This window comes from Neodiprion lecontei, chromosome 7 (genome assembly GCF_021901455.1).
Source record: "Neodiprion lecontei isolate iyNeoLeco1 chromosome 7, iyNeoLeco1.1, whole genome shotgun sequence".
Taxonomy (NCBI): Eukaryota; Metazoa; Arthropoda; class Insecta; order Hymenoptera; family Diprionidae; genus Neodiprion; species Neodiprion lecontei.
The window spans coordinates 22,380,604-22,931,809 of NC_060266.1; the positions used below are offsets into that span (position 1 = coordinate 22,380,604).

Here is a 551,206-nt window from a genome sequence, read left to right on the forward strand (position 1 = left end):
GTCGATCATCCTTTTAATTTTATTGCAGCGTTTGCTATTTTCGTATATTTCGAAGAGGTTTTTGTAGCGCAGACTTAATTGGTCACACTTCATTCAAAATCTAAGAAAAAATATCTCGGTGTTGTTGAAGCATCGCAGAAAAAGCTCTTGCAGTTGTCCTAACCGAAATTGATTCTTTAAAACATCGGTAAAGTTAAGGTCTCAATACCTTATGACTTTACAGGGATTTTGATAAATGTGTGCAGCGTAATATTCATTCCAAGTGATCAATTAGGATTAAGAATATAGTGATCGAGTAAATACTCGACGTATGATTGTCTCGAAATAATATTAATAAAAAGTACAATTTTCCGACGAACCACTTTTGGGGAGCGGTGGTTGAAATTTGTTTTTCCGGAAAGCACCAAGGAAAGAACCATTCCATGAAAGATGGAAGCAATCCTCCGACCCGGTCGTGTTCAGTTGACCTCAATGATCGGCGTAAGAAACGGTGGGAGAAAAGCTCGAGCTTATTTCCTCAAGAACCGTTGCCGCAACTTCACAGCTGCGTACCTCATCCGCCCCCCAGCTCACCATTTCGAAAATAACACGTATAACGGAATAGAATCTGCATGGATTTTAGAAAAGTTTTCCAGGTTCTGTACACAATTTTCAGGGGCGAAAAAGGGAACGGAGTAGAAAGCCCATTTTGGAAAGTTGGCCTAACTCTTCAATAGAATAACGGGAGACGTTCCCGGGGCCTCGAAGCGGTATTATAACCGTGTGTGCGACACGAACAAGACGTAAACTTTCCTGAGTCAGAATCTTTTCGGTAGTTTCGACGGCTCCGGGTAAGAGGGAAAAGTTAGTCAACGATTCTTAAATCACTTTATTCACTCCGAGTCGGAACTCACCGCGGCTGCATGAATATTCAGTTCCAATAAGATCAGGTCGATGATGAATATGGATGTTTCTGCAAATTGACCGCGTTCTTCATACTCGTTCCACCATTCGAACGTTCCAAGTTCGAACTGATGACAACCACACTCCGAGATACCAAATAGCAGGTGGTTATTACATCGGAATTCCTATTTCTCTGGTTCGTCAAATAATCCACGAAATATTTCTGTCCCAAAATGACTGCGATTAGCACGATATTGAATTGTCGTAGAGTTTAGGTAGCGAAAAGTGAAGTTCGTTCAATTTGGCAGCTACAGATTCTCGTTAGCACCTGATCATCGTACTTATTTTTCTTCCCAATCGCGCAAGCCCATTATTCCGCACCCTACCCGGGCTGAAACTCGTGATCTACGACTGAATTTTGCGAGAAAGAACCGGGAGCGTGGGACACGCTTCTTGGCTTCCAATAAATAACGCTGATTGCAAGATTCAAAAGGATTTGCAAGCGGGTTCGGAGACGCGGTAGAATTTGTGTTCATCATTCTCGAGGGGTGAGAAAAAAGTGAGAAAAAAAAACGAATCTCTGGTATTTTGGCACTGATGAAATATATCGAGAAGAGTTTTTGGTGGCAGCGTGGTGGGATGTGGGTTGAAAAATTTTAATTAACTCACTGGATCCGAGACCGCGCGATGTGCGGATTAATTTACAACGAGCTGATGATCAGGGCTGATACCATCTTCCACGCACCCTTGTTCTCCGTTTTCCGGGACTCGGGACTCGGGATTAGGCACGAGTTGGGTTTTACGGATGTCTATCGAGACCTGGTGACGAGAGGAGAGATGATATCCGCCAACTGCCAGCCCCGGGATATTAGCCGAGTGCATGTGACGCGGTACAATTTCCTCGAAATACAATACGGGTCAAGGAGCACGTCCTTGCAGCTCGCGTCATCCACCCCTTACCAGCCCCCCTATTTCCGGTGTCGCGTCGACGAACGCTTGCAGTGTACGTGATGCTGTTGCACAATGCCGCCGACTGATAATGGCTCTGATCGATTTTGCTATCAATTATTCCGCCATCCATTCTGCCGCAATTACGTTTCATATGCACGAGTTCAGATGACATTGAGCTTCGAGAGGCAGGGACGCTTCTATGTTTATCGTTAGTAAGCTTACGGAGAGATACAAGCTCGCTAAAATGAGAAGTGTACCGTGAATTTTCGCGGAGACACAAAGGTTCCTATAACAAGTACCGCGATCTGTATTGACGGATAACAAGGTACAATAACGGCGAAACATATAATGACATACAGCTTTCGAGTCACGGGGGATTACCGGGGCTTGTTGTAGACGGTATACTCACTGAATATTCTCTAGAAGCATATTTCGCTCGGTTAATAAGCACACAAACACGTTGAAATGTAAACTCAAAAATGACTATTCGCTCGACTAAGGGCGAGAAGTTAGTCGCGATTGGTAAACACCCGGAGCTTACGAGATGACAAGAGCTTCGAAACTCTCCACTTCTCAACTTCCGAGAAGCGCGTTCCTATCCAAAACAAACAAAACAAGACAAGACAAGCCACGGTGACGCTTCGAATTTCAACGTTACACCTAAGAAAATTATCTCGAAAGCTGGATCGTGTTTCGATAATGCTCAGCTTCTGGGTTAAGAAAACACACCCTTGTCGTCAGACGGGGTTTCGGGTAGACGAAGATTTTCGAGTAGAATAGAAGTAAAATTGGAATTCAGTTCCGCGAATCAAGGTTCAGGTACCAAATCAACAGCCTACGGGACACTTCACTTTATCGGAACATCCTGCGCGACTTTACGCTCATGAACACATCCTGGACTGTTTGGTCAGGCAAAATCGCACAATCAGCGTTCTTTCATCCCGATGGATCGAGTTTCCGTTATTTATCGTCATTCTCTGGAAATTATTCCCCTGTCGGTAGCGCCATTCGATTCCTGATGGCATCACGTAAGAGCTTAGAGCCAGGCTCAGCCTTAGACAAGACAAACAGCCCGGCTTTCAACCCTTAGCGATGCTGCCTCTGCCCTTACATCCGGATGAAATCGATTACCGTTCGGTCAAAAGGCGCGCGGCCGTTGTGAGTGTAATTATTTATCCTCCTTGAAGAAATTTCTTCCTGTATGAATTGCGCTCACCGCTGCAGCTTGACATCATTGAATCATATGATACCCTGTATTTTGATGAAGCTTAGAAGCTTCCGAATATTTTTTAAACTGACAAAATCTTCACAACATTAAAACTAATAGTGTTACTGACAAGGATGCTATCCCAGATCGATCTCTCCGGTTTGACTTCTTTTGTAATATGTTACAGTAGACTAAAAACTAAGCGACGCATATTTCTGTTTATCTGTCACTGAATACTTTCAGGGGGTGAAACCACCCTCCAAGATAAGACATGTCAAGGGGTGACTTGACAGTTTTTTTTTGGTTCGTTTATTTTTTCTTGACAAAATTACATATTTCGTTTCGCGTTATGAGAAAAGTTTTCCAGTAGCACTGGTTAAAAAATATTATGTTCTTGTGGGCGAAACAGCCATATCGCCTTTTGACATGCCTTACTTTAAAGGGCGGTTTCACCCACTTGAAGTGATTGATGACAGTTAAAAAAATATATATGCCGCTTAGTTTTTAGTCCACTATAACATATTACAAAAGAAATCAAATCGCAAGATCCACCTGGGATACATTCCTTATGAGTGATCGTCACCACCGCAGAACTTTTCACACGAGCATCGCGTCGTTTCGCTCAAGGAATGTCAAAGTTTGGTATCCAACCGTGAGGATTCAGAGACGTGAGCATACGCAGGTACGTCTGCAAGAGGCAAGTGTTACAAGAGTGGGCAAATATCCTATTACCGGGTAATGCTGGTATAACCATCGGCGGTACCGGCATCACCACCATCAAGGGACGCCGTAGAAACGCGGAGAATTGCAAACGCGCAACCGTACATCACCCCAGATATTCCAGACATAAGCTCAACCCTTTCCACCGCGTAGGCATTAAGGAATGGGACGACGAATTCCGCCTCGACCGCAAGCATTGCCCGGAATATGGCAAAGCATCACTTTCTCTCTCTCTCTCTCTCTCCCACTCTCCTTTCTCAAAGCAGGAATGAAACCAGCTTGCGTTTCTGGCAATCATTTGTTAACATCTGTTATGTTACGCTTCAAAAACTTTCCACTTACATATGTCGCGTAGCGATTCTTTGAAAGCTTTATCGCTACTGACTATTTTGAGTTACACTGAGGTGAAGTAAACTGTGTACTAAAAAAAATTTCGATCCGAATTTCATTCCAGTGTTCTATTCTTGGGCAAGTTTCTTTCACTAAATTGACAAGATTTTTAGAAAAATTGTTGTGTTGATTCGAATGTAAAGCTTTCCAGTCACCGGGATCGAATTTTCATAGTTGACCCATTAGAATTGACTTCCAATGAATTTCTCTTCAATTAATAGATTCGAGTTGATGAAAGTGTGTTTGTACACGTAATGCAAAAGGGGTTGATTACCCACAGCGTGAATAAATATGTTCTGGTTTCGGAACCCTTCGTGATCACTGCGGCTGAGAAACTTGCAGGAACGCAAGTATAAGTAATTTGTGAATAATCCCATTAGATATAACGATCACTGCAGAGAAGCAAGATAGGGCCGAGCGACGGGAGTTTTTGGGGGGCGGGGGGGTGAAACAGGCGGAGAAGAACGGAGAAAGAATTTGGTAATGGCATCGAGAGACAGGGAACAGAAACTGTTTGAATTATTGAGATGGGGCTTTTGGGGATGGGCAGGAGGCGGGCGGGGTAACGCGGCGGTTTGGTAGCCCGGAGCGAAACCAATTTTCGCAGAGCGAGCTTTCGCATTTACATTTAACCGAAGCAGCAGCGGCGGGCTGTATATATAGCTGATGGTGGTACATCTGCGCCTACCGCTCTGCGGAAATAAAGCAACGCCAGCGGAAGTTGGCCGTGCGGTTTAGCGGGGAAGGAATCAGAAAGGGCGGCGTTTCGAATTTGCAGACGAACGAATCCTCCGCGGCAAATTAGGCGCGCCCCGTGTCAACGCCCGACTCGATAAACAATAAGCCCGAGGCAACCACCTGTGAATTAATCCCCCTTCGTTTCCTACCGAATTCTTCACACTGCAGCCCCAAGATTTCTCATTGGATATCAATTGGACGACTCTTCTTCATAAGAAACGAGATGGCGCGGCTGGCGAATTGTATCTATAATTGTGTGGCGGTAACATAACCTCCACACCGCCTTCATTATACCGAGAATAAACGGTAAAACCACTGATCTCTACACTAACTGAATGGCTGACTCCTGTCCTTTCAGTACACGCCAGACTGTGTTGATTAGAAGCTCCGAAAACCGACACTAGCGCTGCAATACTCGAAGTTGAACTAACTGGTCATACCGGTGGGTGACAGACTGTCAGAAATAGGTTTAGTCACGTGGCTCGACTTGGAAAAGCTTGATTGCATGCTCCTTGTCAATCAAATGACGATGTGTGAAAACTGTATCCTAAAATTTGTCAGCGATAACGTTAAATTCAAAGCACACATAAAAAGTATATCGTCAAAAACGTGATTCGTTGGATCCATTGAGGATATTGAAGCGCTGGTGTCAATTTCGTTTGCTTTTAATCGACTCAGGCCGAGGACTCTGTTTAGCCATCAAGGTACTATATAGATCAGTGGGTAAAACTTAAGCCAAGTTACCGACTGCGCAAGATTTTCGTCTGCTAGACAGGATAGCCAACTTAACTCGAAGAGGAACGTGAGACGTTAAACTCTCCAATTTTCAGTAATAAATTAAAATTATGTTGCTGCGATGACTCTTAGCAGTAATAATTGAATACAAACGGGTGTCAAGTTTTTCCGAATTCCTACCATCAACTGTTTGAGATCTGTTCAACACGAATAAGTACCTATCGCCTACATAACCTCCGTGAGTCACGTTTGACTTGTGAAGTTTAAGGTGGTCAGCCTGCGTGCAAAGAAGGCAGGCAAGCCTCGCGCATGCGCAGTTCAACACTCAATCTGCCAAGTTTTACAATTTCCTTTCGGTTTTCCGTCGTAATCGTTTCTCAGCTGCGAAAGTCGAGAGATATTTTCCCTCATAGGAAGATTCGAACGTTGGACTGATGCTGCAGTCGGGTATCCGACCTACGTGAGCCGCTGATCTCAACCTGGACACGTATATCGATTCGATTCCGTGAGATTTGTGCCACTCGATTTTGCAAACAGAAATAAGGAAATAACGGAACAAGGGTCGCGCACGCGACCCGAATTCGCAATACGGCAAGACCTTTATCTCTCGCCGATCCTCCTACAGTCTCCTAAATATTGGCAGGTATAATCCGCCTGCATGTCTCCTTGCGTTTTGTACCGAACCTCGTTCAGAGGGTCGATCCCAAAAAAAGGATTCAGCCATTGCACCGTTTAAAATCCTTACCAAATGTCATTCAGCCGAATTTTTGAAAAAATTATGAACCGTAAAGGACCCCACAAAAATTGCTCATTTTTGGGCTCCACGTGAATTTTTCCGAAACAAGGACCAAACGATACCTTATGATACCTTAATATTCAGGAAGAAATTTCAGTACGAATGCTTCCGGAGATATTGGAAAGCACTGTCGAGAAATTTCGATACATTTTGTGACACATGAGAAAAAAAAAAATTTCAGCCTTGAAAGAGCGACCCTGATACTTCTTTATTCTAAATCCGTATCTGATATGAAAAATATTAGTTAACGCCAAAACATTTCAGTAAAGCCAAAATCATCCCCAAAAATAGAATCCAATTATTTTAGAAGTAAACGAGTATTTTTATTTTTCATCTAAATATCGTAAGATATAAAAAAAGTCCTTGTGTCGTGAAAGCTCTTTGAATAAATGAAATACAGTGATTGTTGATAAGTTAAAATAGATGATTCAAATTCCTGCTTATTTTATTCGCTGATAAGACGATACTTTTGTAGCTTTACAAAAATTACACGATAACGTAAAATTTTACCAGAATCATTTACACTCAACCTTGTACTCGTTTGTTGATTTTTTTTCACCCCGTTTATCAAATGGATCTGGACTCTAAGTCACGACACATTTATTTAATTCATGCGAAGCTAGTTTTGTTTTTCTATTTCCTTCTCGTGCTTTTTATTTCATCTTGGAAATTTATTTTAAAGCATAGAAAATAGTCCTGCTTATTGTTGGTAGGAATTCAGATTAATTCTTCAGCTAGGTAAAAAAGCTACTTGAATTATTGTTATTTTTTTTTTTCTATTTGAGAGACCATGCAAAATTTTTTTTTTTTTCATCCGAAACACCGTTAGAGGCGGAGCTAATATTTCAGTACCCTTGAACCCATCACCGCGATTTTTTTTTTTTTTTTGTGAGTGTAAGGCGTATTTTATGCCGAGCAGCTGAGGCGACACGGAGGCAAAGCTCTTTCGGGGTGAACTTTGGGCTCTTGAGACAAGGATTTATTCCTGAATCGAAATCGAGCATCTATGTATACCCACTCGGTCTCTGACAAAGGCTTCGTTTTCAGTCACACCGCCGGAAAAGCCAATATGCCACCGCAAGGCGGGATCGAAAAGCGAGTTTTAAGGCTGCCGAAACCACGTGTCAATGCCGACGTACTTGTCCGTCCCGTTCACTTCTTTTTTAAAAGCTAAACACGTCTCTAAACCGAATCGTGAGTTTTGCAGTTTTTTTTTTTTTTTTTCATTTTGTGTCCTCGACTATCAGAGAAATCCAAAAATCGAGGCGGTTCTGATCCATTTCAATATGACGAAAATTCATAACGCAGATTAAATTTTAAATGCTGAAAAAATTTCAGGCCATCAACTTTCAACTCGTTTCAAATTTCCGGTGGCTCGAGTTTATGGATTCTAAAAGTCTAATATCCGCTTTCGACAAAAAAATTATACATTCTATACTATGATAAACCTAGTACAAAATTTGTTTGCATCTAGGTCATTAATTTTTCGTCACGATTCTCAAACCTCTAGAGTAATATGATATATACATTTATTAGAAAAAAAAAAAAAAATCACTAAATGATACCCTAGTAGATATAAAATAATCTTTTCTTGACTCCTCACGAAAAACTTTTAAGTCGCATTAGTTTCCAAACAGAGAGATATGAAAATTTGATTTCAAATTTCATGAATTATCTCTTGAACACTTTTCTGAATTGCTCACAAAAAATTCTAATTTCGATTGAAATAAATTCTTCGGAATTTCAAAATATCAGAAATGTAGACTCTTAGCTAAATTCTGTCCAATTGAACACTTGATCAGTTTAAATTTCAAAAGATTAAAATTCTTTGAAAACCTAACCTTGTTTTTTTCATTAAGAAAAGATAATTGTGTTACAGCGAAAGATGCGCCGCTGTTCTGTAACAGCTACTTTGTCATTTACAGGCATCAGATCGTCGCAATCGGTATCCCGAATCGATCAATCATCGGCTATTGTTTAATTTTAATCAGCGATAGTGCACACGGACGCCCGAAGCCATTGTGCGGGAATAATTACGTTGAAATTTTATTCCAGCGTCGCAATTATTCTCTATCTCTTTTCCCTCTTTCTCTCACTCTTTCTCCTCTTTGAGTAATTGGCGGTTCTTGAAGTGGCAATCGCGTGGATCGATCGTTGGAAGAGTTAAGAAAATAAAAAAAAAAAAAAGAAATAAAAATACAAGCACCTCTTAATTTTTAAAGTCCTTTTCTAATTCCCGTTACTTCAGAAAAGTCAGAGAGCCGATTGTTCAAAGAGGTTTTTTCGCAAAAAATTTACACTTCTTATCGAGACCAGTTTATTACCAGACAGGTAGTCGTATTTATTGAATGCGATAAGAGAAAGCTTTCGATAAATGATTTCGCGCTATATTCATGACGCGTTTTATTCAGAAAACACGATTTTATACGATCAATCACCTTCGTATTCTAATCTTCAGTTAAAAATTCCAGTATCCTCTACGTTTCTGTTATCGAAAATACCTTCACAGTTTGTTACGCAACTAATTCGTAACGAAGTTGATGGAAAGTATCGATTTTTGGAGAACCAGCCTCCTCGAATCCCAGTCGAGACTGGTCACGACGATTTCGTGTTTGCAGAGTTTTCATTATTCTTGTTACTTCCGCTCCCAGCGTAGCGCGTAACGTGTGCACGTGGCAATTTCGAGATTGCCAGGTAAACAGGGAAGAGCTTCGTAGTTTCGGAATGGCCGCTCAAACACAAACCGGATACACGAATCAGCGCTAAAACACGTTGTATTTAGTTTTCAGTTCCATGACTAGCTTGGGTGTAGTTTCGACGGTTAATGTACCGCCGATGTATACACGGTCTAGCGAATATCGCTGAACGTGCGTGGGAGTGTAAAACCGTCGGCTTTTCCGCACCCCTCGTTAATTGTTTGACGTGGCGAATGTTCGAACGTATATAGAGACCCGAGATGGTCAATTTTTGCTCGGCATGATCGTCTATGTATGGTGAATTCCATGCGACTCCAACCAACGCCCGAGCTTCGCGACTTTTAATTTTGTTCAAAAAATTTTCTGCAATTGTATCAACCCCGAAATTGTACCCTACATTTTTTGTAGATTTTTTTATTCAACTGCTTAATTATGTATATACAAATATTCAACGTGATTTTGAAGAGGGACCTTTTTGAAAATACTCAAGAAATTTTCAAGAACTGTACTTTATTTTCCAAACATTACACGATGGGCCGATTTTTTTTCTACTTTTTTCAACACCTTCAATATTTGTTTTTTTTTTTTTGTCAGCTAAAGGTAAAACATTTTTTGACCGGTTTCATTATGAAGTTGATAAAAAAAAAAAAGAAAGTTTAATGTGTCTGAAAATAGACAAAAATAACTTCATAATGGGACGGGTATAGAAATTTTCTAAGGAAAAAATAAAAGTTTTGAGTATTTTTTGGAAATTTCAAACAGTTTAAAAGATGTTTAAATTCCAGTTCAGCAAAAAGAAATTGAAAGTGCTGAAATAAAATATAAAAAAGTCTACCCATCATGAGCCTGGTCTTGAGAAGTTTGGAAAAGAAAATACAGTTTCTTTTTTTGTCTTTTAAATTTTTAAATTTTCCTGTCGATTTTAACAAAAGTCATTTTCAAAATCACTCTCAATATTTGTAAATGAGTAATCAGTCGAATAATAAAAATCTGAAAAAATTCAGAGTACTCTTTTCCAGAGTCGGTACAATTTCAGAAAACATTTTTAACAGAATCAAAAATAGTGAAAGCCAGACATTGGTTTGGTTCACCTGAAATTCTTCACATGTTCTGCATCTTCAGCGATGAGGAAAAAAGAAAAGGATACCTTCTCAATTTACCTCGTAAGCTCGTGATGTATTTTATTTTATTTTTTTTTTCCCCTTCTTTTTTTAACAATTCATACATCCCATCTTTTGTTTTCCATTTCCTTCGCTTGCACTCGGTCGTCGAGAAGTACCTTATATACTACTAATTATTAAATCGCAGCAGCCGCAAGCCCGGGCCGCATAAGTTTCCCGTTGACAATCACCCGGCTCAAAAACTCGAGTGTAATCACTGTTGTTCTGCTTAAACAATTCAAATCCTACCTAAGGGCGAACTTTGTGTTCGTTGTTTTTCTCTCCCTCTCTTGATCTCTCATTTTCTTCGTGTTTTTTTTTTTTGTTCTTTCTTTTTTTTTTCTTATTTTTCTTCCATACCCTCGCCGCAAGATTTTACAACGGAACAAAGGACACTCGAGGGTCTCAGGAGGAGCGAAGGGGATGAATTTAAATGAAAATTGCAGAGCGTGGAAAATTACGTTATTTAGAACGAAGTCAGCTTTGACATTTGGAGAATCTGCGGATTGACTGGAGCGAGAATGTAATGGCTGAAAGTGAAGGTGAACTCGAATGAAACAAACGGGAGGCACCGGTGTCGGAATATGTCTAGCCGTCTTAATTTCTGCAAGTTCAATTCGTACCCACGTCATTCTTGGACGTTTCAGCTCCGGGAATATCTCACCACGCTAATGATGTTAACGCAGGAAACAAAAGCTTGCGGCTCGATTCAAAACTCAAGACAAAGGTTCGGTCCGTTGATAAAACGTCGACGGAATTTACTGGGGCTGTGAATTGCCGGTGAAAACGAAATTCGCGGCTTTGCCATGTACCAGAGTCAAAGTATCAAATATTTTTATCACACATTTTATACACATTTTTTTGTATGTTTGGAGAACTTTAAAAACATATTTTTTTGCTATTTCCGATGATACACTAAAATAGGTTTCCAATAGTCGAGAGTAATTATTGCGATGTAGTGTAAATTATTATCGTTAGAAGCAAATTGATTGGAAAAAATCGTGTAAATTGAAGGAATAATCACCGTTCTACGCATATACACGTTTTACATACGTAAGTTATAAGTTTTTGGGATCAATGATTACGAATATGAAATCGGATTTTGAAAATTCAGTATGTCGAATCCAATCAGCGGCCCCAAAGTACCCTGCGTAAAGTTTTTCGACCGTATTTGATAAATTTAAAAAATTTCGTCCACCATATTGATCCGCAATCATGAATTTTTTAAGTCAGATATCAGATTCGTAATCAGCGACCCCAAACACCGTACTGCAGCTTTTGGATTTTCCAGCATTCCGTTAAATTTTATTGAAGAACCGTAAGTATATAACTTACGTCAAGATTAATTCGTTCTGTAATTCTGAATTTCACGTAACGACTGTATATATATAATCGAAAAAGTCCCGATCCATTGATTCAATCATTTGCTTCAGAGGAATTCCGAGTTCTCCGACGGAATTCAGATTATGGAAAGAGGTGAAAAGTTCAGCCGGCAAATGCTCAACGTATTTTCACCACCTTCGAGGATGCCAATTAAGAGTGAGGCCGAAAAGCGTTAATGACTTCGCATTTGGAGTGAAGATCCCTCGGAAGAGAGACAAAAGATAGAGCTAAGAAACCTGATAAATCGAGTTCATTCTTTTTCCGATTGAAACGTGTCACCGATTCTGTGCAAAAATGCCTAAAATCAATCGCTTCAAACAACACCGACGCTGTATATTTTTGGAAGTATTTTTGGAGTTTACTCCTTAAGAAACGATTTGAGTTATAGGGCCCGGTACGGAAATTTTATGGGGAGTAAAATCAAGTGTAACACGGAAACTTGAGGCGTTATAGAAAGAGACAAACATATATAATGAACGTGCAAAAGAATGTAATAAATACATATAGTAGCATTTATTGCATCGATACAACGTACACAAACAGCAACCTAACCATCAACTTTCAATGTTTTGATTTTAAAGTTTTCTTGTACTTCTATGCATTGATACGTGTATTTTTATGTACTACGCTTTTATTGAAGTGATATAAATAATCCGAATAATTAGATATATGTTTGTTTCTCTTATCATTTTGGAAGATGCGTTCCGTTACCCTCTTTTTCTATTCGATATGTATCATAATTATCGTTCGCAAGGAGTAAACGCCAGTCGTGCGTCGGAGCTGACGCACAAACTTTTTTTTTTTCAACCCAAGAAATGAAACGTTAATTTTTCAGCATAGTCAATAAAACTCAGTCACCTCGATCGGAGGAAAATATAATTAGTGACGTGTGTCGATAAAGACAAAAATATGCCTAGCTTAGATAGGTAAAAAATATATAATTAACGAAAAGAGACATATTAATTAGTTGAAACACACAGATAATTTGATTACCTGAAACAAGCAAAAGTTTTATTACCTGAAACAACCGATGGTACGGTTAGCACGATCACGTAAGTCCATACACCGGACATCCCTTTGTGCTTTAAATTATTACAGTGAATATCGTTTTCGACTCAACATTCTATAGTTCCCATTGTCAGTGCATTTGTTAAAAAATTGGTTTTGTTGCCCTGAAACAGAAAATAATACCATCGGTTAAACGAGTGTTTCTGTATATTTCAGATATATTTCATAAATACTTACGCCAAGATTCTTCACCGTCACTACACACTCCGCGATTTTTATCCCCGTGAATTGGCCGCCGGCTTGGAAACGCCGCGCTTTCTCTCAGAACCAAAAACTATCAAGCCGACGCGCAACGGGCGCGGTCAGTTGAAGCTTGAAAACTCAGTTGTTGGTAAAAAAAAATTGATCGAAGAGCTGCAGGCTTAACACATCGAAAGTTCGTTACTTTTTCATATACCGCTTACGAAATCGCTAGGCAAAGAGCGCGATCGTTCGATTCGCATTATCAGGGTGGCGACAATTTTACTAAAGTATAATTCATCGATTTTTCCCTCACTTTTTCCGTAAAAAAATTCCGAATTCCTTGACATTTTCCCACGAAACTTGAGTATTATTGAGCAGCTTTTACGACCTCACAGCTCCAGAGGTTGTGCACCTTGAATATATTAATTTGGATCTAAAAAACACGTAGCATTGCTTCGTTTGAGACGAACAATTAGAAATTGAACGATTCCATTTCCGATGGTCGGTTTAACTGAATTTATGAAGCGTAGCTCAAGATTGATAACGATTTTTTTGAAAAAAAAAAGTACGTTTCTCCATTTGATCGATCATATCTCCCTGATTTTTCCCGGTTTTAAAAGTCTCTCACCACGCTGCTCGATCACTAGATCACTGGATCACTCGATGCAACTGGCTCACTCGAATCGAAACTCAGATCACTCGGGTCACCGGATCATCCATTTTTGGGCCACTGGATCACTCGATCACTCGATTAGTCCCGGAGGCAGCGTCAAAGATTCGCGGGTCATTTCCGCAAGCTTCATCTTTTTTAAGTTAAATGTGTAACATATAATATTAATTCGGACGTCTGTCAAATCACCCTCACGGCGGGGGGTTGCGGCAGGGTTACAATTACAGCAAAATAAATTTAAAGAAATAAACGTATTGCCGAATACGCGAAACTTATCGTACGCATTAATTGAAACATAATTTTCGCGTATTCCGCCACACATTTTTTTCTTCATTTTTTGCTGTAAGGCTAACCCTCGTGTAACCCCCCGTCGTGGGGGTGCGTTGGAAGACGTTCGTGCTACTCTATTGTATGTAACACGGATAACTCGGACAAAAAAAATGAAGCTCGTGAAAATTGTGCAACGAAATCTGTCGTTACCTCCCGGACTAATCACTCGATCACTCGATCACTGGGATCACCTTGGACACCTTAACCACTGGATGGAGTCGATTACCGGATCCCACCGATCCCTCGAACACTGGATCGTTGGATCATTTGCAGCATGGCGCCGATTGTGCTCAAATAAAATTCCCTGACTTTTCCCGTAAAAAAGTTCAGAACTCCCTGACGTTTTCCCACGAAACTTTAATATTGTTGAGCAGCTTTTACGATCTTACAGCTTCAGAAGTTGTACAATGTACATCTTGAATATATTAATTTGGATCTAAAAAACGCAAATAATATCGCTTCATCTCACACGAATAATTGGAAATTGTACAATTCTATTTCCGGCAGTTAGCTTGGCTGAATTTACAAAGCAGGGCTGAAGTTTGAAAACAATTTATAGAAAAGTGCGTTCTTTCCAATGGTTCGTCATGAATCCTTGACTTTTCCCGATAGACAAAATTCTCCGACTACTTCCGGTTTTCCCGGTTTGTCGCCACCCTGATTATTAATAATCGCGCAAAAGGCGCGTCCGATTCCCGTGATTAATTCACACGCGCAAGAGGGCGCGACCGATTTACCTGTCAAAATACCTTAAACATCTAGAACTTGTCGCAAAATTCTGCAGAAACCCAATCCGCATCCGCGTCTTTTCGAATCCGACACGTCGCGATGCGGATTGTTCTTCCGAGATGCGGGTCAAGTCCGGGAGGGAGGTTGGAGGGCATGCATTATTGTGTGGCGTGACGGTCGGCGTTCCTCTTCGACGCGAAGTCTTCGAGCTCAGCATCTCGCCATCCAGCGTACCACGGAACGCGATGGATGGTCGAGAGATGCGTTTTGCCCATTCGGACGATCACAGAAATCAATCGAATGGAATAACGATCGGTGATGACTGAATAATTGAATTGAACAACAATGGAAAAATGGTTGCAGAGTGACAAGAAATGGAAAACTCTATCTCGTTAATATTCCAACGCTTACAAACGGTCGAGAGACTCGAATACGGAGTCTCTTGGGAAAAAAATCTCTGCGATCGTTCGACGCTGTGGATTAGAAAAGTTAGCAACATCGCGGTACATCGCGACCTTCCTACCCTTGCCTGTTTCCCAACGGAAAAGAGAGACGCACACACACACGCACAAACCCCGCGACGGATCCGAAAACGTTCGCCTACCTACCCGGTTACCTATATTCGATCTAAACGATTATCCATTCTTTCCAACACACGTCATTCTTCGTCATTCGCGCCGTGGTCACTGACTTACATTTTCGTTGTTTACCTGTCGGGAGCAAAATGTTTTTGTATCGTAGTCTGCCTACTCGGAATACAGTATCGCGGTTGTTTCCCGCCAAGCCCTAATATCGTATGTATCATTTTAGCAAATGTTGGCAGACTATCGGTACATCAACCTTTTGTAAAAGTGATTAAAAACATCCTGTATGCCAATTAGCATTTTTCTAAGCGAGCTAAGAAAAAAAAGCATTTGATCGATACTTGTTCAATGTTAAAAGATTGAAAATAACGTATAATATAATATGCAATTTGATTACGTTACGTTATGCCAGACTTTGGAATTTCATCGATATAACAATAATGTGAATATTTGAATACGTTCAAACCTCAGGTGAACTCACCGCTTAAAGGACCTCGTCGGTAAATTGAAACGTAGATTATTACATCAGTTGCGAAACACAATTCGATCTCGCGAGTGCCGAGTAAGCGATGGTTATCTGTCGCGATGCTCATTCCACTTTCAGCAACGTGTAAAATTTCTAACTTCAAGTAAGCTACGGTTAATTAAATTGCGAAACGAAAATTATCCGACCAAAAGTCAAGCACGTTGCGATCGCGAATGAGCCTATCCATGCAGCTAAGAAATCCAAGATTTGTGTAACAATTGTTACCGCCACGCCACGTGACAGGGGAATCCCAAGGAAATACCCGTAACCCAAATACGTGCAAACTCACCGACGTTGCCGAGTAATGGAGAAGTTGCTCGGAAGTCTCTGGTTAAATCTGGAAAAGCAAAAAAGGAGGCCCGAATTAATTTATGTATAAAGCTGCATTTTCAGTTCTCGAATTAATTATCACCGTTGTTTACAGATTACGCAAGGGTTAAAATTATGCTTCAAATGTACCACCTTGAACAATCAAACGGTTATCAAAATGAGTATTCTTACCTCCTTTAGGTTGCTCCACACTTGAAATGTAGTAGTTCGCGTAGCATCTCACAATCAGGTCGAATGGTGAAGCGTCGCACTTTTTACACTGCGATAAGAATGTAACGGAATATTACTCATTGTACATACTTGGATCAGATTTCATGTCCCTACAAACTGTGTGTGTCAAAATAATAATAATTTTTTTTTTTTTCACAACATTTCAGTGGTTTCCGATGTGTTGATAAATGAACTCCATAAATGAATAACAGAAAGTTAATTAAATAGACACAGGTATCGAATATATATATATATGAGTAAGGCCTGTGAACAGCTACCACTATTTACGACCAAAAGCGACAATGTAATCAAGAATCATATTTATTACGTACCTGCCGGTTTAATCCACTGTAGGGGATGGTCTAGTTTTCACCTTATCTCCAGAGATCAATCGATCGAGCCGACTCTTTCAGATCGTTGCTAAATTTGGTCAATCACACTGAAATGTAGTCCGTCCCTGTAGTCAGATAAGAGATAACATTTTGTTAGTATTCCATGTTCCAAATAAATTCACGCTCTATTGAAAATTAGCGATCATTTTTACAAAACATAATCAAAGACCGAACACCGATAAAGCTTAACCGAAAGACAAACCTCCGAAGTGACGAACATGTAACGACACAGCTACACATGCGTGAATAATAACACACTTCCGTATTCGGTTGACGAACCGATAATTTATTTTTATACAAAAATAATGCCGCCTAAACGAACCACTCACTGATAAACACGTTACAATTGCATTACGAACTCACTGTCAAACGAAGCTCGCTTTCCGCAAGGCCCGTTTTTTCATAATATCAGAAAGAAAACCGCAACGGAATATTATCGGAGTATTTTCTTGTCACAAAACGCTTCTGACGAGTCAAAAGTCTGCCCGAGAGGAATTTCAATATGTCGTTAGCCTGTTCGGCAAGCTTCGGAAAGCTAAAATTTAAAAATCTGCAGCGTGATAATTAAACTCGATTCCACTTTTTGCGTCGTAGCTGCTTGCTTAAAGGACTGATTGTGAGTTGAAATTGTCAACGATGCATCTACGCACTCACCGAAGGTCGGCCGCACAAACAAATAACAAACAAACGACACGCGACGCGTAGAGTCGAGGATCGAATTCGCAAAGACCTGAAGTTGCACGGTAGAACGAAAAAGGAGGCCCGGATTAATTTAGCAAATCGGCTTTTCATTTCTCAAATTAATTGTTACCGTTGTCTAGTTTAATATTCACGCATTGCACGCTGTAACAAAAGTTCGGCTTCAAATGTACGACATCGAATTATCAATAAATGATTAAAGCGAGTATCGTTACCTGAAATCTGGGCTGCTCCACACTTTTACACGTAGTAGTTCTCGAAGCATCTCAGGTTTACGGTTGCACAAAACAATGAAAACTCGGAACACGAAATTCACCCCCAATTACGTAATACAACGTAACAGAAATCGTTGAGCTTATATACTTGGCACGTTTTTGTACAGTCACGTAGTAGGAGAATAATTTTCGGTACCTACATGCGTTCGAAGCCAGCTTCAGTCGAATACTGATAGTAAAGCACCGATTGTCGGTCAACATTTCGAGCGTGTTTACATCGCTGCGTCCTTCGAGACTCGCGTCAATGTTACGATCGGCTTCAATGGATTGTAAACTTTCGTCACGTACGCACAAATTTGTTTTCTTTTCAAATGGTGAGGTGGTTGCGAGTTGTATTAAACGATTTAAAGTAACCTGCATGCCTAGAAATTTAATCTTTTCTTTTCTTCTTCTTCGATAATTCGGTCACCGCCGACTCGGCACCCACTCGAGCTCTTCGTTTGTTTCTCGCAGGCTGGCCAACCCGTCTTTAGTTTTAAACTGCGAAAGACCGCAAAATGATTGCATCGACAAAGACGACGATTATGTTTTGCCAATGAATGCCCCGTAAATAAAATTGAAACATAATCGTCGTTGTTGTCGTCGATGCAATAATTTTACGATCTTTCACAGTTTGAAATTAAAAATGGGTTCGGTGGTGACGGACTGCAAACTTTCAAGATATTTTCTCGATATATAAACTAGTAATTCAGTTCGTTTACCGGAATAAAAATTACTTTACACCAAACTCGAAGGAACGTTTTCTTACGGAAGTATTATTAAAACTTTTCGATACTGCAAAAGTGTGAGGAATTGCGTGTTTCGTCGATTGTCTAAACAGTGACGTTGAAGAAAAGATGGTGAAAATTTTTTTGAGCTACAAAAATAAAAAGAAAAGAAATATTCCTTTCGCAATGTGGTAATAATTCGATTGAATACCGTATTCGGTTTATTCTTGCCACATACAATTTCAACTGCGGATGAATATCGTTCATTCACTGCAAAGTTAGTTTCCAATCAACAATCGGCAGGGTGAATTTTTTGCTTTCTTTCGCGTTTTTCGCAACATACAGAGAATAAAGATGTGATCGATCTAGCCCAAAAATGCTTGTATCGAATTCCAAAAAATTCGACAAAAAGGTAACATAACTGTCAACATTTTCTGAGAATTTACCATTTTTTAGCTGATAATTAGGGCAGCGGTAAAAAGAAAGATTACAAATCACAAAAAATCAATGCTTTTCTTACGGGAAAAAGTAAGGCTTCCTAGTGGTGGGTAAATATGGAGGGAAAAATTTTTAAGAATTCTCACATTTTGTTTGAATTATTACGAACCAATTTGGGGGGTAAGACCATTAAGATGCGATTTTGCCCTTCTTAAGGACAGGTCTGATATATATCATAATTATCGTTCGTAAGGAGTAAACTCCAGTCGTGCGTCGGAGCTGACACACACACCTTTTTTTTTTTTTTTTTTCCTTTTTCTTTTCGGTGCACAGTTTTGCGGCAAACACGGGGGAAAATATCTCTGACGTTTGTGATAGATTTTCGATCCCGACTGTCCGAAAGAATAATCTTTGGAATATTGTATTCGTGAACGTGACGCGAGAATTAAATTGAGACGCGGAGAGACGCGAATATCCTCGAAGGATGAAACATTCCGGTAAAAAAATGAATGAATAATTTCTCGAAGGCGAAATAAGTGGCAGATATGACAGCCGAGATGACCTGACAGGCGTTGGAAATATATTCGAGTATAATACGGTTCGCGCATTCCGTTCCTCAGTTTTCGCAATATCGGTGAAATATAACAAAATCATTCCGAGGAAGAAAGCTGATATCCGCTGAAAGTGCTTTTCACAATGGCGGGAGGCGAAGCGGCTTCGCGCGTCCATTTATCTCATCGCTTTTCAATACCATCACTCGATTGATATACTTGGTTATTCATAAGCCGAGGGGATGGAAATTTCGCAAGAAACGTGCCGTTCCTTGTCTCTGCTTCTTTTTCCACCCACGCTAAGATAAACAAGTCGGATATGGTCAGTCGGATCGAGGCTCGGAGGTATCTAAAGATCGATAAATCGGTTTGAGGTATGAAAACCTGGAGCGAAATAAGTTATTGCCACTATAAATCAGGTCTCGCGTAGCCTGCAGCCTCCGGAGTAGCCGGATCAATTCCACTCGTAGGACGCGCAGCCGAAAGTAAGCTCGTGATATACGCTCTCGAATATCGTAAATAATGGTATCGATGGGGTAAATAATAACCGAAATACTTTCCCCGTGTAATTAGGATCGCCGTTCGATTCAGCGACGGACAGACATACCCTTGTCATTTTTGCGGCGAGAACTTCTGGGCCGGTGTTGAAGTTAAGAATTTTAAAAGCTCCGAAAGCTCCCAAGTCCGAATTATTTGGTGACGAAGCTTGAAGTGAAGAAATCAAACCTTGGAGAACCAACAAAGTTTCGAATGATCGGAAACCTGACGGCTCAAACTTTCGAAAATTCAAGTCTCGATAGAGAAAAGTTCCGAAAAGTAAAGCTCCGATAGAGCAGAATTCCAAAAAACAAAATTTCCATCGAGTCAAAGGGTAACGGAGGGTGAAGAATGAGAAAAACCGAAAATCGAAATGACCGGAATTCCGAACGTAAAAATATCGAAAATCCAACACAAACAAAGATCAACGTGGTGAAATTTCACCGAGTCAGAAATTCACAGGACTGAAAATCTTCGATCATTCGAAATTTCGATGTTTCACAACCTTCAATTTTCTCATTTTCACAATTTCCTAACTTTGTCTCATCGGAGTTACGCCCTTTCGACATTTTCTCATTTTGAAACTTTGATGTTTCGTCAAAGTTTGTTTTCATTACTTTAAATTTTGCCACGAAACAATTCAGAATTTGGCGCCTTCGGAACTTTACAAATTCGGAATTTCAACCCCGTCCCAAACTTCTTGACATCTTCTTTCTTCTCTCTCTCTCTCTCTCTCTCTCTCTCTCTCTCTCTCTCTCTCTCTCTCTCTCTCTCTCTCTGCGCTATGCATGAGTAATAATTTTACTTCGGAAGATTGACGTCGTCGGTCGTAAAAGGACCACGGAATACGACGGCTTCTCCGGCTCACTCGAGAGTGATCTTCTCTATCCGAGCTTAATGGCAATCACCGGATCTTCTTTGCAGTGCTCGTAGAAAAATCCGGCCATACTCTCGCTGTGTACACTTGCGACGAGATGAAAGCTGTAAAACTGCTTCGAAACGTGACGCGTTTCTATATCGGGTATCAACTACGGACATGCAGGGATGTTGGTCTGTCATTTCAGGTAGCACCGGAATGTTAACGTGTAGCAATTCGTATGAGAAACTGTTTAAACAATAAAGTACCTCGTACTCATAGAGTTCGTATCTTCGCATCGGTATGGTAACTGATTTTTTTATATGTTTTTAATATTCTGAAATATCACCGGACACGATGTTGGACTGAAATTTTTATCTAGATATCAAAAATTTCAAATAACTACTCGAAAAATTCGTCGTCAACTCGATTTCTGAATCACTTACTTACTTACTAAACTTGAACTCTGTTATTTACAAAGATTCTATCTTAAATATTGATAATGAAAATTCGTGGTTGCTGTAAAAAAAAAAAAAAAAAAAAAACAACAAAGAGATTTACTGTCAAATGTCGAGCTTTTCGAAGGATATTCTTCACACTTAAAAATTTCTATATCGAACTTCCTATACTGTATTGGAAATTTTATTCGAATATCTAACGGTGAATTCACCATACATTTACTGTTTATTCAAGTTACAAACACCATGAATTTACTACACAATTTACCAAATTCATATTACGTTTTTGACTATTTTCAATAAATAATAGTAAAATCAAAAATTTTCATTGTAAATTCAAGACAAATACACAGTATTTTACATCGTTCCATCGAATTTGTAAATTTTAAACCTGATTACGTAAAATTGCCAAGTCTTTCGTACATTGAATGTATAGTAAATTCACAATCAGTATCAACACTATCTATAATCGATTTTATCATTGGGATAAATGAATATATAATAAAACCTGCAATATGACTGAAAAGAAAACCAAAGAAACCCGGTAAAGTTAAATTATAAAAAGAAGTGTTTCAGAAGTGTTGAAAATCCGTGAAATTTCTCATCGTAATCTCGAATATCCATTACACGATGTTTATACACGCATCCCGGAGGATTGAATCAATCGATCGCGAGACCGGGCAACGTTTGAGCCCAGGACCTTACAGGTGGAGAGTTTACACGTTGACTGTTCGCGGTAGGGATGAAAGGAAGCGTAGCTAGGGGTTGGTTCTGGTTTATCTGGGCGTCCCCCATCTCTCCCTCTTCTAGTCTGTCATATATTAGCTTATCTCGGCAGTATTTCAACCCCTCCCGAAACGCGGAACGGCCTAAGGATGGGGTTCCGAGTCAGGGGAGGAGGTTGAAAGGCGCCGCCACCCTTGATCACAGCCGCAATCGCTAGCGGGTTGATTTTTGAGGAGTATACATGTACATACGTATACTCGTCGGGATTTCACGACCCGCTGATTTCGAGCCGTCGTCGTTATTATACAACTAGCGAGGAGAGAGAGAGAGAGAGAGAGAGGGGGGGGGGGGGGGGGGGGTAAACTGCATAAGTACACCGTGTAATTCTGGGGATAGATTCACGCTCATATACTAGACACAGGGGTGCAGAAGGAGAGCGAGTTACGCCTAAGAAGACGAGCTTGCAGGGGTGGTTATATGTACAGGTACGGGAAACGGGGGATTTTCAACGCCTAAGTAAAGAGGATCAAGATTCTTGTTGGGTCTACCTCGGGGACGAGGTTTCGAGGGCGAGGAGTAAACAACCCTTGTTTAGATTTCGGTTGGCCCCATTCTTAACGGATTATTTATTTTATTTATTTTTTATCACTTTTTATTTTCTCTTCCTTTTCTTACGTGCTCTTCACTTCACTTTATTCTATCATCACCCTTCTTTACGTCAACAAATCGCGGTTTCCTCTGTCAAAATCTGACGTCGAGCTTTTATTGGTTTCACAACAACCTTGAGGAATTAAACTGCGAATTTTGTGTACTGGGGTTTTATGAAAGTGGCGGACTAGCTTGAAAAGCTTGGTTTGCCAAAAATTAACACTTTTCAGTCGTTTTATCAGGAAATATAGTCCTGGATTCGGTATTTCTTACATTGTTGTATTCATAAGCTGAAAATATATCCTTAAAAGTGTAGGAAAATAAAAAATACATAGTGGATTCTTCATTACAAATCTACCTACGATGGTCGACTGATTTATTCAATCTCGTTAAAATTCATTGAAATAATTTCTCTTCAAGCAAAAAGACGATAAGCAAAATTCTAAGATGTACAAGTAGATTTTTTATTCTTTTATTTTAACGAATCAGGGATTATTTTGAATCTGCAGTATTTAACAGGCGGTTGCATTTTTGGTGTCGAACTTGAACGAGACTCGCGCTTGTCGTTTCTACGGTCAACGCTAAACCGGAAGCTCGAACTCTTCACGGACCAGCACGTCCTTGCAGCCGCCTGCAAAACGATAGAGAAGGTGGCGATCTTTTTTGCGAGGAAGCTCGCAAGCTCTTCGAAGCAACTTGGTACTCGGCCAAGCGTTTGGAAATCTGGTCGAAAGCCCCTCGCTCGGACTGAATCAATTGCTGCACTTCCTTCTAGGTATATAAACCGCGGCGGGAATTCAACCCTTGAGATTTGTTGTTTGCCGCACGGTTGTACGAAACCGTGAGCAAACATCGAGGTTATGTATGATATTTAATCCTGATCGGTGAAAGAAGAAAAGGAAAGTCTGGTCGATTCGAGGTACGGGTTTCATTCCCAGCGATTATCGATAAATCGAGAAAAGTTTTTAAAAAGCTTCTCGCCGAAGGGAGCGAAAAAAATGTAGCTCAGGAGGGAATAGAAAATAAAGACACAGCTTTGACGAAGGGAGAGATAATCTGAGCTATGGACGTGAAGAAGAGACCCTCGAGCGTTGAAAAGACCGTTTTCAGTCGTTCGCGCATTCTTGAGCGTCGTAAATCTGCAGGATAGAGTGAAAAACGTATAACGCGTTACAGATATTTTTCGAGAGTTGCAACTATACGTAGGAAACCGTGACAATTTTTTATTTATTTTTTTTCTTCCATTCTCATTTCCGCGTGAGTTTCAACGTTTCTCTTTTTTTCCCCGATGATGTACTGGCTCGAGTCTTCTGCACACGCAGACTCGCCCTTCGGGTTTTCAGCCCCTGGCAAGCTGTCCATAATTCGGGTGGTGTACGATAATGCGAAAGATCAAAAATTCGACGGGACGAAATGTCGAAAGTCAAGTTACCGATAGTTAAAAACGTAGAAAAACCACGAATGAGAAAATTTGACTTCCAGAAATATAGAAATTGAGAAGGCAAAAATTTATAAACAAATTAATACCGACATTTTTTTGAAAATGGGCAAGATTGCGAAGGGCAAAATATTGAATTGCGAAAATATCGAAGAGTCAAAAAGTCAACTTTTCAAATTTTTTTGTCGACCTTTTTCTTCGATGATACCGACGATTATCTGATACAACGAAATAATTTTGATAAAACTAGCATTGAGTCAACGAATTTCATGAATTTCGAATTCTCAGGCGATTCAAAATTTCGTCCTTTCGGGATTTTGGTCCTTCTGCATTTTGCGCATCAAGATTTTGCTCCTTCTGAACTTTGGTTTTCGACAGAAAATCTTTGGTTCAGTTTTGGCTGTTTCAAGTATCAGCCATTCTCAATTTTTAATTTCGAAACTTTAATTTTTCCGTATCTTCACATTCTATGCTTTGTTCATTCCCATTGCCTACTGTTCTAGAAATACTCTATTCTGAATAAAACAGCGTACAGTTAAACGAACTTTCGAGAAACCAGTTATTCTAACTGGGCGATTAATCGAAAATCCGAATTTCCATCCACTGATCGTTCGTTATTTCAAAATTCTTATCTCAAAAATTTCGAATTTTCTACCCGTCGACTTTTTGCTCCTTCGCATTTATCTACCCCGCCTATAATTCGTTGGTAAAACCGAGTTATGAAAATTCGAGTACACTATCGATTCGATCCTTGTGCAGACGGCGAGCTTTCCAACTACCCTGCATGCAAGAGGCTTTGAGACGTGCGCGGCGATTAAAAACCGCGCAGCGATAATCGACGCGGTTTTCCGAGACAGGCGAGGGACTCTGTTATACGAAGAGAGTTCCATTTTCGAAAAATATTTCTCAACGCGCGTATATTGCACGCGTTATAAACGAAGGGTCGCGAGTGCCGTGGCGACATTAATTGCGAAGCGGCATCCTCGGGACCTTCCACCACTCGGCTCGCAAGCTCTCGCAGGATCCTTAACGAATGGAATAACATTTTTAAGGAGTTTTAATTTTTTATAATCCCCGCCACGGCTTAACAAGATTGCGAGATTTATGAGGACATAACTCAGTGCGGCGTAAGTGATGAAGTGCCGCTGCCCGAGCTACATGCCAGCCCTCAAGCCTCTGCCAGGACCAAAACCAACCCCTCTACAACGTCCCCTTCCAATTCCCAAGGTACAACACCCCCTCGGTTCGTGCAGGTTGTAGTCCAACAACCGCAGTGACGTCCCGCCGCAGATACTCAAACCCTTTTGCCCCGTTAAAATTTACTCGAGAAATTTCGGAAAAAAGTGGGAAAAACTTATGACCAAACTTCGAAAAGGGGATGAAAAATTCTCATGTATTTTTTAGACGATTTCGGAATATTTTGAAATCATTTTTCAGGTAAAAAGAAGTGAGATCAGTACGAGAATGAAAATCAATTCGGGAAAAATCTAGATTCTCAAGAAATTTTAAACATGTACGTTACATTACGCACCTGTTATATAAATCGCAATTTCCTACGGTGCGAATTATTTTTTAATCATCAATGATCAAAGTTCTTCTTTACGTTCGTTGTAATTCTTGTTTGAATAAATTGTGCTGCTCTCTTTCATTAAAACTTTTAACAGGCTTACAGATTTCATGTATGAGGAGTACAAACTTGTCGAGTAAATAACGTTGCGGAATTATAATATTCAGTTTCGCATACGTTATAACGTTAGACAAAAGCAGAAGGAGCTTTGGATATGGATTCATTATTTTTACGACGAGGTACGGAATCTTTTGTCTCTGCAGGGATGGCAAACTTCGTTGCGAAATATGTTTGTTAATATTATAAGTTAAAAAGTGCTAATCCGTTGTTTTACGACAAATTTATATTGGAAAGAAGGATTTTGAACAGTGATTAAAACATCGACGATTAAATCAATCGCGGCATTTTTTTATTATATAAATCGCAAGTCGCTCGACTTGCGACAAGATGGATTTTTCAATTTTACAGCCCATCGAGCATGCGAAGCTTAAACGAGCGGGTGAAATCGCGTGTGCCAGAACGGTTGGAAATATCTCTGTACCTAATATGTACGATTTTTCATGCAAAGATTTAAGTAAGTAAGCCGGGAAAGAGAGATGAAAAAATATGATTACCAAATCAGCTCGAGACTCTAACGAGACGGTCGACTAAAAACCCATTTTCTGTACAATATTCCTCACATTCGCTACAGTGACGGTAATTTGGCGATAGTTCGTCGTACCGAAATCTCATGCGTGCGTTCGAACAGTTCCGAAAGCTCGTTGCATTTGTAGAAACAACCGCTCGAGGTGCAATTAAACTGTCATTAGCTCAGGAGAGGTTTGAGTAATGAGAACGTTGCACGGGCTTGAAGTTTCTATTTTATTTTTTTTTTTTTCTTTTCTTCGTACAACCCTCAAACATTCGTCACATTTTTTTCACGTCATCGGGTGGTTAAATTATTCATGGTGTTTCGTAGCCGGTGTTTTATACAATATTTGGCGAAGAAGAGAGAGAAAAAAAAAAAAAAATTATCCGAGGGCCACTCGAAGAATCATATCGCGCGGCTTAGGCAAATGACAGGTTTTGTCAGTGACGTTATAAATCACAAGGGGAAAGACATTAGGAGCCAACGGCACTCGGTCTTGCCTTGCTTTTCGTCGACGAGGCTGGGAGAAACGAGAGCGAGGGAGAGAGAGAAAAAAAAGGGCGGGGGGGGGGGGGGGAGAAAGAGTCGAAAGCGCTTTAGTTCACTCGCCTGCAAACGGAGAAAGTCAACGGGTTTTACACACCGAAATAAGGAAAATATTAAATTCTGTTTCGTCTCCGACGCGAAGCGATGGCGATATGAAAAAACAATTTACATTATGAGAGTCAAATATGAGAATTTATTCCGCGGCGGATGGCCGCCTCCCTTTTGTACGACCCCCACCCCGCCCGGGACTCAAGCCTCCCCTTCTCGTTTCTGCAGCGACATTTTCTCAATTTTTTTTCTCACATTAATATGTATGAGCTTCAGTGAAATATTATTCACTCCGATACGTCGTTGCGCGGTGTGTGCTGCCAGAACGGAACTGGCTCGATCCCTCAGACCTACCCCAACAGGCACGCAAAGCCTCGATACTCACCCTTCTCGATATATCCGGAATTAAGCAATTATTTACTAATTTATTTAATAAATTCACGTACACTGAGAGAAATTTTTAGTTCCGGTCACTGGCTCAGGCCTTGACTGTTTTCATTTTTTACCACAATCGAAAAATATAGTTCTAGGTTGAAAATGAAAATTACTTTTCTAGCTGTTACCGGTGTATTTTTCTCAGTGTATACGTGATGGATTTGTCAAGTGAAAAGATAGAAGTATTCGATATTATGTCTACTTCGCGTGAGTTTTCAATCCTTATTTTTATCCAGATGAGAAACGAGATTGTTTATTTAAAACAGAAGTTTTTAGATCACTTACAGAACTGCTCATGATCGATGAATCGTAATAGATGCTCGTCTGCTTCTCAAATCTTGATACACTGAACTCACTCACTCGCTGATTTCAAAGAGTTTATGGATGTTAGTAATCGTCCGGAAGAAAATAACAAGACAGTTGAAATGGTCAGAGAAAGGTTTTTAAAAAGACGTGGCTAAAAATGTTTGACTTAAATTTCACTAGAACAGCATTTCATGAATTGCAAAGAAAATTGTAAAACCCACGAACTTGATGAGGAAACAAAAAATTTGTGATCACTGTAGCAGTCTCGGCATAAGAATCATATTTTGATACGATTTTTTTAAACCGTCGAAACCGTATCATTTTTCTGACAAATACGATAAATCGCAGTCAATTCCATCGACGAATTGAAGTTTCTACAAATCGTTGATAAGATGATTAAAAAATCACGGTGTTAGTTGAATGAGTAGAAGATTAAATCGTAGTTTCTAGTTGCTTTGATTAAGCTTCTTTTCATCACTTATAATTGTTGTAATTACGCGAATTCCCCGACTTTGCGAAATGAAAGCACGTGACAGTTTCACAAAAGGATTTAAGACGGACTGCTCGGAAAGAAAGTCGCGACGATACTGATATTCGTAGTGATCTCGAGTTATCTCAACGACCTCGAGTAACGTAAACAGAACTACGTGATCCGAGTGAGGTGTTTACAGAAACATAAATAGGAGACGCGTATCGTTTGGTTGAAAATTTTGCGGACTTGACGTTCATTCCAATGACCTGAACCTGAAGACAAACGATAATTTTTCCAAGATTAATAACCCCGAGTACCTAAAAAGGTTCGAGATCTCATCCATAAATGCTTGTCCCGCAAAACTTTGCGATCGAGCTTTTTTTGTTATAACTTTCACATGTTTCTCTGTTTCTTTTTTCTACTCCCCCCTCTCTATCCTTTTCTTCCCACTTTCTTTATTGGCCCGGACGTTGTTTTTTTTTTTTTTTTTTTCACGTCTCTTTTTTCTCTCCACGGCCCGAAACTTGGCCGTTTGAAATTGATCTCGGGGGTTGGTAAAAAATTGACGCTACGAAACGGAAAGCCTGACCTTGGTCGAAGTAGACGAATTGTGGTTAATAAGTAAGCGAAACCGATGCGCCGAGTATGGTAAAACGGAATAGAATAAAACGAGTAAGAATATGTATGAAAAAAAAAAAAAAAAACAAAAAGTAAGTCTCTCGATCCTCGCCTAACCCGCCCTTCTTCTTCGTTCGGTGAAAATTTTCTCCGCAAAACCGGAATCCCTTATCGCCGAACACCAGCGAGGGGATGATAATTAGCGAATGGAATAATTATCGTACCTCTTATATACATATATACCTACTCTCGACACGGCGAGAATAATCTTGGCAGTAAATTTTCACCACCGCATTTATACGCACACATGCATATACATTATACATAAACATACGTATATGTATGCCTATATAATTGTATGAGGGTCTAATACGTGACCCGCGGTGAAATTTGTCAAGTATAATGAATATCGTTTTGCCAAATATAGGATACATATACATATAAATATATACATATATGTGTGTGTGCGTGTTTGCATACGTAAGGTTGTATTAATGCCCCGCAAGCTTTATCGAGTTAACGACCATGGGAAACGATCGGTCCGAGTCAGTTCAGAAACTCGCGGACAGTTGCACAAAGGGGTTTGAATTGTCGGGCTTCAGGGACCGATTTCTGTATGTGGTAAAACCTGACGGATTATATATATTCCTTCGGTATAACCGGCGTGTACGATTCGTTACTATATGTATATGGGTGCGCATTTGTCAACTTCTGCAAAAGCTCGGACGTTTCCTGATGTATGCGTCGCGGACACTTTCACTTTGCATTTCTCCTACCTACACATATAATATGTTTTACCACCTATTCATTCGATTATTGCAATTTTCCCTTTGCAACCCCAGCTTACTTGCCACATTTCAATTGTCCATTCTTCTTATTTTTCTTTCCATTGAATCAATTCACTTTTTCTTATTTTTATTGTAAATTGGTCATCGTTATAATTGCAGTATTTATTGACGTTCGTTTATTTGTGACACATATATTCAATCTTTTTTTTTTTCCTTTAAATGTTCAAGTCGTGTAGCGGTATACAATTAACTATTATCTACACTGATCGCAGTCTTAATTGATTCAATGATTTTCAAGTAAGATTGTAAAAAATAAAATAACATGCAGGCTGTTGTTGTTTTTTTTTAAAGGTTTTTTTAAATAAATAAATTAATGACTTTGTTTTCTATTTTTTTTTTTTTTTCTTCTGGTAGAACGAACGATATTAGCCGGTCTATATACGCTTTCTACTTTTCGGTGCGCTAAATTCGCGGGGATAACATCGAGTCTCGGTTTGAAGAATCTGTCATAACTGTTCGTCCTCGCCATCTGGATTTTCTAATAAAAATTGTAATATCCGGAGTACCGTGAAGGAGCAGCGATTTTTTGATAGCGAGCACTATTCGTTCGGAGCGTTGAAGTTTATACCACGCATCTACCACGATCATGCGATACAGGGGTGCAAGAGACGTCTGCAGAGATTTCCATCAGGCGATTCTATCGCCTAGGTTGTGTGTCTAATATCGAGCCTGCCAAATCCAGGCTCTGAGGGCAGGCTCACGTAGCGAGTATATAAAGACACAGATGATGCCACGCCTGCAGAGATAAGACGAGATGAGCCAACCACACCCTGGATACGCCGATCTTATTCTTTCGAGATCAATCCACCCCCGCAAGAATCGCCTTTCTGTCTGGCACTTAGAGCCAGGCGCGTGTAGTTAAAGCCGATTAAAAACTTTCCCAAAAGCATATATATATATATATATATATATATATATATATATATATATATATATATATGTATGTATATGGAAAACGTACATCAGGAGCCAGAGAGAATCGCGAGAGGGATGAAACGAGTTTCCACCCCCGCGGGCTGCAGACCGCAGTATCCGAGCGGGACAAAAGTTGGTAAAACTTTATGAGACCATTAAAAAGGTGGGAGGGAATGGGGGAGGGATGGAGGGGCGAGACGCGGGGGTGGAATTTTTACCCGCATTAGGAGGAATTCGAAAGGGGCGTCACCTGTTTACCGAACCCTGTCATGCGCCGGAAGATTCGGCATGTAAGCCATAAAAGTTATCGCCGATTCAGAGCCGTCGTGGTGTATATAAAGGGTGGAGATGCGTTGTAAGAAAGGACGAAGGGTTGCGTATATAGTATATACCCCCAAATTTTTATATTTTTCTCAGTTTTGTTCCTCAGACCTTGAGTCCCGTCTCATTTTCACCGTTTTAGCCGCGGGTTTGTCTGCTATCCCAGTTTTTTCCCGCGCCATGTTATATAACGCGTAATATCGAGCGGTTGAACTCGATTGTAGGGGGTGCGGATCCGAACCGACTTCCAGTCGCTGTTGCAAATTTCGTTAAGTGTGCTCTGTCGCTAAGTATTGACATTTCCTGTCCCAGATTGCTCCGTGCGTTAACGTTAATCTTTAATATCATTTTATACCGGCTGAACTCGGTCCCTTCACGTTCCGAGGGGAAAGAGATTCAGGGGTTGCTTTGCGAACGCGTGATTCAGGCGTGAAATGATCATCCCTTCTCGAAAATAATCCTCGCGTTTTCAAACAACGATAACAGCTGATCGAATTATTCGACAAATATTGCAGGGGGATGAAATTTGAAATTTTATCATTTCGGGCGGGGTTGAAAATCTGAATTTCAAGAGTTCCGAAAGCTCCACGTTCCGATTTTTTTGGCGATGAAACTTGAAGTAAAGAAATCAAACGTCAAAGTTTCGAACGATCCGAAACTCAAAGTTCAAAGTTCCGAAAAGGCAAAATTTCGATGAGTAAAAGTTCCGAATGTGCGAAAATGAGAAAATTCAGGATTCTGAAACATCGAAATTTCGAATGATCCAAGACACTTAGTCTTTACCCACTGATTAGGCAAACTACGCTGTGCTAGTACATTTCAACTTTCTGAATTTAGCTCTACAGAAACTTTATTCTTTGAAACTTTGCTCCACGTAACTTGAATTTTTGGAATCTTGCATTTGGGAAGTTTGCCCCGTCGATTTTCCAAGCATTCGAAACTTGGTTGTTTCCTCAAAATTTGATTTCTCAACTTCAAGTCTCCCCACAAAATAATTCGGAATTAGGCGCTTACAGAACTTTTCAAATTCGAAACTTCAACTTTGTTTTTTCTTCACATTTCACAGTACAGATAAGCAGCTCGAACCGTGAGTCGTAATTTTCAATCACGCGGATTTCCCGTCCTACAAAATTCTCGCTGCATACTCGGAAAATTTCCGCGTCGAATTTCGATTGTAAAGCTGCTAAGCAAAGTGGATTCTGTACTTCTATTAGGCAGTGTCAACTGCAGTGCCGGAGTCTAGCGTTATTCACGATTTTACTCCCTATGAAATCTCGAGGACGGATGTCGTGGCTGCGAGAACGTTTCTATTTTGCCCGGAGTGACGCGGGGTGCAACAGCGCAACATTTTCTGCAGGTTGAGGGGGGTGAATGTCGCTGCGTAATTCAGAGACGGGTTCAGAATTTCATTCAGGGAAAACTCGTTACCCTGTATAAGTTTCCTTTTTTTCTTCTCCTTCTCTCTCTCTCTCTCTCTCACTATATTTTTTTTTTTTTTTTTATTTGTTGGTTGCAGAGAAAATGTTGGAATATAATATATTTGCTTCGGGCAAACCGCTCTTCCATTTCGGACGAGCGATGTATAAGCGGTTCCCTGTATGCCTGAAATTCCGATACCGTTCATTTCGAGTAATTGAACCGCGGGGCGAACGACGGTAACGGAATTATCAATACCACCGTGACGCATTGAAACGTAAGCCGTGCATGGATTGGATGATCGCTCAGCTGAGGCCTGCGATCCTTCAGAATTGGAAATGCTGAAATTAGCAGGGTTATGTTCGCCGCAGAGAGCTGAAATTGCATTATGGCTTCGAAGTTACGGGCGAAGAGCGATATCAACCGCTGGAGCTTTCGGTTCCACCTAAGACGAAATTCTATTTTACGCGCTTTCAGTTTGTTGCGCCTGATGTTAAACTCCGAGAATAGTTTCGAGCCTTGATCCTAGTGCAAGATCTACTTCAATCGCCCCGTCAAGATCGCTGAATTTGAAAAGACATGCCGGCAGTTTTTTGCGAAACGCACCGTTCAATGCCAAAAAATCGGCAACTACATCTTCGAAACGTAGCTTTAATCGCATGTCTGCTGGCATCGAGGAGGGGGGGTGACAGCTTTGACGGTCTAAAATCATACCTATTTTTAAGATTTTTTTTAGAGTTAATGAAATCACTTGGAGCAATTTGAGTTTAAGGGCTTTTTTAGTTATAGTTTTAAGAATGTTTTCGAATTTTTTCATTGAATTTAATAATAAAATGGCGGCATGGCGCATATAAGTAGCGAACGACTCCGAACTCGAGAGCTTTCACGGTGGCGCATTTCCTGACATCACTGTCCAACTTGTCATGGATGGAAAAATTTTTTACAGTTAAAAACACCTTTTCGGATTTGAGCCCGTAGCCGAAATGTTAAAAAAAAATCCTAAATATATACGGTAATGGACAAAAAATTATTGAATAAAATTTGTATAAAATAATGTTGGGATGGAAATTTAAAAATCTACCCACGAGCTCAAATCGATATAAAAGAGTTTCAAAGATTGTGTCAAAATTTCAAGTCAATCGGATAAAAATTGACCGAGGAATCCGCGCCAACGGATTGAAAACGTGGTCGTTCGCTACTATTACGCGTCATGTCACTATTTTATAATAAATATCAGTGAAAAAAAAATTCAAAATATTCTTCAAACTATAAATAATAAAGTCCTTAGACTCAAATTACTCCAAGTGTTTTTATGTTCTTCTGCTTCTTCTTCTTCTTCTTCTTCAAAAAACTCCTAAAAATAGGTATGATTTTGAACTGTAAAAGCTGTATACCCTCTTCTCCCTCTTATCGTATTTGAGTGAATCTTCGTGCCAAAATGAAGGTTTCTTGATTAGTTTGAAAGTTTTAGATTTTCGTAAGTAAAAAAAAAATCAAAATTGTTTCGGATTCCCTTTCCCACACTGCGAGTAATTTTTAGTTCCGGTTACCGCTTAGTCCTCAACTATTTTCATTATTTACCACAATGGAAAAATACAGTTCTAGATACAAAATGAAAATTAGTTTTGTAGCCGTTACCGGAAAGTCTAGTATCCGTTACTATTCTTTCTCACTACAATCACTGTTACTATATCTTCTTGCAACTGTTGCGAAAATTTAATGCTTGTGCAACAATGAATTCATGTTAAAGCCTTATTTAACTAAAAATGTAGAGTAAACCTCAGAAACTAATTTTGCGTTGCAATTACCAAAAAAGGATCGACGATAGCGCAAAATGATGAGGCGTACCTCATTTTTCGTAATTCCAACAATATTCAAACAGTTTTTTTTTTTAACGATGCCTGTTTAACTGAATTTTTCTAGTTACCGTAACAAATGAAATTTTACTCAGTGCAGTCATCGAGCGAATAACACTACGATGATTTTCCGATTTTTCGTTTCGCTTGAAAGAAAATTCTAGATAAACTTTAAGAGGGACTGAAGCATCGAGCATCCGACAAACAGGGGATAGAAAAGGGTTGACGGGTTCGCGTTCGGCGAACGGTCGAGGGGTCAGAAAACGGGGGAGAAAGAATCCGAGTCCTCGAATTGCGGACGTTGTTTCTTTTATCGGTACTTCCCGACGTTCCTCGGCACGTTCCATTTCCCCATTCCTCCGTCTCGGGGCGGCTATGAGGCGATTCTTTCTTTGGGGTCTAGAATTTTTCCTGTCTTCCACGAAAGTTGGCGGCCCCCTTTAAACTGGTTCGTTATCAGCCGCGCCGTTCCTCGACTCGGTTATCTCGCGCATTGTTTCAATCTCTTTTTCGCCGTTTCGAGTAACCGGTTCCTCTCCTCCTTCCTCTTTCCCTCTATCTCTCTATCTGTCTCTCAGATTAAGAGCTCTCCCGATCAGATTACAGCTCGGAGAATCTGAGAAAAGGGAGCAGGGTTGGGAGGGAGAGTCGGAGCCGACTTCTCATGTTTCGGTAATAAATTGCGGCGCATATGTAGAAGTCGAGAAAGGGTCGGAATTCCCGGGAGGGAATAAAAGGGTCGTATAAAATCTGTGAAAAATTTCATTTCCCCTGGCAGCGGGAAACCCAGCCGAAGATTAACCGGTAAACTATACTATGCTAAGCAGATACATTCGCCGGAAGGCAGTCGAACGAACTTTGGGACATTTTTGTCCCCCGGGATTCCAGGTAGGATGATTTCCGCTCGCTTCGGCCAAGGGTCGAATTCGCCGCGCTCTCATTGCTCGACCCATTCTGCCCAACTCTAATCCAATGACCGTGGAGCGTCAATTGGCCGTTTCCATGGGATGGCCAATTTCCAGGACTAATCAAATCTAAATAAATCAGGATATTGCCGCGTTAGTTTCCACCCTTAACACTCCCTCCCTCCTCCACGTCCAGCATCGCCTCCGCACATATTTATCCTCTCGATTGCACCGGAACCTCAAACAATCGACGTAGGGCACGATTTTATAACGACCGTTACGAAACCGTGGGTGCAAAATTTTTAGTAAACTGTCCTCAGATAGTTAGTTTGCACTGAGATAAATTTTTTTTTTACTACCCTGATTCCGAGGAAAATCATCTACGGTCTTGGGATCGATCGGACGAATTCGTCAACGTCCGTACAAGCTGGAAAAATTGAATAAAACAACAACAACCGACCCCAAAAAATGGTTGAGGGTCGTGATTTTTCACGTCGAGTACTTGCGAGCCGGTGAAATTTTGACGAGACACTTGAAACGAGACGGTTCTTTCTACCAACGGTGAAAATATCCCACAAACAATGATCGTGGGAATAGCTGATGCCGATGTAGGCGATATTTCGGAAGGGAGATGACGGGAGGCACTCAATCAAACGAAAACGTCGAGCCTGTGGGACAACATAGCTAATACAGTATTGCGTTGCGTTAGGCGTCCGGTGCTTCCGCCCCCTCCCTCCCCCTTCCGCTCCTTGTCGAGGTCCTGTCCCAGGATATATGAAGAGTCTTGAACAATCAACTCTGCCAAACACACCCGAGTGCCAATAACGTCACTCGATCTCTGAACGCGAGGAGCACGATAATCCCGATACATCGAGTGATCGGTGACGATGAGAAGGTGCAAGCTCCGGACGTTCTGCCCGGATGATTTGATGCCTCGATGAGGATGAATCGCACTGTAATTGATGTGTGGCGGGACGGGGGGAGAAAATCAACACTGCGAGAAAACGAGAAACCATCGATTCATGAGCTTCGGATGGAAAACTGGGATGTATGTGATGACCCGGTCTGGAAGGAGGACTCCAAGTAACCGACTCCACTTGCTGCTACCTTCTCGAGTCGAGTCGTTGAGATTTATTTTTCTCACCCGCGGGCGATGGCTGAAGCACTTCTGGCTCGCTGAATCCTTGCAACGTATTTTGTACTCCGAGGATACCGCTCCACTTCGTATCCTGCACCTGTAACGTAGCTCCGTTTTCATTACGGAAACGCTTCAGCCGGTGTTTGAATAAGAAAGAACGATGGAAACCGGAAGACATTAATGCCTCGATATACCGGGATGTTTTCCTGTAATATCACACGGGCAATTTTGCACAGGATGTATTCACCAATTTGTTGATCCAATTGGGGATGAGTGTTGCCGAAATCTATTGCAGCGATTGCATTAACGCAGGTGTTAAATTTCCTGTATGAAATATCAATACGGAGAGTAGAGGTAAGGAGGACTGTCTCCGTCTGCAGAAAGCGTCCATAAAATAGATTACAATTAAGATGGCGTTGCTGTAGGAAAAGTCTTCCACATTTAACAGAAAGTACCGATCGGATTGAACCCTGATTGCTCATTGGCGCTATTCGGGTGACTTGTTGAACCACTATTTGTCACTTTTCTCAGATACTTTTTCAGTTGAAAACCGATGTGAGATACCCTCCGTACATATCGAAATAATGCTCCGATGTGAAATGTCGATCAAAAAAGCACGATCGTAATTCGACGGTGCGACGATTTCTGCGAAACGATCTAAATCGTTGATTCCATTAGGCTACATAAAAGTTTGCACGCACTAATTGAAAAGCAACAACGGTTTCTGGGATGCTTCAGACCCTTTTTCGAGGGTTTTTGCAACTGACTTTCGAGGAGTTTGCGATGTTTTCGAAATCGCTAGACCGACAGAGCTTGCGGTGAAATAACCCCGGGTGCACGAAGTGGTCTGAAGGACCGAAGTATGTGGCTGGTATTTTCTCACGAGCAGTACTCGAGGACCGGGTGAAAAATGCACGCGTTTTTCGTTCCTCATGTATTTCGTTCCGGGAAAGATGAAGAGCCGTAAAACTTGCATACACCGGTTACACTGCGACTCGAATTCGGAGTTTTCAATCCGCGCCCCTCGCATATATCTCTTTTCAGTCGGAGCAACAAAGCGATCCCGTTCCCGAAGGATGGATCTGGCGCGCGGTCAACACCTTGGAAAGATCCGAGATGGAGTTTCGGGATCGAGATTTCTTTCAAGCTTACACAATTTATCCCCTCCACCGAAGAGGCGTGCATGCCAGCACTCGGCAGAATTGCAGACTTCGTGAGCGTTGACTCCTTTTTTAAAAAGCTCTTCACATTTCTCGCAAACGGCATAAGCTGTTCGGGTGTTTTAAACTTTTCGCAAAATATTCCGGGGTGAGAATTCGAGTATAAGATTGAGAGGCTTTACGAATTCGTTCGGTTTCAATCACGCTCGGAATTGATCGGCCACTTTGACGTACTTTCGTCAAGTCTCAGCTGAGCTTGCGCGTCGTCGGTGGTCTGGATCATAAATGAATTTTTCCCGGCAAGAATATGAGAGGCTTTTGCAACCTGCTTCTCGGGGAATGCGTTTATCGTCTTTACCTCGCGACTGACACGGTTGTGACAACGGAAGCGCCCTCGCGGGAGATGGGACTAGACATTTGCGCATCCACTTTAGTTAACTCACTTCCTCAGCCAACAGACTGTCTACAGTTATGCGCACCGCCTCACCTGGCACCTGGGAAATTTCCACCCTCTCTCCTCTTTCCTGCAGCCAATTTTCACCGTGCACAGAGACGAGGCGCCCTTTTGAGTCCTGGGAAAATTTACAAACTGTGAAGGACGGCTTGAGTTTGATAATCGAATCCGAAAATGATGCTTAAATTCGATGTACACACCAGTAGGAAAAACTTTCCCCCGTATTTCCAGAGGGTTCGTATCTGCGTTGAGAGCATTGTGAACACCAAGGGAACAAAAAGGAATCTGCATTTTCATCAGTATTCAGATTTATTGCAGGCGGGACTTAATTCCGAGAGTTTCTCATCTCGCTCCATCTCTCCAAGTTTTCAACCTCTCGTCTTCGTCTATACTTCTTCAGAAATGTAGTAGCGCGATGAATAAGTTACCTTACGTAAACCGCACTGATATCGCGGTGTAGTAAATGCAAATAGAAATTATTCTCTCGGGGTGATCGTTCGGTGTGTATACATTTACTACAAGAGCAACACGTTGTCTAGGGATGAATTCGCCCCGGAATATTAAGCCCATGTACAATGCATACCAAACGTCAAACAATCCCACCGCTGCCACCAATTTCACGAAAATCGTCTATTCGCTCATCGCTGTATTTGAAGTAAAGGAAGGACAATATTCAATCGCTAAGATAAGTGTACCAGTTATTGACACGTTTGAACTTAATTTTTGACCATTTTATCTTTCAAATTTATTAATTTACGGCACAAATTGTGGATTACTCGATGACTAAAGCCAATTGCTAGAGAGTTAAACACTGCAAATTTATTTTTCAATAATTTTGTAACTAAGTATCGAACAGATACAACCAAAAGAATGTCAATAACTGGGACACTTTCACTACACGCAGTATTTTGCAAACGTTGAGAATCTGGCGGCAAAATTTTTTACGGACCATTGATCGACGCGAATCAAGAGTTCCGTTGAAAATTCATTGACGATATTCGGCAGCTTGCCGAATCTAAAGTTTGAGACAAGTTGGCTCGAGATTCGGAAATCCTTTGTACCATCCCGGCACCCAATCAGACCTTGGAACGGTTTTCCATTCAGCCCGACTGAATTTCATGGATTTGGGGATTTGGCCGATGGGTAAGAACGTGGTAAAATGGCCGCGGGAAGTTTTCCCCGATTTCCTCAAAGCCACTACGTCGACGGTATTTGTTCTCATTTTTGCCTTCTTCCCCTTGCCTCTCCTCTTATTTTCCCTCGCTGATTTCGGATAATTTCGCTTGCAACGAAACTACCCGCGCCGTTTGTTTTTCCAGCCGGCTTTGTCGGCACGGCAAACAACTTTTGCGGGCTTTCCTGCGACGCGTTAATTACGAAAATTCAACTTTGTAATTATCGAATTGCCCCAGGAATTATTTCCGAAACACTGGGAAGTTTTTCTTCCAAAAAAAAGCTCACACAATAGAAAATGTATACATATATTTGGAGTGCGAAAATTGGAGACGTCGCAGCTTGCCCTTTGGGTACTTTTTGAAAGCCACATTAATCCTCGGGAAGATTCATCGCGAGTGCGAAGACCGAAGGGGTGCGTCGAGAAAAAAAGGGGCTGGAGAATAAAAAAGAGTAAAAAATTTTCGCGACAACTGCAGCACCAACCGGGTCATTCCGTATTGTCCCTTGAAAAATGAGCCGAGGTGCCAAGTGGCTCACAATTACGGTAATTCTACGGTCCTCGGGCCTTTCGGCTTTTTGTCAAGACGCGCGGCAGCTTGACGCGTTCTTTCTTGGCTAACTTCGTAATGTTATAAAAAAAAAAAATTTTCTTTGAAGAAGCTTGATGTAATTATTTCACCGCCCGCGACAAGCGGTGTCTCTCCTTTTTTATACTTCGGAGAAAAATAGCATCGCGGTACAAAAATCATTTGTGAGAAAAAAAAAATAATGAAATCCTAACATCACCGCAACGAAAAACATACTGTAATAATTTCACCACACAAGTTCATGAACGGTAATCATCAAATATCGTAAAAGCGAAGATACAGTCAGTCGAAATTCATTTTTGTTTTGAAAATCAGCTCCTTTTTTGCGCACGGTACGATCAGGCTCTGTTCTTGCAGTTCGGCGATTTCCATTAATCCAATGTCCAATTTCCAAATTTCATTTTCAATTCTCAATATATGTATATGTGTACAACTGTATGGCCGATCCCCGTGAAAACTGTCTGCAATGTTGTTGGTTGCGTGTTCTTGGGGGGTGAGACCAGGGATAATTTTGCGGAAGACTTTTATCCTTACCAACTTTTATTCCTGCATCGCTGTACCAGCACGTGTGTCGAGACATGAGCGTAGTTTTCACCTGAAACGTCTTCGAGGCGTGGGACTAACTTATGCATGAGAATGTCTCCCCGCTGAGCTTGCAGCGCGACACTTGCCATGCAGCATGATAATTCCGCTCAGCTTCTGGAGAAACGAGCCCAAAACCGAGACGCAAAGTGGGATTAAAATCGCGGTAGTTGAATATGAACTTTACGCTTTGAGTCGTGACGTTTTCTCATCTCTCGACAATTCTCCTCACCGACATGTGACCGTATTCGCGATGCGACGGGGACCGATTGACTGATAAGGACAGAACCCTGAGGTTCGGAATCACTTTGTCCAAGCCGGGTTCAACGGAGCAGGATGAAATTTAACACGGTCGCGGTATAACTAGGCTTGAAAATAAATAGGAGCAGAAGCCCCGCACGGAGTTATAAATCTACCGCTAAGATGCCTCGTAAATAATCCTTATAAATGCTCGAAGAGGAAGAGAGAAATAAGAAGAAGAAAAACGAGACGGAGAGGAATATGGGGAAAAGAGGGCAACCGGAACACGAACACGAACACGAACGCGGATATTCAAACGCTCGCAGCCCCTCGCGCTTTTTGCTCTCTTGCAATATGCACAACACTGCAGAGCGCCGAGTCGAGTCGACTAGCTTCGCAAAATGATCACCAATTTCTGCATACAGTGTTACGGCGTAAACCACCCCCGGCACTTCCTGTCAGGTGTGGAAAAATCGCCTGCCCCTGATCCTGAGCGAGAAGGTTCAGGAAAAAAGAACTGATTAATTCGAATGCCCCGCGTGAGCTTTCACGAATTAATTCTCCTCCCTGTGACGTGTGAAAATTAGGAAGCTCCGTTCCATCAAAAACCCTTCTCCTTTATAAATTCTTCGAAGATCGATGTTGCGTCCCAAGACCCTGGCGCTAGGCTTTAAGATGTAATTTACAACCACACATCTGGTTCCAAAATGTTTTCTGCTAACTTTCACTGGGCCTTTTAGTCTTCTACCCTTATTTCGTGTGTCCTTATTCGTGTTCTCCATGAATTTTAATCTATGCCTATGTAACATAATCTATCAGCAAGAACTTTATGTAAACAGCTAATCACATCGATCTACTGCTGGATCAACTCGTTGAATATATTTATTGGTATTTTAACCTCGATCAAATTTCGTTCAAACTTAACCCTTTGAAGCATAAATTTTTCCCTACTGTCAAATTACTTGAAAATGTGTATGTAATGGTTTTTAAAGTCGCTGATTTCAAAACTGGGGTCAAATGTAAGAAATTTTCAAAATTCAAAATGGCGGAACTAATAAGAGTGGTTGGGATCAATTATTATATTTTCGGTCCACTATATTGGATCCAATATCTTGAATTTTGGAATATTTACAGCAGATTCGTTCAAAAAAACAGACATTTTCAACACTTTGTTTACTTAAAGCGCTCACTATATTTGCGGAATCATAATAACCCCTCTGGAAGCATTAAAATTCACACCTTAGAAGTTCGACTATGCAAAAAGAAAAAAACAAAAAAATGACGTCGATGTTTCAAAAATTGAGTATAAATTACAACGTATTACAACGAGATCACCTGATATTCGAAGCAAATAGAAGACGAGGGTGAACGCGAGCAGTCGAATCCCCTCTTTCACCCCTGTGTGTTTTTGTTTTCCTTCTTTCTCGTTGATCAAACAATATTATTTGAAACGAATAAACAACTCGATCGACTTCAGTGGCGTCTCTGAAATCTTGGTTTTAGATTCTCTTTATCATCCGTCAGAAATATTCGAGGAGCCATTGCGTCTGCCGCGTAGATCCTTGAATCCAAACCGGCATTCTAGATCCCTGTACTATCACGGATGGTCGTTCCGACGATCATCAGTCGTTGACAAACCGCCCCTTTGTCGAGCCGAAATACCATTCTGGATCGAATAACCGATCGGTTATTGCACGCTGATAGATAGTCGAGGGTTTCTAGGCGGGCGTCGCCCCCTTATATCCGTTGGGTAGACAGAAGTACATATGTGCCATGCAATGACAATCCACAAAGTCTAAAGGCATATTTATTGGAATTCTTTTCATGTCCTTTCGCTGGATCGGAGGGTGGGTAAAAATCGATTTCGAGGAAATAGGACGGCCGTACACACCCGTAACTCGAATCTGCGATCCTTTTACCGTGGAACGAACACGCGGCTTGAAATCATCCCGATTTCCGTAATCCTGTTCCTGCAAACTTCAGCCGCAATTGTGATTTTGGCCGATCGCTGCGCGTCCTAATTAATTGCAGCCACCCCTTGTACCCGCGTCTTACAGCCGGAGATTCTATATCACACGTTCACTTAGCTCCGGGGGCTGTTCGTGATAAACGTCCCGGTGCATTGTTATAAATTGCAGCCCACAGAAGCAGCAGCAGCAACTGCAGACAACCGGTCTTGTTCCCATTCAAATTCAAACTCGGGCCGACTTTGTACTCCCTCTATTTCACAATACCATCCCCGACTCGGCGAGGAAGGAAGCTCGCAGTCCTCCTAACCGATAGACACATCCGGCTTCGATACATCTTCGATTTTGTGTGCGAATTTCTTCCCCTTTGTACGTGTATTTATGCATGCATGTAACTCTCGGGGGGGAATTGAAAACGTTCTAGTTATTACGAGATATGGAATTCCGTTTCGTGACTTAAAACTCGTCTCGGAATCTGCTTCCTGTTTTTTTTCTCTTTCTAGTTTTTTTTTTCCTGTTACTTTGCGGAAAACTCAAACAGTCAGATGAATCTGAAGCTTGGTTTGTAAAAAAGGTAAAATTTGTGACGAAGCGATGATTCTATGCTTCCGCATTCATATGGTTAAACAAATTGCAAATGTTTCAAAAGTGAACATAAAAAAATTTTGGCATTCCGTAATTTTGTCTACTGCATGAAATACCTATGTTCTAAAATTATTCCCACCCTGAGTGAGTAAGACGGTGAGACAGAGAGAGTGAGAGAGATGGAATTTGCAACGGTTCGTCGATCGTAATAGTTGAAATTAATTCAAACTGTCCGTGGCCAGGCTAGCTAGCGATTAAACGTCATTGCAGCTCGTTACCAGGCTCGATTAACGTTGATGCGAACGGCCGTGGAAGTTTGACAACAATTTGCAGACAAGGGTAATTAATATTAACACTGGCTCGGAACTCGGCGCCTAAAGAGGTCGAGCCGCTCGCTTTTAGCGGTAAAAAATACACGCCCCTTTTTTTTGGATAAAATAATGAAAAGTGAAATAACCGCGAGCCCGTGTTTCATCTTAATTTGTCAAACTTTTCCACGGTGGTAAATAAAAAGACACTACGATTCGTTGGAATGTACTATACACGTACACTGAGAAAAATTTCATTTGTTACAGTAACTAGAAAAATTCATTGAAACAGGTATCGTTAAAAAAAACTGTTTGAATATTGTTGGAATTACGAAAAACGAGGAATGCGTGACCATTTTGCGCTACCGTCGATCCTTTTTTGGTTATTGCAACGCAAAATCAGTTTCTACTTTTTTTAGTTAAACAAGGCTTTAACGTCAATTTATTGTTGTACGAGCATTAAATTTTCGCAACAGTTACAAGAAAATATAGTAACAGTGATCGTAATGAGAAATAATAGCAACGGATACTCGAATTTCCGGTAACAGCTAGAAAACTAATTTTCATTTTCTACCTACAAATGTATTTTTCGATTGTGGTAAAAAATGAAAATAGTTAAGTACTGAGCGGTAAACGGAACTGAAAATTTCTCTCAGTGTAGATATACAGTCGGGTGTTGTAAGTCCGAGGCTTATAAGCGCACCGGTGTAACTGCCGCAAGCCAAAAGCTGCCATTGATCAACGCTATCGGCTTTTATTCCCACATTATGGGCCATACGTAAGCTTTATCCTTTTAACTCGTCCCGCCGCTTTTATTCCACCGCCTTGTATATCAGAGCCTGGGCTCGTGATTTGAATAAAAAGCTCTGGAGGAGCTTACACGTTGTGCTTCTGAGCCAGGCCACCAGCCCCCTCGCAGATACCCGGATACCTACTCTCCCCGTCTAGCACCTGCGCTTTCACACTTTAATCGCTGTCGCCGTATCGGTTTTCCGATAACTGATATTCCGCGCTTCTTGGATCCTTCCAACACTTCTCAATTCAGCTTGGCGGAAAATTCAGCCGATAATGAGATGTCCCTGAGTGGGTAAATTCGTTATTCTTTATCGCCAAGACTGCCGCGAAGCTTTACGAAAATTGACTTTTCACTATTCCGTTGTTGTGATAAGAAATTATAACGAGTATTGGATCGCACGAAAAAATGACGAAACAAACGCTTGCAAGCTCGGAATAAAGTAAATTCGTTCAAATTTTATCAGAGCACCAACGTTTACTTGACTTGAGAATTTTTTTTTTCTTTTTTCAATCCATTAGGAACTTTTCTGTTATTTCCAGAACATAAAGTTCATCCGTTTTAATCTGATCAACATCTTTTTGTCTGCCGTTTTTTTTTTTATTTTTCTTTTAAGCTCGATCAATTACTTTATCACTTTATCGGCTCGTGTTCTCCTGCAAGTTGAGATTAAGCAGCCTACTCGTGAAACTCAGAGGCACTTTGCGCGTTATAAAAATTAAAGGGGAAGCAGAAAATTTTTCCGCGATAGTTTTATCTCCATTTCACGGACTGTCGGCTGCCACATAATTGTTGAAAACGGTGAAGACGGGTGGATTCGTGTAATTATAACTAGTTTGTTCTAAAGCCGCGGAGTGAGCCAGACAGTGCGCAAGTATGATCGTGACAGGAATAGCTTAGCAAATAGCAGGCTGCTTCCTGCGTCGCGGGGTTGTCATCCGATAAAACGACTTACTTTCCGGTTTAAGAAAAAAAAAAAGTAAAAAATTGGGTATTATATTGGCAAAATCAGGCGACACATCTCCCCGCGATAACAATATCGTTCAGGGGCAAAGTTAAGGATGTACCGGCTCTACATTCTCAAACAAAAGTGAGTCTCGTCGACGATATTGAATATTTTGTGAAAAGATAAGAATTGAAAAAAAATCATCTACAATAAAAGCGATGAGAAAATCAAAGTCGAATAATAACGCCCAGGAGTTATCAATAAATTGTTTAACAAATTTTTGGGGAACGTTTTTTTTTTTTTTTTATTGTCATGGGAAATAAATTCGTTGATTTTTATGAATGCACATGAATTTTTTTAAGAATTGAATGCTTATTTTGAAATTCCCGTTTTTGAACATTTGAAAATTTGAAAAATGGAGGATGATCGTGAATTTTGGATACCTTTGTGTAAAAACGTTGCATGTTAAAATTAAAGAGTTTCCGGAGCATTGAACGAATAGTTTTGTAAGTACCGCCTTTACAAATTTTCGGAAACAGAAATTTCAAATTGGTTAGAAAATTCTTTCAAAATTCATGTGTGTTCAGAACAATTAACGAATTCATTTCACATAACAGAAAAAAAAATAACATTCCCTATAAATTTGTTGAACAATGTTTTGTTTAAACAACTTATAGATAAATTTTGGGCATTATTATTCATCAAATTTAACTTTCTTATCGCCTTTACTGTGGTTGACTTTTTCTTGATTTTTATATCATCGGTAAAGAATTCAATATTGTCGAGGAGACTAACTTTTGTTTGAGACTGTACAGGCAGTACATCCTTAAGCTGGAGGTTATGAAAAAAGTCCCTCGATCAATTTGTGACTCTGAAAGCGGGGATGTGACATCCGACCAAGGGTTAAAGTCAAAATGCGAAAAAGATGGACCGGAGTTATTGAGTTAGTTTACCCTGCGAAGTAACGCGCGGCACTTTTCGAAAGTATGTGATCGACTTTGAGTCGTTTCAAAAGTTTCTTTGACAAATGGATGCCGAGCGTTTTCGCCGCTTCCCGAGGTGTCTTTTCGTTACAGCCACGATCAATTACGATTGTAGGGTAAAAAGCCCGGCGTCATTTCGACGCGCAGATCACGGATACATTAGGCACTGAGTTTTGGGGGAAGAAAAATACTCACCTGACGCTCTTGACAGATGAATGGAAAATATAGTCGCCGGTTTAACGACTGGTACGCACATTCGCCTCGTCTTTGTGAAAAAAGAGATCGTTCATCGATCCGCGACGAGGAAAATCAAGATGTAGATGAAGAAAAAAAAAAGAAGGAAATGCGAGGAAAAATGAAACGAGGCCGAGAACCAAGCCCGGTAATGAAATATGAACAGAAATGAAATGGAGAAAGAAGGGACAATTCTATCGAGGTATGACCGCCTGAATGCTCCTGCAAAGATCATTAAAATTCATCACCACATCCCTCAACCCTCGGCTTTTAATTACGCCTCAACCTCGATCGCCCTCAGTTATTCAATCGTTCGATTTATTTTTCTGAGAAAGAAGAGCTTCGTTCTTCTGTAGAATTGAAATCGTAATAATTATAAGCCATGAGTTGTGTAAACGAAATCTTGAAGTTATAATTATTGCAGAATCGGAATCGCATAAATCGTCATGGAATGGAGCCGCGTTTTTTGTTCATCTTAATTGCGTAATGCAGTGAAATGGAGTGTTTCGAACATTTTTTTTCATTCTTTTACAAGAATGTCAGAAACGAAGAAAATCTATCCTATAATATAATATCGACGAAAATACAGGTCTGTGCTTTTCACGAATTCCTTGTCGTAATTCAAGCATTACGTTTTAACTTTCTGTAAAAATTATCTTGATGAATCTTGTCATTGAAATCTTGCAACGTCGTTTGACAGCTTTAACATTATATCTGTGAACGGTATTCACTGGTTAGATACCCGAAAACATTTCCACAGAACGTTGGTTTTGAAAAAAACACTCATAGTAAATGATGAAAAAAAGCTCTTTCAAGAAGTGCAATCGATATTAACAGCGTGAAAAATTATTTTCTTACGAAATATCCTCAAGGTTTGTATATAAGGATATGCCCACCTATCCCAGGTTGTAATATGCATGTATAATATTTTGATATTTTCATTTATAAGAAAAATTAATAGTTAAAACGGAAATTCGTAAAGAATTGTATTATATATGTGGTTTTTTACCTTTTACCAATAGCTGCGACGTAAATTGTACAACCATTCGTCGAATCCTTTGGTCAATCGCTCACTAAAATTGAAATGTATATTCTCTGTTCAAAAGCATGTTTGTAAAATTAACATAGTATGTATAAATCGTCTTCTTTAGTTACAATTGTAAAAAAAAGTCTTGTTTCTCGAGTTTAAATTACAAATGTAAATCGTCTTTCTTGAATTATCCTCTGCTATTTTGCGGTTCAGCACGTCGTGCTTCTTGGAGAGCTTAGCAAGAAAGAGCCTGACTTTTTGAGATGACAGGTGCAATTGGCTGAGGAACACACCACTCCGTTCGATCCTTGTCATGATTTTTACGCGGATGTAATCGAATCGTTACAAGGGTGTAAGGTTTGCTAATTTCCGTCGCTTAATAAACATTAACCGAGGGTGAGGGGTGGAAAAAAATCGTCGAGCTTACTTTGGCAGAATCGCGTACGAAGTAACGAGTTAATTCAAGCACGACGGTGGAAGGCAGGCACTATGGTCAGAGATTAGTAAGCGAGGGTAGGTATATTACAGGGAGAAAGCAGGGGATTATGGTTGCTCGGGTAATGTTCGATCCAGGGACGGGTCTCCGCACGCGGCCGCGTTCCGTCGGCGGAATGAATGCCCGAGTGTCACTCGCATCGGCGCATAAATGTGACTTACGACTGGGAGTCCTGGTATCGCGGTGGTACAATTCCAATTCCAGGATCCTTTTGGCGTCCTCGTTTATTCGTGTACGGATTGTCGGACCGCGAAGAGAAGAACGCGTAGTCTGGGAAAGGAAACGGAACCGGATATTATAAAGCAGGAAAGTTTCTTCCCGCGCGGAGCATCCGGTCCGGATCGTAGTTCAGGTTTGAAAAATAATAGCTGTTCTGTTTATAGTTTCGAATTAACTGGCTGCATAAACGCTTCGCCGGCGTTCCTTCCGCTCTTCCCTCTTCGGCTATTCCGGTCGAGTCAATTGTTCGAAAACTCATTACTCGTTTCACTGGAACACAACTGCTCGCGGGGGGAGGATGGAAGATAAAAACCGCTCGAAAGAAGAGCTGCCGGGGAAATGAAAATGGGAAGAGAGAGAGAGAGAGAGAGAGAGAGAGAGAGAGAGAGAGAGAGAGAGAGAGGACCGATATATCTACGGAGGGATGGATACGGGTGAAAAAAGAGGCTCTTCTCCCGGGGACAAAGAACTGCAATTCGCATTCGCGCACAGCGTTACCGGGGACGTTCGGCCTCGAGGTCTATGGCCTCGAGTGTCGGTAATTTGACCGTCGGTGGAGGGAGGAAACGGTGAAACGGGGGTGGAAAACCCGGCCCCTCACCTCGTTTCCAGAGTACACCGTTCCTCTCGGATTGCCGCTATACAACCTGGCGGCGGGGATTTATCGCGTGTATTCAGGCTGCATGCTCGCCCCTGGAACACGCCGGGACCCCCGATACAGTTGTACCAAAGTTGGGCGACAGGTTCCTCTGTGTCCGTCCATCAGGGCAGCCCTTTCCGGATAACTCGGGGGCAGGCCGTCTCACTTCGCGAGCATTTCGAGCGGAGCTTTTTCAGCGTAAGCTGGTCTAACCAGACCCAGGAGAAATTGGAGCCTGAGTCCTGGGAGTTGTCGAAGCGTTACTAAGTCGGAACCCCCTGGGAAGGTTTCGCCGAGTCGACTGCGCGCTGAATAACCAAATAGTTGTGTTAACTAACGACTGAATGAGTTCGAGCCAAGTTCTCTACCGGCGTTCTATTGTCCGGTGGTCTTCCATCCGCTCGGACAGGATACCGGTAACAAAACTCCTGAGATCCACCGTGGAACACAAGGTATGAAGGATCAAGGGAAAACGTGATGGAGTTGAAAAACCTTCGAACAACAAAGACGAGATTTATCATTCCACGAGGTTATGCGCCTTCCATTCTTTTGTCCCCAATGCCGGGGATTGAAAAATAGGTCAAACCGAACCATAGCCACGCGTGTGATGTGAAACCAGGGTCCTCCTTCAAGCAAATACCGCGAGACGAATGAACTTTTAAAAGGCCAAGTTAGGTCCGAGGGGACGGTCCGTCTTTTGAATCGACTCAATCCTCCCCCTCCCGACCCTTCTGGTTTCCTCGAATGCCACTTAAAAAGTCTGATCCTCTGTTTCGCGGGTTCCACGAACTCTCCGTTCTTTCGCAAGCTACTCGAGTGCTCGGCTTGAGGATAGTCCGGAACCAGTTTCGGGTTCATTCTCGCGATTAAAGGCTTGCGAAGTATCCGATCGATCCTACTTCCGGCCAATCTCGTAGCCGTGCTCACCTGACGCTAGTGGTCCACGCGACGAAGCTTTCTTCGCAACGGTAAGGGCTCCCTGCGGTGGCGTATCAACACTCCTGCTCAGCTGGACGACAGGACCCCGAGGCTCGCGTGGCCCGCGGGTCACTCATAAACACGGGGATTTATGCCAGCCCTAAAAACGGGAAGTCCGCAAACGGGGGCGCGTGTGTAGCAGTGCTTGTAATAAATTTGGGCAAAGGGTCGGGTGAACAATGCCGGCCAACCGAGTGTATTATACAATACACGCAGGTATTCCTGCGGCTTCCGGAGCTCAGGTTCTGCCAGGAAAATCAGACCAGACTTTTGGAGTTTGTCTGCCTATCCAGTTGCAGAATCGGGCTTCGCCCAAATCGACGTCGCGATAACTCACCAGGACTTTGATGAACGAGTTCGTTTCAATATGAGTTGTCTGCTATTCGAAAGGGGAAGTTGGTCGAACCGATGACTTTAAAGGGGTGATAATCATCATGATATTCTTCATTTCACCTACGATTGTAACACGTTCACGCGCTCGAGGCTCGAGCTGCAACTCAAAGAATCCAGCTGACAGTCAAAACGGTGACGATTCCATGGTATGAAATTGGAAAAATTCCTGCGGACCAGTCTCCTTGGAGAGCGGAACGGAATTGGCTCAGATTGGATTCCGATCGTTCTTATCTGGGGATAGTTGGAACCGAGTTCCGGCTCGAGCAGAATTTTAAAAGCATTACGAAAAGGATTGGGGGCGATCATCGACGTGTGAAGTGCAGACATTGCCGCTCGGTGTTTAATTGAACGATATTCCGGCATCAATGCCGTACGAGGTCGAATCTCGAAGGGTTTCGAAAGAGGAGATAAACTATCTTAAATAGAGAAATTAGTTGATTAAACTATCCACCTCCCTATCTGTCTCCCGCGTTGGGGCAACGAGGAGAGAATGGGTTTGGAAGGAACTCATTTCAAGCACGATAAAGCCGATTAAAAGTTTGAAAAGCCAAAATTACGCTTGGCTAAAATCACTAATCCCCGCCGCCTCGACTCTTCTCTTCCACACTGCGGGCAACTCGAACCCTCCGGGGGTTCACTTCTGCAGCAGTGGCCGCAGTGATACTTCTATGACGTTAAAGGGGATCCTTCTCGCGAACGTCGCGTTTTGAAGCGAATCGAGTAATACTCCAGAATCGAAAGCTTGCGCCGTCTACCAACGCAGGGAAAAGACCAATATCGGACAACCCGTAATTAACTGTTGATGGAAGCAGACGGGAACTGAGGTGGGGATTTATTTATTCAAAACATGGTGTTCGCTATTCTAAGCTGCGCTATGCAGTCGCGGAATGGAATGACGGATACGCATACTCGTGAGCGAGCAAATTGCATCCGTGAAGCGAGATCCTTCAGGACCTCTTCTCCACCCTCGGTGCCGACCGTGCCTCTGGAATGATCCCCTTCCGAGAGAGGAACATTTTTCGCCAACGGATTTGCATATTTTTACAAGAGTAATCAGGGGGGATTTTAATATCATTTATAGCCGTGTCCTACTACCTCGGCGAGTATCTGCCTGTATACCGTGTACATACATTCATGTATATCCACTTCGCTTCGCATTCGGGGAGAAGGAGATTGGAGAGGGAGAAGAGGGAGCAATGGGGAAAGGAGAATTTCAGGAACGAGGGATACATTGAGACGAAAGCCTTTTACCTTCCTCTGTATATACGTATTATGTCTGCTCACTCTGCCGTCGGCGTATTCTGAGAATCTTCTTGCCATTTTCTTTAACGGCTTTTGCGGCGACTGTAACGCAATTAGCACCCACCCTTCGTCTGGTAAGCTTATGAATATTTCAATTAACTGCGCAGCATTCGAGACATCGCATATTTGCGATATTACACGGAAATTCTTGTCGCATCGATACAGTGCCTGAGCGAAGTTGAGAGGAATCGGTCCTCGAAATCAACTGAATTTGGTTTCACGACAGAAGACCTAACGCACGAATGCATCGCGACGGTCAATCGGTGCAGAGCAAATCACTACAACTCAGCCGAATCACTCGCTAGTATAAAGGTAGTCGAATCTCCTTTATGCAAATATGGTAAAGAACATTGGAACGTCGATTTTTTGGTAATGCTTGCTTCTCGACTACCAACGCACTTGGTATTCATTAACGAATTGCTGAAACTGAAGCTACGACTTCATATGTCGTAAAAGCTATAATGTTAGCTATGAAGCTAACAGAAGCGAATGTACAAGCCTGTGAAAATATGATCAAGCTTCCGAAATATTGTCAACTAAAACTATAAAAAGTAATTTGCGAGAAAAAAGAACAGAAAAGAATGTAAAAGTAATTTAATAAAATAATTACACTGTAATCTACCACTCTGTATAGCAGATATAACACAAGCCACTTTTATGTAGGTTTGAAATACTAAAAAAATAAAGAATTGAAAATATTCGACTGAAGGTACAAACGCAAGTCATTCAGACATCCGGTTTTAAATAGAGGAACATCGTGACAGATCAGCCTTCCAGTACACAGCAGTCTTAATTTACTGCTCATCAATTCCAGTGGATGGTTCAATCATCCAGTCACCTGACCTGCCGATGGAGTAGTAGTGTCTTTAAGATTTCAGTTTCTACAGTCAGACGTCAACTAAATGCCAAAAAGAGACAAAGTGCAGCTCTTATGGAGGATCCATTCTCGCTACTGATCGTCCTTGGTTATGACGGTTATTGCGAGACCAAGCAGGAAACCCAAGAACTGCGACACGTGCGCAGCCAGGTCACCGTAGGATTCTACGAGCTTGCTCAAGCCCAGGATAAACGTTATAGCGAAGATGTTGTTCATCACGTTCAGCAAACCGGTCGCTATGTCCTCCGGCTCTTGGAACATTTACTCGACGCAGAGTCGATGCCCCAAGGTCATAGGTATATGTATACGCGGAGAAAGAACCTACGCAGGATTTCAAAGGAACGATGAAGAGCGATTTGGCGTTTTCGAAGAACGTTGGACTACCAAACTCACCCCTGAAACATCCCCGAGGCGTATACCAGCGGTACATTTTAGGGAGTCATCACTACTGCGTAGTATCTGACCCCGCAGGGTCACGAAATCGGTACACAGCTATCGCGGTTTCCATGGTTTTAACACACTGAACGAGTTTCGCGTTACAAAACGACAGGGAGGTAATAAACGGCGCCTCGTGTCTTCGTACTCGCTTCAATTTGTGCGTTTTGTCCAGGACTAGACCGAACATCGGGCGTCCAGCATCCTCATTACCGTAAGTGAGAGTCCAATTTTTCCGGCGCTCTTCTATCCGTCCTGACCGGAACATGAAACCAAAGAAGAAGCATACCAAATCCACAAGGAGAGATTAAACATACCCAATCGTCACATGTCTTACCTCAAAGTGGACGACTGCCCTGTAGTTGAGGAGTGTCCCAATGGCATTAAGGACTCCAACACCAATACCGTACGAGGTACCCAATGTCGAGAAATTCTTGTTCGTCAGTAATCGTTTGATTAGTGCTGTAAAGAGTTCCTTCTTTTCGCTGATCTTTATCTTATCCATTCAGAAAGACCTGGCAGATTGCCGATAGTTGATTACGTGTCTTTCGCAAATCAGGCACTTCATTGCCGACGGTGTAATCACCTGAGTCATGGCAGTTACCGCTTGGCCGGTGAAAGTTAGCCAGAACCTGTCCAGAGCCACAGAGAACACTTTCATTCAAGATCCTCAACAGTTTATGACGTTCCAAATGATCTGCGATATGGTCCATCCGGTTCGTCAAATATGTGGTGATGAGGATGAACGGGAATATAACATCATGGTGGCCATGGCTGTCCAGTCAACGGCTGATATAGAGACATCGTAGTACTTTAAGAAGATCGGTAATTCATTTACTCAGACATTGGTCGGAGCTGTTGTCCTTTCAGCTCATATGATATAGTTCCAACTCACATCTATACTATGTTACTATACACTGACCGGTATTGATGACCGTCTAAATAACCTGGAGGCATATATACCGATCCATCGCCTTTTATAAACCTTCGTTTCAAGCTTCCTTTGATCTCCAGGGAGGTTCAATTTAATTGATACGATCTGTTGTTTCTCCTAGATCTCCTCGGCCAGTGGGTTCACCAAGTCATTAATTTCCACTGGCTGAGACATCTCTGCGAGTAACTCTCTCGAATCAAAACCGTAGCCGAAACTCTCTCCTTCGCGACAACGAGCTCAACTCATCGCCGTGAATGAGGCAGGAAGATATCTTACTGATTACTTAGTGTTATCTCGGACATCTTTGGATTACAAACCCATCCGAGTTACACATGGCTTCGAACATTTTATTAATGCTAAGTTATCGCTATTGTTTATCCAAGGATCTTAGAATCACGCGGATTTGGTATCAAGTGTGGGTCAAACATCAACATTTCAAAAGTTCAGATCTTGTAACTCAACTTTTTATATCAAGCTGACCTCTGTCACGGTCTTACATGTCGTCGTAGCCGGTGAAGTGCTTCGGCAGACATTCATGGATTGTTACGATGGCGTTCCAATTCATACGTACAACGTCGTCGATAAATATGAGCAATTGACGGGGTGAATTATCAGCACCGATGATAATCCACGGGTATTATAGAGTATCAAAGCCAAGGGTCGAATAAATTACCTCCGGTGGTGGCCGACTCTAATCGCGTCTGAATCGATGCCCAGCAACAACAACCTGCGAGGGTAGATCGGGTCGTACGGCTATGAGGAGGTGGTACACAATAGTAAACGCATAGGTGGTTATACTCGAGCGGATAAATTTATCGCCAACGTCGAGGGACCGGCTTATTCGATTCCATAGTGAAACTGAATTTGTAACTCGACAAAGCTGCGTCGGGTTTACTGCCCTGCGCGTTTTCGGATCTGGTTCCAGTGTGGCCCTCGAGTTATCGGCCCGGGATTACACCGGGACTTACAGCTGTAACAAGAGGATGTCGCTGCGTCGGCGCGGGGATGGTTGTACCATATCCGAGGATGAGCTCTTCTCCCAAGATCCGTGGCCCGTCTGCACCGCATGGCGCCGCAACGTTGGCTGAGTAATTTAATCCGGCGGAAGTTAGCTGCGGTTGATCAAGACCTCAGGGACCTCAAGGATTGCGCACCCTTTTCGCCCCCCCCCCCCCCCCCCCCCCCGCCCTGCAGGGACCGCAAAGTCAGTGGAGCAGAAAACCCGCCGCCAAACACCATGCGAATATCCGTTCTTCCTTAACTCTTTATCGGAAAATGACACTCTCCTTGGGACGATCATTAAATGCCGCTTCCCGCTGACCTGACAATGTGCTGTTCAAAGTTAACCAGTTTCCCCAAGTCCTGCCTCGCGGCCCAACACCGGCTGTCAGCGGCACGGAACGAACGGGAAACTTTGCACCCGGTGGATATAACCGGACTTTATCATCTACTAGTAGCTCTTCTCCTCTCTAGATTAGAGAAACTTCGGCTAGGTTGTAGATGCCGTTAATTGATCTAGCAAGGTTATACGATAGCGAACAATTAGAATTCCACGGAATCGATGAAAGTAAAATTCGAATATTGTGAAAATACGAAATAGCCACTGTAAGAGAAATGCGGTGTGGTACATATACTTCTTTGGACTATAATTTCGAGTCAATCCAACACCATCAACTGATCTAGAATTTCGGAATCGACTACAAAAATCATCCTAAATATGTCCTAGTCTTCAACGGTCAATTTTGATGAATTTGGACACCACCATTCTTCGAGGTATAAACAGCGAAGGTGTTCCGATTCCAATCACCACCTTGGTGTGCAAATAATCTTCGTAAAATGGACCCTGCGTGTACAAAGAAAATTAAATTTCTTCGACGTTTTTCATCACGGAGCATTAACGGCCCTCAAATAGGACCCTCGTCGCAGATTGAGAAGTAAATTATTGGGTCGATTAGTCGGCGCAGGACAGCTTTTGGGAACAAGTAGGAATGCCGGTATGCGATACGAGGAACGACGTGAAAATATAAGTGCCCAAGGTATAGCTGCGCAGTATCCACGTGTGAGATCGTAATTATATGTTTCTGAGGATTTTCGACGCGGGGTGACATTTTACCCACCAATACAACTACGTGTGTTATAAACACGCGTGTTCGGGACCGGGTTATAAACGCACCCAACACAATTCGCTCGGCGTGTTATAAGCGGCAAGTATTTTGGGATGCTCTCGCGTTCTCGCATAACTTCGACACCGCGACGTGCGTTAATTAAGCCATAGGTGTAGGCGACTTGCCTGCGGAATTTCATCCCCTTCTCCACGTCTCCTTCGTCTCTGATGAAACGCGCACGTATGCGTCAGTGAATCGCATACACGCGTGCGTGAAGGGGAAACGCACAGCTGGAAGAACGACGAAGAAGAGCGCCGAAATGGATTCCAGCAAAGAACAAATCCGAACGAATCCTGCCACTCCCGGATCCGAATTTTCATGGTTTTTGGACCAACAGGCATGGCCTCACTAGTTTACGGTATTTACCAGCAGCTCAATTGGTCCAGCGATTTGGCAACAGCTGGTGAAGCACCTTTGTACAACGTGAAAAACGTAATGCGGCAGTATAATTTGCACACGCGAATTTTCGTACGGCCAAATTTTTTTCGCACCAGTTGGTTTGGGACAGCTGAAGTTGTACCGGGGAAAAAGAGAGAGAGAGAGAGAAAGAGAGAAAGTAACGGAGAGGCGAATTGGAGGGTCCTCATTCATGCGGTGTCAGAGCCGCCGGCCAAAAAAAGATCCGGAGGACTTTGGGTGGAGAAGAAGTGCGGGTTTTTTTTGCATTTCGGTATATTTTCTCTTCCTTTCTTTCGCAATGGTCTTGTATTTTTGTTTTTCAGTGAAAAGGACGAATGCGTCGTGGCGGACCGACTGGATTACCTCGAAATTGGATGCTGTAGAAATTTCCATAAAAATATACTGCGTGGATCATCTCGAGGCTGGGACAAAGCTGCCACCATGCCATTGCTGCTTCGGAATGGCGGAGAGAAATCCCGAGGACAAGGTTGATGGAACGCCAAGGAAAGAAGAGCGCCGCCGAGCGACGCCTTTGTGGGGAACAAATAGCCCACTTTACCAATTTGCATCGGAGTAGCAGCCCCGTATAAGTCGCAAATTTCTGTTTCCCAATTCCAGTCCTGTCCTCACCGACGGCCATCAGATTCGCTTTCAAAAACCCCGAACACCCTCTTTACAAGTCTATTAGGCCCGCCTCAATTTCCATGTCCAAAAAACCCCGCTCCGCCGGTCCGTTTTTATTTTCAACTCGCGCCAAGTCCACCCTTTCTCTTTTTTTGAAAACCAGCAAATGACAGTGCCGGGGTCAAGATAAAGAAAGATGAAAAAATTGAATGAACAGATTATCGAATTTTTCGAGAAGTAAAGACTCAATAGAAAAATAAAAGATTACAAATGTCAGAAAAATAAAATGCCGAACTATAGAATCGTCAGAATTCCCCTCGATAATATAGAATCGTATACTGATTCCCGATATTACCGTTCTAGAGATTTTGACAATACTAAATTTTGTCATTCTGTATTCCGACTTTCTGTCTTGACAATTTTCTATACTTAAACCTGCCCAATTTTCCAATTTCAAGAATGAACACTCGATATTCCGGTCCTCCCATCAATCGATGATTCTAGTTTATTTTTTCCCTTTACCCAATTCCTACCACAAAGAAATACTTTCCCAGGCCACCTTTTTCCGTCTTCAAGGATATTTCTAAGCAAGGATTCAAATACACGCGTTTAATTTCTACGGTATTTAAGATCGTCGTTTCATCCCTCGTGTTCACGACTTGCGCAGAACGTCTATGAGGGGATGTTTTACAGGGTGAAGTAACCGTTTTATGAGTACTTTGGGGGACCGGAGTGGATCTCCTGGCTGGTACAGCGCATTATTTCCATAGTTATATTCGCCCGCTGCAGTAAGTGGCCCAACCGAATTCCGGGGTAACTGTAGGGTGGTTTTTTTTTTTTGTTTTCATTTTCTTTTCCTCTTTTAGTCTTTTCCAGGTGTAATAAATTCCGCGGGGAGTGTGCATGGCGGCGTAATAACTGAGGCGGGGGTGCGGAAGGGTTCAGGTTTGGTTTCCAGGTGGCCCAGGTGGTTCGAGCTGCACCGGCACTTGGGTTATTAACAGAATTTACTCGTCGGGATTTACTCATTCTCTATATCCATTTAAGCCCGCTTTATGCTCAGATTATCTATGGCGTCGAGAGCGTAACCCTGTTACGTTGTAAGTTGCCTTTATCGAGTTCCACATTCTCTCTTTTGCTCTCTTTCTCTCTTCCCCACCTACACGCGATGCGCATTCTGAGACTTATACTTTGTCACGCGTTGCAGCTACCCTTAATTTCGCACCGAGTAGCTGGATTAAATTTCAACCGGATTAATTCGACCGACTAAATACCAATTACGGACGTTAATGAGGGTAATAAAATTCTTCGAAACACATGAGTCTCCAAACAAAAAAAAAAAAATAAACAAACTTATCTCCTTATCTCCGTGCATTCAAAAAATACTTTTTCCTTCCTGAATTTTACTTGCAAAGATTTTTCTGCTGCGAAAAATCTGGTACAATTGTTATCATTATTATGATTATGAAAAAAGCTTACAGCCGTAACTTTTACTCGCTAAAATTTTAATTACTCGACTCACAGACACGTCAATTGTTCACGCTGATTAGCATTCGCGAGCGGTACAAATACTTGTTTCACAGTCACAGAACTCAATCCTGTGTACATACATAATGCATGCTGGTGTTTATTGCTTAGTCGCCGACAGGCACGTTCGCTACGTTACAGTCCTGTGTTAATGTACAGTGCAATCCACGTCAAAGACGAAATTCCATTAAAGCCGAATGATCATTTCCAGCTCGTCAAACGGCCGAGCGACGTGGCGACGCGACGTGATGATTCAACAATGGCAATACCTGTTGGAAAATATTTACCCGGATAACAACCGCGACGTCCGTTTGCTTTTCTCACCTTGCAATTATAAAGCACGCAACGTTGTAATATTATATTTCATATCGAACTTGAGAAAGAAAAAAAAAAAAAAAAAACAACGATATTTGTATTGACTATGTATTTCAGATATAGGAGGAATTTATCGTTCGAATTAATTATTTTTCGAGTCGATTACATCTCGAAATGGAAATAAGAAAGTCTTAATACTTATAAAATAAGTCCGGAACTAAATTCTGAGCAGAGTTACAGGTGCTCTGACATTAAATCTCTGGCTAGAAACAAACTCCTGTCGCCATCTCTAGAATTCTGCACGAACGCTTTGCGTTACTTGAAAATCGATGTTCCGCGCTCAGTGAAAAAATAATTCTCCCATTCAGCAGTCGATACAGAGAGAAATTTAGTGAGGGGTTTTCAAACTGAGGTAGTTACTTTATCAACGTAAGAAATTCCTCTTCTAATCACTTTTGAACAAGATTTGACCTGATTATACACGAAGCTCCAAAATTCATTATGAAATTTTTATAAAAAATATTAACGTATAATTATGTGAATTGATATAGTTGATAAAATCGCCAAATTGTTTTTTTTTTTTTGTTTTCACAATTTATCGATCAATACGTCATCGGAATATTTTCAAGTTCGATCTACTTTCCGTAGGTTTTTTTTTTTTTTAATTGTATCCATAAATGTGAAACTTTTCTGAAAGTCAGCGAGTTACTGATATTATTGAAAAATCGGGAGACGTCGAAATTGCGAAACACACAATGCCGTAATTTCCCTCATTCTCGTTGTTTCGCCGAGATGATATTACACACCGATTTAACAAAGCGGTGACATTGAAATCAGGAATTCCGCACGCGGTTCGATGCGAAACATCGTGCGAATCGAACATCACCGACGACTCGTACCAACATTATACGAAAAGAGTGCCGACAGTTCGAATCGAAATGGATCAAAGCCGAGGGCTTGTGTCATAACCGATTCCAGTCTCAGTCACTCTTCTTGATCAATTTCGCCGATGAATCGAACGTTACGACTGCCTTTGACGATCAAAGCCTTAGCGATCCTCTGATTAAAGAACTTTACAAACTCCCTTTTTAATATGCGACTAGCGTTAACGGCGGGCCCGGTCAGCATCACGTATGCTTTCATAAAATATGACCACACAGTGACCAACATTTCGTCGGTACGTGATCTCGCGACGATTGAGAGGCATGTAAAAGTCTGCAATACGTCGAGCCACAAATCGTGATTCGTTGGATTTTCGGCCCTACGATCTTTGGATCATCGTCCAATTCCGATCCGTCGATGATTGATTTTTTTTTTTTTTTCTTCGAACGAGAAGAGCAGAGGTACAAAAACCGTCGAATCTCATTCCTGCAAAATAATTTCAGCGCTATAGGCATCGCGATCAGCGATTTGTAACGTCGAATCGCATTTCGCAACATCCAGAGAGAAACTGAGACGGTGAGGCCACGAGAGGCACGAAATCGGTTGGTAGTTCGCGATTTGTATGCGCGGTCCCAAATCTCAGGACGCGTTTTGGGCCGGTTTGGTGGGGTGGTGGGCATATAGTCGAGAATGACTTTCGAAAAAGACTCAGTCAAAAGCGAAGGGAACAGACGAAGCCGACCATGACGCCTAAGGTAATGGAATCGACGAACCGATCTCATCCTCCGTCCGATTGTTTACTCGAACCGTTAATCAGACCGACCCATTTTCGTTTCAGTGGTTTTTCCTCACCCTGGTGATCGGCCTTTCCGCCGCGGAATCGCCGCCGTATCGGCCACGAGGCTGGCGTCCATCCGGTCAGTCCTTCAGCCCAGGAAAATTTGGGTCCTACGGCCCCCCGGTACCCCCCAACACTTACGGGCCCCAAAACGAAACCCCGACCACGACCTCCACAACGACCACGACCCAGGCACCGACGACGACGACACCGAGGAGCAGAGAACCGACGACACCCTTTCCGGAGGATGATAATTTTGGAAACCCGGCCGTTGCCGTCGCAAATTCGTTTGCTTTCAACAGGCCCGTTTACGTCTACAACGGTTTTCCTTATTTGTCCGGTTACACGGTGTTGAAGTGACGAATCATGGATGATTTATCTTCTGTTTTGTGAAATTACCATCAGCGATACGCTAGCTTGTTCCTTTCATTTTTTATTTTTTTGTCTTTTTAAGATAAGTGAGGTCTGATGACCGAAACAAATAAAAAAACCATACATGAAAGAAAAAAAAAAGAAAAATTGCGTACAACGAGATTCGAGACGGTGTCGACGTTTTTTTGTTCTCTGTTTGTTGCTTTTTATAGATCGACGATAAAACTCGAGGGAATTGGTCAGCATTCGAAGGGTGGGAAAATTGGCAAGTGAATTATTTCGAATCTTAACTTTGCAATTAAATTACAGACGACGAATGTCAATGTCAGCCACTAGACTTACAATCCCATAAAATTGTCCAAGCGTAAAAAGATGTTGTAGTAATATCATCTGGCGATTCAATACAATCGACATGAAAAACTCAAAAACTGGTATTTTTATTTTCTTTCGGAACAAGCTGGAAATCTTGAAGAATTTGATTGTGCTGGCTCAAAATATTATTTGAAAAGTGAACGATTTATTTGTTTTTTTTTGTTCATAGTACTCTTGAAGTAAGAAATTTCTTGTACCGTAAACAAATATTTCATTCAACATTTCAGTGCAGGAATAAATTTTGAAGAAAAAATAATACTAGAAATTGGCAACTAAAATTTATTTTGAGAATATGGTTAGCGTTATTTCATGGGTTTACGAATGAGGAATCTTACTTTCGAAATGCCTGAAAAATCATTAAAATTACTTGAAAAAACCTGAGATTCCCAGGGAATATTGGTGCTAAGTTTTAGTAGATTTTCCGTGATCTGAGGTTTTCTCAGGGAAAACTACTGGGCTGAATTTCGAGGGTAAAAATGTGCTCTGCGAGAGAATGGCTGGTATATAGTCGATTCGTTGAAACCGACGGTGCCTCGTGCTGATCGACGGTAAAGTCAGCAGCTAGAGATCCACATTTCGACGCGTGGTAATCAGAAAGAAGCTTTACCGCCCTAGAGATCTACCGTCTCGACGATAGTTACAGAGCTTTTAATACCAAGTTGGTAAATCGAATTCGAATGAAAAGGGTTTAAATTTTTACGATGAAACGTATAAAAAAAAAAAAACCGACCCGAATTTAAAACTCTCGTCCATCAGATCGCGCGTGCGCTTGATGATAAATCTGAGGCAATTAAAATTCCCCCGAGGTATAATAAATCCAACAATCAGTGGGCAAGAAAATATAGTGTAGGATAGATACGATAAGAATAACGAGATCTGGAAAAGGTGTCGCGTAACCCCGTTGAATTTTACCGGGGGGGGTTAAAAAAAAAAGGGGCGCAGAGGCGTTAATAAGAACGTTTCACCTCCGCAGCTTTCAGGGGTGGGTTACTGTACGTGATTGAGAAATAAAAAAAGATCTTAACTCAGCTCTGGGATCTTGATAATAAAATCGTCGAGGTATACACTCGGAACCGGGCTGAAGGGGCGCAGTAAAGCGGTGGCGTGCAATGTGTAGGAATTACCAGATACCCCCGGATTGTATATCGGCCCTGTGTCTTAATCGCGCGTTAGCCAAGGGGTGAAACTTCCCATAACCCGATGCACGCCAATTCCGGAGAAGGGACGAAGGGTTTCGGAGGGTCAATTTATAAACCGACATCTGTACCGAAATTACGAAGGTCTCGAAGAAGAAACTCGTCTTTGAATATGAGTAGTTCCGTGTCAGGAAAGACAAAAATCTCACTATTACCTCGAAGATTTTGACCCAAATTTTGCACGTTTGTTCGGGATGCTTAAAAACGGTGAATCTCAAATTTTCAGCCTTTAGAAACAAGCCGAGCACTCGGAATCGAATTTTCAAGTTTTTGGTCACATTACTCTTTTTTAAATTTAAAAAATCGTGTCGTATTATAAGCTAAAAAAAAAAAAAATCGCAAATATTAATTCGATTGCAAATTTTCTCGGGAAGCACGATCCCGCTATTAGTTATCCGATATTTCCACGTAGAAACTCGGAAAATGGGAAAAACTGAAAAAATTGGAACATCAAATTCGAAAGATGTTCAAACAATTAAAGAGGTAATTTTCATTTGTTCGAAATTAGGGTCACGAAGCTAACCAGAAGTACCTAATAAAAGCTTGAAAATTTTTGTAACACGTCTCTACCGACTGTTTGACATATCACTAAAATTTTAGCAGATCAAAAACCGATCTTTCAAATCAAACTTCAAGTGAACCGGTTGAGTCACGTTTCTATGTGATTTAGGATACAAGAAATAACGATCAAAGAGTTGAAAAATTTGGTTCTCAATGCCCGAAAGCGGTAAAATAAGGAGTTTGTTAAGTTCCATGGATAATCTCCATCCAATACTTGATTTCTCATCGAAATCGACAAAATTGTTTTCTGTAATTCAAGCTAAAACAAAGAAACAAACACACGCAGACGTATCGTACAATGCTGAAAAACTGTAACATGAGTTACAAAACGCGTTTCCAAATCGAAGATAATTTAATTTCCATTGGAAGCAATGATTTTAGGGTCACGAGTGCGTCGGACGCTCCGTTTTACAATCGCGTCTAAAATATGACGAAAATTGACGGCGATTTTCGTCGAGAAAGAAATGAAAAGATAGTCTGTTATAAATAAATAAATTATCGACTCTGTTCGGTAAAAAACGCTTTCACTCATCGTTAGGTTTCCTCAATTTTCTAGTATCGAACACCGCACGAAGGGGAAAAATTGATCGACAGTCCGGCGGTGTGCGCTAACAAACACGTCACGGTTATATTCGGCGGGCTTCCGTAAACCACACGAATGTATTTCCGTCTGGGGCACTCGGAGACCGGCTGAGGTAACGTTCGGAATTATATGCTCCTGTTTTGCCAGCCATTGGTAGGCGAGATATACTTTATACGTATATACACGTTTTTATATAGAATTTTTTGCGAAAGCTCGAACCGCATCTCGGGCATTGACAGTTGCGCGGGGCGATTCTGCGGAAGCCACGTTTCTGAATTTGCAATGAAGTTATTATTTTCCCCAGTCGCAGACTCGTACACGGCAGTCGACGTCGAGTGATTAAGTAATTGCATAATCTCGCGCTGCTGTGGACGCTGGCAGCCGGTAAAATGCGATTTCCACCGAGAGAACGAACCCTGCAGCCTAGTGCAGAAAAATAAAGTTCCACTCGCTGCGCGTCAGTTAGTCAAACGGCAAAAATGAAATAAAATACTGTATAAGCTGTAAGCCCTGACGCGATTTTTCACAAACCTACTGGGGAAGGTATTTTCCTGATGAAAATTTCTGCCACCACGAAGTTTTTACAAAAATCGAACCATTTCGTATTGTTTCGAAAAAAATTGTAAATATGCATAGTTATTCGCAAAGAATTCTTATCAATTCTTTGAAAATTGTTTAGTGGCTTGCAGATTTTTTACTGAAAAAATACAAATATCCACGAACAGCTATGCATGTTTGCAATTTCGGAGGAAAACACATTTTTTTTAATGAGCTGTGCGAAATATCACAATTTCCATAAAAATTCACCAGGGTAATATCGTGAAAGCCCTGCAAGTCCAGAAGCTTGAACAGGTAATTTTCTAAGTACCTTGGCACGCTGATGTTACGCGAGTTGTTTTACAGTAAGAGTAGATTAATCGCAAACTGAGGAAAAACAAACTGCGGTGAAATATACGATGGATCAATGAAATCGGTTGCTGATCTGTAATTATCGAATATCGATTTATTCGTAAAGAAACACAAGCCACCTTCGAATTGAATTCTTTATTCAGACCTCCTGGATAATTATTTTTTTTTAACGAAATATTGACCGCAAGTGTTTTATTGAAACAAGTTTTTTCAATCTGTTCAAATATTTGACCCAACAGTTTTCGTCTCTGTTTATACAGTTTTTACACGTAATTGTTTGCGAATCAAATCGTGATACAGTTTAATTTTAATTCAACATTCATCTAGGATTATTCGATCATTTAATTAGATTGATTAGTCAGCAAGTGCACACTGTAGAAGTTTCAAATCGCTCGTTGATCTGATAATCGCTATGTCTGTACAAATATTGACAGAACCTTATACTTCAATGCTTGATGTTTTAAATTGTGTTGCGAATAATTTGGAGTCTCGGTTTTCAAAAAAAGCCCGCCCCAAATTCTGCCCGAATTCTTGAAATCAAACGATATTGTGATCCTGTATCAGTGTTCATTGATAAAAGTAGTTTTTTACAAATTCGGTCGCCGATTGTGTCCGAACGACAATTTGTCGCGATTTTTAGCAACGATAGAGACGGAATAATCATTCCAACAAGTGCGAGGAGCGCAGAGCAAACAACGAAGTGAACAAGCGACGGGAAACTAACTCACGATATCGAATTCGCCTAGCATCGCAGTTTCTGTCTCAATTCTGCGTTGTGTTTCCGCGGTGCGCGAGACCGAGGAAAAATTTTTGCACGCTTGGCAAGCCAACGGGAACATCTGGTGCACCGGACAGTTTCCGGCGTCACGCATTTGACCACGTTGAAATGTGCGTCTAGAGCTCCCGTTACGCCGAGTCGTACGATACCTACAAGGGGCGAAAAAATTCATGCGATCAAAGCTTAAGAAGAATATTTTTGCCCGGTTATAATTACCGTGGTACGTATACCGGGACAATCTCTTGAAACTTGAAAATCAACCGCGCATGCGCCAAATGATTAAATCTCATTGGTCGGCGAAATATTCCCGCAGCGATATTCTTGCCTGCGACGCAGGCGTGCCAACCTACGCAAAATGTGTACGTTTGAATTTTCAAAGAGCATAAACATTATATTCCGATCGTTCTTCGAAGAATCAACTTTCCGACCCGATAATAAATGCTTCCCAAACCTTTCCGAGTCGCTGCTTAAGTTATTTGAGATTCTGACCTCGAAAATTCGTATCGACTACATCGCCGGCAGAAACAGTTTGACAGCTGAAACTCGGGTTGGCCAGCCTGCGCGAACAACCGATAAAACTCGCGCATGCGCAATAGATTTTCAAGTTTCAAGAGAATGTCCCGGTATACATATATGTACGGAGTGAGCTCTTCGCGAAACTAAAATTTAAATAAATATACGCTTGACAATAAAATATGAACGTTGATATTGATTTGCAGAAGTATTCTATACAAAGAAAAAAAAATAAAGAATTACATCCAAGCTACGAAAACGAAAAAAATTCAGCGTGCCAAAATTATGAAAGGCAATAATGGAAATCGAATAATTAAATTCAGCAAAGACGAGACGAAATTCTTTATGGGATACTAATGATAATGTTTTTATACATCTACACATATTGTATAAATTTATACACAAAACGATGAGTTCGCAAAACATTAGGTAGGGTAAAATAATTTAAAGGATTTGACAAAATTGCTGTATTTTGTCTTCCTTCGTATTATTATTAAAACTGATGGATAAAAAACAAAAATAAAAATTATACATGAAATTATTCAATCTTTAATATTCATTATTGTAATAGAAGACGAGCATTCTGTTACATTACATCCTTATTTCAGTCAACCTATGTCAAATAAATGAAAACGGCTTCTCTTTGTTTCTTAAAATACTTTTTCTCGCGTTGAAATTTTTTTGAAATTATCTCGGTTTTAAAAAGTTTTTTCCGACTAAAAATTAAAAAGGCTTCACTGATTATTTTAGATCAAATTAAATTCTTGGAAAAAAGCGAGAAATTGCAAACAATTTCGGCAACGTTTCCGCGGACTTAACACTCTCGTCTTAAAAAAAAATATATATATATGTACTATATATTGTTACAAAGGGTGAAATCACCCGTTTTACCCCCTTTTAATGATCTAGTAGTTATCATAGATACAAGAAGTTTATAAAGCTCTTATGTCTTTGAAAACAATACGGTTGCTGCGTCAACCAACATTATTGTAAAAACAGTCTTGTTTCAGACTTTCAACTAGAAACACGTTCTCTGCTATTAAAACTTTTCCATAACATTTTATTTGCGTCTTTAATTGACTCTTTAAATAAGCTCGCGAATCCATATTTATTTTGCAACACATATATGTGTATATATATATATATAGTGGCAACAGTTTAATCCTGCTGGACTGGAGGCTGAGACCTGCGATAAGCCGAGGACGTGTGTTTCGCGCCCTAGCAATATCTTTGAAAGTTTGCGGTTTCAGGAACCCTTCCTCGTCGTGGGCCGGACCACAAACTTGGAGAGCGAGAGAGAAATAGAGTGAGAGTGAGACAACGAGAGAGAGAGAGAGAGAGAGAGAGAGAGAGGAGAGAGAGAGAGAGGAGAGGGAGAGTGACTCGCCAGCAACAGCTGGTCTTCCAAAGTGACGATAACCCTGTGAGCCAAATGCTTCATTGCTTAATAAATTTTCGATCCGAGTTTATCTTACGCTATCCAATTTTACTCAGCTGCTTGTACCGCGTGTCACGCGAGAAGTTACAACAAATACTGGGATACTGGGTTAAGAAGAAAAAAAGAAGAGATAGAAAAACAAAAAAAAAAAATAAAAAAATAAAAAACGAAGTGTTTACGCAAATAGACAACTGAGGTTGAAAATACGCCGTGATTTTTCTTAACGTAGAAATAAACTTTTCGCCTATCAAACTTCGAATAGATATACGTCCTCGAGTATTCGGGTGCACTTTTCAAGAATTCATGTCGTTCCGTGGTTTAGGTATTCATTTCTATGATTCAATTCCGCTGACAATGAAATTAATCTATTCGCTTTTTTGAAGACTTTAGTGTACAATCTTGATTTTCGTTATTTACGATTTACTCGAGATGTACGCTGCGTATTAAATAATTGTCAAGTGTATTGCGTGAGGGTGAAATCTTCCGTCAGAATTATTTGGTAGTATTATTCTCACAGTGCGTGAAAAATGCAAATTTTGAAGGGAAAAAAACTCAACTTATTAACCATGTCCAAAACATCCCAAAATCTTCGAAAAAGGGTTTCTATACTGAAATCAATGCATTTTGAGTCAGTATTTTAATTTCAAACTGAACGAGTTCATTACTTGTGTAGAAAAAATTTTTCATCTGAATTAACTATTCGGAAAAAAAATTTGGATATGCAGTTTCGTAAAAAACGCCGTAGTAATTTCCAAGATTTTGACGACGCATAGTCCCTCCTCAGAGAATTTATTTTTGAACAATACAAAGGAAAATAAAAACTCGAATATTTATAAAGTTCGCAGTTATGCATAAACGAACCAGTAGATCAAAGGATGAGCCAGAAATTACCTAACCTAATTTACAAAATGTAAGGTCTGCTGGAAATGCGGTGTTAAATGTAACACCGAAAATATTCTACAGAAGTCCACACCATTTTGGAATTGATTTTAAGACCACTCAATGTGTCAAGAATCGAAGGATTTACTACGATGATGTTTAATTTTGCACTGATTGTTTTGAAGTTTTATCGACACCGTGAATTTTCTGACAATGTAATCCTTTTTTTTTTCTAAATAAAAATCCAATTTCTTTGCTGCAGCTGAGGTTGAATATCTTGTGATAACCGCGTGATTCGGTAAATGATAGGATAATTGAACCACTCAAATAAAAATTACGAAAATAACTCCGCGGCACGTTAATTTTCCAGGGATGCGGGAGGTTTTCTCAGGCAATACGCATTTTCGCGGAATAAAGTAAAATATCGAAAAGCTTCGAGTCTGGTCGTAGTAACAGTGAGAAAGATAGAGAAAGAGAGAGAGAGAGAGAGAGAGAGAGAGAGAGAGAGAGAGAGAGAGAGAGAGAGAGAGAGAGAGAGAGAGAGAGAGAGAGAGATGAGATCAAAGAAAAAACCGTGCTCGGTGACGGAAGGGTTGGAGAAAAGTCGCGACTTGGTCATAATTCATGCATCATAACGAAGGTGTATTTAAGTATACGGAGCCCTGTGAGCGCTACTCCATGGGGTGGCTTCAATTCCGGCGCAGTTGGATGCAGCGGTTGCAGAAACCGGGGGTTCCGCTTTGACTTTGAGGTGCAATTAAAAGTGAATTTTACGGCTGGCGCGCATCGCGCGAATTAAACGGCAGACCGAACGCCGCACAGGCTTTTGCTTTGGAAACGCAAAGGCGAAAGCTCATGCCTAGCAGAGGCTTGCGTTGGCCTCCATCGATTCTCCAACTTCTAAGTATAATTAACGTACGCGGTGCGATGATGAAACACCGGGCGAATGAATCAACGAAGGGAAAAACGCGCGCTCAGAAGCGGCAAAAAGTGAGAAAAAAATAAATAAATAAATTTAAAAAAAAATAAAGAAACAAACGCGAAAAGCTCGTGGTAAAATAGCTCCGAAAGCTTCCCGGCTCTCCCTCGACTACGTGGCTATTTTAGCTCCCTTGGATCGGCGCGGTTCTCGTCCAGGTTGCGCAGGACGGATGAAACGGTTGGCGAACTTATGCGCGCGCATACCTCGTGTTGTCCGAGGGCGCGATATTCGTTACCCACAGCTTTAGTGGCTTTAGTGCACCGCGCGCTAGCCACCAGGTTGAAACGGACGTTCCGCAGAGCGCTTTCTCGGTCTTGGATTCGTCGGGAGTTTGGAAGAGCGGACGAAGTTTAGGTTGGCGAAATATTTGTCCATCACCTGCCGCTGATAAAAAGTGCGAAAAATAAGAATAGAAAATTTTTATCGCGAGTTTGTGTGATTGTCAAAGTGCAGATATCGTCCGGTTGTTTTGAGTGATACGATTGATCGTCGAAGACATGTGGAAACTCGATTGGAGGATCGTCCTTTGCGTTATCCTCGTCGCCTCGCAAGTCAAAGGTCTGTCTTTCATTCGGAATTTTTGAATATTACGTCGTTCGAGAAAAGTGGTCAAGAAAACGAAGCGGAACTTGGTGGAGAGATTTTTTGTTTTCTTTCATTTCTCGCGATGATTTCACGATATTTCGAGCTTCCGCGATGGCTGGAAATTTTGTAAAGCTACTTTTCTGCGGATCAAATTGTCTCGTCTTGATTTCTCGAACTAGAACAGACCGCAAGAACGACTTGATGATTCACGAAAGCTTCATATTCTTTGGGCATTCATTACTGCGAGGAAAAACCGCGACGTTCGAGCTTTTTATTACGGTTAGAAAAATGAATTAACAAAATTAAAGTCGTTCAGGGCTGTCATAGAAAAACCCTCAGCGTTACCTTTGAGTCGGGTTTTTTTTCCGACAAGGGAATTGAGACGATTTTTGAGGGTGGGGGGAAACAGGCGTGCGTTGTCCGAATATAGAATCGGATATTTCGATGTGCATCCATTTGCTTTAGTTTGGATGCCATTAGCTCCCCACTCGACGATATAACAACGTCCTCGTCTATATTTAACTTGTATTAAAAACATCGGCTCTGGTCTCTGGAACTCGGCTCGACTCGCGACGCCTGCGGCTCAAGGGCTAATAACGAGAGCTTTCAGTGGACTAGAGCTTTCAGCGAAGTTTATGCCAGAGGCCGATGCGAGGATGAATTGAACCTCAAAAAGTAAAATTAAGCAGCCCCGTAGCTAGTGAGCAAGAAAAATTGTTAGTTTTTTTTCCAAACAGGCTTAAAAGTTTCATTTAGGTACAAAAATACGCCTGATAAACTTTGAGCTCTTAATATTAACATTAAGAGGTCGCGCATCGCAATTTTTCATTTTCCGTAAGAATAAAATTGGTAAAAATGGGTTTTACTCCTTCTGATTTTTATAACTACCTAACGATGCGTCGTACAAAAAATTCATAAACATCTTTATTGTAGAAAATTGATCGCTCTTTAAACGAAAGTTCTAAACATTTTCTTATAAATTCATTCATTTACAAGATATTCAATTAAATAAATTCAACTTTTACCTTGAATAATTTTCGAACAAGTGAATTTACCAGAACGTAATAAGAAACCTTTTATAAAGAACGTTCAATTCTCTACAAAAATGTGCTTCCAACTTTTCTGTACGACGCACCTTTAGCCAGTTATAAAAATCAGAACGAGGAGAATCCGTTTTTATCCATGTCATTCTTACCGAAAATAGAAAAGTGCGGCAAGCAGCCTCCTAATTATAATATTAAAAGCTCAAATTTAAACGGGCGTATTTTTATACTCAATTATGGAACTTTTGAACCTGTTGAGATGACTAAAAAAATTTTTTTTCTCGGTCTTTTCCCACACTCTAATATACATATATTATTTTTGTGGAAGAAAAGACTGTCCGACACCCGGATTGAACTCTAAAAGAATAGTTCGCTGTGACTCGAGCTTCGGAAATGATCGCTTTGATGGCTCCGGTTTATCGGATCGGACGATGATGCTTTGAAACTAGGAATATGGGCGCGTAAGCCGGATCACACTAGTTTCAGTGCTAAATCAGATAAACCGCTTCTTCCAATTTCATTGCTCGTTTCCTCGCTGTTTCGAAAGTCTGAATCGCTTTTAATTCCGCAACATGCGTAAACATTTGACGGTGATAAACTCGTTTCCGACCCTGTCGCGTAATTAAGCGAGAACAGTAACTTACACAATATCATGTGTTTAAGTAACAACTGGTTGAATGAAAACAAATTAATCAACTTGTAGCAATTGCGGGTGAAATTAGGTATCTGCATTTTGAACAAAAGAAAAAATTTATATTCAACTAACGTAGAAAAGCACAGAATAGTTATGTCGTATTTTTCTTTCTCTTTAAAACAAGACAATTACCGGCGTTACTAACAATTTAATTTCACTGATTTTTTAATACATAGATATAGATAAACCTTAGCATGGATGACGTAAGAAATTTAACACCAAGTTTTTAAAAACGAGTTTATCTGCTGTACACGTCATCAAAATTGAGGAGGAAAATTAAAAAAGCCTGTAATTTGCGTGTTTTTTTTTTCTTTCTCATTTTAAAAGTGAACATTTATTTAGAAAACATCGACCTTGGTATACAAACACTTTCTGAAGAAATTGTTTTTTTTTTTTCAAACAAAGACACGTACAGTCTTTTTAATTTTTTTTACTAGTAATTACGCATTTAAAATCATCTGTGAACAGCGCAGGACAGCTAATTAGGGGTGAAAATTCGGTGAGGGGATGAATTTGACCGTATAATGTTAAGTAAAACGGTAGAAAAGCAGGAAAAGCCCGATGCTCGTTCGCATCTGATTGGATCGTCAACCATCCTAACGAAATTTGCCGCCGGAACGCGTTTCTGAAATCGCAGACTTCGATTCCGCGGAAAGACGGTAAAACCTGAGAAACTGCGGACGAATTCGCCTCGAGTAATTGACCTTTCACGGATATTTAGCCGGACTTTTAACGCTCCGAGCTTATACGGTTGCTCGTAAAGAGCTTCCTGCCTCCGGTTTACGATCCTTCGACCCAGACCCGCGGAATCCGCACGTCTCACCCAGATGCAAGCCATGTCAGGATACCCATCGTCGATCGTTAGAGGCAGTAAAACATGCCGATCTGATGCGGACGCGTGGTGATCGAGATGCAGAGTGATACCGAAACAGAAGGGTCGAAATAATTCGAGGTGAAAAGTGCCGGAGTTTTTTGCAAAGAAGCACAGAATCGATGTGACAATGATGCGTAACTCTGAAATCCGCTTCTTTTCACGATTCGAATATTAATTCATTGCAGGTTTTGTTTTTATTTCATGAGAGGTCAAAGTAATCATTTACTAACTAAAATTACTGGGCACTATATTTTAGAACAGTGTTTGTGTCGAGGGAACCAGTATGTGGTGAAAACTGATTATATCTGATGATTCCCATAAAAAATTTTAACTTGAAAAACAGATTTTAGATGATAAAGTCATGGAAATTGCTTTGGTTATCACGTAGAACCATTTTTCTCCAAAAAGAAAAAAAAAAAAATTTGCTGTGGTAAGATTAAAGACACATCGTTAGTCCGATTATACTCGACAAGGAATTGTTATCTTCGGAAAAGCTGCCATAAAAAATACAGTGTAATCGTCCGGTCATCATAATGATGAAAATTTAAACAAATGAACCATTATTCGGTACACTACTCATTGGTAAATGAAATTCAAGCAAATGACTGTATACTCAAATGAAATCGACGTTTCTGTCAAAGAGAGCAAATGGAATTGGACTAGCGGTGTAGCTTTAACCTTACGACAATCGATCGATCGTCCGAAATGTGGTTTCAGTTGTTTAGACGGCATCACGAAGCTTCCAAAGGTCCCAAAATTTACCATTGTCATCCTATCGTACTTCGGTAATTCGATCCAACTTGTTGGCTGCAGACTCGAAGCTTCGCTGAGGAGCAAAACTCGCGTCTATCCTAATCAGAGTTGGAATTGCGAAGTGGTCTGTATACGTGGGCATGAGCCTGGAAAGGAAAGCTGGCTTGCGCCGCGGCCGCGGAAGAGATTGTTCGCGGTTCTTCAGGCGAGAGGTTATATAAATCAGCGAGATAGATGCGATCCGATAAAACGTGAACGATTGATTCATTGGGGCACATCGGTGAATTTCCGCAGCCGTACGATGGAGTTCGGAGCCTCAAGACGATCCGAAGCCACGCGCCCAGCCGCTCACCCTCGCTAAATAACGGCCCGTTTAATGCGCGGGATCGACCGAAGCTCTTCCACCAGCTTTCGTTCACCCCAAGAGCGAAGTGCCCCCCCCAAACTCGACGGAAAAACACTGTCCGTAGTCCGAGGACTCGAAGGACCCTTTCGCTACGGTAAACCGAATTTCACTCGAAACCGGCGACCCGCTACGAAGGTCGACCCAAATTTTCGGGAGTTGTCTTCTTGCCCGTTTCACTGGGCGGTTGGAAGCCTCTGTCATCCTCGCCAGCGGTGGATGATCCTTCAATTTTAAGGTCTAATTTTTCCTCTCTGACATCTCGCCGAAAGAATCGTCCATCAATACTGGTTTCGATGAAAACTCTCACTCTGTAATCCTGACCTTCGAAACACTGACCGACTTCCTCGGGATGCAGGAGTGGAAACTTGAAGTGACTTTTATCCTGGCTTCACTGCATGCTCCCAATCAGCCGATGGATAACTTGTCAACGACTTTCGCAACTATTTATCTGAGAAAAAATGGTCTTCTCATAATTTTTAGTATCTTCTTACAGAGGTTGATTCGTTCGCTATCGGAGGTTGTGTACGATCGTTACATTCTTTCGGAACTGGTTTGTTAAACTTGATTTTTGAATCACCTAAGATGTTATCAATCGCTGATAGACAACGGAGATTCTCGTTCCAAGAAGTGGAAATTAAACTCGAGTTTTAGAAGACCGACCTCAAGAGTAAAGACCGATGGCTTTCCTTCCGGCAGAGACGATAAACGGTGAAGTTTCCCAATTTGCGGGTTGATCTTATTTTATAAATTCGGAATATTCCCTCTCGCAAAAGCGGTTAACGACTTTCGCAGCACGCGCTGAGTGGCTGGGGGTTAATTATTTCAAACTAAACGGCGAGCCGGGTGGGATGGTCTAATCGATGTGATTCCGGTCCGCAGCGGGCGATGATAGGATATGATTTTCAATTTACGGTCCGGGTCGGAATGCCGTTCAAAAGTCGTTCCGCCCCGCCTCGGAAGCTTGGAAACTATCGATCAGGGCATCAAGGAGTCGATTGAGTACTCCAGGCTGTTAACGAGCCTTTCGTCCCGTCCCGTTCCGTTCCGTTCCATTCCGTTCCGATCCCGGGGGTACGTGGCTTCCCTGGGAGATGGAAAATTGAAAATTTTCGATAATGAGAAACGAGAGCCGAAAGACGAAGAAGCGGATCGCGAGATTGCCGGCGAACATCGAGCGAAAAAGCTCCGGGAGGAGGTCACCCATCATCATTCCACGACGTCAAGTGACGCTGCCTGCTGCTTGAGTGGGCCTCGTCCTTCTCTTGCACTCCCAATTGTGGATAATTGAATCTGACAGGGCCTCGATTGATCGCGCGATCATCTCGAGAATCAGCCAAGCCGGACCCCAAAGGCGGGAGGCGTTCGATCAGGCCGGAAAGTCCGCGAGTGGAACGATCCAAGCGTCAATTACAAGGATCTAAAAAAAAAAAATGTTTTACGTCAGCTTCGTGGGATGTTTTTTTTTTTTTATTTTGTGACTACTGTGTTTTCGAATGTCCTGAATCCAAAAATCACTTCCGTTTCCCTTCATCACGTACAGCATTTTTGTAAAACACAAAGTGAAATGTACTTAAAATTCCGTGTTCATTCTTCTCGCCTATGAAACCTTTTCTTATTCTCTTTTGATACTTCTTCGAACACTCTTCTGCTTTCCATCTTCTGTTTCCCTGTTTGTATTTATTCTCGAACATCACTCTGATACGTATTGAATGAGAGTATGAAATCACTTTTGCGTAGGATTTTTAAAATCAAGAACATGATACCAGATTTCGAATGAAACGGGTGTTTCACTCTGAATAAAACTCCAAACACGAGTTGGAAGAAAAAAGCCGACTTGATGGAATTTTTTGATTAGATACTCGTCCCAGTTTCATTGAGTAAAAATCTGTAAGAAACGGTATAAAAAATCTGTGCAATTTTTTTAACGCCAGCCCTACTTGAACCGAAATTTCGAACTGCGTTCCGGATTCCCTTGGCGTCAAAACGTGACACGCGACGTCATTCCGCAAGACAGGATGAAACATACGTTCAGAGAATACTTTTTATACCGTAACACCGGGTCTCTGTTGGCCCGACAACTGGACTCGGCCCAGTTATGAATTCACGCGTGAATTCACGCCCACTGTGAAACGGGAGTCTGAATTACGTGTCAAGTGACACGAAATTTTCGTCTGATCTACAGAGTGCGTTTAATAATTATTACGACAGAGAATGTTTTTAAACCACCGCGTCGAACGAGCAATGAATGTCGCGGAGCGAAAAACCGAATTCGCGTCACCGGAAACGGGACGAAATTAATTTTTATGGTTAGACTGTTTAACTTCGATTCTATGCATCGTTATTTCGTTTAAATTTCAATTAATTGCTCCGCGTGTTTACCGCCGGGGTATAATAAATATATGTACAGCTGTTCGGTGTTCGTGAAAAGTGATTAAACAATCCGACAGTTTATACATACGCGAAAAGCAAACACGGTACTTTATGCAGAGCGGTGTGTACGCTTATTGATTTTATAATTGAACGAATATCGCCGTTTCATTTACATCCTCGTATCGAACTCGCGATGCCATTCGTAAATCGAATTCAATCGCTATCGGCGTTTAAAGCCCCCCCCCCTCTATCATCAAACCCTAAGGCTTGTGTCCGCAAAACTCGCATGTTGATCGAACATCAACAGCTGAGTCCTTGGATTTTATTGTGTCCCCATAACTCGCGGTGAATAATATTTTTTCAATACAATATCAATACCGCGCATCTCTTTTTCGAACACCGATACATGGATGATTCTCAATTTTCTTTTACTCCCGTGCTGACAAAACATTGTTTCATTGTTCGACAAAAGGGAGATGAACAAAAACAAAAAAACAAAATTGCGAATAAACAAATTTGTTCATGCGTTTTGAATTCGAGGCAACGGAAGCGAAAAGGACGATGAAAATAATAACGTATTTCAATAAAAAATATCCGGTATAATAACCGCTTGAATAAACCTACGCTGAGTTCAATGCGGGTCATAGAATAGTTCGTCGGATATTTTTGCGGACTGGGATTCGTGGGTGAAACGTTTCCCTTGCTGCACCGCGTGAAAATCCCGTGCTGAATATTACGCGAAGTGAGTTAAACCGACGTAATCGCGAAGCTCGTTGAATTGTAAATCGAGAAAAATCCGAAAGGTGGAAATCGGAATATTTACCCCTAATAATCACCACCGTGTTCACCGATCATTATTACCGCCCCCATCAACGGCGACGGTTCGCGATCAGCCGCAGACGTGGAAAAACCGACGGCCGACGGTTTTGTGCTATTATAAAGATTATTCCTCCCACATTGGAAGCTCGCCAAAATTCACTTCGGATATTATGTGGGTTACACTCGCTTTCGGCCTCTAAGATATTCGCGATGCCTTCCCTCGCCCGGTGTTCTCAATTTTTTATTCTAGATCCGGATCTCCTTGTTTCTTCCCCCCTCTTCCCCCCTCTCCCCCTCCCCCCTCCCCCGCTACCCTTTTCCTTATAGTTGTTTGATGTTTGACCCGACGTAACGCTCGAATAAATTCACCCGCGGAGAATTCAACTCGCGAATCGTTTCTCGAGCCTTTTGCGACCCTTATCCTGGGACCGTGAATCCTTCCAGGGGTGAGACCCTTAACGTTTCGAGTGGTTGACTCAATTTACCCCTTTTTCTTACGTACCGGGGACGCGGATGAAGGAGTCGGAGCGGGAAGGCATGGATTTTTGGAAACGGGGAAATTTTTTATTTTTTGTTTATTTATTTATTTTTTTTTTCCATCTTCTGTCAGCTTCCGTCACTTTGAAGGATGTAAGAAACGTTGTGGTTTAAGTCGAAAATCACTTTTTAAACAATTTCAAAGAATTTTTTCATTTTTCTAACATCTGGAGTTCGAAAAACAGCTTTTTAGAAAAAAACTGTTTGACAATAGAATTTGAAACTTGAATGAAATATTTCCATTCCCCGTTCTATTTGAATTTCCGGTTCTACCGGAAACTAATCGATTCTCATTGTTATATACCGACAAACGTATACTTTTTTCTCCTTATTAATTTTCTAAATAAACGAATATGTTTTTTCGAGATTTTATACTTCTGAAAAAAAAAAAATATTAAGAATTTCGTGTTTTTCAGAATGTAATTTTTTTCTTCCTCTTTGAAAAAATTTTAAATCGCCCGCCAGATTCTAAGTGTAAAATTTTTTACTCCCGCGTAAATTTTGTCGGATAGACCGACGTGTTCCTTTTCACGGTGATGAAAATTATGGCAAAAAAAAAAAACTATTCTTTCGGCTTATTTTTATTCGCCGTTACATAAAAGTATTTCAATATTCCTTGAATTGATGATCGTGAAATTGACGTGAAATTGGGAAGCCTGAGGATTCGACGAATCGATCGAACTTTGGGTAACTCAAGATTACGGGTCTGATTCCTCAGCCACGGAATATTTCTGATCGATAAAATTGAGGAAAAAAGCTCGTCTCAAACATAACTATTGAAAATGTACGAGTTCGAGATAATTTCATCTCAAAATAATTCGAGAATCGACTTTGCTCAATCCGCGTCAAAGCTCTGTCGAGCTTTTTTATGTTCCGTTATCCGGTCGACCGCCGTCGAACGGTTATGATGCAAATGAGAAATATCGAATGTATCGAATACGTTGAGATTCTCGTTGTTACATGCGAACGTGACATCAGCCTCGGGCCGTAGTTCGAGAAGCGCCTTCCTGTATCCGTCAAGCTCTCTTTCTCTCTTTTAAAACCGTGTCAGTTTTCTACAGAATCAAAGTGCCCGCAGCGTATCAGCCTCAGCTAAAAATAATACCAACTCCGTAAACACTGTTGGTTTCATCGGGAGTTACATTTATACAATTACATGTAGGTGTAAGCATTAACGTCGGAATAAACATTGTATCGGCATTTTTGCAGCGTATTTTTTCATTCGCTGGTATAAAGAGGAAAGATTGAAAAAAAAAAAAAAGAAAAAATAACGTATACACACCGGTTAAAACAACGCGGCAAATTGCGTTACACTTGAAATTTCTATTTGGATTGATCATCGCGAAACAATGCGCGAGAGCTGCCGCAATTTTTTTCCTCTATTTCGGCATTTCATTTTATTTTCGCTACATTCGCTGCTGTTGAAAAAAAAAAAAAAAAAAAAAGAAAAGAAAAAGGTTCAATTAAAATTAACCATTGTTTAACGAAAAACCGAGTGATGATATATATTTTTTTTTCATTCCACTCGCTTTATCCCCCTTCCCCTTTTTACGGAGGTCGTTTCAATTTGCAACCGTATCAGCAGCCTGCAATTCAATCAAATATCACAAAAGGATGTCGTCAAAATTTTTCGCATGATATTCAAGTGTCCGAAATTCGAGCTTGAAAAAGGAGAGAGAGAGAGAGAGAAGGAAAAAACAAACAAACAAGCAAACAAGCAAACCGAAAAACTGTGAACAAATTAACGTGTAAAGTTGGAAATAAAAAATCAAAGAGAAAAAATATTCGACGAGTGTCTCAACAAAAAATTTCAACGAGAAATAAAATTTCACACTTTTGCAGGATAACTTTAATTTTGTCACGTGATCTGCAGGATACCGGTCGGCTACAAAGAGAGATATAAAGATTGAAATATATTCTCATGCATCCGGCTTTACGAATGAAACGGAAATGAAAGAGTTCTCGAAGCATTTCCTGACACACCCTTGCAAAAAGTCAAAGTCACTGAGTTATTATTCCGAAGAATGAGAAAAGTCTCTTATCACTTCGAGAAGCTTCCATATTGTTTTCCAATCCGTGCAGCCGAGGATTGAAGGAGTTGTTATATCCCTTTGATTTACTCGAACCCGGAAGGCAAGTATCAGGTTGCCCTTCGAGCCAAGGATCGAGACCCTGCGAAATCCAACAGCCCGATTATTAATTTTAAGGGTCTGTCTTGTCGTCCGTTCCGCGATCCCGACACACGGAAGTGGGTGAAAAAATTTCAGCAAGGAATAATCAGCGCGACAGAAATAAACAGCTCATCGCTTTCACCGCTTAAGGGTCAAGGTTTTAATCATGAAACCCGAAGCTGTGTTCCAGATTTTCGCCTCCTCCTCGTTATCGGGAAAAATTAATAACACAAATTACTGAAAACTTGGTCACATCAAAAGCGCGATGAAAAAAAGAACACCCTTGCAGCCTGAATAAAAGCACTGATTGTGAGAGAAATTTTTATTTCCGGTTACCGCTCAGTCATTAACTATTTTCATTTTTTATCACAATTGAAAAATACAGTTCGAGGTAGAAAATGAAAATTAGTTTTCTAGCTGTTACTGGTGAGTCTATTATACGTTACTATATTTTCTTGTGACTGTTGCGAAAATTTAACGCTTGTGCAAGAATAAATTGACGTTAAGGCCTTGTTTATCTAAAAAGGTAGAGTCAACCTAACAAACTGATTTTGCGTTTCAATCACCAAAAAAGGATCGACGATAGCGCAAAATGTTTACGCCTACCTCGTTTTTCGTAATTCCAACAATATTCAAACGGTTTTTTCAACGGTACCTGTTTTACTCAATTTTTCTAGTTACCGTAACAAATGAAATTTTTCTCAGTGAGGAATCGAAATCGTTGTGGTGAAAAAAAATGAAGTACCTATAAAGTGACGAAAAACGTGAGAACGATCTTAGAGGACGATGAGAAGATCAATTCTGATCATGTGAGCTTTGATCAAGGATGAAATACTGACGAAAAAGTGTTTCTAATTCCTTATTTCTCATTTCCCTTCTGGTTTTACGGAGCTCTGACGCATCTGTCGTTCTTTGCCGGGTGCATCGTCTCAAATTTCAATTAAAATCGAGGCTGCAGCTGACGAAGCCTCGACGCGTGATACGTGGAAATGCAGCAAGCCCCGATTAACCCTTGGGGTATCAGTGCCACGTTGGGTCCTTTGAAACCGGAACCTGCGATTTCACGCCTACGAACGGGCTTCAACGTCCGGTGTTCGGTGTTCTTGGGAGTGTGACGTTTTTCCGTAGCGTCGTGCCTTTTATTACGGGATCCCCTCGGCACGTTCGCCCCTATCATTAAGCGTATTGTACAAATGTGCGGCCCGCGTATGCTCGCGCAGCTCTCCGATGCCGACCGTAACAAAAGTGTAATTAAGTTTTCAAACTCACCGACTCACCGCAAACGGCCAGCTCGAAGCACGCGGGAAGAATAACGCTGTTCGCCGCCTGTGAAAAATAATAAAAATCATCGATTTTACACGCAGAATATGTGCTCGAGTCAAGACCATTGATTCAAGACGCGAGAAGAAAATTTTTATTTTTCATAAGCAGATATTGTATAAACTGCTGGCCAAAAGTTTCGGCACATCGGTCGAAATTTCTTGACGCACTAAAAGTTGGATAACGGTTTGAAAAATAAAGATAATCAAACGTTTCAAACGGCGTTCTGAAGGAGACAAATTTACCTTGATTTTGCTTCTTTGGATATTTTTGTACAATGGTTTTTATTTTTTTCATTTATTTATTTTATTTTATTTTTTTTTCTGTACCCGGTACGTATTTTTGAACATAGCCATTTTTCGGTTATTTTTTAACCGCTGGAAATTAACTCCGAATGTTAGAGAAAAAAATTTCTTCGGTTTTTTCTGTGGTAAACGTAAGAAGGATATAAAAACCTACGTTTTCGTCTTTTGAAAAGTTTCGTACAATTTTTATTTCGCCCCGATATTACGTTTTTGTCCAATAAAAGACATGTTTTAGAAAATAAAACGAAGTTAAAAAGTTGTCTAGATTCACAGCGGAGTAGCTTGAATGTCTTCAGAATTTAAAAACATCATAAATTTGTATTCCGCAAAAGTTTGATTATCTTTATTTTTGAGTCCGCCGTTTAACTTTTAGTATGGCGAAAAATTTCGACCGTTGTACCCAAACTTTTGACCGGCACTGTAATATATACATCGTTTTTCTTCTCCCTGAATTGTTTCATGCGATAAGAAATTTAGTCGATTGGAATAAGACGGGTTTAAATCGAACGAATTTTTTGTGCTCGAGGTATTCCTTCTGTAAGATCCATGTCTCTTTAGAATAAAACAACGAATGGATATTGTCTTAAACGGATGTATACACATTCGCTTGTGAAAACGTAAATCTTTCTCTCAGTTCTCGGTATTTTTTTACCACTGTTCCACTGAGAAAAAAGTATATTGATTTGAAGCTACTGTATCTGAATTTTTCAATGAATAAATTTTTCAGACTATTTCAATACTGTACTTACAATTATATTGAATCAGAAGCTTGCTCTGATAATTTGTCATTTTTCTTATTAATAATATAATTATTTACAAAAAAAGAAAGGAGAATAAAATTTCGTACGATCGAGTTATTCAAGATTGAAGTCTCATCCTCCGAAATTCAATTATTTTTTTAAGCTGTTCCAACGTTTTTGATCTCGTTTAACACAAGAACGATTATTCTAATCATATTTTAAATTGTCGAGCATGTCAAAAGTCTATAAAACTAAGCCGGGGAAATTTGTTTGAATGAAACGATGAGTTTGAAATGCATGAAATGATCGATGACGACTATGTGTATAAAAAATCTGCATACTACAAGTTTTTCTTTCCTAAACTTTCTGACGATATTTGATGGTAACCAGACACGTGATAATATATAAGGTGCTGTCATAAAAATAACCTAAAACGATTAAAAAAAAGTCAGATTTTTATAATGTCGAAGCCCATTACGATTTACGCTGAGAAAAAAATCGTTATTATGCGAATTTGTAACCGTCTGAAATTCAGTAAATCGTAATAAGACAAAACACACTCATATTTAAAAATCAAGGTTCCATAAAAATAAAATTATAAAATTAAAAAAATGGTCACTCTTTCCACAAGGTTTCGTTAAAATAACTTCACTAACTTCGACCTCGTGAAGTTTTCTCTTCGATATCTGTGTATGCATTTCAAGCCAAGCTTGTTGCAAATGATGAAGAAACTTGTTCACCGCTTATATATATATATATATATACCAAATGCTCGACTATTCTCATACGGATGGCTCGACATTACAGTATGGGAGTCAAGCTATGAGGTCTAAGCCGAATTGGATCGAGTTATATCGTTCAAATATTCAACTAACAGCACTTACGCGTCTCCATCCACGCGTGTACTCGAGCGTATGAATGCACGAGGAGAATATTTCATGATCTCCACATGTGTGCCTCTGTGAGTGGATATTACAGTAACACGAGTGTTCATTATCTAAATATATTACGGTGGAGGAACATGAGTGGCATGAATGGGCCGCGCATGGTGCAGCATAAAAAGAGAGAGAGAGAGAGAGAGAGAGAGAGAGAGAGGTTCTCGTCACCGGCAACGTCCGGTCGGATATTTTGTTACGCGCATTGCCTCAGACAATGGATATATGGCCAGCTGGCTAACCTCGTGTCTTTCATTATGTGCATGGTGTTCATTTTTTCAGTTCCTCCGATGCAGGGTTTTGTCCAAAATTCACTACGCCTGCTGTGAAAAATATCCGACGGGGTATGTGAAACAGTCGGTACACTCTTGATATTTGAATATGGGATTTGACTCGACGCATGACGCGATGAATTTGAAATTTGAGGGATTATTTATTTTTTTTTTTTTTACGCGAATGAATTTAGAGGCCTGGAAAATCCCTGATGCGATCAATCGATTCCCTCGTCAAGGGCTGAAATCTTAGAATTTTTAGAACAATCAATCTTATTAATTATCGAGTCATTTTGGTAAAACTGAGATACGATTGTAGATTTATTAGGCGATAATTCTATTCTTCGCTTGTCAATTTTTAATAGGGTGAAGTTAGTAACGTAACTTTAGCAGTGTCGGAAATTTAGTAAACCGTGAAAAAAAACAAAAAAAACAAAAAAAAAATGAAATAAAATAAGAATAACACGTGCTGTTATTTTGAAAAGCCAGGTCCTTGAAAGTCGTTCGAAAATTGAGTAATAATGATATTTTTTTCATTGCGTTTCGTTACGTTTAACGTTACTAAATTCAGCCTCCCAATCGTCATCTTTCGTTCTAACCGTATTTTCCGAAGCATAAAACACCGAATACTTAGTTATTCGAGTCGTCTTTCCATCGAAGAAACAAACGCACCTGAAAATCGCGAAGAAAACAGTTTGATATAAAAGTACAAAAAGAGTGAAACGAGTATCGAGCAGAAAATTCCATCAGCGCGGGAGTAGCAGAAAGAGTTCTAAACTGATTACTTTTGGTTTCCGGTTGAGCTGGAGCGGCGGGATATTATTTATTTGTTTGTATCGTTGGTCAATAAGACACGGCTGTGTTCTGTGTACAGAAAGGGTTCGGGAATGGAATCGGAGCGGCAGTGAAGCGTCGTATAACATTGATCGGTTCATGAATTAAGGAGCAGGAGGAAACGGAAGGATGAGAAGAGGGAAAAACGAAGTAGAATAAAAAGAAGAGGAAAACGGACGGGGGCGGATCGGTTTCGACCATATGGCGCCGATCCTCCAGGAATTCGCGTGCTTCATCGTCTGTGCAGGGGATAAATATTTCCCCGAGAGATGAGAAGGTACACCCATCACATCGAAGTAGCGAGTGGTACGGATGGGGGAAAAACAGAAATGTTGAATAATCCACGCATTACGGGCGGCTTATTGCGTCAGGAGTATGCGGGGGATGATCGGCGTGAAATGAACGGGACATCGTCCCGTGACCTACGATTCGGTTATAAATATTCAATCATCCACGCCGTCGGATTCGAGCTAACGGCCGGAAGTCGCGACTCCGACGGTGGTGAGGAAAAGGGAAGGATAAAAAGAAGAAGGAAAAAGATTACGATCGGAACAAAAGCGAGGAAGGAAAGAGCAAATCGTGGACGCGGACGATGATCCCCTTAATAATAACACCCCTGATCCTGTTCACTTATTCATTCATTCATTTATTTATCCCAGGCGGCTGGACGGATCGGGAAAATTGCGGGGAAAATAAGGACGGGGATCGCTGACCGCTGCTCGTTTGCTGAATAATTCCGTTTCAACGGAACGGGGATAAAGAGAAGAAAAGCTTTTCCGATTACCTTTGCGCTTTGCAAATATCGTAACGTTTGTCTGTTGCAAGAAATGTTTCGTTAACGCAAGAAAAATAAAGAAATAAACGATTTATTATTAAGCATACAAGGTTCAAACTGTAAAGAAAATTATTTATGCATACAGTTGTAAATTCAATATCAGTCAATTTTATTTTATCATCCATTTTGAGTGAATCGTTTCTTTTTTAGGTAAACTGTATGCATACTTTCTCTTTGTTTAATAAATAAAAAAATCAGAGGTGTTTAACATTTTATAAATAAAATTGTAAATATTGACTATTTTTAATAATTCATTCGTCTATTCATTCATTCGTAATATTAAAATACGCTTTTTCTATACGTAAATGTTCGATTGCAAATTTAATTCGACAATTTTTTCGTGACCAGTCTTTTCTTTAAACAATAACAGGTTTTTGTTTTCACATGGCTTTCACTCTTCGAATCTTTATTGTTGTCCAAGCACAGTTGGTTCCGTAATATTTTTATTTTATTTTTTTTTTTGTGAAAAAGTAGGTAGATATTTTAATGACGAGTCAAGCCATTGTGTCACGTTTTCATTACGTTCATTTATTTTCCGTAGGTGGGTTCTCGCTTTTGAATGTTATAAATTTGTTAAACTTGTTATGTTTTCATTCATATACTGAGAGAAATTTCATTCGATACAGTAACTAGAAGAATTCGGTAAAACAGTTATCGTTAAAAAAAAAATGATTGAATATTGTTGGAATTACGAAAAACGAGGTACGCCTAACCATTTTGCGCTATTGTCGATCCTTTTTTGGGAATCGCAACGCGAAATCAGTTTGTGAGGTTTACTCTACTTTTTTAGCTAAACAAGGCTTTAACGTCAATTTATTCTTGCACAAGCATTAAATTTTCCCAACAGTTACAAGAAAATATGGTAACGTATAATAGACTGACCAGTAACAGCTAGAAAACTAATTTTCATTTTCTACCTAGAACTATATTTTTCGATTGTGGTAGAAAATGAAAATAGTTAAGGCCCGAGCGGTAACTTGATCTAAAATTTTTTCTCAGTGCAGTTTCAGAAAAAAATATTGAAGCTATGAATCTGATGAATAGTATAATTACGCGACTTTGAGCAGGTCGAGAACGTGATTTTTCATCGATTTAAGTTTCGTGGCTAAAAGTATATCGTTCGTTATCATCGACTCGATTTGTTTAAACCAGTAGATATATTTAGTCCAGCTTTTCAACCACCCGTGACATATCGTACAATATGCACAAATTTCAGGCGGTGGAAATATTGGGGAAAATGAAGTTATTTCCCGGATGAATAATTTCGATGGTAGAAACGTTAACTGCAGGTAGAAATGCATTAACGCGTTTTCCGCTGGCCGAATTAACCGACGGATTTCACGTTTCGACGTTACGCGCTTTAAGCGTCTATTTAACAGCGAATAATACGCCACGTATGACCACCCACGTGGCAGAAGTGCTTCAATGCGTAAATTCTCGTTTTGTGATTCTGACCGTATTACAGTAATTCGCGTGGACATTAGGTACCTAAAACTAGTCACGATTCGGTCCGAAAGAGAGAGATAGAGAAAGAGAGAGAGAGAGAGAGATTTGTTTCTGATCATTCGCCCGTCGCGGGTCGTTTGAGCTCGGGCTGACCCGAAAGTTCTGGCACTTCCGCTTTTACGGGCAAAAGTATTCCCTGAGGTATAAGCATTGGGAAATTTTTTTTTCCCTCAAAATCGTGCAAAGATCTGTTCTAATTAGCCTGCCAAATTTTTGGAAAATTAAATGATCTTTCGAAGAAAATTCTTTTCCCGGCGGTAAGTTAAGTCTGTTTTTGGATTGAAAATTAATCTAGGGCAGTGAAAAACATCAGAACATTTGAATTGATCGGTAGAAATTTGAGAAAAAAGCTCGCCCTTTTAATGGAAGCGTTTTTTCTGTTTTGGTTTTCTTCAAGTTATTCAGTTGTCGGATGGAAAATAAATCTGGGGCAGTGAAAAGCATGAAAAAGACTTACTTTGATCAGTAGAAAATTGTCAATAAACAAACAGGCCCTTTTATTAGAAGAGTTCCTGATAAATGCGCGTTTTTTTTTTTCAATTTTCTGAGCTTTTAATAAAAGGGCGAGCGTGTGTTTTTTTTTTTCATTTAATTTCCTACCGATCGTTGTCAGTATTCTGATGTTTTTCACTGCCGCAGATTGATTTACGATCCAAAAAACTTACCGACTCTCCGTCGGGAAAAGAATTTTCTTCAAAATACGACATAATTTTTGAAATTTGGCACGAAAATTAAAATAACTCTTTATCCAATTTCAAGAAATAATTTTTCTCAATATTTAGACCTCGCGGAACACTTCCGTACAAAAAAAAAAAAAAAAAAGAAAACAGGAAATGTCACAACTTTCGGGTTTGCCCGCGTTCAAACGAACCGTGAGCTGATAAACTTCCGAAGATATTACATCGACGAAATTTTATCTCCGGTGTATTATTATCGTCCCGACTCGAACAGCGTACTTTGATCATTGCAGCATGCATGCGGCGAATGACCGCCGAGTGCATCACTGCAGGAATTCGAATAAAACGCGCAATTTCATCACCAGCCTCGAAAAAAGCGATTACGTTTCAACGTTCCGACGTAGCTGCTCTGTGAATTTTTTCGTTTTGTTCGGTTTTTAAAACGCTTTTTTTTTGTTTTTTTTTTTTTGTTTCTTTTTTTTCTTCATGATCTCACCCTCTCGCCACCATGTTCCGCTTTATCGAAAAAATCATCACCCAGCTTTGCGGGCTTGATCAATTTCGGAAATAATATTAACAAGAAATATCGTCGATGTGATGTCGCAAAATTTTTGCAAAGGCGAACTTTGACTGTATTACTTTATCATGGTTCTGGTTCTGGTAATTTTCTACGAAGAATTTCAACAACTTTGACAGTTTATTGATCAAGGTAACGAGTGATATTGCTTGAGAAACGATGGTAATGGTAATTTTTCATTTAATACAGAATTATCAATCCATTTAGCCTGATGAAATTTTCACTCTTGACAATAAGCTTCTTTCGGGTATTATTTTCCACAAAGAGAAAATCCCCCCAAAAAAAAAAAACATACGCTTCGATTAAAAAATTAACGAAATATCGGTGAGATCGGTAAAATTCTCTCCGCTTCGTTGAAAAATTCCCGTCCGTTTCCAACCGCACGATAATTTCTTTTGTAAAAATCCCTTCACTGAGGTGAGTAATGCGATATTTTTTTATGGCAATAATAGCGGCACGAATTTGGAAAATCGGGGGAAAAAGGCAAACCGGCGCCAAAACGAAACACACACGTACGAAAAATTAAAAAAAAAAATTAAAAAAAAAAAAAAAAGGGAAAAACGAAAGAACGGATGGGCGAACGGCCAAACCGGGCGATATCGAACCGACGCAGTCTAGCCGTCGAGTCGAGGGGTGATTATCGTTAACAGCGGAACCGGTACCACGGACCAGCGATCGTCCCATCTGGCATCGCGAGTCCTGCACGCGCCGCTGATCTATCATGCGTACCTCGAACCAGGACGTTAACCTCCGAGTGGACGGTGGCCATCAGGCATACATACGAGGAGGAGGCCTATCGCGTCTCTTGGTCTTCCCGGTTTTCTCCTTGGCCCGTGCCGCCACACTTGGCTGGTTCTGATAATCGGCCGGATGCGGATGGGAACGTGCGATCTTACCGTGTGTCGATGGGGGGGGGGGGGGGGGGGGGGGGATGGGTGGGGGTCGAAAGCCCGAAGGAATAACAAAGTTGAGTGGTAGAAAAGCCGATCTCTTTCGAGATATGAATTTTAAAAGAGCGAGTGAAGGTGGACCGAAATTGAGACTTACGATGGATCAACGTTTTACCGAGGATTCGTTAAACCGAACGCTTTTTTGTTTGAAAAAGGATTCTAATATCCAAGCCCACATATGTCAAACGCGAAAATGGGCCTAACAGCCCCATTCTATACGCAATTCTAAACACAGTCATTCCAACGCATTTTCATTTGATACGGAAATGAAGAAAACTCCACGAATTCTACAAATTTACTGTTGCAGTCTCGTACACTGAGAAAAATTTCATATTACTGTATTAACTAGGAAAATTCGGTAAAACAGGTATCGTTGAAAAAAAAAAACTGTTTGAGTATTGTTGGAATTACGAAAAACGAAATACGCCTAACTATTTTGCGCTATCGTCGATGCTTTTTTAGTAATTGCAACGCAAAATCAGTTTGTGAGGTTTACTCTACCTTTATTAGTTAAACAAGGCTTTAACCACAATTTATTGTTGCAGAAGCATTAAATTTTCGCAACAGTTGCAAGAAAATATAGCAACAGTGATCGTAACGATGAAGAATAGTAACGGATACTAGACTTTCCGGTAACAGCTAGAAAACTAATTTTCATTTTCTACCTGTATTTTTCGATTGTGGTAAAAAATGAAAATATTTAAGGACTGAGCGGTAACCGGAACGAAAAATTTCTCACAGTGTAGAATCCGTGCCATTTATTTGTTTCTACCTCAAATGAAAATTTATCAGTGTATTTTTGTTCAGAATTGTCTATAGAATTGGATTGTCAAGCCTTTCTTTGCGTTTGAGACACGCGGACTTGGACGTTTCGAGATACACACGTCAACGTCGTAATCGACCAGGGCACCCTTCAAGGACCGAGGCGATCGAGCGCTGGCTCAAGAATGTAGACATAACGCTAAGAAAAGAGGGTCGCCAAATTTGTGCTCAGGATTTTAAAGGGAGAGAACTGAAACGCCGATTTTTAACTCTCTTTGTCCGTTCAGTTGGACATATAAATATTATACAACCCCTCATGCCGGCAGATGGAATCTTAAACGAAGCGAAAAACGGTTAATGAGCTGCTGTTCGCACCAAGGGAAAGTTTTATTTGCGGTTTGTTGTAAATATAGAGTTCTTTACGAGACTGTATAGATGGCTGAAAAAAGTTGATAAATTTCGGGAATTTATATCTCGACGGCAAATAATTCAATTCGAGTGCGTGTTTTCTCTTTTTTTTTTTTTTCCTCTTCGTTGTTACAAATTACGTACATAAAACTTTATTGGCATACTTTTTACTTTCAATCACCTTCGATGATGTGAGAAAAGTATTGTTTTCGATCGATGATCACTTTTTCTAATTTCTACGAATCCTTGCATTTTCGAACGGCTGGATAAAAATCTGAAGCTTGAAGGACCCTGCAACCAAATGATGGGCATGCAAAATTTCTATTTCCTGTTCAATATGAACTCCCGGTTCTACAGAATATAAATCATAAATAAACACATACGTTTTCCTCCTCATTACTCTGTATGAATAAACGATTATGTTTTTTCCAGATTATATATTGATCTTAAAGAAAATTTATAAACTGCTTGTTTTTCAGAAATTTCGTTTATGAATTTTCTTTCAAAACTTTTTACATTTGGCTGCCAAGTTGTATAATTTTTAGATTTTTCACTCGCCTGTTTTTGAGATCATCGCAGAAGTTTGTCGAACTGACCGACAGACTCTTTTATTTCCATGGTGACGCAAAGTACCGCGAAAAAAATGTTGCTCCAGCTTTTTCTTTTAAATTGAAATCAGTCGATTGGAAGTGATAATCTAATCACCTGCGAAATTCTTTGCGATGATCCGTGATCGAAATGTGTTCAAAAAGAGAAGAACAAAGAATAACGAACGGCTTTAACGCCGACGAATGAAATTTTTTTCCGTTGTGCGTGCTTCGAGCGATTGTACAACCGCTGTAGCACACAGAACCGGAAACGGAAACGTGCTGTTTGTTACCGGATGATTACGAACGTAGAAGCGGTTTAGTATAACTAGCTGCGTTGAAGCAGCGAACCCAGCAGGGGTTGAATTTCGCCGGTTTATCACCCTTCCGTGATTTTATCCCTTGAAGAGAATCGCGTGGGGTACAAAAACACGAAAGACGAAAAAGTCGACCGAACGAAATCCTGAAAGTCAAACTACAGCCAGAAAAAAACGTACAGAAACCATAAATACGAAAAGATGAATTGTACACTGAGAGAAATTTTGATTTCCGCTAACTATTTTCATTTTTTACCACAATCGAAAAATATAGTTTTAGGTAGAAAATGAAAATTAGTTTTCAAGCTGTTACCGGAAACTCTAGTATCCGTTGCTATTCTTTCTCATTACGATCACCGTTGCTATATTTTCTTGTAACTGTTGCGAAAATTTAATGCTCGTGCAACAATGAATTGATGTTAAAGCCTTGTTCAACTAAAAATGTAGAGTAAACCTCAGAAACTGATTTTGCGTTGCAATTACCAAAAAAGGATCGATAATAGCTCGTTTTTCGTGATTCCAACAATATTCAAACAGTTTTTTTCAACGATACCTGTTTTACTGAATTTTTCTAGTTACTGTAACAAATGAAATTTTTCTCAGTGTAGAAAAATAAAAATTGATCACGCAGAAATGTATACATAAATTCTTACAAACTTAATTTTATTTCAAAACTCCGATTTTTTTTGGAGTTGGGTCAGGCGCGGAAAAACGGCGATTCTTCTTCGCGGAAAATTCTGGACTTCTGGGCTGCCGGGGGACAAGAAAAGTTTACGTAGCCGAATAAAAATGTCACACACGGTTTTCACCTAATTTGTATAGTATGATGCATAAGGTCCGCAGAGAAATCACTCACGTAATTGAGAGCGTTGCCTGCGCCATTAATTATCATCCATGATTACCCGACGAGCCCGCAGCCGAGGAACCTTAGCTCTGAAACTTCACCCCCGAAGTACGGACTTAATCTGTGAAAGGGAGGGCGGATTGATCAGGGCTTGATCCAAGCTCGCTTCGCGTGTTTGCGAAGCAGCAAGACTCGAGAACCTTTTTCGCTATCCGAAAGAAACTCCTGCGGGTTATCGAACCAGCCCGCGTCAAGGGACTAAAAATTTCAATTACTAGGGAGGAAAATTAACGAACCCAAACCGAGGACGATATCGAATAATAAATATGAAAATCCACCATAAGCTTTTTACAAGCTCCTATGCTAATTGCGTGCTGCACGTGCGGCGTTATTAATCTTCGTAATCCGATATATGGACGTAATCATTTTCCGATCGGATAATTCGATAGTAATTCGATACGTCAATGCCGCTCGATGCGGAATAAAAATTCTACCCTTAAGAGGGTTAAATCCCGTTTTAATATATGCAGGTTATACATGAATTTTTCATACATTGCGTCAGCTGCTACCGGTGAAAACATTTCTATCGTCTAATTTCGCGAGTCAATAATTCTTCGATTCAATTCTGGCTGATTAAACCCGATTGGATATCTCTCGGAATTTTTTACCTCGTGAAAAATGTAAATTCAACAAAAAAGCTGACACCATGCTGGTTTTTTTAGAGCAGCTGTCCGTCGTCCGTGTAACTGATCCGCGCGTGCAGCTGACTCTGTCCGTTCTGTTTGTGTAGGAAGGGCTTGTTCGTTGGTTTATAGTTTGTAAATTAGTCCAAAGTTAATTTAGAATTATTTGTAAATTTTTGATCGATTGAAAATAAGTTCGAGTTTAACAAACGACGCTCCTTTCACGGGATTGTTGTGAAAAAGGGAGGAGAAGGCAGTCGGTAAAAAATGTTGTAGAAATTGAGACGTTTTGTGAATAATAAATAGAGTTAATTACCAATTCCATATCGCTGGTATCGTCAAGTGCATTGGAAAATTTTATTTCAATTCATTATTCAATTTAAGTCGTTCAACCTCTGTTGTAAAAATTCATCAGAGAGATTCTGGCAACTTTAATTTATCTGTAAGGAAAGGTCTTCCAGAGAACTGAAGACCAGGATTCAACTAGCTGGAGATTTCAGAAATTCACAAAACTGAAAAGGAATCATCTTGAACAAATCGCCAATTTATCGTAAGATAAATTGATAAGACTTCTCGCAACGAAACAAATAAATAAATAATCGTCATACATTTCGTATTTTCCGATTCCGACGCCTCGTACAGCGAAGTGAAACTAGAATTACTAGGATTGGAAACCAGCTCGCTTATTGGTATCTCAATTCGCTGAAAATTTATTCACGTGTTTGTATATTCATTCGTGCAAGTGTGCAAACGTTTTGGTAAACAGAACCAGCCGTTGGGGAGGCGAAGTTTGAATTTCTCAGTGGCGATATGTTCGCGGTATTTAGAAATACAGATTGGGGGGTGTAGAAAAGGGGAATATTTAACGAGGAAGTTTTCGGGGTGTGGGAAACACAACGTCTGCTTCGAATTGTTCAAGTTAATTTAACCTTTGTTTCTATGGTCGAAGTTTCGATGCCGCTTAAAGAGAATATTATATGAGAAACGGGAGTAAACTAAGAAACTCCCTGTTTGTAGTTTTGCAGCATTTTTCACTGCGATAGTAGACTCACATTTAAATGGTTGCAAAAAAATTCTAGAAAAATTTTCATTCATTGATGAAATTACACTTCTCTTGATTGAACAAATTTCAGTTTTTCGATAGGCATTAGTCGTGAAAAACAAACTTACTCTCGCTATCTGACAACCCAAAATATCGTCACTCGACTCACTAGTCGTTATTTATAAATTATACAAGTACAGTTGATTATTTCCAGTTTTAAACAATTACTCGCTGATGATTATAATTTTATGGAATGCGAGAACGAAGGTTTCTGATGTTAGGCCCAAGCCTGCCGCACGTATGTGTATTTCAAGTTATATTTATAACTTCCCTGGAATTAAGTTACCCCCGGGGAACGCTGAGCGGGTTCCACTTGAACAGTTTCCCTGATTAACACCAGCTCTTTAAATCGCCCGAGTCTATCCAACTCTTTATCTTTCACCTGGGAATATAAGAATAAAAGGGTATAAAGGGTATACGTGAGAATAGCGGAAAAATAAAAGCGAGAGAAACTCGAGAGGAACAACAGCAACAAATTTCACCCGAGGTAAGTAACTTGACGTATTCTCATCGGGATAAATCGACCCTCGAAACGTTTCCTCCGAATTCCGTTGAATTAGGGAATTGAAACAATTCGGGGAATTGACTAACAGGCCTACAGGCTTTGTAAAATCTTGGTATTCCGCTGCTGCCAAATTCTGCGATCAAAATTCAGGACCGAGTAATATTCTCCCGAAATAAAAACGATTCCATTTTAATTTACCATAAATATCCCGAAACGTATCAAGGCTCGATTAAATTTATCATCGCGATGAAATTTCATCTCAGAAATCTTTTCGACTGCAACATTGTCGCATGCATAATTTTTAACCTCACTTTTACGTCAAATAGAAATACATCCTTCATTTTTCGTCCCCATTTCAAGATTTCTCTATTCCGCGTCATTCGCAAAACGTATCGATAAGGTCTCATTTGTCATCGAGAGGGAGAAGAAAATAAGGTGAGAAATTGAGAGTAGGTACGAACTGAGATTATGCCGTCGAGTCGAGTGTTCGATATATGAATAGATTAGAAGATTGGGGATATAAAGATCCTCGGAGGAATGAGACAGGCGACGGAGGTCGTTACTTTTACCACCCTAGTTACAGATGGGGGATGATTTTTCATTATACCACGAAAAGCGGAAGCTGAAACGTCCGATTTCGATCCGCGTCTCAGTATTTCTCGCCCGGTTCAGCCGCTGATATCCGACTGGCGAATAAATCGCAAGAATTCGATAAGAGATTGAGAATCGAAAATTGGCAGGGAAAAGGTTCACTGGGTCCAATCATTATAATGGAATGTTTATCTCAGTTATAGCAGCCCTCAGTCATTTTCTCTTATAAAACCCTCCCCCGTCCCTCCCTCCACCGCCCCTCTCTCCCTCCCCACCACCCCGACCACCCCCTGAACCGAGATACGATCGCAGCAGAGCAGATATTCCGCTATGTGAGTGATGGAATATTTTATTACAAATCACCGGCGAGGCAAACCTCTTGTATCCATCCCTCTATATACTCGTCATCCACCAGCCAAATCCTCCCCCTCTCTTCCCCTATTTACACCTTTAGTCAATCCCCTTTTCTGATCTTCTAGTTCGCTTATATACTCTGCACGGTTCGAACCACTCGTTTCTCAGTATTATAAGATGTGGTTTTATTTCCTCGGGAGAAATTTTATCTTCTTTTCCACAGTTACAGCGTTTATGAAATATTTTCATCACTCGGAATTTACACCCTCGAGATAAAAAAAGGAGAAAGAAAGAGAGAGAGAGAGAGAGAAAGAAAGAAAGAAAAAAAAACAAAAACCACTGACCGTAAAAATTTGCAAGACAAAATTACACTTTATTATTTACTTATCGGGTAAATTCTGTAACTTAAAGTCGTGATTGGATATTGTTGAAATATTAATCAAATCAAATCTGGTGATAAATAATTGAAACACATGAGAAATCAATATAATTAAACCTGTAACGCAATTATTTCATCAAATTTTTTCTGACCTTTTCGTAATCCAGAAATTATTTTTTCTACCATCTAAACAACAACAATATTGTTCAAAATCACCGACATGATCATCCCTGACAATCTAATTGTTATCGCTTCGCTGCATTAATGAGTTCTGCCTCTTTTGGCGGCCATATTTTTTCAGAACCGACGTTATATAAAATATATATATATATATACATGGGGGAGCTAAATGGGTCTGTGCGTAAATACGATTAAGTAAAGAATCGGGGGTTCGTTGATCCGAGCGAATTCGGGTAAATCGAACACCGACGTACGTATTGTACGAGCCGAGTGGAACGGGCCGAGATAAATCACTATACAAGCTAGATTGCCGCCGGAGTAGGAATCCGCTTAATGGGAAGCATTTTCTTTCCCCCTTTTTCCCTTTTTGCATCTGTCGAACTCGTTCCTTTTTCTTTCCTCTCTCTCCCTCTCTCTCTCTCTCTCTACTACTTGTTGTTGTTTTTTTTTCTATTTCTTCTTTTCCTTTTTGTTACTTGCCTCCGATCGCGTCGCGACGGGGATGAAGTTGGATTCCACTTTCGGGCACGGGGATGAGAACCGCGAACGGTCAAACCGGACGAAAAATTTCCAATCCGGCTCGCATGTCTAATCTATGTAATTTGTCGGGATTTCTCCGAGGCATCGATCAGCCGCTCGCCCTCGCTACCCTCGATTTAAAACCTCTAATAGCTCTTCGATACTCTCGACCCACGACTAATAAGGATTTGATATCCTTTTCAGTTCTCAAAGGAGAAACGAAATTCCAGAAAAATTTTCAAATGTATGGAACAGAATAAGGAATTCGATAATTTCTAATACGCAAATTAAAAGTTGACTTAATTTTATAGAAAAACTGTACTTTATTCTTTGCTTTTACTCAAATACATTTGAATTTTTTTTTTTTTTTTTGTACTATTTCACCCAACGTTATTTATTTTGTCGAGCCAAATCGTTATCGTTCTTTTGAATTTTCATATTTCTAATATCCTTGATAACGTTCTTTCTTTAGTGATTTTCATGATTTTTTTTTTCTCGAAAGACTTCAGCCTGCTCGATAATTTCATTTGTTACAGTAACTAGAAAAATTCAGTAAAACAGGTATCGTTAAAACAAAAACTGTTTGAATATTGTTGGAATTACGAAAAACGAGGCACGTGTAACCGTTTTCCGCTATCATCGATCCTTTTTTGGTTATTGCAACGCAAAATCAGTTTCTGAGGTTTACTATACGTTCTTAGTTAAACGAGGCCTTAACGTCAATTTATCATTGCAAAAGCATTAAATTTTCGCAACAGTTACAAGAAACCTTAATAGCGGATAATAGACTTACCGGTAACAGCTAGAAAACTAATTTTCATTTTCTACCTAGAACCATATTTTCTGATTGTGGTAAAAAAAGAAAATAATCAAGGACCGAGCGGTAACCGGAACTAAAAATTTCTCCCAGCGTAGGACCGCGGTCTTCATTTTATAAATTCTTCGCTATTTCGACGTTCGCAATTTTTCCAAAGTTCCGCTCATTACCCTTCTCGAATCTTTCACCCTCGCTTCCAACGACGTCAGGACGAAAATAAGGCGTCCTGAATTCCGGCTCTTCCCTCGAAGGTGAAAAGGCACTTGTAACTTCCGGGGTTTCGAGGTATCGACCGCCGGTCCGACGAGGCAGAGACACCCCGGCATGACCAGTGCTGCGGGGAGTGTCTAGCCAATTATCCGGCTGTAGAATTCGCTCAGTCTCACGATCGGCCTCACCCTCGACCTGGAGTGGACTGCACTCGAGATCGGGTAGCGTGGAGTGCCTACAAGTCCCCGAGGAGATTCGGCCGGTCCGTGTCAGACATGCCGGACATGTAATTGAACACGCAACGTCCATTGCCGCGATAATTGGGCCGCCTTTGCGGCGGAGATGACATTTAATCCGCTTCTACCAGTTCTGCTACTTCCACCACCACCACCACCTTGATTCCGATCCCAATTAAGATTTACTCGGCTTCGCGTCCGTCGCTGTTTCGTCCCGTCTCACTTCACAGGGTTGATGTTTCGTCCGGCATGACGTCACGGGGGGTTGATCCTCTCTAATCGGGCTTTAATCCCCGTTCAATTCAGCCACCTTTCCACGTCTCTTCTGTGCTTTCTGCTTGTACTTGCCGTTTATGTCTTATTTCACCTTTCGCAAGGCTCACGGACTAACGAGGGACAGTTAAACGAACCCTCCGAATCCGCATTAATCAGTTGAATCCTCAAAATCCGCAACGGCAAAGTTGGACGCTGCCTGCAACCGACATTTGCATTTTGATCCGGGGATTGCACACCGCGTTGGATCAGGGGGAATGCCTTCTCTTCCTTGCGTATTCATAATCAAGGGTGTTATATTCCCTACTACTATACATATATACCTGTATATATTATACATGTATATGTACTATACAATTTAGGGTGGTCCTTATTTCGGGGTCGGAAAAATTTTCATTACAACACCCCCCAGAACTGTTTCAAATAATTTTAAAAAACATCTGTCTAAGTTTTAAGCCTCTACGTCATCTGGAACACGTGCCTCTAAGCTCCGAAAGGCTTAAATGTAAAATATATGTAGTTTTTATAAGCAGTTATTTCGTTTTGTATGACTTTGGCATAAATTAAGGGACCGATTTTAAACTTGGAAGAGTTGTTGCTTATAATGATAGGAACAAGCCCTGAAAATTTTCAAATTTTACAATTAGTTTTCTCTGATATGTAAGTCTAATAAAAGTGACGCTGTTGAACTTGTATGTAAAAAGAAATGTATTGTAAATGTATCATAAATTTTTGAAATTTTCAGTATTTTTTCCTATTATTATAAGCAACAACTCTATCAAGTTTTATATTGTTCCCTTAATTTGCACGTGCAAAACGAGATGACTGATTACAAAAAAAACTTTCCGAACCTAGAGGCACGTGTTCCATATGACGTAGAGGCTTCAGTTCTGAGGAACGTACCAATGAAAATTATTCCGACCCCCAAATAAGGACCACCCTAATATCAAATATGTGGTTCCAAAATGTTCGACATCCGAAGCTAACGCAAAAAACAAGGGTAGATAAAAGTGAAAACATTGTCTTTTTGAACAACGTACGATCAGCCAGCTTCCGTTCAACGTTTGACTAGCCGAAGACGGAAAGCTTGAAGCGATTATTGAGAACGTTACCTGAGGATTTATTCGGGCAGAATGTTGAGCAGGAGTTGGAGCCTGGTGGTAATTATCCTCAGATTAACCAAAGTACACCGAAAGTTCATGAAATAACAACTATCGTTAGCGAGGCTGGTACCTTACAATGTGAGTAGACACACCTTGCTGGTTGGAGGTTGGAGAACGGTGAGTGCAGATCTCTGGAGGAGCAGCCGCCGGTGCAGTAGAATTACGGATAGCTAGCGGAGCGTTTCTTAAGCGGTAATAATCAAGTTTTAATTAGTTCCATAATTTGCCAGCGGCGGTAAGAGAAGCGAGCGTGCCTTTTGGCTCCCGAGTTTGATTCGTGGGATCCGCACTTCGGTTATGAACCCCGAAGCACGCTGCGCTGCGTTTTCCTTGTGCACTCGGCTGCACGCCATCTCCATCCTCTCCGATATCGTTCCCTCTCTCTCGGTTACTCCACGGGTGGGTGGAATAACTCGATTCTCAACTGCCAACCCTCTCGTGGCTCCGACGTAACGTCGTTGACAGGCCAAATCTGATTCCCTCTGAATCCAACCTCGTAGGATTAGAATCCATGCAAGTTACGACGACTCGCTGTCGCTGATTCGATCCTCAATTCGATATACGGATTCCGTAACGCTTAACCCGCCTCGCCCCAATCGTGACACGAAATTTCAACATCGTTGTTCAGTTTTCGAAGGTCAGCTCAAGGTCAGTCGTCGTTAGTCCACGTGGCTAAGGTTCTGATTTACCGTCAGGTCGAATGTGATCGCAGTCCAAATACTTAAAGCCTCTTATTGGGTTATTGGGTCACTAGCGCCAAGAATTATTTTCTGAAGACCATGGATACCAAAAACGAATCGACGTGGAGGCAATGTAAACACAACACAATACAGTTCTCTGCACTTTCTCAAGCCATTCGCTGCTTTTGACACCGGAATGTCCAAACCTAAGGCCCTGGGACCCTTCAAGGTACCATTGCGTCCGAAACAGTCTCTAATCTGTCGGTGGCGTTAGAATAGTAAAGACGGACCCTCCTCGTTCATTGAAACGAAAGATCAAAGTCAAAGAAACTTCACTGCGTTTTGATGTTACATATCTTCCCATTTCCAATATCTCTTATCATACCCCACTTACGTACGAACCAATCAAAGCTCGGAATGATCAAATGTCAGCATAGTCGATGTTCAGAACGAATCGGTGGCCATTTTCAGAATGGATTCTAAAACGATTTGACTTCTTATTGTTCCAATATTGTCCTCCAATGTCCACGACTTAAGGAGTCTAATCGCAGCTGGTCACCCGACACGTGACGACACGTAAAGCGTGCAAGAATGTCTTGAGCGTTGATATCCATCGTCTAATTTGCAAGCGAGGTGTGCGGCGAAGGTCTCGGATATCGGAAGCTCAGGAATTTATTAAGCGTGTAAGGTGTCGGGAGAGGCGTTGCGGTTCTCGTCGCAGCTATCGAGTACGTACCTCTCTCTCATCGTGCAGTAAGGATCGAGTGTTGCTCGGAGACAGAGAGAAGCCCTTACCCTTCAGCCCTCGAATCCCCGACCATCGCCCTTCCTTTTCCTCTTTATTCCACCCGTCGGTAGGAACGGAACTCAGACCGAGGATCGGGGTGGTTTAACCGCCCACGTGGATGCTGGCACCCTCGAGTTCCTTCCTCCGTTCCCGCCCCTTTTTCTCACCCTCGTCACCGTCCTCGGCCGCGATTCTTTGCCCGCTTGCGAAAAACGCCGCTTATGCAAAACGAACCGGCTGAGACCGGCATCACACCTTTTCAGGCATTCTGCAACACCCGTGAAAGCACCCCGCGTAGTTTGCCGACGGACTTTGAAAGCTTGAAATATCAGCGGAAAGGGTTGAGAAAGATATATGGGGTGAAAATTGTTTTTCAACAAATTCGTTCACGGTCAAGTTGAATCAAGAAAAATTCAATCCTGACCGCAAAAATTTCGTAAATATGTTCACAAGATGAGGTTGGACAAATCGAAATCCTTTCATTCGGAAACTAATTCTGCAGTAAGTATTTTCGTAAGCTTCTCTAACGAATTTTGAATAGAATCGTAAGAAGGTATGTAAAATAGTAGTGTTCAAGAATTTCAGTTCCAACATCTTCTTCCATAATTTGATCGAATTTCACCAAAATCGCAACCGAAATTCACTCGAGTTATAAGAAATTGTATGTTTTCTTTTTCGTCCCGGAATATTTTTAAGGGTTTGGAAACCGATCCCCGGAGAGAACAATTTCGAGTAGCAGCTGGTGTTACGAGAGATTGAGTATCTCCTCATATGTATAACGCATAAGACTTTGACGCCCTCTTTCTACCGTGACTCACTTCGCCCGGATTCAGACGAGCGTTCGCGTCTTGTCAATTTTCTAGAAAAATCTCTCGACGCTTATCGAATTGCGGATGCTGCGCCATCCTCCCGGCGGCGGCAATACGACGACAAGGACGAGGAAGAGTAGGAGAAGGATATTGGATTGGCAGCACGAGAATTCGGCGTCTCACCACGCGTTGAATATTATGCAATCACACTTGTCACACGCTCCCGGTGCGTTAAAGCTGCCGTAAAAATTTCCAGGCCCGAGGCTGCTCGGGGATAAAGAAGCGAAAAATTTCACCCTCGCCCTATACTTGAATTCGAATCGAGTCAGGATGAGAGAAATGAGCGAACGAATTCAAAAATTCGGCTTCAGGATATATCCTCGAAGAAATCTTCAGACACTTCGTCGATTTACAATTTTGCACGACTTTCGATGAAAACGACCGGCGAATTTCTACCCTCAAGGATACCAGGAACGGAAGCAACCGGGACGAAGGTGCGGGGTGAGGATTCGGAACTGACGGGATTCCGTTAATAAAAAAAAAAAAAAAAAAAACGAACAGAAGAGTGAGGAAATTACACGGCAAAGTAATATTCTCCCGAAGCCCGCACGTGCGGGAGTTTCTGAAGCTTATACCTATGAAATTAATTACTTCTTCTTTCACCGCGGCGGCTTATTATACACACACACACACACACATATATGTACCTACAACCGGGCCACATACACATCAACGTTTTCTTGGCGTAATAAAAAAGCGGAGAACGGAAGGGAAGAGAAAAAAAGAAAACAAAAACAAGAGCCACGCTCGAGTGAAAGAGAACGGTCGGGAACTTTTCTTTCAGCTGACTTCCGTCTTAGCGTAAGCCGTACGTATATGTACAGTAGGGTGATGTCCCATACTTAGGGTGTCGAAAAACTTTTTCAAGCGTGCCCACCCAAATCAATTTCTAATAATTCAAAAACAATTTCATCATTTCTTGAAATTTTTATCCCAAGTTTAACCCGTGGCCACACCAGGGTGGATTTTTCCATTTAAAATACACGTGTTTCGGACACCTTCTCAGTATATATTTTATTATACAAGTAATAATGTTGGAAAAAATAAAAAAAAAAAACAATGTAACTCCAAGGCTTTATTGGTTATCAGTGCTACTATCTGAGAAAAAATTCACGTAATCGTGCCACGCAATCTCGACGAATTGCACACCCTCGAAATCTAACTTTATTGCATTTAGAAAAAGCGCAAATTCGTCGCGATTGCATGGCACGATTATGTGAATTTTTCCGCAGATAGTATCACTAATGACCACTAAAATCTCGCAGTTAGAGATTTTTTTGTAACATTATTGCTTTTATAATAAATTTGAACGGGGAAATTCACCGTGTTGTCGACACGAATCAGACTTGAGATAAAAATGTTTTAAAAAATTATTTGAAATTGATTTGGGAGGTATGCTTGAAAAAATTCGTCAATACCCTAATTAGCAGGGCAAGAAGTCGGATTGCTGTCTGAGAGACACAGATCGTGATTTAAAAATAAACAAAATCCCTCAACTATTCCATGTTTAAATTTTTATTCGTGGACTAGGTACCTTTCACCGTTCCTCTGATTGAAAGTTGGCAATTTTCTGTCTCTTATTACTACAACGACATAGAATTTCTTGGTGTAAATATCAACCCTGAATATGGTCGGAAGTTGAAAGTATGAAGCAGCGAATTGATGATCGGCGAAGAGAAAGATACGAGCTGCGGTATTTTCCGATTTGCTTAGATTGCAGACGACGCAGTTTCTTCTAAAAATCACGGAAGCCTCTTCGCGATACGAATATCGAATATCGTCAAAAATGAAGGTGTCCGCGGTTCTTTTTCACAAACGAGTGTTGAATCGCCGGAAGTAGATGGTGTGCGATCGTTCCTGTAACAATTGACTCGAGGAATGAACTCGACGTCGCGTTAAATCAAAGTATAGGTATACGTAAAAGCAGCCGATTCCGAGTCTATCGCTCGCAATTTTTCCCCCCAGTTTCGTCCTCGACTCGTTCAACAGCATCGGCTTCTCGAAGTGATTACATTCCGTAGCGTCGAGTTGTCACTCGATTCCATACCCTCGAAACCACTGCGAGAGCAGCCTCTCACAAGCGAATAGAAAATCCCGTTTCTCCTCCTCGCTGATGTTTGGATCGGAAAGAAAAAGGTAAAACAGGTTGGAACACAAAAATGGGGTTGCAGGAATTCCTCGTGAGGAGTTTAACCGATGATCCTCCTACATCACCGCACTCGCAATGTTCAGAATTACTCGCAAAAAGTTTTCCCTGTGAGATCAGTCAAGCAGCGGCTCAATGCGCTAAGCAATTCAAAGTGAGTCCAAAATTTTCGGCCACTTAATACTTGCCTTGAATTCCGAGTCCTCTTTGAAGTCCCGAACATCTTTCGTCCGTGAGTAAAAGATCGTGAAATAACCTCGGAATAGCATTCTATAAAATATTAAATTCAAAGAATTTTCAGAACCGAATACGGATTATGCCTAAAAATATCTACGCGTAATCAGATCATTCGTGAATCATCAAAAACCTGCTTCCGGTGACTCAAGTATAACGTAACGAGAATCCAGACACTCCATCTGTCAGATAAAACATTCTTCAGCGTTAATTTACGTCAAATAACAGGTTAAATGATCCAGTTATACGTGAACCATAGTGTTAATTATAGGAAAACTGTAAAAGCATTACTGACTCTCCGTGAATTATCGTCGTGAAACAATTGGGTCAACCTAGCAACCAAATACAGAACGAACAACTGCCGTGTAGAAAGGAAGCAGAGTCGTTATCTGCGTTAAGAGGGGAACAAAAGAGATAAAGAAAAAAATTCTCCAACAGTTGCAAAAGCTGCAGTTGATTAGAGGAGTAATTAGATGATTTTAGCCAGCGTAGCTGGTGGAAGCGGGATGCCTGGGACGTTTTCCCTTCTCCCTTAACCATTTGCCCTTCGACCTGGGCTGCGGGTAAAATAAATGCGACGGTAGAGGCAGAAGCGGGCAGTTCACCTCGTCGTGGAAATATAGAGAGAGGTGGTGGAGGAGGAGGAGGAGGAGGAGGAGGAGGAGAGTTGTTCGTGGGAGGGAAACCCGGCGAGGGAGGGGGGGGGGGGGGTGGGGGGTGTAAAAATTACTCCCCTGTTACTCGCTGATCGTTCCCCTCGACGTTCCCGAGCGACGCGACGGCGGCTGGCTGGTGGTGGGTTACTGTAAAAACTTTTTAAACTTTTATCGGTTTATCGCTGTTCAACGACGATTTGCACGCGGTTAAGTTCGGATCTTATTAACGCCCGTTTGAAAAGATAACAAGATTGGTGACTCTAAACTGATCGTACACCGGCGGCCACTCTGTAAACGTTTCGTTTTTATACACACCTATAATCTATAACAGAAACTTTCATCAATCGAATCGGTTTTACGCAGGGTATTTATGGGTATAAAAAAAACGCGACAATCCATACGAGGAGTGGGTTCTTCATCAAGTGGATAAAGAATTTACTACTTTCGGGTTTCTTTTCTCGGGCGAGGAACACGGATCGGGATGAAAAAGAAAAAAAGGAAAATGAAAAAAAAAAAAAAGAAAAGAAAAGAAACAAACAAACCGGGATTCCTTAAGCGTCGGGAATCGCGGTGGGATTATATTTATGCCGGGGTGTTGCGGGGGTGAGGTTAGTGAATTCAACCGGAGATAGGCGAGACGAGATGTCGGGGAAATAATGATTGGCGTTCATAAATCAGTCCGCGGGTATTACAAGCCGACGGTGTCACGCTCTCCCCTCAACGGGGCGCTATATCGTCAGGTTTAATTTCGATGTAACGCAATTTACACTTGCCGCTCAGCAGCCACTTGTCAACGGTAATGTTGGGGGAAAGTGCGGGCGCCGCGTGGATGAGGGAGGGGGTGAGGAGGGGGAGGGAAGAAGGGCTCGAAAGCGCCGCTCGTATCAAACGCTCCCGCTATATAACCCTTCAATTATGACATCCCGGCGTTTAACAATATTAGGCCCAACCACCCCTTGATTCTGAAACGCGTTTCCCCGCGTCGTTGCTTCCCGGTCCAGCGACGCCAGTGTAATCGACAATTCGATTAGCGCCCCATTATTGCCGCTTCGAAATTTTACGCCGAGAGTTTTAATAACACGTAATGACCGACCACCGAAATCACCCCTCGGTATATAACAAACTTTCAACGTTCTTACGGCGGCGATGCTTCGGGGTGCTTCTTCTAATCGCGGGGACTCTTCCATTACACACCCTCAGATCCTCTTCTCAAACTTCGAATAAATCGGAAGCCGAAAGCTCCTCGCAAAAAGCTAGGATCTATCAAAAAAAAAAAGAAAAAAGAAAGGGACAAAATAACGCTAGGAGTGACTTAAATCCATTTTGAAAAACGCTGGAATCAATCGTCTCGTACGAAAACGATTGCAGATAGTTCAAGGTGGAACAATATCGTTGTATATTCTCAACTATTCACTTGAGGATGTTTTTATGGATTCCTGCGGTTCAAGTTTGACGAAAATTTTTCTCCCAGGAATCGATTCTTCGAGAAAAAGTTTCCCGACTCTGAGAATTACGAAAATACTGCTCAATTCAATGGCGCCATGTTTGACCTGTCGCTTCTTCTAGCCGATGAAAAAGAATTAGATAGCAAACAAGTAGAATTCATGCTAATATTTTATTCATCCCGAGAACTGTCGGCGATACTAACGCGATAGGTTGTGACAAGTGCCCTGGAAATTTGATATTCGCAGAAGGCAAAGGCGAGCGTGTGCAGATATTTCATGAGTTGATAAACGAGGTACCGGGTACCGCCGGGTATCAAGACTCGAAATCAAATACCGTGCAGTTTAATAAGACGTGACAAGTGGTCACGTGACCCTTTTGTTCAAAGTCGACCTCTGCAGCCGGCTAATGGTGCCAGACTGCCAGAGACTCTCGCCTTTCTCTGGAAAAGTTCAAGCTTATACTGTTACTGACCGAACGACGGTTCGCGTGAACCACCCCATTTAACCATCATGCCTGTGTGAACTTCGGCTGTACAAGTGTTCAGGGATCCAACACAACCCGAACATTCACACGCACCTGGCTACCTAGCTTGGTCTCTAATTCACCGACTGTTTACCGCGACAGTTTATCTTCGAACACGTAAAGAGCCCCAACGTACCGAGGTTCTACGGTCAGATGAAATGGAGGCAAGGGATGGAAAAAGACACTGCATCGGATCAATGATGCAATGATGGTCAAGTGAAGTAGACGCAGAGGATGGAAACAGACACCGCATCGGATCAGCGACATAATGATGGTCAGGTGAAGTGGACGCAAATGATGGAAACAGTCGCTGCTTCAATGGTATCCGAGCAACACTTTCCGCGATATTCAGGGACAGGGGGAATGAATCGTATTCCAATCCCCATCAGAGGGTCCTTTGATGACAACGGTAACAGTCGCGGTGTTGACTGGATGTTCACTTCTAAAGTGATGGATTCCGTCGGCTGTGCGGCGTTGAGTGATCCCTCTAGGTTTGACTAAGAGAAAAGGAAAATGGCCAGTCAAGAATCGACGCGAGTTGAAGGGGGTGAAAAATTGCCCGTTAGAGCGGATGACGTTCCTACCGCACACGTAACGAAGGCTGTGCATCTCCGACTTCCACGTGGCACCGAAGCAACTCATTCTATTCTGTATTTCGACTATCGCTTTTCCAGCGATTCACGCCCACCGGTATCCGTTCGGTGGAAAAGAACAATGCTCGCTAAACGAGGACGCTAATCTCTTTTTCATTCAATTATTCACCGAGGGGAGAAGTTCGCTCTGCGAGCTTTGAACCTCCACCTTTTCCGTTACCGGTGTTACTGTCCAAGGATACACTAACCCCGTATTTGATTAAGGTCTGGTTAAAGCTCACCCTCGTTTCGACGCTGCTTTCCGCAACCCTCGACTCGTAAAAGAGGGTTGATTTCCGGATGCCACGTAACTAGAATAAGTCGTAGCTAGTGAAGAAAGCCACATAGTCGTTCCACCGTTTTTCATCTCCCTCCCAACACCTCGGCACCTCTGCTCTGGTCATGATCTACAAGTGTTTCGGGACATCGTAGATCCCGAATTGAGGTACGAGCCTTGAGGGAAGCAAATATCGCAAAATGGAAAGCTATTCGTTGCCTTGTCTTGGCAGGGGGCAAACTGCGTATGAATAATTTCCAGCCTGCACCGTGGATCCTGCATCCCATTCGTGATACCGTGAGTCTCACTTTTACATAGTTCCAAAGCTGTCTCCAGCCTCCCATCTTTCTTCCTCTCGTCGCCGCGCGTGCCTTCCTCCGAAGACTTGCAGGTCGTCGCGCATGGTAAGCTGGCACTCCTGCGCCTTGTCATTAATATAAATTAACGCCACTCTCTCAAGTTTAACACCCAGAGTGTCCCAACCAGAAACGCACACGAAACTAGGTTGCTTCTCTCGTCGGTCGCCGAACGTAATTCTGACCAAAAATTCACTTGGGAGTGTTTCGGTGCTCGCAGCTGCTTTCCGGTTTAATTCGTATGGTTGATAAAGTTTTACGGTTAAATTACACACCGTGGTGTCAACTTTGCTTCGCACCTCGTCTTCGTCGGGATTATTCGAACTTTGTATAATCTGGTTGTTTCGGTTGGACAGAAATTCACACAAAGTTGGTATACTGCATCGACTGATTGCGAATGGTACTGTTGCAAAGAAAGTGAATTTGGACAAATAGATAAAAAAAACAAAAAAATAAAAAAAATCAACAGAAAATTGAGATTGATCAGGTGCAGTAGATACCTACACACAAGACAAATCCAGTTTCTCCAGTTTCTCGATCGTATCTTGCACTACGAAATTCCGTCAACCGCAGTTGAAACGGAGCTTTTGTTGCAAGCTTCATTTGAGCCCTGTGTATATATAATGCATAGGTGAACCGAGGACATGCAGCTCTTCTCGAGACAGGAGAAATCCTCGCCGAGATATACGTCAGGTTGGTTAATTGCTCAGAAGCATTGGGGTGAAGGAATTTATCGCTGTGAAAGCCCGGCAACCGCCGCTCTCGGCACTTAGCACTCCTGCAGAGGCTTGCATAAGTTCAGGAATTCAACCCCCTAGACAATCGCTGGGGATGCGCGTCTTTGCGCTGCGGTGCAGCGAATATTATAATAGCTTGCTGCAAGTAGAACAAGAAGAAGAAGAAGAAGAAGAAGAAGAGGGTAGATTTCTTCGCCGACGTTATTCGGGCCGAAATTAAAGCACTGCAAGCTGATTCCTCATCCCTGAGTCTTTCCTCTCCAACATTCTTCTCGCGCTGAAAGAAAATCAAGACGAAGAAGAAGAAGAAGAAGAAGAAGAAGCAGAAAAAGGTGAAACCGAGCATCGCGACTAGTCGCTGGGATTTACGGGCGTTACTAGCGAGAAAATACAGTCGAGCTTTTCACGTGGTTTCTAAGGCTGGTCGAGACGCACGCGTCCGCCCATCGGGGTCTAAAAGAGGAGAATAAAAAGCGATCCTTCTTCTTTGGGGGGTTTTATATCTCGGCCGAGGATCCGGGGCGGCGCGACGAAGGATCGAGAGCGAGTCGATACGGACCCACGGCAATGATCGAAGATCACCGCTCGACTTTCTTGTCCTGGAATACGCGTCTTCATATATATATATATATAAATATATATATATTATATATGTATATATATGGTATACACACATCGCACACAGGCGACGGTTCATACGGAGCCGTTTCTTCTCCGGCTCTTGAACTTCCGTTACAGCCGTCGCCGCGTGCAGATGCCGACAAGGGTGGGTATACGTGTGGCTCAGAAAATAAGGGAAACAGAAAAACGGGCCGACGTCCTCCTCGAGAACCTTTGAATCCTCTGGGACCGGGATATGGGAAGGTTCCACCGATTCACTATGGTCCGTCTGCGATCCTCTTAACCCGTAGGACACGGGTTTCCATACCGCGCAGCCTACACCAATGTGCGCCCTGTCCCTTACGCCCCTCACTCCCCCCCTTTCACCGCACGACGTCAATACCCGACGTCGGTGATAGTGTGAGACCGAAGGTAAGAGAGAGAAGGAGAGAGAGAGAGAGAGAGAGAGAGAGAGAGAGCCGAGGATGTCCCGGTGAATCCATTCGCCGAGCATCACTATTGGCTGTTTCACATTTTACAACCCCGTTCGAACCCCAATAAAAGACCCCCCTTATACCCCTGGCGAAATTGTATTATGCTGGAAAATTGTGGCGAGTGAATTTGATTTTTTACCCCCGTCTCGGTTTTTCTTCTGACTCGCGCGTGTGGGTTTCGCTTAGTTTTTACCAACTTTTCTCCGTTTTCGTCTAGTTTTCGTTCAATTTTTGATGGTTACCTGCAGGATTCTGTTTTCTGCATTTGAATGTACCTACTTCAAGTTTTGCAAGCAGATTTGTATTGTATTTTAGACGATGATAAAAAAGGCGAAATTTTGTATTCCAGACGATGATAAAAACTGGAATTTAGATCTGAAAAAAAGGTAATTTGAACACACGTGCGTAGCTGCAACCACCCCTTAAATTCAAACTGAATCAGCAGCGCTGACTGAATGTGGCACGAGAATATTCGCCTCGTGCGACTCGAATTGCAGGAAATAAAATTTTACAACCCCGGTGTATACGTATAATAAACTGTGATATGCGAACGTGCGAAATGTTGCTAGCAAAAATTGGAAAACAGTTATCAGTATAAGGTTGACGGTGATACTAGAGTATAAAGGAATAATGCCGGGAATTAAATTCCGCCGTATTATCGTCATACGCACGGCTCTGAAGTGATTTCGATTAAAATACGAACCAACTGTAACGAAGCTCGTGGTAAAAAATTTTCGACGGTTAAACTTTGACGGCTGGTTTGCGGTGATTTAACTGGAAAGAAGAAAATGCGTGAAGTCTATTTTAGCTTGGATAAAACAGATCCGCAGTTTCAACTTCTGACAAAAGATTCGTTCGCAGTTTTTTTCCGCCCTCTTTTCCCCCAGACTTGAAGAGTCGCGTCTTTTGCTCTCTCCTGCTTTTTTCATTGCGAGTTTTCTTTCGTTTGCAGGTCTGCCTGCTCAAGGCTCTTCTTTCATTCACCCTTGTACGTTCAATAATGTGTAATTCTCGCTGAAATGAAAGAGGAAAAATTTGAAGAGAGATAAAGGGAGAGGGAAGAAAATAATAACCGAAAGCGATTCGAAAAGTGGCGTCATCGCCGAAAATTTCAAGTCTCTCGTGAAATTTCCCAGCTCAATCAATCCACACGGCTATTCGTACCTTATACCTTCACTTTTTTCTATTTCTGCAATTTTCACATTTCGCGAGCTTTTTTGCCGATAAAATTCTACGACTGCGCCAAAAGCGTGGCGTAATGCAGGTCGCTAGAAAAATTAAGAGAAACAGAGAAGAATTCGAATGGCTCTGTGCGAGTACCTTTCCCAGGCCATTAAACAGCTTCTGTATTCTAGTATTGTACGCAAGAATTGAAAAGTAAATTCGAGAAAGCTCGTACAACTGATGAAACAAAACGCAGGCCTGACGTACGATCCACCATAACTGCTCTTTACCTATTTCTACGCCCGAATATTTTTCATTTATACCACGAGCTAAAAATATAACGACTCCCAGATTTTTTCCAGACTTCGATGCTTTAAATTTATAGATGATTCGTTTATTATTTATCTGAATTTTTTCACGTCAGTTTATAATTCCGTGGATAAAGTAAACCCGAATTAATTTTCAAGGTGAATGCAAGAGTTGAAACAGATTTTTTTATACATCCCACAATAAAAAAAAAAAAAAAAAAAAAAAAAAACGACACAAAAAATCGATTCTGATTTTCTTTTGTTTTCTGTTTCAGGTACATGAACAACGGAATGGAAACAAAACGTGGAGTCAAGAGATGAAGATACGATATTTACTTCGAGTCTACTTAAAAGTTTTGTCGTTCTTTTTTTTCATTATTCTTTTTCTACTCGCTAAATCCTCCCTGAAATAATTGAATCTCACGCCTACTCGTACATCTTTTTCAATTCCGATGCGTCGCGTCTAGTGGTTTTTCAAATGGATATAGTGAGGGTTCGCGGTTTTGGCCCGAGTCGCGAGACGGGGTCGTAAAAAGGGTTGATAATTTCATTTACCGCCTCGGAAAGTACGCGCGAGAAGTATACCGAGGTGGTGGAAAGCATTTCTTCGCAAGCTCCCCGTCCCAACCATTCCGGTAGCCCAACCCCAGCCAGAAGATTGACACTCGGTTATTAAATATTTTTTGTTGGGAGGGGGAGGTTTGAGCTTGGATATTCGAGACGGGATCGCGGCTCGTTCGCGACCGGTTTAATCTCGGTCATCGCGAGATGTCGCCGAGAGCTTTTCAAATTTCGGTCATATATTCACACCGACGAATGCTTAAAGGTGGTTGGTAACCACGACGAGATGAATCTGAGTGAATTAAGAACGTACCGGGTATACATTTTCAACTAAAAGTGAGTCTCGTCGACAATATTGAATATTTTATGATAATATAAACGTTGGAAACTAAATCGACCGCAATAAAGGCGATCAGAAAATTGAATGCCCAAAAATTATCAGTTTATTGTTTGAAGAAAACATTGGTTAACGAATCCTTAGGGAATGTGGGAATGAAGACAAGAAAAAATGTCTTTTAAAATGAGTTCGTTGACTCTTTTGAATGCACGTGAACTTTTGAAGAACTTTCTCATTATTTGAAAATTTCCGTTTTCGAAAATTTGTAAACGCTGTATTTACGAAACTGTTCGTTCAGTGCATCGGAAATTTTTTAATTGTAACGTACAAAGTTTTCACTGAAGCTAGACTAAAATTCACGATTTTTCCTGCATTATCAAAATCTAAAATTAATAAACTTAGACTGTCAGTTATACTGTTCAATGATTCTAAATTAAATTTGTAAAATTCAAATCATGGCCGAATTAAAATCATTATAAAATTGATATGCGGATCTAGACCGGCTGCTCGTCTTGGCGTTTTTCCATTAAGTGAGAAAGATCTAGAAACTAAGCTCCGGAAATCTGTCACTTATTATTCTAGTTGTTTCATTAAGCGATTATTTGACACTTGTGTCTGTAAATAACTCCGTGTCACCACAGGTACTTGTAAGATCGTGAGAAGGAATTTCAATACCGCGAGAGCTTTCTTCAACCTATTTAGCATCGGCAACGCTTGCCATAACCGAGTATGATATAAAGTTTAATAGGGGGTGGTGGGGTTAAAAGGAACCAGGTTAAAACCGCGATTGAGGTCCCATAAAACAGTTCTAAGTTTAGACGCAAGTATTTTTTTTTTTTTTTTCTCTCACAGAATAATTGAATATGAATTTTTCAATCGACTTATACTCGCCCGGTGAAATTGAAAATTAAAAAAAACGACGGAGCTCCATTGACGCGTAAGAACGAACCACGCGCAGGAAATTACACAAAGGCATGCTCAAAGAATAAGAATTAGGAGAAAAAGAGAAGAAAAAAGAAAAACGCTACGATGGGCAAAGTTCAGGGGATTGAAAAGCGCGATTAATACCGACTCGAGCGCTTTTCTCCTGTCGTTTTCACTCCCGGCTGTCAGTATTAGCTGACTGATGACGCATAATCGGAACCGAGATTACGAAACTTCTTTTTCTTTCCTTTTTTTTTGGAGCGGTATATAGACGGCGACTATCCGAGTGGAACGAATCGGTTTGCGGTGTAAGATAGCCCCGGAATGAAGCCCGACCCATTACGGTATTTGTCACTGAAGCGATACGCATCTCCCTACCATCGACGGTGGCGTTTGTGTATGAAATCCGATTAAGATCGGCACGGGTAAATCGATTACCCATTGAATGGCGCTAAAATTGGGCTGGACTTAACCGCGAGCCTGCCGGAATTTCACCGAGCGTACATTGTGAGAAATTTCGCGTAAAAATTGGCAGGTGGAAGCGTCCAAGCAGTGTTGGATAGCATTCAATAACTTTCTGTAATGTATTCCGAAGAATTGAAATGAAAGATGAAATCAATTGTAAATTAAAATTGTAACCGACACTCTTTTTTGAATCAATCAAAAATTACAAAACTAATTAACACGTTTTCGAAAATCTATTACGAATTATATAATTGTGATTGACATTCTTTTTTTGAATCAATACCAAGTGACAAATGTAATTGACATTTTTTTCTAAATCAATTACAAATTACAAATGGAATTGACATCTTTTTCCGAATCAATTCCTAATCAGAAAAGTAATCAGCATCTTTTTTCTTTTTTTTTTTTAGTTGAATCAATTACAATTCACAAAAGTAATTGACACCCTTTTTAGAATTATTATAAATTACAAATGTGATTGAGGTTTTTTTTTTCAATTACAAAATACAATTGTGATTCATAATTTGTAACAAATTAATTACAAAATTGCCCAACACTGCTTCTAGGTATGTAATGGAACAAACTTTTAATTTGATTCGAAAATTCAACGCCAGACAATGTTAAATTAAGATCAAATAGAATTCATGAACATCGGTGAATTTCCTGAAATAAAAATAAATATGAAGGATAAATGCAGAGGGATTTGTGCTTGCAAGGATGAAACCTCGGAAAAACTCCGCGGCCAGAAGATCAAAGCGTATTATTTACATCCCGCTTTCGCGTTTGACGTAGTAAAATTCTGATGCGTCACGCCGTTTTCGTCGACTCGTTCGCGCAAATTTTACATCCTCATGAGCAGGCTGAGGGTCGTGCGCAGGTTTTCCATCCATCCCTTGCCTCGTCGAAACTGCACCCTTGGAGAAAACAAGACTGGAACGACGTCGCGCCTTCGTTCTTTTTTTTTTTTTTTTCTCTCTTTGTTTCTTTTTTTTCTCAGCTTTGCCTCCGCTTTTCTTCCGTTCCGAGCCTTTTGGGGTTGCACATTTGCAAACCCATCACGTTCTGCCGTCTACACTAAACAATGAAATTCAGCAAAGCTTGGTGGGACATCGCCTAGAAGCTCGATGGCAGGAAAAGTTATTGAGAAATGTACAACGGATGCTTCACTTGTTACGAAATTCTAAACTACACATGGATAATTCGTTTCAAGTTATTCTTTCTATTTTGATTAATTTTTAAACACAGAGTCTACTGAGAACACATTTTTTCATTAACGCAAGTTTGAATACATTTTACAATGTCTGTGTTTGCTTACGCTGCAGAAAATGTTGCGTCCTTAATTCCGGTAAATTGACTACGTAATTTTTGATCAAAGTTAGGTACAATATTAAGCGTTGGACGGAAATAATCGATGAAAATTTTCAAGCTTCCGTCACTTCCGGTCACCAATTAACGAATTATTCAACTTTTCAATATAACTGCTTCGCCTGGTCTGAATTACAGAGGAATTTAATTTATGAATCGTTCTCTACTTTCGATCACGTATATCCTCAATTCCGAACAAAAGGCGAAACTGATTAAAATAAAATTTGCAAAGAAATTCCATGATTTAGTGCAGATGTAAATATAATTCTTTGAATATCTCCGGACTTCTTGTTCAAAAATTATAGTAATCAAATGTTCTAAATTTCGGTACACAACCTTCCGATTTCAATTCGTTGCTATTCGTCATTACAATCATTGATATATTATCCATTCGAAATCATATCACTCGATTGTTAGAATTGTGTTTTTATTATAAGTGTATCCGTTTCGACGTCAGTAACGTTCTGCACCATTTCAAAATTTCTTTTCATTCATTCCTATTCAAACATCCGATCGTACGGATTTCAGAAAGCTATCAAAAAGGTGTTTCATTTCTTTTGCCGAATTGGTTTTACTTAGTCGGGTAAAATTGCGCCAAATTTCTTTCCGATTCCGCTCCTCTGACCGCTTCCAAGCCGTGCTCTACATCTTCCAAATTATTATAATGACCGCTAACATCCCGAGTAGGTAACGGGGAAAATGTAGAATATGTTAAAAAAGAACGTCGAGCGGTCATCGCGAAGCGCGCTTCCTGCGTCGAGCCCGCATGGCTATTACCGACATCCGGCGCGTTTCGCCCGCAGGTTATTACACGCGAAGTGCAGGCGCCTTATCTGCCTCCAGGGTTTCCATTCTTCCTGCTGCACTATCCGCGGCAGCGGTGGTAAAACGTCAAAAGATATACGAGCGCGACAGCGAAATACATTCGGCAAAATATTGGAAGTAGCTTTCCGCACCGCGAGGCTAAGTATCACGGAAACGAGGTGTGCGAGTCGTAAAGCTGCGGGTCGCGTTACGGTTATGTAGTACTCCTACCCTTACCGACCGAGTAAACTCGACCTCTCTCTTCCTATATTGAATAAACAAACGAACGAAAAGGTTTCGAATTTCGACGATGCATCGCTTTTTCGTTGCGGAATTCAGGAACGTTACTCGTCTCCCGAAAATCGACGATAAAGATTTGGTGATTTTTTGACGCGTGTTAATATTCCCACATTTCCCGCTTTTAAGGGGACAAAAAAGTGCATAGTTGAGATACTTTGGCAATTTCGTTAAGAATTACGAGTAAAACGAACCGTCGTGATAGTGTTTTCCTGCAATATTGAGGTCGCTAGACGAGAACAAGGAATTACAATAATTTTGTGAATAAAAAGCTGCCCTCACGATAAGCCAAGCTTCGTTTGTTTGTTTAATATAGGAAGGAAAAGGGTGAATTTGCTCGGTCGGTAAAGATAGGACTACTACATGACCTTAATTCACAAACACACAACCTGCCTGCGTGTAATTTCACATTTCCGGACAGCGAATTATGCAAACCCACATCACAGACGGCCCTCTGAAATATTCTCATATTCCTGAAGGTCCTTACCGATTTTTTACCCCCATATCCGTCCACCTGTATATATATATATATATATATATGTACATACATACATACCTGCCGCACATAAATATCACCCAACGAATCTCGCCTCTCCCTTCTTATATTTCCGCGATAACGGGCATAAAATTCGGCTAACCTTTTTTTCCCTCCCCTTTTCCCACTTTTTTCCCGCGAGCTCGAAAAACATGGGTGGGGCAGGTTAAATGGGGGTTACGAAATAAAAAAAAAAAAAAAAAAATAGTCCTTCGGTCAGTTTATGTTCTTCTCACATTTTTTCATTACTCCCCGGACTTTTATAATTTTTTGACCGCTATTCTTGTTTGTATTCCTCTTATCGACAATTAGAAGTCAAAGTCGTAGCCCGGTATAAATTATCAGGTTCACTCGATGATTCCGTAATTATCTTGTAAATCCTTTTACTTCAATAAATACTAAATACAAGATATACCAAATCCTCACCGAATGAAGTAATCGCGTTTCAGCGAGAATAATGACGAAATGAATAACCTGACATACGATTAAACTAAGAGCACGTTATGTGGACTGATCGACACATTATATATCAGCATTCAAAGCTCGCCAGCGACTTCTGTTCGACCGATATACATGTAGATACGAAGGCTGCCGGGTGAAAATCGATGGAGAATAGGGTCGAGCTTTTTCAGCCGGCCCATTAATTCGTTCATAACCGAAAATATGATCGCGGGGGTGGAAAGATGGAACGGAAACGAGCGTGTCGTTCGGTTCCCAGGACGGTCGTTCCGGTCTGCCGCATTCCGATACGCGCAACTGGCTCTATCTTACGGACTCCACATGTCAGCCGATGAAATTTACACACCAGATGTATACAGGTGAAGCCATTTGCCGAAGTGCGGGGGGTCGCGACCCCCTCCAATCTCGAAATTCCGCTGATTCACGACCCCTCGTTGCTAATGGTTAGCGTTTTCCGCTCCGGCAGGCATTAACGCATTTCGAAAACTTTCGTTGCCGCTTGATATGAAGAATCTGTTCGCGTCGAATGCCTTTGCGTGCTGTTTATTTGATTTTTAATTCTTTTATTTTTTGTTAGCTGTTTTTACCGCAGTTTCTTTTTTTCATCTATTTTTTTTTTTTTTTTGGCTCGTGATTATTAATTACCGCATGCACGGTGCGAGCTTAACTCATCCAACTATATATTATTATACATGGGAAAACTTTGACGCGTTTTTTTACGTCGTGCTGTCTCGAGCGAAGACAGATTATGGTCCAGTTTTCACCCGGGAAAAAAATATACGTAATTAAAAAGTTCCGCGGACCTGTGTAATGCAATTATGCATATTGTTAGTGCTTTATTTGGAATTTTATACATATTTATGCAATTAGGTATTTGAAATTTGGCTAATTTCTTGTAAAAATAAAGAATAATTCGTACGAAATTAAATTTTGAAGTATTCCAATTTCTTCGTAATCGTCGTTATTAAGAACATTGCATGTATGCGGTAAATTATCAAGATTTTATATCGATTCGTAATGACTTATAGATTGCGGAGTCAAAAATTTGCTGATCCCAAACGATCCGAGTGTCACAAGTGTAATTTTTGTTTTTCTTTCGTTTAACGCAAGAACCTGAATCGTCAGATTAATCCTGAGAGCTAATTATCGCTCCAACATTTCATTTCCCTTCTTACTATTTTTCGAATTCGTTCGAATAGCGGATATGAAAGCATACGTGGACAGGATACGTAGGGAGGGAGGTAGGGAGAGTTAATAGCATACGGAAGAAAAAAGTTGGCGAGAGTAGGAATCGAAGGGATGGTGGCGGGTATCCCGAAGGAAAAGAAGCAGCGGCACAGCGTGGCTCAGGAATCGAATATTAAATCGACGAATTCGCCGCGAGTACTCGTCATGTAGTCAGACTCCGAAGTCGTGCGTCGAATGGCAGATCGAATATTACATGCTGAGATACCACATAAAGACAGCTGCAGTATGAAACTTGGCGAAATTTTTCTCTCGATATACGACCCTAAAGGGCGGGGTTGAAATTACGAACTTGAAAAGTTCCCAAAACGCCAAGTTCCGATTTTTTTAGTGGCGAAACTTGAAGTAAAAGAATCAAAATTTGACGAAACATCAAGGTTTTGAATGGTTCGAAACCAGAGGCGCAAAGTTTCGACAAGTCAAAGTTCCGAAAGTGCGAAAATGTGAAAATTCAAAGGTCTGAATAAATTACCTAATCATCAATATCGCAGCGTGCTTATTATGTTGAAATTCCACAAGTGCGCGTTTGTTGCATAAATAATTCTCTATATGTACTATACAACGGGACTTTTTTTTTTTACCCCATAAACCAAATTTAACTCGTCAATTACACGCAGGTGAAAATTTGCACCAAGGGTATTAAAATTCGTTCACATATGCTACGTGACGATAAATCGATGAAACGATTATTTTTATTACGATTGAGCTTTTCATTTTTTTTATTTCGTTTCTCGTTTTCATTTTGTTTTTACTATATCATTTGGGATATTCTGAATTTTTTTATCGACTCCCTAAAAACGATTGACAGACTTAGATACTTTTTAAAGACATCTGCAAAGTAAGTTAATAAATTTAAGTGTCTGATTAATTGTGCTATCGGCGAATCTTAGATGTGATTAGACATTCATCGACTTGGATACAAACAAGACAATCATATTTCCTGAATTACAAGAGCGAAAAATACTGAACCGAACAAATTCAGAGAAAAACAGGTTCAAGATAAAACAAAAAAAAAAACATCGTTTCAATTACAGTTTGAAGAAACACAAATTTAATAAAATCAACAATATTTCTATATATTTCTGTGTGGTTTTAAAATTTAACCACAATTTTAGAATACTGTGATTACTGTAATCTGGTTTATATCTGTGACTAAGGGTTCAGGAATATTACTTAATCATATCAAGACAGCTGTTAATAATTTGTACAATAAAACATAACTCAACCCTGTTCTCCAACCCTTAAATTGTTTCAATCATATTCCAGTAAAAAGCGACGGTGCAAAAATATTCAGAGTATTCGGAGCGCGTACCCGTCGAGAAGAATAAAAACAAAAAGAAAACAACAATGCAACAATAATGAAGCCGGCAACAACGACAACAAAAAAAAAAAGAACCGAGAAAAACGAAGGAAAGTGGAAAAATCAGGGTAGGTAGCGCGCAAATCTCCTCAATCCGCTTTTATACCAGTCAATGCGTCGATTTGTATGAATTCGGGTAAAGGAATAGGGCATAATACGCGCCTGCAGGACTACCACCAACCGAGCCGGAAGACCAAAACCTCACGAGACGTTCCGGAGATCGTGAACCTTGGGGCTAATCCGGGCTGTCCGCGTCACATATCGCGCCTCGAGGAAGAGGCTGAGGGCCCGGTTTATGACCCTCCACGTCGGCTCGCTCGGGGAACCGCGTGTAAACAGTCGGGGCAATATACACCCTTCACCCCCACCCCCCCCCCCCCCCCCCCCCACCCTCAACGCGCGTGCCCACAACTCAAATGGCATGTGTGTCGCGCGTTACTCTTCCGCGACACGGCGCCGCGTATATATGAAGCGGGGGTTAAATCGCGGAAAGGGGTTGGAGGGGTGCGGTTATCTCTGGGGCTGCGGCCGACCTGGACATGCATGCAACGTTTGATTACCCCGTTTTAACAGTATATCTTCATCGCGGGGCGCGCGTAGCCACGCCTAGGCGATACTTGGAGATTGTATATATATATATATACATATATATAATTCCTTAGTTGAGGGTAATTGAGTCGCACAGAGATCGGGGTGGTTGTTGGTTGCGAATGCGGGGTGGTTTTGCGGAAATTTCGTTCGTCTGGGGAGAGAATTTTTTTGGGGATGGGTTGTACGGGGCGGGGTTTGATGTGCGGAACTTTAAGAGTTTTGAAAACGACTAATTCCGTGTTACTTCCCTGACCGGACTGAAGGTCCGAAATCCAAGATTATGAAAATTCAAGTTATCATAGAGATAAATTCCGAAAATCAAAATATACTCACACAGCGTAGTTTACTCAACGAGTGGGTGTAAAAAATGAGAAAAACTGATAATCATAATGACCAGGATTCCGAACGTAAAAATATCGAAAATCCAAAACAAAGAAAGATCGAATTGATGAAATTTCACCAAGCCATCAATTCACAGAACCGAAAACCTTGGATCATTCGGAATTTCGACGTTTCAGATTTTTCAAATTTTTCTCATTCTCGCACTTTCGATACTTTGACTCGTTAGAGTTATGCCTTTTCAACATGTTTTTCTTCCGGAATTTTGCCCTTTTGGAAACTTACACTTCGGAGCTTCAAGCGTCAGGTTTCGGACCATTAGAGACTTTGATGTTTGGTCAAAATTTGTATTCCTCACTTTAAGCTTCTTTACCAAAAAATCTGGAATTCGGTGCTTTCGGAACTTTTCAAATTCGGAATTTCAACCCCGCCCAGTTCTACAGAGTCGTTTCTACAGAAACATTTTTCTACAGAAAGGAATTCGAGATTCGTATTAAAAATAATCATGCATGAATTATTCCACAGGAGAATTTTTCTACGGAATATTTATTCACAGATTGCGTTTGGTACAACTCAAAATTAGAGCAATCGTCGAATGCGAATCGAAAACTGATGTGATTATACAACGAAAACCACGAAAATAATTGGTATCGTATTACAAAATCAGTGAGATTTAATTGCTCGTTACACTAAAAGTTATTATCTTCATCGACGAGAAGGAAAAAGTACGGCTACGTCATTGTTTCGTGTATTCTCTGCTTTGTACATGTACCTGAAAACTGGATTTTTCGTTTCATTTTCCATTAACAACGCAAAGATTGAACTTATTATCAGAATCACCTCGAATAATACCGCGAGGAAAAAGAAAGAAAATTACAATTTCCACGAGTTTGTCACACGCGGTGTCGCCGAGGGGTTTGTCGAAAGATATTGAATTTTTGCACCATCGAGCTTCCACCGCAGTCCGACATCCGCAAAGCCCTCGCTGTTATTCTATTTCAAATATTATTCATTTTACGTAATATGCGAGAAAAAAATTCTACCCAGTCCCAGGGGGCGTCCCTCATCCCCTTTTCCCATTTCATCCTCGTCTTTTTCAGCCCCAATCATCAGACCTGCAAGTAGAGAGCTTTCGAGAACTGGAAAATCGCGTCTAATAAGCCTCGAGGCAAGGTAGGCATCGTACTTACCTACGCCTGCGTGTATTTCGCACACAACGCTTTATTGTTCACATTTTGTGCCCACCTGTTTCTTGTTTATCGGTTGTGTTTCGATCACCTTGGGAGATTTACGCCACGCGCCTAATTAGACCGGTGATACCAGAACTCGTGTTCTATCGTAGATCACGCAGCTGCTCTTAGCTTGCGATGCGTAGAAGCTTCGAGCTTCAGAAGCTTTTTCTTGAACCGAGAGTTTCGTCTTACACGAAGCTGAGAAGGCATAACACCGAGTCTACTTATCTAAACGACGCAAAATGCGGTGCTTTCTAGAATCGCGAACCTGACAAACTGATCTGCAAGCGAATTAAGAGGTTATACGTAGTGAGGATTTTTCAAAAACAGTTTTTTTTTTTTTAATTTCATTTTCCTGTGTACATACATTCAAGTATATACACAGAAAATTTCATGTCTATCCGACAAATATTCTCGAAGCTACGCGCTACTTTTGAAAAGAGGTCTCAGAGGGTTTGAAAGTGCTTTTGAAACTTTGAACGCGTTTTTCTTAAAACTACGTTTTCAAATTCCGTGAGCAAGATTTCTCGAAAACAGTTTAACCGATCAGTCTGAAATTTTTACACAAGCTTTATGAAAACATTTTTTAGTCCGCGATCGAAGCTTTTTTCTCGCCGATAGATATTTTCCATTTTGTAAAAAAAATCAAGTCGAAAATTTTTAGGAAAAATCGATTTTTCTTTTCTGTGGTGTCGCCGTTTTGTTCAAAATTAATATTTTGCTTATTCCTTCGATCAAAGACCAAACAATAGCTTACATTAACTAAATATTTTTTCTTTCTTCATTTCCAACGATCCAGTCCAAAGTTAAGAATCATAATTTAACGAATAAAAAATCTCAGAATCAAGTTCAACGTTACCCTCAATACGTGTATCAATTTTTGTATTAATAAATTAAAATGTCTCTTCATGAAAAATCCCGGAAAAATCGCTTTCTCTTTTATCTCTTAACTGCGTATAATCCTTCAAATGTAGAATTATCCGCGGAAAGTAGGATCACCGATAGCCGAGGAAGGAACGAACTCGTGGTGATGAAATTGGTGCCACCTTTTTCCACCCCTTTCTCCCTGATCTGATCCTTTCCCCCGGTGTCGATGCCTTAATCCCCCCGTTATTCTTCATCATCGGTGTCGAAACAATGGTGATTGGTATCCCGGCATGCTTAGCGGGACACGTCGATGAAGAAAAATAGCAATCAGCCGCAGAGGGATTTTCCATTCCCCGCGTCCCAAGGGCAACCCTCTTTTTCAATACTTGTTCGCTCATCTGTTTATTTTTATTTTCTCTCTCTCTCTTTCTCGATCCTTCTCTCTTCCGTTTTGGGATACTTTTTAATTATTATTCGCTGGTAAAGTTTCATTAGATTCGTTCGCGCGTGGAAATGTGATTGCATAATGCGATATAAAACCCGTTATTTCATGTGGCCGTCAATTTTGATCCGAACCGCGGGAATCGAATCGATTATATATAACCGCGAGCTGTGCTGGCGAATAGTATCGAGTGAATTGATTATAAAACCGTTACAAGAATCAAAAAAAAAAAGAAACACAGAAACCTGATGATTTCACTGTTCCAATTATAAATTCGAGCATGTACCGGGACTATCTCTTGAAACTTAAAAAATCAATTGCGCGTGCGCGGGTTTTATCGGCTGTTCGTGCAGGCTGGCCAACCCGAGTTTCAGCTGTCAAACTGTTTCTGCCGGCGATGTAGTTGATACGAATTTTCGAGGTTAGAATTTCAAATAATTGACGCAGTGACTCGGAAAGGTTTGGGAAGCATTTGTTATCGATTCGGAAAGTTGATTCTTCGAAGAACGATCGGAATTTAATGTTTATGCTCTTTGAAAATTCAAACGTACACATTTTGCGTAAGTTGGCACGCCTGCGTCGCAGGCAAGAATATCGCTGCGGGAAGATTTCGCCGACCAATGAGATTTAATTATTTGGCGCATGCGCGGTTGATTTTCAAGTTTTAATTGATTGTCCCGGTATACGTAATTCAGCGATAGAATTTATTTCATCACGTTGGTAGCTGGTGTCGATATCTCGTATCAGGCGAAGATCACCGATCACCGATCCTGTGGCATTTCTTATTGCAGATCGAGGTTACACACGTGTATGTATATCGAGAGGCATTATGATGCAAGCTACCCCTCGACGAAACCGTATATGCAGGATAATCCGATTCCGCTTCTCCCCTGTCCCGTGGGAATAATACAGGAATAAGTGGGACACGGAAGACGAGAAAAAGGAGGTGGAATTTCCAGAGGCAAAAATTTTGCATTTATTCTTGTAAAAATTTTTTCTCGTCTTCAGCGTGATGCGAAAAATCAATTTGGACTGCAGGAAATTGAATGATCGGAACGAAAAGTGGGAGTATGAGAGATGAGGTGGCTAAAATTGTCACAGGTTGGGTGAAACTGAGAAGAAGATTTTTGCGAAGGAATGTTCCAAGGGTGGTTCGGTTGCTGTAACACAGTTTTTAAAATTATTATTTTTTTCTTCGTTTTATAGTGATTAAATAATGTCGTTTTTTTGGATTGGTGTAAGAATTGGAACGAGTTTTGTAGCTGTGGTTAGAAAATATTTTAGTACGTGAAAATAAATCGATGCTAAGGTCTTGTTGGTCTGAAAAAATGTGTTAAATTTAAAAGAAGATAAGGAAAAACAGATTCAACGTACTGCAATAACCGAAAAATGTTACTTTTGACGACTGTATGAATAACACTGAATATAAATTGCCTGTACAAAATTCTTACGTTAATCTAACAATATTGAAACCATTTTTGTAAGGTAACCAATTTTCTTACAACTTTTCGATAACTACAACGAACGATGAAATATTGCGACATGATGTAAATTATTACTGTTAGAAATAAATTGATTAAAAAAATCGTCTGACTGAAGGAATAATTCATTTCCGATAAACTTACCCCGCACACATATACATGTTTTACATAAATTATCAGTTCATGGGATCGTCGATTACGAATCTGAAATCGGATTCTAAAAATTGAAGATTGCGGTTCCAATATGGCGGACGTAAATTTCGAATTCAATCGAATCCAGAGTTCTTGGGGTCGCTGCTTACGAATCTGAAATCAGATTTTGACAATCCAGTATAGCGATTCCAAAAACTCTTGCATACACTTTTTTGACTGTATTCAATCAAATTTGAAATTTTTATACACCATACTGGATCCGCCACTTTAAATTTTCAAAATTTGATTTCAGATTCGTAATCAGCGTCCCAAAAACCGTAGAATGTTATCTTTTTATAAAACTAGACTCAGCGTAATAACGTGTGACTCAAAGGGTTAATCGACCTCTTTCCGGCCTGCCAAAATTCCCGATTTCTCTAACTAGTTTCTGTTTTTGGCATGAAATTTCTGCACGAGTAAGTCAGGGGCGTGTATATAGCCACGGAAAAGGGGGCTTAAGTCGGGCTTAATTTCCCCGGCGATATAGCAGCCAGAATTGTGAGTAGAGGGGTGATGATCTCGGATTGCATCGTGCCGAAGTAAACTATGCGAGGCTCTCGCCGGGCCTAACTTTGTTTCCAATTAGTTTGGTACTGGAGTTAAGATAGCCGCGGTAATGTTACCGAAAAGCGAGTCTGCTGTGGACGCTTTCGGCGACTGCAAGAGGGACGCAACTTCCGGTTACCGGGCTGGAATCACCCGCAACTGAACCGCGTGCAGAATTCCAGGATGTTCAACATCGACCTCACAGCTCGCTGCGCCGATTCTTCTCAAAACTTTATATTCTACCTGACTCGAATAATTCAGGGATGAATCTAAGACCTGAAGCACGTCCGAGTCATGTTCCCATCGTCTCACGAACGCGAGTTAAAATTAGATACAAAATAAGGGGGAGAAGAGACGTCCCACGTTCTTATATGTATACAAAATCGATGATTCTTCCTCGATTCGTCTCTGTTTCCTTTTTTTTTTTTTTTTTTTTATTCTCTTATTCTGAAGCTATTTTCGCTCAAAAGCGGTGGAATATTATTCAGTACTCGACACACACGCGTGTGATACTTGTACAAATGATTTTTTCTCGCAGGGTAAATATCCCAGGTCGATCTCTCAGATTTGATTTCTTCTGTTACGTGTTATAGCAGACTGAAAACTAAGCGAAACCTATTTTTTTTTTTTTTTCTTATGTATCTGCCGTTATAGACTTTAAAGCGGTGAAAATGACACGCAAAGTTTGATGGATTCGAATGAACCAACGTTAAAATGTTTTAAAAATATGAATATGAATAGAAACATTTCAGTGTTTGTTTCATTCGCATTCGTGAAGCGCATCAAGAAATCACGAAATTACCCGGTTGGGTGCTCATCTTTGGGGGTCGTTTTCATCCTCTTAAAGTGTTTAACGGTGGATAAAAAAAAAAAAAAAGAACTGTATCGTTTAGTTTTCAGTCTACTATACCATGTTAGAAAAGAAATCAAATCGAGGAGATCGACCTGGGATACCTTCCTTGTCAAAAGCTTAAAGATGCAAAAAATTCTACGCACAAAATCTCTGGTTTAATCGTCGTAAAGAAATCGATCAGTCAATACGAATTCGTTGCAAGACTGTTTCTTGAAATTTTTTTCACCCTGATTAGATCCACCAAAAATTTCGGTCAATTATTCAAAACGCGTCAACATTCCGGTCGTCGTAAAAGTTTCGTATCTTGTGGCATAAATATATCGAACGGGGGTTTTGCAAATATGCATATGCATGCAGAGTACGTGGTTATTATATATGTAAATGCACGTAGGTAGGTATATATATATATATACATATATGCGTTGTGTGCAAAGTACGACGAGACGCAAAGGCACCTTTGGAATTAATCGAGTTTCCCCCCGTCTCGTCTGATATTTTCTTTCTTCCCCGTTTACTTTCTTGCGTGTTTATACGCTGGGTCGTTTTTTATTTATGTACTCTTTGTCACTGTCCTTCCAACCGAGTTTTCTTTTTTTCGAATTCACTATGGTTACCCTAAACAGCCGTACGTCAACGCTAAACTGACTCTGCCTGCATTTTACCTCTCATATTTTATACCGAAGTTTCACGTAATTTCGATAATCGATTCCTCGGTTGCACGGATTACCCATTTCTTCGCCTATAGGAGAAATAATTTTCAATACAATCTTCATGGCGAAATCAGGGAGGAAAACGATGGTTTCGTAATCGAGTTTCTGTACGGAGAATGGCAAGAAAAATAAAATTACAATAAACGGAGCGAGCGGAGGAAGATCGGAAAGGAGGACGATGAGAGAGTAAATAGTATTAAAATAGGACCGAGGAAGGAGGAAAGGCTCGACGCTGGGGAAATCCTTTGCCTTTCCCGAGGTGTACAAACACGAGTTTCACCGGCGGACCGGTCCGCAAATATTGGAAACTTTGCATATCCGAAATCAATCGGTAGCAGCGAGCTTCTGCCAACTGCCGGCGGACACGTTTCGAGCTTTCTCGAGCTTAAACTAGAACCTAGCCCGTAATTTTCTTTCGTTGCGTTCGAAAATAAAAAAATTTAAGAATAATAAAAGACAAAAAAAAAAAAAAAAACAACAACAACCGTGATCAGCGGACGTTTCAAATTTCGGGATACGCGCAAAAAGTATGGCACATGCAGTCGTTAGTCCGAGGATATTATTTTTGCTAATAAATCACACTCTCTCTCTCTCTCTCTCTCTCTCTCTCTCTCTCTCTCTCTCTCTCTCTCTCTCTCTCTCTCTCTCTCTCTCTCTCTCTCTCTCTCTCTCTCTCTCTCTCTCTCTCTCTGGACGACATGCGTGAAGCCAGGGGCTCTATGATTGATTATTATTCATTAAGAAGTTACCCGGTGTAATTACACCTTATTAATAATTCATTCGCTCGTTCTATGGATCGTTACGGTGACTCGTAGCTTGGCAAGTTACACCCCACAACAGATCTCGACTCGTGGTTAAATTCGGAATTTACTGGCCGTTCGAAGATGAAAACTTCAACGAGACGATAATCGGTGAGGAAAATAAAAGAGCGTGAGAATTTTGAATGACGGTACGGACGATTGCTTGTAGAGTTTAATAATTTATTATAATAATCCCAGGTAAATGGGAACGAAATGAATATAAAAACGATTATGAAGAAATGGAAAATGGAGGTAAAGGAGAAAAGATACTCCATGAATATTCGCCCCAGTATTATACGAAATTCAATTCTCTCTTTCCAGGAGGTTAAGCGTAAAAATTCCGTATGCAAATATATACGTTTGTATTATAAATTCCTGGTTGTGAAAAGTAAGCAAGCGTCTCCTACTGAGAACACACAGCCGGCCCTGTTTATTTCTTCGGTGCTTCTAGTAGTTACAATTTTCTCGCTCTGATACGCGTGCCGCGAGTGTGTGCAAAAACCGCAGACATTGGGTGTAAAGGCCGAAAAGGCTAAACAACAAAGTCTCGGTAAAAGTGGGATAGAATAAAAAACAAAACGAAATTACTGCGAGCGAAGAAAGAATGGGGAGAGCGGGGGGGGGGGGGGGGTGGTGGAGAAAAGAAGAGAGGAGGAAGAAGCATCTGAAAAGAAAACGGCTAAACTCTTTCTCAATTCCCTTCGGCAATCTCGTCTCTCTGAAATGCGTTTTTTTTTTCTTGCTCATCGTTTTTGTGCCCCCCCCCCTCTCACTCTCCCTTGTCAACCCCCTTAGAGCAAAAACGTCCGAGCTGACATCGGCCGTCAGATTTCCTTTCATTTTTTTTTACTTTTCTCTCTCTCTCTCTCTCTTAGTTCTTTCGGCATCTTCTCGTGTTCGTTTATTTTCGCAATCTTTTGCGAGGCGAGAAACCGTGAGGTATCTTCAATTGCCGGTTAAATACGAGCTTCTGCGCGAAGAGCCACGACTGTTCAACTTTATCTTGCAGAAAATCCAGTTTATCGGTCTCTAAGAGACCTTCGCCGAATTCTTAAGGCGCGGCGTTGAACGATTCGAGAAAACTCGGCGCCTGCCGTGTCTTTATTTTCATTTTACCACCCACGCGCTCCGTCTTTCATTCATTCATATTTTCTGCCGGTCTTATCTACCTCCAATTTGGCTTACGAAAGAAATAGAGAAGTGAGGTAATCGTTGAGATTTTGTTGAAGAACGGATTTTGACGAAAGAACTAGTAAAACAATTATTTTTGTGCTAAAATTATTATTATTCAGATTTATGCGAGAAAATTGCATAAACTTGACTCGTAAAGAGTAAACTTCGCGGAAAGTTTACCAAAGAAAAAGGTATTAATCTTGAACGAACTTCACTCGTCAACACTCATTTTTTACAAACTTCGCTCTCACAAGATTTGTCAGCACTTTAGACACGTTGATTAAAAATTATGAACTTTTCATCGCGACGCGTTTAATTTTACATTATCCTGAACAACACTTTAATCTACATTGCAAAATGTGAGTCGAATGAAACCATGACGAAGTAAAAAAGCGTAATTGATACGTGCGGAAAGAAATGATTTACGGGATGACATCACTGTAAATATCGAACAATTTGCAACGATTTGTTTTTTCTTTTTTTTTTTTTTTTTTGTTGGATCGAAGAAATGGTAATCAATATTTAAAGAATTTATTAGTCGTGCATTTATATGTAATACAAAAAATTATTGTCAACAAATGTTTAGAAATAGCGACACTGGTGCTGTTACCTCGAGACGTGTTCAATGTGGAAAAAAAAAACTATTCAATCTACATATTTATAGCCAAAGAAATACGTAGAGGATTTTGAAAATATTGATTTTTGTGTGATTGGTGAGTACCTAAATAAAAAACGTAAGATTTCCGCCAAAAAAGAGGCAATCATTTGTCATTAAATAATATTTAAATTGACTCATCAAAAATACCCTACGTATTTCACTAGCTATAAAAATGTTGATTGCGTAGTTTTTGTTTTTTTTTTTTTCTTCGTTTTCTTCTAGATTCAAATTTGCACCAGTTTCACCGCATGTCGCAGAAATCAACACGTCTCGCAAGAATGGCTCCAGTGTCGCCATTTTTGAGTATTCTTTGATGACAATTTTTTGCATTATACTTAAATATATGCCTGATAACTTCCTTCATAAATATTATTATCTCATTACATTTTCTACCATTAGAAATGAGAAAAAAAAAAAAACGAAATTGTCAAATGTTACACCCCTCAACGAAGCGAATAAATTGGATTCTGTTTGGTTTTCATTTTTGTCGAGAACATGTTTTTTTTTTTTCCCCGCCCTCCGGTTCAGTTTCGCAGCGCATCGTGCGAGGGGTTGAAACTAGATGCAGGTTTTACGATCTCGACGCGGTGACCCGACGAGCTAATAGCTCGCCCCCGTTAGATGGCGGGTTCGATACCATTCTCAATTATGATAAATCGCGTATAATTACAGTGGGTGGGGTAGCCGGTTTATCCGGGGACCAGCTAGACCGGTGACCGGTAGCGAATAGCGTTTTCCGAGGGTAGGCGGGGGTCGGAGGGGCGGCGATTTGCATGCGGCCAACTTAATCAATGCCAACACCTCGACTCTCGCCGTTCGCCGCGTAGAGAAACGTTTCGAGGGGTGCGGGGCGAGGGATGATCAAGAGAGGAAGAAAGGAGCTGAGCTATAGGACAAAAGAAAACATCGGAGGCGATGATAATTAAAGTGAGATTAGCGGTGGATTAGCGGCTGCGCCGATTAAGCAATTACTGCCTCAGAGATTATGCAATTATGGCCGGACGATTAACGGACTGCAGTCCCGCGATGCACCGGCCTGAATAAAACCCAAAGGGAGAAAGGGAGGCTCGAATTCACCCCCAGCTTTTTTTTAGAGGCACAGCGATCCGAAACGAGGTAAATTGTTTGAAAAATTGCTAAAGAACGGCCATCTGCGACGAATCGAATTTGTTGAGTTTTTTTTTTTTGTAATAAAAAGGTTTGAAATTCAAACTATCATTTTTTCTAAAACGGGTTCGAAGTCAAGGAAAATGACATTGTTTTGTTTTTCAAGAAATAGCCTGCGATAATTTGTCGTATATTTTAAAACTTTTTTATCGTTGGAAAAAAAAAAAAAAAAAATCCGGTTCTCTAGCAATTTTCGACAGAACTTGCCTTGTTTTGAACCACAGTGAGAGGACTCAGAGAAGAGCTCGACATTTCTTCGACTTTAAAAAAGGCGCGGTCGAACTCTTGCGGATCCCGCAACTATCGGGATCCGGAATTTCCGCATCTAGGTCGAGCGTTGCGGAAGGGGCGCGATGGGATGAAGAGCAGCCAGCTCGTTCATGCGAAATGATCCAGGACCGTTGGACCGAAGTTTAATAGATTTATGGGGATATTTTCATGCGGTTATGGCCGTATCCAGCAGGCTCTAGTCGGCCCCGTTATCCATCTACACACACGAGCCGCTGCGCCTAGCACTCGTGATATTAGCTATCCACCCCTCACGGCGAATCCCCCGCGACTTTGAATTGTTCGGAAGTTAAATTTTCCGTCCGGATAGGCAAAGGTCTGATCGAATTCCGGCCGACGGACGAACAGCGACCCGGACCTTCCTTTTGTCAGGGTGCAGGTATTCAAAGTTTGATCAAACTCTCGAAAAATAATAACACGGCCTTTTGTTCGTCTCGGATAAACAGAGCCTGACACGTTTCCACAGTTATGAAATGGACACACTAATTTCGTTCACGATTTTCAGTCAATTAGTATCAGAAAACCTCGATCGCATTTTTTTCCTGCATACGTTGATTTCATTGATATTTTTCAAATTACAGCAAACAATTTCTTGGGAAATTCATCGCGACTTTTCAAGAAAGAACCCGAGTTTTAAACCACCATTTTTTGACGTTGCAACTTAATCGTTTAAAGAATCGAACTATGTCTTGACGTTTTTACCCAAGAAATAATATTTCAATATTTATTGATCATGAAGTAAAACTTTTCAGTAATATCAATCGGGCATCATATTTGCTACTAGAAGAATATAATACGCACAATTTTTTTAGTTTCGTTAGTTAGGATAACCTTAAGAGTAGTAATTCTTAGTTTCTAAACGGCCGAATTTGGACCTAAAAAACGTGTCTAACGTCTTTTGATTCACTACAACATTCACCGTAGTCCGGGAGCCAGGTTGGGATAAAAATCTCTTCGAGCAAACACTAGAAGCTGTCTCTGTTCTCGGTTAAAGAAAAAAGAAGAAAATAAAGAAAATAGCATTGCCGGCATACTTAAGCTGAGACAGAAATGGATAGCGAAGTGAGGCGAGGTGAGGACTTTGGCTGGCGAATATTTCCCACCCGGCTGCGTCGCGCTTTCCGCACGAACGAGCCGCTCTATCCTCACCTCGTATGTCTTTCTGTCCCCCACGTGTCTCTACGTCTGTGTACTCAAGAAAAAGAATCCTGGGCGAGAAACCAGCCGGAATAAGAAAAACCGACGTGAAACGGTTAGGCGACATATGCTGCAAGTCCGAAGGGTGAACTATCGCAGTCAATGGTTTCACCCCTCTCCGCGAATCACCCTTGACGAAATCGGTCATAGTCAATTTTATGCCCACTATTCATCATTCGGTGGAAATAATGAAGAAAGTGAAACACTTCAAATATTTTAGAATGTATAATCGTAGCTTCAAATCACTCAATGTCCTTAAGCTCAAGATGTACTTGAAATTATGTCACTTTTAACATATCGAATTCAAGCTCTACATTCTATCAGATGTTAAATGGTTTTGCACTCGCTCAACACTCCAAGAGACCCGAATAACCTGAAACGTACATTGAGAACAATAAGGCCATTTCAAAACCCCGAGATTTCATGACACTTTACTGACATGTGGATTTAAATTTTGTTTACAGATGCGTCGCAGGTCAAAATAACGCGGCACACAGTCCCCGACTTTGTCGAGAGTGGAAAGGAGGATTTCGTGATTTTGGACTGCGACTACGACCTGGAAAAGACGCCGAGTGAAGGATTGGTGGTGAAGTGGTTTCGAAACGAGGTGGAGTTAGTGTACCAATGGATAAACGCCAGAGACGAGAAGGACACGGACGGTTGGAAGAAGCCACAGAGCGTGCCACCCTTCGACAAGTACGTCGACCTGCGGTACAAGGCGAGTGAAGACAAGTCGAAGATGTGGCGGGCGATAAAGTTGAGGAACCCGACTCCCGAGCTAACCGGGAACTATACCTGCACGGTCTTCGGAGTCGCGGGAAACGAGGCGACCAGCAAGAAGCCGATGGTCGTTTACTGTGAGTATGAACATGCAGTGATCAGTTGCGAACAGGGTTAAAAGGGGGGGACGTAAAGCGATGGGGTGGTTGGGAAATGACGCGGAAAGTTTCGATCGCTGGTCAACTAGTCGTGTTCTGCTGGCCAAGGCCAGGACCGAAATCCATTCCGGTAAAAGGCTGGCTTTGGCCTCGGTGCGTAACAAGTCTGTAGGAAAAAAGGAAGGCCAGAGCAAGCCCTCTTTTTCATCCCCGATGTACGGGTGAAACTGCGGTGATATTCATCTCACCCAAGGGCTGCGTGAAACTCTCAAATCCTACGTTGTCTCCGGCCTGTGGTTCCATGTTCAAGACGAAGAAGAAGAAGAAGAAGAAGAAGAAGCTAATGGATGGTAGCAAAAGGCAATAGCCAAGCCCAGCGTGCTCTGCATGTGGTGCTCGTAACCCAAGCGTACACCCGAAAATACCTTAGAAACCTTTTTTCACTCAAGGCAGGGTACACTTTACTCGGAAAGGATTCTCCTTCTTGCCTCATCTCCTCCGCCTTCAGCCCCTGCACCCTACACACCGCTTCGCGGAATTTTTTAATAACGCCACGTCTTATCGCCGCGTGGTTCACCACGCTTCCTTTGACGGTGGGTTGGATGTACGGGCAGGAACCATCCCTTCCGATCGTGGCTTCCAAAATAACGGCTGTAGGTACACCCTCTCTGACTCGGAGAGTGTGATCCACGGGCGCTCGAACTTGATTCATCAAAAACTTCTTCGCATATGCAGCGAGTCGAGTGAAGGCGAGGATCGTATACCGGCGAGTCAAGAAAACCGCTGATATGAAAAATCGGTTAGATTGACACCGGGTGGCGGAGAATTGTACATAAGAAGGGCTCTTAAACAAATGAGGGTTGGGCCGGGGAGCGAACTCCCTCCAGAGTTATCATCGTTATTATCTTTGTCATTTCTCCTCCGTTGAACAAGGGGTTTTTTAATAAGCCGTCTGCACCATCGCGTCGGGTCCAATCCGAGGTAAGGAACCAAGGCTTGTGTGTACTCACCAAGGTTCGATGAGGCGGTAGCGCAAGTGATACTGGGTAGGAGAGGTGGGAAGCTGAGTTTTCCATGGTCCACTGCTCCCCGACAAACGCAGTGCCCATACAATTTGCATCCTGACCCTCTCCCCGCTTTCCTTCTTTCCCTCTTGCCCTCCACCCGGCACTCGGTCCTAACTTCCTCGTGACAAATGACGGTCGTTCACCATCCGCTTCGACCCTGCGGGTCCGCCGGCGTTGGGTGAAAGAAATTCTTTGGTGGATTCAGCATTCCTTCTCTCTTTGGTCCTCATCCTGCAGCAGGTCCTGCCTCCGGAGGAACTCGAGCTTCGGTTCGCTGGTCAATTCACGGTGGCAGCTGAGAGGATGACGACGTCGTGCCTTCGACGACCGCTGAGGAACCCCCGACCGGGTTTTCTATTATAACGGTGTTGTACTCGAGGCCTGCAGGTCGAGTTCCCAGTTAATTAACAGCCTCTCCAGATCCACCAGATCCTCTTTGGGTGAGCTTTTCTCCCGACTGGAAGAGCCTCTTCACTACCGTTGGAAAATTAATTTTCGAAAAGCAAATTGTTTCGTTGACAATAAGCCGTAGGTTTACTTTCCGTATCCTTAACCGTTCAAATCGTTCCGTTTGTTCACTTGACTGCGCGTTTAACGAGATGTGATTTTTTTTTTCTGAAGGGGTTTTTTGCTCGCCAATTTTAACCGCGTATATTTCGCGATCCCCGCTCACTTTTAACCGTTTCATGCCACCGTTGCAACGATCGGTCCTTCGGCTTCTCCGCACCGCCGCAAGTGTTATTTATCCACCTAATTTACGATCATATTTCAAGCCCCCTTTAGAACGGAATATCGAGACTGGGACACGCGAGGGTAAATCTGCATCGAGAAGGGAGGAGGAAGGGATTTATTTACGGAACAACGGTACCCCAGCCTGATAGGCACGACACAGAAGCCATAAATCGGGAGCTGCGTAAACACGCTTCAAATTAAATATTGAGTCAACTTTATCACTGAGGGAATACCGAGAACCTGCACATTCCCGGCTCTGCCTAGGGCTTCTTAATTAACACTATAAATTCTCGGTGGGCATCATCATGTGCGACCCATCCCAAAAGCTCAATTTCTCCGTTGGAAATTCACCGGATCATAAGACGCCCACCGTCGGCCGATTATGGAGCTCGTCAGAAATAATTGAGAGACCAAAATCTTTCGACGTGAGGTCGATCGTAATCGAATATATTTAATGGAGGGAACGGAGTGAACCGGATCGATTTGAGGCGGGGAATAAATGAAACAGGGTATGATGTTAAAAAAAAAAAAAATGAAAGAGAGAAAGAGGACGGGGAGCTGAGAAATAAGATAGAATTCTACGCTGAGTTGAAAATACGACCGTCAGACACTGTCTATCCATTACTATCGCGTCTACAGTGTCTGTTTCCTTTTTCTTTCAATTCTTTCTTGTCTTCTTCTTATTCTTCTTCTTCTTCTTCGTCTTCGTCTTCTGTTTCTTTTTCTTACGCTTCGTGTTTCTTATTTTAACTCCACCAGTGTCACCCATCCTGAAGCAGACGCTTTGGTATATAAAGCGTTACTCTCCAAGACGTTACTTCTGCCTTGCAGCACTACTCTTTTCAACCCTTTTCTCCTCCGCTTTTCCCCAAGAATACGAGATATATCCGAGATGTGCTCCGGATACGAGAGACGCTGCGTTACTCCGTCCGCGAGAAATACGAAATCAATATAAGACGCCGGATGAGATGGTTAAAAATGAATCGAAGGTGTATTCTCAGCCTGTCGTTGGTGGGAGTCGAGGGCTTCACTAAGCTGGAAGTAATAAGACAGGTCAGATACCCCGTGCTCTGGTATATAAAAATATTCCAGAACCCCTCGCCCTTGGATTGTACGTTCATTCGTTCGCTTGTACGTTCACTCCTTGGCCTCCATCCGTGTCTCAACGACGTTCCGTAAGCTTTGGTTTTCCGAATAAGTGGCCTATGATCCATCGACTACCACTTTTAGTCGTGAGACAACACGAGAAAATTGATGTAGGAAACCATAGCTTATCCTCGACGTCGATTTTCATCCTGAAAAACGTTGCCACGGATGATCGAATGTCGGGATAAAATCGGGCAAGCTCTTGCTGCTTGAATCGGGCTTGACAGTCGGTAACTTTTAACCAAGGCAATTACGTTAAAGCTACGGGTGTTACGTACCGTGATTTTCACGCTTCGCCAGTCGGTTGATCTTGTGATGCAAGCTAAACTTCCCGACAGGCGGTGTAGCTTTCACAAACTCTCGAAGGCTGGTATAATGTTTCGTCGAAGCTTTCACGGCTGGTCATCCTCTTCGCCCGTATAATTTATCAAATTTCACTTTCAGGTGATTTAAGAATTCTCTCTCTCTACAACTTTTGAGGTAATAATTTTGAGCTGAATTACCGTAAGCCCCGGGGGTCGAACCTGGGGAAATTAAAGTGTCACGTGGATTCCACCCCTGGTTTAAAGAGCGGACTAACAAGCCACGAAATGTTTGTTTCAGCTACGGGGAAGAACTTCAGCTTGATACAAAGTAAAAAAAGTGTCAACGGAACGGAAGGTGTGGAACTGACATGCTTCGCCGAAGATCTCTACCCGAGGCCCAACCTTCAGATATACGTCGAGTAAGTACAAATTGCCTTCATATCGTGATCGATTTTCATCGCCTCGCGTTTTGGAGCGTAGGTTTGTTCACAAAATCGGTCTGAACCTGAAGACCAGGTTCCTCACCGGCGAGTTTTCAGGGGATTCGTCAAAGCCGGCGATTCCACAAAGCGCGATGGTTTGAAAGGAGTTAAAGTGGCAAGAAGAGGGTAGAAATCAGTTCTTTAGATCCTAGATAGGAAGTGGGTGTTGTTTAAGGTCCGAGTTGCACGGCTCACAGGTTCGTTGGGACCATGGGAAACGTGCGGTTAATGAAGACGTAGGTGTTTTACAAGTTGTCCACATGGGAGGAATGGTGGTGGCGGGTTCACCGGCGAATTAAGGAATTACAATGGCGTGTGGAAAATTGTTATACCGCGGACTGCTTATTAGACTCGCGATGGTGTGTCGTGGATCTATAATTGTGCGCCAAGTAATTACCCCGCAATCTAGCCAGCCCATCGCCCCTGTCGTTTCTGAGCCCTTAATAAGCCCAGCCCTCCTCGATTCTCGATCGAATCGCGATGATCAGCGCATGTTTTTTCGTTTGCTCCTATCAAACGTGCGACATCGACGTGTACACCGCTGTAAAACAAAGGCCTGGCTCGCTATGTTTACTGTTGACGCTTCCCCACCCTGACACACGTCACGTTCCATGCTGCGTGTTTCGAGTCAATCCCCGTTCTGTTGTGTCAATAATGCAGCGGACCGCGTGGCCCTTGAAGGGATGAAAAATTAATCGGCTGGAAGCACCGCGGAGAGTGAAACGCGCTCGTTGATATTGACACTTGATAATTCACGACCCCTCAAAAGCTTACCGAGAAGCTTCGCTCATGATGCTGTGTTTCGCTTTTTCCAGAGGCGTGGAACAGATCCAGAGGCCAGAGGTCACCCAGTCTGTGGATAATATGTTGTACGCGATTAGTTCGCGGATTCTACTTAAGGATAAGGATCTTCCGGAGGAGGTCACGGTCGGCTGCAACTTGACGATACCCGAAGCCAGATACTCCGTTTCCGATGACTCGGTCTACTACCCCGGTAAGTCAGAGTGTCACGATAAATCAAGGACGTGAAATCTGTTGATCAGGCTATGTACGAACTCGAACCTCCAATGCACTGGAAAAGGAGTACATCGGGTACGCGACCCCAAGCGCAATTGATGGTTTGAGAAAGCGAGAGAGAATGATTGGTAATAACTTTGAGCAGGTATTTGTCGGGAAATGGACTATTACACTTATCAGAAGTAAGATCTTGAAGCGGACCGAAACGCGCAACGGAAACCTTGACCTCGGTTAGAACGACGTCTTTAAAGTCGAGTGGTTTTCCAAGTCGGCCCGCAGTAATTGTGCCTTATTCGAACCCCGGAAGCGGTTCTCCAGTTGTTCGTTGGAGAAAGAAAAATTGATAAAACGGTACAAGAGAAAACTTCACCCCCGAGAGGAATAACGGAACACTAAAGGTAACCGGACGAAGAGAAAAGCAGCTGGGTAATTGGGTTACAAAGTGACGATGGGGGCGCGAAAAATCAGGTCAACCATCGGCGGGAATTGAAACGCAAATGTGGACAGTGAGGCGACTGACGCCTTTTTCAAAACATGATACTCGCGTTCGCCGTTGTCATACGTCGTTACCAGAGTGCCACCCGCTTTGTCATTCGATCCATTCGCGCTCGTTGCTCTTTCCATCCTTCCTGATGCACTCGCTTTGGTAATTGGACGTTGAATTAAACGACGCGTACTGCAGGGGTGGAAGCAGCGTGTATTTCACCCCGGGGTGAAATCTGACGTATGTGACGGTCCCGTTAGCTAATTGTTCCAGTCGGCCATCCCCGAGTCGAATTGGTACCAGTGAAAAAAAATTTCCGCATTCTGAGTTTTCCCATCTTTCCGCTCACAATCAGTGTATAATGCAAAACCTGTATTGCACCGCAGTTCCATTCTCTTGACATCCTTGGGTATAAAAGTTTTCGGTAAACTATTCCGTTTAAAAGTTGACAGCGCAATGTTACGTCGCGCAAAATTCCTTCGGGATACACCAGTCGGCGATAAAAGTACGTATAAGGAGTGAATTTATTTCTCGTACAGTTCCGAAGGGGACTTTATGACGGTGATCACGTCTACCTGGCTGTCTGCCTTCGCTTATCTGCTGAACAAACATCTTTAAACGTGGCATTTGAACTTCCTGACGCGAACCTCAAGCTGTTCTTTTCGTCTCGTAAACTCTCTTAATCTTTACTGGGATACACAAGGGTGAAACACAGTTTTCAGGTTCTGTTTTATTCCCATTTTTTCCAGTCAACTCTTGACTACCAACCTCTTCAGGTTCGCCTGCACTCAGCCCAAGCGTTATACTTCCCTGCGCAGCTATACCATATCATGCATAATATACACACATGTAAGTGTCACTATGTGTCTGCTTTTTTAATCAACTAAATAAACGCGTCACCCTGCTGAATCATTCTGACTAGCTCGATGGCAATAACTGGTGTCGGCTACTGCAATCCATTCGTATTACTAATCGAACCGGGCTGTGATTGACCTAATAGAACGAGGGGCTCTTCAACCCCGGTAGTGAAAATCTACGAGCTTTAGAAATGATGGAATATCTTTTACCACCAGGGCTGAAGACCCCCCGACAAAAGCGCTTTCTAGAAATTTTTGTGCATACTTGATAGACGCGGAATGCGTTTGGTGTTTGTTACGCAGGGTCGCCCATTACTACTACCACCGCTACGACCACGTTGCAGCGAAAAATGGACATCCAGGCATCAGACAACTCACAACCAGACACTGTCATTGGTGGTGGTAAGATATAAGAAATGCTGCTATCCCCATATTTTCACCACCATAGAGAGCCTAACACCTTCTAGCATCGTCTAATAACTGCACACTGTTCCCTCAGACCATTACCCCAACGGACTTTCCTCTTCCTGGTTCCCGTTTTTGGGGGGTTTTCAAACCGCGTCGCGGATATAACGCTCAGAAAACGCTTCAGACTCTCGGTGGAAAACCTTCACCAGCTTGACAAGCTCACTTAAAGATAATAAAAAGCCTTTCAGAGCTCGCCTGAAACGCGATCTGTCTCTCCATCTATCGATTCTCGGCAGCTCTCATTCAAGTACAAGCAGAACTCTGGGAACTATCTCACTTGAGAAACTCTGGTAAGAGGAAAGTCGGGAAGAAGAGATTTTCACTGACTTAGCCTATGGGTACCTGGAGGTGTACACATGACTTATCCATCCAGTATTAGTTGAAAAGAATAAAATCCGAGCAAATACGAAGAGAAGTGAGCATAAGCACCGTGTGCAGGAGAAAAAAAAAATCACGTTGAAGAAGAACAAGAATACTTTTTTGCATCAGTTCAAACTCAAGTTTCACGCCAACTCCAGGCTCGCGATTTTCACCCTCAGATCGCTTGCTTTCCTGCACTTCTGCCACCGACTATCCTTGATGTTTGAGATCGGAACGAAGCTCCTATCATGACAGGAACTTTCCGCCAGGCATCGGCCCCCGCAAATCCTCACTCCGCCCATTTTGCACCCCGAATGGGCCCCTTCAGCTCCACCTCTGTAATCCCGCAGCCCTACGACCACCCCTCAAGCAGCAACCGAGCAAACTGCACCCACCGCACGCTATCGCCGCTTTACTTCACGCTGCCTGGACTCTGTTTCGTAGTGTATACAGTTTTCACCGCATGTGACCCAGATAATACAACTATACGTATCAAATTACTCTAACCCGGTTTGCTACTTTCAACTTTCTAAACTCTTGTTTTTGCACCTTGATACACATCTCGCGGCGCTGTTACAATCCACACTGCCACACGCATCGCATGGTCTTTGATGATTGTTAATTCTTTGCATCGAGACTGTTATACTTATTCTGCAGTTGAATATCGTTCTTTCTCCTTCTCGTTAGCGGCATAATTTTTTTACTGTGTCCTGGCGAGAAGTGAATTGTATGACTGAGGAATGGGGATCGTTAACTTATAATGGACTGAGTTCAAGGCAATCGATTAACCCAACTGGCACTGGTGCGATACCACTGCGATGATCATTAGCAGCTTTGCGATGATGAAAATAGTTGACTAGGTTTTATTCCAGCGTTTACGGTACTTCCGATTCGTTTTGTGGCAATTAAATTCTTCCATACTGCAAATCATGAAAATCTTGCGTACTCATACGCTGGTCTGAAAATATTCTTCTCTCGATTTTGAAACATTAATAGGAGTATAAGGTTGAGCTTGAGACAAAATTTTTACCTACAAATATGTCAACGGCGATACCAAAATTAATCAAAAAATTACTTTGCGATGTTTAGATTGATATATTTTTGCAATTTGTCAGGCCCAAAAACTTTTTTCGCAGAATCCCATATTGTAGCCACACTTTTTTGGATCTCAAAGACTCAAAAATTGCCTCCGACACATTGTAGGATCGATAGCTGAGAAAACACGACGGAACATCTTTGTTTTTTAGCTGCATTTCTGAAGAGTATCGAAAAGTAAGTTGAATTTGCACGTCTTAAGTACAAAACAATTTTATTGAATTTCAACGTTAGAATAGCAAGAAGAGTTCTGGACACAAATCCGTATATTACTGACAAAGCCAAGACGCAAACCTTTTTCACAAACCTTCGAGCTGATCTTATCGATCGAGAGTAAAAACCGTCTAGAGCCCCGCTCTGCCTGACCGTATCCTTTATCGACAAAGTCGGACAACGATACGATGATCGATAAAGTCAGTTGGAGCGGTGGCATCCCCCGTTCTAAAAGATTCTATAACTTTTTCAAACACGGGAATGACACACGTCTTTTTCCGTCGTTAAAAAAAGTTCAAGTTGATTGGGTTGTCGTACATTGGCGTTAAAATTTACTCGAGTCGACACATTTCTGATTTCAAAGACCAAAACATTTATCTGATCGTACGAATGTATCTTCGCCAGTTACTTTGAACCCATGATCCAAATTTGTCGAATATTTTCGAAGGAAGAAATGTTTCCCTTGTGGATTCGAGCGTATGGGGGAAGTAGAAGGGAGAAAGAAGGGAAAAAGCAGAGAGAGCAGGGCCGCTGCAGGTTTCACGCGAGGGACTAAGGGTTGTAGATTTATCACATCACCAAAGAGGCAGCCTTGTTTCGCTGGAGGGGAATAAGAGACGGGGATTGAGAGCAGCGGCGCAGCAGCGCAGCAAGGGTAGAAAGGCAGTTATGAAGTCGTTTGAATGTAAGCCTCCGCAAGCACCTTTTCATTCTTGTCTCTCGCCCCCCTTCCGACGCCTCACCGCCGCTCAGCTTTTACCCGATCTCTTCTCTGCCCCGTTTGAAAGCCTGGCGATCTCTCTTCGCGACACGTCAGACAAAAATAACAACCACGGACAGGTCTGCGTTATCGCTTCCTCCGTCTCGCCCCCGCCTCAAGACGACTTATCGTCGGGGAAAACCTGTGTCAAAAACTTTCTGAAAGAATTATAAATTCAAATAAAAACGTCACAAGTTCCAGAGTTTCTTCTCATACCGATTCCTCTTACCCTGAAGACACCACTTGCGATCAGCTGAGCGATTCCAGAGGACAATTGTGACCTCGAAAAAATGATCCAAACCGTTATTCGATATTCATGTTAATTGATGTGGATCATGTATTTCGTTATTCTCTTAAAATTTTAGATAACTTAAAAACAAGAATCTCACACCACTATTTGTTATTCCGAACAGCGAATGAACCGTAATTTCGATTACTTAGCGTCGTCAGTACCCTTCGAGATCCAGTTTCGCAATGTTTGCAAAATCATTTGGTAATTGGAATCTTTAATTGGAATTAAATACAATTTTCCACGTCGCAGAGCGATTATCCTTCTTGTCTCGAGTGATTTTTCAAATCTGAGCTAATTAGTACGAGAAACGAGGTAAAGCATCGGCGTGAGTTTGAGATACGAATTTTGACCCGAGCTTGTCAACCTCGATTGTAATTTCGGAGCGTTTGAAGTTGACTTAGGGTAAGCTATAGCAGACGTTCTCAGTAGTCGAATTAAAATCGGGACTTTCCGGAGTTTTCGGCAAGCCGTGAGTCTATGGGCCCAGCGGGGAATTTGGGAGGGAGTAGGTAAGATGGATAAACAGAATCACCAAAACAAAGTCTTAAGCGCTAATAAGAAAATTATCAACCGAGAACCGTGGCGCAGAGGTTGCGACTGAGACGCTTTGAATGGGAACCTCGAGGCGGCCGACGCGAATCGGAGAAGGTATTTAAATAACCAGGAGGCGCCACTTCATCTGCCTTGGCAGAAATGGAACTCTCATCTCGACTCGGTAGTTTCACTCGTCTTCCCCCGTCTTTCCGCAGGCATTGTTTGTACTCGGGGCATTATTCAATTCTATACAGGATGAAGACGAAGGTGGAGGATGATGAAAACTCCGGGCGGGTATCGAGAAAATAGCGGATGCGAGGATGGAAGACTTTCTCGTTATAAACAGGAAACGGGCTGACTGACGTCTGGTTAATTGCCTGAAGAGCCGAGAGCGAAGATTGAAATATAATGCGAGATAAGATATCACGGAGGATTGCGGCGACCCGCTGCTCCGGGGCTCCTTGAAAAATTAACTGTCCCTCGGGAGACGACGGTCGGATCTCTCGGGGATTTCGATTCGGCTAAAAGGCTGGTTGAACGGTGAATTTTTCATTTACCAAGAAGCCACCGCGAGGGTTGGATGATAATTGCGGACCGCACATTGCGATCGTTTCATCCGGAGATGAATTTAACGCTGGAGCTACGACGAACCCCTGAATATATTTGATTAATCAACTCTTCAAGGCTCGTATTCTTCGACCCCGACTGCCGGTTCTTTATTCTTATTCAGGGATAGAGACGTGGGCACGTTATGTCAGCCGACACGCGACTTGACGTGACTCCAAAGTGCCGCGAGCCCGGGACCGGGAAGTCGCAATTTTCAATCATAGTTCGCTCCCGCTAATAAAGTAGCACTTACCTTGCTCCACTCTCCAGGATAAAGCCAATTTCTATAGTCTGTCCCTTGAGTGCATGGCGTTAAAAAATTGCACAAAGTGCTCCCCATACCCTTTCTACCGCACGACCAGCCAGCCGCCGGGACGGCTTATTATAATATCTAATAGCTTCATCGAAGTGATCGATTCCGCGTTGCTGGACCCTTTGCCAGTCCCCTCAATGTACCCGAGACGGCAAAATGGACGGGGATGTAAAATGGCGGAGAAGAGACTGTGTCCTTTTTTCCTTGACAACTGATGGAAAAGTTGAAACAAAGGATTAAGAAACTTCTGACGGTTCTTGTTACTATTTCAGTCGAGGAACTGTGAAAAGCTCTGCACTTTGTATTTGATGAATTCACAATAAGGTAACTCCTTCTACAGTCGAATGTAAAGCGTAAGAAAAGTCCTGTGGAGTCACATAGTCATTAAGAATGTCGGGAAGTCGCTTAAAGTCATTGTGTCATGATTGGTCATGGAGTCACTAGCAGTCCCTTGATGTCGTTCAAAGTCACTTGATGTCATTTGAAACAACATGAGAACTGTTAGAATGTGGTTGAAATCCTGATATCCTGAAGTCGCTCGAGGTAATTTGAAATCATGTGAAATCTGTTGATGTCATGAAGTTAAGGTTCGAAGTCTTGAAGTTACGGATACACCGATATTCATGAGTGGAAGCCCCTTCGCGAATACACGAAACTATCAAATCTAACCTTCGGTAATCAGACAACCGCCTGAAAGGTGATTGGGGAATCGGAAATGTGATCTGAAACGGATGCGACCCTAGGTCTGGATCGAGGGCTAAGCTGGGCTGAGAGGTGGTTGGGAAAGTGGAGACATCAAACCTCTGTGTACATCTGGTCGGAAGGCATAAACGTATAATATAAGGGATACGGGATATTCGAGAAAGATCAAGGTTTATTCGTCTTCCGTGGAAGTTTCAAATCCCCCGGCGCTTTGTTTCGAAATGATCGGATAACTTTTACCCTCCACCCCCTTGGCGGAGGAAACACGCGGGGGCGTTTTCAAACTTTCCAACGGATATAATATGAATAGAAACGTGCGTTTGAATAATGCGACCCTTTGACCGTGTCGAAATGATGCGACGTCTCTCGAGGTGCGGTTTTAGTCAGAGAGTTTTGAAATATGGAAAAAATGAGACGCTGAAACGCGCCTGGCTTTTTCTGACCCTTTTCCTCGATCAACCGGTAAGAACTTTTGATTCTTCACTCGGACAATCGAACGGGTTCGTCTGTCCGTATCATGAGTCCTCTGTTCAACTCGACTCGCCGCGCAACAAGGATTCGCCAGAAATTCCGGTCCTCCAATTGTATTCTTAGCAAAGAACGAGAAGCAGATCATGGAAGTTCGTACTATCAGCGAAAACTTCCAACAGACTTCCGTATACCTTAGAAAGGCGAATTGGCAAAGTTCGGTAACTGTGATTGGTCAGCTTCTGAAACTATCAAACCCGGATTTTTCTCTCATGCACCTTCGCCTTTCATCCAGAGTTAAAGAGGAAAATATTCCCAAAGGATGTAGCGCTGTACTTCAGCGCGTTTTCTCCGAAAGAGATTTTACTACTTTGATGCCGTAGTTGAATGATGCGGACAAAGGTTACCCACGGTCAAAGCTTAGCTCCAAATGAGTCGGAACTGAGGCAAAGTAAATCAGTTAGTTAACGTATCACATCACTGGCGGTTCAAATCTGAAATGGCAAAGGCCTTGCAGCCGTGCGTTTCTCACAGCAGAGTTTTCGGCTACTTCAAATGGCCCAACGGAACCTACTTTTCGTGTTAGACGCATTCAATTTGCTGATTGAACATTTATTATGCTTCTCTGGCACTAAAAGCGATGTAGGCACTCACCGAACCGGCTCAACCAACACGAGAAACCCCACAACTAGTTTCTCCCGATGTTTCAGTCTACGGTAAAAAGCTCACCGGCAACGTGCTTTTCTCATCTAGAAACCCGTCTACTGCAGATATCTCGCAATTCTCGCAGACGGGAGAAATAAGCGTTTTTAAATTACTCCACAGTACATTCGAAACTGTGCAAGGGTTGAACTTCCGAACCGCTAGAAGAACCAGAGACTTTGAAGGGGTCAAAATTTCGGAACGAACAATTACGAATCGACCATTTTCACTGGTTCCAATTTCTCTCCCAGCCCATTGACCCCGAAAGTCAAGGCAAGGCGGCAAATTCGCGATGGAATTGAGCAGTAAAAATTGTATTTCAGCACTGTACAGCTTGGCGAATCCGAGATTTGAGGTATAGGGCCCGGATGCAATCCCATATCTCATCGGAGTATTGATCCCTCGTCAATGCCATGGGCGATGGATGTGGTCTGGGCTTCCAGGAAGGTGTGTTGCGATAAGCTATCGGTTCCGAATCTTTCCTTCATCCGTGCTCACTGCTTTGTTCCGACGATTATGTGTGGGTACGAGTGTGTTTACAAGCCACACGGAGAATGTTACCGCAGCTTTGGAAACATCTCAGCCTCCAGTCGAGTATTGGGCACAACCAAGGCCGTATATCCATGTCTTTTCATAACATTCCGCCGGATTCTCAATCCGCGGCTGATCCTCCGATATTATAATACACAGTGGCGAAACGTGTTGGACTCAAACTAGCGAAAGAGGAAAGCGGATGGTCGACGAATGTCCCGCAAGCTTGGTCAATCATGGAATCACCTGTTTTTTGCGATTTCGCTTGAAGGATAATGTTTTTTTCCGCATACACGTAAAGCCAAAAATAAGAAGAAGAAGAGAGTAAACTCAACGAAAATTTTGTGAAGAAACAGGAAGGCGAGGTCCTTCAAGATCACAGAAAGAGGACTGTGAGCCGGAGTAATGACTGTGGTTACGACCCGCTTCAATGTCAATCAAGGCTGACAGTAAGTTTTCTTACGCCAGATCATACCTTAAGGTATGAATAACAATAATCGCAGCAAGTCATCGAGGCCATTATTATACGAGCGTTTGAATCCCAAGGTGGATCGTCTCAGCCTTGAAAAACATCAAAGCGTAGCTTGATTCCAACAAAGCGCATGTAGAATCGAAGGTGGAAGAGCGCGGGGTGAAAAGGACCCCACGCTTAATGTGTCGCAAATGAAAGCTGAGCAAAACACTTGCGCGAGCTGGATGGCTGCAGAGAATAATAAGAACTTGAGAGAGAAAAAGGGAAAGAGAGAGAATAAAAGGAAGAAATTCACTTCAATCACGCTTGCTGAGCAGGGAAAAAACCGCCACAACACCAGAAAGCTGCCCTCTGAAGTAGGATCCTGATTTAAAAGCCGTTCTTAATTTTCGAAAGCGTCAACGTCAAGTCGCGAAAACTCTCGTCGGACGTCACTTCTGATCCATTATATATTTTAATAACGGAGAGAGAAAGACAGAGAGAGAGAGGTAAGCACGCGATTCAAAGGACAGTGAGAAGAAAAGAAAAAGACACAAACAAAAAAGTGCAAAAGAGAGGAAAATCTATCGAGACGAACAAGCGAGCAAAGATTTTTCCGGTCGTTTCTCTTCCAAGGTGACGAATCTAATAGTCGTTTCGCTTTATGATCCCGTCCGAAAAAAAAAACAAAAAAAAAAACCTCAGCTTTCAGTGTCCTGAAGGATCCTGGATTTCCCTGGTCCAGGATCCTCGGCGCGAAACGCGAAACCAATATCAAGGAGTGGCGGCGGTTTCCATAATGGTCGAAACGAGCAGTCCACACTCGAAGTCGAAAAACACCTTGGGGCTGACAGCACCGGCGACTATGGTGGCCATGAAGAGGAGAGGAAAGGACCTCGTAGAATCCTGCAGAAACAGATTCTAGTATTCCGCTCCTCGATGCCGTCTCTTTCTTGCTTCCTTCCTCTATCCCGTATCTCCGACCGCTAAACCTATTAGGCGACGAGCTCTAAAGCTTTATGGAAGCTGACACCGGGGTTCCTATAACCGGGCTAATAGTAAGTATACACTCGATATTCTCTTCGTGGCGAAGGTTCGAGCAGAGCTTTTCCTAGAATGTCGCAAGCTCTTAGCTCCGAGTATTGCCTGTCGTTAGGGGAGGAAATAGAGCAACGAAAAAAAAAAATTCCGTTTGTTACGGCAGATTCAAAATTATTGTCAAATCAGCATCCCCATGATAACAGTTCGAATATCGTTTGAATTGCAAGAAAATTTTTCACAAGTGACTGTTCAGTGGGATTATAGCTTTCAATACTGTATTTTCTGGTTTTTTCTGGATGAAAGATACGTTTTCATCAATTGAATCAAGTCTGAACAGTTAAATTATCGCAAAAGATATAAGAAAATAGATTACGAATGAACATAAACAAGAAGAATAGTAAATACATAGCAAACTTTTTGGTTTCATCGGTTGGGTACTTTAAAAAGTTTGAAATAGTCAAGAAGTTTCCTCGGTGTGTAAACACGGAAATATTACGAAAGAGGTACGGAAATCATTTTTCGTCCAGTCAGCGATCAATTGTTGAAATTTTCGATCCACAAGTTTTTTCACCGATCAGTTGCTGTGATAAAATTCGGCCCTAATACCGAATCGCACCTTTTTTAAACCCTTCGTTAACAATTTTCAACCCATCGAGGAAAGTGCCACCAGATGCCAGGTTCGAGAGTTCGGAATTCCCGTCATTTCGTTCCTGCAGGAAAATGTATTCAATTTCGGGTAGCTTCTCACCACCGCAAGCCAGAGGTACCCCGAAACCTCAAAACCACGAGCATCGCCGCGAAAACCTCGCTTCCGCCCCTGGCTTTTCACCTCTCAACATCCGCTCCGTCCATCTCGGTCTCCCGGCTGTTTTCGAGGGGTTCAGAAAGTTTCCGCAAACTTATTGAAAGCTCGATAAGCGATGGGGAATAGGTTATCAGCCGAGCCACGCCTCGGAGTCTATCTACTGGTAAACAAATGTCTCGAATTTAAAAAATTCACCCAGACACACACACACACACGTGCACACCCGCAATATCGGAGAGCGAGAGAGTGAAAATAAAATAAAAAAAAAAAAAAGAGAAAAAAAAGATGGAAAAATCCATATTAACGAGAAAAGTTTCCTTCGGCAGCATGCTTCTTCTTTTCTTCCTCCATTCTTTTCTCATCGCCAGTTTGTTTCTCGGACCAATCTTTCGCAGCTCAAAATTCACATCGATGTTTTCTTTGGAATACATCGTATCGCGTCGTGCAATCGAATTTCGTTACTCGATCGTTCGGTGAACAAAAATTATACTCGTGCTGCTTTTTAACTTTCAGTTTCTCTGCTTTCGAAGAAAAAAGGAAGTTATTGTGATCAACGTGAAAATGAGAAGATGAGTTCTGACTAGATCTTAACGTTTTCATGTTTAGAGAATCAGCTCCAATCATTTTCTGATGTACGTATGTGATAATTTTTTTTGTCCGACGATATTTCAACAATGAGTTACCGGCTTTCAATGATTTTGGTCTCAATCGACGCGTCTTTTCCAAACTTAGTACTGATTAGATTTTGGCTTTGATCGATTCGGTACTTTTTCGATTATTTAAACAACAAAATTTCAGAAAATCAAACAAAAATGACGATATATTGAGAATAAATGAATGGATTTGAATGAAAACTGGTACATCAGGTTTTTTCGGTTGCTAATTACGAATCTAAAGACAGGTTTACTGAATTTGAATTTGTTGTATTCAATAAGCTGAAAAAAAAAAAAAAAAAAAACAATTTGCATTCTTATTCGAACTTTGAACCTGCAGTGTGAGAACGGAAAACTTAAACTGCGTCCACAATCGTATAATCGAAATTTATTCCGGGCGATAATTATTTCAAACTTGATAATTTTCTAACTGGAAATATCGCAAGTGATTGAGAATTTCAGGGTGAATCATAATTTCGAGCGTAGTCATTCACACATCCGTGCTTGCAATCGGGCGGTGAAAGAAAATTCTAGACATGAAATAAGCCAGAAAGACGAAAGCGAGTGTGACCGAAGGGGGTTAAAACATGAGTAGAAAATTGCAGAAACGGATGATGGCGTTAATTTTATCTTTATTGTGATTAAAGTGAGTCAAAGCAGGACTAGACGGACGAACTTTTGGGCTACAGTAAAACAAACCGACGCCCCCCCCCCCCCCCCCCCCTTCCCCGAATGTCGCCGTTTTATTGTCTCGTCGAGTTAAATTAAACCAGAGCCTGTGCAACAGCAGCAGCAGCAGCATCAGAATCATGGAGCAGCAGCGAAGCATGCTTGAATTTTGGGCACAATATCTCACCCTCACTTTTCATTTCTCTGAACAAAACGTTTTTTACGAGACAACTTTCGTTCTCCTGTTTCTCCTCTTTGCGGGGTGTTGTTTTTGTTTCAGGGTAATTTGTTTTTTTTTTTTTCTTATTCTATTTTTCATTTTTTCTCCCTTTGTGAAGCGCCCTTTCACTACGGTAAGATTTCGTTTTTTCCCGTGGAAAAGCGCCGCGTTTTCCAAACTTTCGACATCATCGATCGCCTCGTCATTGCATCTCCATTGTAAGCGATGTAAAAAAAGTAAGAAAAAATAGAACCGACTTCCGCGATACTGCGGGAGAAATAAACCGAGAACAAAAACCAAGGACTTCGGTGAAACATGTTTAAAAGGACAATAGTTTTTATAACTCGACAAGATCTTGATACTCGAATTCAATTCGTCCCGGTTATGGAAAAGGATGCAAGCCCGGAAAGCTCTCAATGCTCTTTTGTCGTATCGTGTACAAGTTTCGGATTTACAACGACGCGACGTTGCGCAGAGACGTATGACCCACGTGCTTCAAACTTTAGCTATTTATTAGCCTAACATGGGACACGCTAATGCTGTCTGAGGATAAAGAGCCAAGAACCGAGTCGCCTACTCTCGGCTCGACAATTCATCTTCATATTCTCCAAGTAACCCGATGATTCACTAGAAAGGATTCCCTGCTGAGCTATTTTCTTGAAAACAGGACAAGGAATATAAAAAAGGAAGAGAACCGTAACCAGGATTTCAATCACTTATTTTCTCCTTGCATATAATTAAACTGGTCCAAAAAAGTCGACTGTATTTTTTTTCAAAATCACATGTGCAGTAGTCGTAGGAACAGGAAATAAGATGCGTTTTTTAATTTGAGCCCTTAATGTTAATATTTAGTGATTCTTAAACGCAATTTTTCATTTTCCATTCAATTAATACGCAAAGATAATTATAATTATTTCTGAATCTTGTACTCAGTAACAAGGTCTTGTACATAAATGTTCACCACATATTTTGGTAGGGAATTTAATACCCTACAAAAAAGGTCTCTCATAATTTTTTGATATCTCAACTCTGTGAAAAGTTATTCAAAGTTGAGATTGAAATCATGTAAAAATTCACTTTTTTCGATATTAACAACGAAAATACTAGACTTGTGACCAAATGTTGTGCGTCTTTTTTTTTTTTTTTTTTATTCGTCAAGAATTTATACCGCCACGAAATCATGTCATTCAATTAATTTTCGACTCGAGCAAAGTTAATAAAAAAATTGAAATTACATGTATCGCATATTATTACTTGTAATAATTACAAGATAATTGTTTTTTTGACCAGTTTAATATTTGTGTATATATGTTTTGCACACCTGATTAGAAAAAAAAAAAATCTTCAAACAAAGAAAGCAGAAATTTTCATTCTCACCCACGTTCGTTATAATATTCTGCAAAATGTACACATATTATTATTTTTCCTTCCGCTCATTTCATTATTTCGGGACTTTGCGAGGCCGGGGGATGAAAATTTTTCCAAGGGAATGGAACCGGCGGTGAAGTTGACGCAGGTTTTATATTTTTCTGCCACACTCAGCACCAGCAGCAGCAGCAGCTGCAGGGCCGCTGGACCCGGTTAATTTGATAATTTATTAGCAAGCTCTACGGTTATACGTGTGTTTCTGCCGCGAATTACACGAACGTCTGCACACTCGATCTCGCACAGAGGCGTGTATATTCCTTCCCCGAAGGGACGGAGGGTGTTCAGGGTATAAACTCGACGCAAGCAGTTTCGATATCGGGCCTAATACCGATTATGCTGACCGTAGGTGCTCGCTGCTCCTCGAATTTTGCACCGTCGTCAAATATAGATTAAGTGGGGACCGCTACAGGTACGCGGCATCCAAACAAGTCTTTGGAAAAAATTCGCGAACTAAAATAAACGCGCATCAAAATTTCAGTAGAGCATCTCAAACGGAATATCCCAGCTAAATATGGGCTCTTAATATTGATATTTAGAAGCACCTATTTGATTTTTTCCACTTTTCATTTAAATAACAGGCCAAAAATATCGGAATATTTTTGATTTTTTTTTTTTTTTTCCCCCGCGAACAGCTTGACTTGTAAACTATCTAAATATAGATTCTTATAGGAAATTTTACGGTCTACAACAAAGTACTGTGACAGAATTTTCCCGACTGTAACAGGTTAAGAGATATTCAAGATGACTCAATGTTTATTGGCGAATATCTCTTAATCAGTTAGAGATAGGAAAATTCTAACTTGAAAATCTGTATTCGTTCATAAGTCGAGCTGTTTACAAGGAAAAAAAAATTCAAAAATCTTTCGATCCTCCTTACGCGTCATTTAAATTGAAAATGGAAAAAAGGAAATAGGCCCTTCCAAGTATCGATGATAAAAGCTCATGTTTGGATGAAATATTCCAATTGAAATGCTCTACCGAAACTTTGAGGCACGGTTAAAAAAAAATCTCTTTGGAAACCCTGATATAATATCTACATATAGATACAAGTTCGCGATTTTCGAAAACTTAAAAAAATACTCAACGAAATGATAAATCTTTTTATCGATTGGGGATGTTTTTTTTTTTTTATAAATTTCTCACTGACTGCTGATTTATATTTGAAAAGCGAAAATTTCACGCCCTCACGGAGCCAACGTTGTTTCGAAAAAGCTTATCGCTTCTGCACCCTTCTCGAGCCACTTTGTCTCCGGTAAATAAATCAAGCGACACAAGCGGCAGCAGAAACGAGCCTTTCCCCGCGTTGTTAAGCACCGACTTTTACAGGATAATTCTATACAGTAAAATTCGTAAGGTTGATATACGCATTTTTTGAATATACGTATCAGGATTATCACTGCGAAATTTTCTCAAGCCGTAAATCCAGCTGGCACAGCGGTACTATTGTTATACTCGCAACGAAAATAAAATGGAGTATTTTAACATTTTATTCTACTCTGCGTCGAGAATAGTCGAGTCGTTTGAAAATTGAGAATCTAAGAGAATCGTATCGGGTAAAATGATCGATCAATCGATCCTTGGAAAATAAGCGAGCAATATTTTTCCCCGAAACGGTTATAAGAGCGATAAATCGTTGAATACAATTCGCAAGGATAACTCTTTCGGAAGTTTATCGCTCTGTTCTCGCCCCTCATTTCTCGCACTGTCGCTTTTCGCAGCTTTCTTAGCTCGCGTTCCCACTTTTCTCCGTTATAGCTCCGTTTCTGAAACAAACAGAGTGCCCGCCGTTATTCTGCCAAAGTTTGGCAAAAACGGAGGAGGTAGGAGGAGGTACGGTCGAGTAATTAAACCAAAAAGGAAAAAGAGAGACGGGAAGAAGAGGGGTTGATAAATCCGGCGAAGAATTCACCGGCACGGAGTATTTAAAACGCGCAAACCAGAGCAACCCTGTTTCGCTCCATTTCCGCCAGCCTCAACTTGCCTTCTCGCAAGCCAAGTCGAGTAAATTGCAAGCTCGTATTTCTCTAGGGTGGATTCCTAGTTCCCCTTCTAGGATGAAGTCCGCTCGCGCACCCTTCGCCCATAATTGTTTTCACCCCCTCCTTCGGGATTCTTCACCTCTCACGCAACCCTTTTCTCACCCCGCAACTTATCCCTACCGCTATAAAGTCGACCTTTCAGATGTCCGAGATTATTAAATTAAGAACCCGGAAGCTGAGATTATTTATTCACCTCCTGAAATCCGGATTAAGAAAAGAAAAGAAATTCTTCGGCGTACATTTTTTAGGCGTTATATTCATTCGGTTTTTCACCGTCTTTATTGAGGTTCACCGTAACCTAAATTAATACGCACCGTTTTCGGATTTTTACACATTCTGATTTACCAAAACAGTCCTGAATCAAAAATCTCGCCCCTTGCGCTTCTTTGAACAATTTGCTCGAAGGATTATTTGCCATTGAGAATGACGATCCAGTTCATTCAATTTCGGTATTAGCGTTACAAGAATTGTTTGAAACAGCGGCACCTGTTAATTCGAAAATAGCTATTAGCAAAAATCGTGTATAATGTTAGAAAAAAAAGCTCCCCGCACCTGGTGGCGCGAATTAATTGTCCGCTGAGCTTGCAAAATTTGCAAAACGTTATCCAAGATGATAATTTCTCTCCGACCTCAAGTTTCGCGTTTCATTCGACTTCTTCTTGCTGCCCTCATTTTTCACCCTACCTCCTCTCCCTCCACCGGGGAGAGTGGCCTGAATTAAAACAGTGCAAACAGCGGTATAAAAATGAGATTCGACGGTGCTTTATTAACAGCCACGGTAACATGATCGAGCGACTCGCGGCTATTCCGGGAAGTTAATCGTGTCAGCAGCTGTTTGCGCAGGTATCTGGTAAGGCTCTAAGAGCATTTGGTAGACCCAATTTTCCCCGAGTTCTCCATTTCCCCGAGCACGGATAATCTGTAACGAACAAGTAGCCCAGCAGCGATCAGAGCGTCAATTCGGCGGCGAGCGAGCGTTCGTGAATCGGTATAATCCGCGGATGAACAAGGAAACAAACACGCTCCGTGTCACCGTTTGATCGATTCCTGATAAGCCCAAACTAAGCTGGACTAAGCTCGAGTAATCCGGCTTATAATTTTCGCAGACCGAACGATGCGACCGCGTGATTTGACTATTTGCCGAAGATTCGCCGAGGCGGTGACGAAAAAGAAAAAGGCCACCGAAGTGAATCCCGAACGCAGATGGGGGTGTGGAAAAATAAAACGGGGCCTGTATAGGTGGAGGAGAAAGAGACGCAGACTCGGCGGTGCAAAGAGAGGATCTTCGCTCCTGGAGGAAGACCATTTGCATAAAGTCGCGGAATGAAACGCGGGGGAAACTCGAGAGAGGAAGAGAAGGAACGCGCTCCTGCGGGAGGACGAGGAGAGGAATTCAAGAGGGATGAAATAAGAAAGGGGAAAACCTCCCGGGAGGAAGGTAGAGGGAGAGAGGGAAGGGTGTAAAGTAGACGGTGAGAGGTGACGTCGGATCGAGGACTCGCAGGCACCCGGGAACACCTAAGCTTCATCTTCCCGACTACGACTCTCGCCGCCATATCGCAGCCGCTTCTGTGATCAACGGAATACTTTCAAAGTGTTATATTTCGCTCTCGAGGGGCGAGGAGCGTGGGTTGAATTTCACGAGTGGGACTCTCTGCAGTCGCGCTTTAATCACCGTAGCTGGGGGTCGAAGTGATCGTGCAAGGATCACAAAAAACACGACACGACTGTTCGAATCGAGTTGTCAGGGAAATAATCATCTGCGAGAAGACTCGTTTTTATTTATTTATTTTTTTTTTTATTTTTAAACAAAGTGAAAATTTATATTGCGCCGATTAGGCAGATCTGCAAGATCCTTAGTCACTGAAATCAGGAAACATACTGAAAAAAATTTCATCACGTCACGCGTCAGGTCTTTTCTTCAACTCGCGTTTGTAGTTTCATTTAAAGTGAAACACCTGTTTTAGTCGAAATTTGGTGTCCTATTTTTGATTCTAAAGATCCTATGCAAAAGTGATTTCTCACTTTCATTTAATATGTATTAGAGTGAGCACTCAAGAATAAATACAAACAGGGAAAGAGAAAATGGAAATCAGCAGCGTATTCGGAGAAGTATCAAAAGAGAAAAAGAAAAGGTTTCATAGGGAAAAAGAATGAACAGAGAATGAAAAATTTGAAACTGTTTCTTCAATTTTATATGAAATATTATTTAGTTCATTGTAATAAAATGGTGGTTTTTTCATTACCGCTTTCCGTTTTTTGTACAAACACTTCGTATTTTGCAAAAATACCGTACGTGATAGAGTGAAATGGGAGTCATTTTTGGATTCAGCATACTTGAAAATATAGTGTCTAACAAAAACGTCACATTTATCTGAAATGAAACACTGTTTCGCAGACCTGTATTACAACAAAACTGACAGTTTTCTCAGCTTTCGATAAATTTGAACATTTCTCATATATTCCATGAATTATATTTTGCCAACTCGTTGAATTTGAATTGATTACATATGTGTTATTGTATACTGTGGTTAGATTGAGCCATTTATCGACGATGATAAAAGCGCTAAGATAAATACACACATCGGATATTGTAAATAAGTGTGCAAAGCTCTCTCAAAACACTTGTAAAAACGAGAAATCCGCAATGATCGATAATTAAGGGGGCAGTTCGGTGAAATTTCGGCAATAGCAAATTTTTCGTTAATAAAATGACCAAAAAAGATGCTATCGAAAATTCCCTTCAATAAAATTTAAACCTTCCTAGTGTGTGTACTAAAAAAAATTCAATCTTCTGTGATGAAATTGTACGCGCAAGGAATTTTTGGCACGAAATTTCAAGCGCACCGTTTGACAAAGTTTAAAATTTTGTTGAATATTGAAATTCATTTTCAATCCACATACTACAATGATCTAAATTTATTGTAAAACATTTTCGATCGCACTTTTTTTATTCATTTGAAAAACGGAAAACTCGATATTATTAAAACTTCGCCCGAGTCCGCCTTCAATAATTCGTGGACTTCGAACGGAGGTGAAACAGAAAACCTGTGAATATATGAAAAATTGTTTGCTTGTCATTTTTGAAAATAGAGCGATCGATCGAAAAAATCCATCCAAATTCCTGATCGTGAAATCACGCGTCACGACCCGGATACAAAACGAATTGGGTCAGCTTTGCTGGACGCGCGTAGAGAATCGAGAAAATAATTGTTAGGGAAGGGTAAGAAAGTCAGCAGGTGCAAAATGGCGAGGCGACTGAATTGGCCGCAGACAACGGGACAGCTCTTGGCTGCTGTGAGGTGGACAAAACAAGCAGTCAGAGCGGGAGGAGGAGGTGGAGGAAGGGGAGGAGAGGGCGAGAGGTGAAATTGAAAACGTGACCGAACGGCGAGAGAAAATAAATTAGGAACCGGAGGCGAAGGGCGTGATGGATGCGAAGGAAGCGACGAGGCGCCGGGAGGCCGAGTCACCCTCTGAAGACACACACGCGCCCCGCTGGATTAGGACGCGTACACGTCGACCGGAAGCTCGCTTCGCAAGCTCCGGACGGCGTTGATGCATGCCCGAATTCGGGACCGTTTGCCCGAGGAAGGGGTGAATCGTTCCCGGGTTGAAATGTAGAATAGGGTGATTTTTGAAAAGGTCGTTTTTGAATTTCAACTGTCTCACCCCCCTAATTGGCTCGAAATAATTGAAAAACAAATCTTCAATTTTGTCAAAATTTTAGTTTAACTCTAACCCGTACTGCCACAGGGTTGATTTCCCCATTTAACATTTTCAAGGGAACGGTAAAATCTAACAAATGGATTTCAATGAAATCTTATGTAACAAGGATTGAGAGATTTTTGTGTCACTGATCACGAATGTGGAGTCGAAATTTTGAAATTCAAAATGGCATACACACATTCCAAAAGTCATTTGGTTTTGCCATATCGAGAGTTATACGGTCAATTTTCAGCTCGAAATATTGAAAAGTAACTAGTTTATGATTTATTGAGTAGAATGATTAATTTTCCGATATTGTGTTATTTTATGATCATTTTCTTTCCATATTTGAAATTTCATTTTACTGAAGGTAACCAGTGTTCCTTGAAATATAATAATTGAAGAGTATCTTATCACTTTTTCAAGTAGTTCAAGCAGCAGCGTTGTGGTAAAATGTAGAAAGCCGAGAAAACAGAAAAGTCGCAGGATCAAATTTTCGAAAGTAAGAATATTTATTTCACAGAATATTAAACTGCAGGAAGTCGAAATACAGAAAAGTCAAAATTTCGAAAGGTAAATCTCTAAAAAAAAACCAAAATATGAAATCAAAATACAATTTTCACCGTTTTATGTAATTTCGCTTTCCATACTTTGACCTTTCCACACTTAAACTCTTCCATTCATTTCCTCATTCTGCATTTTTTTTTCTTTCTATTTCACATAAATTTGTCTAGAGAAAATATTTTATTTTTCAATCTATCTACATTCATAGACAGATTTCAGTGTTCTACACTTTATCCGCCCACACGTATCGACCTTTCTACACTTGGACCACGTGCATTTTTAAATTTTAAAAAAATTATGCAAAATGCAATAGCCAGGAGCAAAAGAACCCCTGGGTCGAGGTTTTGAAAAATTTTTCAAACCTTAGATCGCATTAATGTAGACGGTTCGATTCGTAATCTGACTCCAGTCTGAGGTCGTCGGACTATCTCACTCTTGCGGGGTAAAATTGATTCCGTGTTTTACACGGGGATCCTTAAATCCGTTAAGCCTGTGCAGGATGAATGGTAAGGCAAATATCGACCAGTGCGAAAGAAGAGATAGGACAGGAAGATCCCGATTCGGAATCGCGTACAGAGTGAATTGAGGGGTTGCTTTTTGCAATGCAGATGAAATCTTGGACGATTCGAACCGCGACTGCGACTTTCGGTGGATTATTTCAACGCGTAATTGAAAAAGTGCAATTACCTGTACGCCAACGGTCCCGAATTCCAGCCCCGGACGAAATTGAGAATCGTGGTCTGGATGACCGCTGGGGAGCGAGTGTCGCTGAAATAACCCGGGTAGTTGTTACGAGCTTTCATGAATAGCAAGCAGCGCCTGACTCAAAGTTCAAACCCAGTTATTATATCTCCTCTCCGTGTATGGCGCATGCATGTACGAATCCCCGGGTGTTATATGGGTTCACACACTAGCGCAAAAACACACGCACACATGTACTTCTCCCTTTCACTAGCCAATGCGAATTAAACTTCTCCAGGATTCTCGTCAGAAATCCGATCCGAATAACACATAATATAATCATGCTAACTGTACGGATTTCGTTTCGCGAAATTGGAGAAATTAAAGCGAGAGACAAGGCTTTGAAAAATGCAAATTCACTCCGACGCTTGTTTCCCAGATTTAAATATAATTAATCACACAGTCAAATCATCCCTCGTTCTATATTCTCTCTCAACTGTGTTCGAATATCGATGCACTAATATTGACGGCAAGTAGAATACAATTTAAAAACCTTACAATACACGCTTCGAACGAAAATGATGACGGAAATTCTGCCCAGTCATAATTACATCACATCTCGTTTAACGCAAAAACAATTAACGATAAGAAGCATGGAATTTCATTTTGTGAAACGACTTAGATGATTATACAAAAATACCTCGACTCTTTTCGTGCCGCATAATTCCGGCTGGCCTGCGTGTGACTCGAGTATTTCCACTCGCACAAGCGCGCATTAGCGATCACTCGACACTTTGTTCCTGTGAGAAAAAGCACGGAGAAACGAAACACTCGACTCGACGTCGGCTCATTCCGCACCTTGTTTACCGCTAGTCACCGCACAGCACTGTTTGACCGCGATCTCTCTGACAAGATCTGACAAGAGCGACGCTTCGATTCCGATTCTCACTCTTCAATTTTCGATTTGCGCATGCGCCGACGCTGCGAGTACTGTTGATACAGACTTGACGCGTTATCGTCGATCGCGTCACAACAACACGGCGACTTCACTGCGGTGGTTGAAAATCAGCCGAAAATTTAGTCAGTGAATCAAAAAATAGCTTAAATTAATTTGAGTAACTTTTTCAAATACGCTGATTTCGGTTTTGAGTATAATTTTTGGCTATATAACCTGTGAATTCTGGATGTTTACATCAACTTTTAATCCCCTGCAGTGACCGTAATAAGTGCTTTACTTCCCTTTTTGTTATCGAAACTTAAGTCGATTTAAGCCGTTATTTGATCCATAGGATCGATTGAGAGGGAGAAGAATCGGGATCTAGTCTTTTTTCTACGATTCTCCCGATGATGCGAAATGATTAAAGTATCGTACAAGATAATTAGTATTATGATGCAGCCGAACGTGAGATTATTCATGTGCAAGTATTCCGTCGGATATGAATATGAAACGCAATTTTTCGCGCAATGACATTTACGAAAAACAAGTTCATGTGACGATAAGAATGGAGATCTCTTGATACGTTGTTGAAAAAGAATTGTTATTTCAACAAGATATTCCTTTCTGAGTGGCAAATGAAACAATATCGTTACTGCAAATAATTTTTTTCTCATCGCAAAAAGGAATTAATTTTTCACACGAGCCGCAACGAGATAATAGTTTTACCCTAAAAATCCTTCATGACAGAAGACTTTGAAAAGTTTTTACACCACTCGCAAACTTGTTTCATGCATTTTTCTATGCGTGTTTCTGTGCACAAAGTACTCGTTTCTACATCGGTAGAGTGACTCTGCGAATGCACATGGGCGGAGTACTGAAAAGACCAGTTTTACGTCCTAGGAGTTGAAAAGTATTCTTTTCCGCACTGCGCGCATGCGCTGTCGCAAACAAATCCGACATCACGCGACCCTAACCTCAATTTCGTGCTTCGTGAAAAAACGCACTCAACATACTCTCGTTTAAAGAATCGTATGCAACAAGGAGGCAACGGTTTTTCCACCATGCGTATTTGCAATATTCGCCTTCGACTAAACTTACGCTCAGCCCGAACAGCCAAAGTTTGCCTCCTTGTTAAACGATATATACTATTTTTTCAAAACGACGTTTATATTGAGTAATTTATTTCTACACAATAACATTGGAGTGTTCAATCAAAATGTATGAAACTCCACACCAGAAGTTCCATATTTTTTAAGCTAACGAAAACCACCCCTATAATTTTGATGAAAACCGGTGATCCGGAGGTCTGATACTCTCCTTGATGAATCAAATCATGTCGATAACTCGCCCGGTAGCGAAAATGAAGAACAAACAGAGCCGAGATTTGTGTAAAGAGTTTCAGAGACAGAAAGCTCAAGGATCGCGAGCTTGCGGTCCTTGAAGCGATCGACCGGGCTTGCCTCCCTTTTCCTCGTGTTTCGCCGTACCGAAAGTTCTTCGGCTGTAGGTGGTACAAAGAGCGGTGTTGCAGAGGGTCGCGTGTTCGATATCTCGTGTCGAGGGCGCCGCGCTTGGGAGTGTGTGACCAGCGGCTGAGCTCCGAGCTCTTTTTCCGTGCAGCCAAAGCTGCCGCAGGCTAAGGCCGCATCCATCACCTGCCATCCCCGAGCACCGATCCTTGGAGGGATAAAAATTCGCCTCCTCCGAGCGGCGCGGCTCGCTGTCTCATCAACATCTAATTACTACCCCAAACACGAATTACTGCCCCACGCGTAAATGTTTGTTGAACGTGAATGGCCGGCGCAAAGCGTCCCTTCGGTGGCTTCGACAAACAGGGAGGGACAAACACACGCGTGCTTGACGAGTCCTGAGTGCGGTCAGCGCCTGCGGTTTTAGGCGCGGCGAATCTATTTCCGGTACAAGCGTGCGGATCGCGCCGTTTTTACGAGCCACGAACAGTCGGCGTGGAATTGTTCGTTTTTACGTTGTAGCCGAAATAAGTGCGTTTTTTTTTTTTTTTTTTTTTTTTTTACGGCAATCATTTTTCGACGAACCAAAGTGAGTAGGCACGAGATTTCATCAGATCCAGAAATTCTTCGCTTCAAAGCCATTTCTGACGTATTTTCACAGTATTATAAAGGAAAATAAAAAAATTTATGTATAAATAAAATAATACCAGCCAGAAAAAACAGTTTTTTTGCTGTACTTGTCATCCGACATTTTCTAAAAACCTGTTTTTCGGATTCTGAACGTTGGAAAACGTTGATTAAAAGTAGAAGAAACAAAATTTTAGTCGAAAAATTTCCAAAATGTCTTATTGAAATTATTTTCAGCAAAGGCATAAGACGTAAACGAATACCATAATTGCAAAATAGTATATTGTGAAACTCGTGGGCAAAAGTGACGATTCTGAGTTAGTGTGAAGTTAGCCGTACCAGCCACGTCACTTTAAAAAAAATGTAAAATTATGCGACTTTGGCCACCCGCTGAATATGAACAAAAGATATATTAACACACGTCTACAAAATTCATTTTCACTTTCAACCCTTCGTGAACACCCCGAATCATTTTGACTTGGAAAAATCTTTCATTTCATCCTCAGTTTTCCATAATTGAAAATTTTCAATAATTTTTTCAAACAGTTTCATTTCATATCATCCGAATTTCAATTTGGCACACATATTAAGGAATGTTTAAAGTATATCCCTGAATTTTTAAACCAAAATCCGACCAAAGGGTTTTTTAATGACAGGTGGATGAATCACCATCCGGGTAAAATTGACCAGACGTGTGAAAATCGTGGCCCAAAGTAAGTTCGTTAACTAAAAACCATATTTTTCGATCGTGATTTATAACAAAAATATTTGATTATACTATATCACGGTACAATCTACAGCTAGAAATTTTCCTCTGTGCAACAATTAGGTTCGACGACCGTCACCGAGTTCTGTACTTTTTGGCGTGACGAGGTGGTCGGAAATTATGGTACAAGGTGCCCTTTACGCCATGCTAGCCTTACTCGCAGTTAAACATTGATCTAACGCTGGCTTAATGGACCGCGAAATGACTCTCCTTGGTGGGATGTTTTTCGGAGGAGATGCGACGTTCACAGGCAGTCGCTTTTCCAAGTTCATTATACTTTCCTCTCCCCTGCCGTCTCTTAACGCCCTTGTGAAACTAACGCCTGAAACAAAACCCAGCCTCACAGTCTACTCGGCATTTATGATCATGCGGACAGCTTTCACGGATCGATTGATCGCCCGCGCCGGTACAAACTTCGTTTGCGAACTTTTTTCCGCGGTAAAATTTTCCTCAAAGTATCGGGATAAAGCGCGGAAAATTGGAGCAGGGAACCCAAAAGCGAGTAGCTGAGGATCAGGTGTTGTATAATTTTTTGGATATTTTTTTTCCATTCTTCATCTCCCTCTTCTTTTTCTCTTTTGTCTTTCGCATTTCTGACGCTGATGGGTTTTGTGATGTATGAGGATTCCCGTTCGATACCGTTATTCAAATCGCCAGCTCGTGACGCTTCGCGATACTCTATTTCGTATATATATATATATATATATATATATATAAGCATGTATGTATGTGAGATACTAGTTATACGATATAACATGTTGATATTTTACGCTCCGTCTGTTCGACTAACGTCAAAATTTGACGATTTTCCATTCCCATCAAGATTAGTCGAGCGGAGTGGAGTTCTCTGACAATCCAAAGTAGCGAAAATCCGTGCAGAGCGAAACTGCGCAGAGTCTGACACCAAGGGAATATCGTTCAACGGCCTAATTCACTCGTTGACGTTGATATGTCGCTCTCGGACACGCGTCGCGTAATTTTACTCGCGTACAACGGCCGCGTGTACGAGCGTTTAATTAATGATTCCTGATTACACCTTGCGGTACGAGGAGGAAAGAAATCATTGTACGAAACAAGATCGGGTGCGTTGGCTGAACGAAAAAACGAAAGTGGTAAAACGGAAAGGAGGTAAAACAACTCCGATTTTACTGTGAATACAATTTTGCGAAGCAATTTCGTGTGCGGAAAATCTGATAAAAATTTACCACCGGCTCAATTCACACGCACACACACACGCGCAGAGAGAAAGACACGCGCGTACATCTAAGCTCTTTTTCAAACTCGTAAAATGAGAGAAAACTGTGAGGCATAAAATAATGCGACGGAAGGACGATTATGGCTGTATGAAAATATAATGCTGGAAACGAGGGGAGACGGTTCAAAACGGAGAAGAAAAGAAGAAAAAAATAAATCGGACAAGTGCGTGTAAAACTTGCGCCCTGAAGGTGCCGCACAAACTAAATTATCATTATTTATTATTTTTTTTTTTTATTTGATATAAATACAAATTAACTATTTTCAAACTTTTTTCTTTTCTTGCACCGTGAGACCTTGATTCTTTCCAAATTCCATGATTCTAGGTCAACGGGAAGTATTCTACAGGTTTTGATTTCCGAGGACTGAGCGGTGACGGGAACTAAAAATTTCTCTCAGGGCAGGTACCTTGGACCTTAGTATTTGATACTAATTTGAACTTGATATCCTGTTGAGGTACGGAACAATAATAAAAGTAATAAAAATAATAAGCACAAAAAAAAAAGTAAATAAATATCACGGTTTACGAAAGAAAAACAAAATGACGAGTAAAAATGGCAGCTGGAGAGAAAAGAAACACTCCAAGGAACGGAAATAAAGGCAGAAGAATATACGCTGGTGCAGGAAAATGGACCGGGCGACATTCAAATTGAATTCAACCCGATACACACGGTTTTCGTTATTGCATTTCGCTTTATTTCATCCTGCAGCTGCAGCTGCCTGAATCTGAACTCTCTCCACGACTCGTCGTCGCAATGCACACGTCAATTGGCGCGCTCAATTTGCGATTTATTAAAGGTTTGTGCCTAGTCAGCGGGCCGAAAAACGGGACTTTTCATATAGAGACATTTCAATTTATTAATACAAAAATTTATATGCGTATCGGGGGTAGCATTGAATTTCATTCTCATGTTTTTTAGATGCAAAAATTACGATTTTTAAAGCTGCTATAGCCGATCTTCGGGAGCAATTCTGAAAAAAGTCGTTTTGCGGTGAGCAAGATATCTTTGGACTGGATCATCCAAAATGAAAAAACAAGAAAGATTCAGTTAATATAAGGTATTATCTGGTCTTGAATCGAATGAATAAGCAGAATATTAATTTTAAACGAAATGGTAGCTTCTCAATAAAAAAAGGATAATCGATTTTCCCTCAAAATAGTTGCCTTTATTTGTTTATCAAGTGGAAAATATTTACTGGCGAGAAAAAACCTTCGATCAAGGACTGAAAAATCGATTTTTGAAAAATCTTACCCAAGTGTGAGCCCTTAAATCGTTGTACCGACCGATCCGTCCATTCGCTCGTGTAATTTTTGCCTGTCGCGAAATCTTGATTTGGAATTTTCGCAGTGTTTGCAATCATTAACGGAGCCAATGGCTCGGAGAAAACCGAGTCGGAATGCGACTTGAAACAGTGAGAAGACTATTTCTACCAACGGTTCGTTGATCCTTCGGATTCCTTGAGGAGGCAAGACTGGTATTTTCCTATCCCAATGTAAATTACTTGGGAGTCGATCTCGCCTCTGTATAAACGGAATAAGTCGGGTGGAAATTTCTATCAGCGATTCGAGTACGACTCGACGAAGAGTAAGATATAATCGCGATGACGTAAACGCGCGAGACTCGATAAAAAACGGAGAAAGAATAATAAATTGGACGCTCTTGGCCCTTCGCCCTCTTTTTTCGACCCTCCTCAAGGATGTATCTGAAAAGAAAGAAATAATTGTGTAATAAAAAGAAATCGGCGAAATCAGGGGTTTGAAGCAAGATTGAAGCTCATTCGGTTGATTTTTTTTTTTTTTTTTTTTTTTCAAAGCGTAGGTGGGTAAAGAAAAAATTGCAAAACCGTGAATTTGAATAAAGAATTGGTTCTTTTTTTTTTGGTAAATATATATATATATATATATATATATATATATATATATATATACGTACATCAAAATCATACTAGTTGGCGAATTTTTAAGCATTGAGATTACTTTCGTTAGTAAACGAATTCCCTTCAAAACCCTTATGAACGAATATTTGATATCGTTGATTTGTATTCAATAATGCACGAGCTTGCCAATATTAAAATCTGCCATAACGATTTCGCGTACGCAATTATTTTTTTCTGCGATTATCTCAACGGCTAAGGGAAAATAAAATATATTCAAGAGAATTTCCATACAAATTTGTTTACGGAGCAAATAAGAATTTAATTTATGAAAATTTCATGCATCGCGTATGCATTATGAAAATAGAAGAAACAATAAGACCAAAAAAAAAAGGCAAATAATATAACGGCTAGAAAACGGAGATCTGCTATTTTTAATTAAAGTTCGTTAGACTTTGATTTTTTTCTTATCCTCGTTTGACTTTTTCTTTGAATACACGGAAAAAATAGTTTTACTTAAATTCAATTCGGTTGATCTTTACAGTCGTTTTTCCATCCCGTTCAATTTTCTTCGCAGCAATTCTGCGTCTGATATTCAGAATCTTCCGGCTAAAGTTTGACAGGTTTTTCGCCTTCGCGTAGCGTCTCGAGTTTAGAATTCGCGACTCTCAGCAACCGAGTCGGAAAATTTTCGCGCACATTGCGGAGGAATTTTGCGGTCGTATCACGACTCTTCCTCTTGAGCCAGCTAGAAAACCACCCTGTGGAGCTTTCGAGATAGGTTGGCTTCGTCCTCGTCGTCGGCGACGGCGGCGGCAGGAAAAGCAGAGAAGGTAGAGAAGGCGTTGTTAGCTGGCTACACGGGGCTTATAAATCAGTGGTGATAAATAATGCAGCCTTGGCACCCTGCGTTTAGCTGTATAAGCTCGAGTAGCGACGGATTCGAACAACCTTGCTGTTACAAAAAGCTCAAACAACCAAACAACCGCATACTAATCTCGACTTGAACTTCCTGCAAATGGAACTTCTGAAATGGAATTGTGTGATATTCTTCGGAATAATATCGCGTCAGAGGTGATAAAGAATTATTTTCTTGAATATCCAGATGCCAAAAAATAATTCTTTGCATCAAATCGGCTCTTTTCTTCCATTCATTTCTCTCCACGCAATGAAAATTTGTTTCGATAATTTCCGTGGAAATTTTTAACCAGTATCAAAAATTGATCGAAAAATTGGTCGTTTACACACCTCGCTTTACTCCAACTTGTTCCTTACCTGCAGTACCAGAATTGTGCTTCAGGCGATACACCGTTCTGGGTAAATTTTCGTCGGTTGGTGGAGATGCGAAAGCTTGTTGCGAGATTTCGAGAATTTAATACACCGAATTGAGCCAAGCTTGTATCCTGCAAACATCGCGAGCTTGCGGAAGATTTTCATTACGCGATTAGTTGTAATTTGTTCTCTTTTTTTTCTACAAGCTTAACTGCAGAGACTTAATTATTTTAAGAGGAAAACAAAACGAGACTGCAAGTGCCATATTTTTCAACAGAATTACACAAACGAATTTAAGCGATAAATAACTATTGAACAGTTTTCATCTGATTTTTTTGATTTCTGGTTACAGATACTTACCGTCTTTTTAAATTCTCATTTACATTCATTTGCTATTAATAATCGACAGCATTGAGTTTCATAATCATTAAAATTTTCTTGTTCACCGTATCTTACCTACATATTTCACTAATTTTTTAACATCGAGAGAGTAAAAGCTACGACAATAACTAACTTGCGACCCGTTGAGAAAAAAAAGGTGAATCAAAAAAAGGAGTTTCGCATGCACTTGTATCCTCTGGACGGTGGCTCGTGTCTTCCGGTAGGAAGTCCGCCCCCTAAAGCCACGTATTCGGCAGCGGAAGCAGCAGAACTGGACAGAAGGGGCAGACCTTTATTTTCCACAATTACTAGACGTTTCAATTATAGTGGGCAAGATCCCCGTGGGTCACATCAGAACGTCGAGTCGGCTGCTGGTGCAGTGATGGACACAGCGCCCAGGCGTTTTTCCTGTCTGGGTTTTTTTTTCTTTTTGTTTTTCTCCACATTTCCTTTTTTTTTTTTTTTTTTTACTCTAATGAAATATCGCCTGTCCTCCGGCGGCACGAGTTTCTTTCTTCCCTTTTCCTTCCTTCCTTCCTTCCTTCCTTCCTTCCTTGCTTGCTTGCTTGCTTTATTCCTTTCGGCGTTTCTTTTCATCCGGAGAATCGAGCTTGCCAGAGGAAAAATTCATTTAACAGTTACCTTACCTCGCGCACTCACACGTCAGTTTCTTTTCCACCCACCGATGTGCCGCGCAACTACGGTTGAGCTTCTGGGTTTTGGTTTTCTTTTTTTTTCTTTTTCTTTTTTTTTTTTTTTACAAATTTATTTTCTCTCCTATTTGTATTGTTCAGCTTTTATTTTCCTCCAACAGAATTACACAAAGCTTCGTCCTGCTGGATTTGAACGCGAAAAACTCGGGGCTTTGGTTCTTTTTAATATAATCCCGTTTCCAGCACTTAGCACATAAAGCTGAAAGAAATAATTTTCCGATAGAATTTTTCTTGTCTACGGTAAAGTAAGTCTACATGTTTTGCTTTTCTGTGATTGTTTTTTTTTTCTCTGTCTCTTCTTTTCGTTTTTCTTTATATTCCGCCTTCTCATTATTTTCAACCCCTAGAAGCTGCCAACTTTTTTATAAAACGGACATCGATCAGCTGATTACAACTTCTGGATCACAGTGGTTCGAGGAATTTTGTTTCATGACGAGTAGATTCGATCTTATTTATTTCGGTAGTCTTGTTGTATTATATCATTGCCAAAAACCGTCGTTCGCTATCGAGAATCCAGCCTCACCGGTTTTCTATCTAACGCGATATCGATAAAATCCCCAGCGATTTTTTTCCTCTTTAATCCACCAAGCCGGCTTAGCTTCCCTGTCGTCGTCTGTATATAATCCCGTGTTTAATAGCTTTCTATCCTGAAAAATCATCCGGTTTATCGTTCGCTACGCGGTACGTGCACTTCTTAAAATGAAAAAGAGCCGCGGATCAAAATTGAAAAATTATTGACGCAAAGAAGAGGAATAAAAAAAAAGGAAAAAGAATAAAGCGAGATGTAATCTTGGAATAAGACGTCTCTGTTTCAACGCTACAATATTAAAGTTCAAACGAGTTTCAGCGAGAAATTCGAGTGTTGATATTAACCGCAATGATGATCTGTGAAAAAATGTATGAAAGAGATGAGGATAACGGGAACAATCGCGGTATTGAAGAAGACAAGAATAATCGCGATTCAGATCAAATAACCGAGAATTTAATTGGTGAATTAATTGCTAGCGCTCGGGGAAAGCGTGAAAAAGAAAACAGGTAGAAAACAAAGAAGGCAAAAAATTCATCGACGGTCTGAATTAATGACAGCACGCGATTCTTGATAAAACGATAGCCTCGACGTGACCGTGGAACAAAGTGAATCTGTGCGAATCTCCGCGGGGGTTGGAAAGGTTACATTTTTGGCGACTTTCCCTGAGCGGAATATTATATCAGCAATTTACGACCGGCCGGCTTTCGGTTTAATGTCGCACGTTTCTGCAGCGGTGCAGCTTCTGGTATCGCGTCTCTGCCTTGCATGCAAATTGCACCAGGAGGCCGGTATTAAGCGGTTCGCAATGCCCGAAGTTTGCAAAATAGTAATTGAATTCGGTGCAGCGGAATCGAGACGCCGAAATCAGCTGTGAAAAATTTGATAACTGAAATTGGCGGCACGAAAAATTGTCGTTAATTAACGATCGGTTTGAGCCGGGAAATTCGATAGATTGGATAGGATAAAAAAAAAATAAAAATTCGAAATATCAATGAACGGCGTCCTCGATCAAATCAGCCGCGCAATTTCCTTCAAACTCGAAATATTTAACGACAATTAATGGCCGGCTGCGTGGTTCGACGTCGCCGCAGACCGACAGGGACTTTCGGTGGCTGGAAATGATTTATTGAGGTTCGTTAAAATCCCCATACCCGACCCTCTGGAGCGGCTGGTCGTGGCGTAAATGAGATTAATTAAATGGGATATTTCGAATAAGTGAGAATCTCCGGGTGGAAATTATAAACGGCGTTGCCCTGATGCTGATAAGGAATTTGTTTTTTTGAGTTCGGTATTTGGGGCGGGGTTGAAATTCCGAATTTGAAAGTTCCAAAAGTGCTAATTTTCGGGTTTTTTTTTTATGCCGAAATTTAATGTGAAGAAATCAAACTTTGACGAAACATCGAAGTTTCGAATGGCACGAAACTTGACGCTCAAAGTTCCGAAAGGGCGTAATTCCGACAACTCAAAGTTCCGAAAGTGCGAAAATGAGAAAATTTCAAAATCTGAAGCATCGAAATTCCGAATGATCCAAGATTTTCGGTTCCGTGAATTTCTCCACTTTGATCTTTCTTTGTTTCGGATTTCGATATTTTTACATTGGTCATCCTGATTTTCAGTTTTTCTCATTTTTTATATCCACTCGTTGAGTAAACTACGCTGTGTGAGTATATTTTAATTTCCGGAATTTTACTCTGTCGAAACTTTATTTTGCCATACTTTTCTCTATCGTAACTTGAATTTTCGGAATTTTTCTGTTCAATAAAAGTTTGATTTCTTCATTTCAAGTCTCGCTATCAGAAATTTCTAAATCAAGCGCTTTCGGACCTTTTCAAAGTCGGAACTTCAACTCCACCCCTGCTGCATAATTCTAATGCAATCAAATATTTTTGTAAACATTTTCACGTACCTATTTTCGATGCGTTTATTTCTCCTCGATAGAAATACGTAATTGTAAATCCTTTCGTATACAACCGCAAAATCACCCCCATGTGGTTTTACAAGTCTTTTCAAAGCTTTAAGCACTGGCGCTGGCTACATTAGTTCAGTTTCCGTGTATAATTTACTTTGATATATCGCAATTCCTCGGAGTTATTTCACCTTCTCTTTCACCGTGCTCGTTATTTTATTGCAAACCAAAGGCTTGTTAAGAATGTGGGTTAAACCACTTCTGCAGTTTACAGTCCGCTTTATCGCAAATTGAAACGCGCGGTGCAAAGGCGATTTTTTCGTAGCATCGATATCTGCTTACCTGCTTCGGTTTAAACTAGAATATCAAAGGTAATCGAAAATCGCGCCTAATTAACCTGCGAATAATATATCCAACTGAATAATTCAGCAGATTTTTTTTTGTAAAGAAATTTGTCGCATCGTTCGGGATCGCAAGTTTGTTTGAATATAAATTGAATTAACAAGGTACAGTTTGTAGGAAAAAAGTGACTTCGATTGCGCTCAATGATCCACAAAATCTGGTGTCAAATAAAAACTAAAAAATCTCAACAAAAAATAGTTCATCAAAGTGAAACACCAATTTGACACACTTGTTTAGTGTTGTTTCCTGTATTTTTTTTTTTTTTTTTTACTAATTGTAAGCTCTTGTTGCAAATATCAAATAATTGTGATTCTCAGCACTGTAATATAGTACTTGAAGATCTTGAATCGTTTCTTCAACAATATTGAATTTAGATTTTCGCTGGATTTTATCAACCTCATAAAAATGTATTGCAAACCTTTTTCAGGTGTTTTCAATGTTCTTGAAGGTATCGATTGAACGAAGAAGAACTAGAACAAAATACTGTTTTTTCAACCGTCAACTTTGGTCCGTTACATTTTTGGATATCAGATGACTAATTTTATTAAAAAAATTATTTTCCAAAGCTTCACTAAAACACTTTTTTTCACTCATTTTCATATCATTGAATATTCAATTCTAGAATACCGGGTACATTATACATCGATTGCGATAAACAAATAACGCTAATTAAAGTGTGTCTGATAAAAATTAACAGTTTCAAAAGAAATATCAAGAAAATACATAATTTTCCCAACAAAGCGAGCAGTCGCAAAATAAAATCGATCGAAACTACTGCATTTTAAATTATTTCGTGCATTCAATTCCAGTGTTAAATATTTTTCATAATCAAACAGATTGCAAGCTTTCGTGTGCAACAACTCGTCGAATCCTAAACGCGCGGCCATTTGGTAATAAAATAGATGAGAAGCATCGATTTTCGGCTAACCAGCCTCCCGAACAGTTTCTCTGAATTTTTGGCCCGAGTCCAAGAGGCGCGACTATACATCGATCGGCATAAACCTGAGCTTTGTAACGCACGAGGTAGATCAGGAATAAGTGGAAAACGGTCGGGAAATAAGCGTTCGAACTGCAGCGACGGAGGCGCGTGCGGCGGGGATACAATGGCAGACAAATGACACCCCCGTCAAGGGAGATTGGTTCGACAGACAACAGAAATATATCGCGAGTCGTACGCTGCAAGTTTTATTAGAAAACGCTTCCCGCCCCCCTCGGAACGAACGAAGCCTACGCGGATGAACGCCTCTCAATATTGGGGCAATTTATAAACTTATTTCCTTCCTTTCTTCCTTCTTTTGTTACTTCTAGCCTGTTTCACCTGCTTGTCGCTCTTCTCCCATACCAATTTCCGCAATACCTACCATACCTTACACACCGAGGCTCGAAAAAGGATGGCGAATCGGAACATCGGGTATCAGCGATAAAACGACCGTCGATCAGGACGCTGTCGCTGACGGTGAACGACTCATACGGAAAAACTCTGAGCAAACCAAAAAAAAAAAAAAAAAAACAGGCCGGAAACACGGGTTTTTTTTTGTTTTTTTTTTTAGTAACACTTTTCATCACCGCAAAAAGAGAAGAGTCTGACGATATATACGACAAAATTTTGCGATGATCTCGAAAACGACCGAGTGAAAGATTTGAAACTGATAGGACTTGGCAAAAAATTTTGAAAGGTAAATTAGAAGAAAAAAATTACATTTGTTATAATAACTGGAAAAATTCAGTAAAGGAGGTATCTTTAAAAAAAAAAAAACTGTTTGAATATTTTTGGAATTACGAAAAACGAGCTATTGTCGATCCTTTTTTGGTAATTGCAACGCAAAATCAGTTTGTGAGGTTTACTTTACTTTTTTAGTTTGATAAGGCTTTATCGTCAATTTATTGCTGCATAAGCATTAAATTTTCGCAACAGTTGCAAGAAAATATTAATTTAGGAAGACTATCAAGGAGCTTGACTTTTAAAAGTTAGAAAATGTTTCGGGCTTCATGGTTTACTGAATTTCGGACATCGCTAAGGGTGCAAAGTAACGATTTTCCGAACATAGTTCCATCGATCGTTTATTAAAGTAACGTTACTAACTTAATCCTTACGCCGTTCGACGATGAATTCCAAGCCTTGAAACTCGCACCTCGTAGGTTTGCGAAAAACGAGTTATATACCTGTAGGAGTGAAATTTCGCGTAGTGAGAGCGGAAGAGAGCGAGTTCCTTTTAGGGCGGTTGTAACAAAGGGGTGTTTGTGAGAACGGACGGAGAATAAGAGGGGAAGAGACGGAGGGGCGAAGTAAGAAAAGGAACCGACTGAGACGGCGCGGGGCGTCGCGACGCTTTCAAAGAAGAGATCGTTCCGTAGCCTGCAGGATCACAGGAGCGCCGTTTTTGCGAAGGTGACGGGAGGCGGGTATTGCGGGCTCCGTTTACTCGCCATTAGCTTTCAGCAAGGTGACGCGGGGGGAGCGGAAGTCGAGGTCTTTGTCGGTACGAAAGCAGCCTGCAACAAACTTGGACAAAACAGTTGATCGCAGGATCCTTACCCCAGCCTCGTCCCTTCTTTGTCCTTTTCTTCCCTGTTCAACACGCGCCCCCCGTAAACCGGTTGCTCAAAAATTTTCCGCACTGTAAGATTTATGAATCTCTCCGACATTAGCTCGGAAAGTGTAACAAACTTCTCGTCGGTATGTTGAACAGCCATGGTCTGAAATCACGCCGTGATCTATCGATCAGCGACCCGTTATTTTATCCTGCGGAATATGACGTGGATAAATTTTTTCACGCACAATGCGTAAAATGCGATTTTACGCACTGTTGGTAGTGCGTAAAATGGCACTTTTCGATACAGTGCGCAAAATGGAATTATTCTGCCGATACTGTGTGGAAAAAGTATCGCATGAAGCACGTGTACAAAGTCGCATTTTACCCACTTGTTGCATGATCGACTATTCCGAGATTATCTGCGATTCATCGCCGAAGCGCGAACGTTTGATCCGATCATCGGAACGGTCGTTCAAAAAGTGTAAAATGGCAGCTGATTTCAGAAGCTGCATTATAAACGGGTGACAATTGACGGTGGAATAGCAACTCCCTGTAGTACCGAACGGGGGAAAGAAGCAACTCTTGAAATGAAGTCTCGAGCTTTCCGAGTCCCGAAAAAGCAAGACGCAGCCTGTAACTTCCAGACAATTTAATCCCCGTTCTAGTTTACACGTTGAAGTGCGAGCGTCGTTCACTTTGTCCTCAATGAAAGTAGCGACAGAGGGTGAAAAGTGATGAAGAGTGAGAGAAAGAGAGAGAGAGAGAGAGTTGGCAACGAGTATACGAGGCAAGGTGTGAAAACCTAAGGAGGTATAAAACCGAGAGGGCGACACGTGCATCCAGTATACACACCGGTATAATTTTCCCTGAGTGTTATTGTTTCCCTTGAAAATAGAAGCACGGGGGTGATTATGAAAAAGTTTTAATGGACTCGTGACGGAGACGAGATCAGAGTTTTCCCATCAGCCGAACGGCCCGCATGCCGGTATTGCTAATTCATGCAAATAACCAGCTGAGCCTTCTTCTTCTCGATTCTGATCTTGGTGTAATACATTCGACAGGAATCGCGTGCGTTATGGGTAGTCCTAAGAATGGCAAGAAACAATTGATTTCCGATTAAATCGATTATTTTTTCCGAGTAATCGATTAATCATAATCGATTATATTTCAAGCTCGATCAATCGACCGACTCGATAATTTTTCCTCCAAATCTATTCTCGTTTTTTACTCCCGTAAACGATGCAACACAATATTAATTTATTCGATTAACGTATCAATTATTATCGTTGTCTTACTAACTAAGTATCCATATTATACAATAAGTGATAGATAAATGAATACGCTTATCTGAAATTGAAAAATGTTTTCAATCAAACTATAAATTATGAAAAAAACATTTCCGTTATTAAGACTGCATACTGAAATTTGCACAATTTTGGCTTCAAATGCACCGCTTCAAAATAATACGAAACAATCGATTAACAACCAATTTTTACCGATTCAATCGAGCCGTGTTCGATTATTTTTCGGACTCAATCAACCGAGGCATCAATTATTTCTAGTTTAGTGACCATCGCTAACTGTTTTCCGATCTAGTCTGCGGGATACTTTTTTTCCCAGTCAATTATGCCCGCCATTCTTCTTTCAATGAACAAACCCTCGCCTAAAATTAGCTAAATAAAATCATACGGTAAGGGTGGTTCCTTCCCGTTTACCGTGAGGGATGCACACCTACGGATACACCAACGTTTTCCGCGTCACCGCACGCGGCTGACCACGAAAATTACTCCCGCAGTGTTCCGGACGCGAAACGTATAAGCCGGGACGACGCGAGTCGAGCGGATGGAAAATGTATCGGTTGTTCACCCTCCGCTTGAAAACGTCGCGACCATATTGGCAATAGCCGACGAGGTGTGGGACAAAGGGAAGAGAAACTGGTGGAAGTACACGCCAACTTTCTCCGCAGGTGTCGCCGGCTTTCAACCGCGGATGTCGCCTAACCGACTGGTAGAGAAACGTGTTGGCTACTTTGCTAATTAAATTTCAGTGAAACTTTAGCTCGAGCTTGCAGCGCGGAAAATTTAGAACTTTGATATCCGGTTATCGACAAACACCGTGTTCAATAATCACACACATTCTCGTTAATAGCTGATCGTGAAGTTGATTTGGATTTAAAAGAAGAAAAAGAAAAAGAAAAAAAAAAAAAAAAAGAAATGAGTGAATATGAGTACTATGGATCAAATTGTCTTATTCGGAATATCGATAGCTTTATAGAAGGAATAATCCCTCGAAGAGAAAAAAAAAAAAAATAAACGCGAAGCTTCGCGGAGTAGAATTTTTCTTGGCAGAACGTCGCCGCAATGAGCCGCTGTTTTAATATCCTTTAAGCCCGCGGAGAACGGAAATAGGTTTTCACCGGAGAATAAAAGCCCCCGGGCAAAGCTTTACAACGTTATTACACTGGCGGGCATATATTAACGTTGACTCGAGCCTCGGGCACACGTACCGTTCCGTAATGAATGTTATTATTATATTTTTTTCCACCCCTCGGTGGGTCTGAAAATCAAACGTCAAATACAGCCGCGAGGCGTTTGTCGGCATCATAACAATAGGCAGTCCAGCACCGCCGTGCGTAAATTTAAAATAAAATGTACAACTAGAGAGAAAAAAAGAAAAAAAAAAAACAATGAGGAAAAAAACAAAAGAACCCGAGAGTTACTTTGATCAGCGGTTAAAAATCGCGTAGAAACTGGATTTTTTTTCTTCTTACTTTCTTACGCATCATGCTTGTTTTCCTCACCGCAGGTGAAACGAGCCAATGAATCCACGGAGCAGAAAATTTTACGGGAATAAGAATAGCGGTGGGCTTTTTCTAAGCTCGGATAAGGCGGCCAAGAATCTCACGATAGCTACTCCGGTAAAAGTTTGTGCTTTCGATGGCTTAACGATATTACTCGAAGCTCCCTGCAGAATCCAATCCTTCGCTCTTAAATTTTCCGCGCTGTTGTTGCGCCGCGGAAAACTAGACCAGATTATCAAACTTGTTGAAAACTATAACAAGCCCTCCATGGAGGCAACGCGATTCTCCATTCCGCTGATCAACCCATAGCCGATAATCTTTAGCGCTGATAAAGCTACGCGGTCGCTCCCCGGCTCTCGGTCTGCTAATTCAATCGAAACTCTGCCCTTACAGCCCTGGCTGTCGAAGCCTGAAACTATTGGACACGTAGAAGACGGGCGAGGCCCTCCGGAAATGCGGTTTCAACTGGGAATAGAATTTCGGAAGCTTGGCTCCCCGCTGTTAGGTAATATCGAATTAGGCTGTTTACTTTATCTTGATATGGCTCAAACAGGGGTCGACATTAAGGGTGAAGTCAAACACGAGTAGACTGTTGAAAAAGTGGCTAAATTTCCAAATTTATACCACTGTGATCTATCTTTTTTTTTTATCGACCGAAGACGTTATAAATTTTTGATGAATAACAGAATTTTAACTTCGAACGGTCGCCACTTAAATAAAAAAAAAAAGTTTTCAAATTTTGGATTCTGGAACTGTTCTAGAATATTATCGAAAAATTTGATAGAAATCTATTCAGGCGTTTTCAAGATATCGCGAAACTTGCAAAACATGCCGCGAAAAGTGTTTCCGGTTGATTGATCATAGGGGAAAACAAATTCTCAATAAAGCTAGACTTACCTACGTACTTTTGAATAAAACAAACCACAACCGAATTGAATAATTGGTTATCGAAATACGAGATGTGGTAGCTTGAAGAGTGCGAAACTGGTGACAGCGGTGGGATTTTTCGCAACAATTTATTCCGGTGAGTAGTCGCGACAAGGCGTTCCAAGCATCGCGAAATGAGTTATGCGATTCGCTAGCCGCCAGCAGCTGGTGAAACTTGTGTTGGTATAAGAAAGTTTTGCGAGACCAGTGGAGGAAACTTTTTCGCTGTTGCTCGTTATCATCCTGCAGTTACTTAGCCTCCTGGACATGTTTATTCCAACAGGGAGTGCTGTTCGTTAGCTGTTATGCCCGGCAAGAATTGTTTTTCTTTTGTCAACTGTTATGAGGGTCGGCATAGCCGAAGACAAACAATTTTCCAACTAGCGTACGTTCGAGCCACTCAACGGTGAACGAAATGGGGGAATTTCCGCACAGGAGGAACGCAACCGTTCGAGCACTCAGATTTAACAAGCCGCTCGGGTTCCTGCAGGCGTCTCACATCCTTAAGTCGGGATTCCAGACCCGTAGAAACATACCGCGGATGCTGAATGCACCGTAAGAATAACCGAGTAAATCGCACCCCTGACGATCACCTTCGTCCTCAAAACTCACCCTATCAGTTGTCGATGATCGTCGCTCAACGTTCATCGAATTCTCCAGAGAACGTTGCCTCGGGAGATCGAATCATGCTCGGGGAATATTTTCAAATAATTTCAAATTGAATTGCATTTCTTCGATTGTTCCTTAAAATTACACGTGATATAATTATATAGTGCAAGTTTATAAGGTGTTGCGTGCAGCGATGCACTTGTGGAAATAACACCGTCAGCTTGGAATATAATTCGTAATCATCAGTGTCGAATAAGCAAAATGAATTCCAATTTTTAATTTGAATTATCAAACGGCAGACAATCTGCATGACTGTAATGGCATCCCCCCCCCCTTATTATAGGCGTCCGAAAGGAAGGGTGGGAATGTTTGCGATTAGCCACAACTTTGTGAAAAAAAGACCAATGCTTTGTCAATATATGATGAGAATTTAGGGCGGAGAATGAACTGAGTTTATTGCATAAGGGGTGTGGCAAAATTATAGGCAAACCAAGTTACACTGAATTTATTATGATTGCGGTAGGTGCGAACTGAGATAAATATTTAATTTAGCTAAGTAATCGCCGCTGAAGAATAATACATGCGTATAATAATAAAATGCATATTTCATATTTCTTCTTTTTTTTTTTTTTTTGTTTGTTTCTGTAATAAACGACGCTGACGTAAGCCTGTAATTGTGAAATAAGTACCAGGCGTTGGATGAATTGCGTGACGAAAAATTTTCTTCTTTCAGCAGCTGTGTAATTGATAAGAAAAAGAAGAAAACGATATTCTCATAAAGCATATACTCATATAAATAAGTTCGTATCCTTGAATAATTTGCATCTCGATATATTTTGGTGGATAATATATTATATGTATACTGCTATTTAAACTGATAGACTGTTAAAGACGCAATCGCTGGATCTTTACACGTGTATCAAATTTGTTCAGCTTGTATCGTCTGCATGAAAACCAGAGAAAAAAAAAAAACAAAACTGTCCTTCCGAATAAATATAAGTTGTGTCAACCCTCTGCCAGCCACGTTGTTTTTACCGATGTTACCAGTCAACATAGACGATTTCGTTCCGGGCTCTTTTTTCCCACTTAAGGGTTTACAAAAATTCACAAAAAATTCAGGTGATTAGTTTCAGGTACCTACTTGATATCCCAATAGTTTGTATTGCGAGATTTTCAATCAGTTAATTAATAGGAATGGTTAAACGATGAAAAAATCCCGAGACAACGATAATAGAGAAAAAGTCAGAGGGTGGACGATATCGTTTGTCTTGGCCGCTGGGGGATTGGCCCTAGTCACTTAGACATATGGAAACTTCCACATTACTTACACGGGGTTATCCAGACCCCAGCCAACTTTGGAAAGTTATTACCGTACGCGACATCACGTTACGCACAATTACGACTTGAAAGAAATTCTGAGACAAAATTTAAGGATTAAGAAATAGACTCCGATCTTAGTTTAAGCAAAAAACGATGGAGGATGTGGTAGAAATTCTTGAGGCAAAAAACAAAAAAAAAATAAAACAATACGCAATAGGTATTTTCAATCTTCCGTCATTTTACTTGCACAAGCAGCCCTGATTCGAGCACGCCGATTTTAAAATTATACGTCAAAGTCGATTCTGGGGTCAACTGGACCCCGTTGCAAGTGACTAGGGTTAATTACGACTGCGTTATTGAAATGCCCTTTGGGTTGATTAAGACTCGGTAGGAAAGCGAGTAAATTTATACATGAAATGTCGGAAGGCTGCGGGGTGAATCTCAAGTGCATTATCATCTAGTTTTGAAGCTCTGATTTCACCCCTCCAGGGGTGTACATGTACATGTGTATATATTGTACATATATATATATATATATATACATATTGAACACGTGCGTACATGTACGCGGCGGGTGACATCAAAGGGTATCAATGCAGCCGCGAAGGGTGAGAAAATATGTAAAACAGGTGACTGCTGAGTCCGCGATTCCTCCAAAGCCGCTCTGAAATATGGATGGAATTTGAAGGGCAGGCTTTGAGCCTCCGACTGTGTCAACTCGCGGTGCGTGAAGCGTACATATACACAAAGGGTACCTAAGCAAACAAACTTTGTCACTAGGCGCCGGAATAACCCCATAGTTACGTTATAAACTCGACACACCCTTCGCGATGCGCGTCACGTTTAATCCTAATCAGCCAAACGCGTGTCGATAACACCCCGTGAATAACAATCATTCCGTCAGCCAATTATCACTCATTGAAATCGTCTTGCTTGCCTGCTCATCAAGATCTATTTGTAGACGCGTATTTTGTAGAGATTTGAATTTGGTTATTTTTTTTTTTTTTTTTTATTTCTCGATTAAACACGATGCAAGTACCAAAATTAATCGAATAATTTCACTACAAGATTGAAAAGATTATTTTGTCGAATATTGTACAATTGTGTATAATTAATTTGAATCTCGATTTTTATTTCGACACTTTAATGAAATGATAAAGTTTGCGTCACCTAATTAATTTATTCAGGCCATCAAATCCGTTCCATGAATTATATGTATGTATATATATTACAGTGTGGTAAAATTTACAAAAATTATCAACGTCACTGATTGGTTATCGCGATCAATATATTTCGTGGATCGTATATTGATTCTAAAAAATGTACTCACAGTATCACAATTTTTGATATTCGAAATTCAAGATTCTTCTAAGCAAGGGACGTAGAGGCTTCGCGAAACTGAAGTGGAACATATTTTCGGATTTTAATCCCCTCTCCGCGTTCATTTCGCAATTCCCGGACCTCGGAATGATGGGGGGGGGGGGGGGTCGAAGGGGGGAGGGAATTGGCAAGCGTCGAACCGACTTTGGTATTGGTTTGACAAACGTGCTCGCTAGCGCGTGATCGAAATTCGTTTAATCAATCGCAGATCGGTAATGCGGAGCAGTGAGACTAATTAGTCGGCTAGACTTCGAGGTTCTGGAAACTGGCTAATAAGTACGCTAACAAGGTTGCCATGTAATAATGCGTTACGTAGGTAATAATTATGCATTCACGTAACGATAAGCTGACTGTAGCTAGGATACAAATTATGACGAGGTGGGCTGGTTTGATCCGTCGAGAAATCCGAGTTGACGCTTAAATAGAAACGACTTCGATTCTAGTGCTGATAAATTTTCACCGCATCTATGAAATGAGACTAATTAGCGCAGAGGAATCGGAATTTTTGGTTGAAAAAATTGTTCGATCGTCGAAGCTTTCGAGCTTTGAAAAATCTTGGGGCTGTTTTTTTGGGGACGTGCTTTTTTCGCAAGCTTTTTTCTCAGCGATGGAATATCACCGATCGAAAATTGTTCGCATTTAGGGAGATTCTTGTCCCGAAACAGGTTCGACGCTTGTTGAAACAGTTGTTTGGCAGATATCGAGTTTCCGTTTCGTCTCCCTGCAGCTTGGCTCACTGTTTTAACTTTTGAGTCCTCCTCACCATTCCTCGTCGTGACTCTCGAGACGCCGGTTCCACACTCAACCAACTCTCGAGCCGAGAAGATTTGCGTCGTTTTGTGACTTGGATTAAGCCCAATCTCCTCAAGATGGCTTGCTTCATATCCAAATGCACCGCGGTTTCTAACTCTTGTCGTTACACTCCGAGATATTTCATCGAGCAAACAAGATGCTGTGCTGCAAGCACGTAGCTCGGAATGCTTTGGTCAATAATTAACCACATCCAATTTTACGATATTGTTGTTATCGTCGTTTTGCGACCCCCAAAATTCCCTCAGCAGGCTCATCGTCACGTCCACTTACTTATTGGATCGCTAAGCATGCTTCTAGCTAGGCGTTATTATTAGTTATCAACTGACTAAGTTGGTATGCGAGCAATTATTTGATATATAAATTCCTCAATGTCTCCTGAAATTATGGCAATTATTCTCGAATGATTTTATAATTACGGTTTACTGAAATATGACAAGTTGGGCATTTGTGTTTTTTGGTCAAGCAGATCGATTTAATCGTTTTTTCTTCGTCATTTCAATATTCCCAGGTGAGAAAAAAAAAAAAAACTGGATATGAAAAAAAAAAAGTTTCTTCTTCGCTCGATTTGCAATTTGATTAAAAAATTATACAGGAGGCGAATTTTAATCGGTAAAAATTTTTGTACAATTATCTAGAACGATGAGAATTTCGTAAAATTTTTCTAAAACAATATCTTCGAACATCCGGTTGTAAAATATCGGTGGAATTCTACGAGAAGTTGAAACAGCGTGTTTTCGAAATCTGCCGAAGCATCAACCTCCGGTTCGGTAAGAAATAAAATAAGGGTTGAGAGTCGAAGCCGCGAGGTAAAAGGAGAGCGTTTGAGAAAGGAACTCGCGGCGGCAAATGTTGCCGTTGTTAAAACGGTCAAGGGTTTGAACGGGGCAGAAAGAGGAATGGAGGAAGGAATAGAAGCATCGCCGAGAACGCTGAGAACGTGAAATAGAAATTCTTGGAGGGTCTTTGGGTCCGGAGACATGCTCGCCTCCATAAAGTCGCGACAATGAAGCGCAGAAGCCCTGCTTCTCCTCCGCCACTTTCTCGTTACACCCCCGGCTCTTCCTCTCTTCCTCCATCTCGCCCCGTCCCATTTGGTACCGTTATTTCATCCCCCAGATAGTTCCGCTGTCCAACACTGCCGTAAATTCAAGTTCATATGCGACCGTAAAATTTTATCCCGCTTCAACTGCCCGGCATCAGTAAAGCTCAGTCAGCCACCCTCTTGTCCGTCTCGAATATTTTACCCCCTCGTCTCCCTCCCTTTTTCTCTTCTTCCCTCACAATATATTATCTGTTTTTCTTTTATCCTTTTCTATCCCCGCATAAAATTAAGGTGAAAATTTCAACTATGGCCAAAGGAAACGGTCCTAATTCTCGTAACCGAAAGTCATACTTTTTTCTTTTAAACCGAATCTTTAAATTTTTGTTCAATTCTTATGTTTCAGGTAACGCGGTGAGTTCGATTCCTAACGGGCTGATGATACTCCTGGTCAATACTCTTGTCGTCTGTTCTTCCATATTTTGAACTGCTTGCAACAAGGTTTGTTCACATATTTTCTCTTTCGATTTTCATTATACGCATACGAGAATCTGATCTTTTCATTGTTTAATGCAGTTGAAACAGTTTTTCAATCATTCTTTCAGATCATTTTTTACGTTTCTTTCTTGTTATGTTTTTTTTTTTTTTTTTCTCCATTGTTGTTCTGTCAAGTTTTACAAAAGTGTTATTTTTCTTTTAACTTCTGATTTCAGATCACGCATTCGGATGAGTCTGACCCGCATGTATGAGACACGATTTGGAAAACCGTCAACGATATTCCTCGTGTCGTTTCATTGTCAATCATCATTACTCAAGATTATTATAAATTCATATGATATATATATATATATATATATATATATATATATATATATATATATATATATATATATATATATATATATAATATAAATATATATTGAAACCCCCACACAGACACATTATATAGTACATAAATTATTATTATTATTATTATTATTATTATATATATATATATACTTTCTGTTACATGATCTTAATAATCTTTCAATTGTCATCAACTCGATACGACGCCAAGCTATGGATAGTTTAAAATTCAAATCGCAGCTGATCAAAGAAAATTGAGAATGAGGCAACTTCTCGAGCCGAAAGGTAGGGATAAAAAAAAAATCAGCTCTGGCTTGTACACGTGTGAAAATGTTAATAACGGTCAGTGGTAGAGGACACCGAATGGTGTAAATTGGGAGATTAGATGATTTTGTATGTACGTATATCGTCTGCTGGCAGTTGTATAAAATTTGCACAGGTGTCGGAACGTTATTCTGGATAATGATAAGTATGAAGTCGGGTTCAGTAAAGCGTGAGAATTAACAAAAGTGCCGAGAAAATTAAATACAACGCGCAATTATACTATTTATAATGCTAAATGCAGACTTGAATTGTGTGAAAAAGATTTGGAGACGAAAATAGAAGAAAAGAAAATAATATGGCGAGACGTTTGCACGAAATTCGTTGTCTCTTGAAAAATGGCGCGATGGTCGGCATATTCATGAAAAATGTGACACGACAATATGAAAAATAATTATATCAATTCAGTTTTCGTTAACTCAGGTAAATAGATTTTCGGACACTACCTACAAGTATGCGTATGTATGTTACGTAGGAATTTTCTACAACTTGAAAGGCAGGAGGAGATCAAATTATACATATATATACTCGTGAAATACATACGTGTGTGTAAAATATGACCCACGTGTAACATATAAATAATAAATATGCTCTGTAATATAGCACAATTTTTTAACGGATCGATAATATAATAATATATATATATATATGTATAAATATACGTATACTGTACATGTTTTATCGGGCTGAATAATAACGTTTAGCCGAAGAATCTCTTTTCGCCCTTAAGGCAAGATCGTAAATTTATCAAGACGTAACGTATAAGCGATTATATGTATAAGACGTCGCGAAACAGGGTAAGATGAAATATTTTGCCAAAGAATATTGTATAATATACGTACGAACGTGAGCAGGTTTCTCCTAACATCACTTTTATTGTTCATAATGTGTTGTTAAAGATTTATTATCGATCGTTATTTTGAACTTCGAAACTTAACGGTGTCAGATTATTCAATTTTAAGTAAATGGATAAACTAATGAAATTGATTTTACGCTGCGATTAATCGTCGAAACTCTGGATACTGACAGAGCTTTGGGCAGAGAGTAAAAAAAAAAAAAACAATAAAAATTACGATTATTGCTCTGGTAGTACATACGAGACCAATGGTTACATTCATAAGGACTAAACTAATATCGATGTTTGATCTGGAGGAAATAGTAAGAATTTAACTAGTCTGTAATAGCTAATCACGTCAACTTTATACCAAATGTTCTAGTAAACATGTTTTAAACTTATTGAATTGTAAACAACGCTATAAACACATCCAAACATATTTATATATATCACATATTATGTACATACACATGGAAAAATTAATTCTTAGGGTAAAACTGCAGCGTCTAGTTCAACGTTTCGGAAAAACAAATGTCAAGCGGAAGCAATGTTGCTGGAATAAACGCGAGAGCGGAATATCTTCGCGTTATGTTTCCAAAGATGAATTTTCAACCTTTTCTTTTGTGCAATATTGCCTCAATCTGTGTTTGCATTTGTAACGTGCTTTCTATTTGTTTAAAACCAAATGATTCATTGGAATGATGCATTCCTCAAAATTCGTTTTCACGAGTAAGTATCTTTGAGAATAATTTCTTATTTTCTTCACCATAATTGACATTACGAAACGATGAATAAGTTCAACCGAGCTGCAGTTTGACATTTTGGTAACAATCAATTTGCGGAAATGTTCGTATCGGTGAGCTGATGACCGTTTGATTTGCTTCGCGGAATTAATTATTAATCGGTGTCTTGTTAATTTCTTTGGTTTACATTGCTTGGTGTATTAAAAGTGAAAGTTCAAGCGGAGTTATTGCTCTCTAATATCGCTGTAAAAAATGTTACCTGTTTGTATCTTAATTAATTACTGCTACGATTGTTGTTGCCTATATGTACGAGATTTGTGGTTTTTCTAATAATAGTATAGCTAGCCTGAAAATTGTTATAGCTGTGATGGAAATTTTCTCATTTGCAATCTTTTTTGGAGATCAAGGTGCGGAGGTAATTAAAAAACCGAAAGATCGGGACATATTGGGAAACGATGTAATTAAATATCGGAATAACGAGTAAGATATACATAAAAATATATGAATAAATGAAAAATTTTGTACACTAATGAATCTCGTATATTATTTTCAAAGAAATTTATCATTTTCACAAATACGATATCGTGTAATATATCTATCGTAAGCTGTACGGCGTTTGTTAATTGTAATATAATAACTATTCGTGACTAATTTGGTACGACTGAAGGATGAGTGTGTTATGTCAGCTATTGTACAGACTCTCGTGGCGGAGTGATAATATATTTTTAATCGAAATGCGAATAAAATTTATTTAATGCAGTGATTATTCACTATTTTACAATAATTATTACTGTACCATAAATTGCATCGGCTATAGCAGTATATATAACGTTGTATAAAAAGAAAATTTTAAAATAAATAAAACATTGTCGTTTTGAAACCGCGGACTATATTTCCAGCCCATTCAAATTCGTGTGAACAGAATTTTTCCACCGATAGTCGAGATATAAAAATAAAGCCTAGCCTTTTTCGAACGATTTCAATAGTTAGCAGAAAAACCAAAACCAGTGGTTAAGCTAATTTAAATTTTCTGCAATCACACACAGTGAAGTTATCAAAGTCCTAAATTTGTGTCAATATTTACGTTGCTGATAGTTCAATGTGTTTGATTTCGATATGATGTTCCTTTTTATGAATCCCTACCAGTTAGGATTTTCTATAAATTTTGAATTCTATGTGAGATCGTGACTTTTGATTTTTCAATATCAAGCCTATCTTATCACAGTCGTACAATTTCAACTTGAATAAGCAGATTATTAGACGGTAAGTACATACAAGTTTTTGTGTATATATGTATACGAGATGCGAATTTCATGGAGCTCGGAGAAAGATAATTTTTTTTATACACAAAGCGCGATTGATTTCTTAGAAAAAAGTCATCAGTACCTTGACAATGACTGATGATACACAAACAACTTGATCTCCAAATAACATTTTCTCAATACGAAAAGAAAAAATCGAACAAAAAATGGCTTCAATGAATATCCTGCAAATGCTATGTCGATGTGTCTCACGTTTCTCTCATCTTTTTAATTATTTTTCATCCTTCTTCAACGGGTTCAGAAATCAAGAACTACTCTCCTTTTTTCATGCTACGAGAATGATTTTTCAAATACCGAGAAGCGTGCAATGAACTAATCATTATTAATCCGTTATAAGTTTCAGTATATGAAACAGATTCTTAAATTATTGCTATCACGATATTTGCACGCGTATCACCATTATTATTTCAATCCCAGATCTGATCACCCTGTTTTGGAACATGAATTAAAAAAATATTTTTTGCTTAAAGTGTTTTTCGTAGGGCAGCCCGAAGAATGAATTCTGGCATTGAATAATTGTGGTGTGATCATGTAAATTAAAGTTTTCATCAGCAAATAAAGTTTGAAGAGTTCCACAGTTGTTTTCACAAATCAAATGATGAAGTCGGAGGCTGCTCAACGTATGAATATTCTAATTTCACCCTTCTCAATTCAACGTAATTTCTAAAATGTCTTGAGCGATAAATTTTTCTCGATTTCATTACCCTCAATAATCAATTTCATTTTGTTTGCTGCTAAGACAGTTGACATGACTTTAATTCCGGCGGACAGAAGCAAACAGGAACAATTTATCGTTGGCATAAGGTAAACAAATCTTTGACAGCTGTACGTGACAGATTTTTCATTTTTGTCAAGCTTACTTGACAAGCAGGCAAGTGTTTCATGGGTATGAATTGAAAATCTCTGACCACCCTAACTATCACGCACAGTAAATGTATACTTTATGATCAGCTATCGGAACGTCACAGTTCCTTTTATCGATAATACATTATGTGACAAGGGAATAAAGTAGGTGATTATTCCCGTACTACATATAGAACTTTATTTCCCACTCAACTCTGTTCATATTATTAACTCGAAAAGAAAATAAAAGAATATATGATCTCAGATTTCCCGGAAATGCGGGAGAAAAGTGTTACTTTGAGTTCTACGTTTGAGAACGTATAATCCGTCCTTGCCCTTCATGAACCTGGTGAACCTCGCGAAGATTTTATTAGTTGTTACTATCCAGAAATTTGAAAATCTTAGCGTTGACTTCAGGATATCAAGAAAATTTATAACATCTTTAATGAATAAATAACCAGGTAAGTTTCGTCAAATTTAAATACGCTGGATTAGAATCAGATGGTTTCAAAATTTGTCCATGATTCGTTGTAATGATAGAAAAGTGTTTTCTGGTCTGAATTTATAAAACTTTTCGGCTAAATTGGTTACATTATGGATGTAAATTTCAAGTAACCGCAATAGTTCACTGTGTACGTTGCTTGTCACAGTCCACTTAATGTTTAAGGATGTTTGGATAACTTAAAGTGGATAAAAGATGTCTTCAGATTGGTATCAATAAGTCATTGTGACAGCGAAGGGTTTCAAGTGAAATATTCATAATACTATAGCAAGAGTCACTTTGTTGTCTAATTGTTTAGGGTAATTAATTCGATCGCAACAACTTCAAATCACCTCCAAATAATGGAGATGCAAATCATTGTCCATATCAAATTGTGGTTACGAAAATTGTCCGTTCGAGCTCGTCAAACACAATTTAATCTAAACTAATGCACCATTTTATTCCAATCCTAGTTAGTTACTTGAAATAATTTTTAGGAAATTTTTAATCACATAATTTGAAAACGTAGTTTATGAAAATACCTTAGTCACGTTTCATATATAATGGTTCGGTAAGCCACTCCAATTTTTGCAGTTGAACTGTTCCGTTTGTGCAAAGCAGCGAATCGCCCAGTTGATATCAAATACTCTCGACACCACAGCTGTTGAAAAATTTTCCGATAATCCAAAGTAAACTAAAAAGCGGTTATTATATTGTGACAAATGCGAAAGTACGTGTTATTTGTGAATCGAAACCAAATGAAGGAAGCAGAGTTATCGGAGGTAAAATATGTGCAAATAGTCTGGTGGTTGAATGAGAAAATTTCCGACGATGAAAGCAGCTTTAAAGTTTTTAGGATTTTGACGACGTGTCATCATGCACACTGATTTATTTCCTCGCCGATGATTTTGCATGGATAGTTTATCATTTATCGATGATTAATAAAGTAACCTGGGGCTGCAAGAACTTTCATACGTTAATAAAAACGAGAATGAAAAGTTAATCAATCCATTTCTGTATATCGTATAACTTTATTCATGAAATACGTGATGGGTTTTGTAACCCATCAATTTTCAACTGGTACTTGTATCAGCAAACATCAGTTTCTTCTTGTTCGTTAACCGTCCTTTTTCCACTAAATGATATTGGTACGCAAAACCTAGCACAAGAAGTTTTGATAATCCTTGAAGAAGTGACAAGGTGTAGGTGAAATTTCTTGGTTTTTAAATATTGGCAAGATTGTCAAAGCACGTTCCATTTCTGCGTTCCGATGACGTGTGTTTATAGTATCACAGTTGTGTAAAGCCAATTGATAATCACATGACTGCGTCTCATGGGTATAAATATGCCACCTTAAATCTGTATACATTACCGGATTATTCTTTGCTGGTTCTCTTCTGCTCACTATGAAGAAATCTTCCTGCTCGATTCTCGCCGTGTTGGTGTTGTTCCAACTCTGCGGCGGAATTCATACACGAGGCGAGTACACGGTTTTTTGTTTCACTTATTACGATTTTGCGTCCAAATGTGCATTACCTAACTATCATCAACACTCAAAGGATGAAAGGCTGCTGATTTATTTACCAACTGCAGGCTAATTCTCAGTTCATCGCTAATAGCATAAATTTTTCCGTATTTTAGTCATTTCTGATATACCTTCACCGGACAATAACGAGGGTAGCGGTTTCGGAGGTGATGGAATTGAAGGTGAGCAATGAATAACAAAGCTTAGAGGTCATCAGTGTTACTAATAAGGGCAGAATCAATTTCACAGAGATTTGTCCATTTCAGTCACCGCTTGATTCTTACTTCATTAACATCGACACCAACATGTGGATTCCAATGAATCCTTACTACAGTAAACATAGATGTGTCTTACCGATGCTGTGTAACATAGCGAAAGTCCTTCATCACCGTTAAAATTAACTGTGTCGTATTTCAGAGATCCAAAATGGATTCGAATCGATCAATTCTGGGCCGGAAATTGTTCCGATAGGTGAGAGTGAAGGATTAATATTAAGAGATGATCAGTATTACTAATGGATGCTACATGAGAACCAGAGCATTGGTTTCAATATTTGCGTGTTTCAGAGGTCAATGGAGGAGACCAACAATATTTGGAAGGGTTGCCACCTGCTCCAATCCAAGGAAATATGGGTGGTATTCCAGAGTTCAACAATGGATTCGACTTAATGAATTTTGAGCCTGAAAATGTTCCGATAGGTGAGTGTGAAAGATAAATATTATGAGAAGATCAGTGTTATTAATGGATGCTACACGAGAACAAGAGCATTGATTTTAACACTTGCATGTTTCAGAGGTTAATGGAGAAGACCAACAATATTTTGAAGGATTGCCACCTGCTTCATTCCAAGAGAACATGGGTGATAATCCAGAGTTCAACAATGGATTTGACTCAATGAATTTTGAGCCTGAAAATGTTCCGATAGGTGAGTGTGAAAGATAAATATTATGAGAAGATCAGTGTTATTAATGGATGCTACACGAGAACAAGAGCATTGGTATTAACACTTGCATGTTTCAGACGTCAACGGAGGAGATCAACAATATTTTGAAGGATTGCCACCTGCTCCATTCGAAGGAAACATAGGTGGGTGGATAGCAATCTACATAGCAATGAATTTCATGTTACAAATACGAGCAAGACATAAATATGTTTGTGAGAAATACAGCCGTAAGATTGTATGAGAAGGGTTCTTTCCTTTTCAAGAGTTCAATCTCGAGGTAGCTTTATCAAGTTCACGTGTTTCAGATTACATCGTGAGTCAAGGCGATAATGAAAACGGGCAAGCAGCCTTCGGAATTCAGGGTGAAGGTGAGCAGACAATGATTCTTGATCGATTGACAAATGTCATTCAATATGCATGGAAAAGTACAAATATTCGTACAAAATGCAGCTATTCAAATATGTTAGGCTAATCATTTTATTCAAGATGTCCAAGAAAAGCTGTCTATTCAAAGTTTGACTATTTATTCCAACAGCTTTATAGAATGTAGAATAAGAATCAGATGGAGTTGAAAGTTTTTGAATTAAGGTTTAAACGAAACAATGAATGTGGGTTTTCATATGGATTCAGTGATTTTAGGAAAAATTCTCGCGATTGGAATCGCTCCGATTTATACAGGGATTGGTTCATTTTGTCAATGGGTAGAATTTTGTCGATCAATTCTCTTGTCCTATGTAAAAGTTCCTATTGAATGATACTGGGCTGGTGTCAGTGAGCTGCGATTGAATCGTTGTTAATATTGTTCAGTCATATTACAGAGCGAAAATGAAGTTTCAGTGAATGATAATGGAGCACAATAGTAAATCGCGGTATTGTGTTGGACGGTTCACTCAATTTTCATTTCGTCGAACGAGTTTTTGAATCCTGTAGAATCTTTTCGCTCGATAGACAAAGAAGTTTATTTTCGACAGCGCTGATGTAATGTAACGTGCAAGTGTTTTGTCGTCGTTCGTATTAACCTACGTCCATTTCAGACGCTGATGCGGGCATTCCAGTAGGCAATGACGAACAGCCAATTGATAATGGTAGGTTCACGATGATGATTAGAGTAATAATTATGATGTTCCTGTACAACTCGGTGTATCGGTTAATATGTTGTCCAAGAATTTGGCTAATTATTCGCATATTGTAGGTAGTTTTTTTATTTTTCAAACATTTCCATATTCAGATATTCTCCATCATATTTACCTGATTTAGATGCCAACGTTGACGTTCAAGATGATTCACCGGTCATTGGATTTGTAGGACAAAGTAAGTAGCTAACAATTCAACCTAGCGGTGATTGTTATTTCCGATAGATAAAAAGCTACATACGCTTATGGACAATACAGCTGTTAGTATGTGTGAAAGAAGTCTACTATATTTGAGGTGTTGGAAGAATGGTATCCATTTATTGTTGACGTATTTCAGATACCATCTTTGACGAACAAGCGCCGCTGAACAATGCAGGTTTCTCGGATAACATGGGTGAGTGTAACACTAAGCTAATAAGATGAGACACATTTTTCTTACATACGCAGCAGCATCTATAAGAAGATCTTTCTACATTCGAAGCACTTTATTTAGGTGACGGCTCTGGAGAACAAGCATCAGCAACCAATGCAGGTTCCGGTAGTCAATCTGGTACGTGTAACACTGACTAATAAAACAAGTGATGTTTTTCATGGCGTGGAAAGCACTATTTTAATTCAGGTTTTGTGAAAGAAAATCGTTTCATTTACGTTTTGGTTCATTTGGTTGCATTTACAATTCTAGGTGACAACTCTGGCGAACAAGCACCAGCAAACAATGCAGGTTCCGGTAGTCAATCTGGTATGTGTAACACTAACTAATAAAACAAGTAATGTTTTTCCTGGCGTGAGAAGCACTATTTTCATTCAGATATTGTAGAAGAAAAGCGTTTCATTCGTTTCTTCGTTCATTCGGTTGCATTCACAATTCTAGGTGATAACTCTGGTGAACAAGCATCAGCAAACAATGCAGGTTCCGGCAGTCAATCAGGTAAGTGTCACATTGATTGTCACAACAAGCAATGTTTTTATAGGCGTGAAAACCAATATTTCATACAGAATTTGTGAATGAAAAAGTTTCATTTGCTATTTGGTTTATTCAGTTGCATTTACAATTCTAGGCAGTAGCTCTGGAGAACAAGCATCATCAGACAATGCAGGTTCCGGTAGTCAATTTGGTAAGTGTCACAACAAGTAATGTTATTCCTACCGTAAAAAGCACCATTTTTATACACATTTCGTGAATTGAACACGTTCTATTTGTCGTTAAGTTCATTTCAACGTGATTTATTTTCACTAACGAGTGAACTACAGTCATATTACATTGAATACGAAGACTGAAAAATACGATAATTTTTAAACCGGTTGGAAAAATTTCCTAATACATTTGCATCAAGCCTTACGCTCGCCTGAATTTTCAAACGAACATGCCTGATGAACGCACAGCTTTATTCGCACTGATGAGAATGCAATTGAACGATGTGAACGGTACAATAGTTGACTTTACCACAAAACAACAACTAGAGACTCCAAAACATATTCTAAATATCAGATACCGCTTGAGTACGGTAATATGATTTGATTAACTCACACTTGTGATACGCAGCTAGAATTGATTCGCACATCAGAGACTCTGACATTTGCTCAGGTTTTTATTACATCTATTGAACAGTTTCATGTTGCATTAAAACTACATTTGCAGAAATATACCAGCCAACAGCTAGTACGTTAGAGCAATCGAAATTAAGATCTAATTGCAATCGACAAAATTCTGAGATTTACAGTGAGGTATAATGTCTGTCACCCCGTGTGATTCGATTTCCCGATGCTGTTTCTGAGATCTCTGTATTCTAGGCAAAGCATCTGTTGAATGGAGAATTAATTCGACTGCGACAATTAACGAAGCCGCGACAAACACTGAAGTTGCGACGACGACTGAAGCACAGACAACCACGGAAGCTGCAACAACTGCTGAAGCTGCATCAACGACCGAAGCTCAGACAACGACCGAAGCTGGAACAAGTGACGAAGCTGCGTCAACGACCGAAGCTGGAACGGGTGACGAAGCTGCGTCAACGACCGACGCTGGAACAAGTGATGAAGGTGCGTCGACAACCGAAGCTGGAACAAGTGACGAAGCTGGAACAACTGACGAAGCTGCTTCAACGACCGAAGCTGGAACGGGTGACGAAGCTGTGTCAACGACCGAAGCTGGAACAAGTGACGAAGCTGCTTCAACGACCGAAGCTGGAACAAGTGACGAAGGTGCGTCGACAACCGAAGCTGGAACAAGTGACGAAGCTGGAACAACTGACGAAGCTGCTTCAACGACCGAAGCTGGAACAAGTGACGAAGCTGCTTCAACGACCGAAGCTGGAACAAGTGACGAAGCTGGAACAACTGACGAAGCTGCTTCAACGACCGAAGCTGGAACGGGTGACGAAGCTGCGTCAACGACCGAAGCTGGAACAAGTGACGAAGCTGCTTCAACGACCGAAGCTGGAACAAGTGACGAAGGTGCGTCGACAACCGAAGCTGGAACAAGTGACGAAGCTGGAACAACTGACGAAGCTGCTTCAACGACCGAAGCTGGAACAAGTGACGAAGCTGCTTCAACGACCGAAGCTGGAACAAGTGACGAAGGTGCGTCGACAACCGAAGCTGGAACAAGTGACGAAGCTGGAACAACTGACGAAGCTGCTTCAACGACCGAAGCTGGAACAAGTGATGAAGTTGCTTCAACGACCGAAGCTGGAACAAGTGACGAAGGTGCGTCGACAACCGAAGCTGGAACAAGTGACGAAGCTGGAACAACTGACGAAGCTGCTTCAACGACCGAAGCTGGAACAAGTGACGAAGCTGCTTCAACGACCGAAGCTGGAACGGGTGACGAAGCTGTGTCAACGACCGAAGCTGGAACAAGTGACGAAGCTGCTTCAACGACCGAAGCTGGAACAAGTGACGAAGGTGCGTCGACAACCGAAGCTGGAACAAGTGACGAAGCTGGAACAACTGACGAAGCTGCTTCAACGACCGAAGCTGGAACAAGTGATGAAGTTGCTTCAACGACCGAAGCTGGAACAAGTGACGAAGGTGCGTCGACAACCGAAGCTGGAACAAGTGACGAAGCTGGAACAACTGACGAAGCTGCTTCAACGACCGAAGCTGGAACAAGTGACGAAGCTGCTTCAACGACCGAAGCTGGAACGGGTGACGAAGCTGTGTCAACGACCGAAGCTGGAACAAGTGACGAAGCTGCTTCAACGACCGAAGCTGGAACAAGTGACGAAGGTGCGTCGACAACCGAAGCTGGAACAAGTGACGAAGCTGAAACAACTGACGAAGCTGCTTCAACGACCGAAGCTGGAACAAGTGACGAAGCTGCTTCAACGACCGAAGCTGGAACAAGTGACGAAGGTGCGTCGACAACCGAAGCTGGAACAAGTGACGAAGCTGGAACAACTGACGAAGCTGCTTCAACGACCGAAGCTGGAACAAGTGACGAAGCTGCTTCAACGACCGAAGCTGGAACGGGTGACGAAGCTGTGTCAACGACCGAAGCTGGAACGGGTGACGAAGCTGCATCAACGACCGAAGCTGGAACAAGTGACGAAGCTGCTTCAACGACCGAAGCTGGAACGGGTGACGAAGCTGTGTCAACGACCGAAGCTGGAACAAGTGACGAAGCTGCTTCAACGACCGAAGCTGGAACAAGTGACGAAGGTGCGTCGACAACCGAAGCTGGAACAAGTGACGAAGCTGGAACAACTGACGAAGCTGCTTCAACGACCGAAGCTGGAACAAGTGACGAAGCTGCTTCAACGACCGAAGCTGGAACAAGTGACGAAGGTGCGTCGACAACCGAAGCTGGAACAAGTGACGAAGCTGGAACAACTGACGAAGCTGCTTCAACGACCGAAGCTGGAACAAGTGACGAAGCTGCGTCAACCACCGAAGCTGGAACAAGTGACGAAGGTGCGTCGACAACCGAAACTGGAACAAGTGACGAAGCTGGAACAACTGACGAAGCTGCTTCAACGACCGAAGCTGGAACGAGTGACGAAGCTGCGTCAACGACCGAAGCTGGAACAAGTGACGAAGGTGCGTCGACAACCGAAGCTGGAACAAGTGACGAAGCTGGAACAACTGACGAAGCTGCTTCAACGACCGAAGCTGGAACAAGTGACGAAGCTGCGTCAACGACCGAAGCTGGAACGAGTGACGAAGGTGCGTCGACAACCGAAGCTGGAACAAGTGATGAAGCTGGAACAACTGACGAAGCTGCTTCAACGACCGAAGCTGGAGCGAGTGACGAAGCTGCGTCAACGACCGAAGCTGGAACAACTGACGAAGCTGCTTTAACGACCGAAGCTGGAACGAGTGACGAAGCTGCGTCAACGACCGAAGCTGGAACAAGTGACGAAGCTGGAACAACGACCGAAGCTGGAACGGGTGACGAAGCTGCGTCAACGACCGAAGCTGGAACGAGTGACGAAGCTGCTTCAACGACCGAAGCTGGAACGAGTGACGAAGCTGCGTCAACGACCGAAGCTGGAACAACTGACGAAGCTGGAACAACGACCGAAGCTGGAACGGGTGACGAAGCTGCGTCAACGACCGAAGCTGCAACGAGTGACGAAGCTGCGTCAACGACCGAAGCTGGAACAACTGACGAAGCTGCGTCAACGACCGAAGCTGGAACGAGTGACGAAGCTGCTTCAACGACCGAAGCTGGAACGAGTGACGAAGCTGCGTCAACGACCGAAGCTGGAACAACTGACGAAGCTGGAACAACGACCGAAGCTGGAACGGGTGACGAAGCTGCGTCAACGACCGAAGCTGGAACAACTGACGAAGCTGCTTTAACGACCGAAGCTGGAACGAGTGACGAAGCTGCGTCAACGACCGAAGCTGGAACGAGTGACGAAGCTGCTTCAACGACCGAAGCTGGAACGAGTGACGAAGCTGCGTCAACGACCGAAGCTGGAACGAGTGACGAAGCTGCGTCAACGACCGAAGCTGAAACAAGTGACGAAGCTGGAACAACTGACGAAGCTGCTTCAACGACCGGAGCTGGAACAACTGATGTAGCTGCGTCAACAACCGAAGATCAGACAACGACCGAAGCTCAGACAACCACCGAAGCTGCAACAACCACAGCACAGACAACGACTGAAGTTCAAACAACAACCGAAGCTCAGACAACTACTTCTGCTCGTAAGTGGACGAAATCAAATTCATCTGTCAAAGGAAATCATCATAAACATATCACTATCGCCAAAAGTGACAATAATTGATCTAATTGACATTGCGTTATATTCCAAATCGACTTACTTGATTAAATGCTTTTACGGAACAACGTTTCCGTTATTGAGAACGGATTTTCCAACAGCTGATTATGATATTTTACACACATTTCAGCTACCACAACGGAAACTCCTACCACAGTCGTCACTACTCTTTCTGATGGTAAGTGTAATTCGTATACTCTAGACACCGTTGATAATAAAACGTATTTGTAATGCTCCTATCGCCATATGAGATCAATATTTCTACATTGTCACTATAGTATGCACTTATAGGCTAATCTTGTAAGGAAGAGTTCTGTCCTAATTACTGCGAATATTCTCATATTTCAGAATCTTCCGACACGTCGTCCTCCTATGATTCCGGTTGGTCGCTATGGGATGCTGTTGTATCAAGTGGTGAGTAGATGGCAACAATACTCATTACACTATTGTTCCGATATCGAAACGTACATCTGAATTCAAAATTGAATTTGGACGCATACCAAGACAAATTCATTTGCTACATTATATCGAATTCTTAACTTTGATGAAATTCGTCATCAATTTATAAAACTGCTCATTGATGTTGATGATTCGTCGAAAATTCATGCCCTGCCTTTATACAAATCTTTATGTTTCAGTCAAGACCGCTGCATCGGCAACTAAAAATACGTTATTCGGATGGTTATAAGTTTGGATCTTCAAGTGTGACTTACACATTTTTTAGCCATAAATTGTAATATCTATTTGTAATAAGACACTATTTTATTTGTCTGGATTGACAGAGGATTGGAATGGAAGGAATGCCACGTCGCATTCAAACTTATGTAGTGCAGTCAAAGAACTTTTCAACCTAACATATGAGATCAAAATTCTGTCAAGTTGGTAATATACAAAATCATGTAGGACGAAACAAACAAGAAAAGAAAATGTTTTCGTACGTTAGACGATAAATCTGGATAATGTGTCAGATTCATTGAGACAGTTTTATTCTCATTCAAGGAGACTCTGTACTACTTTGCAATTATTTCAGCATCAGATGTAATTTTGATAAAACGATACATATAATTTTTAGAGAAATATGTATGGTTTCATTCATTACGCATATAAGGACGACAAAATTTGCGTGAATTACAGCAATACATTAGATGCGTTGATGTAGTTTAGGTTTAATAAACTTGTGTCGTTTGTGAAAAATAAGGAATTCCAAATACTCATTGGTACTAGCTGGGTAATAATCTTTGCCAAATCGTAAGGTGTTTCAAAAGCATTTTGTCACAATGTGCAGAAATTTAAAAGCAAGTGCTGTTCATTCCCTGACCGCTGACGTTGAACGACATTGGGGCAAGTGGGCAACGTTTATGATGAAAGACGATTAGTAGTGATTGATGCTAATCGAGGGCCGCCAAACAAAATACACCTGCAATCTATTACTACTTTTCTGTTCATAGATTCTCTTTGAACTAACTACGAGGAAATATGCCTAAACAGAGTTTCCGTTTCTTCTTCACGTTCACCAGAATGATGAATGATCGTATGACGTTCGACGAACGAGTAGTTACCGCGAAACCAATTCTGACATCTCCATATTCAATTCATGTGTACGTTTGTCCACTCCAAATAACATAAATACCTAAGCATCGTCCCAAATGACATTTCTCTATTATTGTCCGTTTACATCTGTTTATATAAATAGTACGCTTTTGCGCTCCAGTCCTCTGACTCGACGAGTGCGAAGAGTGAGTAGACATTCTGTTGAGTACCGTACGTAGATGCGAACGATGTATGTGTGATGTGCTGACGTCGGCTACACTACTGTGTATTTACTTCTGAGACAAATCTACGACTGAGCGTCCGTGTGAAAAATTCAAGAGTCATTTGATCAGGAGTTGAAAGTACCTATATTAGATACACCCTTGTGAAGCTCTCGGACAAAGTAATATCAAAGTGACTTGTTTCTCAAGCTCATGACGTCAGTTTCGGAAACTCGATCGAGTCTCCTTCACTTTTAAAAACTCGGACTGTCCTCCTGGTTTCTGAAGGTGCCAGTTGACGCGCAAACTCGGGAATGCCGCGCAAACTCTAGAAACAGGGGTTGCCCGCAACGCTGATGCGTTAGGGGAAGTGGGACAGTCGTTTGCCGTACCTCGATCCCTGAACCTGCGTGCCGGCCTCGTTGTCCTCGCGATTTCCACCGAAGAGGAATTTCCTTAAAGTAAGAAGTTATTGAATGTCAGTGGAGGACAAAGAGTCCGAGACATAATACTGGTTCGGTAAAACGAGGCCTGGTGAAATGAAGTGACGGTGAAAGTTCGCCGTGTTCAAACGATCGAATCATTTTCTTTCCCTGAGGTCTGCATGGTCTATATTCGAGTCCGCAGTTAAAACCTTTCCAAAGTGATTTTCGTTTCTTTTACAGCTTTTCATTTACCCGGCATCGATTGTGGTTTGTGCTTTGAGTGGACCGAGTGTAAAAGCCCTGGGAGTAGTTCGCAAAGTATCGTACGGATTGAACAAGTCTCGTTCAATACTCTTAAGGTTACTTCTACCCGTGTTTTAAAAATGATTGCGACTGTATTTAACTACACAATTCTCCATTTCTCGATTAATCGTTCGATATAAAATGCTTTATCGCACTTCTCAGTAATAGTCGTCGTTTGATTATCGGTTCATACAAGAATTACTCAAATCCTCCCGTTACGTTTGAGGTCCGATTAAAGCTCTCTGACTTCCTCTCGGTCCAGTTCGCGGTTACCGAGGACTGCGAATCAATCAGTGGGTGATTGATGAGAAGCCTGCAGTGTCACGTGAATCCTCTGTCATCGGATCGTGTGTCCAATCAGGACGAGTCTCTTCTGCAATTCCTACTCGCTGGGTGAAATTTAATTTGCAATGCTGATCTTTTGAGGGCAGGCGGTGATGCGGAAGGATTTTAAACCTGAAAAAATCCACGCGGATGATAAACCACGGTGCTTTGATAGTCGATAAGAAAAAAAAAAAAAATTCAAATTTAGAGTATATTAGAAATACCAACTACCATGTATTACCAACTATAATGTTTCTCTGAAGACAAGACCACTGAATAACGAACTTTAGCCTGAGATTTACAATATTTATGTAACATCATCGGGAGCAGCTGACACGTTTGAAACGAGAATTATTAACGTGGAGAAATGACACCTGAACTAAAAGTGAAAAGTTGAAATTGAGTAATAATTTTTTGTGAAACGTACGTCGCGGACGCCGAGGGAACTCGTGCTATTCGCGAAGATGGATCACTGGCAAATGTTCGCTTTCTTTTTCGTCGGAAGTTTTTTTAAAGGTGAGTTTTATACCTTTCTAACCGTTACACTCCGCCCCCCTTAGTGCCGAAATGTAACCATGAGGCGTGCTTTACTCGTGATGCGTAATGATTATCCTTTTATACGATATAAAACTGCACGTTCATTTCTCAAACTGAATTACAAAAGAGTGAGAGCGAAAATTCTACTAGGAGAAGCAGCGCTTAGTCTATTCTAAAAACCCACTTCGTTTGATTGTTCGGGACGTTTAAAGGGTGAGCTGTGGCGTATCGGCAGGCGGAATGTTCCCATTCTCGCATGTTGTCTAGTAACCATCGTCGGTTATATTTCTCCACCCTATCGCTCTTTTTCATTGGTCAGTAAATTCGAAATCACCTTATTAACCGCGACGCCTTTGGCTGGTTTGCATAAAGGTACGTGGGGCTTTTACAGCGCGATAATAACGGTTGTTCGAGAGATTATTATCTGCGGTTGAGTACCGGATTTGATTTACCAACGAGCTTATAAAACCCCTATTTATTTGCACTCGGGTCGAGTCGTTCGCCTCGCGTCACGTCACGTCACGATGCTTTGCCCAACGCACCCACACGCGAACACCTTATCGCCTTAAAAATTTGGCGGGGTTCAAAACTGGGGGCGAAATATGCATAGGAAGGAAACGGCCCTTTCGATATATCATTTCTTATTGGCTGACATAATGGCGACGTATTGCCTGCGAAATATATTACCAACCGAACGAGACAAGATCGATCCTCCCACCCCCAAAACTATCCCCAGTTGCCTGCCACACGCACACAAACCAACACTCACACACACGAATCCGTCACAGGGAGACCCGTACCTTTCGCTCCCTCCCACGGGATCCTGCAATTTTTCATACAAATTCACGTGCCGATCGATAAATGTCCCGGTGACACGTGTTTCATGCTTCGAGCCTGGATTCGCAGCTTGCAAAGCACTCGCACATAAATCGCGAGTTCCTTTGTAATTTGTTGTTGTTCGTTTTCTGATAACATTTCGTTCTTGTTTTTTCGATTTTTTAATCAAAATATGTACGAGGGAAACCTGAAAAGGTTTTCAGAAATACAGTTTCCGATCGGACTTCTTACTGTCTGACCTTTACCGTTGATCACTACTTGAAACCCTCAAATGACACTCGGCGTGGGTCGATTTCAGTTTGACCGAATGGGTGGTGAATACGTGGATGAATGGAAAAATAGAAGGGTTATATTATCAGTTTTTCGAAAACACAAAACTCTGTTCAATTGGATTTCAAGATTTAGAATATGTCAAAGTAAATGAAAGCGAAGGTGTAAAATCACCATAATGCATGAAAACATAAGGAGTCGATTATATATACTTGACTTTCTTACATCTTAACAATCTGCAAAATACATTTCAGCGATTTTTAAAATTCGATATTCTGACTCTTATGCAACCAAATCCTTTTCCATTTTTACCTCAACGCGTTACTTCAAATACTTTGGACGAGTGGTCAATTTTTACCATAATCTCGATGCTTTCAGCGTAAATGAAAATAAGGTATAACTAATCATTTCAGTCAGCATTCAAAAACAAATTCCTTTTACGTATATTATTGCGAAAACCAGATCGCCTGAGTAAAAAAAGTTAACTTTATGTTAAAATTGTTAGAAAAATAGTGAATCGAACGTAGTATGATAAAATTGATGAAAAAGAAAAAAAAACGGGGGAAGTAAAAAATAAATTTCTTCAAAAGAAAACTTTTTCTTCTGTTCTGTCCACAAGCATATACCTACGGTGTGTAATCAATTGACTCTACCTCGCAAATAATAATCGCTGATTTCCGTGTAAGTATTTAAGTAAAAACACGAATGAAAAAAGTTGTAAAATTTCTCGTACCGTGATTCAAAGAGGAAGAAAAGGCCCTCTCAAAAGTTTACAAGAGGCTTCTCGTGCCGGTGCTTTTTCCCATCCCTTGTTCTCCGTTTCCCGGTGTTAAAGTTATGCAGCTCGTGGCGAAGGGCAGATTGCTAGAGTAGGAAGCCGAGGACGAACGGAGTGTGACGGGAAGGATTGAATGTATTTTCATGGTTAAAGTTGGCAGCAGTTATCGGCACCCTTAAAGTGGTTAAAGTGGTTGAAGTAGTCCCCCGCGATTCGCGCGAGGAGCCCGCGTAGAAGTCGCGTTACATGAAGTAGGAAATCCCCGACCCGGTCCATAAAGATTGTCTCTTAAAGTTCTCCTCCACCACCGGAAGTTATATCTGCCGAACAAGATGTTCCTCGGGGAATTCCGACCGGCGAGGGTCTCTATTCGTATATGAAAACCGCCCCCGCGGCTCCGATCAGGCCCCGCAATAAAATATACATTCCCTTAAGTTAACCGCCGCCGGCATGAAATAGGTTTATAAAAGACAAAAAATAAATAAATAAAGAAAAAAAACCTTCCAGCGGAGTTACGATCGGCCACGTGTCACCCCTTTAACCCGGTTCCCAAATCCCACGTTCCAAATATCCATTCAATAAAAACCCACCGGCAAATAATATTCCCAATCGTAATGCCGCCGGGACACAGATTGTTCTTGTTCTGTTTTTTTTTTTTTTTCCCCCTATCTCGTTTTGCTTGTTTCCACAATTTTCTCGGACCCTGCTCCGTTATACTCGAAATAATAAAACAGATCAACATATTTAACCAAAACGTTTTCGATCCTGCTACGTCTAAAGTAAATTCAAACGTCAAGCTGTATTCTTTTACTTCTTTAAGAAAAATGTTTGAAATACTTTGCCAACTTTGACTACGTGATGAAACATCGATTATCCGTAAGTGTAAGAGGTTTAAATTCGAAGGTATCGACTATAGGCAAAAATAAATTGTTAAAAAGTAAATTCTGGTATCCATTACCGTTTATTCTTCGGATTGTACGAAATTCTAGATTCATTCTGGAATGGCGAATCTCGCTGGGAACCGTAACGACAAGTCCGATGCTCACATATACCTAGACTATATCGATCAAACTCTCCCGAGTCGATGGAAGATAACGGCTAATTGCAGACTGGTAGGTGGAGTAATAAAGAGAACGAGAGCTGAAACTGCGGGGCCGTTAAAGATTGAAGAAATGATTGAAGGGGCGATAGAGTCTCGGAATAAGGTTTATTGGGCAATTAGACTTCTCGGGGTGGTAACAAAAACCCCATAAATCAGGATCGATGTTATTAGGCACCTGCCGCTACTCAGCGCCTCGATGTTTTGCGCGCTCACCTGATACCTATGCATAGCGAATGGCGCGCGTTGTGTAGTAGAAACTAATAAACGTGACATAGAAGTAATTGGATACAGTTCAATTTGAATACCCAGCGGCGCAATAAAGGGCCGCGAATCGAGCGAACAGCCGCGTATATTCTCACTTCCAGGGTGAATGTGCGGATCGTGAGACCCGTTGGTGAATACGAAAATAGTAGAATCATCAATTACCGTGCGGCTTGCGTAATTCACACCTTTAGGGGACAATGCGTGTTATTAGGAAAATTGCGTGTAACCTGTTGTAGATTTTTATGCTCCTAGCTTGTTCCGAGGCGTCGATAAACTTCGAGATTTTTACCGGCCGTTGCGCTTATGGGGGATTTTCAAGGCGGAAACTCATTTTCACCGTCGATTCGAGCTCGGAAAATCAGAGTCTTAAACGTACCAAATAAACAGCAGCTGCTATAAAGTAGAAAGTTGGAGAAATTTCTCGATGACAGATGCGCTTCAAAATTCAATCTAACTTGTATTTTCCCCCTTTCGCTTTGTCTTCACTCTTGACAAACGATCGATGGATACCCACTTCGTCTCTGAGTTCCATTTATTTTGAAACCTTCGGTTTCCTTTATTGAACTCTTCAAGCTACTGAATTTTAATGGCCTTAAGTTTGACTGTCGAACATTGAAAGACAGTTTATATTCTCGGAATGCATTAAACATGCAGCCTGGGAAGAAGGAAGAGTGTATGAAAAACGATAAGATCACGGATTCGAAGAGTGATATGGAAGTTTATTGAGTTGAATTTTATCGAAAGAATCAGCTTCTCTTTCAGGTCAAAATAAATCAGAAACGACAAGTGCTGCTGAATAAATCTAAGTGTTTCAGCTCAAGTAATCCGGTTTTTCAACTTCTGTGTAACATTATTTTCTTCTTCAATGCTTCTTCGGAATATCTTTCGACACTTTCTCGTTCAGACTGTATAAGCCTAACGCGTCGTTGAATTCGTTACAAAGCACCCTAGAAAGATTCTTCGGCTTATTTCAGGGTTAGGAAAGTAACCTAAGGTATTTGAATGATGTACTGACTGATAATTAACGTCGGTTAGAATCCCCGTTTCGGACGCGACGAGGGGATGAGGAATGTGGCGGAGTTGATGAGCCGGTTAAATTTGTCAAAAGGGATTGAAGCACGCGTGACATAACGAGAAAAGCTTAAAAGTCGATCACCTGACGTTGCCGAGTTTCGAGCTAATTCTAGTTCAGGAACACGCGTTTATATACACGAGTAGAAATTTTCATGAGGCTCAGGAAAAACCATGATCAGGCTTACCTTACCATCTGATCATGGTGTGTCCAGAAATGTAATGTTTACTGAGAAAAATTTCATTTGTTATAATAACTAGAAAAATTGAGTGAAACTGGTATCGTTAAAAAAACTGTTCGAACATTGTTGGTATTACGAAAAACGAGGTACCAACGCGTAAACATACGCGTCGTATGAAACAATCGTTCGATTGTATTATGGATTCAGGATTGTAAGATCATGCTATTTTTATGATGCAAATCGTACTCGAAAAGGAGGGCAGGATAATGAGTGGAGGTTATTCACAATTTTTTGTCCTCTAACACACATTTATTTAGATAAAAAATCGCACTATATTCTTTATAGTAGCTCTTTGAAGTAGAAAAAAATGGATAAATGAACAAAGTTATATAATATGTATCGTATGCAGCTTTCAGTGACATCCGATACATCAATTCTCGCCAATAAAAAATAGCATGCAAGAAAAAAAAATGTAAATACTGTTTCTGAACGTCAAAACTATGGTACAAATTATGGTGTGAATTTTGAAATGGACAAATAATGGTACATGTACTATAGTACATTGTCACCAAATAATTAAAATCAACCGTATTAAAAACAAAAAGAAAAAAAAGGAACATAAAACTTAGGTTCACGTACATGTGTCAATACAGACGAAGAAATGTTAAAATCTAGTTAAAATCTGCAAATAATATTTTTGTTGCGGTACATATAGATAGAGAGTCGAGTTGTACTATACCGGAGGTGTGTAAGAGTAACGGACCCTGTATTGTCAGTCAGAAGTTTCTTGGATTAGCCACTGGAGTCTGGCGCTACAATCGGACAGAAACGAAGCGAGCTAGGCTACAGAATTTTCATTCGAGCTCTAGACGTGGTGGCGACCGGAATTGCTCGAGACAGTTAAGCAGATTTCGGTTTTCAAGCAACAGCGATACGAGAGGGGAGTTCGTAAATTTGAAGTTTAATACGAATATACGCGGATGCGTATTTTTTTTTTTTTTGCAAAACAGTTATGCTACTGATTAATTTACCGAAAATCCCAGCTTGGATACGCTGATCTTTGATTCGTTGTTTTACAATTCTTATCTCGAAACTTTCGACTCTTTGACCAGTCGACTTTTTGTTATTTCTGCACTTGCGGCGCGGTGTGCTTTAACGAGGCAAGCTCGATTCCAACCTAATCAGGTTATGCTGGAACATCAGACTGTCCCGATAAAATTTCCACAACTCTGTTAGATACACGCGTAAATAAAATACGTTTATATAAACGTTCGAGGCATCGAGCACCGAGGTTTATTTCCCATGCTATCTCAAACCCTCGTCGATGATTTACGAAGATCGGGAGCTTAAAGCTCACGTCCCGATCATCGAAGCACCGGGAATAAAGCGGAAGCATTCTTCAGGCGAAAGTTGAATTCAACGCCATGCGTCACTCGGTCCTTCGATACAGATTGCCGCAGCCAGCCCTGCAGGGCGCCACCCGCGTTACAGTTTATCGCTTTTTCCCGAGCGCCAGCGACTGATCGAGGGGTATAAATATCGCGAAGCTTTTCATTTTTCCCCGAATTTCACCGTCTGCACCACCCGGGAACGCGGATAGCGCCAAAAACGCGACCCTGATACATCATATGATCCACTGGTCGACTGTGTACGAAACCTGCAAAATCGCCCCATGAGTCAGTTTACGCCTGTAACCGTCCCTTTGACTGATCGATCATCACCCCCCTACCCTCGCGCCCTCCTCCTATACCGAAACGATCTGCGATAACAAACGGCACAGAAATTCCAACACATTCTTACTCACCGAACAATTGACTTCTACGACCAACGCCATCTTTTATGTATTTACTCGCGATTTATTTCTCTTCGATATTGTATTAATGTCGAGCCACACGATCTACGATTTGTTACCGATTTCTCCAACGAATTCAAGCTTATCCGCGATCCGATAACAACGAAATGTAATCGCATGTATCACTGTGCCGATGCCGCAAGGGCGGAAATTTTTACTTCGTATTATCTTTTTCTTCATTCCGCATGGACAATCGTTTCGTGGACTCATTTTCAGGCTAAATATTATTTAAGAAAATGTAAAGCCAAAAATGCTTGTATCTGAGCTCAAAGGGGCAATATATATATATTTTTTTTTTTCAATATTTAGCTTGAAAATAAGTTCACAGAACGATTTGCAATGGCATTGGCACCGGGATATTTAAATGTTTCGTAGCTGTTTTCTCGGTAGCGATTAAAGTAAATGAATTGCAGGTAACGGTTGTTACCAATCACGTTGAAAATAGGAACAAAAAATCAACAAAAACAAAAAAAAAAAAAACAAAAAAACATTCGAAAGGAAAGAATTTCTTTCCACGTTTTTTTTTCGGGAGATAAACAGAGCTCGAGGCTTATGCGTATGTAATATGGATGAATGAATAACTCAACACACCTACACACGCATACATACGTACATGCGGGTTACGATTCGTAAAACAAGCCCTGCGAAGTGTATTCATATTATGCAAATAAAAAACTTCCCTCCGTCGATTCGTCTAATTGGTACGTACGTGCGTTGGGTTAATTGAGTCGAAAAAAAAAAAAAAAAAAAAATATTATGCATCAATTTACTGATATACATATAAATACACACCAGTAGCCTCATCGTACCGCAACTGTTATAGAAAATTGTAGCACGCCCGACGAGATTCTGAGAGTTGTTTGAGTAGCGGGAGTCCCTCGGTGAGTTGCTCTTTGACCTCAAAGTGAGGTGAAAAAAGTTTGGAAAAAAAGCACAAAAGTAAGTTTAAAAAAAAAAGAAAAAAAAAAAAAAAATACCAAACACCGGAAAATTTACCTGCAGAGGGAAATTCAACCAGAGCTCGCTGCATGGTCGGCCTGCCGTTTTACGCACTGAAATATTAAGTCCGGATTACGGTCGGCGGTTATACCGTGTCGCCTGTGTAACACGTGTCCACACCACTCCGCAGGATATTCTCTTCCCTCTAACTGTGGTTTCTAAAGCCCCCAACTTCCATTTATGCTGCCCTTTGATCCGTGGTAATGCGGACTCGTGGAAAACACACAAGTCGACGAGTCGACTCTGTTGCAGCCGCTTTCTTCTGCTCGATCTCAAGCCCGGTGATGCATCTCGGCGTATCATCCGCCGGTCGAGATGCTCACGTTTTTTTATACACGAAGACGATACTCGGTCATTCTGAACTCAGTTTGACTCAGGAATTGTAAAGTAGCTGCAAAATACTTCGGAAATTATTATAGTGTGGCAATTAGTGTGTACACTGAGAAAAATTTTTAGTTCCGGTTACCGCTCAGTCTGCAATTATTTTCATTTTTTACCACATCGACAAAATATATAGTTTTAGGTAGAAAATGAAAATTGGTTTTCTAGCTATTACCGGAAAGTCTAGTATCCGTTACTATTCTTTCTCATCACGATCGCTGTTACTATATTTTCTTGCAACTGTTGCGAAAATTTAATGCATGTGCAACGATAAATTGACATTAAGCCTTGTTTGACTAAAAAAGTAGAGTAAACCGAACAAACTGATTTTGCGTTGCGATTACCAAAAAAAGGATCGACAATGGCGCAAAATGTTTACGCGTCCCTCGTTTTTCGTAATTCCAACAATATTCAAACAGTATTTATTAACGATACCTGTTTTACTGAATTTTTTTAGTCATTGTAACAAATGAAATTTTTCTCAATTTAGTCACCTAATTTAAAAAACAACTTTATGATATAGTGATTGTGTAAATTATTAGATGGAAAATCAAACGATAATTACAATGGTTGAATATGAATGTTGAAGAAGTTTCCTGTTAAATATTTTTTTGGTCTTTCGTTAACAGTAATCAGACGAACAATATTTGTAATGAAAATGCCTGTCATGAGCAAAACCCTTCATCCTTCGATAATTACAATCGGTCGTTCGCCCATCCACGTCTGAATCGAAAGATGATGATAAATGAGGTTCACGTTCGTGCTGATTTCGGAATGTTGTGAAAGCGATTAGCGATAGTTTCCATCGACACGAGCGCGCTCCTTCAACCCTTTGTAGAGCAGCTGTAATGATATTCAGAAGTTTGAATATTACGATACAATGTTAGTCTGGTTCTTTGGTGTCTGACAATCAATCTCCCCCCTAGCCGAACTCGGTACTACGATATTATCGGTTATCGCGAAGTCGAGTTTGCCGACAGTTTGTACTTTTTGCACCATTTCTGCACTGCAGTCGCGGAAAAATAACGGGAGATGAAAGGAGCGGGGGTTTTAAACGACACTTTGCCATTACGCCGCCCCCTCGATGCCGCTGCACACCTTCTTCTCGAGTGCAGAATTTATGCAAATTGGGGAAAGCCGTGCAGTGTTTGTACGGTGTCCTCACCCTTCGTCGCTCCTTCGCCTCGCCTCCAAAGTAACTACTAAAGTCAACTACGTATCGCCGAGACGCTGCACCGTTAAGTCGCGTGTAGATGGGCTCCGTCTAGCCCTAGAACCACCCCCTTGGCTGGCTCTGAAATCGATACGAAATTAAGTTATTACACGTACCGCTTCAGGCCCTGCTCAAGTCGAGACTCTTATTCTCTACTCGCGGAGCACCGTCTTGAGCTCTTTCAACATTTTCCATATCAGAATCTAGAAGACAACCGATAGAGGTGGCGATCTCACGATCATGTAGACAAGTGCGGTAAGCCGGTGTAATTCGAGGACTCTCCGGAATGTATTGAATAACGATTTGGCATAATGGAAAATCGATTGCCAAAGAAAAAGGCTCGGAATAGTTGACAAGGTTGAAAAAGATGGATATTATTCATTTATTTAGCTGGTTTTTGCAAAAAAAATAAGTTCTTACTATACCTGGAAAGCAAACAAACTTGACCCGATAGTTCTGAGCACTAAATAAAAGTATAAAGAAATATCCACAATAACTGAGTATTATCGTAAATAGAGAAAGATATAAAAGGTAAGAACAAACACAATTGTCATTTATGTTAGTGAGTAGAGAGTTTTGCAACTTAAGGTATTGAAAAGAGATCGAGAATCTATAGTATCTATTATATGCGACTTAGACTCTTAAGATAATTTTCGGTTCTTCTTCTTTGTTTTACATTGAGCGTCTAATTAAATATGTGGTTGATTAATTACCTGTTAAGGATTTTTGTATGAATAGGATACATCGTTACCGAGAAGTCTCGTAGATGAGGTTTCTTCGAACCTGGTTTGAAGCCCGTGTACGCAGAATTCAATGGAACATCTTAATGTTGTTGAAACGTTACGTTTGATGTACGAAAAATTAGAAACGTGTACGAAGTGTAATTCATCGATTTTCTTCATTCCACCACATTTTGTAGTACGTAAAAAAACCTTTGATACATATTTTATTTCACATGCCAATTCGATGGTTCAAACAATAAAATCCCACCCGTCGATTTTTTCTTTAAAAATTCATTTATTGAGATATCTCAATACATTTTCGACGCAACCAGTTACACGATGTTCCATAAGTGAACACTCCCCTCACGAAAAAAAACCCCACTTGGGTGTAAATTCGTACCCCCAACATCAAACATAATGCTAATTTCCCATAAGAAAAAAGTTAGGTGTACGAATTTACACCCAATTTGGGATTTTTTTTCCGTGAAGGTCGGGCGAACTGAACGCGATGCTGCAAATGGTTGACGAAATTCTGGGAAAATCGTGGAAACATTTGAAAACAAAGGAAACTGCTGAAAATCCCTCGTATTTAACCGCGGTATAACTTCTCCTGGGAAGGTGGAATTGGGAGTAGGAAAGGGGAGGAAGCTCTGCGAGCAGGAGAAACGCGGGAAGACCGTGAATTATGTTAAATGATTAACTCAGTGGTGAATATGCATGAGGTCTGTACCTACCAACTACGATTGTTGGCGAGTGGGCGCCTGGCTCGAACTTTGCGTTAAGTTTGCGCGCGTGTCTCAGAATAGGGAAGTAAATTAAAGGACCTATTCCACCCCGTCCGCGAAACCGCAAGCTCCGGGACAGGAGCAGCCTTGCTGGGTTCCTGATTAAGGTGTAGGTACAAGCCTGCGTCGATGCGGCTTCAATCACCTCGCTGAAATCGATTCGCAACACAACGGAACTTTGCATTTGCAGTCCTCCTTGCGTCACTCGATACTTGACCACAATCTACGCCATTGGAAACCTCCGGTCAATCAAAGTTTTACCTTTCAAAATAAGGTTTCCATGACGTTATGTATTTTCTCTCTCTCTCTCTCTTTCTCTCTGTTTTGGGACCGGTCCCAAGGTGAATGAATTGTAATTCTAATTTCAATTCTCATTGTCTCAATTTTCTTCTCATTTATGTTTATTTTTACTCATTTTTGCCTGATTGGCTTATTTATTCAATTATTTACATTCTTGTTTAAGTATTTTTTAAAAGACTGTTCATTAATTTTCTTTATCACTGTTGTTCATTCTGGTTTTATTGATCTTTATCTATTCTTTTCTCTCTTCTGGTGTTTTTCCTAAAATTCTAGTTTACACTTCTATTATAATTCTGTGTTTTCATACACATTTCATTTCATTGGTTATCTCACATTGCCTCTCACTTATAGATCCTGAAATACATCAACTGTACTCCGTTTTATAATTTTTATTGTACATGGTTTTGTCGTTACTGTCAGATTTGTATTATTATTCTTTGTACGTAAAGCGTACAATGACTATCTTATGGTATTTGCAAAGTTGTAATTTGCAACATTGGAAACAGTCTGGACTAGCATGGAATTCCGCTCCGGATATATTCTTAGTCCATTAATAAACTTCAAGCTTCAAACTTCGCTCTCTCGTTCCTAGTTTTCCCCTCGGTTAATTTCACGCCGAGTGCAAGTCGAGGATAAACTGGCTGAGAACACAGGTGAAAATCTTAACCGTGTCGGTAGCGTTGCTTATCGTTTTGTGTTCCGCATGCACGCTGGGATCAGTTTTTCGAACTTCTTATTCGCGGAAAACTCTTGTTTAGAAAATTGAGCCGAAGCGAACAGTCGCTGACGGTTTACGACTGTCGTAAACCGGGAACTAGCACAACCGTATATTCCACTCTATTACTTCGAAAACATTTATTGCGAGACTTTAGCGATGTTAATAAAGGATCTTTACTGCTCGAGTTTATTCCAAATTTAAGCCGTTTCACTCACGAGCGAGATAACAAAGCTTAACCGAGTGTTTTCAAGAGGTTCATCGGCATCTTTCCAAGACGATGAATGAGAGTTTGATTAAATCGTACGACGAATATTTCAAGGAGGGTGCAACTGAAGCATCTTGTCGAAGATGGGAACAACTCAAAGCTATAAAATTCGACAAGAAAAGCTCAACGTAGAAATTTTTAAGAGATGACATTATTTGGCGATTTCTCAAATTCAATTCCATGACATTTTCTACATCTGCTCAACTAATTCGTTGATGCAGTCAATTTATTGGAAATTTTTTTTCAAGAAAACGTGGCGAATATACTCTTCACTTCCAATTAATTGGCAGAATCGTTAATTAAACGTGAAAAAATAAGGGTGCGCGTTTTTTTTACCATACCGCTCAGACTCGGCAGGTTGTGTAGCATCAGAGTAGACATCAAAGGGGCTGAAGTAGTGTCTGAAGTGCGTGGAGAGCCACGTCATTTCATCGTCGAGGAGTGAGCCGCGCTGCCGACTGAAAGAATGGGATTGTTTCCTTGACGATTGTAAAAAGCAGTCGTTGGAAAGCCGGAGCGAGGCGCACTTGGCTTTGAGCGACGCAAGCTGCGCCCCGCGCAATAAATACTGCAACTGGATACCGAGAGAGCTTCGAATAGCGTGAAACTAAAATCATTGAAACAGGTATTTTTGACATTGAAGAAAGAAGAGAAAGAAAAAATCGTATAAATAAATAAGAAAGAGAAATTGGAAACGGTAAGAGAAAGAGTGAACGCAGTGAGGGCGGTGATGAAATTACGGGGAAGACAAAGGGACGAGAAAGGCTGGGCGCAAAAAGGTGAAATATTCTAATTACGCCATATTAAGCAGAATAAGGAGCGAAGAAAATGGCTCGGAGGGAGGAAATGCCTCCGTGAAACGACCGAGCATAAACTCCGGTATAATTGTTCTTACTTCATTAACCCGCCGCGTGGTTCTTGGACCTCTGCAGGCTCGGAGATGATGCGAAGATTTCTTGCTCCAGTCCGAAGCACCCGATGGATTTGACCCGGCGGCGGGAGGTCAGCGCTAGGAAATGTTCCGAGATTGACTCCGACCTGGGGCAAGCGGGGACGAAGCACCGGGTCGACTAATTCACACGACTCCGGAATACTAGGGCTTCCCAAGTCCGGCTGACGGGATCACCCTGCGAGCCCCGGTGAAAGGGGTGCGCGGACAAAAGAAGAGTGGACTGGGAAAAAGTACCTCGGTTAATCTCCGGAGAATCGCGACGAGCTCCACCAGGTAATCCGTCAAACCTGGCTTCGCTATTCGACTGGACTGACAATGAGCGCAGAGCGTTCTGGTAATAGCTTGCCGTTGGGTGGGTGCAAAAGGAAAGGATAAAAATGAACGGAGGAACGGAATGGAATCAAAGAGAAAGGGAGCAGCTGGCTGATTGGGTTCGAAGAGTTCGCAGCTCGCTGTGATTTTGTTAACCTTCGTTGCTCTTTCTTCTCTGTCTTCTTCGTTTAGCTAGGACGAGACTAATCGAGACTATTCCCTTGTTTTCCAGAAGTTACTTTTTATTTTCATAACATGTTTGTAGACAGAATCGATCAATGGTTCCAGGAGTCTCGTATTTGTAATGTGTATAAGAGATTTCTTCTTTAATGGACTGCTTCATCAAACCCAACGCACCTTAAAACTCTCTATTTTCATAACATATGGGCCTGAGGCACTTGCGAGTATCCATGAAACCTCAACTGCTCGAAGAACGATAGAGCTGCGCAGTGAAGAGGCTCCATAAAATGTAGGAAGACGGTATAAGTCCCATCCGTTCTTCTCTCTATCCTATATATCCGTTTCCTGTACCTTCTTCGGCGTAAATATTTGCAGAGTAAAAGACCGCGGAACGCGTATAAAAATTCCTGGTGCGCTGTAGGGTAATCATTTTAAATTACGCCACGGTGCAGCTACTCGTTGGTGGGGAAGAATCGTCAAGAGCTTTGGAGCATATGACATTGCGGTACTTTGCAATATACATGATAAAATGTAGAGGCACTTGTCACATGGAATACAGCGTTTCGTTCAAAATCTTTTCTCTAGATTCTATTCCGTTCTGAAAGCTTCGCAGTACTTATACGCGACTGTTGACCAGAAAAGCTGACGCAAGACTTGACAGACGTCTGGACATTCATTTAAACGTCTGTATCGCGAGGATACAATCCAAGGACTTTCGGCTGAGCCGAAGTGCACGTTCCTCGATAATATCGAGCTACACTCGCTTCACTCAGCCGGTCCATTAACTATTGATCTATAACTCTGGGGATTATAGTTTCGAGGGTTTTAGACATGAAATCGAAGTGGTACTCCAAGTCGATGGCTTGGCGCTGAATAATTCACCCAACTAGTAACTTCGTTGAGTATCTGAAAGGTTGAAAGGCCGAGCGGTACTTTGGAAACAGGACCCATGTGGTCCGGACGCTTTTTACTGATTCTTACTCCGTTGTTACCGTTTTCGGTTTCAGACATTTGGGCGATCAACATAAAGGACGTGAGAATCCCGAAGGTGGTGAGAGAGGGTACGGAGGAGCCGATTATTCTGGACTGCAACTACGAGATGGGAACATCATCAAACACTGGTCTCACGATAAAGTGGCACATCGGACCGAAGGTGCTGTATCAGTGGGTTCAGGGAAGTCCACCGCGAGCTTCCGAAGAGTTCCACAAGTACGTCGACGTGTCCTACAAGGCTAGCAACAACTCGAACACCATGTACAGGGCCGTCAAGCTTGTCAGACCTGGGCTCGAGCTCTCCGGGAACTACAGGTGCGTCGTCTGGACTCACGACGACGAGGTCGAGGAGGAAGAGAGGATGGTAGTGTACTGTGAGTACCAAGTGGCAAACTTTCGCTCTCCACATTGGTGGTATTGTCTGGTTTTGGGGTGCCACAGGAGCCCGCGTTGAGTGAAAAGAAAATTTGACAGTGGGGCGGGAATGATTCAGACTTTCGGGAAGATCGCGGGGAGCAAGTGACACGCGACGCGATGGCTTTTCTCCGGGCTTAATTTGAATCTCGTCACTCCAACCGCCACCCCGCTGCCAAGCCTTGTCACTAACGTCACGCTAGACACGGTCGAAATTACCCTCGCGAATCACCGCATCACGAATGGCCTCCGGATGTCGAAAAGCTTTAACGAACTCGCGAATTGGAATAGTGAAAAATCGAGACCTTCCAATCAGTTTGTAACCGTTGCTTTTAAAGCTGTCGGGATTAACGACGAACTAGAATTTGATCTGGACTAATTTTTTTTGGAATTGTTTCTGATGTCCTGATAATTCTTTGCCGCTTGTTTCAGCGCCGGAAAATTACTTCACTATACATCAGGATTACAAAAGTACGGATGAATCGAACTGTGAGCTTATCGTCACCTGTCTGGCCAAGGGCTTGTCTCCTCTGCCAACGATAACGCTGCGAAAGGACATGTGAGTTTGTGTGCGATTATTCAATCACAGTGGAAGTGAATTGCTGTTAAAACTTTGCGGTGCCGGTGGATATTGCTGATCTTAAGATTAGAGTTTCTGTGCCAAGCCGAATATATAACGAACAAAGAACTTTATCAATTATTGCAGGGCAATGAACATCCCCCCGATTAGGATATAAGTCAGGCACTAAGTATAATGACAATTATAGAAGCTTTGTTATCGTTTAATTAGTTTTCCTCTGCAATCGAGATCGTGGATAATTGATACACGAAACGATCATCCAAGTCCCAAATTGACCGTTGGATAATTGGTTCGGTTATCCTCACGTGTTCGGGAATCACGGAGCTGTATTCTGGATAAAGGAGCGGGGTTGTGTAGCAACGATATCTCCAATGCTGCTGCAGTATCCAGTCGGGTTGTTTGCGGTGTTAGCGAAACAATCAACAACGCTTGGTGACGTTCAAAAAGTCTCTGGAATCATGAACCAAGAATCCTTTTTATTTCTCTCGATTAGCGAGGAATCCTTCAAAGACTCACCGAGCACAGATATCCGCTGTTAATCCAACCTCAAATCAAAGTTTCTAAGCCACAGCCGCACACTTCTCTGTACCAAACAGTCTCAATTTAATATCTCTGATTCTGATTGTTTCAGGGAAGAAATCTTACAACAAAAAGCAGTCATTCCTCGCGCTGATGGACGGTACGAAGTCAAATCAGTCGCCGTTATGGACGCCAAGAGGCTTCGGCCTCCCGTCACGTTCAAGTGCGAAATCCACATTCAAGACGCCAACTACACCAACTTCAAGGAGGTCGTCTACAGCGGTGAGTTTCCTTGATTGTCAGTCACTCGTAATCGTGAACACGTTCATTCTTACCACCGTCGTAGTATTATCATTGGTTTTTCGTCGTGGTTGAACATTCGAAAGTCCACATGGGTGCGGAATTTGGAAAATCCTTTGACTAGACGAAAGGTGGATCGATATCTACGAAGGTGGAAAACAACATTCGGAATGACCCCGAAGCCCGGGTGGTTCAGGAACACGTCCTTCTAATGAACTATTGTCGAACACGCCTCGCATAGCTACCGGAAATCAACGGTTCGACCAATTTCCGTTTCACACGAGTGATTCAATTCCAAGAAATTAGCTTTCGCGGCCGTGCATGATGGCTCCATGCGGTACGTTGGTACGTGTCAGCATTATTTGCCCGACGCGTTAATTGACCGGCCTCAAGTGGTACGAGATAAAAAAAACGGATCACGTACCTTCATTGATTATAACATATTTATCTCCCGTTTCACGAACCTCCGTATCATGCTGAATCCGTAGAGATGCGTGTGATGAAGTGAAAAAAGCTTGCTTAACGAAGCGAAAAAGTGGCTCCACTACTTTTCTCCACTCTTCAGGATCACCAAACATCAGCTGGAGGTGTAGTTTAACTTCCCAATAGCGGAAACCTTCGGGACCGAAAATATTCTCCGTTATTCGGATTAACATTAACGTGTAAATTGTGCTGCTGGGGACTTTTAGACTGTCCGTTGTAAAGAGGAATTCCATTATTGGAAGGTGCCCGTTAAGAGAAGTTTCACTGTTGTGGAAGAACCGGTGAAGGAAAAAATAATGTTGATGATATTTTGCTCCTGGATTTGAACTCGACTTACAAGAGGTCTCCAACCATTGTAAGCACTGCATTTCTCCGGACCTCGAACCTCGTTTTTGATTAATCGTCATTCCGTTTCGTCACGTGTATGAACGACTATCGCGTAGTTGCAGACCCGCGTATAATGCGCGGCATCGCTTCTCATCGGGCGAGATTACCACTGTGGCACATACGTGAAAACCCGCGACACCAAATGAAAGGGGGCGAGTGTGAATATGCTTTTCTATAGATTCTCCCTGCACCCCACCTCCGATTTTGCCTCTCCCAGGCCTCCGGCTCGTTCGCTCACCCCAAACTCCTCGCGTCACCCTCGCTCTTCCACTCTCTTTAACTTCACTGCAGTCGCGACCGGTTCACCTCGACTCAATTCCATCCGCTATTTCACCTTACGCTCCATTAAGTTTCCCAAGTGACAGACATTTTTTCCTTTGACGTAACGCCTTGCTTCACAATTGGCGACTGGAACCACCATTTCTTCCATTTTCACCCTCGCAGTACTCTTTCGCTCTCCTCTTCTCCCGCCTTCTTTATTTCTCTCTATTTTTCCGCCCTCGAACGCCCCGGCATGATCGGACGTCTAAAATAGCCTTGTACAAAATTTGGAACGTTATTTTATAGGGTGGCTGCCATTCGGTCTCAGCTTCTCTTTCCGCGGATAAAAATCACCACTCGGTAGCTCTTCCCAAGTTTTCGAAAGCGCTCGGCTTCCGGCAGCTGATTATTTTTCGGGGTTAACAACTCAGGACGTGGATGTAGGCTACCCGCTAGGTACAAGTTGCTCGAAGAAGGTGGTTGGAGCAAGTTAGCTACTCTGAAATTACCTTTGGCTCGGCGCCGTCTTACCAACACCACGTCTGCAACTGCTGTTCCAACTAACTCAATTTTGTCCTACAATTCCACCTCTTCCTACAGCTACACTAAATCAACCAGTTAATTCAGTCACGTGCCTACAATTTCACCCCCGTTTCTGTCTTCACCTTTTCTGCTCTTGCGAACAGGAGTGGAATTATCGTAACCTTGTGACAGTATCGTGGCCGGGGTTTGCCATTTTTAAACTCGATTCAAAGTAGAATTCGATACAAGAGGTAACGAGAAACCATTATAATATTTCCCTTGAGTAATCGATGAAAGTATGATTTGAGTTTTACCATAGAATTCGAATAGCACCGTAATTGGGAGAGTTGAATGGTCGGCTTCCATTTTTGTAAACATAGCAGTACCCAGCAATTGAAATACCTCTGCAATAAACATGATTCGGGGATCCGCTATTCAAACCATCAATTCTATACTCTGATTGGTTCCATCAAAACTACACAATCGCAAAGCCAACATTTAGGTATCCTCAATGTATGGAGTAGAACACGTGACGTATTCGTACCACCATATTTTAACATTTAGAAAGTCGACAAAATTTCATTTCCATAAATTGAAAAAAAACACCACTTTTTTTTTATCAAACGCAGTTCTTCTATCATATTTTTCTATCGTATATAAGCGTGTTTCAACACACTGATTGTAATAATGACACAAATCATTCAATTGGTGAAATTTGATTCGGACTACTGGAAATTTAGGGTAAGGTGCACTGTTTCAGTCTCCTCGTGTTGGAGCCATCCTTGTTTTCCTCACTGATACAGCGACGCTGAACGAAGTTGGGAACCACTGCAACCTATTAGCAGATGATAATTCCAAGTGCCAGAGTTCCTCGGCACTCTTCGCTTTAATAGAGGCTCTAAACTCCAACGAAATACCTTAAGTATTATAGCTGACAAAGTTTTCAGTGGCTCGAGTAAAAAAATTTCCGAAGTAACCATTTGACGGAACGTCGATACTCTTGGTTCTGTCTCGAGTCCCTTCGACTGCCTCGCATGGAAAGACTACGTTAGAAAAGAAGAAGAAAAACAAAAAAGAAACTACTGTGTCAGCGCGGTTTGTTGTAACTATCTTTGCCTGTTTTTTACGGCGAATTTAAGGACTGGAAAATGAGTTTGACTTACGAAAGCGATCTTTCGATAACTTCACGTAATGAGATGCGCATGAGAACAAATTTTCAACCCTTTGATGTTAACCATTTAGCGAAATACGTCCAGGTAAAAACCGAGTGAGTGTGTCTCATCTTTTCTTCAATTTTCAATTTCGTTCACCGTGTTGAAAGTTCAGATATTTCAGAAATTCGAATGCGCACACTAGCGAATATTTCTTTATACATTTTTTGTCGATTTTGCAGTTCAACTGAAAAAACTTATACGCCTTTAATTATTCATCGTATTCCGAAGAGAAAACACAACGACTATTATGCAGTTGAAGGAGGAAGGGGGGGTAAAAAAAAAGTTAGAGGGGGAATCGAGATCGAAAAAGTTTGTTACCTCAACTTTAAATTAATTACGACAATGATCACGACGGGCAAGTTTGAATCCTCCTTTTTTCTCGGCTGAAAAAGTTAGAAGGATTCCTCGTTATTACATTCATCGTTGACCGCGCGTTGTCTCCCAGCATTTTTTTCCCTCATAATTCACTTTTCCCGTTTTTATTTAACTTTTTTCTTCCATTTGTTCTTTTTCCCCGGTTCGTCGCTCGGTGCGACTGCAGCGGGTGTATCACGTTTCTCATTCAGCAGCCCCGTTCCACCCTTGTTACATTTTCGTTCCGCGTATACAACCACCTGAAACGAGAGAAGAGGAGGATGTGGAGGAGCGGAAGGAGGACTCCGGAGGGTTGAAAAAGCACACAATGAGCCGGTATCGGGAATAACGACAGCAATAAGATAACAAAATTAAAAACGTAAAACACGGGGAGTAATGTCGAAAATTGATGAAGGAAAAGAGAAGAAGGGTCAATAAGCCCGCTCACTGTCCGAACGTGCGTGCAAACAGGGAACGGATACCGGTGCGAGAGGAAGAACGAGAGCAGAGGGAAGTTGAAACCACCGTACCGTGAGTGCCTCTCAAAGCGACCTAATTAAAAAACATAACGAACCAATTTAAAATGAGCCCGGCCATAATGCCAGTGGCCTGACAGGCATATGGCACAAGGCATTGTGTTGCCTCGGTAAGAAATACATCTAATTATACCCTTAACCACTGACCTTCCCTCAGCAGCGAGAATAATTACGCTTTTCTAAAAATGTTGCGAAAGTGTGAATTCTTCTGCAGAATCATTAAAAAACTGAGGGACATAGAAAGGTCAGAAGAAGAACTGACAGGGAAAGTAGACGAGGTTTACGACCTTACCGATTATCATTGTTCTCTGACACGTTGTCATAAGTCAAAAGACATCAGACTCGTGATTTCTTTTTTTTTTCAACCTGTCAACCCAGCTGTTTCAAGGACAAAAACCTCCCCCAATGTTCATTACCCAAAATTAAGCAATTATGGTGAATAATGTCCAATTAGTATTTTCAAACAATTGTAAGTCATTATCGAGAAATAATTAAAAATTGATTACAAGGAGTGAATCTTGATGTGGCTTTCGAACCATGAAACGGCCAAATTGGCACGTAAATCAAATCAACGTGACCAACGTTTTGTGCTGTACTTGAACATATCGCAAGCTGGAAAAAATTGGTGCGGTACACTTCAGGTGCTTCCCAAGGCGAATGAGGTCTGTCTGAAACTCTATCCTAGCAGAGATTTTTTAACTACAACAACATCTGGAAGGATCATAACGACGTAGCGTAAAGAGAGAAGGGTAAACACAATAAAAAAAAAAAAACGAACAAAAATTATAAAAAAAAAAAAAAAAACAAACGAATAACCACAAGAAGTTTATTCAGGTGCAGTTGCAGACTGTAGTCCAGAGGTCAAAGGAAAAACCGCGAGCTTTTCTGTTAGAAATTCTCTGGCCAGCCGGCTTTACTGGACGGAGCTTTAATTATGGTGGAAGAAAAGGCTTGAGCGGAAGTGGTCACGTGGATTCTTTGCGTATACCATACCTACTTCTACCCGAACGCAAAAACGAGACTTGGGGTCGAATGCCGCCATTCCCAGTCGAGGCTAAAGGCACCACAGCGTTTTTTTTTTTACGTAGCTCCGTGAACTCAGGACTATTACGGATATTCCTTGACTTGAGTAGATCTTCAAGGACTCTCGGGTCGAGGGAAGATCTCAAAGCGAGAAGTCGAGGCTGAAGCTTTGCGGTAAGTTCCTCGGAACCGTTAGTTCTTCCATTTGTCCCGCGGATGTGCCGTCATTTTTTTTTCTGGTAATAACGACACGCGATGTGCGGACAGGCGCTTGCCGTTTGCAACCATGCGACTCGACGCGAAGGTGACCCCGGTGGTATCGATTGGCACCACGATTTTCATTCAGATTGTCGTTCTCGGCAGTCAATCGTCGTTAGTGTCCGCTACAACAAATTACCGAGTCATTCTTGGTTATGGGTGTGATTATTGTACGGTGGACAGTCGCCGATCCGTCAGAATGAACGCGGGGCGATTTATCCGGCCGGAATAGGGTGAACATTTTTTTTTTTTTTTGTCCCAAGTGTGAGAATGGCTTGTTGAATAAATTACGCGTTCCGTGAATTTTCTTTTTCTCTCTCTCTCTCGGCCTACTCGCGTTGAAAAAATACTTTCCAGCCCGTCAAGCCTGACAAATTCATATGATTCCTAATACGCGTATACGATTTAAGCCACTGCTGGGAGGGGAATTGAAGTTGCTTTTCAATTCCCAACGCATACCGAGTCACGACGACGGAACCGTAACTTGTTTGAAAACTTGTAACGAAATTTTGCCTGTTGTTCTCTTATCTCTTCTCTTCACTTACGCCAAAAACTTGACTCGACGCGAATGGCAAGACACGCGAAGGGTGAGTGGACACGATGGAATCGGTGATGCGCCCGAAAAGGGTATGGAAAGAGTTTTTCAAACTGCCCCTGCAGGATCGAATGTTCCGTAGGGAGGGCAGCAAAGTTGGTAGGATCTGCGATATCATCTCGAGGAAACTACATCGGGAGATCCTGTTTCCAAGCCACCAACTCCCTCTCTCATCCACTTGCTTTTGAAACGAGAGATACTCGGTGCTGAACCAAGAAGACAACGGAAAACAAAAATTGGAGGAAAAATTTTTCCCAAACTTTCGTTGATCTTGTAAAGTTTGCGGCGTTCTTGAGGAAACAACGGAATTAGCTGCTGCTGTTGCCAGAGTTTCAGAAGCCTCTAATGAGACTTGATATCCATATCCGTCTGGCACTCCGGTGTGAAGTGTAAAAGAACTGAAAAGAGTAAAGAAAAGAGGGTGAAATACGGCACTTCACCGGCGTAAGGTCGACGCATCAACCACTTTAAAGTAATGTAGGTTCCAAGCTCCGTGGCTTAGGTGGCTACGGGCTCGTGGCAGGTATCACATATCACGAGTATAATAAAGCTCGTCGAGTCAGGCGGCATTCTAATACTCGCAGCTTAATGTTGCCAGGCTACGCTAACAGCCATTTCTGCAAGCTCGGAGCCTCGGTTTTTAGCATATTCCTTAGCGGAGAAGTGACGAAAGAAAAAGACCGTGTACTTCGATGGAAATCCAAACCACCAGGCTCCATTGGATGAAGATGTTACGGATCAAGGATGTATTGGATGTACATTCTCAACCAAAGGTGAATAAGATGAGAATCGGACAAAAGACAACCACAATAAAAACGATTAGAAAATTAAATTTGAATAATAATAATTCCAAAAAGTTGTCAATCAATTGTTTAAACGAAACATTGTTTAGAAAATTTTTCGAGAATGTTTTTTTTATTTTATCACGTGAAATGAATTTCCTGATTTTTCTGAATACACATGAATTGCGAAACAATGTTCGCATTACTTTGGATTGTTCGTTTTCGAAAATTTGTAAAGACTGTATTTACAAAACTATCCTTTCAATGCCCCGGAAACTTCTTAATTGTAATGTAAAATGTTTTTTGACGAAAACGTATCCAAAATTTCCGATTTTTCCTCCATTTTTCAAAATTTAAAATCTTCGGAAACGGAAGTTTCGAAATAATCAGAAAATTGTTTACAAATTCATGTGTATTCGGTAAAATCAACGAATTCATTTCAAATGACAAAAAAAAAAAAAAAAATTTGTTATAACATTTGTTTGTAGGCAGCGTTTTGTTTAAAAAAATGATTGACAACTATTGGGTATTACCGTCATTCGAATTGAATTGTTTTTTTTTTTTTTCATCGTCTTTATCGTGGTTGATTTCTTCCAGATTATTAACTTATCGAAAATTATTCGACATCGTCGACGAGACTCACTTTTGACTGAGAATGTATAGCCAATACATCCTTAATTGAGGCACTGAATCGCGAATCTTATACGTCCAATCCGGGTGCAAAGGTCGTGTTGAGCAGAGGCCGGAGAAGGTACGAGGGGCGGAGAAGGTCACGACACGACAACGAAAGGGGCGCCAGTTCCGCCAAACGACGAAACTTGCCCAATAAAGCTACGCAATAAGGGTGCCAGCACGCAGCTCGAATATTCGGCAGTTTATTACCGGGAAAACTTGAAACTTGTACTGTATAGAGCTGACGTGTCCTCGTATCTCGTTACTCGGACCTAACCCGCGGGTGTGAACTGTGAAATGAAAATATGTCGCGTTCCCCGAGCTTGCAGGCACTCTCCTCGTTACCCTGCGGAAATTATCATTGCTCGTGCCATTTCCAGAGGCGGCTTAAAAAGCTCGGGTAAAACTCGTGAGTCGGTTCAAGTCTTCGACATTTCCTTTATCCTTTTCGCAATTTCGTTATCAAGTTCGCGTCGTCTTCATTTTCTTCTTCTTCTCATTTCAGGCTCGCTTGCTTGCTTCGTTTTTTTTTCTTTTTATTTTTTTTTTTTGGTTTGTCTCTCTTTCTTCTCTTGGGTACACTATTCTCGTACCCTCTCAACTATGACTGAAGTTCACACTTTGCGTAGTGAAAATATTGGATTCAATTTTCAAGAGTCTACGCGTACCAAGCTCATGCTACCTTTTCTCACACCCACCTGGCGAAAAATTTTCGGTTTATATTTACCTCGGGAAATTGATGGCGTCGCGTGGTGTATGTGTGAGGCTGTTCGAGGAGTAGCAGAAACCGCGTTTTCACGTTCCTCAAGGTCTTATATAAGGGTTCCTCCAACGGCGAAGAAACGCCCCACTCGCGTATATTTTATCCTGGCAATGTCTCCCGGAGGCTGAAAACTACGGGCGAAAAGTTTCCGCGGGGTGTAATGTTATACCCAAATATCATCTAATTCTTTGAATGCTCAGTCGTGTACCGTTTCCATTCATTTTCCCTTTCCCTTTTTTCCTCTTCCTATTCAGCGGTGTTCACGACTCCTCGGAACACTTGACTTTACCCGTTTCTCGACCTTTTGTGGCTAAATAAATAACCCAGAGGCTAGGGAAGTAACAAATTCTCTGACCGCAATATTGTGCCCGAAGTTTTCCGTACTTTTCGGTTAATCGAATCACTTACACGCGTTTGGCATCGCGGTAAGAAAGTACCGACGGCGAGAATAGGAAAAAAAACGCAGGAAATTAATTGAAATGAATGATTCATGTCTTGATGAATGCACAACCTGATTGTAAAACGGAGAGTACAATCAAGGTGCGATGAAATTATCTTAAATCACGATTAGTTTATGTCAAAATACGACACAGCAACAAAACCATGATCTTCTACATTGCTCTATTACAGTCGATAATACAAACCTAACAAGGGAATGCGTTGTTGAAGCTGTGTTAAAGTATATTTTTTTTATTATTAGGCCTGTCATCAATTCCGTTTTTATACTAAGCCAGCCAAGCGAATGAATTTCTTCTTGTTTCCGGGTTTCAGCTTTGCACAAGTGCAAAATAGTCGTGTTGACACAGACTGTGACAATTGTGTAAGCATGCTGTGAAACGTGTAGAACTGTGATTCGCTCTTACCTACGTTCCACTTGTTGTACATAAAATTTTTATTGTAAGGCTATCGTTCAAAATGGAAACTTGCCTCACGTGAGTCTGAAAGAATGTAAGTGCTTTCTGAATATAGGTAGATTAAAGTTGCAGTCAATTTTTGGATCTCAAACCGTGCTTTACTGTTATTCATAATTTAATCATCGAATTGGTTTTGGTATTTGGGTATCTCGTATTATAATTTTAAATTGATGCACGGTGGTCATTGGTCCAATCTGCAGGTATAAGTCCGTTGCAAGCCATGAAAGTACCAGCGCTGGTCAATCCTCATCTTGCTACTTTCCCGGATCTGTCAAAGTGAAATGAATAGATCCCATTAATCACAGTAAACGGTTGCTTTGTAATAAAAGTTTTGCTTCTACATGACGTTTTATTTTTGGGTATTACCAATTACATTTGCAATATTATTGTTCCGTGTAGCCATACCCTATGTTGCAGAAGCTAACTTTATACGTAAAATCATTTACAGACACCAGAACATTGATCTTTGTGTTAATTTGCGTGTTTCGATATTGAAGTCTAACGTTTTTTTAAAAAATTTATCGATCAGAGGAGCCGTATATCACATAAAAACAGAGATTTTCAGCTATGTTGAGGTGATTGTTTTAACTCTTCTTACTTACCATTTTTTAATTTACCGTGGACCACGTAAATTTGGAAGAATACAAACGCGGCAAAGATGAGACAGCCTGCTCCTTTCATGATGAATTCACAACAAGGTAGTCAATACTCAGCAACTGAAATATATTCGCAATAAACTTGTCTGATGCTCCTCGTTTCTGTACCAATCGCAACGATCAAAAAACCAGGTGTTTAGACCTACGAGGCTTACAGTGTAGTTAAACTTGATTTTTCCCACTATTACGATTATTCTTATTATTCATAGTTTAAAAAAACAAATTTCCTTCAAAGTGAACACAATCTGCTCGAGCAAAAAATAATTATCCTGCAAGCTAATCCAGACGAATTACTGATTCTAGAAAAGTTGTTACACATATGGAAACAAAGACTAAATTATTGAATCATCAATTTCAACATAAGGAATTGTAACGGATAATTTTACGTGTTACTGATTGAATCTGTCGGATTTGAAATCTGATAACGAACAATTACGATGATGCATATTTCGATCAATCCGGTAGGTAAAGTTAATCTTAGAGGATGTTTAGGTGAAGTAACAAATATTTAGCACGGATACGAGAATACTAAAGTTTCAAAAATATCGACCTTATTGTAGGGAAGAGAGAAATAATTACTTACATAAGAAACGTTCGGCGATGACTTACGACTATTGCCAACTGACTGCACATGTTAAACGGTATAAATATATATATACACAAATGCATACTGAAAACATGCTGCCCGCTCTCAGATATACAATAACACGAACTGATCATAAAACTTCACGTATCTGACAATTTTTACTGCTATTTAATGTTCTTACATGATATTAAATTCCGTAGCAAACTCCAAGACCTTCATATTTTATGTTTAAACGAACCAACAGAGAAAATGAAAAGCTGAATTCGCGACATGAAACGTTTGCAGTAGATCAACTGTGCCACGATTTGAAATATGCCGTATAGATAAAAACGTACACGATTGCAACGATAAGTACATTTTTTTTTTTTCTCTGAACAATGTTTAAAAGTGGGAAATCTGTTTTTTTTTCTTCAGTTTTTCGCATTTAGTATAAGAATTAATAAATTTATCGTTCTTATTAATCTTTTTACTCCAATAATAGATTATTAAAAAACTTACGTCGCGGCATTTTTAACCGAGGAAAACTGAAAGGGCGTAAGAATAGGATTTTTTCAAAGATGAGTGCTGTCCGACTTGTAGCTTTTTCATAATTGCATGTTGTATTTTTTTAGGCTTCGTTTTGCTAATTTATATTAGTTCGACGAGTCGTCCGATCGCAATTTTTCAAGCTGATTTTTTATTTCAATTTTAATTTTTTTATACAAGTAAGTTTAAAGAAATATCGATTTATTCTTTCATATTTCTTCTTAATTCAGATTATTATTATTGTTGTTTTTTCTTTCATTGAAATAAATTTTTTTACATCGATATAATTTTTCTTCTCTGTTAACAAATTATTCTTAGGTGAATACAAACTAATTCAAATCAACTTGACTTGGTTTTCCAGAATTCAGTTATTTCTCAATTAATTTTCATTATTTCAGTCAATTCTCATTGGTTCAGTTATCTTGCATTAATTTGGTTGACGTACATTAATTCAGGTGTATTATAATCGATTCACGAACTTATCGACACGTAAAATTAATCACAACAACTATTCGATGCACCTTTCTATAAATCCAGTATCTCACTTTATTTTCCGTAAAACCTCCGGAACAAAAATCGATTCTACCAATTCTAGAATCCCTTAAGATTCACGTAGAGATCGCTTCAGAAAACTTGATACACTAGACTTAAAAATATTGAGATGAATAGAAAAGAAACTCAAAATCGTATAAACATAATATCAGAGGAATTTGGAGAACGTAGATCAACAAATGACAAAAAATAATAGAGCAAACGAAGAAGCGAATGAATTTTGCAAAAAAGTATGACGATCATTTCGAATGCGACACTCGGTGACTTTAAAGCTTTATACATTTATAAATGCAGCTTTCGGTCGAGAGTTTCGTATAAGCATATAAATATACGGGTACGATTCGTGTCGTTCATAAACATATATTTACGCAGGTAGAAAATTATGCCATTGGCATATAACACGTGTGTAAGAGGGAGGCGGAGAATTTTTTGCAAAAACAGTGAAAAGGACCTCGCGGTATTCCTCTGCACATTATCATAAGCCAGTAGGTACCAATTTGTTTAACATAATACGAGTGGCAAATTTGTGTATATACGTTATTATGTTCTGAAATGTTCACGACGAATTCCAAGCGAATATACACCCGCGGATATTGCCGGCTGGTGGTAGACTCGCTGAAAATCCTCTTCACCCTGCAGCATTTGAGGCCTGTAAGAATAACGGCTGACGCGTCGCGGGCCTCGTCAAATTTCATTTGTTCTTCGAGATGACGAGGGGGAGGAATTTTTTTTCTTCTTCTACGGACTGTAATTTTATCTTACATCGCTCAGTATTTTAGGGCACCTTATCGTGAAACGTGAGAAACGAACGATTACCGAACAATAGGGGAAAAATCGGTCGCCGTACCGATATGCGAGAAAAGTTGCAAAATCGTGGGAAAAATTTGATTGAAAAAAAAGAGCAAAAAACGGTGCGGTATAATCCATCGTTGGATTTTGGACAATCGGAACGAGGGGCGGAAAAGTACGCTTGCATCAAGGGTGGAGAAAAATTATTGTCCACGAAATTGGAATCGGAATCCCGGGATAATAAATGTGCGTTTCGAAATTTTTTTTTTTTTTTTTTTTGCCAATTTCAAATCGCTTTTTCACGCAAAGCCAAACGATTGATCAAACCGTGTTGCCGGTTAAAAAGTGACGTTTTAAATTCCAAATAAAGTGCCACAGCATACCGAGATTATCGCGGCTTGTTTATTTATACGTACACTGAGAAAAATTTCATTTGTTACAGTAACTAGAAAAATTCAGTAAAGCATGTACCGTTAAAAAAACTGTTTGAATATTGTTGGAATTACGAAAAACGAGGTACGCGTAACCATTTCGCGCTATCGTCGATCCTTTTTTGGTAATTGCAACGCAAAATCAGTTTGTGAGGTTTACTCTACTTTTTTAGTTGAACAAGGCTTTAGCGTCAATTTATCGTTGCACGAGCATTAAATTTTCGCAACAGTTGCAAGAAAATATAGCAACAGTGATCGTAATGAGAAAGAACAGTAACGGATACTAGAATTTCCGGTAACAGCTAGAAAATTAATTTTCATTTTCTACCTGGAACTATATTTTTCGATTGTGGTAAAAAATGAAAATAGTTAAGGACTGAGCGGTAACCGTAAATGAAAATTTATCTCGGTGTAGGTAAATTGGTGGTCGAGGCTAAACCCGCGTTTATAGCTCCGATCGAGATCGGTGATTCGGATAGTAATCGAGCCAAAGTAACGATCGTCGAAGTTAACGATACCCGCAGAAGCCTGGACGATTTCCATTAAACGACCATCGAGCTGCTCTCGCGAGTTAATTAATTAGCACCAGGTCCATAAAGCAAAGACGAGGCTACGCAGCGGAGCTTGATTCTTACGTAACAGCGTGTCTGGCTTGAAATTAAAACGGAAAACGTGAAGGAAGATTGAAAATCAGAACAGCTGCAGACGCTTTGAAGTCATTCGGAAAAATCCGGGATCAAGGGGGTAAAAGACGTGGGTGAATTTTTTGAGCTTTCATCTCGAGAAGCAAGCGTTTGATTCGATTGGTTTTTTTTTTTTTTTTTCTCTGCTCAAGCGTCTAAATCGAATTTCATTTGGATATTTTTTCAGTTGGAATCAATGACAGGAGAAATTTTTTTCAATTTCTTTATAAAACGATTCTGAGTCCGAAACTTGTGACGTTTTGTGTCGACTTGACAGACGAAATATACGACAGTAAACAAGAGTGGAGACGTGATAAAGAGGACAAACAGTCACGGAAAATTGTCTCCAAATGTGAAATAAGTCGATCGAATAATTTCTGAGATACTGTACCAAAAAAATCGAATTAAATACGAGTTAAAAAAACACAAATCTTATGTGTAATCCGTTTCTTCTCTTATCTTGGTCTGAAAAATTTAATTTTTTAACAAAGAATTAATGAAAAAAATGTACAGCTGACAGATCAGAGGGTGCAATAAAAATCAAACTCGTGATTCGAACGAAGAATCTGCAAATCGGTAAAGGAAGTTTTTTTTTTTTTTTCTTCACATCGCACCGTACTTAAAAATAGAAAGTACATTAGTCGGTTCAGGGTGGAATTCCCGATATCCAGGTATCCGCTTCGCGAGGATAAACTAGTTCCTCGAAGTTCTGTACACACAAGATCAATTCCATCGTGTAGAGTATTTGATTTTCCTGATACCCGTCCCGCCGTGCTGCAACCAGCGTCCAAAACCCTTCACCGAGCGCCGATCTTTAAGCCCGGATGAAATCGAACACGTCTCGTACATATATATATATATATATATACATGTATATATATATACATGTATATATATATATATATATATATGTATATACCCGATTCCCGCGATCCCGACCTGCAGGGGCTCAGAACTGTCAAACTTTACCCCATTACAAGTTCTGCACGCCCTCTGCACCCGATCGTTTTGCGCCGGCTGCCGTGTCTGACCCTTGAGACTCGAGTGCTTTCAGAACTGTTGTCCGAAATTTCCTGACCGAATTAACCATCGATTTGATACTGGGAAAAGGAAAAGGAACGAGGGATGAGGGGGTGGGGGTAGGAACATCAAAAAAGCATCAAGGAGCTGATCAACATGACGAACGAATGGAAAGAAACTTAATCGAGCTTGAGGCACAAAATTATGCTGCATTTTTTTTTTTTTTTTTTCCACTTGGAAACGTGACAACGGAATCGAACGAGACCGAATGAAGCTTGCCACAGAAATTGGATAGGAATTTTTTAGTATCTATCACCGACAGATTGGAACGATCGGAATCCAAAATAAAAAACGAAAGAAAAAAAAAAGAATTTAATCGACTCGAGGAATGAGCTGAATAAAAAATTTACCTTAGACGGTTTTTGCGCAAAATTAGAATAGAATTCTTTTGACCAGCTATTCCGAGGGTTAAACGAGTCGAAATTTAGACCCTCGTGTACGCCTGAAAGTCCTACGCTTGGTAGGATGTGTTGTTGGATCTGTAGAGGATTAACTTTTTATTGAAAAGAGAATCTGTTCTAGACCGAAACTTGGCCGACATTTTCGTTTCCTTTACGTTTAGGTTCAAAGTAGAACATCTTCAAAACTTCTAGAGATCCTTTACCTTAGAATGTATAATTTCAGTGATTGAACATTGAGATGAGTACTTGAATTTGATTTCCTTATTTAAATTGATCGACATGTGAGTAGTGATAAGAAATTCAAATGTTAGTTACAATATTTGATGGTTGAAATTAGCCGAGTTACTCGTATGAAATTTCAATCTATTATCGATTAATTTACTAATAATTATTGCAATTTAAATCCATTACTCATCGCTTTGGTAGTAATCAATGTAATTCAAATTTATTTTTCATACTCGTGATTTTTATCAGTACTGTTACTCAATTTTTCAGGCGATTAAAAATCCTAGGTTTGGGGAACTATTTATTATTTTGGTAAAATAGATCACGGGTTACTGTTTGAATTATTATATTTTTGCAACCTTGGTCCCTTATTGAATCTAATTATTCCGAGCAAGTAGAATAATACAGTTACCAATCCAGACGCTAGTGCAGCATTTTTTGCGGAATTGAAGACATAACCACATTTTGCTCATCGTACACGAAATTTTTATCGTGAGGCTATCGATCGATATGGAAACATTACTCACACGAGTCTGAAAGAATAAGAGTGTTTTCTGAATTCAGGTACATTAAAGTTGCAGTCAATTTTTACAACTCAAAACATGCTTTATTATTAATCACAATGCAATCATCAAAATAGTTTTGGTATTTGGGTGTCTCGTAATATAATTTTAAATCGGTGAACGGTGTCATTGGTCAAAACTGCAGGTATAAGTCCGTTGCAAGCCATGGAAATGCCAGCGCTGGTTAATCCTCATTATTACGTGTAGATGTAATCCGGTTCTGTCAAAGTGAAATGAATAAATCCCATTAATTACAGTAAACGGTTGTTTTGTGATAAAAGTTTTGCTTCTACGTGACGTTCTGTTTTTCGGTATTGCCAATTAAATTTACACTATTTCTGTTTCGTTTGGTCACACCCTACACTGAAGAAGCTGACTTTATACCTCAAATCATTTACAGACCTAAAAAGATTGAACTTGCTGGTAATTTGAGTGTATCGATATTGGAGCACAATGTGATAGCAAAACTGAAGTGTGAAAAATCGGTACCATTTCTATTATAAGTTGATAGTAATTGGTAGCATTGTAAAAAAAATATGCACGAAAGGACAGTGAAATGATCTAGTAAATACCTTGATTGTTTATACGGATTAATTTTTATACTTCATACGTACTTTCAGTGAAAAATGACTGACATAACCGATTGACTGAAGCTGCCGTATGTATTATTGCATGATAATAATGATTTTGAGCTATGTTGAAGCGATTAACTTCCCTGATTTTACTTACCAGCTTTTTCAGCGTGGATGGTATTGTAAAGTTGGAAGAATACCAACGCGGCGAAGATCAGACAGGCTGCTGCTTTCATGATGAACGGCAATTAGTGTAGTACTCAACGATTGAAATACTTTTACGATAAACCAGGCTGATGCTGCTCGTTTTTATACCAATCGCGACGATTTGTATACCAGTTTTTTCCAGTCATCAAGTTTGCACAAGTGTATTTAATCTTGCCATCGCCAACGCGAAAGTTTAATAAAGTTCAACCGAGTTTGTTCCAGCCACGTTTATTACTATTATTCACAGTTTAAAATATTTTCACTCCAAGTGAACATAATATTCTCGGAAAAAAGATAATTCTAGATTTGATTGAGACAATACTTTCTCGAATTAGAATAACTTAAATTAATCCATAACATTAAAAATAATTTTTTTTAATTCCGACAAATTTCTTCGATTCAACCTAATTCATGTCAACTCGTGAAGCATGATTTGAATTCAGGATAAAATGAGATCGAAAAATATAACTGGCCGATGATTCGAGCTTCGTGAAAAAAAATGCCGATCAATTTTAAACGATCAAATCAAAACAAAACCGAATCAAGGTTGAATAATAAAATTGAACGACGTTATTCCGGTCCCGAGGGTTGATCCGACGGCTAAGGAAACCCGGCTAAAGGGTATTTAAATACGCGGGAATGAAGTTAGAGACTGGATTTGTAACGGAGAAGGGGCTTCGAGTTGAGCTTGATCATCCGTCGATCTGGCGAACGGTCAACGCCGAGTAAATGATCCTGGTTCACAGTCTTTGCCTCCCTTCGGCCATTGCACTGCAGGCTGACCAACGTCCGGCTAAATTAAGGTTCGCCATTCGTTTATTTAGCCTTTTTGCTAGCGCAATCTCCTCCGGGGGTTACCGTTATTTGCCAACCCGTCCCGAGGATAAACGTCAATGACGTCCTGGCCAATGACGAAATGGAATCCCGAGGGAAATCGGCTGCGGAGTAAGCGAGGATATCAGTCGGTGCCCGAAGCACACCCGAAGTATTCTACGTTCTTTAAAACATTTAGTTTGTCGGACGAAAGCGAGGCGCGATGAAAATTCTGCAAGTGGGAATGGAAGAGGTTCTGGAAATCGAAAGGAATGTTACGGAAATTTTGTTGACGTGAAGAAAATTTTCACGATATTTTGGAACGTAGATACTCGAAGTACAGAAAATTCAAAATGAGGAAAAGTCAAAGGGTATGGAATAATCAAAATTTCGAATTTTTCAAAAACGCAAAAAATTAGGGTTCCAGAATTAAAAAATACAGAAAGTCGAAATGCGGAATGACAATTCCAAATTTTCGTTTTTTATACTTCACTTCGCCACATTTTGAGTTTTCCATAATTTGAATTTGTACTTAATTCTCAAGTTCTGTGAAACAGATCTTCGTGTTTCTAAATTTCAATTCCCAAATTGTCGTTCACATTTTTATTTTTGTTTTTCCATACATATTTTCTCCACATTTTTATTATTATATGTATCTGTTTTCTAGATTTTTAGTTTCTCTAAATTATGTTTCCGGGTTTTTGAAAACTCGAACCAAAACACTGCATTTCAGTTTTCCATACTTCACCTTCCCACACATAGACTTTTCATCATTTCTTTCCATTCTGTATCCCCCCTCCCCTTATCTTTCCTAACATTCCCACTTTTTCATCTTCACTCGGTATTATCATCGCCATTTCACGAACCTTTTTAAATTTCTTTTTATCGAAGACCGAAATATTTCGGCATTCTTTCTCCTGTGAATCTCGCGCCTCTATATCGAACGCTCAGCTTTAACGGGGTAGCCATCGCGCAACAGAGAGAGAGAGAGAGAGAGAGAGAGAGAGAGAGAAATGGGGAGACAGAGAGCTGGGAATTATAATTTTTAATGTCTGGACGCGAGGGGAGGTCGGAAGGTTGAAGTGAAGGGTGGAGGGACGGTTTTTAATTATAATACTTTTGAAATTTCATCTAGATTAGCATGACGTCGACGTAGCTGGGGGCATGTTACTGTCCGCGTGCATACGTGAGAATAAATGAACGTGAATATCCGGGGTTTGGAGAAAAAAAAAAAAAAAAAAAAATTTGAAAATTTTTCATCTCCTTCGACAAAATTTTGCTTTTCATCCCTCGCATTCGATTTTTCACCCCAGGTACTCGATTTCCCCGGCTGACGGATCCCTCGGGTTATTTCAACTGAACCGGACAAATTGATCGATTAAAAAACGACAAACAAACTCTACCGGGTAAACAAACTGTACGAAAACAGCGATATTACTCAAAAAACTTTCCGTCAATTTTCATCGTCGGTGTTTTCGCTTCTCACGCTGTCTCGCGTTTGTTTTCTTTTATTTTTTCGTTCTCCTCACACCGAGAAATTTGTTTAATTATATACGAGACAGCGCGAAACTTGAAATTCTCACCCAATAAACACACACCAGTATAAATTTCGTATATGAAACGTCGAAGTCGTTTAATAATGGTATAAGTATAAAATTCAACCGTATCACATATACTGTAATATTTCGGATGGATATTATTCGTATGATTACTCTGTTTATTATGCGTATTTCATTATACAGAAGTTTAAAATACGTATTATTATAGCAAAAGCAACGTATAGTATATTTGTTCATTATTCGTACGAAAATCGTTTAAAACTTATATGTTTAACGATGTTGGTACTCCATCTTTCAACGTTTTATCAGAATCGTTTCATTTGAATTTACAAATTACGAGCTATTAACGTTCACGAAATTCGTTTATGATTTTGGTAATCACAACATATAATATTCATTCATGACACAACTGCCAGCAACTTTAATTAGACGTTTATCATACTTCCTATTCACCATTGCACAGCAGTATATTGATTGTTTTATGAACGTATATCTTCGACTATTATAATGTACGTTTTATTGGTATTTCTGATCTACGCGTGATAGACGTTTATGAAATTCATTTTCAATCTTGGTGTCTACAACATCTATATATATATATATTAGGGTGTGTCGAAAATGAACTTTTTTTTTTTCTTCGCTCCTACCACTCAAAACTTTAGGTTTTGACATTAAAGAGGTCCTCGTTCAAGGAGGGCGCTGTAGCTTGAAGTTTAGAAGTCGCTCAACGAGGATTTAGGTTTCCCATCTAATTAACACGTAAAAAATATTGTTTTTCGTTCAAAATGATGTCAGGCAACCATAAAATTGGCGATGTCTGTATTTCTTGGCTTATTTGAAAGCATGACTCATCCCCTAAACGATGATAGGTCGTTTTTCGACTTACCTTGTTCCAATTTTTTTTTACGCCACTTTTCGACCACAATAGTCACTTTTTCAAGTTTACAAAGTCTCCAAGGTATCAATGAGTCCAAAATGAATTGCTACAAGTATTGATTCTTGATTCGAATATAAATAACCAATTCTAAAAATTGGTAAATTCCGTATCTTCAATTTTATTCAAAAAACCATGTTTATTTTGAGAAATTTTGTATGTTTCACTAATTTTTGGAATTGGTTATTTATATTCGAATCAAGAATCAATACTTGTAGCAATTCATTTTGAACTCATTGATACATTGGAGACTTTGTAAACTTGAAAAAGTGACTATTGTGGTCGAAAAGTGGCGTAAAAAAAATTGGTACAAGGTAAGTCGAAAAACGACCTATCATCGTTTAGGGGATGAGTCATGCTTTCAAATAAGCCAAGAAGCACAGAAATCGCCAATTTTTTGGATGCCTGACATCATTTTGAACGAAAAACAATATTTTTTACGTGTTAATTAGATGGGAAACCTAAATCCTCGTTGAGCGACTTCTAAACTTCAAGCTACAGCGCCCTCCTTGAACGAGGACCTCTTTAATGTCAAAACCTAAAGTTTTGAGTGGTAGGAGCGAAGAAAAAAAAAAGTTCATTTTCGACACACCCTAATATATATATATATATATATATATATATATATATATATTGTACATTCATCATACAACTACCAGCAACCCCAATTAAGCGCTTAATTATTGCGGTTTTCCACTATTGCACAGAAATATATTCATCGTTTGATGAACGTATTTTTTCAACGATTATTGTTCACGTTTTACTGCTACTTGTGATCTACGTTCAATAACCGTTTATGAAATTTATTCAATATCGGACTATTTTCAAGATACATTGAATTGTATAATATGTATATTTGATCAAATGGGTTCATACTTGTTTTACTTCAACACGATTGAGGAAAATTCAACGTTGAGTACAATATTCAGATTATGAACGCACTTTTAGTATTCATGTATGCGGAACCGCCTGATGCCAAGCGGTGGCCAAATCAGTTGATTATCTTATAATTAGTTTCCGAAAAATGGACTTTAATTACCCGTTATTTTGATGCCAATATTATGTGGTAACTAAAGCTGAACACTGATCTTGTATTCATTTACCGGTGCATGGAACATAGATATAACCAATAAAAGGAAGAGAATAAAGAAGTGTCCGAAACGTGAATAATTTCGTACCAAGAATAATAATTTATTGTACATTTTTATAATTATTTCACAATATTGGTTATCATATTATAATATATTAAATCTCATTATTTGGCACGAATTACGTCAAGACTTCAATATCTTGTATGAGTACTTGCTAAAACAAGCGTTCATCATATCCTGTCGCATTTTTAACGTCGTTTGTACGTTTATTTTTCGCGCTATTTTATCGGAGTTCTGTGCGTTATACATTGTGTCACTACTGATATATTATTCTCCTGCTCTGGTGCGTCAGCGTCGGTAACGCTGCAAGCTAGAGTAAGAGCGCAATAATTATATGTAGAGACAGAACTTATCCCATGGACCGCGCATTCATACAGTAAGTGTAAGTATAGCGAGTGGTAAGACAAGGACAGCTCGGAATAACACGGGCATATATGGCAAAGTTGATTCCCTTTTGGGCACGATCTCTCTGTCGCTCTTGCGTCTCCTCTATCTTTGTCTTTGTCTGGGAGCCTATATTCATCCCCACCCTTGCAACTGGCCTCAGGCGCTGGTTATGGCGTTATTCGTCAACCGAATGCGGAGGTGCTCGGATCGATCGGTGATCGTGTAGCAAAAAAGGTGAGAAGCTATTGTTAATCTGCGGCCTAGACGGAAGAAGCAAATTCGTCATTAAATAACGCTGGTAAGTACAACTACATATTTTTCCAAATATGGTGGTATTTTGTCTTAATACATCGAGCATTCTTGGTTGAAAAAATAATGTGTTTTGCAACTCAAATTCTGTCTCTTCTGTATTTTTTTCTTTCCTTTCTTTTCTTTCTTCAAAAGAAACTATGTGTAATGTTCTGCGTCTTTTTCTCTAAACCAAACGATGTACCATAAAAATATGGAATAGTTTATTGTTTATTATATAACGTTCATGAATATTTTTGAACTGTTTTTAAACGTTATTTATATGTGTTAAGTTTACTATGATACGTATATTATAGGTTAATTATATTAGTTCTTGTCGAATTTGAGGAAAACTTCATGTTAATAATCATCCCATGTGATCATGCGGTTATTAGTAACTTTTGCTCTGTATTGTTTGAAATCGGTTTCGTGTTTATTATTTTTTTAGATACCGTTTCAACATATCTATAACATACATATGAACTCGTAGCATCTTCCAAAGTAACAAAGTATAGTAATACAGCCACGTAAATATTTCTGTGCCATCGAAATCACAGAAATATTATTTTGACAATATTTTTTATTTTCTTTTCCCTTCAATTGAAAATAACAATTATTATCCATCAGAAGAAGACGGTCATGTTAGACAATAGAGACAATAGAGAAGATCCGTAGCAATAAAGCTTTTTCACCAGTTAGTGCAACAACTTATATAGAGGTTTATTAAAAATTATGTATTTTGATCCAAAATTCTGTTTTGTGTATATTTTCTTGGATTTGGGCTGAATAAATATTAAAAAGGGATTTGCACCTGAATAATTTTGTAAACACTGGTAAAAATAGTGGTCATCTACCCATCAAACGTATATAATACGCAGGAAATTCGTAACAAGTAATTTTATTCCATTGGATTTGACTTTGATCTTTACCGATAAACGTATAGTATACTCATGATTTACGTTCAGTAGTAGGCGTCATGATATACTATTCGAAAAGTATTAGAATATAAGCAGGACATCGGCCCAGAATTGGTTCAACGTTAAACTACGATCTTGTTTAATTTGTAGTAACAATAAATAGCGATACATAGAACTATAAGTACTATAGAATAATAATATTAGTAACAGTACTATCTAGTCCTGAAATATATCACGATTCCTACTACTGAACGTAAATCATGAGTATACTATGCGTTTATCGGTAAATGTCAGAGTCAAATCCAATAGAATGAAACTACTCATTACCTGCGTATTATATACGTTCGATGGGTAGCTGACCACGTTTTTTATTCGTGTTTACAAAATTGTTCGGCTACAAATGCCTTTTTAATATTTATTTAGCCCAAATCCAAGAAAATATACACGAAACAGCATTTTTGATCAAATTACTTAATTTTCAATAAAATTTTATATAAATTGTTGCGCTAACTCGTGTAAAAGCTTTATTGCTATGAATCTTCTGTATTGACTCACGTACTACGTTCATTAGGTTCATTTAACTTTTAGTTTTCAGAGTGGTGTGCGGATATTTACGACAAATAAGGCAAGCACGTTAAAGCGTACATCATTTCTTGTCTGGTGTGTATTATTATTTAGTTTTATAACATGCCTCATGATTTAAAAGTTCTGAGTAAACGACATTTGCGTCGCAAAACAGCTATAAATACTCGTAAAGTATTACTGAGTATTGCAGGCAATAATTGTGCACTCGAGCACCTTACGAAATCACAATTAAAAGATGCTAGTCATGAACATGTGTCTTGTATCGGAGAATATGTGCACTCTATAGATAGCGATTATGATGTTGATCATATCCATCAAAGTAATGAACAGAATGAAGAAAACTCTAATTCGAACCGCGATAATAAAGATTTCAAAGACATCGAAAGTGACATAGATAGCATCAAAGCTACGTTGTACAGTTCTGAAGATAATTCAAGTTCCGTCAGCGATGAAGTGCATTTAGATGATGAAACGAACTTTGTTGAAAATTTGCGCGACTGGGCATCTTCAAATAACATCACACATAACGCGATCGATCAATTGCTAGCATTATTGAAACCAGCACATCCTATCTTACCCTTAAGTGCTAGGACTCTACTTCACACGTCACGACGTATTGAAACGTTAAATTTAGACAACGGAGAAATGTGTTATTTCGGTTTGGAGAAATGCTTGAGACAAAAACTCGAGTCAGGTCTCAAAAAAGGACTGTCACCTGAACATACGTTGCGAGTTGATTTTAATATTGATGGGATTCCCGTTTATAAAAGTAGCGGAACATCATTTTGGCCAATTTTGGGACGCAGTATTTCAATGATCGATGATAGCCCATTTGTAATTGGTGTTTATTATGGTACGGGTAAACCGATGCCACTATCTTCATATTTACGAGATTTAATTAAAGAAACGTCACGTTTAAGCACCAATGGTTTTGAGTTTAATGGCACCAAATACTTTGTCAGAGTTGGTTTATTCGCGTGTGACGCGCCCGCGAGATCTATGTTGAAAATGTGTTTAGGACATTCGGGTAAGGATGCTTGCGAGAGGTGTAAGATTCGCGCAGTTCATCTCAACCGTAAACTGTGTTATCCATGTGACACCGAATTCCAGAAGCGAAAAGATAGTGATTTTGTTGCACCTAGTGAAAACGATCGTCACGTTAAAGGACGTTCGCCTCTTTTAGATCTTTACGTGGGACTAGTCTCCCAATTTCCTTTAGATCCCATGCATTTAATCTACCTGGGAATTTTGAAGAGGTTGCTCCTTAAATACTGGGTCGAGGGTTCACGTGATTGCAAATTGTCTAAGGATATTTTGTTAGAAATTGAACGTATAATGAAACTATTGGCGCGATATGTTCCGGCAGAGTTTCCTCGAAAGCCCCGTGGATTTTTGGATTTGCATCGATGGAAAGCGACAGAATTTAGATTTTTCTTGTTATATTCCGGCCCTGTTGTAATGCGGGATGTGCTAGATCGAAAAAAGTACAAACATTTTTTATTATTGTCTGCCGCCGTGTATATTCTATCGAATACAGCCTTGTTCTCGCGTTTTCGAAACATCGCGCAAGATATGATCGAAAAATTCGTTACTCAAGGTGCTAAGATATACGGACAAAACTTTGTCGTATATAATGTACATTCGCTGCTGCATGTCATAGACGACGTAGAACGATTTGGCCCATTAGAAGAATACAGTTGCTTTGTGTATGAAAATCATTTGGGCCATTTGAAACGACTTATTCGATCGAAACGCTTGCCGCTGCAGCAGCTGAGTAATCGACTTGAAGAACTAAGTTCTATTCGTAAAACTAATTGTCAGGAAAAATTTATTCCTAAACCCAAATTTATTGGAAATTCTCGTGAATGTCAGGCTCTGGAAACGAAAAAATTCAAAATATCAATAAAAAGGCCGGATAATGTAGTAGCTTGTGGGACAGAAATATTAGTGATCAAATCAATCCTTTTCATTGCCGGAGAATATAGAATTATAGGTACTCCGTTCAAGTACAAGCGAGACCTTTATCAGAAACCTATTAAATCTTCCAAACTAGGGATTTTTTTCGTAAGAAGTTTCAACGTAGCGAAATCTTATCGCGTCGATGATATATTACATAAATTCGTCTGTCTTCCATTTAAAGATGGTTTCGCAGTAACTCCGATACTACACGAAATGAAATAAAATTTTTATTTTTTGTTAAACATCTCAACGAAACGAGCTCTCGACAAAAAACAGATGATGAACCTACGATTCTCGGCAATGTGTACGAGGAAGAGGGATTCGTTCAAGACATGTATAGTATGTCTATGTCTACCTCGCACACATTCCCGAGAATCGTAGGTTCATTATCTCTTTTATATTAAAAGTTTGCTTCAATTGAGATGTTTAGCAAAAAATAACATTATCGTATACCTATTACCATATACCGTATATGCCGAGTCTAATTTACCTAGTAGTCCAATATACCCAACTCTACCATATGTTCATAACATCACTTTTGAGCTGATTTATTATAGTTTTGTACGTCACATTGACGTTCAAGTATTGGTTAGACATGCGTTCCCAAAATCTTCATAATGTTTCATGATCGATTCATCTTTTAACTTATATACTACCTTGCATATTCCTATGTTGATGTCCTAATTAAAAACTTTTAAACTGGCACTTTTTGCTCAGAGTGGAATAAAAGTGCTTGAATTTTGATCAAATATAAATTTATACACCAGACTAGAGAATATGATACATTTAACGATGTTTTTACTCAGTCGTGCTGCAGAACTATGTATGCGGTGATTGAATTCTTGGTTGGCGAAGATAGAGAATGCGCATTGGTACCAGTTCTTTGGCTGGTCGAAAACAACACCCAATGTTACTGGCCACGGACAAAAACTGAAGATCATTTTACAAAACTTGTAAAATCAAAGGCTGCCTATGAAAAAACATGGCCAAAGTTTGCCATTCACAAAGTACTGCATACCGGAGGTGATTATTGGAACGTAGAACTTTTTTTTACAATTGTATACGGATTGAATGTTTCAATCATATTAATTTTCACTTGGATAAGAGTTACGACGATATATTTTGATCATATTGTACATTTGTGATTAATTTTGCTAATCAATGAGCATTCGGTATTGATTGATATTCCTTGATTAACTAACAGATGACTACCACGACACCGAAGCAACGATGGCGCGCCTACTGGAGCTGGGCACGTCCGATGAATCCGGAATAATTCGCAACATCGCTAAAAAATCCACTGTAATACCTCAGCAAGATATTACCAATGACGTGGACGAGAATGAAGCTACGAACAGTGATGATGTCGAACCTGAGCCGCAAAAGAAAAAACGTAAACACAAAACCGACAAGAAGAAGGCTAAAAATCGACACGTTAGTAACAAAAAAAAAAAAACGAAGCGTTCTCGTGAAAGTTCAAGTAGTTTAGGTTACACCTCTTCAGCTGACGAGAATTTGCCACCGTCCGAAGTCGATGAATCGACTTCTAACCGTAATAAGAATACTCGCTACATTAACTCAGCCAAAGGATCTACCAAAAATCAGACACCAAAGAAAAACTTGGCCCACAAGATCGTACAGCACCAGTATAATGATAATTCCCATGAGTCACCGAATCAGTTGTCTGGATATGAAACATCAAATAGAAACATTTCTAGTAGGATCATCAGGTCTACCACGCAATATGACTTATCAAGATCCTTTTCACAACTTGAACCTTCAACCCCGACCACATCACGCGAACAGAATACCTTTGAAGAAAAAACTCTGCAGTATTTAGAACACATTAAATCCTACACTGAACAAAACCATCTGCTACTACGTAAAATCTTCTCAAAACAGAAGGAAGTCAGCATCGACGTAACAAAGAAACCAGCCGAATTCCCAAAACTTCCTCTTAACTCCATGGAAGACTTCTCCAACCTCGAAAATATCCTGAAATCCGAAGAGCATCGAACTTATTTAGTGAGTAGACCTTGCAATCATATTCAAAATATGTATGTCATGACATACGGATAGGTACTAATACCGAGCGTATTCTTCAATGAGGGCCAACCCCCTCCCTAGCGCAAACCAACACAGGCACATGAGGCTCGGCCGGGAGGGGATAGAATGCCAGTGGCCATGTTAGTCTCCACTCGACCGAACTTCACGTACGCGTCATGTGCCTGAGTTGGCTTAGCACTAGGGAGGGGGTTGTCTCTCATTGAAGAATACGCTCGGTATGTGTTGACTGCAAAGGAATAATGAAAATTACTACAGGCATACAGAATTGCGGTTCGTAACGTTTTAACCCTCTCGGACCGTATGTTGCTTCTACGCAACACGCACTTTGAGGCTTCATAAAACTGTATCGGTCGCAAGGTCAGGGTTCTAACTGCATAGTTCCATTAAGCAAGGTCAGATGGCCTTATAGATACTCCTAAACCCTGAGGTAAACTGCTTTCACCCATCGAAATATCAATATGGTGAGAGATTTTCATTCAACATGAAATCGGTCTCGGTCTGATCGAGAGGGTTAACGTTAAAAAATGCTGAAAAAATATTAGGAATCGACAATCTCCAACTAGTCAAAATTGTTATCGATGTTGATAACAGTAAGAATATTTTGAATTCAATTCGACATTCATTCATTTTAGTATTTTGTTGCAGACCGGGAAACTGGCTTCTATTGGAGGGACAAGCGGTCGCCAATGTGTGTTGGCTATAATGAGGTCACTACTCACAAACGAATTAGCGATGCAATTCAATTGGGCAGGGAGGGACAAAGTCTCATTTCAAAAGACATTGACAATGGAAACTGTTTACGGTAATGAATAATTCATGAAATTTTCGAGAAACAGTTATTACTTGGATTTATCGTGTGAAAACAATATTATTCACACATTATTATTCAAATTATGCAAACTGTTAACTTTTTTCCCAATATATTCGAGATTCATCACAATTTACATTGAAATTATTCCTTATCAGTTATCAATATCGTGATATTGTACCTTCCTTTTGATGTATTTTTTCTCAGAGGCTGTGAAACAAACCTTTCTTGGCAAGAAGGAAATTGGTGATGCAACCGAAACCAGTGTTTCGTGTGCCGTGAAAGACTGGTTAAAACTAGCTCGATCACGGCATACCTATGTACGAAAGAAGGGCTAAGAAACTGTGGTAAACGTCAACTAATTTTAAAAACAGTCATATAAAAGTACAAATCATACAGGCATATAAATATTTCTGATATAAGTGTAATATTCTTAGCGTTTTCTGTTAGTTGTAACTACCGTGAAGACGAAAGTATAGTGTAGGTTGAGCTGTGTCTATGAGCTACAAGATGTACCTTTTTTTTTGATAAATGAGTATTTATAGATATAAGATATTTGTGTAACGTTCTAACAAAGATATAATAAAATCGATTCACATATATAAACTAAATTCGTACGCTTTCTAACTCAACCCAGACTTGTTTCTAGCTAACGTGAAATGATCTTCCTCTATAGCAGTGTACTATATACGCTTTCAATTACACATCCAAGATACGTTATGTATTCAAGTCTAGAGGTCCAATTAAAAACGTTTTTTAACACTGTATAATATTCGTTTAGACATAAATAATGAAAGATTAAAGCGTCATTAACAGAAAACATTTTGTCACGTTAGTTAAACGGACATTGTCAACACATTTTAATAGAAAAAATTTCCTTCATAATTTGAGTTTTAAAACGTACTTGCGAAACGTCTCTTAGTAGTCATCAATATCCAAATATTAGACGATTACCATAAATATTAAAATAACGGATTTTCGATACGTTTTATCAACAAATTGAGATACGATTTATAAATGTTTGGTTTCAAACGTATAAAATTTGCATATGAACAACTATCGTAAGACGTCCACCAAAAACGTTTAATAAACCGAAATCACGGCGGACATTCTTCGCAATAAAATACGTAGGTGCTGCACGTTTATTCTACAGAATAAAACGTTCTTTTTTGACGAATTTCATACGCTTTATATACTGGCATTGTTTATTGGGCAGTTATTTCATTCTCTCGTAAAAACCGTTTCGATTCCCGTTCTTTACTTCCTTTATTACTCATCTTTTGTAGTACCGACAATATTAGTATTTTCGCGAAACCGGGATGCGAGGTGTGGAAAACGGTTCAAAGGAAATTTTTCATTCGAACGAGTGAACGTTAGTCGCTCGTGTCGGAGATATAAATAAAAAAGATACGAAACTGTATGCCATACGTATTATATCCACAGAAATAAATAACGCGGCGAGTTGATTCGATCGTTCCATTATTCATAAAGGATTAAAGCGGGGCCGATGACTAACCCAAACACGAGCAAGCGAGGCAACGAAAAACAAAAAACCAAAAGAAAAAAAAAAAAAGAAAAGTACCTGAAACAAAAAATTTACAGCTTAAATTGTGGAAAGAGGAGAGGAGTAAAAACGGAGGAAAAAAAGCGATGCGAGAATCGACGAGAGATAAAGGATTAAAATTTGTTCGTTTGTGTAATTTTTTCTAACGACAATTGTCGCGCGTGACGCAGCGATACACGAACTACGCCACTCCTTGTTTATTTAATTAACGTTCGACTCGAATACCTGTGAATCATCCACTCAGATAGAAGTATACTTAAATTAAACAAGTTTTTTCTTACACAGATGAACAAACGCCAAATGCTCGTTTCATTTGAGGTAATACGTAGAGTATTCGTAATTGTTTTGTTGAAGATACCTACGTGAATAAATTTTTCGTCTCACTAATACGAGTCATTAACTGTACGAATACATCCGAACGATGGTAATTAATTCGGAGAACTGATTCACTCGGTCGAATCCGAGCAATCTTTCTTAAAAAAATGGGAAAGCATATTTTTTGCATGTTGTTAAATCAAAGAAAGTTTGAATACTTTAAAAACGTTCGTTTTTGCTTTAGATCGAAGTAATTGGGGATTTGAAAAAACTAATTTTCCTTCACAATAAAACTTGAAGATTCTTATAGAAATTATGAGAGTATGATTTCGATTTTTCCTTTTAGCTATGATGAAAAAAATTCACACCTGTACTTTACCTGATTCATGCGTAAACACCGAAAAAAATGTAACGTAGATTTTACATCTGGTGTGGTGAATATATGGATTTTTTTGGAGTCAAATTTACATCAAGAGGCGGGGTTGAAATTCCGATTTTGAAAAGTTCGAAACTTTGCTCTATCGTCACTTGAATTTCGGAACTTTAAGCCGTCGGGTTTCCAAAAATTCGAAACTTTGTTGTTTCGTAAAAGTTTGATCTCCTTAAATCAAGTTTCGCCACCAAATGATTCGTAATTAGGCGCTTTCGGAACTTTTCAAATTCAAAACTTCAACCCTGCCCTTACATAGATTTCGACAGATATCTACCTAAACATATTGAAACTCTTACTATTGGTTTCGTAAATTTTGTTATTAGATTTGTAAATCTTGCCATAATTGCTGTAGCTTTGACTCAAAAACATTGCTTTCCATACATTCACCAGAGGGGGGGGATGTAAAATCTACAACATTTTTCTTTCCGTCTACCCTGGATGTTTGGCTCATCTTTGCAGGGTATTTCCGGCAAATGGCGAGGGAATAAAACCCTCGAGGCTAGAGAAAAAAAAAAAAAGATCGAAATAGGGGAAGATTCCGTCCGACGTGGAATCCGGGCCGCGTCCGAAAGCCGGAAATGACTTAATAGCCCCCGGGAGCGGTGTGATTCCAGCGAAAAAGTACGCAACACGCACTGTCCGCTATTTGGGGCGCGGTTTGCGCCCCTAATAGCTGCGGTGACAACGCGACGTCGAGTTATTATCGCTGCGCGAGAAGCAGGATGAGATGAGGGAGGGGGGAAGAAAGAGTGAGCAGAGGGCGGCATTGCCTCGAATAAATAAGGAGAAATAAAGTCGGAAGCTTTTTGGACTAGACTACGTCTTGACGCACCAACGATGACGGAAGCAAACGACTTTGGACTGGCCGTGAGCCAGCTTTTTAAATTACCGTTCTCGCACTGCAGGTTCCAAGTTTGTGGAGAAAAATAAGAACATTATCAAATTTGAATTTCAAACTACAAATTCAGATTCGCAATTAACGATTTTGTAGTGGGACAACATGTGGCGTGAAAATATGACGGTTTCTTTGATCGAAAATTACAAATTTTTGAAGTATGAGCTTGGATTTTTTATCCAATTACCAATTTTTACCAAAATCGGAACTGCGTTAGATTTTCTCCGCCATTTCAATTCGATTTCCAATTTCGTAAATCCGACCTAAGATTCGTGATTAGCGACCCGAAAACCTACTCAGTACCAATTTTCATTCAAATCCATTGATCCGTTCTCAATATATGATCATTTGTTTTTTTTTTTTTTTTTGCATTTTAGTATTTAAACAATTAAAAAAGCACCGAATCGATCAATGCGAAAATCTGATCAGTTCTAAGTTTGAGAAGTCCACGGCGATTGAGATCAAAATCATAAAAATCCGGTTACTCGTTCTCGAGATATCGTCGGACAAAAAAGTTGTCTAACTGAAAATGGTTGGGGGTGATCCTCTAAGCTTCAAAACGTGGAGATTTGAACTTTTCATTTCCTCAGAGATTACAATAACTTCCTTTTTTCTCTGAAAACAAAGAAACTGTAGATTAAGAATTGCTGAATTTTAATAGGTTAGATAATAAATAATTTTAATGCATTTGTTTCCATGAAATCTTCCACTTTGTGTGAAAAAATAACAAATCCATTTGACGACTTATCAGTAAACTTTCTCAATTCCTTTACACAAATGAGTTAATTTGCAGCCTGTGTCGTTAAATTTATTTTAACGGTAGAAAATGGAATAAAAAATTTCAAAAAATCAATCAATCAACATTTGTTCAAGTCGAGTAAATATTTTCCGAATATTTAACGTGCGTCACGATATGAAATCGAATAAATATCTCATCGAATATCTACAATAAATCAATTTTCTTAGATCGATAGCAAATTTTTTCAATCGAACTGATAATATTCGTTATCATAGCTGCACGCTGATAATTTCTTCCGTCAAAGTGAAATTTATCTGATTTTTTGCCGGTTAGTTCAAGTTCAAGACACTTTTTCCCTTGTCTAGAAACTCGGTAATTTTTTTCTGGGTTTTATTCCCTTCGCAATGTGATTTTGGGCAGCTTTGTACTTTGTCACATCTTTGATCCATCTTTATTACTCCGATGCTCATCAGTTTCTAACGAATTACCAGTACATCATACTCGATCCCTTCGCTCATTTTCACCCTCTGTATTTCTACCGACGGATCAATCCCCTGGATTTGAGCCCCGGATGCTACCCGGAAAGATTTAGGGGATTCGATAATCGCCTAGCACCGCTGATCATCCGGTCCCAGCTAAATAAGCGGGTTCGAAATCCGGTTTACTCAGAGCCAGTAGTATTTATGAATCGGTTTTTCGAGTAGTTGAATATTTTTCGGATCATTTTGATACTACAGTTTCGTTTTCTGTAAATCAGGATATGCCTGACAACCTAATTGGAGATTTTTTTAACCCTCGTTCGTTGAGGTAGAATTTTTGTTTATTGTCACGATCGAATCGTAAATCTAATTAGGTGAATTTATCGCGAATCTTTGAACTACGTTCACTTCAAACCTGGGAGTTTAATAGATTTCCTCGAAATTTACAAATCAGTGACGAATGATCTGGTCAATTTTTACCCGTAGAAAATAAAACCAGTGAAAACATGAAGGATTGAAATTAGTCTCGAGCCAATCGAAGCTGGCAACCTGATCAAACATATTTGAACACCTGTACAAAACACCCACGTTACTGTACATTAAGATTTTCTCAAAACTGCCACAAAACTCTGCTAATTCACTTACGGACAGTTAAAGCGGAGAATTATAAACGACTGTGAGTAAAATTTGTTGCACTTGTAATCTTTTTAATTCTCCTCTTCAATTATTGAAAACGAAAGTTACACCTGCGTGAAAAAAAAACGTGTCAGCAGAATTAACTAACTTACTTACGTTATATCCGTGAAACTTACGAATCGCGTTAAATTCTTGCAAATATTTAACATCTGTACAAATATCCCGATAAGTTAAAATCCGATGCTAATTGCGCGGCAATTCCACTTGCGGATACCTTGAGAATATTTTCTTTCAATCATAGTTCTATCCGCAGTAATTGAAGCGGAATCGAGTAGAAGGCAAATGGTTCAAGGTAGGGGAAAATCGTGGATGAAGGAGCGAGGAGGGTGATGTTATCATATCTGGTTCACGGTTGGCCGGCAATTTTCCCCGAGTCCCTGTTTACTCCGGGTTTCTCCCAGTCCCGAGAGGGTCGATCGAGTCACGGGACAGGAAGAGATAAAAGATATCGAGGATCGTCCCTCTCGAGTGTTTCGTTGCTTCCGGTCATCCCGGATTCCCGATATCTGCCTTTGGAAGGGTGGGGTGGAAAATTGGGAAAGACCGAAAATTCGACGGGACGATATCCCGAGAGTCAAATTACCGACAGTTGAAAACGTATAAGGACCATAAATGCGAAAAGTTGGCTTGCAGAAGAATAAAAATTTAGAACGCAAACATGTATGAATAAATTTATACCGACAATTTTTTTTTTTTTCTTCGAGATGTGCAAGATTACGAAGGGCATCATCAAATTGTGAAAATACCGAAGAGTGTCAAGATAATTTTTCAATTTTCAGACTCGTGCCTTTTTCGAAAATTTACGAATCCGAATTTATCAATAACGACTGATCAAAGACTCGAAATGTCAAAATTCCGTAACACGGTAAGACAGAATGGACAAAATACCTAAAGAATGCAAAACGTTAGAGACAAGTTTATTCTTTCCAACGTTACCAGTTTCAGCTAATAGATGGCGTTACGCTGCCGAAGCGAAACGAATGAGGAAAACGATTTAATGTAACAGCGTCTTGAATAAATTGAACGTACGGGGAAAAAGATGTACCGTTTAAATGTTATTAAAACTATGTTGCCTTTTCATTTGCGTTCTTTTTTTCTTCGATGACACGAACGATTGTCCGATACAATGAAATAATCTTGATAAAACTGGCTTCGAGTTGACGAATTTCACAAATTCCGAATTCTCAGTAGATTCTGTATTTCGTCCTCTCACGATTATTCTGATCCTTCTGCATTTTTCGAATCGAGATTGAGCTCCCTCTGAACTTTGATGTTCGCTAACTTCTACCGTTTACTCGGCTGTTCGAAGTATCAGTCGCTCTCAATTTTAAATTTTGTAACTTTCATTTCTCCGTATTTTCACATTCTGTGCTTTGCTTATTCGGAGTAAATAAAATTCAAATTTTCTACTCTTTTTTTTGGTAATTTTGGACAAATGACGAAGGGATAAATTTTTCTGTTTCAGGCTGTGACGCTCGGCTGCCTCGAACTTTCTTCCTTGCAGCCATCTTCGCTGTTCTAATCCTCTTTGCTGGTAATCAATAGTGATCTGTTCATGCTAGTGATCCTGATAATGCGAACGAGTGGTAAAGACGTGTATTTTTATCGGGCTGAATTTAGTGGGAAGAAAAGGGGTGTGCAAACTTTTCGCAAGACCGGGTGTGATTTTTTGCGTCTGGAAGAAAAAAAATATATATATATATATGCCCGCAGTTGCGACGGAATTTTATAAATCCTTTATCACTGTAACGCTTGCAATCGCGCAAGGACTGAAGTTATCGGAGGCGATTTGTTCCTATAGATTAACGTGTCAGGTTTTTACTCGGGTGTTCATTTTTCGACGTAATTTTTCAATATTGTATTTTTTCCTTCTCACGCGAAAAATCGACGAGTATAATAGCTAATTCCAACAATCTTACCCGAGTGAATGTAAAAGTTGGAATAAATATGCAAGAAACGAGCAGAAATTTATGTATTGAATAAAAAAAAAAATAAATAAATAAATAAAAATTGTCCAATGTCGTGAAAACGATTCACGGATAATATTTAATGCCTAAAAAAACACTTTACTTTTATTATCGACGATCGACGTTTCAAATAATTTTCCCGGCCTAAATAAACACTATGAGTTTAACTTAAAATTAGTAAATTTTACTGGAAATATCGATCAATTTTTCAGTATTAAACATTTTAAATTTACGTCTTTGGTAAATACAGATAGAAGATTTTACTCTGAATGACAATATTAAAGACGAATGTATCGAGGTGATGTAATTCGTAAGGTGACTTAATTTACTGAACATTTCTAGGCCAGCCGATAGAAAATTTCCAGTTTGAATTTCAAATTTCTCAGAGTCGATTGAAAAAAGATCCTATTATGATCTCTAATATTTTCAGGATGCAATTCTTCAGGCGTTGATCTATTTTTTCTGGCGTAAAATTTGATTATTTACGTACATAGCTGCGGGACTCAAGATTTAAAAATGTGGAATCAAGTGATTAGATTTTTCGTACTTTTCAATCATCGATTTGTATATTGACAGAAATATTTGCTTGCATACGTGTCGTGTAAATATAAAATTTGACATATAGATATGTAAAATTGAATCGAGGCCATTCATTCATTCGTATAATTGTAAAATTAGGAGAGATAAATATTCTCTATATTACGTGGTCCTGTTTCAACTCCGATAAATGTATACCGATAATATAAAAAATTTATTACATGTATAGGCTTAAATGCGAAAATTACAACGCCAATATCTCTGTGTGTAAAAATGATGATTAAAATGGAAATGCTTTAAAGGGAGTATAAAAATATATGTATAATAAAAATGGTGAAATTATACGATACATTTAATGAATGATTGGCTTGCTTGGACAATGATAACGAAAATAACGGAATTCTTAAATTAATTAATGTAAATTAAAGATGAAAATCAAGCGAAAACAAACATTCGTTAAAGAGAAATGATGAATAATAAATGAAGGGGGATATGAATGTACAGAATACAGGGTGCTAAATTTACTTGTCGATTATATAACGGATCGTGATTCGAATGGCAACAACACGAATTCGTGATACTCAAGTTTCGTAAATTTCAAACTAACGTAAACGAGCTATAATCGTGAGATAAGAATTAGAAATAAAATTCCAATCGTCCGGTTAATAAAATCGATAATTTCAGTTACGCTAACGAAAGAATTGCAAAAACTGTTATGTAAAGCTACTTAACTGTAAATAATTGGCTAATACTTTGATTGACACTGTAGATTGAAAAGTGCAAAAGACGAAAGAAAAAGAAATCAATCCTGTCGTCATTTTGAAAGTAAACTTCAAAATCAATTACGGCCGATGTAATTCGATCGAGCGATAAGACGAAAAGTGACATATTTTAAAATCAGAATTTGGCTAAATAAAAAAAACTATTTCACCATGAATATATATATATGTATAGATAATAGATATACATGTGCGAAGCTAATTGATCAAGGCTTGACCGGCCTCGTTCAAAAGTAATTTGAATTATCGAAGACGTCATTTTCGGTCATTTCGTGATAAGTGGTTATAATAATAATAATAATAAGTATACATAGGTATTAATTTGTTAAAAATATAATAACCATGTACATGTTTAACATAGGTATGTATTATACGACCACAGGACATATTACGATTATAATTTATAAAATTATTAACACTTGTAATTCGATTTTCTATATTTCCAGAGTGAATAACGATTGTTAAATAATATAGCCTATGGTATATATATAAAAGAAGAGAAAATTATGCGAGAATATATGATATATATGTATATGTATACATATATATATATACATGTATATTTTACATTCAAAATACCAAGCCGTGTCACGCTATATGCATAAATAAATATACATATTGTATATGTGTATAGATATTCAATACTGTACAATATATCTGTGTGCATCTATGTCACGTGAGTGCGATAATTAAATATTTATCGCGTCGTTTATCGTATTTACGCGGAATATTAAACACAAGGTGAGGTGATATGGTTGCGAAAAAAAACAATAACTATTCATTTATAGCGACTTTTCTCACACAAATGATCACCGCGTTTCATCGTCGACTTTTTCGTAAACAATAATATAATATATGTTATATATATTATATAATATAATATATATTTCATGTTATTCATATGCTAGTGTAAATGTTCAGATCCTCTGCTGAATAATCAAATGAAATAAACGAACAATTTGACAAAAATAATACGGAGTCGAAGAGTGATTGCCCGGATCGCCTTGGAGATTTCGTCAAATTTATTTGCGTCTAGGGGAATGCAGAAGAGTCTATTTTCATCCTTGTAATTCGCACGGCGTGACCGGTAAAAAAAAAAAAAAGACACAAGCAGCGTCGAAAGGAAAAGCCGCATTGTCTCTTCGAATACGTGATCGCTGCGTGTATCGCAAAAGAAAAAAAAAAAGAAGGGAAGAAAGATAAATCGTGTAATTCCGAGAGTTTAATTAATCGCGGTAACGCAACCGAGCTAAATTTATTACGCTTTTATCAGCAGTAATATTATATATCCATCTGCACGTGATGCATGGTGGGAAATAACAATTTGTCAATTTTACGAAACAATTTGCATGCATGTTGATCTTGCCAACTTGAAGTTCGTTGGTTATTCTCAGATATTATGACAAATAAAAAGTATGTAACTAAAAAAACACCGGGACGATATCAGATCTAATAATTCAGTCGAGCCAAGGTCTGTCCTGTGTCCCCCATCTCCATTACGTTAATAAAATTCATCGTTCGCGTCGTTATAACGAGTAAAACACCTGACGTTTAACCACAGGAAATGGCGATAAATATGCAAGATGTTACTGAGAAATGAAAAAGCTTCGAAGAAGTGAAATTCGAGGAAAATTTATTCGTGCGGATGAGAAAAAAAAAAAAAAACGTCACCAGGAAGATGATTTAATACAAATTATATCGAGCGGGAAGATTGCAAGTAAATTCTAAAAGATATTGTTCGGTTTATATATATTTCTTATTACTTGTATTACAATAATTATGACGGTCAGAAAATGCCGTCAATTTACGCCCCTCTCGTTCTGATTATAACATGCGAAATATTAGTTCTGAAAAAATTGAGAGACAAACGGCATTAGAAAAAGTGATAAAAAAAAATAAATAAATAAACGTTCATGCCTACGCGTGTTATAATTATCTCGGAATAGAACGATGAATAAGTAAACACGCATTATCGGTCAAGTTCACATCCATCTTCGGATATTCGTGTTGTGCTCGCATTCACTCGGGAAAATCGACAGAGATCGACGCCTGCCGAGCGGCTGGCATACGTGCAGGTGAGTTGGGCAAGTGGCATATCTTAATCGCTTTCACGAATACGTTTCTAACCGGCGATTAATCGTCGGCCATGTTTCTTTATCGAGCCATCAATTCCACTCCAACTGGACTTCCTTTTACCGTTCGAATAATACCTTTTCCACGTCCAACTGCTCTTAGTACCTATATTGGAATAATAATAAATAATGGAGTTGAAGCGATGAATAGGATTCCAGTGAAAACAAATTTTTTTTTCGAGGGTTTATGTTTGTTTATTATACTGTATACTTTTTCGCAATCTATATTATAATAGGTACGAGATCCTCGTGCATTTAGGATTTATCAGATTATTCTTATTCCATGCTGAAACAAGTTTCTTTTCATCTTTGAATTTCCAATTTTACAACATCACGCCGATATTCATTACAATTATCAAAAATCAACGTTCAATTGATTAGTAAAAAAAGATGCATTGCATAAAACGAGCCGTTGTAAAGTAAAATCGAACAAAACTTGTAGATTTTTAATAATTTTGAAGAGATCCGTAACAACGCATCGATATTCAATGTTTTGTTTATAATTTCGGTATAATTTATTTGTGCAGATATATTCACAGATCTGCTTATGCTTACGAATAGTACAATAATTTCATAGAAACACAGGATGATTTTGTCATAAAACAAATAGAACCACGATGGGTAAAAGCTGCCAATTCGCATAATGCGAAATTTTTACCGTGAATTTTTAAGGGTCGGAAGGGTGAAAGCAGAGAGTTAGAAACAAAGGAGAATAACAGAACTAGGCGGAGAGGAAAAATATAAGCAAATAGACAAGCGTATAACGAAGCTTTGTTTTCTAGCCCCGGAGAACCGGGCCGCATGTAAAAGCTCGGGTGCCCGTAAAACGAACCGCGTGCTTATTTTTCCGCATGCTCAAAAACCGGGCACAGTTCGCACAAAAGATATGCAAATTGGCCAAATCTGTCAACCTCAACGTTTGCCTTACCCGCCTACGCGTACCCCTAACATATTTTCTTGAAATATATATAACCTGCTATCCGGCTCCCGACTCAAAGGTAAAACGACTCCGGTTTCTCCCTCTTTGTGCAATTCAACCTTGCACCCCGAAAACCGTTATTTACCCGCCCAAATTTTCGCGGGAAATTATACCAAAGTATATCGCATGTCTGATGGTACGCTGAGAGAAATTTTTAGTTGGGGTTACCGCTGAGTCCTCAACTATTTTCATTGTTTGCCAGAATCGAAAAATATAGTACTGGGTAGATAATAAAAATTAGTTTTGTAGCTGTTACCGGAAAGTCTAGTATCCGTCACTATTCTTTCTCATTACGATCGCTGCTGCTACATTTTCTCGCAACTGTTGCGAAAATTTAATGCTTGTGCGAGAATAAATTGACGTTAAAGCCTTGCTTGACTAAAAAAGTAGAGTAAACATCAGAAACTGATTTTGCGTTGCAATTACCAAAAAAGGATCGATAATAGCTCGTTTTTTGTAATCCCAACAATATTCAAACACTGTTTTAAACGATACCTGTTTTACTTAATTTTTCTAGTTACTGTAACAAATGAAATTCTTCTCACAAGCAGTGTATATATACGTGGAAGGCCACAACCGCCAAAAATGCGATTTCAGTGCCAAAGGGGTAGATAATTTTTTTTTCCCGCTATTTGCTCTGAAAATGATCAAAACGTATTATTCAATCAAAATCAAGCGTTTGAAAATATAAACGCAAAAGACCGTCCGTTAGGCAGATACGACCTTTTTCCATTGATAAGCACATGAAAAAGAACGATTCAAACAGAAGGTTGTAACAATCAGTTTTTTTAATCCGCAATCGCTCTAGAAACCGCTGAAACGCATAAATAAATTGAAGTTTGCGAAAATCCAGAAATGATATTAGAAAATTTTCAAAGATAAAAACAGAAGGGCGTTACCGGCATTTTTCTTTTTTTTTTTTTTGGCAAACACTTTGAACGTCGGTTTCACATATACCTGTGTATACAAAGGTGTATACAAAAACTAATCTGTATTGTATATGAGAACGACGTGTCAAACCTAAACAGTTTGTGTTTATATTACGCTCTTATGTGTCCAGAGTGACAAGTAATAACAGATTCTTGTTCAGCCTTCTCAGTCCGTCAGTCTTGTCGAATATTTGAGAGAAGGAAGACGCAATGAGATCTTGGAAAGTACAATTATATAATTAATAACTCATTCCCTATATCGAGGACTACTGAAACGAATAAACAATTGATACAAACAAAGTTATACAAGCGAGGATGTCTATTTTCTGAGCATTGATTATCCAAGTCGTCAATTATTGGAATGGAAAGAAATAACAATAATAATTTTTGGTGGTTATGCCCTCACGCTATTATCGTGGTAAATCATTTTTCCTAGTAACTAGTAGCAGTGAGATTCCATTTAACCCTAGTAAGTGACCAGGGTTGAACTGTTATTAAATTTCAACGTTTCTGATCATATTTTCATGTCTTCAGCTTAGATAATAAAAATATAAATATATGCAAGTATATAAAGTCACGTTCCGTTGAACGTTTCTAATAACGACGGTAAAAGAAAAGAGAAAATGTAAAAATTATCCACATAGTAGAACGATTTTTGTGGAACACGTTTAAACTCGGTGATAAAAATTCTTTTCCTTCAAGTACGAACTCTTCAATTTTTTTATCTTTACATATCGACGAGAGGAAAGTCTTTCGATGAAATTCCGATTTCACTTTCAATATCTGACTCTTCGTCAATGTTGGATATACGTGAAAAGTAACTTATCGATTATCGGAACGACTATTGAACGGGAAAAATCACTTATCGCTTTCGGAGGGCGAGACGTGATGCCAGACCGTGTAGGTCGGACAGCAGAGTCCCGGGGCGTGTGTAAGGTTCTCCTTGGCTCTGATAAGGGTAAGTCGATATCTTCCTAATAGCTACTTCCATTGTGCAGGGAGCCCCTTTGTTTCCCGAGTCTACTATGCCCCGAATTAATGACGAGCTACCGGCGGCCCAACCACCCGCGAAAAGGCGCGTGCCAAAGGAATTGTTGGCTTTCATATTGGCAATTTAGCTAAGCTGTTTATGGCCGGGGTGTATACGCGTATAACGGTGGGTAAAAGGTATACGCGGCATCTGATAACCAAGAGCCTTGAGCTAGTTTGAATATCAATTCGCTTCTCCGTGGAAATAACTCGAGTTCTTCCTTCTCTTTCACCCTTCGAACTCTGACGAATGCTAATTACCTTTTCACGTCTCGGATGAAAGACCAACTAAAATTCGACATTGGTTACTCGAAAATTCGGAATGAGTAAGAAAACGGGAAGAGAGACTGATCAAAAAAAAAAGACGAAGTAAAATTCGTTAAACCGAATTCTAAAATCTGAATGTCAAATTAGCTGAGTCTGGATTTTATTCTAACGATCTTTTCTCGATACGGGAAAAAAAACATTACGTTTCTCGAATTCAGAGTGAAGAAAATTCACTTGCTCATATTGTAGATGAACGTTTTGTTTTTATTTTTATCAAAATTGACGAAATGGCGATTTGAAAAAAAGTATCGAACTTAGCCTAGTTTTCTGCAATTATTTCGTTGAATAAATAAAATAACAAGATTTCAATGAAAAAAAAAGCTTCCGAAGCAAGATGAATAATAGCGTGAAGAATGGAGTATCAAAAGTTGAATCTGACAGCTTGAGAAAACTCTTCTTTTAAGAGTATACAGCGTTTTGAAATAACGCGTTTAAAGTCTCGAGTGCGAAATTTCCACGTAAATTATCTACTTGCGATCGATCGGCAATGCCAGGTCCCAATAAAAAATCCCGTCTCTACTATCGGATAATGCAAACAAAAAAAAATCATGTTAATGTAAATATTTTTTGAATATTTTAACGATCCGTTAATCCGTCCGTTCTTTATCTTGACAGCACTTTAGCTTGTTAGTTAATAACGTGAAATTTTTTTCACGGCTGATTGTTCGCTCATCTTCAGAACGTTTCAAAGCCGAACTATAAATAACGTCTTTAAGTATAAAAGCGATGAGCGTGATTTACGGTAGGAAAATTCGAAGCGGCTATCAGTCTTCTGCGGGTAAACAGGCGTGTGGAAGAAATCGTGAAAAGTATGCGAGTGCACAAAAGCATGAAAGCTTCAGCAGAAGAAAGATTCCACAGGCATCTCTTTTCCCTCAACAATGACCGCTCTGCGAGTATCTCGGGATTGTTAATCAAACTTTTTCAAAGGAAACGAACTCTATCGTAGACTCTTTCCTCGAAATTATCTCTACCGTTAGAATATCACTCGTTGTATTATTGCTGTAATAAAGTATTAGTGCGAAAATAAATACCGTAAAAGCACAATTATCGAAAAAATTGGTTTGTAAAAATATTGACGTTAGTTTGGCGTTATTCGTTCTTTAAGGCCGTGTAGTATTCCAACCCTTAACGATCGAACAAACTCGCCCTTTTCTGCCGTTCGTTTTGTTTATTTAATACAGGAAGAAAAAGGGTGAATTTCCTCCGTCGGTAAAAGTAGAAATGCTACATGACCTTAATTTTTCAACCGATCACCTTCCATCGCTTGTACAAAACCTCGACATCCTTGACCCAGAAATAATTACCACAGATTCAGTTATTACAGAGATCCGCCAGTTTTTATTTACCACCGTCAATCACGAATCCGGCTGCAACGACCTTCGTTAAGGTGAGCCGAAATTGAAACAAGAATTGAGGAAACGCGACGCCGAGGACCAATACCAACCGGATCAAGCATTGCTCTGCGTCTCTCTGCACCGCGGAGGAATGCCGGATGGACATTCTGTGGGAATTTGCGGATTCCGTAGATTACAGATAAGGCATCCCGGGCAATGGCATCGGGCGTTCCTGGACCCCGGGAAACGCGAGGTGCTAAGCCACTTAACCGTCTTCGAACCGTATCCACCTCTTATATTCTCCTCGTAACTCGTACCGAAGCTACGGAAAAGTTTCCTTTTCTATCATACAATTATAAGGGATTCGATCATTGTGTTCTGACATAATAACAATGGGACTGTTGATGAATCGAGCAAACTAGGGACCATTATTTTTCATTCTTGATCAATTGAAGAAAGAGGTTTGATACAGATTTACTGCTTGGACGGTCTCAAATCAAATCTGTTTTTACATTTTTTTTTTAAAGAAGATGAAAACACTTAGAGAAATTTGAGTATCGGGACTTTATTATTTATAGTTTTAAGAATATTTCAGAATTTTTTCATTGAAATTGATAACAATATGGCGGCATGGCGCATATAAGTAGCAGCACATCTCCTCACATTATTGTTCATCTAGTAAGAGATTAAAAAAAAAATGTTACATCAAAAATACTTTTTTGGTCAATGCTCGTAGCCCGTTATATACGATGATGAACAAAAACTTTCATTTTTCGACCAAAAAAGTGCTATAACAATTTTTATAAAAAAAATTTGGAATTGATTTTAAAAAATTCAGCCACGACGTTGATTCGATAGACAAGTTTTAAAGATGGTGTCAAAATTTCAAGACGGTTGAATGGAAATTAACCGAGAAATCTGCGCTACCGGATTCAAGACGTGGTCGTTTTCTACTTATACGCGCCATGTCGCCATTTTATTAATAATTTCGATGAAAAAATTCTGAAATATTCTTGAAACCATGAATAATAAAGCCCTCGAACTTGAATCGGTCTAAGCATTTCAATTTACTTAGAAAAAAAACTTCTAAGAACGGGTATGATTTTAGATTATAATCCCCTTCACATGAGTAAACAGTTGTTCATCATTTTTGATTAAACTATGAAACTAGAATTTGTCTTCCTCAGCAGCGGTTCGTGACTTTGAAATAACGAAGCTGATAAGCATCTTCTTGAGTACCAACACGATGTTAAAAATTTTAATCAGCCTATGTATAATACTCTGTTTTTTTCTTGTTTTCTTTTGCGACAACGCTTCACGTGTTGGAGTCTGAGTTTGACGCGAGTTCAGCTGACCCTGGATAAAAGCCTGCATCCAGAAGTTTCACGGACCGAAGCCGAGCCGTAACGGGAATAAAAGTGCAGAAGAAAAGGTGCTTCAGTTCCGGGTTTATAACGACACGGAGTTGAGCTGTTCCTCAATTGTAGCAGCGAGGAGATACTTCCATGCTTTTCAAAGCGGTAGGTGGGCAGGTACGTAGTTTGCGAACTCGTCGTCAGTATTTGAGTTGATTGCAAAGTGTAACGAAGGCAAAACGGCGAGATCCAGGATCCGAAACTACGGAACTAGACTCGTATCCGATCCGCGGTAGGACTAACGACGATGACGAGAGTCCGGAGGAACTTCTCACGATATCCGTTTCTCCAGCGTTGGTTCGAAGAAGAAGGGAAAACTGAATAAAAGAATAAGCGAAGCCAATAAATTCATGCGCGTTTCGAAAGTTCTGATCGGTTTTTGGGGACACGGAGGACACTCCGTGTTATCTCAGATCGTACACAGATGTGTTAGAAATAAATCACGGCATCTGAAATGGGAGGGACTTCCCCTTACATGATGGATTTCCTACGCGCCTGTACATGGTTTGAATTATTATTTTTTCGAGTAGATAAAAGAAAAGTTTTCTGCAGCTAGAGGAGGCGAACAACTTCCTCGTCTCTCGGAAACAAAGGAACCGAGAGCCGAGAGCCGGTGCAGTTAGGCGACTTATCAAAGTTAAGAAAAGGATGAATGTTGGAGGTGAAATATAAGTATACCATACCGAGGCGCCGAAGCTCAACGTTTTTGCTGTAATAACTCTCGGATTCACGGCGGGCGTAATGAGAATCTAAAATCAAAACTTAACGAGAATTGATTGCCTCGTAAAATTAACTTGCAGCTGATGGAATTATTGCGAAAGCTTGATAGGTACTAGAAGAATTTTACAACTGCGATATCAATTCGCGAAAACTAAGTTCATTCGCGTGTATGTCGAAAGTGTTTCGATAAGAAGTGCTTTCAGTTTCGTGACGAGCCGACAGGAATTGTTGGACAATTTTTCATTCGACATGTTCGGATCAATCGTTGCCGCAACACGAGTGAGTGAAAATACGAAAATTGTATCGAATTGAAAAGTATTAGGCAATTTTTAACACTTTGATACCGTAATGAAAAAGCAACACAAACGAGCCGAGTAATTGAAACTTTGTCGGGGTGATTGATTATTGCGGTAATAATAGGGGATTAATATAATCGAACGCTGAAGTGCCGAGCGGTGAAATTGAAGGAAAACACATCGTGTGAAAATTTGCTGCGCTGCATTCAGCTCCGGTCATTTTACCGTGAAAAGGACGGTGACTGTGTCGTTGATTTTCATCGTAGACAAACGGGGTTATATTCCAGCACTTATTAAAATTCATAAAATCCTATAATAACTCATCGACATTCACAGCTCGTTATTTTCCAAAACGGTTCGCATCGAGTTACGATTTAATCGTAAGTTCGGTCATCGGTGGCGATACTTTTACTTCCAGCGAGCGTCGAGGCGCCATGGATTCAAATTCTGAGTTAGACATCCGAGGCAGCGAGCGATAAGTTAGCTTGGGGGACCGGAACGTCGAGGCAAAAGCTCCTTGGGCGATATTTGACAAAAAGTGAAATTTGCTGGACAGCTGATACAGAGTTGTTTGTTCCGAAAAGTATCGGTGAAACGTTTGCCTTGCGGGTACGCCTCCGGGTATCTATTCATACACATCCACTTCCGCACATTAAAAGTAGAACAAACAAAAATCCCCGCGGTTCGAACGCGAATCGAGCTAATAATAACGGCCGAGAACCGTCGAGCATTAATTAACCAAGGCTAACGACCGACGCTTTGGGGCTTTCAGACCCGGTTCCCCGAATCTTTACCCGAGTCATGTTCATGCGTGGGCATATTTAAACCTCGGGATGAAAATGTCGTCGAATGTGAAAATTTCTCGCCGTCGACGATGACGTCACGCTTGACGCCCTCGTTCTCGGTGTCACCGAGGAGCGAGAGAGGGTGTGCACAGGGGTAAAGTACATCCCGCTAATACGGCGGGGAATACACGCCCTTCGAGGGGCAGAAATCGAATTCCCGAAAACTCTAAGCCAATATCGAGTCGCTACTCTCCTTCACGGAATTCGGAGGAAAGCTAAGAGGGTGAAATTTCCCAGTCGAGAAGCACGTTTTTTTCACCGAAACAAGGTTTGGAACAACTTTTGCTCGCCTGCAGTTTTCGCTCGCGCTTCGAAGCTCTCGTTTCGCGAGCTTATATTCGCCTCGCATAATCCCGCCGGATTCCGCAATTCGATCAACAGTCTATGATGGTCTCCACGCGGACCGCCCACCGTTGGTAATCGATTATACACGGGAGGTTGAAGGGGCGACGGTTCCTTCAAATATTTGACTCGATCAGCCGATTTCCCCGGGGGTGAAACTTCCCTCCCAGCTTCGTTTGTTAAATGGCAACACGCCGTTATACGCGCTACAGTGGCTGATAATCGGCTGTCTATTTCACAAAAGATTCGCCCTGTCGTCAACGGAAGAAAAAACAAAAAAAAAAACAATCGAGAAATTTTTTAAGGAGTCGTTCGAAAAATTTGTAACAAATACTAAAAAAAAATATATGAATAAACAAATTGTCGTAAGATCCGAAGGAGGTAGAAAAATATTTAGAGGCCGCTACCAGTTGTTGTAATATTTTTTATTTACTTTTATGTGTACATCTTACAGATTTATACATATTTATAATGTTAGTTTTTTTTTTTTTCGTATCGCGGTTTAATTAATCATTGTTCGTGAAAATCAGTACTGAAAACAAAATAGTGACATTAACGTGATGCGATATTCTTATTTCGATAACAAAAACTGTTATCCAAATTTCGCCGAGACGATTATTCTTTCGGATGAAAGATGAGAACATTCAACTGCGGAATTGTTAGACGCAGTTTATTGTTCATTGGTGAACTATTAATTGGACCACGATACAAAAAAATAAAATAAAAAGCAATAAACGAATATATACACAAGTCCGTAAAGTGTACACACAAAAATAAATAAAAAATATCACAGTAATTGGTAGCGACCTTTAAATATTTTCCCACCTCCTTCAGGTTTTATGAAAAAATTTTTCTCAGCATTTGTCACAAATTTTTCGAGTACGCACGCGTTTCATTTTCATCCTCCAATGTTAGTCGAGTTTTTAAATCTTCTTCCAGGAATAAGTCGGACTCGATCCGAACGTGTCTCACTCAGACATCTCGAATACTTGTATAGCATGCGTCGTCAAATGGATACCCAGGCTTGATCCAGCTTGAAAGCACAGACATCTTACCGTAAAATTGGCGTGAGCTTTTAACCTCGCGTCGTTCATAGCTGGAGCTTTGATCCTCGACGATCCTTTGAGCCGAGTTCGGCAACGCGAATGACACGTGTCGCAGTCACCTGTCGTTTTTCGAAAGACACGTTGTCACAAACACAAGCTCAGAGTTCAGCCGGTGAATCATACCGACAAACGAAAAACAAAATCAGTTCGAGAAAGAAATCCGCAGGATCATCTATCCTTGCGGGGGGTTGAATATCCGGCGATCCCAACAGCGTCTTGATTTCGAATCCGAGGTTCGTCTTGGAACGTGGGAAGCCAATTAGGAGTTCAGGTTTTAATTTCGATCGACTTTGGGGCGTGATTCGAACAGAGTTATGCCTTTGTCAAGCGCAATTCGAGCCTCGGACGAGTTTCGTCGACGGCTTCTGGAGCCAGTCTTCCCACGACGTCTACGGAGCCCAGGCAGCCGGCCACGCTAATATAATATTATCACGTATTCCTCAGACCCGACGTGGTGCGCTCAAGATCTGGCCTAGGATTATCCCTACCTGCAGGACTAGTTGATTTGCATGCAAAACGCGACGCTGAAGTAGCTCGGAGTGATTTCCCCGGCACACTCGCTCCAGCTGCTCGTCTCGACCGAAATTCAGGTCCCTCTAATGGCGAAGCTCGGTTTTGGCAATAAGAACCGTAGTCGGGATGAATTGACGGTATGTTTCTTTTTTTTTTTATTCTTTACTCCTGAAAACTGAAACCAATTGAGAAACCTTAAGCGAACCGGTGTAATCCCCGACTGAATCGTAGAGAAAAAGAGTAAAAGACGTTGACAACTTTTTTCTAAAACGTGATTGAGGTCGTTTTGGCGATCGACAAAGGACGAAGATTGAGATGAACGAAGTGAAATGAAGGATGGATGGGAAGGAATCAAGCGATGCGAAAAACGGACTCGTCATTTTTGCGCGATTTGTTTTTTTTTTTTTTTTTTTTTTTTTTCAGTCTACTCGGAGGCTCAATTAATCAGTAGCAGATGAATGAATATAATCGGCCAAGGATCGTTGAGATCGTCTCGTGACTTCGGAACTCAGTGTGGCTAACACAGGCAATCTCGGGAAGAAGAAGAGTTTTTTGTTCTTTTTCCCACGTCTCGTATCGGGGCCAATGCGATAATAATATAAATCAGCATCGCCTTTACGTACGCGATTAGGACGCTCGACGGACTTGCTCGTCGATCGCCGGCAAGATCGATCCATCGGCACTTGGGTTTGGCTGATTTCGAATGAATTACGACCGCGTGGGTCGCGTTGGAAACTCATAAAATTCGCACTTTCTTTTCGGAAACAGCTGACCCCCGTAGAATTAAAGCGGCCGCCTTGCATCCTGTGGAATTTCTTTGCCCGTGAAATTTTCTAGCGTCCAAAACGCTCAGCGGACGAACTACGTTGTAAAGTGGATCCCGAGTTCACCCTCGGGCGTTGCTGTTACACTTTCACTGTCTGCTTTTAGGACCAGACGGAGAAATGCGCGTTTGTGGCAGCATGTAATTTTCTGTGGAATTCAAAGCCGGTTATTATATCTTCTCGGTAAAATAAAACTCATAGCTGATGATCTTGTGCATCTGGTTGTGGTTTGTAACGCAACTATCGACATTCTCGAAGTGATCAATTAGCCAGTGGCACTTGTCAGTTTGGATTCTTGACGTGTAAAGCTCAAATTCACACGGACTGCTTGCGGTCTGTTTTTTGAACGAATATTCGAAAATTAACAGAATGCCTTGTCGAACAGGCGTGAGCGGTGTAGAGTGGTCCAAAAAAATTGACTATAAGTTTTTTTTTTTATTTGAAAGTTACACGCTTAACAGTAGTAGAAAATAAAAATAAGATGCTTGTTATAATTTATTGTGTACTGAACGCAATTTTTCCATCTTCCATTTAATTATCGTGAGACAATAATTTTAGTTATTTCTAAATTTTGTAATTACTCAGTAACGAAGCGATGTACATAAGTGTCCGATACGTATTTTTGTTGGGACTTTTATGCTTTACAAAAAAAGGTCTCTTACAATTTTTTCATAAGCCAACTCTTTAAAAAGTTATTCAAGGTTAAAGTTGAAATCGTATAAAAATTTCCTGTTTTTCGAGATTAACAACGAAAATATAATACTAGATCTATCACAAAATATCGTGGTTTTTCATCTCTGTAAAGCATTTCAGCCGCAGTAAAATCATGTCATTTAATTAACTGTCAACTTGAGAAAATTTATTTTGTAATTATTGTAAGTAATATTTAATATATATGTGATTCCAGTTTATAAGCACCTTTTTTTAGCGAAAAATTAACCGTTGAGGAACCATTAAATACTCAGATTACGGGCTCAAATTATGACAAGCGTCTTATTGTCCATTCCTACAACTATTAAACGTGTGATTGAAAAAAAAATACTGCATTAATTTTTTTTTTTTTTTAATCACTCTAGTGAAAGCTCTGGAGGGATTCGGTTTAATGATCGCTCGTACTTTCTCGGTGAAGAATAAACCGCCATTATGCTGAATAATGACGGATGAACCGAACAATGAGGAAGACGGAGAGATCGAAGAGTAAGAGGTTTGTAAAGGAGTGATCAAACATATGCACCTGAATATTTTATTCTCCTGCAAAAGCTTTTCTTCGAACGACAACGAGTTCTGGCATAAGTTTGGAATTTTTTCAACGAATGGAAACTCGATGAGGATAAATTGGCATTGTTATCGTATGGCTTCCATGGACGATAAAATCCGATTGCCTTGAGGTTACCCTCCGTCTTAACTCCCCCCCCCCCCCCCCCCCCCCCCTTTCAGAGTTGCGAGACGAGTGTCATGGTGTACTACACGCAGATACATCGGCTGCACGTGAACTCGCGTAACGACGTCGTTTTCGTTTGATCTCAATTTCATCCACGATACTTTTACCTTCAACTCATCTGCGTCACAGTCCGCGTACGAATAATAACGTCTCGTTTCGACTGGGCAAGACCCTTCGCTTTATCGTACATTCTCGCGATATCGAGATAATAAGAAATCACCGTGGCAAGAAGATTGAAAAATTCAGACACAAACTTGTCAAGTACCTTTGGTATTTCCCATAGTGGCGACTATGCAGAGCTTTCGATTGATTTTTGTATAAAAGTAAAATATCTTCCTCGAGATGACTCACAATCAGTCACGATATTCTTCATATTCGTACAATTCCGTGCGGAGGTTTCTTAATTATAGGATTTGGAGCAAGAGTCAGGAGGTAATATTTTATTCGTTTATCAATAATATAAATAGCATTGTCTCGTATGAGTATCGTCCTTAAAAGTCGTTGGCTAGCTTCATTTTCTACTTCTAGATCATGATACGGAGTGCAGTGTCTAGTGCCGAGTTTAATTCTCCTGCTATTCCAGCCATCATGCGTCCTCCGATACTCAATAGACCATTGGATTCTGAAGAGAAGGAAACATTCAAGTAATGCAGCTCGGTTTGCTGACGTAGGTAAAAAAGAGAAACAATTCTACGATATTAAGACTGCCATCGGTTAAAAATACATCTGAACAGTATTGGTTAAGAAAATTCAAATCCGTATAGTTCGAGCATCCGCATTGCGTAAGTACATCCAGAAAAATTTCTAAATAAATTACATTTACACGAGAGGTTTGAGAAATTTGAAAAACATTGCGTGTATTTTTGCAACAAAGTTTAATAAGATTGTAAGCTAGCTGTTGAATTCACAAGGAACAACGTGTGGCAATTCCATTTTACTGTACTCAAATTGTACTCTTATTTCCATATCTAGTTACAAAGTCCTGAGTGAATTCGCAAACATTATCAAAAGTATACATGTAACATTAGTTATAACTAACACGTGGCTGGGATACTTGCAGTTCAACTATCTTGACGCGAATCTCGTGCGGGAAGCCGAACTATTCCTATTATTCGAACAGTTTAAGTATCCAGATAAATCAAGCGGTGTAACTAATCGAATAGTTTGGATAGTTAGAACAGTACGGATACCCGGGGATACTCGAGTACTCGAACTATCCGGATAGTTCCAAGATCCGAATTTGAAGCTTTGCGTCCGGTGGATCCGGGCTTTTTCTCGTAATCCAGATACTCGAAAAATTAGTAGTTATAATTTTATGTGACGAATCTATCGTCGCACGCGTACTGTAATTTATATTTTTAGTAAACTTTACAAAAATATGATGCACGGTAATCCGAAGAAACCTCAAATCAACTGTAGAACCGGATGGTTCTACGATTTTTTCTCAGCTACTGATTGTGAGCTTGACTCACTGGAACTGGAACTGGAACTGGAACTGGAACTGGAACTGCCTGCTTTAGTATCACCGCCGGTTTTCTTGTTTGTGGAGCTCGGTGTCGTATCCTTGGAACCGGTTGTGCTGTTTGCAGGAGTCGTTATCGTACCAGTCGCACCGGTTGTGCTGTTTCCACTACTCGGTGTCGTACCATTCGTACCGGTTGTGCTGTTTCCAGGACTCGTTGTGGTACCATTTGTACCGGTTGTGCTGTTTCCGGAACTGGGGGTCGTGGCATTCGTACCGGTTGTGCTGTTTCCAGGACTCGTTGTCGTACCATTCGTACCGGTTGTGCTGTTTCCGGAACTGGGGGTCGTGGCATTCGTACCGGTTGTGCTGTTTCCGGTACTCGGTGTCGTAGTGTTTGCACCAGTCGTGGCGTTTCCGGCGCTCGGTGTCGTAGAATTTTTGGCCGTATCTTTGGTAAAAATACATTAGAATCGTTAATGTTTTGCCGGTAAAATGGTAACTCTGTTACTTCAGTGTAGGGAAAATACGAGGAAGTGTTTCACCGCATAACGATGTCGGTGAAAAAGTTTCTTGGAGGAGAAATCCTTTTCTCGAATTACTTTTCACAATATGTGAGCAAGCGATACTCGGTTCAAAGTAATGTTGTCTACTCACCATCCTTTCCAGCAGAGATCGTGTCGCAGAATTGGAAATATACCAACGCTGCTAGGAGAACATAGACAATTTGCTTGGTGGTAAACATGGTGTAGCACTCGTAACAAAATGCTTTGCACTGAACGTCGGTCGAGAGTACAGTATATTTTATACCCGTACTGCACTCGCTTTTGCATCTTTGATAAATTTACCCAGGTGCAAGTGCAGAAAAATATCTATTCAATTTTAATCACCCCACTATTCTTCCATATAGTTAATTCATTGATATTTATTTGTTGCACTAATGTCTGAATTCTTCCACTCGCCTGATTACGCATTTCGATGTTTCATCCTCAGTTCGTAAGGAGGTTCCGAGAATTAGGAATCGCTATACTTGCCCTCGGAATAAAATACATGCACGTTTCATATTATCGCAGCATTTGAGCCACGCTATTCTGAGCAATGATCGTTTGGAATTCTACTAGTTTGGGGCTTTGATACTCTCAAGGATTCCGTACTTAATGTTAACGGAAATTTTCTGAAAATTTCTCATGAGAATCTTTCGAGCGTCGTTATACCTTCGTGTTTTTATCTTGCTCTTGTTTCTACTCCGCGGAATTTTCCACTTCTCTACAATAACGTTTCTGTTCTCATTATCAGCATCGAGAGGGTGGAGAAATATTTGATAACACGGGATATGTTCTGGGTAATTAGGGAGCACGCCGAGCATCAATGTGCCTTAAAAAATTGTTGATAGTTTACATATTTCTAATAAATCATACTCACAGCATGCTAGAACTTACAGTGATGAAACAACTACGTCTTAGATTAAAGCTTATTATGGATATTTTTCTCGTGATCTGTTTTACGCGGTTCATCATTATCATTGAATATGAGGTATTATTGCAGATGTGATTCCGTCATCTATTCAAACGTGGATTATACGTACGCTCTGATACCGTACAAAGCCAATTACGTACAATTCAGGTATACCTAAGTATACAAATAACACATTGGCAGTCTGTAAAGTTAATTATTTTTCCAACTCACTGAGGCAAATAGCCTTAATGAATGTGACTAACACAGTTTCTCTGGCGTTAAATAGTATGTTTTCTTCTCAGTTTTTAAATGCCTTGTTTTGATTCATTCCATTATTTTCTGTCTCGTTTGCAGGATCGAGAAAGTTCTGTTTCGATGTTTTTTTTTTTTTTTTTTAATTATTTTCTTATCGGCCACAACAAGGTCATTCTAATAAATGAACTTTGTTGAGTTGAATAAATCCTGAAAAACATTTCCACGAATATTCAATACCGAAGAGTTCCAACGAATTAATTCCGTTAGCGCGAGCAGTTTTTTCTCTCCAGCTATCGACGGAAGTTTATGAAATCGGTTATTTCACAGGCTTCGGAGCCATCTAAAAGTTCATGGACGATGTGCGAGTGAAGCCTGGGAATGATTAAACTCGTTTCGTATAGTCTTATAAGTCTTCAACAATCTAAAACTTGAAACAGGACAGCGATTACTTGGGTATTCACTTTTATGCGTCTAAGAAGTGAGAGCTCATAAGATTACAGATTATAGAATACACTTATTGAGCTTAGTAATCGTGACTGAATATAAAACGCGTGTCAGTAACATTCACGATGGTTTCAATTGATAAATCATTATTTGGAGTTGCAAAGAATAGTAACTGTTCTTCTTTTTTTCAGATTTTAAGTAATAGTAATTCAAATCTTCGATTGCTCATAGCGATTTCGATTATATCAAGGTCCTGTATTTATACCTACCAAAATTCCGATTGTAGTTGTTCTGCTGCTCTGAGAAATTTGTTCAGGTTAGAGTTCTGTCGAATACCTGCGAAGTTTGGAATTTTTAGTCCAGAAATTTAGTTTGTGAATTCGATTAAAATAAACTATATTTTATCGACACTCTTTCATTTCAGTGCAGACGAGTGTTCAAGTTCCGCTTTTGTTATACAGAACGAATATTACACCTGTTTTCTCTGGACGCAAAAACAATTTTGGTAAATTTGATTTTGTAAATTGCTCACAGAAAACAGCTATGTTTCTCAAGGGTCACCTGAATTTGAAGCCATGTTAATCTAACTGATCTGCGAATCCCTGAAATTAGATTTTTGATGATTTAAAAAATCTGAAAAAATCGTGCTCCATCCTCGCAATGTGTAATTTGATTTCTTAGGAAGGTAAAAAATCGGGAGGGTCAAACTGATCGGCTGTATGATTTCACTATACTGTAAACTGCAAGATGAATCGATACTCGAAATAAAATCAATAGTCAAAAACCACTGGCATCTATGCTGCCTGAATCAGATTTGTGGGTTGTTAAATTGGTGAAATTCTTCCGGAACAAACGTAAGTCAATTAAAAAGTTTGAAATCGAGCAATTGTTTGCAACACTTGAAGTTGATATCCACTTTGTGTATCGTTGCAAAGGAAAAGTGAGCAGCAGTTGAACACGGATGAATAAGTATTCCAGCAACGAAACTATAAGGTTATCGCGTGGTCTGAATTATCGGTATTTGTTTTAAATAAGGATTTGAACCGATATGGATTAAGATGCATTCGGATAGGTAGGAGTCTTTATGGCTGCGAGAGGACTAATAAAACGTGTAAAAGTGGCACACTTTGTATAGTTTCAACTACATGCTTTATTATTCATAGCTGATTACAGAAGTAAGTTTTTACAAATGAAAATGATTAGAGTACAAATATCATTTTCCTTATTCAATAAAATTTCTATAATAGTAAGTACATGAATCAAAGCAATACGTACACATTAATTTAGAGTAACACTTAAGAATATTTAAAATCCACCGCGTGTGTTAACGTTTACAAAGCAAAAATGAACATCCTAATGATTGCAGGTGCATACTGACGTGCTTCGGGATATTTGGAACGCCAAATATATTCGTTGGATTCATAAATATGAAAAATAAGTGAAAAACCATTGAATGAGAAAACAGAAAAACGAATCAACATAAGTGTAATAACATGACCTAATCAGCACGAAAACATGAATTTCTTTGATGCACAGCTTTTATATTGCTCGTTCGACGTCGCTTGTATCAAAGTACTGTGTGCCTTATGATGCTGCCTGAAAAATGTCTCTCTAGATCTTTATTCTTGGTGATGAAAGTTGGAAATTCGTTGCATCTGTAACTGAAGTTCGTGGGTTTAGGAAAACCGCAATATTTGAAGCATGACGAAAGAACTGTTGATAAAGTTAGTCGGAGTGATCATATGGCACAGGTGACACATAAAAAAAAAGTAGCGAATCACTTGCGTCTCAAGGAACATTGCAATGCAACATTCTCGAGATTTATTCCAATGGAAGATATTTTAGTGAGCGGTCTCGATAAATGACTGCAGGTTAGGGATCAATGATAAGATGTCATGAAAAACTACGGAGGGATACTATCCTTGATTCATTTGTACAGACCTGCGAGTGATGATATTGTGAAAATGAAAAGTGCTGTTGATACTATAGCAGATTATGAGAGGTTGGCAAAATTAGGCTCCAAGAATGACTGTAGAAAAAGTAAAGATTATTTGACTCCGTAAAGCAGTAAATCACAAAAACGACATGTTGAGAATTGTTTTGTGGATGGTGAAAAACACGATCATACAAAAGAAAAGCCAAAACAAAAAAAAAAATGATTCACATACACCATGACTGTTTCCCATTTCTGTGTCAGCAGAAGATTATGAACAAGAGAATTATGACTCGATAGCTGTTGAAATAGAAAATGGCACTGAATAATCACGCGGAATATTACGAGCTTGGATGCGATAAGACTGAAAAATAATGACTGAACGTCTATTGACGTCGATGGACGATTCTCTTCACCCCGTTAGAGAGAGGGTTCAGATTAGACAATCCACTGCCATGAACTAATTTAATGACAAATATTGGTGAAAAGTAGAACAAACATGTTCCGGTATCATTCTGGGTGAACGAAAACTTATGGAGGAAAAAGTCACTCACATTTATCACCATCTTTCTGCTTGCTTCCGCCATTGAAAAAACCTATACCATCGTGTGATCCTACGGAACTGCCGGCTAATGGAATAAGAAACATTCGTTCACAATCATACACAAATCTTGCAGCGTCTTTGTGAAAGATCGAAAACATAAAAAGGAAAAGGTCACTCACATTACTGACTGTTCTTATCTTCTTTTTGCCACGGTGTAGAACCATCCTTGCTGTCACCGGCTAATGAAATGAGAAATGTTTGTTTACAACGATGAACAAATCTTGCAACGTCAATGTTGAAGATCGAGAGCACAAAAAGGAAAAAGTCACTCACATTGCTGCCCGTTCTTATCTCCTTTTTGCCAAGGTGTGGAACCATCCTTGCTGTCACCGGCTGATGAAATGAGAAATGTTTGTTTACAACGATGAACAAATCTTGCAACGTCAATAAGAAAGACCGAAAGCGTGGAAAAAAAATTGTCACTCACATTTATCACCGTCTTTCTGCTTGCTTCCGCCATTTGAAATACCTAAACCATCGTATGATCCCACAGAGATGCCGGCTAATGGAATGGAAAGTATTTGTTTACAATGATGAACAAATCTTGCAACGTCAATGTGGAAGATCGAAAGCATAAAAAGGAAAAAGTCACTCACATTGCTGACCGTTCTTATCTCCTTTTTGCCAAGGTGTGGAACCATCCTTGCTGTCACCGGCTGATGAAATGAGAAATGTTTGTTTACAATGGTGAACAAATCTTGCATCGTCTTTGTGACGGATCAAAAGCATAAGAAGGAAAAAGTCACTCACATTGCTGACCGTTCTTATCTCCTTTTTGCCAAGGTGTGGAACCATCCTTGCCGTCACCGGCTGATGAAATGAGAAATATTTGTTTACACTAATAAATAAATCCTGCAACGTTGATGTGGAAAATCGAAAGCGTGGAAAAAAAATTGTCACTCACATTTATCACCGTCTTTCTGCTTGCTTCCGCCATTTGAAATACCTAAACCATCGTGTGATCCCACAGAGATGCCGGCTAATGGAATGGAAAGTATTTGTTTACAATGATGAACAAATCTTGCAACGTCAATGTAGAAGATCGAAAGCATGAGAAGGAAAAAGGCACTCACATTGCTGCCCGTTCTTATCTTCTTTTTGCCAAGGTGTGGAACCATCCTTGCTGTCACCGGCTAATGAAATGAGAAATATTTGTTTACAATAATAAACAAATCTTGCATCCTTTTTGGAACAGATTGAAAGCATAAAAAGGAAAAAGTCACTCACATTGCTGCCCGTTCTTATCTTCTTTTTGCCAAGGTGTGGAACCATCCTTGCTGTCACCGGCTAATGAAATGAGAAATATTTGTTTACAATAATAAACAAATCTTGCATCCTTTTTGGAACAGATTGAAAGCATAAAAAGGAAAAAGTCACTCACATTGCTGCCCGTTCTTATCTTCTTTTTGCCAAGGTGTGGAACCATCCTTGCTGTCACCGGCTAATGAAATGAGAAATATTTGTTTGCAACGATGAACAAATCTTGCAACGTCAATGTGGAAGATCGAAAGCGTGGAAAGAAAATTGTCACTCACATTTATCACCGTCTTTCTGCTTGCTTCCGCCATTTGAAATACCTAAACCATCGTGTGATCCCACAGAGATGCCGGCTAATGGAATGGAAAGTATTTGTTTACAATGATGAACAAATCTTGCAACGTCAATGTGGAAGATCGAAAGCATAAAAAGGAAAAAGTCACTCACATTGCTGACCGTTCTTATCTCCTTTTTGCCAAGGTGTGGAACCATCCTTGCTGTCACCGGCTAATGAAATGAGAAATGTTTGTTTGCAATGATGAACAAATCTTGCAACGTCAATGTGGAAGACCGAAAGCGTGGAAAAAAAAATGTCACTCACATTTATCACCGTCTTTCTGCTTGCTTCCGCCGTTTGAAATACCTAAACCATCGTGTGATCCCACAGAGATGCCGGCTAATGGAATGGAAAGTATTTGTTTACAATGATGAACAAATCTTGCAACGTCAATGTAGAAGATCGAAAGCATGAGAAGGAAAAAGGCACTCACATTGCTGCCCGTTCTTATCTTCTTTTTGCCAAGGTGTGGAACCATCCTTGCTGTCACCGGCTAATGAAATGAGAAATATTTGTTTACAATAATAAACAAATCTTGCATCCTTTTTGGAACAGATTGAAAGCATAAAAAGGAAAAAGTCACTCACATTGCTGCCCGTTCTTATCTTCTTTTTGCCAAGGTGTGGAACCATCCTTGCTGTCACCGGCTAATGAAATGAGAAATATTTGTTTGCAACGATGAACAAATCTTGCAACGTCAATGTGGAAGATCGAAAGCGTGGAAAGAAAATTGTCACTCACATTTATCACCGTCTTTCTGCTTGCTTCCGCCATTTGAAATACCTAAGCCATCGTGTGATCCCACAGAGATGCCGGCTAATGGAATGGAAAGTATTTGTTTACAATGATGAACAAATCTTGCAACGTCAATGTGGAAGATCGAAAGCATAAAAAGGAAAAAGTCACTCACATTGCTGACCGTTCTTATCTCCTTTTTGCCAAGGTGTGGAACCATCCTTGCTGTCACCGGCTAATGAAATGAGAAATATTTGTTTACAATAATAAACAAATCTTGCATCCTTTTTGGAACAGATTGAAAGCATAAAAAGGAAAAAGTCACTCACATTGCTGCCCGTTCTTATCTTCTTTTTGCCAAGGTGTGGAACCATCCTTGCTGTCACCGGCTAATGAAATGAGAAATATTTGTTTGCAACGATGAACAAATCTTGCAACGTCAATGTGGAAGATCGAAAGCGTGGAAAGAAAATTGTCACTCACATTTATCACCGTCTTTCTGCTTGCTTCCGCCATTTGAAATACCTAAGCCATCGTGTGATCCCACAGAGATGCCGGCTAATGGAATGGAAAGTATTTGTTTACAATGATGAACAAATCTTGCAACGTCAATGTGGAAGATCGAAAGCATAAAAAGGAAAAAGTCACTCACATTGCTGACCGTTCTTATCTCCTTTTTGCCAAGGTGTGGAACCATCCTTGCTGTCACCGGCTAATGAAATGAGAAATATTTGTTTACAATAATAAACAAATCTTGCATCCTTTTTGGAACAGATTGAAAGCATAAAAAGGAAAAAGTCACTCACATTGCTGCCCGTTCTTATCTTCTTTTTGCCAAGGTGTGGAACCATCCTTGCTGTCACCGGCTAATGAAATGAGAAATATTTGTTTGCAACGATGAACAAATCTTGCAACGTCAATGTGGAAGATCGAAAGCGTGGAAAGAAAATTGTCACTCACATTTATCACCGTCTTTCTGCTTGCTTCCGCCATTTGAAATACCTAAGCCATCGTGTGATCCCACAGAGATGCCGGCTAATGGAATGGAAAGTATTTGTTTACAATGATGAACAAATCTTGCAACGTCAATGTGGAAGATCGAAAGCATAAAAAGGAAAAAGTCACTCACATTGCTGACCGTTCTTATCTCCTTTTTGCCAAGGTGTGGAACCATCCTTGCTGTCACCGGCTAATGAAATGAGAAATATTTGTTTGCAACGATGAACAAATCTTGCAACGTCAATGTGGAAGATCGAAAGCGTGGAAAGAAAATTGTCACTCACATTTATCACCGTCTTTCTGCTTGTTTCCGCCACTTGAAATACCTATACCATCGTGAGATCCCACAGAGATGCCGGCTAATGGAATAAGAAATATTCGTTTACAATCATACAAAAATCCTGCAACGTCTTTGTGAAAGATCGAAAGCGTAAAAAACAAAAAGTTACTTACAGTCATCACCGTTGTTCTCCTTCTTGTTATCAGAAGAGCCAGAATTACAGAATAAATTCTCGCTGCCACCGGCTGTTGGAAAAAAAGATAATCGGAAATAGCAGCACAATAACCTTGACGTATGTATGTGAAAGAACGCAAGCCTAACAAGAAGATATTTACTAATATCCTCAACCGTATATTTCTTTTTTATGACAAGAGTATTCTGAATCGTATGGGGAAACCACGGTCCTGCGATCTGATTGATTAAAAAATAATGTTGAATTATTGGACAAAAATTCTCACCCCTCTCTGTCAGGGGACACAAGTATACCCATGAAACATTTGCCTTTATTCTTTACTATGTGTCTTTTTTATGGTCCGCAGATTCGTATTCAGATGAAAAATCATCATTTTTCATGATTATGGAATAAATAACCATGCACACAGGCTGCTGATAGAAATCTTCACACATCTGGGCAAGATCATCATTGACTGACGAATTTTCTAAGGTGGCTCATCGTTTCTCTTGTATTTCACACGAGCATCAGAACACAATCAGTTTGCACCTACCAAAGTATTCGAGAGTACATATCGTTATCAATGCCCAATCTAACTATACGGCCCAATCATATTATCAGGGTGTAATACTGCATGATATACGACTTTTGAATTTTCATTTATGTCATGCACACATCTATCGCTAATCGTAATTGCCAGTTTTGATTTACAATCCGATTCTGAACCCTTTTTCAATACATTTTTCAGTTTCGCGGAACTACATGCATCACGTTATTGTTACCATCATGGTTGTTCTATCACACAGTTATTAATGAACAGTTTTAGGTAAAGTATCGACGTACGTCTATCTGCGGGTACCTCTTATATTCTACTCAAGTCATGACAATTTCAGAAAATAATCCAGCGATTTGGAATAGTGCACTCACATAATCTTCGGGCCTGGACGTTTCCGTATAGTAGGACCAGCACCAGCTGAGCGAAAATCAAATAAGTGATTCGATTCATGTTGAATGTCGTATTCTTAATCGGATTGCAATAAGCTTTTGCAAGCTCTTCGCGAGTCTCGTATTTATATACGCACCGACAAAATCGTTGCCCGGTCTTTGCAAACAATTTACACAATAGCATCATGTGCACGTCAATTCTCCGAATATTCAGGACGTTCCGTCATCAAACAGAACAAGTCTCACCCACTTTTTCACACTTGTGTGCATAATTCTGTCTGAAACCTTGATGTTTTTGATGCTGACATCAAATGTCGATTCTTTGATAGCTTTCAACAAGCCAAGGCTTCCAAAATTTATTCCTAGTGTCATGCACGTATAAAATTTCGTTTCTTGTTCCCTGAACAACAATATGCTGAACTGACCAGCAGCCACGTAGTTCTTAGTTCAAAGAAAACAGTATTAATCAATTTCAGACAAATTTGCCCTATGAATTAATTATCTCGATCCAAGACAGTTATCCATTTGTAAATACAATCATAACTGTACAGATGATCTTGCATTCTTCACCCCTGGAGATGTGCTACAGTGGTATATTCATTTATTATTTGTTTGAATATCTTTTGTCAAAACAACAAGAATAATGTTTTTTATCAATACCCTGCCAAATTATCTCATAACTATAAAGACATACCTATATATATCGCTGATTTCGTCTCAGAAGCAGATTGGAGACTGTGTATACTAGACTGTATAAAAAAATCGACTATTTTTTTTTTTTTCAAAATTCAAGTCAAAAATGTTGTTCCAAATGACGAAAAAAATGCTGTTCAAGTTTCAGCTTTGAATATTAATATTAGAGGTGCCTCGTAACGTTTGTCTATTTCCCACTCAAAAAATCTGGGAAAATTATTTTCTATCTTTGGAATTTTATAACTCCTTGACGCATTAGAGTACTCATAAGACCAGAACTTGTTTTTGCCGTGAATCGAACGCTCTACAAAAAGGTCTCTTATCATTTTGTGATAAATCTACTGTTTCAAAGCTATTTAAGGTCCTCTGTTGACCTCTGACCTTAAATAACTTTCGACAGAGTAGATTTATCATAAAATGATACAAGATCTTTTTTGCAGAGCGCTAGATTCCCTGCAAAAATACCTTTTGATAAAATTAGTACGTTTATGCGTTGACGAGTTATAACATTTCAAATTAAAAAACAAAAAAAAAATTACTTACATTATTTAAATGAGAAATGAAAAATCGCGACGAGGCACCATAAATATTAATATTAAGAGCTGAAACTTGGACAGCATCTTTTATTTGTCATTTCAAACAATATTATTTACTTAAATTTTGAAAAAAAAATGGTCGATTTTTTTTATACAGTCTAATGTATACGTATTGGCAATTCAAATTCGGCCAAGTACACTACCTTTAGACTGAATTAAACACGCACGAAATAACATTAATTCAAATATACGTGTGATAACAGAAATTAATTAGTGGTGTAAGTCTTCAGCAAAGCATCCGTAGATGCATGGTTCGATTCCTGGTTCCGTCGTTAATTTTACAAAGTTACCAAAAAATATTCTAATTTCATCTCTCCATCAAGATAGTCGCAATTGGCAATGAAAATTTCGTTGGCAAACAGTTTACTTGTGTATCAAACCGAAACTGGGTTGATTAAATCTTTGCATTCAACATCTGGCATGCCAACCAAATTCTTCTTTCTCATGATTGAGCAGGTGCGGCACACTTTCTGTCAAAGTCGTTTTTTTCAAAATATTTTTCACCTTTATTTCAAGTAATTGGAGCATATATATATAAACGACTGCAGTTTTCTGTTTGCTGATGATTGGCATGGCTTACACATCTCCTCCAGATTCCTCTGCGTAGATGAAGTTGCTTTTAGTAGTTTTTGAACTAGTAGTTGAACGTTTAATTGCTATCCGAATTCAGTCACGCGTATGAAAAATCGGTTTGAAATTATTTGTGACCTCTTGAAAAAAATTCGTGTTCATACACGCCTGGGAAACTGATGCACCTGGGGAAAAATTATAATTTCAATGACGTTGCTAATTTCAGTGCAATACCACTTTTATTCCATCGGGCTTGCTTACAATTCATTCGAGAGTTATTTTATGTACAAGAACAACGCCGTGCTTTTTATTATTTATTAGTTCAGCCTCAATAACAACAGAGAGATTAATTTTTTAATCACGAGGAAAGTTAAAAACTGCGGCTCGGTACATCAAATCATCCTGATTAACCATCAACCCCTGGCGAAATTTCCCCCAGGCGGGTACAGATTTACGAAGTTTTTCTGTTTTTGTTTCCTTCTCATGTTCATCCTCTCGCATCTCTCTTCGCTTTGATTCCTATTTTCATATTTCAACACGGGGTGAACTAATAACGAAAGAATCATCAACTCATTTAAGTTTGCCAACGTTTTGCTCGAAATGCAAGAAAGTTTAAGCCGCTGGCCCTTTTATTTTCCGAGAGAAAAATGGCGGCAATAAGAAATTCACACTATTTACGCTAGTAAATTTCCTCTTCATCCTCGACACAATAACCTCGGTTGTTTTTTTTGTTTTTTATGGTGTTTGATTCTCTCCTGGATTCAATGCCGCGCAAAATTTCCTTGAGTTTCAAATGCCTAGGTAATAATGGAACGGAGTCTACTGAAATTATACTTCTCGTTTAAAGTAAGGGGTAGTGGTGCGTTTCCTTACTTCCATCCCTTGAAGGTGCTACTGGATTTGACGTAACAGTAATTCGCAATTAGCGAAGCGGCGCGGGCGGAGTTGCTGGGGAAAATTTGACGGCGAGAAGCGTCGGAATACCATGGAATTATATGCTAATCGTGCCTATCAGTTAAGGAGTCAGACTTAAACATCGCATGTCACGTCTCTGTACCTTCGACTTGAGAAACCTCGGAAAATTCACTCCGCGGTTATCATCTGTAATTAATGCGTCGATCATTAGCGATATTTTACGCTCGCAGATCTCAAAACTTCTCATGTGGTAACCGCAGGGCGGGTCTCCTTTCCACTGCAGTGGGCACGAGCTGATCTAGTGCTAGCCTCTCGCCCGCTTCCAGCATGCTCATTTCACCATTTGCCACAGGGCGTGTCGATGATCTTATCAAACCAGCGACTGCCCATATGCACGCCGTGGTAAAGTGTTTCTCGATTCCCAGATTACCATCCATCGGCACCATCACTGGTGAACCACCACTACCCAGTTGCGCCTCGGGTGAAGTTCGAGAGGGTCGAAGGGTCCTCGAATAGCTCTGGGGATCCAGGATGCAGGATCTCACCTGTTTCGGCGTTCCGATGCCGCGTAGGCGTCTCACCTGACGGTTAATTTACGGAATTTAATATCGTCTCAGGCGAGTACACGAAGGCTCGCATTCCCGATAACGTACGAACGTGTTTGTAACCACAACAACGCACCTTTCCCTCACGTTCCCATTCCAAAGTACGAGATATACACGATCGGTAAAGCATGCGGACGATCCGAGACGGGATTCGTCTGCTTCCGTTGCTCACCGGGTGTCCAGGCAAAAATGAACTTTAAGGGGTTACATGGGGAAAGCATGTTTTCTCTGATTTTTTTCTCAGTATGATAAAAAATTTATTTTATTATAACTTGGGGCATGTAAAAGAACAACATTTGAACAATATTTTATGAAATTTTCATTGAAAAATTTTACTCCAATTGACTTGAAACTCTGGGAGAATACTATTGAAATTTTTTACCATGAGATTAGAAAAAAAAAAAAATTATTTTATTGAATTTTCGAAACCGGCGTAATTCTTTAAGGTAAAGAGAAATCCTGAATATTTATCATACAACCGATCGCGAACGGTCGTTAGAGATTCGGACAAACGATATTTCAGAATCTAAACACTAAAATGCCTCCGGCAGTGAGATTCGGGTTATTAATTGTGAGTTATTATCAACATCTGGGGGCTATAAGAAGACCCGTCTCAGCAGCAATGTCGTCGCTTATTATTAACGTCGTTGATTCTGTTTTATTTTGGGCCAACGTAAGACGGCCGATGATTTTGTGTGAAAAAAGCATTCCAGGCAAATCCAGACAATTAGAGGAAACGCGCGCTATCCCTGAGAACGAGTGGAAAAGCGAGGCTGCCAATTTGTAACTTGCACCTTTGCCCTGCGAGCTAGGTTTCAGCGGCTGTATCGAGTTCCCTCGCAGGTGACATTTTCCCCGCCAGCTCAGCGTCTACGGTTAATTATATTTCAGCGCTATCTAGCGCCAATTAGCGCCGCCAGTCTAGAGCCATTCTATTGTCGTTACTTCCAATTTACCCTCTCGAAAGATCATTTCGCAGCTAATGGTGGCGTCTCTCTTCTCAACTCCTATAATACTCACCCTTGAGAAGGTGATAAAACCGCTGCATTACATCGAAGCCCAGTTGGGGGTCAAAATCCCGAAAGACCAGAAATTCTAAAAGCCGAAATTTTCTAGTTACGAATTTTGAAACAACGAATAATCAACGTAACGAAGTTGGGATTTTCGATAAATTCGGATTCGTAGATTTTCGACGAAGTCGCGAGTCTGACAAAAGTCGACTTTTCGACTCTTCGGTATTTTCGCAATTCAATATGTTGCCCTTCTTAATCTTGAGCATTCTCATAAAAAAAAATGTCGGTACAATTTTATTTATACGTTTTTGCGTTCTCAATTTTTATATTCCTACAAGTCGTCATTTCGTATCCATGATTTGTCTACACTGAAAAATATTTCATTTGTTACAGTAACTAAAAAAATTCAGTAAAATAGGTATCGTTAAGAAAAACTGTTTGAATTTTGTTGGAATTACGAAAATCGAGGTACGCCTAACCATTTTACGCTATTGTCGATCCTTTTTTGGTAATTGCAACGCAAAAACAGTTTTCTCGGTTTACTCTACTTTTTTAGTTAAACAAGGCTTTAACATCAATTTATCGTTGCACGAGCGTGAAACTTTCGCAACAGTTGCAAGAAAATATAGTAACAGTGATCGTAACGAGAAAGAATAGTATCGGATACTAGACTTTCCGGTAACGGCTACAAAACTAATTTTTATTATCTACCCAGTACTATATTTTTTGATTGTGGTAAAAAATGAAAATAGTTGCAGACTGAACGGTAACCGGAACTAAAAATTTCTCTCAATGTACGTTTCTGACTGTCGGTAGTTTGACTTACGGGATTTTGTCCCGTCGACTTTTTGGTGATTCGCATTTTTGCAAGTCAAGTTTTGGCCAAAAAAGCGACACCGAACGAATAGACGCTGACCTACGGTACCAACGACCAGGAAAGTAGCCGCAAGGACAGAGTCTCGATATCCGGGCGAACTTTTACCGATAATTCGAGCAACAGCTACTCACTCGAGAGACGGAGATTCTAGGTTAGCGAGAGTGCAATCAGAGCCCGGGTATCTATCTCCGCGCCTCTCTCCCCGTATAAATTTCTCAGTCTCGACCTTGATTTCAGCCGTGCGGTGCCACTGAACGAGCCTCATCGGCATCAGCGGCTGGAAGTCAGGCCTCCGATGAAACATTAACGCTCCGCAAAGAGGCCCTTTAATTAGCCGATCATTTATTCACAAGGCTTTGTCTCGATCCGCTCGCGGGCTTCAATTCGAAATATGCAAGCAAGCTTTGATTCCCAAACGGAAATTAACAGGCCGGAAGACCTAAAATTTTTCGCTATCACATTCCGCTCCAAACTCAATCTCCCGCAACTTACAATTAAACCTATTGTACCACAAAAACGGTTTAACAACGAATCGATTGATTTCCCCATAATTAAATCCGTAAATAAACACAACCTGAAATACAATTTCTCCGATGAGTCGACTCGGAATTCAACGTTCACCAAGATCTCGTTCCGAATTTCAAGCCCGAAACGAAGATGAAATTCATCCGCACTTTCGTCTTCAGGATCGAATTCAATTTCGTTAGAGGTACAGGTTTCCGGGTTTCGGGACCGGTTGATTGGTGCCCGGCATTTGGCGATGGGAGATTGTCGGCTTGACCTCTGCAAGTCGGCCCGAGAGAGGGGGAGGCTCAAAGAAAGGCTCTCACTGGCAGCGTTCTCCGTTTGTAAGGCTCGGTCATCTCGCTCGCACACCTCAGTCCGGTTTCCGGTCCCCGGCAAGCTACGAGAGATATCTCTCGGATGTGCGATCGTATCCGAGCGTGATGCTGGAGGGGTTGGCTTGCTCTCTTCTCCCGTTTATCCTCTGGTATGGGGATAACTGGAGCTTCGATTAAGTCAAGTGGATCGTAGCAGGGCGTAGCAGTGTGCCGGTTAATCCCGGAGTGCGTAGAACAAGAGATCCTCTGCACGAAGAGAGGCGAGTACGGTCGAAAGGAACCCGAAAAACTCAGGAAGAAACGGACGCACAAAATAACATATACATATACGTGCAAGCTTAGCTTAGCGGGGATAAGAATTGCGGTGAATAAAAACGGGAAAACAAATTGAAAGGATAATAAAAACGGAACGTAACGCGAACGAACTAGAAGAAAAACCAAACAAACAAACAAACAAACAAACATATAACACAGATAATACGTATACGCTCGTACACGAGGGATTGAAATAAGACAAAAAAAAAAAAAGGAAAAGGAAAAGAAAAGTGGAACACCAAGTGAAGGAAAATCTCTGGAGGATCAAAGACACGATCCGGGCGTTATTCTTCGAGGGAAGAAACTCATTCATGTGTTAACGTTACAGCGAGATATGCGGCTGTTTTATTCGGTAAGTAAAATCGTTTAGTTTCATAAGCTGCATATCTATATGCATGTATAGTATAGGATACTCACTGCCCTTTGAGTTTGATACAAACGATTTTTTCCCCATATTTCCGTCGTTCTTGTTTTCTTTTTAACATTTTTTTCTTCTCATTCTTATGTTATATATACCTTAATGCCGCTACCTTTTTCCATAACGCGACGAGATATTTCACGATTCACCTCTTACGTTTCATTCTATCCCCCACGTCTTGGTTTTTTCCAACATTTTTTCGCGGTGACTCTGAACGTGAAGCATCTGTTTTAACAGGGGGAATATATTATCCGGTACCGAGTCCGTTCCCTTTTCGTTTTCAGTTTTACCGCTCTCTTTTCTCTTTTCCATATTTTTATTTTTATATTTTTTTTCTTCGAATTTATTATTACTCTCAAATACACCGCGAGTTTGCCGGTTTTGGCTTCATTTTAACGGTCGTTAAAACGCAAATTTTATAAAATTCTCTTTCGCTTGGGTTAATCGAAGAAGGGAGTAAAAAGAAATTCAGTACAGAGGAAAGGACGGAGGAGTCAAAGACAGAAATATGAATAATCCAGCAAATACATAGAAGTTGATTGCGCAATCTAGAAAATTTGCCATTAATTCATGTGCTGAAAAAAAGACTGTTCACTATATGTGATGTGGAATTTTTTATCTGCGATTCAAAATTTTTTATCCTGTATCGTCAATTCACTTTGTAGTTAGCTGTACGGGGAAATTTTTATCCTTACTAATTAGCGTTAAACTGAATTGTTAACTGGAAAATTATTAAAACTTTTTTAATCGTTGAGGCGTTTAGAAATAAGAGGAACGATTTTAATCTTCACTCGGTAAAACTTTGGAAAAAAGATATTGGCTTGTACAAATCAACTGACTGAATTGTTGTATAATTTCTCCTCGAGTCCAGCAGGTAAAATAAGAAATGGAATAATTTCTAGCTGTTTGTTTGAATAATTAATTATTTCGATGAGTCATTTGAAATCCCGAGAGTTCAAGAGAGCTATTTTCTTTCTCAGCGGATTCACGATCCCATTAGTGTCAAAAACTGTTGGCATACTTTCGTAGATAAAAAGTGAGGGCCGGTTTTAATGGCATAGGTGACCGTTGAATTGACGGTAATTCGAAACGAGCCAAAGTCTGAAAGCGGAAATACGACTCGTTCTGAAAAGAGATATTCAAATGAGCCTATTTTAGTTTTATCGTATAAATATTGAAATTCGATTTCACCTTAGCATCGGCATTTTCCCATATCTGGAAAAATCGAAAGTATCAATAATTTTTCTACAAGTTTGTAATTCATGCGGTGCGGAATGATAGAAAAAGGTGTATATCATCGCTTGTCGAGCGTCGCGTTTCAGCGGCGTCGTTTGTAATAAAAAAAAAGATCGAAACTTACTTATCGCGAAGAATGACTGACGGATCTAGTGGAAGGTATAAATGTAGAGAGTCGGAATCCGCGCTTACTAAAATTCGAGGAAAAGTCGTCCGGCGGTAAACAAATAGATAAGAAGCGTTACGATCCGTTTCCAGTGGAAAAGACGTCGCCTTTTACCGTGCAGAAATTCGAAACCCCGCCGAACGATGGCGGGAGGAAATTTTCTTTAGGTATCGATCGGAGATTGGTAAAAAGAAAACAAACTTCACTCCGATCCCTGAGGGAATTACGGAACAGAGGCTGTGCGTAATAAAGAGATGTGGGGAGGTAAAGTGCCCCGAGAAACGATGCCTACTTCCTTCGACAACAGAGCATATAATGGTTAAACCTGAGTAGGGTTTTAACGCCCGAACTTTATGACAGCATCCAAGAACCGCGTCCGATGAAATTTTCACGAATATACGTCAGCCGCCCGCTCAATTTCGAAAACGATTCAATCCCACGTGCGTCACTTTCACGCGAGTAGTCGGCGAATGGGCGAAAATCGATGACCGTAATTTCCGGAAGTTGACCGTCCAAAATTGAATACTTTTTATCAATTTTATTTGTGTATTGTAGAAGCTTAGATTGATGCTTCATTTGAAAATGCTTAAAAACGGTACGAAACACCTTTTTTCGTCATTTTGGTATTGTTAAATATTCAATTTTACAACATCGCAGAGACGTTGATCGCAATTAACAAATCACGATGTTGATTAGACTACTAAAACAAAATAAAATCCAGCGAATAAAGTCGACATTTAACACTTTTTAAATCAAGCGATGATATCTAAACTTTTCTTTGCTAATCCCGTGTATTCCTTTTTCTCATTTTCAAAGCGATCTTTTAAGCTTGCGAATACAGTGGTTCGATGAATACTTGACGTGCGACTTTCTCGTGACGAAATTGATGAAAATTATCGACCTTTGGTCAGCCAAGCTCCTTAATCACTTGGGAACCAAAAGCCTCGACCCACGCCCACGATCAAATCCAATTCCGGACGAGAATCGCGTCGGGTAAATCAGCGTGAAATTTTTGGTGCTAACCTCGGTCGGCCAGATCGTTCGAAGATCGGGGGCGTCAATTGGGGTCAAGTTAAAGGCACGGCTGTTTTGAATTTTTAACAACAAAACGCGAGAAACAGAGAGAAAGAGAGAGTCTCGTTTACTTTCGACGACTCGTTAACTCTCGCATAAATTTCAATATATTTGACAAATTGGCAGAAATTTCCGTCTGACTCATGGGAGGTAAAAAGTGCCGCGACGAAATCACGAATTTCACCGAAATCGACCGCAGTCTTGTATTCGAGACTCGCAGACTCTGATCAAGGATGAAAAAGAGGGCGGACTTTTCCTCGAACGAGTCTCGGAAACTGTGAATGCTCGTTTAGTCCGAAGTTCTTTTCTGTCGTTAACATCCCTTCTTTCGCGCACCCGAAAATCCTTTTCCCAGACAGGAGTTCGGGTTATTTAATCTCCCGCTAATCCGTCGCCCGTTTCGATTCCATTTCTGTCTGAGCCCCGAGGCGCCGCGATACAATCTCATATCATAATCCCGCAATCGGGTATATTCGAGGATACTTTTTACGAAGTGTGACCTGCCCCACCGTACCTACAAGAAGCTAATAATATATTTTTTTTACGAAACTAGTTCAACCCAGCGTAAAAACATTCGCATTCAAAGCTGCGATGTAATGGAGTGGCTTTTTATCCCTTTTCCAGACGACGTCGGGGGTGAGATAAGAAAAAAAAACAAAAAAAAAAAAAATTGAAAACAGATCGATGCCCCGAATCGGAGGGGGGCCAATGGAAAACCTCCGACGGAGGGTCTAATAAACACGTAGCGTTGAACAGCGATGATTTCATAGTGATTTGTCATCCTTATATAGAGAATCAAATGTCACCCTCAACGCGACTGCGTTTCTTACGCTGCCTATCGTGTTACGAGATTCGTTATATAGGCATATGGGGTGGTTTTATAGACGCGAATATACCGCGTGAGGTAAAAGCATGGAAACCCTTAGAAATTTCGCGGGGTTCGATGAAAAAAAAATTAAAAAATTACCGAGGTTAACGACTCTTGGGTAATTTTTAACAAGGGATTTAATCACGCAAAAATTGTCTGATTTGGTTTCGGAATGATTTGATTGAACCTTGACCTCAAGGTCAACTTTCAAAAAGTAATCGGATCGTCCTGACGCCAAAACTGGCAACTTTTGTGCGGAATATCTTCCGTGATATGCGGATCCTCAAAAGTGTCCACGTTATTGTTACGAAGCATATTTTCGACCTTTATTTGAGCCGTAGAGGTCAAGTTGACCCTAAAGTTTATTCCGATTCTGGCACCAAGAATGGACGTTTTCATTTGAAAATTCAAAGTGACCGTAAAGATGAGGTTCAAGGTGAAATCAAAGGTCACCATTCAATCACTCGTTAAAAATGACCCAAGATTTGACCTTGGTAATTTTTTGATTTCTTTTTTCACCGAATCCCGTGAAATTTCTAGGGGTTTCCATACTTTTTCCTCACCCCGTATATTAAGGGAAAAGCGTGCGAGTCCACCGGCAGCGAGGAATATTCAACTTACTTTCTTCGTTTCCTTTGCCCTCCCGCTGCAGACACGCGACTACAGAAAACACAAGGGCATTCCAAAATCGCTGATTCACATTCCAGCTATCAATCCCATCTCCGTCATCATTATTCTTGCGCCTGTTGTCGCCCGCGTTGTTGCCGCCATTATTATTCCATTGTTACAGCAATTTTTGTCCGTTATAGAACCATGGAAATTCTCCACCCCCGCCAACGACGATAGCTATTCATAAAACGAATATGCAAAGTACGCATAAGTGAGTCGAAGTGGCTCTTAGTTTCTTCCACGCTCGTCGTATTTTTGCGACCTTAGCTCTTCGCCGGAATCCTTCGTTTGCCGTGAGCACGAATATTCATTCATTTCATTCCAATTCACTTCGAGCCACTTTGTATGCGGACTGCCCACGGGATTCGAACCAATCCTTTCTTCGGCTTTCAATTTCTCCGTCTCTAATTGCGCTCAGAAATATTTCCTTTCCTTCGTCGAATGGTAACGTCAGTTCATATCGTCGGAATCATTTTCGAGAAGACAAAGGGCTGTTTACACGTACAAGAAAAGACCTGAATGAAGATCTAGGTTCTTAATTCTACAGACAAATTTTCATTCGGAAACAATCCTGGCACACTGTACGTCGACCTTGGTTCTTAATAAAATTAAAACCACATTCTACTAATTATTATTTGTAACTGGCAGATGTTGTACCATTTGTGTTGATGTTTAACGACTAAATTCAACAGGAATTTCACAATGTACAAAGTGTATAATTTGTGATGTCTTTGCTGTGGATGGTTGATTCCAACTGTAAGGAAGTCGATTTCTAACTAACTCCAGGTTTTGTTCAAAAAATGCTATGCTTATCAAAAACTCTGCTTATCCATCTCATCATCGGCGGCAACACCCGTGATTGGCCAAAGATTGGAAAACCAGCTTCTTGCAGAGGGTCTCTTGGAACTCTCGCCTTATGACCATCACGTAGCCTTTATGCTATTCCCACGACCTTTACAATTTGCCTGTTTTTCAAAGATTTCAAGAGATAGTGGCCCAAATCTGAGAGCAAAGCTGAGCCAACCACTCATAGTGTGGATTTTCCAGAATTAGACCACAAATCATCGACGATCTTCATTCACAAAATCTGGTACTTATCAGGCTCTATAATGAAATTCTGTAATACATGTAATAACAGAGAATTGTGGCTTGGCATGGAACATGCTCCCCCCAGTTGATGATTCTCTGATCCTAGGGGAATGGGTCTGAATACTGTAAAGGTGAAGCAGGGTGCACTGACCTTTCCTTCGGCTGGGCCACGGAGCTAATATTTGTTTGCTGTCGGTGTTCGAGTAGATCGAGTGCAACCGCAATAGGATTATTGCTTCGATGGAGGCGCGGAAAGGAGAGAATAGGCTATGCAAATAGCGGTGAACCGAAAACACCCGGTCGATCCCAATTTCTGTTTCCAAGGTCTCGGAGCTTGCAAGTACAGCGCCGAATTAAGCTGCGAGCAGCAGCGGTCAGAAGCCACCTGGCCACGTGCACAATGAGAAACCCACGAAGAGAATTCCGTGGAGATGATAAGGAGCGCAAAGATCTCAGAACCGCCTCAGATCCCAACGAAACGCCAGAGGCAGCTTTCGAAGTTGGAGGCAGATCCGCGGTCTTGGAACTTCAATCAACCCGCTCCGCAAGCTCAAAGTGCCGCGGAACTGGTTCTGGTCATCCCTAAATCGGCCGTAAGATTCGCGTGGTATTAATTATGTTTCAAAGAGAGGCTCAAAGTCGAGCTACTCCGGATGATATTCCGTGCAGACCGTCGACGTCTTGGTGTTCGAATTAATATCTCTTCAAGGAGGCTCGTGGATCGCGTATAAGCACGAGAGCACTTCAACGAATGAGGAGATGGATTCGAACTGTAAACGGGAAACGTGAACAGGCAGAGATGATAATTGCACTATACCTAATCCAGTCTCTGCAGCTCTGCGGGAGATGAAGACGATACCCATCCATCGAACCATGCGGCAAACTGAACTGCCAAGTGCTTCGGCACCCTTGAACCGATCGCGTTAAGTGCTGTTTGGCAGCTGTGCTGAAAAGAAAATATCGAGGGAAAAAAAAAACGACACACGCTCTTCGCGTCAAGCTCCTCGAGCTTTTTCCCCTCTCCTTTAAATCCTTTATACGATCGTGCTGCACCAGCTCCGCAAAACGTGCATCATCAGATTATTTCACGTTCCCACATAAACGTCCCGTGGTCGTGGCTTATCGCATCTTGGAAAGGGCTTCGCCAGCACATCCTGGCACTTGGAGAGCAGCGGCAAAAGCAGCGGGGGAGAGACGCTAGCTGGCAAAAGTCGTCTGCCTCGCGTTACTGTAACGCGGTAGTTGAACTCGACAGGTGACAGGTATTGCGTGACGCCATTAAACCCGGCGGGCCTCGTCTCCTTGCCGAGTTAGGCTAAGAAAAATAACGCTATCGATCATCCCTCACTCACTTTTGTTCGCCACGGAGCTCTGTGTGCGGGGCCTCGTTCGACCATACAAAATTCTCAATGCCCGCGACGTCGCTCACTCGCATCCTCGATGCAGACAGGTTGAGTCGAGCCTGGAAAGAGTGACATGAAAGGAAGGAGAAGGATAAGTAAAAAGGTGCTAATCACCCCTGCATAGGCACCGATGCGATACTTTTCTCAGACTTGACAACTTCGCATAGTATCAAATTTCTGATGAGGACACTATAAAGTGCCTTCTGCCCCTTCGACTCGTCATCCGTTTGTAAAATAGCTTCTTTTTCTACTTCCACTTTTTACAATGGATGGCTGGATGTCTGAAGATCTACTCAAAAACGAAGAACATCCCAGACCGTTATTCGAATGGTGATCGGTGTTCAGCGATGGAGTACTTCTGAGAAACAGAGAACCATTTGTCTTCATTTTTAGAAAAATTCACGTAGGTATTACGGAGACCTTTTGAGCATAAAGCTATCCTTTTGAGGTCAAGAAACGGGTCACCAGACACCCTGTGAACGCCTTTACAACGAATTTTAGTTTCGTGATGTCGGGTTCATTCCGTTGAAACTGCCAATTTGCGAACTGAGACTGCAGTCTTTGGGGTTGGTGAAACTACGATGATTAAAAAATATGAAGATTCGTTGGACCGGAGGTTGGGTAAACGTACCTTCAGTTTCGTTCCTTTCCGTTCCACGTGCGGTGAAATAAGTTTGAGTTAGGAAGGCAGGCTTAGCGGTGGGTAATGGTCGGATGAAGATACAAGTTGTTTATCCACAGGAGGGCTGCAGCACGGCGCTACTCACTCATCGTAAAGCCGGATTAAAATTTATAAAGCGTTGCGATGGGCGGTTAAGTTCCCACCGTATCTGCACAGGAGGCTGGAGCTTAATGAATTACGAAACTTTGTCCGTGGATAAACTGGCAGTTTTCTGGTCGCTTATTCCCGCCTCGAAAACGCATCGAAACATCCTCTAATCAGAACCTTTTGATCCCACAGGTTGCCGTCATCGCCTGGGCCACCAGCTGCCTGGGCACACCGCCACCAGGATACGTCAAAACGCCGGATAACGACAAGGTGAGGATGAGTTTATTATTGCCCGGGCTTATTAAGAGTCAGTCTGAAGTCACGAGGAAGGAAAACGATTTTGGAGATTTCATCATCTTAGACGTTCAAAGTGAATGAACTTTGGTGCTTTTCATCCCATTCCAATGTTCTTGGACTCATTTTGCTCACTGACCAAACACCTACAAATTGTATGAAGAACATTCGAGATACCTAACATCACAATATAGCATTGTTTTTCATCAATTCTCAAAATAACTACTTGTATAAATTTTCTTGGACGATTTCTGAAGAACTTTATGGTGAACAGGAAAAACGTTAAAATCGCAGCAGAAGCTCCAAAGCTTAATCAATCTGAAAGTTCTAATCAAAAAGCCATTTATCAGATGGTTGAGTGTAATCGCTATCTTGTGTAATTCGAAATTCCTGAAATCCATTCGTATCATATAGTGCAGGAATGTTGTTTCATTCGGTTACTAATTTCTCAAACCATTTCAAACCTCTGCTCCGAACTTTTGATTCGGACGGTCCGGCCTATCCATCCTCAACCCGTTTTGAAACCCGTTTCGGCGCTGAGCACTTTCCTCATTTCGTCACTTGACGCGGCTCCATTTGTCAGACTCTTCGTGTGGTCACATCGGGTTTCGAAACCCGACGCATTGTGAAACCGTTTCCGATGGACGCTGAAAAGCGTGTAGCCCAGACCTTGGGGACCTTTAACGCTTTGCGACACAGCGTCTCAGATATGAGACACCTTTTTTGAATCGGTTATTCAAGATTTATGTACAGTTTTTGAGATATCGCTGTTATATATATATTTTTTTTTTTTTTGCACAATTGAACTTCAAAGGTGTCAGCTTTGATGTTTTAGGAGGGATTATGACGATTCCGCGAATATGGTGAGCGCTATAAATAAACAAAGTATTGAAAATGTCTGGTTTGTATAAAATAAACGTAATCGTGGGAAGGTTATGGGGACTAGAAAAATGGAACTCTGTAATCTTGGGTTTTTGAGGTCGCTAAAAACGAATCCAACGTCAAAATGTCAGAATTCAATATATCGGATCCAATATGGTGAACTGGTATTTTAAAAATTGATCCGATTCGCTTGAAATTTGTTACTCGGGGGTTTTTGGGGTCGCTGAAAACGAATCTGACGTCAGAGTTTCAAAATTCAAGATGACTAATCCTATATGGCGGGTTGAAAATTTAACCATTGATCTTATTCGCCACGCTTCGATCATGTGTAGCCTGCCCGGCAATCACTGACCCGGCGATTATCGAGTGCTTTATTGAGTCGCCGACCATCCTTTCGGCTCGCTACTCGAAAGCCCGAGGGATCCGGAAATTGATACGATATTGCCCGCTTCAAGATCCACGGAAAATACTGAACCCGCACTGGGCACCGGACGCCCCGGCACTCGACCATATCTTTTCTACTACGATATGTGTATATATTCGATGCTCAAGTAGGCATCGTCTGCCTTATTGTCACTCGGGTCAGCGATTGCAAAGAAATATTTCGAACGCTTCGAAAATCGTCTGATATTCAACTGCGATCCAAATTACAAAGAATACGAATGTTTTGTAAGAGGTTCGATTTCTTTGGAAGGATATAATTTAATCTTACGGTTACACGTGCTTCGAATGAAACATTCTTTCTTGTTTCGTATTATACTGTTAAGTGGGAACTGATCAAATTCGCGTTGCGATCACGAACAACAAATTTTAACATCATCAAATACGCACCATTCACTCAATTATTCGTCAATGAATTTGAAGTAGATATCCGAGGTTTCAACATTATTTTATATCTACTTAAAATGGAATTAGGCATTGATTGACTTCGATAAAAAATATCGTAATCATAATTTATTACTACTATCAAATTATTGACGCGCGGTTCAATGATCAAAGCTTTAAAGTAATAGGTACTGGGTAAAATTACGTACACCGAATTTCACTTTATGTATTATTCATCGATCCATTAGCAATCAATGGCCGATTCACTGCCATAATTGTGATGTACTGTTTTGTAAAAATTTCTTTAGAGATTTGAAATCCTTCTATAGTTTCAGGATTTTCAGAGTTCCAAACATCATGGCCGGCTTTCGAACCACAGCAGAAATTGAAGTCGAGAATTAAAGATGGTGTCGAGTAACATTTGCGAAAGAAAAAAAAAAAAAAAACATCACACTTACAACCTTTTTTTCAGTTCTCCTCTTCAATTATCCGCGAGTAGAATAATTATCGTTTCACACGAGACTAAAAATAAAACTCATTGCTGGCCTTGACATTCGTTCGATTCAACCTCGTGGACTGCAGCCGCTACCGTGTTACTGACAACCGGAAACTTTCCCTTGGCGGGAAACGACGGGACGCATCGAAACAGGTTATTCTTGCCTGAAGCGTTCGGCGATCAGATCCAAGCCGCGCCCTCGGCTTGATCGAGTGAAATTTCGTTCCGGGTGTGGCTCAAGTCAAATCGAGGCTTTTGCGCTCGCGAGGAAGATTCCTCTCGAGCGGAGCCAGCTTCCGGTTTCCGCTAATTCCGTCCGATTCGCCCTCAGAACTTTGCTCATCTCGGGCAGCTTCCGTTCTCCATAAAACCCGCAGCGTTTAATATCGAATCGCCCGCGAAACGCTGAGCGAACCGCCGGACCTCGAGCCACTCGCAAGTAGATCTGGGTTACAGATTTCTAAGCCTGAAGCTGTGAGGCTGAGACTCGGACTCACGGACGCTGGCTCTGTGCTGCAGGTGTGCAAAACCGGAGTGCAATTAACGCCAAATTCGACCTTTGACCCTGCGGCCTTTCCGCGCAGTCAGACCGCGGCCTTTCAGGTTCTATTCGAAAAGGATTCGCCGAGATTTCTACAGAGGATGCGCAGCTCTATCTTTATTCTCATCTACACGCGACAAAATTTCTCCTCTGCGCGAGATGTTATTATTAAGTTCGTGCGAAAGATTGGAAAGAGAAAAATAATGTCTACCAATACATGAGAGAGAAAGAGAGAGAGAGAGAGAGACGTCAATAATAGTCTCGAACTCGATCGGAGAATGAAGTTTTCGTCACACGTGCATGAAAAGTGGATCTTTGCGTGGCAGTTTAGCGGGTCGAAAGAAGCTAATTTCATCACAGTCTTGTTAAAATACGTTCGTTCTTGTCCCTTCGGACTTGGAAGATCACTTTCGTCCGTAGGGAGAAAAAATTGACCGCTCGCGTCACGCAAAACTATCGCGTAAAGGCCCGCCACTTTTCATTCGGTTGTTACAAAAAATATCGTTTGCGATTCGGGCCAAAACTTTCGTCCCTTGTCACACAAATACTTAATTCGTTGAGGTGAGAGATGGACGAGCGGTCATATCGGAGAAAGGTTTCGTCGTCCTGTAACAACACAGTTCGGAAAAACCGACCGCGATCTCTCACGACTTCAAGGCATTTGCCTGTGGAAGCGCAAAAAATGAAAGTCGGATAGAGGAATAGAAGAAGAAACTCGAAAGTATCCTGGTACAAAACGATTGTACGTATAATTATTAAAAACAGAATTCATAGCGATGAGCTGTTTCAGCGCGAAATAGGTTATATAACACCGGCCTGCGAAACATAACTTTTAATTTTTCCCTCAACTAATAGTGCTTTTTTTAGGTATTTAGGGATATTGAATTGAAATACAGCGCTAAGTTTTTTACAGCACTTCGAGATACATTTTTATGCAAACAATTTTCATGAAAAATAAATATAACAGATATAAAATTGAATGTTTAGGTATACAATAAACAGTATTAGTTTTAAACAAGACTTGAGAGACTAGATAAATCGAAAGGACTTTGGATATCTTTTTCTACGTTTTACAAAACTTCTGTTTAAGTTTTTATCTCTTGTATTGACGTAGCTTTAAATATGCTTGAAATCACCATAAACAATAACTAGTGAGGGTGGATGAATATTTAAATATCAATGCTGTAATTAATATATATATATATATGTATTTAACACAGAAATTTAAAGTTAACTCTAGTAGTTCCAGGAAAACAGAAGAAAAAATTTCTCACAAAATTTAAGTCATAGAATTTGATTGAAATATGTTTTTCATAGATTCGTGCCTAATACCTAACAAAATTACTACTCAGTATTGTAGGGGGAAAACCATCGCATGTAATTAATTTTTCTGAAGCTCTACATCGTAAGGCTGAATTTAAATAAAAATGCAGTCACATTTGCACCTATTTAGTCAATGACAAATTGATAATATTCTCATTACGGCATTTCGAGGTACAATAATTAACGAGCGAATCTCGCAGTGTGAAAAACTCGATGCACATACGTGTAGCAATCTCTAAAGCGAGCAATCGAACGTCATTTTGTAAGAGTCGAGAGCAGATCGTCCTGGCGAATTTTATTTACCGAAAAAAGGCGAATGTCTTTTGCTAGATCACGATCGTAAAGCGCGATTCGTTTCGCTGGCTGCTCTCGCGAGTCCAGAGGCAGCTAGTCTATTTTCATTTCTCTCTGGATCGTTCATTCCGATGTGAACCTTTCACCCGGGCTGGCGATCGGCTTACGCGCATATAACATACCTATATGTATATGTTTACACATAACGCGAATGCGCGTACGTATGTGCGATTTGAAACTGCAACGAGTCGAACTAGATACTCGATTCATCGCCGGTTGGCTATCTTTCTTTTATAGAATAGTGCGTGCGTATGTCCGTCGGTGCCAAAGTAGTCCACTCAGCTAAATGCGAGGAGATATATCATCGGACGTTTTTCGAGGGACAGGTAACAGACACTTTGCAGGATTTCGCACTCGATAAAAAAAAAAGCGGAAAATATGTAATACCTGTATCGAATGCAAAAATTGTTGAGATAAACTGAGCTGAGGGAAGTACGAGGAGGTTTTTCCATGCTTGCAAGATCAATTCATGATTCAGACTCTCACCCGCTTACAATGGGAATCTGAAGAGACGCGATATTCTTGCCCCGGGCTGCGGAGATTAGGAAAGCACGATTATTCCAGGATTATAATACTCCGAGAAGTTCAATGCGAGTTATATCCGCCCTGTGCAGACGAATGACAAGGAAACTCTTTCTCTCTGGAAAGAAGAGGCAGAGAGAAATGAACGGGATCTTGTTTTCAATCACAAGCTCAACGAGCCAAACAAAGCTATCCGCAGTCGGAAATTTTTCCCTGAAAAGCGGAACGTTTTTCTACTTACTTTGCGATTACACAGTTTTTTTTTTCACCTTCATTTCTCAGGTTGCAGAGTTTAATCAATCGTTTTCAGACACGGTCGAATCGAATCAAGCTCATTTAATAATGAAATTGCGATTCCATTGTTGGCGTGAAGGGTAAATCGTTCCTAATTAGAAGATAAATGAATCTAATCATGGATGAAAAAATATCTACGCCTCAGAGACGGGAAGCGTCGAGAATTCATGGAGAAAAAAATTTCGTAATCGAATGAATCTTGTCCGAAATATGAGGGTGATAATCCGTTGGTAATTGATTCGAAATGGGTCGTCGTTTCGCTGGTGAAATATAACGAGTCGTGGATATTAGGGATCAGAACGACTGAGTGAATTTGAAAAGGCTTATTTACGCGTTTACATGTCCGGCACGACGTCAAAACGTGACTTGGCACTGTCCCTCCGGACGTGTGGAGCGGATCGATGAGCGAGCCATAGGGCGAAAATCTGATCACGAACAATTCGTGTGCCGCACACGGTCCTGCTCAAGCCCTTGGGGGACATAGTCAGGCGTTTTTCAAAGGCATCAAAAATCCATTTTTATATCGTGTGAAGAGCGAGGTGAAAAGGAAATTAGGAAGAGAAACAAGGTGTAACCGGAGTCGAAACTTTGCCTTGGCTTTTGTCACCAGCAGCAGACAGCGGCGCTCGATTATCAAAGTCACGTAGTTAGCCAGAGTTTCTAATTATCTCCGGTATGATGGTGAACTTAAACTTGTTACAGGATCCCCCGGCCTACGAGTACAGGTACGAAATCGGAGACGTCGACGGCAAGGGACATGGTAAGTCGGAAACCAGAGGCGGGGAATTCGCGAGCGGAAGCTACTTCGTTAACACCGACCAGGCTAGCACCGACGTCAAATACTTCGTTGACGACTGGGGATACCATCCAGTGGTCAAGTACGGATCAGCCGACAATCACAGCTCGACCACCGCCAGCCTAGCGCTTGGCGAACATGCGGTCAAGGCGCTCAGGGACGGTGGCGAAATCGTTAGTATAACAACATAATCAACCAGGGTATCACACTCGTCGATGTACCGACTATCGTTTGATCAATTGCACCCAGCATCGTGTCAACAAATTACTGATCTTACTCAGAGTTGACAAAACTTGTCGGCAAGTTGGTGACTATAATGAAGTCGAAGCTGTGTCGACCCTTCATCCTGAAATATGTATATTGAGATCAAGACTAGGTATCATTTATAGACTTCAGTATAGATAGTGTTACAGGATCAACAGAATCTGGTTCCAATTGAAACTTACAGTCACTTTGGATGCTGTGACTATGAATTAAAAAAATATTAGACATTCGTGAATCTATGTTTAACATGGAGTCGATTATTGACTTGAAGTACCTAAACCCTTTTCATCGACAAGTTAAACAGTATGAGCTGACTGCAGTGTGATACTAATGCCGAGAATCTGTTTACTTTTCTTTTTTTCCAGGGACGAAAGGTCGAGCTTCCAAGTGAGAAGCCGGAGCGAAAGAAGGTGCAGATCATCCAGCCGTACTCGATCGAGGTTGGCGATCCATCGGGCGTGAATCCCGGTGATGAGAATCTCCCCCAGGACCCGGGGGAAGAATCGAGGGTGTCCTCGACGGCTTCGATCGGCTCTATAGGACACTCAACACCGCCGGATGAAACTGCTTATGCGGCGTCGAGCACACCGGCGTCCTTGACGCCGAGGCCGCTGCCGTACGCACCGCTTCAGGAGGTCAGAGACATCTACGCTAACAACGACTACCAGAACGCGGCGCTGATTGACGAGCAATTGTTTCTCCAAAGCGCGGCCGGAAACTTTGGACAAAAGGTACACGCCTCCTCCTCTTCTTCGGGTGGATCCGGTGTGACGATTGAATCGCGCTCGACGACCTCACGACCAGCGTCCGCGTCGCCAGCTTACTCTCTGACGAAACAAAACGGCGACGTGACCTACACCGTTCACGCCGGGTCAGACGCAAACACGGCGTTCCTCTCGGCGGCGGGAAAACCGAACAAGAAGAGCCAGAGGTTCAGAAACCGATACCAAAACCGGCAGAAGATTGCCACCTCCTCGACCACCGAAGTCCCCAGTTACTCCACAGGTGATCAGAGCCTAGTTTTCATCTCGTCAACACCCACCGCCCCCCTCGCTGTCACCCCGGAATTCACCAGCAATGACCTGAACCTCGAGACCAGGGTGAAGTACGACTATCCTCGGCCGGAGCAGACGTTCACTGAATTTGGACCCGCCGATCCTGGTCTCGTGAACTTCGCCGTGGCCACAAACAGTAACGGGGTACTTGGACACGAGGAGAATCATGAAACTGTTGAATTTGTGCAGGAGAAGATTGAAAACAAGGTGCAGAGGGGTGATCAACCACCTCCACTTGACGATGCGACCAGCTTTGTGTCAGCTGTGTTCTTCAGGAAGCCGATTGTCGTTGCCGAGGTTACGCCGGGGTATGATCTGAGCTATACCACACCCTGCAAGTGCAATGATCATCCCGTCCTTCAGACGACACCAACTCCCACGTTGTCCACCACGATTCAGCCGGTAATATCGACGACTGCGATACCCGTCACGCCGAAATACTCGACTCAGAGCCACATAACGACCTCGGCCGCCATCCTGAATCCCATACAGGCTGGTGTGACTCTGGTTCATGCAGGGGAGACGCATCTTATAACGGACCAGGTGTCACAGACGTCACAAAATGCTGTCAAGATATCTGAATCGACGCAGGTCAAGACGGAGAGTACTTACAAGCAGGCTACTTTTGGCTCGGAGAAGTCACAAGATCGAAATAAGCTGAACCTGGAAGAGAGGATCCAGCAGTTGCAAAAGGAGCACCAGGAACACCAGCTGCGCGAAGAAAATAGGATACACCAGGAACGGCAGAGTCAGGTGCAGCAGCTTCAGGAGAAAATACGGCTTCAACAAATTCAACAAATCCAGCAGGAACTGCAGCTGGAACAAAATCACCTACAGATTCAACAGGTTGAACTGGAACAGCAGCAACAGCTTGACGATTTGCATAAACATGAATTGGAGCAGGAGGCACAAAGGGCGTTAGAAAATCAGCAGCAGCAGATTCAATATGAGATTCAGCAGGTTCAACTGGAACAGCAGCAGCAGCTTGAGGATTTGCAGAAACTTGAATTGCAGCAAGAGGCGCAAAAGGCTTTAGAAAATCAGCAGCAACAGAGTCAGTATGAGATCCAACAGATCCAGCTGGGTGACCAGGTGCAGATAGAGGGCGGACAGAATCATGAATCGCAACTGGAGGTGCAACGTGAACTTCACAAAGAACAGCAACAAACTCAGTATCACACTCAACAAGAACAGTTGGGGCTAAATTTCCAGAATGAACAAACAAGGCAGCACAATTTAGAACAGGTTCAGCAACAAATTCACCAGTTCCAGTTAGACCAACAACGACAATTCGAAGAAGCGCAGAAGAATCAGTTGCAACAAAATCAGTTCGAGATTCAAAAGATTCAGCTAGATGAGCAGGTACGGATAGAAGGCGGTCAGAATCATGAATCGCAACTGGAGCTGCAACGTGAACTTCACAAAGAACAGCAAAAGACTCAGTATCACACTCAACAAGAACAGTTGGGGCTAAATTTCCAGAATGAACAAACAAGGCAGCACAATTTAGAACAGGTTCAGCACCAGGTTCAGCAATTCCAGTTAGATCAACAACGACAATTCGAAGAAGCGCAGAAGAATCAGTTGCAGCAAAATCAGTACGAGATTCAGAAGATTCAGCTGGATGAGCAAGTGCAGATAGAGACCGGTCAGAATCATGCATCACAACTAGAGTCGGAACGTGAACTTCACAAAAAAGAGCATCAGACTCAGTACCATACTCAACAAGTACAGGTGGAACAAAACTTCCAGAATGAAGAACCACAGAAGCACAATTTGCAGCAGTTTCAGTACCATGATCAGCAGCTTCAAGTGGATCAGCAACGCCAATTCGAGGATGCGCGGAAATATCAGTTGCAGTCGGAAGCAGAACGAAAGTTGAAGACCCATCAGTCAGAAAGCAGTTATATTTATCAACATCTCGAAGGGGGTGTACGTCAGCAACAGGAAGTAGAACTGCAACAAGTTGAGGCATCGCAGCAGGGTGAGCAGCTTCCGGGGCAGCAGCTCATCACAGATATTCTGCAGATACAGGAGCCGGTGATTGAGAAGCAGTTACATCAAGTGCACCAGCAGCAGGGTAAAGTGAACGTTCAACAAGTTCAGCAATCGCAGCAATTCGAGGCCCAGAAGCAGAGCCGGGTAATAGAAAATCAACAAGTGCACCAACTTCAGCAATTACACCAGCAGCAGGAGCTGCAACAACAGCTGGAAGCGTATCAGCAGCCATTAAACAGTTTCGTAGCCACCCAAGAACCGGGCCAGGATCCAGAAATTGAGATTCAGAAGTCGATCGAGATATATCACAACGAACCCGTGCAAGAAATACATTATCCAACCCAAGTACCTCATCAAGTAGAATCTTCCTCGATCGATCAGCAGCCACGGGTACAGCAGCAATACATCGAGCTCCAGAGTATCAAGAATACTCAACAAGCTTATCGAGGGCAGAGCCAATCCGAAGATCAGGTTTCCTTCGAGAATAATCACGCATCTGAACAAGGCTACCAGATCGGACCCGAAGATCATTTCCCAGTGGGGATTGACAACCAGGCGCAACAGCTTCTGATAGCCGAGAACCAGGCCAAACTGAATCAAGCCTTCGAATTGACTTCGAATACTCTCTCCCAACAAACTGCGACCAACCACGGTGCTCTTCTACACGGTTTTACAACTCACCACGAATCCGGAAGTCAACAGGGTTACCTCCTTCCAGAAGACGCTGTTCGGACTCAAGAACTCGATCAGTCGGAGACGACGTTTGGAAAAGTGGGCAGCGCAGCCTATCAACAGGACCAGTCCAACTCCCACGGTCATTCTCACTTGTACCAGAGTAATCGCGAACAGCAACAAGTGGCCAGTGTCATTCCGTACACTCTTGAGCCGTCCAGAGAGTTGATCATTCCTGGACTTCGGACAACTACGACCGAGGTGGTGGAGAATCCGGCGTTTGAAAAGCACGCTTTGTTGTCTGCTCAGGGGTCGGTGCAGAGTTCGGACAATTACGCGGCTCATTCGTACGCCGTGAACTCGGCGGAACGGATAGTCGAGAAGCATATTCCGGTGCCACAACCTTACCCAGTGGAGACGATAGTCGAAAAAAAGGTTCTGTTCCCGGTCGAGGTGGAAAAAGTTGTCGAGAAGACGGTCCCCTACCCTGTTGATAGAGTTGTGGAAAAGCATATACCAATCCTGCATCCGTACCCGGTTCACATCAAGGTACCGCAACCGTACCCCGTAGAGAAGATAATTCCAAAGCCTTATCCGGTAGAAACGATCGTCGAAAAACCGATCCGAGTTCACGTCCCGGTGACAACGATAATCGAGAAGAAGGTCCCGGTGCCACAGCCGTACCCTGTTGAGGTCGAGAAGGTGGTCGAGAAGAAGGTGCCCTACCCAGTAGAGAAGGTCGTCGAAAGGATAGTCGAGAAGCCGGTCCATATCCGGGTTCCCTACGCAGTCGAGGTGCCGAGGAATGTGCCATATGGCGTTCGGTACGGAGTAAGCTACCAGCAGATCATGACGCCGCATTCGCACAGCCTCTACGTCAACCACGGAAAACCGCGCACACCGTTCTACGGACTTCCGGCATTAACTCGTCAGCACGAATTTCGCCATAAGGAGAACGTACTGCACGCTGATTACGGTCAGCAGCTGGTCCAGGGATACAGTTACACGAAACCAGGCGTCAGTTTTGTGGAGGGTGGAAACGGGCAGGACATGCTGGCCTCCGGAAGTCAGCAGCAGACCCATCAGTACAAGCACTCACAGCTTTCACAGAGCTTCAGCAGAAAGCATAACTCCAAGGGAATCCCGACTCATTATTCTTCGAGGAGACATGCCGTCAGGCCAGGTTCGAAGGATAAATCGAGAGCGGAGAAGTACATTGGCCCGGTGCCGCCTCAGAGGCCCCAAATTCTCACCAGGCATCATCAGCATTCACTTCAAGGCCAGCATCCCGCCCAGCCAAGATCACCACAGGCATCGACCGCCGCGACTAGATCACCGACCTCAACTACGCCCTTGAGAAGGTCACGGGAGCAGGAAAATAAACGTAACGAGAACACTGGAAACTTCAGACAGTCCAGGGTGGAGTATGGCTTCAAACCGCCAATGATACCCTCGGTTCAGTACGACGAGAAGACTGCATCCAAGGTCGAGAGTTGATTCGGTATACCTTGAGACGGGAGGAAGACGCAAAAACATACATTATGAAGATAAAGCCATTAACTTATTGTCCCACATTCACACTAGACCTTAAATTATCGTTAGTATCACTGTATGTCATAGGTCGTTCACCAGACGTAAGATAATTAATATTTAAACGGAGTTATGCTCTGCTCACCGAACGATTGTAATATGTAACATTATTTTATATTGTTTCTACGTATCTTAATTTTTGTACGATATTTATACACGTTATAACTGTGTGTAAGAAGAGAAACGAAAAAAAGAAAATGTGACTAGAAAGAAGAGGAAAAATATTTTCAGCAACACCCCACAGGCTGGTATCGACTATCACATGTTGCCTTCTATATTGCAGCTAACTGAAATACCCGGGCATATTTGTCGCGTCAATTTTTTCCTCTAAAATTCGAACAAGGTAAAACAGAGGAGAAGAAAAAATTGGAGCCACGGACGCTGATCGATCTCGACGTACTCGTGCGGCTTCGATACATCGGAAAAGAGCGTTAAGGGGAGCGGCGAGCATAGAGAGAATGTCACGAACGACTTCGATCCGTAGACAGGAGGTCGAAGGATAGCTAACAAAACGAATGGTCTATAAAAGAAGAGAGAAGACAGGTACAAGGTAGAGGTAGCAATATATCTCCGAGCTTATAGGAAGTTTGCTCGCATGCCGTATATCCTCGCTCTTATTTTTTCCCTCCTCACTTCCCGTCCTCCGCGTTTCTTCCTTCTCCCATTTCATTCCATTTCATTCCATCTTTTACGACGACGTATCCCGCCGGCACACCGTGAGCATGGACCAGGACACCCTGCACGTCGATGCCACAGCCGCAGCCACTCCGAACGGACACTATCCCACTGCTCCATCCATAAAGTTTATGCGTTCGGCACACGGAACGGCGAGTTATCGATTCGAGCGTAGAGTTTTCTACCTCGATGTACACGGTGAAGCTGTTCGCACTGGGGTGGTGGCGGGAGGTGGAGGGAGAGGAGGGGGGGGGGGGGGTGTCAGTTCGGGGTAAATTGAACGGCACTAGGAGTCCCGGGCAGTTTGTCCCGGGGAGCAAACGAAGCGTCATACTTGGATACACACCAGCAGACGGAGCTGAGAATCGGTGGAAACTAGCCGAGGCTTCGGAGGCCTTTGTATCATCCGCAAAGCTCTCAATCCTCGCGGAGTGACGTCCGCGCTGCCCTACCGGCGACCCATATTTCCATCTTACAAAGTTAAGCTCCGTGTAAACAGAACCCAACGCCCCTAGATCCAGCCTCCTTTCTTGATGGATGCCCGACTTCTCCCTCGGCTGTTTATTACCCGCCTTCTCAGCCCGGACCAACGCACCCCTTTTCTACTCCTCGACAAATAACTACTCGCTTAATATTTTCCTCGAAAGATTACTTGTTTGCCTCACGCTGAGCTTTACTCATTTTTCATCGACATGGAAGACCCTGACAAAACACACCATGGTGTCTTTTCCCGAACTTCGTCATCCGATCGAACTCGTTGACTATTCCAACTTGAAACTTGGAACGACCTAATGATACTCGAGTGCCTTTCACCGAGCTAACGGCAGACCTGAGGTTGGTGGTACGTATGGTTAACTGCCAGTCCGATCCAGTTCCGTGCCGTCCAACGCGATTCAAGGTGTTTTGGTTGACGGATGAGGGTGAGTGACGTGCGCTCGAGGGACTCGGTGCTGATGGTATATACATATAGAAGGGCGGAGTATGTGGAGACGAGGCATTGCTTACCGCAGTAGTCTGTATAATTAATTCAGCAGAGACATAAATCAATTAGTTCAAGTTTAACTGGATTTCCAGAACCCGGTGTTAATTGAGTGAGGATTGTGCCGGAGTCTGGAAAGGCGGTGCGCCGGTTGTTTGCTCAAGAGTGTTAGAGTATCCCTCGGTCTTCTCGCGCTTCCCATTTCGGAGCGGTTACTGTTTCCTCGTAGATCAACCTGACCGCAACGCCTTGAATCAAGAGTCCTGCATTGGTTGAACAAATGATAAACTTTAAGGGACGAGTCCTTGCTGCAACAAATGAGGTGCAAGGACTTCCAGGATCTAATCGACGCAGGCGAATGGGGATGAAGCGTGGACGTGGAGCGTAGCGAGGGTGAGTTTCAGCCGAGCAACGAGGTAACCGACAGCCACTCAGCTCCGGGTGAGTCAAAGTCTACCAAACTTGGTTCGGAAACCCTCGCCCCCCTCGCTTCCGGTATCCGTGTTCAGGATCTTCTCGTTTGTACGGCCCCGCAAACTTGTAGCTCACACGCTTCGCCTCGACTTCATACTATAAATAGAACAGCGATAACTTCAAGGGTAAATCGAATTTGGATTGCGCCTGGATTCGTGGGTATAATCGCTGGGATTGTTACTTTGTCGACAACATGTTGTGAATTTGAGCTCGGTGAACAAACAATTTTCGCTTTATCCTCCCCTTTGGCCACATCTGATCCCGATCACTGGGTAGAATTGAAGAGCCAGGACTTTCTCACTTTAACTCGTAGGTGCACGAGGTTATCATAGGTTTGAATAATTCCGAGGGTGGAAGGATTCCACCCTAGTCATGTAACGCAAATCTTTTGATGAGCTTGCAGCCGTCATACGATTTAGAAATACAGAATTTTTTTTTTTTTTTTAACCTCTGATACATTAATCTCACAAGAAACCGTTTTCTATGGTCAATTTCCGTCGTGGATATTTTTTTTTTTTACTATCCGATCGGAACTCACTACCAGAATTATCTATACGTGAGAGATCGGAAGATGCGGACGAGACGGGATTCGAGAATAAAAAAGAAAGGTGGTAAAAGCTAGTGGGTGTAAAAACAAAATCGTCAATTTGGCCGGCGTAAAAGACACGAATGACATAAAACTGGCCCACACGTTCAGCATTTTTATGTATCTCCGATCCCGTGTGTCGTCAATGTACGGACACGTGGACCATCGACGAGATTTGTATCTTCGGTGAACGCATGCGTATGTGTAAGGTACACATTATCGAAAGGGACAAATTGGACTACCAATATATTCGACGGATCGATCGCGTGAATAATATACATATACTTTCTCTCTAATTTCTCCCGCGGATATTACGATGAAAATGAAGTAAAAGCACGTTCTAAATGAAAATGAAACTCAACACTGCGCAAAGAATTTTCATCATAACTGCAAGACGCACACCGTACGGAAAATGTTATAAGCGCGTGTGAAATTCTCGTGCAAATTTTATTTTCGTCAAGTATGAGCTTGCGGCTTGTGCGAGAAAACTGTTGAGACGACCTGATAGAAATCCCGCTAGCATAATGCTGGCTGAAGGTAGATGTAGTACATTGACGTGCAGCTGGTAAACGAGTTTCATTTTACCGCAAGGCGACCAATATTAACACCATAAAGTCTGCCTTTGGTGAACGTCGTCGTCACCTTCCCAACGTTCCTATAAACGCACATTTCCCTGCACGCGGCACGCGCGATTCTTCTCCTCGCATTTTTCAAATCAGAAAAATATATAGCAGGGTTGTGAAATGGGATTATTATTATTATTGTTACTATTTTACCCTCTCCTCAACACGTCGTTGCATTGTACGTGTATGATTTACGGTGATAAATATGATTTCAGACCAAATGGAGAATGTCGTTGCTCTTTAAGCAACGACCTGCAATATAATGGCGGTCTTCTTTCGAATTTAATGAAATTTCCCTTTCCCGCGAAACGTTCAATGACACCAGACAGAGATATTCCAAAGTAAAATACGCACGCGCATTCTTCTTACGTGACATATCTCGCGTTTCTTACCCCCTGCAATAAGGGATGATTCATAAAATTGTTATGCACCCCCGATGGCAGGACGGTGATTCGGTGTAAAAAATTGCCCAAAATGAAGAGTGAAATTTTCTCGCACCCCGCACATTGCTGTATGTATAATATTCACGATCTTTTTTAAAATTGAAAAAAATCAAATCAGATGACGTTACCTGCCTGTGCGTGACTTTCGGAACAAGGATACAAAAGCAAAAAAAAAAAAAAAAACGAAACATTGATGAAAGCGTGCCTCGTGCGATATTTTTTCATATTCTTCTCGGTACGATTTTGTTGATTCTTTCCAGTTCTTTCAGTAAAAAAGAAAAACTTCACTCACTCCCCCCCGTGGTGAATTGAAAAATATCTAGCTGACGCGATCGAGCTGAATTGTGTTCGTGATTGCGAATCCCGCGGTTCCCGACAGGACGTTTAATTCTTCACCGAAGTAAAAGCGCCACGCGACTTTGTAGCTGCTGCTGCGCCTTCAACGTCAACTATTTTATTAATAGCAAACGTGACAGACCGTGGCTGTCCTACCCGGAAATAAATGGACGGCCTTTCGCCGTTCCGAGAACTTCGACACGCGAAATCCTGACGTTGTTTCACTTCCGACGCAGGAATGCAGGATCCTCATCAAGGAACGGAGAAAGAACAAAGGAAACGGGGAGAAACGTCGATACCCTACGGAAATCGAATTAAAACTGGTAAAGTGAACAAAGAATCGTTCAGTTCAGGACGATTACAGTCAAATTGCCATTGTACGAAACTATATTAAAGATTGTCAACTTCGTTAGTCATTCCGAAGCTTCGGTACTCGCCATTTTATGACTGTAAGATTTGAGGATTGAAAAAATTCCACCATTAAACGAGCAATCGATTTGTAACGAAATTAGTTTTATCCTTTATTTATTCGCTGATTCTCGATTCGAGATCAAAAATTTGTCGCGGTTCCAAATTGACTGAGATAATTTATTCTGAAAAAATGGTATCTGAATCTCTCATCCCGCGTCCTGCACCGTAATCCGCATCTCCGCAGGTTGGTTTACAGTAAAAAGTTATTTCCAACATAGTCGAAACGGCATTCGTAGAGGAGAGCGAGCTAATCCAGCTGGATTACAGCTTAATAATTAACTCGAACCTGCAGACTGTAAGTAGCTTTCCTACTTCGCTTCGATGCCACAGGTGGATTCGGTCCGTGTATATTATACGCAGTATCCGAAAGTAGTTAGCCAAATCGATAACGGGAAGTTCGTCATCACCGTCTTCGAGAGGCGAGGCGATCGTTCTCTGAGGAAAAAAAAAAAACTCGGGTCCTGTTAATGATATAATTCACCGCAGAAGCGAGTAGCGGAAAAAATAAAAATCATCGGATTTCCCAGGCATACATAATAAAGATCACCGAATCCAAAGCAGTAACAAGAAAGGTTTTTTTTCAGTTGCCATTAAACACTTTAAAAGGGTGAAACCACCCTTCATAGTTGGGCAGTTTTTTTTTTTTTTTCTTCCTAATTGAGAATATTATACTTTTCATATCTCGTTATAAGAAGACTCTTCCCGTTGGTTTGGTTAAAAAATATTTCGTTCCTTTCGGTGAACTTTGGAGGGTGGTTTCAACCCCTCAAAGTGTCAAATGGTGGATGAAAAAAAAAAAACACGTGTCGCTTAGTTTTTAGTCTACTATAACGTGTTATAAAAGAAATGAAATCGGAGAGATCGAGCTGGGACATCTTCCTTGTAAGACATCGACTCGCTGTTTAAGCTTCGCCGATTTCTCGAGATCCGCGCTCTGCAGCTGCAGCATAAAGCAATTAACCCTCAGTTCCGGCCTGACGGAAACTGGGGAAGAGCGCGGAGTACAAGCAAGTGTCTCCAAGGAACTTGAGGGGCGGTAAAGATACGAAGAGAAAGAGGGAGGCGGCAGAGAAGAGATATTGCATTATTCAGACCGACAGTTTTCTCATGAATTTTCAACCCCGCAAACAAATACAGTCTCTGCCGTTTCCGGCTGTGCCGCTGCAGTTTGCGTTCGAATTACAGCTGCAGAGTCGCTGCTGGTTTATGGTGTTTTCATTATTCCGAGACCTTCTCCATTATGTAATTGTTTGCGATCTCATCGTCCCGAGCTGCTTCAACCTTTTGGGCGTTTAAACCTTCTTTGAACTCGCTGCTGCAGCGATACTTAATTCTAAAACTTTATACCGGAAGCTAGCGAACGGGCCTCTGCAACTGCTGACTGGGATAATTACTGGCTCAATTAGCCTAATGAATTTAATTACCTTCGGCAAACGCTGCCTCGGTCTCCGTACCGTCACTTCGAGATTAATCTTGGCAAATTTGATTACCGGTTAGAAATTGGCGGGCAACTACTGCTAAGTGTTCATTAATGCCGGAAACTTCTCTTAGGGGTTGAAAAAAGGCGGGTAAGAACAGGAAAACCGATATTCGTGGCCCGATTTGCGAAACGGAGATCAAAATTTTCACTGGCAGTTGGATGTCGAATTTCATTGATCCAAGGCTGAGGATTTGGAAACTTTCTTGGGTAAACCGCCTTGATCGGTGATAAAAATCCTTCGCAATTGGAGCCGGGCCAAATTGTGACGATTCTGAAATTTTCGAATACAACGTAACTTTTACCGTAGTTAGAAAAATCTTCATAAAATATACGCTGAACCGTAAGAAAAAATTCGAGAACTATGACTCTGTAAATATATTTCCTCGGCTGTCAAATCCGGAGCGAATTTCGTGAGAAGAAACTCCTTCGGCACGATGTTGCGGAAATTGCAACGGGGTTGAAAATCGTCAAAACAAATTTCCCGTGTCTTATGCGGATATCGTAACTTCCGGGTCGGAATCCTGGATCTTGAGCGGTCGAGGGTCCTAGAAAAAAGGAAGAAAAATAAGGGAAGAAGAGGAGTCGGGGAAAAGCGGAGGGTCGAAGGCGACGGGCAAAACACCAAACACGAAACACACCGACGGAGACGGCCTGCTGAAACATGGCAAAGACCCTTCCGTAAACCGATTTGCCGACACGAATGATTCGTTTAAGAAACCAGCCAAGATATTGGCCGGTGGCTTATTTTTCTCAGTGCACGTTGTCGAGCTCACAGGCTGAGACTTAAAACCCTGTTCAGACAAACCTTCGCAGATGGATTCTGCAGTTTTGTCAAACTTACGCGGATTTCGGCACCGATCCGAAAGGAGGATGATCGATTCTACACAAATCAATTCTACAGAAATATTTGTTACAGAATACTTTCCTCCAGAAAGGAATTCGGGATTCGCGTCAGAAATAATCCTGCAGGAATTGTTCTACAGAATAGTATTCTGATTTTACACATTCAACACAAATGATTTGAATTAAATTAAGTCAAAATTTCCGAAACTGACGATTAAATGTACGATTTTGGCGGTTCGATGATTGCTCTAAATATGTGTTATGTCAAACATAATCTGGAAAAAAACATTGTGCAGAAAAATTTACGTAGAATAAAAATTCCGTAGAACAATTTTTTTTCGAAAATAATTCATGCAGAATTATTTCTGATGTGATTCTCGAATGTCTTTTTGTGGAAAGATATTTCTGTAGAACATACTGTGCGGAATATTTGTTTCGTAGAATTGATTCCTGTATAACCCTGTAGAAAAACTACCACAAAGTTTAGCGAAAGTAATTTCTAGTTTTACATGATGTAAAATATTTTACTGTTTTACTTATTTTTTTATAATTGTAACCGAAAATATGATTTCATCTTCAAAGTGAAAATTAGTTTTGTACTAGATATTTTTTCTGAACATAGTCACTCGCACTATGTTTTCTTGTAATCATTGATACAAATCCACGCGCATGACGTATTCTAAAATAATAATGTAGTTAATTAAAAAGAGAACAAAAAAAAAAACAAAAAAACAAACAAAGCGAACGTCAATAAACCAAAATCATCCTAAATGGTTACTTGGACTACATTTTCTTGTAGTTCCAAAAATCTTCAAACTGCTTGATTTCACTAAACTTTTCTACCAACTGTAACGAATTAAAAGTTTTGTAAACGCGTTGCAGAAATTTTGACGACCAAAAATACAGACGAGCAAACTCGTAAAACAAATGAGCAGGCTTTGGTGCAGGGTCGAAATGGGAATGAAGTCGCGGGATGAGACACAAACGCCAAAGCCTGTCTGTAACGAACACGGTGTAAGGAGAAAAAATAAGGGCGCAAGAAGGTGAAGAGCGCAACTTTTACGGTTCGCTGTAAAAACAGACCCCATTGTTCAGGATTGTCCGTTCGATTTGTAAGGTCTCCTCCTCCCTCCCCTTGACCCTTGACTTCCTTTCCGGGAATCACCGGAAGTCAGGGCTGGTTCCGTCTTCCCGACCTCAAATCTCTCGCCGCGTCGGCTTCCATCACACTTTTCCATGGCTCATATCTCCACCTTATCTCGCACCCCTCGTCTGTCTTTTCCCCTGCCCGACATTTCTCTCCTTTTCTCACTTTTTGACGCTTCACCCGGCTTCTCGGATACCTCGCATTTTTCAGTTTTGCCTCCGGTGTTCAGTTTCCTTTTTTGACTCCCTCCCCTTCTCTCTCTCTCTCTCTCTCTCTCTCTCTCTCTTTATGTCTGTCTGTCCGTCCGCCTGACGGAGTGCGAGAAAAAGCGGTGACTGGAAATATTAACCCGGAAACGCGAGACTCATTTTCTCCCCATTTTTTACACGCCATTTGGTTTCTCTCTCTCTCTCTCTCTCTCTCTCTTTCTCTTTCTCCCGCTGTTTTCGAAACTCCGTTTCACCTTCCGCTGGAGGAGTTCACGGTTGTTGACGATTAGGTGATAAAGAGGCTTAAATCCAGTACGAAAATTCGGTGCTAATGAAACTGTCAACCGTTTAGAAAGAGCGGAGAAAGAGGGACGCTGCAAACTTCGCACTTTGACAAAGACACGAACTGAGAGCGCGAAGATGGAACGATGTAAATTCAACTTATCCTGCAACCGTGTTTGAAAATTTTCCACCGAAAATAGGTGTCGGACAAAGTTTCGGAGAACTGCGAGTTACACCGAGTCGTTCCGAAGACGTCTCCTCGCATTCTAAAATTTTTATACCCTAGAATTATTAACGAAAAACTGAGGGGAAAAAAATGACAAAAATCGAACACCACGTGGTGAGTGACGAAAGGTGGAGAAAATAAAAGTCGGCAAACCGTGGAAAATACGGTTATTGAAAAATCGACACCCTCTTATCTACGAACGGAGCTGAAAACGCGGTGAAAAGTTTCATCTCAAGGCTCTCCGAAAACTTCTTACACGTATTTCTACTGAAATAGCTTTCGTTGATCTGAAATAAAAACTGTAGATCACTGATCTGTGTATGAAAACAAAATGGCATTGGATTTTTCTTATTTTATTTAAATTCTTTCCATATATGTGTGAGAATATAATTTATTATAACAATTCCAAATCGTCATAGTTTTCTTGACATACATTCGCTTTGTTGGGTAAATAAAAAATATAAATTACAGCCTAACCTAACTGTTTAAAACATTTTTATTTTCAATTCTTTGCAGGGTTTGGGTTCATTTCTTCAAAATTCAGTTCAAGAGCTACACTGAGAAAAATTTCATTTGTGACGGTAACTAGAAAAATTGAGTAAAACAGGTATCGTTAAAAAAACTGTTTGAATATTTTTGGAATTACGAAAAACGAGGTACGCGTAACCATTTTGCGCTATTGTCGATCCCTTTTTTGGTAATTGCGACGCAAAATCAGTTTGCGAGGTTTCCTCTACGTTTATAATTAAATAAGGCTGTAACGTCAATTTATTCTTGCACAAACGTTAATTTTTCGCAACAGTTACAAGAAAATATAGCAACAGTGATCGTAATGAGAAAGAATAGTAACGGATACCAGACTTTCCGGTGACAGCTAGAAAACTAATTTTCATTTTCTACATAGAACTATGTTGTTCGATTTTGGTAAAAAATGAAAATAGTTAAGGACCGAGCGGCAACCGGAACTAAAAAAATTTCTCTCAGTGTAGGGAAAATGTTACTTACGCGGAAAGTGGCGTCGAATCGAAAAATCCGATCCCTTCTACAACCGCATTACGAATATCTTCGAGGAAATTCGAGGCAAGTGTCCATAAAGCGAAAAACCGCGGTCGAGGATTTGCGCGTCTGATTCCTGAGAAGCACGAGTTTAGCCAGGAACGGTGAGTTTGCCGAGTTTGGGCGTTCGTCCCGGGACAACGCGGTATTTGAATAATGAAACCCGGCGGGTCCGCAGCTAGGCGCGGTCATTCCGGAACGACCCAAACCGAACCGCAAGCGGTGAAAGATTCAAGCCGAGAGCCACATATTGGCCGCTGACTCGGTGAAATAAATATAGTCACAGGGGTTGATACAGGGTGGATTCCGGGGAAGGAGCTCTTCAACTTTCATGTAAATCGGGGCGGCTGCATTCGGAGCGAGGCGCAGTGCGGAGCCTCAAACTCGGTAAATTTACTTTGAATTTATTTCGTGCTGTTAATATTCACCGCGGCCATTCGCTCGCCCGCCTGCGAACCAAGAAAGCCCGTGAACCTGGCCCCGGATACTTGATCTAATATAAATAATGCTCCCCGAGCGTATCGACCAGACGCGCGTCTCCTGCAAGCTTTTTTGACAAAATTAATTATTTCTGTTTTGAATAATTATTTCAAAAGAGTTTCCAGGGTATGTAGTTTTTTCTTCCAAATGACGAAATTAATCTCTGTTGTAATCTGGTGTAAACGAGTCATTGTCATCTCTTGTATTTTTTTAATCTTTTGCAATCCGTGTAATCACGAGCGATCGATGGTCCAGTCCCAAACAGAGACCTACGTGGAGCTTCAACTTCCGCTATTCAAAATCTATTTGGATGACTGACCGATCGAATGCGAAGATTAAAACCCAGAAAACACGCCAGGGAATCGGGATTCCGGTAAAGAAAATCTAACGGTATCGATGATATCAAAGTGAAAAGCCGATTAAGAAGATAAACGTGATTAATAGGCGAAGTTAATTTGTTCGATGCGAATATCGTACCACTCGCTAAAAATTGTAAAAAGTTTAAGAGAGTTCGACGCTGATGATTGGTAGTTATTAAACGCGTTATAAATAAGTTCGTGAATCGCGTCTAGTGTACGTTATATACTTATCGTCTAATAAATTACTGATATATATATATATATATATATATATATATTCAAGCCAAACGCGTACAGTGTATGAAAAAGGTTGAATCGCCGTTAATTTCGCTGCAAAGGCATCTGGCAAAAGTTTAATTAGCGTTATATATCAAGAACGCGGCGAGACTTCAGGTTGTAAAAAGTGAAATAATTACTGCAGCCAAGAGTTATCGCGGGTATTTAATAGCCCTCTTCTCGCAACGCGATTGCTAAGGTGTAGAAATTCAGTCGAGGAAACGGATGAAAAAAAAAAAAAACCCGACGAAAAGTCGTCGAGATGCGTTTTAGAAACGCAATTATTGATGGGCCCGATCACACTGTCAAAAATTCCGTTTAACATCGATGCCACGTGCATGTTATTTATTTATCATCGATTCCTCGGGCGAATGGTGAGAAAAACTGAAAGTCCGCTTATACTTCACTTTCGTACGAAATTCAGTAGCAATTACATCAATTTCGTTGCTCGCTGACAGAGATTTCTCACTTGTCAATTGTGGTTTTCGAGTAAATTATACGAATCGGGATAGAAAGTACCTCGCACCTCTCTAATTTTGTAATTTCCGCAATGATCAGTGAATGGAATGTATAAAAAATTACGAGACCATGGGAAGATTTGTATGATTTTTCTTATGCCGCTTTGCAAGCAGGGCTTGGGTTGAAACGAAACTTTTGGAAAAACGTGTCGATCTAGTAGATTACGCAACTAGTGCGCAAGGTAGGTAATTTCCGTACACGATGCGCACGATATTTTTCGTAACCGTGGGCACAAAACTCAATTTTGCGTATCCAAACGAGTGTGCGAAGTATCACATTCCGGTCCTAGTGCGGGAATAATTACGTCAGTGCGGAAAATACTATTTTCCACACTCCATTGGCTACGCAGAAACGAATCTTGTGCACTTATTTGAAAAAAAAAGTGTGCTCAATACGTGGGGGAATCACATTTTTTTTTCACCTTCGGTATCGTATATAAGAAATATCAATGAAGGATCACTTGGCGGCACTCGGTCCTCTGTCTTGCACAGTGAGAAAAGTGAGAGAGCTTTCTCTGAATCCAAAAATCAGGGGTGGGATGAAAGCTCGGCGGCATGAAAAGCGTCCCACAAAACGGCGCATCTGAAATTAAAATCTAGCCCCGTTTTTATCTTTCCATTTTATTCATTCCTGACCACTAGCAACGCGGGATCCTCGATTACTTTCAGAGATATGTTTTATTCCGTTACGCGCATCGGCGTTACGCCGCCCTTTTCGAAAATTTCGGGAAACAGACAACTTTTTGCTTCTGCTCTCTGTCTTATGCGTGAAATAAAATAACAACGATAATGGCTAGCAAAAAATTACCGGGACGGTGAAAAAATGTGACGAAAATAATTTGAACAGTTCATTCGTCCGATCCACGGGACAACTTTTCAATGAATAAAGAAAAAGGCTTCTTTAGCCTTCTGCATTTTTTTTTTTTTTTTTTATCAAATACGGACGGCTATTCCGAATTAACAAGACGCGTCTTGGCACGTAATTTTCCGACTTGATGACCTTACGCCAAAGGAAATTTCGTCTCGGTAATGAAAGTTACCTTCGGCGCATAAAACAGCTCCAAGATGCGATTATTAGTTCTCAAAATAACGGGCAACGTGTTCCGTGTAGCTGATGTGCTAACAGGTATCATACGTGCACAGGTGAAATTTCGGGCGATTTTTTTTTCCCTGCAGATGACGATGATCACCGTGATCACGATCGCACCGCGGCGAAAGAAAGTCGCTCGTAAGAGAAACGAAACCGCGACTGGATTCGAAACCGCGTTTTTATTGATGGACAAATTAGAAGGCTAACGCATTATTTTCTACAGCAGTTACAAGACGTCTCGGTACCAGTTTTGTCAATAACCATTCAAACCTGCTCTTTTACCCATGAGAAAAATGACCTATTCATACATTTACGGTACTCATATCATCGGACAAGCTAATCGATACAGAACTTGCGGCTACGATGGATTTAAATTGGTAAAAATGTGAGTAATTACCGTTTAAAAATTTTTTCGAAACAGCAACGCGATTTTTGAGCGATGCTTTGCGAAGGGTTCTACTGTTGTATCCGAACGTATATCAACAACGTACGTAATAACAACGCGATGCTGTAGGAGATTTGGAATTATGAAGAGGGTAAAAGGAGATGATCTTGGCTTGTCGTAACGTTTACACTCTACTCGTGCTTATACGGCGATGATGCCGTAGTGGCAATGAACTTGGAATCACGCGCGACACCGAAACGTGTAATAAATATGAGTAGAGAGGGTTATAACGCATGGCTCAGTGCTCGAGTGAGTGAGCAAGCGAGTGAGAGAGAAAAAGGAAGGATCGTATTATTTATACGTAAACGCCATTCTCGTGTTGGTGGCACGCATATGAAGACGATACGATTTACTGACTGGGCAGCTTTCTATTCCATTCGTCGCCACGGAACATGTGACTGATGGAAATGTTTGATTGTGGTAAGATGAAAAACTCGAATAATGTTTTGAGTAAGTATTTCCTTCTTTTTTTTAATAATATAAAATATTTTAAACTTTACAAAATTTACCGCAGAGTTCAACGATCCAGTGTAACAATTTACTCAGTCTTAAAATCCAGTTATATTCATTGGTGGGGTCAAATTTGATCTCTCGAAACTCTGGAGCTTCATTTGCTGCGTTGGACGTTTTTAATCATTTGTGTGATTATTAATCGGACAAAATAACATTATACAAACTTACTATTCTTGGTGTTTTGATGTACTGTGCAAGTTGAACAGAAATAATTTTCACTCGATTTCATCTTGATTATAATAATTATTTGGAGATAATATTCGTTGATTCAAAGTTGAGTTTGTAAATTGAATGATTCTGAGACGGAATAATCTGAACGAACTCAATCGACAAGCCGGCAAATACTTTCGATAAATTGACACAAATGCGGAATATCAGCAGCCACGAGGATGACATTGAATACTTACACCTCTCCAAATAATGCGTTAATAACTATTATTGTCGACTTGAAACATTTCCAAATTGTATTCAACTCCTTTTCTTCGTCTCGTTCACTCCAACGACAAATATTCCATGAAATTCTTATTACAAAAGGATTCAACAGTACTATCATCGAACGTAAAGGAATTTTGAAATAATCATTTTGTCGAATTATTTTCTGGGAGAACAATTGATTGGACCAATTATAATTGGCCGTGACAGTGAACTCAACAAATGACGATTTTATTCCATCAGATCACCGTTTCGGTCGATGATTAATATTCATCGTTCGATGTCAATCGTTTTTTTTTTTTTTGTCTCTGTTTATAGATGAATCAAACCTTCCAACGACTTACAGACTTTGGAAATCGCATGGAATCAAATATAAAATCGCGTCAGGTAAGAGCGTTGGATGATCGCACGGCTTCGATGACAAATCAGTGACGAAGATTTAATATGCAAGAATTTGCTTAAGCGGATGTAACGAATTATCTAAAACTGTATCACAACGGCTCGTCTGTTACTTAGTCGACACATTCGGATCTTCGACGATTGCAAGGTATCTGACAAAATAAAAAACTGCGATAAATTCAGGAATCGTCCGACTTTCCAAACCTGGAGGCCATTCGAAAAGTGCAATTTTGCAGTGCTACGAGCGGAAATAGAGTTACTGAGAGTTAACAATCTCTTAAATTTATGCAGGCAATTAACGGTTAGAATTAGTGAATATTAAACGTGTGTATATAATTATTGAAAATTCAGGCTCACGTTAAAATTGATTGAAACACCGGAAATTGTGCAATTTTTTAAATGATTCGGTGATTTCAGTCTACCCAACATAAGTTCGTGACCACGACATTCTTTTAATCACCGTATTATTCCTGCCAAGTGCTTCTAAATTCTGATTATAAAATTAGTTGCTTCGGTTTGAGATTGAAAACGATGTTTTCTTTCATTATTACTTAGTCTAGTACCATTCAAGCGTCATCGAGGATTAATATCATTCTTTTGTACTATATCGTCGAAATATTTGTGTTCCTTGTTGGGATTTAATGCAGTTTCGGACAAAACCGTTGGTTCGCGGATTAGTCACTGAATCTATCTATAAAAAAAATGATGCACTTCACGCGTGAAAACGAATAGTATTTCTATATAATCCACAAGATCACAGCCTCGAAAATTATTCTGAATTGAATTTTAATCAAATATATCAATGACGTATCGGCCATAGATCGATTTATCTCATCTTCAATGAGCAACTGCGTGTAACCTGATTCTAAAATAAATTTTTTTCTTTCTCTTACGTGTTACGGTCAATACCCTCCATGAATTCCTGATTTTATTCACGAATAAAATTTAAATATCACGAGCTTTACTAGGTGGGTTGTATTAAAAATTTTACGACATCGACGTATTTCGCAGCACCGCACGAACGACGACTCCGTCAATTTTCCGTCATCTCTTTTTCCCCCCTGAAGCGCTACTCGATGTGATACTGCTTGCTTCACTTGGCGATATTCTGAATTGGCGAATAATCCGTACCGCAGCTTGAAGCTCTGAGCTTCGTTATAACGATTAGAAATTCGGATTCTGTGGAGTCCGATGACTCGAAATTGTTGTATTTTATAATATACGAGTCAATCACTCAAGCCGAGCATTGAAGGCAGATTTTTGAAGAATCAGAGCAAAATAAAAAAAAAAAAAAATGCTTCAAAACTATTTTGAACCGCGGCTTGAATGAAAAATAGAAGAAAAAAAAATTTGGATACACCATTTTTCTTCCCTTCCGTTTGATCGGAGGGTTAAATTTGAAGTGAGGATCACCCGATTCAAGGGATGATCGTGCAGGCGTGCCGTTCGCTTCAATAAAATAATCCATCACCGAGGTGAATATTGACGAGCATCACTTTGCTAGAGCGTATGCTGTTAATCGAATTTCGTGCGTCTGCATTTTTTAAAAGTAGCAGCTGAACGAACCGCTTGAAATTTGCATCCGGGGGTGAACTGTCAAAAGATCCAAAGAGACGTCGACGAGCCGCACGAGCTGACGAGGAGACGCGATGTAAATGAGTTGCGGAAAAAAACTAGGAGAGGAGGAAATAACCGCCGCCGGGAACTCATCCATCAATTCTCATTATTGCCGATCACGTCGAAGCACGAATTCGACGCAGCAAAGCAAAGACTGTTGCCAAACTTGTGGAGGAGTGAAATCGTGGTATTTCTTCTTCTTCTTACCAACACTCCCTCTTTTTGTAATATTTCAAGACAGGGGGTGGTCACTCATAGATCGGGTGACAAGCGATTGCTATGATTTTTAATTATTTCAAATGATTTGAGGTGATTTGAAGCGATTTTTTAGCGACTGCCTTCCAAAGTCATTCAACAACATTCGACAAGTAAATAAGCGTCTTGTACGATTTCACGTAATTTTAAGGGATCTCCCACGGTTCTTTGAATTCCATACGATTTCAAATGATTTTGAGCAATTTCAACCGATTTCAAATGATTTCGAGCGATATCAAAGTAACTGCTTTCTAAATTGGTTTGCGATTTCAAAAAGCGAATACTCGTGAAATTTCACGCGATTTTAAGCGATTACACGCAATTTATCGTGATTTCAAGCAATCTCGAGCGATTTTAAAGCAGCTGTTTTCCAAAGTGGCTCGCGAGTTTAACAAGTGAAAAAGCTGTGGTGAAAATCCGATAAAAAAATAAATAAAAATTTATCAAATTCTAGAATGATTTTTCAGCTGATTGACGATCACAAAATTGGCAATTTGTTTTCTCTCTTCTCTTCTATTGTGTAACTATGATCTCATTCATTCTGACGATACTTTATTTTGGCCTGCTTAACTCGACTTTTTCACATTTTGATTTCTCTGTCAGTCGATTCTCACATTTTTTAATCTTACGAGATATATTTTCACATCTTTGAAAATTTGTTATTATGCTACTTCTACCACTATTATCTCCAAACCGAAAGGCTCCGGAATAGTGACAAGAAACGTTTCTCGCTAAGAATTTATCAGATCCATTATGCTATACGGTAGTTGCGTGATGGGTAAAATATTGCGCGAGTGATTTGAAATTACATTAGCATGCTTTATTGGTCATTACAATATTATATTATCTTATAGGCCAGAATCGTTCAGGTTGGTTGTAAGCAGTATTCAATCCAAGGTTCCAAAAGTATCGATACAACAATTGGATTCCTGCAGAAGTTGGCTTCCGAAAGGATTTATCCTTCGTCCGAGAGTCCAGCTGTAGAAAATAACGAACAAAACAATGAATATGCCATCGATAATTTAAACCGCTTATAGATAAATCTAAAAATTTTTACGTCAATAACTGACTGCTAGTATTCTACGCTTATTGCTTACCCTGACTGGAACCATCGCCGTATCCACCCAAACCTGTAACAAAAGCGGTTGCGAAACGTTAAAAAAATCACGATAACCAGACGGTAAAATGACAGGTGCGGAATTTAATATTCCGATACTACTGATATCAGATATAATTATTCAGACGACTTTCAGCGATTTGGCAAGTGCCGATTTCAGCCAAACACTGAGAGAAATTTTTAGTTAGGGTTACCGCTCAGTCCTCGACTACTTTCAATTTTTACCACAATCGAAAAATATAGTTCTAGGTAGAAAATGAAAATTAGTTTTCTAGGTGTTACCGAAAAGTCTAGTATCCGTTACAATTCTTTCTCATTACGATCACTGTTGCTATATTTTCTTGCAACTGTTGCGAAAATTTAACGCTCGTGCAACGATAAATTGACGTTAAAGCCTTGTTGAACTAAAAAAATAGAGGAAACCCTCAGTAACTGATTTTGCGTTGCAATAACCGAAAAAGGATCGACGATAGCGCAAAATGGTTAGGCGTGCCTCGTTTTTCGTAATTCCAACGATATTTTCAAACATTTTTTTTTAACGATACCTGTTCTACTAAATTTTTCTAGTTACTGTAACAAATGAAAATTTTCTCAGTGCAGTTATTTACTCACTCGAATCAGAAGCCTCGATGGCAGCGTAGAGTTGGAAGAAGGCCAATACGGCGAAAACTGCGGTAGCGAGTAATTTCATTTTGAATACGGTAGAAGTATTTCGGCAGAAACGATCTAGTGACGATGAGGTCGAAGATTCTGCTTTTATACCAATCCGGTGACCTCCATATCGGTTAGATTGGTCAACACAAGTGCAAATTCAGACAGGAAGGCGGGTAAATTTCGAAGTTTACGCATCTGTTATAATTATTCATGGATCATTTTTCCGCACACGTGGACTGGGATCATTATTTCACATATAACAGCTGGACTTACTCTCGTTTCTTCGAATCCGAGTCGTTATTGAAATCTATTTATAATTTCTTTGTTGGCAAAGGTTGCGTAACACCGTTTACTTATCATTTTTCCCTGGATACAGTGGGTTGAAATTTTTTATCATTACACAGAAATGATATTACGTAACACGGTTGCAGACAGACAGTTATGATCGTGAATAAGGAATAATTGTAACACAATTTCATATCGGTTACGCAATTTTATTATATATACGCCCTTGCCTAATCTGTCGTTCCGAAAAAGGATGTTATCTTGAATCCCAATAAGTTCATCGGGAATAAGATCATGAAGGAACGATTCAGAGACTGCTATGACATGGTAAAAATTGTCTGAAAAATAACTGAGAAATTCATCGAAACGCGGAACAAGCGATTGCACATTCGCATGACAGATCGTCAAACAGTCCGAGTCTCGAAGATGTGCGTTGGGTCGAGCAGCTAGTGTAGCAGGTGACGTCGACGTCGATGTCCGTTGCACACGTCACAGAGACGCAGAGGGCTGAGCAGTAGGCAGGTCAGCAGGAGTGCGTATGCGTAATGGTACCTCTCCGGTGGTCTTCTTAATATGTATTGTACCCCTCCTGGCCCAAACATATTTGAAGCCGTGTTGACGGGGATATCTATGTGCGGAGTTCAGGAGCGGTCGTTCTGAGGATGTCAGGGGTTCGTTAACAAAGACACGAGCCGCAGGAAGAGAGTCATCGACATCCTTGGCTAGTAGCCCACTTTTAGCTCGCCAATTATCCAGCCACATATCCCTCATCACACAGGAAGTGAAACGAATTATGAGTGGACGCGGTTTGTCGCCCTTAGAAGGAATTAGATGTGCGCGAGCTATATCCCCAGCTGAACAGGAAACACCCAGGGCACCAGCAAGACGTGAGACCATCCCTAGCACAGTAGTGCCAGAAATCTCCGGAAGACCCGTCACAAAAACCTCGAAGTCTTTACTTTGCTTCTCCAGTTGGTCCAGCCTTGAAGAGGTGAGCGGACAAGACCTTCTCAGTGCATTGGTGGAGGGGCCTGACTCTTGAAGCGATCCTACCGATGCAGCCAGGTCTGACAGCCTGTTCTCAACCACATCAGAGCGATCTTCGAGGGTTTGACAGCGGGCAGCTAGAGCGGCATTAGACCGCGTCAGCTCGTCAACCTTAGACACCAGCTGCTGCGTTACTGATGCAACACTGTCGAGCTTTTGCTCACAGCAGTCCAGCCTCTTTTTGATGTCCTCGAAATTGTCTAGTTTTTTGAGGACAGTTTCCATCGCCCCTGAAATAGTACGGAGTTCACTGGCCAGTGAGGTGATTGAGACAGGCCGACCTCCAAAAACACGACCTTCACCCAGTCCTTTACGCACCCCGGAAGTACCGGCGGTAGCTGCGGTACCCGAATCTCGCATAGCCTGACCTGGAGAAGAAGGACTGCAAGCAGTACACATGTACTGAAATGCTCCAGGTACGGGTTTAGAAGACAGTCCCAAGTGTTATTTACACAACTTGGGTGAAATAACCTCGCACAGACACCCTGACAGCCAATGTCTGATTCCGACACGAAGCCGCTGCAGAGACCACAACGTTGCGTCATAGTAAGGTGAGTGTAAATAGATGTTTAGGCAATCTGGAGATTATCAGAGCAGCTGAGGTAAAAACAATGTAAACACTATCATCAACAGTACTAGGATTGACCTATGTGTGCTTGTACGTAATATGCCAATAGACACACATAAAACCAGCTCACGCCATCACACTCTAGCGGCTAACAGCTGAATTAAGTCACTCAAAGTGGCAGTTATAAAATTTCACTTTAAACGATTAAATAAAACACTGAAAGCACAGTTACAGGGAATAGATTACAGTCAGAACAGTGAGAGGTACACCGAAACTCAGGGGATACCACTACACAAAATAAAACCGAATCGTAAAGTCCGAAAAAATATAGGAAAATCCTGCACCTGAGGCAAGCACAACCACTCAAGTTGACAGCTCAAAACAGAGGAAAGAGAAAGAGAGAGAGAGAGAGAAAATCAGTGCCTCCGTAAAGAGACTGTAATGATATGAAATTTAATGAAATTTATACCTCTTACGTAACCGAGATGATAAGTATATCAGTCAAGATTTCTGCACAAATATTATTCCGAATGTAGCAAAAGATCGTTTCGCGATCATTTCAATTGACTGTAAGATCGCTATCAAAAAATGGAATGCCAGTTACGTGTATTACAGATTTGTGTGTAATTATCAGTCAGAAAAAAGTGGTCAACGTACACGAGCTTTCCAAAAATCGAAAGTTCATCGAACTGCGGATGAATTTTTAAAAATACTGCAAGAATTCATACATCGATAAGTTTGAGAGCGCTCCCTCTTTCTATAATATTTCAAGACAGGGGGTGTTCAGTCATAGATCGGGTGACAAGCGATTGCAATGTTTTTTAATTATTTCAAATGATTTGAGGTGATTTGAAGCGATTTTTTAGCGACTGCCTTCCAAAGTCATTCAACAACATTCAACAAGTAAATAGGCGTCCGATTTCAAGCGATTAGAGGGGATATTGTACGATTTCACGTAATTTTGAGGGATCTCCCACGGTTCTTTGAATTCCATACGATTTCAAATGATTTTGAGCAATTTCAACCGATTTCAAATGATTTCGAGCGATATCAAAGTAACTGCTTTCCAAAGTGGCTCGCGAGTTCAACAAGTGAAAAAGCTGTGGTGAAAATCCGATAAAAAAATAAATAAAAATTTATCAAATTCTAGAATGATTTTTCAGCTGATTGACGATCACAAAATTGGCAATTTGTTTTCTCTCTTCTCTTCTATTGTGTAACTATGATCTCATTCATTCTGACGATACTTTATTTTGGCCTGCTTAACTCGACTTTTTCACATTTTCATTTCTCTGTCAGTCGATTCTCACATTTTTTAATCTTACGAGATATATTTTCACATCTTTGAAAATTTGTTATTATGCTACTTCTACCACTATTATCTCCAAACCGAAAGGCTCCGGAATAATGACAAGAAACGTTTCTCGCTAAGAATTTATCAGATCCATTATGCTATACGGTAGTTGCGTGATGGGTAAAATATTGCGCGAGTGATTTGAAATTACATTAGCATGCTTTATTGGTCATTACAATATTATATTATCTTATAGGCCAGAATCGTTCAGGTTGGTTGTAAGCAGTATTCAATCCAAGGTTCCAAAAGTATCGATACAACAATTGGATTCCTGCAGAAGTTGGCTTCCGAAAGGATTTATCCTTCGTCCGAGAGTCCAGCTGTAGAAAATAACGAACAAAACAATGAATATGCCATCGATAATTTAAACCGCTTATAGATAAATCTAAAAATTTTTACGTCAATAACTGACTGCTAGTATTCTACGCTTATTGCTTACCCTGACTGGAACCATCGCCGTATCCGCCCAAACCTGTAACAAAAACGGTTGCAAAACGTTAAAAAAATCACGATAACCAGACAGTAAAATGACAGGTGCGGAATTTAATATTCCGATACTACTGATATCAGATATAATTATTCAGACGACTTTCAGCGATTTGGCAAGTGCCGATTTCAGCCAAACACTGAGAGAAATTTTTAGTTAGGGTTACCGCTCAGTCCTCGACTACTTTCAATTTTTACAAGAATCGAAAAATATAGTTCTAGGTAGAAAATGAAAATTAGTTTTCTAGGTGTTACCGAAAAGTCTAGCATCCGTTACAATTCTTTCTCATTACGATCACTGTTGCTATATTTTCTTGCAACTGTTGCGAAAATTTAACGCTCGTGCAACGATAAATTGACGTCAAAGCCTTGTTGAACTAAAAAAATAGAGTAAACCCTCAGTAACTGATTTTGCGTTGCAATAACCAAAAAAGGATCGACGATAGCGCAAAATGGTTAGGCGTGCCTCGTTTTTCGTAATTCCAACAATATTCAAACAGTTCTTTTTAACGATACCTGTTTTCCTAATTTTTTCTAGTTACTGTAACAAATGAAATTTTTCTCAGTGCAGTTATTTACTCACTCGAATCAGAAGCCTCGATGACAGCGTAGAGTTGGAAGAAGGCCAATACGGCGAAAACTGCGGTAGCGAGTAATTTCATTTTGAATACGGTAGAAGTATTTCGGCAGAAACGATCTAGTGACGATGAGGTCGAAGATTCTGCTTTTATACCAATCCGGTGACCTCCAAATCGGTTAGACTGGTCAACACAAGTGCAAATTCAGACAGGAAGGCGGGTAAATTTCGAAGTTTACGCATCTGTTGTAATTATTCATGGATCATTTTTCCGCACACGTGGACTGGGATTATTATTTCACATATAATAGCTGGACTTACTCTCGTTTCTTCGAATCCGAGTCGTTATTGAAATCTATTTATAATTTCTTTGTTGTCAAAGGTTGCGTAACACCGTTTACTTATCATTTTTCCCTGGATACAGTGGGTTGAAATTTTTTATCGTTACACAGAAATGATATTACGTAACACGGTTGCAGACAGACAGTTATGATCGTGAATAAGGAATAATTGTAACACAATTTCATATCGGTTACGCAATTTTATTATACCCGTCGTAAAAGCACCGCGTTAAATGAATGTGATACATTTTTTTCAAGAAACGCTAGCTGTCATTGTCTCCGTTTCGTTCAGTCTGAAAATTCTAATGGTTTATCAGCAATTAAGGATCTCCACAATTAAGGAGGTTCTCTGCCAAGCGATTCCGTCGCCCATCACGGCGTAAGGATCAATTAAATAAAACGAAATAGGCATTCGTTAAAAGCCGGGAGTAACGAGATCCAATCTGATTTCGATCCCACTTAAAACAGCTCGTCGAAGCGAGTCCTGATTTCAATTATTTCAGCGCTACAGAAGCGGATCCTTTTTTCATTTTTCTGAACCAGAACCGCGATCGCGAACATAACAACGAATCGCTTGTGTCGCATGCAACTCGTGCAAAACACGCAATAAAACGGTTCTGGTCTGTTCGAGACCGAAAATTCAAGATTATCGGAGAAACTTGGATGGTAAAAAAAGAACTTTTCGTCCTTCTTTCTCTGGTTTTTTGTTCTCAATTTTCTCTCCTCTTTCTTTTTCTCTTCAGCGATTCCTGCAGAAGCATTAGCAATTCTTATCATATTTAACATTTCCACTATCCAACTGACTCTCGGATCTCTTTTAGCCTCCGCTTTACGAAGAGATGAGCCGCCACGGTTCAGCTACCCTTATAAAACCCACCACGCTACTCATCCCTCGGCTCGAAAGACCGAATACAGAGAGAGAGAGAGAGAGAGAGAGAGAAAATCAGTGCCTCCGTAAAGAGACTGTAATCAAAGTCCCATGAAATTTATACCTCTTACGTAACCGAGATGAAAAGTATATCAGTCAAGATTTCTGCACAAATTTTATTCCGAATGTAGCAAAAGATCGTTCCGCGATTATTTAAATTGACTGTAAGATCGCTATCGAAAAATGGAATGCCAGTTACGTGTATTACAGATTTGTGTGCAATTATCAGTCATAAAAAAGTGGTCAACGTACACGAGCTTTCCAAAAATCGAAAGTTCATCGAACTGCGGATGAATTTTTAAAAATACTGCAAGAATTCATACATCGATAAGTTTGAGAGCGTCGAAATTTTTCAAACAAATATTTGAAATCCTGATTGATCAGTTTTAAAAAAAAGAAAAACCAAAGTTTCTCCGTTATTCCAGTTGTTGTTATTTTGTTTGTTTTTTTTTTCTGTCCACAAGTGACCAAAAGTTCCGACAAATGTTTGTCTGTGTCTGTGAATTGAAAAACTGATTGGATCTCTGAATAATGTTATATTCGTTATGCATGTAATCGTCTCGATGTGTGCAATTGTACAGTTCGGAGAATTTTGAAATCCACGAATCTCACCAATTTCCTAATCTTTCACGAGGATCAACGTGATATAACGTGAAGCGATGGGGCGGGGTTGAAGTTTCGAATTTGAAAAATTCCGAAGGCGGAAGTGAAAGCGGAAATAAAGAAATCAAACTTTTACGAAACAACAAAGTTTCGAATGATCGGAAAGCCAACGTTTTAAAGTTCCGAAAATTCAAGTTACGATAGAGCAAAATGCCGAAAAATAAACTTTCGATAGAGTAAAATCTTCCGAAAATTGAAAATTAATTTTCAGAGCTACGCCTTGTCCGTATTCTGTCCGTTCGGAATTTTTTCCTTTTGGAACATTGAACGTCGGGTTTCGGACGCTTCGAAACTTGGATGTTTCGTCAAAGTTTGATTCAATCACTTCAAGTTTGGCCAGCAGAAAATTCTGATTTCAGCGTTTTCGAAACTTTTCAAATCATCGAATTTCAGTACAGCCCCAAAGCGTCGATATTCTTTCTCCGAAATTAAATCTCAGTATCAGCATTCGGCCCACGTATTCAGCACGTCGAGTATCGCGAATGCACATGTGAATATACGTATAATCTGAGTAGTATACAATATTACACGGTGACACGCGACTCGCGGCGATATCGCTGCGAAATTAACTTGTAAACGAACATGCAGGTACGCGCACGCGTTATCCGTGAAGAAATTTCTAATATTTCACCCCTCGTTACCCTCTCTGCATGTGACCATAATTATTTTAATAAAACGTGATGCGTGTACGTACGAACTAAGCCCGTTGTCGAGCTTCCGCGCGATACTTTCCCGCCCCATTTTCATCCCCCGCAATTAATTACAGAACGAGAGGATAGCCAGTTGTGCCGAGGTTCGCAGCGCAGCTGTAGAATCAGATCGAAGGATAGGGTGAACAGGCCCGATAGGCGGCCATATTTAAAGTGGGGCAGCCGCTTATCTGACCACGAAAAGCCTCGCTCGTACTTGTTTACCGTGTTAATGCCGCGTCCACGATTCGTCACTCAGATGTAAAACTCGTGTTTTCCCCATCCCGGGTTTTCACTCGCCGTTGAAAGGCAGTTTCTAATCGTTCTTTTTCAACCCCTATTTTTTTCAAACCCCTCGCGCATTCTTTCCCGACGCCTCCCGCTGCGACGCGTCGCGTCGCGACGTCGACTGACACGCACCTCGCCAGGGTGAAACTCCCTTATTTAACGCGATTATTCACCGCGATATGCGGACGCTGATGGACGCGCTGACGGCGAATGAACGAGCCCATTTTAGTCGGATCTCGTAACGCGGCAGTCAAACTGCACGAAAAAAGTGTCTAGGGTTGAACGAAATTTGATTTTGTAAGGGCGGAGCCTTTTTTTTTCTTTCTTTTTTATTATTTTCGTTTTCAATAAATCGAACTCCCTGACTGTGATTCGTTCGTCGAAACAAAATCAACCGGCAACTTTTTCAAACAATACAATTTCGATGACGAAGAATTTAAAAAATTTGATACTCGGATGTATTAATACTAGAATTTTAAAAAAAAAGTTTCACCATCGTCACGAAATTGTAAACAAAAACCGTAAAAGAATTCTGATGCGGTACATTATATGGAAAAAAGATTCTTCTAAATATGTTTAAAATTGAAACAAAGATATTTTTTCAGTTAGTCAAATATAAATCCCTATAATCGATAGTTTACTTTCAATTTTACTTGATTCTTTTTTTCTTATTGTCGAACAAGCAAATTGTTCGATTAGTTACAAGTTGAACGGTTCATTTTCTTTTCTTTTTTTTTTTTTTTGATAATAAATTTTTCGGTAACTCTGATATTGAAAGTTTTGATTTTCGGACGAATAAATTGGCTTTATCGGCAAGTGGCTGAAATAGTGTACAAAATACAGATACTACCGAAGCGAGATGAAACGAAAGCACAAATGAGAAGTACCGTAAGCGGTGATATGACCTGTACAGTACAGGGGAAAAGCCCACTTTCGAAAAATATTACTTCTCGATATTGGTTTCCGATAACGTTCTTTTGTACCGTGCTAATACAATAGTATCTTTCGCAGCTCGGCACCAGCGGGAGAGAGGAGAGGAGAGGAGAGGAGATGAGAGGAAGGTGTTTGAAGAAAAGGTGGAACAGAAGGAATTGTGCCCACAGCTGTGTCTGTTCCCATAGCCATTATTTCGCGCGTTTATACATGTACTGCACACTCCTGCGTTTGTTAATACATCAAAGAGTGACAATCTCCATGGGGTGAAAGGTTCTCACCTGCTTTCTGATAGCGCTCCGGTAAATCGGCGAATCATCGTTGACTATACAGTGTTCAATTTCGAAGGAGTTACGGAATATCGAGTGTGAAGTTTCTGCTTTTCGTCATTTCCATTTCGTCTTGTTAGTGGAGAAAAATACTGTTCCGGGTTAAAAATTGAGAATCAGTTTTTCAGCTGTAGCCAGAAAATCTAGCACGAGTTATTAATATTTTTGTCCAATTTTTAATTATAACTATTGCGACAATTTCATGCTGGTGTTACGATAAGTTGATTTTTGGGGTCTTGATTGAAACCTACAAATAATGGTAATCGTACCGAATAATTATTCGTATCACTTTCTCTTGCGATTTTAATGTGTATATATTTGAAATGTTATTGTAACGATGCCTGTTTTACTACGATTAATTAATTTCGCCTGAGATCGAAAAATTACCGTGTTTCTAGCTCGAATTACTCCGCGTCCAGTAGACTGTTAATAAACATTGTTAGGGAAGGGGTGAGGGTGTATACAAGTTCGTGGAAAAGGTTGTTCAACTCTTGAAGAATGTTAATTAATTCAAACCTGTAAATTGTAACGCGCGTTGTAAAGTGGCAGCCGTTTGCCTCTCTGCCAGATTCCACGCGTTCCGCGTCTGTATATTCGAATGCAAAATTGCAAAGAGCTAGAATTAGAATGGAGCGAAAAATTGACGTCGAGTTTCTGGGTCTTGAAGAGAACCGGTAGTTAATTGACTCGGAAAGCACCCGGATCGATCCGATAATTATATAATTAATCACTGCAGCGATGGTAGATATGCTGTTTTAGTTTTTAAACTTTTTCCGCTGATCTGCGTTATACGATATCAATCATTCTCGATAGTGAAAATATTGAATTTAATGCAGGAACAGAGAGATCATTTACAACTTTTTTTGAATGTATAAAAAATAAAAAAATATCGAACAAGATCCTTCTTGTAGTATTTCGAATTTCGAATTTAGGTTGAGTGTCAGGTGATCGAAAAGAAGAAACAGGTTTGGAACGGTTCAGGTACATATTCATTCTTGTTTAAATTATCCAGCACGTATTGTTAAAAGCGTATTCGCGAACTCAGATTTGATCAATCAACTATAATCGATAGTAGATTAAAAAAAAAAAAAAAATCAGAAATAGAGTCACAGGCTGAAGCGTTATAAATATCAAAGTAACATTTCATTCCTGACTATTGAGAAATGAAGATATTTCAAAAAGTATAGCGATACGCGTACCTAAATTCTTCGATTTCATCTACAGAACTAGTTTCTGTTTTACACGCGTGAATGTTTTTCTGGTATGGTAAAAAAATGAAAGTGGTTAAGAAACGCAGGGTAATCACAAATGGAAATTTGTCTCGATGCAGGGTATATAAAGATAACGAGAGGGGTTGGAAGAGACGGAAAAAGAGGGATGAAAATGGCGAAAAGATGGAAAATATCAATGCAATATGTTCACTGTCTAGAATACCAATAATCTGTTACTAGTTTTTTCTTTTTTCACGGGTTGTTATCCATACGAAGCAAAAAAGCATCACAAGAAAAAACTCATCTTTTATAAGCAAAACGTAATAAGCTCAAGTTTTCTGCTTTGAATTGTAAGAGCGATCAAGCTATGAAAGAAAGGCACGATCACGTTATACGTCCCGAAAGTGTTAGCTTCCGGTTTACATCCTAGGACGTGAATATTTTTCTTATATGTTAAAAAATGAAAGTAATGACAAGTGGAAATTTATCTCGATGCGGGGCATATAAAGACAAGACGAGGGGTTGGAACGAGCGGAGAAAGAGGGATGAAAATAAGGGCGACGAAACCACGCGGTCCGTATCTCAAAAGTCAGCAGCCTTATAAGCATACTCGCATCCATTACCGTTTATTACAATTGCAAATAGCGTAAGTAACACGGTCATAAATATTAAAATGCAAAGACTCGGCGGCTCGGCGAGTCGTTTCGTTCGTTTGCCGGTTATACCGAAGGTCCTCAACCTCCGAGTCAGTCCCGGTTGTAATAATTCGTCGGCGGAAAGAGAAATCTCTCTCTCTCCTCTCGCCGTGACCTTACACTAGCCGTGCAGGATCTTCTTTCACCCGTTCGCCAATCGGCATCGCTTATCGCATCCACGTGACGTGAAAGCGGGAGACTTTCGGCCAGTGGGAAGATTCGTTCGTTGTTTGAATTGGCTAATCGAAAGCCCACCAAAGAGGCCGGGATGAAAGTAAAAACGTCGGGATGCTGCTGCCGCGAATCTCTTTCGACTCGGGGACAGTTTCGCCTTCAGTTCATCCCAAAGCACTCGGTTAAGAGGAGAGGATCCCCGGAGATCAACCGTTTATTTTCATCAGTTTGTGCCGTTCCTGGGATTTCAATTCGCGCATCATGCTGATGTTCAAGGTGAGGATAATTAATCAATTTTTACGCTTTTATTTATGTTTCATCGAATTTTATTCGCCAAAAATTGATCGGCAAGTGGGACGGAATTGCGTGTAATAAATTCGAGGGGAAATTATGGAGATGAACGAAACGTTTGCTACGTTTTACCTTAATTAACGAGCTCTTGTTAGGCTGCTTTCTTTTTCTTTTCATTTTTAATCCCAATTTAAGACATTGCGGACTATTTTAACGGCGATAACTCGAGAAGTTAGCGGTATATCGATACGAACCGGGACGATTGCAAGTCTTTAACGATGCTGTAATTATCATTACCTAGACGTAATTGTCAATGGCGTCGCAGTGATAAAAGGGGAATTGTGCAACCGGACGATCAAGGCTACAAGAAAAGTACGATCGTTGGCCTGCTTTTCGGACAATAGTAACAATTTTATTGGCAAGCCGCGCGGAGTATTAAAAAGGCGATAAAAGTTGCAGAGAATCGGTGTAAAGTAATTGACAAACAAAACTGTTGACCAACGGAGCTTGACATTTGAAGATTTGACTTTTACCTAATGCAAGAGCTTCGATCTGGCGCAATTATTATCCTCGCATCGTGCAATTACAATTATCAATTAAGGAGAAAACAGTTCAAGGCCTTTAATCGAGCAGCTTTATAACCCAAGTTTCTCGACTTCTTTCTTCAACGAGCTTAATCTACACGAGAGCAATTAAATACTCGGTTCATAATCACCGAACTTCGGCAAAGCGATGCTTCGAGATGCGAAATAATGAAATTCCTTCTCAGGACGATTTCCTTGAAGGACTAACACCTTCCACGGATACGAAATGAATACGCTGACCCCGTTGTCGTGGTTTGAAGTCGCGGTTTCGCGGGGAGCTTTCCCCGCACCCTGGTGCAAATTGGACCGTTGTTTCACCCCCGTCCCCCTCTACCCTCGCGGTTTCATCCCCTAAGCTGGAGCAAAATTTCACTCGCGGAAGCCAGAGCTGGTCCAGAAATTCCCGAATTTTCCAATCCGAATGCTGATGAGGGGGAGGGCGGCGGGGTTGAAATTTCGAAGCTGAAACGATCCAAAAGCGCGTAAGTCCGAATTATTTGGCGGCGAAATTTCGAGTAAAGAAAACAAACTTTGAAGAATTAACAGAGTTTCGAATGGTTGAAAACCCTTCAAGTTACGGTAGGTCAAAGTTCTGAAAAATAAATTTTCCATCGAGAAAAATTCCAGAAAATAAAGTTTTGATGGAGTGATATTCTGAAAATTAAAATATATTCACACACCGTGATTTACTCAACGAGTGGGCGTAAAAGATGAGAAGAACTGAAAATCAGAACGACGAGGATCAAGAACGTAAAAATATTAGAAATCCAAAACAAAGAAAGATCAAAGTGATCAAATTTCGCCAAGCCAGAAATTCACCGAACTGACAATCTTGGACCATTTGGAATTTCGATGTTTCAGATTTTTAAATTTTCGCTTTTTCGTACTTTCAGAACTTTGACCTTTCAGAGTTACGCCCTTTTGGAACCTTGCACTTTCCGAATTTTCAGCGTTGGGTTTCGGACCATTCGAAACTTTGATGTTTTCTCAACGTTCGACTACTTTACTTCAAGTTTCACGATAAAAAAATTCGGAATTTGGCATTTTCGGATCTTTTACAAATTCGGAATTTTAACCCTGCCCCTAATAGGATACTTCTACTTTTTTTAAATTCGATTTTCCACAAACTTTTTACTGCCCATGGAATTTTCACTTTAGTCGGGATCGAAAAAAACGTAATTTCCAAACCTTCCGAGACTCCATTAATTTTTCAACCAGCGTCGCGACGCTCTATGCACAAACGGAATTATAACACTATTCGTATCAGGTATTCCGACGCGGTTCGAGCACAGTCGGAATATTCGAGTAACTCGATCCATTCGTAATTGCGTCTCCTATTTGCTCCTGCGTGGGGAAAAGTGATGAGAATCCATTCTACACGCGGTTCGTTATTCCAGGCAGAGTTTCAACGTCGGTAAAAATTTTCGGAATCACGTCTATGACTTAGTTTCGAAAAATTGAAATCCTACAATACCCACAATTGAGAATTGGAAGTTAAAAAAAATTTTACTCCTCACGTTGGGATCAACCGCTGATCGATTAATGCCACATTTTCATTACGTTCCAATTTTGAGTTTCAAATTTTGAAAGCTCCCATTTTCTCATAGAATAAATCCTGATACATGCCTGAATTCTTTCCGTTTTCGAAGTTCGATCAAACGACGTTACGCAAAACGATAATATATTCCGGATTGACGGGTGTTGTTCGAAACTGTAATTTCGTTTCTGCTTTCCATTTCGTGCGTCATTTTTTTCCTGCAAAACTTGATTTTCTCTCCTTCTCTCTCTTTCGCCGAACACGATTCTTTCGTATATTTTTTATTTCTGTTTCTTTTTTTTTCTTCAAGGTACAAAAAAAAAACTTTCTTTCGCATAAACGCTGATGTATTTGCCTTGTGTCAGCGTGCGTCGAGATAGGCCGATGATATAGCATATTATTATTCCGGATCTTCAATCTTCCCGAGGCAAAGAAAAATAAAAAAGAACAATAAAGAGAAAGAGAGAGAGAGAGAAAAACACGATATCGGACGCAGTAAAGATTCCGCGTTTCGTCTTGTTATCAAACTTTTCATACATCTCTGCCAGATATTTTGTCCTCGTGAATCGCATAACGATATATCTAACGATTTTGGAACAGCTTTTTGTACGCCTGCTCTTGTCTATCAATTTGATTTTAAAAATCTCGTGCCTTGACGCGCGGAAAAACTTTCATCACAAAAATATAATTTCAGTAGAAAAATAAAGTCTGCAATGAGCGGAAATATAAAACCATGGTCCGACTTAATTTTGATAATTTCTTCAACTGTACAAGAAAAATATGAAAGTGGATAGATTATTCGTCCAAAGTTCGCTGTAAAACTTTCTGAAAGAAGTTGAATTGGATATGGAGATCAAGCCGGCAGGATTTCCGTAGGCGAACAAGTGTACTAGAGCCGGTACATTGAAAAGTGTAATCTCGATTCGAAGGTGTGTGTGTGGGTGTGTGTGGGTGTAAAGTTTTAGTTTTCAGGTGAAAGAACTTGAATTGAAATTCTGAAACTTGAGGATGGAGAAAGAGAGAGAAAACAGAGTGCACGGCTGGGGGATAATTAAACGTCATTGTAGGTATAACCCACTCTGGATAACAACTCGTAAAACAATAGCTTATCAGGATCTCCGAGCCGCCAAAGCAATTAGATTATTGTTCGTAGAGACGGCATGAATATAATGAGTAATGAATTAGGTATAACGAAGTTTCGTCGCGTATTCCGTGCATCGTTTTTACGGTGCGCAATTTCGCGATTACTACCGTATGAAAATACGCGGTTCAAGTTGCCTTTCCCACCGTCAACATCCCCTTCCGTTATAATAATCCTTTCGTAAAGGCGAACGGTGCTGGACTCGAGATACCGAGTGAATAATTAGCCGCTTTGATATCGAGCCTGCGACTCGCCCTTCCACCCACGTTCAGCAATTTTTAAAGGGTGCAGGGAATTCATCACCTCGCTTTACTCGCTAGCTGGTTGAAAAATTTCACCCTCGGTTATTTCATCCCCGATCCTTATACAACTGTCTTGCCCCGTTATTCCTTAAGGAGTTATTAGCCCGTTTAATCACCTCCCGCCATTTCTTCTCTCATTATTTTTTTTTTATACTATTTTTTTTTCTGTTTTGTCTTTTCTTTTTTTTTTTTCCTTTTCTTCATCCCCTGCGTTTTCAATTCTTCTTCGATAACCCTTTTAGCCGTCCTCTCCCATCCACTTCAAGGTTTGAAGCGGTTACCGAGGGCCCCGGAAGTTGGAGGCGCGCCGCTCGGTTTGTAATTAAGAACGAAAATGGCGAAGAATGACCGCGTCGTCCGTTGGTAACGAGAATTCTGCTCTCAAGGACGGCCGCATCGCCGTGATTCCGACTGATTGAGCTAATTATTAAGCTTGCGGATTATGTTGGCTAGACTGCCTCTCGACTGCCCTCGACTGAAAATTATTCCCTACAATAGTCGAGTAACATTATGCTATTCGATTTTTATTCCTTTAGTCAATTTTTTAAAACGCTATGACAAACTGCAGCGTAGGAGATTCATTTACAGCAATTTTCAGATCGTTAATAGGTGAACTGAATCAATTAGCTGATCCGTTTATTAGCAACTTAAAAAAACAAAAAGATCATGAATTGTGTGAATTTTCTAACTATAATCCAATTAACAGCCGAGTTTAACTTTCTTTATTCTCATAAGAATCAACGCGTTTTCATTTATTTTTTTCTTCTCGCTGTAGGCAGGTTTTTTAATCATAAAATCTAACTCGATTACAGCTTCAGTTTAATATTTTTCAACCTCGGTTCCGTAACTTTCTTGTTTCATTAATCTCTTTACACCTGACTGTAAGTAACTGACACAACGTTAATCCGTTGCTCGTATTCAGTAAAACCAGCGATTAATAATTTCTAGACACCAGGTATGTATATATCTATACATTGGTAATCCATCTTCGCAGATTAAACATAAGAAAAAGGAAAGGAATGAAGAAGTGAAGAAACTACCCTTAACACATTGTACGAAATTATTCACAGCGTGAACGAAGGGTTGTAAAATGTTCATCAGCCAAGAAGCCTCGCTCAAAGTCATTTCTCTCTCTCTCTCTCTCTCTCTCTCTCTCTGTCTCCATCTCTCTGTCTCTCCTTTTTCCTCAAAATTTCGAAAGCGAACGAGAATCTCACCGACGTGTGATTTGCGATCGGGACCTTCCACAACGTCCGTTTCTCTCCCTCGTTCTGCAATCAATTAAGGATAACGATTGTTGTTGCAGGTAATGGTGTGTTTCCTGGCATTGTTCAGGACCGAAGACTGCGTCGGCGGTTTGCCCACTGCAGACAGGGACCCTCCTGAGCATCAGAGGGCCGCCTCTAATCAGGCAGTCGCTAACGAACCGGGAATCGAGCCGACGGGGCGGCTGGACGATTACGGGAACTGCAGTCACAAAGAAGCCGCAGCAGAGGTTCAGCAGGATCGTTTCGAGCTGGGTGGTTCACCGCGTCACGAGTTTCTGCGCATGGTTCCTGCGACGGCCCAAAAACACGAGCGCAACTCCAGCAGCCCCGAAATTGAACCGAAGAAACGGTTCTCCAGCGTCTACTCGCAGGACGTACTGGAAGAGAGAGTCTCCAGGGAAAAAACCGAGTTCAAAAACGATCTCTCCGCCTACCTTGCCGGTGTCATCGACTCCGTGGTCAGTGGCCGAGGTGCGAAGCCGGAGGTGGAACCGGAAGAACGGGACGCGAAGAAGGTGTCCCGGAAACGGGAACTCAAACAGATGGATACCTACGCGAAGGCAAAGGACCTCGACGTACTCGCGGACCGGATGGACGTTGACCTGGAACCGGAAAATCGTCAGCGAAAGAGCGTCGAGGTTGTGGTCAAGACCAGACATCAGCAGTCGACGAACATGCCACCAGCGACGAGGTCGCGGAGCGTCGTGTACAAGAAACGGAGCTCGAGGGGAGAGGGAAATAAAGGGGTGAGAAGGAACGGGGGGCGAGTTGCGGAACGTAGGGATTATTCTGTGGATCCGGTGCGGTTCGCGGTGCTGAATCCGGTCCAGATAAACGCGGCTGCGGCTTATGGAAGGCGACCGCAGTCGGTGCAACTCGACTTGTCGCAAGCTCTGGGCGATTTGGAACCGTTTCAGCTGCAGGCGCTGAGAGGATTCTTCGACAAGGTGCCGCCACCCTCGGCCAACTTCAAACCCATCGCTCCGAAACAGGTCGCCTATGCGCCACCAAGGATAGTCTACGAGACGAAGATCCTGCCGATGCCGTTTGGATCGATCGACGAAGAACGGAAGACCGTCGAGGCGCTCAACGCGCTGCTGGGACAGAGCCCGAAGCAGCAGCTCGAGGGCCTGAACCTTATCCTGAACAAGGATCAGACTGTGAACCACCCGCAGCAGGAACTTCAGGACGCCTTGGACCTCGGACAGGCCTTTGTAACACCGATTCCGTCCGCTGATGTGAATTCCGGACTCGCTGAGAGTGGCTTAGGGTTCCCGAATGGTGGTCTGGACTTCGGCGAAGCCGGCGAGGCGATCTTTGACCTTGGGACTCAGCAGAATCCCGGAACTCCTGGACCCGAATTCACGACACCAAGATCAGAGCCTCATCAGGATCGCTTTAAGGATATTCCCGTCATTCAGGAACATCGGGAACAGCTGACGGTCTTTCGGAAGGAACACCAACAACCGGAGAAGCAGGGAGGTGGGATCCTCAGGGAGGGGTATCAGGTTCGGGAGCGGGAAGAGAGTGGAGAGGATACCGATAGCGGGGTGAGAAAGTACTTGGTGTTTAAAACGTTGTCAAGACCTTGAACGAGGTTTCGGTGACCATTGGTACCAGTCGTGGCCATATTCGCCACTTGCCCATAAATTTAGTGTACCAAGTGTCGAAACTTGGATCAAAAACTTGTTCAAAGATTTGGATTTTAGTCATGAATGTTTGTGTCTGTAATCGAAGCGATCGGAAGTTGAATCAGGAGCTAGAGAATCTTACGAAAGCGGCTGGAAATGGTGCATTCAAACCATTTCCTTTTCGAAGAATCCACATCATCGGTGATTTCGATCAACTGATTGGGGAATTTTCTTTTCAGGTCGGCTACGCGGCCAAGTACAACTTCGGATACCACGTGAACGACTACAAAAGTGGTAACGACTTCGGTCACGAAGAAGCTCGCGATGGCCTCGTTACTAATGGACGTTATTGCGTCCTTCTACCCGACGGAAGGGTGCAGAACGTCAAATATCGCGTGGATGAGAACGGTTATCACGCCAAGGTGTCCTACGAGCTGACTCGTTCAACATAAGGATCGTCCTCGACGATTCAGTTGTCCTGAGTAACGATCTTCCTGAAGTAGAGACGAGCCAAGAATCGGAGCTGAGGTGACGATAGCTGCAAGCTTTGATCCTTAGCTCCGTAATTTCGGGGGGCTTAAGTTTCAGGGATAGGAGATAAAAGAGCCAAAGCTTTCCTTAATTGAGAGCCATGATCGAACAAATGGACGATGAATCTAAGAAGGAAGGTATCCCAGGTCGATTTCTTTCGTAATATGTTATAATAGACTAAAAACTAAGCGATATATATATTTTCTTTTATCTGCTATGAAACACTTTAAAGGGGTGAAACCACCATCCACACTAAGACATGTCAAGGGTTGGTTTCCCAGGTTTTTTGTCAATTGAGAAAATGACGCTCTTCCAGTTGGATTAGTTAAAAAACGTTATGTTCTAGTGGGTGAAACTGCCAAATCGCCCGTTGACATCCCTTACTTTTGAGGGTGGTTTCATCCTCCTAAATTGAAAAATGTAAGATAAAAAAAAAGTATGCGTCGCTTAGTTTTGAGTCTGCTGTAACATGTCACAAAAGAAATCAAATCAGAGAGAGAGAGAGAGAGAGAGATCGACGTGGCATACCTTCCTTGTAAGATTATGAAAAGTCACGAGAGGTGCAAAACATGTCTACTCGCAGTTAGCGAGGATCTGAAGATCCCCTTGAGGAGAGTGAAAAGACGGAAGATTTTGCACCCTGAAATTACGTTGTGATAGTTGGTGAGGGTGAAAGCCGGTTAGCACGGTTACATAAAGTTGATACCTGGACACATCATGAGGCACGAAACTGTGCAGCGAAGTGCAAAAAGTAGTCAGGAGCCAAGTATACACGTATATGGAATAATTGAAGTTCAACTTTGTTCGTTACTTACTATTATTAGTTAAGTAGGTTTCCCTATTCCGTTCCCTCTCGCCCCCCCCCCCCCCCCCCCCCGGATTCCCCATCAGTTTGTCTAAGCTGCAGGCTCTCAAAGTTATTCAATTTGTAAACTGTGGACTGGCATTCAAAAGTTTTAATTGCAGGGTATATAATTCGCGAGAAGAAGCAGCGGCTGATCTTACGCGTGCCAATTTTATTCCCTCATTCCCTTGCGCGGTCCCTCCTCCCCCTTCTCCGTCTTTCTTTCTTTCGGTAGAATTCACCCCTCCAAGATTCTTTAATTTTCCTCGAGAATTAGAAGAGCAGAAAATAATGCCGAGGCTTGACCCCCCAACCCCTCCAAGTACTTGCGAATTTAACCGCTGGAGAATATTATCATATCCTTGAGACAGTTGATTTGTACAGAACAATTTTTATTTATGAAAATGCTACCGTACCTTATATCGCATACTCTAATCCGCGTATGCGCCTTAATATCTTTATTTATGTAACATGTATGCATGTATGTATGTATGTATTATTATTTACTTATTATTCAGAGATCTCAGTTGATCGATTTTACTTTCCCTTTTTTTTTTTTTTTTCTTTGTGATTGACGAATTTCTTCGCTTCGTCCAGATCACAAGTGCATCGGATCATTTGACTCGGGATAATCATTATAACATTACGCACTATTCGAGCATTGTAATAATTCACAGCTGATTAGAAAAATTTTAACAATTAACTAAATTCATACAAAGTGTAAAGTGAGATTCTGAAAACCGTGTGAATCTTATTGAAATTTGCACGAACAATTTTGAACAGCGTGAAAAGCTCTAAACTTTATTATAGTAGTACCTAGATATATTATTTACATTTTATTTTCAAACCCTTGAAATAAAACATGGTGCTTATATCGTAAACTCTAAATTGTGATTTCTGTTGTGTTGGTATCGCCGATCTTCACGCGAGAGTAATTAAAATGAGTTAACCTGCTTTTAGGTGGTAATCGTGATAAACGAACTTGAGTGTTTATTCAATATGTATATATATATATATATATACATATTTTCGTACAGGTCACAACGCGGGGTGAAAATTGGTTCGATTAACTTGCTCTAGATTTCAATACCTGTATATCTTCACGTACACGTATATATACGTATTTGCTACGCACAACATGTATATGTCATTGATATAACGCGCGGCGTGTACCAGGTGGCGTTAATTAACCCTGTTAGGAGCTTTTATTTACGCTAAACTGTATCGCGCATACTTTCGTAGTTATTCCAGGGCCTCGCACGTTTTCCCGTCCGTTATTGCGGCGTAAATTTTTCTGTTCAAAATTAAATTCACACGCCCCATGAGCCGAGACGACGTTGCGCTTTAGAGGGTGAAAGAAAAAAGTCGAAAACGTCAACGAAATTCGGAGAAGAAATGAAAATAATATTGCATAAGATAAAATGAATGATAGAATTTCGTCCGCCTCGTTCCGAGTTTCAAAGAAAAAGGCAAAATTACCGTCAACGCGGTGATGAATTTTTATCGAGGCATCCCTCAAGGGATCAATTATTCTCACTCCTTGGCCTGTGTAACTCTTTCCTCGTAACAATGCCTGTACGAGAAACTTTTTCACATTCTCGACATATTCAACCGCGGGTAATTTAACCCTAATTATGGCCTCGAGTTGACGTGATGGGTAAAACGAAATGAGACAGGGAAAAATAGAGGGAGACTCAAGTATGCGACCAGCCCTCGAAAAGTGAAATCGATGGCGGAGCGTGAAAGGCCTTTTCGTTAATCATTTAAACATCGATGGGAATCGGGTTTTCCCAACTGTGGTCGAGATATAGAATCGAAACGCGAGTTCGACTCGCTGACCGACGGTTATTCGGCTCAACAACGCAAGAAATAATTCATCAAGATTGGATTCACCTGAATTTTTCATCCCCTCCTGCATGCGCAGACGTCTCCCGGTCCCAAACGGGTTCCCTCGTTTCTTCGATAGCTCTTTTTTTTCTTTATTTTTTACCTTTTTTTTTTATACGCTCTGCGCTCATCTATACAATATACATGTATTTGAGAGGGTCGGGAATTAATCGCGAGACCGCGAAAAAGATCGAGCTCCTTGTACGAAAGAAATATACTTACCCAAAGAAAAGGTGGTTTGGAAAGCACGTGTCGAATTCAACGAATGAATTCTATAAATCGAACAAAGCGTTGAAAAAAATAAACGGAGAGTGGAAAAAAAAAAAAAAAAAAAACTTGCCGAATCAATAGCTACGTGATCGTTTTTCCCCGAAACTTTGGTCACTTTGTGCGGTGCAGAATTTCACTCAGAAATGTAAACCCATACTGCACTTTCCGCGAACGTGTTTGGATACAGTTGATTGAATTCTGTGACGACGGTTTTTCTCACATCAATTTCTTTCTTTTTCCGTTTCTTTGCTCCGTCCGTTTCTTTTCTTCACTTTTTTAGTTTATTTTTTTTTTTTGTTCTTGTTTTTCCTCCGGCGAAGAAACAAACATCGCAAACACACCGCGGCATGAGAAAAAGGCAGAACCTATGATATGAGGGTCACAAAAGAACGAGATGTGTGATTTCAATTTCGGAAAATCCGGGTATTACTCCGAGTTTGCATATGATATAAACGTGAGAGGAAAAAAGATTGAATTTCCTCGAAATATTTATCAATTCGAAATCGCGACTGCGTTATCAGGACCGCAAACAAAGCGGTACGGGAGGAGTTTGAGGTCCCATTGACCCTCGGGCTGTGCAAAAAGTTCGCAACACGAGGTTTGGGAGAGCAGTTAATTGTACAAACAGACGAGTGATTACAGTGACGAAATGAAAAAGTATCGAACAAAAGAGGAGGAGAGAAAAAATAACGCGAGCCAAATCGTGTCGCCAAAAAAAAAAATAATAATAATAATAATAATAATAATACCGAGAGTTTTTCACTTTCAAGGACTCGCAAGTGGGCTGCAAAGTTGCGACATCGAAATATATCCGGACGATGTAAACAATTGACGGAAGACTCGAGTCCTTGTAAGTATATTATACGGTAATGACTATCTTGAAGTTCATGACTGAGCTTTTTTTGGACGAGTCTGGTTCAACTGATTTTTTGTCATTTCGGTCGAATATAGTGGCATGTGTGGAGTTTGAAAGAGCTCATTTACACAAAATCAGGGTTGAAGGAGAGATTGGTTAATCGCAGATATCTAAAAAGAGATATCGATATTCGAAAAAGCTCTGGTTCAATCAAGAGTTAAGATTCGTAGAGCTGATCGAACGATCTATCACTCAACATTCCCTACTAATCATATGCCAATACCTTCTCACATCACCTCGCAGGATGATAAAAATTAGCATGAAAGGATGAAAAATGTTTCCAAAGCTGCGACCCCTCTACGTTTGAATAATTTCTGTCCAACAATAAAAGAGTGGAAGCAGACTGTTCCGTGAAATTTAGTTTGAATAATCGTTACAGTGCGTGTATTATAAACTCCAAGTGAACGATGGCTTCCGGTGCCTGTTTCATGTCCCGTTTGTGCTTCGAGGTCCCGTTCTTACCCCGCTGGGTTCGAATGCATGTGGATAGGTAGGACACGTTACCTGAACGAATCCACGCATTAATGGACAGCCCTCTTTGACTCGTCGCGATACGAAAATAGACAACTGACAGCCGACTACCACGCAATCAATAAATTTCAGCTATCTCTGCTGATCAACGTCGATGCCCTCAACGTGGATCGTTGCGATACCTCTCGTTCACTAATTTGTCATCGCCGCGACTGTTCCGCTTCCTGATTCGATGTAAAGGTAGGTCAATTGAATGTTTAACAATAGCGAAGCGTCACGTTTCTAGTAATTTGGAGAAATTCAATCAGTATCGAAAAATATGTTTTATCTTTTTTTCTTTGCGTTCACTCGAATGGATTGAAGTTATAGTTTTTTCAGTGAGACAGAAACCTTATCGCGGAAGTTTTACATTCGAATAAAAATTTCAAATCGACGTTCAAAAAACGGTTTCAGTTCAATTTTAGAAGAATCTGTGGAATCGTTTTACCGAAATTCAGGGTAAAAACCAATTTTCATCCTGCAAAGCTTGACAAATTTTATGAAAGAGTGTGTTTGTTTTTCAAAATTTGCTCTTTTCGTTACGATTATAATCGCGAACGGGAGTAAAACGCGAGGTCGAAATTTCGAGGGACAGAGTCTGGCCTTTGTCACACATGGGCGAGTGACTGGGATTGGGTATCGATAATGAAAATAGATTCGCGGGTTTCCCGGCGGAGAAGAACCGAATTGATAATAGATTATCGTCACGCGAGGTATTCGGAATCAACGGATATAAATGTCACCACGTTACGGTTTCCGGGGAACCCGAAAAGACGAGTACTCGTGTCTCTCGAAGAAGAATTCACCGAACTTGTTTCAAAAACTTCAAAAATCGGCAAGAAGTTGTTTTTCACTAGTTTTATTGACCTGTATCGTGTTTAATATTTTTCATAATAAAACGGGATTGTTTACTGCAGAATAACATAATATATCGGTACTTGGCGTCGATACCGATTTCAAGAAATCGTTACACTGATTAAGAAGAGAATAAAACGAGATTTTCATATTATCGACGCTTCTTCGGCGTTGATTTCCTCGATTAAAAAATCGAAATTTTCAATTCGCCGATCGTCATTTTATCGCATCACATTCCAAAATCTTACCGATCACTTTAGATTTAATGGGTACCGATTTCAGTTATATTCGGTATCTAGGACGAAATTCATTGCCGTTAAATTCCGATTGAACCTAAAATATTGAATATCAAAAAATTCCTACAATCGGCACGATTTTTTTTTTTTGGTTTTTTTTTTCTTCCGTTACTCATAAATTTTCGCACTTTACAAAGGGATTAAATTGAGTTGTATACAAACCGCGATTTTCCCTCCCACCGTTTCAGCACCACGCAGAACTTTTCGAGGTGTGAAGAAGATGGTTCCGGGTTGGCTTGAACGAGTTAATTTATTACGTGTACGAAAGTCGGTTAATTACCCGCGGCGTTCTCCCGCGTAATAGTTATGTTTTATACTCACACAAGAGCGTAGAGTGGTTAAGTGCGTTAGTTGAACACACTCAAACACGGTTTGGCTCTATGCGTTCAGAGCGGGAACTCGAGAGCACGACGATCCAGCTATTACAATGCCGCAATCGAGAAAGCGGCTATTTTTAGGGATTTATCTGGAGATAAAAATTAGTACGGTTTCTCAACGCGATCAGAATCCCCCCACATCGGACTTAAACGTGTTTTGTGTAGGAAATGCTTTGCAAAAGAGATCCAAAATCGTAAACGAATTGTGTAATCCAACCAATTAACGATTTGAAATATTTTCTATTCAACTAAAGGACAACGTCCTTAATAGCCACAAGATCAAAGGTTATTAAAATCTCCCACGTTTTCAATTTATCCGTCGAACTGACCGAAGATGAATGGCTGACAACAGATTAGTTCAGAGGTCACGACAATCGTGTCTAATTCAATCGGGCTTGATTACCTTACCGTCGATATTAAAATTGGAACAAATGATGTTGTTACTAATTAGGCTTCGAGTCTGAAGAATGAACCGAAAACTTGACGAGAAAGAAAATTAAAAAAGCACATTTCTGCGAATGAATCGTAACGCAATGGCGGTGAATTTGGTTCGAAATGCAGCAAAAATTTTTTTTTTTTTAAATCAGTTTAACCAATTAAACCAGTGACATTGAATTAGTGAGAACAATATTTCATCGAGATGATTATCCGAGTGTGAAATGATGGCAAAGTGAAAAAAGAAAAAGAAAAAAGGTCGCTACGAGTCGTTGAAAGACAATTATTAATCACAACTCTCAGCTGTGAGAAATTGCAGAAACGTTGATTTTTCGTCGCGTCATATTCTTCTATTTCAGTGCAAGATGGTCTGAAATTTTATTTTTATTACCAAAGATAGTTCTCTGAGCGATATTTTTGGAATACGTCAAGGTTGAAGTGACTCGGCGGAATGCGGGTAGAATGTATTTGGCAATTCCTGAAATCCTGGCGTTAATTAGCGCCGGCCGGTCTCCGTATATCAAACTGTCGCTTGAGCAGCATACGCGTAGAGATACGAGCATAACAGGCATGCACGCCAGATTAGCCTGAAACAATGCGTGGCCTGAGTATACACAGGTCGGTCAACAATCGGTGCAATAGCATTTGGTCATCGGGGTTGACCAGCCAAAATTTCCGCTACCCGAGTCAGAATCCGGTTATCAGTCGACCGGTCCCTTTGCTGTGCGAAATCCGTTTCGCTCTGCGCTAGCAAAATATACCGCGTACAATCAGGATGAATAGACTCGTTTTGTGCCAAGTTAATATTCGATTTTGTTCAGCGAGTTTTGCAGGGCGATATTCGCAAGCTCTGTGCGAAATCATTCCGCTGCCTCAATCAGCTATAGCGTATAAAAATTTCTCCGCTCGTTACTTCGACACCCGCAGGGCACGTGGCTTGGGTAAACGGAAGGTCCGTGTTTTGCGATAAAAATCTAATTCAGCGAACAAAGGTGTTCGGAACGCAATTGCTCAGCCTTTGTTAAAAGTTGGTGAAAGCGAATTCCTGAAGAGGAATTCTTCGGGAAGTCATCCGGTGTTGCGCCAATTTTGATATTCAAAATCCCCCGATTTTTCGCAAGGGGTATTCGATTTTGGGAGGGTGTTTTCACGGAGAGAGTGATTCGACGGGATGTGCGAGGCTTGTCGGTCCTGACGGATGACGATTAGGCGAATTTGCGGCTCGCTGAAAGGCCAACGAAGCAGTTTCGCAAGCGGAGTAACCGGACAGGGTGAATGGTGTCAGCGGTGGGATCGACAGGCTTTGGATACCTGTTCAAAACGCGCGTTTGTGTGGCAAACTTTGGCTCCGGACCTCCTCGAGCTCTAATTGCAATTAATTAGCGCGAGCCATGAAACCGTAATTAACGTCCAGGTCAAGCCACGGTGCAGTTATCACCGTACACAGCGGTTTGAAGGACTGAATGCGCGAATTCGCAGCACAGATTTGAATCGACTCGAGTCGACCGGGGTCAAGATACGCGATCAAGCAATCGCGGGGGCGTCTCGAGTCATTTTTTGTCTCCATCAGCCTTGACACTTTTTGCCCTCTAAGGAATAATTGGGCAAGAATCCGCGCTCGCAGCGAGCCATATGCTCCGAACAAAAACCATTTTTTTTCTCTCTCTCTCTCTCTCTCTCTCTCTCTTTTCCACCGCTGTTTTACTTTCTAAGTAATCGACCATCGCTTAAATTAACTTGCGAGTCGAGGACGATCCGGGTCAAATTTAAATAATGGTCTGGAAATACGGTGTGAGTCACCATTTCGTCACTTCTTCAAGAAATATACAATTTTTGGAAAAAGGGTAAGTTTTGAGCTTTCGTTACTTCATTTTCGAGCCTTGCCAATCTTTGAAGAAAAAATTCTGGCCCTCCCGACAGAATTGTTAACTAGCCTCGTTTATTTTCATGCGAAATTAAAACGTTCGGAGAAAAACGGCCTTCATTCGGATTAAAGAGTAACAGACCTTGAAAATTGGAATCAGTCCAATTCAGTCTCAGTTCAAACCTTGATGAAAATTGAGTATCTTGGTAAAAAATTGCGGCAATTAATCAACGATCGGGTGACCGAGCTTTCGTAAAAGTTTTTTGAATTTCTCTCAGTACGTACGAAAATCGGTTTTTCGTAAAAGAAAGGAAGATTGAATAAAAAAAGTGGTGGTGGTTCATATACACTGGATGTGAGACCCGGAGCTGCGTCTGCAGGATCCGTGGGAGAGAGAAAGAGAAAAAGCCAGACCTAACGGTGTATAACATAACGTGGGTATACGAATTTCGCAATATTTTGAGGAAGGGAGAGAGCGGATTCTGCAGAAGTTAGATCCCGGTGAAATTAATTGGTAATTATCCTAGAATTAGCGCGTAACTCGCACGCATCTTCTTATATGAACATATACCAAGATGGGTAGGTGTGCGGTATATTGTAATATAAATAATTCACCGGCTACGGCTGTTGCGGTATAAAACGAGTAGGACTCGGGTTTTTCCCTCTCTCTCTCTCTCTTCCCCTCTCCTTATCTTTCTCTAATGTTCATAGGATAGTTCAGCCGTGATTCTCCCACGCATCGCATTATGCGCCTGCAAAGCCATACCATGATGTAACAATAAACAGGCTTCAACCATGCGGACAAGCGTATATAAACACACACACACACACACACGGTTACACGTACATGGATTGTACATATCTACGAAACAGCTTTCTCTGCCCGTTTCCTCCAAAATCCACCGACGAACAATGGGAAATAAAGATAGACTTTTCCGCGCGACGCTCTCCGTGCGAACTGGAGCCTCGAATTTCCCCCACTACGCGGGCCCCACAACGGGCCCCTGGGCCCCTCTTGGGCCGCAAAAGCGCGAGGAGGAAGACGCAGGGAATCAGCCCTGTCTGAGAGTATATATACTCTGGGAAGTTTTTTGTACGGCACATTCGACATTTTGCTCTTGTATCTATCTTATCGCGGATTAGATTTTGGTTTGAGAAAAAAAAATAAAAATATATATATACATATATATATATATTTTCTCAAATCTAAGCGTTATACCTTGAGATTATGGAAAGAACTGTGCGTCAGGTAATTAACACGTTGCTGAATTAAGGCGATTCATTGTCGGAGGGTGTTTTTTTTTTTTTGTTTTTTTTTTTTTTTTTTTTTTGTGTGATTTTTTGAGTGAATATAGAACGGAATTTTTTCAACTATCCGCAAACACAAACACTCGTTGTGACGCGACATACACGTGGCGAAATAAAAAAAACCGTTTCTCGATTAGTCCCGAAAAATATTTTTTACGTCTTATGCAGTTTGGAAAAACTTGTGATAGAGTGTGAAGTGATAATATCGTTATTATATTTCTATCCCAAATTATGACTTTTGGACTGATTTATGGCAATCTTGATCAATTCGGATCTGTAAAAATTATTTTGAACCATAGAATATGATATTTGCTGAAAAAATTTGTAACAACACTTTTTCTGCTGAGTGCGATCAAAATAACTAGAAACATGTTTATGACGTACTTGTTCTTATTTTATTTTTTTTTCTTCAACGTCAAAGGAGCGGTTGAATATCTCATTAATGAAATTCGATTGATCTGACACGTTTTTTCTCAGCTTGACCGGACGAGAAAATTCATGCCTGTTAACTTTTTTCTTAACGTAACTTCGAAACAGTATTTTTCGTTCGTCCAGACATAAAATTTCTCCGTCAAAGACAAACGACTCTCAATTCGACGCAACTTATACTGATCATTTTCATTAGGGAAACATATCGGTTTCAAGTGATTGGGTGAAATTTTAAAAACTACCAATAATAATAATCGTTAAAAATCGTTACGCAATTTTCTCCTTGAAAGCGTTTTAATTGCAATATAAATATCGAGTTTCATGGTCTGAATTAAGAATTCAGAATTTGAAAAGTTCCGAGAGTGCAAAAATGAGAAAATTTTTAAATCTGTAACAACGTAATTGAGAATGATCCAAGATTTTCAGTTCCGTGAATTTCTGGCTCGGTGAAATTTCATCACTTTGATTTTTCTTTGTTTTTGATTTTCGATATTTCTGAGCTCAAAATCCTGATCATTCTGATTTTTGTTTTGTTTTTTTTTTTGTTTTTTTTTCTCATTTTTTACAAACATCTTAAGTAATCTTAACTTTCGGAATTTCACTCGATCGAAACTTTATTATTCGGATCACCGCTCTATCGGAACTTTACTTTTCGAAACTTTGCTCAATCGTAACTAAAATTCTCGGAATCATGCGTTTCGGAACATTGAACCAGCGTGTTTCCGGCCGTTCGAAACTTTGTTGTCGTTTCGTCAAAGTTCGATTTCTTCGCTTCAAGCTTTCCCGCAAAATAATTCGGAATTAGCCGATTTCGAAACTTTCAAATTCGGAACGTTAAACCCGCCGCCCACGCATCGCGCCCTTTACACAAGACGGCGTATAGCGCCAGGGCGTTGCTGGAATCGGAGATTCCAGATCGATGACGAATCGTGGGTGGAATAACGGAGAGGCTTAGCAGGAGTTACGAGGTGGAAGCTCGGGGTTTCCTTCGGCGGACCGTGGCACGAAACATTGAGCCTAGGCATAGATAGACCGAGGCAATTGTACCCCGCGTACGATATACGAAATCCCTCAGATTATTATGGACTTTGTAATAGGTAATTAGGGATACACGTCGAAACCGTTGTAGGGATTATGCAGCCGGCAGAATCTGCACCTGCACAAACCGCCGACCTCGATCACCAGCGTGTGCCATATGCCTTATACCCGGATCGGATAATTGTGCGCACGACCTCGCCCAGAGCTTAGCTATTCACAATCGGTCGATTTAATGCAGCTCAGCCAGCCGGCTCAGCTGTAATTAACGTGTTGGTTAAGCGATCGATTCGTCGTCGATTTGAAAATAAAAAAAAAATTAAAATAAAAATCGTTACAGACTGCACTGTTGAAATTTTCTCTATGGAACTTCTTACACTGAATTAGAAGTTTTATTCGGATACGGAACAGTGAATTCACCATACATTTACTGTGTGTTCAGTTTACGAACACAAAAATTTTAATAAAAAATTTTGTCAAATTAAATTACTTTTTTGTCTTTTTCCTATTAATTTTAGTAAAATCAACAATTTTGATTCTAAATTTCAAAAAAATGCATAGCAATTTACGATGCTGCGCTGAATTTGTAAATTTACACAACTTTTGTACGGTAAATGTGTAGTAAGTTCACAATCATTTTTAACAGTGTGGGCAACTGCTTCTCTCCATGATTACGATCGGAATTAATTGGTGGGGAAAAAATGCTAGAGTCCAATTTTTGTCCTCCATTTTATTGCGTCAAAACCAAATCACATAAATGACGTACGATACTTAGGAAATAAATATAACATACATTGCATTGTACTAATTGTAAGACGCTTTGCGATATAAGTACTAGACTCTTGTGTGTGTTGGTTTGGTTGAAAATAAAAAAAAAAATTGCAAACAGAAAATGATATAATAATAACAGTATATAAACTTTGAAGTATAATTTGTTGGTGCATTCGAAATTAAGTGCGTAGTGTTTGATGGAACTGTTGTATAAATTTTTTCTTTCCATTTTTTAGATATCAATTTTATTATTCTTGCAGCTGTGTGGCAAAATTCCTCAACTCGTTCAAACGGTTCCCTTCAAACTCGGGAGCCGATTTCGGTGAATATCGAACTTCACGTATTTTCGTTTCAAGCTTTGCGCGGATCGGTACACAGACGATATTATCGTACGCATTAGGGAATCAGCCTGCAGTTCGTCAACTAGTTTCAGTGTCACTCATCCGTAAGGTGAAGGAGAGACAGGCTCGAATCGCGATGTCTGTAGCCGATGCACAAAATCACACAACAGCGATATTGTCACAGCGTTAATTTTAATCTGTCCGATAGCAAACGCGAGCTTCCTAACAACGAGAACTGAACGTGAAGCGATAAACTCGGTACAACGAATACGTCTGTCTTGACTTGGGTTAATCTCGTTCGTCGGTTAAACTTGACGTTTTGCAATTTCGACCGAAAACATAAAATGATAAAACAGTGCACGATTTACGTGCATCGTTAAAATTGTTTAGTACCTGCACACGATATCGATTAGCTACTGCGGTTACAAACATCGACGCAAGTGATACAACGAAATGAAAATCGTCGATGCGGATAAATTTTCATTACTGGAAACCAAAAATTACCCAACAAAACACGATAATCTTCGAATTACGACTACGGCTCAAAGTGTCTATTGGAGAATAATCATAGTGTGAAAATAGGGTTTCAATAAGCCTCCTTGACACGTTCGAATAGAATTTTTTCGTGGAAAATGAATCAATTTAACTTTCGTTAACTTGTCATAATCGTGTAAAAGTTGAAACATAACCGCTATAAACTGATGACTAACCACTCTTGAGTGAATAAAATCAAGCGATTTCACCGAACAATTACTGCTGTCAAATATTGAGTGACCGTTGATTAATTCTTATGGAATAACCGTTCCATTTTATACAAGGATAGCAGCCGCCATAATTGATATCGATTTTATTCCGCAGGTTATTCTGACCCTGTCCTTGGGGATGGGTTTGGCGTTTTGCGAGCCGCCGGTAAGCAGCCAGTACGGTGTGCCGGGAAATTTTGATGGTCAAGGCAGCCATGGGGTTGGTGGTGGTCATGGGGGTGCGGGAACCGTGACGAACAGCTACGGGGCTCCGTTAAATGGAGGAGGACACGACGCCCACCAGGATTTCATCGACAGTCAGGTGAAATTTGGGAATCCATCACCTTGAAAGTACAATTTGAGATGAGAAGAATTTGGGAATAATTTACGATACGGAAATTCAAACTGTTTTGTGCAATTTTTCAGTAATTTCGGGTCATTGATTGGGAAACTTTTCAACTTTGGGGTGTGAGAGTAGAATTGTTGAAAAAATTGCACTTAAAGAGTCTTGGTTGTATCAATTAGCAACTTTGTAGTTTAGAATTTCTGGTATCGAAATTTTCGATTTTTCTCACAGTACGAATTCTAAGTTTTTAGATTGAACATGTTTCTAACCGTACCGCATTTTGAATCACCTGTTTTTTTAGAATCCCCAGTATTGAACGATTCGATTTTTTTTCTCTTCTTCTAAGAAATTTCTAAAAAGAAATACTTGCAACACGTAGTTTTCAATCGTCATTGAATTGATTTTTGGAATGAAAACAATTTTCCGGTAAATTTCAAATCGAACTATAATCAATACTTTCAATAAATTTCATCACGGTATATTTACTATAAAATTATTATATTCCTAAGCTACAAAGATCTTTATCAAAAAAAAAAAAAATACGTAGAAAAAACATGCTGGAATTATTATAAACGAAATCTCAGCGGCCTTATTTTAAATCGTTTGAAAATATTTAAAAAGAAAGAGTAGATTCATCGATTTCACCCTACGATGACTTATTTTATTCAAAAAAGAAGAATAAAAAAAAAAAATGCTATACAGTTTCTAAAAATTCACAAAAACACAATGCTAAAAAACATTTTTTCTAACCGCACTTTCCCCTATTTATGCATATCCAAAGAGATTTTCACGGCTTGCGAGTATAATAATTTCATCACGACTATCTCGTGAATAGAATTGCTAAAAATTATCGATTCTTTATGAACCTGCAATCTCTTAAATCTCTTAAAATCGTTCGAGAGGTCTAATCAAGGGATAAAATACGGTGAGGGTGAGGAATTCAGTCTACAGAGATTGCAGACTTGAATTTTAACAAAAATTGATTACAACTATCTCGTAAATAGAATTGCTAAGAGTTATCGATTTTTGTCATTAACCTGCAATCTCCTAAAACTGTTCGGGAGGTCCAATTAATGGATAAAAAAAAAAAAAAAAAGAGACACGACGAGGATGAGGAATTCAGTCTACCGAGATTGCATACTTTGAGCAAAGTAGAAACTTCCGCAAAAAGTGGTGCGATAGGAATCGCGAAGGGTAGGACGAGAGGGAAGGTTGGGGGTGGTTTGCTCGCATACGTCGGGGGGCGCATGCAAGTGCAGCAAAGTGGATTCTTGCATAATGGGAGCATTTAGATTCACCGTAGCGATTGTAGCGACCCGCCGAGTCGCGTATATAGACGATAAATGTTTGTCGCGCGTCTAATGCTCTCGGCATGGTGTCCCGGTGTTGTAAACCATGCGAACCTCCCGACCCCGACCCGACGACCACAGATAAACCATTTTATGGTCCCCGCCGCCGGCTTCCACAATACTGCGGATACCTCTCTTATATGTGTGTGTCTCTAAATTGCGAAAAGTAAGTCCCTCTCTTTACTTCTTTGTGCACGTTGGAAGCGAATCGGGAACGTCGCGTCGTTATTGCGTCGAAGAGATTTAAGTCGGGATCGTGTTCCTGGTTAATGTTCAGGTCAAGCCTCTCGCCTTATCCGATCCAGTTTTGCCCGTGAAATTTTTACTCGCTTTTATTCTTTACGTTTTAAAAATTATTTCTCACTCTCTCTCTATCTCTCTCGTGTATAACGCATACCATTCTCTTTTTCTTTCTTATTCTTGTTACATCTTTTTTATACTTCGGATGAAAGATTGAAGTAAATCTTTAAAGGAAAAGCTTAGACGCGTTGTCCTTGAGTGTCACAAAAGAAAAAAAAAAAAGAAAAATAGGCTGATGGTTCACTTTTTTGGTATACCTTTGATTACACCGTAAAAACGAAGGAATTGATTCAAAGGTCGTAATTTTAGAGGTAACAAAAATTTTCATTGTGTTTTTAGCTGTCTCGTGATGGGAAATGTTTTTTTTTTTTTGTTTATTTCTTAATTTAATAAATTCCTCGGAGTGAGGAAGAAAATTCTTGTGATCGTAGAGTTTTTCTTTGAAACGTGAAGCCTCAGTACTCTGAATTCAATTAGTGAAATAAACTGCTTTGAGGTATTCAAGATGAAAAAAGATGGTGTATTAAACGAGAAATTACTTTGCTGGAATAATAGAGAAAAACTTTCCTCCCCAATCAATTTCAAGATCTAAAGTTTTTCAGGCATAAAAAGGGTTTCTTTTGTTCTTCAATATTGCAACACAAACTACCCTCCGGTACAGAAAGTGGTAACGGCATAAAAACCCGAGGGAGTAACGGGGGAAAGAAAAATTAATAACTACAACTCGGAGTAAAAGCTGCATTACAGAAGCTTGAATGACGAAATTTTCTCGCTGCAGCTCGACTCTGACGCTAATTATTTAAGCGAAAGGGATAGGGAAGAATTGAAAAACTGACAAAACGAACGCGAGACAAATTAAAAACTGTCGATTCTTTTTTTCAATTCGCTTACAATTCATCCATGCATTTTCTTTCGTCATTGGTAACAAAACGCGAAATGCAACGGCTTAACAAAAGGCGGAGGACGACGATTGAGAAATCCGACTTACTTCCAGCCACGGCTATATACGTATAATAATCAGCTATTACAAGATCCTCGAGTAGCTCTCCATATTCATAGTATCGCTATTACACAGTTCAGAGGCCTCGTTCCGAGCTACATATTTTATACGTGTGAATATAAACTGACTACCCGATCCTCTCGTTCTCCTTTACATTCGGTACGAGCGGCTGAAGAATTTATTCCTACAAACATAACTACCAGACGTTTATCAATAAGTTTATTATCATGCGAGCGAGAAAGATCTAAAACTGATTTATGAGGCCTTGAAGCAATTTTCCACTTCGCTAATCTCAGTCACTTATTCTGTTATTTTAATTGTTTTTCCCCATTATTTAACCTACCGTCTGTTCGTTATCCAAACTTCAATCTTACAACGTTCAGACGCATGGCTGTAAAATAACAGGAAAAATAGAAATAAATTTATTTCATGCAAACAAAGCTTTGAGATACACGTCGACGATTCATTACAATATCGATGATTCTATCGTCGTCTCTGATGTAATGTTTTTGGGTTTTTTATTTATTTATTTTTTTTTTTTTTTATTTTTTATTTCTACTTTAAATCCTCAGCCGAAATCGTACGAGTTTGGTTACGCGGTGAAGGACGCGGCTTCCGGAAATGATTTCGGACGTCGCGAGACCAGCGACGGTGAAACGGTGCGGGGTGAATATCGAGTCCAACTTCCGGACGGGCGTACTCAGATCGTAACTTACACGGCTGATTGGAGAACGGGATTTCACGCTGATGTAAGGTACGAGGGTGTCGCCTCGTATCCCGATCAGTACAACAATAACAACAACAACAACAACAACAACAACAACTACAACAACAACTACAACAACAACAACGGATACAACGATCTGAGCGCGAATAGTCTCCATACCGGATACAACGGAGCTGGTAATTACAACGGAGGTGATTGAAATTTCTTTGAAGAAGAAGCTGAGCTTTCGTTGTAGTTAAAAATCAATGGCAGCAAAAGCGGTGTCAGTTTCTGTGACGCTTAAAGCTAATCTATTGATACAAAGTCACTGGGACGGTCATATTTTCACCTGACGATTTCATTGTCAGCTTAAAATCGTTATTTTAACAGGCTGATGTTTGTAAATGCAAGATTCTAAACGAAATTGAAAATTTATGGAAAAGTTGCGAATACACTTTGATCATTGGTTCAGGTCTCCAATATTTTTTAGTCGCGAGACGTAGGTTGTGGAAAATACGAAATGACGTTATGGCAGTGATTTTGGATTTGATTTAGTGGGAAAAAAAAATAAAAATAACTGGACGGACAGGAAAGTTTTAATCATCGCAGTTTCAGATACTGATTTTAGAAAATAACCTTTTTTTTTTCATGAGAGCTATCAGTTTGATCGTTTGGGATTGCAATGATTTGAAATACTTTTCATTTATTATTGTTTGAAATATTGTCTTCCGAGTCGTGATTCATTGAATGGTGTACAAATTTTAGGTAACAACGGAGCATACAACGGGAACAACAATTATCACGGCAGCAACGGGAATTATAACACAGGCGTTGGTGTCAGCGGTGTCAACAACAATTACGCCAACGGTCACAACAACAATTACAACGACAATAACTACGATGGAAACAGTTTGAACGGCGGTTACAACTATAACGCGGGATATTCGAGCAACGCTAATAATAATTTCGGTTCGAAATCCCCGGTCTCATCGTACGGAACGCCAGCGTTTCACTGACGGAATACAACGAATGTAAAAACCGTTTAACAAATTAAGTGGAGAAAAAAAAAAAATATATTTATCGATCAATTTAACGGTGGGATTAAAATACGTACCTGTATACCGTTTCTTGTTTGTTTTTTTTTTTCAGGTGTAATTTTTTTGTATCCATTTTTTTGTAATAAAATTTGTAAAAAAAAAAAACACGTAAAAGGATTGAAAAAAAAAAGAGAGAGAAAAAACGATAAGAAGAAACAATGCGGCGGAGGTTGAACGGCGGGATTCACCTCAGTTTCAACGTCTCGACTTTCGTTAATTAATTACTCAGCAATTAAAGGCCTAGGATTCTTACACTCGTACGTTATACGCGAATGTAACAGAAACGAGATATATAATACATTCCCACGCGATGATCTCGTAATCCTTGATACGCAACGCACGCGTGGGTATAACGCCGATTACTTTTAATGTTTCACTAGTGAGTCTGTGCATTTTATTGTGCCATTTTTTTCCCTCGATCTTCCATTTCACTGTATAAGATATATAAATATCTATCGTCGTGCAACATAGGGGAAAGTATGAATAGACCGAAAGCGTTTATTACTTTCAAGAGAAGAATTAATTCTTCTACATTGAAATACATAATATATCGTACATATGTAGATGAATTATACGACTAAAATAATTAGCGTGTTTACCTACATTGTCTTTGTTTCAAACAAAGACGTGATATTAAACGAAACCGGCAAAAGTTCCATGAGAATTTAACTTTTCTCTTTTTTCACTTACAATTTATCGTCATCAGTTCGCCTGTCGCTATTATTTACGACTGTAGAACCAAAAACGTTGAACTCGAAGAAAAATTAACGAATTCCAATACACTTGAGAAAATGTATTTGACTCGTTCGAGGCTTCCGATATATTTTTATACCTCGTCTTTTTTTCAACATAAGAGAATTAATTTTGTCGCCTCGTAATTGGAGAATAAAAAAAAAAAAAAAAATGGATACTTGAAAGATTTAGTATAGACAAACTATGCGTTGTTGCAATTGTTGCAACGATCATTTTTATTAACGATTTTAACCTGCTCTGTTCTTAGACATGAAATCTTTCTTACGGTTGTATCATAATATTAATTATATTTCGTTCGTTGTATTTCACATATTTGTAGAATCATACAACGATTGGATAAAAAATCGTCAAACGGATTGAATCACACAGAGACTAAACTAGACAAGCTAGTTGGCACAGTGAAACAAATTCACAACTGAGTTGGTCTGCAGAATGTTTACGCGGAGCAAACTTCTGTTTGCAAATTGTTAGTGCACTCAACCGGGAATTCTTGCCAGACCGAATCTGGGTACGAAATAAGTTCAGAAGCAGTTGGAACGGCTGCGAGCATCTTTCGGGCGAGGGAAACGAGGAAAAAGAAAAAAAAAGGGGGGGGGGGGAGGGGAGGAGGATATCCGGCTCGAAAATTGCGGAAGTCTGAAAAAAAAAAAAAAAGGAAAAAAAAAATTGGAGAATACTTTGTACACGTGAAATAAGAAGGAAGAAAAGCTCACGGCAAAAAGAAGATCAACGATCAAATCGAAGCAAAAAATTATACACTGTATAAGAAAAAACTCGTTTATTATATTCACCAGAAAATTCAAGTAACTATTTTACAGGTTTTTTTCAGTTGAATCGAGCCTTAACGTTAACGGATTGTTACACCAATATGAAAAATTATGATAACAGTTGTGAGAAGATTTAGTTCGAGCGACGATAATCGAAAAGAATATGAATAACGCACGCTAGATTTTTTGGTCAGAGCTAGAAAGGCATTTTTCAATTTGTAACTGAAAATCGATTTTTCTTAGTTACGGCAGAAATGTAAATAATTAGCGATCGCAGAGTGAGCAAGACTGTAAATTTCTCTCTGGGATAATGTTCCTGCGCAACGTGGCAATTGCAACTTATTGTAGTATCAAGACGAGTAGGTATTATACACGAGTGCAGTTCACATGATGCAACCGTTTGAGCTGCATCTCGAGAAATGCCCAACCCACCTCTTCATTGTCACGTATATTGAAGAGCGAGTGTTATAAGCGTGTGTTTCTCTGTAATACATCGCAAATTCAATTAGAGATCGTATCATTTTCAGCAACACACACGGCTTAACGTACGTGTATAGTGTACGTGCTTTACATATATGCCAATGTACGCGTAACTCTCGGGGCTGTAATTAAAGTGGAATAGGAGTTCTGACTCGCATGTAGGTTATATATATATATACCTCGGCTTACTGTTTGGCAATTTGTTAATTAATGGAGTATAAACCCTCGGGCTTCCGCCTCTTCTGCCCAATTGGCTTGATGCGGGTTAATTTCCGAATCCTGACTCGGTTTTTCCGGAATAAAAACCCTGCTTCTTTTACCAATGTTTTCCTCTTTCTGTATATTCAATGAAAATCGAGGATAGCCGAGTATGTGCGTCAAATCCTGGAAATTGATCCACTTCGAAGTGAAATCTAGGCGGGATATTCTCCTTTTCGCCAAGTTTAAGTTCTTAAAGAAAAAACGAGGGGATTTTCATAAACTTTTAGAGTCGATTCGCGATTAATGGAAACTATTGCCGATCACCCGACACAGCGTACAGAGATACGCATCGATTATAGACGGCCGGTGCGGACGCAGGGAAAAAGGACCGTGATGAGCCAGACAAAGGATATAAAAAATTGAAGAGAAAGTGAAAAGAGATTAACGCCGAGCGGCGGTGTATAACGTGTAATGTGTATGCAAATTACGCAATGCGTACTATGAGGCTACGTATATCGCGTCTAGGATACGTAACAATCGGCCGGTTTTCATCGTTTGGAAACAGACGATCAACCACCCTTGAAATCCACCGTGTACACCTCTCTCGCTATCCGATGACAGTTATTGAAATCGTTCGGAATCTATGAAATCACAAGAAATTCTTGCTGTTCGTTTCGTGAAATCGTTTGAAACCCTCTGACATCGTATAAAATGTTGTAATATATTGGAAAACTCCGTAAGATCTTGAGAATTTCCTAAATTCTTTGAAATAACAAGAGACTGGAAATCTGATGAAATTATAATGAAAACTCGGTGAAGTCTCTCGATATTCTGCAATTCTGAAATCGAGTGTGCCCAGACACAAACTGATCAATGATTGACCTCTCAAAGGTGGCGAGGTGATCGGTTTCCGTTGCAGAAAGAAAAATTAACGATCGAAACACCGCACGATGCCCAATTCCTGAAAACGCCTCGATTCGCGGACTGCAGTGATGTCAAAGTCAAAAACAGCAGGCGACCAAATGCTGTTTCGCTTAAGCTATTACCCGGGATTCCGCGGTTCCCATATGCGGCTGAAACAGTTTCACGAAAGTAATCACGATGTCAATATTATTCGAAACGATTTCGCAATCTCCGAAATCACACTAAAGTAAGTAATGTCGAAGTAAAATTCTGCCTTGAATTACAGAAATCTCATTGTAATGTTAACGAAATGGCGATAGATCACCTGGTCAAAGTAATCTCTCGTAATCACTCAATAAGATCTAAGCAATCGTGAAACATTTCAATCACGGTGTTACTTTTTATTACTGAGGAAGAAAGCGAGTGATGCGAATGAAAGCGATACAACATCTCAGAGCACAACAGCCAAAGTACAAAGTGAGAGCCGTTTTTGGTCTATCATGCTTTCGACTCGAGTTTGGTGTAACAGGATGTTGATGATGACGACGGTGGCTTAACCGAGTTGCCAAATTGCGGATTACGGAATTTCGGTACTGATTACAGGATGATCGAGTGAGTCGTTACGGAACGGCGGTTAAATATTGGGGGGGGGGGGGGGGGGGGGGAATTAATACCTCACACTCGGGTTGTTTCCTCCGCGGATAATTTCAGCTCTACGGTTATTACCCGCTCGATTCGACGGAACAAAGTAATGAAAATCCCATCGCGAACGACGGCTAATTTCACTCGACACGTTCAACGTCTCGGCCCGTTAACAATCTCCCGTAAAGATATACCAACACATTTCCGACTCTGGCACACCGCTAATTGAGTAACTGCTGATATCGAGTTCAGAACATGGACCTCAGAACGCGCGCACCGCGCTTCGAGAGCTTTCGTCCGAATTTCGCGCTTCACCGAAACCGAGCTTTTCTCAAACCGCGTAAAAATTATCGGAACAAGCGTAATCGGCACAAATTATCGATGCACCTTCAGCTCGGAATATTCGTTCGGAAACGGAGCGAGGCACGTTTATTATCCGAACTAATAAATGTAGTAAAGCGTCGAGTCCAACGAAAGGAAAAGTAGGATGGACTGAACAGAAACTACACACGCAGATACCGCTCAATGATTCTCAAAGGCATCTTCGGGCTAAGACCGTCTCTTGGCTTAATGCGACCGGTGCTCTGAGATGTTTGTACCTACCGAGAGACCGGAGTAATTTGCGATGAGTACAGTAAAAGGGAAACAGATTGGCCGGATGACCCGACTAGCGCTTCGAGCCGTGTTCTTATATGCGGAATGCTCGAGTCCAACGTGGGCTTTGCGATGCAATGTTAGCAAATTACCAAGGTATATTCAATCCGCGCGAAAAACTGAGGACCGATCACTGCATTTATTTATTTATTTATTTATTTTTTTTCCACCTTTTGCAGTCATCGTATTTCATGGATTTTATGTCAAGTTTTTTTCCGACATTTTCTGATAGCCGTTCTCACATCGTGATGAACATGGGGAAAAAATTTATCGATTCGGTGAAAGATTCGTCGAGTTATGCGCGTAGGTAAAAATTTTTATGATAGATACTTTTTCAGAAATTTTATCGTTTCGTCGCTGATGTAATTTAATGGAAAATAATGAAAGCTTAATATCGATGAGTAATTATATCGCACGATTTAATCACATCGAAGAAAATCGCCAAGTTTATTGCCTTGAAAAAATTTTAAAAATAAACTTTGCCAACGGCAGTTAACTTTATCTTGATTTATGTGATTGAAAGAATTTTTAATACCCGGGTTGGAAATTTCTGTACGAGTGGATTTTGAGAACAAGTTACGGCTGATCAAACTCAACAAAAAGAGCGCGGCTGGTTGAACATTATATGTAAATAAGAATGCGGGTGTTGAAAAAAGATTTGTATAGACAGAGGCAGATAAATTTAGAATACGAAACATCAATATTACGCCTCGGAATTTCGGAATTTTTCGGATCATTTGATATGTCTTGAAGGTGAAACGCCACGTGGACGGAATTATTGACTGAATTTAATTTTCACTCTGTCCAATTTACAAGACGACAAATTGTTCTAACAAAAAAAATGTCACGTCGATGAATTTAAAATCACACTTTAGTGTGAAATGACAAAAAAGTTGAATGGATCTTTGATCTCCACAGTGTTTGAATTATTTAGAAATCACTGCGATCCTATTCTGACCTCGAAATAAATTTCAAAGATCACAGGCTTGAAAACAAAAATTTGGTAAAAAACCAAAACGTCCAAAGAATAATACAATCAGAGTATCGAAATATCGATAATGCAAGAGAATAAATGGTAGAATTCAAAAAAGGAGGATGTGAATTGAGTATGAAAATTCAAACACACCTAAAATTAGTAAAAGCGTTCAAATAATCAAAGTCAGCGAAAGGATGAAGAGTTTGCAATCATTTCTGCTGGGTGAAAATAAATCGCGGTCATCTTTTATTACGCTTGCCGAATAGTATAAGAGATTTTATGACTTGACGCGAACTTGGAGCGGAGGAAAAGAGTCAGGAAATATCAAAAATTGGTGGAATTGTAAAAATGATCGACATTGGGGAATAACGAATGAATTTGCAGACCATTGCTAACTCGGAAAATCCATAGCAGTTCTTCCTTCATGCTCGAATTGCGTTCAGAAATAATTTGCACGGTCTCGAAACGCGGAAGATTTTTATCTATGAACCCGGATGTATCGTTATTTTCTTGGTACATCCTAACAGTCAATTAATACTCTCAAATTGTTCGGCGTACCTTTCAAAAACCATCGCACGTGGAAAAATGGGATTTATCAAGTTCCGATCTGATTAAATAATGGTTTTTTTTTTTTTTGTTTTTGAGGCCTAGGTCGAAGGCACGTGCACGTACAAATTGTGAAGATCAGTTACTCCCAGCACACACCTGATTAATCAATAATGTCTGAAGGTGAGCAAACACGTGAAACCGATGTCGAAACATGTTAACTACCCAAAGCGTATAATCGTGCTCGGCATCGAAGTGTTTAAACACGGACGAAATAATAACTCAAATGAATATCTCGAAGGCAATCGCTTGTACAGAATTACACTTTCAAGTTTGAAATAGATTCAAAACATATGTCGAAAACGATAAGAAAAAAAATTTAACGTTTACGCATGGTCTGATGCCGTTGACTAATTAACACAAATGCGAAACTCACATCCGGGTGAATATTCAAACGATATAATATGTTGCGATGAATTTTTAATCGAATTGATGTAATTATTTTTATAAATATGATTTTCGAATTAATTTTGTGAGAAGTTGATGTAAAAAATTATAACTACACGGAGATGGGATCATAAAAACATTCGGGTGTTTGAAAAATTGAATTTTTATTAGGATTTTTCTCCCAAGATTTTATCCTTCTGTGAAATGATATCTGGTCGAGGAAACTGTTCCATTGAAAACCAAATACCAATTCAACAACACTGAAAAATATTCGTCCATCAAGCAGTGAAACTTTTTCACCATTGAAATTAATTGGTTCCACTGTTTTTGGAATCTAAAATTATTTCTCGTACTCTGCATCTAATCTCCGATCCGATGGATGAAAAAAATGGTGATCAAGCTCTTTTGACTTGCCATTCTAGCATGGATGCATGGCACTTGCCATTTTAGCCACAAAAATTGAGGGAATCGGTTACCATAACTTAGAAGCAGGCTTGAGTCGAAACATTAAAAAACTTCTAGACCGACAGATTGTTGGAGCGCTAAACCGAAGAGGCTTGCTCATTTTAAGATTCGAAATGGAACGAGCATTTCTATTTCGTTTGAAATATTTTCACTGATCAATTCACACGCAACTGATTTACGGGCTGAACAGAAAAATCTGTAACCACTATTTCGAATTTTGAATATCTTGTCCAAATTCTCTCGATGCTAATAAAAAATTAGCAAAGGAAGCAGCGACTACAGATGATCCCAAATGGGAAGAGAAAAAACCCATGGAACTTTGCTCTCATGTCAGAATATGATTCTACATGAAGAATACGTTTTGCGCGCTTGAATAACTCAAATGTTGAGTCGATACAAAATATTTTTGTAACGCGTTTCATTACCTACCTTAACCTTCGAGCTCTTGACTCGAAGAAACATTTATTTAAACACACTGAATTTGTTTTGGTACAAAAATTTCATATTATTAAAAAAAAAAAAAAAAAACAATTACGGTGCCGTCAATCAAATTCAATCATAAAATTGCATGAAAGTATTGCGAAGATGCTGTAATTATGTTGAATATCATGCTGTTCAATTTGATTTCATGAAACATTATTATGGCTGAGATAGCGCCTTTTGAGTTGGAACTTTGGAAGATTATGAATAAATATAACCACGTGAACATGGGATCATGAAAATTTTCATACGTTGTAGATTTGGATTGTAGTCACACTCTGGATTCTCATAAACGTTCGATTTGTTTGAATATTGATCGTGTAAGAAAACCAATGTACCCGGAAATTCATCTTCAATAATTGTATCGTCTTAATGAAAAACCAAATTTCAATTGGATTGAACTGAAAAATATCTATCAATTAAAAAATATACCTTGTTCAACATTGAATTAAATTCTATCAGCTTTTTCTGGTGTATAAAATTCTTGAAATTTTTCATACCCGACGTCCAATTTTCGAGTTTATGGATATGACAAGAATGCGAAACCGCGCCAGTCGAATCCAAAGAAAAGAATTCTAGAAAAAGAAAAAGTATATCAAAAGAGACAGTATCACGCAATCCCCATCAAGTATCGAATTGAAAAAAATATCTGGCCATAAGGTGAAAACGAATATACGAAACCAAACACAGCTTACGCCAACTGGAGATATTTTTTTTCACCGCGATTGTTGAAATCGAAGGATGAGAATTCGACGGAACGGAAATTTTTTTTTAAGGCGACGGTATTACGCAATCCTCATCAAATGAAAGAACCAAACAAAATTATGGTCACGAGGTGAAGACAAATAGATAAAGTGGAATTCTGGTTGCACGAACTCAAGATATTTTTTTATTAATACTAATAAAATCGAAAGATAAGAATCCAACTAAACGGAAAAGAATTATTACAGCAACGAATTGCGGAACCGTCGTTAAATGGAGTGGTAAAAAAAAACTTTGAGTCACGAACCAGATATTATTTTACGTTTATTGAGTGATACGGAAAGGCGTCCATTTTTACAATCACTCTCGGACTTGAGGCAATCTTTCGGAAATAATTTGGGGGTAGTCTGGACGGTATAAATACCGAATCTCCGGCCAACTTACGACACTGACACTTCTTCCGAAGTACCTCAACACTCTCAACATGAAGGTTGTCGCCTCCCTCGTCTTTGCCGTCTTGGTGATCGCCCAACTCTACACCATGATCGAGGCTAAGCCCGATCCCAGTAAGAACAAACATTTAATACTAATAATAATTATTCTCAGAATTGCGAGTTGGAATTTTCTTTACCGATTGAAGAAAAGTACAATTTTATGAGGGTGGTTGTGGGATCCGTAGAATGAGGATGGGGTTCAATTTTCAAATTTGAAAAGTTCCAAAAACACGAAATCTCCAAATTTTGGTAGTGCAACTCAAAGTAAAGAAATCAAATTTCTACGAAACACCAAAATTTCGAATGGTGTGACATTCGACGCTCAAAGTTTTGAAAAGACAAAATCCTGAAAGGGCATAAATCTGACAAATCAAAATTTCAAAAGTGCAAAAATGAGAAAATTTACAAATTTGAATCTGCAAGATTTTCGGTTCTATGAATTTCTGGCTTGGAGAAATTTCAACGGTTTAATATTTCTTTGTTTTGGATTTTCGATATTTTTACGTTCGAAATCCTGGTCATTCCGATTTTCGATTTTTCTCAATTTTTACACCCACTCGTTGAATAAACTACGTTGCGTGGGCATATTTTAATTTTCAGAATCTTACTCCATCAAAACTTCACTTTTCGGAACTTTATTCAATCGTAACTTGAATTTTCGGAATCTTACAGTTTGAAACTTTGAGCCGTCGGTTTTCCGACCATTCGAAACCTTGTTGTTTCGTCGAAGTTTGATTTCTTCCCTTCAAGTTTCGCCACCAAACAATTCGGAATTTGACACATTCGCAACTATTCAAATTCGGAACTTCAACTTAACACCAAAATATTCATTCGTTTTTTCGTCACGTATCAGCTATCGATATTTACACGGTTACTGTAAAAAAAATTTATGTTCCAGGTAAGATCGTCTATCTTGCGCCTGGTGGCAAGTGAATGCGTGAGGTGAGTTTGAAACAAGTCAGTCAGTTCACAATTAAACTCATTGTCATAACAAAAATGTCCGTTCAAGCCTCAAGTACTTTCAGGCTACAAAAGCGTTCCGGCTATTTTTCCTACAACTATTAGTGGTCGTGTTAATTGTTTTACAGAGTTTTCGAATAATGGTAGATTATGACGTTCCTCCTGTTTTCGACAAATCAAAATCAAGACAGAAATAAGAAATGCTGTCGTCACTACTAATCCTTTTCAAATATTTACCTGTTACAGCCTGTAACTTCGAACGGTAATTGGTCTTGAACGTGGACTATAATTAAAAATGTCAATCTACTTGTGTCCAGTTGTCTCGAAATAAGTGACGTTCACATCCAGCCCCGAAGACCAACTGCGTATAAAATAATCATGTAACTCTTGGAATCAATAAAATACTTTTTGCTCTCCGTAGCGTTTAAACCTATGAAAAAATGCAAAGTAAAAATGACAACCGAATCGAGAAGCGAACGAACGGCGATAAAATTGAAAAAATATCATCGATGTAATCAAAGCACTATTTAAAAGTCCAATGAAAATTCACAAAATGCATAAAACGTTCGATCACAACATTAAAAGTTCATTTTTTTTTTTTTTTTTTCAGGCATTTTGTTCATCGATGCTAATTCTCAACTTCCTTGATACATGCTTTACAAAACGGTACAAATACAGTGTCAACTAATGCGAAGTTGGATGTTCTTCAAAAACCCGATAAGAAAAAGCAGTAAAAAGAATCTCAAAAAGTCTTGATCCTCACAATCTTAATAAAGTACAATTTTCGTAATCAGGACGATATCCAATCGGTGCAACAATGACTCCGAAAAATGCGTCTCAAATCACTCGGGTATATTATCGTTATGTTTGATTTTTGGGTTGGCCGTTGCCCGGACCATTGTTATCCGAATAACCATATCACATCGTTTTTGTATCATAGCTCAAGTTTCGTAACGATATTGCTAAGCATGAAAGCCTGCATCGAGATGAGATGATCCCGCATCATCCAGATCGCGATCTCTTTCCCGGAGTGGATCTTCGCCGTAACTGGCAAGTCATATATTTATTACCGTAATTTTTCTAAGCTTTTTTTTACAGCCAGAGTAACTGGGCTCAAATCGTGAAGCGCGCCACTCATCTCTCATCGTTAATTGCTGCTGGCGCATTGCAGGAGAGAAGAAACCTTTACTCGTAGATCTACTAATCGCAACTCATCCTTGCGGTTCAGATCCGCCCGAAGCCGATATGCGATCTGGAAATTGAAATTACCGCACCGCGGTATCTGGAGTGCAAAGCATCTTGCGTAAGCGGTTAATCATCGGACTTGACATTTTAATGGACGCTGTTTTCCAAGGTTTAGTATCCCGGCTGCGCCACCTTTGATGTCAATTAAATTCGGAAAAAATCATCCAACAACAATGAACGCTAGTCGAGCGAGATCCTCGATAAATCTTTGAGCCATTTTACGCAACGCAGCGCCTGACTTATCGCTCTTTTTTCACGTCTTGAGGAATCCTTACGACACGTTTATTACGAACAAGGAAACGTTCAGAGGTTTTTATACCGCGAATGGTTAAACGACGTTTAACCTAACTCGGAGCGATTCTCCTTGAACGTGAAATTCCGACTTCTTGAATCTCGAATCCACGTTGCGGAAATAAATTGACGGGAATTACCGCATGTCCTAGGACGTTTCACCGAGAAATTTGCGGAGTCAAGGATTATACATCTATAAAATTTCACAACGAGCGAATTCCTCGCGGCGGGAGACAATTGCATCTGTCAATTGGAACTGCGGTTCGAGAGTCTGTAGATTTTTTATTTTAATTTTTTCTCTATTTTCACCAAAAATTAGAGACATGTCGAGGAAAATGTCCTTTACACCCGTGATGCAGTTCGGCTTTGGGCATAGCGCGTAATGCGAAGACATTCGCAAAAGTTTGAGTAACAACGCTGAGTGACGGACTTGAGCGAGAAGAGAGGAGCCGAGAGGAAAATAGGAAGCAGGAATTTGTTGGCCGATTGAAAGACAGGAGATTTGAGGAAAGAGAGAATATTGCGTCGTCGTCCGCGGCGAATCGTCAACTTTGACATTTCATTGTAAAATGTAATTAAGAAAGTTAACCGATAAAACCCGAGGAAAATTACTCGGGGGCAAAACGCAACGAATTCAACGCCGGAAGCGAATTGTCGGTGACAAACAACTGCATCCCACCTCCCCTACCCCGTGTTTGTTACAAAATTACGCCACTCGTACTTCATCGGTAAACAATTACTTGACGGAATCCAGCAGCTGCACTCAACGAAATTGCTCACTTTTCGACAGACTTGAGTGAATGAATTTTGACGTTTGCTTTTTCACAAGGATCAGAAATGTTATGGCGAAGAATTTAGCTGCCGTAACACAGCTCGGTAAAGAATATATAAATATTTTTCATCAGTTTATATTGAAATGAATAAATTTTGATTTTGTACATCGAATAATAACCAAAATCTTCATTTATTACTTGTAAGGTTCGCTCTTGTCTTTTTTACGTTGACAAATAAGACCGATCAACACGAATTTTGAATCTGAGTTCTAGATGTCAAATTTTCATTTCCTCCACGTAACTAATAGTATAAAAAAAAAAAAGGTTTATTATATAAGATTTGATGTTTTACAAATCCGAACCTGTATTTTCTCAAACATTCATTGTAAGTAATAGACAAACTTCGGTTTTGCATTTAAGTCACTTTTATGCCAAAATTTGAAAGCGAAACCGAAGTTTGTTGAATTATTATTTACGATAAATGTTGGTAAAAATATATAATTATTTTAAGAATTCGAAATCTCGTTTTGGTTTCTTAAAAAGCAAATTCTGTCTAATAAAACTATTTTCCACTTATTAGTTACGTGGAAAAGATCAAAATTCGACATCTAGAACCCGAACTCCAAATTCGTTCTGAACAATGTGATTCAAATGACGTAATTGTTGATGGTACAAGCTGACATTCAAAGTATTCTCATTTCGCAAAATTCGCTTGCCAAATCGGGTGTATAATTCTGAGATTCGTGGCTCGATCCATGAAGCGCATAATTTTCTGCAGCAGCGTTTGCAACCATGTTCGGTAATTCGAGTGGGCGGATTATTTCGGCCCGTGTAATAAACGTTTAACATGCGGTGCGTGATATTCGGCCCCATGAGAACTCGTTAAAGTTAAAACAAACGTTTTGCGCGCAGAAACGCTGACCACTTTCGCAATGCGTTACATATTCCGCCCGACCCACACACGCCTATAATTTTCCCCATACGAGTGGAAAGTATAACTCTCCTACGTGATGAGAGAGTTCTCTGAAAAGGAACGAACGCAGGAGTGAAGTAATAATCATCTCACAGCGCGCACGATCTGCCTGATTATCCACGTCTCATCCCGACGGAGGAGATGATCGATCGATCGATCCATCGATCGATTCCCCTCTGCGGACTCCAAAGACCCGAAGGATCGATCTTCGGGTCACGTGGTTCGCGGATGATCGTCACTTTTCCGGGCTAATTGAGAGCGACGTAATTTACACCGCCGGAAGCTTCCGGTCTTATATCTCAAGGACGAGGATCCGCCAGCTAGCGGGACGAATCTTCGGTTTATAAGTCGTTCCGAGAGGACGTGAAAGTTTCTCAAGTTCTACACTCAGCGACCCTCCGCAACGACCGTAAATTGATTTGTAATCCCTTCTCAAACATTCGGCTAAGAGGATATTCTGCTTTCCGGATGGCAGATGTCGCCCAGACTTCCTTTTGTCTGGGAAAAAAGTCGACCGAGTCAAGTTGAAGTCGCTGTTTTATGAGGGAGGAATAAATAAACACGTTCGACTTTCGATGCTTGGTGTTGGAAGAGAAACGGAATTAAATAAAACTCGTGCTATTCTTGTTCGTAAATTGACACAACGTTCCAGTTGGTCTCAAGTTTCACGTTCACGGGAATTTCTCGCTCCCGTTAAACAGCTTTTAGGTCAGAAATCACGCTGATCCGAACATCGTCAGAGCGTTTGTTTTTTAAATAATGAACCACATTGTGATAAGGTACCCATTACAATTCCTCTTCGATTCACCCTCTTCAGGACACTATCGAAATGTTGAATCGAACGGCGTAAAAGCCTCGTCATTGAATAAGAACGTCCCGGCTTGATTTTGAATCGATCCTTGACAAAAGTCCTCGAGGAGCGTTTATTTCCTTGAGCAGATACGTAACGCGGCGTTTCGCAAAGGCACGCGCCACGTAACGAAGGTAACCATGTTACGGATACGCTGAACGCCACGGCGAGTTATAAATAATAGGATGAAGGTGGTGTTTAAAACCAGAGTATGATGAATCGGCAATCGAGCGATAATGTAACTGAACGAGCAAATTGGTAAATCGCGGTGTCGAGCATGCGAGAGACGAACGGATGGTCGGTGCATAACGGAGCTGCATAGCAAACGTGCAGTTTTCTGCAGCCGCATAGTGAAGGGGCAAAAAAGCCGCTGCGGTACCCCGATTCCTCCGCCTAGAACCGCGTGCATCATCGCTAAACTGTAACAAAGAATCGGGCAGGTATATAAGCTCGGCGTTGGATCATCTTTCCAGTTCGCCTGGACTCTTCGTTCACAAAGCATAATATGATGAAACGTCTTCAGGTAAGTAAGAAACCCAACGCACCGTTGATTTTACCAGCGATTTGCGATTTCATTTTGTCAAGTCCGCGATAATGGAAAATCTTTTCACCCTGAAACGGTAGAAGCGGAATAAAAAACTTCATTAGCTTTTAGGAACTGTCGAAGAACTCTTTGTTCTCGGGTACCTTTCTACATTTCATCGTCTCATTCATCCTACGTCAACCCGCGGTCGTCACGCGGACTATAACCATCGAACGATACGTCGAGACGAATCGACAAGTCATGCGTTTCATTGATACTAGCAAATTACTTTCTGCACTCGATGTGTTCCTCGACGAAACAAAAACCAATTCTTAACTCCACCAGTGCGAACGTTGTTGTTAATGGAGATTGAGTTCACTTCTGGACTGAAAAATTTCTTCATCCTGTACGTACTTTCTTTGATCATGAAACGACACATAGGTCCATTGATTTTCTCTTTGGAATCAAACATCAGGTTTAGAACAAAGACAAAGATTCCGTTCTTATGCCTCCATAAGAAGGTCCGTTTCCTTATCCATTCTTATCTTCGACCGTGAAAATACCAGTTTCAAAGATCCACGTAACTTCTCTTCTTTCGACCAGTAAAAGACCGATCCATAGATCTTCTTTTCAAAATACGTTAAAATTCAGCCCACTTATCTCGTTTCTCATACTGTTTCTAACCTCGTATCTCATTCTCCTTCAGAATACAGGGTTCCTCATGGTGCTGGCGTGTCTAGGAGGGACGGTATCGGCCGGTCTTTTGCCAGGCGGTGGAGGAGGTTACCAATACAACAGGCCCGGAGGACCCGGAGGATCAGGTACCAATGGACTGTTTGGAGGCGGAGGCCAGAGGCCATCAGGATCCTACGGAGCTCCTGGTTTCCCCGGAGGATTCGGGAGTCCAGGAACTGGATTTGGCGGGGGGCCAAGCATCACCGGAAGTGGTTTCGGCGGACAGCCGTCCGGATTCCAGGGACCGTCGAACATTGGTGGCGGGTACAATTACAACAATGACAACGGCAGGGTGAGACAATTGGAAGCATTCGTCCTTGGGGTGAACACCCTTGGCAAGATACTGTAATTGACCAATCGGTAGAGAGTCGGTGATCAGAACGACTCTCAATAAGCCCGAAATCGAAACTGTGTCCTGCCTTGGTTTCGTCAATTAATGTCCTTGAGGATGTACTGGCTGAATACTTTATGATAAGATAAAAATCGGGGAAAAATCGTCCGTAATAAAGATAACAAGTAATTGAATTTTAACAATAATAATTCACAAAAGTTATCAATGAATTGTTTCAACGAAACATTGTTTGACAAATTTTTAAGGAATGTTTTTTTCCTTTTTTTTTTTTTGTCGTGTCAAATGAATTCGTTGATTCTTCTGGAGACACATGAATTTTTGAAAGAATTTTCTTAGGATTTTCAAATTTCCGTTTTAGAAAATTTGTAAAGGCTGTATTTATGAAACTATTTGACTGTAATTTACAACCATTTTGAATTCACGATTTTTCCGCCATTTATAGAAATTTTTAATTTTCAAAAACCGAAATTTCAAAACAAAGAGAACATTTTCAAAAAATTCATGTGTATTCAGAAAAATTAACGGATTCGCTTCACATGACAAAAAAAAAAAAAATAAAACATTCCCTAAAAATTTGTTAAACAATGTTCTGTTCAAACAATTTATCGACAACTTCTGGGCATTATTATCATTCAAGTTTGATTTTATCATCGTCTTTATTGAGGTTGATTTTTTTTTTTCAATTTTCATTTTATCATAAAGTATTCAATATTGTCGACGAGACTCACTTTCAGTTAAGAATGTGGAGACAGTACATCCTTAAAACTTCTATAACGCAAAAAATTCCAAATTCGTGAACTCGTGGCTGACATGCAGACAACTGTTGTCCGATTAGTCGGCTTAATTTTCTCCCGTGAAATAAACGGACATTACTTGGCTACGTAGTTATGTGTCGGTTGGTATTCTTCCGTGGTAAGCCGTGAAAAAATTCTTCGCACTTGACTCGGGAAATTTTTCCTCATTCCGAGTGATGAACGAGTCGCGTTTCGTCTCGTCGTGGGTGATAAGCGTCGAGCTGAAGAGTCGCGAGCTGTTCTCACCCTCGAGTATCTCGCGAAAAAGGGTAATTCGCGTAGAGCTTTCCACAAGCGCGGGATGCAAATTTCAAAATTACCATTTTTGAAACCCTCATCCTCCTCACCACACACTCGATCTACACGCGGGCCGCGAATGGTGCTCGAATTTAATTATCCAACAATCAAGTTCGCCATCGCTCACCGTGCTAATCGAACAAAAAACAGCCACGGATTCACCCTAAATCCACCCCGGGAATCAGGGATTTTTGGCGAGCGATGAAAAGAGCGAAAGAACCGAATTTTCAAACGATTTTCACTGGGTTAAAAAACTATTTTCATTCAATCGCATCTCATCGAGGTTGGAGAACGTTTTTCGCTCATAAGTCAGTAGCCGCGACCTGCCGGAGGCACCAACGAACCCGGAAGTTAATATCGGGAATAATTCATTCCCCCGCGTAGTTATAAACGATCGTTTCAGCAGGTAGTCTGCAAACGATATCGATAAATCATCAGCGGCCGCAGAGAAATCGGATCGGTCTTTAGGCGCCGCCTTCGCAATTAGAAATGGCAAGCTCTGGCATTTCTCATCTGCACAACGCTGCGGACAACTAAAACCTAGGTATAGGCGTGTCTTTGACGTTGGATAAACCATCGATTAATTTAAAGACAAATGAATTTTGTATATATAAATACAGACGAGGAGGATGGCAACGATTGAGAAATAAGATTAAAATTTTTTTTTCAAACTTGGTACTTCCAGCCGAAACCCTACAGCTTTCAATACGAAGTGAGAGACCCGCCGACCGGAAATGACTTCGGCCAACAGGAAAACAGCGACGGAAATACGGTGCGCGGTGAGTACAGAGTCCTGCTACCTGACTCAAGGACCCAAATAGTCAGGTACACAGCCGACGATGCGAGCGGTTACAACGCAGACGTTCAGTACGAGGGTCAAGCTCAGTTTCCTCAGTTTGGAGTCGCCGGATATGCGGGAGGTCCCAATTACCAGGGTGGATTTGGCGCCGGTGGTGGCGGCCATCGCGGAGGTAAGGAAAAACAGAGATAGAAAGGAAGGAGGAGCGGGGGAGGATTTACCCCTGGCTCAAAATCCCTCGTGTTAGAGAGTAACGAAAAGATAAAACAAAATCACTGCTGATATTAGGGAAAAACTAATTAACAAGATGCGGTAATTCTATCATTTCTCAAAGTCTCCGTTAATGTTAAAGAGCGAAGCTGAGAAACTGATTTTCTTATACTCTTGGCCATTCGGTCACACATTTTTCAAATCAATACTTTGGCCTGAGTTTTATTACTACGGGAGCCTCTAGGGGTCGCTGATCGCGAATCTGAAGTCGGAATTTGATTTTTAATTTCTGAATCCAATATGGCGGATGTTAAATCGAAATAAATAATCAAAATTCGATGATTACGGGCAAAACTTGTTATTTGGGATTTGTTAACGTTATACGAAGTTACAAGGGTCATTTGAAGTTTTAAGTAAACTGTGATATGGCTTTAAGTCAGATTGCTTCCCAAGAATGGGGAAAAAAAAAACAGGTACGCTGAAGACGATACAGAAAATACAATGTAGAAAAAGGAAAAGTATATATTTGTCCTGTTCTGAGAGCTTCTGCAAGCTCAAGTTATTATTTTTTTTAATACAATTTTTTTACAAAATAATGAAAGGCACTGTTCGAAAAATAGAGAATTGATTGGCGAACTTTTCTCTTTTCTTATTTTTTTTCTTCTTCTTCTTCTTCTACTCTGCCGATAAGAGACAGGTTGCGTTTAATAAGCGAACGAATTGACGCGCATAATTGGATACGTGTTTATGGGAGGATGTTGGTTGTAATTACGGTTTCAATGGATATCCTAGAGAGTATATTAAGTATATTTTATCGAGGTTGTAAAATACTTGGTTTGGTCGCAGGTGGTTTCGGGGGTGGAAACGGAAGCGGATTCGGCAACGGCGGGACTCCGAACAACCAATATTTGCCACCGGGTGCTGATTATGGGAAATAATTACCGCTGCTAATATACCTCTTGATATCCTAGACCGAAAACATAATACGCCGTGAGACCCCATCGCAACGTTATTGCTAGCTATAATTACCCAAACTCTCTTCGTTTCTTTACATCTCCTTATTATCTCTTTCCTCGATATTCTTACGTGCATAATCTTATTCCAATTTAATTCGTACTCAAGGCTTGGCCAGTTCATTGTATAAATATATTTTCATGCATAAAACGCCAGTTTTATAAATATAATCTTATACCCATGTACCATAACGTATTCGTAACGTCGTTAAATCGGTTTTATTATTTTATTCTTCATTTAATACGTGACGAACGTAAATTTGTGTCATATAAATAAACGAGCAAATATTTTATTACACAAGCATTGTACAATATGTAATAAAACGTGAAATGAAAATATCCGCAAAAACTTTATGCACGTCACTTCCTATTTTTTACAACTTATACAATATACAACAACGTACATTATATACGTGTGCTGCTTGTGCGTGGGTGAAAATACACGTGATTGTTTATAATATTTATAATTCATCAATGAAATTACGTTAAAAACAACGTTTCCTGAGGTATAAATGAAAGAATTAACCCGCTTGCAACAAATTTCGTACAGAACGTCGAGACGCTTTTCTTGAAGCTCGACCCCCTGCCACTTCTGCACCCTTCACTTCGACCCTTGAGTCGGGTGCTTCCGGTTCTCCTCGACGCATATCCGCATCCGTGAACAAGCAATTGTTTTCATATCGGGTTATTTCCCTCAAGCCGGAAATTGCCACGAGCTATTTCATTTCCTTAGTCTCAACTCGGTTTTCTACAGATCATCACTTTCGTCTTACATCGCGTTAAAACTGGACATTAATAATAGATATGAGAATAAACGTAGAACTAAAACGTAAATGATAATTCGAGGATCGAGGAGCGGCGAAATAGATTCTCCCTCTACTTTGACTCCTGAAAAGTTTCACCTCGAACCGGAAGTGACGCCGTTGATGCAAACATATGTCGGACCCCGTCCGCCGGCGTCACTGTAGGATTAGGGTAGTGCGACAAGGGTGGAAAGAGGGAGTTTCGGAAAGCTTATATTCTCTAATGAAATGCTTCTTGACGTTTTAAGTACACTTTTAGCTCGGCGAATGACTCGCGTTTACGGTGTCCAATCGGCTTTGCAAATACGTTACACTAATTCCAATTTATAGATGACAGCTATGAGAATCGGGAATCCGGTTTTACGCTTCAGACGGACTCAGAATCCACGAGTTCAATTACAAAAAACCGTGAACCGTACAGTTCGGACGGAAAAAAAAAAAATCGTTCGGAGAACGAGGACTTAAATTTCAGCTGATTTTTTCCTTAAACTAACGATGATAATTAAAAGCCTTGTCATTTGTGTATATTCTTCTGACAAATATGCGGAGAAATTTTTATCTTAAAAGTCTTTGAAAAGCGGGACGAATTACGCTGCCACCAAATTTCTTCTTTTTTTTTTTTTTTTTCTTGCACGGATAAAATCCTCTTATTTTCGTCCAGCTTTGCGTAACACAAAATTCCAAACGCGAGGCGAAGAACGCTGTGGAAAAATTCTCTGCCAAGTTTCCTAACGACAAGTAGTTCTTCAGGGTCGAATAATTCCAGCACGTAACTGCAGGTACGTACGAGTGTTCAACCAACAGGATCGCATCGATCACGTCCATTACGTACACAGTCAGCCGTAATCATTCCGCAGACTCCAGGGATTTTCGTTGAAGATCAACTGCAGTGCTGCAGATCGGCGTAGTTTGAGAATAGAAAAAAGACTTTGGACGAAGTTAACAAATGAAGCGGGGAAGAAATCCCCAGGGAATAAATAACGAGCCAACCGTGATGGAAAGCTGCGGCAGCGAAACGAAGCGTCAAAAAGCGTGCGGAGCGTTACAACCGATCAAGTCAAATTCGAAACTTTCTTGCCGCGTTGTTTTTGTTTCATAGGAAAATTTCTTACCAGTCTGATTGATCGAGTAACGCGGAGCAAGCGAAGGGCGGCAATCCACTCGCCGTGAGACACGTATAACGACACGGTGTATCAAATGTTCCTAATTTGTCAGAAACGTGAGAGATAAGGGAAGAACTTCTTGCCGAGTGGCTGTACAGCAGGGCGTAACACTCGGTGTCCCGTTCCTCGTGAATTTATGTGTACGTGATAGAGCGAGGGACCACGAAATACACGCAGATATTGCTAGAGCATGCCGGTGCAAAATAGAGACCCCCGAATGTGTGCGCATGGCGCTGTTATACCGGGAGAGCTTTTGCCTTGTATCAGCTTCCGGCGGGCGCCCGGGAACGAAACGGTTTTGTCCATTACCGAATTACCTCGTAGAGAGGGAGACGAGGAGGGATGGATAGATAGAGAGGAAGAGAGAGAGAGAGAGAGAGAGAGAGAGAGAGAGTGAACGAATAGATTGAGCTGGCTTCAGGTCGAAGTTGGAAACCCGGCTAGATAAACATCGCCTAGCCAGCTACATGATTCAACCGAGCTTAATTATGATCGGTAGGGATTGAGCTGTGCATCTAGCCTCGATTAAATTTCATCAGGTTCAACCATGGTTCGGAGGTAAAGTTTGATAACCGTCTTCCCAAGAGCGGCCAACGAGGAGAATTTTGCATCCGTCGCTTCACCCTTTTAAATATACATTTTTTCTTTCATTCAAATCCCTTGAAACTGGATATGTTAAGGTTTTCGAAGTCATTGATTTCAAAAATGGGGTCAGATTTGAGATATCTTCAAAATTCGAGATCGCAAATCTAATATGTGAGAATAGAATTAATTTTTATGTTTTTAGTCCACCATATTCGATCCATCATCTTGAATTTTGAAATTCTGACGTCGGATTCGATTTCAGCGACCTTGGAAACTCCGCGGTAACAAATTTTAAGCGAATTGAATGAATTTTCATACTTCGAGTCCTCTATATTTGATCCGCTATTTTGAATTTAAAAATTTTGACGTTGGATTCGTTTCTAGCCACCTTAAAAATCCAGGATTACCGGGTTCCACTTTTCTAGTCCTCTTAACCTTCCCACAATTACATTTATTCTGTAAAAACAGGTATTTTCAACACTGTGTTTACTTATATCGCTCACTATATTTGCAGAATCGTGATAATCGCTGTCAAAACATCAACATTGACATCCTAGAAATCAAATTACGAAAAAAAAAAAAATAAAAATAACAGCCACATCTGAAAAGTTGAGTACAAATCTTGAATAACCGATTCAAAAAAGATTTCTCATACATGCTATAGTCCGTTTTCACCGACTGGGATAAATGTCACGGCAGTGCGTATACCTCGATAATAATATAAAACGAAGGCGTTTTACTCCGTCGGTAAATACTGACTGCAGCGTCCCCTTAATCTTCCTTCCAATGTTGTGGTCAGAGGGTGATTTCTGTCTTTCGAGTCAGTCGAACACTGAAACTCGAGTAAACGGGACGTGCCTCGGATGTTTACATAACAGCCGGCCGGGTCCTGGCACGAATATAGATATAACATATAATAAACGGCGTCGATCAGTCACTCGCTTTCATCGCGAGTCACGGATCCTCGGATCAGCTTCGGCAAGCGAAGCACTTCCGTGCGCGTCGATAATTGTCCGCAAGTGTGACGAGGGCACGTATAAGAGGCGTCGATGTCTTGCACGCCCGGTTTCCCTCGAGTTGGGCCCGCATTAAACCGACCCGAAGGACAAAACACACCCCCGAGGAAGTTCGCCACCCCCCCGTGAATTTGTCAATGACATTAGATCGTCGGGGGTGATGTTGGTATTATATTCCCGACGCCCTCGGGCCGATTTTGCCATTGTTATAGCCACCCTATCGCGGAAACACCTCGGGTAAGCTATGCCCTGCAAATTAACCACCCCCATTCCACCTCCCTTCACCCTCCTCGTCTGCCCTTCGATCCTCAACCCCCGATAGAGACACCCGTGACTAAGGACAGTGACGCGAGTCCTGACTCCCGGCGACTTCTGACAGCTGCTTCCACCCCCAGGACGATGCCGCTGGAAGGGATATGGTGAGTTACTACATCGACCTAAATCTTGTGTGTGATTTTTTCTTTACCAGGTAACTGTTTTGGAAATGCAATTTTGTTAGCAAAAAACGTGAGGTAATAATGAACCAATTGCAAAGCAAGCACTCGAGATGTACTTTACCGATTTTATTCAATCTTTGATATGTTATAGTACATCAAGGATTATTGGACATGTACTTTTTTTCAAGTGCCACTTCGGCCGGTCTAGGATCAAAAATTATCCCTGAAGTTTACAACCTCTGATTGGTTTCTTAGGATTCTTCGACAATGACGTGAAATTTTTTTTTCCTCAAATTGAACGTCGCTTACAATCAACAGACGATAATATCCGCAACGTTTTTGTACCCTCAGGTTTAAAATCATTCTCCGTTTTTCAGGGGTAAGCTTCATGGTTGGTCTTTAACATATCACAGAAAGAAGAAAATCGCTGAAATAAGGTAAGTGTACCAGTTTTTGTCGAGGTCACAATTAGACCCAATTATTGACCCTTGTATTTTACAATATTATAAATCGTCGGCACAAATTGTGAATTTCTCAATGACTAGAACCAATTGCTAGAGGGTTGGGCACTAGAAATTGATTTTTTAGTCATTTCATAACCGAGGATCGAACATATACAACCAAAAAAGCTCAGCGATTGGGACAGGGTTAATATCTGGTACAATTACCTCACAATCTCGGCTACTTTTCTCGTTCGAAACGTGATTTCACGCGTGTTTGACGGTAACAGAACGATCTAAAACCTCTAACCGCGAATTCAGAAGGTACACTGCAACGCCAGCTAGCTGCAAAATGGAGGTGCATAACTTATTAGAGCATAGTTCTGGAACCGAGCCGAGATCGGCGATGAACCCAAGTTGATAATGCTGACTCTTACCATGAGCTCTGCGGGGGGCGAAAGTTGTCCACTTTACGGTGACAAATTCCCCCGAAACGGCATGAATTTGGCAGTTGAACTACGGTGTTCCGTAACTGGTTAAAAATTGACCGTGTGTGCACAGAGAGGGGCGGGGGGGTTGTATCGGGGGGGTGGGGATGATTTCGAATCGGGACCGCGAGTTTCGGGGTCTGAATCGATAGACGTTAGGGCAACCGTTCAGTGTTCCCCATGTTAATTGGTTGCTGTCTGGCTGTTTGCTGACAGGTAAATTGGGTATGAATAGGCCGGTTTCGTCGACGAGCAATTATTGAAAACTAACCAAACTCTAATTACGTTGCGGCACGCAAATATTAACGGGTTCCTCCACTGCGTCGGCGCCCCGAAGAGGGGCAATATTGAGAAAAACTCTTTCTCTATGCCAAAGTTTCTGACGTTGATAATTCAGCCGACCGTCTAACCGGCCATCATGCACACCACTCGACTTCCAGTCGTGCCCGTACGTAATTACGTACGGACAAACACAAACGCGAACACACAATCAAGATCGTAAATCGCTTCGCAAACTTCCTCTTCGTCAATTTTCTGACGTTCTCTGTCGGCTGACGATGCTCAGGTAAAACAGATACATAGAAATAACGATGTCCTTTCATTATTCATGTCTCGGGAACGAAGCCTCCAATCATCCACCGATTACTTTTCGTTACTGGTTTACGTATAACGTAGCTTGAGGATTCATCGGTTAGTGCACAAATTGACGTAACGAAAATATCGTATCAAACAAAAGTTCGGACAGTAAAACTGTGCTTTACTTGTGTCGGGTTTCATCTATTTTTTATGTTGGTAAAAAGTAAAGTAGATTAAACAGAGAAACGTGCGTTCAGAAAGTGGAGAAACTTCAGTTGTAATCGAGTTTTTTTTTTTCTATCACCTTAACGTTCCTTTTTTAACTTTGCATATCTCGATTTTCAGAGAAAAAAGGATGTTGGTGTAATCGTCCTGAAAATTAAAAATTAAGTCTTCACCAGATCTTATCGTTTTTAAGTGTAGAGAATCACTTCCAATCATTTTCGGATGGACGTCTGTGTGTGATTAATTTTTTGTTAAACGATGTCACGAAAACAAGTTACTGGATCTTAATGATTTTTATTTGAATCGATGCTGCTTTTCCAAACTTAGAAATGATTAGATTTTAGCTTTGGTCGGTTTAGTAATTTTCCAATTATTTAAATAACAGAGATTCCGAAAAATCAAATGAAAATGACGATATCTGAAGAACGGATGAAAAGATTTGAACGAAAATTGGTACCGTGAGGTTTTTTGGATCTTAAGTAAGGCTTGCGAAATTTAAATTTGGCGAACTCAATAAGCTAAAAGAAACCAAAAACATGTGGATTGTGATGAAAGCCGGTACTCATCGGTTTTTTGGATAGCTGATCACAAATCTGAAGTCATATACCGAAATCCAAAATAGCAATCCAATATAGTCGAAAAAAATTTTTAAATATTCGGATTTCGGTACAAATTGGTAGACGGAGATTTTTCGGGTCACCGATAGCAAATCCAAGGTCACCCTTCCAAAATTTGTAACGGTGGATCCAAAATAGTGGTTCAAAATTTTTTAAATCGTAATATTTTCATGTAAATCTGAATTTGTAGTTCGAACTTCGAATTGGACATTATTCTTTGTTTTTTCTCTACACTAAGAAATATTTTACTTGTTACAGTAACTAGAAAAAATCAGTAAAACAGGTATCGTTAAAAAAAACTGTTTGAATATTGTTGGGATTACGAAAAACGAGCTATTGTCGATCCTTTTTTGGTAATTGCAACGCAAAATCAGTTTGTTCGGTTTACTCTACTTTTTTAGCTAAGCGAGGCTTTAACGTCAATTTATCGTTGCACAAGCATTAAATTTTCGCAACAGTTACGCGAAAATCTAGCAACAGTGATCGTAATGAGAAAGAATAGTAACGGATACCAGACTTTCCGGTAACAGATAGAAAACTAATTTTCATTTTCTACCTAGAACAATATTTTGTCGATTGTGGTAAAAAATGAAAATAGTTAAGGACTGAGCGGTAACCGGAACTAAAAATTTCTCCAAGTGTATGAACTTGGAACATGCAGAGTGAGAACGGGAAATTCGAGGGCTGGCTCGTGGCCACTCTAAATCCGCTTCTTCGTTACCGCAAAATTTTACCCTCCCCGCGATTGGTGGAGGATCCGAAATGGGGATGAAATACTAACGTAATAAGAGGGTGACGTGTGTGCAGGGTGTATAATAAACATTCTCGTGACGTTTGAGAATTATACCGATTTTCGAGAGAGAGGGGTAAGGAATAATTATCCGACTATTTGCAATGATCCATTATCGAAGGACATTACAGGAATTTGGCGAGTCCGTATATTCCGAGCCGCTTCAGCATCGTCATCGTCGTACCTGTCATGTCACGTCGCGTGCTCTGCCTTCCGCCGATGCCGGTTGTTATTTACCTCACGAAACTACGAACTGACGAACAAATCAATATACTACCCAGTCGCTCGGGGAGTTATTGCCCAAACGTTATGTATGGATATTTCTTTCAGGGAAAACGAACACGTGTCGCTATTTTCTCAATTTCGCAACACCGAATGAAATCTTTCTCTTGTCAATAAGCATACGTGCTGGTTTCCCGTGCTCGGAACAATTTTCCGAAAACGTGTTCGAACGCGCTCTATACGTACCGTTTCTGCCAAATGAAAAATAAAAAACGACCAGGGGACTTTGTCGATTTTCGACGAATTCCGGAAGGATGAAATTTGTTTTCATTTCACTCCGTTCATTCGGAACCAGTTGCTAAAGTTCTTCGAAGTTTCTCCGAAGTTTTTAAAAAGCATTGCAACTTTTTGATAAACTCCAAAATGAAATAGCATAGACTTTTTCACGTTTGTATCTTCTTTCTTTTTTTTTTAATAAATTTTTTCACCTGCGGGGTTTTTGTTTAGTTTTATTTCAACGCTTATCCCGATCTTAACTTTCACTTTCTAACGCCTGTTAGACGCGACTAGACAGACGCAAATGCAACTCGCGTTGCCTGCTTGCTAGGGTGGAATGTTGTTAATAATAAAAATGATGTGTCGAGATTGAACATTTCGCTTTTGCAAAAAATTCAAGGAATTTTTCTTAATCGATTAGTTTGGAAATATTGGAGGATTTGGAAAACTTGGATGTCAAAATATTTCAAAACAATTTAACGTATACCTTCAAAGAATCTTAACGATAATACAGAAACAGAAAATAACGCGTTTCTGGTTGCGGGAAACCTGAAAAATTTTACATCGCATATTCATGACCGTAACTTGATCTCTCATTTTTCCATTCTCGCTGTAACCTTTACATCAAAAAATCAACGAAACTTTTCAAGTGGGTTATGCTTTTCTTTTCTAAATCGAGAAGACAGGGTAAAAGATAATCAAAAAGCGTTGAATTATTCGTCGGTTAATTTTTGTTCTTTCTTGTATAACTCGGGAGAGTGAGAAAAATCTGAGGAAGACGAAAGGCGAAGGAGAATTTAAAAGGGAATAAGATATCGCAGGTCGGTTGCAATGACGGAAAGTGTAGCTTGAAAAATTCGAAAATGTGAATATTTTCGACGAAAGAAAAATGGAATCTGCGTCGTTATCCGAATGAACTGAACAAGTACCAGCTGTTTGTGTTGCAGGTATTAAATACACGATAATGCGGAAGAGCAAATTCGATACTCACGATTGGCAATGGGAGAAAATATCGGTCTCACAGAAATTGGTGTTGATTTTCGAGTATTATCATTTTCACAGACACGCGATACGTCGCGGTGTTTAATATCAATATCGACGAAGTCGAACGTAGATCTGTATCGATCAGATAGATCAGAGCTGAATATTTCCGCAGGGGTCAGGGATCTCAGAATCACGAAACGAATTTAAATACTTGAATGAGAATCGAAACGACGTCCGTAACATAGATGCCGATTCTTTGGGCGTAAGATTATGAAAAAAAATGACGACTCAATGGCAGATGTTGAGATCGAGTCGAGGATACAAATGTAAATTTACAATCTGGCGTTTACGCATGGCAGAATGCGGATTTGGCAATAGAGCTGCGACGGCCATGAATATTAAATATCAATTGTTACCGAGAGTATTTTTATTGCACACCACGGAAGGTAAATGATCGTTGATAGAAGCGCTGTATATTATTATTCGTATTTGTAAGAAACACAATCTTCACTCACACATCTCCCCTCAAAAGATTGAGGGATTATATTATAACCATATTCGACTGTGGATGTGTAAATGGGACGCGGTCCTAATACCCCGTAACCTTCGAAGACATTCCACCGTAACGCAATCGACATCCGCCCACGGCGATCACGATATCGATTCGTACTTTTATTCGATCGGTATTTTCCGATCCTTGTCGAAACAGCTTCAAAAAACACGGACTTGTATTTATATTTGTCATTGAAAAATTTTTTACACCACTTTTCTCAAAATTCAACAAACAACGATCCTATTCTCTGAAAATCTGACCCTCGTTCCAAGTCAACGTGCGGCAGAAAATTTTAGCGTTGATGGAATGACGGAAAATCGTGTAGAACTAGAAAAAAATTGTTGAAAATCAATACAAATCACTCAATGAACCGGAAATAAACGAAACCGCGTGATGTGTTTCAACAAAAAAAAAAAAAAAACAAAAAAAAAAAAAAATTAGCAGAATATCAATTATTCTAAATCATTTATCGTTCAGTAGAAAACTTCACAACGGTTTTAATGATTTATTTTCAATCATCGTCTGACATCGAGTGATGGGCAATGATTTCGGTTATCAGGTTTGATTCCCTGTTAAATTGTGATATAAAAAAAAAAAAAAAAAAAGAAACACTCAATCAACAATTCTATTTCCACCTGTAAATTTTTTTTTTACATTCACAAAATCCTCTCCTTTGAGCGTAAGCCTGAAGGAGGCTTCGCAACCTCGCATAATAAACGTTCTTATTCTCAAATAAGGAGAACTCCGGAGTCGCTTGAGGACTGGGAGTTGCGTAATCAACTGCAAATTCGGCGTTCTAATTCACCTCGCGTGCCAGGCGTTTCGGCCCTGCAGGTTCAGAAAAGGGGTCACTGGATCGTCCCGGTCGAAAGATGAGAAGGGTCAGGGAGTCGGGGCTGCCCGATTCTCCGAAGGGATTTCAAAGTTTCAAGTTTCGGAGGTCGCAATGCTCACAGAATCCCGCTTCGATCCTGCCGGGATTCCCTGGCTGGAAGCCGTGACGTCATCCTCCGAATTTCGTGCCCCAATTGATTAATTAATTAATTTCCGTTCGTCCCGACAGGAAATCGAAATATTTTTGTACAATTTTTCCACACATTTTCCGTCGTGATAAATCTGAATTTTAATTAAGAAACGAAAGCGTTGTCTTCGATCTTTGTATTAACAAGAAAATAAAATTATATCGCAAAATTTTTCTGAAACTACAAGTCGTTTAGCTAAATTAAAATGCTCGAGAGTTTTACAAGAATTCAATGCGATCGTTACATTTTCCGTAAAAAAGCTTTATTTTTTTATTTCTCAGATATTTATTTTTTTTTTTTTATTTCTATTTCTTTTGTTTGTTACGTCGTCTGGTAAACTTTTTTTCCTCCGTGAAAAAGCACGGCAAAGTTTATCGCACATCGTTTGATCATAGCCGCACGTCTTTCATGTTTTTAAAACGCCACATTTTTTTCTACTTATCCGTTTTAGTTTTAATTTTTGTTTCTGGATAATTTTCTTTTTCTTTTTCTTTCTAACGCTTCTTTTTACCATTTCTGTCTGGTCTCCTTAATCCGTGACATGGTCCATACATCTTGAAATAAAACGGTGCTTGGAACACTTTCTCGTTAGTCTTGTCGAGTTTTTATACGTATATATGCACCTAATTAGCGAGTCCGGTGCATCGTATAAAAGACATCAAAGGAAATATAAGCAAATATCGTAGGATATTTCATCCGAGCGAAGTTTAGCGGTATATTTTCCGGATGAAACAGATAACGAATAGACATAAAACGGAGCTGAAAATGGGCAGAATTTGCAACTAGTCGTTTGACGATCGCTCTGGGAATTACGTGTCAGGTTCGAATTCCTGACGCATCCTTCGTACCTTGGCTATTTTCAGACCTTCGAGTTCTGCAGAGTGAAATTATTTCTACACACAAAACACACACACGAATATATATATTTATATATATATATATATGCATATATGTATGTATATGCATAGTCCTTGACTGGGAATAATTACTGTTTGCGTAGGACATTAAATCGGTGTAATATGGGTGGAAAGAGTGAGGAAAAAAGAAACGATGATAATAAATAAATAAGTAAATAAATAAAGAGCGTTTGAAAGGTAATTGATAGTCAATAAAAAATTTATCGCTCGACGTTCCCGTGACTTTTACGAGCATGCTGTACACCCTGAACCTTTGAATCACCTTAATTTTGCAAGATCCTATTCCTGTAACGACGCTTCACTATTCAGTTCATGCATGCATCATAATCTTCCGCAATAAAAATCCAAGGCGTACAACCTCCGTTATACATTCTCACATAACTCAGCTGTGACTAATCGCCAAATTACAGGATGGAAACAAATGTCGAAAATGTCAATAATATCTGTCCTCTGGATCATATTTCGAATTGATGTTTGCAAAAAAAAAGTAGTCGAGACCTAAAATTCATGGAGTATAGAATGTCAATGTGAGGGAGAAAAAAAATAATTTTTTTTTTTAAACCGTTTACTGTACGAAAGAAAGAGAAAAAAAAAAAATGAGCCAATTCGTTGGACATATTCAACGGAATGAGAGACAGAAATTTTTGGCAAATAAATGTATTTTCAAAAAAATTGAAATGGCGCGAAAGTAATTTGAAATCTGATTGTATATAGTTATAGATATATAAATGAAATTTAACCGCGGAGAAATTATAACCGTGCAAGATGGAAAGTGAAGATTTTTGAATGAAAATAAATTATTTTTCCTGAATAACTGTATCGCCTTAGTTGTGCATAAAAAAAAAAAAAATCATCTTTTGGCATGGAGAAAAAAATGGTGCGTACGATGAAAATTGGCTTTATAATCGCGGATCATTCGGACTACCAAAAGTGGGTTTGAGTAACGTCGTTCAAGACACTGACTCAATTAAGTGCAGCTTAATTAGTGCTTGCACATCCGTGCATCGAAGGTGGAAATTCCATGCCACTCGGAAAGCTTGGAAATCCTGATCTCAGTCGGAAGGAATTTTGCAATGCCGGGTCTCCTGCAGTCGCTCATCGTTGTTGCAACAGTTTCAGTTTCAGGCAAATCCTGCCGAGCTGAGATCCCCTTTGAAATAGCGAGAAATTTAACCCCCGCGTTTGTGTCAGAAGCGTTGCATCCCTGAGCGACGGCTGCAAAATTCCATTCGTGCAAACCCGCTGCTTCCTCCTTTCCACTGTCAAGATACGCTTTCATGTCCAGCTCCGCAACGGCTCTTCCCAAATCCTAGTTTCTATTTTCGGGTCACTTTACGGTAATTAATTTAGCTACGCGGAAACGGGAGGATGCGGAAATTCAGAGAAATTCGTGCCGAGCACGGCATTCAGCGCTGTTATGTAACGTTGACACAGTTGTTCCCGAATTTTTAACATCAACTTAGAGAAACTTCATTTTTTTCATAAATTTTTTCATGTATCTTCACGATTTCATTTAGAGAGATTTGAAAACACGTTTGAATTCGGTATTTGTCTTACAAGAATTTGCGATATTTTGTATTTCCCTGCGTTGAAAATTTCTCGCCTTTCTCTTCTTTCGTATTCTTCGATTCTTTTGGGTACGAGAAATTTTAGCGAGGTGAAAAATTACCGAATACATTCGCTAAATTTTTCCCACACCTTCCGCAATGTCGTAACAAATATCGGAATGAACAAGTGAATTCGAAATATCAGGTTTGCAGCTTGTGTATCAAAAATGTTTGTGCTGCTGGATTTTGAAATAGAAATTTTTTTTCCCATCTGAAATGTGATTTTTTAAGTTGACTTGAATTAGTTTGGATTTAGTGCCAGAATTATCTGTTCACAGAGAAAAAATAAATAAATTGAAATAAAAAAAGTCAAGTTAAATTTCAAAAATTATTTCGATTTAACAGGAAATGCAAAACGATGAATTGAAATTTTGTGAAGCTCACTTGAATTTGAACAAATACTCGAGAATTACCGAGAATAAAATTAAAATTCACGAATTGAAATGAATTAGGTTTAATGAAAGAATTTGATTTGAAATAAACAAAAAAATTTACACCTGAATTACACGAATTTGTGTAAATTAATGCAACTCAAAAAATAACCGTATTATCCAAATCTCTAGTTATTTTCCCCTCGTAAATATCATGGAATTAGAAAAAAAAGTTCACCAGATCGGAAATAATTAAGTGACAAGTGTCTTTTCAAGTACACTGAGAAAAATTTCATTTGTTACATTAACTATAAAAATTCAGTAAAACATGTATCGTTGAAAAAACTGTTTGAATATTGTTCGAATGACGAAAACCGACGCACGCGTAAACATTTTCCGCTATCACCGATCCTTTTTTGGTAATTGCATCAGAAAATCAGTTTGTTCGGTTTACTCCACTATTTTAGTTAAACAAGGCCTTAACGTCAATTCATTCTTGCACAAGCATTAAATTTTCGCAACAGTTGCAATAAAATATAGCAACAGTGATCGTAATGATAAAAGAATAGTAACGGATACTAAAAAACTAATTTTCATTTTCTACCTGGAACTATATTTTTCGATTTTGGTAAAAAATGACAATAGTTGCAAACGATTTCTGACACCCTGATATTCGGCGAACTTGAGACGTCGGTTAATTCGAATTCCGAAACTAGGAAACCACGGGAAATTCGGCGCCGTTGGTTAATCGTTGAAATTATTGACTGCGGGGGTTTTAAGGGGGTTGACATTTTGGAGCGAGGCGAGGGACGCGCCTCCGGCTTAACGGTAATGGCAACGGCCGATATCAACGTGAATTATAATAATTGAGCTTAATTCGGTTAATTTTGGAGGAGATGAAAGCCCGGACGGGACGGAGCCTCCGGTTTCTCGATGCGGTGGAAGCAGCGAGTCTCCTTAACGTTCTTCGGCCGCGCCACGGTCATAAGGCCTCTTAAACTCTCAATTTATGAGGATGCTTACGCCGGCTAATGACGTACCTCCGTTTCGGCTCCCACCGATACCGATGTAGTGCGTACCTTATACCGCGGGAGCGGTAATAAATAATTTATATACGCCTCGCGTGATAGAACCGATATCACCAATTATACGGAAACTCTGCCCATAACGATATCGGTCTGATCATATTTACTCGTACATCACCAAGATCGAGATTTAGATAATTAATCGCTACAAATTGTTTTACGGAATTAGGAGCTGAAAATTTACGGAAATTTCTCACACCCGAAGTACAGGATCGGACACGAAGTTTCGTATTTTACAATTTGTACACTCGTTTGGTATTAGAAACTTCTCGAACTCCATTTTAGATCACCGATGTAATTGACAGCTTATCGCATCCGCTGACTAATCAAAATTCGTATTTATTTAGCATAATTTTCTTGTTCTTTTAACACTTCAAGTTGATTAATTCATCGAATTTTGATTTTTCAATCGAATCATAGACTTTTGAGAAACGGTTTCATTAAAATTTACATATTTCTCTTTTATTCTGTCGTTCAATTTGATTAGTTAATCAATGCTGCTCGTTTGATGAAAAATTTTCTTTCACTTCAATGCAACGAAGCCATTGAGGTTGAATTAGTTACCAATATGGATATGTGCTCGATACACGTTGAACATATAGTAACTCTATATGGAATGAAAATATCAGTTAACATTGAATATATTAAATCGAATTGAAATAAAAAAACTTCTCTTCTTCATAAATATACCATTTAGATTCTTTCTTTTTCTTTATTGTTCACCTTTTGTTGAATTCGTTAAGAAGTTTAATAGTCAACCGGTTTTTGCGAGTGAAATAACGCGGTATATACCCAACCTATTTAATTCAAATTAAAAATTGACGCGTTCGTACCGCAAGCGTCTTTAATAGTTGAATTAAGAGGAAGGATTCAGATATAAATGCATAAGGACGTAATTAAAATATTGCGGTATAGTATAATGGATATTAAACAGGAAGGAAAGTTGCACGAAATATTTAATGGGAAGAAAGAAAGCAATTAACTTTACGTTCAATTATTTCATTTCGTCTTATTACACCCTCGGAATGTATTTTTTTTTTTCTTCAATTCTCATTATAATATTATACGACAAGTAATTCCCGACGAATCAGCCATGCATATTTTCACTTCGTTGAGATCTTGAATATTGTTAAAAAAATATTCAGAATAGAATTAAATAGAAATAAGAGAAAATAATGTATTTAAAATATTCTTAATGTACCGGGAAAAATTTCATCTGTTACAGTAACTAGAAAAATTGAGTAAAACAGGTATCGTTAAAAAAAACTGTTTAAATATTGTTGGAATTACGAAAAACTAGGTTCGCCTAATCATTTTGCGCCATTGTCGATCCTTTTTTGGTAATTGCAACGCAAAATCAGTTTGCGAGGTTTACTTTATTTTTTTTAGTTAAACAAGGCTTTAACGTCAATTTATTCTTGCACAAGCGTTAAATTTTCGCAACAGTTACGAGAAAATATAGCAACAGCGATAGTAATGAGAAAGAATAGTAACGGATACTAGACTTTCCGGTAACGGCTAGAAAACTAATTTTCATTTTGTACCTAGAACTATATTTTTCGATTGCGGTAAGAAATGAAAATAGTTGAGGATTCAGCGGTAACCGGAAATAAACATTTCTATCAGTGTAGCAAAATATTAGCTATTCTTGAACGATTATTGACGGATATTATGGCATCCTTTATAGTTTGTAGACTCAATTTACGATCAAGTTCCAAGTTGGAACGATTGATGCTCTTGTATCAATGCTGTTATGCAAAATAGTTGCAAGATTTGATCTTAGCAGAGTTCCGAGTTCGAGTTCGAGGCGACTGCTGATCGCTCTTAACCTTGAGTCTGCATATTTTGCCTTGGAGAGTCCGATTGGGATCGTATTCACATCGTGTTGCCATTTTTCCTTGTTCCCTGAACGTTGCCGGAATTAAATCTGCGTGAGAAAATCAAAAAATAACAAATCTCGCCGTCTCATCTTCGACGTGCATTATTATAATTTTGGGGAAAGTTATTTCAACGGATCATAAATCCCGACTCTTTAATACACTAATGTTGCGAAATTCCTGGGAATTATTATTCAGCTAATTCTCAGTTACCTACAATTAAATAAATTATGTGTACGGTAAAATAAGACTTCAATGCTTACATCACGTAATTCTCGTCCCATTTATATAATCGTTCTCGGAGTCGAAGTTAAAAAAATCGTTATCCAAATTGATAGACATAATTGAAATGGGAATGAAAAAATTAATGGCAAATCCGCTCGTCAAATCTTTTTTTTTTTTTTATCAAACTGCAGGGGCCAAACACTTTACATGGACAGAGATAATGAACAAGAATACGGAATAAAAAAATTAGACGGATTCTGAGGAAACGGGAGATGAAAGTTACGTTTGAAAGATATATAAAAAAAAAAAAATAAGAAACTCCCGACATCAAACACAGGGTCGGAAAATCGAATGTTGGAAAATGGAGAAGCTTTGAGAAGAAATTTTTCCATTTCATTGAAATAGATAAAATGATTTTTTTCCAGGTAAGGCTTAAAATATAGAAAGATCATAATATAGAAGGTTCACAGTGGCGAATTTTGAAAAACTCGACAATTTCTTAAATGGTATTTTTCAAATGCATAAAGTCAAAATGTAGAAAGGTCAAAGTGTAGAAAGCCATTTCAATCAGCAGAATTTTGACGATTCTGTGTTTCTGGTTTTCCGTACTTGAATTTTCCGCATTGTGTCTCTTCTGTGTATAAATCTGTAAAATAGATTTTCGCGTTTTTGAAAAATCGATACAACGACCCTTCCGTTTTCTAACCCTTCTACATTTTTACCTCCACCTTTTACTGTTCAATTTAAAAGAGGTTAAACGCGTCCCAATTATTCATGTTTTCTCGAGTAAATAATTAGCTCTTAAAAATTCGTCATGCAAAGAGCCAATTAGCTGCAGCGTGAGTTTCAAGCGTATCGCTAAACCGAAACGGTGAATTTGAACTGCGAACCTTAACTCCGAAACGGGTTCATCGATCGGCCGAGTTCAGACCGAAGACAATGACTGCGCGATTTAACAATGTTGCGGTAATCGGGTGAACTCTGTGCTCTCCGCTTCATTACCGCTCCATGCAAATACTTTAATAGGCTCTCACAAGGCCAGAGCAGAACGGTGCAGTCAGTTTCTATGTGCGCCTGATATTCCCCTGCAGCTTTGTTCTCGAGCGGTGTAATTGTTGTAAATTTTCACCGATTTGCGAGAAGCGGTTCCTTCATGTTTTCCGAAAATCCCGAATGTTTTCCAAACCTCGTTGTCAATTTATTAAATGCACAATCCTGGAAGATTTGTTTCGAGAGATCGATGAATGAATAAATTGATCTATTCCAATGTAAAGAAAATTGAAACTTTTGACTCGGACGAAACGGTGAAGAAAATTTATGTCATGTGTTGCGACCTGTGGAATGGCACGATATTTTTCAAATTTTCTTAACAAGCCTACAAATGAGGGTGAGAAATATTTTTAACTCAAAAATGTCATGTTTTTCAAGTTTTTACCTCATTATCATACGTTTCGTACAAGATAATCTCGATGTGACAAATAGCTTGAGTGGAATACTTGAAATAAAAAATCCAATCTTCGAACCCCGAGTATTATTACAATAGATACGCATGCTATTATTACATAATATAAAGTAAACATTTTTATTTTTTTTTTGTATTTAAATAGCATATTATTGTAAAGATCACAACAACTAACATAATTTTTTCCATCCCTGCCTTACGAAGCGGTATATATGATAGACGATACTGTTAAAAAAGAAAAGCATTTCTTGTCAAAAGTGCCATTCTTAGATCTGAATATTTCGAAATCCTGACGCGATGAAAAAAAAAAGGGTGGAAAAAAAAATTCCATCGTATTTCATTGCGCGGTTTTTTTAATTAACAATTTCGCAGAACTGTGAGTTACGACGCTTCTTTTATGGATTTTCTTTTTTTTTTCTCTCTGTTTTTCTTTCAACTCTCAACGAGAACTGAACAAATCCCCGAATCTGCGGATCCGGTAAACGAGGTATAAAAAAACAATAACATCTAGACTCGATAACAGTATCGTAACATTGCAGCCCGCGGTAAAATTCAATCCGCATCAAATTCGCCGGGGCTGACAATTTTCCCTCGTGTCGCGTTTTCGTTCGCTGAAAACACACCGAGAGCCGGTTTATATAAAGCATCGGTCGAGTTCCATTAGTGCTGGAACGGCACTCGATACATACTCGGTTTGCCGAATGCAGCCGCCGCTGATTGACTCCAATTAATTTGCCGGGGATTTCCATTCCGGGAAATCGATCTACAGCTGCGAAGCAGCGGAGAAAATCATGAAGGAAAAAAAATTGCAGCGTAGTTAACCTTTCGAGTCATAGTGGCAAGTATTCTTACCACATATTTTATATCCATTTTTTTTTTTTTTTTTTTGTGTATTTAGAGAATTTTCAGAACATCTTTATTTGCGCCTTTTTACTATTTCTGATAGCACAGTAATTGGTTTTCAATACGCGAGAGTAATTATTGCGATATAATGTCACTTGTTAATGTCATAAATAAATTGATTGAAAAAAATCGTGGAACATGAAGGAACAATTCATTGCCGAGATAGTCATCCTTCTACACATATATACATGTTTTATTAACTTGTTACAAAAGTTGACTCAGCACAATGATCTGTGACTCAAAGGTTGAATCGAATAAAAGAAATAATAAGAATCAAATCAAAAACAACTTCAATCACAGTTATTTTCAAAAAGAACGTAATTTTTTGCTGAAAGGTTTTGGACCTGGAATTTACATACTTTCGAAAGAATCAGCTTTCGTGGAAAAAATCGTACCTACAGCCTGTTTTAAATTTCCTCTCCAAACGTACAGGAGGGTGAAAAAAAAAAAAAAAAAAAAAAAACGTGAACTCTGTCGTCAAATTTACTACATTATAAAAGCGAAGGGCGAGGCGAAATGCCTGACGCAGGTCAGACTCCCTCGGGATCGCCCGCCGGACCCAAATTCTCTGTATGCTTAAATTTCTTGCGGTCATTTATCACCCCTGATCTTCCCCACCCAAAACTACATCGCGTCTCATCGATCCTAGCGCTTCGCGTCCTCCGATAGACGAGAATAACTCGCGAGAAATTAGGGTTGAATCATATGCGAGGCGTAAAGTGACCCAATTTTGATTGTATGAGTTTCAGAAAATTCGCGTACATCCAGAATGAAGAGTAAAACGTAAGACTGTATTCATTTATTTTATTTATTTTCTTTTTTTTTGAAAACGATCCGAAATTTGGTGTGCCAGAGATCCGCAACAAACACAAATTGAATGAATATTTATTACTAATTTTGAAACCTTCAGCTTCTTATACGGTTGCCAAACTAAAAGTGTGTGCGACAGAAGTCGATTCAATTTTCATTTGTAAAAACGGTAAAGATATTCTCAATTTTTCATAAACCGAGACGACAATTTTTTCGAATTTCTTCTATACAACAGATCTTATTTGAACATATGCAATACATTATGTATCTAGTGTATAATTCACTAGGCACGAACGAGAGAGTCTTATTCAATTCGATGGAAATTCATTTCACGTAGTCAATAAATTTTATTTCAGTTAATGTAAATCTTACCCACCAAGTTCGTATAATTCGAATATCGGAGCGTGATGAGTGAGTTTCAAATACTCGATCGAGTTACTACAGAAATACTAAAATCCTGATTAAAACGGAAAACAAGCGCGCATCTCGGGCGTCAAAATCGGTTCACAATGAATCGGCTTTTCTCGATTTCGAAAACGCCGCTGGCGCCATCTGGACTCAAGGAGATAGAGATACGAAGTAGTTAACGTCAGTGTTGTTCAGACACGACGCTCAGCAACTCGGAGAGCCGCGAAGCTCTGCGGAGCTTTATATTATCGACAAAGGCTGCGTGATTAGTTAAACAACCGTGGATCCTACATCGAAATTAATAACTATTATACATTATTACACCACTAATCAAATGTTTTTTCAACTTGTTCGTGAATACTCAGATATCAACAAAACTGTTGCAGATGTCACAATTATTGTTACAGATTATACTGAAAAATATTTCTGCCATAATTATGCTTTCATTCTTTTCTTTAAGATCAATTTATTCATTTGTTCATTCGTTCATTCGACCAGTAGAAATTAATATATTTTTGAAAATTATTCTTGAAAGTTAAAAATTCTAACAAATTATAATTTTACTTCGATTGTCAACATTTGTTTTTTCTATTTTGGTTTTTTTTTTTTTCTTGTATAAGAACTTTGATTATTCCTCTTTTTAATTATCCGACGAATTTCTCCTTGCGACTGACCGATTTTTCGCATTTATCGATGACTCAGCCCGTTAACCCTTTCGGTCAAAACATTTTTCCACTCGATATTTTATCCTGAATTATCTTACTCAGGGTTTTTTGGGCGCGCTGATCAGGAATCTGAAGTCGGATTTTGATAATTCCCAATACGGCGGATTCCGGTTAAACTCGTGACCATTTCACTACTAAAACTAAATTATATATCGAATGTTCCGACATGCGCAGCGTATCACGAAGACTTGGCGTATCCTAATAATTTAACAGGTTATTCCCCCAGGCTGTGGCTTTATAAATTCGCTGGGGTTTTGCAAGCTCGCATTAACAATTCCGCACGTCAACGTCAACGTCGCGTCAACGTCGCCGTCGTCGACCCTGCCTCTCCCCCTCTCTCTTCGTGTCCGCCATTCCGTTTAAAACCCACAGTTCCTAACCATCCAAGTAGCAATATTGCGATATTGCGCGAGCTGTATCGGCTCCCGAATTTACACGCACGCAGAAAGTCCTGAGGGATTAGGACCCCTCGCTAATACTCAGCCTAGCTCTCGATTCCCGTTTTCGCCCGGTTGAACATCCCGAATCAATCTTCGAACCTGTTTCTCTTCTGCTCAAAACCTCGCTGTAATTCTCATCTCGTCTACAACTTTCTATAGTGCTTGAAATTTTCGTCCCGCTTGAGTATTTGCAACGCATTTGAAACCTTCCGCCCTAATCTCTGCAAATGAGATATCGAACTCCGCCTTTAGCAGCTAAAGGTATTAATCTTACGATAAACGTATTAATTGCTTTTGCTCGATAATTTTTGTTTCACATTTAGACGTTTTTCTTACTATTCTTTCTCATTACGATCACTGTTAATATATTTTCTTGCAACTGTTGCAAATATTTAATGCTAGTGCAAGAATAAATTGACGTTAAAGCCTCGTTTGACTAAAAAAGTAGAGAAAACCGAAGAAACTGATTTTGCGTTGCAATTACCAGAAAAGGATCGGCGATAGCGCAAAATGGTTACGCGTGCCTCGTTTTTCCCAATTCCAACAGTATTTAAACAGTTTTTTCAACGATATCTATTTTACTCAATTTTTCGAGCTACGACAACAAAGGAAATTTTTCTCAGTGTACTTTACAGAAATTCTTTTAGCAACTACGATGCAGAAACCGAAAATTTGATTCGGAAATTATTATATTCATATTTGATTGGAGATTTTGATGACAGTTATTCACACTTGAACAAAATTTTTTAAGAAATACACTAATTCTTATATTTTCTTACGAATATATCTGAACTCTTGAAACTCCTTTTTTGTAATTTTGTACATTTAGAATTCTCAATGCACAAATTTGTACACGAAATCGACAGATTTACGCTCAATCTCGAATATGGTGATTCTATTGCGAATTTCTTTTATTTTTCGGATTGCACAATGTATCGTTCGGAACGATGAAAAATAATTGCTCGATAAAATCAACATCAGATCTGTCAGTTTCAATCAAATTTCTGAAAATATGCATCGGAGCCTTTGATCGATTGATCAAATCACGTACAGGCAAAACACAAGAACAATTTTATATTGTTTTAAATTCTACCTGACTTTTTTCCAACTTGACTAGTCCGTTAGCAAAAATCGTCATTATACTTCGATCAACATCGCGGTTCAATTGATAGGGGGGGCAATTATTTGTTAATACAGTCGCGACCGATATATTGAATAATATTTTTCTCTTTCTCCCTTGAATTATGCCTGATATCGTTGCGCAAACGCGAAGGCGTATCGCCTTTTGCGGTTTTAATTCGTAACGCAATACGCGGGTCGATCGGGTGACCCGATAGTTGCCTTAAGGCTTTACGACCACGAAATGTGACACAGACTCGAGGTGTGCGTATAATTACTGAAATAATAACCCTTATTTTATTCACATTTAAATTTTTATTAATACACAAAACCGCCACCCGCTATTTCAACGTGGCGATAATTGCTATATCAGCGGAATTATTTTTAACCGCTAAATCTTTCTTATCCCTTGTAATATCCTACCCCGAAAAAAATTGCCTACGTATCGTAAATTTGACACGATTTTGCCACGTGCCGTTAATGTCTCGTCGACGCGATATCGGGCCCAACGTATAACGAAACATGAAATTAAACGGCCAAGTGCGCGTAACGCCTTGTACATATAGACGGTTAATTCGGAAACTTTCACAAAAATTTTTTGTTCTCATTCTTCCTTTCTTTTCTCTATTTTCTTCTTTTATGTACAAGCTTCTTGTTTCTCGTCTATTTTTTTACCCCATCTGAACAACGTTGTAATTACCTTTCCGCACGCGATCGAAATTAGAGAGAAATAGGTGGGAAAAATATGCGACAATCCTTGCTTTGAAACATACAAAGATTTGAATTTTGCAACATAAGGATCTGTAATTATAACCATTAAGTAAAGATTCGTTAAGGTGTAATTACGCGAATGCCGGAGGCTCGGATATCGATTCTATTTCACCGGAGGTGTAAAACTGCGCAACAACGTATCCGTACAATTATTTCAAATTTCACACGTTCGTTAAAACTGGCTTCAATAATTTTTTCAACCTCATTTTCAAGCAGCTGCATAACACAAACCGTGAAATGTGCTCAGGCATTAGGATAATTTTTCGGTAAATGTCAGATTTAAATTCACACCTTTACATAGCTCGGCTCGTTGCGGCATAACGAGATCGTGACTTTCGCAATTTTAGATATGTATGTGAGAGGAAGACAGCGATAGAGGAAGAAACTGCTGTAACGGTTACGTTACAAGCTGTGAGATAGTTGGTTGGAAAAAAAAAAGAAGAAAGAAAAAACGAGAGCTAGAAACGATGCGTAAACGCGAAGAAAATTTTTATTTTAACCTTTTATACTTGGTAAAAAAAAAAAAAAAAAGAAAATAGAAAAAACAGAAAGTAACAATGAGAATTATACCGAGAAATAAACGAAATTTGGCCAACAAAGCCAAGTGTTGTACACGGGAGAAGGAAAAGAAAAAACGCGATAAAAAATCTACGCAAAACTTGCGAAAGGAACTGGCCAAGCCTCTCTTACATTATTTATATAATATTACGTATATAAATCGTGAATAAACGCGTGAGAATAAAAACTTGTATGCACACTGTGATAATGTGTTTGTATAACCTAGCTTTGCTTTTTATATTCTCAGGCCAAAATTTTAGCTGCGGGACTAATTTCGGATAAAATATTGTCTAACATGTATATATATATATATATATATATATACGCTAGATAAGCGGATCTTCGACTGGCGGAAAGACACGATTTTCAAACATATTTATTACGAACGTCGATTATTGGAATTTTTAATTTTATCGCAAGTTGAAAGTTAAAATGACGGTTTCTAGTTTCAACGAGAAATTGTTAAACAATATGATTAAACGTAATTTTGAAATTTCGTAAATCTTTTAAAGTATTGCAGGGTAAAGTAAAGATTTTCATCGTGTATCGTGTGAACGAATATTTTACCGAACAATTTATGCGAGTAAAAAAATCACCGAAGCAAGCTTTTCTCGATTAAATATCAAAACAAAAAAATAAAAAAAGAAGAAGTGTACATAAGTTGAGTCAACTATTGTGTGAAAATAATTTCAATGCAACAATTTGTGAACATATAAGTATGAAAATTTAACAAACATAATCGTCGGAGTGTTGAGAGTGAAGACATAAATCGCAGTGTGCAAATTTGAGGCAGCTGACGGAACTAATTTGAAATTAATTCGCGAGTTAAATTGATGAAACGAATAGTGAATGCGAAATATCGAAGGTTGCGTAACGGACGCGGGTATTAATGAGGATCGAGTGAACTGGTCCTCCGTCGAGATGCCTGATCGACGACGCAACGACGACGTCCCGACCTTTGGAAAGAGATCATCATACATGCTATCCGAGCCATAGTCGAAGTCAAGGTAGGACCTCAGGATATTTTCTATGAATCAAAGAAGCGATCAGTCGATCGTCCATTACGAATCGAAATTCAAGGACGTCGGTGATTCAATTATTAAGTAATAATACGTTTCATATGTAGCGAATGAAGACAGTTTGATTATTGTTATTATCTAAGGTCACATCGTTGACCTGTAACCTTTTTGCCGCTGTGCCTGCTTCTTCTTTATTAGCTCTATGCACGTTTCACTTGCAACTTCTACCCTAAGCGAAATAAATCAAACAACCGTCATATGATGTTTCTGCATTGTATGCGTTGGCCTCTCGACTGGATACTCATATGCAAATGCGGCAATTCTACACGCTAATATCTCGCGTTACGTTTCAGTTTTTTTTTTTTTTTATTTACAATGAAATTTTAAAGTCGACGATCCAGCTCGAACAGAACGAGAGAAGCTTGAAGTAACGAATCGAGATTACATATTTTAGTCGTAACCTTAATTGAACCAAAGAATTCTGTCCTTCTCTTGATTAAGAAAAAAAGAAGCGATATTTTCACGTTCGGAATCCTGTGCATTCTGATTTTCGGTTTTTCTCATTTTTCACACCCACTCGTCGAGTAAACTACTCCGTGTGAGTATATTTTAATTTTTCGAATTTTACTCCATCTAAACTTCATTTTTCGGAAGTTTGGTCTACCGGAACTTGAATTTTCGGAAGTTTGAGCCTTCGGGTTTCCGACAATTCGAAGCTTTGTTGTTTCGTCAAAGTTTCGTTACTTCACTTCAATTTTCACCCTCAAATAATTCGCAATCATCGGCTCTTTCGGTTCTTCTCAAATTCGGTACTTCAACTTTTCCCCTGCCGGTCCTTGCACAAAAAAAAAAAAAAAAAAAAAAAAAAGAAAAAAGAAAAACGAAAGCAAGAAAATTGTGCTGCAGTTTTTGACCTTAGAAAAGTTATCTCGGGTATGTGCGGAGATCAGCGTGTCGTAAAGTCGAGGTGCACGTAGTCCGGGTGACAAAACGGAGCGAAGTCATGTAAGGCAAGAGAGAGAGAGTACTTTGGTCTGAACTCACGTACCCTGGTAAAATATTATAAAAACGTTGTTCCCCCCAAGTCCGCGTTGCTTACAGGCGATGCGACGGCAGAAATTCGGGGCCCCGTCATTCGTGTGATCGTTTAAGCGCGTGCTTGACGATAAACGGCGCGTTTTCCCCGCCAGCTCGGCCGCATCACGACGCTCCTTATAACTTCTCGTATGCGACATTTCTGGAATCCTCTTCTTCGGCAATTTGAAATAGGGAATGCGCGTGGCGAGGCGGATGTACCGAATGTTCCTACTTTTTTTCCTCACTCCCGATTTTATATCCGTCAACTTCGATCCGGCGAACTCCAACCCCCGGATAACCTGCCGTATACATTTTACGATATGATACAGCTAACGCCGAATTTATTGCTATAATTTCGAAATTAATGACCGGTTATTAAAGTTGTTGCTTTTTTTTTTATTCTCTCTATTCTATCCCTCCTCCCCCCTCCCCCCCACCCCTTCCTTTTTTTTATGTCACACTTTTTCACAGAGTTTTTATTAACGCTATCGTCGATGGCGCTGTTGTTTTCTTATCAATTTTGTCACTTCTTGATGCCTCGGTAATTCAACCGCTCTTCAACCTCAATACATTAAAACTTTGCCCAAATACTTGCGCATCGTGTTTTTGTCGAGCTGAATTTTTGAACTTGCCAAAAAAGTTTATGAATTTTTTGATTTCCGTTTAATCAGTATCATCGAGTTACCGCTTCATTTATTTTTTTAATTGTTTGAAAATTTCGAACAGTAAAAAACACGTTTCGGGTTTTACTCCTTACATGTTGCTATATTTAAATTATACATACCTTCGATCCGTATTTTTACTTTTTTTTTAAATTTTTTTTTTTACCAAAACGAATATCGTGTTTTCTGATATCGTTGCACGGCTCGCACTATTTTCACTTTGAGTTACGTTTACGAGACTCCACAATTCTTCATATCTGTAACAGTTATCTAGATTTTTCAGTGATTAACGGCGAGATATGAAGCCGGCATTTGTTACGCAATATTAACCGTAGAAACTAGTCGTTTATATTCACAAAAGTGAAGCGAACGCGTTTTATTCTTGACATCACGATTCTCTGTCAATTTTCTTAAAAATGATTCAACAATCCAATTTTTCCTCTCCCACTAAGTCACTCGCGTTTGTGTATAAAATTTTCGCGCCATTGATTGCTGAGGAATTGAAGAACTGCGTGAAAAAAAAAAAAAAAAAAACAAATACATACTAACTTGCGCTTTCTCCTTGTCCGATGAAAAGAAAAGGAGAATGAAAAATTGAAGTATACCTTCCGCGACTCGGGAAATATCTCGTATAAATACCGCGTATAAATTTTATACACATTTCTCGGGCGCAAATGACGCCTTCAGAGTCAGCGATTCGCTCTGAATCAAACTCGGGCCTAGCTGCTCAGCTACGCGTGCAAGTGATTGCTGAAATTTAAACTCTTCTTCTCGCCCGCGCATTACCCGGGAAATTTTTGCCACACTCCATTGTTGTTGACGCCCAGAAGAGGATGAAAAAAAAAAAAAAAAATGACGTTGAAAAAAGAAGAAAAAATGAAACAGCCACGAACTCACTTGAGCAATAAATTGAGAACACTCTCCCTTTTCAAACTAAAATTGAATTCTGTTTTTTTTTTCTTTTTTTTTCTTCTTGGCCTGTCTTGAGTTCTCACCCGGTTCTCGCCAATATTTCACTCACGTTCGCGCACAAGTTGTAATTAATAACAAGTAATATGAATTAACGAGAAGAGGCATGCAGGCATGGATCATTAAGGATACGAGAAATAATATCGCTAGCGCAATCACAGTGTTTTTTTTTTTTTTTGTTTCATTACCAAGAAGAATTCTTTCAACCGATAAGAAGTCGAATACGGATTGCCGAGTATAAATTCGATCGAAATGCGTCAAAACGATTTTCGAGTATTGCTATAACGAGAACACGCGGAGGAGCAAAAGTGCGAGGCTGTGAATTTTAATGGAGTCTGTAATAAATCACCTTTCAAGTTTAAAGAATCACATGTCGTAAAAATTACTCCTCTTTTATTTCTACATCTACAGCTTCAATTATATAATATACGATGCCATTCAGACAAATTGAGAAATCAGACTCGCTCCACTTACTGGTTTAGAACGAGGACGAATGGCATAATTGACGAAAGAGAGAAGATGTAAGAATGTGAAGAAAAAAGAAAAAAAATTATCAAGTAATGAATCAAAAATCAATAGTGAAAAAACTCTTCACCCACGGCTTGAGGTTCAAATTAAATACAGTCAATGATTTTTATCAACAATTCCGAATGGAATCAAGATTGTAAAATCTACAAATTTTCAAAGATGCTTTTCTGCAGTATTTGATTATAAAAATGTCATCTCCTGTAGTTTTATCGCAAAAAAAAAAAGCTCAGGAACTTGTTCCATAAAATCTTGGACCATTTTTTCCAAGCTCGAGAGTCAAGCCTTTGATATTCTAATTTCGCCGCTTTTCACGGATAGTTTTACACAAGAATAACAGACATATGCTCATCTAGACGCGATGAAGCAGTGTCTGTATAATATTGTAAAGTCGGTAAGGTAAGTCAGCCGGGAGCAGGGTGTGGATATATAGAATGCCCTCGACCTGGTTATGGCTGACATCTCTCTCCCACACTTGTTATTATTATATAAAATATGCACGTGTGTATATAGATGCCCGAGCTATAACGCGTATTGCCATGCTACGACGAGTTATTGTGTTATATACGCTTTTGCATCGCGTTGGCGGTCCTTCTACCGCCTCTATTAATCGCCGTCTGGGTTCTCACAGTGCAGATAACCTCGTTAGTACGAATACGCGATGCTTCCTGATTACGTACGTCGAGTAAAGAAGAAAAAAACAAAAAACCGATCAAACCGGTGAAGAGGTATTCAATTTGTACGTCGCGGTTTGGTAAATTGCGAGTGCGAAGCGTAGTAGCTTCAAGATCGAACCCAATTGGTGTTCCGAGTCTCCAGTAGTCAGCCATATTTGGTGCTGATTGGTTGAGGATGGATCCGAAAATGTTTTTTCTCCCCTCAATTGGCACCGGAAGAAATTTTCTGTTTTCAACACTGAACAACGGATCACGACAAGATCTGGATATTGGTAACGAAAGGTTTTCAATCTGAATGTCTTCGTTGACTCAGATTTGATACGATTTTATGCGACTTAGAACCAGATATTCAGTCCTTGACTTGTGATTTCGTTCGAATACATCTGAAAGAAAGTCCACGAAATGAAGATAATATCAAGTAGTTTAACTGGCATAAGCATGAGAACATTATGGATTCCATGAGGAATAGTTAAACTATCATCCAGTTCTTCTTCTTCTTCTTCTTCTTCGGTCTGATCGCTGAACGATTTATTGTTTAACCTTGATCAGGATCAGGGAAGTAGAAAAAGAGGACTGGTAACAAATTCTGTCTTCCATTGGCACTAAGCCACTTTTGACGGTAGCTGATTCACGAGGTGCGGACCTTGAACCCTGTCCGATGTGAGTTCACCGGGTGTTGTATTGTTAGCATGAATGCACAGGCCGTAACCGACAAAGGACATTCTTCCCATCGTCTGATCAGCCAAGTGCTAGGCGCACCTTTCCGCACCTTTACCGAGGACGCTTACCTCGAGAAACAATGCCGTTTGGGCGTGGACGACGAGCGAGGAGTTGAGAGTCCTCTGCACCCGGACACCGATGAGTGTAATAACGAATACCGTGCCGCAATTTGCATTGGATTTCATCGAGGATCATAGAATAAGAGAATCGACCGAAAAGTCCGCGAGAATATCGGGCAGCTCAAGTTCCAAAGCGAGACATTTGAAGAGTAGGAAAAAGTTCTTCTCGAATATACAATGAAGGAGTGCAAGTACAGAAACAGGAAGAAAGCTTCGCCTCATCCTAACCGCAACCCTTGGGAATATTCCCGGCTCTTATCCTTTCCGGCTTGGAAATGGGTCACTGATTCGTTCTTCTTTAGGGCAAAATTTTCATCCCTAAGATGAAAATCTGAGGGCACCTAAATTTCGAAGCTTAATTTTTGATAGGCTTTAGACTCGAATCATAATTTATAAAGCTTGAAATAAAGCAGAAACTGCAGGGTTGAAGAGGTGCTGGTCAGAAGTTATGACGATCCTTATACTCAAGTTCAGTGACATGCCAAATCTTCTGTCGTGTACGAGTCCAAACTACAAAAGGTTCAAAATTCTAGTGCAAATGGTATACTGTATGAAAAATGTAATATGGATAGCTCGGTGTCACTCCAATGATATTTGACGTCAATTCATCACTGTCGGAGTTTTGGTTAATTCCAACACCACCGGTGTGATGATGACTGCTTCCAATCTTTCGGAATTCCTAAGGTAAAATTACGAATAATGGTGAATCTGAATCAGGAACCATTACGACATCATAACGCGAAGGTGAAGATTATCCATATATTCCGGCATTTCCTCAGGGTGATACGAAAAGTTGTTATTAAGGTTAGCCAACGAAGCGTATAAGACTCGGCGTCGTCGCATTACATGGGGTGGAATTCGGAGGGCGTATTCGTTGGGGTTGGCGGGTGATCTGGCCTTCGGAGCAAGAAGTGTCTAAGTTGGTGAGGCACATCGAGGGAGTGAAAAGTTTTAATGTGATACACGTGGGCAGACCTGGTACCTGAATAGTAGAGGTCTTCCCTCCTACCGAGGCGTCGAAAAGTGTAAAGTTTCGGGGCGCGTCTTTGCCCGAGCCGTTCTCTTTATACCCCCGGGGAATCGAGCCGGCCTTTATCCGTCACTTTTCCAGATCCCAGCTTGGTTCGAGACTCGCGCAACCCGATAATGACGAATCGGTACGTTGATGCAGATGGTCTCGGTCCTCTTAATTACCGCGATTCGCCTCCAGGCGCTGGTCGTCGGTTGAATTAATCAGCGTACGCGTGCTCAATCCATCAACCGACCTTACCGAGTCTTTGAGGAGGTTCCAGAGTACCTCGTACGGCGAAAAGAGTACAACAGAAGTTATCGAATGTCATAACACGTTGTGATACGGTTGTTACGACAACTGCAACACGACGTTGACTTCAAGTCAGTCTTTTACCGTACCTTGCATGTCAATGTCCACGAAGTACACCCTCTTCGTCGTTCACCTCGCATCGCTTTTCGGGTCAGTCCTACCGCGTAGACACCATTGAAGCGGAGATAGAAACGGATCGTGAAATCGCAAAGAGGAACGATGCAGGCGTCGAAAGCAACCCCCCGTTTCGCCGCTCATCGCGGCAGAGAAGTCAGCGGGAATCTCACTTGGAGAGAAGACTGCAGCCTCCCTTGGAGCTGGTAACTTCGGTCTGGCGCCATTACCGAAAGTGGTAAAGTTAGCCAACGCCGATCTCTGTTACTCCGGCACCACCGAATCTCCGTGTTATCGTGGTCAAAGCTCAGCTCAAGATGTTCCCGTAAGTTTCTCCGACGTTGCCGTCTTGGCGAGACACTTTACGTAATTCCAGTCACTTCGTCCTCAACCTGTCTAACTATATCTGACCGCAAATGAAAAGACAAAGAGAGAAAGTGGGAGAGAAAGAGAGAGAGTAAGGTTGATTGCGAATCATACCCTATGATTTACTGCTCGCGATTCAGGATCGGAGATACATGGTACTTGTTATTTATACAATTGAGAAATTCCTACCGATATGCACTTCCGGTGGTCGTTCATTCCCCTGGTGGCGTCACTTGCTTTTACATCCTCTCTCTTTGCTCTCTTTGATTCTCTCGGGTTAACTCCGCAGGAACTCAACTCGCAACTTTTCCATCACCGGTTTCTTCTTGTTCTCGACTCGCTATCTCGCCGCGGTGGAAGCTAGACGAAATTATTTTACCTCGCGGGTGAAGTTTCGACGATGGCTTTTCGTCTAAGGCTCGCTGATTCTCGAACTGACGTACAGCTGGTGTAAAGAAGTTTTGCCACTGATCGGTTCATGCACTGAGAGAAATTTTTAGTTCCGGTTACCGCTCGGTCCTTAACTATTTTCATTTTTTTATCACAATCGAAAAATATAGTTCCAGGTAGAAAATGAAAATTAGTTTTCTAGCTATTACCGGAAAGTCTAGTATCCGTTACTATTCTTTCTCATTACGATCGCTGTTACTAGATTTTCTAGCAGCTGTTGCGAAAATTTAACGCTTGTGCAAGAATAAGTTGACGCTAAAGCCTTATTTAATCAAAAAAGTAGAGTAAATCGTACACACTGATTTTACGTTGCGATTACCAAAAAATGATCGACAATAGCGCGAAATGTTTACGCGTGCCTCGTTTCTCGTAATTCCAAAACTATTCAAACAGTTTTTTTAACGATACCTGTACTACTGAATTTTTCTAGTTACTGTAGCAAATGAAATTTTTCTCAGTGTGGATTTTTGCCCTATCTCCGAGAGAATAAGATTCATCCATGGCTAACGATCGTTATTACGATATAACGAAGTGAAAAAAACAAGTCCATTCTTCGTCTCTCACAAACACCTGGGCATCGTTAGAGAGAATATTATGGGCGTAATTGGTCAGGAAGATGATTACCCGCGTGAGTGAGAAACTCGAGAAGTCCAGACGAGAAATATCAGCGTGTTCTCATAGCGCGGCAAGATCGGTTCTTTACCAGTACGGTAACATCTTGGTGAGGAAATCGTATCGTCGGCCGATCAAATCGTCTAACAAAGAAGAAGAGTAACAGGCACCCTGGAGTTGCGAAACCTTTTGGTCATTTAGGTGGTTTAGATATATTCGCGATTGTGTCGGTTTATTATTTCACCGAGGATGATACGTCGGCGGGTTTTGCGAAATCTACGCGCTTCACCGATTCCATGCCCGCGATAATCTGCAACCCGTGGCCATGACAGCTGCGGGTTCCGCAAACCACGAGTACTGCACAAACACCGAAACACCATGCCAGTGATTTATATCGGCTCTCTCTCTCTCTCTCTCTCTCTCTCTCTCTCTCTCTCTCTCTCTCTCTCTCTCTCTCTCTCTCTCTCTCTCTCTCTCTCTCTCTCTCTCTCTCTCTCTCTCTCTCTCTCTCTCTCTCTCTCTCTCTCTCTCTCTCTCTCTCTCTCTCGCGACTGTGATCAATGAAAAATCGCCAAAGTCCCATCAATTATATAAAGCGAACGAAAGGTTGAAAATCTCGAGCTAATCGACCGCTTGGCAAACGAACTTTAGAACATATTAATCATAAGTATACCAATGCTGCTGCTGCTGTTATTGCAGTCCGTTCTCTTTTGCATGACGACGAGGTGCACGCGTTGCATAGTCAAGGATGCATCTTTGATACACTGTCGATTATATTAGGTGAGATATTCTAGGAATATTCGGGTATAATATAGAGGTTTACGAATTCTATGAAGTTTATGAAAATGCTTTCGAGTAACTCTTCGATTTTGTTATTTAATTCCATGTCAACATTCCATTAACGAGTTCTCTCTTGGGGTTATGCCTGGTCGGAATTTTTGAAAAATCGATTTATTTTTTTTTTTTCTATTTCATTTTCGTAATTTACATGCATTCAAGTATATTCACGGAAAATTTAATATCGATCGGACAAATATTCTCGAAATTACGTGCGCACTTGCAAGGACGACGCGAAGCGTTTGAAAGTGTTTGTAAAACTTTAAACGTGTTTTTCTCAAAACTATGTTTTCCAAGCCGATGAGCAAGATTTTTCGGAAACTGCTTGAGCGATCAGTCTCAAAGTTTTACACAAGCTTTGTGTATATTTATTTACATTCTTAATCGAAGGTTTTTTTCTCGCCCACAGATATTTTCCGTTTTATAAATAAATTATTGCAAAAATTTTTATGGATAATCGATTTCTTTTATTTGAAAACCGGCCGTTTTGTTGAAAATTGATATTATGCTTATTCCTTTGATCACAGATCAGAAAATACCTTATATTAACTGAATCGTTTTTTTTTTTTCATTTCTAACGATCCAGTCCAAAGATATCTTGCTCACCGCAAGACGCCTTTTTTATAACAGCTTTAAAAATCGTTATTATCACAAATAAAAAATGTAAATATGAATTTCAACGTTACACGAATATGTACGTAAATTTTTATATTAATAAATTGAAACCTCCCGAGTAGATAAAACCCACTAAGCGTGTTTCGAAATCTGATCAAAGATCGAATTCACTCAAGGAGCGGATCGTCGGAGCTGAAAAAAATCGGGGCTAGGTCCCAATTAAACCGACCGTCTTTAGCAGGGTCTTTAAGAACGTTGAGCAAAAGTGGTCAAAAGTTCATTCCCGGTGTCAGCGGATGCTATGTTTCTGAACGGACGTTTGCGCCTGAAATCAATTCTGTCGGCACAACTTGTCTCTGTGTGCGTATGCCGCAGTTAATCACGATTAATTGAACTTTATGGTCTGGCCATATTGAGACGTAGCCTGGAGCGGCTGAATAATCGTGAATACATCTTTACGGTTTTGAGCGCACGGCGCCCGATTTTCAGTGTAGTAATAATATCGTGGAGAATTATCGTGAATAATTCTATTCACCAGTATTTTCAACCCGCACCGTTTTGTCCACTTATCAGGCCAATTGACAGCTACACGATGTTTACAACGAACGCTTACTTGGCTCGAATGATCGACGTCTCATCGAAGTACATTCGATCGATGATTCTTATAATCGGAAATCGCGATCTTAGAATCAGTAACACCATAGCATGGACTAAGTTCACTTGCTTTCGTCATAAGACGTACACTGATTGTGAGAGAAATTTTTAGTTCCGGTTACCGCTCGGTCCTTAACTATTTTCATTTTTTACCACAATCGAAAAAATATAGTTCCAGGTAGAAAATGAAAATTAGATTTCTAGCCGTTACCGGAAAGTCCAGTATCCGTTACTATTCTTTCTCATTACGATCACTGTTGCTACATTTTCTTGTAACTGTTGCGAAAATTTAATGCTCGTGCAAGAATAAATTGATTTTAAAGCCTTGTTTAACTAAAAAAGTAGAGTAAATCTCAGAAACTGATTTTGCGTTGCAATTACCAAAGAAAGGATCGACGATAGCGCGAAATGTTTACGCGTGCCTCGTTCCTCGTAATTCCAAAAATATTCAAACAGTTTTTTAACGATACCTGTTTTACTGAATTTTTCTAGTTACTGTAACAAAGGAAATTTTTCTCAGTGTAATCACAATTCTTTTATCCAATAGCGAGGCCAGTCTTATAGTGCAAATTTCCAACCATCTACCCGTCCTTTTATTCCTAATCCATCTTCCTAATCCATGCTCAATCATTGTCAAACTTTTACCCGAAGCATTTCATTCTTTAGCAGCACGCGATTGCAGAAGGACTTGAATGTAAAGTTCGAGTCGTGATCGAAGGTGTTACATACGGTATATTACCTTCAGCCAACGTGAACGAAATTCAAGGATTTGATTTTAGCCGTTGGTGGGAAGCAGAGAAATTTAATACTCAGGAAAATTCACCGTGACCAAAGCTTCAACAAAAAAAAAAAGGTTTCAAAGTCCAAAATATGTCTACCGGTACAATGCGCAAAAAAATTGCCGATCAAATTGACCTTCCATTCTTATTCTCTCCCTCTTTATCATTCTTCTGATTTATTCTCCGGTCAGTCCGGAATTTTTTAATTCGATTCGATTCGAAAGAAAGCGAGAAACGAGAGGAAGAAAGAGGAGAATAAGAATAGGAAAGGTTGTGCAAAGACTCAGTCTTACGCCTACACGCATTCTCGTATTGTTTGCAACAAACGATCTTCGATCCAAAGCTATAGATTTCAAGCGGTATAAATGTTTCGCTAATTTATTCACACACTCCCAAGTGCTCCTCCTCGCCAGATAACAATAGTTCGTTTCGTTGTGTTTGTTTGCAGGGCGAGTGAGCGATGACGAAACGATTGAGCAATATGATCGATGGTTGATTCAGTTCCCTCGATTCCCATTATCCCATTCTGCGATTTCTTGCTCGTTCTTTTCGTACTTCATTCTTTTCACGTCTCTTCTTTATTCGACGCGGAAATTCGATAGTGTGTAATGGTATACCATTGCTCCGTCAAATTGACGTGTGTTCGAAAATTGACACACTGTACAAAAAGCTGCTCGCGCTGTTAGTAATCGGTTAGCGATTTCTCGCGTGGCTTGCGCATCTGGTCGTTCGATTGATGCGAAGAACGTGAATTAAAAAATAGAGAAAAAGCACTCTTTTGCTTCTTGACACGCAATTGAGACGCTCTTACAATACTCGATGTTGTAATTATCACGGTATATATGCGTATATATATAAGAATAAATTGTCGACGAGCAAAACTGGGTAAATTATACCGGTCGCAAAGCTTACCTAACCATACTTGCGGTTAACGATCGGTTAAAAGTGCAAACGAGATTCTCTTTTTATTCGATTGCAAATTTCTCGCATGTATACATCTACTTTCCTCATATATACGCAACGAAACATTGTACAAGGATTGGCCATTGAAAGAAATTTTTTTTTCACAAACCCGAGAATCGATCATCATTACACTCAGTTCGTAATGAAATCGTTCGGACATCGAATACCGATTTTTTCGCTACTTGTTCTTGATTTCTTTCTCGAGCGTGAAAAAGGAGCAAGGTCTTTACAATAATCTCTAATTGCATGAGAATCGGTATAATTCGATCGGCACAAATCGGCAGCGATCGGTTAACCGAAAAATGACCTTAGAAGCAGAAGAACCGAACATAATTACAGCCACGGCAAATGTCGACCGTGCTAAATTGATCGGCTTAATTAATAACGAAGCTCGAATCCTTGATCGGGAATCGATGAAGAAATCGAAATAAAATCTTGTCCAAAATTACGCTGTAGACAATAACGTACAGGATGCATATCCTGTCCGACCAGCTACGTAATTTATTCACTTTGCCGGAGGATATTCTTGCGGGGCAAAACTGCAGGAGGTAGCAGTGCGGCCAACTTTGTACGACTTGAGCCTGCTGGTATGCGGTATTACCGATGTCTTACTCAAGTCTATGCACCGACTCACAGCCCGTATAAACTTACGGCGTATATGGCGCGACCCAGTACCCGTAACCTTCCATTGAATTCTTGGATGATCGCGGGAGCGTCGCGTCCATCGTTCCACGCTCTGTTCCACGCGGTTCCATTCGGTTACATAGGTCAGCAACGCATTTCGCGCCAGAATTGAATACCGGATAACACCGTTGAACAAAAATTAATTTTATTTTTTCGCTTGAGTTGAGTTGATTATTTTTATTTTTCTTATCCGTCACGTATCGAAACAATGGAAAATTATATACGCTCCATCTTGAAGTTTGATTTTGTTATCTTGGGAGATTTGATAACGATTTAATCATTTCGCATATGTTGAGTGATACTGAACAGATGAATATTATTATTTTTCGAAAAAGTTTGATTTTGCAGCCAGGAAAATGCTATTTCAAAATTGAAGAAAACATACGATTTCAATTATTCAGCTGATAAAAAACCGAAACAATATCATTTTTTAGTGAAAGTGATGTAATTGCGAAATAGAACATTGTTTAATTGTTATTTATAATAAATGTTTGAGAAAATTGGTAATTTTTCTCAAAATCAGAAATATTGTTCCGGTTTCTACAAAAGCAAACTTCATCTAGTAAAAATATATATATTTTTTTTCATTCTTTCTATTTGTTACGTGGAATGAATCAAAAGTTAACATCTGGAACCCAAACTCAAAATTGACACGTTTAATTAGATAAAAAAATTTCCTCTGTTGTCTATCTCTTATAATCCAACCACACGTCATTTATCAATATATTTGAATCTATAAATTGTATTGGTTCATTTTTTGAATCGTAGTTTTCACAGGAACAAAGTTAGTGGATTAAAAGTTCTACCACAAACAAAGTACAAATAGTTTGCACTCAATTGGTTTTCCAATTTTTAGAAATACTAAAGATAAAAGAAATCTTGAAATGGTGTCCAAATTCTGTATATTTAGACTGTTTTTTGTTTAAACCAATAAATTCTGTGCTGACACGGATTGAAAAAAATCGATGTTGAACTGTTACACGTGAAAAATTTTAAAAAATTGTCTGACTCGAAAATTCCTTCCTTAATTTTTTCAAAAACAAACTGTGGAACAAACATCCAAGTCCAATGTCCCTCGAGAGTTTCTTTGATCCTGGTATTCACGGTTGAAATACTCTGACGTAAACAGAAATCTAACGATTTTGAAACCACTCCCAGTAAATACCATGTATTTTAAATTTACAGAGAAGCTCATATTTTCCATAAATTTTCAAATTGTTGAAAGAAACCATCGCGACGATGTTGTACGTAGTGCGCAATCGTTCGCACGATCTGACGCGTTGACTGGTAGATAGATATAAGAGATTTTAAGGTTGATCAGGAAATGTCAAGACCGAAGGGGGGCTAGCGGATGGATGGATGGATGGATGGATGGGTGCCGAAGAAGGAATCGCAGAAAGGTCGCGAGGCTTCGCGATGCGCGATTTCATCTATCACGCGCGTTATGTTATAGAAGGGGGTCGTATTAATTTTTTTTTCAGCGCAGCGCTCATCGGCGATGAGCTAATGTCACGGGAGCCGTGAAATCGCTAATTCGGCCACTAAATTTTTATTCATGCTCGTTCGTTTTTTCGACTCTTCCGTTTTTGTCCGAGCCGAGACTGCACGGAACGCCGTTTGCACAATTATGTACCTGTTAAAGTCACGCGGTTTTACCGCGGTTACGTAACAGTCACTTAAAAACCCCCTTGCAACCCATTGTCTCGGGCGTCGGGACGCCCTGCCAGACGATCTTCTCGTAAATATCCTATTCTGCACGAGATACGATTTCGAAACGATGTATTTCCGACGCCAGGTATTTTTCTAGAACAATTTACGACCAACGCTTAATTTTATTTGCTTCAAATTCTCGTTCCAAAATTATATGCAATAAGAGAAATTTTTTGTTCCCGTTACCGCTCGGTCCCTCAACTATTTTCATTTTTTACCACAATCGACAAAATATAGTTCCAGGTAGAAAATGAAAATTAGTTTTATAGCTGTTACCAAAAAGTCTAGTATCCGTTACTATTCTTTCTCATTACGATCACTGTTACTACATTTTCTTGTAACTGTTGCGAAAATTTAATGCTTGTGCAAGAATAAATTGACGTTAAAGCCTTGTTTAACTAAAAAAAGTAGAGTAAACCGAAGAAACTGATTTTGCGTTGCAATCACCAAAAAATAATCGACAATAGCGCTAAATGGTTACGCGTACCTCGTTTTTCGTAATCCCAACAATATTCAAACAGCTTTTTTTAACGATACCTGTGTTACTGAATTTTTATAGTTACTGTAAAAAATGAAAATTTTTCTCCGTGTGTGGACAAAGTTACGCGTTCACATCAGCCGGCAGACCTTAAAAAAAAAAAAGAAAAATTGCAAATACATGCGTTATAATTAACATTGTCCGGAAAAAATCACCTTCTGATACAAAGATGTTTGAAATTATTCGTATTATAATTTTTTACTTCGTATTTGAAATTCCCTTCCTGATCACGTCTCGATTGAAAAAATATTCTTCTTCAATCATCATTTATTCGGACGGGAATTTTCAAATTTGCTAGATAATTTTGATGCTGAGAAAATTTTCGAACAACAATCTCACGGTATTTTTATACACTTTCGAAAGAATTTTATTCCGTGAAATTTAAGGCTGGTATGAATTTGAATTCTTAGGTAATATTTTGTTAAAAAAATTTTCATTTTTATTGAAACTTGATTTCAGTTAATATAAATATACAATATGAAATTGTGAATATTATCGTCATGTTTGTCCTTTTTTCTTCATCTATAAATTCATATTCTTCTCTTTCGATTGAACAATCATCACATATGTGCATGTCACCAAGGATTTTATCAGCATTTCACAGATCTAACGCAACGCGTTTATGGTATTAACGAAATAATAATTATTGTAATATCGTCACGGTGGGTTCATGTTATATTACATTATGATACTCAGATGTTTCGTCAGAATAGAAGATTTTTTTTGTTTTATCTTTTCTTTTCTCCTTCTGTTTTCTTTTTTTTATTTTTTTTTACCTGTTTGGTGACATTTCGTGAGGTCTTTGTTGCTACTTGGGATTAAGAACGTTAAGAGGGAAAAAAAAAAAAGAACCATCTCAGCAACAAGAATAAGGACAAACGTTTATTGCCCGGCTGCCACGCAGAGCAGACATCGGTCGTAATTGCGAATGTAACGTACTGCACACCACGTGCATTTATAGAATTAGCAATCAAGCGAATCGTAAAACGGGAGACGTCTTCGACGATTAATTATTTTCTTTTTCCTCATTTATTTATTTTTCAAGCGCTTCTTTCTCTTTCTCTCTCTCTCGCTACTCTCTTTGTCTCTTTCGCTACAACAATTATCTCTCTGCAATTGCAATTTCACTTCTGCGGTAAAAAACAAATGTAAAAAGAAGATACGATCGTTTCATTTTTAACAATATTATACTTGACGTAAAATTCTTGTTACATTTTTCTGTCTATCTGCCAGTTTTTAAGTTTAAACCGTGCAATCGTAAAAAAAAATTTCGATCGTATAAGAAAAACACACTTCCGCTGAGGCGAGCGACCCGCGGGACGGGTTTGAAACATTTATTATGACATTAATATTGAACCTGGCTGCAGAGAATAGAAGAAGAGAAAATAATGAAACTTTGAGACTGCAGGAGCATCTAGAGACTGAGAAACTTTCAATGCTCTCTGCACTTTAACCCCCCACGTTCCCTGAGTTTATATTGCCCGAAATGAATTATTCACCCGTTTACCTGGGTGACGGATACTTCCGGGTCGAAATGGCGGTTGGAACGTCTCAGGGTTTAAATTATTTACTTGAAATTTTTTCCTTATTCTTACCTTTTTCCAGAGAAAACTATTCAATTTACCCTGATTGTGGATGTGATTTTTTCGGCACTTTCCTTAACGCCATGAATACAGCTCTCTTTTTCTCTCTCTCTCTCTCTCTCTCTCTCGATGTTGGAAAAAGCATATTTTCCCTTCTCTATACTTCCTCCATTTCCTCCTCTTTCTTCCTATAAAGATCATCTATATCAGCTCTGAAAGAGGGATGAATTTCGGCATGCTACCGCTTTTATTCCCTACCGAAGTAAAAGAATACAGTATGAAAGGAGCTTAACAGTCGTTGACGGAAGTAAAGACCTGCATTTAGGCCTCAGGCGATCAATGGCTAATGTAACAGGGAACGAGCTTTCGTAATTGCGGTACAAGCCGAGGGCCGGGTTCCGGGCTTAGACGCCACCGCTTTTTTTCCTCTTTTTATTCTTCTTCTTATTTCTCTATTTCTTTTCCTTACTTTTTATATCTATCTATCTCTCTCTCTCTCTCTCTCTCTCTCTCTCTGTGTTATATTTTTTACGAAACGAGAACATGTAGCTAAACAAGCTCCCCCGTCGTTGGATGCGAGCATACTTTTTGCACAAAACGATTCCAAAGCCACACAGTGTCACACTGTCCATGTTATCCTCAAATTATCCGTCATAATTCACGATATTCGAATCACACGCCTATACATTAATTCAATTGTTTTTTATCACCCAGGTCGAATCTACTGGCAGAAATCATATTCAGATGAAATTTTCGATGAAATACCTAATTTATACGATACTTTCGTATCGGGATTGCACGGGGCTGTTAAATCGCGGAAGACCCGAACCATGTTTGATTCCAGTCATCGCTCAGAAATTGTATGAAATCGCTTGAACTCGTTTGAAATTATTTGAAATCCGCTTAAATTGTTTGGAACTCCGTGAAATTAGTTTGAAATGGCTTGAGGCTGCTTAAAATCAGTTTAAAGTCGTTTAAAACATCTTGGGATTGGTTCGAAACCGTTTGTCATGATTATCAAATCACTTGAAACCGCCTAAGATCAGTTTTGAGTGATCTAAAACTCCTTCACATTAGTTTGAAACCTCAAACGACGGTTTTGACAAGACTTGAAGTTGCCTGAAGTAATTTCGTAGTCGTTCGAAACTCGTTTGAATTATTTAGAATCCTCAATCACTGATGAATTCGCGAGTGAAAATTATCGATAAAACATGCACGGATTATCGTTCAACGCAAACCTTCCGAAAAAATAATATATTTTGATCAAAAACTGAGGACATGGCGACATTTGATCCCCCTAGAATTCCTCGGACGAAAGATTACAGCCACCGGGTTTCATCTGGGAGAAATTATCTCTCACAGGCAATTCGCAAGCGTGTATTTTCGCTCGAGCAACGTTCGAGCGGCGCGATGAGAAGGACCTTGGGGTTCCCCGGGCCCCCTCAAAGGGAGGCTGAGGCGAGTCGTGGTTGGATTTAGCCGAGGGGCCCCCCTTCTAGCTGTCCCTTGCCTGCAACTCCCTCCGTAAAATGGTGTAAGGTAAGCGCTCTTCCTTGTGAGCGAGGCAAAGGATCCTCGGATGGTGGCCCAGGCTATATAAACAAGGAGAGTCGGTGTTGTGAGCAGTCACTCCTCACTCAGCTGGTGGCCGAGCAACAAAGTGAATCCAGAAAACAATCGGTTGGCAAAGATTCTCGGTTTATTTTTTTTCATTTATTTCGGTTAGTCGCGGGTATACTTCTCAATTTCTGTGCCAGACGACGATCGTCCAAGTGACCCGGAAACCGTGCGCATACCGGAAGGAGCACCAGTATCAGGGAAATTTGAAAAAAAAAAACAAAAAAAAACGATCACCCTTTCCCACCGGAAATCCTTCGCCATGATCAACCTCGTACAGGTATGTCAGTCACGACGCAGCATCCTGCGATTCGATTTTCACCACCACAGAACCGCGAATATCACCCCGTCGAAATCACCCCCCACCCTCCACCACCCCCCATGCCTTCGTTACCCCCGATTGTGCAAATCTCACTGCACATGCTCCTCGTTTCATATTCCCAACGAGACTTCGTACCGTCCGCGAATATCTTATTTCACCGATTTAAACGTTATTTCCGGATCGGTCTTTTGCGCAAGGTTAACCCAAAAAAAAAAAAAAAAAAAAAGAGTGGAACGAGTATCGATCGTTTTGTCATTTTTACATGCAATTAAGGATGTATAAGTTTTTTTGCGAAATAATACGTTTCTTATTCCTTGAACTCTGGATTTAACAATTACCGTTATGAATATTCCACCGTCGATGAATTTGAATTAAAAATTCTCATTCATGCCGAATAAATGATCCGACGGATTTACACATTAAAATTAAATTCATTCGCGTTGGGTGAACAAATGAGCAAAATATATTCAGCATCGTTTTGATGAATTCTCTGCAATATCCGTCGGTGATATTGACAGATATATTAATTGGCAGAAAATTAGACTGTAATCAATACGTGTGTATCGTATCTGTGATCGAACGTGAGGGGCTATGAAATGTGATAATTTCAATGATTCGAAAATTAGTTCACCACCCGAAGGAATTCTTAATCAATGGTGTAATGATTTCGCGGCCGTTTGATCATTTTCCATTATTCAGGTGGAAGAAGGGTGAATACTTGTATTTCCACACGTGTAATAATTAGCTAATTAGCTAATTAGCCAATTAGCGATATTTTAATTCCTTGCGATATCTTCCTTATCCCTCAATTAAAATAAATTCAAAACTGCGGTCCCGCGATGCTCGCACGTGGTGTTAAACGGACTTTCAAGGATCCTTTAAAAATTAAACGTGTATATTCTCGGGATAATTAGGGGCGGCCTAATTGATCGACTGGATCGTTTTATGCCTACCTCACGGCTACGAAGCAATTACGCCGCGTCTTCTCGACCATCGCTAAGTATAGCGTTATTTCGACCGCGTGGGTCAGTTTCGCTTTCGATTATTTAACTCACGCGAAAGCGTGCCATCCTTTTCTATTCGTGAAATGTGTAAAATACCCGGATCAATCCATCATTCGTGCAACCGTGTTGCGGAGGAAAAACGAAGCAGTCGTAACAGTCGGTCTGAAACTAACGTGTTCGTTTTCTTTCGGTATTAAGCAATCCTGTACAACGTTGCGCAAAAAGAAGTACAAGAATTGGTGTAAAATATGCCTGAAGAACAAAGTCGCGATGTGTCAAAGTTTACGGAAAAGTTAGAAACGGGTGAGGAAGTAGAATTTATTCTGTCTCTAGAGAAAAGTGGATACGCAAAAGTTTGATAAGGACGAATTATGTATAAATGAATACGTTAATACTTTCTCACAGACATTACAAGACTGATAATACAGCTCGCTAGGAAAAATGACAAGTTATAACTTTATTAAATATCGAAGAGTGTATGTTTAATACACGATTGAAAATACTATACATTATCGTGTCGCAGCAACCTTTCCTATAAATATCATACAATGAGATCATTAACCGCACGATAAAGTGTATAATATTCCTGCTACATCCAACGTATCGATTCATTATATTTAGATGCCTACCTAGTTGCTCGTGCTGGAATAGTAAGAAAAAAAATAAATAAAAATGACCTTAAAAAAATTTCAGGCGATGACGTATAAACTTACACAGTCCGTCACGCGACACATTCTCAAATTAATTTCACTGTTTCGTGTGACGAATAAGCTCTGGAAAGGAAACAGTAAATAAACAATGAGAGAAAGGAGATGAGTTTGAGAAGAAAAATTTGTAGAAACAAAAAACTTGATTTTCATATTTAAAAAAAAAAACAAAAAAATTCATTCCGTAGTTTTATTCTTTATCTACAAACTCTAGAATCTCACACGATCTCAGCAAACTTAATTTATTTCAACTGAAGTTCGTTGCAACGCGTGGGAGATAAAAATATATCATATAACAAACAGCCTGCGGTTACCCGCGGCGTCTTGATACCAAGGTGAAAAATAACAAAGAAGTTTTTCGGAGCTCGCGTTACGCATACGTATATTTAAACAGGATATATACAGGAGAAACAAAGTCAAATTAATTAAAATTTAATCGTATAACGTACAAGAGAAATTAAACAAAAGAATTGATGAAAAAAAAAGCTCTATGCGCCTGTAGGTAAAAATTGATGAAAGAAGTAAGAAAAGTAAGGGAATTATTCACAACAGTCGTAGAAATTTCTCTCCTCTCCGTTTTTTTTTTTTTCCCCTCCTCTTCTTCCAGCTCAATTTCACAATTTTCTTAATTTCTCTCTCCCGTTTTTTCACCACCTTTTCATCGTTCCTGTTGAAGATCGCTCTGCTCGGCTTCGCGGCAACTCTGGTCGCCGGTGACCTGCCCCCAGGAAGTAACAGATATCTGCCCCCCGATCCAACCAAGGGCTACAACTACAACAAGCCGTCGCCCCAGTTTCCGACTGTGTCAAGACCCACCCCCTCATTTCCGGTCACCACTCGACCAACCACGAGCTTTCCGTCGGTGACCCCAACCAGGCCCAGCATCCCGAGTTTCCCGCCTGGGCCCAGGCCCACTCCGTTCCCGGTGAACCCGGTCAGGCCCACGCCGGGACTGCCGGACTATAATGGACAGCCCACGGGGAACAATGGAAACACATTGACGCCGAATGTGAGTCTAGGAATAGAGAGAAATAGAGAGAGAGAGAGAGAGAGAGAATGAAGCGTGGATTCTGTGAAGAGGACGGTTTAATTGCCATGATTGAATTTCGTAAGCATTTAACGGTGCTGGAGATTCCTTTGCTTGTGGTATAATTGCCGGATTTCTTAACCTCGAGGAACGCTGATCATCCTTTTGTCTCGATTTCGTCTGTTTTGGTACTGCTTCGTGCTGGTTTAATCGGTTTTTTTACGTTTCGTTGTAGAGTTTATTGTTCTAGCGACAAAGGTTTTAAAGACTGTCGTGAACCGAGGATACTCGATTATTGCGACGTCGTGATTACGATCATGATCGTGATCGTTTTGTATGTTTACGTTTTGTAATCGCGATTCTAGAGGTTTTTTTAATGCCTGTCGAAATCGTGGATTTTACAGAATTATTGTTTACCGGTTTCTGTAACGGGACAGGCGAATGGATGAAACGATTTTTGAAATTCCGTCGAGGTTGAAAACAGTTGGATCTTTGATTGAATTTTGTGAAATACCTTTCGTCGTGAAACAAGTACCGAGGAGTAGCTCAATTCGTGGGATGATTTCGGAGGAGTATCCTTGGATACAAAATAAGCCTCGAGAAATACCCTTATTCGTGAAATTGTTTCGGGAAACATTCCAAATCCTGAATTGTTATTCAAGAATCATGCTTGGCTCTGAATAAAACCCCGAAAAATATTTTTATATTCCTTATTCTGAAAAAAAAATTCGCAAATGTGCTTTTCTTTGATTGAAATTCTTGAAATATCCTATTCCGTTTAAAGAAATGTAGGATTTGTGTTAAAATTCATGAATACAGGACCTGAAAATACCCCAACACGTTCGATAAAATTTGGTGAATATGAGTTGTTGCGAACAACATCCACAAAACATCCGATATCGTTTAAAGACATTCTGTAAATGCATATGATTTACAGAATAAGGGCCGACATAACACAGTTCAAAAATTGCGAGAATCTCAACGAATTTGTAGAAACTCTCGAATGAATTTCTCATCGTCATAATGTCGAAGATGAATGGGAAGGTTGAAAGAAAAATTTCCCTTCCAATTTCCTTGGGATTGGTTCGAAACAGTTTATAATGATTTTGAAACTGCTCAAAGCTGCTTCAAATCAGTTTGAAGTCATTTGAAACTCTTTGGGATTGGGTCGTAACCTTTTCTAACCATTACCAAATCACTTGACATTACCTAATCAGTTTGAAATTCTTTATACTTAGTTTAAAACCATTTGTGATGGTTTTGAAACGCTTTGAAGCTGCTTAAAAGTTAGTTTGAAGTCGTTTGAAACTCGTTGGAATTGGTTCGAAACCGTTTCTAATGGTTATCAAACCGTTTGAAACGACCTAAAATCAGTTTTGAACCGTTTGAAACTTCTTGAAATGAGTTTGAAATCGCTTGCAATGTTTTCGAAATAGCTTGAAGCTGCTTCGAATCAGTTTAAAATCGTTTCAAACTCTTTCGGACTGGTCAATTTGAGGAAAAATTGATCGATCCCTTTTTTCACCTCGCAGCAAGAGCACCACGACCATGGTGACCACCATCATCACCATCACGAGCCAGGAATGCCGTTCGACTTCAACTACGCCGTAAAAGACGATTCCTACGGTAACGACTACTCCCACAACGCGATAAGCGACGGTGACGTTGTGCGTGGAGAATATCGCGTCCAGCTACCCGACGGACGTCTGCAAATTGTTCAATACACCGCCGACTGGCAGCACGGCTTCAACGCCCAGGTCAGCTACGAAGGAACTCCGAGGTACGACGTCCCCCGGCCCAGCGGTACCTTCAACGGCTACTAGAGGGACCCAATCAGGTCGTCCAAAGGATGTCCCGACCGATCCTGACGAATAGCCGCAGCCGTCGTCCACTGGACAAGCCTTAGAAATTGTAAAACGCGTCTTACTGGACGATAAAACGGTTTTCCTCTTAATTTTTTAAGTTTTTTTTTTTTTTAATTTATCTGTTCGGGAATCATCGGGGCATCCTGCTCAGAGACGGGTTAAAACCAAATCGCTGATTTCTACTTCCGGTGCGGAAATCGAACGATCCGAAAGTAGGATTATTGCACGTTATGCATGTTAACAACAAAATGACCGGTGCAACGAGCGTGACAGATAAGAAATTTTCATTTTTTAGTTTAATTTAATTTCTTTTTTTTCATTTCTTCGTTGAATTTCCAACTCTTTTAAACTAAATTCCGTATATGACGTAACCTGTAATGAAATGTATAATACAAGCACGTGGAGAGGTCAATAAATTTGATACAACGATTATACACGTATGTCTCTGTTACGACGTGACTGTGGATATTACTACAATTATAATATTACTCCGACGGTATAATATAACATGTAGCATATGCACACACGGTGTGGAATTACACGCAATTCAAAACGAAATTATTATACCTCCCCCCCGGGCCCAATTGCGTGTTTCCTACAAAATATCATTACCGTTTTCGATTCTAAAGCCGTATGGAGAAAAAGCGAGAATTATCAGTCCGCTGTTCGTTCGTAACTGAATTTTTTAACGACCGTCACGTACGTAACCTCCGATTATCTTCTGTTATAATACTTTTTCCAATCTCTCTATACTCTGAAAGAAATTTTTGCTATGGCGTTGAATAATACAACACCGCATATCGGTGTATCAACTGTTTTTAAGCGTCTAAATTAGACGTTATTAATAGAACGGAACAGGGTTGAAATTCCGAATTTGAAAAGTTGCGAAAGCACCAATTACGACTTTTTTTTGTGGCGAAAGTTGAAGTAAAGACGTCGAACTTTGACGAAACATCAAAGTTTCCAATGGTACGAAACTCGACGCTCAAAGTTACCAAGTGGCGAAATTCCGACAGGTCAAAGTTCTGAAACTGTGAAAATGAGAAAATTTAAAAATCTGAAACATCGAAATTCCGAATGAATCAAAATTTTCAGATCTGTGAATTTCTGGCTTGGTGAAATTTCACCCCATTGAACTTTTTTTGTTTTGGATTTTCGATATTTTCACGTTCGGCATCCTGGTCATTCTGATTTTCGGTTTTCCTCATTTTTTATACCCACTCGTCGATTAATTTTCGGAATATTGCACCATCGAAACTTTATTCTTCGGAATTCTATTCCGTCGTAACTTTACTTTTCGGAACTTTGCTCTATCACAACTTGAATTTTAGAAATCTTGCATTTCCGACCATTCGAAGCTTTGTTGTTTCTCCAAAGTTTGATTTCTTCACTTCAAGTTTCACCATGAAAATAATTCGGAATTCAGTGCTTTCGGAATTCCACCGCCGCTCCAACACAACGCAATCGAATGAAAAAGGAAAAATAACTACAGTTCGTTCGACAAAAAGTTTTGAACCGTTAAATTAGTAAAATTCGAACACGCTTTCCAAGAAGCGCAACTCATGCGATCATCCATAATATATGGTTGGTAACAAACCTGCAGGGCATTTGGACCAAGATTAGACGTAGAGACGTAGTGTAGTAGAATCGTTCATAGAAATCGAAATCTCCGCGTGGTACAGAACAGTGTTTGCTTCGGTTAAACACGGTACGTGCGGTTTCGCGTTACACGTGTGTGTATGCGTGCGTGTTAGCGTGTGTGTGTGTTTAAGGGTGGGACATCGCACACATGCTTCAATGGGTATAACACGCGGATCCTCCGATGTGTACAAACGCCGGAAGGCTCTTCCGCGTCGATCTTCAAACACCCAGAACCACAAATAGAGAGAATGTTAGAGAGAGAGAGATCGAGGGAGCGACGAGAAAGGGGGCGGGGGGGGGGGGGGGGGGGGAGCAGGAACTTGCAATTGCAATTTCGTATATCGGCAATGTTTGACCAGGAACGACGTGAGCGCGACTTTGGTGATTCATAAACGAGAATTGCTCGAGACAAGATCCGGTATTGATCAAGTTTTGACGCTTTTGAGCTTTTTGTTGGAGTTTAATCTCGAAATTGAAACTGTCCCGGTTATGCTCATTATCGTTTTTTTGCATCCCACCCGTCAAAGACAGGAAAAATAGTAGCGGAATATCGATACGTTATTTCATGACGCCTTAACGCAACGAGAAAATTTAATGATCGACGATTTGTGTGTCTGATGAAATTTCAGAGATAAATTACCGAAACCTAGATGCTCCGGACGTTTATCAGGCACGTCATTGACGAGAGTTCTACCTTTCAAGAGGCTATCGTAGTCTCGGTTCAAGACGCGAAGCCAGCGGCAAAACCGCATGCCGTACTTTCACTGCTCTGTGGGAAGATCGAATCAAAGATCGTCTCTATTAAAGCGGTTCTCATCGTTGGATCTATTTTCTGTTATAAAGAGACAGGGAGAAGTGGATAAAAATTTTGGAGGAGCGAAATGATGATGGAGAAAAATTGCGAATTAATACGTCTGAATTTCTCTAATAACCAAAATGCAATAAAAGAAGGTTACCAATTTAAAAAACGATAAAAAAAAAAAGAAACGTCATAACGCACGGAGTCGAATTATCATAATTCTACGACATTTTGATCTTCTTTTTTTTTTGCTTGCATTTTAAGATCTATAAATTAAATACAGATGTTATTCGTACTTATGTGAATAAAGTTTCACATTCCGTGAGTCGGAATTCTCAGCCTGTATAATAGCTGAGATATGAATTGAATGAACGAACAGTTGAATTCATTAAATCAGGTTTTATTTTCCGCTATTTACAAATTTCCTGACATTCGAACAATGTCATCATCAGCCTTCTGCCCACCTTTTTACAGCAGCATTAATCAGTTTCACCGACCTATGCATGAATAACATTTATTGCAAGCTTTTACAGGCCATTCCAGCAGAGTGAGAATATAATAATTATGCGCATTGTTGCCTCGGGCAGAGAGGAGAGCTTTCGCCCCTCTCTCGGCATGAGAATCGGGGGTGTCTTGAGGGTGGCTCTCGAAAGGAGCGGCCGACAATGGGTGGCGGGGAATAATCTTGGCCCAAAGGGATGCTTTATGCGGCCCGCGTTTCCTGCGGGATCCAAGGGAGGCCTTAACCAGCGGAGTAGTTTCTGGTAGCGAAGCCAGGCGCGTGGTGCCGGGATTACAACAAACGACAAGGCTAATTAATAATTATGACACTTGTAGTTTCGCCCTCTGTCGACGACTCCCCGCGTCTTCGAGGGCGAGGCGCATTCGTGCCTAAATGCGTATCCACGCTTTCCCTGTTTGTTGGCTCGAAGAGCCGGAGAAGCGGCCATGGACGATGGATTATGGACGCGAGGCACGCCCAGGAAAGTTGCACTCACAGTCAGTCGCCGGTGTGTTTTAATCGCTTCTCACGATTTGCGCAATTCGGTGCAACATCCTGACACACATTACGGGGTGATGATTATTCGACGCTTCGCGCAATTGCTGTTAACCATACGCGTGTAATATTTGCGCTGAGGAAAATATCGGCGAATTTATTGGGGATTCAAATTTAGCGGTGAAAATATCAGGAAATTTATAAAGGGTTGCGAAGTCGAGTTTACAAAGGTGTTCCACCTTTGTGCTTTATGGAATTTTTATACCTAGAGGGAGGATGCATAGAAAAATCGAAATTTGGAACAATTGAAGTGCAGAGAAACGAAATATCTACACTGAGAAAAATTCAGTAAAACAGGTATCGTTGAAAAAACTGTTTGAATATTGTTGGAATTACGAAAAACGAGGTACGCGTAAACATTTCGCGCTATCGTCGATCTTTTTTTGGCAATTGCAAAGCAAAATTAGTTTGCGAGGTTTACTCTACTTTTTTAGCTAAACAAGGCTTTAACGTCAATTTATCGTCGCACAAGCATTAAATTTTCGCAACAGTTGCAAGAAAATATAGCAACAATGATCGCAATGAGAAAGAATAGTCACGGATACTAGACTTTCCGGTAACAGCTAGAAAACTAGTTTTCATTTTGTAACTGGAAATATATTTTTCGATTGTGGTAAAAAATAAAACTAGTTAAGGACTGAGCGGTAACCGGAACTAAAGATTTCTCTCGGTGTAGAATTGCCCGAATTCTGTGAAAGAGAAAAATTCTCGTGATTATGTGAATTGTTTATCTATACTCAGAATTTTCTGAATTTTAAAACTTTATAAACACATATTAGCATATTTTTGAAAAATCGATGCTGTGATCTTTCAAATTTTCCCCACTTAAAAAATCTATATCTGTCTAAAATAGTAGACACCAGTTTTTTATAATCTTGTTGAACAATCAATTGATGCGTCGTAAAAGGTTTACAATAAAATTCAGTCTGAAAAATCGATTACACAATAGGTTTTTTTCAGAATTGAAAAGCTTACAAGTTCGTCCAAAAATTTTTAGAATCCATTCTTTTGGTTTTATCTATTCTTACAGGGTGAGTTAATATTCTGTGTTTTTACGGGAGTGTTCTCTGAAAATCTATGAACCTGAAATATTAAAAATGGCAAGAAAAATCTCAAGCATACTGTGATACTAAATTTTTTGATTTCTATCAGTCTGAAATAAAATTAAAGTTGTTTCAAAAAATTTTCGAAAGATTTTCCCAAAACTGCTTTGACGGATTTTTTCACTACTGTTGCGATTTCTAAAAAACCGAATATCGATGAAATATTATTGAAAGAAACGTTCTCCGCATAATCAGCGATTTGAAAAATGATTCTTAACAATCGTTCAACTCGCTATCTATGCGTGAAATCAGAAAATGAATTCCGGTAACAACAGTAAGAAGAAAAAAAAAAAAGAAGATAAATGCGAGCCATCATTCACCCCGAAGTTCTTGTATTTGTAATATTTCATCAAATCAGTCAACAGCTGCAAGCGAATGTACCTGGGCATTAAACATTTTTTCCTCGACGGTGTTCGTATTGTTACATGCATAAAAAGAGAGAGAGAGAGAAGGGAGCGATAAAAGAACGCGTGGCGTACGTCTTTAGCGAAATGAAGTCTTCGTGATACAAAAGTTTTTAAGGTCGTTTGTCAACAGGACCTAATGACCCTTTGATTAATGACGCGCTTCCACCTGATTACTTTCATCCCCATGCCCAAACTCTTCGAGCCAATCCGGTTCCTCCCGCAGACGGATCCCTGCTGCGTACACGCGAATGGAATATTGCGAGAATCGATTTATAATATTTGGGAAAATTAGGATAAAGAAGCCGAAATAAATTTTATATTACGTTGATAGCGAACAGTCTTATATATCGTAAAAAGCTGGATGGGAATGAAAAGAATAATCTCATAAAAAAACGTGTTCCTGCATATACAGTGTACTCGTATGTTTGATTTGATGGAAAGTCACACAAGACATATTTATTCGGTAAACACTGATATGGTGCGATAAAAATAATCGAGAAAAACAAATTCATTCGTCCATATCACATTCACATTTCACACTAATATTTTAAAATAGATCAATCGACTCTTGTTTTTATTTTACATAAAAATGAACGGTTCAGTTTTAATCTCTATTTAACATTAAATATACCTATAATTGAAACGAGATGTTGAAGTGAAGATTCAAACGAAGTTGATTATCGAATGATTAAGTAAAATTCAAGTTGTCTTGAATTCGGCATCAGCCTTCGAAGATTTGACAGCCAGTTGATGTTGGTGTTGAAGTCATTCGGATCCAGGTAGACTTTGACCTTTTTGAAAATTGAATTTTTTATTTACCATCGATGCAGTATAATTTCGATGACTGACCGAACAATAAGCTGAATTTGAAAAGAGATTAACAACACGCTAGTCGGTTAATCTCTATCGCTTCGTCTCGGGTTATTCGCGCAGATATTTGGATGCCTGTTGTGTTAAAAATTTATCAAAGAACGTATCGCGTTTTTCAAAATCCAAATTCTGAAATGTGCGGTTAGGGGAAGAAAATCACGCGCCTCAGGTAGCTAAAAATTTTAACGGAACTGCCTACCTTACACAGACTCGAATTTCTATTTTCACATTCTTCCTTCCACCTTCTCTGACACTTGACTGGCGTCTCGCGGCTGCCCTTTCTTGTGTCGATCCAATATTCTTTGAATCTTTGAAGAATACGTGACCCCAATATCCACCGCTCTGCTTCATGCTTTTGCGAAATCGAAATAATGCAGACGAATTATGCATTGTCTGGCACTCAGCTCTGCGAGGGCACTCCATCAGCTTTTAACTATTTATCGAAGCTCGTTCCTCGAGTTTTCCTCAATTCGCGATTCCTTGCCTTTTTTTTTTTTTTTTTTTCTTTGCTCTTCATCCCTTTTATCCTACAATAATCGTCGCGGAGCGTTCTCGGAAAGCGAATGAATCGATAAAATGTTTTTGTTTACGCATCGAGTCGCATTTTTATTGAAATATTTTACGAAAAATTTTTCATAATTTGTCTCAATTTTTTTTCAACAAAAGTCCATAAATTATTCCAAGAAAAAGTGGGGAAAATTATCGTTGGGTGATATTTAAACAAGATTAATGATTCCCATAGATTTCCTTTTGCAAACATTCGAACCAAAACCCTGCAATTTTTTGTTTTTTTTTTTTTCACTCTTTATTCTCCTTACAATAACCCCCAGGGAGCATTCTCGAAGAGCGAATGGAATCGTTAAGATGTTTTTCCTTACATATCGAGCCGTATTTTTATTGAAATATCTTACGAAAAATTTTCATCATATCCTAACAAATTTTTCATAATTTGTATTTAATTTTTTCCAACAAAGTTTTATAAATTATTCCGAAAAAAATTGTCGCAAAATTATCGTTTCGTAATTTTTAAACAAGATTAATTATTTCTATTTATTTCCTTCTTCTAATATTCGAACCAAAATCCTGTCATTATTTTTTTTTTCTGTCTTTATTCTTCATTTCTCGACACAATCTTAGAATTCGTATCGGAATAAACTTTTGGCAAGATTTTCGAAGCTACCTTCACGCGAAATGCGGAGTCTTTTCAATCTGCGCGGGACTTCCGTAACTTTTCTGTGATTGTTTAGGGATCAGAGGAGAGTCCCGCTTCGCATTAAAGCCGAACTATTCTAATACTTTGTTATTTCCTCAACGTTTTTGGGAAGGAGAGGAGAGAAGAGGAGGCGACCGAAAGAGCTACGGGAATATCGTCGGAACCCCCAGCGTATTTTTCGCTGCCACGATTTGTCCGCCTTATCGAATCTACATCTCAAGTTCGGCCGACGGCAAAACGCTGTGCAAACTGCAGTGCAGATTTTAAACGTCTGCTTCTCGCACCCGTTTATGCAATCTTTTTACGGTTTCCGATCAATCTACGAACCAGGTTTAGATATTTTTCTTTCTCCTTTTTACGCGCTCTTAGAGAACTTGAACAGGTCAAATTTTTGCCAGTGACAATGAACTTATTAATTATTTCTTATTTGTCATTTATGATTTTCAAAATCTATCCTTTGCCTAAATTATGCCACAACTTTTCCGTAGCTTGTTAGGTTGGGCTGAGTTAGATAACTTTTGAAAATATACACATCGCTCTGTTTTAAACTCAAAAAGTACAATAATAATTGACTGAAATAAATTCATCGCGCACGTTTGATTGGGTGAATTTTGAAGAAAGATAATTGGCTCCTTAATTAAGATATTACAGTCGTTCAATTTTTTGCACCTATCAAATCTGCGTGCGAACATTGTTACATGTGTGAAAATATTTCCAAATTTTATGCCTCCTGAGAATTATCAAGTTCATTCCGATAAGTTCGCGAACAAATTAGCGATGTTCAAGACAATGAACAAGGGAAAGAAAATTGGCCTAACTTTGACGCGCCTTCAGATATTAATTTCCGTTTACGCAAATATCCTGTGCGAAAAATTCAGAGTTTCAGCATTGTCAATTAAAGAGAATCTAATTAAAATCGCATCATAAAAGATCAGCGCTTATACGTATATACGCATATATATCTTAATCCCTCATCAAAACTGGGATTTGCTATGTCGCTAATAATATCCAGACCCCCATGAATCGATATGTACATATATATATCCGATCCCCGTTTCTTTCCAGGGGATTCAACTTAATGAATATATATATATATATATATCCTACGTCCGCGGATATATTCAGCTGATAAAGAATAATCCCATCAACGACCCGCGGGGGTGGAAAATATCTCGGAATGCACGTCGAACACATCGGAATTGATTGGCGTCGCGACGACGCTCAGCGCCGCGGGCGTTCCTCTTACGCCCCGGAAGTCGGACGGACGTGGAACCGGAAGTACGCAGTTTGAGCCCGGATTCGAAGGGAGAGCCGGAGGCGAGAACTGAGTTATCCACTTCTTCCTCGATGCGTGTACAGCTATTTGACTAACGATCACTTCAATCAAATCCGCTGACGCGTAGAGCTCGCTGCGTCCTAAGGGTGAAAATCAAACGACAATTCGATTAATTTCCAGCCCTCCGAGTTCTTTTGACGCTGCGAAATATCTTCGGATTAGTCAATCGCTTTTCAGCCCTTCAATTTCAATGATCAACGCAAATGAAAAGACGATTCTAATTAACCTAACTTTAATCACTGTCCCGGTGATTTTTGAAACTTTTGTCAGATGAGCGCGCGATTCTTCGCTCTTTGAATTAATTCGTATTAACCGTTGAATCCGGGATTGAGATCTTTTAATTTCATCGTCGTTGTAGTTTCGCACGAATCTCGGTTGATCTGAAAGTCAGATCGTTTCTTTGAGACTCCCAACAATAATTAATTAACCGTCTGTTGTTACGATGTTCTGTTTTCCAAAGCTTTGAATTCAGCGTTTAATCGCGAATCCTCGGATTCATTTTAACTCACGGTAAGAAATTTGTAAGAGATAAAGTAAAATCGGAGTGAAATGAATAGAACAATTATTGCGTTACGTCAATATAGTAGCGAATTATCGAACCCTCGGTTACACGAATTGATTGATCGTTTATACACCGCGACAGGCGTCGATTCTTCTCCAATCAACGAGACATTTACGATTTTTTAAAAGTAATTTGGAGTATTAATTGAACGGTGACAAACCGAGCGACACGTTCAATGCGCGACGCGGAGCTAACGGGGAATCGATGTTGCAGTATTCCTGAATTCCAGAGAGCTGTGCGAAATACGAATGACAGTGTTGAAAATAAATCAAACGATACAGAGAGTCGAGAACAAATCCGTCACGGTATGTGAAGTAAAATTTCTTGAGTAAAGATTTAATTTTCTATACCGTAACTATATACAATATTTGTATACCTAAGCTCAGACGAATCAATTTGCTACCAAAGGGTCGTTCAACAAAATAAAGATTCTCACGACGAAAGTTGATTTATTAAATTCGTTCATTCGAATTAACAATAAAAGTTTTTCATACCCGAGGCAATGAAACGTTGATAAACACAGATCGAGTACGAGATCGTCGGGACGAGATGTTGGTCGAGTTGGCGCGGAACGCCCCATATACAATAGCATACATACTTAGAGAGATAAACGAACAGCTAATGTCACGGATTCTTTGCTCGTTTCACGCGATACGCGCGGCCCCGATATAATAGCTTCGGCTGGATGTATACCTAGATCCTCGAGTCGGCCATCCTGCCTCTGTCTTTCTTTCTTTCTGACTTATCCCCATTGTTAACGAGCAAATGCCAAGCGCGCAATGCACGAGGGTTAAATGCCTAGGCTACGCTCTGCATCTTGTAACCAGCCTCCGGGAAATTCTCACGTGGATCAGACTCAGGGTTGATTATCGGCAAAAGTTGTAGTTTGATGAAAATTTTCATTTCGTTTAATCTGATCTTGTCGCGCGCAATTAACGTTATATGTATTTGGATGAAATTAGATTTGTTCGTTTCATCGTTGTGGGTTTTTTGTTGAAGTTCCGAATTTGAAAAGCTCCGAAAGCCCCGAATTCCGAATTATTTGCTGGCGAAACTTGTAGTAAAGAAAGCAAACTTTCAAGAATTAACGACAAAGTTTCGAATGGTCGGAAAACCGGACGGCTCAAAGTTCCGAAATGTAAGATTCCGAAAATTGTTATTAGCAATTTTGAAACAACCTCGAATAGTTTCGAAAAATTGAGCATGTTTTTTTAAAAATGTTTTGATTTTATTTTTTTTTTTTTTTTTTTTAACTGGAAAACAAAATTCCTGAAACGAATTTTCAATGATCGTTTCGACGAACGGAATAAGTTTATATCAAGTTATTCCACTTCTTAGAATTGTGCTGTGAAAATAGCGATAAGCGTAAAAAAAAAAAAAAAAAAAAATCAATAAAAATTGAGTGAAACATACGAAAAAAAAAAAACGTAAATTCTTAGCTTTATAGAAGATTCAGCATATGCAAATTTCACAGCGATCGAAATTACTACAAGTTACTGTAAGGTATTGAACTACTTTTTAATTGTTGTGATAACGGAAACAGAAAATTCTAGGTTCAGAATGAAATGATTTTCTCTTGTAACTGTCGCAATAATTTTATATTGATAAAATAAATTGATATCAAGGTTTCATTGGATCGAAAAAATATAGGGAAGTGAACAAACATATTCGACGTTACGACGGACAGATTATTTGACATAGAAAACTCTGTTGCACTGAATTAGTTACTAATTAGGCTAAATTTTCTTGTGATTTGGAAAAAATTCAAACTCTTAACGGCAACTATCAAAGCCAGTTTAGTGGAATTTCTTGTAACGATGAGAAATGAAATTTTTCTTTGTGTAATCTTGTTTGAAGGTCGTTTCTGGTGCGCAGCAGCTCAAGTTGCCGCGAGTGAGTCACGTGAAATTTGTAAAATCGTTCGTTACGCGGGTACCTATCCACTAACCCGAGGACTGGAGGCTGAAGGCGAGACAGGAAGAGGAATGGGATATGTAAAAAAGAGGGAAGAAGGTACGGAACGGCGCACCCCAAGGCAGAAAGCCGCTCAGGGTTCGCACGCACCGGCGGTTGAAACGTTCGCCTGCTCCTTTTAATTATTTACCGTGTGACAAACGCCACCTTCCGCAAAAGCTCCTCGCATGTGTTTTTGTCTGCGGGAAACATGAACGGGAATGGGAATGGAAATGGAAACGCGAATGGGAACGCGATACGCGTGTGCCTCGAGGGCAGATGCGTATTCGTGAATACATACATAGTTATACTTGATACTTGTGTATATCGGGCATTCCACGTCAAATCAGCTGCCCATGTACCTTAAACCCTTCGATTCAGATTATTTCTTAGTATGATATTCTCACCAACCCAGAATAGTCTCGGGAATTTTTTTAGATTTTCTTCAGCCACTGGTGAAATACGTGCAAAACCGCAATACCAATTACAAAAACGCCATTTTTTTTTTAATCTTGAAAAATTCACACTGATTTTACACTGAGGAAAATTTCGTTTGTTACAGTAATTAGAAAAATTCAGTAAAACAGATATCGTTGAAAAAACTGTTTGAATATTGTTGGAATTACGATAAACGAGCAAAATCAGTTTCTGAGGTTCACTCTACTTTTTCAGTTAAATAAGGCTTTGAAGGCAATTTATTCTTGCATAAGCATTAAATTTTCGCAACAGTTGACAGAAAATATAGTAACAGCGATTGTAATGAGAAAGAATAGTAACGGATACTAGACTTTCTGGTAACAGCTACAAAACTAACTCTAATTTTGTATCTAGAACAATATTTTTCGACTGTGGTAAAAAATGAAAATAGGTAAGGACTGAGCGGTAACCGGAACTAAAAATTTCTTTCAGTGTATGATGCAAAATGTGATTTTTGAACAACACATGATAATGGGATCTCAATGTTTTGTATTTGTATGTATTTTTCGCATCTGCCTCGATCCAAATAGATTGCAGAATTACATTATTTTCATGATTCCATGAGCTATTCAGATAGGGGAATGAAATAAAGAAAAAAAAGAATCCAAAATAGCTTACGAAAAAAATAGTGAATATTAAGATCTTATTATCGCACGGTGCTTGAAAATCACATTTCGATCTTTAAAAATGGCGTTTTCGGAATTGGTTTTTCAATTTTTCTCAAATTTCACTAGTGACTACAAAATACTAAAGACAATTCCGAGACCTTTTTGGGTCGACATGAACATCATGCCAAAAAAATTATTAAAATCGAAGAGCGTGAGGTACATTGACTGTTAATTTGACGTGGAATGCCCCATATACATATGGGTGTACACATATAGCGGGGCTTACCACCCCGTCGCTTTACTTTATTCTAATGAAAAGTTTAGCATCCTGATGATTTTACTACTCTCTTTGTTAGAGCGTGTATACATATAACGCAGGGAAAATTTCCGCGGGGGGGGGGGGGGGGGGGGGGTGAAAGTTTATTAAATTCACCATCGCCTCAGAGAGGATCTATAGGGTTGCGAAATTTTACCAAGATTGCTGAAATGCGGTGGATCAGGATCGAAAAGCGTAATGTATAAAGTTACGATAATGTATGCCTGTTTATCCTAATATCGATTTTTCAAGGCGCGAAAAATAGATTTTTAGAATATTACATTATTTCGAAAGACAGAAGTACGATAGATCTTTGAAAAAAGTAATAACTCGAAAGTTACATTTTGAAACGACAAATTTTAATAAAAATCGAGCACTAATTGATTTCAAGAAACCAATCGGACATTTTATTCTTCAATTATGAAAAAGTGGGTGGGTGGGAAAAATGTATAGAAATATGGCAACGATATCTAACGTTGAGAAGTTAATTTCATGGAATTTCAAAATATAAAAGGGTCAAAATATAAAATCGTTAAAACAAGTACGAAAATAGAGCAAGGTTTTTAGTGCAAGTTTACTTTCTCAACTCTTACTTCTTCTATACTTCGATCTTCTGCATTTCAAAATTTCATAAAACAGACTAAAAAGTTTTCGAGAATTCGCTAACAAAACAACGAACCTATTTTCTTACCTCCCCGCACTCTGAAAAATTTTATCCCTTTTCAAAGTTCCCTTCACAGTCTCAGTTTCGGATTAGCATCCGTCATCCCGTCAATGAAACTTTCGATGTTTGGTCCCAACCGAGGTAACTCGAGGTAAAAGATACGCCGAGGTAAGTGGCTAATTTTTCGGGGTGAGTTTGCAAACGGGCGTTTGAATTATTTAAGGAAGGTATAACGTACCTACCGATCCTCGACTCGTGTGCGAACTCGCGGCAACATCGAGCGCGTGTCACGCAAACCCGCAGTTTCGACATGTACCATGAATACGTTTACATCATGAACGTGCGTGACGCAGATGCGTACGTAGGGGGTCGTAAAAGGTCAGTTATGGTTGTGCGCATGGGCATTCCGGGCAATTGAAACACACGTCGACTCCTTCATTCGGGTCACCTTTCCATCTTTACATTCGTTCACGTGCTATACAGCGCGTAATTTTCACAATCTACATTTGTTCATCTTAATGCACTCTGTCTTAATGTCGTTCCACGGGTGAACTTACATCGCAAGTTGCGTATGCCATCTCTTCGCGAAATTTAATGCGAAGCCAACACGTGTTGGCAGAAAACGAGGCGTGTGTTAAGTAGCTTGGTGATGATCGTGTTGCTTTTACACGTTTAATCCTTTCAGTCACAGTGGAATGCTCAGCGTCATACTTGAAACATTTTCATCTCCTATTAGCCTTGTCGCAGTTTATTTACAACTTCGAATGATCTTTGTAATTTTGTGTAACTCCAATAACCCCAGAGTAACAAGTTTCGGCCAGAATCATCGGGTTTTATAGTTTTTTCGATTTTACATCCGCCATTTTGGATTCGAAAATTATCAAATTTTCATTTCTGATTCGTGATCAGCGACCCCAAAAACCCCCGAGTAATAAAATTCAGGGCAAAATATTGAGTTGTAAAATATGTGGCTGGAAGGGTTAACTTCATGTAGTTTTTTCACCTTGAAATTTGGTGTAAATTATATATCCTGCGAAATTTCACCTGCTATGGTTAAAAAGTCTTTTTTGATTAATTAAAAATCTAATTTTCATCCTGACCATACCAGTGCAATCAGATACAAAAGAATGAAAATGAATAATGTCTTTCAGATCATAGTTTCGAGTACAGATTCTGTAATTCAGAGGCTTTCATTTGCAAACAAAGTACTGTCAGGAAACAGTTTGACACACTTTCCAGAAACGACAAAAAAAAAAAAAAAAAAAAAAAAAATGCTTTTCTGTATACCGAAGACAGCGAGTACATGCCTTTTACTTTCAAACAGCAATACAATTAGCGGCGGAAATAATGCAGCGAGTGTTCTTGATAATGAATATCGCGTGGAACCGTCCGTTGATATTGAGAGAACACTGAACGAAGTGGGTTCAAGTGCAAATTGATAGGTGCGCAATAGATAAAGCGCAGCTGAGGCCGACCAGAGACGCGTCACGATCCAATTTTCCGTTAATATCAAGGTTAGTCACGTTTTTTATAGTAATAATAGCGTCGGCAGGAACCGCGGGTTTCATAAGTGTTTCATTAAGCGTTGCTTTTGTAAGGCGGAAAAGGTCGGCCGACGCTGTGTGTACGTCGTCCGTAAGGGTGAGGCTGATGAAAGAAGAAAGGCAAAGTGGCGTCAACACGCCTTGAGGTGCGAAAATTCGTTCGTTTCAAGGTGAAAAATGCTAGCTTGAAGGGTGTCGCAGCGTGCGTGGATGACTTTTCTTCTCCCGGCGGCTTGAATGAGCCTTCGAAGCTTTTTAAAGTGGGTTAGTTCTGCGGTGACAGTGTCTGATAACCGGCGATACGTTAGGGCGGCTATTTACCCTCGGGCTTGAACGAGGAAGGGCGCAAGCTCTCGCCCCGGGAAAAGAGCTCGAGGTTAAGAGGGGCTCAGGGGCGAGATTAGTCCACGTTGACGGTGATAGCTTTCACCGGCTTCGGACCACGAATGGTGGGCGTCGCCCCTGATGCGACTATCGGCGACGCCAGAAGGTGATCTCCTCGAAATCGAATGGACACAATAGGCTTCCCCCTGGATGGATAATTTCAAACCTGATTCGAAGAGCGATTTTTATAAGATCGATGGAGACGGACAGGAACCGTAAAGCTAGGGGGAAGAGAATTCGATTCGGATCGTATGTCTGGATCACAATTATCATAACCCACTTCTTAAGGTCATGTAGTAGTCATACCCTTACCGATCGAGCAGACTCACCCTTTTTCTTTCTATACGACATGGCCGTATGAATGGAAAGGGTTCTTTCGACGGTGCATCTTTTTCTATAAAATTATTGTTGTTTCTAGTTTTCGTTTATCGTCCTCAATATTGCATGAAAACAGTTTAACGATGGCTCATATCACACCTCATTCTTTCCGGAATTGCGGAAAGTATCTCGATTATACACTTTTTGGTCCCCGAAATGCGGGAAATGTGAATATAGTAACATGCATCAAAAAACTAAATACGTTTTTGATGATTTTCGGGGTACGAGTAACTTTCTTGAAATCCGCTGCGAAAGAGCGATGCACCGTAGAAATTTGTACCCCAAATTTTTTAATTGTACTAAAATTTACAAGGGAAACACAAAAAAAGTAATTTGAATTTAATAAATTGTGTACTAAATTTGTTGTATTTGTAAATTGAGTAAACAGTAAATTTATGGTGAATTCAGTGTTCCATATCCGAATAAAACTTTTAATAAAGTGTAGGAAGTTCCGTACAGAAATTTTGAACAGTGTACGTCAATGAACCGGTTGTGCTGAAAAATGGACATACGCGCTGACCTATGTACTGCCCGTGAATTAATCACATATATAAAAAGTGTGGTTTCCGATGTTTCGACAAATAATTCATCCGTCAACCATGAATTCTTACAAACGGTTGAAATTCACAAGCGGTACTTGAAAAAAAAATCGATATCTGCATCCTGTAATGATCAATGTCTGCGACACGATGGTTTCCTTGAACATGCACTCATGCCTCACAAACTTTTGTAGTTTCGAAGTTATCTTGCTCTCCAAGAGGAGACTGAAGCGGTAAAGTTTTATGAACTCTGTAGGTACGGGTAGGCCTCTTCCCTTCGGTTCTCACCAAGATCGCATTTCTACTCACAAGTCGAGGCGTGTGTACACGTGTAAATACATACATAACCTATGTGCAATTTGTTCTAGTCGACAAAGCGTCGTGAGCTCCTTTACCCGGAACTCCTGAGCTTTCCGCAGTACCGGGACTGGCGGCATCGATCGGTCGGTCGGTGCGACCTCGCGACTGCATACAAGGTTCAAAAGAACGTTACAACCAAGGGATTAGTCAGGATCAGGGATAATCTCACGCCGTCAGACCTCACCGGGAGTTCAGCCGACACACGAGCGGTGGAAACGGGCTAGACACTGAATTAAACATCACAGTCTGGGCGGCAAAAAAGCTCAATCTAAAAGGTAATTGGACAAGATCATGACGACTCTACTCGGAGAGGAACCCATTCATTCGCTTCGTAATGGATCAGCGAACAACGTATTTACCGGACGAAACCTCATCAAGCCAACAGTGTCCCAATCAAGTGGTAGCCATTCTTCCGAATTTGCTGGACACCGATCCACGACCGTCACTACATCGGCTAAGTGCATCGCACCGCGTCTCGATTTCGCACTTGCAGACTTTGCATTCTGCTGACTCGCGAGATTATAGAACACTTGGCCCAGTTTGAGAGCCGCTGAAGTGCGTTGCATAACCGCGTGGGAGGCTGCTTGGAATCTGTTAATGAGCTCATCCCCGCGCATCTCGCCATCCGGTTCTTACTCCACATCCTCGTTGCACCTCACCGCAGGTTACCGTGCCATCGAGCCGCGTGCCGCGATCAGGTGCTCAACGGCGTTCGTCTTTAATGGAACGAAGGAGCTCCTTTCAAGGCTCCCAAAGGTCGAAACAGAGGCTTTTCCAGACTGGAGAGTTCTTTTGGTAACAGAACAGCCAGCTTTAACGGTAACGTTATATGAATTTTCTGCTCTTCCTCATTGTCTTCAAGGTATAAAACGGATTTTTTTTACCAAATAGCAGGCTTACTTCTTCTTCCCCTCACGTCACACACCAGTCGCAGGAAAGGTGGTAGGCGTGGGGTAAATTCGCGGATCAGTATAAAGTGGCTGGAGCGAAGGTTTGATTTAGTGGATGGAAGTGGAACGGGGAAATAGAATCTGAGTACGGGGAATTGTGGGCGTAGGCTGGAGTGTATCGACAGCTTAGAAGGAAAAGGAACAAAGATCGAGGAACGAAGGGTGGTGGGTTACGTGGGCGCCAAGGCGAGGTGCGACAAGGTCGTTAGGGAGGGCAAAGGGAAAGAAACGATTTCGGGAAGACCGCGAAGAGGCTGTTTCGGAGTTCGACGTTGACGGAGTGCGGTGGGCTTTTCAGCCGGCGATGCAGAGCTTCGTCTTCGTTCCTTGAACTCGGTGAATGAAGAGAGGAGACCGGCTCCTGGGTGCAGAATAAATGAAACGGTAACAGCGATATGAGCCGGTAATAGGCGGCGTGATGAGGCCAGACAGAACCTGAATGCCGTGCCTTTTGGTTGACCTGCGAAACCGCGGTGGCGATGAAAATCGCGGTGATGGATGCCCCGCACCCAGGTTTTCATTCGTGCCAAGGGATGGTGACACATCTTCGTCCTCCTGCCCGACGTCGACGTGCGCCTGTCTACCCACGGACTGATAACGCCGCCTGGTTATTGAAATCATCTCACTCTGGGCCCGGTCCTTTCCATCCTATTCTCCATCCTCCTTCCCCTCCTCCTCTTCTTCCTCTTCTTCTTCTTATTCCGTCTTCTTCACTTCGGAGCCAAGCTCCTTGCCGACTCCCGTGGGTGGTCCAAGTCCCGAGCCGGTGATGGATCACCCCCAGAAAGACGACCGACCTCTGGGTCACTACCAAGGGTTCCACAAAAGAAACCGATTTGCAACGAGACTCCTCGCGTTTGTAACGCCACCGTTAGCTGAGGCACTTGTCGGCTACCTTACGTACTTATATGAAACCGCGGGGTCGAAACCTCCGTGAATAATTGATTAACGGGTTCACCATTCGGGCGAAAAGTATTGCTACATAAAGCTCTTTATAACCATATCTCGAAATACTTCAGCCTCGGCAAATACAATCAGGTCACGATTTCACGTTTATCTTAACATATCTGATTGGATGTAACCAGGTGTAACTGGATCTGGCCGAGTTACGAGTTCAATCATGTCGGAATATACTTCATTAGATTAGATGCTGACGAGTCTGTATTTCTACTAAGATTGTATAAGAACAGCGTGGTGTTGACTTATTTAGACTGTGATTTAGTGTCCATCTAACAGTGCTGACCAACTTTGGTCGAAGCCAACACTGGCACTTCTTCCAATGTATGACTAAAGTAACAAATCAGATCTAATACATCTCGCATGGATCAGCTCCGTTTTTTTTCCGACATTTTATTCCGTTGCGTGGATTCACTGTCTCAAAACCACGTTTCAGGTTGATGCGGTTTGATTCTTATTGTTTCAAGAACCCCGAGGAAAAAGTCGGGTGGATTTATACTCGACACGGCTCAGGGGTTGAATAATTGACGCATAACACACCGCTAAAGTATTATAGGAGGACGGAATTTGCATAGGAGAAGGTATCTCAGTATCTTAGCGAGGACGGTGTAAGCTGGGTGTCAGAAAGGTGACGTACGCGTTTTAATTTTTCATCTTACAAACACCGTTGATTTACAGCTGAAAGGGACGAGGGGCGCAGCGGATCGGAGTGTAACAAAAAGTAAGTAGGGAGAGCGGGGAAGCGAACACTTTGCAAAAATTGGCTCATATTTTACTCGATGATTTAGACTGTGAACGCCTGGTGAAAATCCCATAAAAATAAAATACGTATCAAGGAATCTCTTGGCTCGGCTGGTGAAATTCGCCTTGGATCAATTAGGCGATTACCCATAACCGTATATCACCTGCAGCTTCGGCGCAACGCCTTACCTCCACCTTCCGAAATTCTTTCGGGACCGCATCATACTCGCCAAATATTCTGCGTGAAATTATGGATCGGTGAAATACTTGCATTACACCGTGTGACTCGCAAGCGCTCTAGAAAACAGAATTTCATTGATTTGCAAAGAAAATCCTTCAAGGTTATTTTGCGTTCGCTGATCTTCTTCAATTTTTGATCAAGATCACCTCCTTGGTCATGTCACCCACTGAAATACCGACCGATCAAACATCCGCGGTCGATAAAACAGTCATCGATCCCAGCTGTTGATGTCTAATGTTCGGCAAGTACCATCAGTGATCAATCGTTCGTGTATCGTTAATAATTCCTATGAAAATCCCATCCAGCTTTCAAAATATGTTCTACCCTCTCTCTACAAGTGCAGAAAAGTTCCAGACGCTGCTTTCGTGATCCGATTTCACCCCCCAAATCTGTCACACAAATCAATTGATGCGTATATATATATTCATTCCTCGTTCGGTTGATTCATACACTTTTAGTTCAAACTGCACACCGGCATTTCTGCTTTATTGACGTGAGTTCGGGGGCGTCACGCGCTGCTTGACTGCTTAGCTGGTACGTATATAACCTATACAACCTGGGAAAAGTATATAAATGAACCCAAGAACGACGTTGACGACACGAAGTCCTGAGGAATAGGAGAGAGGAAAAAAATTTCCACGTCCTCACGTGACTTGAAACAAATCAGAGCGAACCCACTCGACTGGCACTGCAGTCACGACACCCATTAACGATTTACATGTCTCGATTTTCTTACATCTTCCTACTTTCTAGCTTAGTGTTCGTATAATGTACAAGGTATGGAAATACGTTACTATAAATTTTTAACCGATCGCGTTGCTTTTTCTTGCATGATATTCATTCACGCTGAATTCAAATCCCCTTGTCAAACTTCGAACCTTGAAAATAGATTAAACGAAATGCTTGATAAAAAACGTATTTCTTTTTCTTCCGAACAGGCACCCGTATTAGCGATAAACCAAAATCTTCAAGACTTATTTGTCAAGGTAAAACACACAAAAACAAACTTTATAACTAATTAATAAAGGTTTTGGCCATGATAGAATCAAAATTTATCCATCTCGACAGAGACTAAGAACAAAAAAAGAAAATTATTTCTTTGCTGACCTGTGTTACAAAACTTTAATCAGACTTACTGTATGAATAGAATAGAAAGGGTAAATCTTTTGCCAATCATCGATTCTCGGTGGTAAAACTTGTTTCAGAGATTTCTTACCCTCCGTATTACGAAACGGCAAGATACCCTCGGCTCTTCGTGTGGGTATACATTATGGGAGTGGACGATATCGGGAATGTTTCATACCGATGCACTATAGGGATGAGAATCTCGGGAGCTGGACGTGGAATTCAAGAGGATAAGGCAATGGCGGGCGGTAAAAATAGAGAAAAATCTAGGAACGGCGGAGTCAGGGCGCAGCGTTACACAACCTGCAGAGATATTTCACTTATATATGAAGACAGCGCGGCGGCCGTTCCTTTCGTACATCGGTTTCCACATACGTCCAGAAACGGGAAGATACAACCAATATCAGAGCGGCGTTACGTGCAAAAGCTCAGCTTCAACTTTCCGCCTTCTCTTTTCACCGTTTTCCTTCTTATCCTGCAAAATCGTTGGCCCAAACATTCCCCTCTTTCAAATAATCTACACAATTACCGCGACACGTAGCTTCCGACGTAAATATTTCCGTTACTCGTTACAAATTTTTCGCCAAAGCTTAAACTCTGAAGTATTTTGACCCGACGGAATATCGACAGAAATGGACTGCGTGGGAATATTTTCTCGTATTCTATCCGGCTCTATGAGTTCAGATGCTCGATGAATCTCAAGCGGTGATATCGACTCACGTATAACAATGAAAATCTCAACTCAGTTATTCACCGAGCGTGCGTGTCTTGTGCTTTTCTCGATGCATTGAATATCGCGGCAGAGACGGTTCGGAGTTATTCCTTATATTGTGCAATCGGGCTTGCTTTAAATTCACATGCATTATACATGAGAATAGTTTTTAAGCATCCTCACTTTTACGCAGATTTGTTAATTGGATACTCTGTTTGTGAAAACGATTTTGGAATGTGGAAGTGGAGAAGAAACGCGGGAATTAAATCGATTTTGCCTTTTTACTGTTTTTCGATACATTAATACATGGCAAGTGATCAAACGAAATTCAAGGTGCACTTTAAGACTTGTCTAAAAATTGTGAGCTTTGTTTGAACCACCTCGTAGGTATACCATTTTTGTAAATTGTTATTCGGAACACGAGAAAACATTTTTGTAGTCATGTTTGACAAATTCCTTGATTCCTTGAAAAAGCTCTGCAAAGTTGTGACAAGTCTTAAAATTTAGATGAAATCTGCACCCACAATACGATCAAAATTTCAACTCTCCAGTACTCGGAGTACTTCTGTGAATACCTATATTTCAAATACACGGAAAATGTTTAATTCGTGTTTTCCGACAGATCACTCTGGCACAGAGGGTGCTGAAGAGTTCAAACAAAGCTCAGAGCGTAGCTGAAGACTCGACCTAGATTTTGAGCATTGTTGAAACTGTCCAACGTCATTCATTCCATTGTTAAACCCTGTAAATCACACTATAGCCATGAGTTTTTTGCGATTTTAAGCTGGATTTATAACACAGAAAATGGAGATACTGTTTTTAAGTTGTTACAGTAGGAAAAAAAAATCAAACCGTTTAATATTAAATATTTACCCAGAACTTGCGAGTCCCTATTTCTATTTAACGAAGAAGAAGAGTGAGACAAAGAAAAAAAGACGACTTTCAACGAACTCGCGAACAAGAATCGATAGAACGACTGAATAACGATTAGGTAATCGGTATCCTTTAGAGAAATCTGATCCCTTTCCATCGTTATAATGCTACTTCTTACAAGATTCTCGTTAATCTATCAACTGTCATCAGATATGAGGAAAACGTTAACCGGATTTGAATATTCCCCGAACGTCTCGGGGGTGGAAGGGGTGGCCTCTGAGCGTTTCACTGTCAAGACCGCCAAGCGGAGCGATGCAACTTGCCGAACGTGTTCAGAACTCGGTACTCATTTCCAGGAGTCTGCCAAGCAGACACTGGAGCACAAATATATGAGAAGAGAAGCCAGTATCTCGATGCCAGAATCTAACCGCGGCATGTAAATGTGTAAATAAAGTTCTAACGATGCGAGATAAAATCTGGTTAGCCGCCAGGTTTACGTCCTTTTGAACAAAAGCCAGAACAAAGCTAAAGAGTTAGCGTAATAAAGCAGTGAAATATCGTCAAAGCTGTCAAATCAGAGAATGGAAAAATCGTTCAGGGGTGTAAGAATCGGCGATACCTGTTCTCGGCGGTGAATATATTCGACAATTCCGGATCCACAGATCCATAGATCCGTCAGAAACGAGCGCGACTATCGCAGTGTGCAACCGTCTCGGAGATCCGCGGTATTTATTCACGGTTCGCATAAAAAAGATTCCGCAATCGCATTCAGCTGCCGATCCGATGCTCGGATATACCGTCTATCCGCAGACGAGAAGATCTGTAGCAGATATTTTCTAAATTGGAACACACATACGATTGGCCAACTGTAACTGCAACTCTTCTCGGACTATAGACAACACGTTAAGCGTACATCTTTCGATAGACGGTGTGCGGCGTAGTAATTTTTCACCCACGATTCAAATCCGTTCGCGTTTCTCTGGGCTGATACTGTACAATTCATTTTACGTAAGCGGCGTTGGTGAAAAAGAATGGAATAAATTGTACACGGTGAGTTTCTCAGGGTTTTACGTACGCAAGGGTTTCTTTTCCTATCACAGTTCTGGTTTTTCTTAAAGCTCGTCTAAATAAAGATAAAAAAAAATTGCAAAACAATGAACCTGAGAAAGAAATTTTATCAAAATATCATCGTTCGGTATACCGGAGAACTATAATTTTTGATCGAATAATCGGCGAGGTAAGGTGTAAAAATAATAAGACAGACGTTGAAAATCCCACGAAATACAATCGTTGATATCTTTTACGCGCGATATTAATAATTCTCGAAAAGTTTCCTAAGCACGTGGATCGATTTCCGCGAAGGGTGTAGAAACGGGTCATAAAACGTGTCACTTATTGTTATACTTTGGCGTGTGCAGGAAGGGATGGACCGGGGTAGAATTTCGTTTCGGTTCGAGGCTTGACGTAAAAAACGGCACGCCGGTATTGTGTCATATCGTAAAATATAGAGATAAGAGTTTCAGGTGTGTTACACGTATCGGGGATGAGGATAAAAGATGATGTGGTAGCGGAGCGAGCGTGTTACCCACATCCTTGGTACACCCACACCGCGCATGGATCACGGATACATACGTCGGTATTCCTTTACCTAACCGGAGTCGGCTCGCTCTTCAATCCTCGACTTTGCAGCCGTTTGCGCAAGGGGGAGAGGAGGAAAAAAAAATCTCCACGATGTTCCAACCGTAGCGTACATATCGCCTCGCGTTGCATCGTTAGCTTATATTCTAAGCTATATGGGGTTAAAAAAAAAAAAATATCGGAAACGATTTTCAATAGAGAAGATGAGGGGGAAAGATTTGAACGTTGTAGAACGATTTGCTTACGAGTACGGATATGCGGTAAACTTGTTCGTTTTTTTTTTTTTTGTTTTTTTTTTTTTGTATTTGTTTTTGCTGAAAATCGACACGTGATTCCGCAATCGGGATGTGAAATCATCGCGCGTAGTAAAATCTGCGAATGCTCGAGAGGATGACGAGAATAAATGCATACAGCGAAACCGAGTCACGGTGCTTATTATTTCGAATAAGTTCATACCGCAGCCACAAGTATTTAGATCATTTTGCGTGCATGTACTTACATTGTACGCGTGGTAGGTATATGATTGTTTTTCCTACCCGACAGCTTCCAGAAATAGTTATACCGAGCGGTTATTATAATACTCGCAAATCGCGCGGGATCTCGACCTTGTAAAATAAGCTCGTAGATTGGATCCGAGTCGTGAGTCAATTTTCAGTTGATATTATAATGGAAACTCGAGTTTTTCCGATATTCTACCGTCGGCTAGTCGCTCGAGGAAACTTGTAGGAGCACAACAATGATCGTAAGGATAAAATAAAAAAATAAACGCATTGACAAAAAGAAAGGAAAACTGAGACCAGACGGTGTTACAATTCCTTCAACTCGGCGGACGCAGGCGAACGCATAAGATTGTCTTCGCGATCCAATTTTCTCCGTGTCGCGCTGCAGCTGCTGAAGCTTCCGGGTTCACTTCCGGTGGATATGCTGCTGCAGCGCTGAGCCACGTACGAAATGAAGAAGAGGAGAAGGAGAGGGAAACGCTTTCGCGTGTGATCGTGAAAATATAATAACTCATTCCGAGGCTGAAATTCGAAGTGAGAATTCCCCGTTTCTTAGTGCATAGCGCGCGCGTTGATGCGATACGTGCGAAATTCTCCTTTGCGAAATCGATTATCTAGACCAGGATGCGCCGGCTGGCGACAATGTGGAATGAGACGTATTGTCGACTATATACCCACACGTACGGTTGTGCGCATCCACATACGTGTGTGCGCGAGGAGCACGGAGACCGATGATACATACGTCCTAGTTGCGAAACTATTTGCAGTTCTATCTCACTCTCTCTCTCTCTCGTTCTCTCTCTGCTGGTTGGTACTCATCCATATCTACCCACGTTGCGCCAGTGCTAAACCTCGAGCTAATTATGTAAGTAAAATACTCGCATTGTCATTCCGTACTACGATGTATTGAGCAAACAGAGATCGCTGTACGGTGCAAAGATCCGAAACGATCGCCTTGAAGTCGGGAAAAAATCGGCAAGCATATCTTGGAAGAAAATATCGAGGACTTATCGGGGAATGGTAATAGACTAAAATCGAACTCAATCGTTCGATCGTTTACATTTTTCTTTACAGCGTTCTTTCAGCGTGGTTCTTGACAGTGATTGAGGAGCGATAATTTTACAGCAGCGACTTATCTTCGGTGAGATTTTTTCTTTTTTTTTGTTTTGTTTTATATCGTTCAATTCACCGGCTCTTTTCACTTCACTTGCAACACGAGCGAATTGAGTCATTAAGCGATGAGACGCACGGCTAACTAGACCACACGGAGTTGTAGAAGGCTCGAAACTGTAATATAAATCAAAGGCGGCCTCACAATATATCGTTACATAATTACAGCGCGGCAACTCGCCGCCACTTCAATCGAGGAATGCGCGATGTGCCGGTATACCTGGTCTTCTTCTCACAGACATGTGTTATGCATTCCGACTTTTATAACCCGGTCAATTCACTCTCCGATGCGAAATTCTCGTCCTCTTAGCGACTTCCCGTATCTCTTTCGTCCTCTGCCTCAGGCTCCAACAGCTGCAACGCACTGGCGACTCATCAGATGCGACGATTTATACGATCCTTAATACCCGTTAAAGGAACCCAATTTCTTCACATCGAAGCCAATATTAGAAGAGAAATAACGAATCGGCTGTTATCATTGATGATTGCAAATCGAAAACTGGTTACTGTGAAGAAGAGATATCGAACTTGCGAGAATCCAGCGGTAATTGTCGAAGAAGAAGGTGGAGAACGATGTTGGGGAATTCAAAATGAAGAGGAAAGCTCAAGTGAGGAAATTTGACATATTCAAAGATGAAGAATTTCAGTACTTCTGCAGTCATTGATTTTTGAGCAGGAATTAGGAACAATTTTTGACCAAATAACGCCGGGAAGTTTGCAAAAAAATTGTCATCCTCTTGGCGGTAGAAGACAAGAAGAATGCAAGAATTACCGAGACATCGTTTTACTTTTGTTACTTCGTTAACAGCTGATAAGTGGTGCAGCCTACGATTACTTCCGTGCATTATCCAAGGCTCCTTAACCACAAAAGTTTCATAGCTTTTATTGATTGAGAAATATCGAGTGGTTTTGCCGAATGAGTTGGGTGCTGATGAGCATAATGGATACCATCGCGTACTGTTTGAGCCGATCATTGTGAGATAATGACCGATTGCTCCACGTGGATGCAGAAATCGGATCTCGTAACGAGAGCGGTTGCAGGCTCAAGGAATAAGCGGAAAGATCCATGATCCGTAGGTGACGACGTTGTCTTCGATGTCTTTGAGCGGTTCTCTCTGCCCCCGCTTACCCACTCTGCACTACTACCGATGCAGAGAAGACACGGAGCGGTGCATCAACGCTGCAGTAAATCTTAGCCTCGTTGCACGAAATCCATGATCGAGAATCACGGATGAGCCGATGCTTAGGGGGTATATAAAGACGATCTGCTTCAAGGGTTTATCATTCGCTGAACACCACTCTGTGGTGCTGGCTCATCCTTGGAAAACAAGGTATCAGAGCCCCGACCATCGCGAAATCACATTGCGCTTCAACCGTTGGTGAAAATCTTTATCGCTCAACGCACGGATATTTGAGATGTTCAAGGTGAGTTTCATAGTCGATTCATAGTGTTAAAGCCACTGCGAGTCGAAGAGATTCGTTTCTAGTCAGTTGATTTTAAGATTTGTGAAAATGATTTTTCTGTCGAGATATTTCCTTCCTTGATTGATTCCGATATTTGATCTAAAAGTTCAAGGTGAGCTTCGTGTTTTATTCAGTGTATTGGAGTGTCGTAAACCCAAGAGATTCACTTCTGAATCTTAAATTTTTCATCTCCCAAAAATGCTTTCCACGTTGAGATTCTAACGAATTCTGGAGATTCCGAGATTGGATGAAAAAGTTCGAAGACTGTAGTTCGAAACCTCCTCCTCACCAGTTGTTTTCGCCTCCCAATTACGAGTCGGCTGCAAAACAATGTGACCGCGACCAACAAACTCATCGATATTTCAACACTGTTATCGTTACTTTCCAGTGTGTCCTAGCCACCGCCATAATGGCGCTGGCTCTAGCGCGGCCAGAGCCGCCGGTGAATTCGTATCTGCCACCGGGTCGAGGTGGACAAAACGGTGGCGGCGGTTCCCCAGGTTTTGGAGGCAGCGGTGCACCGCCGTCGGATCAATACAGTCCACCAGGTTTTGGAGGCGGCGGTAGTTCCGGGGGCGGTGGTGGTCCCCCGTCAAACCAGTATGGAGCACCAGGTTTTGGAGGTGGCAGCGGTCCTTCTGGTGGTGGCAAGCCATCTAGCAGCTACGGACCGCCTGGTGCAGGCGGTAACGGTGGTGGAAATGGATTTGGAGGTGGTGATGGCGGAAACGGCGGCGGCAGACCATCAAGCAGCTACGGTGCACCCGGAGGCGCTGGCGGTAATGGAGGTGGGTTTGGAGGAGGTGGAAGCGGAAGTGGAAATGGAAATGGCGGTAGCAGACCATCGAGCTCCTACGGTGCGCCAGGTGGACCAGGAAGTAACGGGGGTGGATTCGGTGGAAATGGTGGAAACGGAGGTGGCAGACCATCGAGCAGCTACGGAGCTCCGGGTGGACCGGGAAGCAACGGCGGAGGTTTCGGAGGTGGAAACGGTGGTGGTAATGGTGGCGGAAGCGGAGGTGGTAGACCATCGAGCAATTATGGAGCTCCAGGTGGGTTAGGAGGCAACGGCGGAAGCTTTGGAGGTGGAAACGGTGGTGGAAACGGTGGCGGAAGCGGAGGTGGTAGACCATCCAGCAGCTATGGAGCTCCGGGTGGACCAGGAAGCAACGGCGGAGGCTTCGGAGGTGGAAACGGTGGTGGAAACGGTGGTGGAAGCGGAGGTGGTAGGCCATCAAGCAGCTACGGAGCTCCAGGTGGGCCAGGAAGCAACGGTGGAGGTTTCGGAGGTGGAAATGGAGGTGGAAATGGAGGCGGAAGCGGAGGTGGTAGGCCATCAAGCAGCTACGGAGCTCCAGGTGGGCCAGGAAGCAACGGTGGAGGTTTCGGAGGTGGAAATGGAGGCGGTAGGCCATCAAGTAGCTACGGAGCGCCAGGAGGTGCTGGAGGTGCTGGAGGCAACGGAGGAAGTAGACCATCGAGTAGTTACGGAGCCCCTGGTGCCGGAGGCAACGGTGGTGGATTTGGAGGAGGTAGCAACGGTAATGGAAATGGAGGAAGCGGAGCTGGCCGACCATCGAGCAGCTACGGTGCTCCTGGCGCGGGAGGAAACGGAGGTGGATTCGGAGGTGGCAATCCTTCTGACAGCTATGGAGCCCCTGCTGCAGGTGCCAACAGAGGCGGCGGTGTAGGAGCCGATGGTTACGCATCTGGTGGGCCCGGAGGAAACGGCGGAGGATTTGGAAATGGTGGTAGCAGCGGAGGTGGTGGGAGCGGATACGGCAGCGAGGGCGGTGAAGATGGTGGAAACGTGAGTACAACCGAAGCCCCAAATCTCCTCCTAGCACATACCCCAATTTTTCTGAAACAAAAGACGAAACAAAAATTCAGGAACCGGCGAAGTACGAGTTCTCCTACGAAGTAAAGGACGACGAGTCCGGCAGCAACTTTGGACACACCGAAACTCGTGATGGCGACAGAGCTCAGGGTGAATTCAACGTCCTCCTTCCCGACGGCAGGAAACAGATAGTCGAATACGAGGCTGATCAGGACGGATTCAAACCTCAAATAAGATACGAAGGTGAGGCCGGGTCCGAGGGTTACGGCTCCGGTGGACCAGGCGAAAGTGGCGGTAACGGAGGTTCCGGTTCCGGTGGAAACGGCGGTTACCCCTCCGGCGGGCCGGGTAGCAACGGAGGCGGAAACGGTGGATACTCTTCCGGAGGACCCGGAGGCAACGGAGGCGGAAACGGTGGATACTCTTCCGGAGGACCCGGAGGCAACGGAGGCGGAAACGGTGGATACTCTTCCGGAGGACCCGGAGGCAATGGAGGCGGAAACGGTGGATATTCTTCGGGAGGACCTGGTAGCAACGGAGGTGGAAGCGGTGGATACTCTTCTGGAAGACCTGGAAGCAGCGGATTCGGCGGAGGTAACGGAAACGGGAACGGTAACGGGGGCTACTCTGCGGGTGGTTCAAGTGGCGGTAACGGCGGAGGATTCGGAGGCGGCGGAAGCGGTGAGTATTTCGCCAAATGAAAAAAGCAAAATGGCGTTAGTCGGCAAACTTGAACTCGGGACTTCACAGGCGGTTACCCGTCCGGCGGACCATCAGGAAACGGTGGAAACGGTGGATTCGGAGGCGGACGAGGCGGTGGTGGTGGTGGAGGCGGAAACGGGAATGGTGGCTACTCTTCCGGGGGTCCGAGCAGCGGTAACGGGGGCGGTTACCCGTCGGGGAGCGGAGGTGACGCGGCGGCTAACGGAGGTTATCAATACTAATCCGCACCGATTTAGTTAGACACAAATGGCCTGTTATATAATGTATTTTGTACGAACATTCCCGCGGACGATAATATCGACTTACCGGATTAACTTATTGTTTTTCATTTAGCCATACACGCACAGACATACAAACGTATAATTTACATACTATATACATATATACTGTGTAATCACCTTCTCGTGTTATATATGTTATTATCATTATTATATCATCAATCCGCTATAACGTACGTTATAATCGTACAATACGCAGTATACCTAGTTTTATTTAACGCGTAACGCGAAACAAGCTCTGATTCCGATCATGTCACCCGTATAATGTAATCATCCATTATCCCAGATCTCGGCCCCGAGATCAGCCTCAGGATTTTCAAGGATGGCTCGAGGTCAACGATACGTTATACAATCATTCTCACTTAATTCGACAAGTTTGATCTCTCTTATTCAATTTTCGTCCGGCATGTTTGCCAGTTGCATCAGTAGAGTTCGTTCCGTTTCTCCTATATCACAAAGTAGTAAAACTTCTAATTAATTTTTAGTCTTGTTTTTTATTTTCTCTTATATGTATTTAATCAGATCTCACTACGCATCTCTCATAGTTTATACCTGTAACTCGGGATCGTGCGGTTGCTATAGTCTCGATCATCTTTGTGTATCACCGTATTGAATTATTCACAATTTATGAAAAATAACAAATAATAATAATAAACATAAGACATTATACAATGCTTGCGTATCTAGGTAAATTGTACTGACTTATTTTCTTCCTCAAATCAACACATAGCTAAAATTTTATCCTAAATCGTCCAAAACTAATGCCTCTTAAAGTTTGGGTTCACCGTCACGTGAAATCTCGTCGGTATCGAAGCCTTGCACGAGCTTTTCGCAATTAGTTACTTCATCATGAGCTACCTAATTCAAAAAAAAAAAAAAAAAAAACAAACTGTAACCAACACAGCGTCAAATATATCCTGAACTATATTTTAGACCAACCACAAAAGCTGCGACAACGGGTATAGACTGTAGAACGATTTAATTTTCAAGCCATTTGCCGTTGGGGCAGAAGATGTAAATATTTAGCACAACTGCAGCAGTTTATTCGACTCAAGGAGCGTAAGTATACGGCATACTGTGTAAACCGATGCGGTAAGAAATTTTCGCAATCGTTAATACGGGTAAAATCTCGCGGAGAAGTTGTGTTAATCTTCTTCTTCTTCTTCTTCTTGGGCTTCTGGTTCTTTTTCCTCCTTCGAATCTCCCGATGCACCGCAGGCTCGAACCTGGATATAAAACTGTAACGGTGAATCGGGCCGCAGCGGTACTGAAAGTGAGACTCGGCGCTCACACGTAACAGCTGCCAAGAGTAACAGGAACATCTTCGAGAGATGCTCGCCGCCTCCGATGCACGTAATCGATTGCTGCACCGCAGTGCACCGGCTAAATTTTTACCCAGAGAGAGTGGTGGATGCACCTCGGCGCCGGCTGCTGCACTCTGTCTCAAGACTTTCGTAATCGGCTCACGTGCGACCGAGACAAACTCGTACTCTCGAGCTCATCTAATGTGCATTAGGATATCAGGAGGAAGAACTTTCTTCCCGTGTTATAATAATGCCTGCGCAATTCGAACGCCGCTAAGGATCGGACTGAATATTTTTTCTAGCCGAGGAACTCGCAGCGTCCTCAATCATCGATCGACGATCCATCGGAATTTGAGACGTGTTTTACCTGCGTCGCAACATCGCCGGTTTCCCGCTCCCACTTCGCGGGATCTGCGGTTTTATTATTAAATATAATTACCGTGATGCATACCGTATTCTCCAAATTACTGTATTCCCGGGTCTGTGTTTCATTCCGGTACCCGCTGATGACGATGCGGTTCTAGGTATAAAAGGTGGCGACGTTTTCTCGGCTCATCTCAGTCTCCCTTTCGACGCCTGATAACGGTCCTCGCAATCCGCCAAGAGGAAGAAAAAGAAGAAGAAGAAGAAGTAGCGCCATGTTGGAAAAGGTGGGTAAAGCTGATAATACTGTTTCTTTCGCCTAAAAAACAAGAAACTAAGAAGCGGTTATTCGCTTTCAAAGCTTCGGGAAAAGCTCGAAACAGGTGTTTGTCTTGGCGCTTAACCGCGCAGCGCCGCGACTCGCAATTCGATTGTCCGCCTCGAAGTCCTCGCTCCTTATATTTTATTCAAGTCTCCGCACTCGGCTTGGCGACAGCTCAAATAATTTGCAAATACTTAACCAGTAGATCTGATTCATCTGCATAGGCACTCAGCAGAATCTTAGAGCGAGAAAGAGAAAGAAGGCGTCGCCACGGTTACCGTCTTGCAAGCACCAACCCCTGAGAGACTCATTGTCGATGCGCAACCAGACTCGAACCAGCGGACCATTTTCGTTCTCACAATTCAGACCCACCTGCGAGACACAGGGTGAATAATTAAAACCTCCCTCTCCCCCTCACCTCTAGTCGATGAATCAATGAAACACGGGTTGAAATTTCGCGAATTTCTTCATACGCCGCGAAAGTGCATGGAAAAAAAAAATGAAAAATTTGGTTCGGTAAAATTGGGGAGAGAGAGGGAGGGAATTCCCAACCACCCTCTAAACCGCAGCTTGAATATAAGGGTCCACTGGTAAACCGTCGTAAAGGTTTTTCAATTTTCCTCGAGGAATTCGGAACGACTTGAACGCGCGATTAACTTCCATACCACGACGACGTTGGGTTCTATGTACTATGAACCGAGACTGAGGAATGGGGGAAAAATTCGATTCATAAAAGTAATCGGGTGTACCGGAAATTCGCGTTCTGCGAAAGCGCCGGAATCGTGTAATAATTTTGCGAAACCGCGACGACGCATTTTCGTGCAGTTTGGAAAGGCGAAAGGATTTCTTTCGGCGCACGGACGTTTTCACCTGCAATATTCAACCCCCTACCGTACTGAATTTTCAGACGATTTTCTTGTTGCCGTTACTGGTGGCAGTTCTGGCCGATCCCCAAGGACCCGCGTACCTTCCACCGACTGGGAATTCACCGGGAAGACCTGCCGCCGGCCATCCCGACGAATGGGCTGGCGTACGTACATATGCATAATACATTTAAACCCTCGCATCCTGCGAACCTCATTCCGGACTCTCCTGTGCTTCGTTTCATCTCGCCGAATCCCGCCGCTCAATTGCCAATCACCTATCTCTCAATGTTGACCCGACTTACCGTACTTGACGAAGAATTATGCCAGAGTCGAAGAAAGATAAAAAAAAAAAATGAGGACTCTTCGTCGGTTTCAATCGTGAAGAGGAGAGCTTAATTGTCTTTCTGAGAAAGCTCGTTTTCAGTCAAAGAAAGAGTTCACCATTGATTTCAAGTCATTTTTCACCGCAGAAGTTCCAAACCTTCGGCATTTTAAAATACCGAGCGCACTTTGCGTAATTATACATATTTAAATGGTGATTTTTGAATTTTGACCGGCTCACCTCTCAAATTCGTCACAAATAACTCAAAAATAATTCCCCAAGTTTTTCAGTTTTTTATCTCAATTTGTCTCAATATTATATATATAAGCCCTTCAGGGCGCATTAAATCTACCTAACGGATTTTGGCACAATTTGGTGTAGGGGGATTTTGGGTCACTGATTAAAAATTTGAAAATTCAAAATTGTGGATCCAATATCGTTGACGAAAATCCAAAAAATAATTCGCTTTTGATAAAACTCGGTACTCAGGGGCTTTCAAGGTCACTGATTACGAATCTGAACTCAAAATTACAAAATTCCGAATGGTAGATCCAATATGGCAACATCAAGTGATTTTTGGGATTTTGGTTCGCTATGTTCGATCCGCCATTATGAATATTCAAATTTCGAGTTCAGTTTCGTAATCGGCGATCCAAAAAACCCTGTTACGCCAAATTTGATCGAAATCTGTTGGGTAAATTCAATGTATTCCTGAAAGGGTGAAATGGGGAAATCCACCCTCTTGCAGACACGGGTTAAAGTTGAAATGAAAATCTGAAAAAATTGGGAAGTTATTTTTGAATTATTTAAAGCTAACTTGGGAGGTGAACTTGTCGAAATTAAAAAATGACCATTTTGAGAACAACTCTGATACTCAGGCGTAATCTTGTCACCATATTTCATCACCTGATCGATTCTCCGCCACAAACCAATCGCGCAAATCGATCTAAACGTAAAATTGTGCATCTTTCGATCAGGATCCGGCGAACTACGAATTCTCGTACGAGGTTCAGGACGCAGCATCGGGTCTGGACTTCGGTCACCGGGAAATGCGGAAGGACGACGAGGCGACCGGAAGCTACCACGTTCTACTGCCGGATGGTAGAACCCAGATAGTCGACTACGTTGCAGACGGCGGTGGGTATCGTCCGATGGTCCGCTACGAGGGAACAGCCTCGTTTCCGGCTCCAGGTGGTCAAAGCGGAAGTGGCGAGGGTTACAGATACTAGAAACCAGAATCGAAGACTTTGGCAAAATCGTCGATCAGTGTCCGCGCGTTTCCGATAAATTACCTATCTCCAATCATTCGTCCTTCGGCAATCGAGTCACAGAACTGATAATAAACACGGGATAAATTATCCCCGGTATAATACGAAAAGACAATCGCAAATATTCTGCCAATCGTTGTTCGAGTTGCGAATTTCCGTTGTAAAAGAAAAGAAAACAAAAAACTCGTATTACGAGGATCCAAACGTCTGAACGAATTTTCTGCGAGAGGTGATGATGGATATTAAATTACGAGGCAATTTCTTTCCGGTGAAAGATGATTGTTATTATTTGTCAACGCGTTTATAAATCGTGGCTATACGCACCCACATACACACACACGAACATATGTACGAGTATATGTATACATTAGCAGGGCGCTAAGCTAAAGCACCAACAATTATATTTTACGCCGCATTTCCCTTTGCGTCTAATTTTCAAGGAATTAGGTATAATCCTGCAATTATTACACAGCATACACAAATGCATGTTTACATTTCTACGTTATACGTATACCTATATATGTGCCTGTGTGCGTCCGTGTCTCTATGACTGTGGATTAACAAGGGCTACGTGTCGCAGGGCTAAGAAATTGCGCGACATTATCGCATCCACTGACAAATCGTGTCTGCCTAAGGCCAGGGTCTTAAAACCGCGTATCTCGATGGTGGTTGAATTCGCAAATCTTAATCTCCCTTATTGCCTGAATCATTGTTGTTGTTACCGTCATTATTATAACTAGTATTATCATTATTATTATTATCATCATTATTATTATTGTTATTATTATAATTATTATTATTATTGCTGTCGTCGTTATTATCGCAATTATTGTTAAACTCGCGAATATTATTTTATATAGGATATTGTGAAAAAATATGCGAGAGTGAAAAATACACGTGCATTACGGTCTCATGTTACATAAAGGTGAATTTATGATACACGGTATGAATACAAATTCAAGTATATCCCAGTGAATATAAAGAGCATCTGTGGGGGGTGAACAGCTGCTGTCGTTATCCGTGTTTCCGTTCGGGAGCTGGGCGGCTAGCTACCCCGAATTGGAATTTAGTAAGGTGGTCCCAATAACATATTTATCTTAACGGTTAAACCGGCGTAAAAGTAACGACCGGATGGCAGGACTGCGGGGGTATTTCCGGGCGATCGAGTGCCCCGGAATTTGAATAATGCGATTTATCTGTACCTACATATAATACGAGCGAAGGAAGAGGCACGTGGGAGCATCTCGTCTTCTCCGAGGGATGTCGAGTGGTATAAGAAAGGCGGGTGGGGAGGGGGGGGGGGGAGGAATTGACAGGAGACGGCGGGGTGAAGGGGGGGGGGGGGAGGGGAACGTTTGCAACGTAATTGGTTTTGCGAAAGAACTTTTCTTCTTTCCTCCTTCGATACCGATCAGTAATATGTTTTCACAGGGGGGAGGGTAAATGCGACGGTATAAGGTAATATCAGAATTTACATCGCTATCGATTCGACAGACCTTGTTTGAAGGAGATCGCGTACCGCCGATCATCCCTTGAATCAACGTCGACCCGAGTACTATTATTAATTCAAATCACGCATTAATTGAGGATGTGTAGCGAGATCGCGATAAGAAGGGTTGCTTCTTCGTTCTCATTCTCTTCCGCGAAACGTAATTCAATCGTCTGGATAATCGTACGAAAATCATATACCAAACACGGAATTACTAGCTAATCCCTGACGGGTTTCGTCACATCGATTTCAAAGCCCCGAAGGATCAGGATACCAGGATGCACCGTGCGGTGTCCTCGCCCTCGACATCGATCAGCAGCCTGACATTCGCTAGTCGGTTTCAATCCGAACGATGGAATTCGAGAATCAATATTTATCGTCGAGCGAAAGTCCGGGCTCATTTTCATCGCGAAATAATTTCGGAGTGATAAGAATGAAATATGGTGGTAAATAATTTTGGGACCACGATCTTCGTGAGTTTTTAATTCAGTTTGAAACGTGAAGCTTTCGCGTGTAGGCGCCCGCAGCTATCGCGCTATTGAAAATAATAGAAGAGGAAGGAAGTAATTTGCAATTTTCTCAATTTCAATAAAGGCACTCTGAATTATCTCGGGATTGTTGTTTCGATGGCCTCCGGCTTCGTCGGAATAATTCCGCATCACGCGTTTCTCGGCAATATCGCGTGCGTGGATCGTATTCGATGGAAATGTACGTGTTATGCCATGCTCCCCGGATTATTCGGCGAATAAATCTGAGAGGCCCTCGTTTTTTCCCCGCGCTGAACAGCGTGCCCGAAATTAACAGGAAATTGCCACGATATTCGTGAAAAGTAAGGCTTCAAATTTCTTCGCTTAGAAAAAAAAAAAATAAATAAATAAATAAAAGAAATACTCGACAAAAACACGACTCATGCAACTGATGAAATGAATTTCATGTACAGATCTCGGAATTTATTTGATCGCACGTTCCACCGTTATGTACAGAAAAGGAATTTCTCATTTTTACAGAATAAAAACGGGGAGTTTTATACTTTGAGAAATAAATTATCTCGTGATTAGAATTTTCCACCCATTAATTTGTGGGTATAATTTAGACGAAAGAGGGAGGGTTTGGATAAATTAAAGGCGACCTTTGAACCGCCCACATCTTTATAATTCTCAACATTTTCAAGCCCTTTCTAACCTCCCGCAGAGTCACGTTACAGGCTTCGAGTCTGACAATGATCAACCCCGAAGGTTCCTACCTTTTATCGTTTAATGGTCTCGTTAAGAAGGGGTGGGCAGCTCGGTTCTATACCTGCTTCTTTCTCGCTGCGCCATTAACGACGAATACTTTTTATCGGCTCCAGCTTCACTCGTTGAATATCAAATTGAATTCGACTCGATATCGCTGTGCTGTAATACCTTATTGTATCGAAATAATAATGACAATAATACAGTTACAATTTGTAAACGATTCGTTTCTCATTTTTTCAAACAAACCTAATCCGGCATTGTAAAATCAAATATCAGTGATGATTCTGATTGTTGGCCGCAAAGGGCGGTAAAAAATCCGAAGCCTGTTCAAACTTTATTTCGATAAATAAAAATAAATTATATTTTCACTCAACTTTCTCCGAAATTATCGAGGGAACAGTTTTTTCTCTGCGCTTATCTCCGAGACGGCAGACTAATTGGACCAGTAAAATATTGCCCGACTGACAAAAATCGTAGAAATAAAATGCGCTGTAAATAAATAAGAACAAAATCGAGAAGCCAAAGTTCGTTCTGATGGTCTGAAGTAGGAGACCTTGTTCAACGTTGATCTACACTCCAACCTCGCCCGCGTGTCGTACATAGTTTATCGAGTTGTTTACGCAAACACCGGGGTGATTGTGATCGGGTGAAATTTGAGTTACAGTAAATTTGACCAGGCACAATATCACGGTAATTGTGTTTGAATACTAAACAGCGAGTAAATAGATTGAATGCAAGTGTCGAGGGCCGGAGAACACGACTCGGTGAGTAATAAATTCCCGAGCAGTTGAATAACGGTTTAAAAACCTTAATTGTACAGGCTGAAAAGCAGTCTTGTTGATTTCCTCACCAAAAACTCCAAACTCGGTCGAAGTTTCCAACACTAACTTGTTTGATCCGATGAACGGGTTATCCTTGATTGATTGATGGACCTGCAAGGCCGGCGTTGCGTCATGACTCGAAGACAAAGGCTCGTTTCAAGCAGTCATTCCATTCGCCCACGGAGTTGGATGCATGAAAAGATGAATGGGCGGCACAAAAGGTGCAAGATAAGGCATCTGGGCCCCGTTTAGCGTGATCGATGTAGTTGTGGGTGCAGATCCCGGCGATACAGAAACCTGTCTTCGAGTGAGTCGTCCGAGTGACAATATCGGTATATTTGAAAGCAATGTTTGTTTTCGGTGTTAGAGACAAACGCGCATAGAAATTTAGAAAAGACAAAATTCAAAAAACCGACAAAGCCTTTTTTAGCTGCACCGCGTAATTGGCGTTGCTCGAATCCATCACGCGCGGTTTCCCCTGAGGGGAAATAAGGGGAGAGGGGGACGCTTACATCATCTATAATAGCAAACAAGCCGCAAACATATGCGCAGCCTCGAGTGTAAACCGTGAACCATTACGCACGGTGTATAACCACCCGCTGTCTGAATGATTTCGAGCATGATATACAGCGTGTATAGAGGAGAGTTGCGCCCCCATAAAGAACAATAAGCCATCGGGACGCGTGTATGATAATGCCGTCATTTCTGTCATGGTGATTATGCTGCAATGCACTTGCATGCTTGCACGGTGTAATTAACAGATAACATTAGCGAGGCAGATGTGTTTTCGGAATACACTCAAAGCGGCGATACATTTTCTATCGACATTTCACTCGGGTAATTATGTATATATGCACATGTAATTCGTGCAGCAGAAAATTGATGCCAATTTTCCCAATCGTTCCCCAGATCGGTGGTTATCTATACAACACACGTATATGTGCGCGTATCAACTCGGTACGCGAATCGAGCTCCCAGCTAATCGCCGAATCGGATCGTTGCATCGGCTAAAAATACTTTAAATCCAGGCAGTGAAAATGTTTTACACGCGAGACCGAGAGAAATTCGAATCTGCATTATAATTGTCTTCTGATTGAAATCAATTTGAATTTGTGTGAAAGGAAGAAAAAAAAAAAAAAAACACCATCAGTGAAATTGAAGCGAAAAGTCCGCAGCTCGGCTAAAGTTTCAAATATAACGAGATAATAATAAATCCCCGACGAGTATTGATTTCGTTGAACATATGGAAGGGAGAAAATATACATCAGATTGCGGGAAATATTGTAGATGAAAAAAAAAATAGTACATATTTTATGAAACAAGGATTGGATAGTTAATAATTCACAAAACTAGCGTGCACGATAGACTGAAACGCCGGGTTGTTCGCCCGGCGTGACTCTCGGTGCTTCAATTTTCGCGCACCCAGCAAATGGTTTGCATGTTCCATACTCCGCGAAGGAGGCAACTAGATGGGCTTATTGAATCCGAATGATGTCCTCGCCGAAAGCCGTCTTCCATTTCTGTTCAGCAGCCTTCTCGGTGAGTAATAATTCAGTCCAGAACCAGACCCTAATCTTAACGCGGTCCAGAATTCACAGGCACGATGAAAAAGGGGATAAAAAGAAAGTCCACATGCTGGCATGAGCCTGCCAAGCCGTTAAACGCTTCTCGAAGCAAGGATTCCAATCATTTTCCAGGTCTTCGAAGGATCGAGTCGGGCGATCAGCGGTGGTTTGGCTGCCTGTATCCGATCCTCCTGATCATCTTGTACATTGGACTGTTCGTCATGATCCGGAAGGACATTTGGCGCTACTACGATTCACTGAACGAGGCGATCTACTACTTCAAGGACCAGAAGCTGCAGAGCTGCCTGCACCTTGTTGTGGTGCCGGTACTCATCTTATCGAGCATCGTCAGGAGCTCGGATGACCTTGAGGGGTACAAGAAGCTCGACTGCGTCGACCGTCTTCTGTTTTACCTGAACGCCCCGATCGACCACGCGGCTGGAACGAGAGAGGAAGTCAGCAATCTCTGCGTCTATGTCTTTCTAACCCTCGTCACCAACCTCTTGACGTACTTCGATGTTGTCATGGCAGGATCCGGGGTGGATTTCGACGTCGCGTGGATCCTGAGCCACGTTCCGGTGCTTCTCGAGGTGGTGATACTCTGCGGATTCGTCGCTGTCATTGCCAAGATCCGCGTCCGTTTCGAACGGACCAACTTGGTCATCGCTGAGACCCTGACGCCGAGGAAGATCAGTGTCATACTGGTCCAGTCAACGAGCTTTGATAACGGTGAAGTAGTTCTGCATCGTGTTAATTTTTGACCACCAGGTTCTCAAGGTTTTTACTTCTCATTCAGCTTCCAAACTTCGACTTGCCAGACGCGTGCACTTCCAACTCCATGACGTTGCGGCCGCTGTTAATAAGACTTATGGCTTTCGGATGTTCTTCATCTTCTTTGTCACCCTGTTCTCGATCCTAAACCACTTCCGGAACGCTATCGCTCTCCGCGACGATCCGCTCGGCATCATGGACCTTGGCCTCCATCTGGTGTGGATATGCTTCCACATCGCGAAATACTTCTACGTCGCGAATGCCTGTCATGCTACCGTTTCAGAGGTGAGTGGATGCTCGTTAGATCGGTGAAGTGGAAAAGTATGAAATTCAGCGTTTCATGTTCCTCAGGGAAAACTGGCTGGCGGATATTTTCTAGGTGCACCAGTTGTTCGAGGACCGAGTGGCCTGAGCGAAGAGGTTTGTATTCAAAGAAACTTTGATCGAATAAAATAACGACCATGCCGTAATGAAAATGTGCTGCGAATTTACTCGGGCAATTTGGAAAAAAGATTGATGTAATTACCCCCGGTGTTTAATTGGCTCGATTGTACAGCCGGACTCTGTTCTCTACGCACGAATGATTTAAATCAATTGGTAAAATTCACGGTCCAGCGGCCGGCCCGATCCGTATATTTCGGGTCATGGCACATTTTGTCGGGGAGAATGAGAGAGACACGGGATACATTGCGGGGTGAACGTTTTACAAATTCAGGTTCGGTGGTGATGGACCCGGATAATGATCAGGAGTGAATAATGACATTTCAGATGGAAGCCTTCTCTCGGCAACTGGATAACAAGCAGCTACAGTTCACGCTCGTCAGCGTTTTCGCTATCGATATACCCAAGGGAGTGACGGTAAGGAGTGCAGCCCTGCAGCACATCGGTGATTATATTACATAAATCGATTTTGCTCATCAGCCGGCAATCTACTTTTTGCGTAGATCTTCATTGCGGTTATAACATATTTCTTGGTGCTATGCTGATTATGGTGAGACGTTGCGGAATTGCATCACCACGTGGCTGAAGATCTGATGTAACAACAAATACGGCCATCACCACCACCACCACCACCACATGTACCGGGCAGCAGATTCTCCGGCACTTCTCGCTCCCTCCAATTCATCACTGATTACATTGAACACGCTGCGTTTAAATCTGCGGTTCTCTCTCTGAAACTGACTGCAAGCTGGAGGGGAAATTTACTGTTGCTGATCTCTGTGAAAGAATAAATTTCACCTCGTCTATTTTCTCCGCGTATTATTCCTTTTTTCAATCCTCAACAACGAGCGGACAAAGCGATCTGACGAGACATCATGGTTACACGAGTTCGTATTGCTGGACCCGGAGCCCACGGTGAGTGGATTATGCGCACCATTTTCCATCCATCCAATTAGCCTATACAAGTTGCCCGGCACTCCAATACACACTTCTTAACATGTGTTACACGCAGCGATCTATTTACGCGGAGCAAGGTCTTTTGCGCAACCATAAAATGAAACGCGTCTTCTCGCGCACCACTCATACAACGTACTATACATGCTCCACCTCCGCTTTCGCGGGATTCCATTTGATCGCGTCATTTCAGCCTCAGCGTGTCCACTACCACTACAAAGTGCAGCTAGCCAAATGTCATAACCGACCGCCATTCATCATTTTTATCTTCATTTCTAGAGACACGCGAAACTGTCGCGATGCGAACAGTCGGTAATCGATACTCGGTATCGACCGTGATCGAACCATGCCGACAAGTATCGGGAAAAACTAACCAAAGGTCTGACACATCACTTACAACCTCTTTCGGAAATGTATTGCCAAAATTCGCCGTTAACCTAAACAAAACCAACACTCGCGATCATGTTGTACAAATTACAATCCATTTCGATCGACGGAAATACAAAATCGACCGTTCGGCGATCTAGATCTGCCCCTGTTAACCGACGCACAAGTATCAAAAAACTTTTGAGCAATTCCGAGGATGGCCTACAAGATGTCGGAGACTTCGAGGTAATCGATGAAAGAAACTATTTCCGCAGTGAGTCGAGGCTAATTTGCGCCTCGAGAAGGACGAGCAAGAGTCTAATTCTCGTTCAGCGTCTCACGAACGAGGACAGTGATCAAGATGACGAGTTTTTTGCCAACACAGAGGATGGAGGATACCATCAGCCTCTGACCATCGAACCCGTGGTTCGATCAGAGCTAAAAACGACGGTAGCAGTGGCTGGAAGAAAGAAGTTCAAATTCCCGTTTAGAAGAAGCCTTTTTTCCCACGTGCCACCCTATATCTTCTTCCACTGCGACAACTGCACGTGTTCGCCGCTACCGAAATCAGTCTCAAAGCACATGAAGTGGCGGCTGAATCCCTGCACACCGCAGATCGTCCGCCGAATCGTGGAGGCTTCCGGCTTCCGCGTGGTTTCCTGCGACCCCCGGGACTCGGACTCGTGGTGCGGTAACTGGGACCACTTGTTCCCGAAGAATCACGAGCGCCTCCGCTGGTACCAGAAGGTAAACCACTTTCCTGGGACCAACAAACTCGGGCACAAGGACCAGCTCTGGGCAAGCATCAGCGAGATGATAAAGAAGTTTGGAAAGCGGCACTTTGGCTTCATGCCACTGTCCTTCGTCCTGCCCCGAGATAAGCGACGGCTGATGGTCACCTGGAAGCGGAACGACGGAACCAAGTGGATCATCAAGCCGCCAAGCTCGGCACGTGGCACGGGAGTCCACGTGGTCCACCAGTGGTGGGAAGTGCCGGTGAACTCGTACCTCGTGGTCCAGCGGTACTTGGCCAAGCCAAGGCTGATAGACGGGGCAAAGTTCGACCTGAGAATCTACGTGCTGGTGACGAGCTTCGATCCCCTGAGAGCGTACCTCTACTCTGACGGGCTGGTCAGGATAGCGACGACGAAATACGACCAGGACGCCAAGCACCACAAGAACCGTTTCATGCACCTGACAAACACCAGTGTGAATAAGTACAGCAAGGCCTACCAGCTGAGTCCAAACGTGAACACAGCCACTGGCCATTTGTGGTCGCTGAAAAGTCTGTGGTCGCTTTTGGAACGAGAATCGGTTAACGTCCCGAAGCTGTGGTCTGAGATGAAGGACATTGTGGTGAAAACGTTGATAGCCACCGACGGTGCAGTCGGTCCCGTCATCCAGAGGACCTTGACCTCTCGGTACACGTGCTTCGAGCTCTTTGGCTTCGATATCCTCATCGAAGAGAACTGTAGGCCCTGGCTGCTGGAGGTCAACACAGCGCCGTCCCTTCACACGGACTCCGCCGTCCACAAAGCCGTGAAGGGACCGTTGATCAGGACGCTCTTCAACATCGCTGGATTCCAGCTGAACCCCGGAGTCCCTGAATCAGTCCTGAAGGAACTGTCTAGTCGATACGATCTGGCTGGCTCTGTCTGTCAGAACTTTCATCTCAGCGACAAAACCCTCACGCATCAAGCAACGCGGAAGCAGTTTAACTACATTTACCGCAACTCCAGGGACGAGTATCTCGACACCATATTGCAGGACCTTACATCCGACGATATCCGCAACCTGATTACTTTCGAGGACGAACTCACCCAGCTCGAGCTGTTCGAAAAGATATTCCCAACTAACCAGAGTCACAAGTACCTTAAGTACTTTACCAAGCCAAAGTACTACGACATGCTTCTCGACGCTTGGGAGCACCACTACGGATCCTGCAGGACACTCGGCGTTCGCAGGCTTCAGGATATGTGCAGGGAAAAGCGTCACCTGATGCCTTGAATGATATTTTTCTCGCTCTTTTGTTTATGTCTTCGAATTTGTCCTGTAAACTAACAGAAATCTGTTTTTTGCCTGATTCTCATATTCTGCTGATTATGCATCCAACAATAAAAGTGAATAAACAATTGAAATGAGCACGTTTTGCTCGGAATTTCGGGTGCCTAACGAAACAAAACTAGCTCTCTGCTCTTTCGACTGAAAAATTCAACTTTTAACTCGTTGACTGACATGACACGTTCTTCAAGTCTGATCAAACCGGGTCAGTTTCCACCCAGGTTCGATGCTGCAAGGTAGGATGAATATCTTTACAAACCCCATGTAGGTAGGATCACCTGAAACGAAACTTTAAGTACGCGAGAAGTGCCTGATCAAAGGATACGCAATGCGTGGCTTTGATCTCACCCACTTGGTTGCGAGTTACTCTCGAAATTTTCAGACGTACCCTGCGGCCTAACGATATTACGTAGCCGCGGATAAGGTCGGTTCTGTGAAACGAATAACCGACTTGAATTCCGACTGAAGCCGCTTTTCCGCGCTCCGGAATCGAGTCATCGACGCGCAGCGTTGTAACAGCTTTGCTTTCTTCCTAGCTTCGTTGCATTAGCGCTTATTCGAAGAACGCCCGCGCGGCGACGGGGAAAAACGTTACGTAATAACAGAATTAATTCGTTCACGGCGCTCCGGCGGTTTATCAAAAAATGCAGAAACAGTCCCGTAATAATTGAGTTTTGCCCCAGCAGCCGCCAACTGCAGCTGCCGCAGCGACTCTGCAGTGTAGCACATGCAAGTGAGAGCTGCGAGGGGTCAACGTATTTTCATTGCAATCCAGGATCCGCTCCTACGCCTCAGTTGCGATGAAAACTAATTAAAATCCGATCGAGAGGGAAGTCAAGTCGGACTATTCCGCAGCCTTTCTCTCTCCGCAATTACAATCACGCCACGAATTTGCAAAATTTAGGCGTACCCATTTGCATCTCTCGGATGGAACGCCCCGAGTAATAGAAGGAAATAATGTATTCATGAGATGAGCTGCACCGCGTATACCCGCCTGTTTCTCCCCCCCCTATTCTCACTCCTATCTACCATCCACCCACAGATGCATGCAGATACGCATTGCCGATACGTACGTATCACCGTTGTTTGCATAACTTATTATATTCGCGGATCGCGTAATTCGGCCGTCAATCAGCCGCTGCAGGCCTTTTTCGCACCGAACAAAGAGGCTCGGATTATACCCTAAATTCAAAATTTCATCAAAATTCATAACTTTTTTTCCTTCTATCACTTTGCGATGGATACCGTGACAACAAATAATTTCAACCAGAGGCGAAACCCCAGACGTAATTAAAACTTTACCTACGTATGTAGTAGGTACTGATTGCGCGATAAAAAGCTGCAATATCCGTGGAGGTAGTCGTTTCGATTTTAGTCGATTAAATCGGATGCTATTGACAGACCGCGACATCCTTTCGTCTCTCGTCGATATCAAACCCGAAAAATTTTATAAATGCTGAAACGCTCTAATTTTTATCGCTTTTTCAACCATTGAAAAATTATTTGCAAAGGGGTTTTTCTGGCTTGACTTATCCTGAAAAAATCGCCAGATCATACGGTAGATTTATATTTGATTTTAATGGTACGGAATCTCAACAAGAATCTACTTGAGAAACAAAACTCATCATTTTTCGTATGTGAAGGTAAGAATCTTTCTAAACCTGACGTTCGGAATATCGATGACGGAATTAAAAATTTTCAAGACACCGATTGATTCCTTTGACAAATGCAAAGGATACAGCGATTCAAGCTGCGGCTGTCTTGCGGTAAAATAAATTCGAGGTAGAGATGCATCGCGTTCCGCATAAAATGGATAAAATAAAGAAAAAACAATTCTTGAAACGACAAGCTTGAGGAAAGCTTGAGATGGTAAATTTGAACGCGCGTCAGCTGCCGGGATACCCACGAATATATACACCGCAGTGCATCTCCGTGTTGAAGGTATCCTCTGTCGAAGTCGGGAAGAAAAATACGATACCGGCGTAAAAATATGGGCTATTACCGCACGTCGCGAGATAGAGCTTTGCATGAAATGAGCGGGGGAGAAAAAAAGGACTAAGACATCGATCTTCGAGGAGGGGAAAATGAAATCCGCATAGAATTTTATAAGCTGCTTATTAATTTCGTGAGCAAAAAAAAAAAAAAATGTATACAGTACAGACTGCAACAACCTCTTCGAAGCAGTTATAATTGGCACTTTGCAGTTCGCGGGATTGCGGATTGAGTATTTGTCAGAAAAGAAGATAAAGGTGGAGATGGTTTGCGGTGAGGAGCGCGAACAAAAGGATGTGACAAGCGTGTAGGGTCGGCTAGGCAGGTCGTTCCGCAGAGGCAATTCTGTCGCAACGACCTTGCTCGAGATGTTACATATATCGGAGAACGGAGGATGCACCAGGTACCGGGAAGGTATAAAGCCTGGGAGAGGCAGATGCCAGAGCACTTCACACCGTCTCATCCCCAGACGCAGAGCAGCCCGAAAAACCGCTAGTCCACAGAATCTGAAGAGAGGAATCGCCGCACCGATCGTCGAGATGAAGGTGAGTGTGCCGGGCATGATATTTTTGCCGTTTTTTTTTTTTTTTTTTAAACCATTGCGTGGTTCACGCGGAAAACGGGAAAAGCAAAGAGGACGCGGAGATTTTCTTCCTCCTGCTCGGAGAAAGATGAGGAGGGGAAGAAGAAGAGGCGGAAAAACCACCGCGCGGATCCAATTAACCTTTGAGGTCGCACCCTCAACCTCTTTTTTCCGCGGCAACTTTGACGATCACGAGTACGCTTATGGCTCGCGAAAACCGCCGCTTAACGATACTAATTTAATTAAAAAGAGTAAACCGATAAATTACCGTAACTCGTTAATCCGATCTCAGACCTTTTTCTCCACCCACCCTCCCTGAAACCAAACCGCCGCCGTTTTCGACCCTTAAAGCTGCAAGCGTCCCGGTATTCAGGGACTCGAGGACCTGGCCACTCGCGTAATCATCTCGTAATTCAGCCCATTTCTTACCGCGTGTTCGTAATTTTTCCGCAAAAAACACATTTGGCAATGGTCGCTGTATCGATTGGAGGTAACCAAGATTTGACGAAAAATAGATTCTCAGTGAACGACATCCAGTTCTAGTCGGGACCATTAATTTTAGTCAATTCTTTTTGGAACGTCTTGTTCCCAGTCCTGCAGTCCAACAGTCAGAAGCCGATTCCGCAATACTTCGCATGCTCAATTCAATTCGAAGTGTTCTTCTTCTCGGTCAAGAGTGAGACACGCATCTTCTCGATGCAAATGGGCGGTGATCAATCTCTCGCGTTTTTTTTTTCTTTTTCTTGCTTTACATCCATCGTTGGAAGATCGCGGATGTGAATCCTTTCTCCGGCGAGTATTTTCCCCTACGTATGTACGAGTAGCTTGTCAGCTGACCGTTGCGATCGTAATACAGATCACTCGGCTCACGTACGATTTACGAATATGCCGTGAATATCCCAGGTACGTGACACGTGGGCGTTGCGTAAGACGCGATATAACCAACCTCTCGTCTGCCGTATCGTACTTACAATTAGAAGCCCGCGGGACGTTACGCGGATGACTTAAGAAAGTTAATTGTTATCTAGCCGCTACCACAAATTACTTTTTACTCTACGGGCATCTTAATCCCAGACATATACGAGCTATACGTGATCCGACTTTGCGATTCATCCCGATACACACGTGCTAATTGTCGGCATTTGACTCCGGATCAACGTGAGGACGTTTCGACATTGACGCTTGTTTATTAGCATAATAAGCCCGGAGACTGCGGCGATGTTTTCGATCTTCGCTGACCGCCACTCGAGGGTAATTATAATACACGTTAAACCAGACTGCGGTTCATTAAGTCATTTAGCGATAACCGCTGCAGTAGCGAGTGCATATAATTAACGCAGACTTACTCTACCAGGGGATATCTCCCGCCCTGGTTCGTAGCTCGGGGAGAGTAAATCGAATCCCTAATTGCAATCTACCCAACCGTCGACCTTTTCTTCTTTCAGTTATTCGCCGCAACGAGTTTGCTAATTACTCTCCTGGCCGCGGTCGCCGCCCGACCCGAACCCCCGGTGAACCAGTATCTGCCACCGAATCAACAGTTCATTCCCTCCCAAATACCCTCGGACTTTGTAGGATCCAACCCGGCCCATGGACCCGGAGGCATTCAGTACTTACCGCCGAATTCCAACACCTTTGGTGCCCACCAGGGATACGACGATGGTTCCAACGGAGTGAGTATTTTTCCATCGTTCGATTGTCCGACGGGCCATCAACCTTAGGGCATCCACAAAAATAAAGCTTACCAAACGAAAGATTCTTTTTTTCTCATTACATTGAAAACGAATGAATCTAGGTGAAAACTAGGATGATCTTATTACTTTTGTAAAGATAATTATACCGCACGAATGACCATTTTTCTACGTTACGTTGTCATACCCGTTTTCTGTTACAACACTGCTCAATTTTTTTTTTTTTTTTTTCGAATCCTCTTTAGGAACCAGCGAAGTACGAGTTCGAATATACCGTAAACGACTTTGAATCTGGGAACGATTTCGGACACAGAGAGAACACCGAGGGTGGCGTTGCTCGTGGCATTTACTACGTCCTGTTGCCGGACGGTCGCAGACAGACGGTGGAATACGAAGCCGACGAGAATGGTTTCCGGCCGAAGGTCACATACACGGACGAGGGATCCAGGGGCGGAAATACCGGAGGAAACGGGGGCTACGGATACTAGCTTCCTGAAGACGTCGTTCTTAATTGTCACTCTGGACCTTTAGAAGTTTACAAAGTTATTCAGGCGCTGGGTGAAGATAAAAGGAAAATTAGAAAGAATTCGCGGTTTTTATCCGGAGTGTTATCGAAACTTATAACATCTGTCACACGTTGCCGGTTACTCAATAGTATCATATTCAGGAAAGACGAATCCATTTAAAAACTCCTCAACTTTTTTTCTCGAAATATCGATACGGCGATTACGAAAGAAATTTACTCAAGCTGGTTATTTTTTCTTGGTGTATCTATTCAAGCTGAAAGTTTAGCACTATTTTTTTTTTTTAACCACTGTAGAAATTTCAGATTCATTGTTTAGAATCTTTTAGAACACTGTGAGAAACGAGTCCTCAATTTTGAGGATATTTTATAAAGGAATCCCAATCTTGCTCAATCTTCTGCCCGTGCTGATTTCAATAGACTAAACCCGACACTTTCATCCCCCTTTTTCACCCGGCCTCCGAATTACTGATAATACACATACTGTGATCAAACCATTACCAATAATCTGATATATAAACGATGTTACACATATTGAACGCGTGATGCGTTGGCGAAAATCGGTTAAAGCCGGTCGACGGCTGTTGCATAACGGCGTAACGTGATCCACATGTGCTTACACACACGGGGAATACGCATACATATATTATAACATATCCATATATACATTACACACATGATATATTTTACACGAAAAGAAATAAAATTGAGTAAAATAAAAAAAAAAAAAAAAACCACATATTGTGTGAACGATTAAATGAATAAAAAAATTCAATAGCCATTTATACATCGATGCGTGTATGCCTTTTATTAACGTAACACTTACGCGTACATACGTAAGACGAAACGATACTACACATGTACAGAGGTTCCTTTCACCCGCAGGCGCTTCTCTGCATTGAATAAAGTTGAATTTAAACGAAGAAGACGAAGAAGAAAAACGAAACGAAAAAAAAAGGGAGAAAAGGAGTAAAATGAGACTAAACGAGCGATAAAAATAAAGGATTTCGCGAGAGCCGGTCCCGCGATGATACGCGATATAATTTTGCGGCCGAAGCGTAACGAGAGATTTTTCGCTCCGCAGGTACACATAATATCTCGCAAAATTACACCGATGCGAGAAAGGTGTGTGTACTGTTCGGAGGGGAGACGTTGGTGTAACGTGTATGGTTAATTATGCTCTCATGAACGAACGCGAATTTACTTGCCCGTCCGTCTGTCATTTCGCGTAATTGAAATACTATCGCGGAAACCAGCCGCTACTCTCGCGATAAAGTCTAGCGAGCGCGGTTATCAAACCGCCGGCTGTCAAAACTTTCTTAATTCTCGTCTTACGCGTTACACAGATCTCTCCCCCTCCCCTTGGTGTAATTGCATTTCGATGAAAGTTTGCTCTATATTTTTACTCGCCATCAGTTCCGCGAAACGCGATTCCCGTATTGATTCACCGCGGATATAATCCCCGGTTGTTAAAAATATCCGATTATCTCATACTCCGATTTGAAACAGGCAAGAATTGCGCAAGCTCGACACCAATTGTTTGACGGAAATTTTATCCAAGTTTCGAATTTGCACGGACGAGTGAAATTTTTTACAGCTCATCATGGGCGTGAGTGGAATTGAAATTACGAAAAGGGTGTGCAAGAGTCGAAAAAGCGAGCCGCTTTACCGTTCTTCGCAAATCAGATTACACGATAGATTTATTATACAGAGAATTCGAGGGTGTACATGGGTACTATGTATACCCTTACCTACTCGGGTGAGTTTTTATACGCAGAAAACGACTGTGAGTTATTCCTCTACGTGACTTTCTTCGTTCCTACGTGAACGCGAGGGGCAGTATTTCTTCGATTAAAGAACTGGCTACTGCTTCGAAGCATTACTCTCTCGCGTAGAGTCGATCAATTATAATTAAAACTGCACGGCCACCTTCGAGAGCAGGAGCAAGCAGCTCCTGCACTTTGCGCGAGAGTTCTGCCGTATAATAACGTACTGCGTCGCCTCGGGCGCATCTGCGGTGTTGCAAATGTTGAAAACAGAAATCGCCGAGCGCGAGGACGATCTTCACCGCGTTAATTTCCACCAACGATGGGTGAAAATCGATATATTTTTATCGTTACTTCTCGACTCATTCAGAGAGCGTGAGGTTTTCAGTTCGGTTAAAAGCTCTTTGTCCCCGATGAAAGCAACGACGTCTGCAGAACATCGGCAATTAAGCTTCATTATCGTCTCATTAAAACTTGAGTGGAAGCAGCGTTTGTTTCTGAATAATAACAGTACGAAATGTGAAAGAGACTTTTCGCTCTTGTCGCTGTTTACCTACCATGGAAAAAATTCACCTGAGGTAGAAAATGTTGCAACGATCTTACGGGGATTTGAATGACATTTTTTTGTTTTTTTTTTTTTTTTTGCACTTTTCGCGCCGTCTCGCACGCCTCGAGCTTTCCGTTTTTGTTTCAGATAATGCATGCGTCTGACTAATTATGATCAAGTGCGGGAGTCAAGGATCATTCGCCGAGGCGTCGTTGGAGCCTCGAATTTGAAAGTGCGCCGAAAACGCGGGCGGCGAAACGTAACGGAGAAACATCTTTGAGAGGCAGATCATACGAGGTGATCTAATCACGCGCCCATCCCGAGGCTCGCGTACAGAGTTGGCCTTGCCTCTGATCCCGATGTTACAGATTGCGTCAGATCGACGCGGATCCCCAATATTGCTTTATGCTCGCAAGCCCAACGCCGGGGAAAGATTGATTTCGTCGTAAATTGTGAGGAGGGGGAGGCCGTGATGGATGGTATAAGAATCCGCGATCGCTACCGAAAAATCAAATCAAATTGTGCATCCCTCCGAGAAGCATGAAGGTGAGAATAAACGGCTAGTGCAAATATTCGCAATCTGTATGGTGCCAGCGAATCGCTCTCGCTGAAAATCAGGACTGAATTGCATCTCAAACTTTGAACACATCAGTGATTTCTTTTCGAAATAAACTCGCGAGTCAGTCTGAATTCTGATGAATAGAAGCGACGTGGAGAGAACGGAGATTTTACAATCGATATGATACTTGATTCGCGATCAGTGACTTTGAATCATACACCGGCATTCTTTCCCATTTCATTACTTCTCACAATTAGATATATGTACGACAAGTGTGATCGTCGAATATACGCTAGATTGCAATGCGCCTGAACACAGCGCAGCTTAAAATTTTCGCATCTGATCTTTGTGCAAAATACTGAATAAGACATAAATAACGTTGTGGTTTACGACTGCTCAGGTATTCGTTGCCCTGTGTCTCGTCGCGGCGGCGTCCGCCAGCCTGGAGCCAGCCGGATATCGTCCTCCAGGCTCCGCTCCCTCGACGCGTTACCTACCCGCCAGTAACTACCAGGCTTCATCGCCCCGTCAGCAGCCCTCGGCCAGGTACCTGCCGGCCAGCCAGTCGGAGAACTCTGCTACCCTGGCTCGTTTCTCAGCCCCATCCAGCGCCTATCTTCCCGCGAACAACTACCAAGCTCCCGCTCGAGCCTCCCCGTCGTCCTCGACGTTCTCCAACGCCCCGTCCGCGTCCTACGGAGTCCCCGCTTCATCGCAGTACTCGGCGCCGGCTGCTGTTCCTGAAAATCGTTACCTCCCGGCCAACAACGCTTTGACCGGAGGTGCCAACTCGGGATACGGCTACGCGGATGCTGAAAATTCGGTAAGTCTGAGAATGAACTGATGCTGTAACCTCGTTTAACGGTAGACCGATTTTTGGGTTCCGTTTGTTGTTTATCGGTGAACGTTGAACTGGACGTGATTTAACGATGTGAACTTTGTTGCCGTTTCAGGAACCCGCTAAGTACGATTTCCAGTACGAGGTAAAGGACAACTACGACAACGACTTTGGACACCAAGAGAGCCGCGACGGCGATGACACCAAGGGCATGTACTTCGTTCTTCTTCCCGACGGACGCAAGCAGATCGTCGAGTACACGGCCGACCAGGAAGGGTACAAGCCCAGGATCTCGTACGAGGAGTCGAGGCAAGGATACAACAACGCATACAATCAACGAAATGGTCAGGCAGCAGGTTATCCCGAAGGACCGTACTAAGAGTGAAATGAATTCCGTAATGGTGGCTTGATAAATAGACACGTCATAAAGGCGATCATGTATTTAAATGTACATATTGTGGCTACCGATGTATTAATACCATGTAAAATAAAAAAATTTTGTACCACGTGATATTTACCTGCGTCTGATCTCTGTGCATTCCTTGGTCCAGTTCTTGATTAAATGAGTAATGTGAAATTGGTAATACGGTCCTGACAGCCCAAGCAGCGAATGAGACTGAAGCTGAGTAGCAGTTCACAAAACGAGTGAAGGAATTGCGAAACCAATGAACGAGAAGAGACCTGTGCTTTGATGTTTTCTGTCTCTCACTTAGGACTTCCTCAGCTCTTCAGCGTGCAACGAAAAAAGTCGTTATCCGATTCTAAATGACATTTCTGCTTTTCTTGGGTCCAATAAATCTAGCAAGTTCAGGAGAGTTAAGTTCAAGATACAATGTTTTCAGCTCGCTTCTGCTGTGTTCATTGCGTTCCTGAGGGTAGAATTAATCGAAAAGGGCTAACATAACTGAATCTGGGCCTAAATAGTTTTTGCCCAAAGGAAAAGTAAAGTTAACCCCTTTAAATTTTCGTTGAATATTTTGACGATATTCCCGAAATTCCGAAATCAATCTTTTTATATACGGGATCAACGTGATTTCGCGAGAGGAATGAATTGTGCACAATCCAAATACGCTTGCACGAACGGAATGAAAGTTATAGCCAAAAAAGAGGAAACAGTCTCAGTATATTTTCAGCTGTTGATCCTTTGTCATTCTTCGTGTTCATTTTGGATTTCTGAAGGACCCATCAGCCTCAAAAATTGTAGAAGCAGCGAAAATCAACGTATGAATAGCTTTCAAAAATTCCGTTCATGAATACAGAAGATTTGCGAAGGGTTCTCAAAGAAGTAAGGGAGTATATTACTACTATATTAGTGTTATAATATCACAGATCATTAGCTTGAAGCATCAGTTTATTTCGGATGCCTTAATTCTAGTACAAGTGTTCAAGTATCGGTGGGTGATAATTTGAATCGTCAACTAATATGATTAACGTGAATGGTAAATAGATATAAGGAAGAAAAAACTGATATTACATAAGACATTACGGTTATGTATGCAAAGAAAGGTGTACAGTGTATGTTGACGTAAACAGAATGCTGGAAAAATTGTACACGGTAGGTATGATCATGTATTGACTATAAATTGCTCAAGGTTTGATAGGCGGGAAAGTGCAACTAAAGTCTGCGGAGAATGAAATATCGTTATTAGTATTCTGATATCAACATTTGAGTAACCTTGACGTGTGACGTTGACATAAATGAAAAGATGTTAATAACCGTAGAGCAACTGAATTTCCTCACAGAGTCGTGGTTTGTTGGTCAACGATCAACGCATCCAAAGTTACAGCCGAATATCTAGAACATGTGTCTTCGACATTCTTCGGCAGGTGCTTTTTCCTTCGTAATTTCTCTCCTGTTGATCCCACGCTCTTTTCGCTGCGTTTTCTGAGTTCCCAGGGGTCCAATTAGTCAAGATAGGGTCATACAAAACGATTCTGAGACCCAAAATTTTTGGTCGAAAAATGAAGAAAAAGTAAGGCTAACCCCTTTGCATTTTTGGCGAAAATTTTCGCAATTCTGAGAAGTGCTGGAATAAAATAATTGTGGCACTATTCCGACGTAATTTTGAGAGAGAAATGGACTGGGCGCAGTCCCAATACGCTGCGATCAATGAATCAAAAGTTACAGCCAAAAAACGAGAAACTGTGTTTTCGACATTTTTCAGCAGGTGCTTTTTCCTTCGTAACTTCTCTCCTGTTGATCCCACGCTCTTTTCGCTGCGTTTTCTGAGTTCCCATGGGTCCAATTAGTCGAGATAGAGTCATACAAAACGATTCTGAGACCCAAAATTTTTGGTCGAAAAATGAAGAAAAAGTAAGGCTAACCCCTTTGCATTTTTTGCGAAAATTTTCGTGATTTTGAAAAGTGCTAAAATAAAATAATTGTTAAACTATTCCGACGTAATTTTGCGAGAGAAATCGATTGGGCGCAGTTCCAACACGCTGCGATCAACGCATCAAAAGTTACAGCCAAAAAACGAGAACCTGTGTTTTCGACATTTTTCAGCAGGTGCTTTTTCCTTCGTAACTTCTCTCCTGTTGATCCCACGCTCTTTTCGCTGCGTTTTCTGAGTTCCCAGGGGTCCAATCAGTCAGAATAGGGTCATACAAAACGGTTCTGAGACCCAAAATTTTTGGTCGAAAAATGAAGAAAAAGTAAGGCTAACCCCTTTGCATTTTTGGCGAAAATTTTCGCAATTCTGGAAAGTGCTAGAATGAAATAATTGTGGCACTATTCCGACGAAATTTTGCGAGAGAAATCGACTGGGCGCAGTTCCAATACGCTGCGATCAATGAATCAAAAGTTACAGCCAAAAAACGAGAACCTGTGTTTTTGACATTTTTCAGCAGGTGCTAATTCCTTCGTAACTCCTCTCCTGTTGATCCCACGCTCTTTTCGCTGCGTTTTCTGAGTTCCCAGGGGTCCAATTAGTCGAGATAGAGTCATACAAAACGATTCTGAGACCCAAAATTTTTGGTCGAAAAATGAAGAAAAAGTAAGGCTAACCCCTTTGCATTTTTTGCGAAAATTTTCGCGATTTTGAAAAGTGCTAAAATAAAATAATTGTTGAACTATTCCGACGTAATTTTGCGAGAGAAATCGATTGGGCGCAGTTCCAACACGCTGCGATCAACGCATCAAAAGTTACAGCCAAAAAACGAGAACCTGTGTTTTCGACATTTTTCAGCAGGTGCTTTTACCTTCGTAACTTCTCTCCTGTTGATCCCACGCTCTTTTCGCTGCGTTTTCTGAGTTCCCAGGGGTCCAATTAGTCAGAATAGGGTCATACAAAACGATTCTGAGACCCAAAGTTTTTGGTCGAAAAATGAAGGAAAAGTAAGGCTAACCCCTTTGCATTTTTGGCGAAAATTTTCGCAATTCTGAAAAAGTGCTGGAATAAAATAATTGTGGCACTATTCCGACGTAATTTTGAGAGAGAAATCGACTGGGCGCAGTCCCAATACGCTGCGATCAATGAATCAAAAGTTACAGCCAAAAAACGAGAACCTGTGTTTTCGACATTTTTCAGCAGGTGCTAATTCCTTCGTAACGCCTCTCCTGTTGATCCCACGCTCTTTTCGCTGCGTTTTCTGAGTTCCCAGGGGTCCAATTAGTCGAGATAGAGTCATACAAAACGAATCTGAGACCCAAAATTTTTGGTCGAAAAATGAAGAAAAAGTAAGGCTAACCCCTTTGCATTTTTTGCGAAAATTTTCGCGATTTTGAAAAGTGCTAAAATAAAATAATTGTTGAACTATTCCGACGTAATTTTGCGAGAGAAATCGATTGGGCGCAGTTCCAACACGCTGCGATCAACGCATCAAAAGTTACAGGCAAAAAACGAGAACCTGTGTTTTCGACATTTTTCAGCAGGTGCTTTTTCCTTCGTAACTTCTCTCCTGTTGATCCCACGCTCTTTTCGCTGCGTTTTCTGAGTTCCCAGGGGTCCAATTAGTCAGAATAGGGTCATACAAAACGACTCTGAGACCCTAAATTTTTGGTCGAAAAATGAAGAAAAAGTAAGGCTAACCCCTTTGCATTTTTTGCGAAAATTTTCGCGATTTTGAAAAGTGCTGAAATAAAATAATTGTTGAACTATTCCGACGTAATTTTGAGAGAGAAATCGATTGGGCGCAGTTCCAACACGCTGCGATCAACGCATCAGAAGTTAGAGCCGAAAAACGAGAACCTGTGTTTTCGACATTTTTCAGCAGGTGCTTTTTCCTTCGTAACTTCTCTCCTGTTGATCCCACGCTCTTTTCGCTGCGTTTTCTGAGTTCCCAGGGGTCCAATTAGTCGAGATAGGGTCATACAAAACGATTCTGAGACCCAAAATTTTTGGTCGAAAAATGAAGAAAAAGTAAGGCTAACCCCTTTGCATTTTTGGCGAAAATTTTCGCAATTCTGAAAAGTGCTGGAATAAAATAATTGTGGCACTATTCCGACGTAATTTTAAGAGAGAAATCGATTGTGCGCAGTTCCAACACGCTGCGATCAACGCATCAGAAGTTAGAGCCGAAAAACGAGAACCTGTGTTTTCGACATTTTTCAGCAGGTGCTTTTTCCTTCGTAACTTCTCTCCTGTTGATCCCACGCTCTTTTCGCTGCGTTTTCTGGGTTCCCAGGGGTCCAATTAGTCAGGATAGGGTCATACAAAACGATTCTGAGACCCAAAATTTTTGGTCGAAAAATGACGAAAAAGTAAGGCTAACCCCTTTGCATTTTTTGCGAAAATTTTCGCGATTTTGAAAAGTGCTGAAATAAAATAATTGTTGCACTATTCCGACGTGATTTTGCGAGAGAAATCGATTGGGCGCAGTTCCAACACGCTGCGATCAACGCATCAGAAGTTCGAGCCGAAAAACGAGAACCTGTGTTTTCGACATTTTTCAGCAGGTGCTTTTTCCTTCGTAACTTCTCTCCTGTTGATCCCACGCTCTTTTCGCTGCGTTTTCTGAGTTCCCAGGGGTCCAATTAGTCGAGATAGGGTCATACAAAACGATTCTGAGACCCAAAATTTTTGGTCGAAAAATGAAGAAAAAGTAAGGCTAACCCCTTTGCATTTTTGGCGAAAATTTTCGCAATTCTGAAAAGTGCTGGAATAAAATAATTGTGGCACTATTCCGACGTAATTTTGAGAGAGAAATCGATTGTGCGCAGTTCCAACACGCTGCGATCAACGCATCAGAAGTTAGAGCCGAAAAACGAGAACCTGTGTTTTCGACATTTTTCAGCAGGTGCTTTTACCTTCGTAACTTCTCTCCTGTTGATCCCACGCTCTTTTCGCTGCGTTTTCTGAGTTCCCAGGGGTCCAATTAGTCAGAATAGGGTCATACAAAACGATTCTGAGACCCAAAGTTTTTGGTCGAAAAATGAAGGAAAAGTAAGGCTAACCCCTTTGCATTTTTGGCGAAAATTTTCGCAATTCTGAAAAAGTGCTGGAATAAAATAATTGTTGAACTATTCCGACGTAATTTTGCGAGAGAAATCGATTGGGCGCAGTTCCAACACGCTGCGATCAACGCATCAAAAGTTACAGCCAAAAAACGAGAACCTGTGTTTTCGACATTTTTCAGCAGGTGCTTTTACCTTCGTAACTTCTCTCCTGTTGATCCCACGCTCTTTTCGCTGCGTTTTCTGAGTTCCCAGGGGTCCAATTAGTCAGAATAGGGTCATACAAAACGATTCTGAGACCCAAAGTTTTTGGTCGAAAAATGACGGAAAAGTAAGGCTAACCCCTTTGCATTTTTGGCGAAAATTTTCGCAATTCTGAAAAAGTGCTGGAATAAAATAATTGTGGCACTATTCCGACGTAATTTTGAGAGAGAAATCGATTGGGCGCAGTTCCAACACGCTGCGATCAACGCATCAAAAGTTACAGCCAAAAAACGAGAACCTGTGTTTTCGACATTTTTCAGCAGGTGCTTTTACCTTCGTAACTTCTCTCCTGTTGATCCCACGCTCTTTTCGCTGCGTTTTCTGGGTTCCCAGGGGTCCAATTAGTCAGGATAGGGTCATACAAAACGATTCTGAGACTTAAAATTTTTGGTCGAAAAATGACGAAAAAGTAAGGCTAACCCCTTTGCATTTTTTGCGAAAATTTTCGCGATTTTGAAAAGTGCTGAAATAAAATAATTGTTGCACTATTCCGACGTGATTTTGCGAGAGAAATCGACTGGGCGCAGTCCCAATACGCTGCGATCAATGAATCAAAAGTTGCAGCCAAAAAACGAGAACCTGTGTTTTCGACATTTTTCAGCAGGTGCTTTTTCCTTCGTAACTCCTCTCCTGTTGATCCCACGCTCTTTTCGCTGCGTTTTCTGAGTTCCCAGGGGTCCAATTAGTCGAGATAGGGTCATACAAAACGATTCTGAGACCCAAAATTTTTGGTCGAAAAATGAAGAAAAAGTAAGGCTAACCCCTTTGCATTTTTGGCGAAAATTTGCGCAATTCTGAAAAGTGCTGGAATAAAATAATTGTGGCACTATTTCGACGTAATTTTGAGAGAGAAATCGATTGGGCGCAGTTCCAACACGCTGCGATCAACGCATCAGAAGTTAGAGCCGAAAAACGAGAACCTGTGTTTTCGACATTTTTCAGCAGGTGCTTTTTCCTTCGTAACTTCTCTCCTGTTGATCCCACGCTCTTTTCGCTGCGTTTTCTGGGTTCCCAGGGGTCCAATTAGTCAGAATAGGGTCATACAGAACGATTCTGAGTCCCAAAATTTTTGGTCGAAAAATGAAGAAAAAGTAAGGCTAACCCCTTTGCATTTTTTGCGAAAATTTTCGCGATTTTGAAAAGTGCTGAAATAAAATAATTGTTGAACTATTCCGACGTAATTTTGAGAGAGAAATCGATTGGGCGCAGTTCCAACACGCTGCGATCAACGCATCAGAAGTTAGAGCCAAAAAACGAGAACCTGTGTTTTCGACATTTTTCAGCAGGTGCTTTTTCCTTCGTAACTTCTCTCCTGTTGATCCCACGCTCTTTTCGCTGCGTTTTCTGAGTTCCCAGGGGTCCAATTAGTCGAGATAGGGTCATACAAAACGATTCTGAGACCCAAAATTTTTGGTCGAAAAATGAAGAAAAAGTAAGGCTAACCCCTTTGCATTTTTGGCGAAAATTTTCGCAATTCTGAAAAGTGCTGGAATAAAATAATTGTGGCACTATTCCGACGTAATTTTAGGAGAGAAATCGATTGTGCGCAGTTCCAACACGCTGCGATCAACGCATCAGAAGTTAGAGCCGAAAAACGAGAACCTGTGTTTTCGACATTTTTCAGCAGGTGCTTTTTCCTTCGTAACTTCTCTCCTGTTGATCCCACGCTCTTTTCGCTGCGTTTTCTGGGTTCCCAGGGGTCCAATTAGTCAGGATAGGGTCATACAAAACGATTCTGAGACCCAAAATTTTTGGTCGAAAAATGAAGAAAAAGTAAGGCTAACCCCTTTGCATTTTTGGCGAAAATTTTCGCAATTCTGAAAAGTGCTGGATTAAAATAATTGTGGCACTATTCCGACGTAATTTTAAGAGAGAAATCGATTGTGCGCAGTTCCAACACGCTGCGATCAACGCATCAGAAGTTAGAGCCGAAAAACGAGAACCTGTGTTTTCGACATTTTTCAGCAGGTGCTAATTCCTTCGTAACTCCTCTCCTGTTGATCCCACGCTCTTTTCGCTGCGTTTTCTGGGTTCCCAGGGGTCCAATTAGTCAGGATAGGGTCATACAAAACGATTCTGAGACCCAAAATTTTTGGTCGAAAAATGACGAAAAAGTAAGGCTAACCCCTTTGCATTTTTTGCGAAAATTTTCGCGATTTTGAAAAGTGCTGAAATAAAATAATTGTTGAACTATTCCGACGTGATTTTGCGAGAGAAATCGACTGGGCGCAGTCTCAATACGCTGCGATCAATGAATCAAAAGTTACAGCCAAAAAACGAGAACCTGTGTTTTCGACATTTTTCAGCAGGTGCTTTTTCCTTCGTAACTTCTCTCCTGTTGATCCCACGCTCTTTTCGCTGCGTTTTCTGGGTTCCCAGGGGTCCAATTAGTCAGGATAGGGTCATACAAAACGATTCTGAGACTTAAAATTTTTGGTCGAAAAATGACGAAAAAGTAAGGCTAACCCCTTTGCATTTTTTGAGAAAATTTTCGCGATTTTGAAAAGTGCTGAAATAAAATAATTGTTGCACTATTCCGACGTGATTTTGCGAGAGAAATCGACTGGGCGCAGTCCCAATACGCTGCGATCAATGAATCAAAAGTTACAGCCAAAAAACGAGAACCTGTGTTTTCGACATTTTTCAGCAGGTGCTTTTTCCTTCGTAACTCCTCTCCTGTTGATCCCACGCTCTTTTCGCTGCGTTTTCTGAGTTCCCAGGGGTCCAATTAGTCGAGATAGGGTCATACAAAACGGTTCTGAGACCCAAAATTTTTGGTCGAAAAATGAAGAAAAAGTAAGGCTAACCCCTTTGCATTTTTGGCGAAAATTTTCGCAATTCTGAAAAGTGCTGGAATAAAATAATTGTGGCACTATTTCGACGTAATTTTGAGAGAGAAATCGATTGGGCGCAGTTCCAACACGCTGCGATCAACGCATCAGAAGTTAGAGCCGAAAAACGAGAACCTGTGTTTTCGACATTTTTCAGCAGGTGCTTTTTCCTTCGTAACTTCTCTCCTGTTGATCCCACGCTCTTTTCGCTGCGTTTTCTGGGTTCCCAGGGGTCCAATTAGTCAGGATAGGGTCATACAAAACGATTCTGAGACCCAAAATTTTTGGTCGAAAAATGAAGAAAAAGTAAGGCTAACCCCTTTGCATTTTTGGCGAAAATTTTCGCAATTCTGAAAAGTGCTGGATTAAAATAATTGTGGCACTATTCCGACGTAATTTTAAGAGAGAAATCGATTGTGCGCAGTTCCAACACGCTGCGATCAACGCATCAGAAGTTAGAGCCGAAAAACGAGAACCTGTGTTTTCGACATTTTTCAGCAGGTGCTAATTCCTTCGTAACTCCTCTCCTGTTGATCCCACGCTCTTTTCGCTGCGTTTTCTGGGTTCCCAGGGGTCCAATTAGTCAGGATAGGGTCATACAAAACGATTCTGAGACCCAAAATTTTTGGTCGAAAAATGACGAAAAAGTAAGGCTAACCCCTTTGCATTTTTTGCGAAAATTTTCGCGATTTTGAAAAGTGCTGAAATAAAATAATTGTTGAACTATTCCGACGTGATTTTGCGAGAGAAATCGACTGGGCGCAGTCTCAATACGCTGCGATCAATGAATCAAAAGTTACAGCCAAAAAACGAGAACCTGTGTTTTCGACATTTTTCAGCAGGTGCTTTTTCCTTCGTAACTTCTCTCCTGTTGATCCCACGCTCTTTTCGCTGCGTTTTCTGGGTTCCCAGGGGTCCAATTAGTCAGGATAGGGTCATACAAAACGATTCTGAGACTTAAAATTTTTGGTCGAAAAATGACGAAAAAGTAAGGCTAACCCCTTTGCATTTTTTGAGAAAATTTTCGCGATTTTGAAAAGTGCTGAAATAAAATAATTGTTGCACTATTCCGACGTGATTTTGCGAGAGAAATCGACTGGGCGCAGTCCCAATACGCTGCGATCAATGAATCAAAAGTTACAGCCAAAAAACGAGAACCTGTGTTTTCGACATTTTTCAGCAGGTGCTTTTTCCTTCGTAACTCCTCTCCTGTTGATCCCACGCTCTTTTCGCTGCGTTTTCTGAGTTCCCAGGGGTCCAATTAGTCGAGATAGGGTCATACAAAACGGTTCTGAGACCCAAAATTTTTGGTCGAAAAATGAAGAAAAAGTAAGGCTAACCCCTTTGCATTTTTGGCGAAAATTTTCGCAATTCTGAAAAGTGCTGGAATAAAATAATTGTGGCACTATTTCGACGTAATTTTGAGAGAGAAATCGATTGGGCGCAGTTCCAACACGCTGCGATCAACGCATCAGAAGTTAGAGCCGAAAAACGAGAACCTGTGTTTTCGACATTTTTCAGCAGGTGCTTTTTCCTTCGTAACTTCTCTCCTGTTGATCCCACGCTCTTTTCGCTGCGTTTTCTGGGTTCCCAGGGGTCCAATTAGTCAGAATAGGGTCATACAGAACGATTCTGAGTCCCAAAATTTTTGGTCGAAAAATGAAGAAAAAGTAAGGCTAACCCCTTTGCATTTTTTGCGAAAATTTTCGCGATTTTGAAAAGTGCTGGAATAGAATAATTGTTGAACTATTCCGACGTAATCTTGAGAGAGAAATCGATTGGGCGCAGTTCCAACACGCTGCGATCAACGCATCAGAAGTTAGAGCCGAAAAACGAGAACCTGTGTTTTCGACATTTTTCAGCAGGTGCTTTTTCCTTCGTAACTTCTCTCCTGTTGATCCCACGCTCTTTTCGCTGCGTTTTCTGAGTTCCCAGGGGTCCAATTAGTCGAGATAGGGTCATACAAAACGATTCTGAGACCCCAAATTTTTGGTCGAAAAATGAAGAAAAAGTAAGGCTAACCCCTTTGCATTTTTGGCGAAAATTTTCGCAATTCTGAAAAGTGCTGGAATAAAATAATTGTGGCACTATTCCGACGTAATTTTAAGAGAGAAATCGATTGTGCGCAGTTCCAACACGCTGCGATCAACGCATCAGAAGTTAGAGCCGAAAAACGAGAACCTGTGTTTTCGACATTTTTCAGCAGGTGCTTTTTCCTTCGTAACTTCTCTCCTGTTGATCCCACGCTCTTTTCGCTGCGTTTTCTGGGTTCCCAGGGGTCCAATTAGTCAGGATAGGGTCATACAAAACGATTCTGAGACCCAAAATTTTTGGTCGAAAAATGACGAAAAAGTAAGGCTAACCCCTTTGCATTTTTTGCGAAAATTTTCGCGATTTTGAAAAGTGCTGAAATAAAATAATTGTTGCACTATTCCGACGTGATTTTGCGAGAGAAATCGATTGGGCGCAGTTCCAACACGCTGCGATCAACGCATCAGAAGTTCGAGCCGAAAAACGAGAACCTGTGTTTTCGACGTTTTTCAGCAGGTGCTTTTTCCTTCGTAACTTCTCTCCTGTTGATCCCACGCTCTTTTCGCTGCGTTTTCTGAGTTCCCAGGGGTCCAATTAGTCGAGATAGGGTCATACAAAACGATTCTGAGACCCAAAATTTTTGGTCGAAAAATGAAGAAAAAGTAAGGCTAACCCCTTTGCAGTTTTGGCGAAAATTTTCGCAATTCTGAAAAGTGCTGGAATAAAATAATTGTGGCACTATTCCGACGTAATTTTAAGAGAGAAATCGATTGTGCGCAGTTCCAACACGCTGCGATCAACGCATCAGAAGTTAGAGCCGAAAAACGAGAACCTGTGTTTTCGACATTTTTCAGCAGGTGCTTTTTCCTTCGTAACTCCTCTCCTGTTGATCCCACGCTCTTTTCGCTGCGTTTTCTGAGTTCCCAGGGGTCCAATTAGTCGAGATAGGGTCATACAAAACGATTCTGAGACCCAAAATTTTTGGTCGAAAAATGAAGAAAAAGTAAGGCTAACCCCTTTGCATTTTTGGCGAAAATTTTCGCAATTCTGAAAAGTGCTGGAATAAAATAATTGTGGCACTATTCCGACGTAATTTTGAGAGAGAAATCGATTGGGCGCAGTTCCAACACGCTGCGATCAACGCATCAGAAGTTAGAGCCGAAAAACGAGAACCTGTGTTTTCGACATTTTTCAGCAGGTGCTTTTTCCTTCGTAACTCCTCTCCTGTTGATCCCACGCTCTTTTCGCTGCGTGTTCTGAGTTCCCAGGGGTCCAATTAGTCGAGATAGGGTCATACAAAACGATTCCGAGTCCCAAAATTTTTGGTCGAAAAATGAAGAAAAAGTAAGGCTAACCCCTTTGCATTTTTTGCGAAAATTTTCGCGATTTTGAAAAGTGCTAAAATAAAATAATTGTTGAACTATTCCGAAGTAATTTTGCGAGAGAAATCGATTGGGCGCAGTTCCAACACGCTGCGATCAACGCATCAAAAGTTACAGCCAAAAAACGAGAACCTGTGTTTTCGACATTTTTCAGCAGGTGCTTTTACCTTCGTAACTTCTCTCCTGTTGATCCCACGCTCTTTTCGCTGCGTTTTCTGAGTTCCCAGGGGTCCAATTAGTCAGAATAGGGTCATACAAAACGATTCTGAGACCCAAAGTTTTTGGTCGAAAAATGACGGAAAAGTAAGGCTAACCCCTTTGCATTTTTGGCGAAAATTTTCGCAATTCTGAAAAAGTGCTGGAATAAAATAATTGTGGCACTATTCCGACGTAATTTTGAGAGAGAAATCGATTGGGCGCAGTTCCAACACGCTGCGATCAACGCATCAAAAGTGACAGCCAAAAAACGAGAACCTGTGTTTTCGACATTTTTCAGCAGGTGCTTTTTCCTTCGTAACTCCTCTCCTGTTGATCCCACGCTCTTTTCGCTGCGTTTTCTGAGTTCCCAGGGGTCCAATTAGTCGAGATAGGGTCATACAAAACGATTCTGAGACCCAAAATTTTTGGTCGAAAAATGAAGAAAAAGTAAGGCTAACCCCTTTGCATTTTTGGCGAAAATTTTCGCAATTCTGAAAAGTGCTGGAATAAAATAATTGTGGCACTATTCCGACGTAATTTTGAGAGAGAAATCGATTGGGCGCAGTTCCAACACGCTGCGATCAACGCATCAGAAGTTAGAGCCGAAAAACGAGAACCTGTGTTTTCGACATTTTTCAGCAGGTGCTTTTTCCTTCGTAACTCCTCTCCTGTTGATCCCACGCTCTTTTCGCTGCGTGTTCTGAGTTCCCAGGGGTCCAATTAGTCGAGATAGGGTCATACAAAACGATTCTGAGTCCCAAAATTTTTGGTCGAAAAATGAAGAAAAAGTAAGGCTAACCCCTTTGCATTTTTTGCGAAAATTTTCGCGATTTTGAAAAGTGCTGAAATAAAATAATTGTTGAACTATTCCGACGTAATTTTGCGAGAGAAATCGATTGGGCGCAGTTCCAACACGCTGCGATCAACGCATCAAAAGTTACAGCCAAAAAACGAGAACCTGTGTTTTCGACATTTTTCAGCAGGTGCTTTTTCCTTCGTAACTCCTCTCCTGTTGATCCCACGCTCTTTTCGCTGCGTTTTCTGAGGTCCCAGGGGTCCAATTAGTCGAGATAGGGTCATACAAAACGATTCTGAGACCCAAAGCTTTTGGTCGAAAAATGAAGAAAAAGTAAGGCTAACCCCTTTGCATTTTTGGCGAAAATTCTCGCAATTCTGAAAAGTGCTGGAATAAAATAATTGTGGCACTATTCCGACGTAATTTTGAGAGAGAAATCGATTGGGCGCAGTTCCAACACGCTGCGATCAACGCATCAGAAGTTAGAGCCGAAAAACGAGAACCTGTGTTTTCGACATTTTTCAGCAGGTGCTTTTTCCTTCGTAACTTCTCTCCTGTTGATCCCACGCTCTTTTCGCTGCGTTTTCTGGGTTCCCAGGGGTCCAATTAGTCAGGATAGGGTCATACAAAACGATTCTGAGACCCAAAATTTTTGGTCGAAAAATGAAGAAAAAGTAAGGCTAACCCCTTTGCATTTTTGGCGAAAATTTTCGCAATTCTGAAAAGTGCTGGATTAAAATAATTGTGGCACTATTCCGACGTAATTTTAAGAGAGAAATCGATTGTGCGCAGTTCCAACACGCTGCGATCAACGCATCAGAAGTTAGAGCCGAAAAACGAGAACCTGTGTTTTCGACATTTTTCAGCAGGTGCTAATTCCTTCGTAACTCCTCTCCTGTTGATCCCACGCTCTTTTCGCTGCGTTTTCTGGGTTCCCAGGGGTCCAATTAGTCAGGATAGGGTCATACAAAACGATTCTGAGACCCAAAATTTTTGGTCGAAAAATGACGAAAAAGTAAGGCTAACCCCTTTGCATTTTTTGCGAAAATTTTCGCGATTTTGAAAAGTGCTGAAATAAAATAATTGTTGAACTATTCCGACGTGATTTTGCGAGAGAAATCGACTGGGCGCAGTCTCAATACGCTGCGATCAATGAATCAAAAGTTACAGCCAAAAAACGAGAACCTGTGTTTTCGACATTTTTCAGCAGGTGCTTTTTCCTTCGTAACTTCTCTCCTGTTGATCCCACGCTCTTTTCGCTGCGTTTTCTGGGTTCCCAGGGGTCCAATTAGTCAGGATAGGGTCATACAAAACGATTCTGAGACTTAAAATTTTTGGTCGAAAAATGACGAAAAAGTAAGGCTAACCCCTTTGCATTTTTTGCGAAAATTTTCGCGATTTTGAAAAGTGCTGAAATAAAATAATTGTTGCACTATTCCGACGTGATTTTGCGAGAGAAATCGACTGGGCGCAGTCCCAATACGCTGCGATCAATGAATCAAAAGTTACAGCCAAAAAACGAGAACCTGTGTTTTCGACATTTTTCAGCAGGTGCTTTTTCCTTCGTAACTCCTCTCCTGTTGATCCCACGCTCTTTTCGCTGCGTTTTCTGAGTTCCCAGGGGTCCAATTAGTCGAGATAGGGTCATACAAAACGGTTCTGAGACCCAAAATTTTTGGTCGAAAAATGAAGAAAAAGTAAGGCTAACCCCTTTGCATTTTTGGCGAAAATTTTCGCAATTCTGAAAAGTGCTGGAATAAAATAATTGTGGCACTATTTCGACGTAATTTTGAGAGAGAAATCGATTGGGCGCAGTTCCAACACGCTGCGATCAACGCATCAGAAGTTAGAGCCGAAAAACGAGAACCTGTGTTTTCGACATTTTTCAGCAGGTGCTTTTTCCTTCGTAACTTCTCTCCTGTTGATCCCACGCTCTTTTCGCTGCGTTTTCTGGGTTCCCAGGGGTCCAATTAGTCAGAATAGGGTCATACAGAACGATTCTGAGTCCCAAAATTTTTGGTCGAAAAATGAAGAAAAAGTAAGGCTAACCCCTTTGCATTTTTTGCGAAAATTTTCGCGATTTTGAAAAGTGCTGGAATAGAATAATTGTTGAACTATTCCGACGTAATCTTGAGAGAGAAATCGATTGGGCGCAGTTCCAACACGCTGCGATCAACGCATCAGAAGTTAGAGCCGAAAAACGAGAACCTGTGTTTTCGACATTTTTCAGCAGGTGCTTTTTCCTTCGTAACTTCTCTCCTGTTGATCCCACGCTCTTTTCGCTGCGTTTTCTGAGTTCCCAGGGGTCCAATTAGTCGAGATAGGGTCATACAAAACGATTCTGAGACCCCAAATTTTTGGTCGAAAAATGAAGAAAAAGTAAGGCTAACCCCTTTGCATTTTTGGCGAAAATTTTCGCAATTCTGAAAAGTGCTGGAATAAAATAATTGTGGCACTATTCCGACGTAATTTTAAGAGAGAAATCGATTGTGCGCAGTTCCAACACGCTGCGATCAACGCATCAGAAGTTCGAGCCGAAAAACGAGAACCTGTGTTTTCGACGTTTTTCAGCAGGTGCTTTTTCCTTCGTAACTTCTCTCCTGTTGATCCCACGCTCTTTTCGCTGCGTTTTCTGAGTTCCCAGGGGTCCAATTAGTCGAGATAGGGTCATACAAAACGATTCTGAGACCCAAAATTTTTGGTCGAAAAATGAAGAAAAAGTAAGGCTAACCCCTTTGCAGTTTTGGCGAAAATTTTCGCAATTCTGAAAAGTGCTGGAATAAAATAATTGTGGCACTATTCCGACGTAATTTTAAGAGAGAAATCGATTGTGCGCAGTTCCAACACGCTGCGATCAACGCATCAGAAGTTAGAGCCGAAAAACGAGAACCTGTGTTTTCGACATTTTTCAGCAGGTGCTTTTTCCTTCGTAACTCCTCTCCTGTTGATCCCACGCTCTTTTCGCTGCGTTTTCTGAGTTCCCAGGGGTCCAATTAGTCGAGATAGGGTCATACAAAACGATTCTGAGACCCAAAATTTTTGGTCGAAAAATGAAGAAAAAGTAAGGCTAACCCCTTTGCATTTTTGGCGGAAATTTTCGCAATTCTGAAAAGTGCTGGAATATAATAATTGTGGCACTATTCCGACGTAATTTTGAGAGAGAAATCGATTGGGCGCAGTTCCAACACGCTGCGATCAACGCATCAGAAGTTAGAGCCGAAAAACGAGAACCTGTGTTTTCGACATTTTTCAGCAGGTGCTTTTTCCTTCGTAACTCCTCTCCTGTTGATCCCACGCTCTTTTCGCTGCGTGTTCTGAGTTCCCAGGGGTCCAATTAGTCGAGATAGGGTCATACAAAACGATTCCGAGTCCCAAAATTTTTGGTCGAAAAATGAAGAAAAAGTAAGGCTAACCCCTTTGCATTTTTTGCGAAAATTTTCGCGATTTTGAAAAGTGCTAAAATAAAATAATTGTTGAACTATTCCGACGTAATTTTGCGAGAGAAATCGATTGGGCGCAGTTCCAACACGCTGCGATCAACGCATCAAAAGTTACAGCCAAAAAACGAGAACCTGTGTTTTCGACATTTTTCAGCAGGTGCTTTTACCTTCGTAACTTCTCTCCTGTTGATCCCACGCTCTTTTCGCTGCGTTTTCTGAGTTCCCAGGGGTCCAATTAGTCAGAATAGGGTCATACAAAACGATTCTGAGACCCAAAGTTTTTGGTCGAAAAATGACGGAAAAGTAAGGCTAACCCCTTTGCATTTTTGGCGAAAATTTTCGCAATTCTGAAAAAGTGCTGGAATAAAATAATTGTGGCACTATTCCGACGTAATTTTGAGAGAGAAATCGATTGGGCGCAGTTCCAACACGCTGCGATCAACGCATCAAAAGTTACAGCCAAAAAACGAGAACCTGTGTTTTCGACATTTTTCAGCAGGTGCTTTTTCCTTCGTAACTCCTCTCCTGTTGATCCCACGCTCTTTTCGCTGCGTTTTCTGAGTTCCCAGGGGTCCAATTAGTCGAGATAGGGTCATACAAAACGATTCTGAGACCCAAAATTTTTGGTCGAAAAATGAAGAAAAACTAAGGCTAACCCCTTTGCATTTTTGGCGAAAATTTTCGCAATTCTGAAAAGTGCTGGAATAAAATAATTGTGGCACTATTCCGACGTAATTTTGAGAGAGAAATCGATTGGGCGCAGTTCCAACACGCTGCGATCAACTTATCAGAAGTTAGAGCCGAAAAACGAGAACCTGTGTTTTCGACATTTTTCAGCAGGTGCTTTTTCCTTCGTAACTTCTCTCCTGTTGATCCCACGCTCTTTTCGCTGCGTTTTCTGGGTTCCCAGGGGTCCAATTAGTCAGGATAGGGTCATACAAAACGATTCTGAGACTTAAAATTTTTGGTCGAAAAATGACGAAAAAGTAAGGCTAACCCCTTTGCATTTTTTGCGAAAATTTTCGCGATTTTGAAAAGTGCTGAAATAAAATAATTGTTGCACTATTCCGACGTGATTTTGCGAGAGAAATCGACTGGGCGCAGTCCCAATACGCTGCGATCAATGAATCAAAAGTTGCAGCCAAAAAACGAGAACCTGTGTTTTCGACATTTTTCAGCAGGTGCTTTTTCCTTCGTAACTCCTCTCCTGTTGATCCCACGCTCTTTTCGCTGCGTTTTCTGAGTTCCCAGGGGTCCAATTAGTCGAGATAGGGTCATACAAAACGATTCTGAGACCCAAAATTTTTGGTCGAAAAATGAAGAAAAAGTAAGGCTAACCCCTTTGCATTTTTGGCGAAAATTTGCGCAATTCTGAAAAGTGCTGGAATAAAATAATTGTGGCACTATTTCGACGTAATTTTGAGAGAGAAATCGATTGGGCGCAGTTCCAACACGCTGCGATCAACGCATCAGAAGTTAGAGCCGAAAAACGAGAACCTGTGTTTTCGACATTTTTCAGCAGGTGCTTTTTCCTTCGTAACTTCTCTCCTGTTGATCCCACGCTCTTTTCGCTGCGTTTTCTGGGTTCCCAGGGGTCCAATTAGTCAGAATAGGGTCATACAGAACGATTCTGAGTCCCAAAATTTTTGGTCGAAAAATGAAGAAAAAGTAAGGCTAACCCCTTTGCATTTTTTGCGAAAATTTTCGCGATTTTGAAAAGTGCTGAAATAAAATAATTGTTGAACTATTCCGACGTAATTTTGAGAGAGAAATCGATTGGGCGCAGTTCCAACACGCTGCGATCAACGCATCAGAAGTTAGAGCCGAAAAACGAGAACCTGTGTTTTCGACATTTTTCAGCAGGTGCTTTTTCCTTCGTAACTTCTCTCCTGTTGATCCCACGCTCTTTTCGCTGCGTTTTCTGAGTTCCCAGGGGTCCAATTAGTCGAGATAGGGTCATACAAAACGATTCTGAGACCCAAAATTTTTGGTCGAAAAATGAAGAAAAAGTAAGGCTAACCCCTTTGCATTTTTGGCGAAAATTTTCGCAATTCTGAAAAGTGCTGGAATAAAATAATTGTGGCACTATTCCGACGTAATTTTAAGAGAGAAATCGATTGTGCGCAGTTCCAACACGCTGCGATCAACGCATCAGAAGTTAGAGCCGAAAAACGAGAACCTGTGTTTTCGACATTTTTCAGCAGGTGCTTTTTCCTTCGTAACTCCTCTCCTGTTGATCCCACGCTCTTTTCGCTGCGTTTTCTGAGTTCCCAGGGGTCCAATTAGTCGAGATAGGGTCATACAAAACGATTCTGAGACCCAAAATTTTTGGTCGAAAAATGAAGAAAAAGTAAGGCTAACCCCTTTGCATTTTTGGCGAAAATTTTCGCAATTCTGAAAAGTGCTGGATTAAAATAATTGTGGCACTATTCCGACGTAATTTTAAGAGAGAAATCGATTGTGCGCAGTTCCAACACGCTGCGATCAACGCATCAGAAGTTAGAGCCGAAAAACGAGAACCTGTGTTTTCGACATTTTTCAGCAGGTGCTAATTCCTTCGTAACTCCTCTCCTGTTGATCCCACGCTCTTTTCGCTGCGTTTTCTGGGTTCCCAGGGGTCCAATTAGTCAGGATAGGGTCATACAAAACGATTCTGGGACCCAAAATTTTTGGTCGGAAAATGACGAAAAAGTAAGGCTAACCCCTTTGCACTTTTTGCGAAAATTTTCGCGATTTTGAAAAGTGCTGAAATAAAATAATTGTTGCACTATTCCGACGTGATTTTGCGAGAGTAATCGATTGGGCGCAGTTCCAACACGCTGCGATCAACGCATCAGAAGTTAGAGCCGAAAAACGAGAACCTGTGTTTTCGACATTTTTCAGCAGGTGCTTTTTCCTTCGTAACTTCTCTCCTGTTGATCCCACGCTCTTTTCGCTGCGTTTTCTGAGTTCCCAGGAGTCCAATTAGTCGAGATAGGGTCATACAAAACGATTCTGAGACCCAAAATTTTTGGTCGAAAAATGAAGAAAAAGTAAGGCTAACCCCTTTGCATTTTTGGCGAAAATTTTCGCAATTCTGAAAAGTGCTGGAATAAAATAATTGTGGCACTATTCCGACGTAATTTTGAGAGAGAAATCGATTGGGCGCAGTTCCAACACGCTGCGATCAACGCATCAGAAGTTAGAGCCGAAAAACGAGAACCTGTGTTTTCGACATTTTTCAGCAGGTGCTTTTTCCTTCGTAACTCCTCTCCTGTTGATCCCACGCTCTTTTCGCTGCGTGTTCTGAGTTCCCAGGGGTCCAATTAGTCGAGATAGGGTCATACAAAACGATTCTGAGTCCCAAAATTTTTGGTCGAAAAATGAAGAAAAAGTAAGGCTAACCCCTTTGCATTTTTTGCGAAAATTTTCGCGATTTTGAAAAGTGCTGGAATAAAATAATTGTTGAACTATTCCGACGTGATTTTGCGAGAGAAATCGACTGGGCGCAGTCCCAATACGCTGCGATCAATGAATCAAAAGTTACAGCCAAAAAACGAGAACCTGTGTTTTCGACATTTTTCAGCAGGTGCTTTTTCCTTCGTAACTCCTCTCCTGTTGATCCCACGCTCTTTTCGCTGCGTTTTCTGAGTTCCCAGGGGTCCAATTAGTCGAGATAGGGTCATACAAAACGATTCTGAGACCCAAAATTTTTGGTCGAAAAATGAAGAAAAAGTAAGGCTAACCCCTTTGCATTTTTGGCGAAAATTTTCGCAATTCTGAAAAGTGCTGGAATAAAATAATTGTGGCACTATTTCGACGTAATTTTGAGAGAGAAATCGATTGTGCGCAGTTCCAACACGCTGCGATCAACGCATCAGAAGTTAGAGCCGAAAAACGAGAACCTGTGTTTTCGACATTTTTCAGCAGGTGCTTTTTCCTTCGTAACTTCTCTCCTGTTGATCCTACGCTCTTTTCGCTGCGTTTTCTGAGTTCCCAGGGGTTCAATTAGTCGAGATAGGGTCATACAGAACGATTCTGAGACCCAAAAATTTTGGTCGAAAAATGAGGAAAAAGTAAGGCTAACCCCTTTGCATTTTTTGCGAAAATTTTCGCGATTTTGAAAAGTGCTGAAATAAAATAATTGTTGCACTACTCCGACGTGATTTTGCGAAAGAAATCGACTGGGCGCAGTCCCAATACGCTGCGATTAATGAATCAAAAGTTACAGCCAAAAAACGAGAACCTGTGTTTTCGACATTTTTCAGCAGGTGCTAATTCCTTCGTAACTTCTCTCCTGTTGATCCCACGCTCTTTTCGCTGCGTTTTCTGAGTTCCTAGGGGTCCAATCAGTCAGAATAGGGTCATACAAAACGGTTCTAAGACCCAAAATTTTTGGTCGAAAAATGAAGAAAAAGTAAGGCTAACCCCTTTGCATTTTTGGCGAAAATTTTCGCGATTTTGAAAAGTGCTGAAATAAAATAATTGTTGAACTATTCCGACGTAATTTTGAGAGAGAAATCGATTGGGCGCAGTTCCAACACGCTGCGATCAACGCATCAGAAGTTAGAGCCGAAAAACGAGAACCTGTGTTTTCGACATTTTTCAGCAGGTGCTTTTTCCTTCGTAACTTCTCTCCTGTTGATCCCACGCTCTTTTCGCTGCGTTTTCTGGGTTCCCAGGGGTCCAATTAGTCAGGATAGGGTCATACAAAACGATTCTGAGACCCAAAATTTTTGGTCGAAAAATGACGAAAAAGTAAGGCTAACCCCTTTGCATTTTCTGCGAAAATTCTCGCGATTTTGAAAAGTGCTGAAATAAAATAATTGTTGCACTATTCCGACGTAATTTTGCGAGAGAAATCGACTGGGCGCAGTCCCAATACGCTGCGATCAATGAATCAAAAGTTACAGCCAAAAAACGAGAACCTGTGTTTTCGACATTTTTCAGCAGGTGCTAATTCCTTCGTAACTCCTCTCCTGTTGATCCCACGCTCTTTTCGCTGCGTTTTCTGAGTTCCCAGGGGTCCAATTAGTCGAGATAGAGTCATACAAAACGATTCTGAGACCCAAATCTTTTGGTCGAAAAATGAAGAAAAAGTAAGGCTAACCCCTTTGCATTTTTTGCGAAAATTTTCGCGATTTTGAAAAGTGCTAAAATGAAATAATTGTTGAACTATTCCGACGTAATTTTGCGAGAGAAATCGATTGGGCGCAGTTCCAACACGCTGCGATCAACGCATCAAAACTTACAGGCAAAAAACGAGAACCTGTGTTTTCGACATTTTTCAGCAGGTGCTTTTTCCTTCGTAACTTCTCTCCTGTTGATCCGACGCTCTTTTCGCTGCGTTTTCTGAGTTCCCAGGGGTCCAATTAGTCAGAATAGGGTCATACAAAACGATTCTGAGACCCAAAATTTTTGGTCGAAAAATGAAGAAAAAGTAAGGCTAACCCCTTTGCATTTTTGGCGAAAATTTTCGCAATTCTGAAAAGTGCTGGAATAAAATAATTGTGGCACTATTCCGACGTAATTTTGAGAGAGAAATCGATTGGGCGCAGTTCCAACACGCTGCGATCAACGCATTAGAAGTTAGAGCCGAAAAACGAGAACCTGTGTTTTCGACATTTTTCAGCAGGTGCTTTTTCCTTCGTAACTTCTCTCCTGTTGATCCCACGCTCTTTTCGCTGCGTTTTCTGGGTTCCCAGGGGTCCAATTAGTCAGGATAGGGTCATACAAAACGATTCTGAGACCCAAAATTTTTGGTCGAAAAATGACGAAAAAGTAAGGCTAACCCCTTTGCATTTTTTGCGAAAATTCTCGCGATTTTGAAAAGTGCTGAAATAAGATAATTGTTGAACTATTCCGACGTAATTTTGAGAGAGAAATCGACTGGGCGCAGTCCCAATACGCTGCGATCGATGAATCAAAAGTTACAGCCAAAAAACGAGAACCTGTGTTTTCGACATTTTTCAGCAGGTGCTTTTTCCTTCGTAACTCCTCTCCTGTTGATCCCACGCTCGTCTCGCTGCGTTTTCTGAGTTCCCAGGGGTCCAATTAGTCGAGATAGGGTCATACAAAACGATTCTGAGTCCCAAAATTTTTGGTCGAAAAATGAAGAAAAAGTAAGGCTAACGCCTTTGCATTTTTTGCGAAAATTTTCGCGATTTTGAAAAGTGCTGAAATAAAATAATTGTTGCACCATTCCGACGTGATTTTGCGAGAGAAATCGACTGGGCGCAGTTCCAACACGCTGCGATCAACGCATCAGAAGTTAGAGCCGAAAAACGAGAACCTGTGTTTTCGACATTTTTCAGCAGGTGCTTTTTCCTTCGTAACTTCTCTCCTGTTGATCCCACGCTCTTTTCGCTGCGTTTTCTGGGTTCCCAGGGGTCCAATTAGTCAGGATAGGGTCATACAAAACGATTCTGAGACCCAAAATTTTTGGTCGAAAAATGACGAAAAAGTAAGGCTAACCCCTTTGCATTTTTTGCGAAAATTTTCGCGATTTTGAAAAGTGCTGAAATAAAATAATTGTCGCACTATTCCGACGTGATTTTGCGAGAGAAATCGACTGGGCGCAGTCCCAATACGCTGCGATCAATGAATCAAAAGTTACAGCCAAAAAACGAGAACCTGTGTTTTCGACATTTTTCAGCAGGTGCTAATTCCTTCGTAACTCCTCTCCTGTTGATCCCACGCTCTTTTCGCTGCGTTTTCTGAGTTCCCAGGGGTTCAATTAGTCGAGATAGGGTCATACAGAACGATTCTGAGACCCAAAAATTTTGGTCGAAAAATGAGGAAAAAGTAAGGCTAACCCCTTTGCATTTTTTGCGAAAATTTTCGCGATTTTGAAAAGTGCTGAAATAAAATAATTGTTGCACTACTCCGACGTGATTTTGCGAAAGAAATCGACTGGGCGCAGTCCCAATACGCTGCGATTAATGAATCAAAAGTTACAGCCAAAAAACGAGAACCTGTGTTTTCGACATTTTTCAGCAGGTGCTAATTCCTTCGTAACTTCTCTCCTGTTGATCCCACGCTCTTTTCGCTGCGTTTTCTGAGTTCCTAGGGGTCCAATCAGTCAGAATAGGGTCATACAAAACGGTTCTGAGACCCAAAATTTTTGGTCGAAAAATGAAGAAAAAGTAAGGCTAACCCCTTTGCATTTTTGGCGAAAATTTTCGCAATTCTGAAAAGTGCTGGAATGAAATAATTGTGGCACTATTTCGACGTAATTTTGAGAGAGAAATCGATTGGGCGCAGTTCCAACACGCTGCGATCAACGCATCAGAAGTTAGCGCCGAAAAACGAGAACCTGTGTTTTCGACATTTTTCAGCAGGTGCTTTTTCCTTCGTAACTTCTCTCCTGTTGATCCCACGCTCTTTTCGCTGCGTTTTCTGGGTTCCCAGGGGTCCAATTAGTCAGGATAGGGTCATACAAAACGATTCTGAGACCCAAAATTTTTGGTCGAAAAATGACGAAAAAGTAAGGCTAACCCCTTTGCATTTTTTGCGAAAATTTTCGCGATTTTTAAAAGTGCTGAAATAAAATAATTGTTGCACTATTCCGACGTGATTTTGCGAGAGAAATCGACTGGGCGCAGTCCCAATACGCTGCGATCAATGAATCAAAAGTTACAGCCAAAAAACGAGAACCTGTGTTTTCGACATTTTTCAGCAGGTGCTTTTTCCTTCGTAACTCCTCTCCTGTTGATCCCACGCTCGTCTCGCTGCGTTTTCTGAGTTCCCAGGGGTCCAATTAGTCGAGATAGGGTCATACAAAACGATTCTGAGTCCCAAAATTTTTGGTCGAAAAATGAAGAAAAAGTAAGGCTAACGCCTTTGCATTTTTTGCGAAAATTTTCGCGATTTTGAAAAGTGCTGAAATAAAATAATTGTTGCACCATTCCGACGTGATTTTGCGAGAGAAATCGACTGGGCGCAGTTCCAACACGCTGCGATCAACGCATCAGAAGTTAGAGCCGAAAAACGAGAACCTGTGTTTTCGACATTTTTCAGCAGGTGCTTTTTCCTTCGTAACTTCTCTCCTGTTGATCCCACGCTCTTTTCGCTGCGTTTTCTGGGTTCCCAGGGGTCCAATTAGTCAGGATAGGGTCATACAAAACGATTCTGAGACCCAAAATTTTTGGTCGAAAAATGACGAAAAAGTAAGGCTAACCCCTTTGCATTTTTTGCGAAAATTTTCGCGATTTTGAAAAGTGCTGAAATAAAATAATTGTCGCACTATTCCGACGTGATTTTGCGAGAGAAATCGACTGGGCGCAGTCCCAATACGCTGCGATCAATGAATCAAAAGTTACAGCCAAAAAACGAGAACCTGTGTTTTCGACATTTTTCAGCAGGTGCTAATTCCTTCGTAACTCCTCTCCTGTTGATCCCACGCTCTTTTCGCTGCGTTTTCTGAGTTCCCAGGGGTTCAATTAGTCGAGATAGGGTCATACAGAACGATTCTGAGACCCAAAAATTTTGGTCGAAAAATGAGGAAAAAGTAAGGCTAACCCCTTTGCATTTTTTGCGAAAATTTTCGCGATTTTGAAAAGTGCTGAAATAAAATAATTGTTGCACTACTCCGACGTGATTTTGCGAAAGAAATCGACTGGGCGCAGTCCCAATACGCTGCGATTAATGAATCAAAAGTTACAGCCAAAAAACGAGAACCTGTGTTTTCGACATTTTTCAGCAGGTGCTAATTCCTTCGTAACTTCTCTCCTGTTGATCCCACGCTCTTTTCGCTGCGTTTTCTGAGTTCCTAGGGGTCCAATCAGTCAGAATAGGGTCATACAAAACGGTTCTGAGACCCAAAATTTTTGGTCGAAAAATGAAGAAAAAGTAAGGCTAACCCCTTTGCATTTTTGGCGAAAATTTTCGCAATTCTGAAAAGTGCTGGAATGAAATAATTGTGGCACTATTTCGACGTAATTTTGAGAGAGAAATCGATTGGGCGCAGTTCCAACACGCTGCGATCAACGCATCAGAAGTTAGCGCCGAAAAACGAGAACCTGTGTTTTCGACATTTTTCAGCAGGTGCTTTTTCCTTCGTAACTTCTCTCCTGTTGATCCCACGCTCTTTTCGCTGCGTTTTCTGGGTTCCCAGGGGTCCAATTAGTCAGGATAGGGTCATACAAAACGATTCTGAGACCCAAAATTTTTGGTCGAAAAATGACGAAAAAGTAAGGCTAACCCCTTTGCATTTTTTGCGAAAATTTTCGCGATTTTTAAAAGTGCTGAAATAAAATAATTGTTGCACTATTCCGACGTGATTTTGCGAGAGAAATCGACTGGGCGCAGTCCCAATACGCTGCGATCAATGAATCAAAAGTTACAGCCAAAAAACGAGAACCTGTGTTTTCGACATTTTTCAGCAGGTGCTTTTTCCTTCGTAACTTCTCTCCTGTTGATCCCACGCTCTTTTCGCTGCGTTTTCTGAGTTCCCAGGGGTCCAATTAGTCAGAATAGGGTCATACAAAACGATTCTGAGACCCAAAATTTTTGGTCGAAAAATGACGAAAAAGTAAGGCTAACCCCTTTGCATTTTTTGCGAAAATTTTCGCGATTTTGAAAAGTGCTGAAATAAAATAATTGTTGCACTATTCCGACGTGATTTTGCGAGAGAAATCGACTGGGCGCAGTCCCAATACGCTGCGATCAATGAATCAAAAGTTACAGCCAAAAAACGAGAACCTGTGTTTTCGACATTTTTCAGCAGGTGCTTTTTCCTTCGTAACTTCTCTCCTGTTGATCCCACGCTCTTTTCGCTGCGTTTTCTGAGTTCCCAGGGGTCCAATTAGTCAGAATAGGGTCATACAAAACGATTCTGAGACCCAAAATTTTTGGTCGAAAAATGAAGAAAAAGTAAGGCTAATGTTACGTGGGGGTGAGGGTGTACTGAGCGGTGGTAGTTAATGATTAATTGAATAATCGAGCTCCCACGTAACGACAATGAATAATTATTAAAACTAAGAGAAGACCTACCTTTCGATAAGCCGGTAATTTGTAGGATCGTGTTGCTATAGTCCTGTACAGGTCTGTGAGGTTTGTTTAAATCGTTGAGGCAATTTTATAATAAAGAAAGTGGGAAAAAGGTCGTTCAAAATAAATGTTTAATATGATTCAACTGGTAAAAGATGAAGTATATTCTGTTTCTGTATATGAGCCGAAAATAACAATTTATAAAGTGTTCAAGTTCATACAAATCGTGTGTTATAATATTCTAAAGGGATATTATTATTTGGTACCAGGAACATCTACTCTGAACGATGGTTAACTAGCTGGTCGTGATTATTGGATTGTATCTCTCTTTTTAGATTATCTTGAATCAATTATATATATATTATAGTTAAGTCTTATTCGTTAATTCTTGGAAACAATAAGTACGATTTAATTGGGGGTAGTGAAGCTAGCCACCAATTCTAGACTTGATTTTGAATGAAAATTACTGAAGTAGATTTTGATTATAAAGGTGAAACAAGAATTCGTTTAATTTCGAAGATTAACACTCGGATTGACTTAGCTTTAGGTGAATCGGTCGACGAGATTGAGAGCCGTCGGATCGTGTCGGTCTGCGTCGGTAGAATGCTGGACCAGGAGCCTCACCTCAAGTTTGGAAGAGTTGATCAATCGAACGGTGTTAAACGTCGGTCACTTAGTCTTTTAGATTTGGAATTATATTTAAGATTACCTGATTCGATTGAATCAGGGCCGAACTCAGTTTAATTATGGAAAATGGAACTGCATAAAAATGTCTATTCACAGAAAAGATGAGATTTAGTAAAGAACAGAAAAGATGGAAATGTAGAAGAAAGTGAGTCTCTTGCAGCTAATAGAATAACTGAATGCTCGAATTTAACGAATTAGCGCGAGACTTTAGGCCGGTCACAACTAAGATTTTCCGAACGCTACTATTGCTCGAGAGGGCTAATCCGGGTTTACGTCCACGCACTTCGCGACTTGACAGACGTAAGACATGGCTGCTTGGGCCAGAGGGTATTAATAGGGAAAAATCTGCAGTTGCAACAAGTTGCAACAGTAATTAGCCAATTAAGTGCGGGGGCGACCTCCCGGTGTCCAAATCTACACGGTCAGCGTTAGTTCGCGTCATTCGATGGTATTCCGACGATTCTCAATCTCGTCACTTATACGTACAAGATGTTAACAGAAGGTATCTTAAGATAATTCTCACGCATTCATCCACACATCTTAACAAAGAATCTATTTTAATTTGAGGGTTCCAAAGGTAGTGGTTTATCCTAATTATTGATGATAATTTTGACTTAAAAAGAGAGATATTCCCGGGCTGAGCGCCGCTGTTACTAGGTCAGTAATTTTATAACGCGATTCCTGGTGTCAGCAAATAAGATACAATGTCAGCGGATGCCGAGGACTGTACGTGACCCTATTAGAATATGAGATTGTTATGAAATAATTAAAGAAATGAAATGAAATGGAATTTTGAAAAAGGTACGCCAAGGCAGTACGTCGGGGCGTAACATCCCTCCCCACTTAGAAACCATCAACGTCCCCGTTGATGAATAGTTAAAGGCCAGTAGGTATATGAAAATTGAGAGTCATCAAAATGATAATGTATGTGTGTGTGTGTGTGTGTGTGTGTGTGTGTGTGTGTGTGTGTGTGTGTGTGTGACAATAATATTATATAGATATATAAACAAATTTCAGGTCGGCGGGAGAGTAGCTCTCTGTGATCAGTAAACTGGTCAGCCGGCCTTCACATTAAGGACAACTACATCTTAGGCTAACGTAAGGGAGTAATATCATGATTAGAGGTGGAATATCTTAGAACATTGTGACAATCGTTGCTACCGCAATTTAGGATGTAAGGTCGGCGGGAGAATAACTCTCTATGATCAGTGAGACTGGTCAGCCGAGTTCTTCATAGCGAAAATGACTTATGCGAAACGTTGGTGGAACGGCTAGTATGTTCTGCGTTGGTTGACATTTGGCTTTGGCGCTGGTGCACATCAGGTGTACCGTGTCCTCTGATTGGTGAGCGAGGTCTGGATGCTCGGCTAGTTGGAGAGCCTTACGCCTTGGTAGTGGCCGGATTCCGTGCATTCAGATCTTTGCGGTGGGCCCAGTATTATGTGACCCACTGACAGTCGTAGTCGTATGTGTACCCTCGTAGCGGATACTCATTAATAGGTTGACGAACAGGAATCCTGGCAGTACTTTGAAGTGCTGCCTTGTTTTGGCATCTGGGTTCCTTTGGAGTAGTGCATTCTGGACCCAAACAGCTCATCGACTGCATTCAGCCACTCGAACTCGCCTTTTCTCCTGTTAGGTTTTGTAAAAGTTTTCACCAAATTGCCATTTACCTTAAATAATTGCCGAAGTTCCAATGGTCATTTTTTTTTTTTTTTTAATATACTGTAGCATTTTTAACGTTAATTTGGAATGAAAGGAATTTGAAAGAAAGGAAAGGTTTCAAGGTTAACATCACACTGAGTTGATCCATTCAGAAGCTTCTGAACGAACTCTAAGGGCAGATCAAGTTCATCGCTGAACTTCCCTCTTAGGTGTTAGACTTCAAACTTAGAGCTAGTTACAGTTGAATATCCCTCGTTGCGGTTGGTCACGCCCCATCCGTTAGCGTTAAGCTTAAAATTACTTAGAAATATCCCAGTATTGTTGGTAAATGATGTGATCATGTAGTCTTCCAAGTTCGTTTCCCTCAATATCCAAAATCCGATAATTAATAAGGTAAATTCCCCTAATGAATCCATGGTATTCTTCCTCCTTATTTCCTCGAAAATGAATGTTCATTACTCCCCATCTCTTATTTGTAGTCGCATTAATCAGTCTACAATGCGTTCCATCAGTAAGCCAATTCGAGTTTGTCTACGTGTTTAACGAATCTTTCACCGTTGTTACCTTCTAATACTACATTATTGTTTTCCAAGACTTTAACAATTCTATATGGACCTTGGTATCGCTTGCTAAATTTTCCTTTTCTAGCTTCTATTTGTACGCGTACCATGTCTCCTGCTTTGCCTTTGAACGGATGTACTGTCCGATCGTAATACATTTTCGACCTTTCCTTCGCCTGCACTAAGTTGGTCGCAGCCAAGGCCTGCATTTCGTTTAATCTGATCATTAGGTCTTCAAGATACGAGTTGTACGTTAAACGGTTTTCATCAGTATCAAACGAAGCTGGACAGCGCGCTATTCTTCCGAAAACTAGCTCATACGGTGTGAAGTTTGTAGCTTCATGAACTGCCGTATTGTATGAAAACATAGCAAATTGAACTAGTTCATCCCAATTGTCAAACTCATCAATATAATGTTTAATGTACTCTGTTAAAACAATATGACTACGTTCTAATGCGCCATTTGATTGTGGTCGATAACTGGAAGTGGTAATATGTTTAATTTTGAAAAGTTTAGCTAATTCTTGTAATAGTTTATTTACGAAACTTGTTCCTCGATCTGTTAGAATGGTTTTAGGCGATCCAAATTGCAAAATCAGATGTTTTACCATTGCGTGAGCCACAGTCTCAGCTCTTATATCGGGAATAGGCACAGCGATACAAAATTTTGTCAAATTATCCTGCATAGTTAAGATATGCTTGTTGCCACTAGGGGTCTGCGGAAGTGGACCTACTGTATCTAGCGAAATTTTCTCAAACGGCTCAGATGGAGTGTCCGTTATTAGCATTGGCTCTCTAGTCTTTACGCGAACTAGCTTTTGTTCTTGACAGCTTTCGCATCTCCGAATGAAATTACTGATATCCTCTCTCATTCGTGGCCAATAAAATCTTTCGCGGATTCTTCGATATGTTTTGGTCACGCCTTTGTGTCCTCCCATCAGTCCACTATGCATTTCCGAAATTATGCCCAGTCGTATTTCTGATGGTGGTATCTCGGTTATACCTGAACAGATTGTAATGTCTATGTCTTCGTCTTCAAAAATATCTATTAATAAATTTGAGATATCTATTGACAGTTCGTCAGTCATATCCCCTAATTTTGAAATTCTGAATGTTTTTATTTTCAAATCTAATAAAGTCGTTTTCAAATTTCCTAAAGCTACCTTGACGTTATGTAATTCAATTTTGTCAAAATGTTTTCTTTTAACTACGAGGCTAAATATGCTATATTTTCCCGTTTTTGTAATAATGACTTGGCCTAATTTTGGTTTTGCATCACGATGATCGTCTGCATTTATTAATTCCAAATCGTTTAATAGTCTGCTGACTGGTGTAGAAAATTCTGAATCTGTTGATATGAAATGTACATAATTGTCTTTTCTGTATGTCAAATTTTCACGACTGAATGAGATTCTATTCCCTGTATGGTAACCTATTTTTGGAAATTTTAATGGCGATACTGTTTCTAAATCTGGTGGTATACTTTCCGTGATTTCAATTCGCGTTGGTAAATCTCGGAATTCTAGTTGCGGCTGTAAACGCCTTGGCGTTTTGCTGACCTTGCTTTTTACTGAAATGTCCCCCGTCTCGTTCAACTCAGGTATCATATTCAAAGGATACGGGGTTGAGAGTGCTATTGGTCTGGGTGCGACTATAGGTGTTGGTAATGCCGATTTCTGCAAAGGTCGACTAACTACTGACTCATTCAAATTAGTTTGATTGGTGTTAGTCTGTCCAGCCTCGCTATTGTTTCCCTGATTTCTATTAACTTTTTCTAAAAATTTTTCAATTTTATTATTTAGTTCATCGTCATCCGTCTCATCATTTTCGTCGAGTACCTCACGAATGGTTTCGTCTAATTCTTCACCCTCTGATATATGGCCTGGTAACTCTACTTCATCTGCATCCGAGTTACTGGAGTTGTCTAGAAGACTCCTCTCGTGCAAGGTCTTGTCAAAGAGTTCAAATGAATCTTGCAACTCCTTCGGATTCAGATTACTTCTTTCGCGCAAAGATTTATTAAAGAGGTCAAATGATTTCCTCAATTCTTTAGGATCTATAGATAATTTAGCTTTACGACTCGCTTCTGTTTGCAAAAATACGTCATCATCCGAATCGCTATCTCTATCACGCGGTGATTTTAATTTTACTGTTATATTTTCAGGCTCAGAATCAGATTCAACGTCGTCGTCGTCAATCTGAACGTCTGTTTGTTCAGGTTGTTGTGTTCCCTGGGATGTAGTAGGTTGTTCAAGACCTAAATTCGGTAATACACTTCTTTGCCTCCGGTAGGCCGGCGGTTCGGAAGATTCATCGTCGGATGAGTCCTCAGAAACAGCTTGCCTACTTCCTGCTGTTGTCCTAGCTCTCGATCGAGTTCTTGTTGAGATCGCGTTCTCATCAGGCTCTATGGTAGTCTTTGTTTTTGGACAGAATGTTTCGTCAGCTGACTTTTTCCTTGGGATCGAGTCTGATTTTGCTAATGGTCGCTTTATTTTTGGAGCAGGTAATTTTGAAATTTTCGAATCGATGGGTAATATCTTCCATTGGTTCGGTTTAGTACTGACCTTCAAGTTTGACCCAGGGTTCATAATAGCAAATATCGTCTGGAGTTTTTGATTCTCTATTAATTTTAAATTTGTACAAGCAAAAATTTTGATTCCCGTTCCTCCAAAAATGAATCGTAACATGGTTCTTACTTTGTTCCATGCTAGTTTGTCTAGACCGCATCCCATTCTAGGTATTCTAACTGTTTTAACAGAGTCATCTTCTAAAATTTTCCGAAAATTGATCAGACTGAGGTACATGTCTTCATATTCTGGTTTGTCCCAAAAGTTTAATTTTGTCATAATGTAATAAATTTTCTGATCTGGCAGTTCTAATTTAGCTACTGAATGCATATCGGCTTGACTGCGAAGGTGTTCCGGTACCCCATACTTTTTCCTAAAATCGCTTGCTATACCGGAACTCATTTCAAGATCTACAGAAACGGTATGCGCATAATTGTCAAGTCTATCGAAAACGCTTTCGTGTACTTCAATAATGTTTGGATTTTCAATATCAGCTGTTCTAATTATTTTCAAATAGTCTGAATATTTTGGAAATGAGTCTACAGATTTAATTATTAGGTTGTCACTATCGTTTCCACTATCAGATGACTCCGACGATTGGGTAATACCGTCGGTAACAGGGACTGGATTGCGCGACAATGCATCTGCGTTACTGTTGAGTCGTCCAGCCTTGTGTTTGAATTCATACTCGTAATCTCGTAACTTGAGCCTCCATCGTATTAGTCGCTGCCCGGGATCTTTAATCGAGTCGATCCAGCGCAATGGCTCATGATCACTAACCAGTGTGAATTTTCGGCCATAAAGGTAAGGTCGAAAATGTAGTACGGCATATAGAGCTGCTAAACACTCTTTCTCAGTTGTAAAATAATTTTGTTCCGCTTTGCTCAGAGCACGAGACAGGTAGGCGACGGGCATGTCATAACCGTCCACTTCCTGGCTCAAAACGGCTCCGATTGCATAGTCGGATGCGTCGGTAGTTAACGTGAATTGTTTTTTGAAATTTGGGTACTGCAAGATAGGATATTGGCATAGATATTTCCTTAAAATTTTGAAACTTTTCTTTTGATCTTTTCCCCAAATAAATGGTGATTCTTTCTTTAATAGGTCTGTAAGAGGCCTAGCCTTTCCCGCAAAATCTTTAATAAAACGCCTGTAGTAACCGGCTAGTCCCAGAAATTGTCTAATGTTCTTAGGATTTTTAGGTTGTGGAAAATGTCGAACCGCGGTAATTTTCTTCGGGTCCGGTCTAACTCCTGATCTGCCAATAATATGGCCTAAATAAGCCACTTCTGTTTTTAGAAATTCACATTTATCTGGTTGTAACGTTAATCTAGCGTCTTTTAATTTGTTAAATAACCGGCGGATTTTCTTGCCGTGTTCTTCTAAATTCTTTGCATAAACTACGATGTCGTCTAAATAAACGAAAACTTCGACTCCTTGTAGTCCGCGTAATGTTCGATCCATTAATCTTTGAAATGTAGCGGGCGCGTTTTTAAGCCCTTCAGGCATTCTAAGATATTCGTAATGACCGTTTGGTGTTGTGAATGCGGTTTTTGCTCTATCTTGGGGGTCCATTTCAATTTGTTGGAAACCGCTGGCAAGATCGAAAGTTGAAAAATATCGCGCTTCACCGAGATGATCAAGAATGTCTGTAATGTTAGGTAATGGATACGCGTCCCCAATTGTCTTTTCATTCAATTTCCGAAAATCAATTACCATGCGCCATCGTTTTCTACCCGCAGAATCTGGTTTTTTGGGTACAATCCACACGGGTGAATTATACGGTGAATTTGAAGGAACTATTATTCCGTTGTCAATTTTAATTTTGATTTGGTTTTCAATCTCGGTTTTGTGAATTGGAGGGAACCGGTATTGTCGCGTATTAATCGGTATATCATCCTCGGTTGGTATACGATGCTGAATTCCGGGTGTAGATTTTAATTTATCTCCAGGTAAATGGAATAATTCCGGATATTCCTCAATGATATCTAATACGTGATCGCGTTCCTCTATATTTAAATGATCTAGATGCAATTTTGATTGAATTTCTGTAAATCGATCAGTCACTACAGGTTCTAAATTTAAGTCTTCTGAACTTGAATCGTGATATTCATGCTCCTCCGGAAAGTTGTGATATTCAAAAGGTATCACTTCCTGTGGTGGAATCTCTATTTCAATATCTCTATCCAAGGTATTAATTGCAAGAACATGGCATACGCCATCTTGTACCGAGACTGCAGCTTCACCAATGTATACGCCGTCTATGGTTTCTACGCGTGGCAAATATGCTTCTTTTGTGCCACAACTGATTACGTCGATGCCAATGGCTTGCTTTGTGCGCGCACGAATTTTAAACAAACGTTTTTGCGGTTTTGTTTCGGTATCGGAATGTTCTTCATATCCGATAAATCGTATCGGTCTAATCGGGTCAGTTTTCGTTACCAAGGTGTTATGTGTAAAAGAGATCTCAGCCTTACGCTCGCGCAAATAATCTTTACCTAATATACCGTCGCAATTTAGCAAAAAGGTTGACCGTACGACGTGAAATTTACTTGGTTCGTTTTGTAAAGTTAAATTTGTTATTCCCAAAGTTTTAACTTTGTTGGTTGTTATTCCCGTTATCATAGAAATTTCGTCTACACTGATTAAAACGTCAGGATGTAAAACATTAGCTTTAATTAGACTGATATCTGCGCCGGTGTCTATTAGAAAAATTGCTGAGTGTTCTTTTAATTCAGGAGCTGTCATCCTGATCAGTGGCGATTCTCGATCTGGTCCGCGCGTATCGTTGCACCGGCCGGCGGTTCCGCGAAACGGACCGTCGGTTGACGCTCGGGCGTCGCGTACCTCGCCGTTGCGTCCGGACGACGAGTCGCGTTCAAGTTTAAAGATTCAGCTGATTCGGACGTTCTACGCGGAGATGGTGACCGTGTTCTGACGTTCGAATTATCAAACCTCGCTTGATTAAAACCGGACTGCTGACTCGGGTCGTATGAACGGATGTTTGAATTTGGCGAATTCGATCTGCCCGTATTTAAATTTGCTCCCGGCGATCCCGATCTCTGTGGAATCGATGCAGGATTTATTGTGGGCGGATATCCATAAGGTGGTAAATACGGATATGTCATCGGCGGATAATAATACGGGTATTGTGGAAAATAAGGCGGATATTGATAACCACGCGGTTCCTGGTGCTGAAACTGTGATTGAGCGGGCATGCCGTATGGGTAATAACCTCTCGGTTCGGGTGATCGTCGATCGGCGACGTTTGCCGTCGGGTGTCTGTACATTGCCGCGTTCGGCGACGGGCTTCTCGCGCGTGTCTCCGCTCCGTCTGAGATGCCATAATTCGAATACAATCGCGGCGCGTTATTTTGGTTATAGATCATTGGAGAGTTCGGTCGCGGAATTTGTACTCTCTGCGTTTCTCCGGAAGATATTATTCCCTGACGCATACGATTTTCTGTTTTTCGCGCTAACTTAAACGCTTCTTCCAATGTCTTTACACGTCCTTCAACATATCTTTCGATAGCTTCAGGTAGTCCTCGAATATAAGCATCCAACGCGTTCACTTGTAGTACTTTCATTACCGCGTCGACCTCAGTTTTTCCGTACTCGTCTTCTAAAGCTACGCGAGCTGCACTGATCAAGATTTTTAATCGATCGTAGAAATCGCTCACGTTTTCATCACGTTTCATCCGTATATTCGCGATCTCTTGTTGATAATACGGATAAGTCTTTTCGGCTGCAAATCGACTTTTCAGATGTTTTATTAATTCATTGACCGTATTGAAAGTTTCGCCATATGTACTGTCGCGAGCTGCTCCTTGCAATTTTCCTAGAACGCACTTTACATATGCGCCTTCCGAATTCGGCGGAACATACACTGAACCGTTTTGCACGTCTTGTATGAAATCTTTCAAACGAATGTTTTTCCCGTCAAAATGTGGAATATTAAGCGTACTGTGTTGTAGCGCGAAGCACTCCGCCATTGACGTCATCATTGCATTACTCGCGTCTAGGGCGGATACATTGGTTCGGTCCGCGCTCTGGTTTCCCGTTTCGTTAGGCATTTCAAAATCGAAAAAGGTTGTTTATGCACACGAAATAATTCAGGCCAATTTCAGGCAAATATTGGGAACACAGTAAATACACAAATGACCAGTGGAAAATTCGGCAATATACGATATCAGGATATTATGATATATACATACAAGTACACAAGTAATAAATCGAAGAGTTTCATGCACAATTTGTCGTTGATTATGGTAATTATTATCTAGAAAGAAAGATACTTGTTTTTTTTTTTTTTTTATGCGTTTGACCAGTTTTTCAATTTTAACACAAAAATTGAAATTAAAATTTTTTTTTTTTTTTTTTTTTTTTTTTTTTTTTTTTTTTTTTTTTTTTTTTATTTAAACAAATCTCACTTTTAGCAACAAAATCCCACCGCTGCCACCAATTCTTGTGTTACGTGGGGGTGAGGGTGTACTGAGCGGTGGTAGTTAATGATTAATTGAATAATCGAGCTCCCACGTAACGACAATGAATAATTATTAAAACTAAGAGAAGACCTACCTTTCGATAAGCCGGTAATTTGTAGGATCGTGTTGCTATAGTCCTGTACAGGTCTGTGAGGTTTGTTTAAATCGTTGAGGCAATTTTATAATAAAGAAAGTGGGAAAAAGGTCGTTCAAAATAAATGTTTAATATGATTCAACTGGTAAAAGATGAAGTATATTCTGTTTCTGTATATGAGCCGAAAATAACAATTTATAAAGTGTTCAAGTTCATACAAATCGTGTGTTATAATATTCTAAAGGGATATTATTATTTGGTACCAGGAACATCTACTCTGAACGATGGTTAACTAGCTGGTCGTGATTATTGGATTGTATCTCTCTTTTTAGATTATCTTGAATCAATTATATATATATTATAGTTAAGTCTTATTCGTTAATTCTTGGAAACAATAAGTACGATTTAATTGGGGGTAGTGAAGCTAGCCACCAATTCTAGACTTGATTTTGAATGAAAATTACTGAAGTAGATTTTGATTATAAAGGTGAAACAAGAATTCGTTTAATTTCGAAGATTAACACTCGGATTGACTTAGCTTTAGGTGAATCGGTCGACGAGATTGAGAGCCGTCGGATCGTGTCGGTCTGCGTCGGTAGAATGCTGGACCAGGAGCCTCACCTCAAGTTTGGAAGAGTTGATCAATCGAACGGTGTTAAACGTCGGTCACTTAGTCTTTTAGATTTGGAATTATATTTAAGATTACCTGATTCGATTGAATCAGGGCCGAACTCAGTTTAATTATGGAAAATGGAACTGCATAAAAATGTCTATTCACAGAAAAGATGAGATTTAGTAAAGAACAGAAAAGATGGAAATGTAGAAGAAAGTGAGTCTCTTGCAGCTAATAGAATAACTGAATGCTCGAATTTAACGAATTAGCGCGAGACTTTAGGCCGGTCACAACTAAGATTTTCCGAACGCTACTATTGCTCGAGAGGGCTAATCCGGGTTTACGTCCACGCACTTCGCGACTTGACAGACGTAAGACATGGCTGCTTGGGCCAGAGGGTATTAATAGGGAAAAATCTGCAGTTGCAACAAGTTGCAACAGTAATTAGCCAATTAAGTGCGGGGGCGACCTCCCGGTGTCCAAATCTACACGGTCAGCGTTAGTTCGCGTCATTCGATGGTATTCCGACGATTCTCAATCTCGTCACTTATACGTACAAGATGTTAACAGAAGGTATCTTAAGATAATTCTCACGCATTCATCCACACATCTTAACAAAGAATCTATTTTAATTTGAGGGTTCCAAAGGTAGTGGTTTATCCTAATTATTGATGATAATTTTGACTTAAAAAGAGAGATATTCCCGGGCTGAGCGCCGCTGTTACTAGGTCAGTAATTTTATAACGCGATTCCTGGTGTCAGCAAATAAGATACAATGTCAGCGGATGCCGAGGACTGTACGTGACCCTATTAGAATATGAGATTGTTATGAAATAATTAAAGAAATGAAATGAAATGGAATTTTGAAAAAGGTACGCCAAGGCAGTACGTCGGGGCGTAACACTAACCCCTTTGCATTTTTTGCGAAAATTTTCGAGATTTTGAAAAGTGCTGAAATAAAATAATTGTTGCACCATTCCGACGTGATTTTGCGAGAGAAATCGACTGGGCGCAGTTCCAACACGCTGCGATCAACGCATCAGAAGTTAGAGCCGAAAAACGAGAACCTGTGTTTTCGACATTTTTCAGCAGGTGCTTTTTCCTTCGTAACTTCTCTCCTGTTGATCCCACGCTCTTTTCGCTGCGTTTTCTGGGTTCCCAGGGGTCCAATTAGTCAGGATAGGGTCATACAAAACGATTCTGAGACCCAAAATTTTTGGTCGAAAAATGACGAAAAAGTAAGGCTAACCCCTTTGCATTTTTTGCGAAAATTTTCGCGATTTTGAAAAGTGCTGAAATAAAATAATTGTCGCACTATTCCGACGTGATTTTGCGAGAGAAATCGACTGGGCGCAGTCCCAATACGCTGCGATCAATGAATCAAAAGTTACAGCCAAAAAACGAGAACCTGTGTTTTCGACATTTTTCAGCAGGTGCTAATTCCTTCGTAACTCCTCTCCTGTTGATCCCACGCTCTTTTCGCTGCGTTTTCTGAGTTCCCAGGGGTTCAATTAGTCGAGATAGGGTCATACAGAACGATTCTGAGACCCAAAAATTTTGGTCGAAAAATGAGGAAAAAGTAAGGCTAACCCCTTTGCATTTTTTGCGAAAATTTTCGCGATTTTGAAAAGTGCTGAAATAAAATAATTGTTGCACTACTCCGACGTGATTTTGCGAAAGAAATCGACTGGGCGCAGTCCCAATACGCTGCGATTAATGAATCAAAAGTTACAGCCAAAAAACGAGAACCTGTGTTTTCGACATTTTTCAGCAGGTGCTAATTCCTTCGTAACTTCTCTCCTGTTGATCCCACGCTCTTTTCGCTGCGTTTTCTGAGTTCCTAGGGGTCCAATCAGTCAGAATAGGGTCATACAAAACGGTTCTGAGACCCAAAATTTTTGGTCGAAAAATGAAGAAAAAGTAAGGCTAACCCCTTTGCATTTTTGGCGAAAATTTTCGCAATTCTGAAAAGTGCTGGAATGAAATAATTGTGGCACTATTTCGACGTAATTTTGAGAGAGAAATCGATTGGGCGCAGTTCCAACACGCTGCGATCAACGCATCAGAAGTTAGCGCCGAAAAACGAGAACCTGTGTTTTCGACATTTTTCAGCAGGTGCTTTTTCCTTCGTAACTTCTCTCCTGTTGATCCCACGCTCTTTTCGCTGCGTTTTCTGGGTTCCCAGGGGTCCAATTAGTCAGGATAGGGTCATACAAAACGATTCTGAGACCCAAAATTTTTGGTCGAAAAATGACGAAAAAGTAAGGCTAACCCCTTTGCATTTTTTGCGAAAATTTTCGCGATTTTTAAAAGTGCTGAAATAAAATAATTGTTGCACTATTCCGACGTGATTTTGCGAGAGAAATCGACTGGGCGCAGTCCCAATACGCTGCGATCAATGAATCAAAAGTTACAGCCAAAAAACGAGAACCTGTGTTTTCGACATTTTTCAGCAGGTGCTTTTTCCTTCGTAACTTCTCTCCTGTTGATCCCACGCTCTTTTCGCTGCGTTTTCTGAGTTCCCAGGGGTCCAATTAGTCAGAATAGGGTCATACAAAACGATTCTGAGACCCAAAATTTTTGGTCGAAAAATGACGAAAAAGTAAGGCTAACCCCTTTGCATTTTTTGCGAAAATTTTCGCGATTTTGAAAAGTGCTGAAATAAAATAATTGTTGCACTATTCCGACGTGATTTTGCGAGAGAAATCGACTGGGCGCAGTCCCAATACGCTGCGATCAATGAATCAAAAGTTACAGCCAAAAAACGAGAACCTGTGTTTTCGACATTTTTCAGCAGGTGCTTTTTCCTTCGTAACTTCTCTCCTGTTGATCCCACGCTCTTTTCGCTGCGTTTTCTGAGTTCCCAGGGGTCCAATTAGTCAGAATAGGGTCATACAAAACGATTCTGAGACCCAAAATTTTTGGTCGAAAAATGAAGAAAAAGTAAGGCTAATGTTACGTGGGGGTGAGGGTGTACTGAGCGGTGGTAGTTAATGATTAATTGAATAATCGAGCTCCCACGTAACGACAATGAATAATTATTAAAACTAAGAGAAGACCTACCTTTCGATAAGCCGGTAATTTGTAGGATCGTGTTGCTATAGTCCTGTACAGGTCTGTGAGGTTTGTTTAAATCGTTGAGGCAATTTTATAATAAAGAAAGTGGGAAAAAGGTCGTTCAAAATAAATGTTTAATATGATTCAACTGGTAAAAGATGAAGTATATTCTGTTTCTGTATATGAGCCGAAAATAACAATTTATAAAGTGTTCAAGTTCATACAAATCGTGTGTTATAATATTCTAAAGGGATATTATTATTTGGTACCAGGAACATCTACTCTGAACGATGGTTAACTAGCTGGTCGTGATTATTGGATTGTATCTCTCTTTTTAGATTATCTTGAATCAATTATATATATATTATAGTTAAGTCTTATTCGTTAATTCTTGGAAACAATAAGTACGATTTAATTGGGGGTAGTGAAGCTAGCCACCAATTCTAGACTTGATTTTGAATGAAAATTACTGAAGTAGATTTTGATTATAAAGGTGAAACAAGAATTCGTTTAATTTCGAAGATTAACACTCGGATTGACTTAGCTTTAGGTGAATCGGTCGACGAGATTGAGAGCCGTCGGATCGTGTCGGTCTGCGTCGGTAGAATGCTGGACCAGGAGCCTCACCTCAAGTTTGGAAGAGTTGATCAATCGAACGGTGTTAAACGTCGGTCACTTAGTCTTTTAGATTTGGAATTATATTTAAGATTACCTGATTCGATTGAATCAGGGCCGAACTCAGTTTAATTATGGAAAATGGAACTGCATAAAAATGTCTATTCACAGAAAAGATGAGATTTAGTAAAGAACAGAAAAGATGGAAATGTAGAAGAAAGTGAGTCTCTTGCAGCTAATAGAATAACTGAATGCTCGAATTTAACGAATTAGCGCGAGACTTTAGGCCGGTCACAACTAAGATTTTCCGAACGCTACTATTGCTCGAGAGGGCTAATCCGGGTTTACGTCCACGCACTTCGCGACTTGACAGACGTAAGACATGGCTGCTTGGGCCAGAGGGTATTAATAGGGAAAAATCTGCAGTTGCAACAAGTTGCAACAGTAATTAGCCAATTAAGTGCGGGGGCGACCTCCCGGTGTCCAAATCTACACGGTCAGCGTTAGTTCGCGTCATTCGATGGTATTCCGACGATTCTCAATCTCGTCACTTATACGTACAAGATGTTAACAGAAGGTATCTTAAGATAATTCTCACGCATTCATCCACACATCTTAACAAAGAATCTATTTTAATTTGAGGGTTCCAAAGGTAGTGGTTTATCCTAATTATTGATGATAATTTTGACTTAAAAAGAGAGATATTCCCGGGCTGAGCGCCGCTGTTACTAGGTCAGTAATTTTATAACGCGATTCCTGGTGTCAGCAAATAAGATACAATGTCAGCGGATGCCGAGGACTGTACGTGACCCTATTAGAATATGAGATTGTTATGAAATAATTAAAGAAATGAAATGAAATGGAATTTTGAAAAAGGTACGCCAAGGCAGTACGTCGGGGCGTAACATCCCTCCCCACTTAGAAACCATCAACGTCCCCGTTGATGAATAGTTAAAGGCCAGTAGGTATATGAAAATTGAGAGTCATCAAAATGATAATGTATGTGTGTGTGTGTGTGTGTGTGTGTGTGTGTGTGTGTGTGTGTGTGTGTGTGTGACAATAATATTATATAGATATATAAACAAATTTCAGGTCGGCGGGAGAGTAGCTCTCTGTGATCAGTAAACTGGTCAGCCGGCCTTCACATTAAGGACAACTACATCTTAGGCTAACGTAAGGGAGTAATATCATGATTAGAGGTGGAATATCTTAGAACATTGTGACAATCGTTGCTACCGCAATTTAGGATGTAAGGTCGGCGGGAGAATAACTCTCTATGATCAGTGAGACTGGTCAGCCGAGTTCTTCATAGCGAAAATGACTTATGCGAAACGTTGGTGGAACGGCTAGTATGTTCTGCGTTGGTTGACATTTGGCTTTGGCGCTGGTGCACATCAGGTGTACCGTGTCCTCTGATTGGTGAGCGAGGTCTGGATGCTCGGCTAGTTGGAGAGCCTTACGCCTTGGTAGTGGCCGGATTCCGTGCATTCAGATCTTTGCGGTGGGCCCAGTATTATGTGACCCACTGACAGTCGTAGTCGTATGTGTACCCTCGTAGCGGATACTCATTAATAGGTTGACGAACAGGAATCCTGGCAGTACTTTGAAGTGCTGCCTTGTTTTGGCATCTGGGTTCCTTTGGAGTAGTGCATTCTGGACCCAAACAGCTCATCGACTGCATTCAGCCACTCGAACTCGCCTTTTCTCCTGTTAGGTTTTGTAAAAGTTTTCACCAAATTGCCATTTACCTTAAATAATTGCCGAAGTTCCAATGGTCATTTTTTTTTTTTTTTTAATATACTGTAGCATTTTTAACGTTAATTTGGAATGAAAGGAATTTGAAAGAAAGGAAAGGTTTCAAGGTTAACATCACACTGAGTTGATCCATTCAGAAGCTTCTGAACGAACTCTAAGGGCAGATCAAGTTCATCGCTGAACTTCCCTCTTAGGTGTTAGACTTCAAACTTAGAGCTAGTTACAGTTGAATATCCCTCGTTGCGGTTGGTCACGCCCCATCCGTTAGCGTTAAGCTTAAAATTACTTAGAAATATCCCAGTATTGTTGGTAAATGATGTGATCATGTAGTCTTCCAAGTTCGTTTCCCTCAATATCCAAAATCCGATAATTAATAAGGTAAATTCCCCTAATGAATCCATGGTATTCTTCCTCCTTATTTCCTCGAAAATGAATGTTCATTACTCCCCATCTCTTATTTGTAGTCGCATTAATCAGTCTACAATGCGTTCCATCAGTAAGCCAATTCGAGTTTGTCTACGTGTTTAACGAATCTTTCACCGTTGTTACCTTCTAATACTACATTATTGTTTTCCAAGACTTTAACAATTCTATATGGACCTTGGTATCGCTTGCTAAATTTTCCTTTTCTAGCTTCTATTTGTACGCGTACCATGTCTCCTGCTTTGCCTTTGAACGGATGTACTGTCCGATCGTAATACATTTTCGACCTTTCCTTCGCCTGCACTAAGTTGGTCGCAGCCAAGGCCTGCATTTCGTTTAATCTGATCATTAGGTCTTCAAGATACGAGTTGTACGTTAAACGGTTTTCATCAGTATCAAACGAAGCTGGACAGCGCGCTATTCTTCCGAAAACTAGCTCATACGGTGTGAAGTTTGTAGCTTCATGAACTGCCGTATTGTATGAAAACATAGCAAATTGAACTAGTTCATCCCAATTGTCAAACTCATCAATATAATGTTTAATGTACTCTGTTAAAACAATATGACTACGTTCTAATGCGCCATTTGATTGTGGTCGATAACTGGAAGTGGTAATATGTTTAATTTTGAAAAGTTTAGCTAATTCTTGTAATAGTTTATTTACGAAACTTGTTCCTCGATCTGTTAGAATGGTTTTAGGCGATCCAAATTGCAAAATCAGATGTTTTACCATTGCGTGAGCCACAGTCTCAGCTCTTATATCGGGAATAGGCACAGCGATACAAAATTTTGTCAAATTATCCTGCATAGTTAAGATATGCTTGTTGCCACTAGGGGTCTGCGGAAGTGGACCTACTGTATCTAGCGAAATTTTCTCAAACGGCTCAGATGGAGTGTCCGTTATTAGCATTGGCTCTCTAGTCTTTACGCGAACTAGCTTTTGTTCTTGACAGCTTTCGCATCTCCGAATGAAATTACTGATATCCTCTCTCATTCGTGGCCAATAAAATCTTTCGCGGATTCTTCGATATGTTTTGGTCACGCCTTTGTGTCCTCCCATCAGTCCACTATGCATTTCCGAAATTATGCCCAGTCGTATTTCTGATGGTGGTATCTCGGTTATACCTGAACAGATTGTAATGTCTATGTCTTCGTCTTCAAAAATATCTATTAATAAATTTGAGATATCTATTGACAGTTCGTCAGTCATATCCCCTAATTTTGAAATTCTGAATGTTTTTATTTTCAAATCTAATAAAGTCGTTTTCAAATTTCCTAAAGCTACCTTGACGTTATGTAATTCAATTTTGTCAAAATGTTTTCTTTTAACTACGAGGCTAAATATGCTATATTTTCCCGTTTTTGTAATAATGACTTGGCCTAATTTTGGTTTTGCATCACGATGATCGTCTGCATTTATTAATTCCAAATCGTTTAATAGTCTGCTGACTGGTGTAGAAAATTCTGAATCTGTTGATATGAAATGTACATAATTGTCTTTTCTGTATGTCAAATTTTCACGACTGAATGAGATTCTATTCCCTGTATGGTAACCTATTTTTGGAAATTTTAATGGCGATACTGTTTCTAAATCTGGTGGTATACTTTCCGTGATTTCAATTCGCGTTGGTAAATCTCGGAATTCTAGTTGCGGCTGTAAACGCCTTGGCGTTTTGCTGACCTTGCTTTTTACTGAAATGTCCCCCGTCTCGTTCAACTCAGGTATCATATTCAAAGGATACGGGGTTGAGAGTGCTATTGGTCTGGGTGCGACTATAGGTGTTGGTAATGCCGATTTCTGCAAAGGTCGACTAACTACTGACTCATTCAAATTAGTTTGATTGGTGTTAGTCTGTCCAGCCTCGCTATTGTTTCCCTGATTTCTATTAACTTTTTCTAAAAATTTTTCAATTTTATTATTTAGTTCATCGTCATCCGTCTCATCATTTTCGTCGAGTACCTCACGAATGGTTTCGTCTAATTCTTCACCCTCTGATATATGGCCTGGTAACTCTACTTCATCTGCATCCGAGTTACTGGAGTTGTCTAGAAGACTCCTCTCGTGCAAGGTCTTGTCAAAGAGTTCAAATGAATCTTGCAACTCCTTCGGATTCAGATTACTTCTTTCGCGCAAAGATTTATTAAAGAGGTCAAATGATTTCCTCAATTCTTTAGGATCTATAGATAATTTAGCTTTACGACTCGCTTCTGTTTGCAAAAATACGTCATCATCCGAATCGCTATCTCTATCACGCGGTGATTTTAATTTTACTGTTATATTTTCAGGCTCAGAATCAGATTCAACGTCGTCGTCGTCAATCTGAACGTCTGTTTGTTCAGGTTGTTGTGTTCCCTGGGATGTAGTAGGTTGTTCAAGACCTAAATTCGGTAATACACTTCTTTGCCTCCGGTAGGCCGGCGGTTCGGAAGATTCATCGTCGGATGAGTCCTCAGAAACAGCTTGCCTACTTCCTGCTGTTGTCCTAGCTCTCGATCGAGTTCTTGTTGAGATCGCGTTCTCATCAGGCTCTATGGTAGTCTTTGTTTTTGGACAGAATGTTTCGTCAGCTGACTTTTTCCTTGGGATCGAGTCTGATTTTGCTAATGGTCGCTTTATTTTTGGAGCAGGTAATTTTGAAATTTTCGAATCGATGGGTAATATCTTCCATTGGTTCGGTTTAGTACTGACCTTCAAGTTTGACCCAGGGTTCATAATAGCAAATATCGTCTGGAGTTTTTGATTCTCTATTAATTTTAAATTTGTACAAGCAAAAATTTTGATTCCCGTTCCTCCAAAAATGAATCGTAACATGGTTCTTACTTTGTTCCATGCTAGTTTGTCTAGACCGCATCCCATTCTAGGTATTCTAACTGTTTTAACAGAGTCATCTTCTAAAATTTTCCGAAAATTGATCAGACTGAGGTACATGTCTTCATATTCTGGTTTGTCCCAAAAGTTTAATTTTGTCATAATGTAATAAATTTTCTGATCTGGCAGTTCTAATTTAGCTACTGAATGCATATCGGCTTGACTGCGAAGGTGTTCCGGTACCCCATACTTTTTCCTAAAATCGCTTGCTATACCGGAACTCATTTCAAGATCTACAGAAACGGTATGCGCATAATTGTCAAGTCTATCGAAAACGCTTTCGTGTACTTCAATAATGTTTGGATTTTCAATATCAGCTGTTCTAATTATTTTCAAATAGTCTGAATATTTTGGAAATGAGTCTACAGATTTAATTATTAGGTTGTCACTATCGTTTCCACTATCAGATGACTCCGACGATTGGGTAATACCGTCGGTAACAGGGACTGGATTGCGCGACAATGCATCTGCGTTACTGTTGAGTCGTCCAGCCTTGTGTTTGAATTCATACTCGTAATCTCGTAACTTGAGCCTCCATCGTATTAGTCGCTGCCCGGGATCTTTAATCGAGTCGATCCAGCGCAATGGCTCATGATCACTAACCAGTGTGAATTTTCGGCCATAAAGGTAAGGTCGAAAATGTAGTACGGCATATAGAGCTGCTAAACACTCTTTCTCAGTTGTAAAATAATTTTGTTCCGCTTTGCTCAGAGCACGAGACAGGTAGGCGACGGGCATGTCATAACCGTCCACTTCCTGGCTCAAAACGGCTCCGATTGCATAGTCGGATGCGTCGGTAGTTAACGTGAATTGTTTTTTGAAATTTGGGTACTGCAAGATAGGATATTGGCATAGATATTTCCTTAAAATTTTGAAACTTTTCTTTTGATCTTTTCCCCAAATAAATGGTGATTCTTTCTTTAATAGGTCTGTAAGAGGCCTAGCCTTTCCCGCAAAATCTTTAATAAAACGCCTGTAGTAACCGGCTAGTCCCAGAAATTGTCTAATGTTCTTAGGATTTTTAGGTTGTGGAAAATGTCGAACCGCGGTAATTTTCTTCGGGTCCGGTCTAACTCCTGATCTGCCAATAATATGGCCTAAATAAGCCACTTCTGTTTTTAGAAATTCACATTTATCTGGTTGTAACGTTAATCTAGCGTCTTTTAATTTGTTAAATAACCGGCGGATTTTCTTGCCGTGTTCTTCTAAATTCTTTGCATAAACTACGATGTCGTCTAAATAAACGAAAACTTCGACTCCTTGTAGTCCGCGTAATGTTCGATCCATTAATCTTTGAAATGTAGCGGGCGCGTTTTTAAGCCCTTCAGGCATTCTAAGATATTCGTAATGACCGTTTGGTGTTGTGAATGCGGTTTTTGCTCTATCTTGGGGGTCCATTTCAATTTGTTGGAAACCGCTGGCAAGATCGAAAGTTGAAAAATATCGCGCTTCACCGAGATGATCAAGAATGTCTGTAATGTTAGGTAATGGATACGCGTCCCCAATTGTCTTTTCATTCAATTTCCGAAAATCAATTACCATGCGCCATCGTTTTCTACCCGCAGAATCTGGTTTTTTGGGTACAATCCACACGGGTGAATTATACGGTGAATTTGAAGGAACTATTATTCCGTTGTCAATTTTAATTTTGATTTGGTTTTCAATCTCGGTTTTGTGAATTGGAGGGAACCGGTATTGTCGCGTATTAATCGGTATATCATCCTCGGTTGGTATACGATGCTGAATTCCGGGTGTAGATTTTAATTTATCTCCAGGTAAATGGAATAATTCCGGATATTCCTCAATGATATCTAATACGTGATCGCGTTCCTCTATATTTAAATGATCTAGATGCAATTTTGATTGAATTTCTGTAAATCGATCAGTCACTACAGGTTCTAAATTTAAGTCTTCTGAACTTGAATCGTGATATTCATGCTCCTCCGGAAAGTTGTGATATTCAAAAGGTATCACTTCCTGTGGTGGAATCTCTATTTCAATATCTCTATCCAAGGTATTAATTGCAAGAACATGGCATACGCCATCTTGTACCGAGACTGCAGCTTCACCAATGTATACGCCGTCTATGGTTTCTACGCGTGGCAAATATGCTTCTTTTGTGCCACAACTGATTACGTCGATGCCAATGGCTTGCTTTGTGCGCGCACGAATTTTAAACAAACGTTTTTGCGGTTTTGTTTCGGTATCGGAATGTTCTTCATATCCGATAAATCGTATCGGTCTAATCGGGTCAGTTTTCGTTACCAAGGTGTTATGTGTAAAAGAGATCTCAGCCTTACGCTCGCGCAAATAATCTTTACCTAATATACCGTCGCAATTTAGCAAAAAGGTTGACCGTACGACGTGAAATTTACTTGGTTCGTTTTGTAAAGTTAAATTTGTTATTCCCAAAGTTTTAACTTTGTTGGTTGTTATTCCCGTTATCATAGAAATTTCGTCTACACTGATTAAAACGTCAGGATGTAAAACATTAGCTTTAATTAGACTGATATCTGCGCCGGTGTCTATTAGAAAAATTGCTGAGTGTTCTTTTAATTCAGGAGCTGTCATCCTGATCAGTGGCGATTCTCGATCTGGTCCGCGCGTATCGTTGCACCGGCCGGCGGTTCCGCGAAACGGACCGTCGGTTGACGCTCGGGCGTCGCGTACCTCGCCGTTGCGTCCGGACGACGAGTCGCGTTCAAGTTTAAAGATTCAGCTGATTCGGACGTTCTACGCGGAGATGGTGACCGTGTTCTGACGTTCGAATTATCAAACCTCGCTTGATTAAAACCGGACTGCTGACTCGGGTCGTATGAACGGATGTTTGAATTTGGCGAATTCGATCTGCCCGTATTTAAATTTGCTCCCGGCGATCCCGATCTCTGTGGAATCGATGCAGGATTTATTGTGGGCGGATATCCATAAGGTGGTAAATACGGATATGTCATCGGCGGATAATAATACGGGTATTGTGGAAAATAAGGCGGATATTGATAACCACGCGGTTCCTGGTGCTGAAACTGTGATTGAGCGGGCATGCCGTATGGGTAATAACCTCTCGGTTCGGGTGATCGTCGATCGGCGACGTTTGCCGTCGGGTGTCTGTACATTGCCGCGTTCGGCGACGGGCTTCTCGCGCGTGTCTCCGCTCCGTCTGAGATGCCATAATTCGAATACAATCGCGGCGCGTTATTTTGGTTATAGATCATTGGAGAGTTCGGTCGCGGAATTTGTACTCTCTGCGTTTCTCCGGAAGATATTATTCCCTGACGCATACGATTTTCTGTTTTTCGCGCTAACTTAAACGCTTCTTCCAATGTCTTTACACGTCCTTCAACATATCTTTCGATAGCTTCAGGTAGTCCTCGAATATAAGCATCCAACGCGTTCACTTGTAGTACTTTCATTACCGCGTCGACCTCAGTTTTTCCGTACTCGTCTTCTAAAGCTACGCGAGCTGCACTGATCAAGATTTTTAATCGATCGTAGAAATCGCTCACGTTTTCATCACGTTTCATCCGTATATTCGCGATCTCTTGTTGATAATACGGATAAGTCTTTTCGGCTGCAAATCGACTTTTCAGATGTTTTATTAATTCATTGACCGTATTGAAAGTTTCGCCATATGTACTGTCGCGAGCTGCTCCTTGCAATTTTCCTAGAACGCACTTTACATATGCGCCTTCCGAATTCGGCGGAACATACACTGAACCGTTTTGCACGTCTTGTATGAAATCTTTCAAACGAATGTTTTTCCCGTCAAAATGTGGAATATTAAGCGTACTGTGTTGTAGCGCGAAGCACTCCGCCATTGACGTCATCATTGCATTACTCGCGTCTAGGGCGGATACATTGGTTCGGTCCGCGCTCTGGTTTCCCGTTTCGTTAGGCATTTCAAAATCGAAAAAGGTTGTTTATGCACACGAAATAATTCAGGCCAATTTCAGGCAAATATTGGGAACACAGTAAATACACAAATGACCAGTGGAAAATTCGGCAATATACGATATCAGGATATTATGATATATACATACAAGTACACAAGTAATAAATCGAAGAGTTTCATGCACAATTTGTCGTTGATTATGGTAATTATTATCTAGAAAGAAAGATACTTGTTTTTTTTTTTTTTTTATGCGTTTGACCAGTTTTTCAATTTTAACACAAAAATTGAAATTAAAATTTTTTTTTTTTTTTTTTTTTTTTTTTTTTTTTTTTTTTTTTTTTTTTTTATTTAAACAAATCTCACTTTTAGCAACAAAATCCCACCGCTGCCACCAATTCTTGTGTTACGTGGGGGTGAGGGTGTACTGAGCGGTGGTAGTTAATGATTAATTGAATAATCGAGCTCCCACGTAACGACAATGAATAATTATTAAAACTAAGAGAAGACCTACCTTTCGATAAGCCGGTAATTTGTAGGATCGTGTTGCTATAGTCCTGTACAGGTCTGTGAGGTTTGTTTAAATCGTTGAGGCAATTTTATAATAAAGAAAGTGGGAAAAAGGTCGTTCAAAATAAATGTTTAATATGATTCAACTGGTAAAAGATGAAGTATATTCTGTTTCTGTATATGAGCCGAAAATAACAATTTATAAAGTGTTCAAGTTCATACAAATCGTGTGTTATAATATTCTAAAGGGATATTATTATTTGGTACCAGGAACATCTACTCTGAACGATGGTTAACTAGCTGGTCGTGATTATTGGATTGTATCTCTCTTTTTAGATTATCTTGAATCAATTATATATATATTATAGTTAAGTCTTATTCGTTAATTCTTGGAAACAATAAGTACGATTTAATTGGGGGTAGTGAAGCTAGCCACCAATTCTAGACTTGATTTTGAATGAAAATTACTGAAGTAGATTTTGATTATAAAGGTGAAACAAGAATTCGTTTAATTTCGAAGATTAACACTCGGATTGACTTAGCTTTAGGTGAATCGGTCGACGAGATTGAGAGCCGTCGGATCGTGTCGGTCTGCGTCGGTAGAATGCTGGACCAGGAGCCTCACCTCAAGTTTGGAAGAGTTGATCAATCGAACGGTGTTAAACGTCGGTCACTTAGTCTTTTAGATTTGGAATTATATTTAAGATTACCTGATTCGATTGAATCAGGGCCGAACTCAGTTTAATTATGGAAAATGGAACTGCATAAAAATGTCTATTCACAGAAAAGATGAGATTTAGTAAAGAACAGAAAAGATGGAAATGTAGAAGAAAGTGAGTCTCTTGCAGCTAATAGAATAACTGAATGCTCGAATTTAACGAATTAGCGCGAGACTTTAGGCCGGTCACAACTAAGATTTTCCGAACGCTACTATTGCTCGAGAGGGCTAATCCGGGTTTACGTCCACGCACTTCGCGACTTGACAGACGTAAGACATGGCTGCTTGGGCCAGAGGGTATTAATAGGGAAAAATCTGCAGTTGCAACAAGTTGCAACAGTAATTAGCCAATTAAGTGCGGGGGCGACCTCCCGGTGTCCAAATCTACACGGTCAGCGTTAGTTCGCGTCATTCGATGGTATTCCGACGATTCTCAATCTCGTCACTTATACGTACAAGATGTTAACAGAAGGTATCTTAAGATAATTCTCACGCATTCATCCACACATCTTAACAAAGAATCTATTTTAATTTGAGGGTTCCAAAGGTAGTGGTTTATCCTAATTATTGATGATAATTTTGACTTAAAAAGAGAGATATTCCCGGGCTGAGCGCCGCTGTTACTAGGTCAGTAATTTTATAACGCGATTCCTGGTGTCAGCAAATAAGATACAATGTCAGCGGATGCCGAGGACTGTACGTGACCCTATTAGAATATGAGATTGTTATGAAATAATTAAAGAAATGAAATGAAATGGAATTTTGAAAAAGGTACGCCAAGGCAGTACGTCGGGGCGTAACACTAACCCCTTTGCATTTTTTGCGAAAATTTTCGAGATTTTGAAAAGTGCTGAAATAAAATAATTCTGGCACTATTTCGACGTAATTTTGAGAGAGAAATCGATTGGGCGCAGTTCCAACACGCTGCGATCAACGCATCAGAAGTTAGAGCCGAAAAACGAGAACCTGTGTTTTCGACATTTTTCAGCAGGTGCTTTTTCCTTCGTAACTTCTCTCCTGTTGATCCCACGCTCTTTTCGCTGCGTTTTCTGGGTTCCCAGGGGTCCAATTAGTCAGGATAGGGTCATACAGAACGATTCTGAGTCCCAAAATTTTTGGTCGAAAAATGAAGAAAAAGTAAGGCTAACCCCTTTGCATTTTTTGCGAAAATTTTCGCGATTTTGAAAAGTGCTGAAATAAAATAATTGTTGAACTATTCCGACGTAATTTTGAGAGAGAAATCGATTGGGCGCAGTTCCAACACGCTGCGATCAACGCATCAGAAGTTAGAGCCGAAAAACGAGAACCTGTGTTTTCGACATTTTACAGCAGGTGCTTTTTCCTTCGTAACTTCTCTCCTGTTGATCCGACGCTCTTTTCGCTGCGTTTTCTGAGTTCCCAGGGGTCCAATTAGTCAGAATAGGGTCATACAAAACGATTCTGAGACCCAAAATTTTTGGTCGAAAAATGAAGAAAAAGTAAGGCTAACCCCTTTGCATTTTTGGCGAAAATTTTCGCAATTCTGAAAAGTGCTGGAATAAAATAATTGTGGCACTATTCCGACGTAATTTTGAGAGAGAAATCGATTGGGCGCAGTTCCAACACGCTGCGATCAACGCATTAGAAGTTAGAGCCGAAAAACGAGAACCTGTGTTTTCGACATTTTTCAGCAGGTGCTTTTTCCTTCGTAACTTCTCTCCTGTTGATCCCACGCTCTTTTCGCTGCGTTTTCTGGGTTCCCAGGGGTCCAATTAGTCAGGATAGGGTCATACAAAACGATTCTGAGACCCAAAATTTTTGGTCGAAAAATGACGAAAAAGTAAGGCTAACCCCTTTGCATTTTTTGCGAAAATTTTCGCGATTTTGAAAAGTGCTGAAATAAAATAATTGTTGCACTATTCCGACGTGATTTTGAGAGAGAAATCGACTGGGCGCAGTCCCAATACGCTGCGATCGATGAATCAAAAGTTACAGCCAAAAAACGAGAACCTGTGTTTTCGACATTTTTCAGCAGGTGCTTTTTCCTTCGTAACTCCTCTCCTGTTGATCCCACGCTCGTCTCGCTGCGTTTTCTGAGTTCCCAGGGGTCCAATTAGTCGAGATAGGGTCATACAAAACGATTCTGAGTCCCAAAATTTTTGGTCGAAAAATGACGAAAAAGTAAGGCTAACCCCTTTGCATTTTCTGCGAAAATTCTCGCGATTTTGAAAAGTGCTGAAATAAGATAATTGTTGAACTATTCCGACGTAATTTTGAGAGAGAAATCGACTGGGCGCAGTCCCAATACGCTGCGATCGATGAATCAAAAGTTACAGCCAAAAAACGAGAACCTGTGTTTTCGACATTTTTCAGCAGGTGCTTTTTCCTTCGTAACTCCTCTCCTGTTGATCCCACGCTCGTCTCGCTGCGTTTTCTGAGTTCCCAGGGGTCCAATTAGTCGAGATAGGGTCATACAAAACGATTCTGAGTCCCAAAATTTTTGGTCGAAAAATGAAGAAAAAGTAAGGCTAACGCCTTTGCATTTTTTGCGAAAATTTTCGCGATTTTGAAAAGTGCTGAAATAAAATAATTGTTGCACTATTCCGACGTGATTTTGCGAGAGAAATCGACTGGGCGCAGTTCCAACACGCTGCGATCAACGCATCAGAAGTTAGAGCCGAAAAACGAGAACCTGTGTTTTCGACATTTTTCAGCAGGTGCTTTTTCCTTCGTAACTTCTCTCCTGTTGATCCCACGCTCTTTTCGCTGCGTTTTCTGGGTTCCCAGGGGTCCAATTAGTCAGGATAGGGTCATACAAAACGATTCTGAGACCCAAAATTTTTGGTCGAAAAATGACGAAAAAGTAAGGCTAACCCCTTTGCATTTTTGGCGAAAATTCTCGCAATTCTGAAAAGTGCTGGAATAAAATAATTGTGGCACTATTCCGACGTAATTTTGAGAGAGAAATCGATTGGGCGCAGTTCCAACACGCTGCGATCAACGCATCAGAAGTTAGAGCCGAAAAACGAGAACCTGTGTTTTCGACATTTTTCAGCAGGTGCTTTTTCCTTCGTAACTTCTCTCCTGTTGATCCCACGCTCTTTTCGCTGCGTTTTCTGGGTTCCCAGGGGTCCAATTAGTCAGGATAGGGTCATACAAAACGATTCTGAGTCCCAAAATTTTTGGTCGAGAAATGAAGAAAAAGTAAGGCTAACCCCTTTGCAGTTTTGGCGAAAATTTTCGCAATTCTGAAAAGTGCTGGAATAAAATAATTGTGGCACTATTCCGACGTAATTTTAAGAGAGAAATCGATTGTGCGCAGTTCCAACACGCTGCGATCAACGCATCAGAAGTTAGAGCCGAAAAACGAGAACCTGTGTTTTCGACATTTTTCAGCAGGTGCTTTTTCCTTCGTAACTCCTCTCCTGTTGATCCCACGCTCTTTTCGCTGCGTTTTCTGAGTTCCCAGGGGTCCAATTAGTCGAGATAGGGTCATACAAAACGATTCTGAGACCCAAAATTTTTGGTCGAAAAATGAAGAAAAAGTAAGGCTAACCCCTTTGCATTTTTGGCGAAAATTTTCGCAATTCTGAAAAGTGCTGGATTAAAATAATTGTGGCACTATTCCGACGTAATTTTAAGAGAGAAATCGATTGTGCGCAGTTCCAACACGCTGCGATCAACGCATCAGAAGTTAGAGCCGAAAAACGAGAACCTGTGTTTTCGACATTTTTCAGCAGGTGCTAATTCCTTCGTAACTCCTCTCCTGTTGATCCCACGCTCTTTTCGCTGCGTTTTCTGAGTTCCCAGGGGTCCAATTAGTCAGGATAGGGTCATACAAAACGATTCTGAGACCCAAAATTTTTGGTCGAAAAATGACGAAAAAGTAAGGCTAACCCCTTTGCATTTTTTGCGAAAATTTTCGCGATTTTGAAAAGTGCTGAAACAAAATAATTGTTGCACTATTCCGACGTGATTTTGCGAGAGTAATCGATTGGGCGCAGTTCCAACACGCTGCGATCAACGCATCAGAAGTTAGAGCCGAAAAACGAGAACCTGTGTTTTCGACATTTTTCAGCAGGTGCTTTTTCCTTCGTAACTTCTCTCCTGTTGATCCCACGCTCTTTTCGCTGCGTTTTCTGAGTTCCCAGGAGTCCAATTAGTCGAGATAGGGTCATACAAAACGATTCTGAGACCCAAAATTTTTGGTCGAAAAATGAAGAAAAAGTAAGGCTAACCCCTTTGCATTTTTTGCGAAAATTTTCGCGATTTTGAAAAGTGCTGAAATAAAATAATTGTTGCACTATTCCGACGTGATTTTGCGAGAGTAATCGATTGGGCGCAGTTCCAACACGCTGCGATCAACGCATCAGAAGTTAGAGCCGAAAAACGAGAACCTGTGTTTTCGACATTTTTCAGCAGGTGCTTTTTCCTTCGTAACTTCTCTCCTGTTGATCCCACGCTCTTTTCGCTGCGTTTTCTGAGTTCCCAGGAGTCCAATTAGTCGAGATAGGGTCATACACAACGATTCTGAGACCCAAAATTTTTGGTCGAAAAATGAAGAAAAAGTAAGGCTAACCCCTTTGCATTTTTGGCGAAAATTTTCGCAATTCTGAAAAGTGCTGGAATAAAATAATTGTGGCACTATTCCGACGTAATTTTAAGAGAGAAATCGATTGTGCGCAGTTCCAACACGCTGCGATCAACGCATCAAAAGTTACAGCCAAAAAACGAGAACCTGTGTTTTCGACATTTTTCAGCAGGTGCTTTTTCCTTCGTAACTTCTCTCCTGTTGATCCCACGCTCTTTTCGCTGCGTTTTCTGAGTTCCCAGGGGTCCAATCAGTCAGAATAGGGTCATACAAAACGGTTCTGAGACCCAAAATTTTTGGTCGAAAAATGAAGAAAAAGTAAGGCTAACCCCTTTGCATTTTTGGCGAAAATTTTCGCAATTCTGGAAAGTGCTAGAATGAGATAATTGTGGCACTATTCCGACGAAATTTTGCAAGAGAAATCGACTGGGCGCAGTTCCAATACGCTGCGATCAATGAATCAAAAGTTACAGCCAAAAAACGAGAACCTGTGTTTTCGACATTTTTCAGCAGGTACTAATTCCTTCGTAACTCCTCTCCTGTTGATCCCACGCTCTTTTCGCTGCGTTTTCTGAGTTCCCAGGGGTCCAATTAGTCGAGATAGAGTCATACAAAACGATTCTGAGACCCAAAATTTTTGGTCGAAAAATGAAGAAAAAGTAAGGCTAACCCCTTTGCATTTTTTGCGAAAATTTTCGCGATTTTGAAAAGTGCTAAAATAAAATAATTGTTGAACTATTCCGACGTAATCTTGAGAGAGAAATCGATTGGGCGCAGTTCCAACACGCTGCGATCAACGCATCAGAAGTTAGAGCCGAAAAACGAGAACCTGTGTTTTCGACATTTTTCAGCAGGTGCTTTTTCCTTCGTAACTTCTCTCCTGTTGATCCCACGCTCTTTTCGCTGCGTTTTCTGGGTTCCCAGGGGTCCAATTAGTCAGGATAGGGTCATACAAAACGATTCTGAGACTTAAAATTTTTGGTCGAAAAATGACGAAAAAGTAAGGCTAACCCCTTTGCATTTTTTGCGAAAATTTTCGCGATTTTGAAAAGTGCTGAAATAAAATAATTGTTGCACTATTCCGACGTGATTTTGCGAGAGAAATCGACTGGGCGCAGTCCCAATACGCTGCGATCAATGAATCAAAAGTTACAGCCAAAAAACGAGAACCTGTGTTTTCGACATTTTTCAGCAGGTGCTTTTTCCTTCGTAACTCCTCTCCTGTTGATCCCACGCTCTTTTCGCTGCGTTTTCTGAGTTCCCAGGGGTCCAATTAGTCGAGATAGGGTCATACAAAACGGTTCTGAGACCCAAAATTTTTGGTCGAAAAATGAAGAAAAAGTAAGGCTAACCCCTTTGCATTTTTGGCGAAAATTTTCGCAATTCTGAAAAGTGCTGGAATAAAATAATTGTGGCACTATTTCGACGTAATTTTGAGAGAGAAATCGATTGTGCGCAGTTCCAACACGCTGCGATCAACGCATCAGAAGTTAGAGCCGAAAAACGAGAACCTGTGTTTTCGACATTTTTCAGCAGGTGCTTTTTCCTTCGTAACTTCTCTCCTGTTGATCCTACGCTCTTTTCGCTGCGTTTTCTGAGTTCCCAGGGGTCCAATTAGTCGAGATAGGGTCATACAAAACGATTCTGAGACCCAAAATTTTTGGTCGAAAAATGAAGAAAAAGTAAGGCTAACCCCTTTGCATTTTTTGCGAAAATTTTCGCGATTTTGAAAGTGCTAAAATGAAATAATTGTTGAACTATTCCGACGTAATTTTGCGAGAGAAATCGATTGGGCGCAGTTCCAACACGCTGCGATCAACGCATCAGAAGTTAGAGCCGAAAAACGAGAACCTGTGTTTTCGACATTTTTCAGCAGGTGCTTTTTCCTTCGTAACTCCTCTCCTGTTGATCCCACGCTCTTTTCGCTGCGTGTTCTGAGTTCCCAGGGGTCCAATTAGTCGAGATAGGGTCATACAAAACGATTCTGAGTCCCAAAATTTTTGGTCGAAAAATGAAGAAAAAGTAAGGCTAACCCCTTTGCATTTTTTGCGAAAATTTTCGCGATTTTGAAAAGTGCTGAAATAAAATAATTGTTGCACTATTCCGACGTGATTTTGCGAGAGAAATCGACTGGGCGCAGTCCCAATACGCTGCGATCAATGAATCAAAAGTTACAGCCAAAAAACGAGAACCTGTGTTTTCGACATTTTTCAGCAGGTGCTTTTTCCTTCGTAACTTCTCTCCTGTTGATCCCACGCTCTTTTCGCTGCGTTTTCTGAGTTCCCAGGGGTCCAATTAGTCGAGATAGGGTCATACAAAACGATTCTGAGACCCAAAATTTTTGGTCGAAAAATGAAGAAAAAGTAAGGCTAACCCCTTTGCATTTTTGGCGAAAATTTTCGCAATTCTGAAAAGTGCTGGAATAAAATAATTGTGGCACTATTCCGACGTAATTTTAAGAGAGAAATCGATTGTGCGCAGTTTCAACACGCTGCGATCAACGCATCAGAAGTTAGAGCCGAAAAACGAGAACCTGTGTTTTCGACATTTTTCAGCAGGTGCTTTTTCCTTCGTAACTTCTCTCCTGTTGATCCCACGCTCTTTTCGCTGCGCTTTCTGGGTTCCCAGGGGTCCAATTAGTCAGGATAGGGTCATACAAAACGATTCTGAGACCCAAAATTTTTGGTCGAAAAATGAAGAAAAAGTAAGGCTAACCCCTTTGCATTTTTGGCGAAAATTTTCGCAATTCTGAAAAGTGCTGGAATAAAATAATTGTGGCACTATTCCGACGTAATTTTGAGAGAGAAATCGATTGGGCGCAGTTCCAACACGCTGCGATCAACGCATCAGAAGTTAGAGCCGAAAAACGAGAACCTGTGTTTTCGACATTTTTCAGCAGGTGCTTTTTCCTTCGTAACTCCTCTCCTGTTGATCCCACGCTCTTTTCGCTGCGTGTTCTGAGTTCCCAGGGGTCCAATCAGTCGAGATAGGGTCATACAAAACGATTCTGAGTCCCAAAATTTTTGGTCGAAAAATGAAGAAAAAGTAAGGCTAACCCCTTTGCATTTTTTGCGAAAATTTTCGCGATTTTGAAAAGTGCTGAAATAAAATAATTGTTGCACTATTCCGACGTGATTTTGCGAAAGAAATCGACTGGGCGCAGTCCCAATACGCTGCGATTAATGAATCAAAAGTTACAGCCAAAAAACGAGAACCTGTGTTTTCGACATTTTTCAGCAGGTGCTAATTCCTTCGTAACTCCTCTCCTGTTGATCCCACGCTCTTTTCGCTGCGTTTTCTGAGTTCCCAGGGGTTCAATTAGTCAGGATAGGGTCATACAAAACGATTCTGAGACCCAAAATTTTTGGTCGAAAAATGAAGAAAAAGTAAGGCTAACCCCTTTGCATTTTTTGCGAAAATTTTCGCGATTTTGAAAAGTGCTAAAATAAAATAATTGTTGAACTATTCCGACGTAATCTTGAGAGAGAAATCGATTGGGCGCAGTTCCAACACGCTGCGATCAACGCATCAGAAGTTAGAGCCGAAAAACGAGAACCTGTGTTTTCGACATTTTTCAGCAGGTGCTTTTTCCTTCGTAACTTCTCTCCTGTTGATCCCACGCTCTTTTCGCTGCGTTTTCTGGGTTCCCAGGGGTCCAATTAGTCAGGATAGGGTCATACAAAACGATTCTGAGACTTAAAATTTTTGGTCGAAAAATGACGAAAAAGTAAGGCTAACCCCTTTGCATTTTTTGCGAAAATTTTCGCGATTTTGAAAAGTGCTGAAATAAAATAATTGTTGCACTATTCCGACGTGATTTTGCGAGAGAAATCGACTGGGCGCAGTCCCAATACGCTGCGATCAATGAATCAAAAGTTACAGCCAAAAAACGAGAACCTGTGTTTTCGACATTTTTCAGCAGGTGCTTTTTCCTTCGTAACTCCTCTCCTGTTGATCCCACGCTCTTTTCGCTGCGTTTTCTGAGTTCCCAGGGGTCCAATTAGTCGAGATAGGGTCATACAAAACGGTTCTGAGACCCAAAATTTTTGGTCGAAAAATGAAGAAAAAGTAAGGCTAACCCCTTTGCATTTTTGGCGAAAATTTTCGCAATTCTGAAAAGTGCTGGAATAAAATAATTGTGGCACTATTTCGACGTAATTTTGAGAGAGAAATCGATTGTGCGCAGTTCCAACACGCTGCGATCAACGCATCAGAAGTTAGAGCCGAAAAACGAGAACCTGTGTTTTCGACATTTTTCAGCAGGTGCTTTTTCCTTCGTAACTTCTCTCCTGTTGATCCTACGCTCTTTTCGCTGCGTTTTCTGAGTTCCCAGGGGTCCAATTAGTCGAGATAGGGTCATACAAAACGATTCTGAGACCCAAAATTTTTGGTCGAAAAATGAAGAAAAAGTAAGGCTAACCCCTTTGCAGTTTTGGCGAAAATTTTCGCAATTCTGAAAAGTGCTGGAATAAAATAATTGTGGCACTATTCCGACGTAATTTTAAGAGAGAAATCGATTGTGCGCAGTTCCAACACGCTGCGATCAACGCATCAGAAGTTAGAGCCGAAAAACGAGAACCTGTGTTTTCGACATTTTTCAGCAGGTGCTTTTTCCTTCGTAACTCCTCTCCTGTTGATCCCACGCTCTTTTCGCTGCGTTTTCTGAGTTCCCAGGGGTCCAATTAGTCGAGATAGGGTCATACAAAACGATTCTGAGACCCAAAATTTTTGGTCGAAAAATGAAGAAAAAGTAAGGCTAACCCCTTTGCATTTTTGGCGAAAATTTTCGCAATTCTGAAAAGTGCTGGAATAAAATAATTGTGGCACTATTCCGACGTAATTTTAAGAGAGAAATCGATTGTGCGCAGTTCCAACACGCTGCGATCAACGCATCAGAAGTTAGAGCCGAAAAACGAGAACCTGTGTTTTCGACATTTTTCAGCAGGTGCTAATTCCTTTGTAACTCCTCTCCTGTTCATCCCACGCTCTTTTCGCTGCGTTTTCTGGGTTCCCAGGGGTCCAATTAGTCAGGATAGGGTCATACAAAACGATTCTGAGACCCAAAATTTTTGGTCGAAAAATGACGAAAAAGTAAGGCTAACCCCTTTGCATTTTTTGCGAAAATTTTCGCGATTTTGAAAAGTGCTGAAATAAAATAATTGTTGCACTATTCCGACGTGATTTTGCGAGAGAAATCGATTGGGCGCAGTTCCAACACGCTGCGATCAACGCATCAGAAGTTAGAGCCGAAAAACGAGAACCTGTGTTTTCGACATTTTTCAGCAGGTGCTTTTTCCTTCGTAACTTCTCTCCTGTTGATCCCACGCTCTTTTCGCTGCGTTTTCTGAGTTCCCAGGGGTCCAATTAGTCGAGATAGGGTCATACAAAACGATTCTGAGACCCAAAATTTTTGGTCGAAAAATGAAGAAAAAGTAAGGCTAACCCCTTTGCATTTTTTGCGAAAATTTTCGCGATTTTGAAAGTGCTAAAATGAAATAATTGTTGAACTATTCCGACGTAATTTTGCGAGAGAAATCGATTGGGCGCAGTTCCAACACGCTGCGATCAACGCATCAGAAGTTAGAGCCGAAAAACGAGAACCTGTGTTTTCGACATTTTTCAGCAGGTGCTTTTTCCTTCGTAACTCCTCTCCTGTTGATCCCACGCTCTTTTCGCTGCGTGTTCTGAGTTCCCAGGGGTCCAATTAGTCGAGATAGGGTCATACAAAACGATTCTGAGTCCCAAAATTTTTGGTCGAAAAATGAAGAAAAAGTAAGGCTAACCCCTTTGCATTTTTTGCGAAAATTTTCGCGATTTTGAAAAGTGCTGAAATAAAATAATTGTTGCACTATTCCGACGTGATTTTGCGAGAGAAATCGACTGGGCGCAGTCCCAATACGCTGCGATCAATGAATCAAAAGTTACAGCCAAAAAACGAGAACCTGTGTTTTCGACATTTTTCAGCAGGTGCTTTTTCCTTCGTAACTTCTCTCCTGTTGATCCCACGCTCTTTTCGCTGCGTTTTCTGAGTTCCCAGGGGTCCAATTAGTCGAGATAGGGTCATACAAAACGATTCTGAGACCCAAAATTTTTGGTCGAAAAATGAAGAAAAAGTAAGGCTAACCCCTTTGCATTTTTGGCGAAAATTTTCGCAATTCTGAAAAGTGCTGGAATAAAATAATTGTGGCACTATTCCGACGTAATTTTAAGAGAGAAATCGATTGTGCGCAGTTTCAACACGCTGCGATCAACGCATCAGAAGTTAGAGCCGAAAAACGAGAACCTGTGTTTTCGACATTTTTCAGCAGGTGCTTTTTCCTTCGTAACTTCTCTCCTGTTGATCCCACGCTCTTTTCGCTGCGCTTTCTGGGTTCCCAGGGGTCCAATTAGTCAGGATAGGGTCATACAAAACGATTCTGAGACCCAAAATTTTTGGTCGAAAAATGAAGAAAAAGTAAGGCTAACCCCTTTGCATTTTTGGCGAAAATTTTCGCAATTCTGAAAAGTGCTGGAATAAAATAATTGTGGCACTATTCCGACGTAATTTTGAGAGAGAAATCGATTGGGCGCAGTTCCAACACGCTGCGATCAACGCATCAGAAGTTAGAGCCGAAAAACGAGAACCTGTGTTTTCGACATTTTTCAGCAGGTGCTTTTTCCTTCGTAACTCCTCTCCTGTTGATCCCACGCTCTTTTCGCTGCGTGTTCTGAGTTCCCAGGGGTCCAATCAGTCGAGATAGGGTCATACAAAACGATTCTGAGTCCCAAAATTTTTGGTCGAAAAATGAAGAAAAAGTAAGGCTAACCCCTTTGCATTTTTTGCGAAAATTTTCGCGATTTTGAAAAGTGCTGAAATAAAATAATTGTTGCACTATTCCGACGTGATTTTGCGAGAGAAATCGACTGGGCGCAGTCCCAATACGCTGCGATCAATGAATCAAAAGTTACAGCCAAAAAACGAGAACCTGTGTTTTCGACATTTTTCAGCAGGTGCTTTTTCCTTCGTAACTCCTCTCCTGTTGATCCCACGCTCTTTTCGCTGCGTTTTCTGAGTTCCCAGGGGTCCAATTAGTCGAGATAGAGTCATACAAAACGATTCTGAGACCCAAAATTTTTGGTCGAAAAATGAAGAAAAAGTAAGGCTAACCCCTTTGCATTTTTTGCGAAAATTTTCGCGATTTTGAAAAGTGCTAAAATGAAATAATTGTTGAACTATTCCGACGTAATTTTGCGAGAGAAATCGATTGGGCGCAGTTCCAACACGCTGCGATCAACGCATCAAAAGTTACAGCCAAAAAACGAGAACCTGTGTTTTCGACATTTTTCAGCAGGTGCTTTTTCCTTCGTAACTCCTCTCCTGTTGATCCCACGCTCTTTTCGCTGCGTTTTCTGAGTTCCCAGGGGTCCAATTAGTCGAGATAGGGTCATACAAAACGATTCTGAGACCCAAAGCTTTTGGTCGAAAAATGAAGAAAAAGTAAGGCTAACCCCTTTGCATTTTTGGCGAAAATTCTCGCAATTCTGAAAAGTGCTGGAATAAAATAATTGTGGCACTATTCCGACGTAATTTTGAGAGAGAAATCGATTGGGCGCAGTTCCAACACGCTGCGATCAACGCATCAGAAGTTAGAGCCGAAAAACGAGAACCTGTGTTTTCGACATTTTTCAGCAGGTGCTTTTTCCTTCGTAACTTCTCTCCTGTTGATCCCACGCTCTTTTCGCTGCGTTTTCTGAGTTCCCAGGGGTCCAATTAGTCGAGATAGAGTCATACAAAACGATTCTGAGACCCAAAATTTTTGGTCGAAAAATGAAGAAAAAGTAAGGCTAACCCCTTTGCATTTTTTGCGAAAATTTTCGCGATTTTGAAAAGTGCTAAAATGAAATAATTGTTGAACTATTCCGACGTAATTTTGCGAGAGAAATCGATTGGGCGCAGTTCCAACACGCTGCGATCAACGCATCAAAAGTTACAGGCAAAAAACGAGAACCTGTGTTTTTGACATTTTTCAGCAGGTGCTTTTTCCTTCGTAACTTCTCTCCTGTTGATCCGACGCTCTTTTCGCTGCGTTTTCTGAGTTCCCAGGGGTCCAATTAGTCAGAATAGGGTCATACAAAACGATTCTGAGACCCAAAATTTTCGGTCGAAAAATGAAGAAAAAGTAAGGCTAACCCCTTTGCATTTTTGGCGAAAATTTTCGCAATTCTGAAAAGTGCTGGAATAAAATAATTGTGGCACTATTCCGACGTAATTTTGAGAGAGAAATCGATTGGGCGCAGTTCCAACACGCTGCGATCAACGCATTAGAAGTTAGAGCCGAAAAACGAGAACCTGTGTTTTCGACATTTTTCAGCAGGTGCTTTTTCCTTCGTAACTTCTCTCCTGTTGATCCCACGCTCTTTTCGCTGCGTTTTCTGGGTTCCCAGGGGTCCAATTAGTCAGGATAGGGTCATACAAAACGATTCTGAGACCCAAAATTTTTGGTCGAAAAATGACGAAAAAGTAAGGCTAACCCCTTTGCATTTTTTGCGAAAATTTTCGCGATTTTGAAAAGTGCTGAAATAAAATAATTGTTGCACTATTCCGACGTGATTTTGAGAGAGAAATCGACTGGGCGCAGTCCCAATACGCTGCGATCGATGAATCAAAAGTTACAGCCAAAAAACGAGAACCTGTGTTTTCGACATTTTTCAGCAGGTGCTTTTTCCTTCGTAACTCCTCTCCTGTTGATCCCACGCTCGTCTCGCTGCGTTTTCTGAGTTCCCAGGGGTCCAATTAGTCGAGATAGGGTCATACAAAACGATTCTGAGTCCCAAAATTTTTGGTCGAAAAATGACGAAAAAGTAAGGCTAACCCCTTTGCATTTTCTGCGAAAATTCTCGCGATTTTGAAAAGTGCTGAAATAAGATAATTGTTGAACTATTCCGACGTAATTTTGAGAGAGAAATCGACTGGGCGCAGTCCCAATACGCTGCGATCGATGAATCAAAAGTTACAGCCAAAAAACGAGAACCTGTGTTTTCGACATTTTTCAGCAGGTGCTTTTTCCTTCGTAACTCCTCTCCTGTTGATCCCACGCTCGTCTCGCTGCGTTTTCTGAGTTCCCAGGGGTCCAATTAGTCGAGATAGGGTCATACAAAACGATTCTGAGTCCCAAAATTTTTGGTCGAAAAATGAAGAAAAAGTAAGGCTAACGCCTTTGCATTTTTTGCGAAAATTTTCGCGATTTTGAAAAGTGCTGAAATAAAATAATTGTTGCACTATTCCGACGTGATTTTGCGAGAGAAATCGACTGGGCGCAGTTCCAACACGCTGCGATCAACGCATCAGAAGTTAGAGCCGAAAAACGAGAACCTGTGTTTTCGACATTTTTCAGCAGGTGCTTTTTCCTTCGTAACTTCTCTCCTGTTGATCCCACGCTCTTTTCGCTGCGTTTTCTGGGTTCCCAGGGGTCCAATTAGTCAGGATAGGGTCATACAAAACGATTCTGAGACCCAAAATTTTTGGTCGAAAAATGACGAAAAAGTAAGGCTAACCCCTTTGCATTTTTTGCGAAAATTTTCGCGATTTTGAAAAGTGCTGAAATAAAATAATTGTCGCACTATTCCGACGTGATTTTGCGAGAGAAATCGACTGGGCGCAGTCCCAATACGCTGCGATCAATGAATCAAAAGTTACAGCCAAAAAACGAGAACCTGTGTTTTCGACATTTTTCAGCAGGTGCTAATTCCTTCGTAACTCCTCTCCTGTTGATCCCACGCTCTTTTCGCTGCGTTTTCTGAGTTCCCAGGGGTTCAATTAGTCGAGATAGGGTCATACAGAACGATTCTGAGACCCAAAAATTTTGGTCGAAAAATGAGGAAAAAGTAAGGCTAACCCCTTTGCATTTTTTGCGAAAATTTTCGCGATTTTGAAAAGTGCTGAAATAAAATAATTGTTGCACTACTCCGACGTGATTTTGCGAAAGAAATCGACTGGGCGCAGTCCCAATACGCTGCGATTAATGAATCAAAAGTTACAGCCAAAAAACGAGAACCTGTGTTTTCGACATTTTTCAGCAGGTGCTAATTCCTTCGTAACTTCTCTCCTGTTGATCCCACGCTCTTTTCGCTGCGTTTTCTGAGTTCCCAGGGGTCCAATTAGTCGAGATAGGGTCATACAAAACGATTCTGAGACCCAAAATTTTTGGTCGAAAAATGAAGAAAAAGTAAGGCTAACCCCTTTGCATTTTTGGCGAAAATTTTCGCAATTCTGAAAAGTGCTGGAATAAAATAATTGTGGCACTATTCCGACGTAATTTTAAGAGAGAAATCGATTGTGCGCAGTTCCAACACGCTGCGATCAACGCATCAGAAGTTAGAGCCGAAAAACGAGAACCTGTGTTTTCGACATTTTTCAGCAGGTGCTAATTCCTTTGTAACTCCTCTCCTGTTCATCCCACGCTCTTTTCGCTGCGTTTTCTGGGTTCCCAGGGGTCCAATTAGTCAGGATAGGGTCATACAAAACGATTCTGAGACCCAAAATTTTTGGTCGAAAAATGACGAAAAAGTAAGGCTAACCCCTTTGCATTTTTTGCGAAAATTTTCGCGATTTTGAAAAGTGCTGAAATAAAATAATTGTTGCACTATTCCGACGTGATTTTGCGAGAGAAATCGATTGGGCGCAGTTCCAACACGCTGCGATCAACGCATCAGAAGTTAGAGCCGAAAAACGAGAACCTGTGTTTTCGACATTTTTCAGCAGGTGCTTTTTCCTTCGTAACTTCTCTCCTGTTGATCCCACGCTCTTTTCGCTGCGTTTTCTGAGTTCCCAGGGGTCCAATTAGTCGAGATAGGGTCATACAAAACGATTCTGAGACCCAAAATTTTTGGTCGAAAAATGAAGAAAAAGTAAGGCTAACCCCTTTGCATTTTTTGCGAAAATTTTCGCGATTTTGAAAGTGCTAAAATGAAATAATTGTTGAACTATTCCGACGTAATTTTGCGAGAGAAATCGATTGGGCGCAGTTCCAACACGCTGCGATCAACGCATCAGAAGTTAGAGCCGAAAAACGAGAACCTGTGTTTTCGACATTTTTCAGCAGGTGCTTTTTCCTTCGTAACTCCTCTCCTGTTGATCCCACGCTCTTTTCGCTGCGTGTTCTGAGTTCCCAGGGGTCCAATTAGTCGAGATAGGGTCATACAAAACGATTCTGAGTCCCAAAATTTTTGGTCGAAAAATGAAGAAAAAGTAAGGCTAACCCCTTTGCATTTTTTGCGAAAATTTTCGCGATTTTGAAAAGTGCTGAAATAAAATAATTGTTGCACTATTCCGACGTGATTTTGCGAGAGAAATCGACTGGGCGCAGTCCCAATACGCTGCGATCAATGAATCAAAAGTTACAGCCAAAAAACGAGAACCTGTGTTTTCGACATTTTTCAGCAGGTGCTTTTTCCTTCGTAACTTCTCTCCTGTTGATCCCACGCTCTTTTCGCTGCGTTTTCTGAGTTCCCAGGGGTCCAATTAGTCGAGATAGGGTCATACAAAACGATTCTGAGACCCAAAATTTTTGGTCGAAAAATGAAGAAAAAGTAAGGCTAACCCCTTTGCATTTTTGGCGAAAATTTTCGCAATTCTGAAAAGTGCTGGAATAAAATAATTGTGGCACTATTCCGACGTAATTTTAAGAGAGAAATCGATTGTGCGCAGTTTCAACACGCTGCGATCAACGCATCAGAAGTTAGAGCCGAAAAACGAGAACCTGTGTTTTCGACATTTTTCAGCAGGTGCTTTTTCCTTCGTAACTTCTCTCCTGTTGATCCCACGCTCTTTTCGCTGCGCTTTCTGGGTTCCCAGGGGTCCAATTAGTCAGGATAGGGTCATACAAAACGATTCTGAGACCCAAAATTTTTGGTCGAAAAATGAAGAAAAAGTAAGGCTAACCCCTTTGCATTTTTGGCGAAAATTTTCGCAATTCTGAAAAGTGCTGGAATAAAATAATTGTGGCACTATTCCGACGTAATTTTGAGAGAGAAATCGATTGGGCGCAGTTCCAACACGCTGCGATCAACGCATCAGAAGTTAGAGCCGAAAAACGAGAACCTGTGTTTTCGACATTTTTCAGCAGGTGCTTTTTCCTTCGTAACTCCTCTCCTGTTGATCCCACGCTCTTTTCGCTGCGTGTTCTGAGTTCCCAGGGGTCCAATCAGTCGAGATAGGGTCATACAAAACGATTCTGAGTCCCAAAATTTTTGGTCGAAAAATGAAGAAAAAGTAAGGCTAACCCCTTTGCATTTTTTGCGAAAATTTTCGCGATTTTGAAAAGTGCTGAAATAAAATAATTGTTGCACTATTCCGACGTGATTTTGCGAGAGAAATCGACTGGGCGCAGTCCCAATACGCTGCGATCAATGAATCAAAAGTTACAGCCAAAAAACGAGAACCTGTGTTTTCGACATTTTTCAGCAGGTGCTTTTTCCTTCGTAACTCCTCTCCTGTTGATCCCACGCTCTTTTCGCTGCGTTTTCTGAGTTCCCAGGGGTCCAATTAGTCGAGATAGAGTCATACAAAACGATTCTGAGACCCAAAATTTTTGGTCGAAAAATGAAGAAAAAGTAAGGCTAACCCCTTTGCATTTTTTGCGAAAATTTTCGCGATTTTGAAAAGTGCTAAAATGAAATAATTGTTGAACTATTCCGACGTAATTTTGCGAGAGAAATCGATTGGGCGCAGTTCCAACACGCTGCGATCAACGCATCAAAAGTTACAGCCAAAAAACGAGAACCTGTGTTTTCGACATTTTTCAGCAGGTGCTTTTTCCTTCGTAACTCCTCTCCTGTTGATCCCACGCTCTTTTCGCTGCGTTTTCTGAGTTCCCAGGGGTCCAATTAGTCGAGATAGGGTCATACAAAACGATTCTGAGACCCAAAGCTTTTGGTCGAAAAATGAAGAAAAAGTAAGGCTAACCCCTTTGCATTTTTGGCGAAAATTCTCGCAATTCTGAAAAGTGCTGGAATAAAATAATTGTGGCACTATTCCGACGTAATTTTGAGAGAGAAATCGATTGGGCGCAGTTCCAACACGCTGCGATCAACGCATCAGAAGTTAGAGCCGAAAAACGAGAACCTGTGTTTTCGACATTTTTCAGCAGGTGCTTTTTCCTTCGTAACTTCTCTCCTGTTGATCCCACGCTCTTTTCGCTGCGTTTTCTGAGTTCCCAGGGGTCCAATTAGTCGAGATAGAGTCATACAAAACGATTCTGAGACCCAAAATTTTTGGTCGAAAAATGAAGAAAAAGTAAGGCTAACCCCTTTGCATTTTTTGCGAAAATTTTCGCGATTTTGAAAAGTGCTAAAATGAAATAATTGTTGAACTATTCCGACGTAATTTTGCGAGAGAAATCGATTGGGCGCAGTTCCAACACGCTGCGATCAACGCATCAAAAGTTACAGGCAAAAAACGAGAACCTGTGTTTTTGACATTTTTCAGCAGGTGCTTTTTCCTTCGTAACTTCTCTCCTGTTGATCCGACGCTCTTTTCGCTGCGTTTTCTGAGTTCCCAGGGGTCCAATTAGTCAGAATAGGGTCATACAAAACGATTCTGAGACCCAAAATTTTCGGTCGAAAAATGAAGAAAAAGTAAGGCTAACCCCTTTGCATTTTTGGCGAAAATTTTCGCAATTCTGAAAAGTGCTGGAATAAAATAATTGTGGCACTATTCCGACGTAATTTTGAGAGAGAAATCGATTGGGCGCAGTTCCAACACGCTGCGATCAACGCATTAGAAGTTAGAGCCGAAAAACGAGAACCTGTGTTTTCGACATTTTTCAGCAGGTGCTTTTTCCTTCGTAACTTCTCTCCTGTTGATCCCACGCTCTTTTCGCTGCGTTTTCTGGGTTCCCAGGGGTCCAATTAGTCAGGATAGGGTCATACAAAACGATTCTGAGACCCAAAATTTTTGGTCGAAAAATGACGAAAAAGTAAGGCTAACCCCTTTGCATTTTTTGCGAAAATTTTCGCGATTTTGAAAAGTGCTGAAATAAAATAATTGTTGCACTATTCCGACGTGATTTTGAGAGAGAAATCGACTGGGCGCAGTCCCAATACGCTGCGATCGATGAATCAAAAGTTACAGCCAAAAAACGAGAACCTGTGTTTTCGACATTTTTCAGCAGGTGCTTTTTCCTTCGTAACTCCTCTCCTGTTGATCCCACGCTCGTCTCGCTGCGTTTTCTGAGTTCCCAGGGGTCCAATTAGTCGAGATAGGGTCATACAAAACGATTCTGAGTCCCAAAATTTTTGGTCGAAAAATGACGAAAAAGTAAGGCTAACCCCTTTGCATTTTCTGCGAAAATTCTCGCGATTTTGAAAAGTGCTGAAATAAGATAATTGTTGAACTATTCCGACGTAATTTTGAGAGAGAAATCGACTGGGCGCAGTCCCAATACGCTGCGATCGATGAATCAAAAGTTACAGCCAAAAAACGAGAACCTGTGTTTTCGACATTTTTCAGCAGGTGCTTTTTCCTTCGTAACTCCTCTCCTGTTGATCCCACGCTCGTCTCGCTGCGTTTTCTGAGTTCCCAGGGGTCCAATTAGTCGAGATAGGGTCATACAAAACGATTCTGAGTCCCAAAATTTTTGGTCGAAAAATGAAGAAAAAGTAAGGCTAACGCCTTTGCATTTTTTGCGAAAATTTTCGCGATTTTGAAAAGTGCTGAAATAAAATAATTGTTGCACTATTCCGACGTGATTTTGCGAGAGAAATCGACTGGGCGCAGTTCCAACACGCTGCGATCAACGCATCAGAAGTTAGAGCCGAAAAACGAGAACCTGTGTTTTCGACATTTTTCAGCAGGTGCTTTTTCCTTCGTAACTTCTCTCCTGTTGATCCCACGCTCTTTTCGCTGCGTTTTCTGGGTTCCCAGGGGTCCAATTAGTCAGGATAGGGTCATACAAAACGATTCTGAGACCCAAAATTTTTGGTCGAAAAATGACGAAAAAGTAAGGCTAACCCCTTTGCATTTTTTGCGAAAATTTTCGCGATTTTGAAAAGTGCTGAAATAAAATAATTGTCGCACTATTCCGACGTGATTTTGCGAGAGAAATCGACTGGGCGCAGTCCCAATACGCTGCGATCAATGAATCAAAAGTTACAGCCAAAAAACGAGAACCTGTGTTTTCGACATTTTTCAGCAGGTGCTAATTCCTTCGTAACTCCTCTCCTGTTGATCCCACGCTCTTTTCGCTGCGTTTTCTGAGTTCCCAGGGGTTCAATTAGTCGAGATAGGGTCATACAGAACGATTCTGAGACCCAAAAATTTTGGTCGAAAAATGAGGAAAAAGTAAGGCTAACCCCTTTGCATTTTTTGCGAAAATTTTCGCGATTTTGAAAAGTGCTGAAATAAAATAATTGTTGCACTACTCCGACGTGATTTTGCGAAAGAAATCGACTGGGCGCAGTCCCAATACGCTGCGATTAATGAATCAAAAGTTACAGCCAAAAAACGAGAACCTGTGTTTTCGACATTTTTCAGCAGGTGCTAATTCCTTCGTAACTTCTCTCCTGTTGATCCCACGCTCTTTTCGCTGCGTTTTCTGAGTTCCTAGGGGTCCAATCAGTCAGAATAGGGTCATACAAAACGGTTCTGAGACCCAAAATTTTTGGTCGAAAAATGAAGAAAAAGTAAGGCTAACCCCTTTGCATTTTTGGCGAAAATTTTCGCAATTCTGAAAAGTGCTGGAATGAAATAATTGTGGCACTATTTCGACGTAATTTTGAGAGAGAAATCGATTGGGCGCAGTTCCAACACGCTGCGATCAACGCATCAGAAGTTAGCGCCGAAAAACGAGAACCTGTGTTTTCGACATTTTTCAGCAGGTGCTTTTTCCTTCGTAACTTCTCTCCTGTTGATCCCACGCTCTTTTCGCTGCGTTTTCTGGGTTCCCAGGGGTCCAATTAGTCAGGATAGGGTCATACAAAACGATTCTGAGACCCAAAATTTTTGGTCGAAAAATGACGAAAAAGTAAGGCTAACCCCTTTGCATTTTTTGCGAAAATTTTCGCGATTTTTAAAAGTGCTGAAATAAAATAATTGTTGCACTATTCCGACGTGATTTTGCGAGAGAAATCGACTGGGCGCAGTCCCAATACGCTGCGATCAATGAATCAAAAGTTACAGCCAAAAAACGAGAACCTGTGTTTTCGACATTTTTCAGCAGGTGCTTTTTCCTTCGTAACTTCTCTCCTGTTGATCCCACGCTCTTTTCGCTGCGTTTTCTGAGTTCCCAGGGGTCCAATTAGTCAGAATAGGGTCATACAAAACGATTCTGAGACCCAAAATTTTTGGTCGAAAAATGACGAAAAAGTAAGGCTAACCCCTTTGCATTTTTTGCGAAAATTTTCGCGATTTTGAAAAGTGCTGAAATAAAATAATTGTTGCACTATTCCGACGTGATTTTGCGAGAGAAATCGACTGGGCGCAGTCCCAATACGCTGCGATCAATGAATCAAAAGTTACAGCCAAAAAACGAGAACCTGTGTTTTCGACATTTTTCAGCAGGTGCTTTTTCCTTCGTAACTTCTCTCCTGTTGATCCCACGCTCTTTTCGCTGCGTTTTCTGAGTTCCCAGGGGTCCAATTAGTCAGAATAGGGTCATACAAAACGATTCTGAGACCCAAAATTTTTGGTCGAAAAATGAAGAAAAAGTAAGGCTAATGTTACGTGGGGGTGAGGGTGTACTGAGCGGTGGTAGTTAATGATTAATTGAATAATCGAGCTCCCACGTAACGACAATGAATAATTATTAAAACTAAGAGAAGACCTACCTTTCGATAAGCCGGTAATTTGTAGGATCGTGTTGCTATAGTCCTGTACAGGTCTGTGAGGTTTGTTTAAATCGTTGAGGCAATTTTATAATAAAGAAAGTGGGAAAAAGGTCGTTCAAAATAAATGTTTAATATGATTCAACTGGTAAAAGATGAAGTATATTCTGTTTCTGTATATGAGCCGAAAATAACAATTTATAAAGTGTTCAAGTTCATACAAATCGTGTGTTATAATATTCTAAAGGGATATTATTATTTGGTACCAGGAACATCTACTCTGAACGATGGTTAACTAGCTGGTCGTGATTATTGGATTGTATCTCTCTTTTTAGATTATCTTGAATCAATTATATATATATTATAGTTAAGTCTCATTCGTTAATTCTTGGAAACAATAAGTACGATTTAATTGGGGGTAGTGAAGCTAGCCACCAATTCTAGACTTGATTTTGAATGAAAATTACTGAGGTAGATTTTGATTATAAAGGTGAAACAAGAATTCGTTTAATTTCGAAGATTAACACTCGGATTGACTTAGCTTTAGGTGAATCGGTCGACGAGATTGAGAGCCGTCGGATCGTGTCGGTCTGCGTCGGTAGAATGCTGGACCAGGAGCCTCACCTCAAGTTTGGAAGAGTTGATCAATCGAACGGTGTTAAACGTCGGTCACTTAGTCTTTTAGATTTGGAATTATATTTAAGATTACCTGATTCGATTGAATCAGGGCCGAACTCAGTTTAATTATGGAAAATGGAACTGCATAAAAATGTCTATTCACAGAAAAGATGAGATTTAGTAAAGAACAGAAAAGATGGAAATGTAGAAGAAAGTGAGTCTCTTGCAGCTAATAGAATAACTGAATGCTCGAATTTAACGAATTAGCGCGAGACTTTAGGCCGGTCACAACTAAGATTTTCCGAACGCTACTATTGCTCGAGAGGGCTAATCCGGGTTTACGTCCACGCACTTCGCGACTTGACAGACGTAAGACATGGCTGCTTGGGCCAGAGGGTATTAATAGGGAAAAATCTGCAGTTGCAACAAGTTGCAACAGTAATTAGCCAATTAAGTGCGGGGGCGACCTCCCGGTGTCCAAATCTACACGGTCAGCGTTAGTTCGCGTCATTCGATGGTATTCCGACGATTCTCAATCTCGTCACTTATACGTACAAGATGTTAACAGAAGGTATCTTAAGATAATTCTCACGCATTCATCCACACATCTTAACAAAGAATCTATTTTAATTTGAGGGTTCCAAAGGTAGTGGTTTATCCTAATTATTGATGATAATTTTGACTTAAAAAGAGAGATATTCCCGGGCTGAGCGCCGCTGTTACTAGGTCAGTAATTTTATAACGCGATTCCTGGTGTCAGCAAATAAGATACAATGTCAGCGGATGCCGAGGACTGTACGTGACCCTATTAGAATATGAGATTGTTATGAAATAATTAAAGAAATGAAATGAAATGGAATTTTGAAAAAGGTACGCCAAGGCAGTACGTCGGGGCGTAACACTAACCCCTTTGCATTTTTTGCGAAAATTTTCGAGATTTTGAAAAGTGCTGAAATAAAATAATTCTGGCACTATTTCGACGTAATTTTGAGAGAGAAATCGATTGGGCGCAGTTCCAACACGCTGCGATCAACGCATCAGAAGTTAGAGCCGAAAAACGAGAACCTGTGTTTTCGACATTTTTCAGCAGGTGCTTTTTCCTTCGTAACTTCTCTCCTGTTGATCCCACGCTCTTTTCGCTGCGTTTTCTGGGTTCCCAGGGGTCCAATTAGTCAGGATAGGGTCATACAGAACGATTCTGAGTCCCAAAATTTTTGGTCGAAAAATGAAGAAAAAGTAAGGCTAACCCCTTTGCATTTTTTGCGAAAATTTTCGCGATTTTGAAAAGTGCTGAAATAAAATAATTGTTGAACTATTCCGACGTAATTTTGAGAGAGAAATCGATTGGGCGCAGTTCCAACACGCTGCGATCAACGCATTAGAAGTTAGAGCCGAAAAACGAGAACCTGTGTTTTCGACATTTTTCAGCAGGTGCTTTTTCCTTCGTAACTTCTCTCCTGTTGATCCCACGCTCTTTTCGCTGCGTTTTCTGGGTTCCCAGGGGTCCAATTAGTCAGGATAGGGTCATACAAAACGATTCTGAGACCCAAAATTTTTGGTCGAAAAATGACGAAAAAGTAAGGCTAACCCCTTTGCATTTTTTGCGAAAATTTTCGCGATTTTGAAAAGTGCTGAAATAAAATAATTGTTGCACTATTCCGACGTGATTTTGAGAGAGAAATCGACTGGGCGCAGTCCCAATACGCTGCGATCGATGAATCAAAAGTTACAGCCAAAAAACGAGAACCTGTGTTTTCGACATTTTTCAGCAGGTGCTTTTTCCTTCGTAACTCCTCTCCTGTTGATCCCACGCTCGTCTCGCTGCGTTTTCTGAGTTCCCAGGGGTCCAATTAGTCGAGATAGGGTCATACAAAACGATTCTGAGTCCCAAAATTTTTGGTCGAAAAATGACGAAAAAGTAAGGCTAACCCCTTTGCATTTTCTGCGAAAATTCTCGCGATTTTGAAAAGTGCTGAAATAAGATAATTGTTGAACTATTCCGACGTAATTTTGAGAGAGAAATCGACTGGGCGCAGTCCCAATACGCTGCGATCGATGAATCAAAAGTTACAGCCAAAAAACGAGAACCTGTGTTTTCGACATTTTTCAGCAGGTGCTTTTTCCTTCGTAACTCCTCTCCTGTTGATCCCACGCTCGTCTCGCTGCGTTTTCTGAGTTCCCAGGGGTCCAATTAGTCGAGATAGGGTCATACAAAACGATTCTGAGTCCCAAAATTTTTGGTCGAAAAATGAAGAAAAAGTAAGGCTAACGCCTTTGCATTTTTTGCGAAAATTTTCGCGATTTTGAAAAGTGCTGAAATAAAATAATTGTTGCACTATTCCGACGTGATTTTGCGAGAGAAATCGACTGGGCGCAGTTCCAACACGCTGCGATCAACGCATCAGAAGTTAGAGCCGAAAAACGAGAACCTGTGTTTTCGACATTTTTCAGCAGGTGCTTTTTCCTTCGTAACTTCTCTCCTGTTGATCCCACGCTCTTTTCGCTGCGTTTTCTGGGTTCCCAGGGGTCCAATTAGTCAGGATAGGGTCATACAAAACGATTCTGAGACCCAAAATTTTTGGTCGAAAAATGACGAAAAAGTAAGGCTAACCCCTTTGCATTTTTTGCGAAAATTTTCGCGATTTTGAAAAGTGCTGAAATAAAATAATTGTCGCACTATTCCGACGTGATTTTGCGAGAGAAATCGACTGGGCGCAGTCCCAATACGCTGCGATCAATGAATCAAAAGTTACAGCCAAAAAACGAGAACCTGTGTTTTCGACATTTTTCAGCAGGTGCTAATTCCTTCGTAACTCCTCTCCTGTTGATCCCACGCTCTTTTCGCTGCGTTTTCTGAGTTCCCAGGGGTTCAATTAGTCGAGATAGGGTCATACAGAACGATTCTGAGACCCAAAAATTTTGGTCGAAAAATGAGGAAAAAGTAAGGCTAACCCCTTTGCATTTTTTGCGAAAATTTTCGCGATTTTGAAAAGTGCTGAAATAAAATAATTGTTGCACTACTCCGACGTGATTTTGCGAAAGAAATCGACTGGGCGCAGTCCCAATACGCTGCGATTAATGAATCAAAAGTTACAGCCAAAAAACGAGAACCTGTGTTTTCGACATTTTTCAGCAGGTGCTAATTCCTTCGTAACTTCTCTCCTGTTGATCCCACGCTCTTTTCGCTGCGTTTTCTGAGTTCCTAGGGGTCCAATCAGTCAGAATAGGGTCATACAAAACGGTTCTGAGACCCAAAATTTTTGGTCGAAAAATGAAGAAAAAGTAAGGCTAACCCCTTTGCATTTTTGGCGAAAATTTTCGCAATTCTGAAAAGTGCTGGAATGAAATAATTGTGGCACTATTTCGACGTAATTTTGAGAGAGAAATCGATTGGGCGCAGTTCCAACACGCTGCGATCAACGCATCAGAAGTTAGCGCCGAAAAACGAGAACCTGTGTTTTCGACATTTTTCAGCAGGTGCTTTTTCCTTCGTAACTTCTCTCCTGTTGATCCCACGCTCTTTTCGCTGCGTTTTCTGGGTTCCCAGGGGTCCAATTAGTCAGGATAGGGTCATACAAAACGATTCTGAGACCCAAAATTTTTGGTCGAAAAATGACGAAAAAGTAAGGCTAACCCCTTTGCATTTTTTGCGAAAATTTTCGCGATTTTTAAAAGTGCTGAAATAAAATAATTGTTGCACTATTCCGACGTGATTTTGCGAGAGAAATCGACTGGGCGCAGTCCCAATACGCTGCGATCAATGAATCAAAAGTTACAGCCAAAAAACGAGAACCTGTGTTTTCGACATTTTTCAGCAGGTGCTTTTTCCTTCGTAACTTCTCTCCTGTTGATCCCACGCTCTTTTCGCTGCGTTTTCTGAGTTCCCAGGGGTCCAATTAGTCAGAATAGGGTCATACAAAACGATTCTGAGACCCAAAATTTTTGGTCGAAAAATGACGAAAAAGTAAGGCTAACCCCTTTGCATTTTTTGCGAAAATTTTCGCGATTTTGAAAAGTGCTGAAATAAAATAATTGTTGCACTATTCCGACGTGATTTTGCGAGAGAAATCGACTGGGCGCAGTCCCAATACGCTGCGATCAATGAATCAAAAGTTACAGCCAAAAAACGAGAACCTGTGTTTTCGACATTTTTCAGCAGGTGCTTTTTCCTTCGTAACTTCTCTCCTGTTGATCCCACGCTCTTTTCGCTGCGTTTTCTGAGTTCCCAGGGGTCCAATTAGTCAGAATAGGGTCATACAAAACGATTCTGAGACCCAAAATTTTTGGTCGAAAAATGAAGAAAAAGTAAGGCTAACCCCTTTGCATTTTTTGCGAAAATTTTCGCGATTTTGAAAAGTGCTGAAATAAAATAATTGTGGCACTATTTCGACGTAATTTTGAGAGAGAAATCGATTGGGCGCAGTTCCAACACGCTGCGATCAACGCATCAGAAGTTAGAGCCGAAAAACGAGAACCTGTGTTTTCGACATTTTTCAGCAGGTGCTTTTTCCTTCGTAACTTCTCTCCTGTTGATCCCACGCTCTTTTCGCTGCGTTTTCTGGGTTCCCAGGGGTCCAATTAGTCAGGATAGGGTCATACAGAACGATTCTGAGTCCCAAAATTTTTGGTCGAAAAATGAAGAAAAAGTAAGGCTAACCCCTTTGCATTTTTTGCGAAAATTTTCGCGATTTTGAAAAGTGCTGAAATAAAATAATTGTTGAACTATTCCGACGTAATTTTGAGAGAGAAATCGATTGGGCGCAGTTCCAACACGCTGCGATCAACGCATCAGAAGTTAGAGCCGAAAAACGAGAACCTGTGTTTTCGACATTTTTCAGCAGGTGCTTTTTCCTTCGTAACTTCTCTCCTGTTGATCCCACGCTCTTTTCGCTGCGTTTTCTGAGTTTCCAGGGGTCCAATTAGTCGAGATAGGGTCATACAAAACGATTCTGAGACCCAAAATTTTTGGTCGAAAAATGAAGAAAAAGTAAGGCTAACCCCTTTGCATTTTTGGCGAAAATTTTCGCAATTCTGAAAAGTGCTGGAATAAAATAATTGTGGCACTATTCCGACGTAATTTTAAGAGAGAAATCGATTGTGCGCAGTTCCAACACGCTGCGATCAACGCATCAGAAGTTAGAGCCGAAAAACGAGAACCTGTGTTTTCGACATTTTTCAGCAGGTGCTTTTTCCTTCGTAACTTCTCTCCTGTTGATCCCACGCTCTTTTCGCTGCGTTTTCTGGGTTCCCAGGGGTCCAATCAGTCAGGATAGGGTCATACAAAACGATTCTGAGACCCAAAATTTTTGGTCGAAAAATGACGAAAAAGTAAGGCTAACCCCTTTGCATTTTTTGCGAAAATTTTCGCGATTTTGAAAAGTGCTGAAATAAAATAATTGTTGAACTATTCCGACGTAATTTTGCGAGAGAAATCGATTGGGCGCTGTTCCAACACGCTGCGATCAACGCATCAAAAGTTACAGCCAAAAAACGAGAACCTGTGTTTTCGACATTTTTCAGCAGGTGCTTTTTCCTTCGTAACTCCTCTCCTGTTGATCCCACGCTCTTTTCGCTGCGTTTTCTGAGTTCCCAGGGGTCCAATTAGTCGAGATAGGGTCATACAAAACGATTCTGAGACCCAAAATTTTTGGTCGAAAAATGAAGAAAAAGTAAGGCTAACCCCTTTGCATTTTCTGCGAAAATTCTCGCAATTCTGAAAAGTGCTGCAATAAAATAATTGTGGCACTATTCCGACGTAATTTTGAGAGAGAAATCGATTGGGCGCAGTTCCAACACGCTGCGATCAACGCATTAGAAGTTAGAGCCGAAAAACGAGAACCTGTGTTTTCGACATTTTTCAGCAGGTGCTTTTTCCTTCGTAACTTCTCTCCTGTTGATCCCACGCTCTTTTCGCTGCGTTTTCTGAGTTCCCAGGGGTCCAATTAGTCGAGATAGAGTCACACAAAACGATTCTGAGACCCAAAATTTTTGGTCGAAAAATGAAGAAAAAGTAAGGCTAACCCCTTTGCATTTTTTGCGAAAATTTTCGCGATTTTGAAAAGTGCTGAAATAAAATAATTGTTGAACTATTCCGACGTAATTTTGCGAGAGAAATCGATTGGGCGCAGTTCCAACACGCTGCGATCAACGCATCAAAAGTTACAGCCAAAAAACGAGAACCAGTGTTTTCGACATTTTTCAGCAGGTGCTTTTTCCTTCGTAACTTCTCTCCTGTTGATCCCACGCTCTTTTCGCTGCGTTTTCTGAGTTCCCAGGGGTCCAATTAGTCAGAATAGGGTCATACAAAACGATTCTGAGACCCAAAATTTTTGGTCGAAAAATGAAGAAAAAGTAAGGCTAACCCCTTTGCATTTTTAGCGAAAATTTTCGCGATTCTGAAAGGTGCTGGAATGAAATAATTGTGGCACTATTCCGACGTAATTTTGCGAGAGAAATC

At 40.7% G+C, this 551,206-nt stretch overlaps 17 protein-coding genes and 5 long non-coding RNA genes across 68 annotated transcripts; 16 read left to right on the forward strand and 6 right to left on the reverse strand.

Annotated features, from left to right (window-relative positions):
* The first annotated feature begins 59,928 nt into the window (after positions 1 to 59,928).
* Positions 59,929 to 61,082, forward strand: LOC107219978. Its single transcript, XM_015658359.2, has 2 exons — positions 59,929 to 60,018; positions 60,102 to 61,082. The coding sequence occupies exons 1-2, from the start codon at positions 60,007 to 60,009 to the stop codon at positions 60,459 to 60,461; spliced, it is 372 nt and encodes a 123-aa protein (XP_015513845.1). The 5' UTR covers positions 59,929 to 60,006; the 3' UTR covers positions 60,462 to 61,082.
* A 7,847-nt stretch (positions 61,083 to 68,929) lies between these two features.
* Positions 68,930 to 181,296, forward strand: LOC107219977. Of its 2 annotated transcripts, XM_015658357.2 has the most exons (7): positions 68,930 to 69,242; positions 131,078 to 131,470; positions 135,040 to 135,160; positions 136,039 to 136,217; positions 137,885 to 137,983; positions 180,844 to 180,938; positions 181,151 to 181,296. In XM_015658357.2, exons 1-6 carry the CDS (start codon positions 69,182 to 69,184, stop codon positions 180,921 to 180,923), a joined length of 933 nt encoding a protein of 310 aa, XP_015513843.1. In that variant the 5' UTR covers positions 68,930 to 69,181; the 3' UTR covers positions 180,924 to 180,938; positions 181,151 to 181,296. The 2 variants fall into 2 exon arrangements, with proteins under 2 accessions (XP_015513843.1, XP_015513844.1); XM_015658358.2 differs by lacking the exon at positions 137,885 to 137,983.
* Positions 181,297 to 187,210: 5,914 nt separating this feature from the next.
* Positions 187,211 to 195,851, forward strand: LOC107219980 (cell wall protein AWA1). Of its 33 annotated transcripts, none has more exons than XM_046745101.1 (22): positions 187,211 to 187,307; positions 187,470 to 187,535; positions 187,771 to 187,824; positions 187,920 to 188,051; positions 188,147 to 188,278; positions 188,374 to 188,439; positions 188,602 to 188,664; positions 189,331 to 189,381; positions 189,554 to 189,607; positions 189,767 to 189,823; positions 189,923 to 189,979; positions 190,112 to 190,168; positions 190,301 to 190,357; positions 190,488 to 190,544; positions 191,221 to 191,469; positions 191,506 to 193,341; positions 193,378 to 193,593; positions 193,648 to 193,801; positions 193,856 to 194,583; positions 194,788 to 194,835; positions 195,006 to 195,071; positions 195,296 to 195,851. In XM_046745101.1, exons 1-22 carry the CDS (start codon positions 187,235 to 187,237, stop codon positions 195,343 to 195,345), a joined length of 4,323 nt encoding a protein of 1,440 aa, XP_046601057.1. In that variant the 5' UTR covers positions 187,211 to 187,234; the 3' UTR covers positions 195,346 to 195,851. The 33 variants fall into 33 exon arrangements, with proteins under 33 accessions (XP_046601057.1, XP_046601050.1, XP_046601058.1 ...); XM_046745094.1 differs by having other exon boundaries at positions 193,378 to 193,467; positions 193,504 to 193,593; positions 193,648 to 194,583; XM_046745102.1 differs by having other exon boundaries at positions 193,378 to 193,467; positions 193,522 to 193,593; positions 193,648 to 194,583.
* Positions 195,852 to 196,771: 920 nt separating this feature from the next.
* On the forward strand, positions 196,772 to 252,206 carry LOC107219975. Its single transcript, XM_046744919.1, has 6 exons — positions 196,772 to 196,869; positions 197,074 to 197,976; positions 212,188 to 212,547; positions 213,020 to 213,146; positions 213,799 to 213,968; positions 248,075 to 252,206. Exons 2-6 carry the CDS (start codon positions 197,925 to 197,927, stop codon positions 248,152 to 248,154), a joined length of 789 nt encoding a protein of 262 aa, XP_046600875.1. The 5' UTR covers positions 196,772 to 196,869; positions 197,074 to 197,924; the 3' UTR covers positions 248,155 to 252,206.
* LOC107219979 lies at positions 222,895 to 224,108 on the reverse strand. The gene is made up of 3 exons (XR_001525594.2): positions 223,990 to 224,108; positions 223,353 to 223,466; positions 222,895 to 223,018 (listed from the first exon to the last, which is right to left on the reverse strand). It is a non-coding gene; the product is annotated as an uncharacterized LOC107219979 (long non-coding RNA).
* LOC124295325 lies at positions 229,264 to 230,153 on the reverse strand. The gene is made up of 2 exons (XR_006905236.1): positions 229,971 to 230,153; positions 229,264 to 229,461 (listed from the first exon to the last, which is right to left on the reverse strand). It is a non-coding gene; the product is annotated as an uncharacterized LOC124295325 (long non-coding RNA).
* On the forward strand, positions 234,545 to 242,346 carry LOC124295324. Of its 6 annotated transcripts, none has more exons than XM_046744917.1 (6): positions 234,545 to 235,162; positions 236,658 to 236,729; positions 239,420 to 239,636; positions 239,818 to 240,638; positions 241,313 to 241,482; positions 241,696 to 242,099. In XM_046744917.1, the coding sequence occupies exons 3-6, from the start codon at positions 239,435 to 239,437 to the stop codon at positions 241,736 to 241,738; spliced, it is 1,236 nt and encodes a 411-aa protein (XP_046600873.1). In that variant the 5' UTR covers positions 234,545 to 235,162; positions 236,658 to 236,729; positions 239,420 to 239,434; the 3' UTR covers positions 241,739 to 242,099. The 6 variants fall into 6 exon arrangements, 4 of the variants coding, with proteins under 4 accessions (XP_046600873.1, XP_046600871.1, XP_046600872.1 ...); XM_046744915.1 differs by having other exon boundaries at positions 234,557 to 235,162; positions 241,326 to 241,482; XM_046744916.1 differs by lacking the exon at positions 236,658 to 236,729 and having other exon boundaries at positions 234,557 to 235,162; positions 241,326 to 241,482.
* A 12,349-nt stretch (positions 252,207 to 264,555) lies between the features above and the next one.
* On the reverse strand, positions 264,556 to 266,380 carry LOC107219974 (autotransporter adhesin BpaC). The gene is made up of 3 exons (XM_046745276.1): positions 266,247 to 266,380; positions 265,600 to 266,040; positions 264,556 to 264,749 (listed from the first exon to the last, which is right to left on the reverse strand). Exons 1-3 carry the CDS (start codon positions 266,332 to 266,334, stop codon positions 264,652 to 264,654), a joined length of 627 nt encoding a protein of 208 aa, XP_046601232.1. The 5' UTR covers positions 266,335 to 266,380; the 3' UTR covers positions 264,556 to 264,651.
* A 4,192-nt stretch (positions 266,381 to 270,572) lies between these two features.
* On the reverse strand, positions 270,573 to 271,074 carry LOC107219973. The gene is made up of 3 exons (XR_006905289.1): positions 271,031 to 271,074; positions 270,877 to 270,936; positions 270,573 to 270,613 (listed from the first exon to the last, which is right to left on the reverse strand). It is a non-coding gene; the product is annotated as an uncharacterized LOC107219973 (long non-coding RNA).
* A 10,080-nt stretch (positions 271,075 to 281,154) lies between these two features.
* On the forward strand, positions 281,155 to 301,239 carry LOC107221205. The gene is made up of 4 exons (XM_015660119.2): positions 281,155 to 281,783; positions 289,316 to 289,393; positions 295,357 to 295,623; positions 296,080 to 301,239. The coding sequence occupies exons 1-4, from the start codon at positions 281,766 to 281,768 to the stop codon at positions 300,934 to 300,936; spliced, it is 5,220 nt and encodes a 1,739-aa protein (XP_015515605.2). The 5' UTR covers positions 281,155 to 281,765; the 3' UTR covers positions 300,937 to 301,239.
* Positions 301,240 to 318,041: 16,802 nt separating this feature from the next.
* Positions 318,042 to 319,105, reverse strand: LOC124295314. The gene is made up of 3 exons (XR_006905214.1): positions 318,973 to 319,105; positions 318,341 to 318,373; positions 318,042 to 318,221 (listed from the first exon to the last, which is right to left on the reverse strand). It is a non-coding gene; the product is annotated as an uncharacterized LOC124295314 (long non-coding RNA).
* Positions 319,106 to 322,408: 3,303 nt separating this feature from the next.
* On the reverse strand, positions 322,409 to 323,469 carry LOC107221214. The gene is made up of 3 exons (XR_001525621.2): positions 323,338 to 323,469; positions 322,708 to 322,740; positions 322,409 to 322,588 (listed from the first exon to the last, which is right to left on the reverse strand). It is a non-coding gene; the product is annotated as an uncharacterized LOC107221214 (long non-coding RNA).
* A 6,217-nt stretch (positions 323,470 to 329,686) lies between these two features.
* LOC124295399 lies at positions 329,687 to 338,607 on the forward strand. The gene is made up of 3 exons (XM_046745288.1): positions 329,687 to 329,858; positions 334,744 to 336,255; positions 336,576 to 338,607. Exons 1-3 carry the CDS (start codon positions 329,844 to 329,846, stop codon positions 336,786 to 336,788), a joined length of 1,740 nt encoding a protein of 579 aa, XP_046601244.1. The 5' UTR covers positions 329,687 to 329,843; the 3' UTR covers positions 336,789 to 338,607.
* A 7,627-nt stretch (positions 338,608 to 346,234) lies between these two features.
* On the forward strand, positions 346,235 to 354,594 carry LOC107221206 (probable serine/threonine-protein kinase clkA). 2 transcript variants are annotated; one of them, XM_046745296.1, is made up of 4 exons: positions 346,235 to 346,370; positions 349,864 to 350,070; positions 353,316 to 353,661; positions 354,215 to 354,542. In XM_046745296.1, the coding sequence occupies exons 1-4, from the start codon at positions 346,350 to 346,352 to the stop codon at positions 354,463 to 354,465; spliced, it is 825 nt and encodes a 274-aa protein (XP_046601252.1). In that variant the 5' UTR covers positions 346,235 to 346,349; the 3' UTR covers positions 354,466 to 354,542. The 2 variants fall into 2 exon arrangements, with proteins under 2 accessions (XP_046601252.1, XP_046601253.1); XM_046745297.1 differs by having other exon boundaries at positions 346,278 to 346,370; positions 353,316 to 353,646; positions 354,215 to 354,594.
* An 8,418-nt stretch (positions 354,595 to 363,012) lies between these two features.
* Positions 363,013 to 373,210, forward strand: LOC107221212 (acanthoscurrin-1). Of its 3 annotated transcripts, XM_046745275.1 has the most exons (8): positions 363,013 to 363,128; positions 363,955 to 363,998; positions 364,263 to 364,527; positions 364,627 to 364,866; positions 364,957 to 365,066; positions 369,378 to 369,698; positions 371,535 to 371,820; positions 372,705 to 373,210. In XM_046745275.1, the coding sequence occupies exons 6-8, from the start codon at positions 369,393 to 369,395 to the stop codon at positions 372,794 to 372,796; spliced, it is 684 nt and encodes a 227-aa protein (XP_046601231.1). In that variant the 5' UTR covers positions 363,013 to 363,128; positions 363,955 to 363,998; positions 364,263 to 364,527; positions 364,627 to 364,866; positions 364,957 to 365,066; positions 369,378 to 369,392; the 3' UTR covers positions 372,797 to 373,210. The 3 variants fall into 3 exon arrangements, with proteins under 3 accessions (XP_046601231.1, XP_046601230.1, XP_015515613.2); XM_046745274.1 differs by having other exon boundaries at positions 364,627 to 365,066; XM_015660127.2 differs by lacking the exons at positions 363,013 to 363,128; positions 363,955 to 363,998; positions 364,263 to 364,527; positions 364,627 to 364,866; positions 364,957 to 365,066 and adding an exon at positions 368,580 to 368,671.
* A 41,748-nt stretch (positions 373,211 to 414,958) lies between these two features.
* LOC107221211 (pro-resilin) lies at positions 414,959 to 420,314 on the forward strand. Its single transcript, XM_015660126.2, has 3 exons — positions 414,959 to 415,237; positions 417,667 to 417,999; positions 419,550 to 420,314. Exons 1-3 carry the CDS (start codon positions 415,220 to 415,222, stop codon positions 419,838 to 419,840), a joined length of 642 nt encoding a protein of 213 aa, XP_015515612.1. The 5' UTR covers positions 414,959 to 415,219; the 3' UTR covers positions 419,841 to 420,314.
* A 25,775-nt stretch (positions 420,315 to 446,089) lies between these two features.
* Positions 446,090 to 450,006, forward strand: LOC107221215 (pro-resilin). 3 transcript variants are annotated; one of them, XM_046745271.1, is made up of 5 exons: positions 446,090 to 446,425; positions 446,853 to 447,753; positions 447,856 to 448,274; positions 448,355 to 448,982; positions 449,052 to 450,006. In XM_046745271.1, the coding sequence occupies exons 1-5, from the start codon at positions 446,417 to 446,419 to the stop codon at positions 449,243 to 449,245; spliced, it is 2,151 nt and encodes a 716-aa protein (XP_046601227.1). In that variant the 5' UTR covers positions 446,090 to 446,416; the 3' UTR covers positions 449,246 to 450,006. The 3 variants fall into 3 exon arrangements, with proteins under 3 accessions (XP_046601227.1, XP_046601226.1, XP_015515614.2); XM_046745270.1 differs by having other exon boundaries at positions 446,853 to 447,744; positions 447,847 to 448,274; XM_015660128.2 differs by having other exon boundaries at positions 446,853 to 448,274.
* A 503-nt stretch (positions 450,007 to 450,509) lies between these two features.
* On the forward strand, positions 450,510 to 454,199 carry LOC107221207 (pro-resilin-like). The gene is made up of 4 exons (XM_046746036.1): positions 450,510 to 450,595; positions 451,620 to 451,677; positions 452,199 to 452,321; positions 453,457 to 454,199. Exons 1-4 carry the CDS (start codon positions 450,510 to 450,512, stop codon positions 453,706 to 453,708), a joined length of 519 nt encoding a protein of 172 aa, XP_046601992.1. The 3' UTR covers positions 453,709 to 454,199.
* A 4,230-nt stretch (positions 454,200 to 458,429) lies between these two features.
* LOC124295291 lies at positions 458,430 to 460,863 on the forward strand. Of its 4 annotated transcripts, XM_046744774.1 has the most exons (6): positions 458,430 to 458,831; positions 458,990 to 459,586; positions 459,654 to 459,913; positions 459,980 to 460,048; positions 460,397 to 460,486; positions 460,573 to 460,863. In XM_046744774.1, exons 1-6 carry the CDS (start codon positions 458,762 to 458,764, stop codon positions 460,612 to 460,614), a joined length of 1,128 nt encoding a protein of 375 aa, XP_046600730.1. In that variant the 5' UTR covers positions 458,430 to 458,761; the 3' UTR covers positions 460,615 to 460,863. The 4 variants fall into 4 exon arrangements, with proteins under 4 accessions (XP_046600730.1, XP_046600729.1, XP_046600731.1 ...); XM_046744773.1 differs by lacking the exon at positions 458,430 to 458,831 and having other exon boundaries at positions 458,870 to 459,586; XM_046744775.1 differs by lacking the exons at positions 458,430 to 458,831; positions 459,980 to 460,048 and having other exon boundaries at positions 458,870 to 459,586.
* A 622-nt stretch (positions 460,864 to 461,485) lies between these two features.
* Positions 461,486 to 463,396, forward strand: LOC107221208 (tubulin monoglutamylase TTLL4-like). The gene has a single exon (XM_015660122.1). The coding sequence runs from the start codon at positions 461,486 to 461,488 to the stop codon at positions 463,394 to 463,396; it is 1,911 nt and encodes a 636-aa protein (XP_015515608.1).
* A 2,480-nt stretch (positions 463,397 to 465,876) lies between these two features.
* LOC107221209 (pro-resilin) lies at positions 465,877 to 468,955 on the forward strand. The gene is made up of 3 exons (XM_015660123.2): positions 465,877 to 465,987; positions 467,471 to 467,698; positions 467,962 to 468,955. Exons 1-3 carry the CDS (start codon positions 465,982 to 465,984, stop codon positions 468,202 to 468,204), a joined length of 477 nt encoding a protein of 158 aa, XP_015515609.2. The 5' UTR covers positions 465,877 to 465,981; the 3' UTR covers positions 468,205 to 468,955.
* A 2,115-nt stretch (positions 468,956 to 471,070) lies between these two features.
* Positions 471,071 to 472,460, forward strand: LOC107221210 (pro-resilin). The gene is made up of 3 exons (XM_015660125.2): positions 471,071 to 471,098; positions 471,512 to 471,934; positions 472,065 to 472,460. Exons 1-3 carry the CDS (start codon positions 471,093 to 471,095, stop codon positions 472,326 to 472,328), a joined length of 693 nt encoding a protein of 230 aa, XP_015515611.2. The 5' UTR covers positions 471,071 to 471,092; the 3' UTR covers positions 472,329 to 472,460.
* Positions 472,461 to 551,206: the final 78,746 nt, after the last annotated feature.

What these genes read in the sequence shown, in the direction of transcription:
- LOC107219975 (XM_046744919.1), top strand. Translation starts at nt 197,925, where the DNA reads ATGGATCACTGGCAAATGTTCGCTTTCTTTTTCGTCGGAAGTTTTTTT. An exon ending in CGTCGGAAGTTTTTTTAAAG is followed by an intron (nt 197,977 to 212,187) that starts GTGAGTTTTATA and finishes TTTCGGTTTCAG; the next exon opens with ACATTTGGGCGATCAACATA. An exon ending in CAAGGAGGTCGTCTACAGCG is followed by an intron (nt 213,969 to 248,074) that starts GTGAGTTTCCTT and finishes TTTCTGTTTCAG; the next exon opens with GCTGTGACGCTCGGCTGCCT.
- LOC107221212 (XM_015660127.2), top strand. An exon ending in ACAACAATGACAACGGCAGG is followed by an intron (nt 369,699 to 371,534) that starts GTGAGACAATTG and finishes TGGTACTTCCAG; the next exon opens with CCGAAACCCTACAGCTTTCA. An exon ending in TGGTGGCGGCCATCGCGGAG is followed by an intron (nt 371,821 to 372,704) that starts GTAAGGAAAAAC and finishes GTTTGGTCGCAG; the next exon opens with GTGGTTTCGGGGGTGGAAAC.
- LOC107221210 (XM_015660125.2), top strand. An exon ending in ACGCGGATGCTGAAAATTCG is followed by an intron (nt 471,935 to 472,064) that starts GTAAGTCTGAGA and finishes TTGCCGTTTCAG; the next exon opens with GAACCCGCTAAGTACGATTT.
- LOC107221206 (XM_046745296.1), top strand. Translation starts at nt 346,350, where the DNA reads ATGGAAAGAACTGTGCGTCAG. An exon ending in TGGAAAGAACTGTGCGTCAG is followed by an intron (nt 346,371 to 349,863) that starts GTAATTAACACG and finishes TTTATTCCGCAG; the next exon opens with GTTATTCTGACCCTGTCCTT. An exon ending in AGCTGGTAATTACAACGGAG is followed by an intron (nt 353,662 to 354,214) that starts GTGATTGAAATT and finishes TACAAATTTTAG; the next exon opens with GTAACAACGGAGCATACAAC.
- LOC107221207 (XM_046746036.1), top strand. Translation starts at nt 450,510, where the DNA reads ATGCACCGCAGGCTCGAACCTGGATATAAAACTGTAACGGTGAATCGG. An exon ending in GTGAGACTCGGCGCTCACAC is followed by an intron (nt 450,596 to 451,619) that starts GTAACAGCTGCC and finishes ATGCGCAACCAG; the next exon opens with ACTCGAACCAGCGGACCATT. An exon ending in ACCCACCTGCGAGACACAGG is followed by an intron (nt 451,678 to 452,198) that starts GTGAATAATTAA and finishes CTGAATTTTCAG; the next exon opens with ACGATTTTCTTGTTGCCGTT.
- LOC124295324 (XM_046744915.1), top strand. Translation starts at nt 239,435, where the DNA reads ATGTATGCGGTGATTGAATTCTTGGTTGGCGAAGATAGAGAATGCGCA. An exon ending in CAAAGTACTGCATACCGGAG is followed by an intron (nt 239,637 to 239,817) that starts GTGATTATTGGA and finishes ATTAACTAACAG; the next exon opens with ATGACTACCACGACACCGAA. An exon ending in AAGAGCATCGAACTTATTTA is followed by an intron (nt 240,639 to 241,325) that starts GTGAGTAGACCT and finishes ATTTTGTTGCAG; the next exon opens with ACCGGGAAACTGGCTTCTAT.
- LOC107219974 (XM_046745276.1), bottom strand. Translation starts at nt 266,334, where the DNA reads ATGTTTACCACCAAGCAAATTGTCTATGTTCTCCTAGCAGCGTTGGTA. An exon ending in GATCTCTGCTGGAAAGGATG is followed by an intron (nt 266,041 to 266,246) that starts GTGAGTAGACAA and finishes TTTTTACCAAAG; the next exon opens with ATACGGCCAAAAATTCTACG. An exon ending in CAGTTCCAGTTCCAGTTCCA is followed by an intron (nt 264,750 to 265,599) that starts GTGAGTCAAGCT and finishes CCTTCTCTTCAG; the next exon opens with AATCCAATGGTCTATTGAGT.
- LOC107219980 (XM_046745087.1), top strand. Translation starts at nt 187,235, where the DNA reads ATGAAGAAATCTTCCTGCTCGATTCTCGCCGTGTTGGTGTTGTTCCAA. An exon ending in CGCTGGAACAAGTGATGAAG is followed by an intron (nt 191,470 to 191,505) that starts GTGCGTCGACAA and finishes CAAGTGACGAAG; the next exon opens with CTGGAACAACTGACGAAGCT. An exon ending in GGATGCTGTTGTATCAAGTG is followed by an intron (nt 195,072 to 195,295) that starts GTGAGTAGATGG and finishes TTTATGTTTCAG; the next exon opens with TCAAGACCGCTGCATCGGCA.
- LOC124295399 (XM_046745288.1), top strand. An exon ending in GAGAGGATACCGATAGCGGG is followed by an intron (nt 336,256 to 336,575) that starts GTGAGAAAGTAC and finishes TTTTCTTTTCAG; the next exon opens with GTCGGCTACGCGGCCAAGTA.
- LOC107221205 (XM_015660119.2), top strand. An exon ending in AAACGCCGGATAACGACAAG is followed by an intron (nt 289,394 to 295,356) that starts GTGAGGATGAGT and finishes AACTTGTTACAG; the next exon opens with GATCCCCCGGCCTACGAGTA. An exon ending in TCAGGGACGGTGGCGAAATC is followed by an intron (nt 295,624 to 296,079) that starts GTTAGTATAACA and finishes CTTTTTTTCCAG; the next exon opens with GGACGAAAGGTCGAGCTTCC.
- LOC107221215 (XM_015660128.2), top strand. An exon ending in GCGGTGAAGATGGTGGAAAC is followed by an intron (nt 448,275 to 448,354) that starts GTGAGTACAACC and finishes ACAAAAATTCAG; the next exon opens with GAACCGGCGAAGTACGAGTT. An exon ending in ATTCGGAGGCGGCGGAAGCG is followed by an intron (nt 448,983 to 449,051) that starts GTGAGTATTTCG and finishes GGGACTTCACAG; the next exon opens with GCGGTTACCCGTCCGGCGGA.
- LOC124295291 (XM_046744773.1), top strand. Translation starts at nt 458,896, where the DNA reads ATGAAAAAGGGGATAAAAAGAAAGTCCACATGCTGGCATGAGCCTGCC. An exon ending in GTCATGCTACCGTTTCAGAG is followed by an intron (nt 459,914 to 459,979) that starts GTGAGTGGATGC and finishes CATGTTCCTCAG; the next exon opens with GGAAAACTGGCTGGCGGATA. An exon ending in CGAGTGGCCTGAGCGAAGAG is followed by an intron (nt 460,049 to 460,396) that starts GTTTGTATTCAA and finishes ATGACATTTCAG; the next exon opens with ATGGAAGCCTTCTCTCGGCA.
- LOC107221211 (XM_015660126.2), top strand. An exon ending in GAAACACATTGACGCCGAAT is followed by an intron (nt 418,000 to 419,549) that starts GTGAGTCTAGGA and finishes TTCACCTCGCAG; the next exon opens with CAAGAGCACCACGACCATGG.
- LOC107221208 (XM_015660122.1), top strand. Translation starts at nt 461,486, where the DNA reads ATGTTGTACAAATTACAATCCATTTCGATCGACGGAAATACAAAATCG.
- LOC107219977 (XM_015658357.2), top strand. Translation starts at nt 69,182, where the DNA reads ATGTGGAAACTCGATTGGAGGATCGTCCTTTGCGTTATCCTCGTCGCC. An exon ending in CGTCGCCTCGCAAGTCAAAG is followed by an intron (nt 69,243 to 131,077) that starts GTCTGTCTTTCA and finishes TTTTGTTTACAG; the next exon opens with ATGCGTCGCAGGTCAAAATA. An exon ending in TGACTCGGTCTACTACCCCG is followed by an intron (nt 136,218 to 137,884) that starts GTAAGTCAGAGT and finishes TTTGTTACGCAG; the next exon opens with GGTCGCCCATTACTACTACC.
- LOC107221209 (XM_015660123.2), top strand. An exon ending in ACGACGATGGTTCCAACGGA is followed by an intron (nt 467,699 to 467,961) that starts GTGAGTATTTTT and finishes AATCCTCTTTAG; the next exon opens with GAACCAGCGAAGTACGAGTT.